Consider the following 576716-nt stretch of genomic DNA (forward strand, 5'->3'; position numbering starts at 1 on the left):
GTAAGGGGACATGGCGGGGCACTAAGGGGCACATGGCAATGACATCATCGGCAGCAGCATGGCGGCCCGCGGCGCTATTGGCTAGTGCCTCAGCAGCGCCCCGCCAAATTTCTCAGGAGGCGCTATGCTACATTAATGGCAGATGCAAAGGAGATGAATTTCACGGCCTTTGTGTCATTGGCAAACTTGGATATAGGGCTCCCTATTGCGTTATATGAGGCTTAAGTAATCAATTTTTCCAGTTAGTAGTGCATTTTTAAAAATGAAATAAATTAATGATGTAAGAAAGTAATTGTGCACCTAGACTAAAGGGCAGCACTTGCACAGACTGAAATGCTGCACTTGTGTTGAGCCCGCAAAATTGAAGGGGGGAAAAATTCAGTGTCACCCCATTTGGGACGCCATTATCAGCCGTGCGCAAAGTTTAGCGCCTGGCGCTAATTATCACCTCCGACGGCAAACTTGGCTTTTATCACCCCTGGAGGTGATTGGAGCGCTAAATCAGGCGCTTCACACCTGTCTTAAGGTGCAAAGGCCGAGGAGCGAGGCGCTACCTCAGAGCGCTGGCGAAGCAAGGAAGGGCAAATCAAAATGAACCTGCAAAGTGCTGCTCAGTACCCAAAACCCCTTCACACAGTGTTGAATCTCTCCAGAAGTCTCTCTCTCTCTCAGAATGCGTGGTGCAAAAATGTCACCAACAAAAAAAGGCAGGAAGCTGTCATCTTTAAATAGCGCTCCCCCAGTCCCTTTCTGTCTGAAAAACGCTCCCCTCAACCTGTCGTTGCTAGCGGTAGGCGGTAAGGCAGGGGGCACCACTCAATATCCGGTCCGGGGCGCTACCGGGGCGTTGCGCACTCGACTGATGTCACGATCTGCCGGCGCAGGAGATCATGGCGGTAGTGTTTAGCGCTGCCGTAAAATGTCTAGTTAATTTCGCGAGCGGCTCAAACATCGCTGCGCCCAGGCGCTAGTTGCTTTGCGCCCCATTAGCGCCCTCTTAAGGCGCTAACGAGAGGTGCAAACAACTGAATTTTTCCCCCAAGGTATTCTATCAATTTTGTTTTAAAGGTTACTTCATAATACAGGCATCCCTTTCTTGGAAAATTTTTAATCTATTTAAAATGATTACCAATTGGTTAATATTTTATAATGTTTTTCTTTACTAAAAGATATCATTTAATTTATTTTCAAATATAAGACTATTATTCTTCTACATGCTTGCACTGTGTCCCTAGTCATGCTACATTTATTAAGTCATTATTTCAATCTGTTTTTTAAAATAAAGCCACATTGGGCAGTGTGACAATGTAGCGTACCAGAACCCAAGTATTGTGCCACAGAATGATCAGATGTAGTTTGTACCCACATACACCAAGTTTCCAATTTCAGTCATGCCACTTGCCAGCAGGGAGGTCGAATGGAGCCCTAGAAGTAGATCATTTGTTTGGGGATGGTGCATATCCCAAGAAAAGAACATAGACACAATATTGCAAAAGTAAGGAGTCTTGCCCTCAACTACAGAAAAAAGAAATACAAGTTGATAGGAGATATTGTAGGTCAAGGACAGTTGCTCATAGAAATAAATACGCAGGCCGTGATTTTATTAATGGAGGTGGGTTGGGTGCGGGTCAGGTGGTTTCTGGCTCCTAGTCCCGTCCCCAGCTGCATCCGGCCCACAGACATGATTTTGCCTTGATTGACCTTGTTAAGCCCGCCCTGCGGGCTTGCCGGCCAATTAAGAGGAAGCGGGTCAGATGATGTCATTTGATGACTTGTCATATGCCGGTTTCCTTAAAGAGACCACACACAATTTTATTTTGACAGTTGATTTCTCAGTGTTTGACAGCATTGAGATGCTGAAAACACTGACAATCACTGCACAAGGGTGACCTCTTGCACCCAGGCTCTCCAATGACTCCCTCCATAGGCTGGAATAGATGGCAGTTGCAGGTGAGGTGGCAGAAGCAATCTGTCACTGGTGAGAGAGGTTCTTCCAATGAGGCGGCACTGGACATGGATTTAAAAACTTGTAACCTAAAGAAAAATGTAAATGTATTAAAAATGCAGTTCCCAACATTTTCTTTCCTCTGAGACTCACCATGTGTAACATTGGCTCCTTCACAGCACTTCTGCTGCTGTCATCAATCCAGAAACATTACAGCAGACTCACAACACGCCACACTTACTTGGCGTGGTGTCCGGACATCGGGAAACCCGAGCCAGAAGTGGCAAAATTCAAAAATAGACTGTCAACTACTGGCAACTACCTGTTAATAGGCAGGTAATTGCCTTTAATCCTCTTCCCGCCGCTAGGTGTCGGGTCCATTTGCAAACCGGGGAACTGACACTTGGGAAAATTGTTTGGAGGCGGATTGACGGTGGGATCGCAACCCGCAGTCAATCAAAACGATTTTAACCTTTGACCCACCTCCAAACCCGCCCTCTGAGCGCCGGCAAAATCGCAGCCGCAGGTTTCCACAGTACTTGATCATCAACGTGACATCTGTCGCAGCAGTTCAAGTGTTTGAGGAAGCAGACCATATGCCATCAAAAGAATGTGGAACAGTAACCTTTATTGCAACTGGGCATGACTTCAACAACCACTTAATCACACCAGATTTCTGAATCTGAACCCATAAAAACTTTATCTTACAAAATCCACTTAATTATAACATTAAAAAATGAGTTCAACATATGAATGTGAGGATTGAGCCCTTTACTTACTACTGCTTCTGACTTTGAAAAATGCTTCAGTTATAAACCCCCAAATTAAGTATATCTTATAGTTTAAGTCAATGTTACTACCATAAAGAACTGTTGACAAAAATATAATTAGTTCCATACACCACTTCAATTAAGGTAACTGATTTATTAAAAACATACTTGAATTTAATATTTTCTGTTATATTTATATAATAACTAACTCATACTTCCCACCTACTGTTTTCCAGTAAAATGTATGTATTTGAGGCAAAATAACATCTTGATAAAATATGTTTGGAACATTTGTTACGAATAGAGGAGAAAGCAAATCATGAAGACTTCAATAACTTAATATCAATTTCACTTCTCTGTCCTCACATTTTACCACATAAAGACATAACAGCTATTTAAAAAACACTATAGAGTTTATGAATTTTAAGAAACAATAAATCAAATGCACTGTACTGCTGATTACTGTGTTGTTACTAGGATTTTAAGGAAGCATAATGCTGGGCGAGTGATTTTTTTTGTACTGAGTCACATGAATTCTGAAAACACCAAGCAGTACAATTAAAGATTCAATCCTTTCAGATTGTATCAGGAAAAGACGTTTTGATCTGATGTAAAGCAACAGTGTTTACAGTTCTGGTGCTGCTATTGGGAATAATTTGAAGTGATGAATTAAGAGTGTTGCACAAAAAGTATATTGTCTGAGATTAATATACATTGGTTTAAGTGCAATTTTTTTATGTATAGCATATAGGTATCAATGTGCTGAATAAAGCTGGTGACAATATTGCAGAGATAGTATTTGGATTCATATTTATGATTTCCCACACATATTATTCTGTTGTCCACCAATATCCGTCAGTTGACTGCTGTGCTGTTTCTGATGGCTCACAGATCCATTTAATTCCATAAGCATGCAGAGAAATTGTCAGAGAGGGAATGTGATTTCACGTGTATTTTGTGCTCTTTATAGTACTTTGTGGTAGCGTGAGTGACCTATGTCAAAATTTGTTATTAGATTCTTCCGCTATCATGGTCAAGTTGCTGACATGTAATCCAGCACCCTGGTTCCTATGTCCCAAGCTTTGGTCTATAGTGTTTAACGGATAATCCAGGTGATGATCAATTTGCCTTAACGGTTGACTCCAATCTTTCCCTATGAGCTGCCAGCCATGATCAGAGCTGCTTGCAGAGCTACTGATGTCAGACATGGCCACAATCAGAGCAATTTAAATAAATACTCCTGTGTGTCTAGATCCCTTAGTCACTGATAATTCAGTAGAAGCTACAGCGTCAGATGTCATTTGCACCATGGCAGACTATAGTACATCCATTCAATTATTCATCACAGCAAGCTTCTCTGAGAAGGAAATGTCTAAACTTTCCAACATGTAATCCAATGACTAAGGGGCAAATAGAGAAAAACAAAGGAAAAATTAATAGTTAAATATTTTTGGTCGTGGATCACAGAATCACAGAAACCCCACAGTACAGATAGAGGCCATTTCGGCCCATCGAGCCTGCACCGACACATATCCCACCCGATCCCCGTAACCCCTACACCAACACATATCCCACCCTATCCCTGTAACCCCACATATTTAATCCCCCTAACACCAAGGGTCAATTTTTATCATAGCCAATCAACCTAACCCGCACATGGACTGTGGGAGGAAACCGGAGCACCCGGAGAAAACCCACGCAAACACGGGGAGAATGTGCAAACTCCACACAGACAGTCGCCCGAGGCTGGATTTGAACCCGGGTCTCTGGCGCTGTGAGGCAACAGTGCTAACCACTATGCCACCGTGCTGCCGGGCTGTGGGAAACAGTTTAATATTGCTACCATCAGACTACTTGCCTCATGATCAGAAACTCGCAGGTTCCAAACCCAATGTTGTCCAATGTCTTATCATCCAAATATATTCAGCTCATGTTCATCAAGGAAGATTTTCCATTCCCTTTCTGTCCAATTTTGGGTGGATTTTCCCTCATTCTGCAATTTTTCAAATTTTTAACTTTCCTCCCTGAAGTGGAAATCCAGCCAGGAGCCCACCAAAATTATAATAATGACATTGACCCTGGAATATTTGCCATGATCAGTGGCAGGGAAGTTGGCAGACTCGAAATCCACCACACCATATTTATGTTATCTTTCCACTAAAGTGGAAAAACTTGCCCCTCTCGTTTCTAGTCTACATTAATGACCTGGCTATCAAAGCCAAATGTAAAATTGTCAAATTTGCTGACAAGAGAGAATAACATAAACAGAGGACGCAGCAAAAGATTTATAGAAGAATTTAAATGGAATGCTGAGGAGACACTAAAGAGTGACATTTTTCTATTTTAAGTTTCACTGATAAACTTCGATGTCCAGTTAAATAGGATTAACTGGGTTATGTGAGTCCCTTTCAATGTGACAATCAATTTTGAGATGAATTTGTCAGAAATTATAGATAGTTACCTTCTGCATGTTTTGATGAGACCAGCATTTTCTGGCCTGTTCTCGCCTTTTAATCTAGCACAGCTTGTTAATATAACTAGAATCATAAACCAGTATTTTTATATCTTGGTAAGGGTCGCTTCTGTGAGCTGCTTGACTAGTTTACAACCAAAGTGACCCCTCCATTTAACACTTTAGGGTAGTTGTAAGATAGTGTTATGATGCTGGTAGCAACAGTGTTCCTTTTCTCGGTCACTTGGTGAAATGTCTGAGACAAGTCCCTGTGACTTTACTTTCTCATAGAGCTGCTTTCCCTGAATTCAATATTAACTCTTCAGGTTTCCCAGAATTCCAAAATGTGGTTCAGTTTTCCAATATTTATTAGCAGGATTTAGGATACCCACGACACAACATGGAGATTAAAAAGAAAGTAGAATTATAAATATAAAATAAAAATATGAAGCTGAAACTGAAGAAGATAAATTAGTTAAAATCTTAAATGAACGGTAGCCTAATAGCAACAATCTAAAATTATGGAATCTCTTCTAAAGAGTAGTCTGCGTAAGTTGGAGTAATAACAAGAAGAAACAACCAGCATTCATTTAGAAGGGAAATATCCTACCTGACAAACTTTGTTGACTTATTTGAAAATGTTTTGGATAATGTAGTTGATGGTCGTCCCTGAGATTCAAGTGTAGATTTTACACAATTTGCACTCCTGGGGCAGAGCTTTGTACACTAAGAGCGCATATCAGGAATTAGGGCATGGAGATCAGTGGACCCGTAGGATGGCATATCCTGTGGAGCCCACAGATATATTGTGCAAAATTCAGTGACATGAGTACAAATTTATAAAATATACTCTATAATTTATTTGAATTTTCAAAAAGCTTTTGACAAATTTCACGTGAAAAAAATTCTAATTAAGCTAAACCTACAGGTATCCAGGGTAGAACACAGGACTGGATGAGAACATAATTAAAAATAAGAAACCTTGTGAGGCATGATGTGAGACTGAGGAGAGGTTTTAAGTGAAGTTTTACAGGACCTGCTTGGACACATGAAGCAAGATTTTCCATTCCCTTTCAGCCCAGTTTTGGGTGGATTTGGGGTGGGGCAGGGATGCATGTTATTGGCATCCAGCATTGCTCTGGCAAATGGCAAGGGATTTAAGATTTAAAAGGTTTGACAATTCTCCCACATTCCGCAATTTTTAAAATTGTTACCAGCCATTTAACTCCCTGAGGCAGGCTCCCCATTGCAGGTGGGAATCCAGCCAGGAGCCCACCAAAATTATGATAATGACGTTGATCCTGGATTATTTGGCAGGGTCAATGCCGGGGAAGTCAGGCAGCCTTGAAATCCACCACACTATCTTTATATGAGCTTTCCACTAAAGTGGAAAATCTTGCCCCTCTGGTTTCTAATCTACATTAATGACCTGGATATCAAAACCAAATGTAAGCTTGTCAAATTTGCTGATGAGAAAGAATAATAGAGACCGAGGATGTAGCAAAAGAGTTGCAGAAGGATTTAGAGTGGTTATGCAACTGGGCAGACAATTGTAAAATGAAACTTAAGACAACTAAATGCTCAGCACTGCACAATGGTCAAAAAAAAATATCCGTCATAAGTAAACAACGAATGGGCTACATCAGTGTATAATTTTTCTTTACATTTTAAATTGAAGTTTAATTTCAAAGAAATTCAGACTTTTGAAAGCCACTCTAGCATAGTAATGTAGGAAGGTGGTTTGAGGCTGCATCAGTGGCAGCTGCAGGCATCCACCAGTGTCTTTTCACAATAATTTTCTACCAGTCCATATGATTCTTGCCTGAGTTATTATCTGCAATCATCTGCCATTTCATATTAAAGTGTTCCAAACAACCCAGTGCCCTAAGCTATATAACTGGCATGAGTGTGACCTCTGGCATTTGACAATGAGAAGGAATTGAACTATTTTGAAGCATAGAGTTGAGGGTGTTGATCATGTGTAAGAAACAATTAAAGCTGAGCAAAAGAAAAATAGGAAATACGATCCACCATACTTGGACCTGGGATTCACATTTACTAGCTCTAGCAAAAATCATCGACTGCAATGTGTTGTTTGTGCTGAAGTTCTTGCTCAGGATAGAATGAAGCCAAGCAAAGTAAAACTTTATTTGGACACCAAACATTCTGCCCTCAAAGGTAAACCATGAGATTTTTCAAACAAAAGCTCTTTCAACTGAAAGGACAGAATGAAGGTAATCGAAGAACGCAGTACTATCCTTGCTTGAAGCATCCTATGCAGTCTCATATCAAATAGCAAGAAGTGGAAAATCTCATATGACTGGTGAAATTCTTGTACTGGCAGCAGCGATTGAAATGGCATCAACCAGCTACATCTCAGCCCATTATCTGACAACACGGTGAGCTACAGAATTGCTGATATTGCAGGAACAGCGAGTGATGCAATACCCATTTTCACACTACAAATTGAGAAGAATACTGACCGTTCCCAATGTAACACAAATGATTGTTTTTGTTCGATACATCAGCTCATTTGAGATTAAAGAGGACTTTTTCTTGTGCTGTTCTGCCCCAATGAGAACTACTGGTGAGGAGATGTCAAAAATATTAGCCTGGTGCGTGACAGATTAAAATAAAACGCCTAGAAATTCGGTGGTGCCCCATTTGGGGCGCCAGTCTCGCCTGGGCGCCGGAAGTACCGCCCCGGAAGGAGCCGCAAGCGCCAGCCGGAAATTCAGTTTCAGCACCCCAAACGGAAGCGGGGCGCTGCTCGAGGCGCCCCGCATCCCTCTTGGGGCGCTGCAACTGAAAATCGCAGCGCAACGTGCCACAGCACCACACGCAGCAGCGCGCTGCGGTACTGCAGGCCTTCCTCCCCTTCTTAAAGGGGAGGGGCCTGCTGCAGCGCAATCGGAGATCGCGAGTGCCGGCAAAAGAGCCTGGCACCGAGGAGAAGTGCCGGGCTCTTGGGAGACAGCCAGCACAATGCGGGGGGGGGCTCAGGAGGCCGGGGACGGCGGCGCGAAGAGGCGCTGGCAGGCGGCCAGCAAAAAAAATGGCTGCCCCGCACCTCCTTTAATTAGCGCCTCTACCGCCGCAGGTAGGTCCCCCTGAACTGGTCGCAAATTGCGACCGGCGTTACAGCGGGGGGCGCTGCCAAATTTCGCGATCAGGGCGGTAGCGGGGCGCTGCGCACACCAATGACATCATCGGTGGCGGCGCAGCGCTACAGGCTAACGTCGCCATTAGCGCCCTGCTAAATTTCGCGGGAGGCATGGCCAGTGGTGCTAAACCCACTAAGTGCCATCTTTGGGTGCTAACTGGTGGCGCAGCCCACCAAATTTCTAGGCCAAAGTGAATTGTTGTGTCCAGCTAGTTGTTGTTGCAATTTGCATGGATGGGGCAACAGCCATGACTGGATGCAGTAGTGGACTTGCTGCTTGGGTGAAAGTTGTTGCATCATGCAGTGTATGGTGCCACTTTTGCATACAAAGGGAGGCACTAGTTGCAAAAGCGATGCCAAAAGTGCTGTTGGATGTACTGACTGCTGCTGTCAAGGTTGCAAACCACATAAAAGCTTGACCACTTCCTAGTGCTGTGTGGAGAGAGGGGATTGTTGCATGATTGGCTGATGTTTTTATTCGTTCCAGGGATGTGGGCATCGCTGGCAAGGCCAGCATTTATTGCCCATCACTAATTGCCCTTGAGAAGGTGGTGGTGAGTCGCCTTAAACCGCTGCAGTCCTTGTGGTGAAAGTACTCCCACAATGCTGTTAGGAAGTGAGTTCCAGGATTTTGACCGAGTGACAATGAAGGAACGGCGATATATTTCCAAGTCAGGATGGTGTGTAACTTGGAGGGGAACTTGCAGGTGATGGTGTTCCCATAGGCCTGCTGCCCTTGTCCTTCTAGGTGGTTGAGGTCACAGATTTGGGAGGTGCTGCTGAAGAAGCCTTGGCAAGTTGCGGCAGTGCATCTTGTAGATTGTACATACTGCAGCCATGGTGCGCTGGTAGTGGAGGGAGTGAATGTTTAAGGTGGTGGATGGAGTGCAAAATCAAGTGGGCTGCTTTGTCCTGGATGGTGTCAAGCTTCTTGAGTGTTGTTGGAGCTGCACTCATCCAGGCAAGTGGAGAGTATTCCATCATACTCCTGATTTGTGCCTTGTAGATGGTGGAAAGGCTTTGGGGAGTCAGGAGGTGAGACACTCGCCGCAGAATACCCAGCCTCTGACCTGCTCTTGTAGCCGCAGTATTTATGTGGCTGGTCCAGTTAAGTTTCTGGTCAGTGGTGACCCCCAGGATGTTGATGATGGGTGATTCAGCGCTGGTAATGCCGTTGAATGTCAAGGGGCAGTGGTTAGACTTTCGCTTGTTGGAGATAGTCGTTGCCTGGTACTTGTGGTGCGAATATTACCTGCCACTTATCAGCCCAAGCCTGAATGTCATCCAGGTCTTGCTGCATTCGGGCAATGACTGCTTTGTTATCTGAGGAGTTGCACATGGATCTAAACACTGCAATCATCAGCGAACACCCCCACTTCTGACGTTATGATGGAGGGAAGGTCATTGATGAAGCAGCTGAAGATGGTTGGGCCTAGGACACTGCCCTGAGGAACTCCTGCAGCGATGTCCTGGGGCTGAGATGATTGACCTCCAACAACTACAACCATCTTCCTTTGTGCTAGGTATGACTCCAGCCAGTGGAGTGTTTTCCCCTTGATTCCTATTGATTTAAATTTTACTAGGGCTCCTTGATACCACACTCGCTCAAATGCTGCCTTGATGTCAAGGGCAGTCCCTCTCACCTCACCTCTGGAATTCCGCTCTTTTGTCCATGTTTGGACCGAGGCTGGAATGAGGTCTGAAGCCGAGTGGTGCTGGTGGAACCCAAACTGAGCATCAGTGAGCAGGTAATTGGTGAGTAAGTGCTGCTTGATAGCACAGTCGACGACACCTTGCATCACTTTGCTGATGATTGAGAGTAGGCTGATAGGGTGGTAATTGGCCGGATTGGATTTGTCCTGCTTTTTGTGGACTGGACATACCTGGGCAGTTTTTCACATTGTCGGGTAGATGCCAGTGTTGTAGCTGTACAGGAACAGCTTGGCTAGAGGCGCAGCTAGTTCAGGAGCACAAGACTTTCACACTATAGCCGGAATGTTGTTGGGGCCCACAGCCTTTGCTGTATCCAGTGCGCTCTGCCGTTTCTTGGTATCACAATAATAACTTGTATTTATATAGCGCCTTTAACATAGTAAAATGTAGTAAAACATCCCAAGGCATTTCACGAGCATTATCAATCAAAATTTGACGCCAAGCCACATAAGGCGATATTAGGGCAAGTGATTAAAAGCTTGGTCAAAGAGGTAGGTTTTAAGGAGCATCTTAAAGTAGGAGAGAGAGGTAGAGAGGCGGAGATGTTTAGGGAGGGAATTCCTGAGCTTAGGGCCTATACAGCTGAAGGCACGGCCGTCAATGTTGGAGCAATGGAAATCAGGGCTGTGCAAGGAGAGAATTTGTCCACCGGTGCTGGTGACTTGAGAGACAATTTTGAAGTCATGCCTCTTGATCAGTTCCGGCTCTTAATTCAAAAAGTGTTCTCTGAGTTATTCCAAAGAGCCTTTGAAATACTTCTCCACTTTGCCTCATCGTATCTATGTGAATTGGGTTTTTCTTTGAAGAAACAAGTATAGAAGCTGCTTGAATGTGGAGACTGATTTGCAGTTGAAATTCTCCAAAAACAACCAGAGATTCCACAAATTGTGTGCTAGCAAACAGGCTCATTCTACACACTGAGATATAGGTAAACCATCGAGTATTCTTTGATATTAAGTTTATTCAACTACATAGTACTGGTAATGTGTTATTTATGTTGCTTTCTATCTTAAATAATATGTTACGTTAGCTAAAAGGCAAAAATACTGTTTCTTAGAAAGAGGAGGCACACATGAAGCATGAATCTCCAAAACGGGGCTCAGAAAAAAACGTTTGGAAACCTCTGGACTCTAAAGAAAGCTGCTAAGTTGAAACCTCATTGAGAAATATAAAATATTAAATGGTCTAGACCAGATAGACTCAGGATATTACTTCAAATTAAGCTAGGACAGTAGGACAAAAGAACAAATATTCAAATTGATCAAACGTAAATTTAAAACAATTAGGAAAACCTCTTTAATTATAGAGTGATAAACGTTTGGAATAATGTACCAGGTGGGGCAATAGTGACAAAAGCATCATCAGCATTCAAAATGCAGTTGGATGTTGTAATGGCAGAGTTAGGATACTAGAGAGAAGAGTTTTTGTTCTTAAGCATTAGGTACTAAGGCCACGATTTTATTAATGGAAGCGGGTTGAGTGCGGGTCAGCTGGTTTCCGGCTTCCAGTCCCGCCCCCAGCTACTTTTTTTGCCTTGATTGACCTTGTTAAGCCCACCCTGCAGGCTTGCCGGCCAATTAACAGGAAGCGGGTCTGATGACGTCATTTGATAATGCGTCATCTGCCGATTTCCTTAAAGGGACCATGCACAATTTTATTTTGACAGTTGATTTCTCAGTGTTTCACAGCATTGAGGTGCTGAAAACACTGACAATCACTGCGCAAAGGTGACCTCTTGCACCCAGGCTCTCCAATGACTCCCTCCATAGGCTGGAATAGATGGCAGCTGTAGGTGAGGTGACAGAAGCAATCTGTCACTGGTGAGAGAGGTTCACCCAATGAGGTGGCACTGGACATGGATTTAAAAACTTGTAAGCTAAAGAAATCTGTAAATGTATTAAAAATGCATTACCCAACATTTTCTTTCCTCTGAAACTCACCACGTGCAACATTGAATCTTTCACACCACTTCTGCAGCTGTCATCATTCCACAAACATTACAGCAGACTCACAACATGCCACACTTACCTGGCGTAGTGTCCAGACGTTGGGAAAGCCAACCCAGAAGCGTGAAAATCCAAAAATAGGCTGACAACTACTGGCAAGTACTTGTTAATAGGCAGGTAATTGCCATTAATCCTCTTCCCGCCGCTAGGTGTCGGGTCCATTTGCAAATCAGGGACCCGACAATTGGGAAGGCTGTTTGGAAGCGGGTTGGACGGCGGGTTCGGGACCTGCAGTCAATCAATAGGACTTTAACCTCTGACCCGCCTCCCTGAGCGCCGACAAAATCGTGTCCTAAGACTCCGATCCATAGCCACAAGACGTACCTTTTCCACAGTACCATAGGATTTCCTCCAAAATGTCATTTTTCCCCTCGTCTTTCCACCAATTTTCTCCCCTCCACTTCTCTTCTTAAGATGTTTACTCCATGCTTGAGTGCAGTTTACTTGCAATAGTGACCATTCTTTGTGTGTGAACCAAGAACAGTGATTGTTGACAGGCTATCTAACTGCAGAATCATAGCCAATCCAAAACCTCCTCAGCTGATGTTCACAAACATGCATTTTCACAGGGGTCATTGGATAGTAACTAGCAACAACATCCTTAGTCAATGTTCTCCTCCCTAACCTAAGACACAGTGGCCAACTGAGATCAACTACCTCAGACCAAATACAAAACCTCCATGGCTTGAATGGAGCAGATTTGCACTGCCTTAACCAACTGATCCATCGGGAAGCTTCCGATATTTTTATTTTTAACATATAATCTGTTACAATTGAATTAGAAACAAAAACTTTGGGCTTTGAAATTGCTAGCATACAAATTTAAATTCCTCTATCTGCTAATTTAGCAGAGTCATTTGAAATAAATGGGAGAGAGAATAATTTCAGGCGAATGCATTAATCTTTAATTTTCTCGTATTCCATGGTGCAATTTCAGGATCTCAAATCATTTTGACAAAGAGAATCTTTCAAAGAAGATGTCCAGTTTGATTTTGGGTTTGACGCTACAGGAGAAATTTTGCAAATTTGTGATCTCAGTGTGGAGCTTTGCCTGTCAAGGGCACATTTGTAAAATTACTCCTCACAGCTAAGATTGGCCAGGATGAGTAATTTATGCAGCACTGTCATTGATGTGTTAATGACCTAATTAAGATTAAGCCTAAAAATGTCCATTTTCACTGATTTGGACCAGTATAAAATCTTTTACCTGTCAAATGTTCAATTCAGGCTTAGTATATTTCAGTTTGTCTACAAGAGGCCCTATCCTGGTGTAAAGGCCTGATGCCTTTTTGCAACTAGCATTAATGTGAACATACCATTCAATCATGGTTTAACAGAATAATACAGCTGTTAATGCAGGCTTTCTCAGAAGCAATAGCAAAGATAATTGAGCATAATAACTACCCTGCTGTTGTCAAGATAAATGACAAAGAGACATTGAATGGATTACTATTGTGTAGCATCATGCACTTCAATAGATTTACACAATGAAGTGGGTGCCAAAGAATTTCAAGCGTCCAATACATTTTTGTGATTGTTCCTCCTGCGCATTAAAAATTTGAGAAAGAAAAAAAACACCAGTAACTGCTTACAGGTGCTTACCACTTGTGTGAAAGCTTTACATGAGGCTTTAGGAATTGGCCTGAAAATCATCCCTTTAGTATTGCACTCTTTTAATAGTCGGTCCATTGTAAAGTTATTTTTGAGTAAAAACAGATTTCAATTAAATTAGATAATTGTTATGTAAGCATTCCTCTGTGATCTCCAAATTGCACTTCCATTTGCAAATAAAACTAATCTTGACAGATCTACTCATAGAACGCAACAAATCTTGTCATTATACTAGAAAGATAGTCACATAGAAACATAGAAGATAGGAGCAGGAGTAGGCCATTCGGCCCCTCGAGCCTGTTCTGCCATTTAATGAGATCATGGCTGATCATCCAAATTCAGTACCCTGTCCCTGCTTTCTCCCCATATCCCTTGACCCCTTTAGCCTTAAGAAATATATCTAACTCCTTCTTGAATATATTTAATGAATTGGCCTCAACTGCCTTGTGTGGTAGAGAATTCCACAGGTTCACCACTCTCTGGGTGAAGAAATTCCTCCTCATCTCAGTCCTAAATGGCTTACCCCTTATTCTTAGTCTGTGACCCCTGGTTCTGGACTCCCCCGCCATCGGGAACATCCTTCCTGCATCTAGTCTGTCTAGTCCTGTTAGAATTTTATAAGTTTCAATGAGATCCCCTCTCATTCTTCTAAACTCTAGCGAATATAAGCCTAATCAACCCAATCTCTCCTCATACGTCATTCCTGCCATCCCAGGTATCCGTCTGGTGAATCTTCGCTGCACTGTCTCCATGGCAAGAACATCCTTCCTCAGATAAGGTGACCAAAACTGCACACAATACTCAAGGTGTGGTCTCACCAAGGTCACATCTGTCAATTTATTTTTATTTGCATACACTCATGTCACAATTAATTTAAACAAATTTAATAATACCTTGCTTGAGAGCTGTTCAAGTATCTTTATCTTAAGAGGTAAATCATATTTGCAACAACTCAGGTTGATATAGTGCTTCTCATGTAGAGAACATTGCAAACAGAGCTTTACAGAAAAGGTAGACATTTAGTAGGAAAGAGAAAGGGAAGAGAGGAAATCAAGGTTAGAGAGAGGAGACAAAGATACAGTCAAATACTTTTAAAGAGGCTTTTGAATGCAGGAAGGGAGGTAGCAAGGTACAGAAATGTTGGGAAGGAGTTCCATAGTATGGAGCATAGTAGCTGAAGGAATGGCCAACGATGGAACAGAGACATTGAGAAACAAGAAGTAGACTGATGTCTGAGGAGTGGAGGGAATGTGTGTAGGAACATATCTCTGGACGAGATTCCAGAGTGGTCGGGCCAGGCCATGGACAAATTTGATCCTCAAAGTGATAATTTTGTAATCAGTCTGGTAGGATACTGGAAGTTGGTGGAGCTTGGCAAGGATACCAAGCTTTGTATAAAAGAGGACACAGGCTGTGAAATTCTGGAAAAGTTACAGTTTGCAGAGACACTGACAGTAAGGGCAATCAGTAACTCGTGCTTATGATGAAAGCATGGACTAAGGTATTAGCAATGATAGGGGAATATTAGGGGTATGGCAGGCAATATTTCTGAGGTGGATCAGATGTAAGGAAGGAGGCAGGACTGGGCGAGCCTTGAGGTAGCAATGTGGGAGGTTAATAGAGTTTAGGGAAGTGGCACAGAGCCGTTGCCAGTAGCCAAAGAACTGGCTTTGATTTTACCAGCATTAAGCTGGGGGTAGTTACATCTCATCCAGAACTTAGTGTCAGATATACAATTGGAGAGAATGGAAACAGTAACTGGGGGTGGCAGGGGTGGGGGAGGGGGTCATCATTGTACAAGTTAAACTGACTCCATGGATGATGTTGTCAATGGGACAGCATGTAAATAATGAAGTGGAGGGGTCCAAGCATGGAGCCCAGCAGTACATCAGAGGACAAGAAGAGAAACCATTGGAAGAGGTGGAGTGACTTTACTGCAAAAACTAGGGGTGGAACCATGAGATTAGTGCCATGGAGGTGGACTTGCAGAGGAGATGTGTTGGGGAGGCTATAATGGTTGATACTACCTGGCATTTTCAGAAGAGAGTCATGGAAAACAACAGCAATTAGACATGATTGATACTAATTCATGTAAACTATGAAATGTTCAGATAACATGTATGGGTTATCGCCCACATGGAGTGTGCACTTATCTGTAGTAAAATATCTTGTGTTGATTCGAGGTTTGGCTTTAAAATCAGATTTTAAGTTTCAGATCCAAATTGGCACAATGAATTTGAAATCAGAAAATTTCTGGCTTAAGACTCAAATGACATTCAATTTAGGAAAACCGATGACATACTCACACACTGGCACATTTTGTCGGCAACGCCTTATTATCAATAAATTGTGTAGTGTTTGTGGAGATCCATATTTCTCTCTGCATTTCTAATTGGAATAGCTATAAAAGGAGTAACTTTTCTATTTTGTAGTTTCCAAGTTTCTGATCTCCCTGGATTCCATAGTGATTAGTGGATACATTTTGCTCTAAGTGTACACCTCTCCAGTTTAGTAAAATGTTTCTTTATCTTTACACGTAGGACAAAATATAATTGCCAACAATACATCACCAACAATGTTTTTAAACTATGTAGTGTGAACTCAGGCTAAAATTGTCTTCAAGTGTAAACTAGTACAAAGTATCACTGCAAATATCTACAGATTGAATAACCATTTTACACCAGAATAAAGGCAGTGCAAGCAACATCCTTACCTACATGGTGACATTCTAGTGCTGCTTGCTTTGTCTCAAACAATGGTAATGCTATTTCAGACATTAAACCTCTCAGGTGGACGTAAACATCCCAAGGCACTATTTCAAAGAAGAGCAGGGGAGTTTTTTCTGGTGTCCAACATCTAAACCAGATGGTCTTGTCATTATCTTATTGCTATTTGTGGGAGTTTGCTTTGTGCAAATTGGCTGCTGCATTTCCAACATTACAACAGTGACTGTACTTCGTTGTCTGTAAAGCGCTTTGGTACTTCCTGAGGTTGTGAAAGGTGCTATATAAATGCACGTTCTTTCTTTGCTTTAATTTCTGCCATTTTTAAAAATTCATTCATGCGATGTGGGTGTTGCTGGCAAGGCCAGCATTTATTGCCCATCCCTAGTCCCCCTTGAGAAGGTGGTGCTGAGCCACCTTCTTGAACCGCTGCAGTCCGTGTGGTGAAGATACTCCCACAGTGCTGTTAGGTAGGGAGTTCCAGGATTTTGACCCAGTGACGATGAAGGATCGGCACTACACTTCCAAGTCAGGATGGTGTGTGACTTGGAGGGGAACTTGGAGGTGGTGGTTTCCCCATGCGCCTGCTGCCCTTGTCCTTCTAGGTGGTACAGGTCGCGGGTTTAGAAGGTGCTGCCGAAGAAGCCTTGGCAAGTTGCTGCAGTGCATCTTGTAGATGGTACACACTGCAGCCACGGTACTCTGGTGGTGGGTGGAGGGAGTGAATGTTTAAGGTGGTGGATGGGGTGCTAATCAAGCGGGTTGCTTTGTCCTGGATGGTGTCGAGCTTCTTGAGTGTTGTTGGAGCTGTACTCATCCAGGCAAGTGGAGAGTATTCCATCACACTCCTTACTTGTGCCTTGTAGATGGTGGAAAGGCTTTGGGGAGTCAGGAGGTGAGACACTCACCGCAGAATACCCAGCCTCTGACCTGCTCTTGTTGCCACAGTATTTATGTGGCTGGTCCAGTTAAGTTTCTGGTCAGTGGTGACCTCCAGGATGTTGATGGTGGGAGATTCATTGTCTGGCTACCCATCATGTCTCAAACATGATCTTTTTATAAAATTTATATTTTTATTTATTCTGTGACTATAGTGAAAGCAGTACACCTGGGATCATTGTTGAAATTATAGGATATATCTGAGTTGCTATAGATGTAGACAAAGGCAATGCTGATCAATAACACATTTTGTTTTCTACACACTGCGAGGATCTTTTGTGCATTACTGTCTAGTTTGAAGGTCAATTTACGCTTAAATTAATCTTTTTACCATAGTTTCTTGGTCTGTCAGGGAAAAGATCATGTTACACCTTTAATCTTTGAAACATAAATTTCTTTGCATAAGGAGTATTTACCTGAAAGGTGTAAGGTGATGATTTTGGAGCTGTCATTGTCAGAATCAATTTGAGCTAATTATTATCTCCTCTTTGATATGTATTTAGTTAACAATTTAATCAGATGTAGAAAGTACAGTGACAGAGATAATTACAGGTTCCTGATGTGTCAAGGAAAGGAATCTTAACTGCTCAGAACAGATAAGGGTCCCTTTTGACATAGGTGTGCAAAGAGTAGTCAGTTTAATTTTGCAGATAAAGCTAGCATTTTGATCAATTAATACAAGTCTGTAGGCTTTCCAAAGTTTAAATGCTTTCTACAAAGTGAACCCATCTATCATATGTGTCCAACTTCACTAACAAAGAATCTGATGCATGTACACATTTCAGATAAGCCTCTGCTAAACAACAACATTTATTAATGTAGTAAAACGTCCCAAGGTGCTTCACAGGAGTGTGAAAAGACAAAGATTTGACACCGAGCCACATAAGAAGAAATTAGGGCAGATAACCAAAAGTTTGCTCAAAGAGGTAAGTTTTAAGGAGCATCTTAAAGGAGGAAAGAGAGGTAAAGAGGCGGAGATGTTTAGGGAGGGAGTTCCAGAGCTTAGGGCCAAGGCAGCTGAAGGCACGGCCACTGATGGTTGAGCGATTATAATCAGGGATGCTCAAGAGGGCAGAATTTGATATCTCAAAGGGGGGGGGGTGCGGGTTGTGGGGCTGAAGGAGATTACAGAGATAGGGAGAGGCGAGGCCATGGAGGGATCTGAAAACAAGGATGAGAATTTTGAAATTGAGGTATTGCTTAACCAGGAGCTAATGTAGGTCAGCGAGCACAGGGGTGATGGGTGAACGGTATCTAGTTTTGACAGGCATCTGGGCCAGCCATTTCAAGGCCCCCACTAAAATGGCACAGATCTGGAGGTCGGCAGGAACAGGGTAGTAAGTGCTGCGCTGCCATTTTAATCATGCGACTGCCTCATTTTGTATGGCTTTTTCTCCATTCACTATTAGAAGCAAACTTATAAACACAGCCAGAGAATTTCATATGCTCACTATTTGTAGCAAAATTGTTTAAAACGTTTTTAGAATACTTCTATGATCTTCGCAGAAATAGGGTACATGAAACATTCCCGCCATGTTGATAATTCCATTCCACATATTGCCCAAAGGAAACGAGGCCAATTTGCATCACAACAGCCACACAAAAATGAGGCAGTAGCACGATTAAAATGGCAACGCAGCACTTACTACCCTGTTCCTGCCGACCTCCAGATCTGTGCCATTTTAGTGGGGGCCTTGAAATGGCTGGCCCAGATGCCTGTCAAAACCAGGTGGGAGCCTCATTAGTTTATGCAAATTGGGGTACTATGACATTAATAGGACCCCAATACTGTACAATGTTGAATTACCAATGGGCGAAACGTATGCCTTAAAAGGACAGCTGCAGGCTTCTCAAAAATAGTTTTAAACAGGGTTTGTAAATGATTTTTGTGGGATCCAGAGTATTAATGTCTCCCCACCCCTTTAACTTAGTTATATTGTTTGGGCCCTTCAGTGGAACCTCTGGGTTTTCCCTCTCCGATCAACAAGCTTCTACAAAAGAAGGAGCAGCTCACTGTCAATGTGGTAATGAGGCCCGACCATGAAAATTGGTCAGGCCTCAGACCACCCGCCTCCGGTCCGATGGAAGCAGTCAAAGGAAAATCCACACCAGTGCCTCTTAGCAGAGTCTTTTGGTGGGAATCGACAGAGAAAACTATTTGGGCTGGATTTCATCAATGGAGGCGAGTAGGAGGCAGGACTCCCACTTTTGGGGTTGTAGTCCCGCCTCCATCGAATTGTGGCCAACCCACTCAATTTTCCCTTGATTGACCTTGTTGAGCCTGCCCAGTGGGCTCAGCAGGCCAATTAAGGGCCACCCGGCAACAGGTGACGTCACAGACAGACATTTCATCTTTGAAGCTGATCTCTCCAGAACAGAAAGCAGAGGCTGCAACTTTTGACAGCTCGCGGCCATTCTGCTTTCTGTGTTGGTGAGATGAGGGACTCCCGAGACCTGAAGGAAGGAAGCCTGCTTTAGTAAGTAAAGGTAAGTAAAACTTATTTAAACACTTTACACACACCAAACACACTTACCTCTGCACTCATGCACCTATCACTCACCTGAACACCAGACATCTTGAACCCTCCAAGTCCTTCAGCCCGACGGTCCGCCTCGCTAACTTGGCATGGTTTGGAGCCGTCGGGCAGCCCACACTTCAGGGATAAAAATAGGGATTAGGCTAAAAACTGCCTGTTAACTACCTGTTAACAGGCAGTTAATTGGCACGAATCCCCTTCCCACCTCGGGGAGGTGGCTCCCAGCACAGGTCGGGTACCTGCCTCCTGTGAAACAGGCATGGAGGCGAGTTGGGTGCAGGATAGGTTCGTGCCCCCCGATTTCATGATTTTAACACCCCACACACCTCCATTCCCACCTCCACGGCCCTGGGAAATTCCAGCCCTTTGTCTCAGCTGTTAAAAAGAGAAGCTTTGCCTTCTGGGTTAAGTTTGAATCCACATCCCAAAGGTAAAAGTATACTTGGAGCAACATAATGTACCGCTGCAGTTTATCTCCCAACTGAATGTCTATAAAGGCAATTCATTCTCTTGTCACTGCAAATGATGTAATCAATGCTGCAGAAGATGCATAGACCTTCCATTTCTGCCTTCCTTCTTTGGGAAAACTCTGTGCTTCCACTCCATGTCTGCTCTGGACAACCTATCTAATATCCAGAACTCGCTGTGAGGAATGATATATTCCACTAGTCAATGTCATGTACCACCAGGCTACCCTGTCAATAGCCCTACCACTATTTTTTGCCTGACATTTGGTGAATGAAGCAGTTTAGCTCTCTAAAACAAAAGAAAAATGCTGCGGATGTTGGAAATCTGAAAAAAAAAACTGGAAATGCTGGAAACACTCAGCAGGTCAGGCAGCATCTGTGGTGAGATAGAAGCAGAGCTAACATTTCAGGTCAATGACCTTTCATCAGAACTGGAAAATGTTAGCGATGAACAGCTTTTGAAAGTGTAGAGATTTTATAAGCATCTTCATTTGTATCTTGCAGCTGCACCTATACTATGGGCGCTAACGTGGATATATGTTGTAGAACACAGCCAACCTTTTTTCTTTTGTGGATGCTTCTAATCCACAGTAGAAAATATCAGATTAGAAAGTCTATCTGCCAAATTTTTTTAAATGTAACTTGTGTTGGCTCAGATGAGCTATGGCCAAGGATCTCCTGAGATCTCTGTGGTAGAAACTGGGCAGCATGAGCAAACATTTTGGAAGATATTAAATATTTACAGTTTTTTATTATTCAAACTGATAGCCAAATCGATGCTGAGCTTTGGGGAAACAGAGGAAACAGATTTATTTATTGTTTTTATGCATTGTTCATTTCAACTGTGCAGTTTCTTCAGCAGTGTCTCGTACATATTGAAATTCAAGTAAAGTACGCTTTTAAAATGTCTGCAGCAAAAGATGATACAACCACCAAGAGGTTTGGAGAGAGTCTACCTTGTCTATTTAATATTGTTTCTGATGCTCAAACTGGGTGACCACATTGCCCTTTAGATCTGGAACTTCCTTTAATTGTGGATAAATCAGCATTTTCTCTACATTTTGTGAAGCCATTATGCACAGGTTTTGTACACTTTTCAGATGCATTAATGGCATTTTTGTTAGTTTTCCCACATAAGTGCCAATTTAGCTGCATGAGAAGTCTGAAAGCGCCTTTATTTCACAATCAAAATAACTAGCACCTTTCATCTTCTTTTGGATCATTTTAATTCCACAAAATAAGACTATTAACTCTATATTTACAAAACAAAGAAAATAACCCCAATATTAGTTAGAAAAAGAGTAAAATTATAGTTGTAGTTTAAAAAGGTTGGAGATAAATAGGGACGGAAAATGAGAGAAAACTGGATGAGGATGTCATGTATTGATTGCGAGTTTGACACCAGTTAATACGGTAACGTAATGTGCGACGTTAACACCAGTTAATACGGTAATTATGGGAATTACCCGGGAAAGCAGCAGTCAGCCATTTTACCAATAAAGTAAAGATCACAGTTATAAGCCTGTCTGTCTGACTCTGATTTAATTCGACGTATCTACATGCTTGATTGAACGTATTAAAGCATAGATACAACATTGGTGACGAGGATAACAAACAGGAATCATTTTAAATAGGTAGTTGCTCAAGTTTTAGTTAGCTAGGATGGAGAAGACCGGCATTCAAAATTTTGCATGTTTCGCCAAGCCAGCCACGTTGGGTCCAAGATGGACGAGGTTGTTAACGTCTTTTGAGCTTTATGCTGACGGCAAAGGACTCATTATCGACGATACCTCTACAGCTGCCACAAAGCAGAGGAGAAGAGCTCTACTTCTACACCTAGCAGGACCAGATGTCCAGGATATCTTTTCGACTCTACCGGACACAGGAGAGCCAGCAGCCTACACGGCGTCGGTTAGTGCTTTCAATCACTACTTCGTGCCCCAGGTCAACGCAGCATTTGCTAGACAAACTTTTCATAAGTTGTCCCAGAAGACAGGTGAGACTGTGCAACAATTTGCTACTCACTTGCGGCAGGCTGCTAAAGACTGTGCTTTTGGGGGGGTTGCGGATAATCAAATAAGAGACGCTATCCTGAGTAGGTGCACATCAACCTATGTGCGGAGGAATTGCTAGAGGAAGGGCATGGTCTAACGCTCGCCCACACGTTACAATTGGCCTCACAATGTGAAAACGTCAAGGAGCAGATGTCAGCCATGCCATGTACAGAGAAGGCGGAGACAGATACTGTTCGTTGTGTTACACAGAAAAGAGGGTATTATGCGAAAAGCTCGAGAGAAACCAAAGGGAAATGGCGATAGGAACGAAAGGAAATGTTACAGATGTGGACACACAGACCACATGGGCAGAGATCTGAAATGCCCAGCATGCGGACTGTTATGTTCATTAATAACTAGACATTCTTATTATGAACACTGCTAGCTTTTGCTCGTTGCTTTATTGAACACATGTGGACTAGGTCCTGTATCTGTGGAGGCTTCCATCTTGACTGCTGCCTTGTGGGTAGCCTAGTGCCTCATGGGTAATGTAGTCTTAATATCATACAGCTGGGTAGCGTAGTCTTATACATACAGCTATATACAGCTCTACAGCTCCACCTAGTGTCCACTATAGAATGACATGTTATTGATCGTTACATCCCCCTTTCTTTGAGGATTAACAAAATCAATATCAATCAACTTTCAAGAAAACAATAAAGATAATATCAGTAACACTTTTGTTAGTGCTCTATAAACATAAACATTTTCAAAACAGTCAACACATTTTCAAAGCTTGACATTGTACTCAAAGATTAAGTCTATCAGGCTCTTTTACTTCACGTGTGGATCTTCTCAACACGGGTAAGTCTGATGTGTCTTCATGAGATTGTTCTGGCGGTGAATGACAAGATGCAGTTGCGGCATTGTCATCAATCTGCTCTTGTATAGATCGAGGTCTCCTTGCGATCTTTGCTTGGAGAGGGTTTCAGTGTTTCCTTCACTCTTCATGCTATAACTCTCAATGTAGTCAATGCACTCTCGAAAAACTGCTGGCAGCTGGATCCCATCATACAGCATAGTCCTCTCAGCAGCCTCGGCTAATGGAACACCAAAGATTGGCCTGAGGGAAGAAGGAGTATCCACCGGAACTGCTTCCTGCTCTGGTGCAGGCTTCTTCTTTTTCTTTTTCTCTTTCCACTGCTTAACAACATCTGCTGCGGTTATATCTTTGGACTTTTTCTCCTTGTGTTTTTCCTCTTTGTGCTTTTCTTCCTTTGGCTTCTCTTTGATCTTAAAGTCTTTTTCTTTCTTCTTGGAGAAACTAGGCTTTTTGAAGACATGGATACCCTTTGGCCTTTTCATCCTTGATGGGCTCTCTGCTTCATCACCTGAGTCATCTGGTCTGCTTATGGCACAGTTTATACGGTAGACTCTTTTGACCAGTTCTAAGTCCTCACAAGCTTTGTCACCTAGTATCGAATCAAGTCTTTCAGCCACAACAGAAAACATGAGATGATGCACTTTGTCTTTGACTGTCACTTTAAGTCTGCATACACCTAAGCTATCTATTTTCTGTCCATTATAGTCCTTCAGTAGTACTGACTTTTTCTGTATTTTGGGCTTTTCTTTCATATTGTTAATGTCACTCATACTGATTAAGTTTGCTTTTGCCCCAGTGTCCAGTTTCAATGTAACTAATGCTCCATTTATCTGCAGTGGGATCATCCATTTGCCCTCTTTTACTGCATTAACTTTATGTTCAGCATTGTCTATTTCTGAGGGCTGCACATTTTCTGTATCTTTTTTGATATCATCACATGACACCATTCCTACAAAAAATTTCTCACTTACATCAGTGTCCTCAATCACATTAACTCGTTGCCCTTTCATCGTTTTTACTTTTGAAAAGCATTGTTTGGCAAAGTGATTCTTTCCATTACACTTTGTGCACATTTTTCCAAACGCTGGGCATTGTCTTAACTGGTGTTTGTAACCACAGCGTTTACAATTTAAAATTTCATCCTCCGATTGCTTTTCATTTCTGTTCTGCCCACGTTTCTTCCCCTTGTAGGACACAGCACCAACAGCAGCATTATCACTCATTACAATCGCACCATTATTGATTTCACTGAAAGTCTTCGCTTGATTTCGAGCTAGCTCGCTGGCTTGGCATATTTTCACCGCATTTTCCAAATTTAGTTCAGTTTCTCTCAACAGACGTTCCCTAACTTTTTTATCATGAATACCAAACACAATCTGGTCACGAATCATGGATGCTTTGAGCTCAGAGAAATTACATGTCTGTGCTTTCAGTTTCAGATCAGTTATAAAGCTATCAAAAGTCTCATTTTGTTGCTGTGTCCGAGAACGGAAGATGTATCTTTCATACGTCTCATTCTTTTTGGGAGAGCAATGTGCATCAAATTTTTTGAGCACATTTTCTAATTTTTCTCTGTTCTCCGCTGGATTAAATACAAATGTATTAAATAAAGCGGCGGCAGGCAGCGAGAGAGGCGGGACCTGCGGGAGACTCGGCGGCAAGGTAATAAAAGCGGCAGCGGGGCCAGGAGAGGCCTCAGAGCAGCGGCGGCAGGCAGCGAGAGAGGCAGGACCTGCGGGAGACTCGGCGGCGAGGTAATAAAAGCGGCAGCGGGGCCAGGAGAGGCCTCAGAGCAGCGGCGGCAGGCAGCGAGAGAGGCGGGACCTGCGGGAGACTCGGCGGCGGCGGCGGCGAGGTAATAAAAGCGGCAGCGGGGCCAGGAGAGGCACACCAAACTCCAGTCTGCGAGCTCAGAAGGTAGCAGAGAGGTAAAAAGTAATCGGGTGTGACGTTACCAGGGAGCAGGTAAGTGATTGGTTGGTGAGTATTTCTCTCTTTTCATTACAAGCTTGAATTCTGTGGTGTTAAATTTCTAGGGTCTCTGTGTTGTAGTGAGGACAATTGGTAAATAAAGCGCCCTAGAGTATACCTGTAACTGGGGTATTGAATAAATTTTTAGTTAATTAAAGGAGTAAGTCATGGCAGGAGAGCTCAGACCCGTGTTCTGCTCCTCTTGCTCCATGTGGGAAGTCAGGGATGCTGCCAGTGTCCCTGGCGACCATCTGTGTGGGAAATGCATCCAGCTGCAGCTACTTGTAGACCGCATTGCGGCGCTCGAGCTGCGGGTGGATGAGTTTTGGAGCATGCGCGATGCTGAGAGGGTCGTGGATAGCACGTTTAGCGAGTTGTTCACGCCGCAGGGTAGGGCTGCACAGGCAGAAAGAAACTGGGTGACCATCAGGTGGAGCAACAGAGGCAGGCAGGAAGTGCAGGGGCCCCCTGCGGACATCCCCCTTTCAAACAGGTATACCAAGTTGGATACTGTTGAGGGGGATGACTCACCAGGGGAAGGCAGCAGCAGCCAGCTTCCTGGCACCAGGGGCGCTTCTGCTGCTCAGAAAGGGAGGAAAAAGAGTGGGAGAGCAATAGTGGTAGGGGATTCTATCGTAAGGGGAACAGATAGGCGTTTCTGTGGCCGCAAACGTGACTCCAGGATGGTTTGTTGCCTCCCTGGGGCCAGGGTCATGGATGTCACTGAGCGGCTACAGGGCATTCTTAAGGGGGAGGGGGAGCAGGCAGAGGTCGTGGTCCACATTGGGACCAACGACATAGGTAGGAAGGGGGATGAGGTCCTGCATCAAGAATATAGGGAGCTAGGTAGCAGATTAAAGAACAGGACCTCAAAGGTTGTAATCTCTGGATTACTCCCAGTGCCACGTGCTAGTGAGTATAGGAATAGGAGGATAGAACAGATGAATGCGTGGCTAAAGAGTTGGTGCAGAAGGGAGGGTTTTAGTTTCCTGGATCACTGGGCCTGCTTCTGGGAAAGGTGGGACTTGTACAAGTCGGACGGGTTGCACCTGAACCAGAGCGGGACAAATATCCTTGCGGGGAGGTTTGCTAGCACTGTTGGGGGGGGTTTAAACTAACTTGGCAGGGGGATGGGATACAGAGGGGAGCTGAAATAGGGGGTGATGTGCTGCCAATTATAGAGAAAAAAACAAGTCAGCTTGGTAGACAGGGCAAATATACAAGGGCAAGGCTGGATGGCATCTATTTTAATGCAAGGAGTCTTGCAAATAAGGTGGATGAACTGAAGGTGTTGATAAACACATGGGAGTATGATATTGTTGCTATCACGGAGACATGGTTGAGGGAGGGGCAAGACTGGCAGCTCAATATTCCGGGGTACAGAATCTTCAGGCGAGACAGAGGGGGGGGTATAAGAGGAGGGGGTGTCGCAATATTAATTAAGGAGTCAATTACTGCAGTAAGGAGGGATGACATATTAGCAGGTTCCTCTAATGAGGCCATATGGGTGGAGCTTAAAAACAAGAAGGGGGCAAGCACTTTGCTGGGAGTGTACTATAGGCCTCCAAACAGTCAGGGGGAGATAGAGGAACAGATATGTAGGCAAATCGCAGAGAAATGTGCAAATAATAGGGTAATAATAATGGGGGATTTCAACTTCCCCAATATTAACTGGGATAGTCAGAGTGTGAAAGGCACAGAGGGTGTAGAATTCTTAAAGTGCGTCCAGGAGAGCTTTTTGAGCTAGCATGTAGAAGGTCCTACAAGAGAGGGGGCGGTACTGGACCTAATTCTAGGGAATGTGGCCGGCCAAGTGGAAGAAGTGCTAGTAGGTGAGCACTTTGGTGACAGTGACCATAATATGGTGAGATTTAAGGTGGTCATGGAAAAGGACAGGGATGGGCCAGAAATAAAGGTTCTAAATCGGGGGAAGGCCGATTTTAATAGGATAAGGCAGGATCTGGCCAAAATGGACTGGGATCAGCTACTTGTAGGAAAATCCGCATCGGAGCAATGGGAGGCTTTCAGAAGGGAGATTGAGATCATACAATGGCAACATGTTCCCGTAAAGGTCAAGGGTGGTTCCAAAAACCACAGGGAACCTTGGATGTCAGGGGATATACGAGAATGGATTTTAAAAAAAAGGTGGGCTTTTGGCAGATACAAAAGGCTAAAGACGGAGGAAGCCCTAGAGGAGTACAAAAAGTGCAGGGGGATATTTAAAAAAGAAATTAGGAGATCAAGGAGGGGCCATGAAATAACACTGGCGAGCAAAATAAAGGAAAATCCTAAGATGTTTTATAAGTATATTAAGGGTAAGAGGATAACTAGGGAAAAAATAGGGCCCATTAGGGACAAAAGTGGCAATCTGTGTGTGGAGCCGGAAGATGTAGGAGGGGTTCTAAATGAATTTTTTGCATCTGTTTTCACTATGGAGAGGGACGATGTAGACATAGAAATAGGGCGGGGGGACTGTGATATGCTCGAACATATTAACATCGAGAGGGAGGAGGTATTGGCGGTTTTAGCAGGCCTAAAAATGGATAAATCCCCAGGCCTGGACGAAATGTATCCCAGGCTGCTGTGTGAGGCAAAGGAAGAGATTGCGGGGGCTCTAACACACATATTCAGAACCTTTCTGGCCACAGGGGATGATGTAAGAAAAAGGAGTCTTACCATCAAGTAACTTTAAAGTAAGCTTTAAGTAACTTATAAACACACTGGCCTAGAAATTCACTAGCCTTAGCGCCGCTTTTGAGGCGCTAGAGGGACTAGCGCCAGAGTTATGGCCAGTTCAAAAATTCCCTGGGGCCCTAAAGCGGCGTTGCACCGGTCGCGCTGCGCCGGCACCGATGACGTCATCGGTGTGCGCAGCGTCCCGGTTGCCATGCCGATGGGCCCCAGCGCCGAAATTCAGTTGCGGCCGCCTCGCCCATGGCAGCCGCAACTAAGACTCTGGCAACAGAGTCCAACATGTGTTTGTGCCGGCGCATTAAAGGCCCCGCGGCGGCCGGCCGCTTTCCCGCCAGCCGCCTGCCCGCAGCTCCCTCCCCGGACTTCTCCACCCCCCCCCCGGAACAGATGCAAGCCCGGCACTTGTCCGAGGTGCCGGGCTCATTTTTAAACAGATTTGCGCGGGCCGCGGCCGGGTGCAGGCAGCTCCTCCTTAACGGAAGGAGGAGGCCTGCACTTCCCCAGCCTGCCGCACCGCATCGGGTGCCGCAGCGCCGGAATTGCGGCGCTAAACGGCAGTTAGCGCCCTTTTCCAGGCGCTAAGACCCTTCAGTAGCACCGGCAGCCGTTTGGGCGCGGCAGGGGGACTTAGTGCCGGCACTAACTTCCGGCGCTAAAGCCCTGGCTAAGCCAAAACCCAATTTCTAGGCCACTATATACAAGAGAGGTCTTTACCATGCCTCTGGTCGAAGCCTCTTACAACACTGAACAGACCAGTATTTATACCAGTCCAACAGGAAGTGACATATGACAGGAAGTGAGGCAGAAACCCTCACAACATTTAAGAAGCATTTGGATGTGCACTTGAAATGCCATAGCATACAAGGCTACGGGCCAAATGCTGGAATATGGGATTAGATTAGACAGGGCTTGATGGCCGGCGCGGACACGATGGGCCGAAGGGCCTCTATCCGTGCTGTATTACTCTATGACTCTATGATAAGTTATTATTATTATCACAGGGGATGTGCCAGAGGACTGGAGAACCGCTAATGTAGTTCCATTATTCAAGAAGGGGAGTAGGGAAAAACCGGGGAACTACAGGCCAGTGAGCCTAACATCAGTGGTGGGAAAATTATTGGAAAAAATTCTGAGGGACAAAATTAGTCTCCACTTGGAGAGGCAAGGATTAATCAGGGATAGTCAACATGGCTTTGTCAAGGGAAGATCATGTCTGACTAATTTGATTGAATTTTTTGAGGGGGTAACTAGGTGTGTGGATGAGGGTAATGCAGTGGATGTGGTATACATGGATTTCAGTAAGGCCTTCGATAAAGTCCCGCACAGGAGACTGGTTAAGAAGGTAAGAGCCCATGGAATCCAGGGTGCCTTGGCACGTTGGATACAAAACTGGCTTAGTGGCAGAAGGCAGAGGGTGATGGTCGAAGGTTGTTTTTGTGACTGGAAGCCTGTGGCCAGTGGGGTACCACAGGGATCGGTGCTGGGTCCCTTGCTGTTTGTGGTCTACATTAATGACTTGGATATGAATGTAAAAGGTATGATCAGTAAGTTCGCGGATGATACAAAAATTGGTAGGGTGGTAAATAGCGAGGAGGGTAGTCTCAGTCTGCAGGACGATATAGATGGGTTGGTCAGATGGGCGGAACAGTGGCAAATGGAATTTAACCCGGAAAAGTGCGAGGTGATGCACTTTGGGGGGACAACAAGGCAAGGGAATACACAATGAATGGTAAGACCCTAGGCAAGACGGAGGGTCAGAGGGATCTGGGTGTGCAAGTACACAGATCCCTGAAGGCGGCGGAACAGGTGGATAAGGTGGTAAAAAAGGCATATGGGATACTTGCCTTCATTAGCCGAGGCATAGAATATAAGAGCAAGGAGGTTATGATGGAGCTGTATAAAACACTGGTTAGGCCACAGCTGGAATACTGTGTGCAGTTCTGGTCGCCACACTACAGGAAGGATGTGATAGCTTTGGAGAGGGTGCAGAGGAGATTCACCAGGATGCTACCAGGGCTGGAGCGCTTCAGCTATGAAGAGAGACTGGGCAGATTGGGTTTGTTTTCCTTGGAGCAGAGGAGGCTGAGGGGGGACATGATTGAGGTGTACAAAATTATGACGGGCATAGATAGGATGGATACTAAGGAGCTTTTTCCCTTAGTAGAAGGGTCAATAACTAGGGGGCATAGATTCAAGGTAAAGGGCGGGAGGTTTAGAGGGGATTTGAGAAAGAACTTTTTCACCCAGAGGGTGGTTGGAGTCTGGAACTCACTGCCTGAAAGGGTTGTGGAGGCTGGAACCCTCACAACATTCAAGAAGCATTTGGATGAGCACTTGAAATGCCATAGCATACAAGGTTACGGACCAAATGCTGGAATATGGGATTAGATTAGACAGGGCGTGATGGCCAGCGTGGACACGATGGGCCGAAGGGCCTCTATCCGTGCTGTATAACTCTATGACCTCTATCGCCTGTGGGCCTGCAACCGTAAGCAGCAACGCTATCTTCCTTGCGTCTGGCTTCGTACCGAATCCGATGGCTGCAATGTAGAGTTCGAATTGCTGTTTAAAAGTCTGCCAGTTGTAGTCGATTTTTTCTGTGAGATTCAAACGCTCTGGTGGCTTCAAATTCTCCATGTCGCTTTTCACAATTTTCAGCAGATCTTCACCACCCTGGTACCATGCTATGTTCATTAATAACTAGACATTCTTATTATGAACACTGCTAGCTTTTGCTAGTTGCTTTATTGAGCACATGTGGACTAGGTCCTGTATCTGTGGAGGCTTCCATCTTGACTGCTGCCCTGTGGGTAGCCTAGTGCCTCATGGGTAATGTAGTCTTAATATCATACAGCTGGGTAGTGTAGTCTTATACATACAGCTATATACAGCTCTATGGCTCCACCTAGTGTCCACTATAGAATGACATGTTATTGATCATTACAGCGGACAAACGTGTCATAAGTGCAAGGGAAAGGATCATTTCTCCAAAGTATGCCGCACAAAGGGTACAAAGAAACACAGTGTGAACAATGTAGAGGAACAAAATGACTTTGCATTGGCTGTTACTGGAAATAACGTGACAGAGAGACTTACCTTTTGTGTGGGGGGAGTAAACCTGAGAATGTTAATTGATTCAGGTGCAACTAATAATGTGATAGATGAGAATACATGGGAAGGATTAAAGTCAGAACACATTAAGTGTCAGTCACATGTCCCTAAGACAGAGAGAAAGTTATTGTCTTATGCTTCTGGCCGACCACTGTCAGTTAAAGGTGTATTCACATGTGGGATTACAATAGGTAAGAGAACTGAGCAGGCGGAGTTCATTGTGGTTAAAGGCCATGGAGAGCCGTTGCTAGGAAGGGAGACAGCCATGAAACTGGGAGTTTTAAAAATAGGCGCAGATGTCTCAGCTGTGGTAGATGTAAGACAGCTACTAGAACAGCGGTATCCAAAGGTGTTCCAGGGAGTAGGAAGGCTGAACACAAAACAGATCAGTTTGTATATCGACCCACAAGTGAAGCCTGTGGCCCAGCCACTCGGGCATATACCATTCAACTTAAGGGGAGGCAGTAAAGGCCAAAGTAAAACAATTGCGGGACATGGACATTATCGAACCTGTAACTGGTCCCACCCCATGGGTAAATCCTGTGGTTATTGTACCAAAAGCGGATAAGGATGTAAGGTTATGCCTAGACATGAGACGAGCAAACCAGGCAATAGTGAGGGAACGATATCCAATCCCCACCGTTGATGAGATACTCCAAGGTATGAACGGCTCGACGGTGTTTAGTAAGCTAGACCTGAAATGGGGTTATCACCAGCTAGAACTGACCCCTGAGTCACGAGAAATCACAACGTTTGCAGTACATAATGGAACATACAGGTACAAGAGGCTGATATTCGGTGTATCTTCAGCTAGTGAGCAATATCAGCACAAGATAGCTAATGCCTTAGCTGGAATAGAGGGTGTTGAAAACATCTCAGACGACATTATCGTGCATGCACACGACCAGGGAACACATGACAGACGCCTGCACGCTGTCATGACCAGACTAATGGAAAGTGGACTGACACTAAACTCAGAGAAGTGCCAATTCAACATGGACCGATTGATTTTCATGGGAATCTTGTTGTCTGAAAAGGGCATCGGACCAACAGCAGAGAAAGTGCGAGCGGTGGCAGAAGCTCGGGAACCAGAGAATGCTACAGAGGTGAGCAGTTTCTTGGGACTCGTTGGGTACAGCAGCAGATTCATCCCGCAGTTTGCAACGCTATCAAAGCCACTGCGACGCCTGACGAGAAAAGACACACCATTTAAATTTGGATCACAACAGAGACAGTCATTCAGTGCACTCAAGGAAGAGTTGGCCAGAGCCGGCACTTTAGCATATTTTGATAAGGACGCACCAACCAAGGTGATAGCAGATGCCAGTCCTGTAGGTTTAGGCGCAGTACTAGTTCAGGACCAACAGGGACAAGAGGTGCCAATATGCTATGTAAGTCATAGTTTAACAGACTGTGAGAGGAAATACTCTCAAACAGAGAGAGAGGCCTTCGCTCTTGTATGGGCTTGTGAGAGGCTGCATCCATATGTGTATGGCCGAAAATTTAACTTGGTAACCGACCATAAGCCATTACAAGTGATATACGGCCCACACTCTAAACCCTGTGCCCGTATAGAGAGATGGGTACTTAGATTACAGCCGTACAATTTCAAGGTGATACACATTCCAGGCAAGCAAAACATTGCAGACCCACTGTCACGATTGCTGGGGGAGAGAGCAAAACAGGAGAGACATTCTCATGGCTCAGATGAATACGTGAGATTCGTAGCTGTGAGTGCGACACCAAAAGCACTCACTACTAGAGAGGTGGAGGAAGCCTCTGCTACCGACCCAGAGCTGATTGAGGTACGGAAGGCAATCACAAACGGACATTTTGAGAACTGTAAAGCTTATGTAGCAATTGCAAATGAGCTGTGCGTAGTGGGGTACCTAGTTCTTCGGGGAACACGCATCGTGCTACCCACAGTGTTACACGCACGAGCCCTGGTGTTAGCACATGAAGGACACTTGGGAATAGTTGGAACAAAGCAACATCTCAGAACCAAGGTTTGGTGGCCTGGCATGGACAAGGCAGCTGAAAAACACTGTAAAGCGTGCCACGGCTGTCAGATAGTAGCCAGACCCGACCCACCTGAACCGTTGAGACCAACACCATTACCGGAGGGCCCCTGGCAGGATGTAGCTATAGACTTACTGGGGCCCTTGCCATCCAACCACTCCATTCTTGTGGTAGTTGATTATTATAGTCACTACTATGAATACGACATCATGACCTCCACAACAACAGAGAAGGTTATTGATAGTTTAGAGTCAATCTTCAGCCATCATGGTTTGCCAATCGCCTGCAAATCTGATAATGGTCCCCAATTCAAATCTGAATTATTCAAAGAATACTGTGAAAACAATGGGATCAAACACCTGAAAATGACAGCAAAATGGGCTCAGGCTAACGGAGAAGTCGAGCGCCAGAATGCATCGCTGATGAAGAGAATCAGAATTGCTCAGTCAGAAGGACTAGATTGGAAACGTGAACTTAGAAAATATGTGACTGCGTACAGGAGCATTGACCATGCCACGACAGGAAAGAGCCCGGCAGAGCTGCTCTTTAAACGGAAAATGAGAGGAAAGCTGCCAGACATCACAGAGTCGCGCGCAGACATGGAAGTACGTGACCGGGATGCAGAACAAAAAGGCAAGTCCAAACTGTACGCAGATGAACAGCGGAGAACACAATACTCAGAGGTGGAAGTTGGCGACACGGTGCTGGTACGGCAGGACAAAGTGGACAAGTTCACCACTCCTTTTAATGCCACACTGCACAAAGTACAGTAGAGGATTTGGGTTAATACTACAGCAATAAAGCTATTCTTGGTGTTTTAGTAGCTTTACTACTTTAATATTAGCATTTTTTTTTAATCAGGATCATAGTGCATGAGCTGAAAACTTATAAAACTGGTGAGCCCAAAAAAACGGGAGTATCTCTGCACCTACTAGCAGCCTAAGGGTAGAAATCTGTATGTTATTAATAAAAACAAGTATAAAATGTGACTTTGAGGTTGTATTCTAACCTGCAGCTTACTGTGTCATCTGAACCCCTTGATTACATCACTGCCCTGTAATCATTTCCATGACTTTACTGCTCACTATATTTAACGTTATTACTGTTGTGACCTTCGATTTCTGGTAAGGCGTCACATCAATACAGTTAAAGATGAAAAGCAAAATTTATTGGGGAAACCTAGATTTTAGTATGTTAAGGGATTTATCAGAATGTTCTAATTTTACAACTTTGAGAAACTGAGAAATTTGTAGTTCTGATGCTTTTCGCTTGGTTTAACTTTATTTATTTATTCATGATGTCGTTTTTGAAGAAAGTAACTTCTTGAAATAAATCACTTTAAGCGCTAAATAGTAATCAGGAATTTGAAAAATAAAAATGTAGCTGAACATCTATCAGAAAATTTGAACAAATGCAGGGTAGAAGTTACTCTTATCATTTTCAATGTAAATGGGTCAGTGACTGTTTTATCCAATTGCTCAATTTTTGTTCAAAGTATAACATTGAATCTGATTGCACCAGATTTGAAATATTATCAAGTCCATTGCATAAATTGCACTATACTTTCGGCTTTTATAACCTGCGAGCCTGAGGATGTGGAGAGGGAATGCAATTTATGTAATTCTATGTGATCTTTTAACGGCCGGCTACCCAGTTCAGAAGTACCAGAAGTGACATTGTCTGTCCTGCACCTGGAAGAAAAGGGCAGACAGGTAGCATAATGGCTTACATTCACCAGAGACTATTCTGAAGCCAACTAACCTCTTTTTTACGTAGAAACTGCAGGAACTAACAGAGAGTTTTTAGTGCCATAACATTAACTAAACTAGATTTGAAGCTATTTCTTCTCTAGAAATGTAGAGCAGCACCTAAACCTGCATTCTGAGCCCATTGAGCTACCTGATTTCCAGAGAAAATATTAACACAGATGGTACATAGCACAGTGCACCAAGATGCAGCACCAGAGTCAAGGGTTGCACCAACAAAGGCTTATGGCACTGTATTTCCAATCTACACTGTGCTGTTGCTGGGAGAACTAAATAGAAAAAAAGAAATTGAGGGGGAGTCATAACTGGGCAACTATCATGCACATTGTTACAGCAAGGGGCCTCTGAGAAAATATTCCGTCCATGCCTTTGACTGAAGGAGATGTATGATTACTGTGAGATAAAGTGAGATTCCCAGAAATATAAAGGGATTGACACCCTTTTTTTTTTAATTGTCAACATATTGATGCACGCCCTACATTTGCTCATAGAAAATGTCATGGTTTCAGACATTTATATACTTAAATACTTAAGGCAAAAAAAATTCCGATTCAGAGAGAGCCAGAGGAACTAGCGGCATCGGAGGGAAAGGCCAAATGCAGTGGCTGCAGCATGGCTGCAGCGTGGAAGGAAGGCGTGGAGTGTGGGAGGAAGCACAGGGAAAAAACAGGCAGCAGGGCCGGGGGCGAGACGTACAGGACTGACTAGACGCACACTCAGCAGTTCAGCCAAACAGGCAATGTGTGGAAGGACACCGAGGTCCAGTGCAACACACAGCACTCCAGTGCACATGTGCACGTCCGCTAGTTTTGTGAACGCATTGGAACGTTTTCCTACATTTAAGATGCTATATAAATGCAACTCAGGAATGTGACGGACATTTCAAAGTGTGACAAAAGTGTTACCTGATAACAAAGTTAGTTTAACTTCTGATTACATTAATGGTAATCCTACTTCTCATAGAATCTATTCATTCTTGTCTTGATAAATTTGGCAACATTAACTTTTAAGTTTCATCTCATGTACTGCAGAAAGCGAAGTCAAATCTCAGTAACCATTAATCACGAGTCTTATAAAAAAGGAATGACCATATCATCTTTCAGAAATGTGCCTTCCACCTGGCTAAGAATCTCAGAGCCCAGAGCATACTGTAAATCAGTTTTGTACAAAGCTAGGTGGGAAAGTAAGCTGTGAGGAGGACACAAAGAGCCTGCAAAGAGCTATAGACAAATTAAGTGAGTGGGTAATAAGGTGGCAGATTGAATATAATGTGGGGAAATGCGAGGTTATTCACTTTGGTAGGAAGAATAGAAAAACAGAATGGCCCAGAAATTCGGGTCGGGAGCTTCCCGCGGTGTAAGCCCCCGACCTGCACTTACCTTGCGCACCGGCCGTTACATAGAAACATAGAAGATAGGAGCAGGAGTAGGCCATTCGGCCCCTCAAGCCTGCTCCGCCATTCAATGCGATCATGGCTGATCATACAAGTTGTACCCGGTCCCTGCTTTCTCCCCATACCCCTTGATCCCTTTAGCCTTAAGAAATATATCCAACTCCTTCTTGAATATATTTAATGTATTGGCCTCTACTGCCTTCTGTGGTAGAGAATTCCACAGGTTCACCACTCTCTGGGTGAAGAAATTCCTCCTCATTTCTGTCCTAAAAGGCCTACCCCTTATCCTTAGACTGTGACCCCTGGTTCTGGACTCTCCGACCATCGGGAACATCCTCCCTGCATCTAGTCTGTCCAGTCCTGCCAGAATGTTATAAGTTTCAATGAGATCCCCTCTCATTCTTCTAAACTCCAGCGAGTACAAGCCCAACCGTCCCAATCTCTCTTCAAATGTCATTCCTGCCATCCCAGGTATCAGCCTGGTGAATCTTCGCTGAACTCCTTCCATGGCAAGAATATCCTTCCTCAGATAAGGCGACCAAAACTGTACACAATACTCAAGATGTGGTCTCACCAAGGCCCTGTACAACTGCAGCAAGACATCCTTGTTCCTGTACTCAAACCCTCTCGCTACGAAGGCCAACATACCATTTGCCTTCTTAACCGCCTGCTGCACCTGCATGCTTACCTTCAGCGACTGGTGCACAAGGACACCCAGGTCTCGTTGCACTTCCCCTTCTCCCAATCTATTGCCATTCAGATAATAATCTGCCTTCCTGTTTTTGCCACCATGGTGGATAACCTCACATTTATCTATGTTATATTGCATCTGCCATGCTTCTGCCCAATCACCCAACCTGTCCAAATCATCCAGTAGTTTCTCGGCATCCTCCTCACAGCACACACGCCCACCCAGCTTTGTGTCGTCTGCAAACTTGGAGATATTACATCTAGTTCCCTTGTCTAGATCGTTAATATATATTGTGAATAGCTGGGGTCCAAGGACCGATCCCTGCGGTACCCCACTAGTCACTGCCTGCCACTCGGAGAAAGACCCGTTTATTCCAACTCTTTGCTTTCTGTCTGCCAACCAGTTCTCTATCCAAGTCAATACCTTTCCCCCAATCCCATGTGCCTTAACTTTACACGCTAATCTCTTATGCGGGACCTTACCGAAAGCCTTCTGAAAGTCCAAATACACCACATCCACTGGTTCTCCCTTATCTGTTTTACCAGTTACATCCTCCAAAAATTCCAGTAGATTAGTCAAGCACGATTTACCTTTTGTAAATCCATGTTGACTTTGTCCGATCCTGTCACTGTTTTCCAAGTGCTCTGCTATTACATCTTTTATAATGGACTCTAGCATTTTCCCCACTACCGATGTCAGGCTTACCGGTCTGTAATTCCCCGTTTTCTCTCTACCACCTTTTTTGAATAGTGGGGTAACATTAGCTACCCTCCAATCCATGGGTACTGTTCCAGATTCCATTGAATGTTGGAAGATGATCAGCAATGCATCTACTATTTCTAGGGCCACTTCCTTAAGTACCCTAGGATGTAGATTATCAGGCCCTGGGGATTTATCAGCCTTCAATCCCATCAATTTCCCTAACACCATTTCCCTACAAATACAAATAAGTTGAGCTGTGGGCCCCTGTGGAATTCCGATCCTGGGCCTGCTCCAACTGCCGGCGCGCAGTGCTTGCATATCCCAGGGGAGCAGTTAGTTCGATGCATCCCCTGGGATCACGTGGGCCATGGGAGCCAATCGGAGCAGGGAATGCTTCATTCATAAGTTTGACAGGAAGTTCTGTCAAACTTATAAATACTACGAGCCCCAAAACATCACTAAATCTTCAAATAAATTATTTTTAAATCACATTTTTTAAATAAACTATAAATTACATGAAATAACTATTTTAAACAATAATTTAAATTTTTGAAAAAAATAATTTTATTTTCTAACGGGGCTAAAAATAAACTTACCTTTCTTTAAAGTATTTAAAAATAATAAACCTGTGGAAAAACTGTTTTAATTTTAATTAATTCACCACTTACCTTGTGAAAAGCAGGCCTTGCGACTGCTTTTTAAATGTGTAACTTCTGGAGACTTACCCTCCCGGGAAAACCGCGTACGTACTCACCCATGGAGACCCGAAGTTCTGGTGGTGAGAAACTATTAAATGTTGGTGCTCAAAGAGATTTAGGTGTCTTTGTACAGGAAACACAGAGAGTTAGGTGTACAGGAAAGAGTTAGCATGCAGGTACAGCAAGCAATAAGGAAGGCAAGTGGCATGTTGGTCTTTATTGCAAGGGGGTTGGAGTACAAGAGTAAGGAAGTCTTACTACAATTGTACAGGGCCTTGGTGAGACCACACCTGGAGTACTGTGCACAGTTTTGGCCTCCTTATCTGAGGAAAGACATACTTGCCTCAGAGGCAGTGCAACAAAGGTTCACTAGATTGATCCCTGGGATGAGAGGGTTGTCCTATGAGGAGAGATTGAGTAGATTGGGCCTATACTCTCTGGAGTTTAGAAGAATGAGGTGATTTCATTGAAACATATAGGCCTAGAAATTGAGTGGGGTTAGCGCCCATTTTGAGGCGCTAGAGCCGCAAGTACAGCCGATTGAGAAATTCACTTGGGCGCTGCCATCGGCGTTAGCTGGTTGCGCTGCGCCGGCACCGATGACGTCATCGGTGTGCGCAGCGTCCCGGTTGCCGTGGCAACGCGCCCGGACGCCGAAATTGAGTTGCGGCCGCCTCGCCCGTGGCAGCCGCAACCAATGATTTTTCAAAAGTTTGCTACGGGTCTTAGCGCCGGCGCATTAAGGTCGCGCGGCGGCCGGCCGCTTTCCCGGCGGCCGCCTGCCCGCACCTCCCTCCCCGGACTCCTCCAACACCCCCCCGCGGCACAGATGCGTGTGGGCCGCGAGCCCGGCACTTCTCCGAGGTGCCGGGCTCATTTTTCTCCACAGATCAACGGCCAGCGGTCGGGTGCAGGCAGCTCCTCCTTAACGGAAGGAGGAGGCCTGCACTTCCCCAGCCTGCCGCACCGCATCGGGTGCCGCAGCGGCGGATTAGCGCCGCAATGCGGCAGTCAGCGCCCATTGCGAGGCGCTGACACCCTCCAGTAGCGCCGGCAGCCATCTGGGCGCGGCGCTACTGAATTTTTGGCGCGCGCAGGGGGACTTAGCGCTGGCGCTAAATTTCCGGCGCTAAAGCCCTGGCGCGGCGCCAACTCAATTTCTAGGCCATAATATTCTGAGGGGGATTGACAGGGTAGATGCTGAGAGTCTAGAACTAGGGGCCACTGTCTCAGGATAAGGGGTTGGCCATTTAAGACTGAGATGAGGAGGAATTTCTCCACTCAGAGGGTTGTGACTCTTTGGAATTCTCTACGCCAAAGGGCTGTGGATGCTGAGTCTTTGAGTATATTCAAGGCTGAGATAGATAGATTTTTGGACTCTAGGGGAATCAAGGGATATGGGGATCAGGTGGGAAAGTGGAGTTGAGGTCAAAGATCATCCATGATCTTATTGAATGGCGGAGCAGGCTCAAGGGGCTATATGGTCTACTCCTGCTCCTAATTATTATGTTCGTATGTAAGCAATGCATATTGTACTTCTAATATTTTCACATTTATGTTGAGAAATTATGGTTTTGAAGTTATTTTAACCCCTAAAATAAGAAAATTCTAGAGCTAGCAATTATAACCTAGAAATCAGTGTGTTCAATATTAGTGCAGAAATGCTTGGTGCACTTGTATGAAATTATTTAGTTAATAGTGACATTTGTCAATTGTATTCAGGTGGTGTATATCAATTGGGTGATAATTATATCCAGGTGGTGGGTATTAATTGGGGACTCTCTTGTGTTCATATATATGGAGCAGGCTTGGGAAGAAGAGAAGCTTATCTTGGGGGTGCATGATATGTAATATGTGTCTGTAAATAAAGGCTTGTAAGTGACTAAAGACTAAATCAAAAAATCAAATCAAATCAACTTTTATTGTCATTGTTAGTGCACAAGTGCAGTACAACGAAATGTAGGCTTGCGGCTCCCGAGAGTGTACATTTAGATTAAGACATTTAAACATTCAACATACATTTGGCTTGTAATACATTAACATAAACATAACCATAATATTTACTTTGGGTTCTCTATTTGACCCAAGCACTTCACACCAGCTGGCCTAGGCATTACATTTTGGAAGACCACGACTATAATATAATTGGAGCTCCCACTGACTATCTGCTCTAGTATTCTATTCTTCACCACCTGGCTATGCGACTTTTACAACATTAACCCATTTCTGTGCACTAATATTGTTCAGCATAATTTATAACCGATATGCTTTACTGTATAGACTAACTTCACCAATCCTACAGTCCCAGCAGGGAACCACTTGAAAGGAGTATAGATCTGGTCACAGGGCTATGACACTACAGTTCCCATTTTCCGACCTGTACTCTGGTCAAGCACATTTCCCAACTGAGGGCATTTGTCTTTTTCTTTGCTTGCTTGTTTTGCTTAGAATTTTGTGTACATTTTCTTTATTTCTGATCTGAAGTAAGTTGGCACATAAACACATGGTGGGTAATTCTCATCTTTCACCGCTCTAGAAGGTAATCTGGCAGGGTGGATCAGCCACCCATTATAGAAAGGGATGAAACAGCAGGTTCTGTAACAGGCTAGTGATTCGCCCCACCAAATTATACCCAGGCGGTGAAGGTGAAATGATCCCATGATATTTACTTTGGGTTCTCTATTTGACCCAAGTACTTCACACCAGCTGGCCTAGGCATTACATTTTGGAAGACCACAACTATAATATAATTGGAGCTCCCACTGACTATCTGCGCACACATTAACAATCCCTTACCCAGAAGGTGTGCAGCAAGAGCATCTGTTGGCACCTATCATTCATCTCATCTTTAAATGAATGAAATAAAAAACCTTGACAAACTGCATGGGGAATGTTAGATCACCAACTCAAATGCATTCTTGAAGATGAGTAAATTAGCTGTCTTGATGGCTTAATGGATAAACACAATAATAGTACTAACCTATACAGACCAGCAAGGTGCCTGGTTCTATCACTGATTTGAACAAGGTGGCAACATTTCTAACTAAGAACAAAATCAGCTAGAAATTTAAATATTTAATCAAACAACCATGTTACAATTTGGGCTGCTTTCCAATACATATTACTCGAGCTTGATGCAAAAGTCAGCATCCATAGGGAAGCTGTGCTTCCTCTGAACTAAAAGTTAATCTTGTGCTTGAAGTATTTGGGATAGTGTGAAGTAAGGAAATAATTTATCCATATGCACCATTTCTCTGAAGCATGGAAAAATGCCATGCTGATGGTTTGTGTAGCTCAGGTTCAAATTACTAAAAAAAAGACTTGCATTTATATAGCGCCTTTCACGACCACCTGATGTCCCAAAATGCTTTACAGTCAATGACGTGTAGTCACTGTTGTAATGTAGGAAACGCAGCAGCCACTTTGCACTCAGCAAGCTCCCACAAATAGCAATGTGATAATAACCAGATAATCAGTTTTTGTTACGTTGAAAGAGGGATAAATATTGGCCAGGACACCGGGGATAACTCCCCTGCTCTTCTTTGAAGTAGTGCCATGGGATCTTTTATATCCACCTGAGAGAGCAGACACCTCCCAAACCCACGACCTAGAAGGACAAGGACAGCAGGCGCATGGGAACACCACCACCTCCAAGTTACCCTCCAAGTCACGCACCATCCTGACTTCGAAATATAGCGCCGATCCTTCATCGTCGCTGGGTCAAAATCCTGGAACTCCCTACCTAACAGCACTGTGGGAGTACCCTCACCACATGGACTGCAGCGGTTCAAGAAGGCAGCTCACCACCACCTTCTCAAGGGCAATTAGTGATGGGCAATAAATGCTGGCTTTGCCAGCAATGCCCACATCCCATAAACAAATTTTTAAAAATGTAGAGTCAGCCAGGGCAGTACTAGAGGTGCTAGAAATGGCTGTAGCATTCATGAGTTAAGAAGGGGAAAATTAGATGGAGCGCCTACCCCCGATTGCTTCTACCGACTGCTTTTGGAAGTGTGCACATCAGGTGAGGACAGGATTGGCTTCGGCTGTGATGCTCCCATTGTTGACAACAACTCACTGTCTAGGCTCACCTATGAAAAATGTCACTTGGCAAGATACCAGAGGGCAACTGGCACCCGTGGAACCATCCCCAGAGAGGAGTCAGCGCATTTAGGAGAGGAAAAGGGAACCAAGGGAAGCTGGCAGAAAAAAGAGGGGAAAGTTGAAGGGAAAAGGAGGGGGAAAATCTGTGGTTTTTTTTATAATGCTGATTGCAAATGGGAGAATTGCTCATCCACTGACCAAAGAAAAATACATGTATAACAAACTGTTCTACATATTTAACAAACCTTTTATGCTCTATCTTTTAAGAATGTCAATTACATTTTATTTAATACCATGGAGACAGAAAATTCAAGATAGTCATATAAGGCAAAAATTCAAGGAGCAATACATGTTAGGAATATAATATAAATTTTTCCAAATGCATCTCTCCAGCTATGAATTTATAGAAGCGTTGCTAGTTATTTATTTAGTTAGTTACTTAATTTTCTCAAGTTTGCTGTGGTGAAACACAGACAAGTGTGCTATCCTTTATGTCAATCAAGATTAGAAAAATACATTCTGATACATATTACCTCAATTTATTTTCTTCAACATTGACTAATATGTTGCATGCTGAAACAGACATATCTGGAAGTTAGTGGTGAAATACTGGGAGCTGCGGAGTGGCAGGGTGGGATGAACAAAAACTCAGACTCTCAAGTTTAGAGGTTGTGAGCTGAGATACTAGGCTGGAGGAGGTGGCAGAGGGTGGGTGGAACAAAGTCAGGTAGTGAATAGGACTTAATATGGCATTGGTTGCAGGAAGTGGGTTGGATATATTGGAGTTTGTGGAGGGTGGAGCTTGAGAGGTTGATTGCAAGAACGTTGGAATTCTTAAGCCTGGAGGTGACATAGATAAGAACCTAAAGGCAATGACAACTGTCAGAATCTTGAGGGCCTAGTCAGCAGCTCAACATTTTCTTACAAAAATCAGCATGAGCCAAGCTCCTCTCCTTTCAGTCCCACTCTTACCCAAGTCCTGCCTTTAATGAATCAGACTGGTCCCTCTCCCTTCAGCACTGCTCCTAGCATTAATGGAAGAGATCCCGGTGGCTGCATACTGTAGGCAGAAATTATAATGGCTGGAATCAGTTCCAGTAGGAGTGAGAGGGGTGTTGAGGTGAAAGGGGCCAGTCCAATACATTAGCAGGTAAGAGTAGAACTGAGGGGAGAGGGAAATGAGAGGGAAATGGATGGCAATCAAACAGAGATGGAGGTGGTAATGGAGGAGAGGAAAGGGAGCAGTAGTTGGGACCTGTGCTATAGTGGAGGAAGATGGGAAAGAGCTGGAATTGAAGATTACCAGCAGTATCTGATGTGTGGAACAAAACCTGGGGTACGGAAGAGTAGCAGCTTGAACTGGGTAAGGGGAGAGAAGAGTGTCAAAAGGAACTGAGGGAGGAGAAATGGCATTCACAATGGCTGTCACCTCCTCCCAGGTATGTAAATCAGGGTAGGGTTTACTGTCATCTGGTGGCCAGAAAGGAATATAAATTTGTAATCTGATCTGGAAGTGGTTGGTGATTGATACAGATTGGAAAAATGCAGGCAATAATAAAAGCATGGCTGTTGTCCAAACTCCTGAGTTGAAGTAGCCCACACAATTATCATTGAGACATTACCGCAGGCACTCTGCTTTCATGTCCAATGAAGAGGGTGCCTGGGAGTACCAAACAGGACATCTTTTCTTTGGCACTCATATTGCAATAGTAACTACTGTTCTACTGCCAGAACATGTGTCATTTTTGTTTTTTTGTGGCTCTATAGCAGCTTCAATATGTACCCTATTTAATTCTACAACAAGTAAAAATTATGGTGCAGCCTTTTAAATTGTGCAGGAAATCCTGCACCCGCCAACTGTGTGAGCTCCCAGCAGGTGATTCAGATCACACTGGCAGCTCCCTCTGTAGAGTTTATGATTCCCGACCCAGAAGTTGGAGCTCATTGCCACATGCCTAATTCAGGTATGTGCCATTCATGTATCACACCATTCCCACTGCCTCCATGGCCTTTGTGGAAAAGCTCCATGCAGATAATTTAGGTTGTTGACAGGAAACTCATTGAAACGGTCAAAAGGAATGAAACTCCTTGTAACATAAGTGGGAGTCGGCTTGGATTGAATGGCGGAACAGGTTTGAGGGGCTGAGTGGCCTACTCCTGTTCCTATGTTCTTATGTTTCTGTGATATAAGGATGGTTAGTTATGTCTAAAAAATGCATTTAACTTTTAGCAGATATAACCACACTTGTGGATGACAAAGGTGTAAAGTCTGTAGGTATTATGGCGAATTAATACACAGACTACAAGAGTAACTTTAACAGGACTTTACTATTCGAAGGTCAGGGCGAATCTGCCCAATAAATCCTGACACAGCACTTATATACCGGTGTGGTCACCGTCAGTATTACAGTATACAGCAGCCAAGATCAAATAGTGCCACACCTAAAATAGTTCTCTTAAAGGGGGACGGTTACATACAATAGTTCTCTTAAAGGTAGAACAGTTACATACACTACAATCCTCCCTTTTTAGCTTACAACATACTTATTCCCCATTAAACATAACATATATTCACTTCATGTAAAAACAGTTCACAGATATAGTCTCTGCGGAAAACAGTTCACAGATTTAGTCTCTGCGGAAAACAGTTCACAGATTCAGTCTCTGCGGGAAACAGTTCACAGATTCAGTCTCTGTGGAGGCGTCTCCTGTGCTTCTTGACTCGGTCCGGACAACGCCTCCGTGGTGTAGCAGTTCCTTGTGGTGTAGTCGGTTCACGTTGCTGGAGTGACTCATCCAATAGTCCTTCCCTAACTTAACAGCTTGAACTTCCGTCACTTCTGAACCAGCATTGTTGACTTTTACAAACAGCTAGATTGCCTTGGGAAGTTTCTCTACTTCCCAACTGATTTGGCTCCGTTCAGAGGGACCACGTGCGTGATCTGGTAGAGGTGATAATGGTTCAGATGGTCATCGTCTTCTGCTTCGTCTTTTCCTTTTCTGCTTCCTGGAGACTCTCTGGGCTCCACTGTCAGCTGCCAGCTGCATGCACAGTTCCTCCCTCTCATCCTCCTTTTCCCGTAGTAGCGCCACCATCTCCCGATGTTCCTTAGACTTTAGGTGATTCATCATGGTTTCGGCACTTTGGGAGTTTTCAGCACAAGCTGGGCAGACCAGGTCATCGTAATATTCAGTGTCGCTCAACAGGTCATGGTAATATTCGGTGTCGTCCTGAGCTAGACCAGCGAGAGGGTCTTCTATTTCCTCCTTACCCAGCTGGACGTTAGCCAACTTTTGGTCCAAATCCAGACATCTTTCCTGAAGAGACTTCTTCATGCGTTCAGCTTCATCCCGCCTTTCCTGGGCTTCCTGCAAGTCTTTTACAAATGACCTAATTTGTGATTTCAATACTTCAACTTCATTCGGAGATTGATTGATCGGACTATTCAATCCTTCTACTGAAGTAGCTGTTTCAGCATTCCGTTGTTCTACATTGACGCGAGTCAGCATACTTTTGGCATCCAAGGGCTGCTCTGCTGCAGTCTTCTCAGTCTGTGTTGCCACCTCAGCTATTTCAATAACTTTTGAGAGCTCCGAACCCCTTTTCTTTGAAGATTGAGGCTCATGTTCCAGTTTTTTCCATTTTAGAGTCTTGTCCCTCAGCATATGAAGGAGTTGGCTGACTGTTAATTCTTCTGCCATCATCCGTTTCCCATTAGCTGCAGGGCTGTTTATAACCTTGCCCTGGGGCTCCTTTGCTGTTTCTACTTCGCCATCATCCGCAGCCTCCACCATTCGAATTTCCACAATTGAATCGTCCGGTGATGCTGCACCCAACTTCAGTAGGAGCTCGGAAGTCATGTCGACCAACTCAGCCTTTTCTGCCTGCAACCTGCTAACAAGCGCCTTCAGTTGCTGAACATCATGTTCCACCAGATTAGAGCACGCACCTTCAGAACCCGAATCAGCTTTGATTCGTTTGGCCTCCTCGCGCAGACGGTTTGTGTGCTCCTGCTCCCTTTTCTCCCTCAGCTGCTTCTGTTGTCTTTCCAGATTCTCCCATTCGGTGTCCAAGAACTTTTGCATTGCTTTCATCTCTTGCTCAAGACGGCAACTCAATTGTTCTAATTGCTGTCGTAATTTGCAATGGAGTTGAGTTCGAGCTCGGTGTTCCTCAGTAATGTATATGTCTGTAACCTGGACAGACTCAGAATTCGCTGTCAAACTATGTTGTTGTTGTTCAGTGGAATTCTGTTCTGCAACTTTGTTCTCCTCTGGAGCATTAGCATTTATGCACGCCTTCGTTTTTCCAACCTTAGTCAGCAAGTCCATTTTAGACTTGTCTTTCGTACTTGGGCTGGTCTTATCGTCATCCGTTTCAGAGTCTGAGCTGATTGGCTGCACCGAGTCCTCACTCGTTATTGCTTTTAGGTAGTGCCATTCCATGTTTATTTTCTTGATCCACTCCCGTCCTAGAAGTGGTGGTCCTCCCTCAGGTAGTACATATAAATCCATTCCTGGGTGTTCTTTGCCCCTGTCTCTCACCTTGACTCTTATCTTTCCCATGGGGTATACTTTATGCCCCGTGTATGTCTGCAATACAAACTTAGTATCTCTCAAGGGTATATGTGAGAATAGCCGGTTGTAATCCTTTCGATTTATGACTGAGAGGGCTGATCCTGTGTCCAATTCCATTTTCACTCGGACTCCGGCTATTTTTAGCATGACCCATATAGTTTGTAGGTCAGTTTCTTTACTCACATTGTGAATTCTCAGACTACCCAGTTCCTGGTCGTTTGGGTCTGAATCCGAATTCTGTTCATCTGAACTCTTCTCAGCCACCTTGTGTACCTTGTTGTACTTTTCCTGCGGTGACTTTTTTTTGTTGTTGTTGGTCTTCTTCCCTGACCGGCATACCTTAGCTATGTGACAAATCTTGCCACATTTTCTACATTCCTGGTTTTTAAACCAGCATTGGTTCTGGTCGTGTGTTGTCTTCCCACAACGATAACATTTCGATGTACCCGAAGTAATTTGATCCACACTGAGTACCGTTGCCTTCAGCTGCATTTCCGCTGTGCCTCTTGCTGCGGCTTCATGCGATGCTGCAATAAGGACAGCCCTATCAAGTGTAAGATTGTTTTCTTCGAGCAGACGCTTTTGTGTTCCTTCCTTCGACAACCCGCACACGAACTTGTCTCTCAATGCCTCTGTCAGATTTTCCCCAAACTGGCAGTATTTCGCTAGTCTACGCAGTTCGACCAAGTATTCCGCGTTGCTTTCCTCTTTCCGTTGTGTTCTCGCATAGAATTTGAATCGTTCCGCCAACATCAGTGGTGTGGGGTTCAAATGATCCTTCAGGGCAGTAACAATATTAGCGAAAGTCTGATCCGCCGGTTTAGCTGGTGATAGAAGATGCTTCAATAGCCCGTATGTCTTGGCCCCCATTGCGTTTAATAAGGTGATAGCTTTATCATCATCTGCTATTTTATTGGCCTCACAATATATCTCAATACGTTCTACGTACGTGGCCCAATCTTCCACCTCGGAATCGAAGTTGTTGATGTTACCATGCTTAGGCATCTTCACTATCTCTCACTATCTTTCTGCGAAACAACAACGAACTTGTTCGTTAACTTTTTTTTTCCAAAATGGCGGTTTCCCGCGCTTGTCTTCTTCCCCGCCTACTGGCAAAATGGCGGTTTCCCGCGCTTGTCTTTTCCTGGCGGGAGGGTAAGCTTTTTCCCTCGGGCGACAACCGCTGGCTTTCGGGGTTCGCAGCCTGCGCGTCGGCTTCAGTGCGTTCTTTGTTCCCTTTTCTCGGCAGGGCAACTGGCGCTGGGGACAACCCGTTGACGGCGAACAGTTCCAGCCGTGGGCTGGATCTCGCTCAGTCTCCCTCGCTCGGGCTCTGTCTCTCCCGCTCGCTCGGGCTCTGTCTCTCCCTCAATGGCTTCCAATCGTGCCTCCCAGCCCTCTCGCAGTCCGGTGCTTTCCTCCCCGGCTGCGGCTGAGTTCTCCGCGATTTATTTATTTTTATATCTTCCCGCGCCTTACGATCCCGGTCGCAGCGCTTCGTGGCCTCGGTCGCTGCCCGGCCCTTTTCACTCCAATCGCGCCTCCCAGCCCTCTCGCAGTCCGGTGCTTTCCTCCCCGGCTGCGGCTGAGTTCACCGCGGTTTATTTATTTTTATATCTTCCCGCGCCTTACGATCCCGGTCGCAGCGCCTCGTGGCCTCGGTAGCTGCCCGGCCTTTTTCGCCGGTCGCGGTCTAGCTGTCTCACGACGCCGTTGCGTCTCCCAGCCCGCTTGTACCGCGGCTTCCGTGCTCCACGCTGCCCCAGTCTCAGCGCCTCTGGGCCCGACTTCTGTCCGGCTCCTTTCCCCCAACCGTGGTCGAGTTCACCGCCCTTATCCTCCGTTTATTTTTTTATTTTCCCTTTACTCACAGTCACCGTGGCCGACTTGCTTCTCGTGCTGATCGGCTCACTCACCACTGAGGCAGAAGGGACAATCAGTGCCTGTTGCTGATGGAAGGCTTCGTGTCTGAATTCTTCCTTCTTCCTTGCTCTGCAGACTCGAGTTTTCTCTCAGCAAAACGACGAGGGCGGGTGCCTCTTCTCGACGCTCGTTAACTGCTTCGGAAGTATTGTTGCCGCAGGGTAAGATCGAACTCGTCGCCACTGTAAAGTCTGTAGGTATTATGGCGAATTAATACACAGACTACAAGAGTAGCTTTAACAGGACTTTACTATTCGAAGGTCAGGGCGAATCTGCCCAATAAATCCTGACACAGCATTTATATACCGGTGTGGTCACCGTCGGTATTACAGTATACAGCAGCCAAGATCAAATAGTGCCACACCTAAAATAGTTCTCTTAAAGGGGGACGGTTACATACAATAGTTCTCTTAAAGGTAGAACAGTTACATACACTACAAAAGGCACAGCTAATATTGCATATTTGCATACTAGGGTGAAATTCCCCTTTTGTCAAAAATCGACATGAATATAAAGCAAGTTAACTTTTTTTGCTAGCCTTAGCCATCAGCGGAATTTCACTCCTAATTGGAAGGTATTTGGTAAGGATCCTTATGAGCATTTAGAGAAGGTGTGGACACATGTTGGGGAAAAATTTGGTCGCGCCCCCTTTGGAGTGCTAACTTCGCCGGAGCGCTACTTTTAGCACGTCACTGTGCCGTACATTGAGAGGTAGCGCACTAAGCAGGAGGGGGAGTGTTAGATCCGTGTATTTTGATGTTGTGTGTCCTTCAATAACTAGACAGGAGACCGCAGGGAACAATCAACAGGTGTTTACTGGATGAGAGTTACTCTAAAACTAAACGTACAGATCCCTACTCAGAGTTTATATACAGGTGTGGTCACTGCCGGTACTACAGTATACAGGAGCTGTAAAAAGTAGTTCTCCCCTTAAAGGTACATACACTACAATTCCTCCCCTTTTAGATTGACAGTACCATAACATTCATTTAACAATTAACACTTTTAACATGCACATTAACTGAAAATAGTCCATTTATAAATTCAGTCTTTGGGGCGGCTTCCTGATCCTTTCTGGATAGCGCCTTTCCTGAGTGTCTTGCTCTTGGTGCGGAGGCCCCCTGTCGTCAGTTGGTTCATCAGCTTCCGATGCTACTGTTTCTGGGGTAGATGCTACCTGTATGTTGGGTTCATCACCAGGTACGCGAGACATGGGGTTGACTCGTTCCTGTGACTTTAGGATCTGGTCGACATGGCGTCTCACAATGTTCTCCCCAACATCCACTGTGTACATTAGTGGCCCCTGCCCTGCCGTGTGCATATCGTTCCTGGTTGCCATTTCTCTGTTCGGTAGTCGCGGGCCAAGACTGGTTGCCCTACATTGAAGCTCCTTGTCGGCTTCTCATTGATGTGCTGGAATTGCTTATTTTCAACATCCCTTCGTACATTTGGTCTGAGCAAATCCAGACGAGATCTCAACCTTCGGTTAAAGAACATCATGGCCGGGGTCTGGTTGGTGACTGCATGTGTCGCATTTCTGTAGGCTAACAGGAAATTGTCCACCTTGTGCTGCAGTGGAATGTCGTCATCGCACATGGCCCTTACTGCTTTTTTAAAGGTTTGTACGAACCTCTCAGCCAATCCATTTGTGGCTGGATGATACGGGGTGGATGTGTAATGCCTTACCCCATTCCTTTTCATGAATCTTCGAAACTCTTCAGACACAAACTGTGGTCCGTTATCAGAGCAAATCTGCTCTGGCAAGCCGTTCCTGGCAAACATGGTCCGTAGGACTGCAATAGTTTTCTCCGTGGTGGTGGATGACATTTTGATCACCTCAAGCCATTTCGAGTGCGCATCCGCGGCTATTAAAAACATTGAGTCCATGAATAGACCAGCAAAATCAATCTGCACCCATTGCCATGGAGATGAGGGCCACTCCCATGGGTGTAGAGGGGCATGTGGTGGTGCATTTTGGACCTTCTGGCATCCTGAGCAGCTCTTTGTCAGGTCCTCAATTTGCTGATCGATCCCCAGCCACCACACATAAGCCCTAGCAAGGCTTTTCATCTTCACCCCTCCCAGATGGCCTTCGTGAAGCTCATTTAGCACTCTCTCCCTTAACTTGGGTGGAATTACCACTCGGGATCCACACATCAAGGTCCCCTGGCATACTGACAGCTGTTCTCTTCTGGATGAGAATGCTGGCAACAGTGAGTCGCCATGTGTTGGCCATCCCTTCACCGTCAAGTCATATACCCGAGACAGTGTCGGGTCATTTCGGGTCTCCTTCTCTATATCAGCGTTAGTTACTGGCAAGCGTTCAATTATAGTCGAATAAAATATTTCGACAGGGTCCACTGCTGGTGCTTCCTCCGCAGTAGGCAGTGGCGGGCGTGATAGCCCATCAGCGTTTCCATGCTGTTTCGTGCCCTTATACTCGATGTCATATTGGTTCGCCCCTAGAAAAAGGGACCATCTTTGTAGCCGTTGCGCAGTCATCACTGGAACGCCCTTCATTGGATTAAAGATGGAGACAAGTGGTTGGTGGTCAGTCAGCAAGGTGAACTTCTGCCCGTGCAGATAGTGGTTGAACTTTTTCACGCCCCACACTAGGCTGAGGGCCTCCCTGTCAATCTGGGCGTAGTTATGCTTGGCTGAGGTTAGTGACCGAGACGCAAAGGCTACCGGCCTCTCCGAGCCGTCTGGGAACTTGTGCGACAGCACCGCTCCAATGCCATAGGATGATGCATCACACGCCAACCGAATTGGTGGTGCTGGGTTGAAATGAGCCAACACCTTTTTTGATGTGATCAATTCTTTGCACTTCTGGAAAGCTTGTTTACATTCGTCATTCCACTTCCATGGTACCCCCGTTTGCAGTAGGGTGTTCAGTGGGTGTAGTACTGTAGACAAATTCGGCAAGAACTTATGGTAGTAGTTCACCAGCCCGAGGAACGACCTCAGTTGTGACACATTTTCCGGTGCTGGAGCCTTGACTACTGCCTCAATCTTTTCAGGGGACTTATGTAACCCCTCTTCATCAATAACGTGGCCACAATACGAGATCTGCTTCTGGCAATTTGCTCGGAGCCCATATTCCTTCAATCTAGTGAGCACCTGCTCCAGGTTGGCAAGGTGATCACTGTCATTTTTGCCCGTGACCAGGATGTCGTCCAAATAACACTGGGTCCCTGGAATCCCTTGCAGGACTTGATCCATTGCCCTTTGCCAAATAGCCGGAGCTGATGCTACCCCGAACACCAGCCGGTTGTATTGGTAGAGACCTTTATGAGTGTTGATCGTGAGGTACTGTTTCGAGGCTTCTTCTACCTCCATTTGCAGGTCCGCCTGGGCCAGATCAATCTTAGTGAAGCGTTTCCCACCAGATAGCGAGGCGAAAATATCTTCAATCCGTGGAAGCGGATATTGTACCGTGTGAAGGACTGGGTTCACTGTCACCTTAAAGTCCCCACAGATGCGAACCTTCTTTGGTTCCCCCAGGCGTATTACTCAACGACCTCTTCATTACAGGAACGATGGGTGTAGCCCACTCGCTCCAGTCCACTTTGGACAGTACTCCTGAACGTTCCAAACCTTCCAGCTCTGCTTCGATGGCTGGGCGGATCGCATAAGGCACCGGTCTGGCCTTAAAAAACTTTGGGCTTGCATTTTCCTCTATTTTGATCGTCGCTGTTATTCCTTTTAGTGTTCCGAGTCCCTCCTGGAACACTTCTTGTGCATCAGTTAGCATTTTTGACAGTCGTCCATGTAGTGTATGTAACTGTTCTACCTTTAAGAGAACTATTGTATGTAACCGTCCACCTTTAAGAGAACTATTTTAGGTGTGGCACTACTTTATCTTGGCTGCTGTATACTGTAATACCGACGGTGACCACACCGGTATATAAGTGCTGTGTCAGGATTTATTGGGCAGATTCGCCCTGACCTTCGAATAGTAAAGTCCTGTTAAAGTTACTCTTGTAGTCTGTGTATTAATTCATCATAATACCTACAGACTTTACAGTGGCGACGAGTTCGATCTTACCCTGCGGCAACAATACTTCCGAAGCAGTTAACGAGCGTCGAGAAGAGGCACCCGCCCTCGTCGTTCCGCTGAGAGAAAACTCGAATCTGCAGAGCAAGGAAGAACGAAGAATTCAGACACGAAGCCTTCCATCAGCAACAGGCACTGACTGTCCCTTCTGCCACGGTGGTGAGTGAGCCGATCAGCACGAGAAGCAAGTCGGCCACGGTGACTGTGAGTAAAGGGAAAATAAAAAAAATAAACGGAGGATAAGGGCGGTGAACTCGACCACGGTCGGGGGGAAAGGAGATGGACAGAAGTCAGGCCCAGAGGTGCTGAGACTGGGGCAGCGTGTAGCACGGAAGCCGCGGTACAAGCGGGCTGGGAGACGCAACGGCGTCGTGAGACAGCTAGACCGCGACCGGCGAAAAAGGCCGGGCAGCTACCAAGGCCACGAGGTGCTGCGACCGGGATCGTAAGGCACGGGAAGATATAAAAATAAATAAATCGCGGAGAACTCAGCCGCAGCCGGGGAGGAAAGCACCGGACTGCGAGAGGGCTGGGAGGCGCGATTGGAAGCCGCTGAGGGAGAGACAGAGCCCGAGCAAGCGGGAGAGACAGAGCCCGAGCGAGGGAGACTGAGCGAGATCCAGCCCAGTGGCTGAAACTGTTCGCCGTCAACGGGTTGTACCCAGCGCCGGTTGCCCTGCCGAGAAAAGGGAACAAGGAATGCACTGAAGCCGACGCGCAAGCTGCGAACCCCGAAAGCCAGCGGTCGTCGCCCGAGGGAAAAGCTTACCCCTCCCGCCAGGGGAAGAAACGCGGGAAGCCGCCAGTAGGCGGGGAAGAAGACAGAAGCGGGAAACCGCCATTTTGAAAGTGGGCGGGGAAAGAAGACAAGCGCGGGAAACCGCCATTATGAAAAAAAAGTTAAAGAAATATTTCGTTGTTGTTCTCAGGAAGAGTGTGAAGATGCCTAAGCGTAGTAACATCAACGGTTTCGATTCCGATGTGGAAGATTGGGCCACGTATGTAGAACGCATCGAGATATATTGTAAGGTCAATAAGATAGCAAATTATGACAAAGCTCTAACCTTACTAAACTCAATGGGTGCGAAGACATACGGGTTATTGAAGCATCTTCTATCACCAGCTAAACCGGTGGATCAGTCTTTCGCTAATATTGTTGCTGTCCTGAAGGAACATTTTAACCCCGCACCGCTGATGTTAGCGGAACGATCAAAATTTTACGTGAGAACGCAACGAAAAGAGGAAAGCAACGCGGAGTACCTGGTTGAACTGCGTAGGCTAGCAAAATACTGTCAGTTTGGGGCAAATCTGACAGAGGCACTGAGAGACAAGTTCGTGTGCGGGAGGTCGAAGGAAGGAACACAAAAACGACTGCTCGAAGAGAACGATCTTACACTTGATAAGGCTGTCCTTATTGCAGCATCGCACGAAGCTGCAGCGAGAGGCACGGCGGAAATGCAGCGGAAGACAGCGGTACTCAGTGTGGATCAAATGACTTCGGGTACAATGAAATGTTATCGTTGTGGGAAGACAACACACGACCAGAACCAATGCTGGTTTAAAAACCAGGAATGTAGAAAATGTGGCAAGCTTGGTCACATAGCTAAGGTATGCCGGTCAGGAAAGAAGACCAGCAATAATAAGTCACCGCAGAAGAAGTACAGAAAGGTACATAAGGTGACTGGGAAGAGTCCAGATGAACAGAATTCGGACTCAGACTCCAACAGCGAGGAACTGGGTAGTCTGAGGATTCACAATGTGAGTAAAGAAGCTGACCGACAAACTATCTGGGTCACACTACAGATTGCAAAAGTCCAAGTGAAGATGGAAGTGGACACCGGATCGGCGTTGACGGTCATGAATAAGCAAGATTACAAAAAGTTATTCAAACATATTCCCCTACGGGATACGGAGATAGTATTGCAGACATACACGGGGCACAGAGTATACCCCATCGGAAAGATAGAAGTCAAGGTGAGATACAAGGACAAAGAGCACCAAGGGATGGACATGTATGTGCTGCCCAAGGGAGGTCCACCACTTCTGGGACGGGAGCGGATCAGGAAAATAAAGATAGACTGGCATTCACTAAACACAATGACGGTAGATTCCGGAAAGGAAGGTGTCAAACCTGAACGGTTGTCCAGAATATTGGACGAAGCTAAAGAGGTATTCCAGCAAGGACTGGGAACACTGAGAGGAATTAAAGCAAAAATCAAGATTGCAGAACATGCAAGCCCAAAATTTTTCAAAGCCAGATCGGTACCTTACGCGATACGACCTGCTGTGGAGGCAGAATTGGAAGAGCTTGAACGTTCAGGGGTACTGTCTAAGGTGGACTGGAGTGAGTGGGCCACGCCCATTGTGCCCGTCATGAAGTCTTCATCAAGTAACAAGCTAGGGGGACCGGGAAAGGTCCGCATCTGCGGAGACTTCAAGATCACAGTTAATCCGGTGCTTCACACGGTACAATACCCGCTCCCGCGGATTGAGGATATCTTTGCTTCATTGTCTGGCGGGAAACACTTCACCAAGATAGACCTGGCACAAGCATACTTACAAATGGAAGTCGAGGAAGAGTCGCGCCAGTATCTCACAATCAACACGCACAGATGCTTGTATTGTTATAATAGACTGGTTTTTGGAGTAGCTTCGGCTCCAGCAATTTGGCAGAGGGCCATGGAGCAGGTCTTACAGGGTATTCCAAGCACACAGTGTTACTTGGATGATATCCTGATTACGGGAGAAGACGAGGAGGAACACCTCACAAATTTGAAACTGGTGCTCACCAGGTTGAAGGAATATGGCCTTCGAGTTAATCGCCAGAAATGCGAGTTCTTCCAGAAACGGATCTCGTACTGCGGTCATGTCATTGACCAAGAGGGGCTGCACAAGTCACCTGACAAGATAGAAGCTGTCGTGAAGGCCCCCGCTCCGGAAAATGTATCACAGTTGAGATCGTTTCTGGGGTTGATTAATTATTACCACAAGTTTCTGCCAAATCTATCCACGGTGCTGCATCCGCTGAATGCTCTGTTGCGGAAAGAAGTACCATGGAAGTGGAGCGAGGACTGTAAGAAGGCCTTTCGCAGAAGCAAGGCGTTGATTACCTCTGAGGAAGTGTTGGCTCATTTCAACCCAACATTACCTCTTCGTCTAGCTTGTGATGCTTCCCCTTATGGAATTGGAGCAGTACTTTCACACAAGTTACCAAATGGCTTGGAAAGGCCAGTCGCATTTGCGTCCCGATCATTGACCTCCGCTGAGCGAAATTATGCTCAGATAGATAGGGAGGCCCTCAGCCTTGTGTGGGGAGTAAAGAAATTCAATCATTACCTGCAGGGCAAGAAGTTCACATTACTGACAGACCACCAGCCGTTGGTGTCCATATTCAACCCTAACAAGGCCGTTTCCACTATGACAGCGCAAAGGCTACAGAGGTGGTCCGTGTTACTTGGGGCACACCAATATGACATCGAATACAAAAGGTCCAAACAGCATGGAAATGCTGATGGGTTATCGCGCCTACCGTTGCCAGTAGTAGAAGAGGCGGCTACAGTGGACCCGGTAGAGATGTTCCACTCATCCATAGTGGAATGTCTACCAGTAACAAATTCGATGATCGAAAATGAAACAAGAAATGACCCGACTCTCTCACGAGTCTACGATTTAACAGTGGAGGGATGGCCAGCACATGGCGAACCAACGCTGCCCGCATTTTCGCAAAGAAAAGAACAGCTGTCAGTGTGCCGAGGAACCTTGATGTGTGGATCTACAGTGGTGATTCCACCCAAACTTCAGCAGAAGGTGCTAAAGGAGCTTCACGAGGGGCATCTGGGTGGAGTGAAAATGAAGAACCTAGCAAGAGCGTTTGTGTGGTGGCCAGGTATTGATGGAGACATCGAAGAAATAACCAAGAGCTGTCTAGGATGCCAGAAGGTCCAAAACCCGCCACCACAAGCTCCTCTGCATCCATGGGAGTGGCCCTCATCTCCTTGGCAAAGGGTACACGTCGACTTTGCTGGTCCATTTATGGACTCAATGTTTCTAATCGCGGTGGATGCACACTCCAAGTGGCCGGAGGTAATAAAGATGTCCTCCACCACCACGGAAAAAACCATCACAGTATTAAGGACCATATTTGCCAGGAATGGGCTGCCGGAACAGATCTGTTCTGATAATGGACCGCAATTTGTGTCCGAAGAATTCAGGAAGTTCTTAAAAAGGAATGGGGTCAAGCACTACACGTCAGCCCCATACCATCCCGCCACCAATGGATTAGCTGAAAGGTTTGTCCAGACCTTCAAGAAGGCCATAAAGGCCATGGGTAATGAAGACATCAACCTACAACATAAGGTAGATAACTTCTTGTTGGCGTACAGGAATGCAACACATGCGGTCACAAACCAAACTCCCGCCATGATGTTTTTCAATAGAAGACTAAGATGCCGGCTGGATTTGATTAAGCCAAACGTCAGAAGGGACGTAGCGAACCGGCAATTTCAGGGCATGAATGAAAGGCCAACTAGATCCTTTCAGATAGGTCAACAAGTTTTGGCCCGGGACTACCGTACCGAGAAATGGCAGCCTGGAACTATTGGGAAAAGGCTAGGGCCACTGATGTATACCGTGGACATTGGTGACAGCATAATAAGGCGCCATGTTGACCAGATCATAGGGTCATCCACAAAGGACCAACCTACTCCACAACCTTACACGGCTAATGTTGAAGCAGAGATACCCAGAGCACCTACCTCCGATCTGGTAATACTGGAATCAGATGAACCTGACACTGTCCTTCAAGCCGAATCGACCTTGCCAGAAGAACCTACTACCCCACCGAAAACTACCACACCACCGAGGCGTTATCCGGACAGAGTCAGGAAGCCTCCAGAGAGACTGAATCTGTGAACTGTTTTGCATAAGTTGTATATATGTTATGATGTTATGTTAATGGGGAATAAGTATGTTGTAAGCTAAAAAGGGAGGATTGTCGTGTATGTAACTGTTCTACCTTTAAGAGAACTATTGTATGTAACCGTCCACCTTTAAGAGAACTATTTTAGGTGTGGCACTACTTTATCTTGGCTGCTGTATACTGTAATACCGACGGTGACCACACCGGTATATAAGTGCTGTGTCAGGATTTATTGGGCAGATTCGGCCTGACCTTCGAATAGTAAAGTCCTGTTAAAGTTACTCTTGTAGTCTGTGTATTAATTCGTCATAATACCTACAGACTTTACAGTCCAGGTGTGACGTCGTCATCCTTTTTGGCATCTACAGTCAGTGCTTGTATGGAATGCCAATCTAGCTGTATCTTCCGGATCCATTCACGTCCTATTGTGGTGGTCTTCCATCTGGCAATACATATAGGTCCATTTTTGGTGTTTCCTTGCCGTTATATATAACGTTCACCCTTATTTTTCCTTTTGGGTAGACTTTTTGCCCCGTGTACGTCTTCAAGACAATCTCTGTATCTCTCAAGGGTATATGTGTGAATAGCCGCTTGTAGTCCCTTCGGTTTATGACTGTTAGGGCTGATCCTGTTTCCAATTCCATTTTCACTTGGACTCCAGCTATCTTGAGCGTGACCCAGATAGTTTGGTGATCCTCCGTTTTGATCACCTTATGTAGTTTCAGACAACCCAGCTCCTTGCTTCCGGAGTCTGTATCACTTTTCTGTTCGTCTGAACTACTCTCCGTCACCTTATGTACCTTCTTGTACTTCTCCTGTGGAGATTTCTTGCTGCTGGTTTTCTTTCCCGACCTGCAGACTCTTGCTATGTGTCCTACTTTTCCACACTGTCTGCACACTTTGTCCTTGAACCAGCAATCATTATGGTCGTGTGTTGTTCTGCCGCAGCGATAGCACTTCACTGTTCCGTATGACATTTCATTTGTGCCATATTCTTGCAGTCTCCGTTGTATCTCTGCAGCACCCCATGCGGCTGCTTCGTGTGATACTGCCATGCTGAAAGCCTTGTCCAGCGTAACATCCTTTTCTGATAGAAGCCGTTTCTGGGTTCCTTCACTTTGAAGCCCACACACAAACTTGTCCCTTAAAGTATCTGCTAGTCCCGTTCCAAACTGGCAGTGTTTCGATAGCTTGCGCAGTTCCGTTAAATACTCAGCATTACTTTCATCTTTATGCTGGTTCCTTTTGTGAAACTTAAATCTTTCTGCTATCTGCAGCGGTGTGGGGTTTAAGTGGTCCTGTAGGATTGACACTATGTTTCCAAAATCCTTTTCCACTGGCTTCTCTGGGGTTACGAGGTTTCGCAGTAAGCCATACGTTTTTGCACCCATTGAATTCAACAATACCAGCGCTTTCCTCTCATCTGGCACTTCATTCGCCTTGCAGTACACTTCTATGCGTTCGACATATGTCGTCCAATCTTCGACTTCATTGTCGAACGCTGTGATACTGCCACTCTTCGGCATCCCTGGGTGTGGTTAGACTGGCTCAAAATGGCGTTTTCCCGCGCTCTCCCTTCTTTTCCGCTGTGGCTCAAAATGGCGTTTCCCGCGCTCTCCCTTCTTCTCCGCTGCGGCTGCTCGGCCCTTGAACACCGGCTGTGCTCTGCGCGTTTCCCTTTCTTCCCCGCTGACGCTGCTCGTCCCTTGAACACCAGCTGCGCTCTGCGCGTTTTCCTTCGCGCCTCTCTCTCTTCTCCCGTTGATGCCATTCGGTCCTGAACACTGGCTGCGCCCTGTGCGCTCTACCCTCTCTCTTCTCCCGTCGACGCCGTTCAGTCCTGAACACCGCCTGCGCCCTGTGCGCTCTACCCTCTCTCTTCTCCCGTCGACGCTGCTCGGCCTTTTCTGTGCCATCGGTCGGCTCTAGCCGCCGCTGTCCGGGAAGGGTCTGCGCCGTACCTGTTGCCAGCCCGTTTCGCTGGACCACCGTGACTGGAGAACCAAGCCCAGCTCTCAACAGCCTCCCCTGCGATGCTCAAATCTCCGCTGGATGACTGGGCGGCTGCCCGTGGTCGACGCCCGTGCTTCGGCTTCGACCTTCTTCCACTGTTCTCCAGGAGCGAATCCCTGGGAGGTGATTCAGAGTTGCAGGTAGGTTCGAATCTGCCTCGTCGCCAATGTTAGATCCGTGTATTTTGATGTTGTGTGTCCTTCAATAACTAGACACGAGACCGCAGGGAACAATCAACAGGTGTTTACTGGATGAGAGTTACTCTAAAACTAAACGTACAGATCCCTACTCAGGGTTTATATACAGGTGTGGTCACTGCCGGTACTACAGTATACAGGAGCTGTAAAAATTAGTTCTCCCCTTAAAGGTACATACACTACAGGGGGCACTACTGGAAGCGCTCCCCTTCCTTTCTGGGGCGCTAACATTCAATATCGCGATGCTATGTGCAACATCGCCACACAGGTCGGCACGTATTACAGGCCTCCCTCCCCTGATTAAACGGGAGGGGCCTAGTGCAGCGCGCACCGGGGCCCTGCTGGACTACCGGGGAACGGGGTACCGAAAACTCAAGAGGAGTGCCTGGCTGGCTGATCGCAGCCAGCACCCCGCATGAGGAAGCAGAAGGGGGCAGGTGCTGGCAGGTGGTCCAAAAATAAAATGGCCGCCCGACACCTGCCCTTTAATTTGCCCCGCCGCAGCTGCAAAAACACCAACCTGACCCTGTCGGACATATCGTCCAGCGGTAGGTCAGGGGATGCGACCAAAGGAGGCATCAGCGGCGCCGCGCCCAGGCACTAGGGGCTTTGTGCCCCGTTAGTGCCCCCCGGGCAATCCAAATTCAGAGATTTGGTAAGTTAGATAGGTAGGGGCCGATTTTCCCAGCCCCGAGGAGACGGATTTTGCAGGCAGGACAGTTGGCAAAATGGCAAAAACTGAGGCGGGTTCGGAACCCGCCTTCAACCCACCTCTGCGCAATTTTGCCAGAGGCGGGTTTGATGGGTGCGATTCGGTCCCACCTCCATCAGTCGAGAGAGGTAGTTAAGACCCTTAAATAGTTGTTAAGGGCCTCCATAATCCTATTTTGAAAGGCCTTTGTTTTTTTACCACATTTTCAGCGTGTTGCACGGCCCTCCTAAACCACATCAGCTAATCCTGGCGGATTGACAAGTGGGTGGCCTCCTCACAGCTGCAGCTCCAACATTAAAATGGAGCTTTCATCAGGGAGCAGTTGCAGGTGGCAGAATGTTTGTTCCACAGGTCTTTCAGCACTTTTAGCAGGCCTACCGAAGTTGGAGGTGCTGCAGCTTCTATCTCTCAACTGTGGGGCCTCCTTGCAAGACCCTCTCCCCACTTGGACTGAGCGCTTTCCCAATGGAGGTATCTGCCAGCAGCATGGGAACCAATTATTTCCTTTCACCATGGACCTCAGAATCGGATGAGGAGCAGCCACGGCAGCAGCAGAACCAGGCAGCTCAGCAGCAACAGCAGCAGGAGGCCCAACCTCCTGCTCACCCACCTGATGCTGCACAGGGCAGAAGGCGCCAGCGCATGGAAGCATGCCGCCACAGGAGATACCCCAAACACAGGGTTTACAGACAGAGGATGAGCTACCTCAACATGACTGAGCAGCAGTGCCAAAGGAGGCTGAGAATTTCGTGAGTGGTTGTCGGAGCACTGCTGCACCAACACCTGGAGCCCAGAGGAACGGGTGTACATCCCTTACCAGTGGCTGTCAAAGTCACCACCGCACTCAACTTTTTTGCCTCAGGCTCCTTCCAGGGATCATCAGCAGACATCAGCGGCATCTCCCAGTTGGCCACCCACACTTGCATCACACAGGTTAGCGATGCTCTTTTCGCAAAGGCCCACAATTACATCCACTTCTCAAGGGATCAAGTAAATGTAACCGTGCTAACAACAGAAAATGCTGGAAAAACTCAGCAGGCCAGGCAACATCAGTGGAGAGAAAAAAGAGTCAATGTTTTGGGTCAAACCCTTTGTCAAGACTGGAAAAGCACAGGAAATGAAATAGATTAAAAGGCCGGGCTGGGAGAGAACAAAAGAGAAGTGAAGAGACATTAAGAGGTATTCAAAACGAAACAAGATGGTGATAGGACTAGTGGAGACAAAAGACAGCTCTAGATTAGGTGTGAAATACGCTGGCAGAATGGGAGACAGCTGCCATGTGGGAGAGAAAAAAAGGGGGGGGGAAAGGTCCAAAACAAAGGTGTGGATGAAAAATAAGTAAAAATGTAAAGGGGGCTGAGGTTATGACCTGAAATTGTTGAACTCGATATTGAGTCCAGAAGGCTGTAAAGTGCCTAATTGGAAGATGAGGTGCTGTTCCTCGAGCTTACGCTGAGCTTCCGTGGAACAATGCAAGAGCCTGAGTACGGTGAGGTCTGAGTGGGAATGGGGCGGTGAATTAAAATGACAGTCGACCGGAAGCTCAGGGTTATCCTTACGGACTGAACGGAGGTGTTCCGCAAAGCGGTCACCCAATCTGCGTTTGGTCTCCCCAACGTAGAGGAGACCACATCGTGAGCAGTAAATACAGTATACTAGATTGCAAGAAGTACAAGTAAATCACTGTTTCACCTGGAAGGGATGTTTGGGGCCCTGGACAGTGGGAAAGGGGGAGGTATAAGAGCAGGTGTTGCATCTCCTGCGCTTGCACGGGAAGGTGCCGGGTGAAGGGGAAGGGGTGCTGGGGGTGACAGAGGAGTGGACTAGGGTGTCTCGGAGGGAGCGGTCCCTACGGAATGCTGAAAGGGGAGGGGAAGATGCATTTGCTGGTGGGATCACTTTGGAGGTGGCGGAAATGGCAGAGGATGATCCGTTGAATGCGGAGGCTGGTGGGGTGAAAGGTGAGGATAACTGTGAGTGTAACCATGTGTTCAGTTGGCTTTGCAAATATGCCAGGCTTGCCAATGGTGCAGGGCGTCATAGAGTGCACACATGTGGCCCTTAGGGCACCCCATCAGAACCCAGCTGTCTTTGTCAACCGCAAGGGCTTCCACTCCCTCAACGTACAGCTGGTGTGTAACCACAAGAAGGAGATTTTGCATGTTTGCGCCAAGTTCTGTGGTAGTTGCCATGACTCGTTCATCCTGCGGAATTCTAGTGTTCCACCGCTCTTCAATCCGCCAAACCAAATTAACGGATGGCTTCTTGGTGACAAGGGTTACCTCCTGAAGAAGTGGCTAATGACGGCGATTTGGAGGCCAGCTAATGAGGCTGAAGAGCGCTACAACGCCAGCCACATTTCGACCAGGTCCATCATCGAGCAAACCATTGGCTTGCTGAAGATGCAATTCCGATGCCTTGACAGATCGGGTGGAGCCCTGCAGTATTCAGCAGCCCGGGTCTCCAGAATGGTCATGGTTTGCTGTGCACTGTGCAACATGGCACAGCATCATGGCTTGCAGCTTCCTGATGAGCAAGTGGCTCAGTTCATAGCCTCCTCAGATGAGGATGAGGAGGAGGAGGAGCAGGAGCTGGAGGAGGACCGAGCGGCGGCATAGCAACCAGCAGCAGTGGCAGCACAGGAGCACATGGGTGCCTGTGATGCAAGGAATGCACTCATCCTGGCCAGATTTGCATCGGTTGCCCATTTTGGCACATGTCCTTGGCTCCATCTTAACACACGATAGACAATGGACATGACTCTCTAGCCTCCTTTCACTCTGGCCAGCAACCTGACCACGCAAGTGTCGCGGAGCCCACAATGTGGAGCTGCCCAAGGTGAAATAACAGATGCCATGATGCAAACAGTTTGCCATCACCTCATTTTTATACATTCAAACAGGGATGGCATTTCGTTAATAAACAGAAACAATCACCCAATTGCCTACCCCCTCTTACGCATGCTCCTACATGGTACTCCCCTTGTGGCTTCAGCAGAAGTGGAGGCCCCTTGCTCACTTTGATGCTGCTCCTGCTTCGACACCTTTGGCGGGTGACCTCTGGGCTTATGAGCCTGTGAGGGCTCGACAAACATCTGCTAATCCTGCAGCAGTGCACGGGCTGAGACGCCCATCTCAGTTGGGTACGGACACTGGTGGGGCTCGCAGTGGCATGGAAGTGTGAGCACTTGGAGAGGAGCCCCCACTTCCTTGTTCTCTGCCACCAACTTCCCTCTCATGGGCCAGGTCCACCTCAGCGCTTGCAAGTGGCTTGAGAGCACCTTGTTGCACGTCAGGGGGGCCATGAGGACCCGTATCTGCACTGGCAGTCCTACTCAAAAGGACTTCCATGAAACTCTGGTTTCTCTGCTCAATAGCTGCCATCGCTCCTCCAGAGATGTCAGTCTATTCTGAACAATCACCATGTTTTCCTGACTCTGGTGACTTATTTCCTCCATGGCCATAGCCAGCCTTTCCACGGAGGTTGCCATCCTTTCCGTGGTGCTGCGTATATGCGCCATTGCCTCCCCAACAGCACTGCTCAGGTTAGAGTTGGACTCCTCCATCCTCTCCACACTCGCAGTGACCCTGGAGACAAGACCTGTCAGAGACTCCTGCACCTGCTCCTGGAGTTCCAGCACCGCTCTCCTGGATGGACCCAGAGGCACAGGGTCCACATGCAGTGAAGCAGAGCTAGGAGAGTCCTGAGACTTCCGACGAGGACTCTCCACTGCTGTCCCTATCTCCACCACCTGCTGATGCTCACCTCTGAGCTGTGATACACCAGGTGACAACACTACTCTATGTCCCGAAGGTCCCACCAAGGTGTGAGTATCTGCGCTGGTGCTGGGTGTGCTTACATCTACTGACGCTGCATCCTCAGAGGTTGCAGGCTCCCCTGAGGAGTCTTGCTGCTCAGCCTCTTCCTCATCAACAGTAGGGTGGAGCTCTGTGGATGGTCCTGTGGGGGAGTAAAGGCATGGGTTAGACATTTGACGGAAGTGTGGCATGCACATACAATAGTGCAGATGCTGAAGTGGCATTCTAATAATGTACACCAGCAGCCATTTCAGTCACTCAAGCAGTGTAAATGAGAGAGATGCAAAATTATTCTGTCACCAGCTTGCTCTGCATCGCCCGTCTGTCCGTCCCCCACTTCCACCTCCACCTCTGCACCGGCGATGTCCAGGGCCGCATCTTCAGCCTGGGTGAGAATGGCTATGGAAGGTGGCCCTCCTCCTGTCTTCGTCCTTTCCCTTTTATTGTGGGATTTCTTTTCCTGCAGTGAAGGAGACAAGTGGAGTTGGAGTGAGAATGATGGAGTGAGTGTAGAGCGTCCAGAGCATAGATGCTAAGGAGACAAAGATGGAGTGAGGTTCTATGTCCAAGGGCCCTCCCTGTGTGTTGTTAGTCATTGTCATTGCATATCATTGAAAGGGAGTGTGAGGGCAGCATAGTCGAATAGTCAAGTGATTGGGTTCATAGAGTGAGAGGGATGGTGAAGGGTGCAAGGGTTGTAACGGCAAAGTGGGATGTGTAGGAGGAGGTTGACAATGCAGAGTGCTGGTGATGAGAGAAGGGGAGCAGAAGGAGGGTCAAGCTGAAGGTATACTCACTTTGCCTGATCTTACAAGGTCATTGAACCTTTTACGGCACTGCAGCCATGTTCTGCTGCACACTGATCTGGAGGTGATATCCCTTGCCAGCTGTACCCACACAGCCTTGGTTTCTTTGGGAGGCCTCTTCCTCCCAGATGAGGGGAAGACCACCTCCCTGCTGGCTCTCGCCCCTCAACCAGCATACCCAGCGCCTCATCCGAGAACCTCGGGGAGGCCCTTGCCTTGGAGTTGGCCATTCTTGAAGGGGATAACAGCTTGGAGGTGGTGCGGCATTGACCAAAAACCAGCGGAATGAGCCAAGGCAGCAAGCAGCTCTTACATGAAGCTAGATAAGTGATGTCAGCAGAGGTGAGTTTCAGTCCCAAAACACTAATTGGCCCAGGGGAACCCACACCTCTGAAATCAGCTGGCCAATTAGGGGAAAATCGCAATTTTTTCCCACCTCTCAGTGGAGGCGGGTTTGGAACCCACTCAAACCGAAACCCACCTCCAACCCACCTGCATTGGGAAAATCGCGCCCATAATTTCTGAAAGACTGGTAGGCAGAACCCAGTTATAAGTGAGACACTTTCTGTGTAGAGAAATGTAACAAACAAAGGCCCTCAGAGTCTATCTTCAGTCCTTAGAAATCTTCTAATGGTCTGTGCGGTGGAATGATTTCTGAGCTATCTATATCTGCAAACAGGTGTGTTAACAAATTGCTTACAAAAAAAGTAGAAATGCTCAGTGTTAACATTGAATTTCTAAATAGCCCTCAACTCCTAAGAAGAAATAGCCCTCAACATTGAACAAAATGTAAGTTATAAGCGAAGATTGTAGAGTTTGACTATTGTTGGATTTGAGAGTTGGTTGGTCTGTTGACGCTGCTTTAATACAGTTACATACAGAAAGTGAATAACATTTTAAGGTCATTGCAAGAAACTTTAGTAGGAGTCAATGCAAGTGGTAGTTAATCTCCAGAGTTCAGTAGTTGGATTACACAAAGTGATAGTGCAACCATTGCACAGTGTCGCCAACATTTTACTCCTGATGTATTGGCCATATCCACACACAAATGTTGGCTTTGACCCACAACTCAATTACATAAATCAACAGTGATCCTGATGTATAGCACACACTGTATACTAGATATCTGAACCAGAACCATATATGGGTATTAAGGTTATAGAGTCATAGGGCAGGATTTTCATTGGGCCGTGGAGGCGGGATTGGAGGCGTGTGGGGGGTTAAAATCGCAAAATCGGGGGGCACGAACCCATCCCACCCCCAACCCGCCTCTATGCCAGTTTCAAAGGAGGCAGATACCCGACCTGTGCTGGGAGCTGCCTCCCCGAGGCGGGAAGGGGATTAGTGCCAATTAACTACCTGTTAATAGGTAGTTAACAGGCAGTTCTTAGCCTAATCCCTATTTCTATTCCTGAAGTGTGGGATTCCCGACGGCTCCAAACCACGCCAAGTTAGCGAGGTGGACCGTCGGGCTGAAGGGCTTGGAGGGTTCGAGATGTCCAGTGTTCAGGTGAGTGATGGGTGCATGAGGGCAGAGGTAAGTGTGTTTGGTGTGTGTAAAGTGTTTAAAGAAGTTTAATTACCTTTACTTACCTTTACAGCCTTCCTTCCTTCAGGTCTCGGGAGTCCATCATCTCACCGGCACAGAAAGCAGAATGGCCACGAGCTGTCAAAAGTTGCAGCATTCAGCTTTCTGTTCTGGAGAGATCTCTAAATCAGCCTGAGAGGAAGGAATTAACTTAGAGTACAGATTGTCAGTGTTTGACAGCTTCAAAGAGCTGTCAAACGCTGGTATTTCATCTGTCAAAAGCTCTGTCAATCTGTGATGTCACCTGTTGCCGGGTGGCCCTTAATTGGCCTGCTGAGCCCGCTGAGCAGGCTTAACAATGTCAATCAAGTGAAAATCGCATGGGTTGGCCACAACTCAATGGAGGCGGGACTACAACCCCAAAAGTTGTAGTCCCGCCTCCTACACGCCTCCAGTATCAAAATCCAGCCCATAGAGTCATTACAGCACAGAAGGAGGCCATTCGGCCCATCGAGTCTGTGCCGGCTCTCTGTAGAGCAATCCAGTCAGTCCCATTCCCCCGCTCTATCCCCATAGCCCTGCAAGTTTATTTCCCTCAAGTGCCTATCCAATTTCCTTTTGAAATCGTTGATCCTCTCCGCTTCCACCACCCTCGTCGGCAGCGAGTTCCAGATCATTACCACGCGCTGCGTAAAAAAGCTCTTCCTCACATACCCCCTGTATCTCTTGCCCAAAACCTTAAATCTGTGTCCCCTAGTCCTTGTACCATCAGCTAATGGGAACAGCCTTTCTCTGTCTACCTTGTCATAATCTTGTACACCTCTATCAAATCTCCCCTCAACCTCCTTTGCTCCAAGGAGAACAACCCCAGTTTCTCCAACCTAACCTTGTAGCTAAAATCCCTCATCCCTGGAACCATTCTGGTAAATCTCCTCTGCACTCTCTCAAGGGCCTTCACATCCTTCCTAAAGTGTGGTGACCAGAACTGACGCAATACTCTAGTTATGGCCTAACCAGCGCTTTATAAAGGTTCAGCATAACTTCCCTGTTTTTTACTCAGTACCTCTATTTATGAAACACAAGATCCCATATGTTTTGCTAACTACTCTCTCAATGTGTCCTGCCACCTTCAAAGATCTATGCACATAAACCCCCAGGTCCCTCTGTCCCTGCACACTCTTTAGAACTGTGCCATTAAGTCTCTATTGCCTCTCCCTATCCCTTATGCCAAAATGCATCACCTCATACTTCTCTGTATTAAATTCCATCTGCCACTTGTCTGCCCATTCTACTAGCCTATCTATGTCCTGTTGCAGTCGATTGGTATCATCCTCACTGTATGCCACACCTCCAAGTTTGGTATCATCTGCAAATTTTGAAATTTTGCTCTGTATTCCAATATCTAAGTCATTTATATATATCAAAAAAAGTAGTGGTCCTAGCACCGATCCTTGGGAACACCACTGCCTACCAGTCTGAAAAACAACCATTTACCATGACCCGCTGTTTTCTGTCCTTAAGTCAATTTCTTATCCAAGCTGACACTGATCCTCCTATTCCACCTCAAGGGATATGGGGCGAAAGCAGGGACAGGGTACTGAATTTGGATGATCAGCCATGATCTCATTAAATGGCGGAGCGGACTCGAGGGGCCGAATGGTCTACTCTTGCTCTTCTATGTTTCTATGAGCCTCAATTTTGTTAACCAGCCTTTTATGTGGTACTTTGTCAAACACTTTCTTAAAATTCATATAGACAACATCCACTGCATTCCCTTCATCAACTTTCTCTGTTACTTCATCAAAAAATTCAATTAGATTAGTCAAACATGATCTGCAGTTTACAAATCTGTGCTGGCTCTCGTTAATTAGTGCCTGTTAATTTTTTTCATGATTATTATTTATAAAACCTTATCCACCACTGATGTTAAACTGATTGGCCTGTCTAGGAAGATTGGAAGATTATGGCAAGCCCTTCCACTATCTCCACCCCCACTTCCCTTAGCAACCTGGGATACAAGCCATCCGGACCAGGCAACTTATCCACTCTAAGCATATCCAGCCTTTCCAGTACATCCTGTTTATCAATTTTCACCCCATCCATTACCTCTGCCATCCCCGCTTCTACCGATATTTTGTCAGCATCTTCTTCCTTAGTAAAGGTTAGATCATCTCCTTACCATATATTTTACTCAGTTAAAAAGTGACTAAATTGGAGGAAGAAATCTTCTGAGGATGTTATAATAAGTTGTCTCAAAAGTGAAGAGGAGATGGGGATTTTTAAATTTACTTTTAATTTGCTGAACTCAAATTTTGTGTCTCGGAGCCAAACCAGACTCTTTGGCCTAGCTTCAGGTTGGCCTAAGCTGGAAAATCTTTTTTCTCAGCCATCGCACTCATTAATATGGATGTTTCTGTCACTGCAGCCTGCCCAGCAGCAGAACATAGAACTTCTGCACCACAGCTAATAATGAGTGGGTTGGGGGTGGTGGATGGGAATGGAGTCCAAAACTTTTTCCTGCCGTTACTAAAAATAAAACTGCTTCTCAACATGCCATTAAATCTATTTAGTGTTGCTGGAAATGGAAAAGATTTGGGTCCTTTGAGCAGTTTAAATTTTCAATTATTTTGAAACCTATTGTAGTTCTAAGCTGTTTGTTTCCATCACTGAGGCTAAATTGGACCCTAAAAGGAAGATTCAGTTTTCCATTAAGGCAGAAGAATTGTTTAGATGCAGTTATTACTGTTTTGGAAGGCATCACTAACTCCAAAATTGGTAGCTTGTTAGTGCAAGGTGACCCAGCAGGCAATAATATCTGTATACAATACAGCATTTAGCTGACTTATTAAAGTTGCCATGACAAAGATCTTTGTAACTGACTGGCACAAATGAACATGACTTCACATACAGAGCCTGGGCCAAGATCTATCCTAGGTGTTCTGTACTTTGCATTCAACAAGTCCTCATTTAAAACTTTTCTTTTTTTAACAGATGCTAATAAATCTGCTGTATTTGATTATTTATGCAGCTGCTTCTAAATTAGTGGTATAAAGTTGCCACATGCTGTTTAATGCAGAGCAAATCATGGGAGGAAGAACATGGCAAACTAATGTTCTCATCCATTCATTGTGGTAGTAGGTAATTACAAACATTTCAGTAAGAAAGCCAACAAAAGAATTTGCAATATAAAATAAATATGCAATACAAAAAGTGTTCTGGCATTCAGCAACAGTGCACTGATTTCACAATGACCAATCTGAAAAGGAGTTGGCAGCATGAGCCTTTTTGTTTTACAGATGGAAAAGGTTTAGGGTTTGCATATTTACTCCAAGCGAATCTGTTGTTATTTAAACTATAATATGGGAACAGATAGAAACACTGAATGAACTTGGATTCCTGCAATTTATAAAAACTATGGCCAACTTTTGAGCACATTTGTTGCAATGTGAACCAATTGTGCTTTTCACCCACTGGGAAAATAATATTCAACTTATTTCTTTAGTCATTCATCTTTTCCATTACAAAATAAGTAAAAATGGTAAAACAAAATAAATTGACCACTTTGTCTTCTTCAATCATGTGAATTACTAAAATATTTGACCAAACTTGAGGAATATAGGAAATGCTAGATGAAAAAACATCAAGGTCCATTTAATTTGTCTTCTGCAATCCAGGTAGTCACATGATACAATGATAATGGAGTTGTTGACTAGTAATAGCAATACAATTCTTTTAATCAATCTCTTTTTTATCAATTAGTTTGCAAAAATTGCATGTCACTCTGCTACAAGTTCATGTCACTCTGCTAAAAGCTCGCATGTCACTCCGCTAAAATTGCACATGTCACTCCGCTAAAAGCTCATATGTCACTCCACTAAAATTGCACATGTCACTCCACTAAAATTTCAAATGTCATTCTGCTATTTAAGAAAGGCAAGAGAGGGAAACCAGGGAATTATAGATCAGTTAGCCTAACATCTGTTGTCGGGAAATTAGTAGAGCCTATGATCAAGGAAATAGAAGGATATTTCAGATGAATACGTGGCTAGAGGAATGGTGCAAGAGGGAGGGATTCAAATTCCTGGGACATTGGAACCGGTTCTGAGGGAGGTGGGACCAGTACAAACTGGACGGTTTGCACCTGGGCTGAACCGGGACCGATGTCCTAGGGGGAGTGTTTGCAAGTGGTGTTGGGGAGGGTTTAATCTAAAATGGCAGGGGGTTGGGAACCTGTGCAGGGAAACAGAGGAAAGGGAAGCAAGGATAGAAGCAAAAGACAGGAAGGAGAAAAGCAAAAGTGGAAGACAGAGAAATCAAGGGTGTAAATCAAACAAGGCCACAGTAAATATTGGCCCAGAAATTCGGGTCGGGGGCTTCCCATGGGTGCAAGCCCCCGATCTGTACTTACCTTGCGCGCTGCCCGTTAAGCTGTGGGCCCACGTGGAATTGCGATCCGGGGCCTGCTCCAGCTGCCGGCGCGCAGTGCTTGCGTATCCCAGGGGCACAGTTAGTTTGATGCGTCCCCTGGGATCACGTGGGCCATGAGCAGCCAATCAGAGCAAGGAATGCTCCATTCATAAGTCTGACAGGAAGTGCTGTCAAGACTTATAAATACTACGGCCCCAAAATAGCACTAAACCTTCAAATAATTTTTTTTTTAATCACATTTTTTAAATAAACTATAAATTACATGAAATAACTATTTTAAACAATAACTAACATTTTTGAAAAAAATAATTTTATATTCTAACGGGGCTAAAAATAAACTTACCTTGCTTTAAAGTATTTAAAAATAATAAACCTGTCAAAAAAATGTTGTAATTTTCATTAATTCACCACTTACCTTGTAATAAGCAGGCCTTACACCTGCTTTTTACATTTCTAACTTCTGCAGGCTTACATTCCCGGAGAAACCTGTAAAAAAAATGTAAGTTTGATGCGCACGCGCAGCCTCCCCCGCGCATGCATTCAACCTCTGAACCTCTTCGTTCAGAGGAACGGAAGTGCTGGTTTCCCGTGCATGCGCAGTGCATACAGGAAACTGGCACTTCCATCGGGCCTACGGGTGAGTACCCCGTGCGTACTCACCCGTGGAGACCCAAATTTCTGAGCCAATAATTCTAAAAGGACTAAGGGGGAGAAATTCGGTTGATAGCGCCACCGATTAACACCTAAAGTGGCCGAGAAGTGGGGCGCTAGCCAATTTGCGGGCGGGCGCAAGGCGCGCCTCGCCCCATATTGAGCATGCATTTAGCGCCAGCGCTAAATCTTAGCGCCCGCTCATGGGCGCAGGCTGATTATGATGTCATTTGAGTGTGCAACACCTTTTGGGTGCCCCGGACCAGAAATTCAGTGGCGCTCCCCTCCGTAGTGACAGCTTACCTGGGCCTTACCAAGTCACTCTCGGGCTGGAGGAGCGTTATTTAAAGGGGATTGGTGTGGTTTAAAAGCAGCAGCCATTTTTGGATCACAACTTCCTCGAGAGCTACAAAGAGTTGCTGAGCTGCACACTGAGAGCCATTTGACCACTGAGCCAGCACAGGCAGACGATCTTCAGCCTTCTGACCATCACCTTGCTGTTGGTGAGCCTTGACAATGGGGAACCTTCCTGTGGGCACTTATTATGGGGGCTGCATTGGAGGGGAACGTCCTGCTGCTGAATTATCTGGAAAAAGCACTGAGACACAGGGAGAGGGGGGCGGGCATGGCCAGACGGAAGAGGGCCAACAGACGTCGCCACAGCAGACCTTACGCTGGCAGGGTTATCCGACAGCAGTTTTCCTACATGAACATGCCGGAGGAGCAGTGTGTCAGAAGGCTGCGATTTAGAAAGGAGGTGGTGACTGAGCTGTGCCAGCTGCTTCAGTCGGATCTGCAGCCTCAGATAAGGTGCAGGACATCTCTGTCGGTGGCTGAGAAGATGGCTGCTGGCCTGAACTTCTACGCGAGCGGCTCTTCTCAGGCTGCGCGTCAGAGGCTGATCAGAAGTAGCTTCTAGGCCCCTCTCACGGAATGCTTGCTGCCATTCCAAGAACAGGAATGGAACCGGTCTGATACCCCCAAGCCTGTGAAGGGCAAGATGCATATAAATAGCAGGCATAGCCATTGTAAATGAAGAAAGTGTTTCATTACACAAAATGTGGTTCCTTCAAACATGAGAAAGCTATGGCAACAGAAAGCAAAACTAATACACTGACACATAACTGCCTCTCACACCCGGGAGACTGTCCAAAACATAAATCACATTCCGACCATCTTCCTTGGCCTTGATTCCACTGCGGCAACCAAAGCATCCAATGCCCCATCAGTGAGGCGTTCCGCCCTCTGCCTCACCCTTTCCATGTCTTGCTAGGCTGGGGCGCCACAGGTAGGCTCCCACCGCTTTGAAGGCCTACAAGGCAGTGAGTGTGTCTGGTGATGCCAATTGACCTGCCCCTTTAAGAGTTGGCCGGCGCCACTGTGTCTCAGGGAAAGTGATTATTGACAGCACCCTCACTGCGCCCCGCCACCGCGAAATTGGGTTGCGCCGCCGGGTTAGCACCTTAAGAGTAGCGTGCAGCGCCTGATTTAGCACCACAATCACCTTTAGGGGCGCTGCAACCCAGGTGGTGCTAAATTGCGCCTGGCGCTAAACTTTGCGCATCGCCTGGACTAACGCCCCAAATGCGGCTATACCGAATTTCTAGGCCCAAGAGTGTTAAAAAAACAAGCCTGAAGGCTTTGGGGTCGATTTTCAGTGTGCCGTGGATTTGGGATTGGAGGCGTGCGGGGGGTTAAATTCCCAAATTCGGGGGTCCCGACACCATCCCGCCCAAAACCCGCCTCCATGTAAGTTTCAAAGGAGGCGGGTACCTGCCCCGCACTGGGACCCGCCGACCCGAGGCGGGAAGGGTTAAGTGCCAATTAACTGCCTGTTAACAGGTAGTTAACAGGCAGTTTTTAGCCTAATCCCTATTTTGAAGGTTGTCGTGTGGGATTCCCGATGGCGCCAAACCACGCCAAGTTAGATTAGTCGGGCCGTCGGGTTGAAGGACTTGGAGGGCTCGAGATGTCAGTGTTCAGGTGAGTGATGGGTGCATGAGTGCAAAGGTAAGTGTGTTTGGTTTGTCTAAAGTGTGTAAAGAAGTTTAAATTACCTGTACTTACCTTTACAGCCTTCCTTCCTCTCGGTTTCGGGAGTCCATCATTCAGCCGGCACAGAAAGCAGAATGGCCGCGATCTGTCAAAAGTGACAGCCTGCAGCTTTCTGTGCTGGTGAGATTTCTAACTGAGTCTGCGTAGAAGGACTCAGGTTAGAAGTAAGACTGTCAGTGTTTGACAGCTTCAAACAGCTGTGAAACACTGATATTTCATCTGTCAAAAGCTCTTGACAGATGAAATTTCAGTCTGTGACGTCACCTGTTGCCGGGTGGCCCTTAATTGGCCTGCTGAGCCCGCTGGGCGGGCTCAACAAGGTCAATCAAGTTAAAATCACGTGGATTGGCCGCATCTCGATGGAGGCGGGACTACAACCACGAAAGTTGTAGTCCCGCCTCCTTCCCGACTTCTGAATGAAAATCGCCTCCTTTGTGTCTTAATGCGAGGAGCATTCGTAATAAGGTGGCTGAATTAGCTGCGCAAATAGATGTAAATGGATATGATATAATTGGAATTACGGAGACATGGCTCCAGGGTGACCAAGACTGGGACTTCAACATCCAGGGGTATTCAATATTCAGGAAGGACAGACAAAAAGGAAAAGGAGGTGGGGTAGCATTGCTGGTTAATGAGGAGGTTAACACAGTAGTAAGGAAGGATATTAGCTCTGATGATGTGGAATCTGTATGGGTAGAGCTGAGAAAAACCAAGGGACAGAAAAAGTTAGTGGGAGTTGTATACAGACCCCCAAACAGTAATGCTGAGGTTGAGGATGGCATTAAATGGGAAATTAGCGATACGTGCAATAAAGGCACAACAGCTATCATGGGTGACTTTAATCTACATATAGATTGGGCTAACCAAATTAGTAACAAAACTGTGGAGGAGGAATTCCTGGAGTGTATACGGGATGGTTTCCTGGACCAATATGTCGAGGAACAAACTAGAGATCAGGCCATCTTAGACTGGGTATTATGTAATGAGAAAGGATTGATTAGCAATCTTGTTGTGTGAGGCCCCTTGGGGAGGAGCGATCATAATATGATAGAATTCTTCCTTAAAATGGAGAGTGAAGTAGTTGACTCAGAGACCAGGGTCCTGAATTTAAATAGAGGAAACTGTGATGGTATGAGGCGTGAGTTGGGTAGGATGGTGTGGAGATGCCGGAGTTGGACTGGGGTGGACAAATGTAAGAAGTCACACAACCCCAGGTTATAGTCCAACAGCTTTATTTGAAATCACAAGCTTTCGGACGACGAAGGAGCAGCACTCCGAAAGCTTGTGATTTCAAATAAAGTTGTTGGACTATAACCTGGTGTTGTGTGACTTCTTACTTTTGGGTAGGATGGATTGGGGAACATTACTTAAAGGGTTGACGGTGGATAGGCAATGGCAAACATTTAAAGATCGCATGGATGAACTACAGAATTTGTTCATCCCTGTCTGGCATAAAAATAACACAAAAATGGTGGTGCAACCGTGGCTAACAAGGGAAATTAGGGATAGCATAAGATCCAAAGACAGGACATATAAATTGGCCAGAAAAAGCAGCAAACCTGAGGAATGGGAGCAGTTTAGGATTCAGCAAAGGAGGACAAAGAGATTAATTAAGAGGGGGAAAATAGAGTATGAGAGTAAGCTTGCAGGGAACATAAAAACTGAATGTAAAAGCTTCTATAGATATGTGAAGAGAAAAAGATTGGTGAAGTCAAGCGTAGGTCCCTTGCAGTCAGAATCAGGGGGATTTATAATGGGGAACAAAGAAGTGGCTGACCAATTAAATACATACTTTGGTTCTGTCTTCACAAAGGAGGAGACAAATAACCTTCCAGAGATGTCGCGGAACATAGGGTCTAATGAGAGGGAGAAACTGATTTAAATCAGTATTTGTAGGGAAATGGTGTTTGGGAAATTGATGGGATTGAAGGCCGACAAATCCCCAGGGCCTGATAATCTACATCCTAGGGTACTTAAGGAAGTGGCCCTAGAAATAGTAGATGCATTGCTGGTCATCTTCCAAAATTCTATAGACTCTGGCACAGTTCCCATGGATTGGAGGGTAGCTAATGTAACCCCACTATTTAAAAAAGGTGGTAGAGAGAAAACGGGGAATTATAGACCAGTAAGCCTGACATCAGTAGTGGGGAAAATGCAAGAGTCCATTATAAGGAAGGATGTTCTTGCCATGGAAGGAGTTCAGCGAAGCTTCACAAGGCTGATCCCTGGGATGGCAGGAATGACTATGAGGAGAGATTGGGTCGATTGGGCTTATACTCGCTGGAGTTTAGAAGAATGAGAGGGGATCTCATCGAAACTTATAAAATTCTGACAGGTCTGGACAAACTAGATGCAGGTAGAATGTTCCTGATGGTCGGAGAGTCCAGAACCAGGGGTCATAGTCTAAGGATAAGGGGTAAGCCATTTAGGACAGAGATGAGGAAGAATTTCTTCACCCAGAGAGTGGTGAACCTGTGGAATTCTCTACCACAGAAGGTGGTTGAGACCAAGCCTTTAAATATATTCAAGAAGGAGTTAGATATATTTCTTAGAGCTAAAGGTATCAAGGGATATGGGGAGAAGGCAGGTACGGGGTACTGAGTTTGGATGATCAGCCATGATCTCATCGAATGGCGGAGCAGGCTCGAGGGGCCGAATGGCCTACTCCTGCTCCTATCTTCTATGTTTCTATGTTTCTAAAAGATGTAATAGCAGAGCACTTGGAAAACAGTGACAGGTTCGGACAAAGTCAACATGGATTTACAAAAGGTAAATCGTGTTTGACTAATCTACTGGAATTTTTTGAGGATGTTACTGGTAGAGTAGATAAGGGAGAACTAGTGGATGTGCTGTACTTGGACTTTCAGAAGGCTTTCGATAAGGTCCCGCATAAGAGATTAGCATGCAAAGTTAAAGCACATGGGATTGGGGGTAAGGTACTGACTTGGATAGAGAACTGGTTGGCAGACAGGAAGCAAAGAGTTGGAATAAACGTGTCTTTTTCCGAGTGGCAGGCAGTGACTAGTGGGGTACCGCAGGGATCAGTGCTATGACCCCAACTATTCACAATATATATTAATGATCCAGACGAGGGAACTAGATGTAATATCTCCAAGTTTGCAGACGACACAAAGCTGGGTGGGCGTGTGTGCTATGAGGAGGATGCCGAGAAACTCCAGTATGATTTGGACAGGTTGGGTGATTGGGTAGATGCATGGCAGATGCAGTATAATGTTGATAAATGCGAGGTTATCCACTTTGGTGGCAAAAACAGGAAGGCAGATTATTGTCTGAACAGCAATAGATTGGGAGAAGGGGAAGTGCAACGAGACCTGGATGTCCTTGTGCACCAGTCGCTGAAGGTAAGCATGCAGGTGCAACAGACGGTTAAGAAGGCAAATTGTATGTTGTCCTTCATAGTGAGAGGATTCGAGTACAGGAGCAAGGATGTCTTACTGCAGTTGTACAGGGCCTTGGTGAGACCACACCTTGAGTATTGGTCACCTTATCTGAGGAAGGATGTCCTTGCCATGGAGGGAGTGCAGCAAAGATTCACCAGACTGATACCTGGGATGGCAGGAATGACGTATGAGGAGAGATTGGGTTGATTGGGCTTCTATTCGCTGGTGTTTAGAAGAATGAGAGGGGATCTTATTGAAACTTATAAAATTCAACAGGACTAAACAGACTAGATGCAGGAAGAATGTTCCTGATGGCAGGGGAGTCCAGAACCATGGGTCACAGTGTAAGGATAAGGGGTAAGCCATTTAGGACAGAGATGAGGAGGAATTTCTTCACCCAGAGAGTGGTGAACCTATGGAATTCTCTACCACAGAAGGCAGTTGAGGCCAATTCACTAAATATATTCAAGAAGGAGTTAGATATATTTCTTAAGGCTAAAGGGATCAAGGGATATGGGGAGAAAGCAGGGACAAGGTATTGAATTTGGATGATCAGCCATGATCTCATTAAATGGCGGAGCAGGCTCGAGGGGCCGAATGGCCTACTCCTGCTCCTATCTTCTATGTTTCTATGTTTCTAAGGATGGAGTGACTGAACACCTTCAAAATTTTCAGCTGATCAGAGAGAGCCAGCAGGATTTTTAAAGGGTAAGTCATGCCTGACGAACCTGATTGAATTTTTTGAAGAGGTGACTAAAGTAGTGGACAGGGGAATACCTATGGATGTTAGTTATATGGACTTCCAGAAGGCATTTTATAAAGTCCCTCAAAAGAGACTGTTAGCTAAAGTTGAAGCTCATAGAAATGAAGGCAAATTATTGACCTGGTTAGAAAATTGGCTGAGCGGCGGGAGACAGAGAGTAGGGATAATGGGCAGGTACTCTAATTGGCAGGATGTGACTAGTGGTGTCCTGAAAGGATCTGTGTTGGGGCCTCAACTAATCACCATATTTATTAACAACTTAAATGACTGCATAGAGCGCTACATATCCAAGTTTGCCAATGACACAAAGACAGACAGCATTATAAGTGGTGTAGATGGAAGCATAAAATTACAAAGAGATGTTAATAGATTAAGTGAATGTGAAAAACTGTGGAAAATGGATTTCAATATAAGCAAGTGTGAGGTCATCCACTTTGGATCTAAATAATAGGATAGATCAGAGTACTTTCTAAGTGGTGAAAAGCTAGAAGCATTGGTGGTCCAAAGAGACTTAGGTGTCCATGTACATAGATCATTAAAATGTCATCAACAGGTACAAATAATAATCGAAAAGGCTAATGGAATACTGGCCTTTATATCTAGAGGCGTAGAATACAAGGGGTTAGAAGTCATGCTATAGCTATACAAAGCCCTGGTTAGAGCACACCTGGAGTACTGTGAGCAGTTCTGGGCAGCACAGCTTAAGAAGGATACATTGGCCTTGGAGGGAGTGTGGTGTATATTTACTAGAATGATACCTGGACTCCAAGGATTAAATTATGAGGAAAGATTACAGGTTGTATTCCCTGGAATTTAGAAGATTGAGGGGTGATCTTATCAAAGTTTTCAAGATATTAAGGGGAACTGATAGGGTAGATAGAGATCATCTATTTCTGCTGGTTGGGGAACCTAGGATTAGAGAACATAGCCTAAAAATTAGAGTCAGGCGTTTCAGGAGTGAAGTTAGGAAACACGACTACACGCAAAGTGTGGTAGAAGTTTGGAACTGTCTTCCACAAATGGTAGTTGATGCTGGGTCAGTTGTTGATTTTAAATATGAGATTGTTCGATATCTGTTAACCAAAGGTATTAAGGGATATGGGACAAAGGCGAGTATATGGAGATAGGTCACAGATCAGTCATGGTGTAACAGGCTCAAGGGGCTAAATGGCCTACTCCTGTTCCTATGTCTACAACAGACCCAGAAATGACACGAGGAAACCATAGATTCGAAGTCACCTTTTTCCTCCCAAGCATATTACATTTACCACATATCGGGCTAGATTTTCGTGGAGCCATCAGGCGGGGTTTCAGGCATGTCGGGGGGGGGGGGAAATCCCGAATTTGGGGGTCCCGACACCATCCCACCCAAAACCCCGCCCCACATAAGTTTCAGGGGCGGCGGGTACCCGCCCGCACTGGGACCTGCCGAAACCAGGTGGGAAGGGATTAGTGCCAATTAACTGCCTGTTAACAGGTAGTTAACAGGCAGTTTCTGGCCTAATCCCTATTTTGAGGGGTTTCGTGTGAGTTTCCCGACGGCTCCAAACCACGCCAGGTTAGAGCAGGCGGGCCGTCGGGTTGAGGGACTTGGAGGGGTCACAATGTCAGTGTTCAGGTGAGTAATGGGTGCATGAGTGTAAAGGTAAGTGTGTTTGGTGTGTCTAAAGTGTGTAAAGAACTTTTACTTACCTGTATTTACCTTAACAGCCTTTCTTCCTGTAGCCGTCGGGAGTCCATCACTCAGCCGGAACTGAAAGCTGAACGGCTGCGATCTGTGAAAAGTGACAGCCTTCAGCTTTGAGTGCCGGTGTGAGTTCTAACTGAGTCTGTGCAGAAGGACTCATGTTAGAACTCGGACTGTCAGTGTTTCACAGCTTCAAACAGCTGTGAAACATTGATATTTCATCTGTCAAAAACTCTTGACAGATGAAATTTCAGTCTGTGACGTCACCTGTTGCCGGGTGGCCCTTAATTGGCCTGCTGAACCCGCTGGGAGGGCTCAACAAGGTCAATCAAGGGAAAATCGCGTGGATTGGCCGGACGTCGAAGTAGGCGGGTCAAAAACCCGAAAGGGAATGTCCCGCCTTCTTCCCGACAGGTTCGGGAAAATCTACCCGAGTGTCTCAAATTACTCATACATTGTATCCCAAAATGTTATTTTCTGAAAGAAATCTATCAATTTGCATTGAATAAATTAATACCAGCTGTTTTCATCATCTCCCTGGGGCATCTGTTCCATAGATTAACCACTCCCTCACTGAAATATTGGCCCTGATATTTACGGGGAGGGTGCAGGTGAGGCCAAAAATGGCCAAAGAACCCAGCAAGGCCTGGGATGTGGGGGTCCTGCTGACCTTAATGGCAAGACCTCATTACCATTTTATGGATCAGTTTCTGCAGATTAGTTTTGAATTTACCCCCTTTCAAGTGCAGGCTGCGCCCTCTGGTTCTACTGTTCTGGACAAGGTGAAACAGCTTGGCATGTTCTATATTTTCTAGTCCCTTCAGCATCCTAAAAACAGCATTCCTATCACCTCTCAACCTTCTATTTTCCAGTGACAACATACCCAATTTGCATAATCGCTCCTCAGAATCCAATCCCTCAATCCCTTCAGTCTTTTGCTGATTCAAGAAAAAATATAATTCATGTCTTCTGTAATTGTTTTGAAGGAGTGCATAACAATACCACTGTAGTCCTACTTAAGAGATGTAATCACCTCAAGCAAATCAAGTCTGTATATTGACACACAAGTCTAGATTTTCGATAATAACATAAGAACATAAGAACATAAGAAATAGGAGCAGGAATAGGCCACTTGGCCCCTCGAGCCTGCTCCGCCATTCAATAAGGTCATGGCTGATCTTGGGCTCAAAGCCACTTCCCTGCTCGCTCCCCATAACCCTTCACTCTCTTATCTTGCAAAAATCTGTCTATCTCCACTTTAAATGTATTTAATGACCCAGCCTCCACGGCTCACTGGGGCAGAGAATTCCGCAGATTTATGATCCTCTGAGAGAAGAAATTCTTCCTCATCTCAGTTCTAAAAGGGCGACCCTTTATTCTGAAACTATGCCCCCGAGTTCTAGATTTCCCCACGAGGGCAAACATCCTCTCTGCATCTACCTTGTAGAGCCCCCTCAGTATCTTATATGTTTCAATAAGATCACCTCTCATTCTTCTAAATTCCAATGAGTATAGGCCCAACCTGCTCAACCTTTCTTCATAAGTCAACTCCCTCATCTCAGGAATCAACCGTGTGAATCATCTCTGAACTGCCTCCAATGCAAGTACATCCTTCCTTAAATAAGGAGACCAAAACTGTACGCAGTACTCGAGGTGTGGTCTCACCAATACCCTGTACAGTTGTAGCAGGACTTCCCTGCTTTAATACTCCAATCTCCTTGCAATAAAGGCCAACATTCCATTTGCCTTTTTGATTACTTGCTGTACGTGCATGCTAACTTTTTGTGTTTCATGCACAAGGACCCCCAGGTCCCTCTGAACTGTAGCATTTTTTAATCTCTCCATTTAAATAATAATTTGCTTTTTTATTTTTCCTGCCAAAGTGGATAACCTTGCACTTTCCCACATTATACTCCATCTGCCAAATATTTGCCCACTCACTTAGCCTGTCTATATCCCTTTGCAGATTTTTTGAGTCCTCTGCACAACTTGCTTTCCCACCCATCTTTGTATCATCCTCAAACTTGGCTACATTACACTCGGTCCTTTCATCCAAGTCATTAATATAGATTGTAAATAGTTGAGGCCCCAGCACCGATCCCTGTGGCACCCCACTAGTTACCGTTTGCCAACTGGAAAATTACCCATTTATCCCGACTCTCTGCTTTCTGTTAGTTAGCCAATTCTCTATCCATGCTAATATATTACCCCCAATTCCGTGAGCTCTTATCTTATGCAGTAACCTTTTATGTGGCACCTTATCGAATGCCTTCTGGAAATCCAAGTAGATCACATCCACTGGCTCACCCTTATCCACCCTGCTCATTACATCCTCAAAGAACTCCAGCAAATATGTTAAACATGATTTCCCTTTCATAAATCCATGCTGACTCTGCTTGACTGCCTTATGATTTTCCAAATGTCCTGCTACTGCTTCCCAATGACAGATGTTAGGCTAACTGGTCTATAGTTTCCTGCTTTCTGTCTCTCTCCTTTCTTAAATAGGGATGTTACATTTGTAGTTTTCCAATCCGCTGGGACCTCTCCAGACTCCAGGGAATTTTGGTATATTGCAACCAATGCATCCATTATCTCTGCAGCCACTTCTTTTAAGACCATGGGATGCAGGCCATTTGGTCTAGGGGACTTGTCATCTTTTAGTCCCATTATTTTATCAAATACTTTGTTAGATCCGTGTATTTTGATGTTGTGTGTCCTTCAATAACTAGACACGAGACTGCAGGGAACAATCAACAGGTATTTACTGGATGAGGGTTACTCTAAAACTAAACGTACAGATCCCTACTCAGGGTTTATATACAGGTGTGGTCACTGCCGGTACTACAGTATACAGGAGCTGTAAAAAGTAGTTCTCCCCTTAAAGGTACATACACTACAATTCCTCCCCTTTTAGATTGACAGTACCATAACATTCATTTAACAATTAACACTTTTAACATGCACATTAACTGAAAATAGTCCATTTATAAATTCAGTCTTTGGGGCGGCTTCCTGATCCTTTCTGGATAGCGCCTTTCCTGAGTGTCTTGTTCTTGGTGCGGAGGCCCCCTGTCATCAGTTGGTTCATCAGCTTCCGATGCTACTGTTTCTGGGGTAGATGCTACCTGTATGTCAGGTTCATCACCAGGTGCGCGAGACATGGGGTTGACTCGTTCCTGTGACTCTAGGATCTGGTCGACATGGCGCCTCACAATGTTCTCCCCAACATCCACTGTGTACATTAGTGGCCCCTGCCGTGTGCATATCGTTCCTGGTTGCCATTTCTCTGTTCGGTAGTCGCGGGCCAAGACTGGTTGCCCTACATTGAAGCTCCTTGTCGGCTTCTCATTGATGTGCTGGAATTGCTTATTCTCAACATCTCTTCGTACATTTGGTCTGAGCAAATCCAGACGAGATCTCAACCTTTGGTTAAAGAACATAATGGCCGGGGTCTGGTTGGTGACTGCATGTGTCGCATTTCTGTAGGCTAACAGGAAATTGTCCACCTTATGCTGCAGTGAAATGTCGTCATCGCACATGGCCCTTACTGCTTTCTTAAAGGTTTGTACGAACCTCTCAGCCAATCCATTTGTGGCTGGATGATACGGGGCGGATGTGTAATGCCTTACCCCATTCCTTTTCATGAATCTTCGAAACTCTTCGGACACAAACTGTGGTCCGTTATCAGCGCAAATCTGCTCTGGCAAGCCGTTCCTGGCAAATATGGTCCGTAGGACTGCAATAGTTTTCTCCGTGGTGGTGGACGACATTTTGATCACCTCAGGCCATTTCGAGTGCGCATCCATGGCTATTAAAAACATTGAGTCCATGAATGACCAGCAAAATCAATATGCACCCGTTGCCATGGAGATGAGGGCCACTCCCATGGGTGTAGAGGGGCATGTGGTGGTGCATTTTGGACCTTCTGGCATCCTGAGCAGCTCTTTGTCAGGTCCTCGATTTGCTGATCGATCCCCGGCCACCACACATAAGCCCTAGCAAGGCTTTTCATTTTCACCCCTCCCAGATGGCCTTCGTGAAGCTCATTGAGCACTCTCTCCCTTAACTTGGGTGGAATTACCACTCGGGATCCACACATCAAGGTCCCCTGGCATACTGACAGCTGTTCTCTTCTGGATGAGAATGCTGGCAACAGTGAGTCGCCATGTGTTGGCCATCCCTTCACCGTCAAGTCATATACCCGAGACAGTGTCGGGTCATTTCGGGTCTCCTTCTCTATATCAGCGTTAGTTACTGGCAAGCGATCAATTATAGTCGAATGAAATATTTCGACAGGGTCCACTGCTGGTGCTTCCTCTGCAGTAGGCAGTGGCAGGCGTGATAGCCCATCAGCGTTTCCATGCTGTTTCGTGCCCTTATACTCGATTTCGTATTGGTTCGCCCCTAGAAAAAGGGACCATCTTTGTAGCCGTTGCGCAGTCATCACCGGCACGCCCTTCTTTGGATTAAAGATGGAGAGAAGTGGTTGGTGGTCCGTCAGCAAGGTGAACTTCTGCCCGTGCAGATAGTGGTTGAACTTTTTCACTCCCCACACTAGGCTGAGGGCCTCCCTGTCAATCTGGGCGTAGTTACGCTCGGCTGAGGTTAGTGACCGAGACGCAAAGGCTACCGGCCTCTCCGAGCCGTCCAGGAACTTGTGCGACAGCACCACTCCAATGCCATAGGGTGATGCATCACACCCCAACCGAATTGGTAGTGCTGGGTTGAAATGAGCCAACACCTCTTTTGATGTGATCAATTCTTTGCACTTCTGGAAAGCTCGTTTACATTCATCATTCCACTTCCATGGTACCCCCGTTTGCAGTAGGGTGTTCAGTGGGTGTAGTACTGTAGACAAATTCGGCAAGAACTTATGGTAGTAGTTCACCAGCCCGAGGAACGACCTCAGTTGTGACACATTTTCCGGTGCTGGAGCCTTGACTACTGCCTCAATCTTTTCAGGGGACTTATGTAATCCCTCTTCATCAATAACGTGGCCACAATACGAGATCTGCTTCTGGAAAAACTCGCATTTGTGGCAATTCGCTCAGAGCCCATATTCCTTCAATCTAGTGAGCACCTGCTCCAGGTTGGCAAGGTGAGCACTGTCATTTTTGCCCGTGACCAGGATGTCGTCCAAATAACACTGGGTCCCTGGAATCCCTTGCAGGACTTGATCCATTGCCCTTTGCCAAATAGCCAGAGCTGATGCTACCCCGAACACCAGCCGGTTGTATTGGTAGAGACCTTTATGAGTGTTGATCGTGAGGTACTGTTTCGAGGCTTATTCTACCTCCATTTGCAGGTACGCCTAGGCCAGATCAATCTTAGTGAAGCGTTTCCCTCCAGATAGCAAGGCGAAAATATCTTCAATCCGCGGAAGCGGATATTGTACCGTGTGAAGGACTGGGTTCACTGTCACCTTAAAGTCCCCACAGATGCGAACTTTCTTTGGTTCCCCAGGCGCATTACTCAACGACCTCTTCATTACAGGAACGATGGGTGTGGCCCACTCGCTCCAGTCCACTTTGGACAGTACTCCTGAATGTTCCAAACCTTCCAGCTCTGCTTCGATGGCTGGGCGGATCGCATAAGGCACCAGTCTGGCCTTAAAAAACTTTGGGCTTGCATTTTCCTCTATTTTGATCATCGCTGTTATGCCTTTTAGTGTTCCAAGTCCCTCCTGGAACACTTCTTGTGCATCAGTTAGCATTTTTGACAGTCGTCCAGGTGTGGCGTCGTCATCCTTTTTGGCATCTACAGTCAGTGCTTGTATGGAATGCCAATCTAGCTGTATCTTCTGGATCCATTCACGTCCTAGTAGTGGTGGTCCTCCATCTGGCAATACATATAGGTCCATTTTTGGTGTTTCCTTACCGTTATATACAACGTTCACCCTTATTTTTCCTTTGGGGTAGACTTTTTGCCCCGTGTACGTCTTCAAGACAATCTCTGTATCTCTCAAGGGTATATGTGAGAATAGCCGCTTGTAGTCCCTTCGGTTTATGACTGTTAGGGCTGATCCTGTGTCCAATTCCATTTTCACTTGGACTCCAGCTATCTTGAGCGTGACCCAGATAGTTTGGTGATCCTCCATTTGAATCACCTTATGTAGTTTCAGACAACCCAGCTCCTTGCTTCTGGAGTCTGTATCACTTTTCTGTTCGTCTGAACTATTCTCCGTCACCTTATGTACCTTCTTGTACTTCTCCTGTGGAGATTTCTTGCTGCTGGTTTTCTTTCCCGACCTGAAGACTCTTGCTATGTGTCCTACTTTTCCACACTGTCTGCACACTTTGTCCTTGAACCAGCAATCATTATGGTCGTGTGTTGTTCTGCCGCAGCGATAGCACTTCACTGTTCCGTATGACATTTCATTTGTGCCATATTCTTGCGGTCTCCGTTGTATCTCTGCAGCGCCCCGTGCGGCTGCTTCATGTGATACTGCCATGCTGAAAGCCTTGTCCAGCATAACATTCTTTTCTGATAGAAGCCGTTTCTGGGTTCCTTCACTTTGAAGCCCACACACAAACTTGTCCCTTAAAGTATCTGCTAGTCCCGTTCCAAACTGGCAGTGTTTCGATAGCTTGCGCAGTTCCGTTAAATACTCAGCATTACTTTCATCTTTATGCTGGTTCCTTTTGTGAAACTTAAATCTTTCTGCTATCAGCAGCGGTGTGGGGTTTAAGTGGTTCTGTAGGATTGACACTATGTTTCCAAAATCCTTTTCCACTGGCTTCTCTGGGGTTACTAGGTTTTGCAGTAAGCCCTACGTATTTGCACCCATGGAATTCAACAATACCAGCGCTTTCCTCTCATCTGGCACTTCATTCGCCTTGCAGTACACTTCTATGTGTTCGACATATGTCGTCCAATCTTCGACTTCATTGTCGAACGCTGTGATACTGCCACTCTTCGGCATCCCTGGGTGTGGTTAGACTGGCTCAAAATGGCGTTTTCCCGCGCTTTCCCTTCTTCTTGCGGCTCAAAATGGCGTTTTCCCACGCTCTCCCTTCTTCTCCGCTACGGCTCAAAATGGTGTTTTCCCGCGCTCTCCCTTCTTCTCCGCTGCGGCTGCTCGGCCCTTGAACATCGGCTGTGCTCTGCACGTTTCCCGTTCTTCCCCGCTGACGCTGCTCATCCCTTGAACACCGGCTGTGCTCTGCGCATTTTCCTTCATGCCTCTCTCTCTTCTCCCGTCGACGCCGTTCGGTCCTGAACACCGGCTGCGCCCTGTGCGCTCTACCCTCTCTTCTCCCATCGACGCCGTTCGGTCCTGAACACCGGCTGCACCCTGTGTGCTCTACCCTCTCTCTTCTCCCGTTGACGCCGCTCGGTCCTGAACACCAGCTGCGCCCTGTGCGCTCTACCCTCTCTCTTCTCCCGTCGACGCTGCTCGGCCTTTTCTGTGCCGTCGGTTGGCTCTAGCCGCCACTGTCCGGGAAGGGTCTGCGCCGTACCTGTTGCCATTCCGTTTCGCTGGACCACCGTGACTGGAGAACCAAGCCCAGCTCTCAACAGCCTCCCCTGCAATGCTCAAATCTCTGCTGGATGACTGGGCGGTTGCTCGTGGTCGACGCCCGTGCTTCTGGCCTCAACTTTCTTCCACTGTTCTCCAGGAGCGAATCCCTGGGAGGTAATGCAGAGTTGCAGGTAGGTTCGAACCTGCCTCGTCGCCAATGTTAGATCCGTGTATTTTGATGTTGTGTGTCCTTCAATAACTAGACACGAGACTGCAGGGAACAATCAACAGGTATTTACTGGATGAGGGTTACTCTAAAACTAAACGTACAGATCCCTACTCAGGGTTTATATACAGGTGTGGTCACTGCCGGTACTACAGTATACAGGAGCTGTAAAAAGTAGTTCTCCCCTTAAAGGTACATACACTACACTTTTTCCTTAGTGATAGTGATTGTCTTTAGTTCCCCCCTCCCTGTGGCCCCTAGATTATCCATTATTGGGATGTTGTTAATATCTTCTACCGTGAAGACAGATACAAAATATTTGTTCAGAATCCCTGCCATTTCCCTGTTCCCCATTATTAATTCCCCATTCCCATCCTCTAAGGGACCAACATTTACTTTTGCTACTCTCTTCCTTTTTATATACCTGTAGAAGCTCTTACTTTAACATTTCAATAATCATTGATTTGATGGCTGGGTTAACACATTTTATTTTAAATGTTTTAACACCAATATTAAATAACATTATCAGAAAATCTAGACTAAAGTGTGTCATAGAGTAAGGGGTAGCATTTCCATGGGGGTTCCCTGATCTATCACCATAACTTCAGTGGAAGATCAGGAGAAATTCTAGGTACTAATATCTTTGCTACCTTTATTCCTTCCTCATCAGAATCTGTTTCTTTTTGCCTATCTATTTATTTTCTTCCTCCTCCCTCCTCTTTCGTCGACACTATTCTCCTCAGTTGGGAGAGTGGAATAATCCTACAAATATTTCCCTGGATACTAGTAACCTATCAGGAAGTATATATGAATGGCGGGCAATAAGATTTCTTCATCAATTTGCCCTTCCTCAGATGATTCCTGTGGCTCCTGGTGAAGCTCATTCTCTAGGAGAAGCTCAAGTATAGATCATAGAATCATATAACCAAAAAGGAGGCCAATCATCCCATTGTGCCTATGCTGACTCTTTCAAAGAGCTATTCAATTAGTCCAACTCACCTCTTTCCCCATAGCCCTGCAAAGTTTTCCTTTTCAGGTATATATCCAATTCCCTTTCAGGCAGTATATTCCAAGAGACCATAGAATTTGAGCTTTGGGCTCCTAGTCAGGAGTCCAACTGACTAGTAGTCACTACCCTATGAAGGTATGAGAGCGGAATTGAGTAGAGTGGATTGGGAAAATAGATTAAAGGGTAAGACGATACATGATCAGTGGTGTACATTTAAGGAGTTATTTTACAACTTCCAAAAAATATATATTCCACTGAGAAGAAAAGGGTGTAAAAGAAAAGACAGCCATCCATGGCTAAGTAAAGAAATTAAGGATAGTATTCAACTAAAAACAAGGGCATATAAGGTAGCCAAATCTAGTGGGAGGATAGAGGATTGGGAAAACTTTAAAAGACAGCAAAAAATAACAAAAAGATTGATTAAGAAAGGGAAGATAGATTATGAAAGTAAATTAGCAAAAAATATAAAAACAGATAGTAAGAGTTTTTATAGTTATGTAAAAAGAAAAAGGGTGGCTAAAGTAAATGTTGGTCCCTTAGAGGATGAGACCGGGAAATTAATGATGGGAAATATGGAGATGGCAAAAACACTGAATGAATATTTTATATCAGTCTTTACAGTAGAAGACACTAAGAATATCCCAACACTGGACAAACAGGGGGCTAAAGGGGGGGAGGAGCTAAACATGATCAAAATCACTAAGGAAGTGGTACTCGGTAAAATAATGGGACTCAAGGCGGATAAATCACCTGGACCTGATGGCTTACATCCTAGGGTCTTGAGGGAAGTGGCGGTAGGGATTGTGGATGCATTGGTAATAATTTTCCAAAACTCCCTGGACTCGGCAAAGGTCCCAGCAGACTGGAAAACTGCTAATAGAGGATTGGCTATCCAACAGAAGGCAGAGAGTTGGGATAAATGGTTCATTCTCGGACTAGCAATCAGTAACTAGTGGTGTTCCTCAGGGGTCAGTGCTGGGTCCCCAACTCTTTACAATCTATATTAACGATTTGGAGGAGGGGACCGAGTGTAACCATCAAAGTTTGCAGATGATACTAAGATGGGAGGGAAAGTAGTGAGTGAGGAGGACATAAAAAACCTGCAAGGGGACATAGACAGGCTAAGTAAGTGGGCAGAGATTTGGCAGATGGAATACAATACTGGAAAGTGTGAGGTTATGCACTTTGGCAGGAAAAATCGTAGAGCAAGTTATTATCTTAATGGCAAGAAACTGGAAAGTACTGAAGTACAAAGGGATCTGGGGGTCCTGGTGCACGAAACTCAAAAGGTTAGTATGCAGGTGCAGCAAGTGATTAAGAAGGCCAATGGAATGTTGGCTTTCATTGCTAGGGGGATAGAATATAAAAATAGGGAGGTATTGCTTCAGTTGTACAAGGTATTGGTGAGACCGCACCTGGAATACTGCGTGCAGTTTTGGTGTCCATACTTAAGAAAGGACATACTTGCTCTCGAGTCAGTACAAAGAAGGTTCACTCGGTTAATCCCGGGGATGAGGGGGTGGACATATGAGGAGAGGTTGAGTAGATTGGGACTCTACTCATTGGAGTTCAGAAGAATGAGAGGCGATCTTATTGAAACATATAAGATTGTGAAGGGGTTGGATCAGGTGGATGCGGGGAGGATGTTCCCGATGATGGGTGAAACTAGAACTCGGGGGCATAGTCTTAGAATAAGGGGCTGCTCTTTCAAAACTGAGATGAGGAGGAACTACTTCACTCAGAGGCTGGTAGGTCCATGGAATATGCTGCCCCAAAAAGCTGTAGAAGCTACATCATTACATAAATTTAAAACAGAAATAGACAGTTTCCTAGAAGTAAAGGGAATTAAGGGTTACGGGGAGCGGGCAGGAATTTGGACATGAGTCTAGGTTCGGATCGGTCATGGCCCTGTGGGTAGCGGAGCGGGCCCAGGGGCCGTGTAGCCTGATCCTGCTCCTATTTCGTGTGTCTAATTCTGTTAGATTCAGGAGATGGTTCCGTGATAGTGGATTGGCGGTTAGGATCAGATCAGCCATGATCTTATTGAATGGCGGAGCAGGCTCGAGGGGCCGATTGGCCTACTCCTGCTCCTGTTTCTTATGTTCTTATGTTCTTATATTCTATTTCATTATCAGCCTTACAATAGAATCATATAGAGCTGAACAATGACAAAGGCGCATCATATATATAATACTCATTTCCCAATGCTGAAAATACTAAGTGAATTCATTATGTAAGCCATTTTGTACTTTCAAATCCAAAATTCTTACTGCATTAAAATCTACATAATTAAAAGTTTTGTGTCTTGTGTCCATCCATTGTACCACACCTTTAAAAAATGTCACACATGAAAGTGGAGAAATTGTATATGTGCGTGCGCTATTCCAGTGAAATTACAAATACCCAAAGTCTAATGTAATGACTAGACAGAAAATTTACAAGATTGCCCAGCAGAAAAGAACATCAAAAATAAAGAGATTAAATTTTTTCAATATTTTAAGAATTAAAATTTCTGATCTAATATTGTTTGAATACCCTCTTGAGCAACCCTGATTATAGTCGCTCAACCATTGCTGGCTGTGCCTTCTGTTGCCTAAGCCCTAAGCTCTGGAATTCCCTCCCTAAACCCCTCCGCTTCGCTACCTCTCTTATCTCCTTTAAGACGCTCCTTAAAACCAACCTCTTCGACCAAGCTTTCGGTCACCTGCCCTAATTTCTCCTTTAGTGGCTCGGTGTCAAAATTTTGTCTTATAGTACTCCTGTGGAGTGCCTTGGGACGTTTTACTACGTTAAAGGCGCTATATAAATACAAGTTGTTGTTGTTGTAAAGTTTTTGGTATTGATGAGGGGAACTCATGTCTGTGCTGGGGATGGAGAATGTTATTTATCAAATGCTTTAATGCAGGCTACTCACATTATAACAGGAAACAGCTAATGAGCCAGTCCTGGAACACAGATATCCACCACATGTTCAAGTGCTGATCATTGGAGATTCAAGACCTCACTAGGCAGTGCTAGATTAACAACAACATCAGCAAGAACTACAGCTTCACTATCAGAAGCAAGGGGAAGGAAAACATATTTCATTGTCATATAACAGCAACTTGCATTTATATAACGCCCTTAGGACAGCAAAGCGTCCCAAAGTCCGAAAGTAGGGGTCAGACCCAAGCAAGAATAGCAGGGGAACAGAAATGTTGGCCAAAGTCACTGCCGAAGAGGTAAAGATTTAGGATTTTGAAGGTGGGGAGAAGTGTAGCTAGATAAAGGCAGTTCTGAAATTTGGAGGTAAAATGGCTAAAGAACCTGCCGCCACTGGTAAAGAGGAAAGGTGGGCAATAGAGAGCAGGCCAGCATTGGAAGAGCAGAGGATGGAGGCAGGGCTGGAGGAGATTGCAAAGGTATTGAGGAGCAAGGCTGGATTAATTTGATAACACAGAATGAGAATCAGCTATCTCTTGCCCTGCCAGTACACTTCACACCTAATCTCAGCCTATTACCATCTCGTCTGGCTTCGAACACCTTTTATTGTCTCTTCTACTACTTTTGTCTCTTTCACTTCTTTTGTCCGATCGCAGCCCTGCCTTCGATCTATTTTCTTTTCTTTCCAGTTTTGAAGAAGGGTTCGACCTGAAACGTCAACTCAAATTTCTCTCCACGGATGTTGCCTGACCTGCTGAGTTTTTCCAGCATTTTCTGTTGTTATTTATGAGAATTTTGAAGTTCATCTGCTGGGAGATGAGAATCCAATGAAGGTTGGCAAGGATTGGGGTGATGGGTGAGTGTAATTAGTGCCAGATAAGACATGGGCAGTGGAATTCTGGATGAGTCAGGGTTCATGTCAACTGGAGGTTAGGAAGTCAACTGAGAAAAGGGAAGGTTTCAGAGGAAGAGAGGGAAGAATAAACAAAGAAATAAATTAAGTTCTTGTATTGAAACAAATAATGCAAATCCAGCAAGGAAGACAAAGCAGGACAAAAAATATAATTTAACTAAGAATAAGAGGTTTTGGGGAAAGACAAAAATGCAGTTATTTGCATCTTAAGCAAGTTTTGTAAAGTAATAAGTAAATTGTATTGCAAATATGCTATCTCTGAGACCACAGTATCAATTAGGTATATAATGCTGTTACCTTACATCACTCAGGTGATATATTGCTGCAGTAAATATTTTACAATGAGGTGCAAATTGCTGTTGAGTTTAGGCTACAGCAGGACCACAGTGAACATCAAAAACTGCACTCCAGGTTCAAGACTACCTATGAGTAATACTATATCGTTTTGGGATAGGATGGCACAGCGGTTTAGCAGATTGTCCCTCCGCCTATAGCATGAGCTGAAACTTTCTCTAGTTTAACACTGGCAAGACAAAACCCATTCTGACTCTACACCTAGCTCCCATTTCCATTCACCGCTTTGGCTGCTTATGATGGCTGAACTTGGCACTGTGCAACCTCAGTGCAATGTTTGTTCCTGAACTAGCCTTCAAACCCCATATCCTGTGTACCATCTTGACCACCTGTGGTGGACAACTCTTTAAAACACCCACCTCTGTCCTTACTTCATCCCTTCACTGCTGAAAATCACAATGATGCTTTCATTATCTCCAGACTCAACTTTTCCAAAGCACTCCTCACCGAATTCACAAACTATACAGAATCCAAATTTTCCAAAACTCTGCCTACGTTCTATCCCAGACGAAATCCCACTCTCCTGTTCCTCCAGATCTCACTGAGCTCCTCTCGCTCTCCATAACACACATTGTCCATTTATTGATCCCTCCATGGCCTCATTCCCACCCTGCCATTCTAGCTTCCTCCAGCTCTATGTTCTGCCATTCTGATGTTGGCATAATGTGTGTTTCCCACTCCATCGTTGGTAGCAGAACCTTTAGCTATCACACCACCATATTTTGAAAGCCTCCTCCTAAATTAATTTGCTTCACTACATCTCCCCTGACCTTCTAAAGCTTCTTCAAAGCCTATCTGTTTGACCATATATTTAGTCACTCCCTCTAGCTCTTTCCCTAACTGCTAATTGGTGTCCATTTTCTCTTTACCCCACCTACCCAGCCACCCATGAAGTGGCTGGGACTTTTTAACTATGTTAAAGGCACTATATAAATGTGTTAGTTGTATCCGTAGTTGTAGTAATGCTTCTTGAGCTATTAACCCTTACATTGTCAGCAATTCCACAAAAATAAGGTTGCCCTTTGGGTAAATTTATTTTGCAAGTTTTCAGTTCACACATTGTAATATGTATACTATGCAAAGGTCAATCTTTTCAATTTTCTGCAGAATGAGCATAGTTGTCAAATGGCCTCAAAAATAAGAGTGTATCTGCATGAGTAAACTAGTTTGCAGCACAATGAAGACTGAAAACTTCAATTATCCAAACTAGTTCTGTGCCCTTAAATGGCTTGGATAACTGAAGGTGTATTACTCTAATTTATTATGCATATGGTCAGTTGCTGATGGGTAAAGTCTACTGTCAGTATCTTGCATTGTTTTATGGATTTGCCCCATTTCATTATTTTTGGAAGCAATCATAGAATGGTTACAGCATGGAAGGAGGCCAATTAGCCTGTCGAGCCCGTGTCAGCTCTCTGTAAGAACACTTCAGCTAATCCCACTCCCCCACTCTTTCCCCGTAACCCTGCAATTTTGTTTTCCTTCAGGTACTTATCTAACCCCCTTTTGAAAGCCACGATTGAATCTGCCTCCACCACCCTTCAGGCAGTGCATTCCAGATCCTAACCACTGGCTGCGTAAAAAAGTTTTTCCTCATGTTGCCTTTGGTTCTTTTACCAATCACCTTGAATCTGTGTCCTTGACCCTTCTGCCAATGGGAACAATTTCTCTCTATCTACTCTGTCCAGACCCCTCATGATTTTGAACACCTCTATCAAATCTACTCTCAACGTTCTCTGCTCTAAGGAGAACAACCCCAGCTTCTCCAGTCTATCCACGTAACTGAAGTTCCTCATCCCTGGAACCATTCTTGTAAATCTTTTCTGCACCCTCTCTAAGGCCTTCACATCCTTCCTAAAGTGCGGCGCCCAGAATTGGACACAATAGTTGAGGCCAAACCAGTGTTTTATTAAGGTTCATCATAACTTCCTTGCTTGTGTACTCTATGCCTCTATTTATAAAGCCCAGGATACCATATGCTTTTTCAACCACTTTCTCAACCTGCCCTGCCACCTTCAATGATTTGTGCACATATACCCCCAGGTCTCTCTGGTCCTGCAACCCCTTTAGGATTGTACCCTTTAGTTTATATTGCCTCTCCTCATTCTTCCTACCAAACTGTATCACTTCACATTTTTCTGTGTTAAATTTCATCTGCAACGTGTCCGCCCATTCCACCAGCCTGTCTATGTCCTCTTGAAGTCTATCACTCTCCTCCTCACTGTTCACTATACTTCCAAGTTTGTGTCATCTGCAAATTTTGAAATTGTGCCCTGTACACCAAAGTCCAAGTCATTAATATATATCAAGAAAAGCAGTGGTCCTAGTACCGACCTCTGGGAAACACCACTGTATACCATCCTCCAGTCTGAAAAACAACTGTTCACCACTACTCTCTGTTGCCTGTTACTTAGCCAATTTCATATCCATGCTGCCACTGTCCCTTTTATTCCATGGACTTCAACTTTGCTGGCATGCCTATTATGTGGTACTTTATCAAACGCCTTATGGAAGTCCATGTACACTAAATCAACTGCATTGCCCTCATCAACCCTCTCTGTTACCTCATCAAAAAACTCAATCAAGTTAGTTAAACACGATTTGCCTTTAACAAATCCGTGCTGGCTTTCCTTAATTAATCCACACTTGTCCAAGTGACTGTTAACTTTGTCCTGGATTATCGTTTCTAAAAGCTTCCCCACCATTGAGGTTAAACTGACTGGCCTGTAGTTGCTGGGTTTATCCTTACACCCTTTCTTTTTAACAAGGGTATAGCATTTTTCCAGTCCTCTGGCAGTGGAAGTGTTGCTTGGAGGTCTTTCTGCTCCCCAGGGTTGGGGAGAGGAGGGACAGGATCTCCTCCCTCCTGTCAATAGCTTAGACCAGAGCCTTCAACGCTGCATTTGAGAACCTGGGTGCCTTCTCTGTACCTCTTCCAGCCATTTTAGACCTTTCACAGCATTTCCCCTCTGTCTGCAGCCCAAGTACACCTCCCCTTTAAGAGATCGAATTTCTAGGCCATGCCCCATGACCCAATGAGTGGGTCTGGGATCACAAACCATTTATTTTTACTGGGTCTTTTTAATTTCAAGTTGGCAATCTGATGTATACATGTTTTTTTCTCTAGATGAACTCAAAAAAAATAATCAGTATATTTATATTTTCTCCCCTGCTCTTTAGCTGTATTAAGGTCATACAATATACATTGTTTTTCAGTGAGTCACTAGGAGCTCCAGCATATTGCCATCCCCACCCAAGTGCCTTTAGAATTACATATCATTTTAATATTTTTTATCACCAGCCAAATGCCACTGTGATGATCTAACCCAGTGGCTCATTTGCTGGAAATATATTTAAGTTAGCCATACAGATCTGAAGATCCCAGGTTCAGTCTTTACTAAGTTATCTCATCTCAGCCAGGGTGACGGTAGGGTTTCTATGATTGGATGTAGTTCACCTGAGCTAGGGAAGATAAAAGGCAAAGTCCAAAGATGTGCGGGTTAGGTTGATTGGCTATGATAAATTGACCCTTAGTGTTAGGGGGATTAAATACATGGGGTTACGGGGATAGGGTGGGATATGTGTTGGTGTAGGGGTTACGGGGATCGGGTGGGATATGTGTCGGTGCAGGCTCGATGGGCCGAAATGGCCTCTATCTGCACTGTGGGGTTTCTGTGATTTCTGTGATCTGTGATGATTCCTCTGCTGATCCCTAACCACTGAACCCTACTGGAAAGTGTGCGCATGTGGATGTTGGGTGTAAACAGGATTAGGCTTAACTGTGTTGGATCGCCATCATCTGATAGACCTGCCAAGATTTGCTGTCTAGGCTCAATCATGAAGAAAGACCACTTGAGTAAGGTACAGAAGGGCAATCAGTGTTGATGCCTTCAAGGGAGAAGAACGAGGGGATGAATTGGAAAAAAAGGCACTATCACAAGATGTCTTTGGGGTGAATCGGTGGCACAGTCATTCCTGTTATGAGGAGCATCTAATTCTGGTGCCTGGAATGTATAAAGTTCCAGTTACAGCAGAAGAAAAAATTGTACATTGGTTCATTAATAGTAGCTCAGCTAAAAGTTAAAAATGTTTTCAGTCTTATTCATGGTTTACCCCAAGCACATGGCATAATTACACAAAGTAAGACACATCCCGTCATTGAATCAGTGTTTAATGCATTATCCTTGTGGAATCTAGAATCTAAACTGGCTTTTACTCCTGCTAGATTCCTGTACCACCCAGACCAAGCCAAACCTTTTTCATTTGTTGCAGTCATGACCCATTCCAGAGTAAATCTTTGTGGTTACTTTACACTTATGGAGCCAGGTTTTTGAATGAATTCTGAGCCATTTCATTTGTAACAAAGCAGTATGGCTAGGTTATAAAAGTAACTAATACAATAGCAAAATACTGCGGATGCTGGAAATTTGAAATAACAACAGAAAACGCTGGAAAAACTCAGCAGGCCAGGCAGCATCCGTGGAGAGAGAGACAGAGTTAACGTTTCAGGTCGAAGACGAAGTTCTGACGAAGGGTGTGGTGAAGCATGTTAGAGAATTGCTGCGGATGACCCTGTAGCAAGATTCTGCTTGAGATTTTAGAAGAAATCTCTAAGTGAGTGCCATTTAAATGGATTCTGTAATAATCACTTTCATATTGGAACCATCTGATGAAACTCCCATGTAACTCACTGTTGACCATCCATTATCCTACACTTGCTACATGTGCATTGTTTCTACAGTGGTTACTAATGATCTATGGAAGTCATTTTCACACCAATGAAAATAAAGACCCTATAAACTATCAGCTAATGGCTTGTTCAGCATGTTGCTTTCAACTAATAATGTAAACATTCGCCCACAAAGTCCATGGAACAGTTCCTCAGGGCAGTGTCCTAGGCCCAACCATCTTCAGCTGTTTCATCAATGACCTTCCCTCCATCATAAGGTCAGAAGTGGGGCTGTTCGCTGATGATTGCACACTGTTCAGCACCATTCGAGACTCATCAGATACTGACGCAGTCCGTGTCCATATGCAGCAAGACCTGGACAACATTCAGACTTGGGCTGACAAGTGGCAAGTAACATTCGCACCACACAAGTGCCAGGCAATAACCATCTCCAACAAGCGAGACTCTAACCATCTCCCCTTGACATTCAATGGCATTACCATCGCTGAATCCCCCACTATCAACATCCTGGGGGTTACCATTGATCAGAAACTGAACTGGACCAGCCATATAAATACTGTGGCTACAAGAGCAGGCCAGAGGCTGGGAATTCTGCAGCGAGTGTCTCACCTCCTGACTCCCCAAAGCCTTTCCACCATCTACAAGGCACAAGTCAGGAGTGTGATGGAATACACTCCACTTGCCTGGATGAGTGCAGCTCCAACAACACTCAAGAAGCTCGACACCATTCAGGATAAAGCAGCCCGCTTGATTGGCACTCCATCCACCACCTTCAACATTCACTCCCTCCACCACCGGCACACTGTGGCTGTAGTGTGTACCATCTACAAGATGCACTACAGCAACTCGCCAAAGCTCCTTCAACAGCACCTTCCAAACCCGCAACCTCTACCACTTAGAAGGACAAGGGCAGCAGACGCATGGGAACATCACCACCTACAAGTTCCCCTCCAAGCCACACACCATCCTGACTTGGACCTGTAACGCCGTTCCTTCACTGTTGCTGGGCCAAAATCCTGGAACTCCCTTCCTAACAGCATTGTGGGTGTACCTACACCATATGGACTGCAGCGGTTCAAGAAGGCAGCTCACCACCATCTTCTCAAGGGCAATTAGGGATGGGCACTAAATGCAGGCCTAGCCAGCGACGCCCACATCCCATCAATGAATAATAAAAAAAAACAGAGCACGGCAGCAGGTAACTGTACATTAAAAATGTTTTTTCTTATGAGAATGACCTTTCTCAGTTATACCTTCCTACACTGATACTAATGATAGGAACGTGCCTTCCATAGAAGGATCACTAATCTTTGATTTCTATTGCGAACAAAGTAACAGGAGATGATGAAACAACAACAGAAAATGTTGGAAATACTCAGCAGGTCAGGCAGTACCATGGAGAGAGAAACAGAGTCAATGACCCTTCATCAGAAATGGAAAAAGTTGGAGAAGTAACACATTTTTATGGAAGTGTAGGGGCAGGGAAAGGGAGGAGGGGAGAAAAGAACAAAGGGAAGGTCTGTGATAGGGTGGAAGGCAGGAGAGATTAAAAGACAAAAGGGATGATGGTTCAAGGCAAAAGGAGATGGTAATGGGACAAGTTAAGAAACAAAAGATGACTCTAAATGAGGTGTAAATGGCAATGGCAGAATCATCAACAGCTGCCATGTGAGAGGAAAAAGAAAACATAGGGGCCGAGGTTATAGTCTGAAATTGTTGAACTCGATGTTGAGCCCAGAAGGCTGTAAAGTGCTTACTCAAAAGGTGAGGTGCTGTTCCTCAAGCTTACGTTGAGCTTCGTTAGAACAATGTAAGAGACCGAGGGCAGAGAGATCAGATTGGGAGTGGAGTGGAGAATTAAAGTGACAAGCGACCGGGAGCTCAGGGTCACGCTTACGGACTGAACGGAACACCTCCATTCAGTCTGCATAATTAAATTCTGAGCTCTCATTGACAACTTGATGATAAGAAGGGGGAAGTTGAACAGAGCCTTTCATGATTTTGCTTGATAAATTAAATAGCAGTCCACTTTAAAAAAAGGGAAAATGTTACCTGATAAATCTATTAAATACAATTAGATAAGAACAAGGGTTCTGTCTTTCTGAACCAATTATAGCATCTTAGTGAATTTTCTGTAAAATCTGTAAACCATCTTACAAATATCTGCAGCTAAAAGAGCTAAGTGGATAATGCCACCCGGCCTGCTCCCGAGGTCCCCACTGTCATAAAAGCCAGTGTCCAGATAATTAAGCATCCCATGCTTGTCTACTGTGAGATTTGGACAACATCCAGGCTTGCATTTGCACCACACAAGTGCTGAGTAATGACCATCACCAACAAGGAAAGGAAGAATGACCTCTCTCTGATCTTCAGTGGCACCACCTTTGCTGAGACTGCCACCATCCACATCCTGGGGGGTCACCATTGACTAAAATCTTAATTGGACCAGCCATTATCAATAACGTGGCTACAAGGCAGTGGCTGGGTATTCTGCGACAAGTGGCTCAGCTCCTGACCTCTCAAAGCCTATTCACCATCTACAAAACTCAAATCAGAAAAGTGATGGATGCAGCATCAAGAAGCTTGACACCATACAAACAGCGGTCAGCTTGATCAGCACATCTGCCACTGGACTCGATATCTATCCCCTCCACCATCAGCTCCCAATTCCTTCCAAATCATACACTCCATCCATTGTTCCTTTCTCATTGCTGGGTCAAATTCCTGGAATTGCCTACCAACCAACATCATGGGAGCACTTTCAGCACAGGGAATGCAGTGGTTCAAGGAGGTTGTCAGCCACCACCACCTTATCAGAGCAAGTAGGGACAGGCAATAAAATTGCAGCTTCGGCCACATCCAGAGAACAAACAAAAAAAAATACTAGAAATATTATGAATAAGATACCAAAATTGGAGGTTGTTGTAGCATAAGGGAACTATGATGTAGTAGGAATATCAGAAACATGACTTTCTCCAGAGGATGGTAATGAATGCTACATGCAGAGCTATAGAATGTTCAGCAAAAGAAAAGGTTGACTGAACAGAAAAGGAGGTGGGAGTAGCCCTATATTTTAGAGACACCTGGAAAGTTAATGAAGTTGATCCTATGGGAGGTGAAAGTTACACAATGAACTAATCTGGTTAGACATCTTTAATGTTACAAAAAGATAAAGTTAACACTCAGGGTATGCTACAGACCACCAGGCCAACATAAGACCATTTGCTTTTTGAAGAGGAGAATATGTGCAAAAAGGAAAGATATTTTAATGGGATACTTCAATCAACCATATAGAAATTGGGAATACCCAAGCAGTTTAAAGTCCAAATTGGTAAATGATTGCTCTATGACCCAGTACATCTGAATAGCCATGAATGGCAGTGTTCATTTTGACTTGGTTTTGTCTGTCAAGGGTATGTATTCCTCTAATGAAAGTGATCTTCTGCTTTTCCCCCCATAACTTTTCCCCTGAAAAATCCCCTCCCACTCTCACACACAAGAGCTCGGTGAACATTCTGCTTCCTCGGTCAATACTAATCTTATTTTAGCCAGAAGGCAAGCTAAAGACATCCATCTGATTTTCCATTTCTCCAGTGAGGAGATGCATGGCCTCCGCCCAGCATTACTTATAGTGAGTTGAAGGATGTAGTTCTATTTATAACATGTTCCCATTAAGCACCAACAGCAATTGTCCCTTCCTTTCCCAGCAGATCCAGAGACATCTTACCTCTCTACCTTCCTGCTAAGCACAATGTTTGTTTCTCTCTCCTTTCAACAGGATCTTCCCCCACACCGCACCCACCCTGCCCCCCAAATAGATTCCTGCTCCAAATCCTACACAATAGGGTATGTACCTCGCTCTCTTCTTTCCCCCACTGAAAAGGTCTCCTGTCCTTTATGTACCCCCATCCCAACTAGGGTATCTCTTACACTTTTTTTCTCCAATCCAACAAGGTATCTGTTTGTCATTCTCTTCCTGCCCTCCCATTCAGGTCTCCAAGATGGTCTCTCTCCATATGCAGCACAGCTATGAAAATTCCAGGCTTATCTGTCCCTCTCTCTTCTCACTCTGCTCAAAGGGGGCTCTTTCTCTTGTTTTCTCCCCTTGCACATGAATAGAGTATTTCTCTCTTTCTCTCCCCCACCACTCCAATATTTGATTTCACATTAAATGATTTAACAGCTGGTTGCAAGCAGTCAAAAAGTCCAAATTAACTAAATGCACCAACATAAAGGAATTCTGTAGCTTTAAAGATTCAATAGCTTTTTCTTGGCTTGTACTAAAATGTACCAAAAAGAACCTGAGACTTTTTTTGTGATTCTTCAAAAGCTACAACAGTAATTTGTATTTTTTTTTCCATTTTACTGCAGTACCTACTATAGTTACCATTACTGCACTTCTAATTCCACACACACACATGCACTTTTAGAACCAGTTGAAGTTGAAACTCATTGAACAACTTTAAAAAAAAGTTTGACTCTGTAACAAAATCAATGTAAAAGAGAAACTATGCAGTGTTAAGACGTCATTTCAGGGACGTGAAACTGTTTCAAGTTAGGGTCACCAAGTACAGGTCAGGTCTTGGTGTTGGTTGATTGAATTGTTCTTGTTGACTTGCTCTGAAGTAGTTCTGGAATGTGGACCAGTGTACATTTGTTAATTGTTATGGCACACAGCCAACATTACCAGCAACATAGCGTTATTTCTTCTTTTGCTGTGATGTATTTCTGAATCTAATGAAGGATATCTTGGGGGAGAAATTCAGTTGTCTGCGCCTCCCGTTAGTGCCTTAAGAGGGCGCTAATGGGGCGCAAAGCAACTAGCGTTCGGACGCGGCGATGTTTGCGCCGCTCGTGAAATTAACAAGACATTTTGCGGTGGCGCTAAACAATGCCGCCACGATCTCCTGCGCCGACAGATCGTGACGTCAGTCGAGTGCGCAACGCCCCGGTAGCGCCCCGGACTGGATATTGAGTGGCACCCCCTGCCTTACCGCCTGCCGCTAGCAACGACAGGTTGAGGGGAGCATTTTGCAGTCAGGAAGGGACTGGGGGAGCACTATTTAAAGGCGACCGCTTCCTGCCTTTTTTTGTTGGTGACATTTTTGCACCACGCATTCTGAGAGAGAGAGAGACTTCTGGAGAGATTCAACGCTGTGTGAAGGAGTTTTGGGTACTGAGCAGCACTTTGCAGGTTGATTTTGATTTGCCCTTCCTTGTATTGATTTAGAAGAGACTATGGGGGCTGCACTCTGAGCTCTTTCCCTGGTTCTCTCCATTGTTCTTTCCAGCAGATTTGATGTACAGGTCTCTCCAGGCCGAGATTCAGGCTGAGATTCAAGGCTGCAATGAGCAGGATGTGGATGGAGAGCAAGATCAACCCTCCCCTTTAAGATAAAAACAGAAAATGCTGGAGAAACTCAGCAGGTCAAGCAGCATCTGTGAAAAGAGAAACAGAGTTAACGTTTCAGGTCGATGACCATTCATCAGAACTCCCCTTTAAGAATTGGACAGTGCCAGTGTGTCTGTGTTCCATTGCTGACTGACATCACATGAGCTTCGCCAGCGCTCTGAGGTAGCGCCTCGCTCCTTGGCCTTTGCGCCTTAAGACAGGTGTGAAGTGCCTGATTTAGCGCTCCAATCACCTCCAGGGGCAATAAAAGCCAAGTTTGCCGTCGGAGGCGATAATTAGCGCCAGGCGCTAAACTTTGCGCATGGCCGATAATGGCGCCCCAAATGGGGCGATACTGAATTTTTCCCCCCTTAAATTTAAAGGTAAATTTCTTTCGCAAAGATGCCAAAGCATATAATTCTTCCTTTCAATATTTTACCAAATGGTCAAATTCAGTGCTATTTTTGTGCTTTTCATCGTCAATGATAAAGATTTTCAACTAATTATATTTTTTGTCCTTTTGTCCCCATTCACTGCTACTTTAAGTCCTCTCTACTGCCATCTACCTTCATACTGCATCTTTAGCCAGAAGTGTGCTCCTGCTACTTTTTCCTCCCTTTTCCTTTCTCTGAGATGGAGTACTCTCTGGCTTAAACAAACAATACATCCAGTAAGGGAAGAACTAATAAAACTCACTCACTGAAGGGTTAGATAGGTTCAAATGTCAGTCACAGTTGAGACTTAAATATAGGCCCTCTAGTTGGGAGTCCAGTGCTCTACTGCTACAGCTACTGGACTCAGTGACCTTTTTCCATGACCTTAAAGGTTTTAGGGCAAAAATTGTTGAATTTTCCATATAACAACACATGTAAAATATTGTAACTGCAGATCATTATGCAGCTGTTAAACCAAGTGTATTGGACAAGAAAGACAACATCTGGTCCTCTAAGAATGCCTTTACATGACTCATTTGCTTCCTCAGTATGGGTGGTCTTTTTTCTAATAATCATAGCTTTCCTTTACTGAAGGTGCACTATAGCATTACACATGCATTTATACTTCCTAAACAAATTTTTTTTTTAATGCATATTCTTTTATAATTCTCCCAACCACATTTTATTTCACCTCACTGCCTTCCGAAATACATGCTATTTAACTTCAGTTGAGATTAGATTGTCTGGGTTTTGGACATATTCACACCAGTTTTTGATGTTCTCTATTCGCCATCAGGAAGCATGGCAGGACAGGTTTCACTACTAACTTTCTTTTCCCTCCCTTCTCCCCCACGCAAGTTATCGTCTTTTACCAATGTGAGGCACTCTCTCTAGCAGTATAGCCAAGAAATATAAAACATTGTATGTTGTCACATTTAAACATCAGTCATTCAACCCTGTCCTTATTGAATTAGTCTACTGTTACGCCACTACAAATATTGAGGAATTGTCTCTGAATAAAACTACTAAAATCTCGGATTTGAAGACAAGGACTTCTGAATTTAGAATTTAATGCAAGGGAGGTAGAGAGCCAATTTAAGTCAGCAAGAATAAGGGTTTTGAGGACAAGAAAAGTGGTTACATTTTGAACAAGTTGGAGTTTATGGAGGGTGTAGGATGGGAGACCAGCAAGGTGGGCATTGGAGTCATCAACTGTAGATGACAAAGTTTGGCTCAAATATGGGCACAGTTACTTATTTGACTTCCTTAAGCAATTCGTTATTTTATCCATCCAGTCATTCAATCATTTGCATTTTGTAGGGCCTTGCTGGCCCAAATTGGCTGCCACATTGCCTGCCTAACAACAGCAACTGTACTTCAAACAATAATCTATTGGCTGTAAAGTGTTGTGGGACATCCTGAGGATGTAATAATGTACTATATAAATGCAAGTTCTTTCTTTTTTCTATATCCTGCACCCAGATTTCTTAATAAAACCCTTAAACTAGTAACTACAAGGATATGAAAACAGCTTGGATGAGTTGTTTTTCCCCACAGACCAGTCTGATACTAGAATCACATTATAAGAGGAGTTCCAGGCACAACCCTGAGCCTATTTTCAGTGGAACAGGGTATCAACACACTGAACTACTATGTCACAGAACATATATATAAAAATGTGTGTGTGTGTACAATGCTATAGATTAACAAGCTGACTAACTAACAAATTGTCCTTTTAATAATCACCGGTAATTATATTTCTAATTTCCATGAAGTATTATAGTCCAGAAGCTATCTGTTCTTTAACTGTTAATCTATTTTTTTTATTCGCTTATGGGATGTGGGCATTGCTGGCAAGGCCAGCATTTATTGCCCATCCCTAATTGCCCTTGAGAAGGTGGATGGGGTGCCAATCAAGTGGGCTGCTTTGTCCTGGATGGTGTTGAGCTTCTTGAGTGTTGTTGGAGCTGCACTCATCCAGGCAAGTGGAGATTATTCCATCACACTCCTTACTTGTGCCTTGTAGATGGTGGAAAGGCTTTGGGGAGTCAGGAGGTGAGACACTCGCCACAGAATACCCAGCCTCTGACCTGCTCTTGTTGCCACAGTATTTATGTGGCTGGTCCAGTTAAGTTTCTGGTCAATGGTGACCCCCAGGATGTTGATGGTGGGGTATTCGGCAATGGTAATGTCATAGAATGTCAAGGGGCAGTGGTTAAACTCTCGCTTGTTGGAGCTGGTCATTGCCTGGCATTTGTGTGGCGCGAATGTTACCTACCACTTATCAGCCCAAGCCTGAACGTCTTCCAGGTCTTGTTGCATGCAGGCATGGACTGCTTCATTATCTGAGGAGTTGTGAATAAGAACATAAGAAATAGGAGCAGGAGTACGTCATTTGGCCCTTTGAGCCTGCTCCGCCGTTCAATGAGATCATGACTGATTTTCTGCCTCAACTCCATTCACCGGCCCTATCGCCATATCCCTTGGTGCCCTTACTGGTCAGAAATCTATCAACTTCTGTTCTGAATATACCCAATGACTGAGCCTCCACAGCCCTCTGGGGTAGAGAATTCCAAAGATTCACCACCCTCTGAGTGAAGAAATTTCTTCTCATCTCAGTCCTGAATGGCCTACCCTTTATCCTGAGGCTGTGGCCCCTGGTTCTAGACTCCCCAGCCAATGGAAACATTCTCCCAGCATCCACCCTATCAAGCCCTGTAATAATTTTGTATGCTTCAATGAGATCCCCTCTCTTTCTTCTGAATTCAAGAGAATACAGGCCTAGTTTACTCAATCTCTTCTCATATGAGAGTCCCGCCATCCCAGGAATCAATCTTGTGAACCTTCGTTGCACTCCCTCTATGGCAAGTATATCCTTCCTTAAGTAAGGAGACCAAATTTGTACACAGTACTCCAGGTGTGGTCTCACCAAGGCCCTATATAATTGGAGTAAGGCTTCTTTACTCCTGTACTCAAATCCTCTTGTAATGAAGGCCAGCATACCATTTGCCTTCCTAATGGTTTGCTGCACCTGCACATTCACTTTCAGTGACTCATGTACAAGGACACCCAGGTCCCTTTGAGCATCTGCACTCCCCAATCTTTCACCATTTAGGAAATACTCTGCCTTTCTGTTTTTTCTACCAAAGTAGATAATTTCACATTTATCCACATTATATTCCATCTTCCATGTTCACGCCCACTCACTGAGCCCATCGAGATCCCCTTGAAGCCTCTTCACATCCTCTTCACAACTGACACTGCCACCTAGCTTTGTATCATCAGCAAATTTGGAAATGATACATTTAGTCCCCTCTTCCAAATCATTGATATAAATCGTGAATAGCTGGGGCCCAAGCACCGATCCTTGCGGTACCCCACTAGTCACAGCCTGCCATCCTGAAAAAGACCCGTTTATCCATACTCTTTGTTTTCTGTCTGTTAACCAATTCTCAATCCAGGCTAGTATATTACCCCCAATTCCATGTGCCCTAATTTTGTTCACCAACCTCTTGTGTGGGACCTTATCAAAAGCCTTCTGAAAATCCAAATAGACCACATCTACCAGTTCCCCTTTGTCTACTCCACTAGTTACATCCTCAAAGAACTCCAATAGGTTTGTTAAACAGGATTTCCCTTTCATAAATCCATGTCGACTCTGCCCAATCTGCCCAAGTTTCTAAGTGCCCAGTTATTGCATCCTTTATAATACATTCCAGCATTTTCCCAACTACTGATGTGAGGTTAACAGGTCTGTGGTTCTTCGTTTTCTCTTTCCCTCCTTTCTTAAATAGCGGGGTTACATTTGCTATCCTCCAATCTGCAGGAACCGTTCTAGAATCTATAGAATTTCGGAAGATGACAACCAATGCGTCCACTAACCCAATGGCCACCTCTTTCAAAAACCTAGGATATAGGTCATCCGGTCCTTGGGATTTATCGACTTTTAGTCCCATTAATTTTGCCAGTACTGTTTTTTACTAATAATAATTTCTTTAAGTTCCTCATTCCCGCCACACCCTTGGTTTTCTCATATTTCTGGAAGGTTTTTTGTGTCTTCCTCCGTGAAGACAGAAACAAAGTATTTAATTAATTTCTTTACCATTTCCTCATTCCCCATTATAAATTCTCCCGTCTCTGACTGTAAAGGACCTACATTTACCTTCGCCAGTCTTTTCCTTTTCACATACCTATGGCACTGAACACTGTGCAGTCATCAGCGAACATCCCCATTTCTGACCTTATGTTGGAGGGAAGATCATTGATGAAGCAGCTGAAGATGGTTGGGCCTAGGACACTGCCTTGAGGAACTCCTGCAACGATGTCTTGGGGCTGTGATGATTGACCTTCAACCAACACAACCATCTTCCTTTGTGCTAGGCATGACTCCAGCCAGTGGAGAGTTTCCCCCCGGATTCCCATTGACTTCAGTTTTACCAGGACTCCTTGATGCCACACTCAGTCAAATGCTGCCTTGATGTCAAGGGCAGTCACTCTCACCTCACCTCTGGAATTCAGCTCCTTTGTCCATGTTTGGACGAAGGCTGTAATGAGGTCGGGAGCCGAATGGTCTTGGCAGAACCCAAACTGGGCATCAGTGAGCAGGTTATTGATGAGTAAGTGCGGCTTGATAGCACTGTTGATGACACCTTGTGGCTAAGCAAGCCAAAAAAAAGTTAAAGCAATTGGTCTGCACTACAACATCCATACGTTAAACAGTGACTACACTTCAAAGGTACTTCATTGGTTGTAAAGCGCTTTGGGACATCCTAAGGTCATGATAGGTGCTATATAACGTCTTTCTTTTACACATTTCTATTAAATCTCCCTACAATTTACATAAGAACATAAGACCTAGGAGCAGGAGTAGGTCATTTGGCCCCTCGAGCCTGCGCCACCATTCAATAAGATCATGGCTGATCTGATCTTGGCCTCAACCCCACTTCCCTGCCCGCTCCCCATAACCCTTGACTCACTTACCATTCAAAAATCTGTCTATCTCCACCTTCAATATATCCAATGACCCAGTCTCCACAGCTCTCTGGGGAAGAGAATTGCAAAGATTCACAACCCTCAGAGAAGAAATTCCTCCTCATTTACTGTTTTAAATGGGTGCCCCCTTATTCTGAAATTACACTCCATCTGCCAGAATTTTGCCTACTCACTTAACCTATCTATATCCCTTTGGAGATTCTTTGCGTCCTCCACACAATTTGCTTTCCCACCTATCTTTGTATCATTAGCAAATTTAGCTACATTACACTTGGTCCCTTCATCCAAGTCATGAATATAGATTGTAAATAGTTGAAGCCCCGGCACTGATCCCTGCGGCACCCCACTAGTTACAGTTTACCAACCTGAAAATGACCCATTTATCCTGACTCACTGTTTTCTGTTAGTTAGCCAATCCTCTATCCATGCTAATATATTACCCCCAACCCCGTGAGCTCTTATCTTATGTAGTAACCTTTTATGTGGCACCTTATTGAATGCCTTCTGGAAATCCAAATACATGACATCTACTGGTTCCCCTTTATCCGCCCTGCTCATTACATCCTCAGAGAACTCCAGCAAATTTGTCAAATTTCCATTTCATAAAACCATGCTGACTCTGCTTGACTATATTATGATTTTCTAAATGTCCTGTTACCACTTCCTTAATGATGGACTCTAGCATTTTCCCAATGACAGATGTTAGGCTAACTGGTCAATAGTTGCCTGCTTTCTGTCTCCCTCCTTTCTTAAATAGGGGCGTTACATTTGCGGTTTTCCAGTCCGCTGAGACCTCTCCAGAATCCAGGGAATTTTGGTAGATTACAACCAATGCATCCACTATCTCTGCAGCCACCTCTCTTAAGACTCTAGGATGCAGGCCATTGGGTCCAGGGGACTTGTCCACCTTTAGTCCCATTAGTTTGCCTAATACGTCCTCTCTAATGATAGTGATTGTTTTAAGTTCCACACCCCCGCTCCCCCCCCATCCTCCCGACCCCAATAGCCCCTTGATTATCCATTATTGGGATGCTTTCAGTGTCTTCTACGGTGAAGACCGATACAAAATATTTGTTCAAAGTCTATGCCATTTCCCTGTTTCCCATTATTAATTCCCCAGACTCATCCACTAGGGGACCAATGTTTACTTTAGCTATTCTCTTCCTTTTTATATACTTGTAGAAGCTCTTACTGTCTGTTTTTATACTTCTTGTTAGTTTACTTTCATAAGCTTTCTTCTCTCTCTTTATCATTTTTTAGTTGTCCTTTGCTGGTTTTTAAAAATTTCCCAATCCTCTGGCCTTCCACTATTCTTCGCAAAATTGTATGCTTTTGTTTTCAATTTGATACCTTCCTTTACTTCCACAGTTAGCCACAGATGGTTCATCCTTCTCTTAGTCTTTCTTTCTCACTGGAATATATCTTTGCTGAGAGTTATGAAATATCTCCTTAAATGTTTGCCACTGCTTTTCTACAGTCTTACCCTGTAATATATTTTCCCAGTCCACTTTAACCAAGTCTGCCTTCATACCTTTGTAATTACCTTTATTTAAGTTCAGGACACTAATTTGAGACCTAGCTTTCTCACCCTCAAACTGAATTTGAAATTCTATCATGCTATGATCACTCTTCCCAAGAGGATCCTTCACTTCGAGATCATTAATTAATCCAGCCTCATTACACATTACCAGATCTAAAATAGTCTGCTCCCTGGTTGGTTCCACAACATATTGTTCCAAGAAGCCATCCCATATACACTCTAAGAACTCTTCCTCAAGTCTACCTTTGCCAATTTGCTTTGTCCAATCAATATGAAGATTAAAATCTCCCATGATTATAGCCGTACCTTCCTTACAAGCCTCTATTATTTCTTGATTTATACTCTGTCCTACAGTGTGGCTACTGTTAGGGGGCCTGTAGACCACTCCCACCAATGACTTCTTACCCTTATTATTTCTTATCTCCACCCAAACTGATCTACGTCTTGATCTTCGAAGCCAATATCATTTCTCATTACTGCGCTGATCTCATCCCTTATTAACAGAGCTACACCACCTCCTTTTCCTTTCTGCCTATCCTTATGAAATGGCAAATACCCCTGAATATTCAGTTCCCAGCCTTGGTCACCTTGCAACTACGTCTCTGTAATGGCTATCAGATCATACCCATTTATTTCTATTTGTGCTGTCAACTCATCTATCTTGTTATGAATACTGCATGTGTTCAGATACAGAGCTTTTAATTTTGGCTTTTTACAATTTTTCCCTACTCTGACCCCTCTTTCTGATGCACTCTTGTGTGTATACCCTCTGTCCCTTCCTATCACACTCTGGTTATCATTACCCCTATTGCTACCCTGCACTTTTGCCTTCTCATTTTTCTTTGATTTTTTAAATTTCCGCTCAGCATATCCCTTCTTTCAAAGCACTTAGAATCTATTCAAATACTATTACTATAATACATACTAAAAACTGTAAATATGGAGTTGATAATATGATCCCTGTCCAGACATGTGTCTCAGCCCCACTGAGCTTATGTCGATTCAGCTCTTTACCATATTTTGATAGTACCTAGCACATGATGTGATGGAAGTGTGCCAAGATTATGGGAACAGATTTCTGAGACCAGCAGCTCTTAAAGGGTTGCTGGCTGCCCTTAAAACTGAACTTCATGGGAACCAAAAGGCTTAACGGGTTAGATGCTGCCCTTTCATTTCTGTAACTTGTGTTCAAATCAAGATTGATGTGAGGAAAGTCTCCTCTGTCTGCTGTTTGTAAGATTCCTTTGTGAAATGAGTTTGGGCAGTTTCAATCCATTTACTAGTCGGCATGGGCCTACAGCATAAAACTGTCCCTAATTTAGCATTAAATGGCCATTTCACTCAGAGATGTGAAAGGACAGCTGGTATAGAAAGTGGAAAAAATGTCACAATAATGCAGCAGGGGGTGCTATTCTGAGGTTTGGGCAGAGTAATCAAAGCTTCGTACCGCGTTTGACTGGTGAAATAGGAATAGTACCAATCGGCAGCACCAACATCCCTCGCCTTGATGAGCATAATTTTTTTTTAAACAGCTGTGCTTCAGATTCAACCTCCAACCACCACCTCCCCCCCTCCCCAAAATAAAATAAGCTGGGTGCAGAATAGTTTATTAATTGAAGCAGAGAACCAACCGCCAATAAGGAGTACCAGCAGAGGAACATGGATGAAGGTGGAAGAGCACAGCAATCCAATTTCTCCAGTACAGAACTGGAGTACAGGTTGAGAAAGCATTTTTTGGTGCATGTAACTTTTCCAAGATAGTAAGTTGTCTTGCCAAGCTCATTTATTGCTCATTGTTATATATTTGGTGTACCATCACAGAGGGAGAAAGCAGAGCACTTTGGCAACACCTGATCTTTGTAAATACACAGATACAGTCATTCTGTTTCGCTGTGCCAGATCTCCATTATCACAGTGCTGCCCATGTTGCCCATTAAATCTGTCAAGTATCAAACTTCACGTACAATAACAGCAACGTTCCTTAAAGTTGCATGTTAACACACTCACATAATGTGAAGATAGGATTAATCTTCTATCACAATATATGTCCCTTTCTTATCTGCTCGTGGGAGAAGGCTGCACATAACAGGAGGCAGCACTTTCAGATGGGGGGGGAGGGGGGACTGGAGCCTGTTACCAAAGCTGCAACCCTTAATTTCATATAACAAGAGGGCCATCAAAAATAATGAAGGCAATAGAGGGAGTGAGGATAATGAATTGAAAGGCCTTGTCCCAAGCTCATGACTAGTATCTTTGCTTTTCATTGCTGAGCTCTATATTTACTTATTCATTCATTCCCTCATGCGCAGACCTAAATTGCAGCATTTCAGTGTAATTCAATGCAATCTCTTGCCACATGAAGCTATGTTTCAAGCTGTGTATTACTGCAAGCTTTTTGAAGTAGTTTGTTCTTCTACTTCTTCCAGGTTCTCAGCAGGAGGAGGTGACAGAGCCAACTCTATAGCCTCAGCCTAGCACCTTCCAGTGCCCCCTATTCCTATAGTGGCAAGCATAAATATATCCGCGAGCATCTCAAGATACAATTCAGCTGCTGTGCGCACAGATTTCGGCCTCACAAGACCTTATTACAAATATTCTTTGGTAGCTCAATATCAGCGCTTGTCATTTGAGACTGTGTTATGCAGTCTGTATAGTACGAAAGCATCCATGGAGGATTCCACAGCCTGCTTCCGAGCAGTCTTGCATGATCACCTGACTAAGTTACGGACTGTCATGGAGAAGTGGCCAGTCCAGGGCTTTCTGTAGCAGAGCATTCCTTGGTCAAGATTCTAAACTCAAGTTTAGTTTGTCTCATGTATATTTTGACTGGTGCTTCAACAAAAATCTACAGCAGTCTACTTCTTCTGAATCCATTATATTGATCTCTATGTTGCCCAGAGGTCTGCTCTCACACCGCTCTCTGGTCATGTTGAAGGAGTGCCAAGCAGGGAAATGACAGGAGTTTCCATGTGATCTAGTCTCAACTGTCAGCTGAGATAGTTGCCCATCTTTAATGCACAAGCAGCTATTGAGAGTCAAGTGAGAATCCATGTAAAACTATCCACAGGATGCCACTGTACTACTAGTATAAATACCCTTAGGAACATAGGAACAGGAGTAAGCCATTCAGCCGCTCGAGCCTGTTCCACCATTCAATTTGATTAAGGCTGATCTGTATCTCAACTCCATTTGCCCGCTTTTGCTCCATATCCCTTAATATCCATACCTAACAAAAATCTTTCTATCTCAGTTTATAATGTTTTAATTGACCTAGCCTCAACAGCTTTTTGAGGGAGTGAGTTCCAGATTTCCACTACCCTTTGTGCAAAGATGTGCTTCTTGATATCACACCTGAATGACCTAGCTCTAACTTTAAGTTTATACTAACTTGTCCTGGACGCACCCCACCCCCGCCACCGCACCCCCCCCCCCCCCCCCACCCCACGAGAAAATCATTTCTCTCTATCTACCCTATCAAATCCTTTAATCAACTTAAACACCTCAACTAGATCACCCCTTACTCTTCTATACACAAGGGAATACAAGCCCAGTCTATGTAACCTGGCCTCATAATTCAACCCTTTAAGCCCCGGTATCATTCTGGTGAATCTGTGCTGGACCCAATCCAAGGCCAATATATCCTTCCTGAGGTGCGGTGAACCCAGTGCTTCAGATGCATTCTAACTAGAGCTTTATACAACTGTAGCATAACTTCCACCCCTTTGTATTCTAGCCCCCTTGAGATGAAGGTTATCATTCCATTAGTCTTTTTAATTATTGTTTTGTATCTGTCCATCAGATTTGTGATTGCTGAATATGGACCCCTAAATCTCTCTGCTCCTTCACAGTTCCTAGCTTCTCATCATTTAGAAAATACTCTGATCTGTCTTTCTTAGGTCCAAAGTGGGTGGCCTCATACTTCCTTACATTGAACTGTGTCTGCCACAGTTTTGGCCACTTACTTAATCCATCAATGTGTTTTTGCAACTTGCTGCTCCCATCTGCATTACTTGTCACTGTTACACCCTACATTAATCTGAAAATCAAATACTGACTAGTTGTAGGTAAATTCTTTCAACATACTCACATTGTTATTCTGTCATTATGAAATGCAAAGATCACTTTTGATCCAGAAAGGAGTATGTTTTTAAAAAATCAAAAATATGTGCTTCAGTTATTTCTGCAAACAGATTTTTCCAACAAAAAAGGGATATAGAATAATTATTATTGTATTGTTTGAGTTACATATTTACTTGTATGAGATTTTGTTACTTGCATTTTGGGATTTTTTATATATCCTATTTAGGATGGGTTTGAACTTGGTAGATGAAACCAGCAGAATTAACCACATATTTAACTATCTTGTCAACATACTTGCATAATGTGGGAGTTAAATTAGAATATCAAAGGATGCAACCTCCAAGATATTTTAGAATAGTCCATATTCCTGCATCTGATGAATTTGTTGAACTTGTTAGCTACTTCCTGGCACTGTGCTGTATGTGGAAAATGTTCATTCGAAGTGTTTTTCTCTTTCTTTGACAATGTTGAAGGCTTATCTAAGTTCAATTATAGTTAAGCGTGCCAATGCCTTTACAGTGGTCGTGTATCTTTTAAAATGTAATGTTTTAGCACGGCAGATCAAACACTGATCAACTTGTATTTTGTTTATTGATGTATTTTGCGGTAGGCATTACCTTTTCTGCTTGAAATAAACTGTTTGCCACGTTATTTTCTGGGAGGGGAGGGGGTGGAGTGGAGAGAATCTTTGGTAACCCCATTACAAAGTGACTTGGGTAGTATGCCTTGTGGTCTCCAGTTGGACCTACTAGAGATATATTTCTTAAGGCTAAAGGGACCAAGGGATATGGGGAGAAGGCAGGGACAGGGTACTGAATTTGGATGATCAGCCATGATCTCATTGAATGGCGGAGCAGGCTCGAGGGGCCGAATGGCCTACTCCTGCTCCTATCTTCTATGTTTCTATGTTTCAATGCTTAGTCTACCAGTTCACTGACCCTAAATTATCTTCAACACACTATGGTTGTGGTGTCTGGGACCAGATACGAATCCTTGGTTGAACTTTAAATATGAGCATTCTATTTTGATTAAGGTGATATATATAGTAATAATGCTTCAGGATATTATTCAAGTAAATATGAAATGGTAGAAATCCAGGCTACCTTCTTCTCCCTTCTTAGGCAATCCCTCGGAACCGAGGATGACTTGCTTCCACATTAAAAATGAGTTCGCAGGTGACTGATGAGTCCAATGCGGGACCTACAGTCTCTGTTACAGGTGGGGCAGACGGTGGTTGAAGGGGCGGGCGGGTGGGATGCTTGGGTTGATGTGCGCTCCTTGCGCTGCCTGTGCTTGGCTTCCGCTTGCTCCCGGCGAAGAGACTCGAGGTGTTCGGCGCCTTCCCGGATGCTTCTCCTCCACTTTGTGCGGTCTTGGGCCAGGGATTCTCAGGTGTCGGTGGGGATGTTACACTTTTTCAAGGAGGCTTTGAGGGTGTCCTTGAAGCATTTCCTCTGCCCACCTGGGGCTCTCCTGCCGTGCCAGAGCTCCGAGTAGAGCGCTTGTTTTGGGAGTCTCGTATCAGGCATGCGGACAATGTGACCCATCCATCTGAGCTGATTGAGCGTGGTCAAAGCTTCGATGCTGGGGATGTTGGCCTGAGCAAGAACACTGACATTGGTGCGCCTATCCTGCCAATGGATTTGCAGGATCTTGCGGAGGCAGCATTGGTGGTACCTCTCCAGTGCTTTGAGGTGCCTGCTGTACATGGTCCATGTCTCTCAGGCATACAGCAGGGCGTGTATCACTGCTGCTCTGTAGTCCGTGAGCTTAGTGCTGGGTTTGAGGTCCTGGTCTTCAAACACTCGCATTTAACTATGGTAGAAATCCAGTCTACCACACCAACATTCGTGTGTTATTCCAGCCTTTTGCATTACTGAACCAATGCCAAGGGTTCTATGATGCTTTCTGTGGGGAGACCCATTTAAATGTTAAACAAACTCTGAAACACATTGGCCGGAAATTTCCTGTTGTCAAGCATGCGGGTTTGGGGTGGTTCGGCAGTAAAACTCCCAGAAATTGCGAGCGCGTTGGGAACGCGCCATCATCCCACCACCTCGCGCATTTAACTCGGGCGGCTTTGAAGGCGCGATACGGACTCGATTGGCAGAGGCGTGCAACCTCATTTAAGTCATTAACTGATTGTTGAGAGAGCGTTAATAGGGTTTTTAACAACAGCTTTTGACTTTTACTGTAGGAGCACGGGATTCACGCAGCTCGGGTACCTTGCCAGTGATGGGGAGATGGAAGCCCAATGGCCATTGGCAAGTTCATTCATTGACAGCTGGGAAAAGCACATAAATACTCCAACAATACACCTCATTACTTGCCTCATGGAAAGGCTCTTGCTGACTCCATTTTGCCCACAGATTTAGGTGTCAGCAGTTTGCAGGTCATTTCTGCAACCTCAGAAGGCTCTCACCACATTGCTGCTCAGTATCAGAACATTGAGGGATTGGCCCTCTGATCTCAACTTTACCTCCCATCTACTACATCAGCACAGATGCTGCTTGTACTGTCTCATCTTTGTTCTCAAAATCAGACCAAGATGAGCCCCATCACCCAGCAGCAGCAGCCACACCAGCAGCAACAGCAATCACATAGAAACATAGAAGATAGGAGCAGGAGTAGGCCATTCGGCCCCTCGAGCCCGCTCCGCCATTTAATGAGATCATGGCTGATCATCCAAATTCAGTACCCTGTCCCTGCTTTCTCCCCATATCCCTTGATCCCTTTAGCCTCAAGAAATATATCCAACTCCTTCTTGAATACATTTAATGAATTGGCCTCAACTGCCCTGTGTGGCAGCGAATTCCACAGGTTCACCACTCTCTGGGTGAAGAAATTCCTCCTCATCTCAGTCCTAAATGGCTTACCCCTTATCCTTAGACTGTGACCCCTGGTTCTGGACTCCCCCGCCATCGGGAACATCCTTCCTGCATCTACTCTGTCTAGTCCTGTTAGAATTTTATAAGTTTCAATGAGATCCCCTCTCATTCTTCTAAACTCCAGCGAGTATAAGCCTAATCGACCCAATCTCTCCTCATACATCATTCCTATCATCCCAGGTATCAGTCTGGTGAATCTTCACCACACTCTCTCCATGGCAAGAACATCCTTCCTCAGATAAGGTGACCTTCACAACAGCAGCCTTCTCCTCAATGACCTGATGCACCACAGGCCAGAGGGGAGCAGCACAGGGCTACAGCGCACCGGAGGCGATACCCCCAACATGGTATATAGGCAGAGGATGAGCTTCCTCAACACGACTGAGCAGCATTGCCAAAGGAGGGATTACGGAGACATGGCTCCAGGGTGACCAAAGCTGGGAAATCAACATCCAGAGTTATTCCTCAGGAAGGACAGGCAAAAAGGAAAAGGAGGTGGGGTAGCATTGCTGGTTAAAGAGGAGATTAACACAATAGTAAGGAAGGATATTAGCTCTGATGATGTCGAATCTGTATGGGTAGAGCTGAGAAATACCAAGGGGCAGAAAACATTAGTGGGAGTTGTATACAGACCCCCAAACAGTAATGCTGAGGTTGGGGATGGCATTAAACGGGAAATTAGAGATGCATGCAATAAGGGCACAGCAGTTATCATGGGTGGCTTTAATCTACATATAGATTGGGCTAACCAAACTAGCAACAATACTGTGGAGGAGGAATTCCCAGAGTGTATACGGGATGGTTTCCTGGACCAATATGTCGAGGAACCAACTAGAGATCAGGCCATCTTAGACTGGGTATTATGTAATGAGAAAGGATTAAGTAGCAATCTTGTTGTGCGAGGCCCCTTGGGTCGGAGCGATCATAATATGATTGAATTCTTCATTAAGATGGAGAGTGAAGTAGTTGACTCAGAGACTAGGGTCCTGAATTTAAATAAAGGAAACTACGATGGTATGAGGCGCGAGTTGGGTAGGATGGATTGGGGAACGTTACTTAAAGGGTTGATGGTGGATAGGTAATGGCAAACATTTAAAGATCGCATGGATGAACTACAGAATTTGTTCATCTTGTTTGGCATAAAAATAAAACAAAAAAGGTGACTCAACCATAGCTAACAAGAGAAATTAGGTATAGCATAAGATCCAAGGAGTGGACATATAAATTGGCCAGAAAAAGGGTAAGGTGGGGGTAAGGTACTGACTTGGATAGAGAACTGGTTGGCAGACAGGACGCAAAGAGTTGGAATAAACGGGTCTTTTTCCGAGTGGCAGGCAGTGACTAGTGGGATACCACAGGGATCGGTGCTAGGACCCCTGCTATTCACAATCTATATTAATGATCCAGACGAAGGAACTAGATGTAATATCTCCAAGCTTGCAGATGACACAAAGCTGGGTGGGCGTGTGTGCTGTGAGGAGGATGCAGAGAAACTCCAGTATGATTTGGACAGGTTGGGCAATTGGGCAGATGCATGGCACATGTGGTATAATGTACATAAATGCGAGGTTATCCACTTTGGTGGCAAAAACAGGAAGGCAGATTATTATCTAAACGGCAATAGATTGGGAAAAGGGGAAGTGCAACGAGACCTGGGTGTCCTTGTGCACCAGTTGCTGAAGGTAAGCATGCAGGTGCAGCAGGCGGTTAAGAAGGCAAATGTTATGTTGGCCTTCATAGCGAGAGGATTCGCGTACAAGAGCAAGGATGTCTTGCTGCAGTTTTACAGGGCCTTGGTGAGACCACACCTTGAGTATTGTGTGCAGTTTTGGTCACCTTATCTGAGAAAGGATGTTCTTGCCATGGAGGGAGTGCAGCGAAGATTCACCAGACTGATACCTGGGATGGCAGGAATGATGTATGAAGAGAGATTGGGTTGTTTAGGCTTATACTCACTGGAGTTTAGAAGATTGAGAGGGGATCTCATCGAAACCTATAAAATTCTGTCAGGCCTGGACAGACTAGATGCAGGAAGGATGTTCCCGATGGCTGGGGAGTCCAGAACCAGGGATCATAGTCTACGGATAGGGGGTAAGCCATTTAGGACTGAGATGAGGAGGAATTTCTTCACCCAGAGAGTGGTGAACCTGTGGAATTCTCTACCACAGAAAGCAGTTGAGGCCAATTAATTAAATATATTCAAGAAGGAGTTGGATATATTTCTTAAGGCTAAAGGGATCAAGGGATATGGGGAGAAGGCAGGGACAGGGTACTGAATTTGGATGATCAGCCATGATCTCATTGAATGGCGGAGCAGGCTCGAGGGGCCGAATGGCCTACTCCTGCTCCTATCTTCTATGTTTCTATGTTTCTATATTCGCTAGAGTTTAGAAGAATGAGAGGGGAAACTTATAAAATTCTAACAGGACTAGACAGACTAGATGCAGGAAGGATGTTCCCGATGGCAGGAGAGCCCAGAACCAGGGGTCACATGCTAAAGATAAGGGGTAAGCCATTTAGGACTGAGATGAGGAGGAATTTCTTCACCCAGAGAGTGGTGAACCTGTGGAATTCTCTGCCACAGAAGGCAGTTGAGGCCAACTTATTAAATATATTCAAGAAGGAGTTAGATATATTTTTAAGGCTAAAGGGATCAAGGGATATGGAGAGAAAGCAGAGACAGGGTACTAAATTTGGATAATCAGCCATGATCTCATTAAATGGCGGAGCAGGTACGAGGGGTCGAATGGCCTACTCCTGCTCCTATCTTCTATGTTTCTATATTGTGCCAGTTGGTCGCAGCCATCTGTAACTTACCGCAACAAGACCTGCAGCCCAGAGGTCCTGCTGGGCACTCCTTAACAGTGGCTGTCAAAGTCACGACTGCCCTCAACTTCTTTACATCAGGCTCTTTCCAGGGGTCTGCAGCAGACCTTTGCTGGCTCTCGCAGTCGGCTGCCCACAGATGCATCACCCAGGTGACCAGTGCCATGTTTCACAAGTCAGCCAATTATTATCAACTTTGCCACTGATGAGGCCAGTGTTACTGAGCGGGTGCTCGGTTTTGCAGCTCTGTCTGACTTCCCATAGGTACAGGGCATCATCAACTGCACACATGTGGCCATGAAGGCACCCCCTCATCACCCAGGAGTGTTTGTGAACTTCAAGGCCTTCCACTTCCTCATTGTGCAGCTCGTCTGCAACCATAAAAGAATGATCATGCATGTGTGCGGCAGATTCTCTGACAGCTGTCATGGCTCTTTTGTGCTGTGCCAGTCCACCCTCCCTCAGCTATTCGCACCTCCAAACAGACTTAACAGCTGGCTGCTTGGCAACAAGGTCTATCCATTGAAGATGTGGCTCATGACACCTTTGGGGGCGCCAATTACTGAGGCCGAGGAGCGTTATAATGAGAGACACATGTCCACCAGATGTGCCGTAGAGCAACAATAGGCATGCGAAAGATGCGCTTCAGATGCCTTGACAGATCCGGAGGAACCCTTCAGTACTCACCAGCCAGGGTTTCCAGAATCATCGTCATTTGCTGCGCGCTGCACAACATAGCGCATCAGCGAAGATTGGAGCTGCAGGCGGAGCAAGGTGCAGAGCACACTGCCTCTTCAGAGGAGGAGGAGGAGCAGGTGGAAGACGAACAGGACGAGGAGGAAGAGGAACCTGAGGTGAAGATAGCACCAGCAGCGGCGTACATTGCTGTCTGGGAGGCCCAAGATGGCCTCATCATGGCCAGATTTACTTAACTTGATCCAATGCACCCATATAGCTGCCACATACCGTACTAAGATCCCCCCACCCCCCAAACAACACCATAAAGCATCCCTACTATGAACAAGCCATTCCTCTCATGCAAACCCCCAGTGCTCAAGCTTAATAATGTCTCACCATTCACTCCAAGTAACAAAGCCACTTCCAAGGTAGCAGGCAAAAATGGACAAGACTGGAAAGTGTTGCAAAGAAATACATTTATCTGTGTTATCAAAGGAACTGAAACTTAACAGTAACGGTTTTTCATACACCCATGTGTAATATTTGCATACTGAATTATCATTGGCCCGCAGGCATCTGTAAGGAATACCTAATATATTCACATGTGATCACATGCTGAGTTGTCATTGGCCTGCAGGCATCTGTAAGGAGTCCAAACTCCATCTTGTCCCCACTGTGCTGTATGAGAAAGCTCACAGACCTAATGCTTCATAAAAGAGTTTAAACTGTAATACTCCGTTGTCCTGCAATTTATTAGTTTTGTACAAAGTGTGCAACACAAGACATGGTGTCAGAACAGGGATTTGAAATGGACATCGTTGGAGCTCCCTTACCCCGAATGAATTGGGAATCTTTGAACTTACATAGAGAATGGCGCAAGTTCAAGCAACACGTGGAGTTAATGTTCTCAGGTCCGTTGAAAAGCAAAGGGGAGGAAGAAAGATTCAGCTACCTACTCCTGTGGATCGGAGAAAAAGGGAGAGACATTGTTAACACATGGCCTCTCACCGCGGATGAAGCAAAGGTACTGAAAAGTTATTTTGACCGTTTTGAATCATATGTGATGCCCAAGACAAATACGATATTCGCTAGGTACAAGTTTCAGGAGAAAGTACAAGGAGCTAGTGAGTCGTTTGAACAGTTCGTGACTGAGTTAAAACTGCTGGTAAAAGACTGTGAATATGCAGATAAAGATGAGATGGTCAGAGACCGCATCATGTTTGGAATACATTCAGCTAAAGTGAGAGAGAAACTTTTGAATGTTGGGTCCGGGCTAACGCTGGACAAAGCTATGGACATAGCTAGATCGCACGAGTTGAAAACCATAACTGGCGCCACGAGCAGCACATGTGAACAGACAGTACACGCAGTTAATAGACACACACCAAAGAACACCGCCCAGAGAGCATGTTTCAGAATAGAAAGAACAGAGAGAGTTCTAAAAATGAGCGACACAGACATAAAACGCTTCAAAAACTGTGGATATTGTGGAAACAAGATGCACGGGGAAAAGGTGCAATGCCCTGCCAAAGGAAGGCAATGTGCTAAATGTGGTAAACGGAACCACTTTGCTAAAGTTTGCAGGACTGCTTTTGTAATAGCAGTATACACAGTGAGTGACAGCCAAATGCCAGATAGAGAGCCAAATGCAGAGGAACTGTTTATTGATTCTGTGTCACAGAAAAAACAGATTTCAGAGACTGAGCAAGCCTATGCAGATATTGAGATAGGAAAACAGGGCACAGAGCTTAAGTTTAAACTAGACACTGGATCTCATGTTAATGTAATTCCTCTGAGTGAGTATCACAGCTTGAAGGATGAGTGTGAGCTACAGCCTATGGGGGTGAGCAGCTCATTGTAAAAGGCACATGCGTGATGAAATGCAAGTACAAAGAAAGCGACATGATGTTGGACTTTTACATTATTGACATTCGAGCACCTCCAGTGCTAGGTCTAAAGGCATGTTTAGACATGGACCTCATCAAGCTAGTGCTATCATTGACAGCACCAGTTGAGAAGCAGACAGTCATGGAGGAGTTTGCTGATGTTTTCAAAGGAATCGGACTATTCCCAGGTGAATGCACTATTCACCTTGACCCAACAGCAACCCCTGTGGTTTGCCCACCGAGAAGGATACCCCTTGCTCTACGTAGTCGCCTGAAGGAGGAGCTGCAGAGCATGGAGAATACAGAAATCATCGTCCGGGAAACAGAGCTGACAGAGTGGGTCAACGCATTAGTAGTGGTTGAGAAACCACGTACAGGCAAGCTCAGAGTCTGTCTCGACCCCACCGGTTTGAACAAGGCTATCAAACGCCCTCACTACCCTCTACCAACGCTAGATGACATCACACCCAAGCTAGTGGGAGCATGTTACTTCAGCGTAATGGATGCACGATCAGGATACTGGACTATCAAGCTCACAGAAGAGTCATCTAAGCTAACAACATTCAACACACCATTTGGATGCTACCGATTTCTGCGTTTACCATTTGGTCTTATCTCAGCTCAGGATGAATTTCAGCGGAAGATCGACGAAACTTTTGAAGGCCTTGACAGAGTAGTCGCAATCGTAGACGACATCCTCATCTATGGCAGGAATAGAGAGGAACATGACAGGAACTTCCGTGCGATGCTACAAAGATCACGGAAGAAAGGTATCCAGCTCAACCCCGAGAAAAGCATAATCGGATCCACCGAGATCAGTTATTTCGGGCATCGCCTCTCAACTGATGGCATTAAGCCAGATCCAGAGAAAATCTCTGCCATCAAGAAGATGGAGCCGCCAAAGAACCGCACAGAGCTAGAGACAGTACAAGGCATGGTTAACTACTTAGCCAAGTTTGCCCCGAGCCTCTCCAAAATCAACGCACCCATGCATCAGTTGCTTAAAAATCCAATGAGTTCCTGTGGGACAAACAACATGACACAGCATTTCAGAAAATGAAAGACCTAATCACCAGAGAACCAGGACCAGTTCTTGCCTACTTCGACCCCAACAAAGAGCTCAGACTACAAGTGGACGCGTCAAAGTACGGACTAGGTGCAGTATTACTGCAAGAAGGAAAGCCCATCGGCTACGCTTCCAGATCTCTCACAGACAGTGAAATCAACTATGCTGAAATCGAGAAAGAGCTACATGCAATTCTGTTTGGATGTAAGCGTTTCCACCAGTACGTCTATGGCCAACAAGTCATTGTGGAATCCGACCACAAGCCCCTCGAGTCAATCATAAGGAAACCACTAGCCGCAGCCCCACCAAGGCGACAGAGAATGATCCTTCAGCTACAGAAGTACGACTTCACAATCATTCACCATCCAGGCAAAGACATTCCTGTCACAGACATGCTCTCCAGAAAGTCTCTTAGCTACCAGGACAGCAGCCTCAGTGAAGGCATGGATGTGCAGGTGCACATGGTGTACAACAGCTTACCTGTGAGTGACTCAAAACTGAAGGAGATCTGAGCAGGAACAGAGAAAGATGTACAACTCACACTGCTGAGCAAAGTCATACATGAAGGATGGCCTGAAGAAAGGAGAAAATGCCCTCAGAGCATATCTGAATTCTGGAACCACAGAGACGAACTGTCACAAATCAACAGAATCATCTTCAAAGGGGAGAAAATCATCATTCCTACCAGTCTCAGGGAAGAGATGTTGACAAAAATTCATGCTGGATATATGGGCATGGAAAAATGCAAACAAAGAGCACGTGACATTATGTTTTGGCCCGAAATGTGCAAACACATTGAGGACATTGTCAGAAAATGCTCCATTTGTCTAGAACACCACCCATCAAATGTCAAAGAGCTCATGATACCTCATCGTATCCCAGACAGGCCCTGGCAGGTCGCAGCAACGGATCTGTTCACATGGAACAACGAGGACTACATAGTGACTGTTGATTACTACAGCAGATTTTTTGAACTGGACAAGCTTCACAGCACCACATCTGCAGCTGTGATCCACAAGCTAAAGGCAGCCTTTGCCAGGCATGGCATTGTAGAGACCTTAGTCTCAGACAATGGCCCCCAATACAAATCAAAAGAGTTCGAGTTGTTTGCCAAGGCATGGGATTTCACATATGTCACATCAAGCCCACATTACCCTCAAAGTAATGGCCTTGCTGAAAAAACTGTCCAGATTGCAAAAACACTCATGGACAAAGCCAAAGCGGACAAAAGAGACCCCTACATCAGTCTCCTTGAGTACCGCAACATTCCGGTTGACAACTTCAAGTCACTAGCACAGCTGTTGATGAGCTGCAGACTTCGCTCAATCCTTCCAAGCACCAACCAGCAGCTGCAGCCAGACGTCGTCAGCTGCAAGCAAGTGCATGCAAAACATGTACAGAGACAGCAACACCAAAAGAGATACTATGACAGGTCAGCTAGACTACTGCCACCACTGCACAATGGAGAATCCGTCAGAATCCAGGAGCATGACTACTGGAAGCCAGCAGTCGTCACCCAGCCAGCTGACACTGAGCGATCGTATCACATCCGCACCCCAGAAGGACAGGTGTACCGCCGCAATCGCAGGCGCCTCCTGAACACCAAGGAACAACACCATCATTCCGACGAGAGGATCAGTTCAACAGAGTGTGATGAACAGAGCAATACACAAAACACATCATACTTACCTGAACCTAAACCTGAACCAGAATTGTTGACCGATTCAGGAGCATGCTCAGTTCCATACCACACAAGGTCGGGATGAGAGGTCAAGCCTAGAGTTATCCTTGATTTGTAAACTGTCAAAGGGTGTAGGCGGATCGCTGCCCTAAAAAATAACTGTACATCGTTATTGAAATGTTGAGATGTTTTCAGTGCTAGTTAAATGCTGAGTTTACTTATATGTTTATGCAACCGAGAACATTATGTAGAAGAAAGGTTTAAAAGTAATGCATAACATTTTTCTTTTAAAAGAAAGGGGATGTCACATTTGCATACTGAATTATCATTGGCCCACAGGCATCTGTAAGGAATACCTATTATATTCACATGTGATCACATGCTGAGTTGTCATTGGCCTGCAGGCATCTGTAAGGAGTCCTAACTGCATCTTGTCCCCACTGTGCTGTATGAGAAAGCTCACAGACCTAATGCTTCATAAAAGAGTTTAAACTGTAATACTCCGTTGTCCTGCAATTTATTATTTTTGTACAAAGTGTGCAAAACAAGACACCATGTGCATACCCTTGTGCATCTATTTTTGTGTCTGTTTTCTTTTCTGAGTGCTTTTACGATATGCAACTGCTGTGGCTTCAGCAGAGATAGAGGCAGGCTGCTCACTTCCCTGCTGTGACTGGTTAGACACTTATGGCGGACATACTCTGTGTTTTGGAGCCTGCGATGGCTCCGCCAAAGTCTGCTCCTCCTGCAACTGTGCAGGGACAGACTTGCCCATCGGGATCTGAGGAAGCATGTGGGGCTCTGACTGAGTGGGAGGCAATGGGGGAGAAGTGTGAGCACTTTGAGAAGAGCCCCCACTTCGATGACCCCTCTCAACATCAGCCCTCTCATGGGCCACCCACACTTCCCTGCTAGCAAGGAGCTGGAGAGCAACTTGCTGCACTGCAGTGGGGCAATGAACGCCCATGGTTACGATAATATCCCTCCTAGTGATGAGGTCTATGAGCATCTGTCATCTGTTGTCCACAGCTAGCATGTGACTGGTGCATTTGTTGCTCCATGCAGGTGGCCGTCCTTTCCATGGATCAGCACATCGTCGCCATCGCCTACAACATGGTGGTGCTCATGTTGGAGATGGACTCCTCCATTCTTCGCACTTTGCAGACATCGCGGCTGCAAAAGCTGTCAGAGCCTCCTGCAATTGTTGCTGTCCCTCCAAGATCACCCTCTTACTCGATGGCCCCTGAGGCTCAGAGTCTGCATGCAGCTCAGCAGAGTTTGGAGTGTCCTACGCCCTCTGGCGAGGAGTCTCCATTGCTGTCCCTGTCAACACTATCTGCTCTTGCTCACTTGTGAAGTGTGAGACACCAGGTGACAACACTACTCTATTTCACACAGGACCCACAGAGGTGTGCGTATCTGCGCTGGTGCTGGGTGTGCTTGGTTCTGCTGACGGTGCACCCTCAGAGGCTGGAGGTTCCTCTGAGCAGTTATCTTCCGCCTCCAGCTGGACAGTGGGAGGGGCACTTGATGGACCTGTAGGAGAGTAAAGAGATGAATTAGAAGTGTTATAATAAGAATGGGTAACGTTACCATGATGATATTTCACTGGCTGCTGACATCAGTCACCATATGAGTGACTGCTGTATGCCATGTGGCTGTATGAGATGTAATCCTGTCACCAGGTTGCAGGATGATCCCCTCTCTCCGTCACCCACTGCCAGCAGCTCTGCAACTCCCGATAGCTCCAGGGCCCCCTCCTCTGCTGGAGTCTATTGCGTGAAGACTGGAGGACCACCTCCAGTTCACTGCCTCTCCCACGTGTTCTGGGCTCTTTTCTCCTGCAGGGCAAGAAAGAAGAGAACTTTGAGTGAGAGTGATGGAATGAGTGTAAGGAATGGATGGGTTACATCTGCAGAGGGTGACTATGAGGGAGTGGGGTGGCTTTGCCAAATGGCCTCCTTCTGTGGTGTTACTTGCTATGATTGTGTTAGGATGAGGGTGAGTGTCGGGATGGTTAGTCAGATGGGGATGTGAGTACGTACATAGAGAGAGAGGAATGGGTGGACCTGCAAGGTATGCTGGTGTGAGGAATGATGTGAAGGAGTAGGCTTGGGAAGGCAGAGTGATGAGGATGTGGTGACAGGCACATCAGGATGAGGGTGAGTGTGGCATTGTACTCACCTTTCCTGACCTCATGAGATCATTGAATCATTTCCTGCACTGGATCCAGGTCCTCCTGACCACATCCCTGCTGCTGACCTCCTCTACTATCTCCAACTAGACCCTTTTGGTGTCTTTGGGAGGCCTCCTGCACCTATCTGCAGGGAACAGGACCTCCCTGAATGCTCGCACTGCCTCCACCAGAATATGCAGGGATGCATCAGAAAATCAGGGTGCAGCCTCTGCCTTTGAGTAGCCATCATATTAAGTTTGGAACAGCACTGAGACGTTTCTATTTCACCTTCACACTCCTCTAGCAACCTTCAGTTGAGTTGTGTGCAGGGCTGCTTTAAATATCGGCGCTGGTAACGTGTCATCGATGATGTCATCAAACCTGCTCTATTTAATTGGACCAGGAAACCCGCAGGACTGCTTTAAGTGGGGCCATTAAGTTTAAGTTCCTCTGAAGAACGCGCTGATCAGAACATCGACCCGCTACGCGGCCCGCACACACCCGACCCGACTCCACGGTAAAAATTCCGACCATTGTGTGGATCAGACCATTAGGAGATAATTAACTTTATAATTATTGTGGTTTTAATTTCACAGTTGTAATATTTTTACATCTTTGATCATGCAAGCTATTAAATGAATTAGTGTGATATTACATACAAAGAGAATTCAATATTCCAACAATTATAACTCATTCTTATTTAACTTTTGTCTGTTGCCAGTGCTGTGTCAGATACTGTCGGTAAATCCACAGGAACTATTAATGGTACAGAGTGCTCACAAAACCATTTCTTCTATAGCGTTTAATATTTCTGCCAGATAAATAGAGGATACTGCATAGTTTCTGAATACACTTTTATCTCATTAATGAAGGAGGCAGTCCCTCGGAACCGAGGATGACTTGTTTCCACATTAAAAATGAGTTCTCAGGTGACTGATGAGTCCAACGTGGGACCTACAGTCTCTGTCACAGGTGGGGCAGACGGTGATTGAAGGGACGGGTGGGTCGGGTGCTTAGGTTGACCTACCCCATGGAGGCAGCGTTCTTCTTCAGGTTTGCCTTTCCAGAAGAAGGTGTAGCCACCGCCTTGCTCCTTGAGCTGGCCTTCCCCTGCCCGCCGGGTCTCACATAGGACGGCGATGTCAATGTCAAAACGTCTGAGCTCCCGGGCAACGATAGCAGTACAACATTCTGGTCCATCACTGTTGGGGTTGTCCATGAGGGTCCTGACGTTCCAGGTCCCGAACTACATTTTAAAGGGTGGAAGATGCCTGTGCGTGAATTCTTTAAATGTGGGGTGGCCGTTGCACACCAGCTATCACACGGGCTTGCCAGAGCAAGGTCTTGGTCCAATGACAAGTGGATCCAAGATGATTGGAAACCAGGCTCTGCTACAACGGCCTAGCACACACACACACACACACACACAAACATACTCCTACTGTCCTCCTCCCTCCTTCCCGCAGGTCCTCTCTGCCTGGGTTTAAGTTAATGAAGGAGACTACATAACTCACAGATGTTTACAGGTTTCCATTAGCCATGTTGTTCAACAACTCTACATATGGTGGTTTTGTATTGAGAAATTAAAGAGAAAGGCAAGGATTTGTAGTACAGGACACCGCATGGTTGAAAAGTTTCGGAGAAGATGAGGTAAATGAGAAAGTAGTGATTAGGTAATGCCAAGCATTGATTTTAAAGTCTGCAGATTGTTGGAGGAAGGGAAATTTAGGGAATGCTTGCATTAATACTTTTGTCACCTGCTGAACAGGCTTGCCCATCGGGCATATTAAAAGTATGACTTTTACACCAGCACAAACTATGAGTTATATAGTAATTAATTAACTTTGTCTTTACCTTTCCACATTCCATTGAGTTTCTTGTTTTCTACTCTGTTAAATATTTGCATGGTCATGGTATACATGTACAGTATGTGTATATTGCAAGCAAAGCAAGACTATTTTTCTGGAATGATCACAAAATGTACAATTTCTTTTCATTGCATACGAAAGCAGTAAAACTTTAGTTTTTGTTACTTGTTGGTCATTTGTAAAATGTCATTTTTATGCTGTGTGCTGTGGCAACATCTTAAATTTGTAAAGCTTCTAATAATCCTTGAAAGTTGATTCGCTGAAGAATTGTAGAAGAAAAGGCAGCGGACTGAATGAAATATAAGAATAACCTCAGCATAAATCATTGCTGGACCTCAATAACATCAACTATAGCAGAAACAAAATAAAACAACTTAAAATTCAGATCTCAGCAGGCTTTGGCTGTGAATACAGTGAGAAACGGCTGAATTCCATTAAGATCAGGTTTGCCAAGTTTTGAGCGGCAATTAGCAAAGAAAGGAGGGAAAAACATGCTGATGCAACAGATTATGGAATCAATGACATCATTACAAAAGGGGGGAGGGGTAGGACTGGGAAAGTTTTAAGTCAGTTCTTTTCTTCTTCCAAAAAGCTTTTGCTCAGAAAAAAACCCGACTTCCATCAGTATTCATTACATCAATAAGAAACTGGAAAACTATGGAAATTAGTCAGATAATGAAGAATGAATATAATTGAGTCAGTCAGGAGCTAGTGATTGTTTCCAGTGGTCTAATCCCATTTCTAAGGCTCTTGCATCCACAGGCATTAGGGTGATTATTTTCAGTAAAATAAAACTGGGTTTTTGTATTAGCACAGCAATATCATGCACTGGAGATTACTCTTACTCCAATAGTTTTGAAGTTCACTGGATTAACCTATGAACATAGCATGCCGCAGTTAATCAGTCACTTACTTTTCTTGTTGTGCCCAGTGCTGTTTTGCAGAGCAGGTGGACACTTGTGCTGCTGTCAAATGCACAGAGGGTCCACGGTTGTGGTGACAAATTAGTTTTGACAAGCTTAATGACCCCAGAGAAGAAAAGTCTCCAGTGTTGATAGAAACAGCAGAATAATTGGTCAGCTCAGCCAAGCCAGGAATGTGTTAAAAATCCAGATCCTCGCTGGCTGGCCAATTACACATCAAGCAGTGGATAATTGCCGTTAGTGATCAGTTCTGCAGGTTCACAAAAAATATCAATACATTTAATTAATTTCATTTTTTTTGGTATATTTTCCTCTTATTTTTCTCCTTGGCCCTCCTTCTCTGAAGCTAGTGTAGGTTTCTATAAGGAACAAAAGCCCTGAGTATCTCACTCAAGTGCTCTTCATGTATGAGCCTGGACAATGAGCTTCAGTTGAGTATACATCCCTGGGAGCCACCACAGCCGAGCCTGATCCTGTCTGTTTTATACACCCACACACCTATTTTCCAGCAGGGGTCACTGGATAACAATGAGGTAGAGGAATCTTGAACATTTTCTTCCCTTCAGAGCCTGAAATCAGAATCTAATTGTAGAACCCCTGCCACTATCCAAGCCAATACCAGTTGACCCTTTTGCATTAAATTGATTTTATTTTTCCTTTCAGAAAGACTTAACAACAAGACATGTAATAGAAACAATTGTACCATTCCAGTCCTGTTCTTTTTTCATACCACAACTTAATGGGAGACAATTTTGTTTTCCCAATGCATTGGAATAGCATTGACAAAATAGCACATTTATTACAATTTTAACTGGTTTCATAAAGAAGCTGAAAGAGATGTATTTAGAAAAGGTCAATGTCATGCTTCCTTTATAGCAAGGTCACATATAAGAACATTCAGTACTGAGTGAAGTCAGTAAACAATGTGTGTGACCAATGCATTGGGCTGGATTTTGTCAATGGGGACGTGATGGAGACGGGACTCCCACTTTTTGGGTTGTAGTCCCGCCTCCATCGATTTGTGGCCAACCCACATGATTTTCCCTTGATTGACCTTGTTGAGCCCATCCAGCGGGCTCAGCAGGCCAAGTAAGGGACACCCAGTTAAAGGTGACGTCAGGGATTGACATTTCATCTGTCAAGAGCTTTTGACAGATGAAATATCAGCGTTTGACAGCTCTGTGAAGCTGTCAAACACTGACAATCTGACTTCTAACTTGAGTCCTTCTCCACAGACTCAGTTAGAAATCTCTCCAAAACAGCACGGGCAGCACGGTGGCATAGTGGTTAGCACTGTTGCCTCACAGCGCCAGGGACCTGGGTTCGAATCCGGCCTCAGGTGACTGTCTGTGTGGAGTTTGCACATTCTCCCCGTGTTTGCGTGGGTTTCCTCTGGGTGCTCCGGTTTCCTCCCACAGTCCAAAGATGTGCGGGTTAGGTTGATTGGCTATGATAAATTGACCCTTAGTGTTAGGGGGATTAAATACGTGGGGTTACGGGGATAGGGTGGGATATGTGTTGGTGTAGGGGTTACGGGGATCGGGTGGGATATGTGTCGGTGCAGGCTCGATGGGCCGAAATGGCCTCTATCTGCACTGTGGGGTTTCTGTGATTCTGTGAACAGAAAGCAGAATGCTGCAACTTTTGACAGCTCGCAGCCATTCTGCTTTCTGTGCCGGTGAGATGAGGGACTCCCGAGACCTGAAGGAAGGAAGCCTGCATTAGTAAGTAAAGGTAAGTAAAACTTATTTAAACACTTTACACACACCAAACACACTTACCTCTGCACTCATGCACCCATCACTCACCTGAACACCGGACATCTCGAACCCTCCAAGCCCTTCAGCCTGACGGTCCGCCTCGCTAACTTGGCGTGGTTTGGAGCCGTCGGGCAGCCCACACTTCAGGGCTAAAAATAAGGATTAGGCCAAAAACTGCCTATTAACTACCTGTTAACAGGCAGTTAATTAACACTAATCCCCTTCCCGCCTCGGGGAGGCGGCTCCCAGCACAGGTCGGGTACCCGCCTCCTGGGAAACGGGCATGGAGGCGGGTTGGGGGCGGGAAGGGTTCGTGCCCCCCGATTCTGCAATTTTCCCCCACCCCCACCTCCAAACCCGCCTCCATGCGGCTTGGAAATTCGAGCCCATTGTTTCTGATCAATCACAGTGGCCTTCCACGCAAACTAGTATCTCAAAGTAATAAGATTTAATTATGTATTTCTTTGGTCTGCAGCAGTATTACTTGTTAGATGGCTGCAGGTCCATCTCTCCTCACATGTGGGGCTCTCAGAAGACCTACTACTGTAGGTGTCTACTGGCTCTGGGATATTGATGGAGCTGCGATTCAGAGGATGGATGGAGGGAAGAGGAATGAAGAGAGAGAATCATAGAATAAAAGCATTTTACAACACAGAAAGAGGGCATTCGAGCCATTGCACCCATGCAGCTCTCTGAAAGAGCGGTCCACTTAGTGCCATTCCCCTGCTCTTTCTCTATACCATTCTAATTTTTGCTTTTTCAAATATTTATACACTTTTATAAGCTGTTAAAGATTCTGCTTCTACCACTGTTTCTGATAGGGCATTCCACATCCTAATTACCCTCTACATTTAGAAAAAAAATCTCTTAACCTCGCCATTCTTTTGGTGATGACCCAGACTCGAGATGTCGAATGGCCTACTTCTACTCCTATGCTCTTATGTTCCTAAATATATGGCCTCTAATTACCAACCCACCAATGATGAAAATAATTTTTAACACATGTATCAGACTACCTTTTAACATTCTTTGTTCCAATGAAAAGAGTCCCAGTTTCTCTGGTCTCTCATCACAACTGAAAACTAAAACCTCTCATCCTTAATGAATTGCTTGTGCACCTTCTTCACAGCCTTCCCAAAGTAAGGCACCCAAAACTAGACACAATATACCAACTGAAGTCTAATCAATGTGAAAGATTTTTTTTAATGCAAAAGTTTATTTTCATAAAAGTACATCGAATTGTGTTTTGACACATCTGTGAGCAAGTTACTATTCAGGATTGTGGCCATCAAAAAATCACCTACAGAATATGATAATTTTGTGACAAGTTTTGAGTTGCACTTGAAGTTAATGCTTTAGACTTCACTACAGACACTTCAAGATTCTGGAGCTTATGGTGAAACTTTACCTTGACGGTTGTTTCAGATTTCCAAATACTTTTATCTCAATAGATCCTTCAGCTACCTATGTTAACACTTCATGCCCCTTATGGCAAATGCTGGATATTATTGCCAGCAGCCTGGAGCTCCAGCTTCTAACTTCTTCCCAACAGAGAGCTGCCAGGCCATTGTTGCTGATAATTCCTTCTCTGCTAGAATGTTTCAAGTCTGTGACAATAGCAGATGCTTAGACTTCAGTCAAGGCTGTTTTACAAACTCCAGGCTACAATGAAAATGTTTTGTTTCACAATGCATGATTATTTTATTGCAAGATCACTCCATCAATATCATCTTGTATTTTTCATGTTTATGGTTGGCTGATTTCGTAACAAGTAAAATCACAAAAAATATTGTCTGTTCAACAGAAAATGAAGAATTCTTATTTTGTTTAAATGCACAGAATGAAAACTTTGCAGGCAAAATGTGATTTAAGATCAACCTGACTATATTGGGCAAATTGGGAAAGGACTGTTTCTTTGATCAAGATTCATGGTCATCTGTAGCTATCAGTCCTTCATTCAACTTCCTTCCTGCTCTTCCGTTGTTTCCTCCCCCTTTCTTCACTCTACCAATCATAAAAGTGAAGAATCCGTGAAAGAATGTTATAGTGCATAAAATGGTGAGACTCAAGCACACAAGACATGATTCAGCTGAACATGTTGAGTGTAATAATACACAACAACAACTTATATTTATATAGCACCTTTAACATAATCAAATGTCCCAAGGTGCTTCACAGGAGTTATAAGACAAAAAAATTGACACTGAGCCACATAAGGAGACATTAGGGCAGGTGACCAAAAGCTTGGTCAAAGAGGTAGGTTTTCAGGAGTGTCTTAAAGGAGGAAAGAGAGGTAGAGAGGCAGAGAGGATTAGGGAGGGAATTCCAGAGCTTAGGGCCTAGGCAACAGAAGACACGGCCACCAATGGTTGAGCGATTATAATCAGGGATGTTCAAGAGGGCAGAATTAGAGAAGCGCAGATCTTGGGGGTTTGTGGGGCTGGAAGAGATTACAGAGATGGGAAGAGGCAAGGCCATGGAGGGATTTGAAAACAAGGATGAGAATTTTGAAATCGAGGCGCTGCTTAACTGGGAGCCAATGTAGGTCAGCGAGCATAGGGGTGATGGGTGAACGGGACTTGGTGCGAGTTAGGACTCGGGCAGACGAGTTTTGGATGACCTCAAGTTTATGTAGGGTAGAACGTGGGAGGCCAGCCAGGAGTGCGTTGGAATAGTCAAGTCTAGAGGTAACAAAGGCATTGATGAGGGTTTCAGCAGTGAATGAGCTGAGGCAGGGGCGGCAACGGGTGATGTTACAATGTTACGTAAAACAAAAAATGGACGGCATATTTTTGCCAGAGAAAAACATGTATAGCATTAAATCCTGTAAATTGGATCTCCAGCTAATCCTTTCTTTAGACAAAGTTGTTTTATCAAATTAATTTAACTGAAGGAAGCCACTAGCTAAAACTAGTGGTAAAAGCATTGAGTCAACTTTTGGAAGAGTCTGGAATTTAGTAAAACATATTTGCATATGCATTAGCTGAAAAAGGGAATAGATTTGCACTTTGTCTAAATAACCATGGGTTGAACAGTGTCAGGAATAAAAAAAGCAAACAAATTACATATTTCCATTTTGTTTTTCATGTTATCCCATAGCTGTTTGAATTTACTGTACTGGATTAGCAATGTCATTGAGAGCACGAGGGCAGATCACCCGATCAAATGTGTATTTTAGAACTCTGAGTTTGAATTACCTAAAAGGTGTAACAATTAGATGTTTCAACAGGCCTATTGAATTAGAATTTATGCACATGTATAATTGCTTGTTAGCTGCAATGTAATATCTAATTTTCGGAGAGAGCTTCTACATTTTCTGTTACTGTTGAAGCCTTTTATTATATTGCTTGTCTGTTGCCTCCTCCGTTTTGTACAGGCCAGTTTAGTGTAACAAAGTCACAATATAGAAAACCATTTGTTTTCAAACGAAAAAAAAATATTTCACAGATTCACAGAAACCCCACAGTGCAGATAGAGGCCATTTCGGCCCATCGAGCCTGCACCGACACATATCCCACCCGATCCCCTTAACCCCTACACCAACACATATCCCACCCTATCCCCACGTATTTAATCCCCCTAACACTAAGGGTCAATTTATCATAGCCAATCAACCTAACCTGCACATCTTTTGGTTCATCCCTTCATTGATCCTGATGGACTTAGATGACTTACCAATTTTGACAATGTAAGGGAGCTGAATTAACATAAAGTGATACGATCAGCACACTTCAGCTGTGTGTGTATGTTAATTTAGTTCCCTTTTACTGTATTAGGATCAATAGCTTCTCTAAACATTAATGATATCACTCCTTAAACAAGGATTTTGAAAAATCATTAGAAATTAAAGGAAAGGAAAAAACAAGACATGACAAAATTGGTCCCAATTCATTTTTCCTGATAAATTGGAGATCTTGAAGTGAACAGGGAGATTCTTGCAGAACTTCAGATCAAAGAATTTAATGGTTTGGTAGAGTCACTGCTGTACTGTTCTGTGAATGGGGTAAAACAAAGAGTTAATTGCTCTTTTCTTAATCTATGCTTTCTATGTTGTTATGAGATCAGATTCTCCCTTTCAGATTTTCCCTTTCTCCTTTCTTGCGTCTCCCTGTACCAGGGAGCAGACCAACACACACACGTACATTTTTTCATACTTTTCATTGCTCTTCCAGATTCTCAATATTTTGTCACCTTAGTTTTTCACAGCTCAACTTAGTACAGTGCTGAAAAGTCAATTTTGAAAAGATTGAATTTAAAGCAGATTCAAATATCCAGTAGTCCAGGGCTGCATCATTCCCATCCAAAACAATGGTTAAGCAATTGCTAGCATCTCTCTGCCAATGGCCCACGGAATCAAACCACAAGAGGTCCAATGAGCTCCCCTGTCATTTTTTCCTTCCTCCTACTGTGGAAATACTTCATCAAAACTGCATGATTGAGATTAGTAACTCATTGTCAGGAGCCTCCTGGGCATAAATCACTCCAATACCTTGCCGTAATATGGGATTTCTTGTAGAAAAAGGAAGTATGTCCTTCTCATACACCAAAGCATCAGCATAAACCTATTTCTGTTAATTTAGACATTAATATTGTACTGTTTATGCTATGGATAACAAAGTCAGGTCTGAGGCAGGTTCTAGTTTGATGCGTTATTGTTGACTAAATAATGTTCCATGTTGAGTTGTGAGCTGGCTGTGAAGTACAGGAAATTGTGATTGTTATTTGAGATTGAACATTTAAACACCCCAATGTGTATAGTCACAGCTTTTATAACTTCACCTGCAAATCTGATGACAAAACAGTAATTGTAGAATGGCCACTTGAAAATTATTGCCCACACAATTACATTTACAAACCAAAGCCTTAGTGACAAAAATAATACAGCACACTGCAAACTTTGTGCAACTATTAGGAAAATAACTGAAAACAATGAGAACAGTAGGCACATTTTATCATCAAAAGAGGAAATATTCCTTAGAAAGTCCAATACACTGAGGTTTAAATATGACAGATTGAAAGGTAAGTATTCAGACTTTTTCAAACAGCTCCTATAAATTAAAGAACACATCTGTGAACTTCAGTTCCAAATGCTTTAATGTACAATGGCATTTATCTGTAAACTGTCCTATCATTTCAGCACTTTAAAATATTGTGTTACACATAACCAGTTTCGTATGGTGTTTCTAAAGCTTTTGAAGTTTGATATGCCCATCTTTTATCTCATTATCTATTGAATCATTCTGGTCAATATGAAAAGCTGCACATATGTCAGAGAGTTGCAGTGATGATACCTGACAGCAGAAGTCGGTTGGCAGAGAGACAGATGTCTGACTTGACCCTTTTTTACCAGTTCATTTTTTCTCGCGTTACAGCTCTACTTCATATTTCATTAATGTTTAGGAAATATAAAATATAATTTACAATATAAAAACCTGTGTAATATCCTAGTCACCAAATTACAGTTTAAAGATAATTCACTTAAAGGCAGACTCTCACAATCAGAAATACTGACTGTGGGTTCTTTTATGAATATTTTTGGATTGAACAGTGAATTATAATTGGAAATTGGCTGTATAGGGTTCCTGACCCAGAGTTGAATTAAGTTACATGCTTGAATTGACACAGTCACTGAAACACTGTGCATTAATGATTGCATCTATCAAAGTCAATTCAGCTGCTTCATACAGTAGAGCTCAGTGCCTCTACCAAATCAGTGATGGAAACATTCGCTATCATATGCAAGATATTTAACACACTCACAATATCACAGTTGAAATTTCCAAATTCAGGACAGTTAGTTTTCACTTTTTTCACAATTTTGTTATTTTTTTTATATTACCCTTTATTTTAATTGGTGTAGTCACAGATTATTATTTTTTTGTTTCTTTGAGTAAGCTCCCCTCTGTCTTCACATGGAAAAAAATTATTTTCCTCTTATCTTTTCACCCTTTCTCCCCTTCTTATGCCTCTTCTTAGGCAGCTGACCTGTTCCTAGGCCAGTATTATTCCAATGCTGTCCTGGCCGACCTCCCACCTTGCACCCCCCCGTAAACTTGAGCTCATCCAAAATTCTGCTGCCCGTATCCTAACTCGCACCAATTCCCATTCACCCATCACCCTTGTGCTCACTGAGCTACATTGGCTCCTGGTCTGGCAACGCGTCAATTTTAAAATTTTCTTCCTTGTTTTCAAATCCCTCCATGGCCTCTCACCTCCCTATCAATGTAAGCTCCTCCAGTCCTACAGCCCTCCAAGATTTCTGCGCTTCTCCAATTCTGACCTCTTGCGCACCCCTGATTTTCTTTGCTCCACCATTGGCAGCTGTGCCTTCAGCTGCCTAGGCCCCAAGCTCTGGAATTCCCTCCCTAAATCTCTCTGCCTCTCTACCTCTCTCTCCTCCTTTAAGACGCTCCTTAAAACCTACCTCTAACCAAACGTTTGGTCCTTATGTGGCTTGCTGTCAAATTTTGTTTTATAATGCTCCTATGAGGCACTCTGGGGCATTTTACTACATTAAAGGCGCTATATAAATACAAGTTGTTGTTGTGCAGATGATCCTCCAATCAATTCCATTATCTTACACGGATGGAAGTAAGACTAATCAGTTACCCTTTTTGAATATTGCCATTACATTAGCCTTTTCTAATCTTCTAGTACCTCCGCAGTGTCCAATGGCTCCCTTATAATTGCCAACACGTCACAAATTTATTTCCTAGTCTCTTTCAGCACTCTGGGATAAATGTTATCTATCCATGGGGATTTATTTGATTTGAGTCCAGTGATCCTGTCTAGGACTTTCATCACATTTATAATAAAGTCATTGATTTTACTTGGGATAGTTTTGTTTGTAGAGAGCATATTGTAACATGCTGTCAATACTCTGCTATCAGAATATTTACTGCTTTGTGCTCGTCCTCATTTTCTGCCTTTTTTGCACCTTTTATGGTTTTGACCTCTTTTCTAATTGTCCTTTTATTGTTGTAGTATTGAGAATTTTTACTGTTGTGTTCACCCTCTACTGCTATGTTTTTTTTCCAAGCCCGCCGATCCCCTTTTAATAATTTTCTGAATTTTCTTGCATTAATCAACTTGGGCCCTTCTCCTTTCTCACTGCAGGATTTGTAGGGGCCACTTTTCTGCTTTATCTCATTTTTAATTTGCATATTCATCCATTTAAGGTCATGTTTATTTAGTCTGAGCTTGTTGGTTTTGGGACTGTATTTATCCTGCATCCTCAGCATTATACCATTAAAGGTGTGCCATTTTCTTCTACTGAAGTGTTGAACAACCTCCAGCAATTTATTAACTTTAATTGTTCCCTCATTTCATCAAATTTAGCCCTTTTAAAGTTATGCATCTGGTTCCTAGTGCTACGAATTTCTGACTCCCAGATTCTGTCTCCCATGAATCCGACAAATTCCATTTCCTGTGCATCTTCTGGGTCATTTATAAATACCAGATCAAGATTAGCATTGCTTTTCTTTGACGCACCAGGGGAAATTTCACCTCGCTACTACCCAATTTCAGGATGAACGGGGCAGTAGCAAGCTATAAATATAAGATAGTCATTAATAAATCCAATCGGAAATTGAGGAGAAACTTCTTTACTCAGACAGTGGTTAGAGTGTGGAACTCACTACCACAGGGAGTAGTTGAGGCGAATAGCATAGATGCATTTAAGGGGAAGCTAGATAAGTACGAGGGAGAAAGGAATAGAAGGGTATACTGACAGATTAAGATGAAGTAAGGTGGGAGGAGGCTTACGTGGAGCATAAACACCGGTATAGACTTGTTGGGCCAAATAGCTGTAATACTATATAATACAAAAGTCTGAAAAAACGCTTAGCATTCACGTGGCCACCCAAAGCCCGCCCGATGTGATTATTAAGTACACCTTGATTTGGGTGGGTGGCATTCCCAACTGAAACAGGCGGGAGCTTCATTCAAGTGTTTAAGTTGGGGTCCTAATATGTGTTTAGGAGATTTTTAAATGATTGTTTTGGAGCTAGGAGGGACTTGAATGTTCCTCTTGGCCCCACAAAAAGCATCCCGCACACTGCCATTCCCTCCCTGCCCCGCCCACAACATTTCCTGCCGCCTCCTTAACAAGATTCTGCCAGCTCGATTCTGCGGAGGATTTCCCAATTTTTATTTCCATTGAAGTCAATGGGAAGAGATGTAAAACGGGCGGCCGATTTGCTATCACCCTTTTTACACTATTGCACAAAGTCAAGATCTACCCTTATCGGTTCTCAATTGTGACATCATCCTCACCAAATACAAAATATATTTCACAGTGATGATGTTTCTCTTCGTGGTGTAGTAGCTGAGAATCCCTCTGATCCGCAAACAGCACCAAAAACCAACATTACTGCCCCATTATTACTTAGCTCATTCTATAGACTCAGTGAATGCTCCTGTGCTACTTAAAATAACCTTAAGATGAAGATGTAAGAATTAGTACTTTACAGGAGTAATTTTTTAACATTGCACTCCCGACAGGGAGCCTTGCCCACCGAGAGTGGATATTGAAAATTCAGGTATGCACTCCCCTCGATTTTCTGACCATTTAAAATAATGGTCGGAAAATCGTGGACAATGCATGCCTGAATTTCTAATATGCACTCTCAGTAGGCAAGGCTCCCTGTCAGGAAGGCAAAGTCATAAAACAAGCCCTTGTGTGTATATATTGTTAAAGGTGAAAAATTGCTGAGAACATTTCTGAACAACTTTAAAAGTTCAAGGCTGTTTAGAACCCATGATAATCATGACTTTTCATATTGTTATAATTAATAATCATTGTAAACCTGATAAACCATGAGACAAAACAAAAACAAATGTCATCAGTCTTAAATTTCCAATTACTGTTCTATTATTAATTTAAAGTCTCAATTGACAAAACATTGCTTGAAGTTTACTGTAAATTGTATATAGAAAATGTAAAGATGGTGAGATGTTTTTATAAGCCATTGCAAAAATTTAAGGAAAATTTATTTTAAAGTCATTGTCAGAAGATCACCGGAATCAGTGATACATTTCTGAAATTAATTGAAGTGTATTGCATAACTTTGGCAAATAAAATATTTTTAGTTTTCTGAGCGGTACAATTCACAAGTTTAAAAAATCCCCAAAATATATGAAAGAAGTTTTTTTGTCATGAAGCATATAAGTGCAATGTGGCGCTTTTAGCATTTTCTTTGTTAATTATATATTTGGCCACAATATTTTTACATTGTAAAATGTTCATTTTGTTAGTCTTTAAATAGCTGCCTTTCACAATAATTATGGTTGTTCCCATTTTTAAACCTTGTTTTTCCTATCTTTAGTTTTCTCCCCCCTCACCATGTACAACCTTCCAAGCGAAGGAGGTGATCTTCTCGCAGGCCTCCGTCAGTAATGCTGTCTAATCAGCTGCTGGTGGATTTACAAGAGGAGTTGGGTGCCTTCCTCTACAATTTTTCATACCTTCCTTTGGGAACACACCTGCTCTCTGTCCATTGTTTTCCCCTAACAGTCCAGATAAGATCGAGGGCTCACCATAAGGTGAATCAGAACTACAAACCAGCATCCAACAAGCTATAACCTACTTAACCAGAGACTCTGTCTATGTAAGGTAGCCCCAAAACAAACAGAAATGGCAAAAGCAAAATTTCATAATAGGGACTCGCTCTATAAATTAATTCCCTTTTCTACATACTACAACTACCTCACTTCACTTTATCAAATTTGAGACATGGGTTTGTTATGAACTTGTATTTTAATTTAATTTGCTCTTTGAATAATTTAATCAAATATGCCTTAGATGGCATTTATACTTGGATGGCATTTAATTTAATTGAACTGCATTCATTTCATGTGTATTTAGTAGTTACAGTCTAAGACAGATGCAGACTCCTGTGGACTGCACAAAATTAACAAGATGCAGGTGCAACCCAAGTTGTGTTTGGCAAAAGCTTCTACAATAAACTTGAATGGAATTGATTGGTACAGGAACAAGCTGAAATATTAGTTAATGTAATTCAGGAAGAATTTTGGGCTAACTTAAATATAGTTTGTGCCAAAAAATGGATTAAGTAAAACATTTGCAAAAATCTGTCATTCAGAAATCTAACTGCTTCAGTCAACATAGAGCTTTGTGTCAGCTATTTCTATTTAATTTCAATAAGTCACATTCTGTCGAAAGCTTCCAGTTCTTAACCATCTCTGAAGAAAGTGTTTGTCACTTGGCAGTGAGTTTGATTACACCTAAAGAAAATTATTAATAAATGGAAGATACAACATAGATTGAGGACCAGCTCCACAAATAATTTAACTGATTAAAAATGTCAACATAGGTTTTATCATCATTGATATATGTTTAGGAATTTTCCTTAAAGCAAAATTAAAAGGTCTCACAAATTGTTGTTTAGCTGGTATTCAAATGCCTTATATCCTATATTACTTGCTGGTCTATTTTTTTACATAATAGTTAGTACATTTTAATTGGAAGAAATGTTTCTTTGCACATCTGCACTTCTCCTTCTCAGGCCTCCAGTAATTAGGGAATCAGCAGTATAGCTTATTCTCATTGATTTACATTGTTTTCAGCTGTGTGGATTATTTGTTAAGTAGCTAATCTAACTAGATTGTTCTGTGCGGTTAATCCTACAGAACAAAGATCCTCAATGGGAACTAAAAATACACAGATGTGTATTTTTATACTTTGTAGATATAACACCAAAAAGCTAACATTATCTGGAGCAAAACAAATGCTATAAGCCCCATTTTAACTCGGTGGTGAGAAGGGTGGGGGCCAAGGTGGGCGGAAAACAGACCTGACTTTGTCATCGTGAGGCCCAGGAGCTTTTAACTCTCAGGCCTCGTCTGCAGAGCCTCAGTTAGCCTGCCACCCAAAACCAATGGGAAGGGGCAACTGGCTGATGGGCAGGAGCAGAATGTCGAGTGGCCCGCGCTGGGGACCAGAGGAACAGTCCTCAGCACTCAGGTAAAGGGGTTCCTGGAGGACCTCGCAATCATGGGAGGGAAGAAGCCCAGGGCAGGAGATGTCTAAAACTTTCCTTGTGGCCCAAAGGAGCACTCCTACTCCTCCTGGCACTCCAAGGAAAGTCAAAAAAAGCACTTACCTTTATGAACCTCCTCTGGCCCTGACTCATCTTCCCACTAAGTTGGCCTGGCGGCTTCCACATGTAGGCCTCTGGTTACAATAGCAGTTGGGCCCCGACAACATCATCAGAGCCTGATCTGTATATTTAAAGAAGGGCTGCGTCTGCTCAGAAGAGCAGGTTAAAATCAGAACTTTTGGGAAGGGAGTGGGACCTCGGCGGGTAAGTCCTGCAGGTGATTTTAGTTTTCCTCTCTATGTTCCACCCTGGTACTGCTCAACAACCCACAGTAAAGACTAAAGTCTACCCCAGTCTGTTTAAATAGGTAAAGCAGCAGTTATGCTGACCACTTCCTTTCTCTTCATAACCCTTGGACAGTAAAAATATCGTTCACTCAACAAAAATAGGCCTTGTTGCTTTTCTCAGCTTTGAAATTTATTCTTCTTTGAAAGTTTCTTGTTTTTTTTCTATTTTCCCTTATACTATTCTCCCCTAATCTCCTATATGTGCTGATGAATGCTGACATATAGTTCCACAAACACGAGAGTCAAGATCTTTAAGTAGTGCCGGAAACATTTTGAAATGGGTAATGCAATCGTTCCGTGCGACCGAAGACGTCGTGGAATTCCTGGCGGACATTGTGTAGAAATGGAAATGACTACTGCAGTATTGAATATCTCAGAAAATTGTGTTTTCCTAATCCAAAGAAAAACTGTAATCAAATAAGCTTTACCATTCGTGTGATATAATCTCGCAGGAATGCATTGAGGACAAAACACATTTATAATCATTTAATAGCTAAAACTTGCATTTCAAATTTCTTGACCTCAGATTAATATCAATGCTCAACTCCAGCAATGGTAGGCAGCAGGTATTAATCCTGACCTGGGTAACCCAAATACCCGCCTGAATGATTAAACAATTTTCTCAGGGCAATTTGGTGTTTCTGTGTAGAATTATCCGAGGGATCATAGCGATTAAATGACATTTTTGTTAGTTATCGGCCAATTAATCGGCTGGCACTCATTACTGCCCTGTGTGTTTGGGTTTAATATTGTAAGTTAAAATTAACATTAAAGCTCTAGTCTGGGTGATACTGTTTACATGTGTGTTAGTCAGGAGCAGGAATGCTGTAAAAAGGGGAAAACAGCCGGGTGAGAAGAAACATACTGGCTGGAATTTTGTTGGGGAGGCGGGTTGAGAGCAGGTCCGGGGGGTTCTCGGAATCGGTCGGGAAACCCAGGGGAACGGGTTTCCCGCAGGCCCTGCTGAATTTAACGGCAGGGCCTGATTTGCATTTGAAGCCTCTGTTTCCTGCCCGCAGCCAGCCAGATGGAAAGGCTGGCTGGCTGCGGGCGGGTCGGCCTGCGGCTCTAGGCCGCAGAGAGGAGGGAGGGAGGAATGAAGTGGGGGTTGGGGGCCAGACTCGAGCATTGGGAAGGGAGAGAACATCGGGGACCGGCATTAAGAGATCAATGGGGGGACAGGATGGAAGGGAGAGAATGGGATCCGGCATCAAGGGATCAGGGTAGGAGGGAGAGAACATGGAGGGGCCTGGAGAACGATCGGGGGTGGGAGGGAGAGAACATCAAGAGGGGGTGACCTGGAGAACGATCAGGAAAGGGAGAGAACATCGGGCGAGTCTGAAGAACGATCGGCGGTGGGAGGGTGGGGTGAGGGAGGTCAGGAAGGTGATCGGAGGCCTGGGGGGGGATCAGAGACCTTGTGGGGGGCCTCCAATCATGGGGGGAGCATTTGCCTCCTGGATCCAGCAGTCCTCGCCTTCCATTAGCTGTCGGGTTTCCTGAGACCTGCGAAACCCAACCAGCCACAGTTAAATTTAAAATGGTGATTAAATCTGAGGCACGCCAGCCTCATTATAATATTTAAAAGGGAGGACCCACCTCCTGGGAGCAGGTTGGCTGCCCTACCCCGCATGAAACCTCTGTTAAAACTGGAAATGGGCATGTTGGAGGTGGGTTTTGGTCAGGATTCAGTTTCTTAACACTTTAACTTCCCACCCGACCCAAACCCACCTGTTCTTTGGTGTTAAAATTCAGCCCCCGCCGACTGAGTGAGAGCAGGAGATACATGGCTAGAGCACTGGCGATGGGAGCAGAGTAGAGGGAATAGAAGCCAAACAGAGTGGGTAAAAAGTCCCAGGTAAAGGATTCACGGGGGAAGACAGCGAACTATCTTAGCAGATGAAAAGAGGTTGTATTTTTTTCCCAATGATCTGATTAGTCTGCAGTGTCCCCTGGTTAGCAGTGTTTGGTGTAATTGATCTGTGATGGTCTTGGTGAGTGTGAACCAATCAGCAACATTAGTCTGACTACAATATTACAATTATGCAATAATACAGACAAAAGGGGTGGAATTGTAACTCTCCCCACCCAGCAGAATCGGGGCTGGAGGGCAGTTAAAATGGAATGAAAGACTTATCCGCTGGCCTCCCACCCCAATTCACTGACTGCAATTTTAAATTGCAAGTACCAAAGACACCGACTGAAGGTGGCAGGGTCCTTCTTTAAAAATGCGGATCAGGTCCCCATGACATTATCAGGATCTGACTATCGTTTTAACATTGGCCTGAGCGAGGATCCGACTGCCATTTTAATATTGGCCTGAGTGGGGGGCCTGAGCGGGTATCCGATTGCCGTTTTAACATGGGCTTGAGCGGGGAAGCAGCTTTCCCAACAGGCTGAATCTAGCAGGAGGAGGATCAGCAGGAGAAGAGGCCCCTTCAGGTAAGTTTATTTCTTTTTCATTTGTGGAGTGCTTCTCTGGGAAGTGCCTCATGAGGGAAGTGTAGGTCTAACCTGCCTGGAGATTCCCTTTAATATTTTTATACTTATGAAAATACTTACAATTTGACACATTTTAAATGAAGGTCATTTTATAAAAAAGCTCTAAGATAGCAAAACCTCAATGCTACCGCTCTTCAATTGATCAGAGATTCCATAGTCAGCTATAGTCTTCAGTACACAAGTGACACTGACACTGTCCAGTGTTACCTGAGAAGCAGCAATCTCATTCCTCAGTGACGCTGGAAAGAAGAATTTCTCGACCTCTTCTCAGTTTTTTAGCCCAGACTTTCTTTTAAATAATAATATATTCTGCTCAAATGCTACATTATCAGCTAGAAATTCAACTTGAATGTAATGCAAAACAGGCAATAACCAATCACAGCCTGTTTTACACGTCACCCATCATTTCTTTTCCAAAGATGAGTTTGTAACCTGATTATTTCAAATTATTACAACTAATTTGAAAAGATCAGACCTTTGATGTATTTTGGTTTCACTAATGAGGTTTAGGTTAAAAAAGATAATTATGATATGTGTCATTTTCAATTGCCCGATAAACTCTAATTTTAATCGAAGTAACAGATGTTGTTAGATTGGAGACTGATTAAACTTGTGTGTGTGTGTGTGTGTGTGTGAGAGGATTGGAATATATTATTTGCATCACTAAGAAGATATTCACAAAGGCAGATATGAAGAGCACAGTAATGATAGTATATGAGTTATTTGTCTGTAAATGTGCTATTTATCTCATATGAATGGCTGTAATTAATATGAGTACATTTCCAATCCTTCTTGTGCCCAGCAGGACTGTTAATTCCTAGCCTGGGCTTACGTCTTGACTTGGTTAACAGGTAATAGTGAACCCTTTCAGGCTCTGCACAAAGAACAGTTTTGTTACATGTGTTGAACAAGTCCACAGAATGGCATTATTTTTAATCTCATACTTTTGATGCTGAAATAAGGTGCAGCTGAATGGCTGGAAAATAAGAAAAAACAATTCATATAGCCAAACTCTCCAAAATACCATTTTATTTAAACTGGTGGATTAGATTTAGTGAAATCTACTCTTTTCCCACTTTGTTTAAAAATAGTTAACGTGTTCATTAAGGGAATGACACTGCAGCAAATATTATTGAATAAATTTGGTGGATTTTCCTACTGTCATCTCATTTCTAAAATCACAATTATTTTTCGATGGATTAGCATTTATATTACTATCATATTGCATCACTTTTTCTTGTTGCGTCTCAGACACTGTTTTTTTCTTTTGCATAAAACCCCCACATGATCTACACTCATCTGAAATAATTGCATTTATAGGTCACCTTAGTACATTGTTACAACATCTCAGCACTTCAAACAACAAATGATTTTTGAAGTGCAGTGACTGTCAATATGTAGGCAAACATGGTAACTATTCTATGCCATCAGTGAGATGAATGCCCATTTAATCAATATTTTCAGTGATGCTGGTTGAGGGAGAAATGTTGATCACAATCCCAGAAGACATTCCCACTCCTCTTCAAATAATGCCTTGGGATTTTTATCTAAAGTACTGGAACAGACAGGACTCTGGTTTAATGTCTTATCTGAAGGACAGCAGCATCTCTAACAATGCAACATTCTCTCAGTACTGCTCTCAAGTACTGGTACAAACTGACATTTTACTGCAGTACTAAGAGCTCACAACCTGATGACCCAGAGGTGATCAACTTTCATTGATTAAATTTCTACTCAGATGTAGGCCAGAGTATCTACTTCTCAGGGCATATTGCATTCAGGGCAGAAAACCGGTGCAAAGAGGTCTAATTTAAGGAGCCAACCTCCCGTGCCCGAACAGCTTCAGAAAACATTCCACGCCATATTGGTTCGGGCAGTCTCGAGGCATCCCTGGTGGTTGCCTAAAATGGATGTTGAATATGCTAATAAGGGGCCTAGTGCCTGTTTTAGGACCCAAACCAGAAAATGGCAGAAGGCGTCAGGCCTGCTGTGTTCAGGATTATCTGGTCGACACGTGGCCAAACCAGCGTTGCCTGGATTATTTTACAGTGACTTTATGATAAATTGCATTCTTTAATATGTCTGCATAAACTAGGAGTAAAAACCTTTTATTGGTTCCAATGTAAATTGCGCCAATTTTAATGCATTTGTGAACATGCTGTGCTCAATTTTCCATTCCTGGTTAGCCCATGTTATTAATGAAACACACTGGGCATTTCATTCTACACTAAAGTATTGAATGCTCTGTGAACTGTGTGCATAGGTTCATCAAATCTTATCTGTACATAAAAGGTTTCTTACTTAATAGCAAACATCCTCTCTGTACTAACTGGGGGTAATTTTAACCTAAACCCGCCCGATGGGAACCAGGCAGGATTGGGTTGAATGCTGATTTGACATTTTACCCTCTATTAAAGTCAATAGGGAGTAAATTCTGGCAGGCAGTCAAATGGGCATAACACCTGATCCTGCCAGTTTCCCGCTGGCTGGGTTAGGTTAAAATTACCCCCATTTATGTCTAATAAATAATTTTCTAAAATCAGAAATATATTTTGTAATTTAAAAGAAATATGTATTTAACTTCAATAAAAGAACAGGCTCTAATGTTTATATAAAAAAAAATCTGATATACATTTGTGAAATCATTACGAAGCCCAGGAGTCTCTTCCTCCTACAGTAATGGAAAAATATGGCTAAAACATACACATCAATGCATATACACCTTATCTGAAGCAGATTTCCCCCATCAAGCACAGCATATGGACTTACGTCTGACTTGTTTAGCTACAACTTTGTATCCACGTACGTACATGTGTGCAGGGAGACAAGAATTTGACCCGTTGTCTGTTTATTGTCTGTTGAACTGAATGTGACATAACAAAAATCCATCATATCAGCAATTCAAAATTAATTTGCAAGTATTTGAAGTGTTCAAATATTTATATTCACTCGAAACATTTAGGACTCTCTTCAGTAAGTGTATTTCTTTAAATTCAAAAACTGTTAATGTAACAAGAGAAAAATCATATTTTCATAACTTTTTTTCTGAAACCTTCAATGTTAAAACTAACGCCTAAAGACAATACACAATAGAGACAGACCGCAGAGCCATGGAAAGATCATACCAGCCTGTCTTTATCAAAACCAGACTAAATTGCAATGTTGAGGCAATCAGCAATAAGGCAGGCTGAAATGGTGAGGGGAAGAAACTCAAGCAGACGTAGATTGAAACAATTTTTGATGCATTTTGTTGTAAGTTGATTTGGCATCAAATGTTTAGCTTGTTAAAGGGCTCAGATTGTCTCCGCTTTATATTCTGAGCACAATTCATGTAATGTAAATAGTTATAATCCTTTTATTTGAGACTCATTAATAGAGAGCTAGGAAAACAGGAAATGAATGCAGTCAGGAAATTACATTTTATAGGGTTCTGTATGGTTTGAATTTGTATGCGATTGCACAAATATGAGTAGCACAAACCAGCTTTAGGATAAAATGAAATCTTCAGCATGTAATTTAATTTTTTAACCACAACACAAATAAAATCTTAACAAAACATTACTGAACAAATAAAATTATTCAGTTGGGATCTGTATTGTTGATTAAGAAAACTTCTGGTTTTAGTGTATCAGTACAAAGACTAAAGCTGTACTTGTTCTCCGTAACCAGTACCAGCCCAGCAAACCTGTCCAGATCCATCTTTTGATGGAGGGGGAAGACACTTTTATGTTTTTTCAATGTGTCTGTTCTGTCCATCAGTAGTTTTTTTTCCCTTTAGACTGTTATGCCTGAACAAAACATTAAAAGGGGTTCACCTTCATTTTAGGAAAGGAAGATGTTGAAAATCTACAAATCGCCATGTTATGCAACAAGTGTCACAATGGGATTTTCATGATGCACTGATGTGTTCTGACAGGCAGGATAACATTACAATGTGATTTATGTCATCACATCCTGTACTTGAAATTACACTTTGGGATACTAGCACACAAACACTTGACCTAATTGTATGAAATTTTTTTCCCATTATTCCAGCTAAGCATTAACCCATTTACTTGAAACAGGTTAATGCCTCCTCTTAAATAGCAGGGAGAGAAATGTCAGATGAACAAGTTAAAATTTCATAGGCTAGTCCCCCATTGTATTACTTCAAAGGTTCTGTCTTCACAAAAGAGTGGCAAAAAGCTTACCTAACAACTACTTTGGGGAAATGCTACTCTTTTAACAAGATTGCCTTTTCACTTACATTTGGTCCTTTTTTCTGTCCACATTACAAATGTATGTGGACATGTTGCATGTTTAATTTAGTTCTAAGTGAACTAAACTGCTGCATAAGGCATTTGCGTGTTCATTAAAGGTGACCAAAAAAAAGGATTTGTTTTTGTGTTACCCCTATTTTTAAAGCTGAGGATAGCAGGCATGGGGGATTATATATTATATGCACCGTACCATTGCTGTCATCATAGTAGATACTTTGTAAAGGTGAGTGCGAATGCCGTTCCCTCTCCTACAATCTGGGTTATCATTCACCTCAAAATGTAAATCATTTACCTCTATTTTACCAGCCCATAACTAGAGTGAGTTTCACCATTACTACATCTACTTTTTTTTTAAATCAGCCACGATGAATTATCATTAACTTTGGATTGCTATATGGTAGCAAGCTCTTCAAAATTTTCTTTCTTGTTCTTTTTTGTTTCCTCATTTCTGAGAAATAAAGAAGATGAAAGAAAGAGATTTAGAAATGTTTTGGTGACTAAACCATGTGCCAAATTGTTCAAGTGACCTGTGTGTATGAAAGCTTCAACTTGCCTGATAATGCACCTGAGCCTGGGTTTGTCAAAATTATTTTTGCGTTTTACTGAAGACATTATTTTGGATTTTATACTTATTTTTGTCTGCAAATGTCATAGAGTCATAGAGTCATAGAGTTTTACAGCACAGAAAGAGGCCCTTCGGCCCATCGTGTCTGCGCCGCCCATCCATCCCTGTCCAGTCTAATCCCATTTTCCAGCATTTGGTCCATAGCCTTGTATGCAATGGCATTTCAAGTGCTCATCCAAATGCTTCTTGAATGTTGTGAGGGTTCCTGCCTCTACCATCCTTTCAGGCATTGAGTTCCACATTCCAACCACCCTCTGGGTGAAAAAGTTCCTCCTCAAATCCCCTCTAAATCTCCTGCCCCTTACCCTGAATCTATGCCCCCTTGTTATTGACCCCCCTACTAAGGGGAAAAGTTCCTCTTTGTCTACCCTATCTATGCCCCTCATCATTTTGTACACCTCAATCAGGTCCCCCCTCAGCCTTCTTTGCTCCAAGGAAAACAACCCCAGCCTGTCCAGCCTCTCTTCATAGCTGAGGCGCTCCATCCCAGGTAACATCCTGGTGAATCTTCTCTGCACCCTCTCCAAAGCAATCACATCCTTCCTATAGTGAGGCGACCAGAACTGCACACAGTACTCCAGCTGTGGCCTCACCAGCGTTTTGTACAGTTCCATCATAACCTCCCTGCTCTTATATTCTATGCCTCGGCTAATGAAGGCAAGTATCCCATATGCCTTTTTAACCACCTTATCTACCTGTTCCGCTGCCTTCAGGGATCTATGTACATGTACACCAAGGTCCCTCTGACCCTCTGTACTTCCTAGGGTCCTCCTGTCCTTGAACTAGGAGTTTTAACAAAATTATCACTATTTTTATTTATTTTTAATCCTAAAGGGAAAAGAGAAGAAAGAATTGTCTTTACCTTTTGAGTCCTTTAAATTGCAGGAGCTGCAACAGTAACCCCATCTATAGTGCCCCAAGCATGCAACTTACCCTGTCCATGGAGAAAAACGTCATTGCATCAAGCCTGGCATTGCTGTTCTTATGCTCTCAATCATGGCTGATGCAGGGCTCAGAAATATGTATGGCAAGTTTCTCTTTTGAACTTCTGTCCACCACAGACAGCTTGGTAATATTATTACAAATGTGTTGGTGACTGAATGATTAAACTGTGACAGGTCTATAACTTAAGTGATGAAAAGAATAATACATTGCAATCTAACTTGTAACCTTCAAGGTTGGTGGATTCAGCAGGAAAAATAACGTGAAACTGAGGTCTGCTTTGAAACTGTGACTTATTTGTATAGCTTTGCAAGAGTTAGTCTAATGTAGGATTGCAAAACACTTCAATTTTCCAAGTTTGTTCATGTATGTAGTTAAGTTGTCAGACGCTTTTATATAGTCCCAGGTATAAAGTTGCCTGTCAAGTTATATAGACAGCATCTCTCATTGACCTGTGACTAATAATAGGGCTATGTGGAACTTTGACTGATGGAATTGCCCGACTTTGTACTTTCTGCTTCTAATTGAAGTCAAATGGTATAGAATAGGTCTACTTGACACACAATCCTTCATGTTTTCAGTTTCACTGACATCAGAGACAGTGCTGAAACCTGATCTGAAGAATATCAATGCTGTTCGCCTTTAGACAGTGTATATACATAAGGCAAGGACAGCAAAATAACATGTTAATATGATGAAATGGCATCATGTGTGATTGTTGATTGGACATGTGGAATTAATCCCACTCCACATTGGTTGCCTGATGAAACAACCATCGTTTTTAACCTAGTGCAGAAGATTGTCAATAAAGACTGAAAATTAATTATCTCAAAGTTCACATAAATAAGATAACTTATAGGTCAGAAATGTTTAATCAAGAAATAATCTCGAAAATCATTGGCATTGAATATTTCACACAATAGTTTCAGTCTACGCTTACAGCAGTAGCAGCCTTGCCTCCGAGTCAGAAGGTTGTGCAGTACTGAGGGAACTCTGTGCTATTGGAGGTGCTGTCTTCCAGATGAGACATTAAACCGAGGCCCCATCTGCCGTCTCAGGTGGACATAAAACTTCTTATGGCACTATTTGAAAATGAGCAGGGGAGTTATCCTGGTGTTCTAAGCAACATTTATCTCTCAACCAACATCACTAAAACCAATTATCTGGTCATTGCTCCATTACCGTTTGAGGAAACTTGCTGTGAACAATTTGGCTGCTGTGTTTCCCTACATTACAATTGTGGCGATACTTCAAAAGTACTTCATTGGCTGTGAATTGCTTTGGGACATACTGAGGTCATGAAAGGCACTGTATAAATTGCAAGTTCTTTCCTTCTAATTGGCTATTCCCTGTTCCTAAGCCAACAATATCATAAAATCTCCCTCTTTAAACATGTTTACTCAAGATTTATACTCTGTTTATACCTTGCATAATAATCACATTTCGCCAAGATTACATCATGTCTTTTGGGGATGTGAATGAAAAACACGTTTTTTTCCTTCCTTTCCCTTTACTTCCATGCAGCATTCCTAGCTGAAAGATCAAGTAGTCAAAACACTCAAGCGATTTGCCAATGCCAGTCTAGAATGATCACCAGGATGTCCTTAACAGCAACCCAGGAAGGGTTCACCTTCTAATTTCTCCTCTATGCTGTGGAGAAATGATTGGCCTCTGTTTGTCTCCTCCAATGATGGCACTGTAGAGCTCAGGAATTTAGCACGTGAAGGATTTAGAATACGAAACCATGCTGATGATTTTGTGGGACAATTTGTTGGAAGTGTTGCAGCACTACACCACCATCATGGGGGAGAAATTGGTTTTTCACGTGGAACTGACATGAAATTAGTAATGTATTCAAAATATACACCGAAGACAGAGGCCAGAGAATCGCCCAAAATTGGGCATCAGACCTCAATTCTGGCAAGCCGCAAATACCAATCAGGCATTCCAATGCAGCTCACTAATCCAACACTTCTGAAGATTGGCCAGTTGGGATGCCAGGCCAGCCCCTAGGTAAGTCCTGGCCGGGGGGGGGGGGGCGGGGGAGTGGGAAGTTGGTGAACAGGAGGGGGGAGAGCACAGGCCATAAGCAGTTCACGGTATTGTTCTAGAGCCAGGAGGAGCACTCCTGCAAACGTGGCTCCTCATCAAGATAAGTGAAAACCAGAAAACTTACCTGCATGTGCCACCTGGTTTTTGCCCAATTGGGCAATAGGGTCTTGAATTAGACTTTAGGCTCCTGATTACCATATTCAAGGGACCTAACATCTGTTTCAGGCGGATGCTCTGGGCACGATCCAAAATGGCAGCCCCTGAACTTCAGGTGCAGAACGAGTGTGAGAAATCTGGGCCTGATTTTGTTGAGTTTTTCCTTTGTTTTACACCCAAACCCAGGCAAAATGAAGTGGAATCCCACCCCGCCCCCCAACCATGTCATATTGTAATTACTGGAACTAATGTACATTTTCCAAATATAAACATTCTAATCCCACATCAGACAATAATAGATGAATCAACATTTATGCACTGAATATAAGCTACAAATAAATATTAAATTAATTTCTCATGCATGTTATATAAGTTAACAGCGACAACTTAAATTTATATAATGCCATTGATTCCGGAAAACATGCCGAGTCATTTCACAGAGGCATTATCAGACAAAAATGGATGCCGAGTTAAAGAAGGACATATTAGGAGGGGTAGCCAAAATGTTGCTCAAAGAGTTGAGTTTTAAAGGGACTCGTGAAGAGGGAGTTGGAGAGGCGGATTGGCTTAAGGAGGGAATTCCAGAGCATGAGGCCTAGACAGTTGAAGGTACACTGTCAATGATGGAGTGAAGAGAGGGTGTGCGGGGCTGCAGAAGAGGCCAGAGTTTGAGAAAGAGTGTGTACAGGGTGGAGAATGATGGAAGAGGTTACAGATAGGGAGGGGTGAGGCCATGAAAAGATTTAAGCATGAGAATAAGGGGGAAAAAGTGAGGTAGCTACTTATTAGTTGCAGCCGAAACTGAGTGGTAGCACCCCAAGAGGGAAGCAGGGCGCTACTGGAAGCGCCCCGCCAACCTCTTGGGGCACTGCGAGGGAATATCTTCTTAACGCGAGGGGCCTTGCGCAGCGCGATCCAAGGCCCAGCTGGGCCACTGGGGATCGGAGTGCCAGCAAAAGAACCCAGCACTCAAGAAGTGCCGGGCTCACAGACCACAGCCAGCACTCCGTGGGGGGGGGCTTCACAGAAGGCCGGGACGGCAAAGCGGGCAGGTGCTGGCAGGCGGCCAGCAACAAAATTGTCCGCCAGCACCTCGCCTTTAATTAGCGCCACCCCAGCCGCAGCTAGGCCCCCCTGACCCCATCGGACATAGCGTCCGGCGGTAAGTCGGGGGCGCTACTGAAGATCTTGGCTGGAGCGCGAGTGAGGCGCTGCGCACGCCGATGACATCATCACCGGCGGTGCAGTGCCGTGGGGTGCTAACGGTTACCGCCGCCACTTAACCTCACGCTGAATTTTGCAGGAGGCGTTGGCGGCACGCGCCCGGGCGCTCGTTGCTTTGCGCCCCATTAGCGCCCTCTTAGGGCACTAACGGGAGGTGCAAAGCAACCGAATTTTTCCCCCTAAGAGTTTAAAAATTGAAGCATTGGGGGACCAGGTGCCAATGTAGCTTAGCAAGGACAGGGCTGATGGGTGAGTGGAATCTGGGGCAGGATAGGATAGGGGCAGCAGAGCTTTGGATAAGCCAAACTTTAGAGAGAGTGGAGGATAGGAGGCCGGTCAGTAGAGTATTGAAATAATAATAGAGTCTGGAGGTGAGAAAGACATGGATGAGGCTTTCAGTGGCAGATAGGCTGAGCAGGCAATGTTATGGAGGTAGAGGTAGGTGGACCTTAAAACGAAGAGTATATCCCTGGCCTCCCGGGCAGCAATTTGGCCGGGTGCTGATGCCCCGTGTCCAGTGCAGCATTAGGTGATTGCAGAGAAGGTTGGTGTTGTTGTTGTTGTTGTTGTTGCTGCTGCTGGTGTGCCTGGTGCTGCTGGTATTGGGGCTGATCGTGGTGGGATTCTGAGGACCAAGGTGAGAGAGTTTCAAGGGCACCCATACTGATGGAATTGATGGCAGGTGAGGTAGAGATGACAGAAGCGATCTGTCAATGGTGGGAGAGGTAATGAGGTCAGACTGGATGGAGACTTGTGTAAAGACTTGCAGCATCCTGAATCTATAGTGTAAATGCAGTTTAGAGAAGCTAGTGATTAAGGAAACATATCTCAATCAGCTGGGACCTTTGACTTGACATTTGAAGCTGTCAACTCATCAGCTGATTCAATGGCCACTGACCTCCTGCCTCAGCTTCACAGCGGGAAACTGGTGGGCGACCTGTCAAATCCAAAAAGCTGGGAAAAAAAACATTGATAAGTGGCTGTTAACAAACCACTAATGATTTTAATTGCCTCCCCCGCTGCTGCATGTCAGGTCTGCCCAAGAAAACCCACTTTCCCATCCAACCCACCACCGATTGCGCCTGCTGACCCCCTCCGGAAAATCTAGCCCATTGTATACAGAAAGATTGCAGTATAATTTTTCACTGCAATAATAAATAAATGTGATAGCAACAGCAAAATGTTTTTATTTAAGTTGTCTTTCAATTAACAAAATATGCATCAGATTTAGTGGCAAGCTTGTTTTATGCTAACGGCTCCATTTGATAGATAGAAAGTATTAGTTTTGATATGCTGCCAGTGTAGATTATAAAAGGGGATTTTGCCAAATGAATGCTAATAGATTATGCTGTTTCAGCAAAAATGTCAGAATTATTTCAACCATAACTGATTACAGGGCACAAACCTTTTAACTTTTTGGCTGTAATTTTTCAAAGAAAGACATCATGATAAATTGTCAATATTTGGCTGAGGTTACTGGTGTCACAATACTGATTGTGCTTAAATCTGCAAAACGTGGCACCATGTATGTCACATAGCAGTGACTATCCACACCCTATGATAGACAAGTTAATGTTCAAGTAAGTTTATTTAAGGTTATATTTCCCCAATCATTCCTTTATTCCCCTATCAAATCTTTCCCTCCACCCCCAAAGACTGTTCCCCAATTGGAGAGAATGAACAGGTGATTTTCTGTGGTTGTCTCTTAACTGCCCTCTGAAATGGCCTAGCAAGTACACCAGATGTACCAAACCGCTACAAAGAAGTATACTAAGAATAAAACCGGACGGACCACCTGGCATTGACCTAGGCACCGGTCACGGCAAAGGCACACCCAGCCCAGTCGACCCTACAAAATCCTCCTCCCTAACATCTGGGGACTTGTGCCAAAATTGGGAGAGCTGTCCCACAGACGAGTCAAGCAATAGCCTGACATAGTCATACTCACAGAATCATACCTTTCAGCCAATGTCCCAGACTCCTCCATCACCATCCCTGGGTATGTCCTGTCCTACCAGAAGGGCAGACCCACCAGAGGTGGCAACACTGTCGGGACGGAGTGGCCCTGGGAGTCCTCAACATTGACTCTGGACCCCATAAAGTCTCATGGCATCAGGTCAAACATGAGCAATAAAATGTCTGGCTGATTACCACTTACCGCCCTCCCTGAGCTGATGAATCAGTATTCCTCCATGTTGAACACCACTTGGAAGAAGCACGGAGGGTAACAAGGGCACAGAATGTACTCTGGGTGGGAGATTTCAATGTCCATCACCAAGAGTGGCTTGGTATGACCACCACTGACAGAGCTGGCAAATTCCTGAAGGACCTAGCTGCTAGACTGAGCCTACGGCGGATGGTGAGAGAACCAATACGAGGGAAAAACTTACTGGACCTCATCCTCACCAATCTACCTGTTGCAGATGCATCTGTCCATGACAGCATTGGTAGGAGTGACCAGTGCATAGTCCTTGTGGAGACAAAGTCTCGTCTTCACACCGAGGACACTCTTCATCATGCTGTGTGGCACTACCACCGTGCTAAATGGGATAGATTCAGAACAGATCAAGCAGATCAAAACTGGGCATCCATGAGGCGCTGTGGGCCATCAGCAGCAGCAGAATTGTATTCCACAATCCACAATCTGTAACCTCATGGCCTGGCATATCCCTCACTCAATCAAGCCAGGGGACCAACCCTGGTTCAGTGAGGAGTATAGAAGAGCGTACCAGGAGCAGCACCAGGCATACCTAAAAATGAAGAGCCAGCTTGGTGAAGCTACAACACAGGACTACATACATGCTAAACAGCGGAAACAGCATGCTATAGACTGAGGTAAGTGATCCCACAACCATTGGATCAGATCAAAGCTCTGCAGTCCTGCCACATCCAGTCGTGAATGGTGGCGGACAATTAAACAGCTAACGGGCGGAGGAGGCTCTATGAACATCCCCATCCTTAATGATTGCGGAGCCCAGCAAATGAGTGCAAAAGACAAGGTTGAAGTGTTCGAAACCATCTTCAGCCAGAAGTGGCGAGTGGATGATCCATCTTGGCCTCCTCCTGAGGTCCCCACCATCACAGAAGCCAGTCTTCAGCCAATTTGATTCACTCCACATTATATCAAGAAACGGCTGCGCGCACTGGGTACAGCAAAGGTTATGGGCCCCGAGAACATCCCGGTTATCGAGCTGAAGACTTGTGCTCCAGAATTAGCCGTGCCTCTAGCCAAACTGTTCTAGTACAGCTACAGCACTGGCATCTACCTGACAATGTGGAAAATTGTCCAGGTATGTCATGTCCACAAAAAGCAGGACAAATCCAACTCGGTCAATTACCGCCCCATCAGTCTACTCTCAATCATCAAGCAAAGTGATGGAAGGTGTCGTTGACAGTGCTATTAAGCGACACTTACTCACCAATAACCTGCTCACCGATGCTAAAGAAAGAAAGACAGAAAGACTTGCATTTATATAGCACCTTTCACGACCACCGGACATCTCAAAGCACTTTACCACCAATGAAGTACTTTTGAAGTGTAGTCACTGTCGTAATGTGGGAAATACAGCAGCCAATTTGCACACAGCAAACTCTCATAAACAGCAATGTGATAATGACCAGATAAGCTGTTTTTGTTATGTTGATTGAGGGATAAATATTGGCCAGGACACCGGGGATAACTCCCCTGCTCTTCTTTGAAATAGTGCCATGGGATCTTTTACATCCACCTGAGAGATCAGAGGGGGCCTCGGTTTAATGTCTCATCCAAAAGACAGCACCTCCGACAGTGCAGCACTCCCTCAGTACTGCACTGGAGTATCAGCCTAGATTTTTGTGCTCAAGTCCCTGGAGTGGGGCTTGATCCCACAACCTTCTGACGCAGAGGCGAGATTGCTATCCACTGAGCCACTACTGACATGAACAAAAGAGCTGAATTCCAGAGGTGAGGTGAGGTGAGAGTGACTGCCCTTGACGGGCAGCATTTGACCGAGTGTGGCATCAAGGGGCTCTAGTAAAATTGAAGTCAATGGGAATCAGGGGGAAAATTTTCCACTGGCTAGAGTCATACCTAGCACAAAGGAAGTTGGTTGTGGTTGTTTTAGGCCCTCATCTCAGCCCCAGGACATTGCTGCAGGATGTCCACAGGGCAGTATCCTAGGCCCAACCATCTTCAGCTGCTTCGTCACTGACCTTCCCTCCATCATAGGTTCAGAAGTGGAGATATTTGCTGATGATTGCACAGTGTTGAGTTACATTTGCAATTCCTCAGATAATGAAGCAGTCCGTGCCAGCATGCAGCAAGACCTGGACGACACTCAGCCTTGGGCTGATAAGTGGCAGGTAACATTCGTGCCACAGAAGTGCCAGGCAATGACTATCTCCAACAAGAGAGAGTCTGACCACTGTCCCTTGACATTCAACGGCATTACCATTGCCGAATCCCCTACTGTCAACATCCTGGGGGTGGCTACTGACCAGTAATTTAACTGGACCAGCCATATAAATACTGTGGCTACAAGAGCAGGTCAGAGGCTGGGTATTCTGCGGCGAGTGTCAGGAGTGTGATGGAATACTCTCCACTTGCCTGGAGGAGTGCAGCTCCAACGACCCCCAAGAAGCTCGACACCACCCAAGACAAAGCCCCCCACTTGATTGGCACCCCATCCACCATCTTAAAAGATTCACTCTCTCCACCACTGGTGCACTGTGGTTGCAGTGTGTACCATCTACAAGATGCCAAGGCTCTTCTTCGACATCAGCTCCCAAACCTGCGACCTTCACCACCTAGAAGGACAAAGGCAGCAGGTGCATGGGAACACCATCAACTCCAAGTCACACGCCATCGTGACTTGAAAATATATCGCTGTTCCTTCATCGTCACTGGGTCAAAATCCTGAAACTCCCTCCCTAACAGCACTGAAAGTACCTTCACCACACGGACTGCAGCAGTTCAAGAAGGTGGCTCACCATCACCTTCTCGAGGGCAATTAGGGATGGGTAACAAATACTGGCCTTGCCAGCAGCGCCCACATCCCATGAATGAATAAAAAAAAATCTTCTACCAGTTTCACTGCCAATGATTCACCTTAGCTTGCCTCCAGGAGCCATGTGAGATTAGCACAAATTCACTTGCCCTCCCTTTCTCTGGGGAAGTAACTCCCTTCTGGCCTAGCACCTTCTCTGTTTTATCCCTCCATTGTGCACCATGTTAATGAGCCAAAACAAGGCACCACTAGATCACAGGGATATGCTAGTATATTTAGATTTATTGTATATTTTGCATTCTCAATTGTTACTTTTCCCAACCTAATTAAATTAATCTAAATATTACTCACACAACTGATTTTGTTACCTCTGACTTATCCAGAATATTTTTCTGTTTCTATTAATTAAAACCATTTTCTTTTATACAATCTGATTACATTTTTAAGTGTAAATTTGTGTCCTTTGTCAATCCTCTACACAAGCATTTTGAGCAAATTGTTTTCTTGTCACATCAGTCAGATATATTTGGGTTACACTTTAAATGGGCAATGCAAAAAAAAAATCACTGCTCAATAATGACAACAAAAAGCAGCTTGATATTTTAATAGGAGTTTTCATTCTAAAATGATTCATCAATGTTGTTCTGAGGAAAACATTGCATTGGATTCTTGGTCAAAGAGGTGTGCTTAAGGAGCTTTATAAGGAGGAGAGGAAAATGGAGTGGATTAGGGAGGTAATTCCAGAGTGCGGGGGCCTGATGACTGAAGGCACGGCCGCCAATGGTGAAGCAAAGGGAGGGCAGGATGTAGAAGAGGCGAGAGTCAGAGGAACAGAGAGTTTGGCGGGTGGGCAGGTGGGGGGCGGGGTGGCGGCATTGCAAGGCTGGAGGAGGTTACAGCGATAGGGAAAGACGAAGCAATGAGGAGGTTTAAATATGAAGATGAGAATTTTAAATTGGAGGTGTAAGGAGACCAGGAACCCATGTAGGTCAAGAAGGACAGAAGTGATGGGTGAGCAGGAGTTAATTAAGGATAGAAACATAGAAACATAGAAGATAGGAGCAGGAGTAGGCCATTCGGCCCCTCGAGCCTGCTCCGCCATTCAATGAGATCATGGCTGATCATCCAAACTCAGTACCCTGTCCCTGCCTTCTCCCCATATCCCTTGATCCCTTTAGCCTTAAGAAATATATCTAACTCCTTCTTGAATATATTTAATGACTTGGCCTCAACTGCCTTCTGTGGTAGAGAATGCCACAGGTTCACCACTCTCTGGGTGAAGAAATTCCTCCTCATCTCTGTCCTAAATGGCTTACCCCTTATCTTTAGACTGTGACCCCTGGTTTTGGACTCCCCCGCCATCGGGAACATCCTTCCTGCATCTACTCTGTCTAGTCCTGTTAGAATTTTATAGGTTTCAATGAGATCCCCTCTCATTCTTCTAAACTCCAGCGAGTATAAGCCCAATCGACCCAATCTCTCATCATACGTCATTCCTGCCATCCCAGGATTCAGTCTGGTGAATCTTCGCTGTACTCCCTCCATGGCAAGAACATCCTTCCTCAGATAAGGCAACCAAAACTGCACACAATACTCAAGGTGTGGTCTCACCAAGGCCCTGTACAACTGCAGCAAGACATCCTTGTTCCTGTACGCAAACCCTCTAGCTACGAAGGCCAACATACCCTTTGCCTTCCTAACCGCCTGCTGCACCTGCATACTTACCTTCAGCGACTGGTGCACAAGGACACCCAGGTCTCGTTGCACTTCCCCTTCTCCCAATCTATTGCCGTTCAGATAATAATCTGCCTTCCTGTTTTTGCCACCAAAGTGGATAACCTCGCATTTATTCACATTATACTGCATCTGCCATACAACTGCCCAATCACCCAATCTGTCCAAATCATACTGGAGTTTCTCGGCATCCTCCTCACAGCACACACGCCCACCCAGCTTTGTGTCATCTGCAAACTTGGAGATATTACATCTAGTTCCCTCATCTAGATCATTAATATATATTGTGAATAGCTGGGGTCCTAGGACCGATCCCTGCGGTACCCCACTAGTCACTGCCTGCCACTCGGAAAAAGACCCGTTTATTCCAACTCTTTGTTTCCTGTCTGCCAACCAGTTCTCTATCCAAGTCAGTACCTTGCCCCCAATCCCATGTGCCTTAACTTTACATGCTAATCTCTTATGCGGGACCTTATCGAAAGCCTTCTGAAAGTCCAAATACACCACATCCACTGGATCTCCCTTATCTATTCTACCAGTTACATCCTCAAAAAATTCCAGTAGATTAGTCAAGCACGATTTACCTTTTGTAAATCCATGTTGACTTTGTCCGATCCTGTCACTGTTTGCCAAGTGCTCTGCTATTACATCTTTTATAATGGACTCTAGCATTTTCCCCACTACCGATGTCAGGCTTACTGGTCTATAATTCCCCATTTTCTCTCTACCACCTTTTTTGAATAGTGGGGTAACATTAGCTACCCTCCAATCCATGGGAACTGTTCCAGAGTCTATAGAATTTTGGAAGATGACCAGCAATGCATCTACTATTTCTAGGGCCACTTCCTTAAGTACCCTAGGATGTAGATTATCAGGCCCTGGGGATTTATAGGATATGGGAGATAGAATTGTGAAGTTTTCAGAGCATGGAGGATGGGAGACCAGCCAGGAGAGCAATGTAATGGTTGAGTCTGGAAGTGGGAAAGGCATGGATGAGGGTTTCAGCAGCAGATAGGTTGAGGCATGGGCAGAGTTGGGCGAGGTTACGGAGGTGGTAGTAGGTTGTCTTTGTGTAGAGGATATGGGGTTGGAAGCTCAGCTTGGGGTTAAACAGGATGCCAAGGTTGTGAATGGTCTAGTTCACCCTGGGACAGTGATCAGGGAGGAGGATGGAATTGATGCCAAGGGTATAGAGTTTGTGGCGGGAGGTTAATTTTCTGGCAGCCGTCGGGTGGCTTTTCATGCAGCCGGGGGCCGAAAATCGCCGAAAAAGCAGGTCAGGACCCCCCCCCCCCGCCTGATTCCCCGCCCCGTCCGACTTTTGGACCGCCGTTTCTCCGCGACCCGCTTCAGTCCCGGCCGCCGCTGGCGGGACTGGTCGTCAGCACACTAATGACCAATAATTACCTTGTTGAAGTAGATTTTCCGGGGCCGTTGCGACTTTGGGGCTTTCCCCACATCAGACACGCCTGTGGGGAACCCCGCTGATGAGACCTGGCGTGAAGTTTGCCGGCTTGCTTGCTCTCAGCTGCAGGTCAATCGGAGAAGCTGCGATTTAAAGGGACAGCACTTGTATGTTGAAGGACCTTGTTGTTGAAGGCTTGGGGCTACTTCTTCAAGGCTTAGGCACAGCTGTGGAAGGTTGGAGCCTCACACACTTCTCCAGTGCACTCTCCTGGGAAGCCCCTCTCGCCACCCTCATTCAGCGCTTCCTCAGCGGAGGCATCTACGAGAAGCATGGGATGCCTTTTTTTCCTTCCCTTCTTGCCATTAGAGGATCTCCAGCAGCAGAGGCGGCAGCAGCAGAACCAGGAACAGCAGGATCAGCAACAGGAGCACCAGGCTGCTGCTCACTCACCTGAAGCTGCACAGGCCAGAAGGGGCCAGTGCTTGGAAGTGGCTTGAGAGCACCTTGCTGCGCTTTAGAGGGCCATGGGGACCCCTTTCTGCACTGGCAGTCCTGCTCAGAAGGACTTCCATGAAGATCTGGTTTCTCTGTTCAACAGATGGCCAACGCTCCTCAAGAGATGTCATTCTCTTATGAGCACTCACCATGTTTTCCGTACCCTGGCGAGTTATCTCCTCCATGGAGGTTGCCAACCTTGCCATGGTGATGCGTTCATGCGCCAATGACTCCACAAAGGCTCTGCTCATGGTCTCTATGGACTCTTCCATTCGCTCCACACTCGCAGCGACCCTGGAGACAAAACCTGCCAGAGACTCCTGCATCTGTGCATGGAGAGCCATCACCTCTTCTCTTGCGGATGGACCCAGAGGCAGAGGTTCGACATGCAGCGCAGCTGAGCTGAGCTGGCAGAGTCCTGCGCCCTCCGACGAGGACTTTCTACTGCTGTCCCTGTCTGCAGAATCTGCTGAGGCTCACCTGTGAGCTGTAAAACACCAGGAGACAACACTACTCTATGTCCCGAAGGTCCCCCCGAGGTGTGAGTGTCTGCGCTGGTGCTGGGTGCACTTATTTCTGCTGACGCTGTGCCCTCAGAGGCTGGAGCTTCCTCTGAGGAGTCTGGCTGCACAGCCTCTTCCTCCTCCACAGTGAGGACGGGGGCTCTGGATGGTACTGTGGGGGAGTAAAGGAAGGAGTTAGAGATATAATGCCAAGGTTCTTCTGGTGACTCCCAGCGAGTTGGCATCTGCTGACACCTGCATCCATGCAGCATTGGTCTCAGTGGGAGGCCTCTTCCTCCCTGACCTAGGGAAGAGGACCTCCCTGTGGGCCCTAACCCCATCCAATAATGCCTACAGTGAAGCCTCGTTGAATTTGAAGGCAGCTCGGGGCCTGGCACTGGCCTCAGCTGCTGCAGGCTCCTCTGCCATCCTGTTTGGTTCGTTTGGAAGCCTTCAGATGATGCAGTGCTTGCTATGGACCTTGAAAGCACCGCGAATGATGACATCATACTGTGGGGATTTCTGACTCAAAATGGACAATTAGCAAGGCTTCCCACATGCTGGGAATTAATTGGCCACTTGAGGGAAAATTGCGTGGAGCTGGCTGACACTTTTTTATGTGTGTCAGAAACCCCACATTCGGGGAAACCCGACCATTTCCTACACAAGCCGAAAATCGGGGCCGATGACTTTGGTTTTCCCAATATTTAACTGGAGAAAATTGCAACTCATCTAAGACTGGTTGCCAAACAAGCAGTCTGACAGCTGAGAGGCAGTGGAGGGGTTGAGAGAGGTGGTGGAAACATAGAGCTGGATATCTTTGGCATATCTGTGGAAGCTGACCCCATGTTTGTGAATGATGCCGCTAATGGGCAACATGTATCTGCGGAAGACAAAACTGCAAGCCCTGAATTCTATACTGAACAGAAAAGCTTGGTAAGATAATAACTATATTCAATAAATGCCTCCCTTGTTGCTCAAGCTTTAATAGATTTTTTGGCATTTTTTTTCATCAACTTGTTGAATGCTAAAAATGGTTGCAGTTCAAATGTAAAATTTGCTATGGTGGCCACAAATTTGTTGGAACAGGGCATCTCACAGCATGCCCCGTTAGTTAAACTTTTTCCCACATCATTCAGTTTGAAAAATATTTGTGCTGCAATTTGCTGGATGTGCGAGCTAATATCTGCACAGCAAGGGCAACGGGGCATCTGCGACCTTGGTGAACGATGGGACCAACAGTCTATCTCCTTAACCAATGTTATTTAAGGATTGAGGAAAGAAGCAGAGGAACAAGGGAGAACGAAATAGGTTGGATTAGAGTCAAATCAGTTACAGAAAGAAAAATAAAGAGAGGGAAGGAAAGATTGGATTAAGAGAGAGCAAAAGACAAAGGAAAAGTAAGAAAAAAAACCTAAATGTTAAGTTCTACATTTTAAAAATCTTTAAGGACAATGCACTACCTGAAGGAATCCACAGTTTCAATCATTCCCTTTCTGGGTCAGATAGGTTGATTGGCAATGTATTAACAATTATCACATTGTTAAAAGGGTACTTATGCTATTAATTACCAGAATTAACTTTCTGTGGCAAGTTTAATGGGCAACTATGAAAATTCAGCAAGTTCTTAAAAATAACAGAGACGCTAAGGCTGAGATGCCATTTGTGCGAAGCAAACGGTGGAGCGGCATAAATCGACAGCAAGTTCTGGAGATGCACGTTTTACGGCATATCTCTTAATCCCCTGAACTTGCTGGCCAATTGTCAGAATAATGACGTGCATCGTTAACACACAGTTATTTTTCCATCAAAATCCGGCCCATTGTTATCTATCCCCTCTGAATAAAGCTAAATATTTCTGGAGTGGACGGCATGAGAATTAGCCTTGTTTTTTATAACCAGGCTTCTTTAGATACAGGTTACCTATAGATTGGTTGCAATTATTAAGAGTAAACAACAGGTTTAAAAAAAGTCAGAAGTAATCAAGTTGATAGTTGATATATTCAGTAATATTGCCATGATTTTGGTATTATTTTTAACAAGACAATTTAGATATGCACCTTAAAAAAAGCAATTGAAACCAAAATACCTATTGTAGAAAGTGTGAAGAGATACATAGAAACCCTACAAGTATTGAAATCGGGAATAAAACATAAAATGTTGCAAATGCACAACAGGTCCGTCACCACCTGGAAAAAAAAGGTTAATGTCTTGGATGTGACAAATCCTCAGAATTGAAATTGAAAGTTGTGGAACAGATGCATTTCCTGATAGAAATTTGTATCCTAGCCTTTCTTCTAACAACAGTTTCTCAAATCTTTTCCTGTAGTTTGAAGGCTGTAATAAGGCTTTTTCAAGACTGGAAAATCTCAAGATTCACCTACGAAGTCATACAGGGGAAAAACCTTACCTTTGTCAGCATCCAGGCTGCCAAAAAGCCTTTAGCAACTCAAGTGACCGCGCCAAGCACCAGAGAACACATCTAGATACAGTAAGACTCTCTAAATCAGAAATTAGCACTATTATTAAGAAATAAAGGGGGAGAAATTGGGTGGAGCTGCAAACGGGGCGCCAAGCTTGCCTGGGCGCCAGATTTTGCGCTGCGATCGGAGCAGCAGCGTTCGCCGGAAATTCAGCTTGAGCGCCCCAAGAGGGACACGGGCGAGGCTCGAGGCGCTCCGCGTCCCTCTTAGGGCGCTGAAACTGAATATCGCAGCGCAACGTGCCGCAGCGCCACACGCTGCGGCACGGCACGCTGCAATACTGCAGGCCTTCCTCCCATTCTTAAGGGGGAGGGGCCTGCACCAGCGCGATGAGCGATCGCAAGTGCTGGCAAAAGAGCCCGGCACCGAGGAGAAGTGCCGGGCTGTCGGAAAACAGCTGGCAATGCCGCGGGGGGAGAACAGGAGGCTGGGGACGGAGGTGCTGGCAGGCGGCCACCGAAAAAAACGGCCACCCCGCACCTCCACCTTAATTTGCGCCACTGCCGCCACAGGTAGGCCCCGTGAACCGGGCGCGATTAGCGAGCGGTGCTACAGAGGCGGTCGCTGCCAAATATCGCGATCGGGGCGGTAGCGGGGCGCTGCGCACACCGATGATGTCATCGGTGGCGGCGCAGCGCAACAGACTAACGCTGCCATTAGCGCCCCAGCTAAATATCGTGGGAGGTGTGGCCAGTGGCGCTAAAGCCACTGAGTGCCCTCTTTAGGCACTAACTGGTGGCGCAGCCCACCGAATTTCTCCCCCAAAATCTTTCAAACTTTATGGTAAATAGTTGTAATCTAGTTCAAAAAATAATCCTGTCATCATATTTCTGGTTTGCCTCTTAATTTATTCTTGAACCTCTTCATAATCATAATGTGTTATCTAAAATGCAACAGTACTAACATGCAAGGCCCTGAAAAAGTGTTATTTTTATTGTAATTCCTGTTGCTTATTGACCAAGAAATAAAATATCCATATGGTATAAAATGCTTTCATATTATTTAATATTTTGTTAAATATTACTTGGGAAATAATTTTAAGATTATGTAACAAAGCACATTGAATATTTTAACCTTACCCTAAATAATTGGTAACAGTTAATTATTTTCATCTGTTACTGTGTGGATTCAAACTTATTCAAATAAATCATTTAAACTTGTTTAACATTTGGCTTTTCATGTGAGTTGAACACATTAAGAGAATTTCCTCACATCCCATTTAGTCCCTGCTGGAGAAGAGATACAAATCCAGAAACTCGGTTGAGAATATAACAGACAAGCACTTAATGTTCATATGAGATTCTACAGTCTGCTATTTTAGAATAAATGAGTTAATGCATGTGTTAAAATAGTGTAATGAGTAATACCATACAAATGTTCTCATTGTTCATTCACTAATGTCAGCAACAGTAATTTCTAGACAATATTCCCAAATGTAACAGAACACAAGACAAAGAGCTCAAGCGGTCTTTGGGGTTGTGATACTATTCAAAGATCCAGAAAGGTAAAGATGGGACCCAGTTTATCTGAGTCCAATTCTTTGCTCATTATGGAATTCATGCACTTTCCTCATTCGCTAATGTAAACTGTTGAGGGTGGGTGCATAACCTCCAACACAAGTTTTCATCTCTTTCATTAATGTTAATTATTTCAGTTCTGGTAATAATTAAGAACACAAGAACATGAAAAGTACTTTTAGCCCACCTGGCTTGCCCTTGTTGTTTGGGTCTATGTTTAGAACCTGCATTGACTATTTTCACCTCTCATCTCCTTGATGTGAAGTTCAGTATAGATCAGCCTACAATATAAAGGCATCTGACATCTTTACAGTGGCATCACTGATCAGAGAAACATGTAAGAAAATTGTAGAAGCTCCAAAGTGCAATAAGGGGATAAGGGAATTCTGTTATTCAATTGCTGCTGGCTGCCAGTAGAGTTAACTGTAGACCTACATAGAAGTTACAACACTGAAACAGGCCATTCAGCTCAACCAGTTCATGTCAGCATTTACCCTCCATATGATCAAGTAGCCCTAATCACATTTACCCATCCTGTTCCCTTTTGCTTCATCCATCTGTCCATTCTAATCTTGAATATTGCCTTAGTTTCTGCTTCAACCACTAATGCTGGAAGTGAATTCCACAGCCTCACGACTCTCTGTGTAAAGAAGTTGCTATTACTCTCTATATCTCTTGCATTTAATCTTGTATCTATGGCCCCCTGGTTATAGACCTACTGGAAACAATCTGCTTCTATCCATCCTGTCCCATGCTTTCATAATTTTAAACTCAGAATGCCTCAGAACCGGTCATGCCAACTTCTCCATAGATGGAAGATTAAAGCATCCCCATCATGCGACTACAGAGCTCCTAATCAGACCCTGGAGCACATCATTAAACATTGCCTTCAGAGGAAATTTGCAGGCAGCCTACAAGATGTCCACGCTGTTACACCAGAAGCTTTGGCCTGGATTTCTGACATAGATATTGATATTTAATTTGTTTTTTGTTACTACCATACAAAAGAAGAAGATAATTTTAAACGGCTCTATCATATTATCCCATAATCTGCATTGTTCTAACAAGAAAAGCAGAAGTTTTTTGAGTCTTTCTCCATAGAATTATGTTCCTCTAATTGATGGTAGTTAAACACAATTGGTCCTGAAATTCTGTTCCCTATGGGTGTGTATGCGCTGTGTACTCACCCGTAGGGCCAGCAGAAGTGCCGGTTTTACGCATGCGCTGGAAACCGGAATTTCCGTTCTTCAAAGAAAGGGCTTGACAGGTCAAACGCCTGCGCCGGATAGGCAGCGCGTACGGCTGAAACTTCCATTTTTTCAGCTGTTGCTTCAGTCCAGGTAAGTCTGAAACAGCTGCACCTGGAAAAGCAGGCGCAAGGCCTGCTTTTAACAAGGCAAGAGGTGAAGAAGTAAAAGAAAAAAAAAATTTCCACTGATTTTTCATTTTTAAATCATTTAAAGAAAGGTACGTTTATTTTTAGCTCCGTTAAAAACTTTAATTATTTTTTTCAAAAATTTAAATTTTTGTTTAAAATAGTTAATTTATGTAATTTATAGTCATTTTAAAAATGTGATGTTTTTTAAAACATTTATTTAAAGTTTTGCTTATGTTTTGGGGCTGATCTCTATTCATAGATTTGACAAGTCTTCCTGTCAAATCTATGAATGGAGATTCCCTGCTCTGATTGGCTCCCCATGGCCCACGTGATCCCAGGGACGCTGCGAACTAGCTGCACCCCTGGGATACGCGTGCCCTGCACACCGGCAGTTTGAGGAGGCACATCAACAGAATTCTGCGCCTCCCGGGAGCCCTCCGGTCCAGGCGCAGATTTTTCAGGATCGCAGCCCTCCGCCCGCGGGAGGGCTGCGAACGGAATTTCTGGACCAATATTGTGTCCAATTCTGGGCACATCACTTTAGGAAGGATGTCAAGGCCTTGGAGAAGGTGCAAAGGAAATTTACTAGAATGATAATAGGGATGAGGGACTTCAGTTATGTGGAGAGACTAGAGAAGCTGGAATTGCTCTGCTTAGAGCAGAGAAGCTAAAGGGGAGATTTAACAGAGGTGTTCAAAATTATGAAGGGTTTTGATAGAGTAAATCAGAAGAAATTGTTTCCACTGGCAGGAGGGTTGGTAACCAGAGGATACAGATTTATGATAATTAGTAAAAGAACCAGGGGAGTGATGTGGAGAATTTTTTTAACGCATCGAGTTGTTATGATCTGGGATGCACTGCCTAAATGTGGTGTAAGCAGATTCAATAGTAACTTTCAAAAGGGAATTGAACATATACATCAAAAGGAAAAAATTGCAGGGCTGTAGGGAAAGAACAGGACAGTGGAACTAATTGGATAGCTCTTGCAAGGAGCCGGCACAAGCATGGTGGGTTGGGCCGAATGGCCTCCTACTGTGCTGTAAGATTTTATGAGGAATTACTCTCCCCCTAAATTATCTAATAGTGATTGTTCTCACTCATAAAGTTAGTCTCCTCCTTAAGTAACAGCTGGCAGATAGTACTTACCCATAGTGTTACTCCCATTTAAATTGTTGCTACAGCAGATGACAACTGTAGTAGTTAACGAGTTAAACAAAATTGCTTGGAAAAACATGACCAACATTCTAAACCCTGTGTGTGTCAGAACTAATTTCTTACTTCTACCTTTGTTTTCTGTCTTTCCTAGCAGATTTTATTTTTTCTCATAGTGATCAGATACTGTTACATGGACCTTTCTGCTGTTTCTTGAGCTGAAACCCTAAATGCTTTCTGTTGCTAATCGTTTCTGACTATGCCGCAGAGTCTCAGGGGCTGAAATAATTGTAAGTATATAATTACAATAATTACAGAAGTCAGCTGCAAGCTTTCACTGAAAAATAAATTAAAGTCACAAAGATGGTAAAAGGTACAAAAGAATAGAATTTAGTCAAATCTTAATAACAAGTTTGTTTTGGTAGGGAATGCAACTCATTCTGTTCAATGGTTAGCATGCAGCCATATAAGGTGTGTTATATTATTCGCAATTGGAAAATGGGTGTTTGTCAGTAACCTTTGACCGCTACTTCAGGTCTTGCATGCCTGGTCCAGGTGAAGTTGATTAGTCTGAGATTAGACCGGAGTAACATACAGCAGAATGCTCTCGGTTAGAAGCCTCACATCAAACTAACCTTCACTGTACTAAAGCTGGTGCTGTTTTCTCTTTTTGTTTTAGAAACCGTATGCATGTCAGATCCCAGGCTGTACTAAGCGGTACACTGACCCAAGCTCCCTCAGAAAGCATGTGAAGGCACATTCCACAAAAGAACAGCAGGCCAGAAAGAAGGTGAGTTAATTAGGGGGTATTGAAGAAAGGAATTGTGATGGAACGGGAACAACAAAGAATGTTGATTCTCTTATAGTAAAAGTTTATTTCAAAGTTTAACAATACTTTGGACATAAGATGCATACCCTCAGTCTTTAATTTATGACTCTCATTATTCAAGAACATAATAAATACACCGCTCTGGCTATCTATATAAGTATAGGTAATAAGAAATGCCACATTAATTCCAGTCAGCTTATTTTATTATTTAAGTTAATAGATAACCCTTTTAAAATTGCTAGGTCAGTCATAGAAAGTAGTTAGTGCTAGAAAGATAATTGATTAACAGATTTCTAATTCAGCATCACTAAACCCTTAGCAATGTAAAGGGCAAACAAATAAACCTGTCTGTGGATCCGACAGGGAAAACCACATTCATACCGGGTGGCTTGTGATTACCTTAATCTGAAATGACTGTAATTTTGGATGCTGCAATAACATGAGGAATAATGCACCAGAATTTTAAAATCAAAATGTAAGACTACGGGTTTCAGACTGAAATGATGGATGGCACTGCAACGTGCAAGAATGGATAGAATGGTTTCCCCATGTGTCAATTGATAAGCACATTCCTTAATGTGGAACTGAATCAGACAGACCACAAGGGCCCAGATTCAATCCTTGGTCTGTGCTAACTCAAATGACATGAGCCAGGGCTGTGGAGGAATGGTACAGTTGGTCTCAGCATTCCTGAGTTAGGGAGGGGGGATAAAAACCCAGCAACTGCTTATGATCCAGTGACTCCTACTGTGTGAATGTGTGTGAAGATTCAGTTCCCCCCATTCCCACTCCATGGTCAAATAGTCTGCTCATTATCCAACATCACATATGAAGAATGGGCTGGGTGCTAGATGGCAGCTAGTGCACATGGAATCCTACCCCAGCATAAATCAGGAGAGAAGAAGGGAAACTCAAATGGAACAAACACTAATTAAAAGAACAGGAGGAACTCCAATGGTTGGATTCAACACATCACTTATCATTTGACTGATAATTTAGCATTAGCACATGGGACTGCTGTACAAGGCTCACGCTGAGCTCCAAAATTAAGACTTCCTTTCTCCTACAAAGTTTTTATGCTTATCTGGCCTCTTGTCCCAATACAGGCAGGAATCAGCTTGTGAAAAAGATATTCTTTCCAGCAAAATGCCTTGCACAGACTTTCCGTGGCCTAACTGCAATATATTAGAATTTGCTTGACTGAAGGGTAACATTGCTGACCCATTCCAGTATGATTTCCTGCCCACTCTTCAGCTGTATGAGCTTCCTAGCACCAAGGTCAGGTGAACTTGTACCAGTGTCTTGAATGAACAATGGAGTCGATATTGACTTCCGGGCGGCCAACCAGCAGAGTGCACCGGCTGGACTCCTGTACCTGCGGCAAAGAGGCCCCTGCGATTTTGAGGCCCAGACCATACTTTAATTGGGCCGGCGAGCTGCGGACACCAAGTGGGGATTCTGAGGCAGTTTACCAGCTTTGCCCCACAGGAATGTAGGCTGTTTGGGACACCACTGACAGCTGCAAGTAGGTCCTGGGAGGGAGGAGTAAGAAAGGCTGAGAGTTGGAGCCAAGGCCAGCAAAGGCTCGTAGTACTTTTGTGGGTGCTGGAGGAGCACTCATGCTCCATGAGCTCCAGAAAAATAATTTCAAACGTATCTTTTCAGGACCTATTCGATTCCATCGCCCGTAGCACTGATTTTTGGGGAGTTAAAATCAACCCAATTTTTTTTAACATCTTGGTAAGAAATGGATTCCTTAAAGGTTGGTTAAAGGGTTGAATCTCACAAATTCATTTTAATGATTATGGCAGTAGAAAGCACTAACAGACTATGAGGGAAAAATTGGGTTGCTCTGCGCCTCCCGTTAGTGCCTGGGCGCAGCGCCGCCAATGCCTCCCGTGAAATTCAGCAGGAGGTTAGCGACGGCAGTAACCGGTAGCGCCCCGTGGCGCTGCGCCTCTGGCGATGACATCATTGCCGTGCGCAGCGCCCCGCTCGCGCCGCAGCCGCAAACTTCAGTTGCACCCCCTGACCTACCGCCGGACAATCTATTCAACGTTTGGGGCGCTATTATTGGCTGGGCGCAAAGTTTAGCGCCCGGCGCTAATTATCGCCTCTGACTGCAAACTTGCCCTCCATTGCCCCTGGAGGTGATTTGAGCACTAAATCAGGCGCTACACACCTCTCTTAAGGCACTAACACCGAGGAGCGAGGCACTACCTCAGAGCGCTGGCGAAGCTCAGGTGATGTCAGTTAGCAATGGAACATGGACACACTGACGCCATCCAGTTCTTAAAGGGGAGGGGCCATCTTGCCGGCCAGCCACACCCTGCTCATTGCAGCCTTGAATCTCAGCCTGGAGAGACCTCAAAAGCAATTGTGTTGGAAGTACTAATGGATAGGCCCAGGGAAAGAGCGCGGCGCTTAGGAACCTCAAAAGTGGTGCTGTTGGCCAAAACTCCTTCGGACAGTGTTAAAACCAAAAATTTGCCGACAAAAAAAGGCAGGAAGCAGCCGCCTTTAAATAGCGCTCCCTCAGCACCTTCCCGACTGCAAAACGTTCCCCTCTACCTGTCGTTGCTAGCGGCAGGTGGAAAGGCAGGGGGCGCCACTCAATATCTCGACCGGGGCATTGCACGCTCAACTGACGTCACGATCTGCGGGCGTAGGAGATCATGGTGGAAGTGTTTAATGCCACCACAAAATGTCTGGTCAATTTCACAAGTGGTGCCAACATCGCCGCACCCGGGCACTAGTTGCTTTGCGCCCCATTAGCGCCCTCTTAGGGCGCTAATGGGAGGCGCTAATCAACCACATTTTTCCCCCTCAATATTTTCAAGGGGAGACTGGATAGGCACTTGAGGGAAATAAACTTGCAGGGTTATGGGGATAGAGCGGGGGAATGGGGCTGACTGGATTGCGCGACAGAGAGCTGGCATGGACTCAATGGGCCGAATGGCCTCCTTCTGTGCCGTTATGATTCTATAACCGTGGCCGGAACTTTCAACTTCGGCGGGGGTCAGATAAAGTGGGCGCTAGCGGATTGGCCACCCATTACACAACCCGCATGAATTTCCTCTCCATTGAAGTCAAGAGAGGGGGAAAATCAGGCAGCATGTATAACAGGTGATCGATCTACGACTGCCTGTTTTATGCTCCCGCCAAAGCTGTAAGTTCCTCCCTATATGATAAAGGCCAATCAGGAGCATTCATGCCAAATTATGTGGGGGCGGAGGGGGGGGGGTGTTGTTGAGAATTTTAACAATGAATAGTAAAGTCCAGATTCGACCTGACATTAATGAACTAAGTGACAGGAAGTTTTGTTGCATTACCAAAGCTGCAGAAACAGTGGAAAATTAGGGGAGAGTTTACATAGTGAAGAGATGGAGAACAGCTAATCTCTTTTCCATTATAAGTGACTTATTGAAACTATGTTTTGTTTTTTAAAAACAGCTTACTTGGTATTAAAACATAATCTATATAATTAAAAAAATCTTACATATGACATGCACTTACTGCACATATTAACCTTGCTTTCTGTGTCATGCTGTTATGATTTTATAATGGAAAACGTGTATCTCAGCATATCATAATGGAAAAAACCCTATGTCAATATTTTATAATGGGAAAACATTACGTGAACTTTCATCATCACAGTTTGTTGCTGAACAAATTACTCAGAGTATTGTTTGACAATATTTCTAACACCATTCCTTGTCAGAAACTGAAATTTTCAATGTCTAAAATAAGTTTTTAAACAAAAAGGTAGTTGGATAAATATTTGAAGGGGAAACATTTGCAGGGCAATGGGGAAAGGTCAGAGGAGTGGGACTAATGGGATAGCTCTACCAAAGAGCTGACATAGGTGCTGTATCATTCTATAATTCTATAATAAATTTTAAAAATTCAAGCAAGCTGTTACACCTCAAGTCTTCCATTTAGTGTGGATTCAAATTTTTCATTCCAAAGTGAAATCTTCCAAGAACATACCACTCATGTGGATCATTTGGAAATGTAAATACATATTTAGTACTTATGGATCACTCCCTCAAAATCTTCAGAGTGCTTTAGCAATGCTGTATAGTTACAGAATGTGCCTGTAATGGTGCCTCTCTCTAACATTATTGCTGTCCACTGTCTATTTTGGTGAACCCCTTCTGTGCTGCAGATGAGTTATCTTATCTGGGCATGATTAGGTCTCCTGTGCAACTAACCAGGTAACTGATCAAGCAGCAGTCCTTCCTGGTTTTGCCTGGTTACATCTATTACTAGGTCAATCTATGCATTTCTGACAGTTGGCTAAAAATGAGCCTTAAGAGCGAGTGATCAGCTCATGGGCCAATGTTCTGGAAAGTTAGTCCCTCCTCCAAAATGAACTGTACTGTTAACTCCAAAGCTAGGAGTCTTATGGTTTCAGACACCAGATAGTCAAGCTCACAACAACAAAATGTCTTCAGTTAATTTATTAGTAGTACTGCCAAATACAAAAAGAGTATATACCTCCCTCTGGAGAACAGACTTCAGCACAATATCTTCTTGAGTCTGTTCTAACAAACAATAGCTACGCTACCTTTGTTTATATCCAACTTGTTTACAACTCTGGGAATTTAATTGTCTTGGCGTATCTATAGAGCCCCTCCTCAACCTCTGCTTATTTATAGAAATGGTTGCACATTTATGACCTAACCTTGCTCCAACTATAACCACAAAGCAATTTGCTTGTCACACCTGTATATACCATTTCCTTGTTTTCTGCACATTTGCTACAGAGGTAGTGAGGTGGTTATTATATTTATATCCAGACATTGAAGTTTCACCTGTCGAATACTTACATCTCATAACAACAAAAGAATTTTCCATTTATTAGAAAAAAACATGCAATACAACAACATACTGGCCAACTTAATAGAATCTCATTGGCCTACCATGAAAGGTCGCACAAAGCTAATCATCAGAACAATAATCTTAAAGAACTCACAGCAGTACAACATTTATGATACATACATCCATTTTCCGGTCATGTTGTCCCAGCTGACTGCAGGGCGTCCGCTACAGCTGGATCAGGAAGGCAGTAGAAGACAAGTGAGTAACAAAGAAAAATGGTTAGATTCAGAAGAATTGATATGTTCATTATAAATAAAGGTAAAATAGAGAGAGAGAAAAGGGGAATAAGGGAGACAGGATGACCAGAAGTATTTAAATTGTTTTAGTTTTGTTTTATTGCGTATTTTTGTATATTTTATAGTAATACACTACTCCTGGCACCCGAGTATATTTATTGCTGTTGAATTGGTGCTTGTTCAACATCATGGTTTGTGAGCTGAAAACTTGTCAAAAATGTCTGCCCAATGGAAATTGGAAGCCACAAGCTCGAGTTAAATGCACAAAATCGGGAAACAAAGGAGGTGAAAATCCTTCACCAATTTGAACAAAAAAAGTTGTGAGCATAAAGCAGTGTTCCACTTGAACTCGCACGCACTTTTGTTGGTAAAATTTCCAAACAGCAATTTCAACTCCAAAGTGAAATGGCTACACATAGGTAAGTTATAAGGAGCATTATTCCTTTATAATGTGAAGTAAACATAATTTTCAAATAATGCAGCACAGTCATTAATCTTTCAAAATGACAGCATCACAATTAAATAAACGAAGCACACTGACCATTGGCATCTACTGTGACACTCATTGCCAGTTTTTAAAAAAAACCTAAAACTAATCCTTTCCCGAATGAGCTCCATCGTATATGTCATACAGATGGATGAGTGTAATTTCAAGGCTGTAATTTCATTTTGGGGTTTAGATAATTGTCGTAAATTGTTCTGCGCTAATAGTTTGTGACATTGTCTGAACCTCTTAGTGAGATTACAATCTTGTAACCACTCCCTGGTATCCATTATCTATATACAATATATTATTTTCTCGACCCATTCAGTGGAACAAAAGTCTGCATCAATGATGAATGAGTCACATGGACAGGAACACTGCAGTATAATACGTGTTACAATGCCACGGCAGTCTGAGTCAAATGATATAACCATGCACATCTGCAATAGAAAATAACTACACAATTGCACAGCAGATTTTCAGCAAGGTATAATTATTTCTGATAACATCCTCCCACCCTACAACCCTCTGAGATTGCTGCACTCCTCCAATTCTGGCCTCTTGTGCAGCTCCCCTTTTCATCGCTCCATCATTGGCGGCCGTGCCTTCAGCTGCCTAGACCCTAAGCTCTGAAATTCCCTCCCTAAACCTCTCCATCTTTCAACCTCTCGCTCCTCAAAACCTCACTCTTTGACCAAGCTTTTGGTCACCTGTCCTAATATCTCCTTATATGGCTCTGTTGTATCCGTGTGTTAATGGAGACACGGAATGTAGGAGTTGGTTTAACAGGTGTTTACTGAACAAAGTCTGGAGGTGAACTAAAAGATACAAGACGCTGTACAGGCTTATATACCTGAGTGGTCACTACCGGTATTACAGTACACAGGGGCTCTTAAAGGTACATACACTACAATTCCTCCCCTTTTAGATAATTAGTACATAACATTTTAAGTAATCATTAATTAACATGTTTACAAGAACAATAATCTACACATTTGCTGCAGTTAATCAATTATAAGTCAGTCTCTCTGGAGGCTTCCTGACTCGGTCCGGATAACGCCTTGGTGGTGTAGTAGTTTTCGGTGGTGCAGTAGGTTCTTTTGGCAAGGTCGACTCGGCTTGAATGCCAGTGTCGGGTTCATCTGGTTCCAGTATCACCGGATCGGAGGTAGATACTATGGGTATCTCTGCTTCATCATTAGGCGTATAGAGTTGTGGTGTAGGTTGTCCCTTTTCGGATGACTCTATGATCTGGCCAGCATGGCGCCTTATTATGCTTTCTCCAATGTCCACGGTATACATCAGCAGTCCTAGTCGTGTGCAAATAGTTCCAGGCTGCCATTTCTCGGTACGGTATTCCCGGGCCAAAACTTGTTGACCTATCTGGAAGGTTCTAGTTGGCCTTTCATTCATGCCTTGAAATTGCCGGTTCTCTATGTCCCTTCTGATGTTTGGCTTGATCAAATCCAGCCGGCATCTTAGTCTTCTATTGAAAAACATCATGGCGGGAGTTTGGTTTGTAACCACGTGTTGCATTCCTGTACGCAAACAAGAAGTTATCTACCTTATGTTGTAGATTTATGTCTTCATTGCCCATGGCCTTTATGGCCTTCTTGAAGGTCTGGACAAACCTTTCAGCTAATCCATTGGTGGCGGGATGGTATGCGGCGGACGTGTAGTGCTTAACCCCATTGTTTATTAAGAACTTCCTGAATTCTTCGGACACAAATTGCGGTCCATTATCAGAACAGATCTGTTCAGGCAGCCCATTCCTGGCAAATATGGTCCTTAATACTGTGATGGTTTTTTCCGTGGTGGTGGAGGACATCTTTATTACCTCCGGCCACTTGGAGTGTGCATCAACCGCGATTAAGAAAATTGAGTCCATAAATGGACCAGCAAAGTCGATATGTACCCTTTGCCATGGAGATGAGGGCCACTCCCATGGATGTAGAGGGGCTTGTGGTGGGGCATTTTGGACCTTCTGGCATCCTAGACAGCTCTTGGTCATTTCTTCGATGTCTCCATCGATACCTGGCCACCACACAAATGCTCTGGCTAGGTTCTTCATTTTCACTCCACCCAGATGCCCCTCGTGAAGCTCCTTTAGCACTTTATCCTAGAGTTTGGGTGGAATCACCACTCTGGATCCACACATCAAGGTTCCTCTGCACACTGACAGCTGTTCTCTTCTTTGCGAGAATACTGGCAACAGTGGTTCGCCATGTGCTGGCCATCCCTTCACCGTTAAATCGTAGACTCGTGAGAGAGTCGGGTCATTTCTCGTTTCCTTTTCAATGGTAGAATTTGTTACTGGTAGACATTCCACTATGGTTGAGTGGAACATCTCCACTGGGTCCACTGCAGGTGCCTCTTCTACCGTTGGCAACGGTAGGTGCGATAAACCGTCAGCATGCCCATGCTGTTTTGATCCTTTGTATTCTATGTGATATTGGTGTGCCCCTAGGAAAAGGGACCACCTCTGTAGCCTTTGCGCTGTCATAATGGGAACGCCCTTTTTAGGGTTGAATATGGAGACGAGGGGTTGATGGTCAGTCAACAAGGTAAATTTTTGTCCGTGTAGGTAATGGTTGAATTTCTTCACTCCCCACACCAGGCTGAGTGCTTCCCTGTCGATCTGGGCATAGTTACGCTCAGCTGAGTTCAATGAGCGTGACGCAAAAGCTATCGGCCGCTCCAAGCCATCAGGGAATCTATGCGATAATACCGCTCCTACGTCGTAAGGGGATGCATCGCACGCCAGTCTGATTGGCAGTGATGGGTTGTAATGAGCCAACACTTCCTTGGACATGATCAAGCCTTTGCATTTATGGAAGGCACGTTTACAGTCTTCGCTCCATTTCCAAATTACTCCCGTTTGTAGCAGTACCTTAAGAGGGTGCAGAACAGTTGACAAGTTTGGTAAAAATTTATGATAGTAATTTATCAATCCCAGGAACGACCTTAATTGTGAGACATTTTCAGGTGCTGGGGCTTTTATGACTGCTTCAATTTTTTCAGGTGACTTATGCAACCCTTCTTCGTTAATTATATGGCCACAATATGATATTTGTTTCTGGAAAAATTCGCACTTGGGGCGATTTGCTCGTAGGCCCTGTTCTCTCAGCCTAGTGAGCACCTGCTCCAAATTGGCAAGGTGCTCGTTGTCGTTTTCTCCTGTTACAAGGATGTCGTCTAGGTAGCATTGAGTCCCCGGAATCCCTTGCAGGACTTGCTCCATAGCTCTTTGCCAGATAGCTGGAGCTGATGCTACACCAAAAACCAGTCGATTGTACTGGTACAGGCCTTTGTGTGTGTTTATCGTGAGATACCTTTTAGAGGCCTCCTCAACCTCCATCTGTAGATATGCCTGTGCCAAGTCAATTTTGGTGAAACGTTTCCCTCCGGATAGTGAGGCGAAAATATCTTCTATCCTCGGAAGTGGATACTGTACTGTGTGAAGGACCGGGTTTACAGTCACCTTGAAGTCCCCACAGATGCGAATTTTTCTCTGTTCTTCAGATTTATCATTATTCGACGTTTTCTTCATGACTGGGACGATGGGTGTTGCCCACTCGCTCCAATCTACCTTGGATAACACGCCTGCCTTTTCCAAATTCTCCAGCTCTGCCTCGACTGCTGGACGAATTGTGTATGGCACCGGCCTTGCCTTAAAAAACTTGGGAATTGCCGCATCTTCTACTTTTATTGAAGCGGTGATGCCTTTCAAGGTTCCTAGTTCCTGTTGAAACACTTCTTTGGCATTGGCCAAGATGTCTTTTAATCGTTCAGGTATGACGTCATCATCATTTTTTTTCTTACTGGTCACCGTCAGTGCCTGAATGGAGTGCCAGTCTAAACGTATCTTCCTGATCCATTCACGTCCCAACAGCGGTGGACCACCATCTTGCAGAACGTATAAATACAACTTCTGTATTTCCTTGCCGTTGTATACAACAGGCACCCTTATTTTCCCTCTGGGGTATACTTTCTGCCCTGTATATGTCTTCAAGATAATGGATGTGTCTTTCAAAGGTATATGCGGAAATAGCCGCTCGTAATCCCGTCGACTTATGACGGTCAGAGCTGATCCTGTATCTAGCTCCATTTTAACTGGGGACCCCGCTATCATGAGGGTAACCCAAATGGTCTGGTAATCTTCTTTGGCAATTACATTATGTAATTTGAGACAGCTTAATCTCTTGTTTCCGGAGTCACTATGGCTCTTCTGGTCTTCGGATCTACTGTCCGTCATCATTTGTACCTTTCTGTACTTTTCCTTATTGATTTTTTTTCTGTCAGTGGATTTTTTGTTTCCAGATCGGCATACACGTGCAATGTGTCCCATCTTTCCGCATTGCCTGCATGCTTTGTCCTTGAACCAGCAGTCCCTCTGGTCATGGGTGGATCTGCCACAGCGATAACATCTCTCGAAACCCCGTGTCATTTCATGGGTGCCGAAGTCCTGTGGCTTTTGCTGTATCTCTGCAGCTCCTCTTGCTGCTGCTTCGTATGATACAGCCACACTGAAAGCCTTGTCCAGTGTCAAATCTTTCTCAGAAAGTAGCCTTTCCTGTGTTCCTTCACTTAGGAGACCGCAGACGAATTTGTCTCATAGAGAATCTGCCAGTCCTGCCCCGAATTGGCAGTGCTTTGACAGCTTTCTTAATTCGGTGAGGTAATCAGCGTTACTTTCATTCTTGTGTTGATTCCTCCTGAAGAATTTGAATCGTTCCGCTATCAGCAGCGGTGTTGGGTTTAAGTGCTCCTGTAGGGTATCAACAATCTCCTTAAAATTCTTGTCCATCGGTTTGGCTGGAGTGATTAAGTTTCGTAACAGCCTGTATGTCCTTGCGCCCATCAGATTTAGAAGTACTGATGCCTTTTTATCATCCTCTACCTCATTCGCTGTGCAATATACCTCCACTCTTTCCACATATGTGGTCCAATCCTCTATATCACTATCGAAAGCAGTAATATTGCCAGTCTTAGGCATCCTGAAAATCAAAAATGGCGCCTCCCGCGCTTTCCTTTCTTCCCTGCCGAGAAAAAATGGCGCCTCCCACGCTTTCCCGCCGCTGCCGACAATGCTGTTCTCCGCGGTTTTTATTTACACAGATATTTTTAATAGTTGGAGACTCGTTCCCGCCGGACTCTCTGGGACTTTTCCCTCCCTCTGCTTGGTCCGAACGCCGACCTGCTTTGCAGCGCCGGCCGTCTCCCGAGTGCTCCACCCTCCGTCTCTGTTTGCCTCCGCCTTCCGACTCGCTGCTCGGCCCCGCTGCAGAGCCACCCGATCGAGCCCCAGCCCGCTGCCCAGGAAGGATTAGTGCAGTACCTGCCACCAGCCCGGCTAGCTGGTGAACTCACAGTTTTGTTTTGTTTTTCTTCGACCTTCGTCTGAGGAATCGATCTCCTTGAGGTGCTGCCGAATTGCAGGTAAGTCCGTTTCCAATTCGTCGCCACTGTTGTATCCGTGTGTTAATGGAGACACGGAATGCAGGAGTTGGTTTAACAGGTGTTTACTGAACAAAGTCTGGAGGTGAACTAAAAGATGCAAGACGCTATACAGGCTTATATACCCGAGTGGTCACTACCAGTATTACAGTACACAGGGGCTCTTAAAGGTACATACACTACAGGCTCAGTATCAAATTGGTGCTTGATAGCGATCCTGTGAAGCAACTTGGGATGTTTTACTACATTAAAGGTGCTATATAAATACACATTGTGGTCGTATATATTAGAAAGTGTCTAGATTTTGCTGTAAGGTGCCATTTTTTTCAATGACTGATCTCAGTAATTAAAATTATTTTCCTCCTGGCACTAGTACCTGATTCAAAAGGGGTTGAATGCTAATAGAAGTAAAGTCAGTTACACTTTGGTTTTGGGTCCCTTCCTCTTGTACACAACTGTATTCCCATTTTCAGCCATGTATACATGCAGAGGGCAGGGGAACAACCCAGCCTCCATTTAACAGCAATGATGGCCACAAAAAAGATCACGGAATGTGAGCTCGCTTAGCTAAGCAGGCATCCTGCATGTAAATGAGGACCTAGAGCAGAATTGAAGGAATGTGCAGTTTTTAAAAAAAAGACATGCCCATCATTTATGCCATCATGCTGGGCATTAAAAGTAAGCTCTATGTGGAAGAGAGTTCTTGACGTTTTCTGGCTGTTTTATTTTGGGGAGGTTGTTGGGTTTCCTTAAGAGAAGATGAGAGTTATTTTTAATGCACCTTAATTGCAATATCTATAGGATGAAGTGATAAAAGATGAGAGAATGTCTATCCAGGGGGGCCGATTTTCAGTGTGCCGTGAGGCAGGCTTTTAGGCGTGTGGGGGGCAAAAATCCCAAATTCGGGGGTCCCGACACCATCCTGCCTCCACGTAAGTTTAAAAGGAGGCCCCGCCCCGCACTGGGACCCACCGACCCAAGGCGAGAAGGGATTAGTGCCAATTAACAGGTAGTTAACAGGCAGTTTTTAGCCTAATCCCTATTTTGAAGGGTGTCGTGTGGGATTCCCGACGGCTCCAAACCACGCCAGGTAAGAGCAGGCGGGCCGTCGGGTTGAAGGGCTTGGAGGGGTCAAGATGTCGGTGTTCAGGTGAGTGATGGGTGCATGAGTGCAAAGGTAAGTGTGTTTGGTGTGCCTAAAGTGTGTAAAGAAGTTTAAATGACCTGTACTTACCTTTACAGCCTTTCTTCCTCCAGGCTTTGGGAGTCCATCATTCAGCCAGCACTGAAAGCTGAATGGCTGCGAGCTGTCAAAAGTGACAGCCTGCAGCTTTCAGTGCCGGCAAGAGTTCTAACTTAGTCTGCGTAGAAGGACTCAGGTTAGAAGTAAGACTGTCAGTGTTTGACAGCTTCAAACAGCTGTGAAACACTGATATTTCATCTGCCAACACGTCTTGACAGATGAAATTTCAGTCTGTGACGTCACCTGTTGCCGGGTGGCCCTTAATTGGCCTGCTGAGCCTGCTGGGCGGGCTCAACAAGGTCAATCAAGGGAAAATCGCGTGGATTGGCCGCATCTCGATGGAGACGGGACTAAAACCCAAAAGTTGTAGTCCCGCCTCCTTCCCGACTGCTGAATGAAAATCCAGCCCAGACTCTCTGCACCTGCCATTATGCCTCTCTAGACTATGGCAGATATATATGTATATTTTTATTCATTTATGGGATGTGGGCGTCGCTGGCAAGACCAGCATTCATTGCCCATCCCTAATTGCCCTTGAGAAGGTGGTAGTGAGCCGCCGCCTTGAACCACTGTAGTCCGTGTGGTGAAGGTACCGTTAGGTAGGGAGTTCCAGAATTTTGACCCAGATGAAGGATCGGCGATGTCAGGATGGTGTGTGACTTGGAGGGGAACTTGGAGGTGGTGGTGTTCCCATGCATCTGCTGCCCTTGTTCTTCTAGGTGGAAGAGGTCGCAAGTTTGGGAGGTGCTGCCGAAGAAGCCTTGGCAAGTTGCTGCAGTGCATCTTGTAGATGGTGCACACTGCAGCCACTGTATGCCGGTGGTGGAGGGAGTGAATGTTTAAGGTGGTGGATGGGGTGCCAATCAAGCGGACTGCTTTGTCCTGGATGGTGTCGAGCTTCTTGAGTGTTGTTGGAGCCGCACTCATCCAGGCAAGTGGAGAGTATTCCATCACACTCCTTACTTGTGCCTTGTAGATGGAGGAAAGGCTTTGGGGAGTCAGGAGGTGAGACAGTCACCACAGAATACTTAGCCTCTGACCTGTTCTTGTTGCCACAGTATTTAGGTGGCTGGTCCAGTTAAGTTTCTGGTCAATGGTGACCTCCCAGGATGTTGATGGTGGGGGATTCGGCGATGGTAATGCCATTGAATGTCAAGGGGAGGTGGTTAGACTCTCGCTTGTTGGAGCTGGTCTTTGCCTGGCACTTGCGTGTCGTGAATGTTACCTGCCACTTATCAGCCCAAGCCTGAACATCGTCCAGGTCTTGTTGCATGCGGGCATGGACTGCTTCATTATCTGTGGAGTTGTGAATAGTGCTGAACAGTGTGCAGTCATCAGCGAACATCCCCATTTCTGACCTTATGTTGGAGGGAAGGTCATTGATGAAGCAGCTGAAGATGGTTGGGCAATAACTGAGGGCAGCATATTCGGTGGGCTTCAGGTCAGCACAGAGGCAGTTACACAACTGTGCTCACTGCTGCAAGGAGATATGCAGCCAATTTCCACCATTGAGACTGTACAATACTGCCAGTGGCAGTAAAGTTCACCTCCTCTTTCAGCTTTTCTGCCTTCACCTCCTTCCAGGCGAGCACAGGGATTTCTAATCTGAAGTAGTCATCAATTAAGAGCATAAGAACAGAAAAAATAGGAGCAAGAGTAGGCCATTTGGCCCTTCGAGCCTGCTCCGCCATTCAATAAGATCATGGCTGATCTTCTACCTCATCTCCACTTTCCTGCACCATCCACATATCCCTTGATTACCTTAATATTCAAAAATCTATCGATCTCTGTCTTGAATATCCTCAACAACAGAGCCTCCACAGCCCTCTGGGGTAGAGAATTCCAAATATTCACCACCCTCCGTGTGAAGAAATTTCTCCTCATCTTAGTGCTAAATGGCCGACCCCTTATTCTGAGACTGTGACCCCTGGTTCTAGACTCCCCAGCCAGGAGAAATACGCTCCCTGCATCTACCCTGTCAAGCCCTGTAAGAATTTTGTATGTTTCAATGAGATCACCTCTCGTTCTTCTAAACTCTAGAGAATATAGGCCTAGTCTACTCAATCTCTCCTCATAGGACAATCCCCCTCATCCCAGGAACCAGTCTGGTGAACCTTCGTTGCACTCCCTCTATGGCAAGTATATCCTTCCTTGGGTAAGGAGACCAAAACTGTACACAATACTCCAGGTGTGGTCTCACCAAGGCCCTATATAATTGCAGTAAGACGTCTTTACTCTTATACTCAAATCCTCTTGTAATAAAGGCCAACATTCCATTTGCTTTCCTAATTGCTTGCTGTACCTGCATGTTAACTTTCAGTGATTTGTGTACAAGAACACCCAGGTCCCTCTGAACACCAACATTTCCCAATCTCTCACCATTTAATAAATACTCTGCTTCTCTATTTTCCTACCAAAGTGGATAACTTCACATTTCTCCACATTATATTCCATTTGCCATGTTCTTGCCCATTCACTTAGCCTGTCTATATCCCCTTGAAGCTTCCTTGCATCCTCCTCACAACTTACATTCCCATCCAGCTTTGTATCATCAGCAAACTTGGATATATTACATTTGGTCCCCTCATCCAAATCATTGCTATAGATTGTAAATAGCTGAGGCCCAAGCACTGATCCTTGTGATACCCAACTAGTTACAGCCTGCCAGCCTGAAAATGACCCCTTTATTCCTACTCTCTGTTTTCTGTCCGTTAACCAATCCTCAATCCATGCTAGTATATTACCCCCAATCCCATACGCCCTAATTTTGTTTAATAACCTCTTGTGTGGCACCTTATCGAATGCCTTCTGAAAATCCAAATACACCACATCCACTGGTTCCCCCTTATCTATTCTGCTAGTTACAACCTCAAAAAACTCTAACAGATTCGTCAAACACAATTTCTCTTTCATAAATCTGTGTTGACTCTGCCCAATCCTATTATTATTTTCTAAGTGCCCTGTTACCATGTCCTTAATAATAGATTCTAGCATTTTCCCTACTACTGATGTCAGGCTAACTGGTCTGTAGTTCCCCGTTTTCTCTCTCCCTCATGTCTTAAATAGTGGGGGTTATATTTGTTACCCCCCAATCCACGGGAACCGTTCCAGATTCATGTGTCAGAAAAGTGACTGATGCTTTTTTCAGCACTTTCATTTCCTTTCTCACCGAATAGCAACGGAACAGACGTATGATTGTAGTTTTGCAGTTTCAACACTTTCTGGATTTCCCAAATACAGGTGAGAAATGATAGCATCCATGTGGCCCTCTTGGCAGCAGGCTCTTGCCCTTCCTTTAGCACCACCACTTGCTCCTCTTTACCAATGCATTGTAACTCATCATGGTGATGCCTCCTCCAGCTGGATCCTCGAGGATTTGAGCAGCTGCGTTGCTTATGCAAATGTTGGTGAGAGTAATGCAGGGTGCTGAGAGTAATGCAGGGTGCTGAGAGTAATGCAGGGTGCTGAGAGTAATGCAGGGTGCTGAGAGGTGCTGTCTCATTTTGGGCCACTGGCAGTGCTGGCAGGTGGCTCGTCCAGGTCTAAAGTGACAGAAAAGGAACATATTGTTAGAAAGCCGTTTCCCAAGTGATGCCTTCAAGTAGAGCTTGTATTGCAAGATATGGTGTGCAATGTATCTGTGGTTGTGTAGATGACTATGTGGCAGTGAGCAAGAATGGGAACAAGACATAACAGGAGCAGAATGGTTAGGGTTTTGTAATGTATATACCTTTAAGGGGGGAACTATGTTTTACAGCTCATGTATACTGCAGTACCGGCAGTGACCACACCTGTATATAGCACTGAGTAGTAATCTGTACAGATCAGTTGCAGTGTGAGCCACGTTGAGTAAACACCTGTTGTACCGTTATCCGCAGTCTGTGTCTTATACATGGACGCAACATTGGCGACGAGGCAGGTTCGAACCTACCTGCAACTCTGCATCACCTCCCGGGGATTCGTTCCTGGAGATCAGTGCATTGGAGGTCAAGGCCAGAGACTCGGGCGTCGAACACGGGCAACTGCCCAGTCATCCAGCAGAGACTCGAGAATTGCGGGGGAGGCTGTCGAGAGCCAGGCTTGGCTTTCCAGTCGAGGTGGTCCAGCGAAACGGGCTGGCAACAGGTAGTGCGCAGACCCTTCCCGGACAGTGGCAGGCTAGAGCCCGACCGAGCGGCACAGCAAAGGGCCGAGCCGCGTCGACGGGGGAGAGAGAGAGAGGACAGAGTGCACAGGGCACAGCCGGTGTTCAGGGGCCGAGCAGCGTCGGAGAGAGGGAGAGAGAGACGCGCAGAAACCCGCGAGGTGCCGCCATTGCCATGAGGACCGCCGAGAGCGGCGTTGGCAGCAGCGCTGGAGAAGTGCGCAAAACCTACAGGGCGTCGCCATTGCCACGAGAACCACCGGGAGCGGCGTTGGCAGCAGCGGGGGAGGAAGGAAAGCGCGGGAGACGCCATTTTAAGCCATTGGGAGACGCCATTTTAAACCACACCCAAAATGCCGAAGAGTGGCAGTATCACCACATTTGACAATGAAGTCGAAGATTGGACTACATATGTCGAACGAATAGAGGTGTACTGCAAGGCAAATGAGGTGTCAGATGACAAGAAAGCGTCGGTATTGTTAAATTTAATGGGTGCAAAGACGTATGGTTTATTACGAAATCTAGTAACCCCAACGAAGCCAATGGAAAAGAGTTTTGAAGACATAGTAACGATACTAAAGGAACATTTAAACCCCACACCACTGCTGATAGCAGAAAGATTCAAGTTTCACAAACGGAACCAGCATAAGGATGAAAGCAATGCTGATTATTTAACAGAACTGCACAAACTATCGAAACACTGCCAGTTTGGAGCGGGACTGGCAGATACCTTAAGGGACTAGTTTGTGTGTGGGCTTCAAAGTGAAGGAACCCAGGAACGGCTTTTATCTGAAAAGGACCTTATGCTGGAAAAGGCTTTCAGCATTGCAGTATCATATGATGCAGCAGCACGGGGCGCTGCAGAGATACAACAAAGACCGCAAGAATATGGCACAAACAAAATGTCATATGGAACAGAGAAGTGCTATCGCTGCGGCAGAACAACACACGACCAGAATGATTGCTGGTTCAAAGACAAAGTGTGCAGACAGTGTGGAAAAGTAGGACACATAGCATGAGTCTGCAGGTCGGGAAAGAAAACCAGCAATAAGGAACCTACCAAAGGAAAGTACAAGAAGGTACATAAGATGACGGAGAATAGTTCAGATGAACAAAAGAGTGATAATGACTCCGAAAGCAGGGAACTGAGTTGTCTGAAACTACATAATGTGATCACAACGGAGGATCACCGAACCATTTGGGTCACTCTCAAGTTAGCAGGAGTCCAGGTAAAGATGGAATTGGACACAGGATCAGCCCTAACAGTCATAAACCGACGGGACTACGAGCGGCTATTCTCACACATACCCTTGAGAGACACAAAAATTATTTTGAAGACGTACGTGGGGCAAAAAGTCTACCCCAAAGGAAAAATAAGGGTGACCGTTATATATAACGGTAAGGAAACACCAAAACTAGACCTGTATGTATTGCAAGATGGAGGACCACCATTACTGGGACGTGAATGGATCCAGAAAATACAACTGGATTGGCATTCCATACAGGCACTGACTGTGGCTGACAAAAAGGATGACGTCACACCTGGGCGACTGTCAAAGATCCTAACTGACGCGAAAGAAGTGTTCCAGCAAGGACTCGGAACACTAAAAGGCATGACAGCGATGATTAAAATTGAAGAAAACGCAAGCCCAAAATTTTTTAAGGCCAGACCGGTACCTTATGCGATCCGCCCAGCCATCGAAGCAGAGCTGGAGAGTCTGGAACGTTCAGGTGTACTGTCCAAGGTAGACTGGAGCGAGTGGGCTACACCCACAGTCCCTGTGATGAAAAAGTCGTTGAGCAGCACGCCTGGGGAACCAAGGAAGGTTCACATCTGTGGGGACTTTAAGGTAACAGTGAACCCGGTCCTTCACACCGTACAATATCCACTTCCGCGGATTGAAGATATTTTCACCTCGCTATCTGGAGGGAAATGCTTCACTAAGATTGATCTGGCCCAGGCGTATCTGCAAATGGAGGTAGAAGAAGCATCAAAAAAATACCTCACAATCAACACCCATAAAGGTCTCTACCAATACAACCGGCTGGTATTCGGGGTAGCATCAGCTCTGGCTATTTGGCAGAGGGCAATGGAACAAGTCCTGCAAGGGATCCCAGGGACCCAGTGTTATTTGGACGACATCCTGGTCACGGGCGAAAATGACAGTGATCACCTTGCCAACCTGGAGCAGGTGCTCACTAGATTGCAGGAATATTGGCTCCGAGCTAACCGCCCCAAATGCGAGCATTTTAGAAAACAGATCTCATATTGTGGCCACGTTATCGATAAAGAGAGGTTACATAAGTCCCCAGAGAAGATTGAGGCAGTAGTCAAGGCTCCAGCACCGGAAAATGTGTCACAACTGAGGTCGTTCCTCGGGCTGGTAAACTACTACCATAAGTTCTTGCCAAATTTGTCGACAATACTTCACCCACTGAACACCCTACTGCAAACTGGGGTGCCATGGAAGTGGAGTGACGAATGTAGACGAGCTTTCCAGAAGAGCAAAACACTAATCACATCGAAAGAGGTATTGGCCCATTACAACCCGGCATTACCAATTCGTTTGGCATGTGATGCGTCACCCTACGGCATTGGAGCGGTGCTGTCGCACAAATTCTCGGACGGCTCAGAGAGGCCAATAGCCTTTGCATCACGATCACTAACCTCAGCCGAGCGTAACTACGCCCAGATTGACAGGGAGGCCCTCAGCCTAGTGTGGGGAGTGAAAAAGTTCAATCACTATCTGCACGGGCAGAAATTCACCTTGCTGACTGATCACCAGCTTCTTGTCTCCATTTTTAATCCGAAGAAGGGCGTTCCGGTGATGACTGCGCAACGGCTACAAAGATGGTCACTTTTTCTAGGGGCGCACCACTATGAGATTGAATATAAGGGCACGAAACAGCATGGAAATGCTGATGGGTTATCACACCTGCCACTGCCTACTGCGGAGGAAGCAACAGCAGTGGATCCTGTCGCAATATTCCATTCGACTATAGTTGAATACCTACCGGTAACTAACGCTTGTATCGAAAAGGAAACCCGAAATGACCCGACACTGTCTCGGGTATATGATTTGACGGTGAAGGGATGGCCAGCACATGGCGACTCACTGTTGCCAGCATTCTCGACAAGGAGAGAACAGCTGTCAGTGTGCCGGGGGACCTTGATGTGTGGATCCCGAGTGGTAATTCCACCCAAGTTAAGGGATAGAGTGCTCAATGAGCTTCATGAGGGTCATCTGGGAGGGGTAAAAATGAAAAGCCTGGCCAGGGCTTATGTGTGGTGGCCGGGAATCGATAAACAAATTGAGGACCTGACCAAGAGCTGCTCAGGATGCCAGAAAGTCCAAAATGCACCACCACAGGCCCCTCTACACCCATGGGAGTGGCCCTCATCTCCATGGCAGCGGGTGCATATTGATTTTGCTGGTCCATTCATGGACTCAATGTTTTTAATAGCCATGGATGCGCACTCAATGGCCTGAGGTCATCAAAATGTCCTCCACCACCATGAAGAAAACTATTGCAGTTCTATGGACCATTTTTGCCAGGAATGGCTTGCCAGAACAGATTTGCTCCGACAACGGACCACAGTTTGTGTCCGAAGAGTTCCGGAGGTTCTTAAAAAAGAATGGGGTGAGGCATTACACATCCGCCCCGTATCATCCAGCCACAAATGGATTGGCTGAGAGGTTCGTACAAACCTTTAAGAAGGCAATAAAGGCTATGTACAATGACGACATTCCGCTGCAGCACAAGGTGGACAATTTCCTGTTCGCCTACCGGAATGCGACACATGCAGTCACCAACCAGGCCCCAGCCATGATGTTCTTTAACCGAAGGTTAAGATCTCGCCTGGATTTGCTCAGACCAAACGTACGAAGAGATGTTGAGAGTAAGCAATTCCAGCACATCCATGAGAAGCCAACAAGGAGCTTCAATGTAGGACAACCAGTCTTGGCCCGCGACTGCCGAACAGAAAAATGGCAGCCAGGAACGATATGCACACGGCAGGGCCCACTAATGTACACAGTGGACGTTGGGGAGAGCATCGTGAGACGCCATGCTGACCAGATCCTAGAGTCATAGGAACAAGTCAACCCCATGCCTCGCCCATACGTACCTGGTGATGAACCCGACGTACAGGTCGCATCTACCCCAGAAACAGTAGCATCAGAAGCTGCTGAACCATCCGACGACAGGGGGCCAGAATCGCCTCCGCACCAAGAGCAAGACACTCGGGAAAGGCGCTGTCCAGAAAGGATCAGGAAGCCTTCCCAAAGACTGAATATATAAATAGACTATTTTCAGCTAATGTTGCATGTTAAAAGTGTTAATTGTAATTAGTTTGATATTTAATTGTTAAATGAGTGTTATGGTACTGTTAATCTAAAAGGGGAGGAATTGTAATGTATATACCTCTTAAGGGGGGAACTATGTTTTACAGCTCATGTATACTGCAGTACCGGCAGTGACCACACCTGTATATAGCACTGAGTAGTAATCTTTACAGATCAGTTGCAGTGTGAGCCACATTGAGTAAACACCTGTTGTACCGTTCTCCGCAGTCTGTGTCTTATTATACACGGATGCAACAGGTTTCACTTTCCACTACTGCCATGATGCTCTTATAGACAAGGATATCCAACATGGCTTAAAAAGGAGTTAAGAGCCTTTCTTTTCTGGGCCTGTCTCCAGTCGGGTGTGGGGGGTGGGCAGGGGGGAAGGGAGGGTTCTCTTGTATTATCTTATGTTATGCTCCATCATGTCCTGCAAGCAGTGAAGTAGTGTTGGGATGTTGTAAATTTAAGGAGCACATAAAACAGTCATGTGTTCAGCTTGCAGCCAATCCTGTGTGTCAATAAGTGATCACATATCTTGTAGCTAGGTTGTGTTACAATAATTTACTGGGTGAAACCCTTTTAAGATGTTAGGCTGCCAAGAGCTTCCATTGTAAGTCGTAGTTTGAATGTGCTGCAATATGGGCATACATGATCAACAATGAAGGAACTGTAAAGTTAAGGACTTAGAATGGGCCCACAGTAAATGTGTAGCAGGTTAACGGGCAACAGTTTGTGGCGTACATGCTTGGATTATACAGTTGTTAGGCAAAACTGTTGGTTAGCCTTGCGTTGCAGCTTTTTTTAAGGCCTGCTATCATCCGCAACACTATCCGGGTCCTGTCCGCCACCTCATGCTGTATTGTTTTTCTTTAGGGAGGGGGCACTGCAGTGCCAATAAAGGCAACCTTCTTCCCACCTAACTCATGCAAGGTCTTCTCCACTTTGTTATACATTAATGGGAGTGACGTAAGAAAACTACTAGGCACTTGGTCTGAGTATTAAACAAGGCTTTAATCAACTGTTTTTCAACATGGAGATCTAGTGTGTCCTTCACTAGTTCCTGTTAAAGAATGTCCTGAGCAAGCTGGGCCCATGCCCGAGTATTTATACTCTCCCTGGACAACGCCACCGGCAGGCCACCCAGTATTATTTCATAAGTCATTTCCACATGAATGACAAGATTCATGTCAGGCCGTGTGCCACCCCATCACTTTCTTGCCTCCAGATTTTTTTTGGCATCCAGATTCATTTGCCAGCCAAATGTTTTGTGTCGTTTAGATTTGGCCACTTATCTTTAAGTGGCTCTGCTCACAAATTAGTTTTGCAAGGCTGCAGCAGCAGCACAGGAACTTTCCCGTCTCATCCCACTGTACGAGCTCCCAGAAGTAGGCACATTCCACACTGGGAGTTCACACTGCATGTCTAATTAGTCCAATCCACAAACTTTCAGTGGGGTTGGGCATGTGGATTCTGGAAAGGCACATCAACTGCTGCATACCAGTCCTGCTGTCCAAGCACCAGGATCAGAAACTCCACTCTTATCCATTTTCCTTTCGGAAACTCAGAGGAGGTATGCAATATGAAATGAGAAATTTCACAAGAGCTCAACATTGTTCATTGCTCTAGATGTTCTCATGATTCAGATGATTGTACAAACTGGCTTAAGTTGTACTCTGGCATCCTCCAAGCTGCACATTTTTTTCCCTTTCTTGTAATATGCTCCTAGTTTTTGTTAATTCTTAATGTATTGAACTCTTTTTCGGACTCCATTGCTGCCACCTTGCACCACCAGTATCTTGCATATAGATTAGAAGCACACTGAATAACTTCTGTAGTGTACTGTAGTGCAGACAGGTTTGAACATTTTAAGCCCTGGCGAACTCAGACTCTATCAGTATGCTAAGCTTCAGAGGCATCTTTGTTGTTTTCGTTGAAAACTCTAGTCTCACTTTGGTATGGACAAGCATTCCCTGCTAATAACAGTAAAAGCTAAAGAAACAATAAATTGTCTTAAAACTGAATTATGACTTTAATTAAACTTGAATGCTGGCGTGAGGCCAAGCAAGCCTATACAAAAATGTGAAATTCATAAAATGAAAATCACCATAAAAATTCCAAGGTGATCAAGGCTCAGTGAAGCAATATTGCAGCAGTAGGATTCCAGTGTCCCGCAAATGGATAAAAGGCCTCTCCTGTCACATCCTGTTAGTCATGGATTCATTTATATATTGAAGTTTACAAATCCTTTAGTTTGTCTTTTAACATTATTTTCAACAGAAGTGGGTTCGAAAATGTCTTTAAAAATGATAGAGAACAAAATTTACCTTTCTGGGTCTGCAGTACAGACCGAGTATGCACAGGAGATTATTGCACAAGGGCAGTGTGTAACGATTCACAATGGCGAGCCAACTAGAATAGGTTGTCATCTGTGCATTATTGGGTCAGGTCATCGATTATATTATGAAGGCACTTCTCAAGTTACTTCCAAAAATGTACTTTTGAAGAACAGGTTTTACTCTCAAATAGATCTGAGGTTGCTTCCATTGTTGCACTGTTGGATAAGGCTGCAAGTTAAGTCCTATTACCACTGATAACATATATATAGGTATAATAATGTGTATATATAAATAATAAAGTGTGTGTATCTCACTAACAAAACAATATGTGTACAACAGTGATTTTTTTATTGAGGTGCTATATTACAAAGTCTGTCAGCAGTATAATAATTATTGACAATAAAGAAGTAACTATTATAATCCTTTAGCAGCAACAGAAACATTCAGTGCATTGGAAAGAAATCTTTGACTCAAAAGATTCTGCATGTGTGTGCATGCGCACAGACTGATGCATGTTAAAAGACAGTAAACCAGTCATAAGGCTTAGGTGATGCACATTAGCCAACATCCTCTAAACCCCTCAATAAGTTACCATATTGCAAACACTCAGCCGTCCATTTCTCTGTGAACTTCTGTGAGAGAGTTCCAGCATCATCTTTTCTAACTTGAAAATACACACCTTGGAAATATGCACCATCGGGGTACAGTTTTCTAAAGCAGTTTGATTCAGAATGCAGAGCTTGTGCATTATGGAAAAGCAAAATACTGCAGCTGCTGGAAATCTGAAATAAAAACAGAAAATGCTGGCAATACTCAGCAGGTCAGACAGCATCTGTGGAGAGAGAAACAGAGTTCATGTTTCAGGTCGATGACCTTTCGCAGAACTGGTGAAAGGTCATCGACCTGAAATGTTAACTCTGTTCCTCTCTCCACAGATGCTGCTTGACCTGCCGTGTATTTCCAGCACTTTCTGTTGTGCGTTATGGAACTGTGATCAATAGGAGGTGAACAGCATAAATTCATCCCATTTTTTTACTTCCAAAATCCTAATATATTCCGGTCGCCTGTCACTTTAATTCTCAGCTCCACTCCCACTCAGACCTCACCGTCCTCGGCCGCTTGCATTGTTCCATTGAAGCTCAGCGTAAGCTCGAGGAACAGCACCTCATCTTTCGATTAGGCACTTTACAGCCTTCTGGACTCAACATAGAGTTCAACAATTTCAGATCATAACCTCGGCCCCTATCATATATATATTTTTTATCCACACTTTTTGTGTGTGGCTCCTTTTCTTCTCTCCCACATGGCAGCTGTCTTTCATTCTGCCAGCACTTCATCTAGAGCCATCCTTTGTTTCTTAACCTGTCCCATTACCACCTCCTTTTGCCTTGAATGTCTCTTAATCTCTCCTGCCTTCTAGCCTATCACAGACCTTCCCTTTTGTTCTTTCATCCCCTCCCCTCTTTCCCAGCCCCTGCACTTGCTTAAAAATCTGTTCCATTTCCTGCTTTTTTCCAGTTCTGACAAAAGGTCATCGACCTGAAACGCTAACTCTGTTTCTCTCTTCACAGAAGCTGCCTGACCTGCTGAGTATGTCCAGCATTTTCTGTTTTTATTTCAGTATAAACCATATTTGTTTGTGTCTGTGAGTGCATGTGTGTGAGAAAGAGATATTAGCTGCAAAAAATATTTTTTATTCTTTAGTGGAAATTAGCATTTCACTGCCTACCATGTAACTTCCACTTTTCAGCAAACATTCCTTTAACTTTCCTAATAGAGCTAAAATAAATACTTTGGACTGATCAGAAAATGTCATCAGGAACTGAACAGACTGAGGAAAGAATTGCACCTCATTGGGTAGAATTTTTTGTAGACAAAGCAGTGCATTGCACAGGAGAGCTATTTGAAAATTTACGGCAAAATGAACAACTATGGATTAGGGTCATTAGCATATTCATACTACTGCACATGAGCATCAAATTGCCAGACTAAACAAGTATCGGTCACAGTAGAAAATGGCAAAATACAAAGAAACAATTGGGGAGGTTACAGGTTTTTTGCATTGATTGAATGCAAGTTAGAATTTCCTAATTACCATGTATTAGAACATTATTCACTGGACTACCAGTGACCACAACTCCACAAAAGTTTTAAAATCTCACAATTTTTGTGCATGTTTGTGGGGAAGGGGGTGGGGAATTTGGATATAGAGAAGATTAATTATCATCATGGCCATATTTTATTCATGTCTAAGCAATGCTGCTGATATTGAAAATTCCAAATAGCCCACTTCTGAGTTTAATTTCCCCTGTGTGCTATTTTTAACACATTGGTTAACATGTTCGAGTCTATGCTATTTTAAAGGAGTTGTTCGCCCAGTTATTTTAAATGCAATGATAATTGCATTAAAAATGGAGAACACATTAACCAGTCAGCTAAAAATAGCACACAGAAGAAATTGAACCCGTTGATGTGTTTTTCCAGAAATTGGGTGCAATCATATTAACTTATTTGTATATTGAGTAATGTAATTGTGGATTATGCATTTACTGAGCAAATACTTTCTGTGGTCAGAACCTTCGAGTTAGAAATAATTGCTCCATAGCTAAGCTAGCATCTCCAGCATTAATAATAACACAAAATAGTTTTTCCATAATTTCATGTAAGAAAGAAGCTGCCAATATTTTTTAAATGGAAATAATTTGTTTAATCTGACAGAAATCAAAAAATGGTAAATTGTCTTTTGCTCATTTATATTTATTATTAAGGTTAACTTCCTGCTTTTAGGGTTTTATTTTCTCTTAAGTTTAGAACATGCTTTCCTGCCGTACACTACATTTTTTTGTATACCAAAGTTAAAATTCATGGTTTTTCTCATGGAGGAAATAGTTAACTGTTTAATCCTGTGGTGAATGAACACTAAAATGGAAGCTCATTACTAAAAAATGATCCTATTATATTTTATTGCCTTCTGTACCTTTTTGTTCCTCGCTTCAAACAATGGTTCATAATTGTTGCTGTTAAACTGAAAAAATATTGTGCATACCACAAGGAAACAAGACTAATTTGTTGTACTGTGAGCACATCTGAAGAAGATATTTAAACATTCCTAAAGCTAATTTAAAATATTTTATGTATGTGTAAAGAGGTGCACTGAAAGGCTGAGGGTCACTGAACAGTGCACATGGTATCTAGGATACATTCTGTACAAAAATGCAATGAAGAGTAAGTGTTTTAATCCTTCAACTTTAATCCCCCCTACTTCCTGTTCAGGAATGAAATATAAATCAGGCACCATGGTGTGCAGCAATTTTTACTGAAAAGGATGTTGGCAAAAGAGGATTAGTAATGGGCAAAAGTGTTTAAGGAATTTAATCACACAATTTGTTGTAAAACTTTTCAGGCCATGAGTGACCAATTCTTTTTAGTGCAGCCAAGGAAGAACAACAAAACACACTTTGAAAGTGATTAGAAACTGGCTCCAGCTGACACTTAACTAGATGCTATAACAGGCAGCCTCAATCTTTGTGCAACACATAACAGCAGAGGCATGGCATACAGCAATTAAAGATTTAATTTGCATCAATTAACAAGCTTAACCCTGTGAATTATTAAACAGTTCATTTTTTTTATAATTATATAATTCTATAGTTAACATTAATTGGAAACTCTTATGCAGCAGGGAAACAATAACCATCACTGGAAATTGAAATGGCCTCTATCTGCACTGTGGGGATTCTGTGTGTGATTCTGTGTGATAATTTTAGAGCAGAGCAACTGGTAATTTTTTTTATTCCTTCCTGTGATGTGGGCGTAGCTGGCAAGGCCAGCATTTATTGCCCATCCCTAATTGCCCTTGAGCAGGTGGTGGTGAGCCGCCTTCTTGAACCGCAGCAGTCCATGTGGTGAAGGTACTCCCATGGTGCTGTTACGGAGCGAGTTCCAGGATTTTGACCCAGCGACGATGAAGGAATGGCAATATATTTCCAGGTCAGGATGGTGTGTAACTTGGAGGTGGTGGTGTTACCATGGGGTCGATTTTCCTGAAGCTGTCGGGAAGAAGGCAGGACTACAACTTTCGGGTTTTAGACCCGCCTACTTCGACGTCCGGCCAATCCGCGTGATTTTCCCTTGATTGACCTTGTTGAGCCTGCCTAGCGGGCTCAGCAGGCCAATTAAGGGCCACCCGGCAACAGGTGATGTCACAGGCTGCAATTTCTTCTGTCAAGAGTTCATGACAGATGAAATATCAATGTTTCACAGCTGTTTGAAGCTGTGAAACACTGACAGTCTGAGTTCTAACATGAGTCCTTCTGCACAGACTCAGTTAGAACTCTCAGCAGCACTCAAAGCTGAAGGCTGTCACTTTTCACAGATCGCAGGCGTTCAGCTTTAAGTGCCGGCTGAGTGATGGGCTCCTGACGGCTACAGGAAGAAAGGCTGTTAAGGTAAGTACAGGTAAGTAAAAGTTCTTTACACTCTTTAGACACACCAAACACACTTACCTTTGCACTCATGCACCCATCACTCACCTGAGTGCCGACATCGCGACCCCTCCAACTCCTTCAACCCGACGGCCCACCTGCTCTAACCTGGCGTGGTTTGGAGCCGTCGGGAATCCCACACGAAACCCCTCAAAATAGGAATTAGGCTAAAAACTGCCTATTGACTACCTGTTAACAGGCAGTTAATTGGCACTAATCCCTTCCCGCCTGGTTTCGGAGGGTCCCAGTGCGGGGCGGGTACCCGCCGCCCCTGAAACTTGCGTGGGGCGGGGTTTTGGGCGGGATGGTGTCGGGACCCCCAAATTCAGGATTTCTCCCCCCCCCCCCCCCCCCACATGCCTGAAACCCCACCTGACGGCTTCAGGAAAATTGACCCCTATGTGTCTGCTGCCCTTGTCCTTCTAGGTGGTAGAGCTCGCAGGTTTGGGAGGTGCTGTCGAAGAAGCCTTGATGAGTTGCTGCAGTGCATCTTGTAGATGGTACACACTGCAGCCACGGTACGCTGGTGGTGGAGGGAGTGAATGAGGTGCTGCTTTGTCCTGAATGGTGTCGACCTTCTTGAGTGTTGTTGGAGCTGCACTCATCCAGACACGTGGAGAGATTACTTTGAAGTATATCAAACTATCCACAATCATTATTAAATTATTTCCCTGACCATACTGAGTGTTATTACTGCATCACAACCAAAGTAAAAAAGAATTTTCTTTAAAAGTTTATCAAAGTGAATTATACTTCATCATGGACAAAAACAGGACTAAGATTGTACACTTTGGCTGTAGAAGGAAAATTGGCTAAAATATATCATAATCAATCGACTCTTCATTCTATCAAGCATTTCAAAGTGTAATGTTTTGATACATATTTGATCATTTTTTATTATGTCGTTGTACTGCTTAAACTGTAAATACTTTATTTAGAGCAGCGCAAGACAGCAGTACCTATAATAATGCCAGCTCTACATCACTTGCTAGTTACATACACAAAACTCACTAGTGCTCAAATGGCAGGGGTTGCCTGTCAGATTGGTGACTTCATTCCTTAATTCTACTGCAGTTTTCGTGTCGAAGTAGCACAAACTCCATTTCTCATCTACACAAAACTGCAGTATAACTGGGCTGTTAAAATATATTGGGCTCATATGTAACAACAAAGCACATTATTTGTGATGGAGGTGAACTCCCACCCAATCTATTATTTATCACAATTTTAACAACATGCGAACAATTAAGTCGTCGTCGTACGTGTCTTCATACTGTTCCCTTTTGGGGAACTGTATGAAGTGGTGGAAGGATTTCTGGCTGCGATTAACGCTCCTTCCATGACCGTAACCATCTTCGTACCAGCCATTAGGGTGGTTAGTCCTATGGCAGGAGGATTTTACTGGCTCCCACAACCCATACGAGGGGGGGGGGGGCCACCCACACCCACGGACGCTAGTATCCCGCTGGATGTCAACCCAGAATTTAGAGCCGGAGCTCCGACTCCACTTGCCGGGACGGTCTGGAGCGGGGTTCGAAACCCTACGCCTTCTGGCCCAGCGGCGGGGATGCTACCGCTATGCCAAAGGCCCAATCCTAGAACAATTAAGTAAGTGCGAGCGAGGTTGGGAACCCTTGTCTTTTTTTGAAAGTTTGCAGAATGTGAAATTCCAGTGTAACTAAATTTGGACTTAATTTCCTTTACAATCAACACTAAGACTAATACTGTATGTTGAATTAAAACATTTCTTCCCAGTGATAAACCTTTGAGTAATAATGATTTATTCCACTTCCTAAATGAGATAATTTGATACTTCAAAGTAAAATAAATAATTTTTCTTTAAGGAAAAAAAGTTTTGATGTAAATTTCCCCAGTGATAATGAAGGCTAAAACCACTTTCAGCAATAATGGCCTGGATTTTCTGGTGGGTAATGATGGCGAACTACCAGTTACCCCTCTGAAACTGACTGTAACTTCAGGATTTAGCAAATGCGGAAATCCTAAAGTTGCGGTCAATCATTCACTGCTCCGACATTGGCTGCACTGTGGACGCCCGCCCCCTGCGCCCCCCGCATAACCGGCGATCAGTGGAACTGACAAAAACTTGAGCTTTTCCACATTAATATCGCTGTTAAATACCCCATTAAATGTTGAGCCTTGTTGGAATAGGTGTAACTGGGGTTTTAACAGCGTATTGACTGCTAAACAAATATTCTGGCCCTGAAAAACTAATTTTTATATTTGTGGAATCTCAAATTTCTCCATTATGATAAAAACATTTAAAAAACTTAGGGGGAGAAAATCATTATAGCCCCGTTTGGGGCGCTAACTTTTAAAAGTTGAAAAAATTAGCTAAATCAAGCTCGCCACTTCCTTCCTGGAGTGCAACAGGCAGCAGGTGGGGCGGTAGGTGAGCAACACTGCACACTGGGCCGTGCAGCGCTGCCGCATTGGAAGGCTCCTTCCCTCCCTTAAAGGGAAGGGCCATCGCTGCAGGCTCTGCAAGGAAAAAACTTACCTGATCTCCGACGGTAGCTGTGATCCGGCCCGATCAGCCCGCTGCACTGCAGCAGAGTGCCGGGCCGATCAATCGCTGGCGAGGAAAACTGGAAAAAAAAAAAAAAAGTGCATTTGAGATTTATTTCCACTTACTTAAAGGCGAGGTGGCCGAGGTATCGCCCCGAAGCGTCCGGCCTCCTGATGCACATCTCCTGCAGCTGCCAGTGTTTTCGCCCGGCGATGCTGCAGGGGGCAGAACCGAAGTTCGGGTCCAGGGCGCTACCAGGGCGATATGCACAGCGATGACGTCACGATCGCCGGTTGAAGGAGATCGGGCCGCAACGCCATACCGCCGCTGCAAACCACCCGATGAATATCGCGGGAGTCGATTTCACCGCACCCAGTCAGTAAGTGATTAGTGCCCCATTATCATGCCCCAGAGGCAATAACGGGAGGCGCTAAGGTACCCAATTTCTAGCCCTTAAAATGTTTTTTCAAACTTTTTAAAAAAAATTAAATTTTCTTCATGATATTTCAGCTTTTACCTTATCTCCATGTGAAAGTCTCAATCTTTATTTTGCTCACTCTAACATTCTTAAAAAGTGCAGATAAAAGCTGCTTTTCATTTCCTAGTTTGCTGTCTGAGAATTTTTCAATGTGATTGGCTGTTTAGACAGCTTGTTGACATCACTGCAGTTCTTCGCTGGGGATTTCTATTATACTGCACTATAATCAATTGCACGTCGAGAAAGGTAAACTTCTCGCCACAGCGATCACGAGCTCTGTGGGCAGCTTCGAGGTCAGCGGCGAGCACCTAAACTTCACCTTAAATTACAGGCCATAGTATATTTATAAATAATTATACATGCAAATACCTCAATACAATAGCGTGTATTATTTTTGAGTAAACCCTACTCTTCCTTCTGGTCTTGGACCGTGATTTAAACTACTCCAAGCTTTGCTCGGTTGGTATAACAGAATTTGCAGTTGTAATGAGAGCATTCGCTGTCATTACTGTGTAAACTGACTGCAACTTCTGATGTCTGCACATGCGCAGTTAAATACGGAATTCCGGAAGTTGCTGTCAATGATATCCTACTCCTCCACAGAGTGCACTGTTATAGTCTTCCCAGGTGCAATCAGCATAGAATCAGTGATTTGACGTGAACTTCAACTTTTTACGCAATATTCTCGCTGTTGGAACCATTGAAAAAGTTAAGTCTTGTTGAATGAAATGTAACTGAGTTTTTAATAGTGTACTAAGTTGTAATTACTGTTGAACAACTTCTCTGGCCCTGAAAAACAAATTTTAGAAGTGTGGAGTGTCATTCTCTCCATGGTTAAAATAAAACCCCATAGATTTTTTAAATAATAAAGATTATTTTTTCTTTTATTTTGAATGATATTTCAACTTCTACCTTAATCCCATGTGTATGCCCCATCTTTATTTCACTTTCTGTAAAATGATTAAAAAGTGAATGATATTCAGTGATTTTTACTTCCTGATTTGCCATCTGTGAGAATTTTTCAATCTGATAGGCTGCTCAACCTGCTTGATGACATCCTGGATGCCAGAGATCCCCTATAAATTAAATTGACATCATCATAATAGGGGAAATCGACGCCACAGAACCTGCTAAATTTTTGTGGGCAGCTTTCTTCGAGGTCAGTGGCAAGCGCCGTCCCTTCGCCGCCAAATGTAACACCCCTATTTAAGAAAGGGGGGGAGACAGAAAGCAGGAAACTATAGACCAGTTAGCCTAACATCTGTCGTTTGGAAAATGCTGGAGTCCTTCATTAAGGAAGCAGTAGCAGGGCATTTGAAAAATCATAATGCAGTCAAGCAGAGTCAGCATGGTTTCATGAAAGGGAAATCATGTTTAAAAAATTTGCTGGAGTTCTTTGAGGATGTAACGAGCAGGATGGATCAGGGTGAGCCAGTAGATCTAGTGTATTTGGATTTCCAGAAGGCATTCGATAAGGTGCCACATAAAAGGTTACTGCATAAGATAAGAACTCACGGAGTTGGGGGTAATATATTAGCATGGATAGAGAATTGGCTAACTAACAGAAAGCAGAGAGTTGGGATAAATGGATCATTTTCTGGCTGGCAAACAGTAACTAGTGGGATGCCACAGGGATTGCTGCTGGGGCCTCAACTATTTACAATCTACATTAATGACTTGGATGAAGAGACCGAGTGTAATGTAGCCAAGTTTGCAGATGATACAAAGATAGGCGGGAAAGCAAGTTGTGCACAGGACTCGAAGAATCTGCAAAGGGATATAGATAGGCTAAGTGGGCAAACATTTGGCAGATGAGTATATTGTGGGAAAGCGTGAGGTTATCCACTTTGGCAGGAAAAATAAAAAAGCAAATTATTATTTAAATGGAGAGAGATTACAAAATGCTACAGTTCAGAGGGACCTGGGGGTCCTTGTGCATGAAACACAAAAAGTTAGCATGCAGGCACAGCAAGTAATCAAAAAGGCAAATGTAAAATGTTGGCCTTTATTTCAAGGGGGTTGGAGTATAAAAGCAGGGAAGTCCTGCTACAACTGTACAGGGTATTGGTGAGACCACACCTTGAGTACTGCGTACAGTTTTAGTCTCCTTATTTAAGGAAGGATATACTTGCATTGGAGGCAGTTCAGAGACGATTCACTTGGTTGATTCCTGAGATGAGGGGGTTGACTTATGAAGAAAGGTTGAGCAGGTTGGGCCTATACTCATTGGAATTTAGAAGAATGAGAGGTGATCTTATTGAAACATATAAGATACTGAGGGGGCTTGACAAGGTAGATGCAGAGAAGACATTTCCCCTCGTGGGAAAAATCTAGAACTTGGGGGCATAGTTTCAGAATAAAGGGTCGCCCTTTTAGAACTGAGATGAGGAGGAATTTCTTCTCTTGAGTGTCGTAAATCTGTGGAATTCTCTGCCCCAGAGAGCCGTGGAGGCTGGGTCATTAAATACATTTCCCGGCGCCGGGAGTCTCTTCACCGGGAGCAAGCGGAAGCCAAGCACAAGGAGCGCACGTCAACCCAAGCACCCCACCCACCCGCCCCTTCAACTATCGTCTGCCCCACCTGTGACAGAGACTGTAGGTCCCGCATTGGACTAATCAGCCACCTGCGAGCTCATTTTTAATGTGGAAGCAAGTCATCCTCAGTTCCGAGGGACGGCCTAAGAAGAAGAAGAAATACATTTAAGGTGGAGATAGACAGATTTTTGCAAGATAAGGGAATGAAGGGTTATGGGGAGCGGGCAGGGAAGTGGCTTTGAGCCCAAGATCAGCCATGACCTTATTGAATGGTGGAGCAGGCTCGAGGGGCCAAGTGGCCCATTCCTGCTCCTTTTTCTTATGTTCGCCACTGACCACAAAATCCGGGCCAATATGTCACCTGAAGCCCTTGAGGGTTACAGACTAATAGCACACTGCCAGCATTGTTTATACTCTAAAGCCTTGAAATTACACTGTGTGATATTATCCTAGAAGTGCCTAACATGTTTTTTAAATGAGGTGTTAAACCATTTAAAAAATAAAACACAACATAATTTCCAGGCTTATACAACATGCACAGGGGAAAATAATGAATGACCCAGTATCTAACTCGCTCAAAAAATAAGAATATCACTTCTTTCAGCAATCTTAACAACACAAGAATTGGATTTAGCTCTGAATCACCAGTTAATTGATTTTTACAAAAAATTATTGAGAAATAAAAATCTAACGTGCTATTAGAGTTAGAGACAAAGGTCAGGGTTCAAATGGCTTTCATACTTTACTTGAACTCTGTCTGCACAGTACTGGAACAACCTCAAAATCATGCTGAAGATGTATATGAACCCCATCAATTGCATTAGTTCCTTGAAGTGCCATCCCAACCATCATTCTAACACACTTTTTTAAATATATAATATATATATACATTTTTTTCAGGGTACTTGATCCCCCTGTATTTTCAAAAGCCATGTATACTCTTGTAACCAGTTTTTCTCTTGGCATGGTGGTCTATTTCCCTGAATTGTGCAATTCCAACATCAGACAGTTATTGGTGTGGAAGTTTATCAGGTCTCATACAATTCACACTACAGTACCAAACCACTGATGGACATGATCTTTATCAATAAATTTTCACTGAGGAAAAAAAAAGCCTCAAGGGACTCTGAAAATGCTGACGCTTGCATCTTCCAAAAATACAAACTGGCCTTTTTGCACAGTAATTCCTTCAGCAGCAACATGTTGTCACTTTGGTTTGGGCCACTCACATGCATGATTAAAATAGAGACCCAAAAAAAGTCAACACTGTGTACACCTTCCTCTAGAATTCCTCCTGACATTGATATGATAGTACTATAGTAATTAAACTTAATAGTAGTTTGCAATACGTTATACCACGTAGGCAAATTGTTATAACAGTGATGAATTGAAATGCTGTGATCAAAGAATGAAACTGGTTCACTCGTACCTTTTACAGCTCATAATTTTCATAATTGCAAATGACATATTGGAATTGTCTGTGATAAATGATATTGTTCTGCGGATCATAAAGGATTTGGCACTTTTCCTGAAGCAGTATTTTTAAAGTCTAATTGTCATAAGGAGAAGGACACTCCCAGTTCCAAACAAAGCCAACTTCAATCCCCAAGGTGGAGAAAATTACAAGTTAGTTTTACTCTTTATTACAACTAGCTGAGAAGAGCGTGAATGAAAAAAAACCCCGAGCAGAAGCTGAGTCTGACAATGATGTTGGTTAACATCTCCAAACCCAGCATTATTTAAAAGACTTCCCCATCTTGGATGTTGCCAGCAAGCACTCTTGCTATGGATACAGTAACAACTTCAGGTCTTGGGCATTACCAGAATTATGCACAAGCTACCTCATCCACTCCCCAGTAGGATAAGGTTGAATGTTTTAAAGAGATAAATAAGATTAAATGAAGCTTCAGTTACTGATTCTACTGACTCCATGCTTCAGCATTTTTCATTGTCTCGCTGTTGTTGCTGGACCACAGATATGAGAGGTGCTCGAAGACAACCACAGCCAAAATAAATTTAATTCTTGCTGTCTCCGTAAAACAAAATAAACACTAGCAATAATGTAATCATAATAATCATAATCAACTTTATTGTCATTGTTAGTGCACAAGTGCAGTACAATGAAATGTAGGCTTGCGGCTCCCGAGAGTGTACGTTTAGATTAAGACATTTAAACATTCAACATACATTTGGCTTGTAATACATTAACATAAACATAACCATAATAAAGTGCATTGGCAGATGTGCAGGCTTTAGAGTTTATTTGTGGAGTTCAGTAGGATGACAGCCCTGGGAAAGAAGCTGTTCCTAAATCTTGTCGTACGGGTGCGAATGCATCTGTAGCGTCTCCCAGATGGCAGGAGGGTGAACAGACTGTGGCTGGGGTGGGTAGGGTCTTTGATGATGGTCCGTGACCTCCGTAAACAGCGTTTCTGGTATATGTGCTCTATGGTCGGTAGCCGGGTGCCGGTAATGCGTTGGGCAGTTTTGACTACCCGCTGCAGGGCTTTCCTGTCATAGTAGCTACAGCTGCCATACCATACTGTGATACAGTTCGTCAGGATGCTCTCTATTGTGCAGCGGTAAAAGTTAGAGAGGATCAGGGGTGACAGGTTACATCCCTTCAGCCTCCTTAGGAAATATAGTCATCTTAATTAAACAGCAGAAAAGATTGACATGGTAGTAGCATTAACAAAAACCTAAAATGGAAATGAACTTGCTTGAATGGATAGAATGAATGCACCATTTTAATATCTTACGCAATTCATTTGGCTGCAGTGATAGATTACTTGTACGACTGCAACCTGATGGGACTGTTTGATAGATTTCTATAATGTTCTGTATCTTGTTTCCTCATGACCACATAGAAGCACAGAAGGAGGCTTTTGCATCTTGAACATGGAAGTAATGAGAGGTTTGCAGAAACCCATAAAAAGGCAGGCCAATCTAGATTTCAATCCATCACACTTTTTATGGCATTTCACATTATTTACAATGTTAGCAAATTTTTAAGCAGAGTTTTAAAGCTTTTATTATAAAGCATTACAGAATGAAAAAATAACTAATTGGAGCTATTTTCTGCATAGATCTTCATCGACAGCTTGTTAAGTTGAGGCATTTTTAATTATGGTTTTCGTCAATGATTCTGCCCTGTCATTACAAAAACAAAATATGGTTTTGAGATTATATTATGGTGCAATCATACGATAGCACCAGTACACCTGTACCATTTGTGGAGTAGTTGCAGTCATGCTGCTCTTCTTGCCGCTCACTCTAATAAGAGAAAGTAGCGTTCTGCACATATGTATTTAAATACACGATGAGAGCTTTGTTCACCAGCCTCCAAATACCAATTGCATTTCTACTGCTAAAAAAGAACTGACCAGATAGTCAGTACTTTCTATCGTCGGAAGCATAAAAGTGTTTCTCATGAAATATATGTTTCCAAGGTAAGACTCCCTCTAATTTTAAAGTTTAAAAAGTTGATCTGGACCATTTCTGGAGCCAGGGCACTGCACAGCTCTGTGACACCACCTCTATGCAGTCTCAAAGCTGCTGCATAATGGCAAACAAAGCACAGTTCAGCAGTTATTTTGCTTAGTTTACGACACTCAAATAGGAAAAGCATTTGCAAGAATGCAGGACAAGCCATATAACAGCAACATCTCAGAGTGGTTTCCACTTTGCACCAAGCCAAAGTAATAATGGGCCGTCAGATACGCAGTTAAATGCAAAAATCCAGAAATTGCTGTCTGAGATGTGCTGGTCTGCTGTAATCTGTGTGAAAACGGCACCTCTCCATCTGGCTCCCCATTCAAATATATAGGGGGAAAAATTCAGTTGTTTGCACCTCCAGTTAGCGCCTTAAGAGGGCGCTAATGGGGCACAAAGCAACTAGTGCCCGGGCGCGACGATGTTTGCGCCACTCACGAAATTAACTAGACATTTTGCGGCGGCGCTAAACACTACCATCATGTGAAGGAGTTTTGGGTACTGAGCAGCACTTTGCAGGTTCATTTTGATTTGCCCTTCCTTGCTTTGCCAGCGCTCTGAGGTAGTGCCTCGCTCCTCGGCTTTTGCACCTTAAGATAGGTGTGAAGCGCCTGATTTAGTGCTCCAATCACCTCCAGGAGTGATAAAAGCTAAGTTTGCCGTCGGAGGCGATAATTAGCGCCAGGCGCTAAACTTTGCGCACGGCCGATAATGGCACCCCAAATAGGGCGATACTGAATTTTCCCCCCATAGAATGGCGTGAAGTTCCTGTACTGACGTTGTAGATACAGACTAAACTCACCACAAAAAGTTAAGTCAAATCGTTCCATTCTAAGTACCCTTTTTTAAAATGTATTCATTCACGGGATGTGGGCATCACTGGCAAAGCCAGCATTTATTTCTAATCCCAAATTGCCCTTGAAGGTGGTGGTGAGCTGTCTTGAACCACTGCAGTCCGTGTGGTGAAAGTACTCCCACAGTGCTGTTAGGGAGGGAGCTCCAGGATTTTGACCCAGCGTCGATGAAGGAACAACAATATATTTCTAAGTCAGGATGGTGTGTAACTTGGCGGGGATGATGTTCCCATGCACCTGCTGCCCTTGTCCTTCTAGGTGGTAGAGTTCATGGGTTTGGGAGGTGCTGTCGAAGAAGCCTTGGCGAGTTGCTGCAGTGCATCTTGTAGATGGTACACACTGCAGCCATGGTGCGGCAGTGGTGCAGGGAGTGAATGTTTAAGGTGGTGGATGGGGTGCCGATCAAGCAGGCTACTTTGTCCTGGATGGTGTTGAGTTTTTGAGTGTTGTTGGAGCTGCACTCATCCAGGCAAGTGGAGAGAATTCCATCATATTCCTGACTTGTGCCTTGTCGATGGTGGAAAGGCTTTGGAGAGTTAGGAGGTCAATCATCTGCTGCAGAATAACCAGCCTCTAGCCTGCTCTTATAGCCACAGTATATATGTGGCTGGTCCAGTTAAGTTACTGGTCAATGGTGGCCCCCAGGATGTTGAGGATGGGGGATTCAATGATGGTAAATCCATTGAAAGTCAAGGGGAGGTGGTTAGACTCTCTCTTCTTGGAGATGGTAGTTACCTAGCACTTGTGTGGCGCGAATGTTACTTGCCATTATCAGCCCAAGCCTAGATGTTGGCCACGACTTGCTGCATGTGGGCATGGACTGTTTCATTATCTGATGAATTGCAAATGAACATAAACACTGTGAGATCATCAGCGGACATCCACACTTCAGACCTTATTGTGAAGGGAAGGTCATTGATGAAGCAGCTGCAGATGAATGGGCCTAGGACACTTCCCTGAGGAACTCCTGTAGCGATGTCCTGGGGCTGAGATGAGGGCATCCAACAACCACAAACATCTTCCTTTACGCAATGTCTGACTCCAGCCAGTGGAGAGTTTTCCCCCTGATTCCCATTGTTCAAGAAAGGGTGTAAGGACAATCCTAGTAACTACAGGCCAGTCAGTTTAACATCAGTGGTGGGTAAAGTTTTAGAAACAATAATCAAGGAAGAAATTAACGGGCACTTGGAGAGGTTTAAGCTAATTAAGGAGAGCCAACATGGATTTGTAGAAGGAGATCCTGTTTGACTAATCTAATTGAATTTTTGATGAAGTAACAGGGAGGATTGATGAAGGGAATGCAATGGATGTTGTCTACTTGGATTTTCGGAAGGTGTTTGACAAAGTACCACATAGAAGGCTGGTTAACAAAATTGAGGCTCATGGAATAGGTGGGTCAGTGGCAGCTTGGATAAGGAATTGGCTTAAGGATAGAAAACAGCGAGTTGTGGTAAATGGATGTTTTTCAGACTGGAGGATAGTAGACAGTGATGTTCCCCAAGGGTCAGTGCTGGGGCCACTGCTTTTTTTGATATATATAAATGACCTGGATATTGGAATATAGTAGAATTTCTAAATTTGCCGATGACACCAAACTTCGGGGTGTGGCAAATAGTGATGATGATACCAATCTGCTGCAACAGGACATAAAAAGACTAGCAGAATGGGCAGACAAGTGGCAGATGGAATTTAATACAGAGAAGTGTGAGGTGATGCATTTTGGCAGAAGGAACAGGGAGAGGCAATATACACTTAATGGCACAGTTGTAAAGAGTGTGCAGGGACAGAGGTACCTGGAAGTTAATGTGCATAGGTCCCTGAAAGTGGCAGGACAAATTGAGAGAGTGGTTAGCAAAGCAGATGGGATCTTCGGTTTCATAAATAGAGGTATTGAGTACAAAAGTAGAGAAGTTATGCTGAACCTTTATAAAGCGCTAGTTAGGCCACAACTGGAGTATTGCATCCAGTTCTGGTCACCACACTTTAGGAAGGATGTGCAGGCCTTTGAGAGGGTGCAGAGGAGGTTTACCAGAATGGTTCCAGGGATGGGGGATCTTAGCTACAAGGACAGGTTGGAGAAGCTGGATTTGTTTTCATTAGAGCAAAGGAAATTGGGGGGTGATTTGATAGAGGTGTACAAGATTATGACGGGTTTGGCTAGGCTAGACAGGGAAAGGCTGTTTCCACTAGTTGATGGTACAAGGACCAGGGGACACAGATTTAAGATTTTGGGCGAGAGATACAGGGGGATGTGAGGGAAAACCTTTTTACGCAGCGAGTGGTGAATACCTGGAATTCGCTGCCGACGGAAGTGGTGGAAGCAGAGACACTCAGTGTTTTCAAGGGGAGACTGGATAGGCACTTGAGGGAAATAAACTTGCAGGGCTACAGCGATAGAGCAGGGGAATGGGACTGACTGGATTGCTCTACAGAGAGCTGGCACAGAGTCGATGGGACGAATGGCCTCCTTCTGTGCCATATGACTCTATGACTTCAGTTTTACTAGGGCTCCTTGGTGCTACACTCGGTCAAATGTTGCCTTGATGTCAAGGGCAGTCACTCTCGCCTCACCTCTGGAATTCAGCTCTTTTGTTCATGTGTGGACCAAGGCTGTAATGATGTCTGGAGCTGAGTGGTCCTGGTGGAACCCAAACTGTGCATCAGTAAGCAGGTTATTGGTGAGTAAGTGCTGCTTAATAGCACTGTCGGCAACACCTTCCATCACTTTGCTGACGATTGAGAGTAGGCTGATGGGACGGTAATTGGACTGATTGGATTTGTCCTGCTTTTTGTGGACAGGACATACCTGTGTAATTTTTCACGTTGTTGGGTAGATGCCAGTGTTGTAGCTGTACTGGAAGAGCTTGGCTAGAGGCACGGCTAGTTCTGGAGTACAAGTCTTCAGCACGTGCTGGGATGTTGTTTGCCCTTTGCTGTATCCCGTGCGCTCAGCCTTTTCTTGATATCATGTGGAGTGAATTGAATTGGCTGAAGACTGGCTTCTGTGATGGTGGGGTCTTCAGGAGGAGAGGGAGATGGATCATCCACTCGCTACTTCTGGCTGAAGATGGTTGCAAACGCTTCAGCCTTGTCTTTTGCACTCACATGCTGGGCTCTGCCATCATTGAGGACGGGGATGTTCATGGAGCCTCCTTCTCCTGTTAGTTGTTTAATGGTCCACCACTATTCATGACTGGATGTGGCAGGATTGCAGAGCTTTGATCTGATCCATTGGTTGTGAGATCACTTAGCCCTGTCTATAGCATGCTGCTTCTGCTGTTTAGCATGCATGTAGTCCTGTGTTGCAGCTTCACCAGGTTGGCAGCTCATTTTCAGGTATACCTGGTGCTGCTCCTGGCATGCTCTTTACACTCCTCATTGAACCAGGGTTGGTCACCTGGGTTGATTGTAATGATACAGTGATGATATGCCAGCGAATAAGATTATGGTGGAATAAAATTTGCTGCTGCTGATGGCCCACAGCACCTCATGATTGCTCAGTTTTGAGCTGCTAGATCTGTTCTGAATCTATCTTATTTAGCACGGTGGAGGGTGTCCTCAGTTTGAAGACGGGACTTTGTCTCCACAAGGACTTTGCGGTGGTTACTCCTACCAATATTGTCATGGACAGGTGGATCTGCTATAGATCAAGTAGGTTTTTCCCTCATATTGGTTCTCTCACTACCTACCGCAAGCCCAGTCTGGGAGTTATATCTTTGAGCACTCGGCCAGCTCAATCAGTAGTGGTGCTACCGAGCCTCTCTTGGTGATGGACATTGAAGTCCCCCACCCAGAGTAAATTCTGTGCCCTTGCTACTCTCAGTGCTTCCTCCAAGTGGTGTTCAACATGGAGGAGTACTGATTCATCAGCTGAGAGGGTAGTAGCTGGTAATCAGCAAGTGGTTTCCTTGCCCATGTTTGACCTGATGCTATGAGACTTCATGGGGTCCGGAGTCAATGCCATCACCTTCTAGTGTGTCTGTCCTGCTGGTGGGACAGGACATACTCGGGGATGGTGATGGAGGGGTCTAGGACATTGGCTGAAGTGTATGATTCTGTGAGTATGACTATGTCAAGCTATTGCTTGACTAGACTTTGGGGCAACTCCCTCAATTTTGGCAGAAAACTCCAGATGTTGGTGAGGAGGACTTTGCAGGGTTGAATGGGCTAGGCCGTTTCCAAATCCGGTGCCTCGGTTGATGCCGGGTGGTCCATCCAGTTTTTTTCTTACTGTAATTTTTTGTCGTGGTTTGATACAACTGAGTGGCATGCTGGGGAATTTCAAAGGGCACTTAAGAGCAAACCACTTTGCTTTGGGTCTGGAGTCACATATAGGCCAGACTGGATAAGAGCGGCAGGATTCCTTCCCTAAAGGACATTAGTGCACCAGTTGTTTTTTTAATGACAACTCAATAGCTTCAGGTCACCATTACTGTTACAAGCTTTTTATTCCATATTTATTTAGTTAACTGAATTCAAATTTGCAAACTGCCATGGTGGAATTGAACTCACATCACCGGATTATGAAGCCAGGCCTTTGGATTACTAGTCCAGTAACATAACCCTAACCTCTAATTACTGTCAAACAACCTCTCTGGCACTGAAAATTAACTTTAACAAGTGTGGAGTCTCATTCCTTCAGATTTTAATTATTTTGGAGATTTTTTAAAAATGTAAATAATTTTATTTTACTTTTTCTTTCTGTCTCTGTTACCTCTCTCTCAATCCAGTCTTTCTTTCCCTCTGTTTATTTCACTTTCTGTACCTGATTTGACATTGAATTCACTATGCTAACTAACACTTCCTGGTTCAGAGTCTGCGCTGCTTCGATCTCATTGGTTAAGTTGCTTTCCCTTTTCACAGATGTGCTGCCCCTTTTGGATGTCTCCCTGACAGCACCTTGCTGAGCAAAAGTCTATGGGCAAGTGCAAGTCTAAAGAACAGCTGGCACCATTCTTTCGCCACTCACAGCAAAACCCAGCCCAATAGAGTCTTCAAGCTGGTTTCTGCTTCGACTCTGGAGGGCAGTGGTGAGAGACCCCCCCAGAGGAAGGAAGAAAGACTTAGATTTATATGGTGCCTTTCATGACCTCAAGATGTCCCAAAGTGCTTTGCAGCCAATGAAGTGCTTTTGAAGTGGAGTCACTCTTGTAATGTAGGAGGCAATTTCATGTTGGGGCTTAGAACCACATGGAGCAGTAACTCCAATGTGGTGCCAAATCTGGTTTTAAAAAGTGTTCAGGCAGTTTCTTGGACCTTCTAGACAATTTTTAAATGTACCTAAAATTGAGTTAAATGTTTTGAGAAAACACACGTTCCCAAAACATTTCAAGCATGACTGATGAATGCAGAGCTCCCAACTGATTGTGAGAATTTGATATGGAGCCAGGTAATATAATTATAGGTGGGTTTGCCATTGTGAAAATATATTAGTCAAATTATATTTTGCTTGGAAAGGAGGCGAGCCGTATAGAGTTTTATTGTGACAACTTCACCTACATGTGAAACAAAAATGCTATCCAAAGCAATTTATGTCATTGCATTCTTTGCTTTTCCAGAAGGTGATATACGTTTAAAATAACAACATGTCAATTTTCTTTGTTGATTACTGTTATAGCCTCATTTTATTTAAGATTACTTCAGCCTAGAAATTCAGGAGTTTAGCGGCAGCTGTTAAGGCCCGACTCAGTGGGGGAGGAGGGAAGGCGGTTGCCGCACTTCCATCCATTGCCGGCAGGTCGAGCAGTGGCCACCATTTTTGGCTGGGCGCAGTGCTGCCAATGTGTGCGCTCGCTATCATTATGGAGATTATGCAGATCGTGATGTCAGTGAGTGTGCATTGCTCACTTCACGCTCGATCTGACATTTTGGAGTGCGCCGCTCCACTTATCAGCCTGTCTTAATTGCGACCAGCTGAGCAAGCATTGACGAGCAGGAAGGAGCCTCCAGCAGTGCTATTTAAAGGGATCATCAGTTGCAGCTAACATGTTTCTTCAGTTTGACTGGCTCTGTGGAACTTTCTGCAAATCTAGCAGCTTTCTAAACTTCTTTCAAGGTCCTAAGGTGACAGGGAGTGTTGGGGCAAGTGGAGAAAGCCTTCATTCTTATTTAAATGCTTCTGCTCACAACACTTGCTCACAGTCATGGGGGCTTTACTGGCAGCCCCCCTCACACTCTAGTATCTTCGGGAGAGGGAGTGGTGGCAGCGAGGAAGAGGAGAAGATGCGCACAGAGGGAGGAGGAGGAGGGCTCTCAACAGGAGGCCTTACCCACTTAGGGTCTTCCGAGAGCCCTTCTCTTATATCCACTTAGCGAGGAGCAGTGTATTAGGAGGCTCCACTTCAACAAGGAGGTGGTCACAGAACTCTGCCACCTCCTGCAACCAGACCTGCAACCTGAGAGCAGGCCGACCACTGCTCTCCCAGTGGCAGTCAAGGTCACCGTCGCTCTCAATCTCTTCGCCAGCGGATCTTTCCAGACTGCAGCAGGAGACATAGCTAACATTTCACTGTTCGTTGTCCCTCGCTGCATCCAGGAGGTCACAGAAGCTCTCTACACCAAGAGAAGGGATTACGTTTTCATCTCTCTGAGCAGAGAGAAGCAAAAGGATCACGCATGTGGCTTTGCCAGGATAGCAGGCTTTCCCATGGTGCAGGGCGCCATCAACTGCACACACGTGGCATTGAGGGCGCCACACAACAATCCTGAGATCTTCTGCAGCTGCAAAGGCTACCACTTACTTAATGCGTAGTTGTTGTGTGACCACGCCCAGCGCATCCTGATGGTCAATGCCTGCTATCCTGGCAGCAGTCATGTTGCCTTCATCCTGTGTCATTCCGGTGTGCCAGCAATCTTCCAGCCACTGCTCGTGCCCAGCACTCATATATAATGAGAGCCATGGTGCCACCAGGAACATCATCAAGCAGACCATCAAGTTGTTGAAGCAACGGTTCCTCTGCCTTGACCACTTGACCACTCGGCCAAGCGGGTGTCCCATTTCGTGTTGGTCTGCTGCATGCTTCACAACTTGGCCATCATGAGGGCGCAGCCCGTGCCAGCAGGGATTACGGGACCACATCAGGAAGAGGACGAGGGAGAGGAGGAGGAAGAGGAGTAGGACGAGAGGAAGGGAGGAGGCAGCAGCAATTCCCTCTTTGGCACAGGCTGTCTGTGAATGCCTGATCAGACTCTGATTCCAGCGAATGAAACCCCAGATCCCTGTTGCTCACCACATCCTCATCAACCACATCCCCATCATACCAACCCTCTGTCATGGAATATCACAGCATCCTCCTGGGCACAAAGCTGAAATGAGAGTTGTTGTATCTATACTTTAATACATTCAATCAAGCATGTAGATACGTCGAATTAAATCAGAGTCAGGCAGACAGGCTTATAACTGTGATCTTTACTTTATTGGTAAAATGGCTGACTACAGCTTTCCTGGGTAATTCCCATAATGCAATGCACATTACATTACCATATTAACTGGTGTCAAACTCGCAATCAATACACGACATCCCCCTTTTCCTTGGAAACAAACTTGCAGTTTATAAACAGTTGCTTACAATAACACTGCATAACTTATTTGGTTTATAAACTTTTTACAAACTTGTGTCTTACCACACAACTAAATAATTACCAGGTTTAAACATTTAACATCACCCATGCAGTTCTCGCACAGTTTATGTTGTGACATAATCAGACAGTCTTTGGGGTTTTCTTTTAACACTTTGAGGTCTGGCTGTATTGGGTATGTCTGACATGTTCGTGCCAGTGGATATTGCCTGTGTCACAGTGGTATGTGTGTCAGGGTCTACTATACTGTCCTCAGTCCCTTGTGTTTCCCCCTGCTCATGGAGTGTCTCCTTTGGTCCATTGGTTCTGTATTTCTTCACAAACGTAGTGTTTCTCGAGTAGTGTGCTCCTTCTGGAGATTCCACTACTACTTGACTCCCTGTTTTACTCAAAACTTTGTGCGGTGTGGCATTAAAAGGAGTGGTGAACTTGTCCACTTTGTCCTGCCGTACCAGCACCGTGTCGCCAACTTCCACCTCCTGAGTATTGTGTTCTCCGCTGTTCATCTGCGTACAGTTTGGACTTGCCTTTTTGTTCTGCGTCCCGGTCACGTACTTCCATGTCTGCGCACGACTCTGTGATGTCTGGCAGCTTTCCTCTCATTTTTCGTTTAAACAGCAGCTCTGCTGGGCTCTTTCCTGTCGTGGCATGGTCAATGCTCCTGTACACAGTCACATATTTTCTAAATTCACGTTTCCCATCCAGTCCTTCTGACTGAGCAATTCTGATTCTCTTCATCAGCGATGCATTCTGGTGCTCGACTTCTCCGTTAGCCTGAGCCCATTTTGCTGTCGTTTTCAGGTGTTTGATCCCATTGTTCTCACAGTACTCTTTCAATAATTCAGATCTGAATTGAGGACCATTATCAGATTTGCAGGTGATTGGTAAACCATGACGGCTGAAGATTGACTCTAGACTATCAATAACCTTCTCTGTTGTTATGGAGGTCATGATGTCGTATTCATAGTAGCGACTATAATAATCAACTACCACACGAATGGAGTGGTGGATGGCAAGGGTCCCAGTAAGTATATAGCTACATCCTGCCAGGGGCCCTCCGGTAATGGTGTTGGTCTCAATGGTTCAGGTGGGTCGGGTCTGGCTACTATCTGACAGCCGTGGCACGCTTTACAGTGTTTTTCAGCTGCCTTGTCCATGCCAGGCCACCAAACCTTGGTTCTGAGATGTTGCTTTGTTCCAACTATTCCCAAGTGTCCTTCATGTGCTAACACCAGGGCTCGTGCGTGTAACACTGTGGGTAGCACAATGCGTGTTCCCCGAAGAACTAGGTACCCCACTACGCACAGCTCGTTTGCAATTGCTGCATAAGCTTTACAGTTCTCAAAATGTCCGTTTGTGATTGCCTTCCGTACCTCAATCAGCTCTGAGTCGGTAGCAGAGGCTTCCTCCACCTCTCTAGTAGTGAGTGCTTTTGATGTCGCACTCACAGCTACAAATCTCACATATTCATCTGAGCCATGAGAATGTCTCTCCTGTTTTGCTGTCTCCCCCAGCAATCGTGACAGTGGGTCTGCAATGTTTTGCTTGCCTGGAATGTGTATCACTTTAAAATCGTACGGCTGTAACCTAAGTACCCATCTCTCTATACAGGCACAGGGTTTAGAGTGTGGGCCATATATCACCTGTCATGGCTTATGGTCAGTTACCAAGTTAAATTTTCGGCCATACACATATGGATGCAGCCTCTCACAAGCCCATACAAGAGCGAAGGCCTCTCTCTCTGTTTGAGAGTATTTCCTCTCACAGTCTGTTAAACTATGACTTACATAGCATATTGGCACCTCTTGTCCCTGTTGGTCCTGAACTAGTACTGCGCCTAAACCTACAGGACTGGCATCTGCTATCACCTTGGTTGGTGCGTCCTTATCAAAATCTGCTAAAGTGCCGGCTCTGGCCAACTCTTCCTTGAGTGCACTGAATGACTGTCTCTGTTGTGATCCAAATTTAAATGGTGTGTCTTTTCTCGTCCGGCGTCGCAGTGGCTCTGACAGCGTTGCAAATTGCGGGATGAATCTGCTACTGTACCCAACGAGTCCCAAGAAACTCCTCACCTCTGTAACATTCTCTGCTTCCCGAGCTCCTGCCACCGCTCGCACTCTCTCTGCTGTTGGTCCGATGCCCTTTTCAGACAACAAGATTCCCATGAAAATCAATCGGTCCATGTTGAATTGGCACTTCCCTGAGTTTAGTGTCAATCCACTTTCCATTAGTCTGGTCATGACAGCGTGCAGGCGTCGGTCGTGCGTTTCCTGGTCGTGTGCATGCACGATAATGTCGTCTGAGATGTTTTCAACACCCTCTATTCCAGCTAAGGCATTAGCTATCTCGTGCTGATATTGCTCACTAGCTGAAGATACACCGAATATCAGCCTCTTGTACCTGTATATTCCATTATGTACTGCAAACGTTGTGATTTCTCGTGACTCAGGGGTCAGTTCTAGCTGGTGATAACCCCATTTCAGGTCTAGCTTACTAAACACCATCGAGCCATTCATACCTTGGAGTATCTCATCAACGGTGGGGATTGGATATCGTTCCCTCGCTATTCCCTGGTTTGCTCGTCTCATGTCTAGGCATAACCTTACATCCTTATCCGCTTTTGGTACAATAACCACAGGATTTACCCATGGGGTGGGACCAGTTACAGGTTCGATAATGTCCATGTCCCTCAATTGTTTTATTTTGGCCTCCACTGCCCCCCTTAAGTTGAATGGTATACGCCTGAGTGGCTGGGCCACAGGCTTCACTTGTGGGTCGACATACAAACTGATCTGTTTTGTGTTCAGCCTCCCTACTCCCTGGAACACCTTTGGATACCACTGTTTTAGTAGCTGTCTTACATCTGCCACAGCTGAGACATCTGCGCCTATTTTTAAAACTCCCAGTTTCATGGCGGTCTCCCTTCCTAGCAACGGCTCTCCATGGCCTTTAACCACAATGAACTCCGCCTGCTCAGTTCTCTTACCTATTGTAATCCCACATGTGAATACACCTTTAACTGACAGTGGTCGGCTAGAAGCATAAGACAATAACTTTCTCTCTGTCTTAGGGACATGTGACTGACACTTAATGTGTTCTGACTTTAATCCTTCCCATGTATTCTCATCTATCACATTATTAGTTGCACCCGAATCAATTAACATTCTCAGGTTTACTCCCCCCCACACAAAAGGTAAGTCTCTCTGTCACGTTATTTCCAGTAACAGCAAATGCAGTTATTTTGTTCCTCTACATTGTTCACACTCTGTTTCTTTGTACCCTTTGTGCGGCATACTTTGGAGAAATGATCCTTTCCCTTGCACTTAATTTCAATTTCAATTTTATTTGTCACATAACCAAATACAACAAGTGAAATCCAGTCAGTGAAATGCTTTTTTCTTAACGAGCCGAGCGCACCAAGCAGCAAAGGACACTTAGCTGCCTGGTACGCACGGAGCCCGCAAGGACGGCAGCCATCTTCATCGGTGCCATCACAATAGGGTCCGCTCTCGCCTCGCTCCACCTTTCCCGCACTCCTGCCCGACAATCTTCAGCCGCCGTGGTACTGACGTCCCGGGGCCTGCTTCTCCCTGGCTCTCCTTCCACCCGGTCTGACCTCCGAGCCTCCCGCGGTGTCCGACCTTCCAGGGCCTGCTTTTCCCGTCCTCGGTCGCTGGCCGCCTCCCCTCCTACCAGTTCGACCTCCCCTCCGAGCCTCCCGCCGAGGAGCTGCCGGCCGCCATGCTACAGCGGGTCGTCGTGGTCTCCATCGCTGCTTCTGCTGCCTCCCCGCCGACTCGCCGAACTCATCAGCAACGATGCACAGTGTCTGCAGCGGGAATGGCCTTCTCCTGTGCTGTATGATTCTATGTGTACTCAATTTGGATGGAGAAAGATATTCTTCAATAAGGAGCTGAGTTTCATCTTTAACAACTGGATTGGGATTGAGTAAACCCGGGTGCCCGAAGTCCTGCACCCTGACTGTTGCAGTGCCTGTGCGTGTAATGAAGGCTGGGCGGTGATGAAGTTCCATTGATACCCTTTGGTAACACCACAGGAGGACAGTAAATAGTAACCATAGGTCTGAGAGTCTCCAAATTTGTCTCTTCGGTGCTAAAGGTATGGCAAACTTCACAGGACAGGGTCTTCAACACTGCTGCGGAAATGCAGGATGCAGCTTTGCACCTTAAAGGTGAATTTGCGTCTGGGTCCCACTGTTACCCCGGCTGCTGTCGCCTCCACCGGGCCGCTGCCACCGCTCTCCCTAGCAACCACACGGCCGGCCGTCACTCCGGGCACTTATGACATGTTTGTCCGCGTGCTGGGCATTTCGGATCTCTGCCCATGTGGTCTTTGTATCCACATCTGTAACATTTCCTTTTGTTCCTATCGCCATTTCCCTTTGGTTTATTTGTCGAGCTTTTCGCATAACACCCTCTTTTCTGTGTAACACGACGAACAGTATCTGTCTCCGCCTTCTCTGTACATGACATGGCTGACATCTGCTCCTCGACGTCTTCACATTGTGAGGCCAATTGTAACGTGCGAGCGAGCGTTAGACCATACCCTTCCTCTAGCAAGTTCCTCCGCACATAGGCTGACGTGCACCTACTCAGGATAGCGTCTCTTATTTGATTATCCACATCCCCCCCAAAAGCACAGTCTTTAGCAGCCTGCCGCAAGCGAGTAGCAAATTGTTGCACAGACTCACCTGCCTTCTGGGACAACTTATGAAAAGTCTGTCTAACAAATGCTGCGTTGACCTGGGGCACGAAGAAGTGATTCAATGCACTAACCGCCGCCGTGTAGTCTGCTGGCTCTCCTGTGTCCGGTAGAGTTGAAAAGATATCCTGGACATCTGGTCCTGCTAGGTGTAGAAGTAGAGCTCTTCTCCTCTGCTTCATGGCAGCTGTAGAAGTACCGTCGATAATGAGTCCTTTGCTGTCGGCATAAAGCTCAAAAGACGTTAACCACCTCGTCCATCTTGGACCCAACGTGGCTGGCTCAGCGAAACATGAATGCCGGTCTTCTCCATCCCAGCTAACTAAAATTTGGGCAACTACCTTTTTAAAAATGATTCCTGTTCGTTATCCTCGTCGCCAATGTTGTATCTATGCTTTAATACGTTCAATCAAGCATGTAGATACGTCAAATTAAATCAAAGTCAGGCAGACAGGCTTATAACTGTGATCTTTACTTTATTGGTAAAATGGTTGACTGCAGCTTTCCCGGGTAATTCCCATAATGCAATGCACATTACATTACAGTATTAACTGGTGTTAAACTCGCACATTACATTACCGTATTGACTGGTGTCAAACTCGCAATCAACACACGACAAGAGCCACCACAAAACAAAGATTCTGTAGGAGTCTATGTACTCCTAACAAAATATACTGAACTCGGAGAGGTTCAACAGAAAAGGTTTAATTGTTGAGACCACATGTTGAACACAAAAATGGCGTCAGAGGCTACACTAAGTCCGACTGTCTTTAATCAGGCCACAGCTTAGACTGCCCCTCCCCCGCTCTGGGCTTAACTATGTTGCAGATCGAGTTTCTTAAAGGTGTGATCCTTCTTAAAGGCATGACGCCTGATTTATAGTCTACAGACCAAAAAGCAGATTGTGTCCTTTCTGTGATCGGTACGCCACACAGCTCCCCCCAGAATCCGCTAGTAGGGAGTGTACGAACCGGCGTGGCGGCTTGATGGCACGGCCGGAACGGCTCTTGGCGGTTGGTGTCAGGAGCGGGGCGGTCGGACGCGTCGGGCTCTTAGGCGGTCTGCCCCGCGGTGGGGGTTGGCCCACTTGAACGGATTCGTCGGGCTCTAGGTGCGCCAGCTTGAGCCGGTCGACCGACACCTTGTCAGTTCTGCCGCCCACTTGGAGGAGGAAGAACATGTTCCCCGTCTGGAGTACCTTGTAGGGTCCGTCGTATGGGGGCCGTAGAGGTCCTCGGTGGGCGTCATGGCGCACGAAAACAAATTTGGCCATGTGCAGGCTACGTGGTACGCGGGTTGCTGGTTCGCCGTGCCGGCCGGTGGGTACTGGAGCGAACTGTTGTGCTCGGTTGGCGAAAGCGCGGCGTTGCTGGTCAGCCGACCAGGGGGTCCTGGCGGTGGGCAGGAACTCTCCGGGTACGCGTAGCGGCTGGCCGTACACGAGTTCCGCCACCGAGGCTTGCAGGTCTTCCTTGACCGCGGAGCGTAGGCCAAGTAGCACCCACGGGAGGCGGTCGATCCAAGCCCTGTCCTCGAGGCTGGCACGGAGGGACGCCTTCATGGACCTGTGGAATCGCTCGCACAGTCCGTTGGCTTGGGGGTGATAAGCCGTGGTGCAGTGAACGGCCACCCCGAGGTTTCGGGCGATGGCGGCCCACAGATCAGAGGTGAACTGCGGGCCTCTATCTGACGTCATGTCGGAGGGGACACCGAACCGAGCGACCCAGGTCCCGATGAATGCCCTCGCAATGTCGGCGGTGGTGGTGGACGTCAGTGGAATGGCCTCAGGCCAGCGGGTGGTACGGTCCACGATTGTCAGCAGGTGCATGTGACCTTGTGATGGCGGCAGGGGGCTGACGAGGTCGATGTGGACGTGGTCAAACCTTCTTTCTGGCACGGTGAACTCCTCGAGTGGGGCTTTGACGTGCTAGTGGATTTTGGCACGCTGGCAAGCTATGCAGGATCTGGACCAGACGCGCACATCTTTGCGCAGGCCGCGCCAGACAAATCGGTTGGCCACCAGTCTAATGGACGCGCGGGTACCGGGGTGTGAGAGGCCGTGGACGATGTCGAACACCCGTTTTTGCCAGGACGCCGGGACTACGGGGCGGGGTTGCGCCAAGGAGGTGTCGCATTTGACTGTGACGGCGGACGGGCCGCAGGCGACGTCGGTCAGTCGCAGCCCTGGGAGGGTTGTGGGCGCGGAGAGCAGATCGGGGTCGGTGCGTTGCTCCGCTGCCAGTTGAGCATAGTCCACTGCCAGGTGGGCGCCGTGGACGGCGGGCGGGATAGGCAGTCGGCCACCACGTTGTCTCGACCGGAGACGTGCCGGATGTCCGCGGTGAATTCGGACACCGCGGCGAGCTGGCGTTGTTGCCTGGCTGACCACGGGTCCGCAGATTTTGCCATCGCGAATGTCAGGGGTTTGTGGTCGACAAACGCGGTGAAGGGGCGGCCCTCCAGAAGAAATCTAAAATGGCGGACTGCCAGGTACAGTGCGAGGAGCTCGCGGTCAAAGGCGCTGTATTTGGCTTCCGGGGGGCGCAGTTGGCGGCTGAAAAAGGCCAGCGGTTGCCAGGCCCCGTCGACCCACTGTTCGTACACGGTGCCGACTGCGTGGTCGGAAGCGTCCGTGGTGAGGGTCACCCTGGCGTTGGGCTGTGGGTGAGCGAGCATGGTGGCGTCGGCGAGCGCCTTTTTGGTCAAGTCGAAAGCGGTCAACATGTCCGCCGACCACTCGATCGCCATTCTGTCTTTCTTACCCCGGAGGGCTTCGTATAGGGGCCGCATGAGGGAGACCGCTCCGGGAATGAAGCGGTTGTAAAAGTTGATCATCCCCAAGAACTCCTGGAGGCCTTTGATGGTGGTAGGCCGGGGGAACTGCTGGACGGCTTGCACTTTGGCGGGCAGGGGAATGGCTCCGTCCTGCGTGATGTGGTGGCCGAGGAATTCGATCCTGCTGAGGCCGAATTGGCACTTGGCTGGGCTGATGATGAGCCCGTGCTCACTGAGCTGCTGGAACAGGGTGCGGAGGTGCTCGATGTGTTCCTGCTTGGAGGAACTAGCTACCAGGATGTCATCCAGTTAGACAAAGAGGAACTTCAGGTCCCGGAGGACCGAGTCCATGAGCCACTGGAAGGCCTGGGCTGCGTTTTTGAGGCCGAAGGGCATTCGGAGGAACTCGAATAGCCCAAAAGGGGTGATTATGGCCGTCTTGGGGACGTCCGTGGGGTGGACTGGCACCTGATGGTAACCGCGCACCAGGTCGACTTTGGAGAAGACTGAGCAGCCGGCCAGTCTAGCCGAGAAGCCTTGAATGTGTGGTATGGGGTACCGATCCGGCGTGGTGGCGTTGTTTAGGCGCCGGTAGTCCCCGCAGGGGCGCCATCCCCCGTCGGGTTTGGTGATGATGTGGAGTGGGGAGGCCCAGGGGCTGTTGGAGCGGCGGATGATGCCGAGTTGTTCCATTGTGGCGAACTCGGCCCGCGCGATCTCCAGCTTGGCCGGGTCCAGCCTGCGGGCGTGGGCATACACCGGTGGGCCTGTGGTGGGGATGAAGTGTTCCACACCGTGCTTAGCAACTTTCGCGGAGAAGGTCGGGTTGGTGAGGGCTGGGAACTCAGCCAGGAGTGCTGAGTAGTCGTCCATTGAGCAGGCGCGGCACTGCCATGCCATTTCGGCGGGTTGGGGGGGGGCCATGGCGCCCGGGATAGGTGACATGGTGTTCATGTCCACGAGGCGGCGCCGAGGCATGTCGACCAACAGGCCGTGGGTGCACAGGAAATCCGCACCGAGGAGCGGGGAGAGCACTTTGGCGGTGATAAACTCCCAGTGGTAGCGGCGGCCTGCGAGGTCGATGGTGACGGTGCAGGTGCCGTACGTCCGGATGTCGGTGCCGTTGGCGGCAGCCAGCGCAGGGCCGCGGCCGCCTCACTGGATCTCGAGGGCGGGCACGGGGATGATGCTGCGCTGCGCGCCCGTGTCGCATAGGAAACGGCATCCGGAGGCGCTGTCTGTAATGTACAGCAGCGCGCCTGCTTACCCCATGGCCATCGTGTAGGCCGGTGTGGGGCGGTTGGAAACGTGCAGGGATGGCTGCAGCGGCGTGCCCGTGCGCCGAACCGGGTATGGAAGTAGCAGTAGCCCTGGGTCGGAGGGCTTGGGGGATGTGGGGGCCTGGGGGGCCTTGTGGCCGAGCTGTGTGGCCGCGCGATAGAGGGTGGAGCGCGCGCCGACGCTGCGAAGGCCAGGTCGGGGGTAACGGCGTGGTTGGAGCCGGCGGACAGGAGCTTATCGGCTTCATCGGCCAGGTCCTCGAGGTCCGTGAGGCTGGACGCCATGATCGCCGGGCGGATGCTGGGGGGTAGTTGGCGAATAAAGAGCGTGCGGAAGAGGGAGCCGGGCGGTTTTTCATCGGTCAGAGCAAGCATGTGTGAGAGCAAGTCTGACGGCGTGGAGTCACCGAGGCCCGGGAGGTCGAGGAGGTGGCAGTTGCGCACGAATTGGGAGGCTGTGAATTATTTAAGGAGCGCGGCCTTGAGATGTGCGTACTTGCCTTCCTCCGAAGGGTTTTGTAGTGTTGTCCAGACTTTCGTGATTGTGGAGCTGCCCAGGGAGGTGAGGAGGTAGTCGTACATCGTTGCGTCGGCGGTGATGCCGCGGAGTCGGAATTGCGATTCGGCTTGAAGGAACCAGGCAGTGGCTCGGTTCTCCCAGAACTCCGGCAGCTTCACAGAAACTGCGTTTGTGTCAGCCATGGTTACGCTTAGGAGCCGTCCTGAGCGTCGGGGTCACCAATGTAGGAGTCTACGTACTCCTAACAAAATATACTGAACTCGGAGAGGTTCAACAGAAAAGGTTTAATTGTTGAGACCACATGTTGAACACAAAAATGGCGTCAGAGGCTACACTAAGTCCGACTGTCTTTAATCAGTCCACAGCTTAGACTGCCCCTCCCCCGCTCTGGGCTTAACTATGTTGCAGATCGAGTTTCTTAAAGGTGTGATCCTTCTTAAAGGCATGACGCCTGATTTATAGTCTACGGACCGAAAAGCGGATTGTGTCCTTTCTGTGATCGGTACGCCACAATTCCAAACAAAATGAATAAGTTTAGCAATAATCAATTCATAAATACTATATAAACTAATCACCCTTGTGCAACCCCTTAGTGCTTGTCGTTCGGGAGTGCTTTCCTGCTCTAGTGCTGCTACGAAGTGCTCCCCCATAGCTGCAGCCTGGCTGGTGGAAGGCTGCTGAGTTTCCATGGGGGAGAATTCAGATGGCCTTCCAGGATGATCTCGAGCAGCTGTGGACCTAGAAGGCCCAGCTGTAGACTGCACTACCTCAGCATGGTCGGCAGCAGGCTGGGCTGGTTGGCTGATGGGCAACAGCAAGGGCAATGGCAAAGTGGCAGTGGTGAGGATAGCAGATTCTTGTGCCACAGACCCACTGCCACTCCCCCGGGGCGGCGCTCCAGCATTCCTAGCAATCTGTTGGAGGAAAGATTGCTGGCCTGCTGTGATGCCCTGCAAGCCCCATTCGACACTGGTAAACCCAGCCACGCTGGCAGCAGTCTGAGCTTGCGTGGCAGCAAGCTGAGACTGCAGGACAGCGGTCTGCACTTCTGCTGCAGCACTGAGATGTTGGGTCACTTCCACCTGTGCTGCAATGGCAGCTGCGACATCGCCCATCACACGCAGCATAATTTCTGGGTCGACACGGTCTCTTTGGGAGTCTTCCATCATTTCCAGTCTGTAAATTCTGGGCTTCAAGCTTTGCGCAGAGCCCTGTGCAATGTTGGAGGCGTACTCCTCCACGCTCCTTGACATTCCCAAGAGGCTCTCTGGCAGAGTTGCCATTGCACCTAGCAGTTCGGTGTGCATGTCCATCACCTTTCTTCTGAAGGCTGTGCCATTGAGGTCCTCATTGTAGTGTATGTAACCGTTCCACCTTTAAGAGAACTATTTTAAGGGTTGCACTACTTTATCTTGGCTGCTGTATACTGTAATACCGGTGGTGACCACACCAGTATATAAGTGCTGTGTAATGATTTATTGGGCAGTTCCGCCCTGACCTTCGACTAGTAAAGACCTGTTAAAGTTTACTCTTGTGGTCTGTGTATTAATTCTCAATATAACACACAGACTTAACAGTGGCGACGAGTACGATCTTACCCTGCGGCAGAGATACATCCAAGGCAGTTTAACGGGCGTCGAGAAGAGGCATCCGCCCTCATCATTCTGCTGAGAGAGGACTCGGGTCTGCAGAGCAAAGGAAGAATTCTGACACGAAGCCTTCCATCAGCAACAGGCAGGATCATCCCTTCTATCACGGTGGTGGGTAAGCCGATCAGCGACGAGCAGCAAGTCGGCCACGTTGGCTGTGAAATAGGGGAAGGAAGAACGGAGGAGATAAGGGCGGTGAACTCGACCAAGGCCGGGGAAAAGAGCCGGACAGAAGTCGGGGCCAGAGGCGCTGAGACTGGGGCAGCGTAAGGCACGGAAGCTGCGGTGAATGCAAACGCAGCCGGTGTGAGAGACCGCAGCGAATGCAAATACAGCCGGTGTGAGAGACCGGGCTGCAAGCGGGCTGGGAGATGCAACAGCGTCGAGAGAGAGCTCGACCGCAACCGGTGAAAAAGGCCGGGCAGCTACCGAGGCCACGAGGCGCAGCGACCGGGACAGAGTAAGGCGCGGAGAAAATTTTTTTAAAAACCGCGGAGAACTCAGCCGCAGCCGGGGGGAAAGGACCGGACTGCAAGAGGGGCTGGGAGGCACAATTGAAAACCGCTGGGGAGGGCGAACGCAGCAATACGGCAATCGCCATTACAGCCAGCGGGAGAGACAGAGCCCGAGCGAGCGGGAGAGACAGAGCCTGAGCGAGCGGGAGAGACAGAGCCCGAGCGAGTGAGCGAGACCAAGCGAGCGGGAGAGAGAAGAGACCGAGCGAGCGAGGGAGGCCGAGCGAGGGAGACCGAGACCGAGCGAGGGAGACCGAGACCGAGCGAGGGAGACCGAGCGAGCGAGGGAGAACGAGACCGAGCGAGGGAGACCGAGACCGAGCGAGCGGGAGTGACAAGAGGCAGCCAGCAAAGGAGAAAGGCAAACGCGGGAAGCCGCCATTTTCGTAGGCGGGGAAGAAGACAAGCGCGGGAAACCGCCATTTTGAAAAAAAAATTAAAAAATAAAAGAAAAATTTCCTTTTGTTTCTCAAGAAGATTGCGAGGATGCCTAAGCGTGGTAACATCAACGATTTCGATCCCGATGTTGAAGATTGGGCCACGTATGTAGAACGCATAGAGATATATTGTAAGGCAAATAAAATATCAAATGAAGATAAAGTACTAACCTTACTAAACTCAATGGGTGCAAAGACATACGGGCTATTGAAGCATCTATCACCAGCTAAACCGGCGGATCAGACTTTCGCTAATATTGTTGCTGTCCTGAAGGATCATTTGAACCCCACACCGCTGATGTTAGCGGAACGATTTAAATTTTATGCGAGAACACAACTGAAAGAGGAAAGCAACGCGGAGTACTTAATTGAACTGCGTAAGCTAGCGAAATACTGTCAGTTTGGGGAAAGACTGACAGAGGCACTGAGAGACAAATTCGTGTGCGGATTGTCGAAAGAAGGAACCCAAAAGCGGCTGCTTGAAGAGAATGATCTTACACTTGATAAGGCTGTCTCTATTGCAGCATCGCACGAAGCCGCAGCGAGAGGCACTGCGGAAATGCAGCTGAAGGCAGCGGCACTCGGCGTAGATCAAATGGCTTTGGGTACAACGAAATGTTATCGTTGTGGGAAGACAAAACACGATCAGAACCAATGCTGGTTTAAAAACCAGGAATGTAGAAAATGTGGCAAGCTTGGTCACATAGCTAAAGTATGCCGGTCAGGAAAGAAGACCAGCAACAAAAAGTCACCGCAGGAAAAGTGCAGGAAGGTACATAAGGTGGCTGAGAGGAGTTCGGACGACAGAATTCGGATTCAGACTCCAACAGCCAGGAACTGGGTAGTCTGAGAATTCACAATGTGAGTAAGGAAGCTGACCGACAAACTATCTGGGTCACACTGCAGATAGCAGGAGTCCACGTGAAAATGGAATTGGACACAGGATCAGCCCTAACAGTCATAAACCGAAGGGACTACAAGCGGCTATTCTCACATATACCCTTGAGAGATACCGAGATTGTCTTGCAGACATACACGGGGCAAAAAGTATACCCCATCGGAAAGATAAAAGTCAAGGTGATACACAAGGGCAAAGAACACCAAGGAATGGACTTATATGTACTACCTGAGGGAGGTCCACCACTTCTGGGACGGGAGTGGATCAGGAAAATAAATATGGACTGGCACTCCCTAAAAGCAATGACGGTAGATTCCGGAAAAAGAAAAGTTGTCAAACCTGCACGATTGTCCAGAATATTGGATGAGGGCATATGCAGCAGTGACAGTGACAAAGCAGAGAGTGAGAACTCGGTGAAGACAATCAGCTCAGACTCTGGAACTGATGATGGTAAGACCAGCCCATGTGCAAAAGACAAGTCTAAAATGGACTTGCAGTCTAATGATGGGAAAACGAAGGAGTGCATAAATGCTTCAGAAGAGAACAAAGTATCAGAACAGAATTCCACTGAACAACAACAACATAGTTTGACAGAGAATTCTGAGTCTGTCCAGTCTACAGACATGCACATTTCTGAGGAACACCGGGCTCGAACTCAACTCAATTTCAAACTGCAACAGCAATTAGAACAAATGATTCGCCGTTTTCAGCAAGAGAGGAATGCAAAGAAAAAGTTCTTTGACACAGAGTTGGAGAAGCTGGGAAGACAGCAGAAGCAGCTGATTGAGAAAATGAATCAGGAACACACAAACCGTCTGCGCGATGAGGCCAAACGAATCAAAGCTGAGCAAGAAAGGGAATATGTCAAATTCATCGATCAGTTGAAAGCTAAGAAGGAAGAGCACCCTTTTGTGAGCAGTGTCAGCAGTAATAAGCCACTCAGGGAATTGGTGGCAGAGGCAACAGCTGAAGTGATGAAGGAAATAGAAGACAATAGAGAGGAAGCAGAAGATGATGACTCATCTGAACCATTATCACCCCCACCAGGTCGCGCACGTGGTCCCTCCGAACCGAGCCAAATCAGTCTGGAAGCCGAAAAACTTCCCAAGGTACTCGAGCCTTTAGAAGTCAACAATGCTGATTCTGAAGTTACGAAAGTTCAAGCTGTTAAGTCCAGTGAAGGACTATTAGATGAGTCACCCCAGCAACAAAAACCTACTACACCACCGAAAACTACTACACCACCGAGGCGTTATCCGGACCGAGTCAGGAAGCGCAGGAGGCGCCTCCGCAGAGACTGAATCTGTGAACTGTTTTACATGAAGTTGTGTATATATGTTATGATGTGATGTTTAATGGGGAATATATACTGTTAAGCTAAAAAGGGAGGATTGTAGTGTATGTAACCGTTCCACCTTTAAGAGAACTATTTTAAGGGCTGCACTACTTTATCTTGGCTGCTGTATACTGTAATACCGGTGGTGACCACACCAGTATATAAGTGCTGTGTAATGATTTATTGGGCAGTTCCGCCCTGACCTTCGACTAGTAAAGACCTGTTAAAGTTTACTCTTGTGGTCTGTGTATTAATTCTCAATATAACACACAGACTTAACACTCATCTGAGTCGTGTGCAGCGCCCTCCGGGGAACTGGCCCCCAGGCTACCCTATCCCCCTGGCCTTGCTGCAGCCCACTCAGGCCCGGTGCCCCACCCTGTGCCTCACCCTCATCTACACTATCATTTAAGTTACGTGCAATACCAGTTTCTGAGCTGGTGTCCACAAGTGTCACAGGCAATGACGCTGTGTCTTCTTCTCCCCCCACCCCCCCCCCACCCCACCCTCCCTTACTCTCCTCCATTGCCTCGCAGACAGGCTCTGCGGTACTTGTTCTTGTTGTCTGAAAGCAGAAAGGCACAACGGTCGGGTTGTGGTGAGAGGAGCAAGGCAGAGCAAGCTATGCATGCATACAGCATCAGCAGCTTGTAAGTGAGAAGAGATTGTGAGATGAGGGAGAAGTGGGATGTGAGAAGAAGGATTAGGAATGAGCATACCGCTGTTGTCCCCAAGGGCTTCAACTTCGCCCGTTGCCACGGCCTCGGTGACTTCTCATCCAATGACGTCGAACACTGACTCCTCCAGTTGGCTCAAGGCTTGTATCACGGCTTGCACCCCCCACACCTCCGCGCCCCCCCCCCCACCCCACGCCTGTCTGCCACTGCTCCCGGCGATTGTGCGCAACCTCAGCCTGCAAGAAAATGGGAAGTGTGTCAGTGAGTGTGCTGCAATGTGTTTGGGTGATGTGCCGGCCATAGCTGAATAGCTGTCAGTGTGTGCAAGATGTGAGATGTAGGCATGAGTGTTGCAGCAGTGGTACGGTTGTGAGGGTGAAGTGAAGCTATGATTGTGAGGTTTGAGTGGTGATAGGTAGAGATTGTTGGTAGGTGAGTGATGGGGGTAGTGTGGTGCATTGAGCCGTGTGAGACTTGTGTTGCAGATGGTGGGATATGGCATTTGCTGAAGCCTTCGATTACCTTGACCAGTCGTGTGAGGTCATTAAACTTCTTGTGGTATTGGATCGAGGACCTGGGGACCACACTGTTGGTCATCATGTAAGCAGATATCTTCTGCCAGAGCCTTCTACATGTATGGACCGATTGTTTCCTACAGAATTACGGGAAGAGGACAGCCCACCTCCTTTCACGGCCACCACCTCCTGAACCACATCTGAGAACCGTGTTGTTCTCCCCCTCTGCTGCCGCTCAGCCATGTCTTCCAATCCGTTCTGCTTCCAAGTGCCGCTCCAAATGGAGTGACAGTGAGGTGCTGTTGCATCAAAGAACCTCCCCTTTAAGTAATGGAGAACGCCTAGGCCAAACATGACTTGGAATTAGACTGCACCCGATATTGGCCCCATCAGTTGAGCGGTAAGACAATGAGCAGCAGTTTTAACGCTGAGATCAGCACTATAATGACGTAAATGAGCACTCAACACACATTTTGCGTGCTACCTAGACCACTTTGACCTGGCGTAGCCAAATAGCGCTAGGCCATGATACTGTCCGTTTTCGGGCCATATCCAATTTCTAGGCCTTCATGTTCTAGCCAAATTCTAGCCAAGTTAAAATTGCAATAATATGACATCAAGGTCACACAGCTAATAGCTCCTCCTACAAGTGAAAATTTTGCCAGTTAATTGCCGGTGTCCGGTTTATGTTTGTGTACGGGGTTAAAAAAATTACGTAGTAAAGGTGGTAGTGAAATAACATTTAATTTAAAAAGATCATTTACATTCATTGCTGCAAAGTAATTAAAGGAACAGAAGCATTCTTACTAAATCATTTGAGCTGCAAAGGGACTATAAAATTTATAGGCATAAAGTGGGAGGAAATCCACTGATTTTCAGGTGAGGCTAATTAGAATTCCCCATATGCACAGTAGCATGATACTAGCAGAAATTTTAAAAAAACTTTCATTTTTGCTGCTGATCGTACATTGATCATAAAATAGGGTTGGATAAAATAAGCCTTTCACCCCATTTGTTCTTTATGGCGCAGCAACTTTACCATCTTCAGATTACATCTAGTTCTTAAGTGAATCCAGTAACATGACTTGAACCACCCTTCACAGAAACTCATTCCAGCTGTTGATAACTATCTGTGTAAAGAAAGACTTCCTGGCATCTGTCCTAAACTTGTACTTCTCCACCAGAAACGATACCCTCTTGTCCTACTGCCTTGGCATTTTCAACCTTCCTTGATAATTGCAAGTTAGGAATTTCCTAATATTCTATTAGCCTGAAACATGTTGGTCGCGATTTTATCAGCGGTGTCGGGATGGTGACGGGAGAGCTGTTTCCCGGGTTCCAGTCACGATCCTGGCTGCAGCCGCCCTGTCAAAGGAATTTTCCCTTGATTGGCCTTGTTAAGCCCCCCCTGTGGGTTTCCCGGCCAATTAACAGGAAGCGGGTCTGATGACTCGTCATCAGCTGGTTTCCTTAAAGGGACCACGGCCCTATTGAGTTTGATAGTTGTTCTGCCAGTATTTTACAGCATTGAGGTGCTGCAAACAATGCACAAAGGTGGACGCTTGCACCCAGGCTCTCAAATGACTCCCTCCATATGCTTATGGAGGAAGTTACAGCACACAGGGAGGGCAGAAGAGATCTCCCCAGGACACCAACGCAGCCTGGTTGCACATTGCACAGGAGGGCACAAGCAGGGATGTCATCAGGGGTCCCTGGCTGCAGTGGCACCAACCGTTCAATGATCTCAGTAGATCACGAAACGTTACTTCGAAGCCACACTCAAACTCACCCTGCTGTGCCACTCAACACATCCCCATCACTCTGCCTTCCATACCCTTCTCCTGCACATCCTTACTCACACCAACTTACCTTGCACCTCCACCCAACCCTCTCTATCTGCTTTATCACTTCCCCATCTCACTAGCCACCTCTCACACTCACCCTCATCCTACTGCAAGCATACCAACTAACAACACACAAGGGTAGGCACTTGAGAGGTTTAGCCAATGTCCATGTGAAGTTTTTGGTAATGTGTTGCCATACAGTGAAATCTATTTTTCCAACACTGCCCCTTATTGGACAGATCTGAGCGCACCTTGAGAAGTGTCTTACTGAGTTCCAGTGAAGGTTCAGACACAACTCCCCCGCCCCCGCCCCCCCACCCCCCCACTGGCTATAGTGACGAGTGTGCACGAAGTGGCTTGGACATTAAAGGGATGCTTCCCGGTGCTGGTGTGGGATGGGGTCAAACTGGTGCATCATGTGGCAGCCAGGGTTAACAGCGTCAAGTGAAGTAAATCTGGCCATGATGATGCCATCGCTGGCCTCCCAGCAGCAATGTTGTCAAGGGCTGATGCCCTGTGTCCTGTACAGCATCAGGTAATGGTGGAGAAGGTTGGTGATGTTGGTGTGCCTGGTGTTGGAGCTGATCGTGGAAGGATTCAGTGGACCAAGGTGTGATTTTTTTTTCAAGGGCGCCGATGTTGCTGCAATAGATGTCAACTGCAGTTGCTATGACTGAAGCGATCTGTCAATGGTGAGAGAGGTTGTTCCAGAGAGGTGGCACTGGACATACAGTTGCCTCTAAACACTTGCAAGTTAAAGAAATCTCTATATATATTACAAATGAAGTAACCAACAGTTTCTGCCCTCTGAAACTGACCATCTGCAACATGGCATCCTTTACCTCATTTCTGCAGCTGTCAGCTTATCAGAAACATCAGAGCAGACTCCAATCACACCAGGGTGAGCTGGCGTGTTCCCCGAGCAGCGGGTAACCCGTGGGGGAGCACGTAAAATTGGAAGTAAGCCTCAAAATACCATTAAATTGGCTCTTAACAAGCCATTTAATTAGCTCAATTGTATCCCCCACTGCTTGCTGTAGGGTCAGTTCTCCGCTGACAGAACCGACACCTGGGAGACTCGCGTGGAGGCGGGTTGACGGCAGGTTTCCTACCCACTGTCGATCTTTGCTATTTTGACAGTGGCCCTACCTCCAAACCCACCCTCTGAGCGCTGGCAAAATTCCAGCCGTTATGTTTGCATATCAAATTCATGTGTTTCTAACAATTTTAACAGTTTTTTTGTGAATCATGTCCTCATCAAGTTGAGGCACATCATCAAGCGCTCACAGTTAGTGTGTATTTACGCATTAACTTCCCTCTTTGCTGGAAAGCTACAGTTGGCGTGTAAACAAAGATTCTCACTCGTGATCTAACTAAGCATTGCACTAGCATATTAGAAGTGAAACCCCCCAGCTGCTGAGCTTTCCAGCCCAAACTGTAGGCCCCAAACCACAGTGTAATTGTTTTCTTCTGAAATTTGTATTCAAAAGTACTCAGTACTGGAAGGGGAGGGATCCTTAAAATATCAATGTCAGAGGGGGCAATCTGCAATTCTTGCCCGAAATAGGTGTGCAGTGGAGTGGCCACACCGGCTGCCTGTTCTTGCCAGTAGGAGGCCCGAGCCATTTTGAGGCTCGACCTCATTTTATTGCCACCAGCAAGCTGCGGACGGCAAGCGGGCACCCTGTTACAGGCTCGCCAGTTGTGGGAGAGCTTGAAGTCAGCTGCCTCCCAGACCAAGCTAGCGAGCAGGGTCGGGTCGGACTGGGGGAATGCAGTCCCCGGAAGGTGGCGGCCTCAAACAGGCTGGATTTTTTTTTAAAGTTTCCTGGGTCGTTTTGTGAGTGGCCGATAGCAGTTCATTTAAGGGCCGCTGGTTAGGCCGCTCAGTGCCTGGTATAAATGTGCGGAGCATGAACGGTACACCCTCTGCCCATTTGAAAATTGCAATCGGCATCTTACAGGTATTTGTATACATAAACAGCCTCTCATCTGTTTGAGGCAGGTGGCTGCTCACCCATGTACACTAGAGTGACTATATTTTCTAAACTAAATCCGGGGACACACAGGGTGGGAGCACATAAAAGTAGCCAGGATGAAAATCTAGGTTGCGCAGTGTAGCGAGGCAAATTTCTTTTAGCAACCTATATTTTAACAGTTGCACATATACACTTCAAATGCAAAACAACTGTGCATATAATTACCACGTGACATCACACCATTGAAGCACATTCAGACACCATTTATAAATAACTAGCTGGGGAGCCCCGCGTTGCGAGGGCAATTTTGGGGCGCTTGGTCTCCCTGCCCCTGTGTGTCCCCCCTCTCCCTGTCATGTCCTCTCCCTGTCCTATCCCTCCCTCCCCTCCCCTCTCTCCCTCCCCTCCTCTCCCTCCCTCCCCTCCTCTCCCTCCCCTCCCCTCCTCTCCCTCCCTCCCCCTCCCCGTCTCCCTCCCTCCCTCCCCCCACCCCCTCCCCTCCCCTCGCCCACCCCCCACCCCTCCCCTCCCCTCCCCCCCGCTCCCCCACTCCCCTCTGTCCCTCTCTTCCGGCCCCTCCCCGTGCCTAGCGCCTGAGGTCCGGTGCCGTTGCGATAGTGGCCGTGCGGGGCCTAGCGCTTAAGGCGCGGCCGGGTTCTGAGGCCGGGACGGACCGGAGCTGAGGTCCCCCGCGTATCGCGCGGCTGATGGACGGCCGCTGCGGGCGGGCGGGGCGGCGCATGCGCGGTCAGTGCGGGCAGCGCATGCGCAGTCAGTGCGGGCGGCGCGAGGCGGCCCGCGGGGAGCAGGCAAGGGCGGCTTGGCGGCCGTTAGCGAGCGGGAAACTTCGGGCGGCCCGCCCGCCGCTCCGTCCGCAACACCCGTGAAACCTGAGAGGGGGAAGTAGAGAGAGGACAGAGAGGGAAGAGGAGAAGGAGAGAGAGGGAAGAGGAGAGAGGGAAGAGGAGAAGGAGAGAGAGGGAAGAGGAGAAGGAGAGAGAGAGAGGGAAGAAAGAGAGAGAGAGGGAAGAAAGAGAGAATAGAGAGAGAAATTTTTTGAGCTTCAGGCCCCGAGTCCCCCCTGCGCGAGGGTGAGGAGAGGGGGGGGTTGCTAAACACAATATAAAACTCAAATAAATTGTTAATTAATTTCCCTAACACATAATTCAAATATTTACCTTACTTCCCTAACACACTGAAAGTGTGGGGAAAAAAATCGTGAAAAATCAAGATGGCGGCCACTCACCTCAGTTCAGAAGGATAAGGCCCGCCCACACACACACCGATTGGTCGACCGGTCAGGTCACCGAAGCGTAGGATTGGTCAACCGTCGAGTCACTCGACACTCAACTGTAGGAAGGAACCCGCCGTCCGATTGGTCGACCTCGACGTCACACGGTCGCTAATGAGATGCTAATGAGCGAAGGCTGAACGTTTTTCGGATACCGCCGGGCGCAGTTATTTGTCCGGCCGAAACGTAAATACGCCTATGACCGGTCCGGAATCGGCAAGCTTTCTTTTGAGGCGACGCGCGCCGTCGGTACGCTCTGTAACTTTCAAACGTATAGAGAACGGACAGACAGACAGACAGACATCGGGACAGACAGACAGAAGAGCCGCTTCATATATATATAGATACAATAACACTATTCAGTCCATTGAGCTGCAACTGTGATTATGTCTAATAGTATGATATGCATATATTCCAATGAATATGGCTGTAGTCTATTCGGAGACGAGTTTCGTGAACCGGGGACTCATCTGGGGGACACTGTTTGCCCGGGACACAGTAACTGGACTGTCCCCGGAAAATGGGGATGTACAGTCACCCTAATGTACACACCTATCCGAAAATTGTATCAGGCCGGCTTTGTGCGTCCAAAAGGTGGCCAAGGAGAGCCCCCTTCCCCAATTTTCAATTGCCGCTGCCCTGTTGTCTAGGCGAGAATCAAGAGATCAGTTGAAAAATCGCTCCAGAATGTCTAAGGACTCAAACCAATGTTAAAACCAGGAATTAAGACTGATTTCTGTGCTTGTGCGACATGATTATCTTTATTTTGTCTACCATTCCTTTCACATAAAATTATTGTTTTTCTTTCAAGCGGGTAGCATAAAATAGCTGCAGTGAACCTTTCGTGTTGAGTTTATGTTAAGAATTGCTTGTACTTGAAGTGGTTTCATAGTAGTCTTGACTGGCAGCCATTGTGGAATCATGTTCATCCGCGTGGCGGTCTGGAAACCAATACTTCAGGTTGCTCGAGGGGGGTAATAAGGGTGATGTCCTTGACAAGCTAATGCCTCCCACTCAGTTAAAAAATAAAAATGGCGGTACCTATCAAATTTAACTGAGAAATCAGTAGCTTGACTGAATTCTGTTCCAGCCAAAGTCACTAGAATATGTATATTTGTTATGGAACCACAGTTCATTAAATCATTGCCTTGCATTTTATATATGCAATTATAAACATTGTTTCACCTCAGGTTCTTTATATCATCCAAGAGAAGTTAGAGGCTGCATTTTCCAAATGATTTTACTTACAAGATAAAATTGATTTGCTGACTTGCTGGCTCCAGCTGTGTCAGCGACTTGTATTATATGTTCATATCGGTACAGGTAATTGTTCAGCCTGTACACCACATAATGCTTTTCTAGGACTCTCTATCTAAATTGATTGTTTCATCTATTGATTTTAATTAATAATCTGAAATGACCCCATTTGGATTGGTCCAGACTGTTTCAGAAATATATGGTTTAGCCAAATTCAGTTCTTTGGATTTGGACAGCTTATTCCTTTAAAATTAGATTTGAACTATCTACTGCTCATGAATATTTTACCCTTACTCGCATATGTTCCTTAATTTTGGCATTTTATTTCAGATTCCGTTTGAAATAGGCAATCTGAAGTTTGGAAAAAGTTTGGATCTGAAACTTAAATTTAGCTCAGTGTTCATTGCAACATGACAGCACTGAAAGTAATACAGCTGTTGCCATTTGGTCCTTTTCTAACAGTTTGTTTCAACAGCTAATAAATTTCTCCTATTAAACATGATAATAAATAGACATGTAGGCCGCGATTTCATCCATCGAGGCGGGTTCGAGGCGGCTGGGGTCGGTAGCGCGATCCCAGCCTGCTCCATTTAAGTGATTTTACGTTGATTGCGCTTGTTAAGCCCGCCCAGCGAGGTTCCCGACCAATTAAAAGGAAGTGGGTCTGATGATGTCATTTGATGATGCATTATCAGCCGGTTTCCTTAAAGGGGCCGTATCCAAATTGATTGACAGCTCTGCTGTCAGTGCTCTACAGCATTGAGGTGCATCAAACACTGACAAGCACTGCACAAAGGTGCAGGGCTGCACCCAGGCTCTCCCATGACTCCCTCCATAAGTTTATGTTGGAAGTTACAGCACGCAGGGAGGTTCTCTTCCCCTCTAATGGGCAGAAGAGACCTCCCCAGGAGACCAACGCAGCCTGGTTGCACATTGCACAGGAGGACACAAGCAGTGATGTGACCAGGAGGTCCAAGCTGCAGTGGTGCAAACCTTTCAGTGATCTCAGTAGATCACGAAACGTTACTGCAAAACCACACTCAACCTCATCTTGCTGTGACACTCATCACATCCCCATCACTCTGCTTTCCCTACCCTACTCCTGCACATCCTTACTCACACCAACTTACCTTGCACCTCCACCCACCCCTCTCCATCTACATTATCACTTCCCCATCTCACTAGCCAACCCTCACATTCACCGTCATCCGAGTGCAAGCATACCAACTAACAACACACAATGGGTGTTTTTGCCAATGTTCATGTAACGTTTCTGTTAATGTGCTGTCAAACATTGAAATCTTTATTTTCAACACTTTGCGTTCTTGGATAGATTTGTGTGCACCTTTGGAAGTGGCTTAGTGAGTTGCAGTGAATGGTGAGACAGAACGGTACCCCCCGGAATGGCAATTGAGTGTGAAAGGAATGGTTTGGGCATTGTAGGGATGCTTTATGGTGTTGGTGTGGGGTAGTGCCAACCAGGGTGTGGCAGCCAGGGTGTGCAACGTCAAGGGAAGTAAATCTGGCCATGGTGAGGCCATCCTCGCCTCCCAGCCAGCAATGTGGTCAGGTGCTGATGCCCTGTGTCCTGTGCAGCATCAGTTGATTGTGGAGAAGGTTGGTGGTGGTGTTGGTGCTGCTGGTGTTGGGGCTGATCGTGGTGGGATTCTGAGGACCAAGGTGAGATATTTTCAAGGGCACCGATGCTGATAGAATAGATGGCAGGTGAGGTTGAGATGACAGAAGCGATCTGTCAATGGTGAGCGAAGTTGTTCCAATGAGGTGAGACTAGATAGAGAGATTACTCCAAACACTTGCAAGCTGCATAAAGCTCAATCTGTCTTCCAAATTCAGTAAGCAGTAAGCAACAGCTTCTAACCTTGCAAAGTGAAGACCTATGAAATGGAAGCTTTTATAAACCATTTGCAGCTGTCAAGTTTAGAAATCATCCCATGCTGATGCAACACCCGTCCTCCTTACCTGACGTGATCCCCGAGCAATGGGGAAGCCATTGGCGAACTCTAAAAATCTAAAGGTAAGCTTAAAATAATATTTAATTGCCTCTTAACAATCCAGCTAATGTTCTAAATTGCCTCTCCTGCCGCTTGGTGTCGGGTCTGTTCAGCACTGACAGACTCGACACCTGGAAGACTAGTGTGGAGACCTGTTGACAGTGGGGTTCCACAGTTGACCCACCTCCAATCCCGTCCTCTCAACGCCAGTAAAATTACAGTCATAGGGCAGGATTTTCATTGTGCCGTGGAGTCGAGATTGAAGGCATGGGGGGGTGGGGGGCGGTTAAAATCCCGAAATCAGGGGTCCTGACCCCTTCCCGCACCCAAATCCGCCTCCATGCCAGTTTCAAAGGAGGCGGGTACCCGCTCCGCACTGGGACCAGCCTACCCGAGGTGGGAAGGGATTAGTGCCAATTAACTGCCTGTTAACAGGTAGTTAACAGGCAGTTTTTAGTCTAATCCCTATTTTTGATGAAGTGTGGGATTCCCGACGGCTCCAAACCATGCCAAGTTAGAGGAGTCGGGCCGTCGGGTTGAAGGACTTGGAGGGGTCGAGATGTCGGTCTTCAGGTGAGTGATGTGTGCATGAGTGCAAAGGTAAGTGTGTTTGGTGTGTCTAAAGTGATTAAATAAGTTTTATATACCTTTTCAGCCTTCCTTTAGGTTCCGGGAGTCCCTCATCTCACCGGCACAGAAAGCAGAATGGCTGTGAACTGTCAAAAGTGACCGCCTTCAACTGTGCAGGAGAGATTTCTAACTGAGTCTGTGGAGAAGGACTCAGGTTAGAAGTAAGACTGTCAGGCCTAGAAATTCGGTGGGCTGCGCCATCAGTTAGCGCCTAAAGAGGGCACTCAGTGGCTTTAGCGCCACTGGCCACGCCTCCCGCGATATTTAGCTGGGGCGCTAATGGCGGCGTTAGCCTGTTGCGCTGTGCCACCACCGATGACGTCATCAGTGTGCGCAGCGCCCCGCTACCGCCCCGATCGCGATATTTGTTTGCGACCGCCTCCGCTACTCTGGCCGCAAATCGCGCCCGGTTCACGGGGCCTACCTGTGGCGGGAGTGGCACAAATTAAGGTGGAGGTGCGGGGTGGCCGTTTTTTTCGGCGGCCGCCTGATCTCCCCCCGCGGCAGTGCCGGCTGTTTTCCGAGAGCCCGGCACTTTTCCTCGGTGCCGGGCTCTTTTGCCGGCACTCGCGATCTCCGATCGTGCTGGTGCAGGCCCCTCCCCCTTAAGAATGGGAGGAAGGCCTGCAGTACCGCAGCGTGCCGTGCCGCAGCGTGTGGCGCTGCGGCACATTGCGCTGCGATATTCAGTTTCAGTGCCCTAAGAGGGACGCGGAGCACCTCGAGCAGCACCCCGTGTCCCTCTTGGGGCGCTCAAGCTGAATTTCCGGCAGTCGCAACTGCTCCGATCGCAGCGCTAATTCCAGCGCCCAGGCGAGCTTGGCGCCCCGTTTGGGCCTCCACCGAATTTCTCCCCCTCAGTGTTTGACAGCTTCAAACAGCTGTGACACACTGATATTTCATCTGTCAAAAGTGATTGGTTGCTGAGACTGCTTGTTGACATCACAGCAGATCGCACTAGGGAATTCCCACTACAGAGCGCTGCAATCCATTACATGTCAAAAAAGGCAAACTTCTCACCACAGAGATATCAAGATCTCTGTGGGCAGCTTTCTTCGGGGCCAGTGGCGAACGCCTTTGCTTCGCCCTTGACCGCAAATTCCAGGCCAGTAATTTAAAAGAATGCAAGGCAGCTCACATGACACTTCCTTTTCGAGTTTAACGGTTTGGTCTCTTAAACAGATATATTAATATTCCAAATTAAAATATCTAACATGCCAAACGGATATTGTTAATGTGATTTATGTCAGCAAAGTTTTTATGTTTTACTCAGTAAGACTGAAGACTTGGATACATACTGTTTACAATTGCACTGACATCATAATTCCAGTTGCTGCCAATCACAAAACTGGAAACTAGTATCAATTCCATACAATCAGAAAAATGAAACAACTTTGTATGGGATGTAATGTCTATAGAATTTCCAAGTAAACTATTGTGAATTGTTTAAATATACCTGATGAATGATATTACAAAGATTATTTGTAATATCCTTCCGTGCCTTTTAACTTTACTGAAATTGGCAGCAAACCCTAAAACTCTCAAAAATAGTGAAAATGCAAATCTAAATATCCATTCACAGAGAGCTTGGTGGTGAAATGGGTTAGCATTCTATTACTTACAGCTCTTGGAATCTAGTCCAGATATACCGAATGAAAGTCTCCTGTCTCTCTGCAGGATGTAAACGCACTATGAAATTAATTTATGAGCTGGAAAGTTGAATGCAGACCAATTAAATAGACAGATACTCGCCCTTATAAGCCTATATCTCGCACCTGATATATGTATGACACTGTGCAGTCTGGGAATTTCCAGATTCACAGTGCCATAACACTGTTGCATACCATAATGCAGTGTGATTGGCCCATTTGGTGAAGCAGGTTGGCCCTCAAATCAACCTGCTCACTGCATTGGGCAAAAGCAACAGGTCTTCTCCTTGCCTCTGGAGGATGCTGCTGTTCGAGGCTAATATGTGGACTGCATAATGATGAAATTCATGTGGCATTGACATCACCATCATAGCAGCACCTGCATCACACAAGTAACTGTTTCAGTAGCCAAGAAAATAGCTACCAACCTCTTACTGAAATGTGGTAATGGCACTGGGTGCATTGTAAAAGAAAATAAAACTGGTTGGGAAAGGGTTGTGAACAGTGGGCAGCTTCAGGGACTATTTTCACTCAGTACTTTTTACCCATAAAGGTAACTTTTAGAATGCCTCTCTTTTTCTGAAGGGTCTGACTATATATCATAGATGAAGCATTCAGTTCAGGTTAACAATAAGAGTATTATTGAATTGCCTCCACCTGTTCCTATGTTCCTATTACTGCCTGAAATTTGTGTAAACCAACCCCAATTTTATTTATTGTTACTTATTTTTGGTTGAATTTCTATGACTGTGTTCTTCAGCAAGAAAAAAACACAAAACTAAACAAAGTGTCTCATGAAATTCTTTTTAAAAATGATGTGTAAACAGCAAGTGTGGAGTTTTCCTGTGAACTGGAAGACAAAAGCTCTTTATTTGATGTGATGTACTTCACAAGAATGGCTCATGAATAGTGCAAAGTTCATAACACGAGCCACTGCCACGATGCTAAAGAGGTTATTGGGTGAATCTCCTCATAGTTTCTTGCACTCCACCACCGTAGCTTTGGCAGATCTGTAACGGAAACCCCGACGCTGTGTGGGATTGAATCAGACCACCACAGGGGTAATGAATCATTGAAGCCAAATACTTTATAAAGACAAAAGTCCATTTACAAGAAGATATTCATTTAAATTCATAAGAGTCAATCACAAAAAAGGGAATATTACAGCCTTAATGTGAGTCAGCTTGTAATCAGATGGAACTGCACCGTATCTATTAAGAGAGCCAAATAAAGACATTTAAAATACCTCATAAAAAAATTCACCACATAATCCTAATTTATCTCAATTTCCTCAGTGTAAAAAAAATGTCAGTTGACACTAAATTCATTACCCCTGTGATGGTCTGATTCAATATCTTAACACGAACGTCTAAGGCTGCGATTTCCCTACATCGGCGGGTCCAGTGCAGCCGGGGTCGGTGACTGCTGGCTCCAGCCCGCTGTCCAGTGATCTTACGTTGATAGGGCTTGTTAAGTCCACCCAGCACGTTTCCCGGCCAATTGAAGTAAGCGGGTCTGATGACGTCACTTGATGCGTCATTAGTCAGTTTTCTTAAAGGGACCATGCGCAACTTGATATTGACAGTTGTGCTGTCAGTGTTCTACGACATTGAGGTGCTGCAAACACTGACAAGCACAGCACAAAGGTGCACGGCTGCACCCAGGCTCTCCCATGACTCCCTCCATATGCTTATGGAGGGAGTCACAGCACACAGGGGTGTTCTCTTCCCATGGGAGATCAACGCAGGCTGCAGTGGCGCAAGCCTTTCAATGATCTCAGTAGATCACGAAACATTACTGCAAAACCACACTCAACCTCATCCTGCTGTGTCACTCATCACATCCCCCTCACTCTGCCTTCCCTACCCTACTCCTGCACATCCTTACTCACACCAACTTACCTTGCACCTCCACCCATCCCACTCTATCTACATTATCACTTTCCCATCTCACTAGCGACCCCTTACACTCGCCCTCATCCTAGTCCAATTGTACCAAGTAACAACACACAAGGGTAGACACTTGGGTGTTTTAGACAATGTTCATATGAATGACCCCAAACTTGGGGGGGTGGCAAACAGTGAACATAATACCAATCAACTGCAACAGGACAAAGAAAGGCTAGCAGAACGGGCAGACATGTGGCAGATGGAATTTAATACAGAGAAGTGTGAGGTGATGCATTTTGGCAGAAGCAAGAGGGAGAGGCAATATACAGTTAATGGCACAATTTTAAAGAGTGTGCAGGGACAGAGGAACCTGGGAGTTAATGTGCTTAGGCCCCAAAAGGTGGCAGGACATATTGAGAGAGTGGTTAACAAAGCATATGGGACCTTGGGCTTCATAAATAGAGGTATTGAGTACAAAAGTAGAGAAGTTATGCTGAACCTTTATAAAGCACTTTATAAAGTATTACGTCCAGTTCTGGTCACCACACTTCAGGAAGGATGTGAAGGCCCTTCGAAGGGTGCAGAGGAGATTTACCAGAACGGTTCTGGGGATGGGGGAATCTTTGTTACAAGGACAGGTTGGAGAAGCTGGATTTGTTTTCATTATAGCAAAGGAAGTTGAGGGGTGATTTGATAGAGGTGCACAAGATTATGACGGGTTTGGATAGGCTAGATGGGGAAAGGCTGTTCCACTAGTTGATGATACAAGGACTAGGGGACAGAGATTTAAGGTTTTGGGCAAGAGATACAGGGGAATGTGAGGAAAAACCTTTTTATGCAGCAAGTGGTGAGGAGCTGGAACTCGCTGCTGACGGAAGTGGTGGAAGCAGAGACACTCAGTGTTTTCAAGGGGAGACTGAATAGGCACTTGAGGGAAATAAACTTGCAGGGCTACGGAGATAGAGCGGGGAATGGGATTGACTGGATTGCTCTACAGAGAGCTGGCATGGGCCGAATGGCCTCCTTCTGTGTCGTTCTGACTCTATGGCCTAGAAATTGGGTTGGTAGCGCCGGTGCTGAGCGCCTAAAGAGACCTAGAATTGGGGCGAAGCCCTATGTTGGGGCGGACACTATGAAGAAAGCGCCAACTCAGAAATTGACTATACATTTAGCGCCTGCGCTAAGTGTTTGCGCTCGCGCCCGCTAGCCGCTGAGCGCAAGCAGCTCATGACGTCATTTCAGTGTGCAACGCCTTTTAGGAGCGCTCTGAGCGCATATTGGGTGGCGCCCGGGAGCCTTAGCGCCCAGCGCTATTAGTGACAGTTCGAGGGAGGGCTACCAGGCGCTTCTCGGAGTAGGGCGGCGCTATTTAAAGGGGATAGCTCTAGTGCAGAATCTTCTGCCACTTGGCCTGCTCATTGCGATCGCTGCTAGAGAGAGTTGGCGAGCTAATGTGGAGCGGAGTTCTGGGATTTGAGCTTCACAGTACTTGGGACCTTCAACCCTGTCTGAAGCACTTGCACCACTACACCTAAAAGCCTTTTGACCAACTGGCATCGGAAGGTGGGAGCTTGTTCGGAGGGCGACGGCCTCATCGCCCAACACTGTGAAGGGGCAGAGAGACGGCGTGGAGAGAGGGCAGGGATTGGCCAGAAGGAGGAGGGGCAATCGAGGTCGGCCAATCCGACAGGATGCTGCGAGGGTCTTTAGGCAGCAGGTGACAAGCCTTGACATTTCGGAGGAGCAGTGTTTGCGAAGGCTCTGAATCTGGAGGGACATTGTTACTGATCTGTGCCACCTACTTGGTCAGGATCTGCAGCCGTCGTGAACGCTAGCACGAACCTCTCTGTCCGTGATGGCTACACTGACTGATGGCCTCCATTTTTATGCCAATGGATCCTTTCAGTCAGCCATTGGGGACAATGCGACTGACGCTCAGGCTGCAGTCGCTGTTGCATCCGGCAAGTGACAGAGGCCCTTATAGGCGAACGCGTCCATTCATTACCTTCCCTCGGACCCTGCACAAGCAGGCGGAGGAGGAGGAGTGTGAGGAGGAGGAGGAGGAGGAAGAGCAGGCGGAGGAGGAGGAGGAGGAAGATGGAAGGGCTGCTGAAAGTGGAAGGTCCATACGTCAGAGGCTCCTCTGGACTCGTCTCGACACCCCTGTGGCGGAATGATGAGAGTCTTACCTCATGCGCACTTTGGATGTTTGAGGGCCTCTGCATGCCAGCATCACTGAAAGTAGTCACATGCACCAAGCAACATTGAAACTTCTGTTTATTGACACAAAAGTCTTTCATTACAGCTAAACAACGTAAAGTGAGCAGAAACCATAACTTACAAAATAAATGTGACCTGTTCGGACCAAGCCGCAAAACTCAACAAAAATCTGCAACTATAACAGCAGCTGAGGATGTCCTTCAATTTGGACAAACAAACGTCTCAGCACCTCCCTCTACAACTGGGCCCCTTGAGGGAGAACGACTTCTCTTTCGCGCCCCGGCCCCTTCCCTCCCTGCTTGCTCCTACGTAATTGCACCCCAGTGGCGGGCTCAAGGCTGGGGGATGCTTGCTAACTGCCTGGACGCGCAGAAGCCCCTGAGGTACGGCCTGGCCGACCTCTGGGCTTGGAGGGTGCGGACGCAGGATGCTTGCTTTTGAGCATGGCTGGAAGCAGTGTGGGCTGCAGGTTGGTGGCAGCTGCAATGCAGGCGTCCCCAGCGCTGGCATGTGCAATGTCTCCTGCCGATGAAGAGGACACCTGCACCATGGTCGGACGACACACTGGCTATCTGAGGGGAGAGGCTCGGCTCATCCGCCACAATCGCAGGCTCCACGGATTCCTGGCATTGTACGGGAGTGGAAGGGCCCGGGGTGATCCTATCTGATGCAGAGAGGGTGGCTGCAGTCAGACATCGCGTTGCGTCAATCTGGCTGTGGAGGAGCCCAGCAAGTGACTGCGTGGCAACAGTGAGGACCTGTGTGCCAGGTGCCAGTGCTTCGGGGAACGCCTGGACAGTTCTTCCCATGGCTTCGGACACAAGGCAGGAGCCGACCGCTCCACTGCCTCGGACAAGCCCTGCACAGACCTTTCCAGGGATTGTCCGAAGCCCTGAACAGTCCTTTCCATTGCCGACTCAAAGCCGTGGACAGTCCTCTCCATTGTTGGGCCGAAGCCCTGGATAGTCCTGTCCATTGTGGCCCCGATGCCCTGGATAGACCTGTCCATTGTTTCCCCGAACACCTGGAGAGACCTCTCCATTGTTGCACCAAAGCCCTGCAGAGTCCTCTCCATTGTTGCCCCGAAGTCCAGCATACTCCTAGCCAATGAATCTATTGACTCAGGCATCTTCTCCACTGCAGCCATCAGCTCTGTGTGTCTGACCCGGGCCTGTTTGCTCATCTCTGCCAGGCAACGGACCTCATCTGCACTCTGTGCAGCAGTCATGACGACCTGCCTTGCCCTGCGGGGAGACGGTGGCTGAACTTGCCTATCCCCCCTGCGTTGCTCCATGCCGCTTGGTCCGGCAACTGGTTCATCCTCAGAGCCACCCCCCCTCCCCTCCAGGGGACTACTATCCCCAGTCTGCAGATGTCTCAGCTCCCCGGATTCTGCAACGGCTGGTCCAGATTCCTCCTGGTCCTCGCCTCCGGTGGCACTGGCACTGGCAGCTTCAGCGCGTTGAGCCCGAGTTGGTGCTGCTTCATCTGAAAGTGGGAGGTGGAAGAGTGGCTTTAGCAGAAGGACAGGTTTGCTGAAAGGCATGCCAGATTGCGGCAAGGCTCTGACATGGCTGCACACTGAGGATGCATGCTGGCGGGGGGACCAAGTGGAAGGCAACAGGTGGAAAAGGTGAGAGCCTTACCCTTGCTGTCGGTAATGGGGTCGGCAGATGCAGTGGTGACTGGACCAGACAGACGTCCTCCAAGTATCTGGTGCACTCTCTCCTCCAGATCTGTTAGAGTGACCACTTGTGCAGGTCCGCCACCGGTTCGACGCTGCTCCTTCCGAATCTGCGCCATCTTGGACTGCAGGGGAAAGAAGGGGAGGTTCTGTTACATGAGGCCTTGAGACCTCCTCGCATGCCCCCATTGTGCAAGAGCCCTTACATGAGGCCTTGAGACATCTGTCCATGTGTGTGCCCAGAAAGGGCCATGGGTGCATACTGACAGATGGCCATTGGCGCATCATTGCAGCAGGGTGCCCGAAGTCAGCTGCAGATGGAGGGAAGCACAAGTTTGGTAAACCATCATTCACCCTAACGATCCGTGTGAGGTCGTTGAATTTCTTCCTGCACTGAACAGGGGTCCTGGTCGCCATGTTGCTGGAGTTCACCCTCACAGCAACCTCCCTCCAAGATCGTCGGTAAGCCTTCTGATTTGGCCTCTTGCCATTATCCGGGTACAGGACCTCCCGACGGTGTTCAACTGCAGCCACCAAGTGGTCCAGAGCCTCAGTGCTGAAGCGCTCTGCTCTCTGCCTAACCTTCTCCATAATGATCACCTTGTACCGCCAGACAAGGGCGAGCGCCGAATCTGAGGCCTGCAGAGCGTTGGGTGTTGAAGCTCAGTCTGACTGACCCACCCCTTTAAGAGCCGGCCGGCGCCTGTAGGTCTCGTGCTTTCCCGTAATTGAGTTCACCTGCGCTGCGCCCGTCCGCGTCGATATTGAGTAGCGCCTGACCTTTTGCGCCTTAAAAGCACCGTGCAACGGCTGATTTAGCGCCTCAATCCCCTTTGGGGGCGAAGCAACCCAATATCGCGCCAGGCGCAGATAAGCCTTGTCTGGCTATAAACTTTGCGCATCGTCAGTTCTAACGCCTCAACCGGGGCTATACCCAATTTCTAGGCCTATGTTTAGTAAAAAGATGCACCAAAAGTTTGTTGAACACACATGTACTCTCATTACACTGCATCTACTGCTCCATTATTGGTAACACTTCACCAGTGATGCATAATGGGAGATGTCAGTACAATGGTTGCTCACATCTCTGAAGAAAAACAGAGCTCCACACATGCACGTTCAAATATTTGCATGGAGTGCTTTTGGTTTTTCACTGCCATGCATTGTCCACTCTGCTGTGAAGGTGGTTTAGCATCATTTTTCCAGGTCTGGTCATATTTTTGTGGAATGGAGGAAAGCAGAGTTCCATGTTCAGGCAATCAATTGCAGGCACAGACTGCTACTGACTAGATTCTGACTGGCCTCAGTTTCTTTCAGCTAAAAAGGGAAGAAGTAATACTTGCTCAAGATAGTTTCACATTCAAAGCTGTTTTCCAAATTGGCTGAATACACAGCAGAGGGGACAGTACATGGCTGAAAATTTGAAACCATGTCATAAAGATGCAAATGTACAGTGTAACTGCTCTATAAATTAATTTGTTGTATAAATAGAATGTGATGGTGAACAGTGGAATAACTAATTGACTGATTTCACTCATGACAGAACCCTTGTAACTTATTCAATATCCTCACTGGTGTCATAAACTGTTCCCTTTTGTATCCTCAAGTTATACTGTATTTCTGGTATATAAACAATTAAATTGTAGCACTCACAAGATAAAACCTCAGTAAATGTATTTTTTCAAAAGGAGTTCACATACTTCATTCCTCCCTCTCTTGCCTCCCATTACCTGTAGATCCTCACTACCGCTTCCCTATCCTTTCTTATTTCTCCCAATCAGAAGTGAGAAGTTAAGCACGGGCCCAGGCTCAGAACAGCAGCCTCCGTTGTGCCATTATAACATTTCCATTTCCTTCACAAATTATTACAACTTCATTGGACTAATTTTGAAGTAGTTAGTGTTCGGGTTTTAAGTTGTGGATCTGGGTTGAAACAATCCAAACTCCTTTAAGCTTTCATTCCACCAATCTGGAATAGATTTCAGAAAGGTTCTTTAAGTGAAAGGACAGTTTACTCAACCATTAGGCAATCCTCTTCCCCATTTACGGAGCTTTAAATGACCATTTTTGTTGCTTTTGTACATTTGAAACTATTTTTGGGAATGTTACAAAAGCTGCATAATGCTGAATGACACAAAAATGATGAGACACAACCTGAAAAAGGGCAGCTCAAACAGTTCACCAATACAGTGGCAGAAAGGTCAGTTTTGTAAAATGGCCTCCCAGTGGCCTAATAGAAAGATTTACTGCTGAGAGGGGAAGGTGCACGTGTTGCCTCTGATCTGGTTCTTGCACTAAAAGCCCGTCACCACCTGCTGAATCACATTTTTTCCTGCAGAGAGATGAACCTTTCCATTTCTCACAGACTTTATGCCGAAGTGTCTGTCTGTCACAGAATGAGGACAAAATTATAGGTCAAATTAAAATGAATAATTTTAAACCTTTAACATTCTAAGGTATGAATCCTTGAGTATGTAACCACATTGCAAATCCTTCTTCAATTCCTCTGTGGAACAGTGAACATTCACATGAAAAAGCAGCCTGAATCGATTGTAACGTGAAGGGACTTGTCAGTCTATTTCAATGAACAATCCATTTCAAGAATATATGCTTCAGTGGGCACTGCACTGCTTAATAATGTTTTCTTTTAATCCATAACAGATTTTGGCACCTCTTGTGTAACGTTGTTTTCTTCTTCACTCAAAATGTTTTTATTCTGAATACAGTTAAGATCCAGCAACGAGCCAGACCAGGATATGCTCAATGACTGCCTCACTATTCAAACGCTTCAGCCTGCTACATCACCACAAGATGCTGTGGATAGCACTATGGGGCGATCACCGGGGCCCCCTCATGACATGTATTCAGGTAAGCTTTTAAAAACCTCTGAAATAATTTGCATAAAATACATTTCAGTTTTGGTATTGCTATTTATTTTACTCTTCTACAAGGTCAGTAAATTAAACCCATCTAAGCATTAGATGCAGAGAAGGTTCAGGGTATCATATTAGCCTAGATTTTTTTCACTTCATAATTTATCCATGAAAATGTTCCTTATTTCAGTGACAACTGTGCAATGGGTGTTTATCTAACGCTTTGGGGCTTCAGTTCACACTTATATTATTGACACTAAGGACGACCAGACAGCTGAGTTTTATCTCGCACACTGCAGAAAGTTATACGCCCTAAAGATCTTCAGTTTAAGAACATAAGAATTTTTTTTATATTCGTTCATGGGATGTGGGTATCACTGGCAAGGCCAGCTTTTATTGCCCATCCCTAATTGTCCTTGAAAAGATGGTGGTGAACCGCCTTCTTGAACCGCTGCAGTCCGTGTGGTGAAGGTTCTTCCACAGTGCCGTTAGGGAGGGAGTTCCAGGATTTTGACCCAGCGACGATGAAGGAATGGCAATATATTTCCAAGTCAGGATGGTGTGTAACTGGAGGGGAACTTGGAGGTGATTAGCAGGAGTAATTGTAGAATTAGGAGCAGGAGTAGGCCATATGGCCCTGCAGGCCTGCTCTACTATTCAATAAGAGCGTAGCTAAACTTCCACCTCAACTCCACTTTCCCACCCGATCCCCATATCCCTTGATTCCCCCAGAGTCCAAAAATCTATCTATCTCAGCCTTGAATATACTCAATGATTTAGCATCCACAGCCCTTTGTGGTAGAGAATTCCAGAGATTCACAACCCTCTGAGTGAAGAAATTCCTCCACATCTCAGTCTTAAGTGGCCGACCCCTTTTCCTGAGTCTATACCCCCTAGTTCTAGACTCTCCAGCCAGGGGAAACAGCTTCTCAGCATCTACCCTGTTAATCCCCTAGAATCTTATGTTTCAATGAGATCATCTCTGATTCTTCTAAACTCCAGAGAGTATAGGCCTAATCTACTCAATCTCTCCTCCATAGGACAACCCTCTCATCCAAGGAATCACTCTATTTTGGTGTGGCTTGTTCGTGAGAATCTCACTGCAGTACTTGCAAACCCCTCCTGGCTTTGTATGTGCCTGTATTTCATTCACATTGGTCCATTTGAAGAGCAGCTAAGTTAAAAGGAAAGGAAAAGAAAGTCCCGTTGTAACTTTTGTTCACAGCACTTCCTCATTTTGCAAAGAAAAAATACACTAGCAAGAGCATTGTTCTGTGATGCCACCACTGGGAAGCACCCCATGCATCGCAGTCTTGCCCTCAACTGACTACACCAAATGCAGAAAACAGAAATTTATTCAACAACTCATTTTCAATTTGAATAACAGTTAATTGGAATAATTAAGAACCAGCCTTGTTCAATCCCTAGTGCCCATCTTGTGTGCTTGATTACCTATCCTAGTGCTCCTACAAGGTGTATGAACAAGTGGGTACAGCTTGAGAGTTGAAAGGCTGCTAAGCTTCCATTGAGGACATTTGAGGTGGTGGCCGACCTCGAGGACCTCTGGGCCTTGAGGGCTCGGCTGCAGAATGCAGCATCTCGGCGTGGGCTGGTGCAATCTGCCCCAGCTGGCTATGTGGCACTCACAAGGGTAGTGGTGGATGCATCAGTCAGTTATTTCATACATCTCTGGGCAGCATTTTGACATCATCCAAACTATCAGCCAGTGTGTGACTGGAAGGAGGCACAGTGCAAAGGTTGAGTGCACAGCCACTGCCCATAGCCCCAATTTTAACTTGAGGCAGGAATTGGATGGGCGGGAGCCAAGATGGGCGGCAAACCATCCTGATCTCAGCAGCGTGAGGCCCAGGAGGTTTTAACTCCAAGGCCTCATCTGCATGGCCCCAGTCAGTTTCCTGCAGGATTCCGGCAGGACGCGGCAGTTGGCTAGCGGGCTGGAGCAGAAGGTCGAGCGGCAGAAGGAATGGTGCCTGGTATTCAGGTAAGATGATCGAGGGGATGCAGGAGCTTGAGGCAAGGGGGGGCCTAAACATTTTTTATGAGAACCAGAGGGGTGCTCCCACTCCTCCTGGTCCCACAAGGAAAATTAAACAAAAAAGTAAAAAGACTTAGCTTTTTGGGCCTCTTCTGTCCATAATTTCTCTAACCGTTAGATTGCTCTGGCAGGAAAGCCACAACCGCTTCCCTACTTGGGCCCACAGTTAAAATAGCAGATGAGCCCCAATGATGTTATCATTGGCACAATTAAAGGAGGACCCCGGCGGGTGTTCTTCTTGCCTTTTCAGAAAACTGGGTTAAAATCACAGCCTGCGGGATCATTGGGTGATGTTGATGAGCGAGTCTCTCGGGTGATTATAACTGCTCACCCGCCCAATATCTGCTGGGTGGGCAGGGATAAAATGGCCACTCGTGTGTCAATCATATGCTGTGGTTTGGCTGCAGATGTCCTTGCAGTAATGACACAGCTCACTAACTGGGTTCCTGTTCACCTGCAATCTGTGGACCCAGGCCCTACAGTTATGGTTGGTGACCTCATGGCAGCCAATCCACTGTGGAACTTGTGCTCTCCCTGTAATGCCTTATTTCAATGTACTATTTAAAGCATGGAATATTGTCATTTGTGTGCAGTAAGGTACCTGTGACTTGGCAAATGGCAATTTAGTGTGGCATTCATTTGGATGCAATGGTGCATCCTTAGGCGGCATGAATCTTGACATTGGGGAGACACTTTACAAACCCCATGTACTTTAAGGATCCCCCTATTCTGCAGAACTCTTGGAAAGAGTCGCTGTTGTCAGTTTCTCTACAATATTGATAACAATGATTTAATGATTATCATATTCATATTTCTTCCATAGTCTGATCCTGAAAATATAGGAAAACATTACTGGAAAACAAAAACAAAATATGAATTCATACTGGAAACAGTGCAAAAAATATATATCATCCTAGCAGCTTGCCTCTAATGCACAATTTTAATGGGTAGAAGTTTAATGCTGGCCTGCTGGGTTTCCCAGGGCTTTGGAAACTCGGCAGCTAAAGGGAGGTGGTCAGCAGATAAGTGCTTTTCCAGCACTGCTTGTGGGTACCGATACCAAATCTTCTGCTGCGTTCAGCAGACCCCCTCCCTCCTTCAAATCCGCAATCACTCCCGGTCCCCCCTCCCTCCTGATTGCTAGCCCTATCCCCACAAACCCCGATGTTTTCCGGTTGCCAGGAACCGTCCCCAATGGTCAATCTGGCCGCCCGCCAGGCAGGAAATGAAGTAAAAAAAATTATAATGAAATCCTGCCGTTAAATTCGGGAAGCTTCCCCAGCATTTCCGGGTTCTCTTTCCTCCCCCCCACCCCCCCCCCCCACCACTCCCCCATGCAAATATCCCTCCCTGCCTCCCCATGTGTTAAAACCAAGAATTTACCAGTCAAGTGTAGTGCAAAGTGCTGCAGAGTAAAATGCTCCTAATCTGCCAAAACCATGTTGTTCAACATTCATAGCGAAATTATAAGTCAATGTATAATGAACATGTTTAAAATCTCACTACAATTGGCCAACTCAGAAATTTCCCCACAGTATGTTTTAAATCCAACTTCAGAAAAGCAGCAAATACTGCACCAATGTGATATTTTCCAATTTTTGCACTTGCCATCCTAATGGCCTCTAAGTTCTAAGTTGCTAATTTGATGCAAAATGAATGTCAGAGTTGTGCTGAAGAACTGGGTTGAGATGATCCAAATTAATTTCACATAGAGCCTTAATGGCCAGCAAAGAGAGGAGACATTCTTCCCATTAATCCAGGCTGGAATTAAACCAGTCTCTGGAGGTCAAAGAACAATGTACTTAACCCACTACATCAGCTAGCCACCGTGTGCTTGTGTTTGGGTACCAATAAGCTGCATCCAAAAGGGTGAGGATTTACGCTCATGATTTCTCATAAGGTAAATACCTAATTTTGAGGAAATTTGTCTGGTAAAGGAAGAGTCAACTCGCCCAGTTGCGTGTTTCAATTAGCTTTCAAAGAAGAATTGGCAGAGGCCTGGATCAACTGCTCACCCTCTTAGTTTGAGGAATGGTACATGGAAAAACATTGGGTGAAATGAATGAAATTGGGTTAAATATATAAGTTTTTTTTTAAAAAGAGAGCAGCATACAATAAATAGTCTTGTTCAGGAAAATGGACAGTGATGGTAATTAGAATATGGAATGCTTTAGCACAAGTGGTGAAACTAAATCAATCACAGCATTTAAGAAGGAATTAGATAAACATTTGAAGAAGAAAAATATAAAAGGCTTGAGGAAAGAGCAAGGGATTGGAGTTAGAGGAGATAGCTTCAATTTGTAGCTAGCACCAGTACAGGTATGATGGGCCGAATGGCCTCCTCCTGTAATCGTAGAAATTTCCTATTGGAAGTTGAAAGGAATTGGTTAACCCACCAGCTCTTTTATGATTTCACTGGCAGTCAGAAGCTGGTGAGCAAAATTTATGAGTAATTTATTTTTAAAAAGATGAACTAATGCCTTGGTTAAAAAAGCAGACGGAGGAATTTCACATCTGTTACTAATATCACACAATGAAGTTTCAACTCCACAATGTCATTTGGTATAACTTGCCACAGGGATGGACCCACCAATACTTGATATAAATATGTACACTCATGCAGGTAGTTATCCAGGAAGAAACTGTAGTAAACTGTGAAAATTTTAATAATGTTAAATAAGGAGACCCATATTTTCCACTGGACTTGCACCTGGGAGCCACCACAACTCCAGCAGAATGCAGTGGAAAATTCCTTGCGAGCTCATATAGGGTAGATTATGTTTGGTGTATGATCTTGAGTTGTTCCTCATGCATTTTCTTCAAATGATGATTGTAATGGTCTGTCTATCATAGCTCTATTCCTCCTCTGCTAACTGGTGGTCTAGACATTGTTCGCAGGCTCTTTTCAGGCTCTCTTGTGTTTTCTTTTGATAGAGATGCATTTGCACAAATTTGCCCAACAACTGCCCAGCAATTGCCCACAAAACTCCTATGGCTAGTAAAAGCAGGCATAGGGCCTGCTTTCATCAGCATAAGGGTTATTATAAATCTTAAATTAAACATTAAAAAAATAAAAAATAATGCACAAATACTTTAAATTAGTTTATACAAATATTAAGAAGTTTAAAATTATTTTCCAAAAAATGAATTTTTATTGTATTTGGTGTAATGAAGGAACCTATGAATAAAATTGAAATTTAGAACATTTATATTTATTAGAATTGTGTAAATTGTTTAATTATTTGGGGATTCCATTCGAAAATGACTGCAATGGAATCCTCCTCTGTCATTGGAGGACTGGGCCCACATGATCCCAGGAATGCTTCCGAACTACCTGTGTCCCTGGGCCTTTACGCAGACGTACACCTGGAGGCTCGAGACCTGAACACTCTGCATCCTGGACGCATGGAGGTAGGTGCACAAATGTTTTGCGGGTCGGAGGTGTACTCCAGAGGTACGCTTCTGACCGACATTTCCAGCTCATACAGTTTAATGGTGATAGCAAGCATTACACTGCTACAGCTGCACAATGGCTGTAATATAGTTGCAGCCACTGTAGAACTGACTTTTGAAATTTAAACCATAAAGTTCCACAAGTAATCAGGCACCAAACTACACTGCCTTTAAACCTAGTATCAGGAGAGAATTGGTTAACCCACCAGCTCTTTTATGATTTTCACTGGCAGTCAGAAGCTGGTGAGCAAAATTTATGATTAAATACACATATGCAGAGCTCTGCTTTCCCTGACTCAAGAAGTAATGCAAACAGGCAGTATAATGACATCTGCCTGTTCGCACCACTCTCGGAACAGCAGAGAGAGGCCAAAAAACACCTGCAGTAGCCTTAACACTAAAAACCTGGAGGGAGGTTTGTATTCTTTGAAGGTCCCCGGCCCAATCAGCCCTCTACTGCCAAAGGGAACACCAAAGAACAATCACTATGAGAGGACTCCAAGCTTGGTACCAGAAGGGATTAAGGGATTCACTAGTCAATCCCAACTCCTTCACAAGGAATTTGTCCTTCAACAGCTAGCGATACTGATTTTACTTTTGGTTTGTATGACCTGTCTAGGCGTACCAGGATTCGCGAACGTGCATGCGGAAACCCAGAAGTTGCGGGGCCTTTCAGATGGATTATGCCAGCATACGCTGACGTCATCGAAGACACCGCAATTTCTGGGCCTATGTTTCACACCAGTGCATTGTGAAAGATTACGCCAGACTAACACCAAACATATAGGGAGGGAATTTTAACATGGGTGAGCGGGTGGAATTGGGTGCCAGTGGGGGGTTAAATGGGCAAAAATTGCAAGCATGTCAGGAAGCCTGTTCCAACCTGTTGACTTCCGGGTTTTATTGAAGCGGGACAGGGGGCGAGCAGCCAACCTGCTCCCAGGTGGCGGGTTAGCATTTAAAATATGTTAATGAGGCTGGAAGCCTCGGATTTACTGTGACGGGCCAGGTTTCCTGGGCATCGGGGAAACTCAGCAGCTGCAGCGAGATGAATGTATCCTTGGGGGCCAGAAGGAGCAGAAGTGCTTTCTCCCAGCCCTCCAAGCTCCCCCGCCATCAGACCCCTCCCTCATACCAACCCCTCCCCCGGGGTCAGGGATCGGAACCCCTCGCGATCAGGCCCCCCTTGGAATCAGACCTTCCCCAGGTTCGGGGATCGAACCTGTAACATTTGCATATTGAATTATTATTGGCCCGCAGGCATCTGTAAGCAATACCTATTATATTCACGTGATCACATGCTGAGTTGTCATTGGCCTGCAGGCATCTGTAAGGACTGCTATTGTTTTGGAAGACCCAGGGTCCTAACTCCATCTTGTCCACACGGTGCTGTATGATTGAGATCACAGACGTGATGCTTCATAAAAGAGTTTAAACTGTAATACTCCGTTGTCCTGCAATTTATTAGTTTTGTACAAAGTGTGCAGAACAAGACATGGTGTCAGAACAGGGATTTGAAATGGACATCGTTGGAGCTCCCTTACCTCGAATGAATTAGGAATCTTTGAACTTACATAGAGAATGGTGCAAGTTCAAGCAACACGTGCAGTTGATGTTCTCGGGTCCGTTGAAAAGCAAAATGGAGGAAGAAAGATGCAGCTACCTACTCCTGTGGATCGGAGAAAAAGGGAGAGACATTTTTAACACATGGTCTCTCACCGCGGATGAAGCAAAGGTACTGGAAAGTTATTTTGACCGTTTTGAAGCATATGTGAAGCCCAAGACAAATACGATATTCGCTAGGTACAAGTTTCAGGAGAAAGTACAAGGAGCTAGTGAGTCGTTTGAACAGTTCGTGACTGAGTTAAAATGCTGGTAAAAGACTGTGCATATGCAGATAAAGATGAGATGGTCAGAGACCGCATCGTGTTTGGAATACATTCAGCTAAAGTGAGAGAGAAACTTTTGAATGTTGGGTCCGGGCTAACACTGGACAAAGCTATGGACATAGCTAGATCGCACGAGATAGCCCAAGCACAGTTGAAAACCATAGCCGGCGCCACGAGCAGCTCGAGTGAACAGACAGTGCACGCAGTTAATAGACACACACCAAAGAACACTGCCCAGAGAGCGTGTTTCAGAACAGAAAGAAGAGAGAGAGTTCTAAAAATGGGCGACACAGACATAAAACGCTTCAAAAACTGTGGATATTGTGGAAACAACTGGCATGGAGAAAAGGAGTACTGCCCTGCCAAAGGAAGGCAATGTACTAAATGTGGTAAACGGAACCACTTTGCTAAAGTTTGCAGGACTGTTTTTGGAAAAATAGTACACACAGTGAGTGACAGCCAAATGCCAGATAGAGAGCCAAATGCAGAGGAACTGTTTATTGATTCTGTGTCACAGAAAAAACAGATTTCAGAGACTGAGAAAGCCTTTGCTGATATTGAGATAGGAAAACAGGGCAAAGAGCTTAAGTGTAAACTAGACACTGGATCTCAGGTTAATGTAATTCCTCTGAGTGAGTATCACAGCTTGAAGGATGAGTGTGAGCTACAGCCCACCTCAGGCAGACTGACCGGCTATGGGGGTGAGCAGCTCAATGTAAAAGGCACATGCGTGATGAAATGCAAGTACCAAGAAAGCGCCATGATGTTGGACTTTTACATTATTGACACTCGAGCACCTCCAGTGCTAGGTCTAAAGGCGATCATATCACGTCCGCACCCCAGAAGAACGGGTGTACCGCCGCAATCGCAGGCACCTCCTGAACACCAAGGAATAACACCATCATTCCGACGAGAGGATCAGTTCAACAGAGTGTGATGAACAGAGCAATACACAAAACACATCATACTTACCTGAATCTAAACCTGAACCTGATTTGTTGACCGATTCATGAGCATGCTCAGTTCCATACCACACAAGGTTGAGATGAGAGGTCAAGCCTAGAGTTATCCTTGATTTGTGAACTGTCAAAGGGTGTAGGCGGATCGCTGCCCTAAAAAAAAACTGGACATCGTTATCGAAACGTTGAGATGTTTTCAGCGCTAGTTAAATGCTGAGTTTACTTATATGTTTATGCTACTGAGAACATTCGGTAGAAGAAAGGTTTAAAAGTAACACATAACATTTTTCTTTTGAAAGAAAGGGGATCGGACCTGTGACATTTGCATATTGAATTATCATTGGCCCGCAGGCATCTGTAAGGAATACCTATTATATTCACATGTGATCACATGCTGAGTTGTCATTGGCCTGCAGGCATCTGTAAGGACTGCTATTGTTTTGGAAGACCCAGGGTCCTAACTCCATCTTGTCCACACAGTGCTGTATGATTGAGATCACAGACCTGATGCTTCATAAAAGAGTTTAAACTGTAATACTCCGTTGTCCTGCAATTTATTAGTTTTGTACAAAGTGTGCAAAACAAGACAGGACCCTTCTTGCGATCAGACCTCCTCCCCCCTCCCCCACCCCCCCCATGGGTCATGGATCGGACCCCCTTTGGGATCGGATTCCCTTCCGTAAGATATTGGGGATTGGACCTACCTGGTCCTGCTCCCTCCTCCGGAGTGCTCCCCACCCAACTGGAAGCCAAACCGGTCAATCAGGCTGACTTCCGGACAGGGAACCTGCCAATGACAGAAGATGCACGCTACAGAGTTAAATCTCCACAGCATGCGGGGAAACACAGATTTGCGGGTTTCCCGTGCGCTACTGGACCCCCCAGCTCCCAGCAAGAAGGGAAGTAAAAACTCCCCCCTTAGTGTAACTGGAGCAAAAGGGGTATTGCCTCTAGGCTGTAATATGCTGTTCTAGATGAGTAACGTTAAGCACACATTTCAAAAAGATGCATGATAAAAGCGCACAGCTACCTTTCACCTGTGGGCTAAGAGGTCAGATCATCAACAGCCACACCTTAAAATGATGACTTGACATCAAGTGCCACTGGTGCAAACTATTTATATTTCATACCACCACCAGCTTCAATTTGAATTGCGAGGTGAAACTCTTGTGCCAAGAGGATTTTGTTGTCCCTGAGAGAATGTCAGGTTATACATTACAGGGCTGCTGATGCTGCCAGCACTCTTGCCAATGGAGGCAACTCATTAATATAGCAAAGGCACCTGGTTGACACCTCAGATTCTCTAAATGATAAGGCATTGAGTGGACGGCAGACACTTCTCCTGTGGGGAAAATGACTTTTTGTCAAGAGAGACCAATGACTCCTTTTCACCTGTTGCCAGATGGATCCAACCTTATAGTTAGTGTGAACAAGGAGTACGGACATAGGAACAGGAGTAGGCCATTCAGCTCCTTGCGTCTGTTTTGCCATTGAATTAGATCATCCATGATCTGTACCTTAACTCCATCTACCTCTCTTGGTTTCATAACCCTTAATACCCTTGCCTAACAAAAATCTATCAATCTCAGTTTTAAAATTTTCAATTGAGCGAGCCTCAACAGCTTTTTGGGGGAGAGAGTTCCAGATTTCTACTACCCTTTTTGTGAAGAAGCGCTTCCTGAATTCACACCAGAATGGCCTAGCTCTAATTTAAAGGTTATGTCCCCATGTTCTGAACTCCCCAAGCAAAGGAAACAATGGCCACGATTTTACAAACCTCGGCGGGTCTGGTGCAAGTGATGTCAGTGGCGGGTCCTGACTCCACTGCTGTCTCCATCCCAGCCTCTGAAATGAATTTCCCAAGATTGGGCTTGTTAAGCCCGCCCAGCATGTTTGCCAGCCAATTAGAGGAAGCGGGGCTGGTTACGTCATTTGATAACGCGTCAGTGACCGGTTTCCTTAAAGGGATCATGTCCAAATTTATTTTGACATTTGTGCTGTCAACAGCATTGAGGTGCTGCAAACACTAACAATGACTGCACAAAGGCACAGGGCTGCACCCAGCTTATGGAGAGAGTCACAGCACACAGGGAGTTCCTCTTCCCTTCCCATGGGCGGAAGAGACCTCCCTAGGAAATTAACACAGCCTGGTTGCACATTGCAGAGGAGGGCACAAGCAGGGAAGTGGTCAGGAGGACCTGGGTGCAGTGCCACAAATGTTTCAGTAATCTCAGTAGATCACGAAACATTAGTGCAAAGCCACACTCAACCTCATCCTGCTGTGCCCCTTATCACATCCCCATCACTCTGCCTTCGCTACCTCTGCACATCCTTACTCACACCAACTTACCTTGCACCTCCATCCATCCCTCTATATCTACATTATCACATCCCCATCTCACTAGCCACCCCTCACACTCACCCTCATCCTAGTGCAATCATACCAACTAACAACACACAAGGATAGACACTTGGGTGTTTTATGCAATGTTCATGTAAAGTTTCTGTTAGTGTGCTGTCAAACATTGAAATCTTTATTTTCCACACTTTGCATTCTTGGACAGATTTGTGTGCACCTTTGGAAGTGGCTTAGTGAGTTGCAGTGAATGGTGAGACAGAATGGTAACCCCCGCAATGGTGATGAGCATGAAAGGAATGGCTTGGGCATTTTAGGGATGCAATATGGTGTGGGTATGGGGTGGTGGCAGCCAGGGTATACAGCGTCGAGTGAAGTAAATCTGGCCATGGCGAGGCCATCCCTGGCCTCCCGGGCAGCAATGTGGTTAGGTGCTGATGCCCTGTTTCCTGTGCAGCATCAGTTAATTGCAGAGAAGTTTGGTGTAGTTATTGGTGCTGCTGGTGTGGCTGGTGCTGCTGGTGTTGGGGCAGATCATGGTGGGATTCTGATGACCAAGGTGAGAGAGTTTCAAGGGCACCCATGCTGATGGAATAGATGGTAGGTGAAGTAGAGCTGACAGAAGTGATCTGTCAATGGTGGGAGAGGTAACGAGGTCAGAGTGGATGGAGACCATGTGAAGACTTGCAGCATCCTAAATTTGTAGTAGAAATTCAGTTTAGAGAAGCTAGTGGTTAAGGGAACATGGGGGAAAGATTCGGTATCGACCATTTTGGGGTGCTAACTTTAGTGCCCGCCGCTAATTAGCACCGGCGACCGCGAAATTGAGTTTTAGCTCCCCAAGAGGGAAGTGGAGCGCTAAATCAAGCACTCCACTTCCTTCTTAGGGCGCTAACGTTGGAGAGCGGGGCGGAGACTTCAGCAGTGCTGCACACTGGGCCGTGCAGCACTGCCGTTTTCAAAGGCTCCTTCCCTCCCTTAAAGGGAAGGGCCATCGCTGCAGGTTCTGCAATTTACAAAGTACCTACCTGGACCACTAAGGCAGCCGCGATCCATGCAATCAGCACGGCACTCGAGCAGAGTGCTGAGCTGATCGATCCTGCCTGCGAAAAAAACTAGAACAGGCAAGGTAAGTTTTTTTTCCACTAACCTCGGCCACCTCGCCCCTGAAGCAGCCGGTTTCCCAATGCATGCCTCCTGCTGTTGTCGGTGTTCTCGACTGGCACTGCTGCAGGGGGCGGAAGTCATTTTCGGCTCCGATGTGCATGGTGAGGATGTCACGATCTCCGGTCGAAGGAGATCGGTGTGGGGGGTGGCGTGTGCCCAGTCAGCTCTGCCCCTGACTGTCTCTGAGCGGTTCGAATCACTCCCACACCCCTGGGTTCTAGACACCGGACTTAGGTACAGGCGGCGATACAGAATTAGAGTAGACAACTGGTTTGGTGCAAGAGAAACTGCAATTTTATTAAAGGCACAACAATGTTGCAACACTGGAAATTACTAGAATAATTACAGACATATAAAAGTACACTTAGTTGGGAATGGGGAACACACGGCACAACGAGGGAACAATCACATTAATAATCCCCCTACCCTTGTCCCACCCCCAATACCTAACTAGATTGAGCTAAGAAGGGCCAGGGATTTATGCTCACCAATGGGGTTTCCTTGACAGTTCGAAACCTGTCAGTTAAGCCGGTTGCAGTTTTGGGCTTCGCTCTTTGTGTCCTTTGGGGCCTGCCATCCCCACATGGTCTCAGTCTTGGGAACTGCGAAGGTCCCTCAGTTGGGTTGAGTCCGCTGATGCAGTAAGGGCACGGTTATGGATTTGTCCGGTAAGTCCCCTTTTCTTTTGCTAGAAATAGGGATAGTAAAGTCTTTTGTTGGATACCTTAGTTTGTAGAGTGGAAACGTCGGGTTTTGTTCTTCTTGTGGTGGTTTGGTCATCGAGTTTCGTTGCAGCTGGGCTCGGTTGGTGGCCTTCGGTGTCAGCTTGGTCGTGTAAGGCTGCGGTTGTGGCCTAGCTATCCTCGTTTGAGCCTGCCCCGCTGTGCAGTTACCTCGATCTTGCTGTTTGGCTCTATTCCTCCTCGTGCCCCGATGGCTGGCCCTCTTCTGCCGTGCTGAGCGTTTGGCCCCCGGTGTTATGGTGGGCGTCCTCCGTGTCAGAGCGGGAAGAGGAGAAGAGACCTTGGCTATCGGTGGGCCTACAATTATATAGGTTGTTACTCCCTTATCTGCACGCCAAATCAGGTCGAGTTCTTTGTTTAATTTTGTCGGGCTCGTCTAAGGTGATTACAGTCTTTCACCTTAACTGCTTTTGAGGTGGTTGTCTCCTTGCTTAATGGCTTTAATGTCCTGGCTGTTTGTTATTTATGAAGTTTAATTGGCGTTTTCCTGGCTTGGTAGCTACTTCGAACTGTAACCGATTATTTATGCAAAAAGTTAATGGCCTCAAGATTAGGTCTATCCTGAGTTGATCTGTTTCAAGATGAAGGATGCATATTCTGTGTTTATCTAGCTGTCTGGCTTTAGAAATAATGAAGTCTCTCTGATACAGGTCCATGCATGTCAGGTTTCTTTTCAAAGCTTTGAATGGACCTGCTTTTGCAGGGCCTTGCTTTTTAAAATCCTGCAGGCTTCTGTCACGAGGTTCAGAAGCCATTTTCTTTTGGGTACCCTTTTTAATAACTTGTCCAAAATCAGGGTCCCTTTCTTAGCAACTTTTGGGGAATGTGGGAATTTTGAGAACCCTATACTCCCCCCCTGTTGATACTAAACTCGCTTTAAGTGTCATACCTTCAAGGTGAGCAAAATTCCCGACTCTCCATAGTCAACCTTTCCTGTAATTACCTACCCATGATCCCATGACACATGCACTTCCCATTCTGTAAAAATGTAGTGTACATAAGCATACATAGGCAGAATACAGTTATTTAAACACATCCAAGCATGGGGGGGTCCAACACCCCTACACCACTCGGTACACACACATCTTTATTAAAATAACACGTCGAAAGTCTTTATTAAAAATAACAAAGAACACAAAAAAACAACAATCTTTATTCAGAAACACACAAAAATTCAAACAAGTGTATCTCCCTCCACCTTAACATAATGTTCCTTCCTGGTCCTTTGGTTTCGGAATTCTAGCATTTGGCCTTTTCCCTTGCACTGAGTGCACACTAGGTACAATACTGTTCCCAGCTGGCAAACCACGAGGATGTGGGAAGCCAGTCTAATCCATGAAGGGACCTCTATGTTTTCAAAAATGTCCCACCAGGGTGGAACCACAATATCTAATATTTTGGCCCCTATCTCTACTGTCTTCTGCTCCAGAGTGTAGAAATGTTTCTGTGAGACTACTTTTAGTAATTTGGTAAGGTGTTGTGGGAGAGGGGGGATTTCATAGCCGAAATGTGCTACATATTTTTGCAGGTTGGTGAAATTCTCTTTTACAGTGAGGTGAACAGTGGAGGGTTCAGGAATGGGGACAATTCGTTCCTGGGCCACTTGAACTTCTGCCTCGGGTTTAAAGCAGAAACTGCTGTCACTTACCGGACACCAGCTATGCTGTCCATGCTGGTAGTGGGGCGCACCTGTGGTGACACAATATGTCCCACCTCCTATATATGCTACCTGTGGGGGAACATGGCCTTGTGCCATTACCTCCATGGTACAGTTTATAGGTTTTGCACCAGCAGCTTTAAATCCACACTGTGGTTTAGAATAGGCGTTCAAGTGCTGGGGACACAGTATTATGTGTGCTCCCCGGCTCCGGCACCCCGAGAGGTCAGTACTTGTCATAGCGTGCTCCCACTTTATGACATAAGGCGGGACCGCTGTGAAACGGATGTGTGCACCCCCTTGACTGACTCCAATGTTCTCTACCCTGTATATCGGTGCGGGTCGGGCTGTCCCACCCATGACCGGCATCCTCACTACTATCCCCATGATAGTGTGGTTAGAGTGCCCAATCTACTGGGACTGGGTAGGCCTCAGAAGCTAGCCGGAGTTGCCACGGGCTTAATGCATTTTCAAATGGATGGAGGGCTGCGAGGGGCTTGTTGTTGATCCAGGAGGGGACTAAACCCTGTTTTAAATCCTCCAGGTTACTGCGGCCCTCACCCAGCAACCATGCCCCGTACAGTACACACACCTCGTTCTGTGCAGCCTGACCTGAAGCATTTCTGTCCTCTCTTATAAGGGCATTCACAATTTTGGTGTGTCTTTCCAGCTCAGCTATTATCTCTTTTAAATGGACCATCATGGCCTGGTCCTCATGTAACTCTGAGCCTATGACCTTATTTTCATCCATTAAGATTTTCCTCAATTGTGTTTTTAGACCGTTTATCTGTGTCTGCAATTCTATGTCATCCAAGCTGTTTATGACAGAGGATCCTGTGTTAAACACTGTGAAAACATCATTCCAGGCTCCCCTTCTTTGTCTCCCCGCATTACCAAAATACTCAGTCTGTGTAGTGTACAGTTCTGTCTTGTCTACATTGGCAAAATCGAACTCGTAGAATTTCCTAAACATTTCTTTTAACAGGGCCTGGTATAGCTGTTCTGTCTCTTTGGGGCACCACTCAAGTAAGTGTACCTTGGTGAGGTTTAGGATCACGGAAGCTACCGCGTAGTGTACCCCCTGGTATAGCACCTGTTCCGTCGGCACTAGTACCAGCCCATTCCCTGGTCCCTTACTGGTGGCAGGGCACCCCTCTCTGTGTGTCCTTGCTGTCTGAGTCGTGGGCAGGGGCTTTCGGGCGCATGCCACGAGTTCAGTAGCTTTGACTGGGGCTGGGTAACGAGGGACTATGCAAGTGTGTAGGTGGGAATCCCATTCCACCCCTCCCCCTTATCCTGCCATGATGCGGAGAAGATGATGGATATGCCCGTGGGGCAGGCCCTTTGTGACCCCCACATGCAGACATAAATTCCCTGTTCCGACTCCCACCACTTATCCCAGCACACTCTAGTCCCCCCTCGGGTCCCTGTGACCGTCCAGTAGGTGTCGTTCCCCATTCGTTCCCAGTCAGCTGTACGGTCCCCAATGTCTCTGCTCAGCTTTCTGAGCCACCACCACCTTCCCAAGGGAATCTGTCCTCTGCAGGTCAGGCACACGCGTTTCCCCTCAGTGACCCCGACCCGTGAGGCCACAACCTGTATGCTGGGGCAGGGGAGGGAGGCCTCCCCGTAGGTGAACCCGGCCTGGCTGGAGTACCAGGTGGAGTTAGATCCCAGCCACCCTGGCCATCTTCCCTCATAGGAATAGATAGCGAGCTCCTCCACGCCTCGTTGGCCGCCCCCAGCAGTCACAACCGGTGCTCTCTCTCCTGAGCACCCATAGATGTGGGAGTCTTCCACGTCCCCTCGCTTTCCAATGCTCATTCCTATCAGGGCGAGGAGTAGTATGCCCCCCTTTCATCTTGAAATCCTCTCCTGCAAAGAGACACAAGAGCATATAGCCAGGTCCCGAGAAGATTCTCTGGCTTGGGTAAAGCGTAGTCGAGTCTTGCGACCTCGACTCAATACAAACACTCTTAAAACAATAATACTTAAACTACCAATCACCTTATTTAAAATTAAACTAAAAACCCAAACTTAACAGTAACTAAAATTACATTACAGAAGCTATGTACATCCGCCGCCCGTCTCCAAGCGGCCAGGCTAATCCCTGTTTGGGCTGCAGCACACTACTCCCTTCGGTGTGGCTGCTCTGTCCTGTCCCTTTGGTCCCTCGCAGCCTGCGGCTGCTGGCTGGGGACCTCTGCCCTCAGATTGATCCCTGACTCGAGAGGCTGCCCTTTTAAACTGGGGAGCTGGTGGCCACGGTTTCTGTGGCCGTGGCGTTCGTGGGGACCTTCTAGGGACTTTGGCTGGTGGGGTTTTTCTGGCTGGTGGGCCTTTAACCCGAGCCACTGCCCCCTCTGGTGCGGTCTGTGGGCTTTCCACTACCGCTGGCTGGGGATTTTCATCCTCGGGCTTTACCTCTCCTAAACCTGGGTTAGGGGCAGGTAGCCCTTCGCAGCCTGATGCTGAGGGTCCTCGCTCTCAGGTCCCACCTCATCTAAACCTGGGTCAGGGGCGGAGTCTTCGCCCTCACGTCCCACCTCATCGAAATCCCAGAAGAGTGGGGGAGTGTCCCAAACGGTGGGTGGGATGGCCCCTCCCCTAAAACAAGCCACTGCACCTGCCTGTGCAGTCTGTGAGTTTTCCCCTGCTGCAGGCTGAGGATTTCTATCCTCAGACCTTGCCCCAACTGGCTGTTCCCTTTTCTCGGGCTTAAACAATTTACATTGATTAATATGGAACCATTTGGTGCGCCGAGGCATCTTAATGGCGTATATCATGGGGCTTGCCTTGTCTACAATGCTGTAGGGCTCCATGCATAACGGTTCTAGACTTCCTACCCGAGCAAAATTCCTCACAATAACCTGATCCCCTATTTCCCACTCGTGATGTTTTCGGGGTTCTAACAGCAGTTGGTTACTCCGATGCTGCTTTCCCATGTTCCCAGCCGCCTGCTCATGGACCTGCTGGAAATAAAGAATAGATTTGCCTTTCTAAATCTAGGCTTTATTAACCTTAAAAACCCAGCAGCACATCTTCAACACCCAGTCCCAACCAAGGCTGTAGAGAACTGAATTTAAGATGGCCACCACAAATCACATGACATCAACTACCAATGAGTTTACAGCATATATCTCAAGGCAGGAAACAGGCAACCAATCACAATACTTCTTACAAAACAAGAATAATCACCACATTCACCCCTCCTTTTAAAACATACTCCAACCTAGGTAGCCTTTACAATTTACAATTAATTTATAACTAAAACAATACAAATATAATATTTCAACAATTTTAAAACATTACTATCAAATTATTTTAAAAGTTCATTTTCAATCGGTCAACCGGATATCTTGTTCATGTCGACCTTCTTAACCTTGGTGAAATTCCTTGCCCTCCCACACCAGGAGACACGGAAGTATCTTCTGCAGGAAGGCTATCCATATCCCGATTATCAACGGTTTCCGGATTGGAAATCCCATCAGGAGGTAAACTGGGATGGTCATGAACATCCATCGAGGGCTGACTAATAGAATTATAATTATCTGCAATAGGATTGGAAATATTCGTAGTATCTGTGACGACATCCACATTATCTGAATCATGACTATTGTTAATATCCTCAGAAGAGGGCTGGCCACCACAAGGAGCCAAGTCTTTAATTGAAACAGTACTTTCTTTCCCATCTTGAAATCGAATATGAGCATATTGGGAATTTGCCTCCAACAGCTCCACCTCCTCCACTAAAGGATCATATTTTGACAATCTAACATGGCGTCGAAGCAGCACAGGTCCCTGCATAGTAAGCCATGAAGGTACCGAATATCCCGTAGTAGATCTCCGCGGATAGTTAAAGAGCCTTTCATGGGGGGTCACATTAATAGCCGTTGAAAGCAATGATCTAATGGAATGCAGGGCATCAGGCAATATCATTTCCCACTGTGTATTCTTAAGGTTCCGGGATGTCAAAGCCAACATAACTGCCTTCCAGATCACCCCATTATATCGTTCACACTGTCCATTACCCTGGGGATTATACGGGGTAGTTCTACTAGTAGAGATTCCCCGACTCTGGAGGTATTCCTTCAACTGGGAAGACATAAAATAACTTCCCTGATCCGAATGGATATACGCAGGCATCCCAAAGATGACAAAAAGTTGAGTCAGACATTTGATAACTATAGCAGCTGATACGTCTGCGCAAGGAAAAGCAAAAGGGAACCTTGAAAACTCATCCACAACAGTAAATATATATCGATTCTGAGTCGTTGAAGGAAGAGGCCCCTTAAAATCAACGCTCAAACGTTCAAAAGGAGAAGTAGCCTTTATAAGATGAGCTCGTTGAGGCTTAAAGAAATTTGGTTTACACCGAGCACAGATAGAACATGATGAAGTCATCCGCTTGACGTCTTCAACTGAAAAGGGCAAATTCTTACTGCGTACGAAGTGTATCATCCTCGTAACACCAGGATGGCACAAAGCATTATGAAGATTAATAAGCGTATCTCCGTGAATCACAGAACAATAAGCCCTCGACAGCGCATCAGCAGCAACATTATCCTTCCCCGGACGATAAACTATATCAAAATGGTAGCATGCCAACTCAATCCTCCACCTCATTATTTTATCATTCTTGATCTTTCCAAAATGTTTGACATCAAACATAAAGGACACAGATTTTTGGTCAGTTACCAACGTAAAATGTCGCCCCGATAAATAATGTCTCCATTTACGCAGTGCTTCTACTACTGCATACGCCTCTTTCTCTATTGAGGAATGTCTTTTTTCACTATTGTTCAAAGTACGTGAGAAAAAGGCCACAGGTCTTCCATTTTGGTTCAGAGTAGCCCCAATTGCAAAATCGGAACCTGCTCATCAATAGAATGCACAACTGCTCCAAGGATATCCTTTTTGAAATTATCAAAACACGTCCTGGCCTCCCATGATAGAGGATATGTCGTAACCCGAATAAGGGGCCGGATCTTCTGCGAAAAGTTTGCAATCCAATTAGAATAATAAGAAAACAGTCCAACAACTCGTTGCAAAGCCTTAGAATTAGTAGGACAAGGTAAATCAATCAATGGTCGCAGGCATTCTGGATCTGGTTTAATCTTATTTCCCGAGATAATATACCCCAGTAGATTTACCTCAGTGGTCGAAACGATACACTTCTCTTTATTGAAAGTTAAACCAACTTTTTCCGCAGCTTGAAGGAATCTTTCTAAATTAGAATCATGCTCCACCCTTGATTTGCCACACACTGTGATGTCATCTAAATATGAAAAGGTGTCAGAGAGAGAGTTATCACTTATAAAAGCATCCATTGCCCGTTGAAAACAGGCAACACCATTAGTAACACCAAATGGTACTCGGCAAAACTGATACAGCTTTCCGCCAGCCTCAAAGGCCGTATATGGTTGATCCCTCTTAACGATAGGAATCTGATGATAAACACTCTTTAGGTCAATAGTGCTAAAAACCTTATACTGAGATACTTTGTTGATAAGCTCATCAATCTTAGGCAAAGGGTACGCATCTAATTGAGTATACCTATTAATAGTTTGAGAGTAGTCTATCACCATTCGTTTCTTATGTCTCTCGTTAGTGGTGACAACTACTTGTGCCCGCCAGGGCGAACTACTAGGCTCAATGATTCCTTCCAATAAAAGATGTTGAACTTCAGAATTAATAAATTCTTTATCCTGACTGCTATACCTCCTTGACTTGATAGCAATTGGCTTACAATCCGGCATCAAATTGGAAAAAAGTGATAATGGAGAAATGGATAAAGAAGTTAATCCACAAATAGATAAAGGTGGCTTAGTTCCTCCAAAAGAAAGACTGAGAGACTCGTGTAATTGAAACACATCATGACCAATCAAAATATCCGCACAGAGATTAGGCAAAACAGATAGGCGTATATCAGTATACGTATTACCTGGAAGAATTAATTTCACAAGGCAACAACCAGCTACTTGTGAGGTGAGAGTCGCCTGAGCCATACACACCTGATAAGTAACTGGCGAAATTTTCAAATGCTTCTCCTTCACAAACCAAAGAGTTATAAAACTCTCGGTACTGCCCGTATCTATAAGGGCCTTCACTTCTAACCCATTAACTTGGGCCGTAACTATAGCTTTATTTAGGTCATGAGCAAAGGCAGCAGAAACTGATGCAATAAACGCCCTATCTAAAGGCTGAATAGTCACAGAGGAGGCAATTGACTTACAAACACGTGCCTAATGACCTCTCTTGCCGCATTTACTACACACAGCCTCCCAAGCAGGACACTTCAGACGAGGGTGCCGGGCGTTCCCACAAAAATAACACTTCTGAATCCTAGAGGCAACAGCAGCCGAAGTAGAAACTGTTTCAGAATCTGGTAAACCACTCCTATTAAGTCCACATAATTCCTTTTCATCCAGAACTTCCGAAACCACAGTCGCAGGCCGATTAAAAAGAGCATAAGAATCCGAACTTCTCTGAGCCAAATCCAATGTAGAGGCTTGCTCAAAAGCACTCTTGAGATCCAAAGTCTTATTTTCTAATAACCGCTGATGAATTGATCTAGACAGTAATCCATTAATAAAAGCATCCCGCACCGATTCTTCCTTATATTCTTCTGCCGACACGGCCTTATAATTACAGTTAGCACCAAGGCGCCGAAGTGCTTGTAAATAAGCATCCAAAGATTCTCCCACCTGCTGCCTACGGGCAGATAGAAGATGACGTGCAAATACCTCATTCTTTGGTTTAACAAAAATCTTTTCCAATGTAGCAATAGCCAATTCGTAAGTTTCACAGTCCAAGATATACTTATACACATCCGGAGCAATGTAGTTGATCAGTATATTCAACTTATTTAGAGACTCTTGATCCAACACACCCAAAAAGTTTTCAAATGTATGATACCAGTGTTTCCATTTATCATCCACTCCTGCAGAATTAGGGTCAGCATTAAATCGTTCCGGTTGAAGATATCGCTCCATTCTAACAAAAGGTTAATAAATTGAAATAAAGAGTAGATTTGCCTTTCTAAATCTAGGCTTTATTAACCTTAAAAACCCAGCAGCACATCTTCAACACCCAGTCCCAACCAAGGCTGTAGAGAACTGAATTTAAGATGGCCACCACAAATCACATGACATCAACTACCAATGAGTTTACAGCAGGAAACAGGCAACCAATCACAATACTTCTTACAAAACAAGAATAATCACCACACTGCTTAAGGTGCTCAAAGAGGTTCCTGGTGAACCTGTCCCGGTTTACCTCCCAGAGCTGACCTACTGTGAGCACCGGGGCTAGTACATGGGTGGGTGTCTGCATAACCCTGCCAGTCATCAGCTCGTGCGGGGAGTACCCCGTGCTTTTTGACTGGCTGGCTCGGATCCCCATCAGGACCAACGGTAGGACCTCTGCCCATTTTCTAGGCGAGTCCACCGTCTCTTTCCTCAGCCTTTCCTTCAAGGTCCTGTTCATCCTCTCTACAATCCCTGAGGACTGTGGGTTGTGTGCAACGTGCCACTTCCCCTCAATGCCGAGCACCATAAGGGTATTCTGCATGACCTGCCAGGTAAAGTGACTCCCTTGGTCGGACTCCACATACTGTGGTAGCTCCCATCGTGAGAACACTTCCCGGACCAGGATCCTGGCTGTACCCAGAGCTGTGGCTGTTCTGCAGGGGAAGGCTTCTACCCATTTCGTGAACACATCTACCAGGACTAGGCAGTACTTATAGCCTCCCTGGGCGGTGGGCAGGGGCCCGATGTAGTCGACCTGTATTGACTGCCATGGTCCCTCTACCCTCCTGATGTGTCCCAAAGGTACCTTCCTTTTGTGGGGGTCAGGGTTGTTAGCAGCACACACCAGACAGCCGGCGCAGAACTCGCGGACATCTTCCCTGAGTCCTGGCCACCATCCCGCCTGTTCCACCCGCTGCCAGGTGGTCTCGGGCCCGGGATGCCCTGCTCCTGGACCCTCATGGGCCAGTTGAAGGAATTCCCTCCGGTGCTGCTGTGGTACCACCCATTGTTCTCCACTAAATAGCATGCCTTCTTTCACAGAGAGGGCTGCTGTGCCATAAGGGCCCTCTACCTTTTTCCCCTCAGTCACTGCACTGAGGACTGCCTTGAGGACGGGGTCTTGGGTTTGGACCGTCTTAAGGTCCGGGGCTAAAGCTACCCCTGCACTCCCTGTGTCCCGTTCCTACCCCTGACTGCTGCTACAGGACTGGACCCATATGGGTCCCAGAAAGTGCCGGTGTGGGCACCCTCCTTAGCTAGCATGTCAGCCTGCTGGTTGCCCTGACTACGAGATTCTGTGGAGGAATGGGCTTTCACCTTATGGATGAAAACCTCCCCTTCCTCCCCCACTGCTGCTAAGATTTTCTCCAGCAGGGGTTTCACTGTGAGGGGTCTCCCGTCGGCGGAGGTGTAACCGCGGCGGGACCAGATGGCCAGGTACTCCGTACATGAATTGCATGTGAACATACTGTCTGAGCAAATCGTGTACGGGGTGGGGAAGATTTCGGGGTGTGTAACAACGTACACTACCGCGGACAGTTCAGCCTGCTGGGCGCTCATGATGCTGGGGAGCTTAATTGCCAGGGCAATGTTTGCCACTGGGTCATAAAATCCACACCATGTGAGTCGCTCACCAGTAGATACCGTGCTGGAGCCGTCCACATAGATCTCGCAGCCCGTGGGATGTATCCCGGCCCGTAAACCTATGTCCACTTCCCAAACCCCTTCAACCCCTGGGCTGTTCCAGGATATACCAAGTTAGCTGCGAGCTTTGGCTCGCAGAGACCGTTCACCTTTAGATCCATCTGTGAGAGAAGCAGGGTCCAGCGAGCAATGTAGGCACTGCTCACTGTCCCATCCTTGATTCTCCCGTCCAGGAGCATCTGGGTGGGTGTGTGATGAGTGAGGAGGGTGATGGGAGAGGTGCCTGTAAAGATCAGTGATCTTTTCACAGCCCAATGTGTGGCCAAGAGGTGCCTCTCACAATTGGAGTAGCTCTTCTTCACATCCGTGAGTATCCTGGAGGAGTAGACCACCGGCCTCAGCCTGCCATGCCGCTCTTGGAGCAACACAGCACTCAGGCTGTCCCCGCTGGCTGCTGCCTCCAGGAAGAACTCTTTTCCCCCATCTATGGCCCCTAGAGCTGGTGCGGTCTGCAGATCTTCCTTGAGCCTGACAAATGCTGCCTGGCAACCCTCATCCCAAACCCACTCCACTCCCTTGTGTAGGAGTCGGAGCAGAGGGGCTGCTGTGGCTGCATAGTCCTCAATGAAGTCCCTGCAGTACCCGGTTAGCCCTAGAAACGACCTCACACCCGTGACTGTGTTGGGGACTGGTAACTCCTGTACCGCTTCCCTTCTAGCCTTATCTATGGCCCTTTCCCCAGCGCGTATGGTCAGGCCGAGGAATTTCACCTCCTGCTGGCCGATCTGCGCTTTCTTTGGGTTCACCTTGAAACCCTCCTGCCTGAGCAACTCCAGCAGTTCGGCCAGTAGTGGGCCATGTTCCTCTCTCGAATCCGTGAATAGGAGCAGGTCATCCATATACTGTACCAGCTGCCGGGGCTGGCTGAAGCCCTTTAAACTTTTTGCCATGCATTGTTGGAAAATGCTGGGGCTATTGTGGAAGCCCTGAGGCAAACAGTTCCAAGTGTACTGTTGCCCTTTAAAGGTAAAGGCAAACTTGTACTGGTCCACCCTCCTTAAAGTGATGGACCAAAACCCATTGGAAATATCCAGCACTGTGAAAGTGGTCGCGGATGCTGGGATACTTCCTATCAGGTCGGCACCTGCTGCTACCGTGGGTGCACAGGCTGGGATGTTGCTGTTGAGCACCCGATAGTCCACCGTGGCCCTCCAGGAGTTGTCTGGCTTTCTAACCGGCCACAGTGGAGAGTTTAGGTGGGTGGCTATCGGTCTCAGGACCCCCTGCAGTACTAAGGAGGACATGGCTGCTTCCATGTCTGGCTCCGCTTCCCTGGGGAAGTTGTACTGTTTTTGTGGTCGGGCCATGGGGTCGCCGTCTACGCTGACCTCAAACCCGTTGACCCGCCCACAGTCGTGTTTATGTGTGGCAAATGTGGCAAGGCGGGCTTGCACAAATGCCTGGAACTCCTTTGGGGTATTACTGACCATAAGCTCGAGGTTATAACCATCTTTGGGCACAGGGTCCCCTTCCCTTCTTTCCCTGGGATGACTACTACTCCGCCTTCCTTTCCTGTACTTGCCCCCCATAGGCAATGATTTCTTAAATCCACCAGGATCCCATGGCCTACAATAAAGTCGGCTCCCAGGATCCCCTTTCCATCCTCTACTTCCCACTTCATTAGGATACAGGTCCACTTAGAGCGGAGTGTTCCTAAACGAATGGAGAGCGGGATGGAAAATGAGCCGGCCTGTTCTCTGCCTGTGAATCCCGACAGGCTGTATGGGACCCCGCTAGATAGAGGTGAGGTGGTCGGGTTAGCTGAATGGGTCATGGTGCATGATGCCCCCGTGTCCAACAGGTAGGTGCCCTTTACCCTTTCTACCTCCATCTCCACGAGGGGTCTCTTCCATAAGTCGTACTGAAGGGAACACAGGTAAACAGGCTGCGTTGGCTCTAGTCAGGGCTGTGGGTTGGATGGAGCTGATGGGGTCAGAGCACCGGTAGCAGCTGCTACTCTCCCCTGGCCAGTCAATAGGGACCTCATTGCGTCCAAAAATGACTCGACCGTGGCGGGAGGGATTCCTGTCTCTGTCTTTTGGGCTGGGGCTGTGGAATTCTTTCCCTTGTTGTCCTTCCAAGGGTTTTTGCACTCCTTCCTCCAGTGTCCATCCTTCCCACACCCGTAACAATTAAGCTTCGTGCTGGAAGGGTTATTCCCTTCCTGATGCCACTCCTTCCTACCCTGGCCGGGTTTTACCTCATGCACCTTCCCCTTAGGTGGGTGTGCATCGGTTCCCCTACCATTCCTATAGGCTAGGGTCAACCATCTGATCACCGTATGTTCGGTAGTCAGGGGATTCTTAGGGTCAAACCAGACTTCCACCTTGGCCCGGACCTGTGGCAAGCTGTTTGCCACCAGGCAATGGAGCCAGTGGGCCAGCTGATCCCGGTCCAGGAACGCCCGGTTACGTGCCCCTATGCAGGCACTCCTATATACCGGCCACAACCTGTCTGCGAAAGCCTGCGGGGTTTCCCCTGCGAGCTGTACTGTCTTCTCCACACGGGAGAAAGGACTTCCCTCATTCATCCTCATGGCCTCAAGAACTTCCTCCTTGAGCTCCCCATACGCACACTGTCCCCTCTTACACTGGTCAGAGAGGGACTGGAGGAGCTTACTCTCCAAAGAGAACAGCAGCATTTTGGTCTGCTCCGCATCATCGAATTCGTTGATGCTGGCTGCCTGGTCCACTTTCCTGAAGTGGACCGAGGGGTCCCCTTTTTCGGTGAGCTTTGGGATATGGCTCACCATAGCCCTAAGCTGTTGGGTGCCGTAGGGTACTACGAGCTGGTTTTGGAGGGGTCCCTCTTCCCCGTCATTAGCGGGTGGGCCAAACCTCTGCTGCCGGGCTGGGCACATCGGCCCTGGCTCCAACCTCTCTTGCGGGGGTTGTTCCACCTCCGCTTCTACCCCTAACTCCACCCCCCTTTGCTGCCAGGCTTCGCTAAAACCCGACGCAACGGGTGGTGGTCGTGGGACCTCCTGTTCCTCAACCAAGTCATCCCTTGGCACTACCTGTGATGTCTGAACCGTTCTCCCCTCGTTCCCTGTAAAATCCGCCTGGGCTGCCTTCGGGCTTATGAGGCACACCATGCCCTTTGCCTTCCTTAGGGCAAGGCTCAGATTCTCTATCTGTTCCTTCCAGGGGCCATGATCTGCATCTTCAAACCCCTGCTCGCTCGCTAACTTATAGGCTGCCTTTACGTCTTTTACTTTCTCCTCCTGCTCTCTTACTTGTTTCGCTAGGCGGGCATTCTTCTCCCGCAACCTCAGCTCATTGCTCTTGGCCTCGGTGACATTGGCACTGTAGGTATTTCAACTTGGTCTTATGTTCCCCCATTAATTGTACACTTTCCTGGTTTAGGGCCTGCAATGCTACCAGTAACTTCTCCCCTGCTAGAGTCCTGTTCTGGACCTCCAGGGCTGACTCCCGTATCTCGGCTGCCTGTGCTTCAATGAGCCTGTCCAAAAACTGGATCTGTTTCTTGAAGCACATCAGCCAGACTGCCTTCTCTATGGATTTCTTGTGATCCTTCCCTTCTGTCCACTTAGCTGCGGCATCTACCGGACGCCCAGCCTTTAACAGATTGGTGATCCACTTCTTTGTGATATTCACCTTGCTGAACACATAATCAGAAATCCTCTCCTCCATTATGGTTTGCTCTCCCGAACAATTGTCTACTGTATCGCACCCCTGTTGCTGGTGTCCTGCCGCAGTTGCCATTTCTGTAGGGGGTGGCGTGTGCCCAGTCAGCTCTGCCCCTGACTGTCTCTGAGCGGTTCGAATCGCTCCCACACCCTTGGGTTCTAGACACCGGACTTAGGTACAGGCGGCGATACAGAATTAGAGTAGACAACTGGTTTGGTGCAAGAAAAAACATAATTTTATTAAAGGCACAACAATATTACAACACTGGAAATTACTAGAATAATTACAGACATATAAAAGTACACTTAGTTGGGAATGGGGAACACACGGCACAATGAGGGAACAATCACATTAATAATCCCCCTACCTTGTCCCACCCCCAATACCTAACTAGATTGAGCTAAGAAGGGCCAGGGATTTATGCTCACCAATGGGGTTTCTTTGACAGTTCGAAACCTGTCAGTTAAGCCGGTTGCGGTTTTGGGGTTCGCTCTTTGTGTCCTTTGGGGCCTGCCATCCCCACATGGTCTCAGTCTTGGGAACTGCAAAGGTCCCTCAGTTGGGTTGAGTCCGCTGATGCGGTAAGGGTGCGGTTATGGATTTGTCCGGTAAGTCCCCTTTTCTTTTGCTAGAAATAGGGATAGTAAAGTCTTTTGTTGGATACCTTAGTTTGTAGAGTGGAAACTTCGGGTTTTGTTCTTCTTGTGGTGGTTTGGTCGTCGAGTTTCATTGCGGCTGGGTCTCGGTTGGTGGCCTTCGGTGTCGGCTTGGTCGTGTAAGGCTGCGGTTGCAGCCTAGCTGTCCTCGTTTGAGCCTGCCCCGCTGTGCAGGTACCTCGATCTTGCTGTTTGGCTCTATTCCTCCTCGTGCCCCGATGGCTGGCCCTCTTCTGCCGTGCTGAGCGTCCTGAGCGTTTGGCCCCCGGTGTTATGGTGGGCATCCTCCGTGTCAGAGCGGGAAGAGAGAAGAGACCTTGGCTACCGGTGGGCCTACAATTATACAGGTTTTTCCTCCCTTATCTGCACACCAAATCAGGTCTAGTTCTTTGTTTAATTTTGGCGAGCTCGTCTAAGGTGATTACAGTCATTCACCTTAACTGCTTTTGGGGTGGTTGTCTCCTTGCTTAATGGCTTCAATGTCCTGGCTGTTTGTTATTTATGAAGTTTAATCAGCGTTTTCCTGGCTTGGTAGCTACTTCGAACTGTAACCGATTATTTATGCAAAAAGTTAATGGCCTCAAGATTAGGTCTATCCTGAGTTGATCGTTTCAAGATGAAGGATGCATATTCTGTGTTTATCTAGCTTTCTGGCTTTAGAAATAATGAAGTCTCTCTGATACAGGTCCATGCATGTCAGGTTTCTTTTCAAAGCTTTGAATGGACCTACTTTTGCAGGGCCTTGCTTTTTAAAATCCTGCAGGCTTCTGTCACGAGGTTCAGAAGCCATTTTCTTTCAGGTACCCTTTTTAATAACTTATCCAAAATCAGGGTCCCTTTCTTAACAACTTTTGGGGAATGTGGGAATTTTGAGAACCTTACATCGGGGCGCAACGCTGTAGTGCCACCACAAAACCCCCGCTGAATATGGTGGGAGTCGATGTCAGCGCCACGCCCAGTCGCAAACTGGAGGCACAAAGGCACCCAATTTCAGCTGCCATATCGCAATCAGCTGGGAGCTTTGACTTGACATTTGAAACTGTCGACTCATCAGTTGATTCAGTGGCCACTGACCTCCCGCCTCAGCTTCACTAAGCACAGCGGGAAACTGGTAGGCGACCTGTCAAATCCAAATAGCTGGGAACAAACCATTGATAAGTGGCTGTAAACAAGCCACTAATTATTTTAATTGCCTCCCCCACCGCTGCATGTCAGGTCTGCTCAGCACTGACAGACCCAACATTTGGTAAAGACGAGTGGTGGCGGGTTCACAGCGGGGTCCCGACCCGCTGGGGGAAAAAAACACTTTCCCACCCGACCTGCTGATCACCCCTGCAAAATCCAATCCAATTTCTCTCCATCTGCCCCATCAATTCCTTTAATTATTTTAAACACCTCAATTATATCACCCATTAATCTTCTATACTCAAGGGAATACAAGCTTAGTCTATGCAACCTGTTATCAGAAATGAACCCTTTTAGCCCCCGTATCATTCTGGTGATTCTGTGCTGCACCCACTCCAAGGCCAATCTATTCTCCCTGAGGTGTGGTGTCCAGAACTGAACCCAGTAAGTTCCTTTCTGCCCTCCAGGTCACCAGTAGATGTATGGCACTGGGGACCATGTGTGAGGAAGAAAATATTTTTTTAAAAACAAGAACATTGAAGCAAAAAAAATGCAACATTAAACAGAACAAATAGGAAGTTTAACAAACGTTACCAGTCAAGTTATTTATTTCCAGTACTTGTAATAATTTATGGCAGCGTTGTTTTTACTTTTTACTGTTCAGATAATACATAAAACTACATAGAATTACATAGAATGTACAACACAGAAACACGCCATTCCACCCAATTTGTTTATGCTCCACACAGGCCCACTTGCAACCCTCTTCTTCTAACTCTATCAGCATAATCTTCTATTCCTTTCTCACTCATGTGTTTATCTAGCTTTCCCATAAATACCAACCCCTGGGAAACCCGTGCAGAAGCAGTGAATTTTAAATGAGGCTCCCAATGGCACTGTGAGAGCCTGACTTATATATGTTAATGAACTGTCCAGCCACTCTCGGCCGCCCCGATATCAGCCATCATAAAAAAAGGTGGTGGCCGCATATGTGGCGTGTTCGGGACGCATTCCTCACGTTTAAGTCTTTAACCCCCTGTAATGTATGTACCTTTAAGGGGAGAACTACTTTTTACAGCTCCTGTATATAAACCCTGAGTAGTGATCTGTACAGTTAGTTCTAGAGTAACCCTCATTCAGTAAACACCTGTTGAATCGTTCCCTGCAGTCTTGTTGTCTGATTATTGAAGGACACAACATTAAGATACACGGACATAACATTGGCGACGAGCAGATTCGAACCTACCTGCAACTCTGCATCACCTCCCAGGGATTCGCTCCTGGAGAACAGTGGAAGAAGGTCGAGTCCAGAAGAACGGGCGTCGACCACGGGCAACCGCCCAGTCATCCAGCGGAGATTTGAGCATCGCAGGGGAGGCTGTCGAGAGCCAGGCTTGGCTTTCCAGTCACGGTGGTCCAGTGAAACGGGCTGGCAACAGGTACTGCGCAGACCCTTCCCGGACAGCGACGGGCTAGAGCCCGACCGAGCGGCACAGAAAAAGGCCGAGCAGCGTCGACGGGGGAGAGAGAGAGGGCAGAGCGCACAGGGCGCAGCCGGTGTTCAGGACCGAACGGCGTCAACGGGGGAGAGAGGCGAGAGAGAGCAGAGCGCAGCCGGTGTTCAAGAGCCGAGCAGCATCAACGGGGGAGAGAGGCGCGCAGGAAAACGCGAGGCGCTGCCATTGCCACGAGGACCGCAGAGAGCGGCGTTGGCCGCAGCACAGGAGCAGCGCACGAAACCCACAGGGCATCGCCATTTGCCATGAGGACCGCCAAGAGCGGGGTTGGCAACAGCGCGGGAGACGCCATTTTAAGCCGCAGCGGGGAAGAAAGGAAAGCGCAGGAGATGCCATTTTAAGCCGCAGCGGGGAAGAAAGGAAAGCGCGGGAGACGCCATTTTAAGCCAGTCTAACCACACCCAAAAATGCCGAAGAGTGGCAGTATCACAGCGTTCGACAATGAAGTCGAAGATTGGATGACATATGTCGAACGCATAGAAGTATACTGCAAGGCGAATGAAGTGCCAGATGACAAGAAAGCGCTGGTATTGTTGAATTCAATGGGTGCCAAAACGTATGGCTTACTACGAAACCTAGTAACCCCAGAGAAGCCAGTAGAAAGGGATTTTGAAAACATGGTGTCAATCCTACAGGACCACTTAAACCCCACACCGCTGCTGATAGCAGAAAGATTTAAGTTTCACAAAAGGAACCAGCATAAAGATGAAAGTAATGCTGAGTATTTAACGGAACTGCGCAAGCTATCGAAACACTGCCAGTTTGGAATGGGACTAGCAGATACTTTAAGGGACAAGTTTGTGTGTGGGCTTCAAAGTGAAGGAACCCAGAAACGGCTTCTATCAGAAAAGGATCTTACGCTGGACAAGGCTTTCAGCATTGCAGTATCACACAAAGCAGCAGCACGGGGCGCTGCAGAGAAATAACGGAGACCGCAAGAATATGGCACAAATGAAATGTCATACGGAACAGTGAAGTGCTATCGCTGCGGCAGAACAACACACGACCATAATGATTGCTGGTTCAAGGACAAAGTGTGCAGACAGTGTGGAAAAGTAGGACACATAGCAAGAGTCTGCAGGTCGGGAAAGAAAACCAGCAGCAAGAAATCTCCACAGGAGAAGTACAAGAAGGTACATAAGGTGACGGAGAGTAGTTCAGACGAACAGAAGAGTGATACAGACTCCGGAAGCAAGGAGCTGGGTTGTCTGAAACTACATAATGTGATCAAAACGGAGGATCACCAAACTATCTGGGCCACGCTCAAGATAGCAGGAGTCCAAGTGAAAATGGAATTGGACACAGGATCAGCCCTAACAGTCATAAGCCGAAGGGACTACAAGCGGCTATTCTCACATATACCCTTGAGAGATACAAAGATTGTCTTGAAGACGTACACGGGGCAAAAAGTCTACCCCAAAGGAAAAATAAGGGTGAACGTTATATATAACGGCAAGGAAACACCAAAAATGGACATATATGTATTGCCAGATGGAGGACCACCACTACTAGGATGTGAATGGATCCGGAAGATACAGCTAGATTGGCATTCCATACAGGCACTGACTGTGGCTGACAAAAAGGATGATGACGTCACACCTGGGCGACTGTCAAAGATCCTAACTGATGCAAAAGAAGTGTTCCAGCAAGGACTCGGAACACTAAAAGGCATGACAGCGATGATTAAAATTGAAGAAAACGCAAGCCCCAAATTTTTTAAGGCCAGACCGGTACCTTATGCGATCCGCCCAGCCGTCGAAGCAGAGCTGGAGAGTCTGGAACGTTCAGGTGTACTGTCCAAGGTAGACTGGAGCGAGTGGGCTACACCTATCGTCCCTGTGATGAAAAAGTCGTTGACCAGCACGCCTGGGGAACCAAGGAAGGTTCGCATCTGTGGGGACTTTAAGGTAACAGTGAACCCGGTCCTTCACACCGTACAATATCCACTTCCGCGGATTGAAGATATTTTCGCCTCGCTATCTGGAGGGAAATGCTTCACTAAGATTGATCTGGCCCAGGCGAATCTGCAAATGGAGGTAGAAGAAGCATCAAAAAAATACCTCACAATCAACACCCACAAAGGTCTCCACCAATACAACCGGCTGGTATTCGGGGTAGCATCAGCTCCGGCTATTTGGCAGAGGGCAATGGAACAAGTCCTGCAAGGGATCCCAGGGACCCAGTGTTATTTGGACGACATCCTGGTCACGGGCGAAAATGACAGTGATCACCTTGCCAACCTGGAGCAGGTGCTCACTAGATTGCAGGAATATGGGCTCCGAGCTAACCGCCCCAAATGCGAGTTTTTTAGAAAACAGATCTCGTATTGTGGCCACGTTATCGATAAAGAGGGGTTACATAAGTCCCCAGAGAAGATTGAGGCAGTAGTCAAGGCTCCAGCACCGGAAAATGTGTCACAACTGAGGTCGTTCCTCGGGCTGGTAAACTACTACCATAAGTTCTTGCCAAATTTGTCTACAATACTACACCCACTGAACACCCTACTGCAAACTGGGGTGCCATGGAAGTGGGGTGACGAATGTAGATGAGCTTTCCAGAAGAGCAAAACACGAATCACATCGAAAGAGGTATTGGCCCATTACAACCCGGCATTACCAATTCGGTTGGCATGTGATGCGTCACCCTACGGTATTGGAGCGGTGCTGTCGCACAAATTCTCGGACGGCTCAGAGAGGCCAATAGCCTTTGCGGCACGATCACTAACCTCAGCCGAGCGTAACTACGCCCAGATTGACAGGGAGGCCCTCAGCCTAGTGTGGGGAGTGAAAAAGTTCAATCACTATCTGCACGGGCAGAAGTTCACCTTGCTGACTGACCACCAACCACTTGTCTCCATCTTTAATCCAAAGAAGGGCGTTCCGGTGATGACTGCGCAACGGCTACAAAGATGGTCCCTTTTTCTAGGGGCGCACCAAAATGAAATCGAGTATAAGGGCACGAAACAGCATGGAAACGCTGATGGGCTATCACACCTGCCACTGCCTACTGCGGAGGAAGCACCAGCAATGGATCCTGTCAAAATATTTCATTCGACTATAATTGAATGCTTGCCAGTAACTAACGCTGGTACAGAGAAGGAGACCCAAAATGACCTGACACTGTCTCGGGTATATGATTTGACGGTGAAGGAATGGCCAGCACATGGCGACTCACTGTTGCCAGCATTCTCATCCAGAAGAGAACAGCTGTCAGTATGCCAGGGGACCTTGATGTGTGGATCCCGAGTGGTAATTCCACCCAAGTTAAGGGAGAGAGTGCTCAGTGAGCTTCACGAAGGTCATCTGGGAGGGGTGAAAATGAAAAGCCTTGCTAGGGCTTATGTGTGGTGGCCGGGGATCAATCAGCAAATCGAGGACCTGACAAAGAGCTGCTCAGGATGCCAGAAGGTCCAAAATGCACCACCACATGCCCCTCTACACCCATGGGAGTGGCCCTCATCTCCATGGCAACGGGTGCATATTGATTTTGCTGGTCCATTCATGGACTCAATGTTTTTAATAGCCGTGGATGCGCACTCGAAATGGCCTGAGGTGATCAAAATGTCCTCCACCACCACGGAGAAAACTATTGCAGTCCTACGGACCATTTTTGCCAGGAACGGCTTGCCAGAACAGATTTGCTCTGATAACGGACCACAGTTTGTGTCCGAAGAGTTTCGAAGATTTATGAAAAGGAATGGGGTAAGGCATTACACATCCACCCCGTATCATCCAGCCACAAATGGATTGGCTGAGAGGTTCGTAGAAACCTTTAAAAGGCAATAAAGGCTATGTACAATGACAACATTCTGCTGCAGCACAAGGTGGACAATTTCCTGTTCGCCTACCGGAATGCGACACATGCAGTCACCAACCAGGCCCCAGCCATGATGTTCTTTAACCGAAGGTTAAGATCTCGCCTGGATTTGCTCAGACCAAACGTACGAAGAGATGTTGAGAGTAAGCAATTCCAGCACATCCATGAGAAGCCAACAAGGAGCTTCAATGTAGGGCAACCAGTCTTGGCCCGCAACTACCAAACAGAAAAATGGCAGCCAGGAACGATATGCACACGGCAGGGCCCACTAATGTACACAGTGGACGTTGGGGAGAGCATCGTGAGACGCCATGCTGACCAGATCCTAGAGTCACAGGAACAAGTCAACCCCATGCCTCGCCCATACGTACCTGGTGATGAACCCGACGTACAGGTAGCATCTACCCCAGAAACAGTAGCATCGGAAGCTGATGAACCAACCGACGACAGGGGGCCAGAATCGCCTCCGCACCAAGAGCAAGACACTCGGGAAAGGCGCTATCCAGAAAGGATCAGGAAGCCTCCCCAAAGACTGAATTTATAAATAGACTATTTTCAGCTAATGTTGCATGTTAAAAGTGTTAATTGTAATTAGTTTGATATTTAATTGTTAAATGAGTGTTATGGTACTGTTAATCTAAAAGGGGAGGAATTGTAATGTATGTACCTTTAAGGGGAGAACTACTTTTTACAGCTCCTGTATACTGTAGTACCGGCAGTGACCACACCTGTATATAAACCCTGAGTAGTGATCTGTATAGTTAGTTCTAGAGTAACCCTCATTCAGTAAACACCCGTTGAATCGTTCCCTGCAGTCTTCTTGTCTGATTATTGAAGGACACAACATTAAGATACACGGACATAACACTCCCTGTGTCCCCCACCCCCATGCCCCGCTCTCCTGCCTGTCGTGGGAGGGATAATATCAAGGCTGCTGTGTTAGTCCAATTTCTTGTCTGATGCTGTTTTGGTGCTGTCAATTTTCAGAATGCATGAAACCTGAACATTAAAACACAAAAAAAATTGACAACCTATCACTTTAATAGGCAGTTTTGTACTTGTATCGTATACGTACCCAACAGCTTCTACCTTCCTTGTGGTATGTTATGCTGTGCACACACAGCAAGTAGCTCCTTAACTTAAAGATATTATACATTACATTGAAGTTGTTAAATAAACACATTTGAGCCTTTAAATTAAAGACTATTTCAATCTTACTGGAAAATTTCATTGATTATATCTGATATAGTGGGAAGTACTTCCCACCACCCTTCATGATGTCACATTTTTGTGACTGTTTCCAGTGGGGTTCCACAGGACTCAGTACTTGGTCCTTTGTTTTCTGTGGTATATATCAATGATTTAGACTTGAATGTAAGGGGTATGATTAACAAGTTTGCAGATGATAGTAAAATCGGTTATGTGGTTGATAACGAAGAAGAAAGCTATAGATTGCAGCAAGATATCAATGAACTGGTCAGGTGGGTAGAACAGTGGCAAATGGAATTCAATCTGGAGAAGTGAGAGATTTGGGGAGGGCTAACAAGGCAAGGGAATACACATTAAATGGTAGAACACTGAGAAGTATAGAGGAACAAAGGGACCTTGGAGTGCAGGTCCACAGATCCCTGAAGGTAGCAGGTCAAGTAAATAAGGAGGTTAAGAAGGCATACGGAATACTTGCCTTTATTAGCTGAGGCATAGAATACAAGAGCAGGGAGGTTATTCTTGAACTGTATAAAACACTAGTTAGGCCACCGCTAGAGTACTGCGTACAGTTCTGGTCACCACATTACAGGAAAGATGTGATCGCACTGGAGAGGGGACAGAGGAGATTTATGAGGATGTTGCCTGGACTGGAGAATTTTAGCTACGAGGAAAGATTGGATAGGCTGGGGTTGTTTTCTTTGGAACAAAGAAGGCTTGAGGGGAGATGATATTAAGGTGTATAAAATTATGGGAGGCCTAGATAGTGTGGACAGGAAGGACCTATTTCCCTCAGCAGAGGGGTCAACAACCAAGGGGGCATAGATTTAAAGTAACCACATGGTAGGATGGAGTATAAAGGAAGAAAAAATGGGAACTTGTCAGAAGGGTACGGCAATAATCATGGGGGATTTTAATCTACATATAGACTGGAAAAGTCAGATGGGCAAAGGTAGCCTAGATGAGGAGTTCATGGAATGTTTTCGGGATAGTTACTTACAACAGCACGTTCTGGAGCCAACCAGTGAGCAGGCTATACTAGACCTGGTATTGTGCAACGAGATAGGATTTATTAATGACCTCATAGTGAAGGCGCCCCTATGTAACAGCGATCATAATATGATTGAATTTTACATTCAGTTTGAGAGAGAGAAGAGTGGGTCCAAGACTAGTATTTTAAACTTAAATAAGGGCAATTATGAGGGCATGAAAGCAGAGCTAGCTAAAGTGAACTGGCAAATTAGGTTAAGGGATAGGTCAATAGAGTTGCAGTGGCAGACATTTAAGGGGATATTTCAAAATACACAGAATATATACATTCCAACAAGAAAGAAACATTTCAAGGGGAGGACCCGCCATCCGTGGTTAACTAAAAAAGTTAAAGATAGTATTAAACTTAAAGAAAAAGCATATAATTGCGCAAAGATGGGTGGCAGGTCAGAAGTTTGGACAGAATATAAAAAACAGCAAAGAATGACTAAAAGATTAATAAGGAGAGAAAATTAGAGTATGAGAGAATGCTAGCAAGAAATATAAAAACAGATAGTAAGAGTTTCTATAGATATTTAAAAAAGAAAAAAGTTAACAAAGTGAGCGTTGGTCCTATAAAAAGTGAGTCTGGGGAATTAATAATGGAAAATAAGGAGATGGCAGTTGAATTAAATGGGTATTTTGCATCGGTCTTCACTATAGAGGATACAAGTAACATCCCAGAAATAGCTGTAAATCAGGAAATGGAAGGGAGGGCGGAACTCAAGAAAATTATAATCACTAGGGAAGTGGTACTGAGCAAATTGTTGGAGCTGTGGGCTGACAAGTCACCGGGTCCTGATGGACTTCATGCTAGGGTCTTAAAAGAAGTGGCTAGTGAGATAGTTGATGCGTTGGTTTAAATTTTCCAAAATTCTCTAGATTCGGGGAAGGTTCCATTAGATTGGAAAATAGCGAATGTAACTCCTTTATTCAAAAAGAGAGGGAGACAGAAAGCAGGAAACTACAGGCCAGCTAGCTTAACATCTGTCATAGGGAAGATGTTAGAAGCTGTTATTAAAGATATTATAGCAGGGCATTTAGAAAAGTTCAAAGTAATCAGGCAGAGTCAACATGGTTTTGTGCAAGGGAAATCATGTTTCATCAATTTATTGGCGTTCTTTGAGGAAGTAACATGTGCTGTGGATAAAGCGGAACCAGTGGATGTACTGTACTTAGATTTCCAGAAGACATTTGATAAGGTGCCACATCAAAGGTTATTGCGGAAAATAAAAGCTCATGGTGTAGCAGGTAACATACTGGCATGGATAGAAGATTGGTTAGCTAACAGGAAACAGAGAGTAGGCATAAATGGGTCATTTTCTGATTGGCAAGATGTAACGAGTGGTGTGCCACAGGGATCAATGCTGGGGCCTCAACTTTTTACAATTTATACAAATGACTTGGATGAAGGGACCGAAGGTATGGTTGCTAAATTTGCTGATGACACAAAGATAGATAGGAAAGTAAATTGTGAAGAGGACATAAGGAGGCTACAAAGGGATATAGATAAGTTAAGTGAGTGGGCAAAGATCTGGCAAATGGAGTATAATGTGGGAATATGTGAAGTCCATTTTGGCAGGAAGAATAAAAAATAAGCATATTATCTAAATGGTGAGAGATTGCAGAGCTCTGAGATGCAGAGGGATCTGGGTGTCCTAGTGCATGAAATGCAAAAGGTTACTATGCAGGTACAGCAAGTAATTAGGAAAGCTAATAGAATGTTATCGTTTATTGTGAGGGGAATTGAATATAAAAGTAGGGAGGTTATGCTTCAGTTATACAAGGCATTGGTGAGACCACATCTGGAGTACTGTGTACAGTATTGGTCTCCTTATTTAAGGGAGGATGTAAATGCGTTGGAAGCAGTTCAGAGAAGGTTTACTAGACTAATACCTGGAATGGGCGGGTTGTCTTTTGAGGAAAGATTGGACAGGCTAGGCTTGTATCCGCTGGAGTTTAGAAAAATAAGAGGTGACTTGATTGAAACATATAAGATCCTGAGGGGTCTGGACAGGGTGGATGTGGAGAGGATGTTTCCTCTTGTGGGAGAATCTAGAACTAGGGGTCACTGTTTAAAAATAAGGGGTCGCCCATTTAAGACAGAGATGAGGAGAAATTTTTTCTCAGAGGGTCGTGAGTCTTTGGAACTCTCTTCCTCAGAGGGTGGTGGAAGCAGAGTCTTTGAATATTTTTAAGGCAGAGGTAGATAGATTCTTGGTAAGCAAGGGGGTGAAAAGTTATCGGGGGTAGGCGAAAATGTGGAGTAATCGGATCAGCCATGATCTTATTGAATGGCGGAGCAGGCTCGAAGGGCCAAGTGGCCTACTCCTGCTCCTAATTCGTATGTTCGTAAGTAATTGGTAGGAGGTTTAGAGGGGGTTTGAGGGGAAATGTCTTCACCCAGTGGGTGATTGGGGTCTGGAACTCACTGCCTGAAAGGGTGGTAGAGGCAGAACCCTCACCACATTTAAAAAGTGCTTGGATGTGCACTTGCAGTGCCGTAACCTACAGGGCTATGGACCAAGAGCTAGAAAGTGGGATTAGGCTGGATAGCTCTTTGTCGGCCGGCGCAGATACGATGAGCCAAAATGGCCGCCTTCCGTGCTATAAATTTCTATGATTCTATGATGATGGAAACATTTCACAAAAAATGCCTGCTTCCAGCCTGTCTTTGGACAACAGTTCAGAAGTATAAAACAGTATAACAAGCTGCAAATATAAGCCACAAATACTTATACACTTATAACTCAAAGTGAGATATAAGTGTATAAATATTTCACTTTATAAGTTATAAGATCATTTGGTACTTCAGTAGAATATAGTTCATCTTTAATTGCAGCATATTGCAAAGTAGACGGGCGTTTCTGATTACTACTGTCTGTGCTTATTCAAAGAAGCTAGAAATATACAATAGCTCTATTTCTTCAGTATTAACACTAGGTTTGTGCATTGAATTTCCATGCATCATGCTAGGCAATAGTTGGATATGAGGTCATGTCTGCTATTCCCTTCCCACTTAGTTTAGTTGTAGTCATATTGACCAAATAAAGAAAGATAAGAAAGGTTGCAATGCAGAGAGAGCTTGGAAGTTGGTGGTGAGAGGAGAAGTATCTGAGTCATGAGGATAAATTTTAATATTAATCGCCTGGTCAGGGATCTGCCATAGAGGATTGCCTGTTCCATATAGAACCCACTTATAGAAACATAGGGGTCGATTTTCCCGAAGCTGTCGGGAAGAAGGTGGGACTACAACTTTCGGGTTTTAGACCCGCCTACATCGACGTTTGGCCAATCCGCACGATTTTCCCTTGATTGACCTTGTTGAGCCCGCCCAGCAGGCTCAGCAGGCCAGTTAAGGACTACCTGGCAACAGGTGACGTCACAGACTGCAATTTCATCTATCAAGAGCTCTTGACGAATGAAATATCAGTGTTTCACAGCTGTTTGAAGCTGTGAAACACTGACAGTCTGAGTTCTAACATGAGTCCTTCTGCACAGACTCAGTAGGAACTCTCAGTAACACTCAAAGCTGAAGGCTGTCACTTTTCACAGATCGCAGCCATTCAGCTTTCAGTTCCGGCTGAGTGATGCGCTCCCAACGCCTACAGGAAGAAAGGCTGTTAAGGTAAGTACAGGTAAGTAAAAGTTCTTTACACACTTTAGACACATCAAAAACACTTACCTTTGCACTCATGCACCCATCACTCACCTCAACACTGACATCGCGACCCCTCCAACTCCTTCAACCCGACGGCCCGCCTGCTCTAACCTGGCATGGTTTGGAGCCGTCGGGAATCCCACACGACACCCCTCAAAATAGGGATTAGGCTAAAAACTGCCTGTTAACTACCTGTTAACAGGCAGTTAATTGGCACTAATCCCTTCCCGCCTGGGGTCGGCAGGTCCAAGAGCGGGGCGGGTACCCGCCACCTCTGAAACTTGCGTGGAGAGGGGTTTTGGGCGGGATGGTGTCGGGAACCTCAACTTCAGGATTTCCCACCCCCCCACACACCTGAAACCCCGCCTGACAGCTCCAGGAAAATCGACCCCATAGAAACATAGAAGATAGGAGCAGGAGTAGGCCATTCGGCCAATGAGCCTGCTCCGCCATTCAATGCGATCATGGCTGATCATCCAAATTCAGTACCCTGTCAGTGCTTTCTCCCCATATCCCTTGATCCCTTTAGCCTTAAGAAATATATCCAACTCCTTCTTGAATATATTTAATGAATTGGCCTCTACTGCCTTCTGTGGTAGAGAATGCCACAGGTTCACCACTCTCTGGGTGAAGAAATTCCTCCTCATCTCTGTCCTAAATGGCTTACCCCTTATCCTTAGACTGTGACCCCTGGTTCTGGACTCCCCGACCATCGGGAACATCCTTCCTGCATCTAGTCTGTCTAGCCCTGTTAGAATTTTATAACTTTCAATGAGATCCCCTCTCATTCTTCTAAACTCCAGCGAGTACAAGCCCAATCGACCCAATCTCTCCTCATACATCATTCCTGCCATCCCAGGTATCAGCGTGGTGAATCTTCACTGCACTCCCTCCATGGCAAGAACATCCTTCCTCAGATAAGGCAACCAAAACTGCACACAATACTCAAGATGTGGTCTCACCAAGACCCTGTACAACTGCAGCAAGACATCCCTGTTCCTGGACTCAAACCCTCTCGCTACGAAGGCCAACATACCATTTGCCTTCTTAACTGCTTGCTGCACCTGCATGCTTACCTTCAGCGACTAGTGCACAAGGACACCCAGGTCTCGTTGCACTTCCCCTTCTCCCAATCTATTGCCGTTCAGATAATAATCTGCCTTCTTGTTTTTGACATCAAAGTGGATAACCTCGCATTTATCCACGTTATATTGCATCTGCCATGCTTCTACCCAATCACCCAACCTGTCCAAATCATACTGGAGTTTCTCGGCATCCTCCTCACAGCACACACGCCCACCCAGCTTTGTGTCGTCTGCAAACTTGGAGATATTACATCTAGTTCCCTCGTCCAGATCATTAATATATATTGTGAATAGCTGGGGTCCAAGGACTGATCCCTGCGGTACCCCACTAGTCACTGCCTACCACTCGGAAAAAGAGTCGTTTATTCCAACTCTTTGCTTTCTGTCTGCAAACCAGCTCTCTATCTAAGTCAATACCTTGCCCCCAATCCCATGTGCCTTAACTTTACATGCTAATCTCTTATGCGGAACCTTATCGAAAACCTTTTGAAAGTCCAAATACACCACATCCACTGGTTCTCCCTTATCTATTTTACCAGTTACATCCTCAAAAAATTCCAGTAGATTAGTCAAGCACGATTTACCTTTTGTAAATCCATATTGACTTTGTCCAATCCTGTCACTGTTTTCCAAGTGCTCTGCTATTACATCTTTTATAATGGACTCTCGCATTTTCCCCACTACCGATGTCCGGCTTACCGGTCTGTAATTCGCCGTTTTCTCTCTACAACCTTTTTTGAACAGTGGGGTAACATTAGCTACCCGCCAATCCATGGGTACTGTTCCAGAGTCTATTGAATTTTGGAAGATGACCAGTAATGCATCTACTATTTCTAGGGCCACTTCCTTAAGTACCCTAGGATGTAGATTATCAGGCCCTGGGGATTTATCGGCCTTCAATCCGATCAATTTCTCTAACACCATTTTCCTACAAATACTGATTTCTATCAGTTCCTCCCTTTCATTAGACCCTATGTTCCCCAACATCTCTGGGAGGTTATTTGTGTCCTCCTTTGTGAAGACAGAACCAAAGTATGTATTTAATTGGTCTGCCATTTCTTTGTTCCCCATTATAAATTCCTCTGATTCTGACTGCCAGGGACCTACGCTTGACTTCACCAATCTTTTTCTCTTCACATATCTATAAAAGCTTTTACAGCCAGTTTTTATGTTCCCTGAAAGCTTACTCTCATACTCTATTTCCCCCCTCTTAATTAATCCCTTTGTCCTCCTTTGTTGAATCCTAAACTGCTCCCAATCCTCAGGTGTACTGCTTTTTCTGGCCAATTTATATGTCCTCTCCTTGGATCTTATGCTATCTCTAATTTCCCTTGTTAGCCACGGTTGAGTCACCTTTTTTGTTTTATTTTTATGCCAAACTGGGATGAACAAATTCTGTAGTTCATCCATGCGATCTTTGAATGTTTGCCATTGCCTATCCACCGTCAACCCTTTGAATGACATTCCCCAATCAATCCTACCCAACTCGCGCCTCATACCATTGTAGTTTCCTTTATTTAAATTCAGGACCTTAGTCTCTGAGTCAACTACTTCACTCTCCATCTTAATGAAGAATTCTATCATATTATGATCGCTCTGACCCAAGGGGCCTCGCACAACAAGATTGCTAATTAATCCTTTCTCATTACATAATACCCAGTCTAAGATGGCCTGATCTCTGTTTGGTTCCTCGACATATTGGTCCAGGAAACCATCCCGTATACACTCCAGGAATTCCCCCTCCACAGTATTGTTACTAATTTGGTTAGCCGAATCTATATGTAGATTAAAGTCACCCATGATAACTGCTGTGCCCTTATTGCACGCTTCTCTAATTCCCTTTTAATGCCATCCCCGGCCTCCGCATTACTGTTTGGAGGTCTATATACCACTCCCACTAATGTTTTCTGCCCCTTGGTATTTCTCAGTTCTATCCATACAGATTCCACATCATCAGAGCTAATATCTTTCCTTTCAATTGTATTAATCCCCTCTTTAACCAGCAATGCTACCCCACCTCCTTTTCATTTTTGCCTATCTTTCCTGAATATTGAATATCCCGGGATATTGAGTTTCCAGCCTTGGCCACCCTGGAGCCATGTTTCCATAATCCCAATCATATCATATTCGTTTACCTCTATTTGCGCAGCTAATTCATCCACCTTATTACGAATGCTCCTCGCATTAAGACACAAAGCCTTCAGGCTTGTTTTTTTAACGCTCTTAGATCTTTTAGAATTATTATTTACTGTGGCCATGTTTGATTTAAACCCTTGATTTCTCTTTCTGCCACTTTTGTTTTTCTCCTTCATGTCTTTTGCTATTATCCTTGTTTCCCTTTCCTCTGTCTCCCCGCACCGGTTCCCAACCCCCTGCCATTTTAGTTTAAACCCTCCCCCAGAGCACTAGCAAACACTCCCCCTAGGACATTGGTCCCGGCCCTGCCCAGGTGCAAATTGTCCATTTTGTACTGGTCCCACCTCCCCCAGAACCGGTTCCAATGTCCCAGGAATTTGAATCCCTCCCCCGGCACCATTCCTCCAGCCACATATTCAGCTGAAATATCTTTCTATTTCTACTCTGACTAGCACGTGGCACTGGTAGCAATCCTGAGATTACTACCTTTGAGGTCCTATTTTTTAATTTACCTCCTAACTCCCTGTATTCAGCTTTTAGGACCACATCCCAGTTTTTACCTATATCGTTGGTACCTATACGCACCACGACAACTGGCTGTTCACCCTCCCCTTCCAAAATGTTCTGCAGTCGCTCTGAGACATCCTTGACCCTTGCACCAGGGAGGCAACACACCATCCTGGAGTCTCGTTTGTGGCCGCAGAAACGCCTATCTATTCCCTTACAATGGAATCCCCTATCACTATAGCTCTCCCACTCTTTTTCCTCCTGTCCTGTGCAGCAGAACCACCCCTGGTGCCAGGAAGTTGGCTGCTGCTACCTTCCCCTCGTAAGCCATCCCCCCAATCAGTATCCAAAGTGGTATATCTGTTTGAGAGGGGGATGGCCACAGGGGACCCCTGCACTACCTGCCTGCGCCTACTACTCTGCCTGTTGGTCACCCATTCCCTTTCTGCCTGTCCAACCTTTGCCTGCGGTGTGACCAACTGCTTAAACGTGATATCCACGACATCCTCAGCATCGCGAATGGTCCAGTATGTATCCAATTGCAGCTCCAGCGTCGCTATGCGGTCTGCCAGTAGCTGCAGCTGGATACACTTCCTGCACACATGGTTGTCAGGGACAGAGGAAGTGTCCCTGAGTTCCCACATAGTGCAGGAGGGGCATATCACGGGGCCGGGCTCTCCTGTCATGATTTACCCTTTAATTAATTCAAATTAAATTAAATCAAATCAATCCCACCAATTACACTACAGTTAAATGATATATTTAAGGGCCCTGGTTTACAAACAGTCCCTGCTACACCACAGAGAGCTTAGAAAGTATAAACCACAGAGTTAAAGTTTAAAAAAGAGAGAAATACTCACCAACCAATCACTTACCTGCTTTCTGGTGACGTCACAGTTCAATTACTTTTTACTTCTCTCCCTCTCGCCGAGATTCCTGCTGCCGCTCTGAGGCCTACCTGGTCTCTGCCGCCTCTTTATAACCTCGCCGCTCTGCCGAGATTCGCGCTGCCACTCTGAGGCCTACCTGGTCTCTGCCGCCTCTTTATAGCCTCGCCACTCTGCCGAGATTCCCGCTGCCACTCTGAGGCCTACCTGGTCTCTGCCGCCTCTTTATAGCCTCGCCGCTCTGCCGAGATTCGCGCTGCCACTCTGAGGCCTACCTGGTCTCTGCCGCCTCTTTATAGCCTCGCCGCTCTGCCGAGATTCGCGCTGCCACTCTGAGGCCTACCTGGTCTCTGCTGCCTCTTTATAGCCTCGCCGCTCTGCCGAGATTCCCGCTGCCACTCTGAGGCCTACCTGGTCTCTGCCGCCTCTTTATAGCCTCGCCGCTCTGCCGAGATTCGCGCTGCCACTCTGAGGCCTACCTGGTCTCTGCCGCCTCTTTATAGCCTCGCCGTTCTGCCGAGATTCGCGCTGCCGCTCTGAGGCCTACCTGGTCTCTGCCGCCTCTTTATAGCCTCGCCGCTCTGCCGAGATTCGCGCTGCCGCTCTGAGGCCTACCTGGTCTCTGCCGCCTCTTTATAGCCTCGCCGCTCTGCCGAGATTCGCGCTGCCACTCTGAGGCCTACCTGGTCTCTGCCGCCTCTTTATAGCCTCGCCGCTCTGCCGAGATTCCCGCTGCCACTCTGAGGCCTACCTGGTCTCTGCCGCCTCTTTATAGCCTCGCCGCTCTGCCGAGATTCGCGCTGCCGCTCTGAGGCCTACCTGGCCTCTGCCGCCTCTTTATAGCCTCGCCGCTCTGCCGAGATTCGCGCTGCTGCTCTGAGGCCTACCTGGTCTCTGCCGCCTCTTTATAGCCTCGCCGCTTGATCTTCATTCCATTATGGTGGACAATCCGCTCCACCAGATTACCACCCATGCAGTAAAGATGACAATCTACCCCATGATGTTGTAGTGAGGTGCTGAGTGCAGGTCCTGTATTTGTCCACATTGAGTAATAAGGAATTCACGTCCATCCACCTTCTTTTATTGAGCAACCGAGGTGAAGGGCAAAGGCCCATAATGCAGAACGACACTAAGTCTGAAAGAAGTAAAAGAGAAGAGCTAAATCACAAAGTAGTGGATAAGTACCAAGCTTGCGATTTAAAATTGTGCCAATTGCAAGTGGAAGGGAAGGCTGAGGGAGGTAAGGAGTTGCACAGTTTTGAGATCCTGGGAAAGAATGAGTTACAGTCGATAATGTTAAAATGAGACTCGATTTTAACATAGGGAGGAGGAAGAGCATATGGAATGACTTAATGGGAGCTTAAGAGGAACAGACAGGATAGTTCAGAGGAGTACTAATTACAGTCATATTGGTCAAGTAAAGAAATATAAGAAAGGTTGCAATGGAGAGAGAGGTTGGAAGCTGGTGGTAAGAGAACAATTACCTTATTAGACAATGAGCTATCTCTTGTACAAAAGCAAAAAACTGCAGATGCTGGAAATCTGAAATAAAAACAAAAAATGCTGGAAATGTTCAGCAGGAAGCTACCTCTTGTATCCTGTCAAGTGTAAGAGTTGGAAGAGTCTCCTTCAAAAATGCAAGTAATAGAGCAACATTGGCAAGGCCGAGAAGCTGGTCATCTTCCCGTGAAAGCTGTCAGCCACAGTGGAAGTATAGCTCAAGAAAATCAGGCGAGGGAAAGGAGAAAATATAACCTCTTTTCCAAAACATAAAATGCGCATTTACCCACTTTATGAAATGTAACCTATTTTCTTAACCTAAAAAGCATTATATTTTATACTCTGGTGATTTTGTCCTGTAATCATTTTCACTGCACTAATTTGTTTTTACCTTTTAATCCCATGAATTGAAGCACTTTAGTGGATTTCACCTACCAATGGACAAATTATTTTTCTTTTGTTTGCTTTTTGTCTCGGTCAAAGCTAACAGCCATGAGGTGACCTAATTGGCAAAGTACTTTAACATGACTAAGAGCAATTCCAAATATGTCTGAATTAAAATTAATTGCATAATATGTTTCTGTATTTTCACAATAAGCTGATTTTACAATCTTAATCCACCTTGCAAAGTGGTACATCATTTTGAGTTGTCAGGTATGCATTGCATTCTGATTAAACTGAGCAATGCATCATCTTAACATTCCTTCATCTTGACTTGCCTAAACAAGGTATCTTGGTGGCTTATCATAAACCCAGTGACATTCCCACCATATCATGTTTTGCTACGTGATTAAAAACCACTGCAAAAGGCACTAATGGGTATGATAAAATGGGTGTGACAATTTTTGCATTTTATGTTGTTCAATTTTAGATAGATTCAGTGAATCAAATTTAAAAATGGCTTCAGCCAGTTGTATGTCTCAAGGTATCCCATTATTTCTATGGTAGTGATAACCAATCCACTTAACTGGCCAGACCTACAGTCTATTCAGTGATTAATATCTGTCCTAAATATGTTTTCTTTTTCTGTGTCTATACTTTTGTTCAGAAGTTGATTAAATAAAATAAAGTTTTTTGCTGAAATAGCTCAACTGAAACAACAACATATGTGGATTGACAGATGATGGTGGAAACAGCCTGACCCCTCTGAATGCTGAGGCATTAGGAAAATCTATTTCAATTGTGAAAGTCCATCCGAGAGAAATATATGCAGGGAATATATGGATTCAACTTGCAAGATCTGCTAAACTCCCAGTTTGTTTGTAAGGTGCAGCGTGAAGAACTTTGCATGGCTATAAAAAATATAGTTCTGGTTTCTCAGCTTTAGTTCTGGCCTGAGATAAATATCTGTTGGTGGACTGGAAATTCAAATTCTCCGGGTATAACATTGCATCATGAGGGGTAGATCTAGACTTTGTGCGATAGTATAAAATGGGTGAGAGCGAGTCGGCAGCCTGTTTTATACATCTCCTGATTTTTATTTCCATTGAACTCAATGGAAAAATTGGAAGAGATGTAAAACGGGCTGCCGACTCACTATCACCCATTTTACGCTATCATAAAATGTAAAGGTCTACCCTATAGGGTCTAAAGACCTTTTCACCCAAATTTCCACCACTTATCAAACTGCAGATGAAATATGTTCTTCTATTTTATGTATTTTAACACCTTTTTTTGAATGTTCACTTCTGGTGTGAAACTTTGCCTGCCAGGAGCAGCTATTGAGAAATTGCAGGTGTGAGTTTAATGGAATGTAAATTGAGCGGGTTCTATAACAGGCAGGCGATCCGCCCTGCCAGATGACTGCCCATGCACGAAGAAGAAAATTTACCACTATACCTCTTGCCTTAAAATCCATATTTCATTAGCATTTTTATGGTGTTATTACTTGAGATGCTGCTTAATACCTTAGTAAGACCATGGTTGGAGTACTGTACCCAATGTTGGGCTCCACACTATAGAAATGATGTTAAGGCAAAAGAAAGGGTACAGCACAGATTGACTAGGATGCTGCCTGGAATGAGAAACTACAAATACAAAGAAAGACTTGAAAAATTGGGGCTGTTTTCATTAGAACAGAAGAGATTATGTGGTGATTTCATAGAGTTGTTTAAAATTATGAAAAGATGGGACAAAATAACAACAATAACTTGTATTTATATAGCACCTTTAACATAGTAAAACATCCCAAGGTGCTTCACAGGAGTGTTATCAAACAAAATTTGACAGCAAGCCACATAAGGAGATATTAGGGCAGATGTCCAAAAGCTTGGTCAAAGAGGTAGATTTTAAGAAACGTCTTAACGGAGGAAAGAGAGGTGGAAAGGTTTAGGGAGGGAATTCCAGAGCTTAGGGCCTTGGCAGCTGAAGGCACAGCCGCCAATGGTGGAGCGATTAAAATCGGGGATGCTCAAGAGGCCAGACTTGGAGAAGCGCAGATATCTCAGAGGGTTGTAGGTTGAAGGAAATTACAAAGCTAGGGAGGGGCGAGGCCATGAAGGGATTTGAAAACAAGGATTGTATTTTTAAATCAAGGCGATAGATAAAAACAAATTGTTTACAGTGGTTGAGGGTTCTAGGATGAGGGGACATGCATATAAAATGAAATGTAATCGATTTAGGACAGCGATCAAGGGAAGCTTTTACACAGAGAGTTACTAAGTTGTGGAAAGCACATCCAGAGTTAGTGATTGAAGCAGAGACCATGTCAAATGTAAGAATAGGTTAGATAGGTGGTTAAAGGAAAAGAAGATAAAGGGACATGGGAACAGGGTGAGCACATGGGAATAGGACCACTGCTCTGAGGAGGATAAACAACAGGGACTGGTTGGGTTTAACAGCCAGTTTCCGTATTGTAAATTCTGTGTAATTCTATGTAGTAGGTATTAGTACATATAAGGGCACAGGTTTCTGCTCTAAGGCGACTTGATTACTTGTGGAACGTGATTTGTTTTGTTTTGTTTTAAACACAAAGCAGGAGTATTGAGAATATGCCCAAACTGTAACGAATGGTTAATGGCAGTTTCAGCTTTGACCAGTGCCTGTCTTTTTTTTTATAGAGGTACTGTCCAAAATTGTACTCTATGACTTGAAACTTTAATGGGATTTTAGTGAATTCGAAGCCCTTATCATCTGTCACATGTTTTAATTAATAGAATGGCTTTCTAAACGTGTATGTTTAGCATTCACAGGAGCAATCAGTCAGTCAACAAGTGTTTGTTTCCTTGGTAATGGAGTGCACGAGACAGGTGCTATTGTTTGCCATCAAATTAGCTAAGGGTTTGGTGTCAGGGACAAACCAGCTCTTGTCCTGTCACTCTGACAGGCACCTGATGCAGCCAAAAGGACCTGTCTAGTCATCCTCCTGGTGGATAATAAACGAGGGCTATCAAAGGACTGAAAAGAATTCAGCTTTTGTCTAAAATAACATTATTCCATACATTATTAATGCTGTGATGATGAAGGGATTAAAATGAGGAATCCACTTCCTCAAGCCAGCTGGTTTTTCATATGGCAGTCATTGCAAGAATGAGCATCAATATCCTGCTGACTTCTTTTTTTAAAAGGAAAATTAATATATTTTAATAACAAGAGTCTGAATTCACAAAACTGGGAATTTGGCTATGTTGGGCATTGTAATTGAATTTTTTTTGTTACGGCTAAAAGGGATTTAGACCAAGACATGAGTCTTTGAGACGCAGACACATAATGGCTAAATCCCTTGTCTCTGGTTTTTTTATTTTAATATTATTGACTAATGGATCCTTGACATTTGCCTTTGGGTTCTTGAATATCTCTGTGTACTTCAGTATTTCATAGTAGACCAATCTGTCCTATACATGGACTTTCCAGTCCCTATCAGGCTCTAAGATCAGATACTTTTTTAGTGTAAGTCAGTATATGTTTCTAGGATGGCTGACAGTGAGCTTCAAGAAAGCAATTCACTTAATTTAATCAAGCAATTCTTATTGAAATCACAAACCACAAAAGAAAAGCAAAAGCAGTTTATGAACATTACCAGAACACTGCCTTAAATGCATTCCCAGCCACTTTTAATTTTTTTAAATACGCTTTAGTTTAGTTAACCCTCCGAGCACCACACAGGCTCCAGGAGCCATCAAAAGGTAGGCCTGTTTGCAGAACCCCTAAAGAGTCTTCGAAGTCAGGACTTTTAATTGGCTGAAAAGACAGTCTATAAAGCTATATTTCAGTCTGTAAAAACCTAGACCTAGAACTTGGCGTAGGCAACAATCCCTGTGCCGGAATCGGTAGGCCTGAGGCGCACCCGATATTGGGCCTGGGGTCTTATTTACATGAGACCAGGATCTCCAGGCAGTTCGCCAGCAAAGAGGATTTCAACTTTGCACCATTGCATCGCTGGCAGCAGACTTTAAGTAAGGCCTGAGAGGGGCGGAAGTGATCAAGAAAGAGAGAGGATAGGTTGGGAGAGCGAGGAGGTGATCGGGAGAGAGGATAGGTGATCAGAAGGGGGCCAAGTGGGGGCCGGCTTAAATGGTCTTCAGGTACTACAGTGGAGCTAAGATGAGCTTTCCGGCACCTCCATATTCAAGTAATTAAATATTTTTTTTACTTACCTTTTTGGTGGCAGCCTCCAGCGGTGCCTCCCTATAAGGACTGCTGGTAAGGCCGCATGTAGACCATATTTTCCTAAATGCAGCCGACACACCACCGGCTGCATTCAGGGCAGCCAATTTTGTAAAGGGGGCGTCATACAGGCATGAGACAAAAATCACATAAGGAACTGGACCGTTGGTTTACTGCTGGAGTTCCACCCGTTCCGACTTTTGGGCATGCTCAATTTAGGCAGCCAGAGCTCTCACCAGAAACATGCAGGGGCCTCATTAATACATGCAAATCAAGATCAAATTATGGTGTCGGGTCCTCGACCTGTTGCTGACTTGTTCCACGAGCATCTCCACAGATGGATTAGAGAATTGAAGGGCCCCAGACTATGGGCTGGATTTTGCGGGGGGTCAGTGGGCGGGTCGGGTAGGAAAGTGTTTTATTTCCCAGTGGGTTGGGACCCCGCTGTGAGGCCGCCATCACGAGCCTTTACCAAATGTCGGGTCTATCAGTGCTGAGCAGACCCGACATGCAGCGGCGGGGGATGCAATTAAAATCATTAGTGGCTTGTTTACAGCCACTTATCAATAGTTTTTTTCCCAGCTTTTTGGATTTGACAGGTCTCCCGCTGTGCCTAGACCTTGTCTGTGAAGCTGAGGCGAGAGGTCAGTGGCCATTGAATCAGCTAATGAGTTGACAGCTTCAAATGTCAAGTCAAAGCTCCCAGCTGATTGAGAAATGTTCCCTTAACTACGAGCTTCTCTAAACTGTTTTTCCACTACAGATTCAGGATGCTGCAAGTCTTTACAAAAGTCTCCATCCAATCTGACCTCATTACCTCTCCCACCATTGACAGATAGTTTCTGTCATCTCTACTTCACCTGCCATCTATTCCATCAGTATGGGTGCCATTGAAACTCTCTCATCTTGGTCCTCAGAATCCCACCACAATCAGCCCAACACCAGCATCATCAGGCACACCAGCAGTACCAACAACACCAAAATTCTCCGCAATCAACTGATGCTGCACAGGATACAGGGCATCAGCATCCGACCACATTGCTGCCCAGGAGGCCAGGAATGGCCTCACCATGGCCAGATTTACTTCACTTGACGCTGTACACCCTGGCTGCCACATGATGCGCCAGTTTGGCACCACGCCACACCAAAACCATAAAGCATCCCTACAATGCCCAAGCCATTCCTTTCACACTCATCACCATTGCGGGGGGTACCGTTATATCTCACCATTCACTGCAACTCACTAAGCCACTTCCAAAGGTGCACACAAATCTGTCCAAGAAAGCAAAATGTTGAAAATAAAGGTTTCAATGTTTGACAACACATGAACAGAAACTTTACATGAACATTGCATAAAACACCCAAGTGCCTACCCTTGTGTGTTGTTAGTTGGTATGATTCCACTAGGATGAGGGTGAGTGTGAGGGGTGGCTAGTGATATGGGGATGTGATAATGTAGATAGAGAGGGATGGGTGGAGGTGCAAAGTAAGTTGCTGTGAGTAAGGATGTGCAGGAGTAGGGTTGGGAAAGCAGAGTGATGGGGATGTGACGAGAGGCACAGCAGGATAAGGTTGAGTGTGGCTTTGTACTAATGTTTCATGATCTACTGAGATCATTGAAACGTTTATGGCACTGCACCTAGGTCCTCCTGACCACATCCCTGCTTGTGTCCTCCTCTGCATTGTGTAGCCAGACTGTGTTGATCTCCTGGGGAGGTCTCTTCCGCCCATGGGAAGGGAAGGGGACCTCCCTACGTGCTGTGACTTCCCTCCATAAGCATATGGGAGAGCCTGGGTGCAGCCCTGCACCTCTGTGCCGTGCTGGTCAGTGTTTGCAGCACCTCAATTATGGGGCAGCAGGCTCCCTTTAAGTAGCAGCCGCCCTGCCGGATTTCTTGCCCTCCCAATCGGCAAGCTGCCTATAAGGAGCGTGATTAGTGCTGGCAGCATACCTGTTGCATTCAAACGTCGCTCAACCACAAAAATTGTTCAGGTCTCCCACCAAATTCATCAGGTGAGCACTGCCCGCCAATATATGCTTCACATGAAAATTTACCGCATACTGATACCTAGGATGGCAGGAATGATGTATGAAGAGAGATTGGGTCGATTAGGCTTATATTCGCTAGAGTTTAGAAGAATGAGAGGGGATCTCATTGAAACTTATAAAATTCTAATAGGACTAGACAGACTAGATGCAGGAAGGATGTTCCCGATGGCGGGGGAATCCAGAACCAGGGGTCACAGTCTAAGGATAAGGGGTAAGCCATTTAGGACTGAGATGAGGAATTTCTTCACCCAGAGAGTGGTGAACCTGTGGAATTCTTTACCACAGAAGGCAGTTGAGGCCAACTTATTAAATATATTCAAGAAGGAGTTGGATATATTTCTTAAGGCTAAAGGGATCAAGGGATATGGGGAGAAAGCAGGGACAGGGTACTGAATTTGGATGATCAGCCATGATCTCATTAAATGGCGGAGCAGGCTCGAGGGGCCGAATGGCCTACTCCTGCTCCTATCTTCTATGTTTCTATACAATGGGTTGTCTTGCTCAATCCATGAGATAACACACCCCATCAACAATTTTCACAAAATTACTTTATTACTTCTATAGGCATCTGAGAATATGTTGAATTCATAGTAAAAAAGACTGAAGTCAGACCCAGCAGCACCAGAGCTAATAAAGGCGCTGATCAGTTACATGTACTTTTCTGCAAATTACTAGTACTGTACTAAGGCCCACTTGTGTTAGCTTGTGGATAAACTATTTTAAACCTAGCGCAGGAGCAACTGGAATCTCTATGCCGATATTCGCTCGGTCAGCAGGGGTAACACATAGCTTATTAACAGCGTTTCCTCTTTTACTGCAGCAGCAGAACAGGACAAAAACAAACACTGAGTAGGTGGGACCGGCGAAACAGAGTCTCTTTGCTGTTTCTGTTTCTCTTGCTTCGCCTGAACCACAATGATCGTGACATTTGCCATTTCACTCATGGAGCAGCTTTTATTACCGATTAGCAACAATTCTATTTTTCCTTACTATCCCTGAGACGATACGACAGGCTATATTTTCTAAATAGGAAAACCCACCCTGTCATAGCATCTCGGGTACACATATTTTGTCGATTTGTTTTATTTTTAAAAAACACTTTTATTCTGGTGTATGTACCACAAAACAAGCAGTAGACATGTCGGCGATTCACTGAATATATTTATCTATTAAGCACATGACTCATGACTGTTGAGTCATAACTGGAATGTTATTGATCATTGATTAAGTTTATTCAACAGATCCCCAGGCATCAGGCAGTCACATGGCAGCATATTCAATATCACATGACTTATACTACAGTGTGCAGTGATATGTTGGTCTTTTTTTCTGACCAGAATATAGAGTACAGTAAACATATTTCTTCTATTCTTATTAATAAAATGCTTAGTGATTAAAAATAAGAACCGTTGACCGCTAACAGATTACATGCTGTGAAAAACTCTGCTAACACCTAGAATTAAAGGGTCACCACTTCCCTAAAAATAGTGCGAGGCAAACCTTTTCTTTTATGTTTCCAAGCACATAACATGATAGCAGATAAATAACATTGCGTCATTCAAATGTGATGTTGTTACGATGGTACATGGTTCTTTGGCTCTTTTCCCTGCCCAAATGACATAGGTGTTTGTCAAGCAAATTTGCATGAAGTCATTTACCCTTTAATAGACAGACTCAGCTCTTCTGATACCGCACTGAATTATTATTAGGAAATTTCAACAGCAAACATAATTCTATTTCTTGTTGGAAGGGATCTTGTTATTGCCTGTAACATTTATTAAAGAGCAGCATTCCTATACATCATTATTATGGGCGTTCGGGTTGTTTATACCATGTCATATTCTGCTTCACATCTTTGAGCCCACTTTTTATTACTTGCCAGCAACAATTCTGCTAGAAAGCGGCCAATATCTTCAGTGAAATGTTATTGTCTGTTAAGTTTTTAAGTGTTCATTATGCCACCAGAGCAGGGTGGGCTCATAAATACAGTTTATTATGATTTTAAAAGAAAAATCCAAGCAAGGGAAGGCATGAGTCTAATGTAAACATAATTAAGTCCACTCAGTGCCGAATATTCTTGGAGATTTGTGACTGTTTGAAGTAGAATTCATTAATAATCCTGTTGTGTGTCATTGCCACAGCAGTAATTAGTAAAACATACAAACAGTCATTAAGTATGCACCTTCACTGGAGGCTCTCTGAGCAAATGTACACAAAAAAAATTACTTTTTTTGTTTGTTGCAAACTCACACTGATGCATCTCACTTAAAATCTCTTTTTCTTTTTGGTTAGCCAGTTGTTTGACATGTGGAAACCAACATAAGAAATAGGAGCAGGAGCAGGCCACTTGGCCCCTTGAGCCTGCTCTGCCATTCAATAAGATCATGGCAAAAAAAAAACCTTCACTCCCTTATCTTGCAAAAATCTGTCTGTCTCCAACTTGAATGTATTTAATGACCCAGCCTCCACAGCTCTCTGGGGCAGAGAATTCCACAGATTTACAGCCCTCTGAGAGAAGAAATTCATCCTCATCTCAGTTCTAAAAGGGCGAGCCTTTATTCTGAAACTATGCCCCCAAGTCCTAGATTGCCCCATGAGGGGAAACATCCTCTCTGCATCTACCCTGTCGAGCCCCCTCAGTATCTTATGGGGGGGAAATTCAGTTGTTTGCGACTCCCGTTAGCGCCTTAAGAGGGCGCTAATGGGGCGCAAAGTAACTAGCGCCCGGGCGTAGTGATGTTTGCGCCGCTCGCAAAATTAACTCGACATTTTGCGGCGGCGCTCAACACTACTGCCACGATCTCCTGCGCCGGCAGATCGTGACGTCAGTCGAGTGCGCAACGCACCGATAGCACCCCGGACCGGATATTGAGTGGCGCCCCCTGCCTTATCGCCTGCTGCTAGCAACGACAGGTTGAGTGGAGCGTTTTGCAGTCAGGAAGGGACTGGGGGAGCGCTATTTAAAGGCGGCCGCTTCCTGCCTTTTTTTGTTGGTGACATTTTTGCACCACGCATTCTGAGAGAGAGAGAGAGAGACTTCTGAAGAGATTCAATGCTGTGTGAAGGAGTTTTGGGTACTGAGCAGCACTTTGCAGGTTCATTTTGATTTGCCCTTCCTTGTATCGATTTAGAAGAGACTGTGGGGGCTGCACTCTGAGCTCTTTCCCTGAGTCTCTCCATTGTTCTTTCCAGCAGATTTGATGTACAGGTCTCTCCAGGCTGAGATTCAAGACTGCAATGAGCAGGATGTGATGGAGAGCAAAATCAACCCTCCCCTTTAAGATAAAAACAGAAAATGCTGGAGAAACTCAGCAGGTCAAGCAGCTTCTGTGAAGAGAGAAACAGTTAACGTTTCAGGTCGATGACCTTTCGTCAGAACTCCCCTTTAAGAACTGGCCAGCGCCAGTGTGTCTGTGTTTCTTTGCTGACTGACATCATATGAGCTTCGCCAGCACTCTGATGTAGCGCCTCGCACCTTGGCCTTTGCGCCTTAAGACAGGTGTGAATCGCCTGATTTAGCGCTCCAAACACCTCCAGGGGCAATAAAAGCCAAGTTTGCTGTTGGAGGCGATAATTAGCGCCAGGTGCTAAACTTTGCACACGGCCGATAATGGCGCCCCAAACGGGGCGATACTGAATTTTTCCCCCTAAATGTTTCCATAAGATCACCTCTCATTCTTCTAAATTCCAATGAGTGCAGGCCCAACCTGCTCAACCTTCCCTCATAAGTCAACCCCCTCATCTCTGGAATTAACCTAGTGAATCGTCTCTGAACTGCCTCCAATGCAAGTATATCCTTCCTTAAATAAGGAGACCAAAACTGTACGCAATACTCAAGGTGTGGTCTCAGCAATACCCTGTACAGTTGTAGCAGGACTTCCCTGCTTTTATACTCCAACCCCCTTAAAATAAAGGCCAACATTCCATTTGCCTTTTTGATTACTTGCTGTACCTGCATGGTAACTTTTTGTGTTTCATGCACAAGGACCCCCAGGTCCATCTGAACTGTAGCATTTTGTAAAATCTCTCCATTTAAATAATAATTTTCTTTTTTATTTTCCCTGCCAAAGTGGATAACCTCGCACTTTCCCACAATATACTCCATCTGCCAAATGTTTTCCCACTCACTTAGCCTGTCTATATCCCTTTGCAGATTCTTTGAGTCCTCTTCAAAGCTTGCTTTCCCACCCATCTTTGTATCATCCGCAAACTTGGCTACATTACACTCTGTCCCATCATCAAAGTCATTAATGTAGATTGTAAATAGTTGAGGCCCCAGCACCGATCCCTGTGGCACCCCACTAGTTACTGTTTGCCAACTGGAAAATGATCCATTTATCCCGACTCTCCTTTCTGTTAGTTAGCCAATTCTTTATCCATGCTAATATATTACCCCCAACTCCATGAACTCCATTTCCAAATCAAACTACTGAAAAAGCCACAATTTCTGTGCACGCCATAGAGAATGTGCACTCTCTCTGTAGGGCCATATACAACCTAACTAAATCCAGAGAGCTTATACAAGATAAGGCAAAAGCCAAGGCTTCGGAATCATCTCATCTAATGTGTCAAGTGTACTGCTGAGGTTCAACCAGCTAAAAAGGTGCAATTTACCAGCAGAGAGCACTGCAAAATGTCTTGCTGTTTGTTCAGTATGCACCATTCTATCCATTACTGACTTGCAAGGCTACCTGGAGCCAAGTGAGGAGAATCCCAGCTCCCAGGTGCTGGTCTACCCCTCCAGGGCCCATTAATAAGCCAACTGGCTAGTCAATCATCTGGTGCCTTGGATCTGCCTGGCTCAGATATTGGATTGCCGCTTCTGCCATGGAGGATCTTCCATCCCAGGCATGTCATTTTGGAACCATCTTGACCCTGAAGATGGGTCCACTTGTCTCTCTCCTACCTTCTCCAAAGATGTTAATTACTAGTTGGTCATTAGACAATTGATAATCCAGGTTTCAGCCCTTGCTAGATGACAGCAGGTACCTCACCAGTGGGGTAAGATGGGATAAAGCAGTAAAAACTAGCATTGTCCAGCTGATGCTGTTTGTCAAAGCTCCTGCCAGCTGATTGTGAAAGCTCATTTAGGGGGCTGTGGAGCAGAAGGAGGATGTGTGGTGCTGATTGGCACATGAGAGCAGAATCGATGGTATCAAATACAGTCGAAACTACAGAAATTGTCGCTCTCTGATCAAAGATGGCTTACTGATGCACTGGCACAGAACCAGAGTGGAGAAACCTAGTTTTAATTATGAACACTTTGCTGAGCGCCTGTTCTGATTCATAGTCCTATGGAAGACAATGAACTGAAGCCAGAACAAATAAGAAGGAAGAGCCTCATTGGGTCATTGAGTTGTTGAGGTCTTGGAGTAGATCATCAAACCTCTGAGCAGCAGCAGATGCAGAGCCCGTTGGGACCTGAACAAAGAGAAATAGGAGGAAATAGAATTCATGTTCTCATTGTGTTTTTAAAAGGCCACTGGCTGCTCTATTTAAAAATATACTACTCCATAGAATCTCATGTACAAAATTGAAATAGATGACTTCCGAAAGATGTGTGTAATCAAATTAATTTTTATGGCCACAATTGAATACTGAAGTAATCACAAATGATGCTGATGTGGTCAATATGGATTCTGCAAATATGCATGTTTAGCAATTCCCCTATGAGTAAAAAAAACTAAAAAGTATTTTTAAATAATAATATATACTTTGCAAGCATTGTTTATAAGTTGGCCTTAATGCAAAGCTGTTTTACCTTAATATCTAAACTATTATAGAAATAATAATCCTATATTAAAATTGTGTAAACTGGAAAATAGTCTACAACCAGATCTTATAATCTCAAGTTCTAATTAATACCACAAGTACCAGCTCCAGATTAATCTCGAAATCTCCCAGGCACACAAGCAATGAAAATTACTGATACGTTCTCCTGCCGTGCCCAATCAATTGTTCCACCTGCCAATCACTTTAAGTGTCTCAAGACGAACTTAAAAGCAATCCACCAGCAAAAAAAGAGTGACTTTTACTAATCTAAAGGATCCAGACAATGAACATAAACCCCCTAGGCAGCACTTAATGTAAATGTATTGCAGCATGCTTGTCGTTATTGTGCTGCATACCATAGGCTGTTACAAGTGTATTTTGTTACCTATAAATAATTTTACCTCTTACTGTCAGATATGGACTCGGATACATCACTGTAAAAACTATTATTAAATGTAAGCATAATTTTACAGGATATGTATTTATTTGATTCCAATGGTTTACAACAAGAGTATGAGGCACCATGGAGTAAAATTTGAAAAAAAACTATTTTCAGAGACTACTCCACCTGATTTTTTTTACATTATGCCAGTGATCTTTTGTCATAGCAGTGACAATTTGCGTAGGTCTTTAGTTATGGCATCATAATAAATAGTCATTATTAATGGTCTTAAAATATAATATCCTTCTGTATATCTTTTTTTTGAAAAGTGAATACATCTTGCTCTAGATACAAGCGTAGTTATTACTTCAGAAGACATGAACTTTCAAAAAGAGAATGGCCCCTAAATTAGTTAGTGCCTGAAACCGGGTGAGATTCCTGCAGTGTGCAGCAACGGCTAGCTGGAACAGACATGCCCAAGGACCGTCCAACATTTAGGCCTCGCTATAATAATTCAGGTGAGCTGTGGGTGCCAATCGGGCACCCCTTTGCAGCTCACCTGTCGAGGCTTTACCAATTTCGCCCTGTGCCAAGGTTCACAGGTTAGTTTGGGGGATGGAGGTGATCAGTCAGAGCTCAGGGGCAGGCCGGACAGCAGTAGCCCACGGTTGTTTTGTGGAGCCAGGATGAGCACTGCTGCTACTTTCCAACTCCACAAGAAACTACACTCATGAAAGTTTTAGAGCCTTTTTAGAGCAGTCTCCAGTGGTCCCTTTAAGGAGCACTGGTTAGGCTGATCATGACGAAGAAGTACTAGTTCGAGCTAGCACAGTGCAAGCTCCGACTCGGGGAAACAAATTTAGCCATGCTGGTCTGGAATGGGCGCTTAAGGCCTGTGTTCATTTCAGGCGGACACCAGGGCTGCCTTAAAAAAAATAAAGGTCTCGACCAATTTAGCAGTTGCTCAAATGTTGTGTAGATTGGATGCAGGCCTCTGTCCTGCTAAATGAGTTATCATGATGCTGGTTTTAGGCCCTTAAAATGAACACAACAATATTGCATTTAGGCCCCAATATATTAGCAAGTTTTCAGACATTTTGTTCTGTAATTTAAGTAAAAGGCAATGGCCTGCATTTTCCGGTGCCTGCAGGTGCATACGTGATGTGTACACGCCCACAAGGGCCCCGCAAGTTCCGCGTTTTTGCACGCCAAAAACCGGAACTTGTGATCTGTCAAGAACAGATCCTCCGTATCCCCGGGAAAAGGGCATCCGCAGGCGAAGAGTTGGGCTATTTGCCCAACTACTGCCCAGCGAATACCCATGAAATTCTTAGAGTTTTAATGAATATAAAAATATTTTTTTTCAATTATTTAAACATTAAAACACCTGTAAAATAAGTTAGTTATTTTAGTCCCTTTAAAACATTTAAATTTATTTTTCAAAAACTTAAATTTTTATTTTAAATGTTTAATTAAATTGTATTTTAATTAATTTTAAATATGTAAAAAAAAATTGTTATGTAAATGTGTTTTTTATGTGATCCCCATTCATGCTTATGGAGGTTCCGTATGTATGGAATCCCCATAAGCATGAATGGCGATCCCCCTTCTTTCATTGGTTGGGCCAGCCCATATGATCCTGGGGCGCTTGCGAACTGCCTGTGCCCCTGGGGTACGTGGGCCTCTGCACATGTCTATGCATAGAGGCCCAGGAGCGCGGGTCTCCGAGGATCCAGGACCATCAGGTAGGTGCGTAGATTTTTTGCCATTTGGAGGCATCTGCCCATGGGAAGCCTCCGACCGCAAATTCAGGCCATTAATTTTGAAATGAAATGTAATAAAATAGATTTATTCTTATATGCTTTGCATTGTATTGTCATGCATTTACATTCTAATCTATATACATTTATATATTGTAATCTGCACACATTTATACAATAATTTACACAAATTGGAATCCATGTTTAAACAATGGCCTGCTGCCCTCGAAGAAAAATGCCCACAAAGATCTAGCGATCTCTGTGGCGTTAATTTCAGTTCTCCTGACCTTAGTTTGAACCTGAGGCAAAATCAAGTGAATCACCAGCATCCAGCAACAGTGATGTAATCAAGCTGGCTAAGCAACCAATCACAGACAGCAAACCAGGAAGTAAAATGCACAGGTTATAATTTACTTTTAATAGATTTTACAGAAACCAAAATAAAGATTGGGACATATACATAGGATTATGGTAGAAGCTGAAATATCATAAACAATTTGTAAAAAAAAATAATTATATTAAAAACTTGTCATTCTTAATCATATTAATGGAAAAATTTGACATACCACAAATATAAAATTAGTTTTTCAGGGCCAGAATGGTTGTTCAGCAGGCAGTACACCATTTAAAACCCAGTTACACTTCTTTCAACAAGGCTTAAATTTAAAGGCCCAGAAATTCCGGTCGGAGGCTTCCCGCGGGCGCAGGCCCCCAACCTGCACAAATGAACAGCGCCGACCGTAATGCTCTGGGCCGGCATAGAATTCCGTTGATGTGCCTGCTCAAACTGCTGGTAGGCAGGGCACGTGTATCCAAGGGGCGCAGCTAGTTCGCAGGGGAGCCAATCAGAGCAGGGAATCTCCATTCATAGATTTGACAGGAAAACCTTTCAAATCTATGAATAGAGATCAGCCCCAAAACATAAGTAAAACCTCAAATACATTTTTTAAAAATCACATTTTTAAAATGACTATAAATTACATAAATTAACTATTTTAAACAAAAATTTAATTTTTTGAAAAAAATAATTAAAGTTTTTAACCAGGCTAAAAATAAACTTACCTTTCTTTAAAGTATTTTAAAATGATAAATAAGTGTTAAAAATGTTCTTTTACTGATATCACCTCTTACCTTGTTAAAAGCAGGCCTTGCGCCTGCTTTTTCAGGCGCAGCTGCTACCGACTTACCCGGACTGCATCAACCGCGAAAAAAACGGAAGTTCCAGGCGTACTCGCTGCCTCTCTGGCGCAGGCGTTTGACCTGCGAACCCCTTTCTTCAGAGAATGGAAGTTCCGGTTTCCAGCGCATGCGCAGTGCATGCGTGAAGCCGGCACTTCTGTTGGCCCTACGGGTGAGTACACAGCGCGTACACACCCATAGGGAACGGAATTTCGGGGCCTTAATGTTTTACGGGGTTTTTAACAGCGATATTCCACCGTAAATGGGGACGTTTTCGTCAGTTCACGTGATTTGAATTGATTGCCGGCTCTGGGGAGTTCCACAACGCAACCTGTGGCGGAGCGTGGAATGACTGACCACAACTTCAGGATTTCCACATTTATCTGCGCATGTGTTAAATCCTGAAGTTGCAGTCAGTTTCAGAGGAGTAATGATAGCGAATGCTGACCGTTTCGCTGTCATTACCACTGCAAAATCTGGGCCATTATAATCTACATACATTTACACTGTAATCTACATACATATTGTAATCTAAATACAATTATACTGCAATCTACCCACATTGTGATCTATGAAATTTATATGTTGATCTACACACATTTGGAATCCACATACACTTATGCATTCTAATCAACATACATTTTTACTGGAACATACACATATTATAACCTATATAGATTTGTACTGTAATCTGTGTACATTGTAACATACATAGGTTTGTACTGTAATGTACACAAAGATTGCAATCTACATATATTTATATACTGTATTTACACTATATACCTAATCGCTCTGCTTCAAAGGGGTGTTGCATTTTGTGAATCTTATAAATTTTTCCTCACAAAAGAGGGCAAGTCTGTTTTGAATCCTAAAAGTCTGGATAATTCAGACAGTTAGCATTTTCAAAGAGTGCAATATAGTAGGAACTCACAACTTTCTTAAGATATTTCTAACAGAGATCATTGAAAATCCTTCACTGACAAGTAGAAACCAATGAAGTTAGCTATGCTGACAATTTTATTTTCAAATTCAAGATTTTTCTAAAGGAACATTTAGTAAATAATTTTTTGCAGTTGTTGAAAGTTCAACCTGATCATCTTTCATACCAAGACAACATTTGTTATTCCCAGGAGGGGGAGAGGCATTACCTTATTTAACAGTGACGGTATTGTGACTGTATTAAGTAATGCTATATTTTTGTGTGTCTCTTCAGGAATGTTTTCCAGCACACATTCAAGCCGATGTGGAACAGCAGCAGGCATCATGCCTTCTTCCCATCCTCCAAATCATCCGTCCCCTGTGCACAATATGCAAGGAAGCCCCCACAACCAACAGACACAGCTACCCCCACTCCCTGTGGTAGAAGAGGGCAATGAGAGGTAGGTGAATGTTAATCAGATTAGAATATGTTTTGGTGTCATTTTTATTTTCATCGATACTTGGTTTACATCTGATATTAGTAGTCTATTGTCGTATAAATGTTGCTATAAAGTTTTTGTACTGCATTAAATGAAAATGGGATGCTAGATAGCTTGGCCATTTGAGCATTGGTCCTGGGATCAAATACTGACAGGGTCCACTTAGCCTATCATCCTTCTAAGGTGGATAAAAAGAATACAATATCCTCCCTTCCCACTGTCCAGGGCCCCAAACACCCCTTCCAGGTGAAACAGCGATTTACTTGTACTTCTTGCAATTTAATATACTGTATTCGCTGCTCACGATGCGGTCTCCTCTACATTGGGGAGACCAAACGCAGATTGGGCGACCGCTTTGCGGAACACCTCCGTTCAGTCCGTACGGGTGACCCTGAGCTTCCGGTCGCCTGTCACTTTAATTCACCGCTTCACTCCCACTCTGATCTCTCTGTCCTCGGGCTATTGCATTGTTCCAATGAAGCTCAACGTAAGCTCGAGGAACAGCACCTCATCTTTTGATTGGGCCCTTTGCAGCCTGCCAGACTCAACATTGAGTTCAACAATTTCAGATAATTATCCCTGCCCCCATTTTTCATGCAGTATGATTTTTGCCATTCCCATTTGCAACATTTTATCTTTCCTGCCTCTTACAAAAGTACAGGATGTTCTTTCTATTTCTTCCTCCCCTCCTAACCACCCACTCCCCCCCCACCCCACCGTCTCTGCACCTGCTTAATATCTGTTACATCTCCAGCTTTTTCCAGTTCTGATGAAGGGTCCCAGACCTGAAACGGTAACTCTGTTTCTCTCTCCACGGATGCTGCCTGGCCTGCTGAGTATTTCCAGCATTTTCTGTTGTTATTTAAGATAAAATCAGGAGTGCTTGCCATGCTAATTATAGTATTTGTCTTTGGACAATGCTAGATAGTAAGTTAGCAAAATACTGCGGATGTTGGAAATCCGAAATAACAACAGAAAATGCTGGAAAAACTCAGCAGGTCAGGAAACAAATTTCTGTCCACGGATGTTGCCTGACCTGTTGAGTTTTTCCAGCATTTTCTGTTGTTATCCTAGATAGTAAGTAATGGAAATGGGAACCAAAACTGCACCAATTGATAGTTGTGAGTTTGACTTCCATGGTCTCTTTCTCTTGTGCGATCCCTCTTTCTTTATCAAACAGAAATAAAATGAAGTCAGTTGACTAAGTATTATAGGTCAGTGCATTTCCAACGGACATCAAATAATTACTTTGCAGTGACTCAAAACATTAAGCGTTCTTGTTCCTTCTAAATAAAGGTCATGAACTTAATTATAGAACCCAAACTTAAAAAGAATTTGATTAATAAAGAAAACAATACTGTATTACAGCGACATATACCTACTATGTCTTTTTTTTGTGTCAGCTATGGCTCAGTGGGTAGCACACTCGCCTCTGAGTCAGAAAGTTGTGGGTTCAAGTCTCACTCCAGGGACTTGAGCACCTAAAGCTAGGCTGACACTCCAGTGCAGTGCTGAGGGAATGCTGTACTGTCAGAGGTGCCATCTTTCAGATGAGACGTTAAACTGAGGCCCCGTCTGCTCTCTTAGGTGGATGTAAAAGATCCCATGGCAATATTTTGAAGAAGAGCAGGGGAGTTATCACCGGTGTCCTACCCAATATTTATCCCTCAATCAAAATAACAAAAACAGATTATCTGATCATTATTGTTGTGTATGTACCTTTAAGGGAATAACTGGTCTCAGACTGCAGTACCGGCAGTGACCACCCCTGTATAAAAGGCACTAGCAGCCTTCTGTAGTTTCAGTTCCAGGTTGTCTCCATTCAGTAAAGATTTGTTATAATCAACTCCTGCCGTCCGTGTCTCAATTATACACGGACATAATATCGGCGACGAGCAGATACAAACTTACCTACAGTCTGCACCACCTCATGGGAGCCATCCCTGAAGCGAAGTGAGCAGAGGTCGAGGCCAGAAAGAAGAAAGAAACAGTAGAAACGGGCGTCGACCGTGGGCATCCGCCTCTGAGTCAGCGGAGTTGAAGATTTGCAGGAGAGGCTGTCGAGAGTGGGGCTTGGTTCCTGTCGACGGTGCTTCAGCTAATCGGGCTGGTGGCAGGTAGTACACTGATCCTTCCTGGGCTGCGGCGGTCTAGAACTCAAGCGGGTGGCTTGCAACGGGGCCGAGCAGCGTTGTCGGGAAGAGGAGAGAGAGAGCGGGTGGAGCACACAGGGCGCGGCCGGTGCTACGAAGCCGGGCAGCGTACAGACCCAAGAAGAGGGAGGCAAGAGTCCCGCAGGGTTGTTCCGACGACGGGAAAATAATGAAATAAAAAAAATTAAATGCGCAGAAAGCCGCGAGGAGCTGCAGTTTACAATGGAAACCGTGGAAAGCAGCGCTAGCAACAGCGGGGAAGAAGGCAAAGCGCGGGAGGCGCCATCTTAATCCAGCGGGGAAGAAGGCAAAGCGTGGGAGGCACCATTTTGTTAAATCGGGGAAGAAGGCAAAGCACGGGAGGTGCCATTTTAGATTTCCAAGATGCCGAAGACTGGCTATATCACTGCCTTTGATAATGCAACAGAAGACTGGACCACGTATGTGGAAAGAGTCGAGGTATATTGCGAGGCAAACGAAATAGCCGATGAGAAAAAGGCATCGGTACTGCTAAACTTAATGGGCGCAAGAACGTACGGCCTATTGCGGGACCTGATTACTCCAGCCAAACCGAAGGCGAAGAGTTTTAACGAAATTGTTGCTATCCTACAGGAACACCTAAACCCTGCACCGCTGCTGATAGCAGAAAGATTTAAATTCCACAGGAGAACTCAGCATAAAGATGAGAGCAATGCTGATTACCTTACAGAACTACGCAAGCTATCAAAGCACTGCCAGTTCGGAGCAGGACTGGCAGATACTTTATGGGACAAATTTGTCTGTGGACTCCTAAGTGAAGGAACCCAGAAGAAGTTACTCTCAGAGAAAGAGCTGATGCTAGATAAGGCTTTCAGCGTGGCAGTATCGTATGAAGCAGCAGCCAGGGGAGCTGCGGAAATACAACAAAAGCCACAGGAATACGGCACCCACGAAATGACATGGGGATTTGCAAAATGTTATCGCTGCGGCAGAACAACCCATGACCAGAAGGACTGCTGGTCCAAGGACAAAATATGCAGGCAATGCAGAAAGATGGGACACATTGCACGAGTTTGCAGGTCTGGGAAGAAGACCAACGACAACAAAAAGGCTACTAAGGAACCGTACAAGAAAGTACAAAAGATGACGGACAGTAGTTCCAAAGACCAGATGAGCGATAGTGAATCCGGGAACAAGAGACTAAGCTGTCTAAAACTTCACAATGTAATCGCAAAAGAGGATCACCGAACCATTGGGGTCACCCTCACGATAGCAGGGTCCCAAGTCAAAATGGAATTGGATACAGGATCAGCTCTAACCGTCATGAATTGACGAGACTACGAGCGGCTATTCTCACACATACCCTTGAGAGAGACATCCAAAGTCTTGAGGACGTATACGGGGCAAAAAGTATACCCCAGAGGAAAAATAAGGGTGCCTGTCGAATACAACGGCAAGAAAATATGGAAATTGTATCTCTACATACTGCAAGATGGTGGACCACCGTTATTGGGACGTGAATGGATCAGAAAGATAAGCTTAGACTGGCACTCCATTCAGGCAATGACGGTGGCTGGTAAAAAGGATGACGACGTCACTCCTGGACGATTGTCAACAATCTTAGCTAACGCCAAAGAGGTATTTCAACAAGAACTGGGCACTCTTAAAGGCGTAACCGCCTCGATAAAAATAGAAGAGAATGCAATTCCCAAGTTTTTCAAAGCAAGACCGGTACGATATGCAATTCGCCCAGCCGTCGAGGCAGAGCTGGAGAATCTGGAGAATGCAGGTGTGTTATCTAAGGTAGACTGGAGTGAGTGGGCGACACCCATCGTTCCTGTCATGAAGAAAACGTTAAACAATAAGTCTGAGGAGCCAAGGAAGGTTCGCATCTGTGGGGACTTCAAGGTGACGGTGAACCCAGTCCTTCACACAGTACAATATCCTCTTCCAAGGATAGAAGATATCTTCGCCTCACTATCTGGAGGATACAAAAATTGACCTAGCACAAGCATATTTGCAGATGGAGGTTGAAGAATCCTCTAGGAAGTATCTCACGATAAACACTCACAAAGGTCTTTACCAGTATCATCGACTAGTATTCGGAGTAGCATCAGCTCCGGCGATATGGCAAAGAGCGATGGAACAAGTCCTGCAAGGGATTCCGGGGACTCAGTGTTACTTGGACGATATCCTCGTGACAGGTGAAGATGACAGTGAACACCTTGACAACCTAGAACAGGTGCTCACTAGACTACGTGAACATGGGCTACGAGCCAATCGCCCCAAGTGCGAGTTTTTAAGAAACAGATATCGTATTGTGGCCACGTGATTGATGAAGAGGGGTTACATAAGTCCCCTGACAAAATTGAAGCGGTAGTTAAGGCCCCAGCGCCTGAAAATATGTCGCAACTGAGGTCATTCCTCGGATTGGTGAATTACTACCATAAGTTTTTACTGAATTTGTCCACAATTCTGCACCCACTGAATGCCCTACTACGAAGGGGAGTAGCATGGAAATGGAGCAATGAATGTAAGCGGGCCTTTCAGAAGAGTAAGGACTTAATCACTTCAAGAGAAGTATTGGCTCACTACAACCCATCACTACCGATAAGACTGGCGTGTGATGCGTCTCCCTACGGCATTGGGGCGGTACTGTCACATAAATTTCTTGATGGGTTAGAGAGGCCGATAGCTTTTGCGTCACGCTCGTTAACTTCAGCCGAGCGTAACTACGCCCAGATTGACAGAGAGGCCCTCAGCCTGGTGTGGGGGGTGAAGAAGTTCAATCACTACCTGCACGGTCAAAAATTTACTCTACTAACTGATTATCAACCTCTTGTCTCCATTTTCAACCCTCAGAAGGGCGTACCGATAATGACAGCACAACGGCTACAGAGGTGGTCCCTTTTCCTAGGGGCACACCAATATGACATCGAGTACAAAGGAACTAAACAGCATGGGAATGCTAATGGATTGTCGCGCCTACCGTTGCCGACGGTGGAAGAAGAACTTGCAGTGGATCCAGTGGAGATATTCCACTCGACCATAGTCGAATGTCTCCCTGTGACGAATGCAAACATAGAAAAGGAAACACGAAATGACCTGACACTATCCTGGGTCTATGATTTAACGGTGAAGGGATGGCCAGCACATGGCGAACCACTGCTGCCAGCATTCTCGCCGAGAAGAGAACAGCTGTCAGTGTGCAGAGGAACCTTGATGTGTGGATCCAGAGTAGTAATTCCACCCAAATTGAAGGATAGAATGCTCAATGAGCTTCATGAGGGTCATCTGGGAGGGGTAAAAATGAAGAACTTAGCCAGAGCGTTTGTGTGGTGGCCGGGAATCGATAGAGAAATCAAAGAGATGACCAAGAGATGTACAGGATGCCAGAAGGTCCAAAACGCCCCACCACAAGCCCCTCTACATCCATGGGAGAGGCCCTCATCTCCATGGCAAAGGGTGCACATTGATTTTGCTGGTCCCTTTGATAGAACGGATTCTTTTACCCTCAGTCTGGTTCAGTAATCACTGAGTCGAATGCAACTGGAGAATTCAAACGATTTATTTTCCGCAGAGTCTTACTCTGAAATGTCGGCACCGACACCTGCAAGAGTCTGACGAACCCAACAGAGCAAGCAATTTGTCATACAGTGTGCTACATTATTATACTTGCATTTGAGAAGACATTAACACCTCATATATTCCTGCACCAATCCTGAGCTGTGCACGTATACATTTAATTTGATTTCCTGGCCTGGCAGTTTGAAATAAAGAAGTCACATTTAACTGAATGGGTTACAGCTAAGTAAACATCCTGGTAATGTGTTCATGATCACCTAAACATTATGGTAATGCATTTGCAATCATGGTAATGCGTTTTCTGATCGCCTATTGTCTGTATAACTTCTGCACACTGCCTTACATTGTTCCTAGCAGCAAGGTGTGACATTGTGGGCGCCAGCCATATTAGCAGCCAAAGATCAGCTTAGCCTTTTTATTTTACTTCTTGCTGCCTTCACAGTTTCTTGTTTCTATTTCCTTGACCTTGGTATTCTCACCTTCATGGACTCGATGTTTTTAATTGCGGTGGATGCACATTCAAAGTGGCCAGAGGTAATAAAAATGTCCTCAACCACCACAGAAAAAACTATCACAGTCTTACGAACCATATTCGCCAGGAATGGGCTGCCTGAACAGATTTGCTCTGACAATGGACCACAGTTTGTGTCTGAAGAGTTCCGGAGGTTTTTAAAGAACAATGGTGTTAAGCATTACACATCCGCCCCATATCATCCAGCCACTAATGGATTGGCCGAGAGGTTTGTTCAAACATTCAAGAAGGCTATCAAGGCAATGTGTAATGAAGATATACCCCTACAACACAAGGTGGACAACTTCTTGTTTGCCTACCGGAATGCGACACATGCAGTTACCAACCAAACTCCTGCCATGATGTTCTTCAATTGAAGACTACGATGCTGCTTGGATTTGGTTAAGCCGAACATCAGAAGAGATGTGGAGAACAGGCAGTTTCAGAATATGAATGAAAGGCCGACCAGGAGTTTTAAGATAGGTCAACCAGTTTTGGCCAGGGACTACCGCACAGAGAAATGGCAGCCAGGAACGATCTGTACACGGCAAGGACCTCTCATGTATACCGTGGACATTGGAGAGAGCATTGTAAGACGCCATGCTGACCAGATTCTAGAGTCACTGGAAAACGTCAACTCCACACCACGATCTGATACACCTGGCGATGAAACCGAAGTACCAATTGCATCTACCACAGAATCGGTGATATTGGAAGCAGACGAACCAAACAACGACATTGATCCCGACTCAACCTTACCAGAAGAACCTGATACCCCAAAGAGGTGTTATCCAGGCAGAATCAGGAAGCCTCCTCAAAGACTGAACTTATAATTGCTTAACCTCAACCAATGTATCTAGCAACCGTAATTGTAATTGTAATTAGTTATCATTTAGTTGTTAAATGAATGTTATGTACTGTTTATCTAAAAGTGGAGGAATTGTTGTGTATGTACCTTTAAGGGAATAACTGGTCTCAGACTGCAGTACCGGCAGTGACCACCCCTGTATAAAAGGCACTAGCAGCCTTCTGTCGTTTCAGTGCCAAGTTGTCTCCATTCAGTAAAGACTTGTTATAATCAACTCCTGCCGTCCGTGTCTCAATTATACACAGACATAATAATTATCACATTGCTGTTTGTGGGAGCTTGCTGTGTGCAAATTGGCTGCCGCGTTTCCCACATTACAACAGTGACTACTCTCCAGAAATGTACTTCATTGGCTGTAAAGTGCTTTGAGATGTCCGGTGGTCATGAAAGGCGCTATATAAATGTAAGTCTTTCTTTCTTTTTAATTTATTCATTCATGGGATGTGGGAGTCTCTGCCACGGTCAGCATTTATTGCCCATCCCTAATTGCCCTTGAGAAGGTGGTGATGAGCTGCCTTCTTGAACCGCTGCAGTCCGTGTGATGAAGGTACTCCCACAGTGCTGTTAGGTCGGGAATTCCTGGATTGTGACCCAGTGATGATGAAGGAACAGCGATATATTTCCAAGTCAGGATGGTCTGTGACTTGGAGAGGAACTTGGAGGTGATGGTGTTCCCATGCGCCTGCTGCCCTTGTCCTTCTAGGTGGAAGAGGTTGCAGGTTTGGGAGGTGCTGTTGAAGAAGTCTTGCAGAGTTGCTGCAGTGCATCTTGTAGATGGTATACTCTGCAGCCATGTTGCGCCGGTGGTGGAGGGGGTGAATGTTTAAGGTGGTGGATGAGGTGTCGATCAAGCGGGCTGCTTTGTCCTGGATGGTGTTGAACTTCTTGAGTGTCATTGGAGCTGCACCCATCCAGGCAAGTGCAGCATATTCCATCACACACCTGATTTGTGCCTTAAAGGAGGTGGAAAGGCATTGGGGAGTCAGGAGGTGCGTCACTCACCGCAGAATACCCAGCCTCTGACCTGCTCTTGTAGCCACAGTATTTATGTTGCTGGTCCAGTTAAATTTCTGGTCAATGGTGACCACCAGGATGTTGATGGTGGGGGATTTGGTGATGGAAATGCCATTGAATGTCTTGGTTAGGTGCTTAGACTCTCTCTTGTTGGAGATGTCCATTGTCTGGCAATTGTGTGGCGCGAATGTTACTTGCCACTTATCAGAACAAGCCTGGATGTTGTCTTGCTAAATATCGCCATGGACTGCTTCATTATCTGAGGAATTACAAATGGAACTGAACACTTTGCAATTATCAGCAAACATCCCCACTTCTGACCTTATGATGGAGGGAAGGTCATTGGTGAAGCAGCTGAAGATGGTTGGGCCTAAGACACTGCCCTAAAGAACTACTGCAGCGATGTGCTGGGGCTGTGATGATTGGCCTCCAACAAACACAAGCATCTTCCTTTGTGCTAGGTATGCCTCCAGCCAGTGGCAAGTTTTCCCCCCGATTCCCATTGACTTCAGTTTTACTAGGGCTCTTTGGCAGTCACTCTCACCTCACCTCTGGAATTCATCTCTTTCGTCCATGTTTGGATTAAGGCTGTAATGAGGTCTGCAGCCGAGTGAGCCTCGCAGAACCCAAACTGGGTATCGGTTAGGTTATTGGTGACTAAGTGCTGCTTGTTGGCACTGTCAATGACACTTTCCACTACTTTCCTGATGATTGAGAGCAGGCTCTTGGGGAGGTATTTGGCTGGATTGGATTTGTCCTGCTTTTTGTGAACAGGACATGCCTGGGCAATTTTCCACTTTGTCGGGTAGATGCCAGTGTTGAAGTTGTTTTGGAACAGCTTGACTAGAAGTGCAGCTGGTTCTGGAGCACAAGTCCTCAGCACGATAGCCGGAATGTTGTCGCGGCCCAAAGCCTTTGCCGTATCCAGTGTGCTCAGCCGTTTCTTGATCTCATGTGGAGTGAATCGAATTGGCTGAAGTCTGGCTTCTGTGATGGTGGGGACCTCAGGAAGAGGTCAAGATGTATCATCCACTCACCACTTCTGGCTGAAGATGGTTGCGAATGCTTCTGACTTGTCTTTTGCATTCACGTGTTGAGCTCTGCCATCATTGAGGATGTTCATGGAGCTTCCTCCTTCCATTAGTTGTTTAATTGTCTACCACCATTCATGACTGGATGTGGTAGGACTGCAGAGCTTTGATCAAATCTATTGGTTGTGGGATCGTTTTAGCCACTTCTATAGCATGCTGCTTCCGCTGTTTAGCATGCATGTAGTCCTGTGTTGTAGTTACACTAGGTTGGCACCTCATTTTTAGGTACACCTGGTGCTGCTCCTGGCAAGCTCTTTTACACTCTTCATTGAACAAGAGTTGGTCCCCTGGTTTGATGGTAATGGTAGAGTGAGGGATATGCTGGGCCATGAGGCTATAGATTGTGGTGGAATACAATTCTGCTGCTGCTGATGGCTCACAGTGCCTCATGGATGCCCAGTTTTGAGCTGCTAGATCTGATCTGTAAAAATCCTCTTTTGCACATTGGTAGTGCCATGCAACACGCTGGAGGTTGTTCTCAGTGTGAAGACGGGACTTTGTCTCCACAATGACTGTGTGGTGGTCACTCCTACCAATACTGGCATCGACAGATGCATCTACGACAGGTAGATTGGCGAGGACGAGGTCAAGTAGGTTTTTCCCTCGTGTTGTTTCTCTCACCACCTGCCGCGTGTCCAGTTTGGCAGCTATGCCCTCAGGACTCGGCCAACTCAGTCAGTAGTGGTGCTACCGAGCCACTCTTGGTGATAGGCATTGAAGTCCCCTACCCAGAGTACATTCTGTGCCCTTACTATATTAAGTGCTTTTTCCAAGTGGTGTTCAACGTGGAAGAGTATTGATTCATCAGTTGAGGGAGGGCAGTAGATGGCAATGAACAGGTTTCCTTGCCCATGTTTGACCTGATGCCATGAGACTTCATGGGGTCCGGAGTCAATGTTGAGGACTCCCAGAGCCACTCCTTCCCGACTGTATACCACTGTGCTGCCACCTCTGCTTGGTCGTCCTGCTGGTGGGACAGGACATATCCAGGGATGGTGATTGAAGTGTCTGGGACGTTAGCTGAAAGGTATGATTCTTTGAGTATTACTATGCCAGGCTGTTGCTTGACTAGTTTGTGGGGCATCTCTCCCAATTTTGGCACAAGACCCCAGATGTTAGTGAGAAGGATTTTGCAGGGTCAACTGGGCTGGGTGTGCCGTTGTCGCGTCTGAATCCGATGCCTAGGTCAATGCCAGGTGGTCCATCCAGTTTTATTCTTATTGTAAGTTTTCGTAGTGGTTTGATACAACTGAGTGGCTTGCTAGGGCTTTGCTGAGGGCAGTTAAGAATCAACCACATTGCTGTGGGTCTGTGGAATACATTATCAGTATAGCCCTGAAACTGTGAGACACTACTCATAGCCTAAAATCTTACTCAACTGGTGTGCAAATTGAAGAATTAAGCATGGAGGTCAGCAAGCCTGACTTGCAGTGCTTTCAATTTTCAGGCTATTAAACAAAAGTAGTGTGACAATTCAGGCTCACAGAACTGTACAGTTTCCATAGGCTGCCTTGGGTTTCCTATAATCCAAAGTCTATATTTTTCATGTGGATAGAGGAATGAGAGCAAGCAGCATGCCACAGAATTACCAGTTACCCTTTTACACAGAACATTTCAGACCGGAGGTTACTTGGACTCAGGCAAAAAACATAAGTGCCGATTTTAACTCAGCCCACCGGCAGGTGAGGGGTACAAATTGTTTCTGGGGGCTCCCCGCACCATTCCCACCCCGCACCACTTTAACTCATCAGTTTTTAGCTGCATGTCAGGTACCCACCCCGGGCAAGCGGGGTCATTAAAATGATGTCCTATCCGCCCCCACTGCATTTAACCCTGAAATTGCAGATATCTGGTTTGCCATGAGAGTTGCCAGCTTCCAGATCACTACTTGTACACTTTTGTTGCCTTACAACCATTTAGTTAATCCAGGCCTTTATTACCTCTAGCCTTGGCTATTCCAACACTCTCTGGGCTGACCTCCCCTCTTCCACCCTCCATAAACTTGAGCTCATCCAAAATTATGCTGCCCGTATCCTAACTGGCACCAATTCCCGTTCACCCATCACCCCTGTGCTCACTGACCTACATTGGCTCCCGGTCTGACAACGCCGCGATTTTAAAATTCTCATCCTTGTTTCCAAATCCCTCCATGGCCTCGCCCCTCCCTATCTCCTCCAGCCTTACAACCAATGTTCCCTTTAAGCTGCAATACAAAAGCAAAATACTGTGGATGCTGGAAATCTGAAATAAAAACAGAAAAACAGAAAATGCTGGAAATAATCAGCAGGTCAGCCAGCATCTGTGGAGAGAGAAACAGCGTTAACGTTTCAGGTCAATGACCTTTCGTCAGAACTGGAAAAAGTTAGAGCTGTAACAGATTTTAAGCAAGTGCAGTGGCAGGGAAAGGGGGAGGGGAGGAAAGAAGAAAAGGGAAGGTCTGTGATAGGGTGGAAGGCAGGAGTAATTAAATGACGAAAGCTCATCGACTTGAAACGTTGGGGGTGATTTTCATTCAGAAGTCGGGAAGGAGGCGGGATTACAACTTTCGGGGTTGTAGTCCCGCCTCCATCGAGATGCGGCCAATCCACGCGATTTTAACTTGATTGACCTTGTTGAGCCCACCCAGTGGGCTCAGCAGGCCAATTAAGGGTCATCCGGCAACAGGTGACATCACAGACTGAAATTTCATCTGTCAAGATGTTTTGACAGATGAAATATCAGTGTTTCACAGCTGTTTGAAGCTGTCAAACACTGACAGTCTTACTTCTAACCTGAGTCCTTCTACACAGACTCAGTTAGAAATCTCACTGGCACAGAAAGCTGCAGGCTGTCACTTTTGACAGATCGCAGCCATTTGGCTTTCTGTGCCAGTTAGATGATGGACGGTTGTAAAGGTAAGTACAGGTCATTTAAACTTCTTTACACACTTTAGACACACCAAACACACTTACCTTTGCACTCATGCACACATCACTCACCTGAACACCGACATCTCAACCCCTCCAAGTCCTTCAACCCGATGGCCCGACTCCTCTAACTTGGCGTGGTTTGGAGCTGTCGGGAATCCCACAGTTCAAGCTTTAAAATAGAGATTAGGTCAAAAACTGCCTGTTAACTACCTGTTAACAGGCAGTTAATTGGCACTAATCCCTTCCCGCCTCGGGTAGGCGGGTCCCAGTGCAGGGTGGGTACCCGCCTCCTTTGAAACTTACTTGGGGGCGGGATGGTGTCGGGACCTCCAAATTCGGGACTTTAACCCCCCGCACGCCTCCAATCCCGACTCCACGGGTCAATGAAAATCGACTCCGTTAACTCTGTTTCTCTCATACCTTTTGTCATTTAATCACTCCTGTCTTTTACCCTATCACAGACCTTCCCTTTTCTTCTTTCCTCCCCTCCCCCCTTTGCCTGCCCCAGCACTTGCTTAAAATCTGTTACATCTCCAACTTTTTCCAATTCTGATGAAAGGGCATCGATCTGAAATGTTAATTCTGTTTCTCTCACCACAGATGCTGCCTGACCTGCTGAGTATTCCCAGCATTTTCTGTTTTTATTCCCTTTAAGCTGCGCAGCCACAAAAAATAATTAGAAGAACATTGCCTACAACCTTTGAGATCTCTGCGCTTTTCTGATTCTGGCTTCTTGAGCATCCCCGATTTTAATCTCTCTACCATTGGAGGCCGTGCCTTCAGCTGCCAAGGTCCAAAGCTCTGGAATTCCCTCCCTAAACCTCTCCGCCTCTCTACCTCTCTCTCCTCCTTTAAGACGCTTCTTAAAACCTGCCACTTTGACCAAGCTTTTGGCCGCCTGTCCCAATATCTCCTTATGTGGCTCGGTTTCAAATTTGGTCTGATTAGCGCTTGTGTGAAGCACCTTGGGATGTTTTACTATGTTGAAGGCGCTATATAATTGCAAGTTGTTATTGTAGTCAGATTGTTCTACTTACTGTGGCTGGTTACTATGGCTGGCATTATTGCTTCTTTGTTCTGGATGGAGCAAGACTTGGAGGAGAAGGAGCAACAGCTGCCTCAGCAAACACCACCATCAGCACTTGGGCCTCTCAGAAGACAAAAGGTGGGGGCAGAACAACTGCACACAGGAGGCCATACCTCGCACAAAGTTTTAGAAACCAACAGTCATTTTTTTAGACCTCCGAGGAGCTGGAAAAAGCTGTGTTTCTCCAGGGAGGCTGTCGCTGACCTCTACTGCCTGCTGGATCAGAGGGGTCATGCCATGCCAATGAACCTCAAAGTAATCACAGCCCTGAATTTTTTATGCCACTGGATCCTTTCCGTCTGCTTCAGGGGACATCAGCCACATCTCTCAGTCTGCAGTTCACAGCTAAGAAAGAAAGAAAGACTTGCATTTCTATAGCACTTTTCACGACCACCGGACATCCCAAAGTGCTTTACAGCTAATTAAGTACTTTTTGAAGTGTAGTCACTGTTGTAATGTAGGAAATGCAGCAGCCAATTTGTGCACAGCAAGCTCTCACAAACAGCAATGTGGTAATGACCAGATAATCTGCTTTAGAGATGTTGATTGAGGGATAAAAATATTAGCCAAGACACTGGGGATAACTCCCCTGCTCTTCTTCTTTTATGCCCACATGAGAGAGCAGACAGGGCCTCGACTTAACATCTCATCCAAAAGACAGCACCACTGACAGTGCAGCACTCCCTCGGTACTGCACTGGAGTGTCAGCGTAGAACCCACAACCTTCTGACTCAGAGGCGAGAGTGCTACCAACTGAGCCACAGCTGACACCGGATAATGTTATAGGGTGGTGTATTAATGTGGGCATTACGTATTCTATATTATTAGCTGTATTAAACCGTGGATCAATGCCCTCTTTGCCAGGGCTGAGCATGTAAATCCTCTTCCCCACTGATCTCAAGAGTCAACAGAACAGAGCTCGTGGCTGCTTGGAACAAGGGATATCCCCTGCAGACCGGCTTGATGACACCCCTGTGTAGCCCGAGCAGCACAGAAACAATTGAAGCCAGGGCACAACCAGGACCCTTATAGAGTACACAATGCGAATGTTCAAACAGAGGTTTAGGTGTCTGGACTGCTCGGGGGGAGGGGGTGGGGTTTGCTGCAATATGCCCCAGATTGAGTGTCACACATCGTTATGGTCTGCTGCATACTGCACAACATTGCACTGCTGAAAGACCTGCATTTGAAGGAGTCAGAGCAGTAGATGCCATCATCAGATGAGGAAGACCTGGGGAAGGAGAAGCAGTAGCAAAAGAAGGAGGGCCACATCAGCACCTTGCAGCCAAAGATGTCAGGGATCAGCTCATAGCTCAGTGATTCCACTGAGCTTCTCACACCCCTGTCCTGAGAACATAAATAGAGCTCCTCTGCATAACAGTCCTTGTTACATCCTTCCCCACTCCCTTCAACCTGCATTGAAGAACATTCAAACCATTCAGACAGCTTCCATATCAATGGCATTCTGCAGGCGATGGCCAGTTAGAAATGGGGGTGGGAGGAGAGGGCTGCAGAATAAGGAAAACTTAGACTACTCCAAGAAGGCTTTTGATACTCCACATCAAAGTATGTTTCTTTGACGATGACCCAGATTCTTTCCAATAGGTAAGTGATTCGAATGTTACTTATTTCTACCATTCAAATGCATGGGATATGAATTGCAGTGCCTTGGCTGACAAGAGAGTAATTTTCTTGGCCAGGTCTGAAACAAAGGGCTCGAATTTGCCAGGGCCGAGGAGGCGGGATTGGAGGCGTGTGAGGTGTTAAAATCGCCAAAAGTGGCAGGTGGCTCCGATCCTGCCTCCAGCCCGCCTCCGAGCAGTTTTTCCAGAATTGGGGTTTCAAACCCTGTTTCCATCCCGCCTCCAAGAGGCGGGATAGGTCCTTAAGGCCCTTAACAACCAGTTAATTGCCTCTATAATCCCATTTTGAGAGGCCTTTCTGATTTTACCACATTTCCCCCATCCTGCACGTCTCCTCTGGAACACGCCAGTTAATTCTGGCGGCCTCACAAGTGGATTGCTTACTAACTGCAGCTCTACAATTAAACAGGAGTTTTCACCAATGATCATTTGCAGATGGCAGAACTTTGTTGTCTCAGGTCTGGGGGAACTTTTAGCAGGCATACTCATTGTTGTAGAAGATTAGAACCTGACACCCATCTCCAGTGTGACCTCCTGGGAAACCCCTCTCCCCACCTTGAATGAGCGCTTCCTCAACTGAGGCATATACCAGAAGCACAGGAACCATTTATTTATTTTCCTCCTGGACATCAGATTCGGATGAAGACTAGCCACTGCAGCAGCAGAACCATGAACAACAGCAGCACCAACAACAGGAGCGCCAAGCTGCTGCTCATCCACCTGAAGCTGCACAGGCTAGAAGGCGCCAGCGCGCCACCACATTGCTGTCCGGGATGCAAGGGATGCACTCATGTTGGCCAGATTTGCTTAGCCTGCACAATCAAACACTTTTGCCTCGCACCTTCTTACCAGAGCATCGACAATGGACAAGAAGCTGCGGATTCCTATCACTCTCACCACCATACTGACAATTGCAAGTCGCCCTAAGCCCTCAATGTGGAAGTCCCATTTGCGAGATGACACAGGCCACAACTTCAACAGTTTACCATCAAATCTGTTTATCATAACATTACAAGAATGGCTTGTCAAAAAACAATACAACAGAACACCCATGTGACTACCCTTGTTACTACTTGTGCTTTATCTTCCTCTTGCGCGTGCTCCTACGTGGTGCTTCCCCTGTGGCTTCAGCAGATGTGGAGGCCCCTTGCTCACTTTCTTGCTGCTCCTGTCTCGACACCTTTGGCGGGCATCCTCTGGGGTAGCGAGCCTGTGAGGGCTCGTCAACAGTCTGCTGCTCCTGCGGCTATGCAGGGGCTGAGATGCCCATCTCAGATGGGTGAGGACTCTGGTGGGGCTCTGACCGAGGGCTTTGCAGTGGCATGGTCATGTGAGTGCTAGGAGAGGAACCCCCACTTCTTGTTGTCTGCCAACATCCCTCTCATGGGTCAGCCCCATTTCAGAGCTAGCAAGTGGCTTGACAGCACCTTGTTGCACTTCAGGGGTGCCATGAGGACCCGTTTCTGCACTGGAAGTCCTACTCCAGAGGACTTCCATGAAGGTCTGGTTTCTATGCTCAATAGCTGACCATCGCTCCTCAAGAGATGTCAGTCTATTCTGAACAATGACCATGTTTTCAACACTCTGGCGACTTAGCTCCTCCATGGCCGTAGCCATCCTCTCCTCTACCGTAGCCATCCTTTCCACGGAGGTTGCCATCCTTTCCGTGGTGATGCGTTCATGCACCAATGCATCCACAAAGGCTCTGCTCATGTTCGCAATGGACTCCTCCATTCGCTCCACACTCGCAGCGACCCTGGAGTCAAAACCTGCCAGAGACTCCTGCACCTGTTCCTGGAGTTCCAGCACCGCTCTCCTTCTGGATGGACCCGGAGGCACAGGGTCCACATGCAGCTGAGCCAAGCTGGCAGAGTCCTGCCCCCTCCGACGAGGACTCTCCACTGCTGTCCCTGTCTCCACCATCTGCTGATGCTCACTTGTGAGCTGTGATACACCAGGTGAAAATACTACTCTATCTCGCGAAGGTCCCACCGAGGTGTGAGTGTCTGCGCTGGTGCTGGGTGCGCTGAATTCTGCTGACGCTGCGCCCTCAGAAGTTGCAGCTTCCTCTGAGGAATCTTGAGGCTCAGGCTGTTCTGCCTGGACAATGGGGACGGGGGCTTTCGATGATCCTGTGGGGGAGTAAAGGAAAGAGTTAGAGATGTGAGGTAAAGGTTTTATGCACATTGAATTGTGCAGATGAGCATAAGTCAATCTGTTAGAGCATCAGAATCATTATCAGTCACTCGTGCAATGTCAGTGAGAGATGCCAAACTATTCTGTCACCAGCTTGTTGTAATGCGCCCTTCTGTCCGTACCCCACTTGCGAATCATCTTCGACACTGGCGATTTCCAGGGCTGCCTCCTCCGAGGTGGTGAGCTGGGCTACTGAGGGTGGCCCTCCTCCTGTCCTCGCTCTTTCCCTCTTATAGTGGGCTCTCTTTTCAAGCAATGAGGGACACAAATGGAGTTTGAGTGAGAATGAAGGAGTGAGTTTAGAGAATCCATAGCATAGATGCTTAGAAGGAGACAAAGGGCCCTCCCTGTGTGTTGTAAGTTGTCATCATTGCATCACAGTGATAGGGAGTGTGAGGGCTGCATGGTCCAACAGTTAAGTGAATGTGACCATAGAGCAAGAGGGAATGGGTAAGGGTGCAGGGATGTAAGTGTCAAGTGGGATGTGGAGGAAGAGGTTGGCAAAGCACAGTGTTGGTGAGGAGAGGCGATGGGGATCAGATTGAGGGTGATGGGAAAGTCAAACTCACTTTTCCTGTGCAGAGAAGGTCTTGAAATATTAGATGAAATAAACATAGCGAGAGAGGAAGTATAAAGGGATTTAGCAGCTTTAAAAGTGGATAAATTCCCAGGCCCAGATGAAATGTATCCCACGCTGTTAAGCGAAGCAAAAGAGGAGATAGCAGAGGCCCTGACCACCATTTTTCAATCCTCTCTGGCTTCAGGTGTGGTGCTGGAGGACTGCTAATGTGGAACCCTTGTTTAAAAAGGGAGAAAAGGATAGACCGAGTAATTACAGGCCAGTCAGCCTAACCTCGGTGGTGGGAAAATTATTGGAAAGAATTCTGAAGGACAGGATAAATCTTCATTTAGAAAGACACTGATTAATCAAGGATAGTCAGCACAGATTTGTTAAGGGAAGGTCGTGTCTGACAAACTTGATTGAATTTTTTGAGGAAGTAACAAGGAGGGTAGATGAGGGTAGTGCATTTGATGTAGTGTATATGGACTTTAGCAAGGCTTTTGATAAGGTTCCACATGGCAGACTGGTCATGAAGTGTCATGTTGGATTCAAAACTGGCTCGGAGACAGAAAGCAGTGGGTAATAGTTGATGGGTGTTTTTGTGACTGGAAGGCTGTTTCCAGTGGGGTTCCACAGAGCTCAGTACTAGGTCCCTTGCTTTTTGTGGTATATATCAACGATCTTGACTTGAATATAGGGGGTATGATTAAGAGGTTTGCAGATGATACTAAAATCGGCTGTGTGCTTGATACTGAAGAAGGAAGCTGTAGACTGCAGGAAAATATCAATAAATTGGTCAGGTGGGCAGAACAGTGGCAAATATAATTCAATCCGGAGAAGTGTGAGGTAATGCATTTGGGGAGGGCTAACAATGAAAGGAAATACACATTAAATGGTAGGACACTGAGTAGTGTAGAGGAACAAAGGGACCTTGGAGTGCATGTCCACAGATCCCTGAAGGTAGCAGGCCAAGTAGATAAGGTGGTTTAAAAGGCATACGGAATGCTTGCCTTTATTAGACTGGGCATAGAATACAAGAGCAGGGGGGTTATGTTTCAGCTGTATAAAACACTAGTTAGGCCTCAGCTAGAGTACTGCGTGCAATTCTGGTCACCACATTACAGGAAAGATGTGATTGCACTAGAGAGGGTACAGAGGAGATTTACAAGGATGTTGCCGGGAGTAGAGAATCTTAGCTATGAGGAAAGACTGGATAGACTGGGTCTGTTTTCCTTGGAACAGAGGAGGTTGAGGGGAGACCTTATTGAGGTGTATAAAATTATGAGGGGCATAGATAAAGTGGATAGAAAGAACTTTTTCCCTTAGCAGAGGGGCCAAAAACCAGGGGGCACAGATTTAAAGTAATTGGTGGAAGGTTTAGAGGGGATTTGAGGGGAAATTTCTTCACCCAGAGGGTTGTGGGGGTCTGGAACTCACTGCCTGAAAGGGTGGTAGAGGCAAGATCCCTAACCACATTTAAAAAGTACTCGGATGCGCACTTGGAATGCTCTAACCTGCAGGGCTACGGACCAAGAGCTGGGAAGTGGGATTAGGCTGGATAGCTCTTTGTTGGCCGGCGCGGACACGATGGGCCGATATGGGCTGCTTCTGTGCTGTAACTTTCTATGATTCTATGAAACTTCTTCCTGCACTGCAGCCAGGTTCTGCGGCACATAGAGATTGAGTTGATCTCCTGGGCCACTTGCAGCCACACAGCTTTAGTCTGCTGGGGAGGCTTTTTCCTCCCTGAGGAAGGGAAGAGCACCTCCTTATTTGATCTTGCTCCCTCCCCAGAGCTTGGAGGGAGGCCTCATCGAACCTTGGAGCACACTTTGGCCTACTGCTGGACATAGTTGCTGAATGAAGCGATCACAACAATGGGCATAAAGTTTAAAGTCTCCAGAGGAAGCAAGGCTGCTTGCAGGCCTTAAATCTAGCAGCATTGATGACGTCATCGGAGGCGACTTTCTGTATGAAAAGACTCATTGGGCCAGGGGTTTCCACATGCAAAATCGCACTTTTTTCCCACTTCACATCGGAGTCGGGGTCCTGACACGAAAACCACCTGACACACCCCAGCCTGCCCCCAATGGCAAAATCGAGCTCAGAGCCTATTTGAATTTCCATCTGACATGATAATCCCTTTTATGGTTGTGGCAATCACAGACAATGATTTCCATCTACCCCCACCATGGCCAACTTGCCTACATGATTGTTATTTTGGAAACCTGAGGTACTAGCCAATCCAACTTGATCAGATTGGATTCTGATTCTAGCTGCTTTATTAACAGTGACAGGCAACCTCGCTGTGAATCTAGCAGTTATCCCCAGCAAGCATTTGTGTATTACTTTACCCCAGGGGTCAAGACAAAGGAATTCTTTTCAGAATGCAGACAACGGAGTTCAAGTTTAAATACATAATATATACGCCTATCTAACATTTCATATAAAAAGTAAGAGATTTTACAGTTTGAAGCAAGGTAGGGCTCTGTTTCTGTCAAAACTTGCAATTCTTATGTTATTACTGGTCTTAAACGAACTGCTAGGAAGTCCACAAAAGCTGTTCGCTGTGGCTCAGTCTCTAATTTTCACTCGTTCTGTGAGGAACCCCCAGTCTTTGTTCAGTGCATCCCTTGAAGGCACAGCAAACATTGGCCACTGACTAAAGGGGAAACTTTAGGCACAAGTGCACCATTTGTTGGACTAGCTGATTGCTTTAATGTTATGTTGGTTCATAACTAGCTGTGGTTTCTTTATAGTATTATATCTTCATATTGTTTGGAAATAATTTGAATATTTGTATAAACGTGTAAAACATTTGTTTTTCGGGTGTTTGGACTATGTAGCAGGCATCCAGTGAAACACAGCTTACCATCTGCACCTGGCCAACTAAACCTTCAAATCCGTTTTGTTTCCAGTAAACAATTACAGCACTTTTGCTTTCTTTAGAGATACAAGTAAAGAAGTAGTAATGCCAGCAAAGAGCTGGTGTTATCTCCACACTGCTGCAAATGTCAGACCACATGTCATTATAATGACCTGGAGCACTGACATGGTAACATTGTAACAGAGTTACAGCTTCAGGCAGGAGAAGACCTTCATATCATCCACAGTATTCCCTTAATGCATTTATAATAATCCTGAGTTCCATTTGATGACAAGAACCAATCTAGTTCCTTCTTGAAATCCATTAAGATTTCTTGTTCCACATATCTAACAGCCTTATTGTAAAAGAAAGTTCCTCCTGCACTTCCTATTTTATTTTGTTGTCCTTAATTTTGTTAATATGATACCTTGTGCTTACATTCTGTACACAGCAGGAAAGCTTACTTGGATCCAATTTGTCCAAACCTTTCATAATTTTAAATACTTCTGTCATATTGCCTCTCAGTCTTCTCTTTCTGTCTGGCATAAAAATAAAACAAAAAAGGTGGCGCAACCGTGGCTAACAAGGGAAATTAGGGATAACATAAGATCCAAGGAGAGGACATATAAATTGGCCAGAAAAAGCAACAAACCTGAGGATTGGGAGCAGTTTAGGATTCAGCAAAGGAGGACAAAAGGGTTAATTAAGAGAGGGAAAATAGAGTATGTGAGTAAGCTTGCAGGGAACATAAAAACTGACTGTAAAAGCTTCTATAGATATGTGAAGAGAAAAAGATTGGTGAAGTCAAGCGTAGGTCCCTTGCAGTCAGAATCAGGGGAATTTATAATGGGGAACAAAGAAATGGCTGACCAATTAAATACATACTTTGGTTCTGTCTTCACAAAGGACGCAAATAACCTCCCAGAGATGTCGGGGAACATAGGGTCTGATGAGAGGGAGGAACTGAATGAAATCAGTATTTGTAGGGAAATGGTGTTAGGGAAATTGACGTCATTGAAGGCTGATAAATCCCCAGGGCCTGATAATCTACATCCTAGGGTACTTAAGGAAATGGCCCTAGAAATAGTAGATGCATTGCTGGTCATCTACCAAAATTCTATAGACTCTGGAAGAGTTCCCATGGCTTGGAGGGTAGTTAATGTAACCCCACTATATAAAAAAGGTGGTAGAGAGAAAACGGGGAATTATAGACTGGTAAGCCTGACATCGGAAGTGGGGAAAATGCTAGAGCCCATTATAAAAGATGTAATAGCAGAGCACTTGGAAAACAGTGACTGGATCGGACAAAGTCAACATGGGTTTACAAAAGGTAAATCGTGCTTGACTAATCTAATGGAATTTTTTGAGGATGTAACTGGTAGAATAGATAAGGGAGAACCAGTGGATGTGGTGTATTTGGACTTTCAGAAGGCTTTCGATAAGGTCCCGCATAAGAGATTAGCGTGTAAAGTTAAAGCACATGGGATTGGGGGCTAAGGTATTGACTTGGATAGAGAACTAGTTGGCAGACAGGATGCAAAGAGTTGAAATAAATGGGTCTTTTTCCGAGTGGCAGGCAGTGACTAGTGGGGTGCCGCAGGGATCGGTGCTAGGACCCAGCTATTCACAATATATATTAATGATCTAGATGAGGGAATTAGATGTAATATCTCCAAGTTTGCAGACGACACAAAGCTGGGTGGGCATGTTTGCTGTGAGGAGGATGCCGAGAAACTCCAGTATGATTTGGACAGGTTGGGTGATTGGGCAGATGCATGGTAGATGCAGTATAATGTGGATAAATGTGAGGTTATCCACTTTGGTGGCAAAAACAGGAAGGCAGATTATTATCTGAACAGCAATAGATTGGGAGAAGGGGAAGTGCAACGAGACCTGGGTGTCCTTGTGCACCAGTCGCTGAAGGTAAGCATGCAGGTGCAGCAGGCAGTTAAGAAGGCAAATGGTATGTTGGCCTTCATAACGAGAGGATTCGAGTACAGGAGCAAGGATGTCTTGCTGCAGTTGTACAGGGCCTTGGTGAGACCACACCTTGAGTATCGTGTGCAGTTTTGGTCACCTTATCTGAGGAAGGATGTTCTTGCCATGGAGGGAGTGCAGTGAAGATTCACCAGACTGATACCTGGGATGGCAGGAATGACGTATGAGGAGAGATTGGGTCAATTGGGTTTATATTCATTGGAGTTTAGAAGAATGAGAGGGGATCTCATTGAAACTTATAAAATTCTAACAGGACTAGACAGACTGGATGCAGGAAGGATGTTCCCAATGGTGGGGGAGTCCAGAACCAGGGGTCACAGTCTAAAGATAAGGGGTAAGCCATTTAGGACAGAGATGAGGAGGAATTTCTTCCCCCAGAGAGTGGTGAACCTGTGGAATTCTCTACCGCAAAAGGCAGATGAGCGCAATTCATTAAATATATTCAAGAAGGAGTTAGATATATTTCTTAAGGCTAAAGGGATCAAAGGATATGGGGAGAAAGCAGGGACAGGGTACAGAATGTGGATGATCAGCCATGATCTCATTAAATGGCGGAGCAGGCTCGAGGGGCCGAATGGCCTACTCCTGCTCCTATCTTCTATGTTTCTATGTTACTTTCCATAAAGAAAAGGTGGTCCATCCATCCTCATGTGTCTTTCCCTTAAGTTCTGTGATCAACCATGTAGCACTCCCATCTAATAACTCAATACCCTTTTTTGTAATAGGAAAACCACTCCTGGCCACTGTACTCCAGATGTTATCTCACCAGTGCCAAACACAGTTTTAAAATGACCTCTCTGGATTAATATGTTATATCCCTTACTATGCATTCCAACATACTGTTTGCTTTTTTAACAGCCTGGGAACATTGTGCTGATGGTTTTATTGACCTGTCCACTAAAACCCCAAGTTCTCTCTCTTGCTCTGATACCTCAAGTACATTCCCTTTTAGCACATAATGCACATTAGCCTTTCCTCATAACCTTATATCTGCATGTATTGAATTGCATCTATAATTTCTTCGCCCACTGAACAAGCTTGTCAAGATCCTTTTGAATTTGTACACATTGATATTCATCATTTGTCATTGCTTCCAATTTGGTATCATCTGCAAATGTGGACATTTTGGACACAATTCCCTCCTCTAAATCATTTATAAAAATTATAAGCAACAGTGGCTCCAACACTGAAACATATGACACTCCTCTGGTAACTGGCTGCCAACCAGATACTTGCCCATGCAGTACTACTTGTTGCCTACCAACCAACCATTTTCCAGACCATGGTAATACATTCCCATCTATCCCATGGACTTGGACTTTCTGTAGTAGCCTGTTATGTGGGACAGTGCCAACTGCCTTCCTGAAATCCAGGTAGATGACGTCCACTGTCTGTCCTCTATCTGCTAAGTCTGTCATCTCAAAGAAATCCAATAAATTAGTCAAGCATGATATCCCACTCTTAAAACCATGCCAACTGTCTCAGATTAGCTCACGCCGCTCGAGATTCCCTCATAATACTTTCAAACACTTTCCTAACAGTAGACGTAAGGCTTACAGGTCTACAATTTGATGGTTCATCTTCCACGTCTTTTTTGAAGATGAGAGTCATAATTGCTATTTTCCAATCCTGTGGGATTTGGTCTGTGTCCAGTGAATTGTGCAAAATATTCACAAGAGGACAATATTAAATCAGTATTTGATTCATTGTCCATAGGAAACTGCAAATGCCTAGTGAGGTGAAATTGCATATGAATATTTAAAATGCCCTCTGTCCATTATGTCAATTGAGGCATTAACCCAATTTTTTGAACGTACACTAATCTCATGCAGTGCGATTTTGCTCCACATAGAATTTATTGCTTTAAAAACATCACTTGGTACATGCCTGGGACTGATTGCTGCAAGGGAAAGAATCCAGATCAGTTCGGTTCCAGAATTAACATTTCTATGGTCCCGGCAGGACATTATTCTGTAGAATATTTGATTGTATTGGGCAGATATTTCTGTTAATGCACCTGAGTGTTATTAGACCACCTGAGCATAGCGCATAGAGGTAAATTAGGTGGGGATGATATTACATCCATAAGGTCCGTCAATCCGTTGTCCCGGGCTGGTGCTAACTCAAGTCTCAGACATGAGATTCTTGAAACATAGAAACATAGAAGATAGGAGCAGGAGTAGGCCATTCGGCCCCTCAAGCCTGCTCTGCCATTCAATGCGATCATGGCTGATCATCCAAATTCAGCACCCTGTCCCTGCTTTCTCCCCATATCCCTTGATCCCCTTAGCCTTTAAGAAATATATCTAACTCCTTCTTGAATATATTTAATGAATTGGCCTCAACTGTCTTCTGTGGTAGAGAATTCCACAGGTTCACCACTCTCTGGGTGAAGAAATTCCTCCTCATCTCAGTCCTAAATGGCTTACCCCTTATCTTTAGACTGTGACCCCTGGTTCTGGACTCCCCCACCATCGGGAACACCCTTCCTGCATCCAATCCTGTTATAATTTTATAAGTTTCAATGAGATCCCCTCTCATTCTTCTAAACTCTAGCGAATATAAGCCTAATCGACCCAATCTCTCCTCATACGTCATTCCTGCCATCCCAGGTATCAGTCTGACGAATCTTCGCTGCACTCCCTCCATGGCAAGAACATCCTGCCTCAGATAAGGCGACCAAAACTGCACACAATACTCAAGGTGTGGTCTCACCAAGGCCCTGTACAACTGCAGCAAGACATCCTTGCTCCTGTACTCGAAACCTCTCACTATGAAGGCCAGCATACCATTTGCCTTCTTAACCGCCTGCTGCACCTGCATGCTTACCTTCAGCGACTGGTGCACAAGGACACCCAGGTCACGTTACACTTCACCTTTTCCCAATCTATTGCCATTCAGATAATAATCTGCCTTCCTGTTTTTGCCACCAAAGTGGATAACCTCGCATTTATCCACATTATACTGCATCTGCCATTCATCTGCCCAATCGCCCAACCTGTCCAAATCATACTGGAGTTTCTCTGCATCCTCCTCACAGCACACACGCCCACCCAGCTTTGTGTCATCTGCAAACTTGGAGATATTACATCTAGCTCCCTCGTCTAGATCATTAATATATATTGTGAATAGCTGGTGTCCTAGCACCGATCCCTGCATTACCCCACTAGGATTAGCCTGCCACTCGGAAAAAGACCCGTTTATTCCAACTCTTTGCTTCCTGTCTGCCAACCAGTTTTCTATCCAAGTCAGTACCTTACCCCCAATCCCATGTGCTTTAACTTTGCATGCTAGTCTCTTATGCGGGACCTTATCGAAAGCCTTCTGAAAGTCCAAATACACCACATCCACTGGTTCTCCCTTATCTATTCTACCAGTTACATCCTCAAAAAATTCCATTAGATTAGTCAAGCATGATTTACCTTTTGTAAATCCATGTTGACTTTGTCTGATCCTGTCACTGTTTTCCAAGTGCTCTGCTATTACATCTTTTATAATGGACTCTAGCATTTTCCCCACTACTGAAGTCAGACTTACCAGTCTATAATTCCCTGTTTTTTCTCTACCACCTTTTTTAAATAGTGGGGTTATATTAGCTACCCTCCAATCCATGGGAACTATTCCAGTGTCTATAGAATTTTGGAATATGACCAGCAATGCATCTACTATTTCTACGGCCACTTCCTTAAGTACCCTAGGTTGTAGTTCATCAGGCCCTGGGGATTTATCAGCCTTCAATCCCGTCAATTTCCCTAACACCATTTCCCTACAAATACTGATTTCATTCAGTTCCTCCCTCTCATTAGACCCTGTGTTCTCCGACATCTCTGGGAGTTTATTTGTGTCCTCCTTTGTGAAGACAGAACCAAAGTATGTATTTAATTGGTCTGCCATGTCTTTGTTTCCCATTATAAATTCCCCTAATTCTGACTGCAAGGGACCTACGCTTGACTTTACCAATCTTTTTCTCTTCACATATCTATAGACCCACTTACTAGGGGAGAGTAGCTGAGGTGGTTATCCCGTTGCCTTCCTCATGGATTTTATCTTCAGCGTACCTTCTCCTACATGGGCTGCAACCAAGGCTAAAGAGCCCCACCTACCCTTTTCGATGGGTGAGGAGCGGACAGCCATCAGATGCAAGTACCCCTGCTCAACATCAATCCAGTATTCAGAGTCAGCGCTCGGCTCGCTTAGGCTGCCTGGAGTGGGGCCCCAACCCCAACCCTTTGTCCGGACCCATATACTCTGCTGGATGTCAACCCAGTATTTAGAGACCATTTTCAAGGCTGTCTAGAATAGAGCTCTAACCCTTCACCTACTGACTCAGGGGTGGGAAAGCTACAACAGAGTCAAAGGCTCACTCCACCCATAAAACCACCCCCTCCATTAATTTAAATGGCCAGAAAATTGGCAAGCTCCATTACTGGCCCAGAATCTGCCCCTATATTTTAGTACTTCTCCCTACAATCTGGAATTCTTTTCTGTTAAAGTACTCAAGGACATTGTCAGCGTTAAATATAACCTAGATTCAGAAAGTTCTGAACTGTAGTTTTTGACAACATGTAAACAGTCTTTTGAAGAATTTATGTAGATAAATTCTAAATTCTAAATTGACACAAATTTACATTTTAGCATCTCAGCAAAAGCTTTGTAAATTGGTGGAATGCATCAGGATTCTATCTTCCTAGAATCTTTTAAGATTGGGTGATGGATGTTCACTTGTAATTGAATTTGCATTGATTGTCCTGAATTCTTCAGGGAAAAAAGATACATTTCAAACACACTACATTCTAGTTAATTTTCATCAAAATGTCTAGGTTATACTTTGCTTAGCCACTGCTCTGTGGATGCTAGATGTGGACCCTACCAGAAGCATTTCTAGACATCATTCTGTCAGCAAATGTAAGAATTTGTTAATTTGAAAAGGTGATGGCAAAAAAGTTGCAGGTCTTTTTTTAAATATATTTCAGAAAACTGTAACTCTTGCACGAAAATGTTTTTGGACTTACTGATATGGCAGCCATCTTGAGTTCATAAGGAGGCTTTCACTGTATTTTGCAGGTGTCATTCTGGGTCACCTCACTCAATGGTGTACCCATTGGACTGCCAACATAGCTAACTAAATAACTAACAAAATAAAATGTGTTGTTATTAATGTCTTGAAGCCACAGTGAAACTTCACAATGTTATTTTTAATTCTAAAAATGAAAGCATAATAGAAATAGTACAGGTCAGGAGGAAAGATTGTGTGATATTTCTAATGCGACCGATGTATTTAATGTCAAAGTGAGGTGAAGCTAAAAATAAATTCTATTCTTTTCCTCTCCTCTGGAGTTTAGTGTTCTGCCATTCAGGAGGGTATAGAAACAGGGATATCCATTTCTATGTAGCATATCAATTACTGCCAATGGGGATCTATTCAGATTTTTTCCCATATTCTGTAAGCCTTGCTTTCCAAATGTAGGACGACATTTCATTAGGGCTGCAGGATCGAATTCTTTACATAATCAAAATAGCCCTACAAACAAGTCAGCCCAACCAACAAACTTTGCTGTTAAAGCTTTAAAACAATTTACTGAACTCACTCTGGCCTTTAGGAAAAAAATAGTCAACCCACACCACCAGGTGCAATGTATCTTATTATTTATTTACCTTCTTGAAGCTTAAGACTTAGATGTTAGTCAACCCTTTTGAAGATGGATCTTCCCCCCTGCACCCCCCAGAAAAAAGATCCTTAGAGGTCTAAGCTAATAACTATTTCAGTATGCAATGTTTATTGAACGGACACAGAAATCAGCAGCTCTCATCTCAGTCACTTATCACACTGTTCTGTCTGTCACTGATACTCTGGACCATAAGTCAGAATAAGACCAAGGCAATACTTGCACTGACCACCTTTTTTCAACATTTCTGGGCTGGAAGTAATTAAGCTACAGCTGCTGGACAGTCAAACTGCAGTCTCCTACACAAACCCAACTTTTAGATTTGTGAAAAAAGATTGGAGGATCTGGTTCAGATGGGTTACCAAACAATGAAAATCACTCATGCTATCATTTCTGGGTGGCAACATCAATCAAAGTCATTAAAGGAGAGCAAGACGCAGTTTCCTGGTCAGTCTGATCTATCGTGTCTTGATTTTTCTCAACATTCACCAAGAGGGGAACAAGCTCAGTGAAGTTTTATCATTTCTTTTTGTCATAACTATTGCATACTGTGGCTTATGTTGTTTTTTGAATATGGTGTTTCAGAAAGGAATTCAGTTACTATTCTCCTTGGTATTGTTCAAAACTGTTGGGTTACATGTGTGTTGTGTTACTCAAACCTGTGTAATCTAAAGGCTAAGGAAATGACTCTTATTTCCTAATGTCATTTTTGTGGTTACTTTTTATTTTGAAAGCTGTAAACTACCTAGCTAAAATGTTCCAGGGTTCCAAAAGCATGAACCATCGACTATTGTGTGCAATTGTCAGTATTTAACACTGCACATGGAAAAGCTACTCATGTCTGGCATGGGAAAACATCTTTTATGTAAGGTCAATTCACATTACTAATGATGTAAGCTCTGAATCAAAGTAGCGATTTTCTTGGCCCATTGAAGTAGTTACGATTAAAACAAAAATAATCACCGTTTACCTTAACCCATTGCCACCCAAAATGAGCTTCTGATTGAGAAAGGGTTTGAAATTCAGCACAAACTCTTGAAGAGTCACAACAATAGCATAAAATGTGATAGTGGTTACATCAACACCAAGAAATTAAGAACAAGACTCATGGTAATACTGTGCTGCACCTAGAGTGTGCACCAATGCTGTTGTTTTTCCATGAGCACCACATTTTGAGAAGTGTCACCCATTATTCTAAAGCAGAACCAATGCTCTTCACTGTTATTCTTATCATTTCATCACAACCTGGCCAACAGTATAAAGCAGTTGCTATGGTGTTGACATTGCATTGTAAAGTAATTTGTGTAACTGTCAGCTTTAAAAGATTACAGTTTACTGTCTTTAATTTTTCTGAAATACTTTCCTAAACTTAGCTAATTCAGTCAAAGTAAATTTCTTTTTACCTTTTTAATGTCATTTATTTATTTATACATTGAATTATTGCAACTAAAGAGCAGGATGAGCTAAAAAAAAACATAAGATAGGAATAAGAAAAGTTCAATTCAGCCGATGTTTAAATCAGTATTCAGTTGTATTCCTTTTTGTTTTAGTGGTAACCTGCTTTATACTTCCTCTTGAATCAGAACTTTGCCCTATTTTTTAAAATCCATCTATTAGGTCCATACTCACTGTCATTTCTGTAATTTGATTATTTGTATAAAACCCACAAATGGCAGTTGTTATATTCGAGGGTGAAAATCAGGTCAAAAGACTCTGGTTGCATATGTATGGCCTATCTTCATCTCTCCTAACTCTTCTATTACTAATCAAGATCTGTTTCTTTAGTAAAGTGCCTTAGGACATTTTATACATTAAAGGTGTTCTATAAATACAAGTTGTTGTTGTTTATGTAACAGTAGTATCATCATCATCATCATCACCATCATGCGGGTCAATAATAACTTGCTAGGCAGTTAACACGGTGCATTTATTTCATCTGTGAATTAGTCTTATTTGAAGCTAAAGGCAGACTGCAAGGATTCTCTTCAGTCATGGCTGAGGATACCCTTATGACAGCTCTAGGCAGAATCAGAGTACAGATGCAATGAGACCCGTGTAGCATACAGGACTTTTATAGAGAATACCATTGGCATCCTGAAGCAGTTCTTCAAAGGCCTTGACAGATCAAGAGGCACTTGATTGTTTAGCCCCTCCCCATCAAGGTCTCATAGAATCATAGAAAGTTACAGCACGGAAGGAGGCCATTTCGGCCCATCGTGTCTGCGCTGGCCAACAAAGAGCATTCCAGCCTAATCCCACTTCCCAGCTCTTGGTCCGTAGCCCTGCAGGTTAGAGCATCCCAAGTGCACATCCAAGTACTTTTTAAATGTGGTTAGGGTTCCTGCCTCTACCACCCTTTCAGGCAGTGAGTTCCAGACCCCCACAACACTCTGGGTGAAGACATTTCCCCTCAAATCCCCTCTAAACCTTCCACCAATTACTTTAAATCTGTGCCCCCTGGTTTTTGAGCCCTCTGCTAAGGGAAATAGGTCCTTTCTATCCACTTTATCTATGCCCCTCATAATTTTATACAACTCAATCAGGTCTCCCCTCAGCCTCCTCTGTTCCAAGGAAAACAGACCCAGCCTATTCAGTCTTTCCTCATAGCTAAGATTCTCTACTCCCGGCAACATCCTTGTAAATCTCCTCTGTACCTTCTCTAGTGCAATCACATCTTTCCTGTAATGTGGTGACCAGAACTGCACGCAGTACTCTAACTGAGGCCTAACTAGTGTTTTATACAGTTGAAACATAACCCCCCTGCTCTTGTATTCTATCCCACGGCTAATAAAGGCAAGCATTCCGTATGCCTTCTTAACCACCTTATCTACCTGGCCTGCTACCTGCTGTATTCCCTTTCCTTGTTAGCCCTCTCAAATGCATTACCTCACACTTCTCTGGATTGAATTCCATTTGCCACTGTTCTGCCCACCTGACCAATTTATTGATATCTTCCTGCAGTCTACAGCTTCCTTCTTCAGTATCAACCACACAGCCAATTTTAGTATCATCTGCAAACTTCTTAATCATACCCCCTATATTCAAGTCTAGATCATTGATATACACCACAAAAAGCAAGAGACCTCGTACTGAGCCCTGCGAAACCCCACTGGAAACAGCCTTCCAGTCACAAAAACACTCATCAACCATTACCCTCTGCTTCCTGTCTCCGAGCCAGTTTTGGATCCAACTTGACACTTTGCCCTGGATCCCATGGGCTTTTAACTTCGTGACCAGTCTGCCATTATCAAAAGCCTTGCTAAAGTCCATATACACTACATCAAACGCACTACCCTCATCTACCCTCCTTGTTACCTCCTCAAAAAATACAAGATCATTGTCATCTGCTGCAAGCTCAACAACTTTGCAATGTAAAGAGACCTAGCTACAGTATGGAGAAGGTAGACAAACCAGAAACTAGGCCAGAGCAGCAAGCAAGCACTGGACAAGAGGATGTTACTGCAAAAACAGCAGTACAGTGAGGAAAACTGACGCATGCAGCATTCATCCAAGAGGCATTCAACTCAATGCCTAAGCTGTTCCTTTAAAGACAACTGTCCACATGCACCAAGAAAGTAATTGCAAGCAACTTCTGCAACACCATCCTCGTCACTTCCTCAGCTAACATCAGGGCACATTCTTTGCTGTGCTGCTTCCTTCTTCCACACAATCAGAATTAACTTCTGGACAAAGATGAAATATAATGCAACCGGTTTATTCACCTACTCTGTGACACGTGTCAGTAATGTTAGTATATTTTCCCATCATACTTCACTTTAGTGCTCATGTATTGTGTGCAACCTCTAACTCACAACATAAAATAATTCTAAGTGCACTGTTTTTTTGAGTTACATGAGATTCTGATTGCCCTCTACTTCCGAGTGCTGGTTTTTGAGTTTGCTCTATAATTGATTCAGCCACTTTCTGGCACAGCTACTATTACTTCCTCCGGAGGCTGGATATTGCATTGCCCTGAGAGACACTAAGCTTATCAATGCCGACTCTGGCCATGCTACTGCTGCTGGGCACTCCTTCAGCATATTTACTGATCTGCATGGGGGCAGATCTGTGAACGGCAATAAGGTATGGGAATCTCAGCCTCAAGTTTCTTTCAACTCGATCCTGCAACTTTTTAAAACCAGATAAGAGAGTCTCTTGTAGATCAGAGCCCTTGATCTCTGTAGCAGTATTTTGAGATTCATGAGAGTTAATCCCAATGTACTTAGGACCATATCACTGGAGGCTGCAGTGCAGAATCTATTATAAAAGACGTAATAGCAGAGCACTTGGTAAGCAGTGACAGGATCGGACAAAGTCAACATGGATTTACAAAAGGTAAATCATGCTTGACTAATCTACTGGAATTTTTTGAGGATGTAACTGGTAAAATAGATAAGGGAGAACCAGTGGATGTGGTGTATTTGGACTTTCAGAAGGCTTTCGATAAGGTCCCACATAAGAGATTAGCGTGCAAAATTAAGGCACATGGGATTGGGGGCAAGGTATTGACTTGGATTGACTTGGTATTGACAGAGAACTGGTTGGCGGACAGAAAGCAAAGAGTTGGAATAAACGAGTCGTTTTCCGAGTGGCAGGCAGTGACTAGTGGGGTACCGCAAGGATCGGTCCTAGGACCCCAACTGTTCACAATATATATTAATGATCTGGACGAGGGAATTGGATGGAATATCTCCAAATTTGCAGACGACACAAAGCTGGGTGGGAGGGTAAGCTGTGAGGAGGATGTCGTGAAACTCCAGTCCGATTTGGACAGATTGGGTGATTGGGCAGAAACATGGCAAATGCACTATAATGTGGGTAAATGTGAGGTTATCCACTTTGGTGGCAAAAACAGGAAGGCAGATTATTATTTGAATGGCAATAGATTGGGAGAAGGGGAAGTGCAAAGAGACCTGGGTGTTCTTGTGCACCAGTCGCTGAAGGTAAGCATGCAGGTGCAGCAGGCGGTTAAGAAGGCAAATGGTATGTTGGCCTTCGTAGCAAGAGGGTTCGAGTACAGGAACAAGGATGTCTTGCTACAGTTGTACAGGGCCTTGGTGAGACCGCACCTTGAGTATTGTGTGCAGTTTTGGTCGCCTTACCTGAGGAAGGACGTTCTTGCCATGGAAGGAGTGCAGCGAAGATTCACCAGGCTGATACCTGGGATGGCAGGAATGACGTATGAGGAGAGATTGTGTCGATTGGGCTTATACTCACTGGAGTTTAGAAGATTGAGAGGGGATCTCATCGAAACCTATAAAATTCTGTCAGGCCTGGACAGACTAGATGCAGGAAGGATGTTTATGATGGCCGGGGAGTCCAGAACCAGGGGTCATAGTCTAAGGATAAGGGGTAAGCCATTTAGGACTGAAATGAGGAGGAATTTCTTCACCTAGAGAGTGGTGAACCTGTGGAATTCTCTGCCACAGAGGGCAGTGGAGGCCAGTTCATTAAATATATTCAAAAAAGAGTTGGATATATTTCTTAAGGCTAAAGGGATCAAGGGATATGGGGAGAAGGCAGGGACAGGGTACTGAATTTGGATGATCAGCCATGATCTCATTGAATGGCGGAGCAGGCTCGAAGGGCCAAATGGCCTACTCCTGCTCCTATCTTCTATGTTTCTATGTTTCTAGATGCCTCTGGAGTAGCCACACGCAGTCCAGAAAAGCTTGCCTTCAAAGCTGTCTGAGTGTTTTTCACTGGGTAACATTAAAGAGTAACAGGTTATGAGGAAACACCTTGTAGCATGCATACTTGAGCCAGTTACTTGATAGGTAGCCTTCCTTGGCAGATCTCCTGAGGTCTGACATCTTCTTCTTTGTTTAGAGTCAGATTCTTTCAGGTTTAGCTGGCAGCATTTAGCCTGTCAACTATTCTCTGCCAGGTTTACACCACCACTCTTCTGAGAAGAGTGCACAAATGCCAAAAGGGGCAAACTTTCTTTACCTCACTTTATCCAACATGACTTCAAGGGCAGGATCCCTAAATCTGGGTATGCAGGGCAACAACCACACATTTTCCAGTAATATTGCAGTTGCAGTCCCCTTCCCTTCCCTTGTGCAGTCTAGAATGCAGTCCTTTAAATAGCAGCTGCGACACTTTAAAATGAACTGTGAACTGTCCAATTATTCCCTCAAGTTGCGCAGGTAGGAGCTTGCACTATCTCGGAAATTTTGCAAATGCCGGAATTTCTAGGAGATTGGTTTTGTGAAAAACGATGGAAAGATTTCCCAAATTGCACCCCAATATAAGTTTTTGCACTACAGGCTTGTATATTGTAGGAACTATGTGGTGATTTCCCCAAACTCATTTCATGCAGGAAATTTAAAGCCAACAAGCTAATGAAACTTTCAGCCTATCAGTCTGGGCTCAAAGTGAGCCCAGATTCCAGGAGTGATGGGAAATTGTGTGAATTAGTGCACCACCCAGTGCCAATACTACAATGGCTTGGTGCACCACAGAATGGTTTCCTCTATGTACACAATTCCCCATTTGGTGAGTTTGCAATAGAGCGTTATCATCAGAGATAGGTGTTGGATGGAAGGCTAACATTGCCCTGCAAGGAGGTGGGAACTACAAGTTATTTCCAAACACCTCTTCGAAGTCAGTTATGGAGTGACCAAAAAGTCAAACGCGTGAGGGGAAATATAAAAGCGAGCCAAGATTGTTATTAAAAATACAAAACTTAAAAAGAAAACCTTACGGTATAGATTGGAATTTAAATATTTAACCAGAAGTACGAACATCTATTCCACATTATCAAATAAAATATTCTTGTGTTGTGATGCTTAAGCTGCGATTCTAGTGTCGGTATCAAATGCCCCACGTGAGATGCAGCACAGGCCAAAAGCAATATAAAGTTACCTCTACCCCAGTCCCAACAATGCACCATGATCACATAAATCCCATCTTACAAAGCACATCTCTTGATCCAGTAGTTTAGTACCAAGCAACATTAATCAATTGGCACTCTCCATACTGTCACCCAGACTGAAGTAGAACAACATGAAGGCATAAAGAAATTACCATACAGAAAGGACAAAATTATAAAATCACAAAGGGTCTACCGCTAATTATTAGCTTATAGATATTTACACTATTAAGGTCCTATCCACATCTGCTGCAAGAATTATTCAGGCTTTGTGATGGGGTTACATGTTAGCACGTTACAACTGCTGGGATACCAGACCTGCGGAAGAGAGGGAGAGTGAGAACACACCTGACTTAAATATCAATGTATCTGCTTCCAATGTAGCTGGAATTCATTCATTGTAGCTTCCAATTCACCTGGCAGTACTACAAACTGAACAGGAAAGGTGGTTAAAGGGCAATTCCTGGAACTCCCTTCCTAACAGCATTGTGGGTGTACCTACACCATATGGACTGCAGCGGTTCAAGAAGGCGGCTCACCACCATCTTCTCAAGGGCAATTAGGGATGGGCACTAAATGCAGGCCTAGCCAGAGACGCCCACATCCCATCAATTAATTATTTTTTATTTTTTTTAATTCATTATTCCACCAAATTTTTCAGCCACATGAATCTGCACATTTTGCAGACATAAACCTGGGCCTAGAAGTTGCAGTACGCGGGAAACCTGCCGGTAACAGCATGACCAAGACTAACAGCCGCCCGCCGAGAGAGCGCAGGCAGAACCGGTATTTTGGTTCTGCCTGCTAATTAACGTCAGCGGCTGCGGAGAATTTGTGGTGTAACGCACTCTTTCTGGCGCTAAGCTCAGCAGGAGGCCGAAGGTCACGTCTGTATCCGGCTTGTAGTTAAGGAGAACGGGGAAGAAACGAGCAAACCTGTAGGCCATGTACGGAACAGTTGCCGTATTTGTTACAACAATTTACCTGCCACCCGCTCAGCAATCAATGTTACAGGCAAATTGTTTATGCATTTGTGGGGAGTCGGTCAACTGCGCCGGGGAAGTCTGTGCTTTGATCAGATTTGGGGTTTTATGAGATTGGAGGAGAAGGGGGAAGGGTGTGAGGGTACAACAAGGAAAATTAATTCTCGGAAGTCCGTACCTCTCATAACGCTGAAATAGGCATGCAGCATTCAGTGTTGTTGAAAGGACCACAGTTCATTTCTTTTTACTTTGAGCCAAGATGACCCATGTAATGCTTTCAAGGACTCTCCCCTATCACTTTACCCACACATCTCATTCTAAAGGAATAGAGATTAAGCCAAGCTCTTTATTTTAAATGCTTTTTTAAATTTTCATTAAGCAGGAAGAACAAAATATAGCACAGGAACGATCAAATCCAGCACTTTGTAGTTTCTGAAACCATTATACTGTCATCATAATTTCATTGATATGCTGAGGTCACTTTAGTCACTGGCATAGGAGGGTCTGGCAATTGAGGGCTTTTTACTATTCCATGCTGAGTGCTCATAATCTGATAACTTAAACAATTTGAATTCACACTTCAGATTTCAGAGATCAAAACACTGAGGGGGAAAAATTTGGTTGCTTTGGGCCTCCCGTTAGTGCCCAATGAGGGCACTAATGGGACGCAAAGCAACTAGCACCCGGGCGCGGCGATTTTTGTGTCGCTCGCAAAATTAACCAGACATTTTGCAGTAGCGCTAAGCACTACAGCCACGATCTCCTGCGCCCGCAGATCGTGATGTCAGTCGAGCGTGTAACGCCCTGGTAGCGCCCCGGACTGGATATTGAGTAGCGCCTCCTGCCTTTCCGCCTGCTGCTAGCAACGACAGGTTAAGGGGAACATTTTGCAGTTGGGATGGGACTGGGGGAGCGCTATTTAAAGGCGACCGCTTCCTGCCTTTTTTTGTCAGTGACATTTTTGCACCACGCATTCTGAGAGAGAGAGAGAGAGACTTCTGGAGAGATTCAATGCTGTGTGAAGGAGTTTTGGGTACTGAGTAGCACTTTGCAGGTTCATTTTGATTTGATCTTCCTTGCATCGATTTAGAAGAGACTATGGAGGCTGCACTCTGAGCTCTTTCCCTGGGCCTCTCCAATGTTCTTTCCAGCAGATTTGACATACAGGTCTCTCCAGGCCGAGATTCAAGGCTGCAATGAGCAGGGTGTGGATGGAGAGCAAGATCGACCCTCCCCTTTAAGAACTGGCCAGCGCCAGTGTGTCTGTGTTCCATTGCTGACTGGCATCACATTAGCTTTGCTAGCGCTCTGAGGTAGCGCCTCGCTCCTCGGCGTTAGCACCTTAAGAGAGGTGTGTAACGCCTGATTTAGTGCTCCAATCACCTCCAGGGGCAATAGAAGCCAAGTTTGCAGTCAGAGGTGATAATTAGCGCCAGGCGCTAAACTTTGTGCCTAGCCAATAATTGCGCCCCAAACAGGCGATACCGAATTTCTCCCCCTGAACATCCATAGGTGATTCCTAATCCAAACCTCAAGATCACTCTTCTAGTCAATCATAACAGCCCCAGGATATCGGGGCAGGAGTTCTTCAGGGCAGTGTCCTAGGCCCAACCAACTTCAGTTGCTTCATCGATGACCTTCCCTCCGTCATAAGGTCAGAAGTGGAGATGTTCGCTGATGATTGCACATTGTTCCGTTCTATTCGCAACTCCTCTGATAATGAAGCAATCCATGCCCGCATGCAGCAAGACCTGGACGACATTCAGGCTTGGGCTATAAGTGGCAAGTAACATTCGTATCACACAAGTCCAAGCAATGACTATCTCCAACAAGTGAGAGGCTAACCACCACCCCCACTTGACATTCAACAGCATTACCATCAGTGAATCGCCCACCATCAACATCCTGGGTGTCATCATTGACCAGAAACTTAACTGGACCAGCCACATAAATGTGGCTACAAAAGCAGATCAGAGGCTGGGTATTCTGCAGCACATGCCTCACCTCCTGACTCCCCAAAGCCTTTCCACCATCTAAAAGGTACAAGTCAGGAGTGTGGTGGAATACTCTCCACTTGTCTGGATTAGTGAAGCTCCAACAACACTCAAGAAGCTCAACACCATCCAAGACAAAGCAGCCCACCTGATTGGCACCCCATCCACCACCTTAAGCATTCACTCCCTCCACCACCAGCATACCGTGGCTGCAGTGTGTATCATCTACAAGATGCACTGCAGCAACTCACCAAGGCTTCTTCAGTAGCACCTCCCAAACCCGCGACATCTTCCATCTAGAAGGGCAAGGGCAACAGGCGCATGGGAACACCACCACCTCCAAGTTCCCCTCCAAGTCACACACCATACTGACTTGGAAGTATATCGCCAATCCTTCATCGTCACTGGGTCAAAATCCTGGAACTCCCTCCCTAACAGCACTGTGGGAGTACCCTCACCACACGGACTGCAGCAGTTCAAGAAGGCGACTCACCACCACCTTCTCAAGGGCAATTAGAGATGGGCAATAAATGCTGGCCTTGCCAGCGACGCCCACATCCCATGAATGAATTTTTAAAAAGTAATCACTTGTAATATTCTGCATCTTCCCATTTGTTACATTCAGTATTACAATCTCAGGTAGGACAGTTTCAAGTATGCAAACCACCAGAAAAAAAATTAACCTTTACCTACAAATCTCAAGGGTTATCTCTCAAGACCTAGGCTTGCGAATAATATAAACACTGCTTTGTGGAGAGGCCTGGCTGTCTTACATTTGTCAATTGACGCATCCTCATGGCTGTTAATGCTTTTAGCAGCTGCACGCACAGGCGTGCTTTAGAGAGGACGGCAAGAGAAGCGGCGATATCCAAAATGGATGAGCGGGCATCAACAATCATTGACGTCACGCTCCGACTAATTACAATACTATCAGTGAGTGCAGGCAACAGCAGCACTGCTGACCTGCCAAAAACGTCAGCGGCGGAAGTACAGCAGCCGCCATTTTTTTCCCCGAATGGGCCTTAACGGCCAGCGGTAAGACTTTGAATTTATAGGCCACAATTTTTTCCTAACAATTGAGGGACAGGGGGGAGCAATCTGTAAGCACTTTGAAACAGTACCCATGTTGTGTCAAATAGGTATTGATGGTTCTTTTTAGCAGCAGTAGGTTTGCAGTTTTCCAGTGGAAAATTCCATTTAATGGAGAAACTCAAACGTAGATTCAAAGCTTTTCAACATATCCATTTTATAGGGCGAGTGGGACTATTAATAATGACTACAGTCACCAAACTCAGTAGGCCAGGAACTCAATAAGTCATTCATGAACTCTTTTAAATACCACAAAGTATGACTAAATAAAACCATTCTTTTGCAGTACAAAATGACCTGCAATTGTTTTATAGATACGAAACCAAATGTGAAATCTTTAGGACTGTGTGCTCTATTTTTGATATCTTTAGACTTTTACCACAAGGGAGGAAATCATCCTTGGCAGTGATTCACTGCAGAAGCTGTTGTGAGGCGTGTAATAAAGATACCCCAAGATTTTTTTTGAAATCCATCTGTAACAGACATTAGGTCCCCCATATATAAGGGACAACTTTGTAAAGTAAAAATGTCAGTTTACGTCATTATGTCATTTCTGATTTGTCCGGCAGATTTTCAGCCTCCGCTCCTTCTCCTCATCACATCAGTCCCAGGAGAATTGCAGCACCTCCTCCCTTGATGCACAGAAGGACACCACAGCCACCCCAAGTACAGCAGTTTTCAGGATCCCACCTTAAACCCTACCCGCCAATCACAACCTCTTCAGCACAACCCAGCAGCATCCATGTCCAAGGTAAGAAATAAGAAACACTAACAGCAAAAGTATTGTCATATCCACACTGGAAATCTTGTTGATTGTTGCAAATTTCTGCAATGTACTGATGCAAACTGTTTACAATTTTCCACTTTCCTCCTTAAACAATCAATCATGGCAAAACTTTTTGCCCATCCACTGTAGTTGTAAAAATAAGAAGCATAAAAAAAAGTTCCTAACAACTGTTTCAATTTCATCTAAGGTGGTCTTAACTAGTCAGTTAAACATTATCCAAAATGAATTATTTAAAACCTCAAATACGGAAATTCATTCAAATACAGAATCAGAGATGCAAGCTGAGATTTTCCTCTATTGTGCAATCCAAAGCAGCAGATTGGTGAGGCAGGCTTTTTCCCTGCCTGAGGCCGTCGGCGCTGACCCCAGTGAATTTTCCACGGTCAGGCACATTTACATATTTTCAGTAGGTGATTTACGGTGTTGCTGCCTGCACTTAGGAGCTCATCACTGGGAGGGTCCGGAAATGGATGCTGCAACAGGATTCGGAAAACTGAAACACCTTAAAAAATCAGGCCGTCTCCAAGAGGAAATTGATTTTGCTGTCTCTGATGCAGATTCAGTGAAAAGGAACATGGGCCTGACAATCCATGGTACCTCTATTTATTTGACTTCCTGCTATGTATATGTTTTTTTTTTACAGTATCAGACACCTGTTTTCAGAAATAAAGTCCAGCACTACTGAAGCAGTTTTAACTTTTGATGATAGCTGAAAATGGGCAGGATGTCGCAATGTTTGATTTCAGCTCTTTCTCAGAACTACAGATAAATGGCTAGAAAAGAGAATCCCCTTCATGACAAAGATTTTGGCAAGCTTTTCTTTCATTTGTTTACAAACACACTAGCCCCTGTTTTAAAGTGGGGACAGGAACGGAGCGTGCCATCCCAGAAACGGATGAGTAACTGAGCAATCTGGGGACGTGGGGGCCCAGCCGATCTTAATGGCCGGGCCCGATTTAATTAAATTCACACAGAATCTCTCCTGAACCTGCTCTCTTGCTCCTCCTGGCCCACAAGGAAACCTTAAATTAAGTTTTTCAGATTTACCTGCTGGACTTCTGGCTCAAAATCTGACTCCCAGCAAGTCTGGCCTGATGAGGAAACCGTCACTGCTCCCCCGCTCAGGCCTCCAAACTAAAATCTCAGATTGGGTCCTAATTACATAATCGGACCCGATCTGCATATTTAAAGAACATAAGAATATAAGAAATAGGAGCAGGAGTAGGCCATTTGGCCCCTCGAGGCTGCCCCGCCATTCAATAAGATCATGGCTGATCTGATCTTGGCCTCAACACCACTTTCCTGCCCGCTCCCCATAACCCTTGACTCCCCTGTAGCTCAGATATATGTCTATCTCCGCCTTGAATATATTCAATGACTCCGCCTCCACAGCTCTCTGGGGTAGAGAATTCCAAAGGTTCACGACCCTCTGAGTGAAGAAATTCCTCCTCACCTCCGTTTTAAATAGGTGACCCCTTATCCTGAAACTGTGTCCCCTAGTTCTAGATTCCCCCACGAGGGGAAACATCCTCCCTTCATCTACCCTGTCAAGCCCCCTCAAAATCTTATATGTTTCAATAAGATCACCTCTCATTCTTCTAAACTCCAATGCATATAGGCCCAACCTGCTCAACCTTTCTTCATAAGACAACCCCTTCATCTCAGGAATTAATCTAGTGAACCTTCTCTGAATTGCCATGAATGCAAGTATATCCCTCCTTAAATAAGGAGTCCAAAACTGCACGCAGTGCTCCAGGTGTGGTCTCACTAGCGCCCTGTACAGTTGTAGCAAGACTTCCCTACTTTTATACTCCATCCCCCTTGCAATAAAGGCCAACATTCCATTTGCCTTCCTAATTATTTGCTGTGCCTGCATGCTAACTTTTTGTGTTTCATGTACGAGGACCCCCAGATCCCTCTGTACTGCAGCATTATGTAGTCTCCATTTAAATAATAATTTGCTTTTTTATTTTTCCTACCAATGTGGATAACCTCACATTTTCCCACATTATACTCCATCTGCCAAATTTTTGCCCACTCACTTAACCTATCTATATCCCTTTGCAGACTCTTTGGGCTGGATTTTCATTGAGGAGGCGTGTAGGAGGCGGGACTACAACCTTTGGGGTTGTAGTCCCGCCTCCATCGAGTTGTGGCCAACCCACGCGATTTTCACTTGATTGACCTTGTTGAGCCCGCCCAGCGGGCTCAGCAGGCCAATTAAGGGCCAACCGGCAACAGGTGACGTCACAGACAGACATTTCATCTGTCAAGAGCTTTTGACAGATGAAATATCAGCGTTTCACAGCTGTTTGAAGCTGTCAAACACTGACAATCTGTACTCTAAGTTAATTCCTTCCTCTCAGGATGATTTAGAGATCTCTTCAGAACTGAAATCTGAATGCTGCAGATTTTGACAGATCACGGCCATTCTGCTTTCTGTGCCAGTGAAATGAGGGACTCCCGAGACCTGAAGGAAGGAAGGCTATAAAGGTAAGTCTTATGTTCATTAATAAATAGACATTCTTATTATGAACACAGCTAGCTTTTGCTAGACACTTTATTCAGCCCATGTGGACTTGGTACAGTATCTGTAGAGGCATCCATCTTGACTGCTGCCTTGTGGGTAGCCTAGTGCCTCATGGGTAATGTAGTCTTAATATACATACAGCTGGGTAGTGTAGTCTTATATACATATGGCTATATACAGCTCTACACAGCTCTACGGCTCCACCTAGTGTCCACTATAGAATGACATGTTATTGATCATTACATCCCCCTTTCTTTGAGGTTTAACAAAATCAATATCAATCAACTTTCAAGAAAACAATAAAGATAATATCAGTAACACTTTTGTTAGTGCTCTATAAACATAAACATTTTCAAAACAGTCAACACATTTTCAAAGCTTTACATTGTACTCAAAGATTAAGTCTATCAGGCTTTTTTACTTCACGGGTGGATCTTCTCAACACGGGTAAGTCTGATGTGTCTTCATGAGATTGTTCTGGCGGTGAATGACAAGATGCAGTTGCGGCATTGTCATCAATCTGCTCTTGAATAGTCTCTTGTGTTTTTAGGAGGGAACGGCGGTTCCTCCTGAGAATCTGTCCTTCCTCAGTTCTAACAGTGTATGACCTTGGTCCTACTTCCTCAAGAACTGTGGCTTTCCTGTTCCATGCATCTGGATCCTCAATCCTGACAACATCATCCCTTGTCAATGGTTTTAGAGTTTTGGATGACTTGTCATAGTATGATTTCTGTTTCAGCTTTAACAGTTGAAGTCTCTGTCTCAGTTCCTCACTTTGCTGTTCTTTTGCACAGCAGGGTAGCGTGGTGCGCAACTTGCGACCCATTAGTAGTTCAGCAGGTGAAGAACCACAGTCTAAAGGTGAGGCTCGGTAGCTCAGCAGGGCGAGATAAGGATCAGACTTGCTTTCTGTCGCTTTCTTCAGTAGCTGCTTGAGAACTTGAACACCTTTCTCTGCCTTACCATTTGACTGAGCATACAAAGGACTGGATATGATGTGCTGAAAGTCATAATGTGCTGCAAACTGTTGCCACTCCTTACAGTTGAAGCACGGACCATTGTCGCTAACGGCAATCCTGGGAATTCCATGTCTGGCGAAGATGGATTTCACATGCATTATGACACTGCTTGCTGTGGTGCTTGAGAGCAGCGCCATCTCAGGATAGTTAGAATAGTAGTCAATCACTATTAGATAGTCTTTACCATTTAAATGAAAAAGGTCCATACCAACCTTTTGCCATGCTGCTGTTGGTATGTCAGCTACTATCATTGGTTCCTTTGCTTGTTTGTTTTGGTGTTTCTGACATGTCTCACATTTGCCTATCATGTTCTCAATGTCCTTATTTATGCCAAGCCAATAAACAGTGTCTCTTGCCCTCCTTTTGCATTTTTCAATTCCGAGGTGTCCCTCATGAATCCTTTTGAGCATGTCTTGACGTAGAGCCTGTGGAATGACTATTCTGTTCTGTTTTAGTAATAGTCCACTTGCGACACTCAATTCTGACCTTATGTGAAAATATTTTGGACAGGAACCTTTTTGGCCAACCATGATGACTGTTCTCTATTACTGTTTGTAATACTGTATCTTTTACTGTTTCTTCTGCTACTTGCTTTGATTTTGTGTCTGACATGGGCAGCACAGCAGTGACCATACTCACATGAACATCCACGTCTTCTTCAGTAGAGCTCACATGACTCATTGTGGGTGCTCAGGATAGTGCATCTGCTAACATTATGTATTTGCCTGGTGTGTAGATCAGTTCAAAGTCATATCTTTGCAGCTTCATCATGAGTCGTTGAATCCTTGGAGACATCTCATTCAGATTTTTTTTAATGATGGCAACCAGTGGGCTGTGGTCTGTCTCAACTGTGAAGGTGGGAAGTCCATATATGTAGCCATGAAACTTTTCTAGTCCAACTACCAAGCCTAGACATTCCTTTTCAATCTGGGCGTATCGACACTCAGTATCAGTCATAGACCTGGAGGCATAGGCAACAGGCTTCCAATCTTCACCCTCTGCTTGTAGCAAGACCGCACCTAGGCCATCTTTTGATGCATCCATTGACACTTTGATTCTTTTTGTTGGGTCAAAGAAGGTGAGTACAGGTGTGGTTGTCAGCACTGTTTTGAGGTTTATCCACTCTTGTTCATGTGTTTCTGTCCATGCGAACTCATTTGTTTTATGTAGCAGGCCTCGCAGACAGGCTGTCTTGGCTGACAAGTTAGGAATGAACTTTCCAATGAAGTTTATCATCCCCATGATGCGTAGCACTCCTTTTTTGTCAGTGGGTCGGGGCATTTTGAGTATGGCGTTTACTTTTTCCATATCTGGCTCTATTCCTTTACCAGATAGATTATCTCCTAGGAAGGTGACTTCCTGGACGCCAAACTAACACTTGGCTTTGTTGAGCTTCAGTCCATTGCGGCATATGCTCTGTAGCACTTTAGTCAGTCTCTCATTGTGTTCTTTCAGTGTGGAGCCCCAGATGATGATGTCATCAACATTGACCCGAACTCCTTCCAGACCTTCAATTATGTGTTCCATCGCTCTATGAAAGATTTCAGATGCAGATATTATCCCGAAAGGCATTCTGAGGAAACAATACCTGCCAAATGGTGTGTTGAAGGTACAGTATTTGGTGCTCTCTTCATCCAGTTTTAGTTGCCAAAATCCTTGTGAGGCATCGAGCTTTGTAAAGTATCTGGCACCTGACATTTCACTGGTGATTTCTTCTCGCTTGGGAATCTGGTAGTGTTCACGTTTTATGTTTGCATTTAAGTCCTTTGGATCCATGCATATTCTTAGATCATTGTTCTTTTTCTTTACACATACCATGGAGTTAACCCAGTCTGTTGGCTCTTCGACTTTCCTGATGACTCCTAGTGTGGTCATTCTGTCCAGTTCATTCTTGAGCCGGTCACGCAGGGGTGCTGGAACTCTTCGTGGAGCATGTACCACTGGCTGAGCATTCTCCTTTAGCTGGATCTTGTAAGTGAATGGTAGAACTCCAAATCCTTTGAACACATCCTGGAAATTATTCACTACAGAATCCACCGAGTCATCTGGTCTGCTTATGGCACAGTTTATACGGTAGACTCTCTTGACCAGTTCTAAGTCCTCACAAGCTTTGTCACCCAGTAGTGAATCAAGTCTTTCAGCCACAACAGAAAACATGAGATGATGCACTTTGTCTTTGACTGTCACTTTAAGTCTGCATACACCTAAGCTATCTATTTTCTGTCCATTATAGTCCTTCAGTAGTACTGACTTTTTCTGTATTTTGGGCTTTTCTTTCATATTGTTAATGTCACTCATACTGATTAAGTTTGCTTTTGCCCCAGTGTCTAGTTTCAAGGTAACTAATGCTCCATTTACCTGCAGTGGGATCATCCATTTGTCCTCTTTTACTACATTAACTTTATGTTCAGCATTGTCCATTTCTGAGGGCTGCACATTTTCTGTATCCTTTTTGATATTGTCACATGACACCATTCCTACAAAAAATGTCTCACTTAAATCAGTGTCCTCAATTACATTAACTCGTTGCCCTTTCTTAGTTTTTACTTTTGAAAAGCATTGTTTGGCAAAGTGATTCTTTCCCTTACACTTTGTGCACATTTTTCCAAACGCTGGGCATTGTCTTAACTGGTGTTTGTAACCACAGCGTTTACAATTAAAAATTTCATCCTCCGATTGCTTTTCATTTCTGTTCTGCCCACGTTTCTTCCCCTTGTAGGATACAGCACTGACAGCAGCATTATCACTCATTACAATCGCATCATTATTGATTTCACTGAAAGTCTTTGCGTGCTTTCGAGCTAGCTCACTGGCTTGGCATATTTTCACTGCATTTTCCAAATTTAGTTCGGTTTCTCTCAACAGACGTTCCCTGACTTTTTTATCATGAATACCAAACACAATCTGGTCACGAATCATGGATGCTTTGAGCTCAGAGAAATTACATGTCTGTGCTTTCAGTTTCAAAGCAGTTATAAAGCTATCAAAAGTCTCATTTTGCTGCTGTGTCCTTGAACAGAACATGTATCTTTCATAAGTCTCATTCTTTTTGGGAGAGCAATGTGCATCAAATTTTTTTAGCACACCTTCTAATTTTTCTCTGTTCTCCTCTGGATTAAATACAAATGTATTAAATACCTCTATCGCCTGTGGGCCTGCAACCATAAGCAGCAACGCTATCTTCCTTGCATCTGGCTTCGTACTGAAACCGATGGCTGCAATGTAGAGTTTGAATTGTTGTTTAAGAGTCTGCCAATTGTAGTCGATATTTCCTGTGAGTTTCAAACGCTCTGGTGGCTTCAAATTCTCCATGTCGCTTTTCACAATTTTCTGTAGATCTTCACCATCCTGGTACCATCTTATGTTCATTAATAAATAGACATTCTTATTATGAACACAGCTAGCTTTTGCTAGACACTTTATTGAGCCCATGTGGACTTGGTACAGTATCTGTAGAGGCATCCATCTTGACTGCTGCCTTGTGGGTAGCCTAGTGCCTCATGGGTAATGTAGTCTTAATATACATACAGCTGGGTAGTGTAGTCTTATATACATACGGCTATATACAGCTCTACACAGCTCTACGGCTCCACCTAGTGTCCACTATAGAATGACATGTTATTGATCATTACAGTAAGTACATGTAAGTAAAACTTCTTTAAACACTTTACACACACCAAACACACTTATAGAAATCACAGAAATCACAGAAACCCCACAGTGCAGATAAAGGCCATTTCGGCCCATCGAGCCTGCATCGACACATATCCCACCCGATCCCCGTAACCCCTACACCAACACATATCCCACCCTATCCCTGTAACCCCACGTATTTAATCCCCCTAACACTAAGGGTCAATTTATCATAGCCAATCAACCTAACCCGCACACCTCTGAACTCATGCACCCATCACTCACCTGAACATCAGATATCTCGACCCCTCCAAGCCCTTCATCCCGACGGCCCGCCTCACTAACTTGGCGTGGTTTGGAGCTGTCGGGAATCCCACACTTCAATAAAAATAGGGATTAGGCTAAAAACTGCCTGTTAACTACCTGTTAACAGGCAGTTAATTGGCACTAATCCCCTTCCCGCCTCAGGGAGGCGGGTCCCAACGCAGGTCGGGTACCCGCCTCCTTTGAAACTGGCATGGAGGTGGGTTGGGGGCGGGATGGGTTCATGCCTCCCGATTTCAAGATTTTAACCCCCCACACGCCTCCAAACCCGCCTCCACGGCTCAATGAAAATCCTGCCCTTTGTGTCCTCCTCACAACTTGCTTTCCCACCTGTCTTTGTATCATCAGCAAATTTGGCTACAGTTCACATGGTTCCTTCGTCCAAGCCATTAATATAGATTGTAAATAGTTGAGGCCCCAGCACTGATCCCTGTGGCACCCCACTAGTTACAGTTTGCCAACCGGAAAATGACCCATTTATTCCGACTCTTTGTTTTCTGTTAGTTAGCCAATCCCCTATCCATGCCAATATATTACCCCCAACCCTGTGAGCTCTTATCTTGTGCAGTAACCTTTTATGTGGCACCTTATCGAATGTCTTCTGGAAATCCAAATACACTACATCTACTGGTTTCCCTTTATCCACCCTACTCGTTACATCCTCAAAGAACTCTAATAAATTTGTCAAACATGATTTCCCTTTCATAAAACCATGTTGACTCTGCTTGATTGTATTACACTTCCTTCTGCGGGTGTCTCACTCGCCTGCTCAAAAAAGCAGATTAAGATCAGGACACGGTGGGAAGGCAGCAGGAACAGTAACTGGCCTCATTTTAACTGCCCTCCTGCCCAGTTTCCACCAGGCTAGGGGAGTTAAAATCGGGTTCACAATGCAATGATCAGTTAAAACATTCCATTAAATTTGTATATGTTAATGTGACAACAATTATGCAGAGTTCGTCTGGCAATCTTATTCCCACTTTAGTGAATGTTGACACTCTCCCTCTCCACTTCCTCAGTTAATCCTCACGCACTCCTTTCTCTCCTTCTCAAAGTGTCACTCTCACCTTCTTCCCTCTTCCACCCCCAAACCACTACCCCCTACCTTCTAACCCTCCTCTCTTACTTGATTTTCCCTTCCCATTCATCACGATCCATTTTGCCTTCCCTTTCCTCTTCAATGCAATCAATTTCCCCCCTTTATTATTGTGCAGTTTTGGTCACCTTACCTGAGGAAGGACGTTCTTGCCATGGAGGGAGTGCAGCGAAGATTCACCAGGCTGATACTTGGGATGGCAGGAATGATGTATGAGGAGAGATTGTGTCGATTGGGCTTATACTCACTGGAGTTTAGAAGATTGAGAGGGGATCTCATCGAAACCTATAAAATTCTGTCAGGTCTGGACAGACTAGATGCAGGAAGGATGTTTCGGATGGCCGGGGAGTCCAGAACCAGGGGTCATAGTCTAAGGATAAGGGGTAAGCCATTTAGGACTGAAATGAGGAGGAATTTCTTCACCCAGAGAGTGGTGAACCTGTGGAATTCTCTGCCACAGGGGGCAGTGGAGGCCAGTTCATTAAATATATTCAAGAAGGAGCTGGATATATTTCTTGAGGCTAAAGGGATCAAGGGATATGGGGAGAAGGCAGGGACCGGGTACTGAATTTGGATGATCAGCCATGATCTCATTGAATGGCGGAGCAGGCTCGAGGGGCCGAATGGCCTACTCCTGCTCCTATCTTCTATGTTTCTATGTTTCCTCTCCCCTCGATGTCTAACCAGCTTGAGTTCTGATGTTAATGGAAGGGATTCTGGCATACAATAGGAGGCAACTCTTGTTCATTCCAACCTAAGGTTTGCAGTCGCCAAAATCACTTTGCTTTGCAGCAGATTTCTCATCGGAGTATCACTGAAAGGAGAGGGGATTTTTGTCTCCAGCACTGACACACTGACTGCACTCCCAGAACACTCACTGTCGCTGTCAAATGTCAACATTTTCCATGTATGCTATGATCTGGTCTGACACAATACACTTTTAAACAAGTTACCATTATATTTCCTCTCACCAAAGTTATATTCATGACTATTTTCCTTGCAAAGTGCTCTGATCTGTGCTACAATTGATGGCTCATCCTCTGACCCTTTTTTATTAACTCAAGGATTTCCAACAGTTCAGTCCTCTCTACTACACTTTTCAATAATTTTCTGTTTATTAATCAACTATATCCACTCCTGCTGATGAATTTATTATACATCAACTTCCTTCAGATAATATGCCCTTGGTACACACAATCTCCAGTACTCTTGCAGTGCTGTTGCTGAAACATTGGATTTTAATCTTCTCCATGCTCTTGGATAGGACATAAAATTTAAGTCTGGCATCATCAAATTATAATTTCCTGAGTTATTTCCTCTTCTCTTTTACGCCTATCAAACTTGAAGTTGCATTGTACTATCGGCCTTGGCACTTCACCTTGGTTTCTCATATAAAAAAAATTGCAGATTTGGCTCTTGTCAGATTAAATAAAATTGGCATCATGCACATACAGCTGGACTAGATTTCTACCTATTAATAGTCAATGGTGGAAAATCGAGCCCATATAAATCTCTCAGTGAAAGCCAAACTACATGATGTGAGAAATTGCTGTTACCGACATTAGTGGACGAATGCGTACCATATTTGTATGACATTCCTCTGTCTCCTATTTTCATACAGGCTTTGACCCAAACAGATTAATGCCACCATTAAAATAGCAACAGAGGAATACCATATGAATGCATTAAATATTAATCTGCTCATATCACCGCAATCATTTCTAGCCTGTTATGGTTTCAATTAGCATTGCACTGTGCCCTTGTGATAGCTAAGATTGGCACGGCCTTACCTTCACAGACTTTAAACCATGCTATCAACTTCAATGCTGCCATAGCACATTGATACTAATCCCTCCTTCATGCTGAGACAGACTACCAGTTCCCAATTTACAATCCTGCTGAGATTTCGAGCAGGATTTTCCGCATCATTTACACCACTTTAGTGGCATTAATGAGGCAGGTGAGAGTGGGATATTGGCCAGAGTGCCATTCCAAAATCTAGGGGCTGATCTTCCTCTGCCAGTCACCCCTATTTATCATGTATCCTGGACAAGCGAGGTTCAGGCAAGGAGCCATTCTGCTGGCTCTCCACCACTTGCACCACTTCTGGGATTTCCGGGCAGGCATATTATAATAAGACGCAAATAATGGTATGATGTCATCTGACTTATTTCCCATAATAATTTGCAACAGCAACACTCGCTGCAAGGATACCAAGGCGGTCCTGGTGCTCAGCATTGATGTGGGCCAATGGGTGGGTTGGGGGGCAGGGGGTGTGGCTGTGGAAGGGAGGATTTACCATAAAGGATGCTTTGCCTGGTGAAATCCATTGCACAGTGGGAATTAAAATTTTTTAATAAAAAACATCTTCAGGCAGCACCTACAATTCAGTCCGCATCTACACTTCAGTCCAGCTAGATGCCACAGCAATTTCCCTCACCCATCTGAGGTGGATCACGCGACAGCACCTGTGCTCACCCAAATCTTGATAATCACCCCGACCCCAGGTAACCGGCCTGGTCAAGAGCACAGGCATGGTGCAGGCAGAAGTCGCACCCTACCACAGACCTGACGCCATTGCGGCACAGAGGGTAATCTGCCCTCTTTTTTTCTTCCCTTTACCTTCACTATTACTGCCACTCAACCTGAATTTACTCCAGATACCTAATATTACCACTCACTTCATTCTATTCTCTTTCATAGCACCTGCCCATGTTGTAATACTAATCAAACATAAATTTGATCGTTTACAGTACTTTCTCCTTACAGTGGTCACCAAAACAGTTTGTTTTCTTCCTGCACTGGTACCTCAAAGGAGCCCCTTTTCTCCTTGCACTGGTCCCTTAAAGCAGTTTGTCTTCCCATACATGGCAGCTGTCAGCATTTCATTCTGATAGTGTTTTAGGGGCCCAGTCCATGTATCAGTGTTTGTTGACAGAAATCAGCACAGTCCAGGCCCCACTACCCTCAATGCCATTCTTACGAGTGTCCTGTGGCTAATGGAAGTGATTCTGACTGCTGCACAGTGTAGGCAGAAATTCCAGCAAGAAGAGGAGTCCCGCCTGCAGTATGCAGTGGCTGGAATCGTTTACATCATCAGCAGCAGCACTCAAGTAGAAATGGTGCTGAATGGTGAGGGAAGTGGGGAAAATGGATGTAAGTGATGGGGATAGGGAATGGAGAGAAATCAAAAGAGAGGGTAGGGGTGAATGAAGAGGAGAAGGAAGAGACAAATGAAAGGGAAATTGATGGCAATGAAGGGAAGATGGAAGCGCTAAATGAGAAGAAAAGGGGAGGGTGAGGGAAATAGATGGGGAGAAATGAATGGAAAGGAAATGGATGGCAATGAAGGAGAGAGGATGGGGGTAGAGTGAGAGCATTAACAGATGTAAGAAGTCACACAACACCAGGTTATAGTCCAACAGCTTTATTTGAAATCACAAGCTGTTGGACTATAACCTGGTGTTGTGTGACTTCTTACATTTGTCCACCCCAGTCCAACTCCGGCATCTCCACACCAGCATTAACAGAGAGTGGTGATAAGATTATCAGATTGAACAACAACTTGTATTTATATAGCACCTTTAACGTAGTAAAATGTCCCAAGGCGCTGCACAGGTGTATTATAAGACAAAAAATTTGACACTGGGCCACATAAGGATAAATTAGGGCAGGTGACCAAAAGCTTGGTCAAAGTGGTAGGTTTTAAAGAGTGTCATAAAGGAGGAAAGAGAGGTACCGAGGCAGAGAGGTTTAGGCAGGGAATTCCAGAGTTTAGGGCCTAGGCAACAGAAGGCACAGCCACCAATGGTTGAGCGATTATAATCAGGGATGCTCAAGAGGGCAGAATTAGAGGAGCTGAGATATCTCGGGGGGTTGTGGGGCTGAAGATGATTACAGAGATAGGGAGGGGCAAGGCCATGGAGGGATTTGAAAACAAGGATGAGAATTTTGAAATCGAGGCACTGCTTAACCAGGAGCCAATGTAGGTCAGCGAGCACAGGGGTGATGGGCGAACGGGGACTTGGTGCGAGTTAAGACACGGACAGCCCAGTTTTGGATGATCTCAAGTTTACGTAGGGTAAAATATGGGAGGCTAGCCAGGAGTGCATTGGAATAGTCAAGTCTAGAGGTAACAAAGACATGGGTGAGGGTTTCAGCAGTGGACGAGCTGAGGCAAGGGCAGAGACAGACAATGTTACGGAGGTGGAAATAGGCAGTCTTTGTTATGCTGCGGATTTGTGGTCGGAAGCTCATTTCAGGGTCAAATATGACACCAAGGTTGCGAACAGTGTGGATCAGCCTCAGGCAGAGCGACGGAGTCAGTGGCTAGGGAACGGAGTTTGTGGTGAGGACTGAAAACAATTGCTTCGGTCTTCCCAATATTTAATTGGAGAAAATTTCTGCTCATCCAGAACTGTATGTTGGACAAGCAGTCTGAAAATTTAGAGACCGTGGAGGGGTCGAGAGAAGAGGTAGTGAGGTTGAGCTGGGTGTCATCAGCGTACATGTGGAAACTGATGCTCTGAACAGGTAGAAAGAACAGTGCCAGCATGATGAGTTAAGAAGAAGCAGGGGAGAAGAATGTCAGCAGGTCAGGCAGCATCTGTGGAGAGAGAAACAGAGTTAACGTTTCAGGTTGATGACCTTTCGTCAGAATGTCAGGTTGAATTAAGGTGAAGAGAGCAAAGAAGGTCTGTTTGATTGGGAGGCATGGATGGAAATAGAGTTGAATTGAGGGGGGAGGAGAAAAGTGCCAGGTTGAATTGATGTACAGAGGGAGAGAGTGGTAGTATGAACAGGGTGGATTGGAGGATGAGAAAGTGTAACTGTGAGAGGGTTGGGTGTTGGATTGGGTACATTGGGCTGGATTTTGCCAGCCGAGATGAGTTGGGGTGGGACTGCTGCCTTCCGGGCTCTAGTCCCAGCCCCATCGACGTCTGATGAACCCACGCTATTTTCCCTTGATTGACCTTGTTAAGCCTGCCCTGCGGGCTTACCAGCCAATTAAGGGAAATCCAGTGACAGATGACGTCAGCGTATGATGCTTCATCTGTCGAAAAAATTTGACAGATGAATTGTCAGCGTTTGACAGCTTTGAGAAGCTGTCAAACACTGACAATCTCTGTTCTAAGGTGAGCCCTTGCACAAAAGCTCACCAAGACCTCTCTCCTCAGCAGAAAGCAGATGGCTGCTGAATCTGAAAATGCAGCAGCCATACTGTCATCTCTGCTATTGAGATGAGGCACCTTTGGATCCTCAACGGTTGAAGCCTGCAGAAAGAAGCAAAGGTAAGGAAACTTTTTACAACACTTTACACTCACCTCTCATACTTACCTGTCCACACTTGCACCCATCACTCACCTCTACAGCTGACATATCGACCCCTCTCACCCCCACAGACCCACTGCTCACCTCGCTGACCCTGGCGAGGTTCGCAGCCGTCGGGAAGCCCGCAATTGCAGGTGTAAAATGGGGAAATGCCTCAAAACTTCCTGTTAACTCCCTGGAAATGTAGTAAACAATGAGGAGGATAGGAACAGACTTCAGGAGGACATAGACAGATTGGTGAAATGGGCAAACACATGGCAGATGACTTTTTTTATTCATTCCTGGGATGTGGGCGTCGCTGGCAATGCCAGCATTTATTGCCCATCCTTAATTGCCCTTGAGAAGGTGGTGGTGAGCCACCTTCTTGAACTGCTGCAGTCCGTGTGAAGGTACTCCCACAGTGCTGTTAGGGAGGGAGTTCCAGGATTTTGACCCAGCAACTATGAAGGAACAGTGATATATTTCCAAGTCAGGATGATTTGTGACTTGGAGGTGGCGATGTTCCCATGCGCCTGCTGCCCTTGTCCTTCTAGGTGGAAGAGGTCACGGGTTTGGGAGCTGCTGCCAAAGAAGCCTTGGCGAGATTGATAAACTGGCCAGATTGACAGGCTGGCCAGATTCTGGGTGGGAAATCCAGCAGCAGAAGGCTGCAGCCAAGGGCTGATGGGGACGGTCCCAGGCAATCAGGAAAGGTTTTAGCTTGGGATTGGAGTTGGGGTTGGACTGGCAATCGGGAGGAAGGGAAAGATCACAAGACAGAGGGGAGGGCGTCGGCAGATCACGGAGGTGAGGAGAGACTGCGATCAGCAGAAGGAGCCACCAGGGGAATCACTCCGGCTCCTCCTGGCCCACAAGCAGAGCTCTAAAAGGCACTTGCCTTCTGCAGCTAGCTGCTCTGTGTCTCCATTTAGCTGTTGGGTTTCCCAAGTCCTGGGAAATCCGCCCCACAACCAATCCTGATTTAAGTATTATAATGAACAGTCCTGCCTCTGCAAGATGGGACACAGACATGCCACGCAACCCATCGCCGTGAAAATAGTGGGCAGGACTGCACAAGGTGGGTTGGGTTCAATGTTCCCTCTAATTTTTATTTTTGCATGGTCCCTTTAAATTTGCTGCACGGCCATGCATGCGCGGTATTTTTTCCAGCGGAACAGCTGGTGAGCGGCCTGCGCGGGATCTCCCGCGCAGCTTAGTGGGGAAGGTTGGTCAGGGTCGTGTTTTGCAATTTTAAATTTTTAACCCGCCCCCCCGCCATCCAACCCTCTCTCGCCCATTGTGGGGGTGTTAATATCAATCCCATAGAGTACAAAAGCAAGGAAGTTATGGTAAACCTTTATAAATCACTGGTTAATCCTCAGCTAGAGCTTTGTGTCCAATCCTAGGCACCACACTTTAGAAAGGATGGAGAGGGTGCAGAGGAGATTTACTCGAATGGTTACAGGGGTAAGGGACTTCAATTATGTGGAGAGACTAGAGAAGCTGGGATTGTTCTCCTTCGAGCAAAGAAGGTTGATGGGAGATTTAAGAGAGGTTTTCAAAATGATGAGGGGTTTTGATACAGAGATAGGGAGAAACTGTTTCCACTGGCAGGAGGGTCAGTAGCCAGAGGACACAGATTAAAAATAATTACCAAAAAAGCCAGGGGTGGGGGTGGGAGGGATGAATGTTTTACTCAGCGAGTTGTTGTGATCTGAAAGGGTGGTGGAAGCAGATTCAGTGATAACTTTCAAAAGAGAATTGGTCTTATACTTAAAAAGGAAAGATTTGCTATGGAGAAAGAGCAAGGGAATGTGACTAATTGGTGGCTCTTTCAGAGAGCCAGCACAGACGTGATGGGCCAAACGGCCTCCTTCTGTGCTGTACAATTCTATAATTCTATGAACAGAATTTAGTGATTTAAAACAAAACTAAAATTTGGTAATATCTGAAGGATGCTGATATATTTCTTATGTGGTCTGGCCTACATAACTTGTGTGATTGCTTATGAATTTTGATATCCCATGAGCTGTAATGGTAAATCCTTTACTTGTTTTATAATCAATAGTTGAATTTTTGTCACCTCTTAAAAACTATAACCATAAATAAATACAAAATTATAGTTCTAGTACACAGCAGATCAGACAATTTTGAGCTTAGAAATGCGCATGTCTTTCAACAGTTTATTAGGTTAGGGTTGAGCTTCACCGCCCAGGCATGGACAAAAATTTTAATCGTCCTTAGTTGTCTCATCTCAATGCATTAAAAAGAGCACAATGGTGCTGTTTCATCAGTTTTGGTTTATTTCATAATATCAGGTGGCTGTGGGAAGCCAGTTCTAAGAGTCACCATCTCCTGCAGTTCACTACCTTGCTGTTCCAGCTTGTTTAGAATGATTTAAAGAGCTGTAGCCATGGTCACTGAACTTTCAGCTCAATCTGGTACCAAACAATAGTGACATTTATCTATCCCAATGTGCAGTCTTAAACTTGTCAGTTTAGTTTAAATTGGCTGTACCAGGCGAGAACAGCTCCATAGCCAACATGCCTTTTCAACAAAGAGCAGTAAACAGTTTCCCTGCCGAAGACTGGATGTCTTGGAAGCCTATGTGAATCTCCAAGTGTTAGTGCTTAAACAGCAAGCAGTCATGAAATCAGTCCAAGATTGACTGTCCTATGTACTCCATAAACTACTTGTGTTTTGCGGCTGTGCTTCAAAAAAAGAATGGAAGGCTTTTAAATGTTTATCATGTCTTTCTAAAGCCATTACTTATGGACTTTGTGGGCCTCAACTCACATTTTCATACAGTAACGCTTTGAAGATTGCAGCAACATTTTCATGCTTTAAAAGTAAATCTGCCCAAAGTCTGAGAATTAGACATTGTTCTTCACTCCTCCCCATTGCCTGATGTCGCGTTGTTGTATTTAGCACAAAAATAGTGAAAATAATTTTTGCTGTTGCCATCAACATATTTTTTTTTCATTTTGAACATTCCAAAGCAAACATTCACTGCTCAACACTTTAGGTGCTAGTTGATACGCTTTTAATAACATTATTTTAAATTTTGTAAGTATTGTTTGAGATGGTTAATAAAAATCACTTTGAAAATGTTTTCTTTCTCATTTATATCAGTGTTACAGGGCTAGATTTTCAGTTGCTAGCGCCAGCAGTTAGCGCCTTAAGAGAAGTGATTTTCGGGCGCTATGCGTGTAGCGCCCGTGCGCAGCACAGTTTGCGCCCCGCCCCAAATTAAGTTGCCCGTTAGCGCCGGCGCAAAGTTTAGCGCCCGCCCGGATGCGCGCGCAGAAAATGACGTCACATCCTCGTGCAACGCCCTTTGGCCGCCCCGATTCCAAACTTCAGTCGGACCGCCCCATTGTGCGGCTGGCGGCCGGAGCGTTTGGAAAAAGGAACGCAACACAACCAGCGCGGGCCCCGGGGGGCGCAAATTAAAGGGGACGTGCTCTCCAGTATAAAGGCCAGCCTTTTTTCAGAAAACACTCTTGAGCAACGCATTTCTGGAGACACAACAAGGAGGATAGCTAACTGGTTTCAAGCAGCAAGAGCTCAGGTATTTTTGGACTCAGGCCAGAGCGCTGCAAGTGGCCTTTTGGAAATTTGAGTGTTTGCCAGGATTTGATGGGGGTTGCATGGGGTGCCAACGCGGAGCTGCAGCTCCATGTCCGTAGGGCTCGCAGACGCATTGTGAGAGGGGCAGCCCTGGCTAGAGGCAGAGGGGGCTACAGGCGTCGGCCACGTAGGCCTTACCCAGTCAGGCTATACCGCCAGCAGCGCTCCTACCTAAACATGAGTGCCGCGCGATGTGTTAAAAGGCTCCGATTCCGAAAGGAGGTGATTGCAGAGATCTGCCACCTGCTTCGCCGAGATCTGCGGCCAAAGCTCAGGTGCAGGACGTCTCTGTCGGTGGAAGTGAAGGTGACGGTGGCATTGAACTTCTATGCCACCGGCTCCTTCCAATACGCTGCTGGGGACATAGCAAACATCTCCCAGTACGGCGCGCATCGCTGCATCCGCCAGGTGACCGAAGCACTGTTCAGAAGGAGAAGCCAATTCATCTCCTTCCCCATGGCCCTGGAGAGCCAGCATCAGCGCGCATTGGGATTTTCCAGATTCGGGGAATTCCCCTTGGTGCAGGGCGCCATTGACTGTACGCATGTGGCTTTGCGGGCCCCTCTGGAGCATGGCGAGCAGTATCGCAACAGGAAGGGCTACCATTCTCTGAATGTGCAGCTGGTGTGTGACCACAAGCAGCGCATCATGGCAGTCAATGCCAGCTTCCCAGGCAGCAGCCACGATGCCTTTATCCTGCGGCAGAGTACTGTGCATGACATGTTCCAGGCACAGCCTCCCCCAAGAGGATGGCTACTCGGGGACAAAGGCTATCCTTTGTGCACCTGGCTCATGACCCCGCTCCGCGCGCCCAGGACCGCTGCTGAAGAGGCCTACAACGAGAGCCATCAAACCACCCGCAACATCATCGAGCAAACTATTAGGGTCCTCAAGCAGCGGTTCCGCTGCCTTGATCGCTCCGGAGGAGCTCTCCAGTATTCGCCGGACCGGGTCTCCCAATTTGTGGTGGTTTGCTGCATGCTACACAACCTGGCTATCCGCAGGACTCAGGCACTGCCACCTGACGTTGGACCAGCACCTCAGGAGGAGGAGGAGGAGCAGGAGTACGTTCCCAGGAGGGAGCGACCAGGGCCAAGGGCCGCACGACGCCACCTTATTACACGGTACTTCTAAGCCCCCTGTCAGGGAATGGCCAGGGGCCATGAGGGAAGATGAATGCAGCCGCTCCGCAAGCCCTCAGCCGGCGAAGCCAACAAACACTAAGAAGAACAACCATGGAGACTGCATGAATAAAGATAATTTTTTATTACACAAAAATGAAAAGCCCTTCCCACATGAATCCCCAAAAACAATAAACGGGCCCCACAAAAAGCCCAACAAACGACTCACTCTCACAAACTGGGGAGGAGTCACTCCACCTTTCTTCAAACCGGGCCTCAACGTCGGCCTAACGCAAAAAATAAGCCCTCCAACAACACAACCATGGGCAAAATAAAGATGGCCACCGCCATATAAAAGGAAAGCTGGCCACACCCTCTACTGAGTGGCCCGCGAGGGCGAGACCTTGCCCAGCCTTTTGCCTCCCCTGTCCGGCCTGCTGCTCCTTCGCAAGCTCTGCCCAGTGGCTGCTGCGAGGCTGGGGGAAAGCGCCTGAGGCTCAGATGCCCTTCCGCCAGATGCCGCTGGGGGGCGGCCTACACGGCGTTTGGGCCTCGAGGGGCCGTCTGCTGAGTGGCGCACCTGAGCCTAGCCACCATCAGCTGCAGCCGCTTGCCCTTGACGCCCCAGTGGGGGAATGGCGGCGACGGATGGGGCAATGTGGGCCAGCTGGCGTCTGGGATGCGCTGGCTGGTGCTGTGGCGCAGTGGCACTCAGCCGGGCCCGCACTGCAGGATCCGCAACAATCAGCCGAGGGGCGGCTTGCTGGGATGGTCCAGCGCGGCGGCTGCCCTGGCGATGCCTGCCTGAGACAGCGCGTGTGGCAGCAGTGAGTGCCCCTGTTGTCCTGGTGTGCGCGCGCATCACATCCGCCAGGGTCTTGACGGCATCAGTCAGCATGCGGCCACTCACGGCAGTTGCTGCCCCGAACTCGCGCACACTGGTCGCCAGCGACTCGATGGCCTCAGGCATGCGCCCCACCACGCTCATGAGCTCCGTGTGGCGCCGGTCCGAATCCTCGGCCATCTTATCCAGCTTCCGCACCTCCTCCGAGGTGAAGGTGTCCGGACTGGAGTTGCGACTCTCCCGCTGGGGAGGAGGGGGCCAAACTAGGGGACCCTTGCCACGTTGGTGGCGGCGAGTGTGCCGATCAGCAGCACTCCCCTCTGATCCTTCCCCCCTTTGGGGGGAAGGCCGCGGGCCACGCGCACGGCTCCTGGGTGGCTGGACGCCACTGGTCCCAGAAGCTGCATTGCCCTGCGACAGTTCCTCCAGGCACTCATCCAGTGAGGAGGTGTCAAGCATTTCCTCCTCTCCTGCGGGACGTGACTGTTCCCCCGATGGTCCGGCTTGCTCCTCCTCCTCCTCCTGCTCGGAGGTGCTGTCACTGGCAGCTTCAGGGTCCTGGTCGTCACCAGCTGAAAGCAGGAATGCACAAGAGTAGCTTCAGAGTGAGGAGACGGCGTCAGCGAGGGAGTTAGGACTGGTGGCATTCAGCGCATTGGTGGGACAGTGGCAAAGGAGGTAGCTCGGATGGGCCAGTGCGACGCGAGAGGGCCAAAAGGCGAGGTCCTTACCATTGCCGGGCAGTGGAGGGTCGGATACTCCGCACGCTGTGGGGACGATCACACGGGCTCCCATGAGCACACACACGCGCTCCTCCAGCCGAGTGAGCTTCTGCAGCTTGGCGCGGCCACCCCTGGCACGGGCCTGGCGATTAAAGGCTACTTTAGCCTGCAAGAGAAAGGACGGGCTGTAAGTGCGCAGTGTAGCCCTGATGTAGTGTGCACTGCCTCCCATGGTGGAATAGCTTGGCCAGAGTGAAGCCCTGATGTAGTGTGCACTGCCTCCCATGGTGGAATAGCTTGGCCAGAGTGAAGCCCTGATGTAGTGTGCACTGCCTCCCATGGTGGAATAGCTTGGACAGAGTGAAGCCCTGATGTAGTGTGCACTGCCTCCCATGGTGGAATAGCTTGGCCAGAGTGTAGAGTGCCGAATGGCCAATTGATGCTCATGACTGTCCCAATGCTGCTGGCTGAGGGCTGGCCAATAGGACTTTCAGCTCCCTTTGCCCATCATGTCAGGTGTACATGCAAGAATGAGGAGGAGACTGGAAAGGGTACTCACCCTGACAATCCTGGTCAGGTCGTTGTATTTTTTACGACATTGTTTGTGGGTCCTGGGGGCATCGCCGGTGAACGTCACCCTCTGGGCGATCTGCTTCCAGGCTTTGGTGTAGTCGTGGTGGGTTGGATTCCTCCCACTCTCTGGGAACAAGATCTTGCGCCTCACCTCCAGAGCTGTGACCATTATGTCCAGATCACCCTCTGAGAAGCGCAGGGCACGCTGACGGGCCTTCTCTGGCGTTGCCATGACTCCCTGGGGCTGAGCAGCAGTGTTGAGGCCTCTTTGCAAGGCTGCAGTGTGCAGGGCGTGGCAGCAGACCAATTCGTCCCCTCCCGCTTTAAGAGCTGGTCGGCGCCACGGGGTCTGCTGTCAGTCCAAAAATGACCGCACCCGCGCTGCGCCCCGCCTGGGCGCTATCCCTCTGGACCGCCGGCTTAGCGCCTAAAGATAGTAGTGGAATGCCTCTTTTAGCGCTCCACCAACCTCTTAGGGCGAAGCCACTGAATTCCCGGCAATGGGGCGCTACTTTGGGGCGGGCGCTAACTTCGGGCGGGCGCTAAGGTTAGCGCCCCAAAACTGCCTATACTGAAAATCTAGCCCATAGTGTCAAGGTATTTACTTGGTGAAACTTATTTCTTGCCTATGCTTCGCAATCCTCACCATGCCCATCCACCCCCCTCCCACCCAAACTCAAATGGCCAAATTGTATATGTAAGAAGCTGTCCAGTAGAAGTTTTTAAAGCTCTCATATTATACCTTTCATTGTTTTAGTCCTCCCCTACTGTTGGCACAAGTTGCTTAATTCCACAAACCAGTTTTTTCACTTTATTTTTTCCATTTCCCAAGTCAGGTAAGTGCATTTCAAATATTTATTTAATAACATTTTTATTTCTCCCTAATGAATTTTGTGCCCCACACCTTTCAGCTTTTACTGGGCACACAATTTTTTTTAAATTTTCCCCAGCTCTCCTGTAGGCTGCACTCCCCATTGTTCCTCCTCCCACTCACCAACAAAACCAGCGCTGCCTCTGGCTCCATATTGCTGCTGTTTGGTCCACAAGCCCTACTTCCAATCGCTGCTACTGCAGAGCCTTCGCTCCAAAATCTGGTTCCATTGCACCTCTACTATTACAGACCTTGTTCTGCTGTTGCAGGTCCCGTTCCAAAACTTGCCCCCTAATGAAATATCAACCCAGCTTCTCATTAACTTCCTGCTTTGTGTTCCAACAATCCTACTCCACTTCAGGCCTTCTCGTTGTTGCTGGCCCTGTTCCAAAAATCAGCCCACTATTCCACTAATTTACACTTTAATCAGGCTGCTGGAGATAGAATAGACACAGGATGAAAAGGAAAAATGATGAGTAGTGACACAAAGAGGGTCAAGGAAAGTGGAGGGGGTGAGGGTATGGGAATGAGTGGGGTACCAAAAGGTTTGTGGAGAATTAGGGAGTGAGAAGCAATGGTGGGTGTCAGATGGAATGAGAAGTGATGGTGTAATGGAGAGGAGAGAACAGTGCAGCCAGTAGGGAGTACTCAAAGGCAATGAAAGATAAATTAATAATTTTAACAACAATGACAAAGTGACTCCATTAAAAGTAATGTAAACATGTGATAGTTCAGGCGTGACTACAGTCGTTACCAAGTATCACAAGTGTGAACAATTTAAAAAAAATATGAAAGTAAGTAAGTGTAATGCAGGAAGTGTGCTAAGTTGTAAGAAATTTCATTTTTATAGATAATTAGGGAGAGTGGTGGCATCAGGATATGGCAACCATGGGGATTAAATTGATTGGCATAAGATAGTAGCTGGAGGGAGTCAATGCGATGCATGTGATTGTTAACTAAGGGCAGGGCATGATACAGAAGCTGAGGGTACTTTATAGCTTAAAAAACAAACTGCCAGATAAGCAGTTTTCTGAACTCATCATTTGAAGAATAGGGTTGTCATAGAGTACCTGGGCTCACAAAGTGGATACAGGGTAGGGAGTGGACAGCATGAGATGATGGTCAGAGAGGTATTGCCATAGTGGATGCAGGGTGAAAAAGGCAGGACATTCTGAGAATTGGGAATATGACAGGATATGGGGAACATGAGGATCATACAGAGTCATTTTCGGATTGGCAGGCTGTAACTAGTGCAGTACCACAGGGATCAGTGCTTGGACCTCAGCTATTACAGTCTGTATTAATGACTTAGATGAGGGGACCAAGTGTAATGTATCCAAATTTACTGACAATACAAAGCTAGGTGGGAAAGTAAGTTGTGAGGAGGACGCAAAGAGACTGCAAAGGGATATAAACAGGTTAAGTGAGTGGGCAAGAAGGTGGCAGATGGAATATAATGTGGAGCAATGTGAGGTTATTCACTTTGTTAGGGAAAATAGAAAAACAGAATATTTTTTAAATGGTGAGAGATTAGGAAATGTTGATATTCCTTGTCCTTGTACACGAATCACTGAAAGTTAACATGCAGGTACAGCAAGCAATTAGGAAGGCAAATGGTATGTTAGCCTTTATTACATAAGTATTGAAGTATAAGAGTAAAGAAGTCATACTGCAATTATATAGGGCCTTGGTGAGACCACTTCTGGAGTAGTGTGTACAGTTTTGGTCTCCTTACCTAAGGAAGGAGACACTTACCTTAGAGGGAGTGCAAAGAAGGTTCACTAGATTGATTCCTGGGATGGGGGGATTGTCCTATGAGGAGAGATTGAGTAGACTAGGCCTATATTCCCTAGAGTTTAGACAAATGAGAGGTGGTCTCATTGAAACATATAAAATTCTTAAGGGGCTTGACAGGGTCGATGCTGGGGGGATGTTTCCCTGGCTGGGGAGTACAGAACTAGGGGTCACAGTCTCAGAATAAGGAGTCGGCCATTGAGGACCGAGATGAGGAGAAATGTCTTCACTCAAAGGGTTGTGAATCTTTGGAATTCTCTTCCCCAGAGGGCAGTGGATGCTCAATCATTCAAGACAGAGATTCAATATTCAAGACAGAGATTGATAGATTTTTGGATACTAAGGGGGAAAAATTCAGTTGGTAGCGCCACCCGTTAGCGCCTTAAGAGGGCGCTAAGTGGGGCGCAAAGCAACTCGCGCCCGGGCGCAGCGATATCTGTGCCTCTCGCGAAATTGACCGGACATTTTGTGGCGGCGCTGAACAATACCGCCACGATCTCCTGCGCCAGCAGATCGTGACGTCAGTCGAGTGCGCAACACCTCGTTAGCGCCCCGGACCAGAAATTGAGTGGTGCCCCCTGCCTTACCGCCTGCCGCTAGCAACAACAGGTTGAGGGGAGCGTTATGCTGTCAGGAAGGGACTGGGGGAGCGCTACTTAAAGGCGACCACTTCCTGCCTTTTTTTGTCGGTGACATTTTTGCACCACGCATTCTGAGAGAGAGAGAGACTTCTGGAGAGATTCAACACTGTGTGAAGGAGTTGTGGGTACTGAGCAGTACTTTGCAGGTTGGTTTTGATTTGCCCTTCCTTGTATTGATTTAGAAGAGACTATGGGGTCTGCACTCTGAGCTCTTCCCCTGGTTCTCTCCATTGTTCTTTCCAGCAGATTTGATGTACAGGTCTCTCCAGGCTGAGATTCAGGCCGAGATTCAAGGCTGCAATGAGCAGGATGTGGATGGAGAGTAAGATCAACCCTCCCCTTTAAGATAAAAACAGAAAATGCAGGAGAAACTCAGCAGGTCAAGCAGCATCTGTGAAGAGAGAAACAGATTTAACGTTTCAGGTCGATGACCATTCTTCAGAACTCCCCTTTAAGAATTGGACGGTGCCAGTGTGTCTGTGTTCCATTGCTGACTGAAATCACATGAGCTTCGCCAGCGCTGTGAGGTAGCGCCTCGCTCCTCGGCCTTAGCGCCTTAAGAGAAGTGTGTATCACCTGATTTAGCGCTCCAATCACCTCCAGGGGCGATAAAAGCCAAGTTTGCTGTCGGAGGCAATAATTAGCGCCAGGCGCTAAACTTTGCGCACCGCCAATAATAGCGCCCCAAATGGGGCGATACTGAATTTTTCCCCCTAAGGGAATTGATTGGGAGAGGCAGAGAGCACTAAAGTAAGAAATAGTAAGGTATTGGGGGGGTCAAACTAATAGAGAATACAGGATGGTCTAAGATGGATTTACAGTGCATGTGTGTGAAAGCACGAAGCGTAGTAAACAAGGTAAGTGAGCTGCAGGCACAAATAGCCACATGGGAATATGATGTTGTGGTAATAACTGAGACCTGGCTCAAAAAAGGGCAAGATTAGGTATTAAATATTCCTGGTTATAAGGAGTTCAGGAAAGATAGGGAAGGAAAGATAGGAGGTGGTGTGACAGTATTGGTCAAGGAGAATGTTACAGTGCTGGAGAGAGAGGGGCCTAGAAATTCAGTCGCGCCACTTTTGGGGCGCTAAAGTCGGGCGGTCGCTAAAGTTAGCGCCCGCCGGAAAGTGTAGGCCACTTCGCCGAAATTCAGTAGATTTGGCCAAGGAGTTTGGGCGAGCGCTGAAACTGGCGTTGCACTCCTATCTTTAGGCGCTAAGCCGGCGGTGCGAACTGATAACGCCGAGGCCGGGCGCAGCGCAGGTGCGGTCATGTTTTGATTGACAGCAGACACCCTGACGCCGGCCAGCTCTTAAAGGGGGAAGGGTCGACTTTGTCTGCTGCCACGCCCTGGATAGTGGAGCCCTGCAGCTAGGCCTCAACACTGCTGGTGGACCCAAATAGCGCCTGAAGCCATGCAGAAGGCCCGTGAACGAGCGCAGCGCTTCTCAGAGCCTGCTTTGTGGGTGCTGCTTAAGGGTTTGGAAAAGAGAAGAGAGATCTTGTGCCCGGACAGTGGCAAGAAGGCTCCCAGGACAGGAGGCAGTTCAGGAGAGCCTGGAGGGAAATCGCCCACAGGGTGTCAGCCACCAGCGATGTCCCCAGGACTGGTGACCAATGCCGCAAGAAGTACAACGACCTCACTCGGTTGGTCAAGGTGAGTAGCCTTTCCAGTGTCCTCCTCATCCTTGCATGTGCACCTCACATTATGGGCAAAGGGACCTCAAAGGCCTAATGGCCATCCCTCCTCCCGCAGCTATGGCACTGGCATGATCATCAATAGCACTTTCTGCACTTTACACACTGGCCAAGCTATTCGACCATGGGAGGCAGTGCACACAACAACAGGGCACCACACTGGCCAAGCTATTCGACCATGGGAGGCAGTGCACACAACAACAGGGCACCACACTGTACTTAGAGGCCGTCCTTTCTCTTGCAGGCCAAGCTGGCCCAGAATATGAAGAGCCGGATTGTCACCGGGGGAGGCCGTGCCCAGTTCCAGGAGCTCAGTGAGCTGGAGGAGCGCGTGGCTCGACTCATGCGTGGCCGGGTGGTTGGCCCCGTTGCTATTGGTGATGCGGACCCTGTGCTGGGCCCCAATGGTAAGGACATGACCGTTTGGACCTCTCTCGTTCCCCTTGCGCTTCAGATCTACATCCTTTGCCACTGTCCCACCAATGCGCATAATGCCACCACTCATGCCTCCCTTGCTGACGCCCTGTCCTCACTCTAAAGCTACTCTTGTGCCTTCCTGCTTTCAGCTGGTGAGGAGGAGGTCCATGAAGCTGAGAGTGCCAGTCCCTCGGAAGAGGAGGACGACGAGGACCAAGAGGAAGGCGGCACATCGGGGGAACCCTCATCCGCGCCAGGGGATGGCAATGGAGGGGAGACGTCTTGCCTGGAGGAGAGCCAGGGGGAAGTGTTGCAGGGGGGTGTAGCTCCTGGGCCCAGTGGCGTCCAGGCACGCGGGAAGGGTCGGGCAGCACGGCTGCCTTCTCCCCAGAGGGGGGAAGTGTTGCAGGGGGGTGTAGGTCCTGGGCCCAGTGGCGTCCAGGCACGCGGGAAGGGTCGGGCAGCACGGCGGCCTTCTCCCCAGAGGGGGAAGTGTTGCAGGGGAGGGCAGTTGCTCGGTCCAGTGGCGTCCAGGCACGCGGGAAGGGTCGGCCAGCTCGGCGGCCTTCTCCCCAGAGGAAGAGTCCGCCCTCCAGTCCGGAGACGGTCCTCGCCCAGGAGGTGCGCCTCCTTGATGAAATGTCCGCGGCCTCGGAGCGGCGCCACAACGAGTTCATGGGGGTTGTGGGACAGATGCCTCAGGCCATTGAGTCCCTGGCTCATAGTGTGGCCGCTTTCGGGGACTCACAGGCCAGGGGTGTCGACCAATTCGCGGCAGCACAGGCCAGGGGTGGCAAACAACTCGCGGCAGCACAGGACGCGAGTCGCGAGTTCATGAGTGGTGCCGTGCAGACACTGGCTGATCTGATGCGGGCACAGACCAGGGCAGTTCGGGCACTCACTTCTGCCACACTCGCGGTGTCACGGAAGCATCGCCAGGGCACCTGCCGCCCTGCTGCAGCACAGCGGTCTGGCCTCCACCAGATTGCTGCGCTTGCTGCAGTGCCAGCCCGGCCGAGTGCCAGTGTCTCTGGCGACCAGCGAGCGCCTGGCATCAGCCAGCTTGCCCCCATTGCTGCAGCCGCCACTGCCACTCCCCCAGCCAAGGTGCGACGAGCTGATGCAGAGACTGATGCTGCCCAGCCACAGCTGCAGCAGTCAGCAGCCGGCCCCTCCAGGGCCAGACCTCGTCTAGGCCGACCCCCAAGGGCATCTGTCGTCACGCAGTGTGCCCCTCAGGAGCCTTCCCCCAGCCTTGCCACACCCACAGGGCCCAGGTTGAGGCGGAGCAACAGGTCGGGCAGGGGCCGGAGAAGCCTGCACAAGGACTCGCCCTCTCGGCACACCAAGTAGAGTGTGTTGCCAACTGTTTTTTTTATATGGGGGTGTTTGTGTTCTGGGGGGGGGGCTTATTTTGGGAAGGCCGAAGATGAAGCCAAATGTTTTTTTATATGGGGGTGGTTGTGTTCTGGAGGGGGGGGGCTTATTTTGGGAAGGCCGAGGATGAAGGCAAATGTTATTGACAAGTTTTGTTATTCCTCCCCAGGTTCTGGGAGTGAGAGATGTTTTTGACTGTTTTTTGGGGGTCTTGTCTGTTTCTCTGTTTCATGTGGGAAGGGCCCTGAGTTTGTTAAATAAAGCTTTTTATTTATTCAGCTTGTCCAGGTGTCATGTTTCAAGTGGTTGTTGCGTTAACCGGCTGAGGGCTTGCGGAGCAGCTGCATTCAGGTGCGTTCATTGCCACAAGCCATTCCCTGACAGGGGGCCTAGAAGTGCCGTTCAATAAGCCGCCGGCGGACGGCCCTTGGACCTTGTGGCTCCCTCCTGGGCTGGTACTCCCCCTCCTCCTCCTCCTCCTCATGGTCCTCCTGCTCGTCCTCCTGAGGTGGTGGCCCAACGTGAGGTGGCAGTGCCTGAGTCCTGCGGATAGCCAGGTTGTGCAGCATGCAGCAAACGACGATGAACTGGGAGACTCTATCCGGCGAATACTGTAGAGATCCGCCGGAACGATCCAGGCAGCGGAACCGTTGCTTGAGGACGCCAATCGTTTGCTCTATGATGTTCCTTGTGGCTTGATGGCTTTCGTTGTATGCCTCCTCCGCAGGGGTCCTGGGCGCGCGGAGCGGGGTCATGAGCCATGTACACAAAGGGTAGCCCTTGTCCCCAATAAGCCATCCCCTTGGTGGAGGCTGTGCCTGGAACATGTCAGCCACAGTAGTCTGGCGCAGGATAAATGCATCATGGCTGCTTCCTGGAAAGCGGGCATTGACAGCTATGATGCGCTGCCTGTGGTCACACACCAGCTGTACATTGAGGGAATGGTAGCCCTTCCGGTTGCGGTAATCCTCGGCATTGTCGATAGGTGCCCGCATAGCGACATGCGTGCAGTCAATGGCGCCCTGCACCATGGGGAAGTCGGCAATCCTGGCAAATCCGACTGCACGCTGCTCCTGCCTCTCTAGGGTCATGGGGAAGGAGATGAATTGGTGTCTCCTTGCGAAAAGGGCATCGGTGACCTGCCGGATGCAGCGATGCACGGCGAACTGGGAGATGTTCGCTATGTCCCCAGCAGCGGCTTGGAAGGAGCCGCTTGCATAAAAGTTCAGAGCCACTGTGACCTTCACTTCCACCGGCAGAGAGGTCCTGCACATCAGCTGTGGACGCAGATCTCTGTGAAGCAGCTGGCAGATCTCTGCAACCACCTCCCTTCTGAAGCGCAGCCTCCTAACACAATGCGCGGCAGTCATGGTGAGATAGGACACCTACTGCCGGTATTCCCTGAGTGGGTAAGGCCTATGTTGCCGACGCCTGATGGCCCCTCTGCGTCTAGGCATGGCTGCCCCTCTCACACAGCGTCTGCGAGCCCTTCGCACATAATGCTGGAACTGAGGGTTGGAACCCCATGCAGCCCCCATAATAAACTTGCAAACAGTGAAATCACAAGAGTCAAATTTCCAAGCTCTGGCCAGAAGCCAAAAATACCTCTCCTATGTTGTCCCAAATCAGGAAGGTCTGTTCCTTGGTCTCTGTACAGAAATCCAAAGCACTGAAGTCATTGCAGCAAAATGGCTGGCCTTTATAGTTCAGTGTAAGTGCCCTTTAATTAGCGCTCCCCGAGGCCCGCAGGGCCTCTGCTGCGTTCCACTTCACAGTTCTTAACAGCGCCACGCCCACATTGGGCGGGCGCCACTGAATTTCCGGTTTGGGGCGCACAAACAGCGTTGCACGACGAAATGACGTCAGAAGCTGCGCGCGCAGCTGAGCGGGCGCAAACACTTTGCGCCGGCGCTAAATGTCAACTGAAGTTGGGCGTAGGCGCAGATCGACCTGCGCCCGGGCGCTAAGTGCCTAGCGCTGGAAATCTACCCCTCTTATGGCGTTAACGGCTGGCGAACGCAACTGAATTTCTAGGCCAGGATGTCCTGGAGGGGTCAAGGACAGAATCTATATGGCTAGAGTTAAGAAACAATAGAGGTGCCATTACACTAAAGTGTATTCTATAGACCACCAAATACTGTATTGGGAAAGATATGGAGGAGCAAATTTGCAGAGAAATTACAGAGAGGTGCAAGAACTATAGGGTAGTGATAATGGGGGACTTCAACTATCCTAATATAGACTGGGATCGTAATAGTGTAAAGGGGAGAGAATGGGAAGAATTTCTGAAGTGTGTTCAGGAGAACTTTCTTGATCAGTATGTTTCCGGCCCGACGAGGGAGGAGGCATTGCTGGACCTGGTTCTGGGGAATGTGATAGACCAAGTGGAGCAAGTGTCAGTAGGTGAACATTTAGGGAACAGTGATCAGAGTATCATAAGGTTTCGATTAGTTATGGAAATGGACAGGGAGCAATCTAGAGTAAAAATGTTTAACTGGGGGGAGGCCAATTTCAGTAGGATGAGAACAGATCTGGCCCGGGTAAACTGGAATCAAAGATTGGCAGACAAAACTGTAATGGTACAATGGGCTGCCTTTAAAGAGGAAATAGTTCAGATACAGTTGAGGTACATTCCCACCAGGGGGAAATGCAGGGCAACTAAATTCAGGGCTCCCTGGATGACGAAAGAGATAGAGAATATGATGAAGTAGAAAAAGAGCGCATATGACAGATGTCAGGTTGCAAATACATCTGAGAATCAGGCTATATATAAAAAGGTCAGAGGAGAAGTGAAAAAGAAAATAAGAGGGGCAAAGAGAGGGTATGAGAGTAGAATGGCAGCCAACATAAAAGGTAATCCAAAAGTCTTCTATAGGCATATAAATATTAAAAGGGTAGTAAGAGGAGGGATGGGGCCGATTAGGGACCAAAAAGGAGACCTATGCATGGAGGCAGAGGGTATGGCTGAGGCAATAAACAAGTACTTTGCATCTCTCTTCATCAAGGAAGAAGATGCTGCCATAGACATAGTAAAGGAGGAGATAGTGGAGATACTTGATAGGATAAAAATTGATAAAGAGGAGGTATTAGAAAGACTGGCTGTACTTAAAGTAGATAAGTCACCAGGAGCGGATGAGATGCATCCTAGATGCTGAGGGAATTGGGGGAGGAAATTGTGGCAGTACTGGCCATAATATTCCAATCCTCCTTAGATACGAGGGTGGTGCCAGAGGACTGTTACAACATTTTTCAAAAAAGGGTGTAAAGATAAACCCAGCAACTACAGGCCAGTCAGTTTGACCTCGGTAGTGGGGAAGCTTTTAGAAACAGTAATCAGGGACAAAATTAACAATAACTTGGACAAGTGTGGATTAATTAAGGAAAGCCAGCACGGATTTGTTCAAAGCAAATCGTGTTTAACTAATTTGATTGAGTTCTTTGATGAGATAACAGAGAGGGTTGATGAGGGTAATGCAGTTGACGTAGTGTACATGTATTTAGACAAAGTGCCACATAATAGGCTTTCCAGCAAAGTTGAAGCCCATGGAATAAAAGGGACAGTGGCTGCATGGATACGGAATTGGCTAAGTGATAGGAAACAGAGAGTAGTGGTGAACAGTTGTTTTTTGGACTGGAGGAAGGTGGCATGGATTGGAGTGGTGTTCCCCAGGGGTCGGTTCCAGGACCACTGCTTTTCTTGATATATACTAATGACTTGGATGTGGGTGTACCGGGCACAATTTCAAAATTTGCAGATGACACAAAACTTGGAAGTATAGTAAACAGTGAGGAGGAGAGTGATAGACTTCAGGAAGACATAGACAGGCTGGTGAAATGGGCGGACACATGGCAGATGAAATTTAATGCAGAAAAGTGTGAAGTGATACATTTTGGTAGAATGAGGAGAGGATATATAAACTAAATGGTACAATCCTGAAGGGGGTGCACGAACAGAGCGACCTGGAGGTATGTGTGTACAAATCATTGAAGGTGGCAAGGCAGGTTGAGAAAGCAGTTAAAAAAGCTTAAGGGATCCTGGGCTTCATAAATAGAGGTATAGAGTACAAAAGTGTGGAAATTATGATGAACCTGTATAAAACACTGGTTCGGCCCCAACTGGAGTACTGTGTCCAATTCTGGGCACCACACTTTAGGAAGGATGTGAAGAACTTAGAGAGGGTGCAGAAAAGATTTACGAGAATGATTCCAGGGATGAGGGACTTCAGTTACATTGACAGACTGGAGAAGCTGGGGTTGTTCTCCTTGGAGCAGAGAAGATTGAGAAGAGATTTGATAGAGGTATTCAAAATCATGAGGGGTCTGGACAGAGTAGATAGAGGGAAACTGTTCCCATTGGCAGAAGGGTCGAGAACCAGAGGACACAGATTTAAGTTGATTGGCAAAAGAACCAAAGGCGACGTAAGAAAAAACTTTTTTACACAGCAAGTGGTTAAGATCTGGAATGCACTGCCTGAAAGGGTGGTGGAGGCAGATTCAATCACGGCTTTCAAAAGGGAGTTGGATAAGTATCTGAAGGGAAAAAAATTGCAGGGCTACAGGGAAAGGGCAGGGGAGTGGGACTAGCTGAAGTGCTCTTGCAGAGAGCCAGCACGGGCTCGATGGGCCAAATGGCCTTCTTCCGTGCTGTAACCATTCTATGATTCTATGAACCAAGAGATATAGGGATAGTGCGGGAAGGTGGAGTTGAGGTAGAAGATCAGCCATGATCTTGATATATATTAATGCGGGAAGGTGGAGTTGAGGTAGAAGATCAGCCATGATCTTGATATATATTAATGCGGGAAGGTGGAGTTGAGGTAGAAGATCAGCCATGATCTTGTTGAAAGACAGAGCAGGCTCGAAGGGCCAAATGGCCTACTCCAGCTCCTATTTCTTATGATCTTATGTCTCAAATTACTAAGTCCCCAGGTTCAATCCCTGTGCAGCAGTGGGTTACCTGAACTCAGCCATGGCAGCAGCAGTAAGTACACTAGCGGTTGTTCCAACAATTTGGACTATGGAAGGGAAAAGTCAGCCAGCATTCCTTGTCCTGATAACTTTCTGCTCTGAAGTGAATGTGCATAGACATCAGATGAGAACTGAATCAGGCTCTGCCGTGATAGCTCCCCACAGTTAAGATGTCAGTCAATACTCATTTTCTGGACTCACACATAAAGGCACTGGTAGGTGGTCATTGCCTGTGTAAGTGTATCCTGTCATAAATCACCACCTTCAGAAGAGGTGAGAAAATTGGGGGTGGGTATCACCAACAGATATGACAAAAACATGTTCTTATCTGAAATCCTATGCACATATTAAAGTAGCATTACAGATATAAATTTTAAAGAGAACATTGCTATTTTTTTTTGATCTACAATAGAATTTTCTGCCCTGCTTTTGTCACTCAACCCACATCCCCTCAGCCCCACTCAGTTTCCAGTTTTTCTGCAGATTACCAATATTTTCTACAGACTTTAATTCTGTGATTATAAGTCAATAAAAAGCACTAATGTTATATAAGCAAAACCAGCTTGAAATCTAAACTGTCTCGCCATCCCTTCCAAATCTGCCTTGCTTGTTTTCACCAAGTGGGGGGTTGGAAATATTGGAGTCTTTCCCTGACAAGTCATGTTCAGTTTTATCTCCATATCCATCTTTCCTAATTTCCCAGAGGGGAGAACATTTTTGTGTTTTTCCATGTTTGTTTTATTGAGTTATTTCTAATTAAGGATATATATTGAAGGCAGCTTACCCACTAACAATCCAATGCTTCTCTCCACCACCCCCACGCCCCACTGCAGCTGTGAACTCATGACTGATTGACAACTTAAACTGTCAACATTTCAGAATCATTCAGTGATCATCTGTGTGTGTAGTCAATAAACTTTTCATTTTAATATCTTGGGAATAAATGGATTCAAAATATATTTTTTCTAGAAATTATTATTATAAAAGTATAATTGATGTTGATGAAGAATTCAATTTAAAAGGTAATAACTACCACTCAGTAACGTCAGCCCTGAATTTCCGATCAGAGGCTTCCTGCGGGCCGATGCCTCCAATCAGCAAAAAATCTACAAACCTACCTGCTGGTCCCGGAGATATGGAGGCTTCCGATCCTGAGTCTCTCCTCTTGGAAATGCGCAGAGGCCCATGAATCCCAGGGGTGCATGCGGTTCGCAAGCGTCCCTGGGATCACGTGGGCCAGCTCAACCAATGGAAGAAGGGAATCCCCCTTCGTACTTTTGACAGTTCCGTACGCACAAAACTGTCAAAAGTATGAATGGGGATGACTACAAAAAAGCACCAACACACTGAAATAAATAAAGAAAAACCATTACATATATAAAATTAATTTAAATGGCATTTAATAAGTTAAACAAAAAATTTTTGAAATTTTTTAGTATGTTTTAATGAGACTTAATATAAACTTACCTTATTGGACAGGGTTCTTAATTTATAAGTGAGTGATAAAATCTTATTTTTCTATTTTTTTTAACTCATGCTGGTAAAAGCAGGCCTTACGCCTGCTTTTACCAGGCGTAAGTATTCTATGGCCTTTCAGCGGGCGGAAGTTGAGCAAAAAGCGCAACTCTCCACCCGCAGAGGCACTTTTCTTGGGCATGCGTTTGATCTGTCAAGAGAATTCTTGACAGATCGCAAGTTCCGGGTTTCAGCGCATGCGCTTCGCATGCCTAAACCAGGAACTTGCGCGGCCCCTGTGGGCGGGTACACACCTTGTACGCACCCGTGGGGGTCGGAAAATATGAGCCGATATATAAACTGTTTTAAGTCTCCTTAAATGTAAAAATGTGAATAAGAACTGAATGTTCTTTTTTAAATCAGTGAGCTACTTATCAAAACAGATTCAAGTATCTTTCTTGAAATACAAATGATCAATTAATTCTCTTTTGGGTGATAGATTCAATTGATTAGCAGTTAAGTAAAGAGCTTGTGCTTGCCTCTCTTCAAAGATGACTAAGTTCACCACAACAGAAGTAATCACTCCCATGCTCCCACTGAGGAACCATGTTCAGAGGGAGTACAGGTCAGAGACTCAGGATTATTAATAATCCGTGCTTCTTTCCGGTATGTCTCATTTTCAGGAACACGGGTATACTAAATTTATGGAGACAACAACTTTTTTTAACTTGTATATTCTTTGAAATGAACCTAGTGTAATTGACAGATATTTGAACAGTTGGGTGCAAAAGCCACTGTAGACAGCTCTTTGGCAGTAATCGCATACACTTATAACTGAGTCATTAATACTGAATTTTCTGGCCCACTGATTGACTTTCTGTCAAATGTTAGCTGACGTTATTCAAATTTATTGCTGAAATGGTGGAAATTAGCTACTTGGCACATAAAATTGAATATGATGTGTTACACTGGTGGCAGTGAAGAGGTGCAAAATGGCAATGAAGGAGAACTTGCACACAGGACAGCATGTTTCACAAAAGTTGAACTGCTTGTACTGGTGAAACAGTACATCGGGTTCAGTCATGCTTGGCTTGGCACTGTTGCAACTTTGACTACAATAGAAGGCCATTGAAAACCTGGGCCATCTTCATACACAAAATGTTATAAGTTTCTAAAGCAATGAGAATCTTATAAACTACTTGAGATGCATAGTTAAATTAAAGGGTACATTTTCTGCAAGTGAGACAGAGCTTCAATGGCAGCTGGTTGGGAAATCAAGCCTCTTACTTTGAGTGCTGCATTCACACCGCACCTGATTTTCTGACTAGGGATTTTGCTGTTATAAAGTCCACATTGAATTGCTCTTGACCACGTCTCTTGTTAGCCTAGACTTCTCCTACTGCATGGTGTTGTTCCTAGCATGGCTCTTCGTGCCAGACCTGTCAAGATCTCTGTGCATGGAGCAATTGTTCCCTACTGGCAATGTGCCATACAGCTTCTATGGAACAGTGTGCTGCAAAAAGGGGCAATACTATGTAATAGCTTTTCAGATGACCCCTCTGAGTATAAAGCACATGGACAATTACACTGGGACCATTTCTTGTGTAAAGGAATAAAGAGTACAAATACACATGTATGCCAAGGTGCCTACATTTACCATGGCACTTCTGATGCCACTGAACATTTTCCTAATTTCTCCCAGTTACTTCCTGCTGGACCTGGGACACTGCATTCACTTGCCCGAAGGACTCCAACTAGGCCTATGATCTTGTGCTTTAAGAGAGTCACCCTGGTTCACCACATCTCCTACATCAAGACCTTCAAAGCATTGCTGCTAAATGTCAGGGCCCTCCCCATAGCCATTATTACACAAACTCTACATTTACGCTTCACCTTAACCTCCACCCAGCTATAACACTTCTTTCAAATGAGACATTAAACCAAGACATCTGCCCTCTCAGGTAGTTATAAAAGATCCTATTGGCACTAATCAATGAAGAGCAAGTGTCCTAGTCAACATTTATCCCTCAACCAACAGCCCTGAAACAGACTAACTGGTAATTTAAGCCATTGATCTTTGTGAAACCTTGCTGTGTGTAAATTGGCTGCCGTGTTTCCCTACATTACTATAGCGACTACACTTAAAACGACTTTGTTGGCTGTGAAATGCTTTAGGATATTCTGAGGACATGAAAGATACTACAGGAAACTTTGTGCTATCCGGAGGTGAGCTATCCGGCAATCTGGAGCCACCGGCAAAAATCAGCAGCCGTTTTTTATTCTTTTTGTTTGTTTTTTTTTTGCTTTGTTTGAACAGTCAAGCTGTGCAAGGTCTGTAGCTATAGCAACAGCTTCAGCTACAGAGCTTTAGGGCCACACCCGAGTGTTTAGAAGCTGTTGCTAAGCAACAGTGTTTGTTGTCAAATACGGAGATAAGAATCTCCGTATCTCTCAACATTAACTCTGGAGAGTACGGCACTTTTTAGGCAACGGCAGCAGCTCGGTCCCGTGGGTGCCGGATAGCACAAAGTTTCCTGTATATAAATGCAAGTTCATTCCCATTTCTCATTAAGGGCTAGCAGCAGCGCTTTTAGTGCTGCTGGCTCACTCTGTTTTCTGATTGCCGGCCAATTAGCTTGTAGGCCTGATCCCCTGTACATGGCGTTAACTCAGAAAATTAGACCAGGACAGCACCCTCCCCCATATGTGCAGCATCATGCATTGCCCAGTTTTCCTGGTCTTGGAAAATCAGGACTTAAAGGTAAGACCATAATAAAAAAAAGCTCTACAATGAAGAAACATCCATGTGTCCCCAAAAAGATATTACATTGGCCAGAGAAAAAGATTACCAAGCACTTCAAACTCTGGGGAGAATGTCCCAGAGTAACAAACAGGACAAATGTCCTCTTGCAGCAACACCTCCACTTTTTAACCCATAAAATAGGGGGTTTGAATGCCACTCCATCACTTGCCTACAAATTCTGTTTACTTATTGCACATTTATTGTGCCAACCTCTGGAATTTGCCAGCCATTTTTTTTGCCCCAAACAGCAATTGGAAAGGATATAATATACATTAAAAATATTTTTGGCTTTTTAAAGGCTAATTAAATGTTGCCTCATTTGCAGCCATTTACCTTTAATAGCCTCATCCCTTTAATTTTTCAGCCTTCAACAGTTGCTGACTTGCACAATTTGCATCTTCCCTGCCCACCGCAGCCCAGCATCCATATTTAACTAGGGATAATCTCAGGAAAGTCTCATGATATTGGTTCAACTTGAAAGTGGTAAGCACAAAACTTACCACTCCAAAGCTTTGTGGGTCCTTTTGCAAAAATCTAAAAAAAACAGGAGAAGCAACAAAAATATGGAGGCAAGAACTAGAGGGCTAGATTTTAAGCACAATTTCAGGCCAGGTTGGCATGATAAATTGGGGGGTGATGCATTATGCTGCACCCTCGCACCTATACAATTTGCAATTTACCACCAGAAATGATGTTATCAGCTAGAAGTGCCTACTCAACATGGGAAGAGGGGGCAGGGGTCAGTGCCCCGCTGCAACACCCTCAGCTTTGTGTTATTCTGACTGTTCTGTCTTGTGTTTAGGGGCTTCCAATTGTTTGCCCTCACACATTCCACAGAGATGACATTTTGACATTCCCATAAGGAATACCTGTCTGTCTGTGTTACTTAGAGGAAGACGATGAGAATGAGGCCTGGGAACACACTCATAAGGCAGCACAGGAGGCATCTGGCCCCCACCTCAGACACCTCTGCACTTGCACATATAGACCAAGGTGATGTTCCCTCCAGGTGAGCAATGAACAATGCTTGCAGAAGTTATACTTCATTATGAAGCAATATGAAGCATTCTGCCACATGCTGGCCCCAATTGGAGCCCTCTCCACCATGAGCACCGCACTGCCAGCATACTATCCCTTTGGTTGGTCTTCCCTCTATCGCAAATATATTATTCCTTCTTTCACTTATTTGGGATAATGCCATCCATGAACATGGGGTGGGGGTGGGGGGGCGGGGTCAGTGCCCTGCTGCAGCACCCTCAGACATGCATCTTTGCACCACTTTGGTGATCTTTCACCCCGGCATTCCCAAGTACAAGGGTCAAAAAATCCAATGCTGTTCTGGTGGACTCTGGCACAGCAGAAACTATATCAGGACCCAGTTACGGCAGGTCCTGACCTTGTACCCAAGTTTTGTAGATGGAGCTTCTGCCCTTCCTTATATGGCCATCAACATTCGGGGACACGGGGACTCAGAGCCCTCATACCCCAAGTTTGGTTGGGACGCGGCGTAGGATCAGATTTGGTACACTTTGTGTGACCAGGTATACCAGCTGACCAAATGCTAGCAGTGGGCCCCTCCTAGATTGTGGCCTGGATTATATATTTTTAATGATTTACAGGCAACTCCTTTGTATGGGGGTCATGGGACAGCAAAATGTTTCATCTGGGGAGAAACCCATCAGCCGCCTAGCCATGTACACTTAGTGGCCTTTTTTGTAGGGAAAGGAGGCATCCCAGATGTGCCCCATGCCTCTGCTGCCAGGCAAATCTTGGGCTCCCACGCTGATCCCCCCCAACTTTGGCAGAGCAATAGCAGAGGGTGGAACAGACACATTCAACAATTTTACCGTGATCCTCAACCTGCAGAGCTTTAGGATCACAAACACTTATTAGAGAAATAAATTAGTTATATTTTATTTGAACTTTTTCTGAGTTCACTTTGATAGTGCAGAATATGCGGGAGATCAAAGGATGGATATCTATGGTAGTTGAGGTAGTGTAGGTGGCAATGTTGGTGATGGTGTCTTGGTCATAACATAGTGCACATGCAGACATGGCGATTAGTTAATGCACATGGTGAATGCCTTCTCTATGAGAGACTGGCATGCTACTCTTTCAGGCAACAAAGATGTTCCAGTAGTGACATCCTCTGAGTCCTTATCCGTGTTCTGATCTGGCCTTCCCTGGTGGATGACTTCCACCTTCTTCATGGTTACACCTCTTTGGATAGTGAGGTTGTGCAGCCTGCACCAGTCAACGATAACGTTGGTAATCCTGGTTAGGCATCCTTAATACGTCCAGGCATCTGAAGTGCTGCTTCAGCATACCAACAGTTTCTTCTGTTATCACCCTGGTAGATGCATGGACCTTACTGTATCTACATTCAGCTTCAATCCATGGCTGTCACAGGGGTGTCATTAGCCAGGGTTGCAGAAAGTAGCCTTAGTTACAAGAGACATCATTTAAGTCTGACTTCTCCTTTGAATAAACCAGGCACAGAGAATTGCTTAAAAAATATATAACTGCTGCCTGGGAAGTGGGTATTAACCTGCACTATCATATATCATGGACCACCTAAACAGTGATGTAACCCTTTGCACTTCATGGACATCATGGTATTATTTTTAGAAATCTGGATGGCTACATTACATCAGTAACTCCCTGGACTTTGGGGAATTATGCAATACAAAAGAATTGCAGTGCCCCCTCATTCTGTAGTTGCTTTTACATCGGGAGAGTGATGAAGATGTTTGTCCTGTTGAACAAAGTATAAGTGACCTGTGTGAAGCACCTGCGTACTCCGCTTTGACTGTTGCAGTGGCTTGGAAGGAGCCTAAGACGTAACAGTTCAGGGCAGTAGCAACCTTGACTGATAGTGCTGTCCATGTGCTGGGATCTGTCTGGAGGCCAGATTGCAACAGATGGCACAGCTCTCTCACTGCCTCCCTGGTAAAAAGCAGCCTGCGAAGGCAATTCTCTTCAGACATCTGTGTTGATAATGGAGGGTTTGGACAATCTACCTCTGGTGCAAGGGGACCTCCTACGCATCACTTCTTTCATCCTCTTCTTCCACCTCCAAAAACTCATCGAGGATCATAAAGTGTAGCACACATTTCCATCAGAGGCGCTATATAAATGCACAAGTCACTTATACTTTGTTGCTGATAAGAAGCTACTTTCTGGAAGGCCACTATTTATGGGCAGGCTGCGCATACTGCCCAAACCCATTGGAATGAACAGGATTTCATTGCAATACTGCTTTAAATCTAATTTGCATAAGACTGACTATTAAAAAGAAACTGTCACATATTATAGAGATAATTTTATGGCATTATGCACCCAACACGGAGCTTTACCCACTAGGAATGTGATTTTGGAAAGTCGGCCCTCTTAATCCTCCCAATTGAAGGACTTTGCGTCTGTGGCATAAGACTTGGCAGAAACATTACTGAATTGCGCTATTGAAATCTAAAAGCCAGAAGGTATGCTACAACAGACAAGATAAAGCAACCACAGTTGACAGGTACTGGTTATTACAAACCCAAGGGATTCTGGGGGAAGGTAATTGCTTGTTTCATAAGACCATTCCAAATATCCTTGACAGGATGCAATCTGGTAACACTCTGATGCACAATGACCTGACAATGTTGCAATTTGGCTAAACAGAACTGGTGGTTGGCTTTGCATACAACTAAGAAACCAGTTAGCCTCCTACTACTCATAGCCCTAGGGGGTACCCATTCAGAGCTCTCTTGAGTCTTCTGAAGGCCATTCTGTAGAATTTATGGGGCCAACATCCAGTTCCTTTGAAGATTCATAGTTTTAGAACACAAACAATGTTACAGCTTGTTGCATTCTTTAAACAGCATTCTCTTATTTATTAAATAATTATTTTTGCAGGTATTTTTATAGTCCATGCAAAAAATAAACAGCCAATATGCAAAAGACCCCCTCTACCTGGCTACTCCCAAGCTGAAACAGATGGTGTATAGCCTCGGCATCTTCTTTAACCCTGAGCTGAGCTTCAAATCCCAAATCCTATCCATTACCAAGACTGTTTGGTGTTGGAAATAAATGCAACCTTACTTCTACCTCTGCAACACAGCCCGCTTCTGCCCCTATCGCACTCCCACTACCGCTGAAACAATGATCCACACTTTTGTTACCTCCAGACTTGACTTCTTCGATGGTATCTGAGCTGCACCCTGTACAAACTTCAACTCATCCAAAACTACACTGCCCACATCCTCTTTTTGCATCAATTGCTTCTCAGCCATCACACCTGTCATGCCTGACCTTTCACTGAGTATGTTTTCCAGTGCAACTGAATTCAAAAATCCTTGTCCTTATCCACAAATCGCTTCATTACCTAACTCCACAGTCCTCTGCAACCAGCTCCAACCCCATCTCGCAATCTGTATCATTCATTCTAATGATTGTACATTGTTTTACATCCCCCCTCGTGCTACTTTTCTGTCAGTGGCACAGCCTTCGGCACTTCAGCCCTATTCTCTGAAACTTTTACTTTGCTACATCTCTCTCTTCTTTAAAAGGCTCCTTGAAATGTAGCTTTTCAACTATGCCTTCAGTCTTCTCTTGTAACTCATCTATTGCTGTCTGGTGTCTGCTCTCTCCTGTTTGAAGCACATTGGGACATTTTAATGTGTTAAAAGTGCTATAAAATGTAAGCGACTATTTTGAAGAGAACCGCTCCTTTAATTGTACACATTGAAAAGATACAAATTATTAATGTTTTATATTCTAATTCATCCTGTAACGTGGTGAGATTAATTCTACTTTTACGTAAAACGAAAACAGAAATGGCTGGAAACACTCAGGAGGTCAGGCAGCATCTCTGGTGAGAGCAAACAAGTTAGCATTTCAGAATTGACAAAGGGTCTATACCTGAAACGTTAACTTATTTGTTCTCTTCGTAGATGCTGCCTAATCTACTGATACTTTCCAGCATTATTGTTTTTTTTGTTTCAGATTTCCAGCATCTGCAGTTTTTTTACTCTTTTATGTGGATATACTTTCCAAACTATCCATGACATCTGAGAGCTGATTCCCTGATCGGGCGCACCCGGCCTGAGCAGGGCTCAGACTAAGTATTGGTTAGGAAATGGAGGGCCCTGGCCCCAGATTTTCAGTATATTTAAATTAGTGAATGGAAAATCGGGCACAATGGGCCTTCAGTTTCTGACTGGTCCTGCCTGCAAGCACCGCTACTTGCTAGGAGAGCCCAATCGGAATCAGCCTTTTGACATCGTATTTAACAATACATTTATTTTTACCACTTTGCACTCCAGTGCCTTCCTTTCTCCCCTGTGGCATTTCTCCATTGCTACTTCATACACTGATTCCAAACCCGCAAAAAATTACTCAGTCACCCTCTTTGGTGAAGCTTTTATCGTTTTTGGAATATTCTGTAAGCCTGGCAGGAGTGTAATGTGTGAGGACTGGAAATTAACCTGGGACCTGGAGATGTTTCCTGGATTTCCTATGTGAATCCCTATTGGGGCAGAGCCTCCACCCACTTTAAACAAGGTCACCAGCACCAGAGGGGGCATGGCCAGGGGTTATGGACTCCCAGACCAGGAGTTTCCATGTCCCCAGCCTATGAATCCTCCAGCAGACTGATACGTCCAGGGAAAGCAGGTGGCCTGCCAGCCAGCATGGTGGGTCCTACCTGAGGGTCCAGGCCTGGGACTTGGACACCTGAAAATCTTAAAACATTTTGAACAAATTTTTGGCTCCCTTATACTCCTCATACAGAGTTTTGCGCTAGGAGTACATACAGTGAAATGGGCCACATGGCCACATTCCTGAAGTGCACTCCGGTTGTATAAAGTTCTGCGCTAAGAGCAAACACTTGCCCCCATCTATGTGTTATTTGAGACGAGGAAGAGCACAACAAAGATGAAAAGGAAAGGAGGACATGTGGTAGGATGGCTCCCGAAAGAGAGAACACAAAGACATTGAACAGCAAAAATAAGGAAGGAGGAGAGAGACTGAAAATGACAGAATGTATCAGACAGAATTAGTCGCAGTCAATTAAAGAGAGAGAAAGATAAATAAAGGCATAGCTCTTTTGACAAAAATAATTGAAAGTGAGAATTAGGATACAGGAAACTTTTGTTTAACCAGAGGTTAAAAGTCCGGAAAGCTCTATCTACCAGCAAAGTTCAGGAGCCGTTTTCTATAAGTTTTTTTACTTCTCGTTGCTTTTTTTTTCCCAGTCAGGCTCTGCAAGGTCTGTAGCTAAGCAACAGCTTCAGCTAGAGACGCTTGCAGCTGCAGCCGACTGTTTTGAAGCTGTTGCTAAGCAACAGGGTTTGTTGCTTCACACGGAGCTGAAAAGCTCTGTATGTTTTAACATTGCCACTGGTTTATACGGCAGTTTTGATCTAATGGCACCAGCTCGGTCCCGTCAGTGCCAGATACCAGAAAGTTTCCTGTAATAGGAAATCTGCAGCAAAATACTTTAAAGAATAGAAAATAATAGCATTATAATGCAGTTCACTGTATACATTGACAAAAATAATAGTAGAGACGAGGGGGCCACAACTGCACAGGTGGCTTATCCTGGCGCAAATGCTGAGATATGCCCACTGGTGATCAGATTTGCACAAACATATGCAAAGAACCAGCAAAGGTTTTGCAGTCCAGTTCAAAGGATCTCTCAGACTGCATTTGGATGCAGGCTGCATTTTAGACACAGCGCCTCAAAAGTACATAAAAGGATAGACACTAGAGAAAGAGAGAGAATGAAAGAGAAAGATATCTAAAGGTGAGTCAGAGAGTAATGGATGATATGGCTGATACACCTGTGTAGGTGGGAAAGAGATGCGTGCACAATCATTCTTCAAGGTTTGCACAGGTAATTAAAAATAACACAGAAGTAAGAAAGAAGACAGCATAAACAAATCCATATGTGTATTATAGATTTAAGTAAATGCTATTGTCTCTGTATTAAACACGGCCAAACAATCTGCAATTGAATTATCTTTTCTGCATCGTGGACTCTGTAACATAAACTCAGCCCTTCATTGTCCATCGTCAATTAAACAGTAACATACAAAATGGCAAAAATGTACTTGTGTTGTGTTAAAACCCTGAATTGCATTGGAAACAAATAATAAAGGCAAAACAAAAACATCATTTATACCAGAAAAATAGGGATGAAGGAGCATTTTGTTTTTTAATTCATAGAAACATAGAAGATAGGAGCAGGAGGAGGCCATTCAGCCCCTCGAGCCTGTTCCGCCAGTTAATGAGATCATGGCTGATCATGCAAATTCAGTACCCTGTCCCTGCTTTCTCCCCATATCCCTTGATCCCTTTAGCCTTAAGAAATATATCTAACTCCTTCTTGAATATATTTAATGAATTGGCCTCAACTGCCTTGTGTGGTAGAGAATTCCACAGGTTCACCACTCTCTGGATGAAGAAATTCCTCCTTATCTCAGTCCTAAATGGCTTACCCCTAAATTCGTCTGTTTAACATAGCTGTTGTTGAAATAATTAAAGCACTCTGTATTCTTTCCCTCACACTGGACATGATCTGGGACAAGGTAGCATTTCTTCCACATTATTAGGTTTCTTGTTACTAGGCTACAATTGGATGCGGCAGATAATATTACGAGATTCTCTGAATTGTGAATAGGAAGTTGTAGAAGGGTGCAAACATGCAGAATGAGTGCAAGGCAGTGTGAAAGATGTGTTCAGTATGCGTTCCGATGGGCCCTGCCAGCTGGCTTGGCTTTGATAGAAGCAGTTTTCTCTTGTAATAGGACTCAGCTGTAACCTTTCACAAAGCAGTCCACTTCCAGCAAGTGTAGCATTTAATTCATTGTAATTTTGTGCTGAACATTGAGAACAGCTGCCTTTAGTCATGTGCAAAGATATGTTGTCTCTAAAGTTGATCAGCACTTTTTTCCATTCAAATTTATACAGAGAATGCAGTATTTTCAGTATGTCATTTTGTAATTGCCCATAATAATGTGATAAAATAAATTGACTTCACTTACACGGCAGTGTTTTTTTCCCATGTGGGTTGAGCACTGAACAGAGCTGGAAAACTGATTTGGTCCAAATTATTTGTGGATACTTGAAAATGCACTTTAGTCAATTTAGATCACTTTAAGTTTTGATTCATTTGCCCCTCATTCATGCACAGAGTGGCAAAATGCCAGTTTTGATATGCCCAAAACCACTTTCCAAGTTCCACCATCTTGGCTAACCAGCTGACATTAAAGGTTACATTGTTTTCCATACTTGGCAGCTAATGGGAGAATGACAAGCTTTCACAGCCTTGGGGCAGCACTCTGTCGTTGCTTGATTGCTGGGAAAGTTGTACAACCCTTCAGAGTTTAGTAGATGAATTTCATAAGTAACAAAAACAAATTCTACAGTTAGGTCAGTTTATCTAATTGCTTTGTTTTCTCTTTATAGGTTATTATGGTCAGTTGCAGACTTTCTACCCACCCCAGTATAGTGAAACTTCTAGAAATATACGCCAAGCTAGTCCTCGTAATATGGTGCCTCCATTTGAAGATTGTCTATTTCCCACAACTGTGGGACAAGCTGGATTTGATGCCTTCCACAGAGCATTGTCTGCTCATCCCAGTTTTCCAGGTGAATATCTATTTATATCACACTTCCTCCCCCATTCCCTACTGGGCAATAAATATGTAATTACATAAAAAAAGAAATTTCCAAGCTGCAGTTATTAAACTATCTACAATGCTAGGACAGGACCTTGTGACTACAGTTGCCCACAGGGAAATGCCAGGATTACTCTTGAAGCTTCATTAGTGGTGTTGAGTAGTTTAAACTGTTTCCGTAATGGGAAAAGAGGGAAATCAAAGAGAGTTAACCTGAACCACTATCTTCATCTCTAAGACTTTGGTTATAGAAAGGGCATTGCCAGAGAATTTTGAGCAAGCCACTTGCCCACTCTCAGGGGAAAGAATAATGCATGGTGTGGGTTGAAGTATTTAAAGAAGAGGGGAATTAAAGTTGAAAACACTTCCAACAGTTACAAAATATGAATAAATAGTCATTGATAATAAGAATACAGTGTTGTTCCTTGTAGCAATTTTGATTTGAAAATTAAATGATTGTCCAGTACCTGTATAATTTTTCAATTGCAATGTTATAACTTTAATGATGCAAACAACAGATTACATTCTTAACAGCTATGTCGCCATTCACATATTTATTTTAAACTGAGAAACTTTCTTTCCAAGTGTTTAAGTGGTCACGCTGAATAACCACTTCAACACCTGTTCAGGAGATATCCAAATCAGTCTAATGAAAATACTGCCGTTGCTTCACCCTTATACTTTGTTTATTTTTCATTTTACAAAATCAGACTGCAAGCCAAATGTGGCAAAGGCCATAAACAGAGAACTAAAGATGATTGGAAGTGTATTAATAAGGTTGTAATATAAACAAGTGGCTCCAACCACATTATGAAGTGACAGAGAGAAACTCAAGCTGGTTATATTTTCCATTTACTCCCTATGACGTTTTGGGATTTTTTTTGACAATTTTTCCACACAAAAGATTTGGAAAAAGAGTTACTTTTAAAGGTTAGGTTTTTAAAACAGCGCTCAGAGCTACTCCCACTCTGCCATCCTAACTTTGCTGGAATTGCAGCGCAAACTGCATTTACACATGCAAACGAGATTACCACCGCACGTCCAGTGAAATTACGGTAGTGGAGCGGCAGCAGCTCCAAGGAGATTCTGGGCCAAAGTGTTTTCATACAAGTTTAATGGGGGAAAAAAGCACTGAAACAAAATATGGCTAATATGCTAATGGATAGACATTGAGGTTGTTTTCCCCAATGACTGTAAACAATAAGCAATTCATTAACCTGTCTCAGTATTTGTAAACACCTCACACCCATTGTGTTAGGAAGTCTCTGGACCTGGGTGCTTGGCAGGGATCATCTCACAGGCTTTACCTTCTGGCTGTGAACACGGGCTGATAAGAGACAAAGACATAGGCAGTCAGTCAGGTTTTAAAAAAAGAAAGCTGCAAGGGCAAACTTTTGCCAAGTTCAGAAGGAGAATGCAGGAGGGTAGTTAAGAGTTATTTTACTTTAGTCAAGCAAGATGGCCCACTGATGTGGGGAAGCCTAGCATGCTCTTTATTTTGTACTTTTGCGCAAGAACAATTTGTACTGATTAAATTAAGTCTGTCTGATGATGACTTGCTCTGCATGTTCACTTGCTGTGAGGTAAAGCAGCTTAACAATCCATATCTTGCCTCATTTTACCATGTGTTTTCTGTCCACCTTTGAAAATATTGGATAGATTTGTGGCGGGAAATGAGAAATTGGGTGTACCCAATTCCTGTCACAAAAAGATGCTGTTGTTGCACCCCTGGGTTATGCTATCATATAATTAGATATTGGACAGTGTGAATCTATCCCAGCTCTTAAGGAGCTCTTAGGGAGTGCCACTGAACCCAAGTATGTAGCTAAGGCCTGACCCTAAATTCGGAACATTCGCATTGCATTAAATCCCAATGTACTGAATCACTTCCAATTCACTCCCATTGTATAGAATTCCAGTACATTTAACTAGTTCATATTATATTACAAGAGAAATGCAGGGAACAGCATCAACCGCTGTACATGGCCTTCTTTGATCTCACAAAGACCTTCGACACTGTCAACCATGAGGGATTATGGAGTGTCCTCCTCAAATTCGGCTGCCCTCAAAAGTTTGTCACCATCCTCCGCCTGCTTCACGATGACAGGCAAGCCGTGATCCTGACCAACGGTTCCACCACAGACCCAATTCACATACGAACCAGGGTCAAGCAAGGTTGTGTCATCGCACTAACGCTCTTCTCGGCCATCCTTGCTGCAATGCTCCATCTCACCCTCAGTAAGCTCCCCACTGGAGTGGAGCTAATTTACTGAACAAACGGGAAACTGTTCAACCTCCGTCGCCTCCTGTCCAGATCCAAGGTCGTCCAATCCTCTGTCATCGAATTACAGTATGCAGACGACGCTTGCGTCTGCGCTCACTCGGAGGTTGAACTCCAAACCATCGTCAAAACCTTCACCGAAGCGTACGAGAGCATAGGCCTTGCACTAAACATCCGTAAAACAAAGGTCCTCTACCAACCTGGCCCCGCCACACAGTACTGCCCCCCGATTATCAAAATCCACGACAAGGCCTTGGACAACATGGACCACGTTCCATACCTCGGGAGCCCACTGTCAACAAGGGCAGATGTCAATGACGAAGTCCAACACCACCTTCAGTGTGCCAGTGCAGCCTTCGGTCGCCTGAGGAAGAGGGTGTTTGAAGACCAGGACCTCAAACCCGGCAATAAGCTCATGGTCTACAGAGCAGCAGTGATACCCGCCCTGCTGTATGCCTCAGAGACATGGACCATGTACAGCAGGCACCTCAAAGCACTGGAGAGGTACCACCAACGCTGCCTCCGCAAGATCCTGCAAATCCATTGGCAGGATAAATGCACCAACATCAGTGTTCTTGCTCAGGCCAACATCCACAGCATTGAAGCTTTGACCACGCTCGATCAGCTCCGATGGACGGGTCACATTGTCCGCATGCCCGATACGAGATTCCCAAAACAAGCGCTCTACTCGGAGCTCCGACACGGCAAGAGAGCCCTAGGTGGGCAGAGGAAACGCTTCAAGGACACTCTCAAAGCCTCCTTGAAAAAGTGTAACATCCCCACCGACACCTGGGAATCCCTGGCCCAAGACCGCACAAAGTGGAGGAGAAGAATCCGGGAAGGCGCTGAACACCTCGAGTCTCTTCGCCAGGAGCAAGCGGAAGCCAAGCGCAGGCAGCGCAAGGGGCGCACATCAACCCAAGCACCCCACCCACCCGCCCCTTCAACCACCGTCTGCCCCACCTGTGACAGAGACTGTAGGTCCTGCATTGGACTCATCAGTCACCTGAGAACTCATTTTTAATGTGGAAGCAAGTCATCCTCAGTTCCGAGGGACTGCCTAAGAAGAAGATTATATATACTTGTAGACAAAATGATTCAACATGGTGTTTTTATTCAATACTTTTTTATGTTCATCGCCATGAAAACTAACCAACTGCAATATTCTACCTCAAGATGCCAATTATTTTAGAAATTGAATCATTTTTGTGTGAAATATAACTTATTAATCTTTTTCTATTTTGTTTAGGCTCTAGTTCTGTAAGATTAAATGGGTTGTGGTACAAGGGTTTGCCAACTGGCTATTTTTTATCTGAACGAGATAAAAATTCTGATGAAGCATAATCCTGACTCAAGCGGAACGTTTCTTGGCAAACTAGTTATGCATTTATCAGAATTCAATTCTACCAGAACAAGATTTGAGTTTGGACATAGGCCAGCAATACTTTTTCAGTTATAACTTCACTACTATTCAAATACCAATACTATATACATATTTAGTTTTTTTTAATAATTGTGAAGTAAGTAAAAACTCTGTACTCCAAGATTACAAAGTATAAGCAATTGGCTACTCTCACATTCTGAATTTATAGGCAAAGTTTAAAATTGAACCTTAGAGATGATGGGGTAAATCTTCCAATTTGGCCCATAATGGAGGAGAGGCAGGAACAGTGTGCTTCAAGCCCACAATTTGGTTTAAGGCAGACCACATTTAGATTTCCTTGGTTGCCTCAGGAGCCCTAAGCAAGTGAGCTCTTGGGATGTGTAATAACCTATTTGGGAGTTCACAAATTTGTAGGTGTGAGATCCTGTCTGTTGCTGGGTCTTAAAGGAGAAATGATTTGTGGAGGCATGATTTATCAGATGTTAGCATTGAATCCTGTTGGAGCAAGTGCATCTCAGAAGGAACAATTATCTTGGCCACAGCCCTCTAGAAGTGTGTTTTAAAGTGAATAGGAGGAAGTATGAACCCATGTCAAGACACACAATAACTCGCAAAGGACATGGTTTCAAACATGCAAGAAAAGGAAAACTAAAGTTGGTCCAAGTGCCCCAACATTCTCTTACATAGGGCACCAAAGTATGCATTGTACTCTTTCACTTCTCTCACACTATAGGGGCAATTGACAGTGATCAAGTATGCATTGTACTCTTTCACTTCTCTCACACTATAGGGGCAATTGACAGTGATCAAGTATGCATTGTACTCTTTCACTTCTCTCACACTATAGGGGCAATTGACAATGATCAAGTATGCATTGTACTCTTTCACTTCTCTCACACTATAGGGGCAATTGACAGTGATCAAGTATGCATTGTACTCTTTCACTTCTCTCACACTATAGGGGCAATTGACAGCGAGCAAGAGGAAGAGGCCGCAAATAGGTAAGTCCAAAATTATTTTTGCGGGCCAGGAGGAGTAGAAGTGCTCCTCTGAGTTCCACAAGAATAATGTGAGCTGCTGCCACCCTGGGTGCTCACTCCAGACCTACCTTCCTGCCAGCCTGATCAGCCTCCGGACTGCCTGAAATTGCACTGGCCGAAGAGCCGTCAAGCTGCAGCAGGATAATCTTCTGGAATATTCAGCTTGCCAGTGCAGGTTAATGAAGCCCCACCCTCAAAACGGACCGGGCCCCCCGCCAGTGGGATTGGGCTGCCAGCCCGCGTGCTCTGCTGGCCTGCCGCCCAATAGTTAAAATCACCCCTACGTTTTTGGGGCCTGTTCCTCTTGACAGCCCGATTTTACTGAGTGGAATGTCTGCAGTGCACACTCCACTAAGTATGCCCTCAAATTGCATCGGTGTCCTATGTACATCATAGGAACCCAATTTTCATAGATTAATGAGGCTCCCACATTATTCAGGTGGGCACCTAGACTGACTCAAGAAGTCAGCACTCAACAGACTCACTGAAAACCGCAAACTGCTGGTCTCAGTATTAAAATAAGCAGCATAATGAGAGGCACATCTACTTCCAGCTCTTGCATTGGAATTACAGGCGGTGATAGTTATAAACATACAACATTTCATCAGAAAGTATAAAAAGAATGTAGACGTCCCTGAATTGCTTTCCCGATGTGACAGGTCTGAACAGCCTAATTTGGAAAGAACAAGTTGAAGGGTCCCAGACCTGAAACGTCTCTGTTTCTCTCTCCACGGATGCTGCCTGGCCTGCTGAGTTTTTCCAGCGTTTTCTGTTGTTATTTTGATTTTTCATTTGTTTGTCCTTCAGGAACTAGGGGCTGCTGTGTAATTTGCACCCATTGAATGAAAAAAAATGGTACTAACCCTCAGCTTGGGTGGGAGATCCTCCATCTTCCTCATCTCCACCCCATTGCTTACCATTTACCCACCTTACCATCCCTCTGTCATGCAACATCACATTGTCCTCCTGGGCACAACGTTAAAATGAGAGCCACCACAAAACACACATTCCAAACATAATTTATAAATTTGTCAAATTCAAATCAAAAGAACAAAGTCAACTAACCACCCTTGTGCATTCCCTTAGTATCTGTCTTTCATGTGCCTTTTCCCACTCTATTGCTCCTACGAAGTGCTCCCCAGTGGCTGCAGCATGGCTGGTGGAAAACTACTGACTTTCAGGGCTGGATTTTTCCAACCTCGGCGGGTCCATGGCGGGCGACATCCGTGGCGTGTGGGGACCTCGCATCTGACTCAATCCCAGCCCCCAACAAGATTTTACACTAACAGGGCTTCTTTAGCCCGCCCTGCGAGGTTCCCGGCCAATTAATAGGAAGCGGGTCAGATGATGTCATTTGATGTCGTGTCATCAGCCGGTTTCCTAAAAGGGGCCATGTCCAAATTGTTTTTGACAGTTCTGCTGTCAGTGTTCTACAGCATTGAGGTGCTGCAAATACTGACAAGCACTGCACAAAGGTGCACAGCTGCACCCAGGCTCTCCCATGACTCCCTCCATATGCATATGGAGGGAGTCACAGCACACAGGGAGGTTCTCTTCCCTTCCAATGGGGGGAAGAGAACTCCCCAGGACACCAACGCAGCCTGGTTGCACATTGCACAGATGGACACAAGCAGGGATGTGACCAGGAGGACCAGGCTACAGTGGCGCAAACCTTTCAATGATCTCAGTAGATCACGAAATGTTATTGCAAAGCCACGCTCAACCTTATCCTGCTGTGCCACTTATCACATCCCCATCACTTTGCATTCCCTACCCTACTCCTGCACATTTTCACATCAACTTACCTTGCACCTCCACCCATCCCTCTCTATCTATATTATCACTTCCCCATCTCACTAGCCACCTCTCACACTCACCCTCATCCTTGTCCAATCATACCAATTAACAACACACAAGGGTAGGCACTTGGGTGTTTTAGCCAATGTTCATGTAAACCTTCTGTTAATGTGTTGTCAAGCATTGAAATCCTTATTGTCACCACTTTGCCTTCTTGGACAGATTTGTGTGCACCTTTAAAAGTGTGTTAGTGAGTTCCAGAGAATGGTGAGTCATAACGTCCCCCCCATCCCCGCAATGGTGATGAGTGTGAAAGGAATGACTTGGACATTGTTGGGATGCTGTATGGTGCTGGTGTGGGGTGGTGCCAACCTAGTGCATCATGTGGCAGCCAGGGTGTACCGTGTTAAGTGAAGCAAATCTGACCATGGTGAGGCCATCGCTGGCATCCCGGGCACCAATGTGCATTGGTGATGATGCCCCCTGTCCTGAGCAGCATCAGTTGATTGCGGAGACAGTTGGTATGGATGTTGGTGATGCTGGTGTTGGGGCTGATCATGTTGGGATTCAAAGGACCAAGGTGAGATTTTTTCAAGGGCACCGATGCTGATGGAATAGATAGGCAGGTGAAGTTGAGATGACAGAAGTAATCTGTCAATGTTGAGATAGGTTGTTCCAGGGAGGTGACAGTGGATAGAGAGATTACTCCTAACACTTCAAAAGTGCATAAAGCTCAAAAGTGGGTTCCAAATCATTAATGCTCCAGCTTCTAAGATTGGGAAGTGAACAGCTGTGAAATGGTAGGTTTTATACCACTTTTGCAGCTTTCGCCTATTCACAGCAATCCACAGTCATTGAGAACACAACGTACTTACCTGGCGTGATAGTCGCTCTCTGGGAACCTCTTTGAAAACCTGGTGAAATGGTAAGTAGATGGGAAAATGGTTCTTAACTACCTTTTAATAAGCTTCTAACATTCTAAATTGGCTGACCCAACGCTTGGTGTTGGGTCTGTTCAGGGATGATGGACCCGATACTTGGGAAACTGACAAGGAGGCGAGTTCACAGCGGGATACTGACCCGTTGTCAATCTTTGTGATTTATACAGCAGACCCACCGCCAAACCTGCACTCTGAGCACCGGCAAAATTCAGCCCTCAGTGTGGGAAACTACAGATGGCCTTGCAGGACGACCTCAACCAGCTCTGGACCTAGAAGGCCCGGCTGTAGACTGCTCCACCTCGGCATGGGCGGCAGCAGTCTGAGCTGGCTGGATGAAAGGCAGCAGCAAGGCACTGGCAGTGGTGGGAGTAGTAATGCTGTCATCCTGAGAGAGGACAGCAGGTTGTTGCTCCATGGAACAAAGTTTGCTGGCTTGCTGTGACACCTTGCAAGCCCCTTTCGACACTCGTAAACCCAGCCATGATGGCAAGCAGAGACTGCAGGAGAACAGTCTGCGCTTCCACTGCAGTATTGAGATGTTGGGTCGCTTTCGCTACAATGGAAGCTGCAAGATCACCCATCACACTCAGTATCATGTTTGGGTCCATTTTCGGGCCTTGTCCAATTTCTAGGCCCTAAAGTCATGTTCAGCATGTACGCCGATGGCACCCAGCTCTACATTGCCACCACCTCTCTCGACCCCTCCACTTCCTCTGTGTTGTCAGAGTGCTGGTCCAACATTCATTCCTGGATGAGCGGCAATTTCTTCCAATTAAATATTGGGAAGATAGAAGATGTTTGGCTAGAAATTCATTATAGCCAAGGAATGGGCAGTGTTTAGACTAAAAATGGTGAATTAGCGCCAGGTGAAAATTGTCTAGACTGCAGTGAAATTTGTCCTCACTCCTCATTAAAACAGAAAGGCAGAGTATTTCCTAAATGGTGAAAGATTGGGGGATGCAGATGCTCAAAGGGACCTGGATGTCCTTGTACATGAGTCACTGAAAGTGAATGTGCAGGTGCAGCAAGCCATTAGGAAAGCAAATGGTATGCTGGCCTTCATTACAAGAGGATTTGAGTACAGGAGTAAAGAAGCCTTGCTCCAATTATATAGCACCTTGGTGAGACCACACCTGGAGTATTGTGTACAATTTTGGTCTCCTTACCTAAGGAAGGATATATTTGCCATAGAGGGAGTGCAACGAAGGTTCACAAGATTGATTCCTGGGATGGCGGGACTGTCGTAAGAGAAGAGATTGAGTAAACTAGGCCTGTATTCCCTTGAATTCAGAAGAATGAGAGGGGATCTCATTGAAACATACAAAACGATTACAGGGCTTGATAGGCTGGATGCTGGGAGAATGCTTCCCTTAGCTGGGGAGTCTAGAAACAGGGGCCACAGCCTCAAGATAAAGGGTAGGCCATTCAGGACTGAGATAAGAAGAAATTTCTTCACACAGAGGGTGGTGAATCTTTGGAATTCTCTACCCCAGAGGGCTGTGGAGGCTCAGTCATTGGGTATATTCAAAACAGAAGTCAATAGATTTCTGACTAGTAAGGGCATCAAGGGATATGGCGATAGGGCTGGTGAATAGAGTTGTGGCAAAAGATCAGCCATGATCTTATTGAATGGCGGAGCAGGCTCGAAGAGCCGGATGGCCTACTCCTGCTCCTATTTCTTATGTTCTTATGTTCTTATTAAAATGATTGGAGCCATAAATCTAGTCTAAAAATCGAAGCTCATTGGCGTTATGCTGAAGAGATGGATCAATATCGGGTGTGGTCTAAACGCAAGTAATGATTGCCATAGGTTTAAAGGGGAGGTCCTTGATGCTGCAGAACCTCATTCTCAGTATTGTTGGGTGTACAGCTGCCTCAACAACCATAAGAAGAAAAACAAAGAGAAGGAACACTTATTTACAAATGCTGATGGCAAATCGCCGCCCCAGGGAGAGAGCCTGGGGCTTTCCGAGGATGCTTTGGAGGCATTGACTTCAGCGGTGGAGAGAAGACGGGGAGTCCTGTACCAACTGGCAGGAGGCCCTCGCCACAAGTCTGCCGGACTGTGTGGAGGGGGGTGGCACACCATGTAACGGGCAGCACTGTGGTCCCCAGGTCCCACCCCCAGTGCAGGAGGAAGTTTAACGACCTCACGCAGGTGGTCAAGGTGAGTGAAGGCTTCAACAAATGCTACATACCACCAACTGTACCACAAGCTTCACACACTGCTCAATGTACCACACCCCCAGCACTCACCCACCAACAATCTCTACCTAGCAACACTCACATCTCACACCTTACACACAATGGCAGGTACAAGGGTTATTAGTTATTAGAATTTATGTGATATGTGTGATATGTTTAGAGATAAATTTATTAATGGTGTTTGGAATATTTTGTGGCCTCTCTCATTTCACTTTTGCACCCTGGAGGACGCTGTGATATGCCTTGAGACAGGGATTGTATGATGGGGATGTGGTGAGCTCTGGGGATCTGGGGTTTCATTCATGTAAATTGGAGTCTGATGAGCCGGTCACGGACAGCCTGTCAAGAAGGCCGATTGTCTCGCTCCCTCCCTCTTGTTCCTCCTCCTTCTCGTCCTCTTCCCCCTAGTCCTCCTCCTCATCCTCCTCTGCCTCAACCTCCTCCTGAGGTGGTCCCACAATCCCTGCTGGCAAGGGCTGAGCCCTCATGATGACCAAGTTGTGGACCATGCAGCAGACTACCACGAAATGGGACACCCGCTCTGATGAGTATTGGAGGGCTTCTCCCGAGCGGTCAAGGCAGCCGAACCGTTGCTTCAATAAGCCGATGGTCTGCTTGATGATGTTCCTGGTGGTAGCATGGCTCTCATTATAGAGTGCTGGACACAAGTGTTGGGATTGCAGAGGGGAGTCATGAGCCAGGTGGAGAGCAGATAGCCCTTGTCTCCGAGCAGCCACCCTTGAGCTTGACATGGTGGCTGAAAGAGTGCTGACACACCGGTCTGGTGCAGGATGAAGGCATCGTGGCTGCTTCCAGGATAGCGGGCATTGACATTGAGGATTCGCTGTCTGTGGTCGCACATCAGCTGCACATTAAGTGAGTGGTAGACTTTGCGGTTATGGAAGATCTCAGGATTGTTATGAGGTGCCTGCAAAGCCATGTGGGTGCAGTCGATGGCACCCTGCACCATGGGGAAGCCCACTATCCAGGCAAAGCCACATGCACGCTCGTCCTGGTGATTGGGAAGCCACTGTAGTCCTTTCTCCTGCTGCAGAGAGCCTCAGTGACCTCCTGGATGTAGCATTGGATGGCGAACAATGAGATGTTAGCTATGTCTCCTGTTGCAGACTGGAAGGATCGGCTGGCGAAGAAATTGAGGGCCACAGTGACCTTGACTGACACTGGGAGAGCCGTGGTTGCCCTGGTCTAAGGCTGGAAGTCTGGTTGCTGGAGGTGGCAGTGTTCTGTGACCACTTCCTTGTTGAAGCGAAGCCTTCTAACACATTGCTCCTCGCTTAATTGAAGGTAGGAGAAGTGCTCTCGCAATACTTTCAGAGGGTAAGGCCTCCTGTTAAGTGCCCTGATGGCCCTCCTCCTCCCTCTGCGCACATGTTCCCATCTTTCTCGCTACCTCCGTTCCTCCACCATAGATAATGGAGGGCGAGGTCAATGCCAGTATAGCCCCCATTAATCTTAGCAAGTGTTGTAATTTGAATCTTTCCAGATATAATTATACAGTTTTGAACTTACCACAACACTCTTGATACCAAAGAGCCTTGAAATTACTAAAGAAAACTGTTGCAGTATCAGGAACTAACACACAGCCACTCAAACTTCACAAACCTGTCAGGTGTGAGTGATTGTTGATGATCCCTTTAAATAGCATCGCTGGAGCCAGCTTCCTGCTGCTGCACGCCACCTCAACCTGTCATTGTTAACTCCAGCCAGTAAGTCCATTGGCTATAAGGAAGTTGGGAGATTGGGCGTCCAGTGAGCATTGCACACTCACTGACATCATGATCTCCATGATGGCGAGGTCCTTGGCAAGCGAGGTTACTGGCAGCGCTACCGGTAACACCAATATGGCGTGTGGTGCTAGAACCGGCATCAGCTGTCGTTACAGCTGTCAATGCCATTTCAGTGCCATCTCCTAGCGCTAATGTGTGGCATGAGTTTTTCCCCCATTATCTTCGGTCCCACCACAAACTCCGTTCCCTAGCCACTGATTCCATACCGCTCTGTGGTCACTGTCTCAGGCTGAGCCAGACTGTTCGCAACCTCGGCATCCTATTTGACCTTCAGCTGAGTTTCCAACCCCATAATCGCTCCATCACAAAGATGTCTTACTTCTGTCTCGGTAACATTGTCTGTCTCCGCTCCTGCCTCAGCTTATTTGCTGCTGAAACCTTCATCCGTGGTTTTGTTACCTCCAGACTTGGTTATTCCAGTGCTCTCTTGTCCTGCCTCCATTCTTCTAACCTCCATAAACTTGAGCTCATCCAAAACTCTGCTGCCTGTATTCTAACCCGCACCAAGTTTCACTCACCCATCACTCCTGTTCTTGCTGACCTACATTGACTCCAGGTTACCAATGCCTCAAGTTTTAAATTCTCATTGTCATAATCAAATCCCTCCATGGTCTTACCCTTCCCTATCTCTGTAACCTCCTGCAGCCCGTCAGACCTCCAAGAACTCTGAATTCCTCCAACTCTGAACCCTTGTGTATCCCCCATCCCCTTCGCCCCATCATTGGCGGCTGTGTCTTCAGCCATCTAGGTCCCAAGCTCAGGAATTCCCTCCATAAACCTATCTGTCTCTCCACATCTCTCTTCCTTTAAGACCCTTTTTTAAAACTTACTTCTTTGACCAAGCTTTTAGTCACCTGACCTAATACATCCTTCTTTGGCTCAGTGTCAATTTCTGTCTTATTACACACCTGTGAAGTGCCTTGGGGTGTTTTCCAACATTAAATGCAAGCTGTTGTTGTAAAATGTTCACATTATTAGGAGGATATACTATAATGAGTAAGGGCCATCGTGCAAGTAAAAGTAGAAATGCAGTTACAGTGGCAAATAGGAAGGTTGTGAGTGAAGAAAGCATTGTAGCTAATTTTTGAGGATGCCAAAGGTGCCCTGGGGCAAAATGGTTGTTGCTTTTGCACCAATCTTAGCAGACCTTGAGATCTCTGAACTTCTTTTGCAGTTGAACCCATATCCTTAGGGAGTTACTGTGCACAGTGACACGAGTTGTCACCTCTACTTTGGAAAACTCCTCTATGGGGCCTGTGGTCTTGGGTGCCCTCGTGAGTTAAACTTGCTCCAACAGCCAGCACCTCAATGAGAACCTTGGGAATCTTGATAAACTCTTTCAGCCTGTTCCATCTTCTGTATTATTGCAACAAACCCTTCTCCCTTTAAGAATATTTTAAAGCCACCAACAAGCTGATCACCGTCCCACAAAGTCATGACCTCCCAGTACAGACACTACACACACCAGGAGTTCATTTGTTTAATGTTAATGAAGCTTCCAAACAAATTGATGCACATAAAACACCCTGCAACCCTGTCTTCCCCAATACAGACCTGGACTGGAAAATTTAACCCGTTGTGCGTTATGCTGGTGTGGTGCAGTATATAACACTGTTCGTGAATAAATGGATTGGGGGCGGGGGGGAAGGAATAATAATAAAATTTGGTACTAGCCCTTAACTTGGGGAAATCCTCCAACCTTGCCCTCTCCCGCATTTCCTGTAGCCATGGAAGCCTACATGCCATCTGTGTGAATCCATGAACGTGCAGTATGCAAGTAACTTGTGTTGACAGTGTGTTTAGTTGGCTAACTTGCAACATTACAAGTATATTTCTGCACCAGCAACATGAGCATGCACATCCATGTGTCAAAGGGCTGTAAGGTTACCTGAATGCTTTGCGTGCTGCCTCAGTGAAACAGCACTAAGTTGAGAGTGGACTAATTGGCCATATACTAGAAGTAGGGAAAGTGTTGATACTCTTACTTTGACAATTTTCCTGAGTCCAGAAAATTTCTTTCTCAGTTACTCCCATGGCATGGGATTGACACTTGACCAGACAGTTTTAATTGTGCTCCTGATTAGAAGGTACTCCTCAGCTCCAAACGGAGCAGCATTCCTTGCAGCATCTCATGGAGCAAGACCACCTCAGCAGCATCCTGAAAAGAGGCAGTCTCGCTCCTGTCCCTCCTCACTTCCATCCATAAAAGGAAAGCTAAATTTGTCAATATGCAGTTCTGCTTTAGTTGCGAGTAACATCTCTCTCGAAGAGCTGTTCCTGCACTGAATTTCCTGCCCTATGCATCCAGTGCACTCCCTGTGCATTAGCCAACGGCAGCACCCAACTGTTGCCCTTGCAGAGATCAGCTAATACAAACAGACTGGGGATGGAACCTGATAACCTCTGCTCTGTGTACCTCAATTACACATCAAGCTATGCCTTTACCCATTCTATGCAATATTTTCCCCACTATCTGTCACTCACACTTTTAGTGAATACTATATCCTTCATTTTTACAAGACATGCGAAAAACATCTAGGGGTAGAATATCAACATTTCACAAACTCTTTGTCCACCTTGAATCTTTAAATCCAATAACCCAATATTGGGTTCCTGAAAATTGGAAGTGGAAGTCTGAATGGACTCCCAGTTTTAAACTTTTGAGCTCTTTCAGTATTTTGCACCAATTTTAGTAATATTTGCCATGTGAGATATTTTTGTGTTGGCAGACTATTCAATACAAGTTGAATGGTGGTAATCACACAACTAGTTTGGTAGAAAATGTTGGTCATGGATCTATGAACTGCTTATGGAAAAAAGAAACAATTTTTATTGCTGTATATGTATTTCAGGTCATTTAATCACTCACACAGCAGCTGAAACTCTTTATAACAGACACAAATTATAGAAAATCATGGCAGCACAAAATATCCATGGCAAAATGCTTATTGTATCCTCACATGCTCCCACAAATACCCTGTATGGAAAAGTACAGTAACACTACCAATATGTAAAATGATGGAACATTGGAAAAATATATATATATATCTTGATAACTGTCACTGAAATGCAGCCCAGTGGTGTGGTGACTCAGTGTACTAATGATCCATGCTATGAAGGATACAGTACATGCCAGCAATTTCCCCATATGGTGAACTTCTGGGGAAAGTGCCAGGACTTTACCCAAGGCTAACAAGTCATCCTGTATGCCATTTCCCATTCATGCACCTGCTCACAACCAGCTACAGTGCAGCAGTGGCAGAGGCATCAGAGCAGGCTGTCTATCCACCTTCTTCACTCTGGAATGGTAAATGGCACCAGGGGACCTGAAACTGGGAGGGAAAGCAGCAAGACAAACTTTCCTTTACTGTCATAACATGGAGGCCTTGTGCTTGTATGATGGGAACCAGATGGCAAAACTCCACTGTGGAAAATTCTACACAGTATATATATATATATATATAAAATATTATTTATATTATATATAAAATAGCAGATGTATGAAAGTGTTTCAAAACTGTAACAAAGCATTAGGGGGGAAAAATTTATTTGGTTAGTGCCTCCAGTTAGCGCCTCCGGGGGCGGCGGTAACTGGGCGCTAAGGACTTACCGCCCGTGCGCGGCGATTTTAGCGCTGCCTGTGAAATTCAACTGGCAGTTGGTGGTGGCGCTAAACATTACCGCTCATACATTAATCTGTCACAAGAGCAGTGCATTAGAAGGCTCCGCTTCAACAAGGAGGTGGTCACAGAGCTCTGCCACCTCCTGCAGCCAGAGCTCCAGCCTCAGTTCAGGACCAGGACGTTTCTCTTGGTGGCAGTGAAGGTCACAGTCGCTCTCAATTTCTACACCAGCGGCTCCTTCCAGGCTTCAACAGGGGATATTGCAAACATTTCACAGTTCGCGGTCCATTGCTGCATCCGGGAGGTGAGAGATGCTCTGTACAGAAGGAGAAGGGAGTACATCAAGATAATGAAGCAGTCCATGCCCGCATGCTACAAGACCTGGACAACGTTCAGGCTTGGGCAGATAAGTGGCAGGTAACATTCGCGCCACACAAGTGCCAGGTAATGACTATCTCCAACAAGCGAGTGTCTAACCACCATTCCTTGACATTCAACGGCATTACCATTGCCGAATCCTCCACCATCAACATCCTGGGGGTCACCATTGACCAGAAACTTAACTGGACCAGCCACATAAATACTGTGGCAACAAGAGCAGGTCAGAGGTTAGGTATTCTGCAGCGAGTGTCTCACCTCCTGACTCCCCAAAGCCTTTCCACCATCTACAAGGCACAAGTAAGGAGTGTGATAGAATACTCTCCACTTGCCTGGATGAGTGCAGCTCCAACAACACTCAAGAAGCTCGACACCATCCAGGACAAAGCAGCCTGCTTGGTTGGCATCCCAGCCACCACCTTAAACATTCACTCCCTCCACCACCAGCGTATCGTGGCTGCAGTGTGTACCATCTACAAGATGCACTGCAGCAACTCGCCAAGGCTTCTTCGGCAGCACCTCCCAAACCCGCGACCTCTCCAGTTAGAAGGACAAGGGCAGCAGGTGCATGGGGACACCACCACCTCCAAGTCACACATCATCCTGACTTAGAAGTATATCACTGATCCTTCATCGTCGCTGGGTCAAAATCCTGGAACTCCCTACCTAACAGCACTCTGGGAGTACCTTCACCACACGGACTGCAGCGGTTCAAGGTGGCTCACCACCACCTTCTCAAGGGCAATTAGCAATAAATGCTGGCCTTGCCAGCGACGCTCACATCCCATAAACGAATAAAAAATAAATCTCATTCCCCATGACCAGAGACAAACAACATGAACGCTCATGTGGCTTCGCAAGGATAGTTGGTTTCCCCATGGTTCAGGGTGTCATTTACTGCACCCACATGGCATTGCGGGCACCTCATCACAATACAGAGGTGCCCGCAACCGCAAAGGCTACCACTCTCTGAATGTGTAGTTGGTGTGCAACCACAGACAGTGCATCCTCGCCGTCAATGCCCGCTATCCTGGCAGCAGCCACAATGCATTCATCCTGCGCCAGACTGATGTCCCAGCACTGTTCCAACAACCACATCAAGCTTGCGGCTGGCTCCTCGGGGACATGGGTTATCCACTCGCCACCTGGCTGATGACACCCCTCCGTAACTCCAACACTCCTGCTGAGCACGTGTACAATGAGAGCCATAGCGCCACCAGGAACCTGATCGAACAGACTATCGGCATGCTAAAGCAACGGTTCCGCTGTCTTGACTATGCTCAAGGAATCCTGCAGTACTCCCCTGATTGAGTCTCCGTTTTCATTGTAGTGTGCTGCATGCTGCACAACCTGGCCATTCTGAGGACCCAGCCATTGCCACCAGGGATTGCAAGTCCACCTCAGGAGGAGGAAGAGGGAGAGGAGGAAGAGGAAGCGGTGGAGGAGGATGAAGAGGAGGAGAAGCAGCACCAACGTAGGAGGGAGCCACTCAATGTTGCTTCTGCAAAGGCCGTTCAAGAACCCCTCATTACACAGTGCTACCAATAAATGAGATAGCAGATGGCATTTGGGCTGAACAACCACATCATTACAGCCAGCTCGCAGCCCCTAAGCCCCTATGACCAGCCAAAGTTCCAATGAGAAACATGACAAAATTTGTAACGTCAAAATTAAAATTTATTATTCTGCACAACTCTGTCTTATAAAACACAGCCAATACCAAACAAACACAACAATTTATGAACAAACAGAACTGGTTCTTAGCAAACGGAAATACTTCTTACCAAACTGAACAATATATTTACAAACACATCAACTTTGGTACACACACTCCTCCCATTTGCTATTAAAATTTTATTTACTGGGCCCTCCTCAATGATCTCCCTCCCCTTTGCAACTCCCCCCACCCAACCCTACTGCACCTCCGCAATGTGGCCCCAGTGGCTGCAGCAAGGCTGGTGGAAGGCTGCTGAGTCTGGGAGCCAGAGACTGCAGGTGGCCTTGCAGGACGCCCTCGATCAGCTCTGGGCCTGGAGGGCCCGGCTGCAGACTGCATGGGTGGCAGCATACTGGGATGGCTGGGTTACAGGCTGCGGCAAGTGCAATGGCAGCGTGGCGCTGGTGGGAGCAGGAATGCTGTCATCCTGAGAGAGGACAGCACCTTCCTGCTTGACCAACACACTGCCACTCCCCCGGGGCAGAACCACAGCATCCGGAGCAATCTGCTCGAGCACAGATCACTGGCCTGCTGCGGCACTGTCAGATCCCTGGTGGACAGTGGGCGGCCCAGCGAGAATGGCAGCAGTCAGCGCTTGCGTGGCATCAATCTGAGACTGCATGAAAGCAGTCTGAGATTGGATGGCACCAACCATTGACTCTATTACAGCACTAAGTCGTTGCATTGCATCGAATTGTGCTGCAATAAATGTTGCCACCTCACCCATGACAGGCAGACAGAAATAAATGGTAAAAGGGTGAGGAACAAAAAACAAAGGGCCAAACTAATTCATAAAAAATGTGAGCATAAAAAAAGCCTGAGGGTTTTATACCTTAATGCGAGAAGCATCAGGAACAAGGTAGATGAATTAGCTGTGGAAATAGAGGTTAATAATTATGATCTAATTGGGATTACGGAAACATGGTTGCAGGGTGAGCAGGGCTGGGAGCTTAACATACAGGGGTATTCAGTATTTAGGAAGGATCGACAAAAAAGAAAGGGAGGAGGGGTAGCATTGCTAGTAAAAAAGGGGATAAATGCAATTGAAAGGAAGGATATTAACTCAGTTAATACAGAATCTATATGGGTGGAGCTAAGAAATAGCGAGGGGCGAAAAACATTAATAGGAGTGGTATATAGGCCTCCAAATAGTAAAATAGAGGTTAGGGAGGGCATCACGAGGGAAATTAGAGAAGCGTGCAATAAGAGCACAGCTGTCATCATAGGTGACTTTAACTTACATATAGATTGGACTAGCCTAATCAGTAAAAATAATGAGGAGGAGGAATTCCTTGAGTATTTAAGGGATGGTTATCTGGATCAATATGTCGAGGAACCAACTCGGGAACAGGCTATATTGGACTGGGTACTGTGCAATGAGAAGGGACTAATCAGTAATCTTGTTGTACGGGGACCCTTGGGTCAGAGCGATCATAACATGATCGATTTCTCACTCGAAATGGAGAGCGAAGAAATTGACTCAGAGACTAAGGTCCTGAATTTAAACAAGGGGAATTATGATGCCATGAGACGGGAACTGAGTAGGTCTGATTGGACAACGTTCCTGGGAGGACTGGAGGTAGATAAACAATGGCAAACATTTAAAGATAGAATGACAAAATTGCAAAAATTGTTTATACCAATCTGGCATAAAAGGAAGTCTAGAGGGGTGACTCAACCGTGGATAACAGGGGAGATTAGAGACAGCATAAAATCCAAGGATAGGGCGTATAAAATAGCCAAAAAAAGCGCCAGAGCGGAAGATTGGGAACAGTTTAGGATGGAGCAAAGGAGGGCAAAGGGCATAATCAAGAGGGGCAAAATAGCTTACGAAAACAAGCTGGCGGAAAATATAAAAACTAACTCCAAAAGCTTTTATAAGTATATCAAAAGGAAAAGACTGGTGAAAACCAAAGTTGGTCCATTGCAGTCAGATACGGGGGAATATATAATGGGAAATAAGGAAATGGCAGATCAACTAAATGCATACTTTGGGTCAGTCTTTACGAAGGAAGACACAAAAAACCTCCCTGGGATATCGGGAAAAATAGGGACATTGGCAAAGGAGGAACTGACGCAAATCAATATCTCTAAGGATATGGTGTTAAGGAAGCTAAAGGGATTGAAGGTGGACAAATCCCCAGGGCCTGATAACATGCATCCTAGGGTACTGAAGGAGGTGGCCCTAGAGATAGCGGATGCACTAAGGATGATTTTTCAGAATTCATTAGACTCGGGAACAGTGCCCATGGATTGGAGGGTAGCTAACGTTACCCCACTATTCAAAAAGGGGGGTAGGGAAAAAGCAGGTAATTACAGACCTGTAAGCCTTACATCAGTTGTGGGCAAAATGCTGGAGTCCATCATTAAGGATGAAATAGCGGAGCACTTAGCAAATGGGGACACGATAGGACAGAGTCAACATGGATTTACAAAGGGTAAATCGTGCTTGACTAATCTATTGGAATTTTTTGAGGGAGTAACTGGTAGAATAGATGGGGGAGAGCCAGTAGATGTGGTGTACCTGGACTTCCAAAAGGCCTTCGATAAGGTCCCACATAAAAGATTAGCATGGAAAATTGAGGCTCATGGGATAAAGGGGAAAGTATTGGCGTGGATAGGGAACTGGCTGTCAGATAGAAAACAGAGAGTTGGAATAAACGGCTCATTTTCTGAATGGCAGGCAGTAACAAGTGGGGTACCACAGGGATCTGTCCTGGGCCCCCAGCTGTTCACAATTTACATTAATGACCTGGATCAGGGAGTCGGATGCAGCATTTCCAAATTTGCAGACGACACTAAACTAGGAGGGGGGGTGGGCTCAGAGGAAGAGACCAGGAAGCTCCAGAGCGATTTGGACAGACTGGGCGATTGGGCGGATAAATGGCAGATGCACTATAATGTGGACAAGTGCGAAGTTATCCACCTTGGGTGCAGGAACGGGAGGGCAAATTATTATTTAAATGGCAATAGATTGGGAGAGGGGGAAGTACAGAGAGACCTGGGTGTTCTTGTACACCAGTCACTGAAGGCGAGCATGCAGGTGCAACAGGCGGTCAAGAAGGCAAACGGTATGCTGGCCTTCATAGCAAAAGGGTTAGAATACAGGAACAGGGATACCTTGCTGCAGCTGTACAGGGCACTGGTGAGACCACACCTCGAGTACTGTGTACAGTTTTGGTCGCCTCATCTGAGGAAGGATGTTCTTGCCATGGAGGGGGTGCAGCGGCGATTCACCAGGCTGATACCAGGAATGGCGGGAATGACCTATGAGGAGAGACTATGTAGTTTAGGGATGTACACACTGGAGTTTAGAAGATTGAGAGGGGACCTCATAGAAGTGTATAAAATTCTGACAGGTCTAGACAGACTGGATGCAGAAGGAATGTTTCCCTTGGCGGGTGAGAACAGAACTAGAGGACATAATTTAAGGATAAGGGCTAAACCATTTAGGACAGAGATGAGGGGGAATTTCTTCACTCAGAGAGTGGTGAACCTGTGGAACTCATTGCCACAGAGGGCAGTGTACGCCAGCTCATTAAATATATTTAAGAGGGAATTAGATATATTTCTACGGGCAAAAGGGGTTAAGGGTTACGGAGAGAAGGCGGGGACGGGATACTGAATTAAAGGATCAGCCATGATCTCATTGAATGGCGGAGCAGGCACGAAGGGCCGAATGGCCTACTCCTGCTCCTATCTTCTATGTATCTATGTATCTATGACACGTGGCATGGGGTCTGGTTCACCACGGTCTCCCTGCAAGTCAACCATCCTCTGCTAAGTGCCAAGGATGGGCTCAAAAGGTATGCGCACAGATGACAGCAGTGCTGGCGGCGGACTCCTCCACACTCCTAGCCAGTGCATCCATGCTCTTGGGCACCCTTGACATTGCACCCATGAGCTCAGTATGCATGTTCATCACCTGTGTGGTCATCGCCTCGACATCGAGCTCCTCATCCAAGTCCTGTGCAGCAGAACTTGTGCGCACACTCACCTTCTGGGGAGATGGCCCCCAAGCTTCCCTTTCCCCATGGCATTGCTGTAGCCCACTGGGTCCCGGAGCTTCACCCACATCAGAGCAATTTCCTCTGCTCCCCTCCAGCGACTGCGTGGCCCCATTATCCGATGTCTTGCCCTCGGGAGACGCAGGCAGTGAGGCCTCAGCTTGGTGTTCCTCTTCCTCTCCCGCGTCGCTGCCACTGGGAGGCTGAGGGACAGGCTGTTCAGGTGGTGGCTGATCATCTGAAAACAGTAAGGCACAAGAGTGGGTTTAACGTGAGGGGGTGCAGGAAGGGAGCAAGGAATGGAGACAGTATACTTAGATGAAAAGTGGGAAGGGCACGTGAGAAGAGGGAGAATTGATGAACATACCATTGCTGTCCCCAAGGGGGTCGACCTCTCCAACTGCCACAGCACCTACGACATGGCTCATGATGATGCTGCACACTCGCTCCTCCAGCTGTGTAAGGGGGTGCAGCTCCACCTGACCTCCTGTGTGTAGCTGCTCCCTCCTGTTATGAGCAAGCTTGGCCTGCAAGAAAAAGGACAGCATGTGTGCCTACCATGGTTGAAAAGCTGTTAATGTCTGCAAGGTGTGAGATGTGGATGTCACTTTTAGTAGATGGGCATAGTTGGTGGGTGAGTGTTGGGGATTTGGCGGTTTATATCGTCTGTGCAGAGTCAGGTTGAGATGGTGGAATGTAGAGGTTTTTCAAGCATGTACTCACCCTGACCACCCGAGTGAGGTCGTTGAACTTCTTGTGGCACTGGGTGTGAGTCCTTTGGATCACGCTTCTGGCCGAGACGTACTGGGCCACCTCCCTCCACCTCCTTGCAAACTCCCGTGGCAATGGCCTGCTGCCAGTGTCTGGGAACCGCACTGCCCATCAGCGTTCCACAGCCACAACCAGAGCCTCCAATGCCTGATCGCTGAACCGGCGAGCTCTCTCCCTGGGCCTCTGGTCAGCCATGATATATAGGGTGAGGCTGTGCAGCTTGATTGAACCTCCCCTTTAAGAACTTGAAGGCGCCAGTCTGTCTGAGTACTAGGTAATTGACGGTGCCTGAGCTTGAGTAGCGCTCTGAGGTAGCGCCCCGTTCCCCAACATTAGCGCCCTAAGAGAAGTGTGTAGTGCTTGATTTACTGCTCCAATCACATTCAGGGGCGCTAAAGCCGAATTTTGCGGTCGCTGGTACTAATTTCTGCCGGGCGCTAAAGTTTGCGGCCAGCCGATGTTAGCGCCCCAAAATGGTCGATACCAAATTTTCCCCCCTGGGTTTGTTTCAACCACAGACTCTTCACAGCAAAACACTCAGGTTTTTTGCCATTAACAGATGCCTTCAATTGTTTTTAAGGCTTGTTACACACTTCCAGCCATATTCTGTTCTATACTATAGGGATTCATTTCCTTTGATCTTCTCCCGCTTCGCCATCGTAGCTTTGGTGGAAATTTTGGAGAAGTTCCAGGGATTCTGCCAATATTATGCTGGCAGGGCTAGAGAAGCTCTGAGGAAATTCACTCCCTATATTATACAACATCGTTTTTGAATAGAAGTTGTTAGTTTGTCAAAAGAAGAAAGAGCTTGTTTTTAGCTAGCATCTTTGATGACTTCAGGATGTCCCAAAGCACTTCACGGTCACTGAAGTACTTTTGATGTGTAGTCACTGTTGTACAGGAAACTTTGTGATATCCGGCACCGACGGGACCGAGCTGTTGCCGATCTAGCAAAACTGCCGGACATACAAAGTTAATGTTGAAGCATACGGAGGTTTTCATCTCCGTATCTGACAACAAACACTGTTGCTTAGCAACAGCTTGTAAACAGTCGGCCCGTACCTTGGAAGCGTCTCTGTAGCTTAGCAACAGCTTCAGAGAGACTTTCCAGAGCCCGACTGTTGAAAACAAAGCCACGAGAAGAAAAAAAACCTAACAAAACTGTAGTGTATGTACCTTTAAGAGAGAACTACTTTTACAGCTCCTGTATACTGTAGTACCGGCAGTGACCACACCTGTATATAAGCCTTGAGCATGCCTCTGTACCCCCAGTCTTGAGACTACCCTACTCCAGTAAACACCTGTTGATTGTTAAGTTACAGCATCCGTGTAGTTATTGGAAAACATCATACTCTCAGAATCACGGATCTAACAGTGGCAACGAGTGTCGATTCGAATCTACCTGCAACTCTGCATTTCCCTTCGAGGATTCGCTCCGGGAGGGCGGTGGAAGAAAGTCGAGGCCAGAAGCACGGGCGTCGACCACGAGCAACCGCCCAGTCGTCCGGCCGAGAGTGAACATCGCAGGGGAGGCTGTTGAGAGCCGGGCTTGGTTCCCCAGCCACGACGATCAGCAACAGACTGACAACAGGTACAGCGCAGACCCTTCCCAGACAACGGCGGCTGGAGCCGACCGACGGCAGAGAAAAAGCCGAGCAGCGTTGACGGGGTAAGAGAGAGGGTGAAGCGCACAGGGCGCAGCCGGGGGTTGAAAACCGAGTGGCGTCGAGGAAAAACAAAACGGAGAGAGAGGGTAAAGCAGCAGCCGGGTTCAGGACCAAGCAGCGGAAACGGGAAAGGCGCACAAAATAAAACGCGCAGAGCACAGCCAGGGCTCAAGGGCTGAACAGTGTCCGCGGGGAGAAGAAGGGAGAGCGCGGGAGACGCCATTGAGCCACGGAGAAGAAGGAAGGGCGCGGGAGACGCCATTTTTAGAAGCCGCAGCGGAGAAGAAGGGCGAGCGCGGGAAGAAAGGAAAGCGTGGGAGACGCCATTTTGTGCCAGCGGAAAAGAAGGGAGAGCGCGGGAGATGCCATTTTTGACAGTTAAATCACACCCAGGGATGCCGAAGAAACATAGAAAACATAGAAGCATAGAAGATAGGAGCAGGAGTAGGCCATTCGGCCCTTCGAGCCTGCTCCGCCATTCAATGAGATCATGGCTGATCATCCAAACCCTAGCACCCGGTCCCTACACCGACAGCCATCCCACCCAAGCCTTATCCCCGTAACCCTGTAACCCTGTAACCCCACGTATTTAATCCCCCCTAACACTAAGGGTCAATTTTTATCATGGCCATAGAGTGGCAGTATCTCTACGTTCGACAATGAAGTTGAAGATTGGGCGACATATGTGGAACGTATTGAGGTGTACTGCAGGGCAAATGAAGTGCCAGATGCTAGGAAAGCACTGGTTTTGTTAAATTCCATGGGTGCAAAAACTTATGGCTTACTGCGAAACCTAATAACCCCAGAGAAGCCCGTGAATAAGAATTTCGAAAGCATAGTAGAAATCCTACAGGACCACTTAAACCCCACACCACTGCTGATAGCAGAAAGATTTAAGTTCCATAAAAGGAACCAACATAAAGACGAAAGTAATGCTGAGTACTTAACGGAACTGCGCAAGCTATCGAGACACTGCCAGTTTGGAGTGGGACTAGCAGATAGGTTAAGGGACAAGTTTGTGTGTGGGCTTCAAAGTGAAGGAACCCAGAAACGGCTTCTATCAGAAAAGGATCTTACGCTGGACAAGGCTTTAAGCATGGCAGTATCACACGAAGCAGCCGCAAGGGGCGCTGCAGAGATACAACGGAGACCGCAAGAATATGGCACCAATGAAATGTCCTATGGAACAGGGAAGTGTTATCGCTGCGGCAGAACAACACACGACCAGAAGGATTGTTGGTTCAAGGACCAAGTGTGCAGACAGTGTGGAAAAGCAGGACACATAGCAAGAGTCTGCAGGTCTGGGAAGAAAACCAACAGCAAGAAATCTCCACAGGAGAAGTACAAAAAGGTACATAAGGTGATGGACAGTAGTTCAGATGAACAGAAAAGTGATACAGACTCCGGAAGCAAGGAGCTGGGTTGTCTGAAACTACATAATGTAACCAAAATGGAGGATCACCAGACTATCTGGGTTACACTCAAGATAGACGGAGTCCAAGTGAAAATGGAATTGGACACAGGATCAGCCCTAACAGTCATAAACCAAAGGGACTACAAGCAGCTATTTTCACATATACCCTTGAAAGCTACAGAGATTGTCTTGAAGACGCACACGGGGCAAAAAGTCTACCCCAAAGGAAAAATAAGGGTGAAAGTGATATACAAAGGCCAGGAAATACCTAAAATGGACCTATATGTATTGCCAGATGGAGGACCACCACTACTAGGACGTGAATGGATCCGGAAGATACAATTAGATTGGCATTCCATACAGTCACTGAAGGTTGAGGCCAAAAAGGATGACGACGTCACACCTGGATGACTGTCAAAAATGCTAACTGATGCAAAAGAAGTGTTCCAGGAGGGACTCGGAACACTAAAAGGCATAACAGCAATGATTAAAATAGAGGAAAATGCAAGCCCAAAGTTTCTTAAGGCCAGACCAGTGCCTTATGCGATCTGACCAGCCGTCGAAGCAGAGCTGGAAGGGTTGGAATGTTCAGGAGTACTGTCCAAAGTAGACAGGAGCGAGTGGGCTACACCCATCGTTCCTGTAATGAAGAGGTCGTTGAGTAATACGCCTGGGGAACCAAAGAAGGTCTGCATCTGTGGGGATTTTAAGGTGACAGTGAACCCTGTCCTTCACATGGTACAATATCCGCTTCCACGAATTGAGGATATTTTCGCCTCGCTATCTGGAGGTAAACGCTTCACCAAAATTGATCTAGCCCAGGCGTACTTGCAAATGGAGGTAGCAGAAGCCTCGAAACAATACCTCACGATCAATGCTCATAAAGGTCTCTACCAATACAACTGGCTGGTGTTCGGGGTAGCATCGGCTCCGGCTATTTGGCAAAGGGCGACGGATCAAGTCCTGCAAGGGATTCCAAGGACCCAGTGTTATTTGGACGACATCCTGGTCACGGGCAAAAATGACAGTGATCACCTCGCCAACTTGGAGAAGGTGCTCACTAGATTAAAGGAATATGGGCTGCGAGCTAATCGCCACAGGTGCGAGTTTTTCCAGAAGCAGATCTCGTATTGTGGCCACGTTATCGATGAAGAGGGGTTACATAAGTCCCCTAAAAAGATTGAGGCAGTAGTCAAGGCTCCAGCACCGGAAAATGTGTCACAACTGAGGTCGTTCCTCGGGCTGGTGAACTACTACCATAAGTTCTTACCAAATTTGTCTACAGTATTACACCCACTGAACACCCTACTGCAAATGGGGGTACCATGGAAGTGGAATGACGAATGTAAACGAGCTTTCCAGAAGTGTAAAGAATTGATCACATCAAAAGAGGTGTTGGCCCATTTCAACCCAGCACTACCAATTCGTTTGGCATGTGATGCATCACCCTATGGTATTGGAGCGGTGCTGTCGCACAAATTCCCAGACGGGTTGGAGAGGCCAGTAGCCTTTGCGTCTCGGTCACTAACCTCAGCCGAGCGCAACTACGCCCAGATTGACAGGGAGGCCCTCAGCCTAGTATGGTGAGTAAAAAAATTCAACCACTATCTGCATGGGCAGAAGTTCACCTTGCTGACTGACCACCAACCACTTGTCTCCATCTTTAATCCAAAGAAGGGCATTCCGGTGATGACTGCACAACGGTTACAAAGATGGTCCCTTTTTCTAGGGGTGAACCAATATGAAATAGAATATAAAGGCACGAAACAGCATGGAAACGCTGATGAGCTATCACGCCTGCCACTGCCTACTGTGGAGGAAGCACCAGCAGTGGACCCTATCGAGATATTTTATTCGTCAATAATTGAACGATTGCCAGTAACTAACGCGGATATAGAGAAGGAGACCCGCAATGATCCGACGCTGTCTCGGGTATATGATTTGACGGTGAGGGGGTGGCCAACACATGGCGATTCACTGTTGCCAGCATTCTCATCCAGAAGAGAACAGCTGTCAGTATGCCAGGGGACAGTGATGTGTGGATCCAGAGTGGTGATTCCACCCAAGTTAAGGGAGAGAGTGCTAAATGAGCTTCATGAAGGTCATCTGGGAGGGGTGAAAATGAAAAGCCTTGCTAGGGCTTATGTGTGGTGGCCGGGGATCGATCAACAAATCGAGGACCTAACCAAGAGCTGCTCAGGATGCCAGAAGGTCCAATATGCACCACCACATGCCCCTCTACACCCATGGGAGTGGCCCTCCTCTCCATGGCAACGGGTGCATATTGATTTTGCTGGTCCATTCATGGACTCAATGTTCTTAATAGCAGTGGATGCTCACTCGAAATGGCCTGAGGTGATAAAAATGTCCTCAACCACTACAGAGAAAACAATTGCAGTCCTGCGGACCATATTTGCCAGGAACGGCTTGCCAGAGCAGATTTGCTCTGATAATGGACCACAGTTTGTGTCCGAAGAGTTTCGGAAATTTATGAGAAGGAATAGGGTAAGGCATTACACATCCGCCCCATATCATCCAGCCACAAATGGATTGGCTGAGAGGTTCGTACAAACCTTTAAAAAGGCGATAAAGGCCATGTGCGACGATGAAATTCCACTACAGCATAAGGTGGACAATTTCCTATTAGCCTACAGAAATGCGACACATGCAGTTACCTACCAGACCCCGGCCATGATGTTCTTTAACCGAAGGTTGAGATCTCGTCTGGATTTGCTCAGACCAAATGTGCGAAGAAATGTTGAGGATAAACAATTCCAGCACATCAATGAGAAGCCGACTAGGAGCTTCAATGTAGGACAACCAGTCTTGGCCCGTGACTACCGAACAGAGAAATGGCAACCCGGAACGATATGCACAAAGCAGGGGCCATTAATGTACACAGTGGATGTCGGGGAGAACATTGTGAGACGCCACGTCGATCAGATCTTAGCGTCACAGGAACGAGTCAACCCCATGCCTCGCGTACCTGGGGATGAACCCGACAGCATCTACCTCAGAACCAGTAGCAGTGGAAACCGATTAACTAACCGATGAAAAGGGGCCAGAATCGCCTCCGCACCAAGAACAAGAACCTCAGGAAAGGCGCTATCCCGAAAGGATCAGGAAGCCGCCCCAAAGACTGAATCTATAAATGGACTATTGTTGTTTAATGTGCATGTTAAAGTGTTAATTGTTATTTGAATATTATGAGTACTGCTAATCTAAAAAGGGGAGGAATTGTAGTGTATGTACCTTTGAGAGAGAACTACTTTTACAGCTCCTGTATACTGTAGTACCGGCAGTGACCACACCTGTATATAAGCCTTGAGCATGCCTCTGTACCCCCAGTCTTGAGACTACCCTACTCCAGTAAACACCTGTTGATTGTTAAGTTACAGCATCTGTGTAGTTATTGGAAAACATCATACTCTCAGAATCACGGATCTAACAAAAACGGCTCCTGATTTCTGCCGGTAGATCGAGGTTTCCGGACATACAACCTCCGGAGAAACCAAAGTTTCCTGTAATATAAGAAATGCATGAGCCAATGTCTCACGAACAGCAATGAAATAAATGACCAGATAATCTGTTTTAATGATGTTTGTTGAGGGATAAATATTGGTCAGGATAACGGAGAAATCCCCTGCTGTTCTTGGGAATAGTGTCATGGGATCTTTTACATCCACCTGAGAGGGAAGACGAGGCCTCAGTTTAATGTCTCATTCAAAAGATGGCATCTCCAACAGTGCAGAACCCCCTCAGTACGCCACTGGAGTGTCAGCCTAGATTTTGTACACAAGTCCCTGGAGTGCAACTTGAACCTTCTGACTCAGAGACAAAAGTGCTACTACTGAGTTTATGCCAAAGCTAACTATGACCTGGTATCTGGCATTGCCAAAATGTGATTCACTTGCCATATTCATCATTCATGCTTGGAATTTAAATACAATTTTTTAGATATTTAAATTTCCCATGTGACTTTTAAAAAAAACTTGTGCAAATCGCAGGATTCCTGAGTGAATCATGAACATTGGCAGCATTGTGATTCAAGGTGTTAGAGTTCCACAAGTTATTGTTTGGAATCAGAGGACATGAGTTCCCCATACAATGGGCAGGACTTTCATTGAGCCATGGAGGTGGGATTGGAGGCGCGTGGGGGGTTAAAAATCGCAAAAACTGGTGTGCGGGACCGCCCCCCGCCTGGTTCCCGACTCCAAGCAATTTTAACTCAAGCGTGTCTGATGGTCCCGACTCCGTCCCGCATCCAACAGGCGTGACTGGTCGTTAAGGCCCTTAACAAGCACTAAATGGCCTCTATAATCCTATTTTAAAAGGCCCTTGCGATTTTAACCCTTTTCCACGTGAAACACGCCTGGTGGGAAACACGACGGTGAAACCTGGCGGGAGCACGATTGGATTGCTGACTATCAACTGCAGGTCAACCATTAAAGAGGAGATTTGATCAGCCATCATTTGCAGGTGGCAGGGCTTAGTGGTCTCAGGTCTGGGGCAACTTTTAGAAGGCTTAACCACACCTGTGGAAGGTTGGAGCCTGACACCCATCTCCAGTGTGACCTCCTGGGAAGCCCCTCTCGCCACCTTCACTCAGCGCTTCCTCAACTGAGGCATATACCAGAAGCATGGGAGCCATCTATTTCCTTCCCATCTGGGCATTAGAGGAGCTCGAGCACCAGCCGCGGCACCAGCAGAACCAGGAACAACAGCAGCACCAGCAACAGCAGCACCAGCAGGAGCGCCAGGCTGCTGCTCACCCACCTGAGGCTGCACAGGCCAGAAGGGGCCAGCGCCTGGAAGCCCGTCGGCGCAGGAGATACCCCCCAAACAGGGTCTACAGATACAGGGTCAGCTATCTCAACATGTCTGAGCAGCAGTGCCAAAGGCGGTTCCGACTTTCGCAAGAGGTAGTGAGTGACATCTGCGCAATGCTACAGCAAGACCTGCTGCCAAGAGGACCAGGTGGACAAGCATTACCAGTGGCCATCAAAGTCATCGCCGCACTCAACTTTTTTGCCTCAGGCTCATTCCAGGGATCAGCAGCAGACATCAGCAGCATCTCCCAGGCAGCCGCACACACTTGCATCACGCAGGTAACCGATGACCTCGTTGCCCTTGCGCACAATCACATCCATTTCACCAAGGATCGAGCAAGTGTCACGGCACGAGCGGTTGGATTAGCTAATCTGGCAGGCTTTCCAAGGGTGCAGGGCGTCGTTGACTGCACACATGTGGCCCTTAAGGCACCCCATCGCAAGCCAGGTATTTTTGTCAACCGCAAGGGCTTCCACTCCCTTAACGTTCAACTGGTGTGTGACCACAAGAAGGACATTTTGCATGTTTGTGCCAAGTAACCTGACAGTTGCCATGATTCCTTCATACTGCGCCAGTCTAGTGTGCCTCCGCTATTCAGTCCGCCAGACCAACTTAACGGATGGCTACTTGGAAACAAGGGCTATCCCCTGAGGACATGGCTAATGATGCCGTCGAGGAGACCATCCAACGAAGCTGAGGAGAGCTACAACTCCAGCCACATGTCCACCAGAGCCATAATCGAGCAAACCATTGGTTTGCTGAAGATGCGCTTCAGATGCCTGGATAGATCAGGTGGAGCCCTGCAGTACTCAGCAGCCAGGGTCTCCAGAATCATCGTGGTTTGTTGTGCACTTCACAACATGGCACAGCATCGTGGCTTGCAGATTCCTGAGGACCAAGTGGCTCCTCACATATCCTCCTCAGATGAGGAGGAGGAGGGTGAAAACGAACATCCTGCAGAGGCCCATCAACCAGCCGCAGCATTACACGAGAACATTGCTGCCCGGGATGCAAGGAACGCACTCATCCTGGCCAGATTTGCTTAGCCTAGTCAATCAAACACTTTTGCCTTGCAACTTCTTACCAGAGCATTGACAATGGCAAAGAACCAGAGGATTCCTAGCACTCTGACCACCATACTGACAGTTGCAAGTATTCCTAAGGGGATGAGGGGATGGACATATGAGGAGAGGTTGAGTAGATTGGGACTCTACTCATTGGAGTTCAGAAGAATGAGAGGCGATCTTATTGAAACATATAAGATTGTGAAGGGGTTGGATCGGGTGGATGCGGGGAGGATGTTCCCGATGATGGGTGAAACTAGAACTAGGGGGCATAGTCTTAGAATAAGGGGCTGCTCTTTCAAAACTGAGATGAGGAGGAACTACTTCACTCAGAGGGTGGTAGATCCATGGAATATGCTGCCCCAAAAAGCTGTAGAAGCTACATCATTGCATAAATTTAAAACAGAAATAGACAGTTTCCTAGAAGTAAAGGGAATAAAGGGTTATGGGGAGCGGGCAGGAATTTGGACATGAGTCTAGGTTCGGATCGGTCTTGGCCCTGTGGGTAGCGAAGCGGGCCCAGGGGCCGTGTAGCCTGATCCTGCTCCTATTTCGTGTGTCTAATTCTGTTAGATTCAGGAGATGGTTCTGTGATAGTGGATTGGCGGTTAGGATCAGATCAGCCATGATCTTATTGAATGGCGGAGCAGGCTCAAGGGGCCGATTGGCCTACTCCTGCTCCTATTTCTTATGTTCTTATGTTTGTTCAATGTGGAAGTCCCAATAGCGAAATGACAGACGATACAACTGCAACATTTGCCATCAGAAATTTTATGTACAATAACGAAGTGATGGCATTTTTACAGTAAACACAAAATTGCACCCAAGTGACTACCCTTGTGACTATTTGTGCAGAATTTTCCTCTTACACATGCTCCTACGTGGTGCCTCCCCTGTGGCTTCAGCAGATATGGAGGCCCCTTGCTCACTTTGCTGCTGCTCCTGCCTCGACACCTTTGGCGGGCGTCCTCTGGGGTGACGAGCCTGTGAGGGCTCGTCAACAGTCTGCTGCTCCTGCAGCTGTGCAGGTGTTGAGACGCCTATCTCACTTGGGTGTGGACTCCGGTGGGGCTCTGACCGAGGGCTCTGCAGTGGCGTGGAAGTGTAAGCGCTTGGAGAGGAGCCCCCACTTCCTTGAGGTCTGCCACCAACCTCCCTCTCATGGGTCAGGTCCCCCTCAGCGCCTGCAACTGGCTGGAGAGCACCTTGCTGCACATCAGGGGGGCCATGGGGACCCGTATCTGCAATGGCAGTCCTACTCAGAAGGACTTCCATGAAGGTCTGGCTTCTCTGTTCAATAGATGCTCATCGCTCCTCAAGAGATGTCATTCTATTCTGAACAATGACCATGTTTTCCATACCCTGGCGACCAAGTTCCTCCATGGCAGTAGCCATCCTCTCCTCTACGGTAGCCATCCTTTTCACGGAGGTTGCCATCCTTTCCGTGGTGATGCGTTCATGCGCCAATGACTCCACAAAGTCTCTGGTCATGTTCGCTATGGACTCCTCCATTCACTCCACACTCGCAGCGACCCTAGAGACAAAACCTGCCAGAGACTCCTGCATCTGTGCCTGGAGTTCCATCACTGCTGATCTCATGGATGAACCCAGAGGCAGAGGGTCAACATGCTGCTGAGCCGAGCTGGAAGAGTCCTGCGCCCTCCGACTAGGACTCTCCACTGCTGTCCCTGTCTCCACAATCTGCTGATGCTCACTTGTGAGCTGTGATACACCAGGTGACAACACTACTCTATGTCCCGAAGGTCCCACCGAGGTGTGAGTGTCTGCGCTGGTGCTGGGTGCGCAGATTTCTGGTGAAGCTGCGCCCTCAGAGGTCGCAGCTTCCTCTGAGGAGTCTGGCTGCCCAGCCTCTTCTTCCTGGCTAGGGGGGGATGGATGCTTGTGATGGTCCTGTGGGGGAGTAAAGGAAAGAGTCAGAGATGTGATGCCAAGGCTACATGCACATTGCTTTTTGCCGATGCTCATAAGTCCATCTGTTAGAGCTTCACAATCATTATCAGCGACTCATGCAATGTCAAAGAGAGAGATGGGAAACTTTTCTGTCACCAGCTTACTGTGTTGCACCCGTCTGTCCGTCCCCCACATGCGCATCATCCTCCAGTCCCACTATTTTGAGTACTGCCTCCTCCCAGGGGGTCAGGTGGACTATTGAGGCTGTCCCTCCTCTTGTCCTCGCTCGCTATCTTTTGTTGTGAGGTCTCTTTTCCTGCAATGAGGGAGACAAGTGGAGGTTGAGTGACAATGACGGAGTGAGTGTAGAGATTGCATAGCATTGATACTTAGAAGGAGACAAAGATGGATTGAGGTGGCAAGCCCAAGGGCCCTCCTTGTGTGTTGTCAGTTGTTTTCATAGCATCAGAGTGATAGGGAGTGTGAGGGCTGCATAGTCGAATAGTTATTTGAATGTGAGCATAGAGAGAGAGGGAATGTGTAAGGGTGCATGGATGTCAGTGTCAAGTGGGATGTGGAGGAAGAGATTGCTAAAGCTGAGTGCTGGTGAGGAAAGGCAATGGGGGTCAGATTGAGGTTGATGGGAAATTCATACTCGCTTTTCCAGTGCGCTGAAGGTCATGAACTCTTTTCCGGCACTGAATCCAGGTTCGTCGTGTGACTCCCAAGGTGTTGACCTCCTCCGCCACCTGCATCCACGCTGCCTTAGTCTGCTTGGGAGGTGTCTTCCTCCCTGAGGAAGGGAAGAGCACCTCCCTGTTGGCCCTAGCCCCATCCATCAATGCCTGCAGGGCCACCTCGTCGAAACGAGGCGCTGATCTGGGCCTCCTGCTTGTTATCTTTCCTGCAGGTCCCTCTCACACCAAATGGAGAAAGCGTGGAAGCCTGCAGAAGAAGCAAGGCTTGCTGTTGACCTTAAATGCAGCAGCAATGATGACATCATCGGAGGCGACTTTCAGTCATGAAAAACCCATTTGCCAAGGGTTCCCACACGTTGGAAATCAATTGGATAATTAAGTTAAAATTGCATCAATCTCCCACAGCCATTTAGATTCGGGTGGATAACACGAAATGTGGATAACATGACACCATCCCACACCTGAGTTAAAATCCTGCCCAATGTGTTCATGTCCTGAATCATGTGTTATGCTTTTGGGGAACACAGATAACTCCTGGCTTCTTTTCACCACTACTAACCATCTCCGTCAATCTTTTTCCTCCTTCTCCCTCCACCCTCACAAGTGTGAGTAACTTACGGACTTATTTGTCATTAGAACAACAGCTTGTGTTTATATAGCACCTTTAACATAGCAAAATGTCCCAAGGTGCTTCACAGGAGCATAATCAGTCAAAAAATAGACACTGAGCCAAAGAAGGCAACATTAGGACAGGTAACCAAAAGGTTGATCAATGAGGTAGGTTTTAAGGAGGGTCTTAAAGGAGGATGGAAAGGTGGACAAGTTTAGGAAGGGAATTCCAGAGCTTAGCGCCTAGACAGCTGAAGGCATGACCACAAATGGGGGAGAGGGGGTGGACAAGGCCATAGTTAGAGGAACACCGAGTTAGAGTCATATGGGGGAGAAATTGGGCAAAGCTCGCCTGGGCGCCGGATTTAGCGCAGCGTTTGGAGCAGTAGCGACCGCCGGAAATTCAGCTTGAGCGCCCCAAGAGGGACACGGGGTGAGGCTCGAGGCGCTCCGCGTCCCTCTTAGGGCGCTGAAACTGAATATTGCAGCGCAACGTGCGGTACTGCAGGCCTTCCTCCCATTCTTAAGGGGGAGGGGCCTGCGCCAGCGTGATCGGAGATCGCGAGTGCCGGCAAAAGAGCCCAGCACCGAGCAGAAGTGCCGGGCTCTCGGAAAACAGCCGGCAATGCCGCGGGGTGTGATCAGGAGGCCGGGGACGGAGGTGCTGGCAGGCGGCCGCCGGAAAAAACGGCCGCCCCGCACCTCCACCTTAATTTGCGCCACTGCTGCCACAGGTAGGCCCTGTGAACTGGGCGGGATTAGCGAGCGGCGCTACAGAGGCGGTCGCTGCCAAATATCGCGATCGGGGCGGTAGCGGGGCACTGCGCACACCGATGACATCGGAGGTGGCGCAGCGCAACAGGTTAACGCCATTAGCACCCCAGCTAAATATCGTGGGAGGCGCGGCCAGTGGCGCTAAAGCCACTGAGTGCCCTCTTTAGGCGTTAACTGGTGGCGCAGCCCACCGAATTTCTAGGCCATAGAGTTATACAGCACAGAAAGAGGCCCTTCGGCCCATTGTGTCCGCACCGGCCATGAAGCCCTGTCTATTCTAATCCCATTTTCCAGCCTTGTATGCTATGGCGTTTCAAGTGCTCATCTAAATGCTTCTTGAATGTTGTGAGGGTTCCTCCCTCTACCACCTTTTCAGGCAGTGAGTTCCAGATTCCAACCACCCTCTGGGTGAAAAGGCTTTTCCTTAAATCCCCTCTAAACCGCCTGCCCCTTATCTTGAAACTATGCCCCCTGGTTATTGGCCACTCTACTAAGGGGAAAAGTTCCTTTCTACCTACCCTATCTATGCCCCTCATAATTTTGTACACCTCAATCAGGTCCCCCCTCAGCCTGCTCTGCTCTAAGGAAAACAACCCCAGCCTGTCCAGTCTCTCTTCATAGCTGAAGCGCTCCAGCCCAGGTAACATCCTGGTGAATGTCACAATCCCCCTGCCTGATTTCTATGCCTACATCGTCCTTCTCCATAATGAACACAGATGCAAAATATTCATTTAAAACCTCACCTACATCTTCCGGCTCTACACAGATTGCCACTTTGGTCCCTAATGGGCCCTACTCTTTCCCTGGTTATCCTCTTGCCCTTAATATACTTATAAAACACCTTGGATTTTTCCTTTATTTAGCCCGCCAGTGGTTTTTCATGCCCCCTCTTCACTCTCCTAATTTCTTTTTTAAGTACCCCCCTGCACTTTCTATACTCCTCTAGGGCTTCTACTGTTTTTAGTCCTTTGTATCTGCCAAAAGCCTCCATTTTTTTCCTAATCCATTCTTGTATATCCCTTGACATCCAGGGTTCCCTGCGTTTGTTGGTCCCACCCTTGACCTTTACAGGAACATGTTGGCATTGTACTCTCTCTATTTCCTTTCTGAAAGACTCCCACTGCTCTGATGTGGAATTTCTTACAAGTAGCTGATCCAAGTCCACTTTGGCCAGATCCTGCCTTATCAAATTAAAATCGGCCTTCCCCCAATTTAGAACCTTTATTTCCGATCCATCTTTTGTCCTTTTCCATGACTACCTTAAATCTCACCGAATTATGGTCACCGTCACCAAAATGCTCTCCTACTGACACTTCTACCAGTTGCTCGGCTACATTCCCTAGAATTAGGTCCACTACCGCCCCCTCTCTTGTAGGACTTTCTACATGCTGGCTCAAAAAGCGCTCCTGGATGCACTTTAAGGATTCTGCACCCTCTAAGCCTGTCACACTCTGACTATCCCAGTTAATATTGGGGAAGTTGAAATCCCCTATTATTATTACCCTATTATTTCTACACTTCTGAGATTTGCCTACATATCTGTTCCTCTATCTCCCTCTGACTGTTTAGGGGCCTATAGTACACTCCCAGCAAAGTGCTTGCCCCCTTTTTGTTTTTAAGTTCTACCCATATGGCCTCATTCGAGGAACCTGCTAATATATTATCCCTCCTTACAGCAGTAATTGACTCCTTGTCTCTGTCTCGCCTATAGATTCTATACCCCAGAATATTGAGCTGCCAGTCCCGCCCCTCCCTCAACCATGTCTCTGTGATAGCAGCAATATCATACTCCCATGTGTTCATCAACACCTTCAATTCATCTGCCTTACTCGCAAGACTCCTTGCATTAAAATAAATGACTTCCAGCCTTGCCATACTCCCTTGTGCCATTACATATTTGCCCTGCCTTCCAGGCTGACTTGTTTTTTCCTCTATATTTGGCTGTACATCACCCCCTACTATAGCTCCACTCTGTATCCCATCCCCCTGCCAAGTTAGTTTAAAACCCCCCCAACAGTACTAGCAAACCTCCCCGCAAGGATGTTGGTCCTGTTCCGGTTCAGGTGCAACCCGTCCGACTTGTACAGGTCCCACCTTCCCCAGAAGCAGACCCAGTGATCCAGGAAACTCAAGCCCGCCCTCCTGCACCAACTCTTTAGCCACGCATTCATCTGCTCCATCCTCCTATTCCTATACTCACTAGCATGTGGCACTGGGAGTAATCCAGAGATTACAACCTTTGAGGTCCTGCTTTTTAATCTGTTACCTAGCTCCCTAAATTCTTATTGCAGGACCTAATCCCTCTTTCTACCCATGTCGTTGGTACCAATGTGAACCACGACCTCTGACTGTTCGCCCTCCCCCTTCAGAATGCCCTGCAGCCATTCAGTGACATCCTTGACCCTGGCACCAGGGAGGCAACATACCATCCTGGAGTCACGTCTGTGGCCACAGAAACATCTATCTGTTCCCCTTACGATAGAATCCCCTATCACTATTGCTCTCCCACTCTTTTTCCTCCCCTCCTGTGCAGCTGAGCCACTCGTAGCGCCACAGACTTGGCTCTTGCTGCATTCTGCTGAGAAACCATCTGCCTCAGCAGTATCCAAAACGGAAAATCTGTCAGAGAGGGAGATGGACCCAGGGGACTCCTGCACTACCTTCCTAGTTCTTTTACTCTGTCTGGCGGTCACCCATTTCCTGTCTGCCTGTGCACTCTTTACCTGCAGTGTGACCACCTCATTAAATGTGCTATCCATGAAGACCTCAGCTTCGCGGATGCTCCACAGTGACTCCAGCCGCAGCTCCAGCTGCGAAACGCAGATTTCGAGTAGCTGCAGCTGCAGACACTTCCTGCACATGTGTTCGCCCTGGACACTGAAAGTGTCCCTGACTTCCCACATAGCACAGGAGGAGCATTCCACGGTGCCGAGCTGCCCTGCCATGTCCTACCCTTAATTTACTCCCTTTACTTCCTTTAAATTAAAGAATATTAAATATCCAAGGACCTTACTTCCCTTATAAACACTACTTACTCTAAACTAGAGACCTTACTTTCACTTTAACGACTGGACTGTAGAAATACTCACCAGGTCCTACTTACCAATCAGCTCTTTCCCTGGTTGTGACATCACTTTAGCGGTTTTGCAGTTGTTGTTGTTTGACTGGTCCCGCTCTCAGACTCTTTCCTTGGAGTAAAGTAAGAACCAATTCCTACAGGGCGAAAAGTTAGGAAAAGCAAAGGCGAAGCAAGGGAGCTCCTCCTTCCACTCCTCATCTAACTCTCTGATTCACCCAACTCACAGCACTCTGTTCAAACCGCACTCAGTCGCACTTCAAAGCCTGTTTTATAGGCCCTGAAACAAAGGAGACTTGCTGAGCCCAGCTACAGGAGAACCAGTTTAATCTAGTTTCCCTAATTAACTGCCTTCAGCTGCTCTGAATTATAGGCCTTGTATATCCCTTTATAACCCTGCTTAAAGCTGGGAAATTTAGATTTTAAACAGTAAACAGTCACAGTAAATGTGGAGAGAGACACACAGGCTGTGAGATTCTCTGCAGCTCAGCTCAGCGCTGTGTGAACGGGCTGCTCCACACCCTGGCTGCTCGCGGGGAATGCCAATGCGGAGGGCCCAGTGCAGAAGGCCCAGAGGAGAGTGTCCAAGGCGGGAGGCCCAGCACGGAGGACCCTAGGTGGGGGCCCAGGGCGGTGCAGCTGGTCGGCAGAAGCGGAGTCAGGTGATGCTGTGGGTGAGCATGCTGTACGGTTTCTAAGGTTGAAGAACAGTCTCGGGCCCGAATGAGTTCCAGCGGCCCCGCCTGTGCTAGGTCTGGTGGCAGCTGTGAGGCTTTGTTTCGGTGATGGGATCGGGTTTGTGTGCCGCCATCCTGGTGGAGGAAAGACAGACTGCTTCCATCTGTAGCATGGCGCACGAGCGGCCATAAGATAGGAAAAGAGAATGGAATAAAAGTGGGGGAAAAAAAGGAAATTAAAAGGAAGATAAAAGACAAAACAAAGTAATATTGGCAAGGAATGCTGAGTATTTTGATGGTTGGGTCCTGGGAGCGATAACAGCAAGTAGAAGAAAATTTGAGTATTCAGTCTTTTTATGGGATTTGAGAAAGTGATTGGCTTCTTTTCAATGGAAAAGCTGAGGACCGTGGACAAGGATTGTGACATTACATGGTTAGACGGCATCAAGTGAAAACGAGGAGTTATTAGATTACCAATAGGACTGGCGTAGAACTGGTATTCACTTGTTTTGTTGAAGAAGTTTCTGGTTGAAAGCAGTCTACTTGAAGCTTTAATTGATTTCTGATAAGGCTTTGGGACTTTGTATATTGTGATGTTAATTAGTGTTTATGTGGAATTTACTTTGAGATTATTGCCTAGTAAATGATATGTTTTACAAAAGGGAGGGGAAAGTTAAAAGGGGAAAAAATAGATAAAATACATTATATTGGTAAGAAATCTGAGTACTTTGACGGCTGGGTTCTGGATCGAACGAATGCTCGAGTGAACGCACGCCGCAGACACAAATGATACTCACACACGCATGCACGCACAATGGAACTTACGCTCGAACTTATGCTCGAACGAGCGAACGAATGAACGGATGATTGAGCAATTGAATGGGTAAACGATGCCAGTAGGGCTGGCGTGATACAGGTTTTTTTTTCTTTGTTTATTGAAATAGTGGTAGTTTGTATTGTAAATATTATTGATTTATTTGTAAAAATGTATCAATGCATTTATCTTGTTAACCATAAAGCTCTTTTTTAAGGCTTTATTCTTTTCTTATTGTGGTCAATGGATGTAATGGATTTACTTTGTAATTGATGAGTTGTATAAGTACTATTGTACTTGAATAAAGAATTAAAAAAACAGTGAATGTGAAAAAACAAAAGTTTGATTTTAGCAACCAGTTAAGACTCCCTGACACACCCAACTGTTCAAACTGCACTCAGTGTTCTCTGAGGGTTGTAGGAGGTTACAGAGATAGAAAGGGGCAATACCATGGAGGGATTTGAACATGAGGATGAGAATTTTAAAATGGAGGTGTTTAGGGGCTTGAAACTAATGTAAGTCGGTGAGCACAGAGGTAATGGGTGAACGGGATGGTGAGAGTAAGGATATAGGCAGCAGGGTTTTTAATGAGCAAATTTATGGAGGGTGGAAGATGGGAGGGTAGCCAGGAGAGCACTGGAATAGTCAAGTCTGGAGGTAACAAAAGCATGGATTTCAGCAACAAATGGGCTGTGGCAAGGGTGGAGACGGGCGATATTACAGATGTGGAAGTAGGCGGTCTTGGTAATGGAAAGGTTTGAAGCTCAGATCAAGGTCTAATAGGATGCCAAGTTTGTGAACAGCCATCTGTTTAGCTGCCTCTGCTGATTTCCTCCTTCCTCTTTCCCACCAAGGAACCCACTCTCCAGGCAACCTCTACCCCGGCTCTGAACCCGCATCTCGCTCTAGTTTCTCTCCCTTCCCCTAATCACCTCTCAAAGCTCATCTCATCCATGAGACCCATCTCTTACTCCCTTGACCATTCCTACTAAACTGCTGACCAGCCAACTTTCCTTCCTGTTCTCCATAGTAGTTGACAGTGTAAATGGTTTCCATTCTTCAGGTATTTTCCCCCTCCCTTTCAACACCACTATCATCACCTCTCTCCTCAAAAATCACCCTTGAATACCATCTCCCTTTGCAAACTACCACTCCATCTCTAACCTCTCGTTCCTCTCCAATGTTTTTGAATGTGTTGTCATCTCCCAAATCTGTTCCTATCTTTCCTGCAGCTTAAATCGCTCCAATCAGGTTTCTGCCTGTGCCACAGCACTGAAATAGCCCTAACTAAAGTCACAAATGGCATTATCTGTGACTGTGAACGTGGTGCATTATATCTCCTCATCCTCCTCAACCTCGCTGCAGCCTTTGACATGGTTATGGTCATCCTCCTCCAATGCCAACATAAGAAGCCAGAGCTTCTTTTTCCCACCCCCACACCCGAAATCCCCAATAATCTATCCTTGGCCCTCTCCTCTTCCACATCTATACGGTTCCCCATGGCAACATCATCCACAAACATGGGGTCAGCTTCCACATGTACACTGACGACAACCAGCTCTACCTCTACACCACTTGTCTCAACCCCTTCACTGCCTGTGTTTTCAGACTGTTTGTCCGACATCCATTCTTGGATGGACCACAATTTCCTCCAGTTAAACATTGGTAAGACTGAAGCTGTCACCTTCGGCCCCTACCACAAGCTCCGAAGCCTTTCCACCAATTCCATCCACCTTCCTGGCCATTGTCTCAGGTTGAAGCCGACTGTTCAGAATCTCGACACCCTATTTAACCCTGAGCTGAGTTTCTGACCCCATAACCTCTCCATCACAAAGACTGCCTACTTCCACCTCTGTAACATTGCCTGTCTCCACTCCTGCCTCAGCTCATCCCATGCTGAAACCCTCATCCATGCCTTTATCACCTCCAGGCTCAAGTATTCCAATGCTTTCCTGGTTGGTCTCCCATCCTCCACCCACCATATACTTCAGTTCATCCAAAACTCTGCTTCCTGTATCCTATCTTGCACCGAGTGTCACTCACCTATCACCATGTTCTCCCTAATTTTTTTTGGGTGCGCAGCTCCTTTAAGGGTCTGCATGGTCCATTCACAGTTTCGCACATGCATGGAATTTAACATTGGAAAAGCCGGGCCCAGGCTGCACGGGACCGGCAGAGAGTGAATGTTGCCTATCACCCCTGTCCTTGCTGACCTACATTGGCTCCTGGTCCCCCCAAAGCCTCAAATTTAAATTTATCATCCTTGTATTAATATCCGTTCATGGCCTCACCCCTCCTTGTCTCTGTAACCTCCACCAGCCCTACAACACACTCCCTCCTCCCCAAAACACACTTCGGGCTACATTGGATAAGGCCTGAAAATGGGCCCGGGGATCACCCATGCCTGTTGAAAGTAATGCAGCAGCATTTAAAGCTAGCCTGCAATTCGAAACACAATCTGCTTTTCTTAAAGTGAAGGTGCTTTCTGAAATAACCACCTCATTGTTATTGTTGCGAAGGAAAGTGGAAGGTAGCTATGGCGCAACACAGCAGGGAAAGGGCAGCTAAGTTCTCAGACGCAGCACTGGAGGCTTTAGTGCAGGGTGTCGAAAGGAGGAGACAAGTCCTCTACCCACAGGGGGCAAGGAGGCTCTCCAGACTGATTGTAAGAAGGCAGTGCGAACAGATTGCTGAAGCGATTGCTGCCACCTGTCTTTCTCCCAGGACCTGGATCCAATGCTGAAAGACATTTAATGACCTCACACGAGTGGTCAAAGTCAGTGAATGCATCTTCAAATGCCATATCCCACCACCTGCACTACTGGTCTCTCGCGCTGCTCAATGCACCACACCCCTATCACTCAACTACAAACAATCTCTAGCAATCATGACTCATACCTCACAATCATAGCTTCACCTCACCCTCATACACTTACCACTATTGCAAGCTCACATCCACATCTCGCACCTTGCTCACGCTGCCAGCTATTCAACCATGAAAGGCACATCACCCAAACACATTGTACCACACTCACGGACACACTTCCCTCTCTCTTGCAGGTGGCGCATAACTGGCGCCAGCAGCAGCTAACAGTCAGGGGGCAGGCACAGCTACAGAACCTGACCCAGCTGGAGGAGACAGTGCTAGACATCATTGGTGGGGCTGTCACTGAGGCTGTGGCGATCAGCGAGGCTGAAAGCATTGATGATAACGGTATGCTCAAACTTAATACTCCTTCTCACATTCCACTTCCCCCTCATCCCACAATCACTTCTCACTTACAAGCTGCTGATGGTGTAAGCATGCACACCTTGTTTTCCCACCCTCCCCTCACCACAACCCAACCCTTGTGCCTTTCTCCTATCAGATACCCAAGAACTCCAACCAGCCCAGCCAATGCAGGAAGAGGAGGAGAGTGATGGAGAAGAAGAGACACCGTCACTCAATCTGACACTCGCAGGCACCAGCTCAGAAAATGGCACAGCGCGTACTTTAGAGAATAGTATAGAGGCGGGATCTACGTGTGGCGAGTCACAGGGAGGGGGAAAGGGTACCACAGGTGCTAGCTCCCTGGAGGGCAAGGTCACACATGAGTTCTGCTGCAGAGGAGTTAGATGAGGACTTCGATGGAGCAGCCTTCGGAAGAAGAGTGATGGGCATGCACACAGAAATACTTCATGCATTGGCAGGCCTGCCAGAGAGCCTGTTGTCACAGCCAATGAGCGTGGAGGAGTCCAGCTGTAACCTTGCATAGGGCTTTGCACAGAGCTTGGAGTCCATGTGATGGAAGTGATGGACAACTCCATTAGAGCACTTGTGGACCCAACCATGATGCTGGATCTGATGGGCGATGTCTCCACTTCCATTGCAGCATAAGCAGAACCGATCCAAGCCTGAGTGCTGCCACACAAGCTCAGACTGCTCTCATGCAGGCTCAGCTTGGTGCCACGCAAGCTCAAACACTTACCATCATTGTAAGAGCCATAAAAGCTTAAGAAAATACTTTAAAATATTGGTTAAATAGCATAATAGTTAATTTACCTGATTGACTTATTGTATTAAGAAACCCCCTATTTTCTTGCTCCAGTAGTATAGTCCGAGACACCCCCTTCATTCTTGCCACAATGGTACAGTCCCTAAGCCACACATGGTATGCAGCCATTTTACAGTTTAAACTCCACATGGCTGAAGGAGGCAGAAGTTGTGAGGTTTGGAGCAATACAGTTTTTGACCGTGTTCGTTTATACGTGTTTGCTTTGTAATTCCGTTTGTGAAGTGTTATAGTAAACAGTTTAAAAGACAAAGCTACGTTTGGGAACGTTTTATTTCGACACGCGTCTACTCGTTGTTAACAGCCCCACAGCTCAGTGGCTGCCCGTTTGGAAACTAAGAAGCGCCACTACAATCGTGGCTGCATTTACCAGTGTGGAAAGGGGCTTGCAGGGTGTCACAGCAGTCCAGCAATCTGTCCTCCAACAGATTACTAGGATTGCTGAGGCACCACCCCGGGGGAGTGGAAGTGGCTCCATGAAGCATGAACCTGTTGTCCTCTCTCAGGATAACAACATTCGCACTTCCACCACTGCCATTCCACCAGTGCCCTTGCTGTTGCCTATCAGCCAGCCCAGACTGCTGCCTTTCATGCCAAGGTGGTGCAGTCTACAGCCGGGCCTTTTAGGCCCAGAGCTGCTCGAGGTCGTCCTCCAAGTCTATCTGCAGTCTCGCCCACTGCAAGTCAGCAGCCTTCCACCAGCCATGCTGCAGCCACTGGGGCAGCACTTCATAGGAGCACTAGGATAGGCAATGGCACATGAAAGACAGGCACTAAGGGAATTCACAATGGTGATTAGTTGACTTTGTTATGTAGTTTTGGAATGAACCATTTATAAATTATGTTTGGAATGTTTGTTTTGTGGTGGCTTTCATTTCAGCATTGTTGCCAAGAGGATGCTGTGATGTTCCGTGACAGAGAGATAAGGTGGAGAAGTGTTAAGCAACGGGGATCTGGGGTTTCAATCAGGGGAACTGGAGTCTAATGATGCGCTCACAGACAACCCATCTGGAACATGGATTTGCAGGCTGCCTCCTCCCATCCTCCTCTTCCTCTCCTTCTTCCTCCTCCTCCCGAGGTGGTCGTGGAATCCGTGGTGGCAAGGGCTATGCCCTCATGATGGCCAAGTTGTGGAGGGTGCAGCAGACCACCGCAAATTGGAACACCTGCTCCGACGAGTACTGGAGGGCACCTCCTGAGCGGTCAAGGCAGCGGTACCATTGCTTGAGCACGCCAATGGTCTGCTCGATGACATTCCTCGTGGCAGCATGGCTGTCATTGTATGATTGGTGACCGCGAGTGGTGGGGTTGCGAAGGGGAGTCATCAGCCAGGTGTAGAGCAGATAACCCTTCTCGCCTAGCAGCCACCCTTGAGTTCGACATGGTGACTGGAAGATTGCTGGCACAGCGGACTGGCGCAGGATGAAGGCATCATGACTGCAGCCAGGAAACCGGGCATTCACCATCATGATGTGCTGGGCGTGGCCACACATGAACTGCACATTAAGTGAGTGGTACCTTTTGCAGTTACGGAACATCTCACCATTGATATGCGGCGCCTGCAAAGCCACGTGTGTGCAGTCAATGGCGCCCTGCACCATGGGAAAGCCCAAAATCCTGCGTGCTCCTCCTGCTTCTCTCTTTTTAGAGAGAAGACAATGAAGTCCCTTCTCCTGGAATACAGAACCTCTGTGACCTCCCGGATGTAGTGATGGATGGTGAAATGCAAGATATTTGCTATGTCGCATGTTCCATCCTGGAAGGATCCACTGGTGAAAAAATTCAGGGCCACGGTCACCTTGAGGGCCACTGGCAGAGCCGTCGTCACCCTGCTCTGAGGCTGCAGGTCTGGTTCCAAGAGGTGGCAGAGTTCTGTGACCACCTCCTTAGTGAAGCGGAGACGCCGAACACACTGCTCCTGGTTTAGACGCAGGTAGGAGAAGTGCTCCCTGAAGACAGTAGGTGGGTAAGGCCACCTGCTGAGAGCCCTTCTCCCCCTCCTCCTCCTCCCTCTGTGAGCAGCTTCTCTTCTAGGCTGCCTCTGCTCCATCTCCCTGTCTTGCTCCACCCCAAGGGGGACTGCAACTAGAGCCCCCATGACTGGGAGCAAGTGGTGTACTCAGAGGTCTTCCAGTAGCAGCCAACAGCTTCCCACATCCAGCAGCACTCCCTGCACACTTTAACAACTTTTTAAATCTCTTCCAGCAATCCAGTATTCATACAAACTCTGCAAGAGCCAGTACAAGAGAAATAATCAACTTACTTGCAAGTTGGAGGTTTCCCTTTAAATAGCGCTGGTGGTGGCGGGGTGGGTTCTCTCGTGCAGCTGTGCATGTTTAGGAGAGGGCGTTGAATGGAGTGGTGACGCCCAAAATGACAAGTTGTGCGTCAAATCAGCGTTACACGCTGACTGACGATCTGCCTGCTGTGCATACTGCCAGCGCGCACACGTCACGCCCATGCTATCGCCCTCACCAAGATGCCGAATGGCGCAAGCCGCACAGGAAGTGGGCGGAAGTGAGGCAGAAGGCCTTTTTTCTCAAAACTGGCCTTAACTACCAGTGCTTCGGTGCCGAATTTCGCGGCCACTGTTCCTCTGACTCTGACCACTTGTGCATCCCCTTCCCTTCACCCCACGCTTGGCGGCTATGCCTTCAGCTGTCTAGGCCTCACACCCTGGAATTCCCACCTTAAAGTCCTCTTCACATCCCTTTTCTCCTTTAAGACCCTTCTTAAAATCCATCTCTTTGATCAAGCTATTATCTCTTTATTTGACTTGGCATCCGTTTTATTCTCGCGCCTCTGTGAATTGCCATGGAACATTTCTTTCTATGTTAAAGTTGCTCCATAAGTGCAAGTTGTTGCTGTTCTTCTTTTCTATCCTTCTTTGTACGAGAATTTTGGGCTCTCATCTCCTGGGTGAGTCCCAAATCCACAGACTTCAGCAAATTTATTTTCTTGGTATACATTCAATAGCACGTCCAGGACAACAAACAGAACAAGCAGGCCTGTCATTTATATTTAAGCTACTAGAATTATTGCTATGCCTCCACGAGATCTATCTCCAGTTATTTTTTAAATGATAGAACATCACATCGGACCTTGCTCTGGTTTTAAATGATGAAGAAAATTTATTAATTGAGCAATGAACAAGCAAATATGCAACAACTACATATAAATAAACAACAGTAGAAATTCTATCATCTATCTTCTCAAAAGGGAAAGTAACAAAAAGGATGTGAATCTGAATGTTAACTGGAATCTCTATACGCTACTGTTGTGTATAACTCTTGATCTTTTGCCAAGAAGTGTTACAAATTCATAACTCCCAGTTGCATTAAAAAAAATAACACGCCATCTAGTCCTAACTGAATCAATTACAAAGTCAGTATATATTTGAAAATTATGTGTTAGGCAAACCTGCTACCTAGGAGACTACAACAACAAACGTTGCAACATGTGTAACAAAGTAGGTTGAGGCTGCGCAGGTGGCTTTTTAAAGTCTCGTGTTTTGTGCCGAGTTTTAAATGGAAAACAATCAGACCCAAAACAAGACAGAACTGCTTCATATTTGTCACAGTTGCCATCATGACCAAACACCAGTTAGAAGCCTCCCATTTCCACACATGAAAGTGAAGGGAAATCTGAGTCACTCTGGATCGATCCTGTACAGCTAACAGCTGGCTATGGGGTCGTGGAGTCCTGGAAGCTGATCTCTAGCTTACACTCTCAGCTGAGGAAGAAACATAACTTGAGGAGACTCAGAGAGGGAGACAAAAAAGACAAACTAAAATAAATGACGAAAGAACAAACGCTATTTAATAACAGTAAATTGGAAGGGATTGGGTACATTAGAACTATTGTTTCTATTCCCTCCCACATTTCTGATATGTTTCTGTTGTGTATGTACCTTTAAGAGAATAACTGGCCTCAGACTGCAGAACCGGCAGTGACCACCCCTGTATAAAAGGCGCTAGTGAGCCTCTGTGTTTTTAGTTTCACTATTGACTTCCACCAGTAAAGACTTATTTTGTTCACTCCTGCTGTCCGTGTCTCAATTATTCACGGACGTAACATTTTCAATTTTCAGTTCTCCTTTTAAGTTCTACCAAAAACCATTCTACAGATAGGTGAGTGTACCGCTGACCAGTTCCCAAGTCGCTGACTGTGGCTCTCTAGAGCCAGCTGCTGGGGATGAATAAAAGCAGCTCAGGTTAAATCAGCCACTGATTTTTGCATGGCACCTGACCCCCTTGCTTGACACCTGACCTTTGTGGTTCGACCTGATTTAGGAAATTAGCTTTCTGAGAATCATGGGTATGAACTATACCTTGGAGCCACCCTGGCATTCGATTTTCGTATTACACAAACATGTATCTAGAGTTAACAACAGAAAATGCTGGAAACACTCAGCAGGGCAGGCAGCATCCGTGAAGAGAGAAACAGAGTTAACGGGGTAGATTTTGCCAAACCTGTCGGGAAGAAGGCGGGACTTCCCCTTTCGGGTTTTTGACCCGCCTACTTCAACGTCCGGCCAATCCGCGCGATTTTCCCTTGATTGACCTTGTTGAGCCCGCTCAGCAGGCCAATTAAGGGCCACCCGGCAACAGGTGATGTCACAGACTGAAATTTCATCTGTCAAGAGTTTTTGACAGATGAAATATCAGTGTTTTACAGCTGTTTGAAGCTGTCAAACACTGACAGTCTGAGTTCTGACATGAGTCATTCTGCACAGACTCAGTTAGAACTCTTACCGGCACTCAAAGCTGAAGGCTGTCACTTTTCACAGATCGCAGCCATTCAGCTTTCAGTTCCGGCTGAGTGATGGGCTCCCGACGGCTACAGGAAGAAAGGCTGTAAAGGTAAGTACAGGTAAGTAAAAGTTCTTTACACACTTTAGACACACCAAACACACTTACCTTTATACTCATGCACCCATCACTCACCTGAGCGCCAACATCGCGACCCCTCCAACTCCTTCAACCCGACAGCCCGCCTGCTCTAACCTGACGTGGTTTGGAGCCGTCGGGAAACCCACACGAAACCCCTCAAAATAGGGATTAGGCTAAAAACTGCCTGTTAACTACCTGTTAACAGGCAGTTAATTGGCACTAATCCCTTCCCGCCTGGTTTCGGCGGGTCCCAGTGCGGGGCTGGTACTCGTCGCCCCTGAAACTTATGTGGGGTGGGGTTTTGGGCGGGATGGTGTCGGGACCCCCAAATTCGGGATTTTCAGCCCCTGCCCACCTGAAACCCCGCCCGACGGCTAGGGGGAAAATCGGGGCCAAAATATTGCAAATGTGGATGGCAAAATCATACAGCCTGAAAAATGGGGGCCGAGGTTATAGTCTGAAATTGTTGAACTCAGTGAGTCCAGAAGGCTGTAAAGTGCCTAATCGAAAGATGAGGTGTTGTTCTTCGAGCTTATGTTGAGCTTCATTGGAACAATGTAATAGGCCGAGGACAGAGAGATCAGAATGTGAGTGAAGCAGAGAATTAAAGTGACAGGCGACCGGAAGCTCAGGATCACCCTTATGGACTGAATGGAGGTGCCCGCAAAGCGGTCGCCCAATCTGCGTTTGGTCTCCCCAGTGTAGAGGAGACCGCATCCTGAGCAGCGAATACAGTATATTAAATTGCAAGAAGTACAAGTAAATCGCTGTTTCACCTGGAAGGGGTGTTTGGGGCCCTGGACAGTAGGAAGGGAGGAGGTAAAAGGGCAGGTGTTGCATCTCGAGTTAACTGTCTTTGTAGATGATTATAGAAGAAAGTACAAAAGCCTGAACGTTAACATGATTATAAAAGTTTCACTGACCATTGGAGACTCTGTGCTAGGATGCTTGGGAGAAATCCTGCAGAATTTATCATCTTGCCTATCGGATTTGAATGGACCCTAGTACACACTGTAAAAATAATAGGAACATATATAGTTTTATACAATCCTTTAGGATGTGTTCCAAAATCTATAAATATTTTATCGGTCCTGTAGGGAAAATATAATGTCCTACAGAATTCTTGCTTTTTTATATTAAAAATAGTGAAGGAAATAGTTTGATGGTTTAGATTACTACTGGCTGGTAGTAGTTGCGGTGAACCTGCAGCAACCCTATATCATTATATAAATCGATTTATTTTTAGAAAAAACATTTTTTGTGCTGGAAAATGGAAAAAGAATCTATTTTCAGGCAGTCAGTGGCACAAGAAAGCACTTCATTGCCAGGTAAAGATAGAATGGTTACATGCAGACTAAAACTGGAAAAAAATCATTAACATTATCCATAAAGTCGGTTATTTAATTTAAGAAATGCCTACCCTTCTGCTTGGAGACAAGTGCCTGAGCCTTGGGTGCTGTGGATTTTCATTTGCTATGGTCAAGTCCTATGTATAGGGGGGAGAAATGCACCTTGGGAGTTATAGTTTTCACCCTGTTGTAGAGCTATAACACCCAGAGTGCATCACCATAATCCACGACACATGGCAAACAATTAGAAAATGGCAAGGGAGTTATAGCTCCTGTTGACAAATTCTTTGATATGTTTGTGTATGTATGTGAGAATCATAGAATCATACAGCACAGAAGGAGGCAATTCATCCCATCATGCCTGTGCCGGCTCTTTGAAAAAGCTATCCAATTAGTCCCACTGTCCTGCTCTTTCCCCATAGCCCTGCAACATTTTCATTTTCAAGTATGTATCCAATTCTCTTTTAAAAGTTACTATTGAATCAGCTTCCACCATCCTTTCAGGCAGTGCATTCCAGGTTAAAAAAAGACTTGCATTTCTATAGTGCCTTTCACGACCACTGGGCGTCCCAAAGCACTTTACAGCCACTGAAGTACTTTTTGAAGTGTAGTCCCTGTTGTAATGTAGGAAACGCAGCAGCCAATTTGTGCACGGCAAGCTCCCACAAACAACAATGCGATAATGACCAGATAATCTGTTTGTGATTTTGATTGAGAGAGAAATATTGGCCAGGACACTGGGTATAATTCCCCTGTTCTTCTTTGAAATAGTGCCTTGGGATCTTTTACGTCCACCTGAGAGAGCAGACGGTGCCTCGGTTTAACGTCTCATCCGAAAGATGAGTTACAACAACTCGCTGCGCAAAATAAATCCTGCTCATCTCCCCCTGGTTCTTTTGCCAATTATAATAAATCTATGTCTTCTGGTTATCGACCCTCCTGCCAGTGGAAACAGTTTCTCCCTATCTACTTTATCAAAACCCTTCATAAATTTGATCACCTCTATTAAATCTCCCCTTAACCTTCTCTGCTCGAAGGACAACAATCCCAGCTTCTCTGCACCCAACAACAACAACTTGTATTTGTATAGCACCTTTAACATAGTAAAACGTGCCAAGGCACTTCACAGGAGTATTATAAGACAAAAAAATTGACACCAAGCCACATAAGAAATTAGGGCAAATGACCAAAAGCTTGGTCAAAGAGGTAGGTTTTAAGGAGCGTCTTAAAGGAGGAAAGAGAGGTGGAGAGGTTTAGGGAGGAAGTTTTGCTTAATCAAAGCTTTGCTTAACCGGGAGCCAATGTAGGTCAGCGAGCACAGGGGTGATGGGTGAACAGGACTTGGTGCGAGTTAGGACACGGACAGCCGAGTTTTGGATGACCTCAAGTTTACGTAGGGTGGAATGTGGGAGGCCAGCCAGGAGTGCGTTGCAATAGTCAAGTCTAGAGGTAACAAAGGCATGGATGAGGGTTTCAACAGCAGATGAGCTGAGGCAAAGGCGGAGACGGGCGATGTTACGGAGGTGGAAATAGATGGTCTTATTTACGCTGCAGATATGTGGTCAGCAGCTCATTTCAGGGTCAAATATGACACCAAGGTTGCGAACAGTGTGGTTCATCCTCAGACAGATGCTTGGGAGAGGGATGGAGTCGGTGGCTAGGGGACGGAGTTTGTGGTGGGGCCCGAAGACAATGGTTTCGTTCTTCCCAGTATTTAATTGGAGAAAATTTCTGCTCATCCAGTACTAGATGTCAGACAAGCAGTGTGTCAATTTAGAGACCGTGGAGGGGTCGAGAGAAGTGGTGCTGAGGTAGACCTGGGTGTCGTCAGTATACATGTGGAAACTGATGCTGTGTTTTCAGATGATGTCGCCAAGGCGCAGCATATAGATGAGAAATAGGAGCGGGCCGAGGATAGATCCTTGGAGGACCCCAGAGGTAACGATGCTGGAGTTGGAAGAGAACCCATGGCAGGTGATTTTCTGGCTATGATTAGATAGGTAAGAATGGAACCAGGCGAGTGCAGACCCACCCAGCTGGATGATGGTGGAGAGGTGTTGGAGGAGGATGGAGTGGTCAACCATGTCAAAGGCTGCAGACAGGTCGAGAAGGATGAGGAGGGATAGTTTACCTTTCCCTACCCTCTCTAAGAAAAAAAGGAACAGTTGCATGATGGAAGTTGGAGCATTCACTCCTGCACCATAGGAATATACATTTATACATAAATTTTAAGCCATTAAATAAAAATTGGCTACTATCTGTGCAGGGATCAGATGGGTGGGTGTTATCATGTATTTTGATGTTGAGCTTGGGCATTGGAGCCAGAGTCAGTCAGTGGATGACGGCGAAGATTATTGTTCAAGGTACTGGTCACTGGAGATCCGATAGTGGGACTGCCCCTAGTGTAATGCTACACCAAAGACAGCTTCAGCATACATGCCAATCAACAGCTGACAGTCAACCTAAGTGTCAGATAGTCAGTGTTTCACAAGAAAATTTAGCTTTTTTCACTGGAATTGGAGGTTGTCAATATGAGCCATTCAGATCGGGTACAATGAGAGGCTGTCAGAACCACAACACATTTAAAGTAAAACATGTCCCTTGGTAATTCACAAACAGATGCAAAGAAAATGGATGCCAAGATTACAATGTGTGACCAAAAGGTTGATCAAAGAAGTAGGTTCGAAGAAGTGTCTTAAAGGAGGAGAGGAAGGTGGAGAAGCAGAGAGACTAAGCGAGGGAGTTCCAGAGAGCTCGCTGAAGGCTCTGTGCCAGTAGTGGGCGCAAATCCATGTGGCAGTCATGTTATATTTTGCTTCAGTACATTTTCCATATTACAGCGATCAGTGATTGCGATCACGTTTAGGCTCCAGTGGGAATATGGTAAAGATAAGGAACTGTACTGCAGGTTCCGGACTACTTGAACAAACATAGAAACATAGAAAAATAGGAGCAGGAGTCGGCCATTCAGTCCTTCGAGCCTGCTCCGCCATTCAATATGATCATGGTTGATCCTCTATCTCAAAACCATATTCCCGTTCTCTCCCCGTACCCCTTCATGCCTTTTGTGTCTAGAAATCTATCTATCTATCGCCTTCTTAAATATATTCAGTGACTTGGCCTCCACAGCCTTCTGTGGTAGAGAATTCCACAGGTTCACCACCCTCTGAGTGAAGAAATTTCTCCTCATCTCAGTCCTAAATGCCCTACCCCGTATCCTGAGACTGTGACCCCTCGTTCTAGACCCCCCCAGCCAGGGGAAACATCCTCCCTGCATCCAGTCTGTCTAGCCCTGTCAGAATTTTATATGTTTCAATGAGATCCCCTCTCATTCTTCTAAACTCTAGTGAATACAGGCCTAGTCGACCCAATCTCTCCTCATACGACAGTCCTGCCATCCCAGGAATCAGTCTGGTGAACCTTCGCTGCACTCCCTCTATGGCAAGTATATCCTTTCTTAGGTAAGGAGATCAAAACTGCACACAGTACTCCAGGTGTGGTCTCACCAAGGCCCTGTACAACTGTAGTAAGACATCCTTGCTCCTGTACTCAAATCCTCTTGCAATGAAGACCAACATACCATTTGCCTTCCTAACTGCTTGCTGCACCTGCATGTTTGCTTTCAGTGACTGGTGTACAAGGACACCCAGATCCCTTTGTACATCAGCATTTCCCAATCTATCACCATTTAAATAATACTCTACCTTTCTGTTTTTCCTACCGAAGTGGATAATTTCACATTTATCCACGTTATACTGCATCTGCCATGTATTTGCCCACTCACTCAACTTGTCTAAATCGCTTTGAAGCCTCTTTGCATCCTCCTCACAACTCACAATCCCACCTAGTTTCGTGTCGTCAGCAAACTTGGAAATATTACATTTGGTTCCCTCATCCAAATCATTGATATATATTGTGAATAGCTGGGGCCCAAGCACTGATCCCTGCGGTACCCCACTAGTCACCGCCTGCCACCCTGAAAAAGACCCATTTATTGCTACTCTCTGTTTCCTGTATGTTAAACAATTTTCAATCCATGCCAGTATAAGCCATGTGAAGACACCATAGTATAAAAATGACGTAGAAACACTGGAGTAAGTGCAAAAATGATTTACAAGGATGGTACCAGAACTGAGAGATTACAGCTATTGGGAAAGATTAAACAGGTTGGGGCTTTTTTCTTTAGAAAAGAGAAGACTTAGAGGTGACCTGATAGAGGTTTTTAAAATTATGAATGGGTTGGACAGGGTAGATGTGGAGAGAATGTTTCCACTTGTGGGAGAATCAAAAACCAGGGGCTATAAATACAAGATAGTTACTAATAAATCCAATAGGGAAATAAGGAGAAATTTCTTTAGTCAGAGAGCGGTTAGTACCTGTATATGGAACTCGCTACCACAGGAAGTGGTTGAGGCAAATAGCTTAGATGCTTTCAAAAGGAAATTAGATAAGTACATGAGAGAAAAGGGAATAGAAAGATATGCTGAAAGGTTGAGACGAGGTAGATGGAATGGGAGGAGAGTTGTGTGGAGTATAAACACTAGCACAGACTATTGGGGCCAAATGGCCTGTTTCTATGCTGTATATTCAATGTAATAATAAGCAAAAAAAACTGTTTGCATTCTATTAAAACCCATTAACTGCTGCTTTGTATTGGGAGTCAGCATTCTTGGCATTTGACTTTTAACTGTTGTTTCTCTCTGGCCCCTTCATTTTGTTCAGTCCTTTAAAGGAACATGCTTAAAATCTATTTTCCACTTCTGACAAAGGACCTACACCCTAAACATTAAGTCGTCTTTTTGCTTTTCAGATGCTGGCTGACCTGCTATATATTTCCAGCATTTTCTGTTTCTATTTCAGATTTCCAGTTACTTTACTCTTCTTTTCATCACCACAGTGCTGGTTAGGAATTAAGAATTGTTTCACAGTTCTGTGTCTTCCTGTTTTAAAATATTCTGCTTGGAACTTGTAGAACATTTACACACACCAAACAAAAGTGTAGATACTTGTATTTAAAACAGTGAAAGGGTTTGACTGCTCAGTACAGCACTGGTATCCATTAAACATATGGGGACAAAAATCCGCAACCCCGCTCAGACGGCAGAAGCGCAGCAGAGTAAGGGCAGTAACCTCGGCTCCTGATCTCGCCAGGATATCCACGGTCAGGGCAGGATCACATATATACATGTGTTGAGCAGGTGCCCGCACCACTATGAGTACAGTTTGAGCGTCCGCCAGAGGAGCGAAGCAGGAACAGCTGCACTGGCAAGCCAATCGTTTGGCTGCAGGCACCACCTGCTAAGAACATCTTTTGAATGCAGCACTATAAGCTGCCATAAAAACAAAAAATGCTGGAAGTACTCAGCAGGTCAGGCAGCATCTGTGGAGAGAGAAACAGAGTTAACATTTCAGGTCGATGACCCCTCGGCAGAACTGGAAAAAGCTGGAGATGTAACAGATTTTTAAGCAAGTGTAGGGGCAGGGAAAGGGGGGAGGGGAGGAAAGAACAAAAGGGAAGGTCTGTGATAGGGTGGAAGGCAGGAGAGATTAAGTGACAAAAGAGATGATGGTACAAGGCCAAAGGACATGGTAATGCAACAAGTTAAGAAACAAAAGATGACTCTAGATGAAGTGTAAATGGCACTGGCTGAATGATCGACAGCTGCCATGTGAGAGAGAGAAAAAAAATGGTGGAAAAAAAGGATAGGGGCAGAGGTTATGGTCCGAAATTGTTGAACTCTATGTTGAGTCCAGAAGGCTGTAAAGTGCCTAATCGAAAGATGAGGTGCTGTTCCTCGAGCTTACGTTGAGCTTCATTGGAACAGTGCAAGAGGCTGAGGACGGAGAGGTCTGAGTGGGAGTGGAGCGGAGACTTAAAGTGACAGGTGACTGGAAGCTCGGGGTCACCCTTACAGACTGAACGGAGGTGTTCCGCAAAGCGGTCACCCAATCTGCGTTTGGTCTCCCCAACGTAGAGGAGACATCATTGTGAGCAGCGAATACAGTATATTAAATTGCAAGAAGTACAAGTAAATCGCTGTTTCACCTGGAAGGGGTGTTTGGGACCCTGGACAGTGGGAAGGGAGGAGGTAAAAGGGCATGTGTTGCATCGCCTGCGCTTGCACATGAAGGTGCCGGGCGAAGGGGAAGGGGTGTTGGGGGTGATAGAGGAGTGGACCAGGGTACCGCGGGGGAGCGGTTTCTTCAGAATGCTGAAAGGGGAGGTGAGGGGAACATGTTTTTGGTGGTGGTATCACCCTGGAGGTGGCAGAGGATGATCCGTTGAATGTGGAGGTTGGTAGGGTGAAAGGTGAGGACAAGAGGAACCCTATCGTGGTTCCGGGAGGATGGGGAAGTGGTGAGAGCAGAAGTGCGGGAAATAGAACAGACACGGTCAAGGGCCGCATCAACCACAGTAGAGGGGAATCCTTGGTTGAGGAAAAAGGAAGACATGTCAGAAGCACTAGTATGGAAGGTGGCATCGTCAGAGCAGAATTGGCGGAGACGGAGAAACTGGGAGAATGGAATAGAGTCTTTACGGGAAGCAGGGTGGGAGGAAGTGTAGTCCAGGTAGCTGTGGGACTCGGGCAGTGACTAGTGAGGTACCGCAGGGATCAGTCCTAGGACCCCAGCTATTCACAATATATATAAATGATCTAGACGAGGGAACTAGATGTAATATCTCCAAGTTTGTAGATGACACAAAGCTGGGTGGGCGTGTGTGCTGTGAGGAGGATGCCGAGAAACTCCAGTATGATTTGGACAGGTTGGGTGATTGGGAAGAAGCATGGCAGATGCAGTATAATGTGGATAAATGCGAGGTTATCCACTTTGGTGGCAAAAACAGGAAGGCAGATTATTACCTGAACGGCAATAGATTGGGAGAAGGGGAAGTGCAACGAGACCTGGGTGTCCTTATGCACCAGTCGGAAGGTAAGCATGTAGGTGCAGCAGACGGTTAAGAAGGCAAATGGTATGTTGGCCTTCGTAGCGAGAGGGTTCGAGTACAAGAACAAGGGTGTCTTGCTGCAGTTGTACAGGGCCTTGGTGAGACCACATCTTGAGTATTGTGTGCAGTTTTGGTTGCCTTATCTGAGGAAGGATGTTCTTGCCATGGAGGGAGTGCAGCGAAGAGTCACCAGACTGATACCTGGGATGGCAGGAATGATGTATGAGGAGAGATTGGGTCGATTGGGCTTATACTCACTGGAGTTTAGAAGAATGAGAGGGGATCTCATTGAAACTTATAAAATTCTAACAGGACTGGACAGACTGGATGCAGGAAGGATGTTCTCGATGGCCGGGGAGTCCATAACCAGGGGCCACAGTCTAAGGATAAGGGATAAGCCATTTAGGACAGAGATGAGGAGGAATTTCTTCACCCAGAGAGTGGTGAACCTGTGGAATTCTCTACCACAGAAGGCAGTGGAGGCCAATTCATTAAATATATTCAAGAAGGAGTTGGATATATTTCTTAAGGCTAAAGGGATCAAGGGATATGGGGAGAAGGCAGAGACAGGGTACTGAATTTGGATGATCAGCCATGATCTCATTGAATGGCAGAGCAGGCTCGAGGGGCCGAATGGCCTACTCCTGCTCCTATCTTCTATGTTTCTATGTCAGTGGGCTTATAGTGAATGCTTGTCAATAGCCTATCCCCAGAGATGGAGACAAAGAAGTCGAGGAAGGGAAGGTTAAGAGTCAGAGATGGACCATGTGAAGGTGAGGGAAGGGTGGAAATTGGAAGCAGTGAATGAAATTTTCTAGTTTCTAAGGGGGCTGATATTACTCGAAGCCTGAAAATCATACAAATTTGAAACTGGGCCCTACTTGTGCCATTGATGCGATCTCTATGTTGAGTTCATCACAACAGGCAGGTCATTGGTTAATAGAGAGGCTGGGACCAAATCCCAGTATTGGAATTTCCTCCCCTTGGTCCCACCGTGGGAACCATGTACAAATTAGAAGGCTCTGGGGTGGAGATCTGATGTTTCAGAGTCCGCCTACATTTTGGACTTCACTGGGCCCCTTACATAATTATTACACTGGAGATCCACTTGGAGCTGAGGATCTTTGGCCCCCAGATACCTGACATTTGGAGTTAGTCTGTTCTTATTCTATGCATTGCATTAATATATTTTTTTTTTAATTTGTAGCTTATGACTTTCAAGCAACTTCCCCTGGGATTTTTGGTGACTCTGTACGGAATTGTCCTGAGGACAGTGGTTTCCTCCAGATTAATGCAATTGATCGATGCCCTAGCCAGCTGTCTTCCATTTACACAGAGGGTTGAGAACAGAGAGGAAAAAACTACAAGGAGGCAACTCTTCACATTCTTTTTTGTTTTGTTTTAAACCAATTTTTAAACCTTTTGATACTGAATGAGGTTATTCTGGTGAATTCAGACTCTACATCTCTACCTCTCACAGTTGAGAGAAGCACAGTGTTCATTCACCTCTAGTTTCTCTTTGCACATAAAGCCAGCACCTGAGAGAGGAGAAAAGTGAAACCCATAACCTGTGTAAACGCTGTCATACAAGTGAAATAGCAAGGGAATCAAAGTACTGCTAATCCACCCATGGCCACATTACAAACTACTCCTGAAAAAGAAAAGGGAATTCACGACTTATATGCTTTGTAGAATCCTTGCTTCTCTTTAACTGATCTGCTAATGTTCTTTCCTCAAACTTGAAAATCAAAAAAATGCTGAGTTTTCATAACCAGTCTTATAGAAATGGTGCTATACTACTTCCAAAACTAAAGACCACGCACACGGCACAATGGGAACTGTGTCTAATGTGCATCCCAGCCGCCCATTTCTTTTCGCTGTGGGCGCTGGAAATGGATGATAGCACCACCTACAGGTGAAGCAAACACGATCTTAAACTTACAATAAAAACATTGCAGCAGACTTCTGAAACAGGTAGCATTGCATGTGGAGAGAAGCTTTCAGAACAGATCTGTTATTTTTTTATGGGTGTTATTTTTGTTTTGTTTATAAGCTATCTTCTATTTAAGTATGTATTACTAAGCTCACACTATTTTATATATATTTTCTAAAATGTCTTTTTTTGTTTTCTCACCTTTCAAATCATTAGTATGTAAATTTACAGTATTCAGGCAAGATCTTTTTCCAAGCTCACTAACTAACAAAACTTAGAAGGAACAAGGATGTGGGTTTTTTCCCTGATGTTTGGCATTAAATTACCCTAGATTCCAGCAAAGGTTCTCTCTAAATTCAAAGCTGTGTTGCAAAATACTTTTACAAGTTTGTTTTATTAAAAACAGAGCAAGCAAATAAAAAAAAAACTAGCATCCTAAGACTTGCAGTGTGTAAGTTGTATGCTATGGCTTTTACTGAAACAGTATGGAAATTGTAACATAACTAAAACTTAATACCTTTATTGCTCTAATATATGTACAGTAATGCACACACACCTGCACATCACTGTCCATAGCTTAGACCAATAAAGATATTGGGCCAGATCTTGGTGGAAAAATAATGGCGTGTTAACGATGCATGCCGTTATTAATATGCAAATCGGCCAGCAGATTCAGGGGATTAAGAGATACGCCATGAGTTGCGAATCTCCAGAACTTGCTGGTTGATTTACGCTGCTCTAATAACTTCCCTGTTTTTAAGAATTTGCTGGATTTGCACAATAAACTCGCCACAGAAAGTTAGGGCTGGAACTTAACAGCATAAGTAGCTTTTTAACTACGTGATAATTGTTAATGCAATGCCAATCGACCTCTCTGCCCCAGAAAGGGAACCATTTAAACTGTTCAACCCCATTCTTGCATGTAGTGAATTGTTGTTAGAGATTTTAAAATGTAAAAAAAATTACATTATTTTTCTCTTACTTTTCCTTTGTCCCTTTTCTCTCTCTTAATCCAATCTTCCTTTCCCTCTCTTTATTTCTCTTTCTGTGCCTTATTTGATTCTAATTCCTCCTTCTCCATTTCTTTCTCAATCCTTAAATCTCATTGGTTAAGGAGATAGACTGTTGGTCCTGCCGTTCACTGAAGTCCCAGATGCCCCATTGCCCTTGCCGCTCTGTTATCAGCTTACACTTCCAGTAAGTTACGACGCAAAACATTTTCAAGCCGAAGGGAGCAGAAAACAGTCTAACGGCGTACATCGCAAGATGCCCCAGTCCAGCAAGATCCGGCCCATTGTGTAGTACACAGTGCAAAATTGCATCTTTCTTTTCTATTTATTTTCAAATTGAATTATATTGTCCTATTTCTAACATGCAAATAAAAATGAGGTGTAATACAGCATCCCACACACTGCACTATTTTTAATAAAGTATCATATCTTTTAAGGTAGAATGTTAGTGCAGAGATCACAAAATGCATGGAGAAGGATTGTCCATTGGAATGAGGTAACTCCAGTTTACCCGTATACTGTAAACCACCTTTTGTGTTCTTCTATCCCTTTAAAATAATCCTGCGCTCAGAATGGTACCATAAGACTCTGAATGTGTGCAGTGTATGAATTATTCTACTCTGTTCTTAATGTGTCATACAGGCCGCTTCCATTATTAGAAATGAAAATGTAAGAGTGTAGAACAATATTGAGTCTTGCCCTTTATACCCCATGTGGACATATTCACATGAATGCTCACAACTATTCTCACACATTATTACATGTGTTTAAAGGGGAACAGTATTCTGCTCAAAGGGTCATATGTACACGTACCAAAGTTTCTGTTGCTCCTAATCACTATATTTTATGAACTGAAACCAGCCGTTCAAGCTAGCCTAAGAGCAGCCATTTTGTCTAATGTTTCCCCGGTGTATCATCACAAAGTTCTGCTTTAGTGACATTACAGAAATGTATTCTTATAGTCCATTGACCCCATTTGCAATGGAGCAGAATTTTATGATATCACATCAGGGGAGGCTTTACACAAAAGGTATGTACCTAGACTGCCAACAACCAGCAGTCTAAAAGCATGAAACATAAGCAGGAGGGTCAACTGGAAGAAACCAGTAAGTATACAGATATCTCCCTTCATAACATTTATGATTGTGTGACAATTCAGTAAAATATGTTTCTCCTTTAGGATGAGTGACTCAACATCCAAACAGAACAAAACAAATCTGCCATTAAAAAAACCTGCAAGGAACAAATGTTTAATTTCAGGAAAATTGCTTGCTTCATAGGAATTGGATAATGTGTGCAATCTTATAGGGCTTAGATAATTTAGATGGGTTACAGGGAAATACGCAGAGGATACTTAGTGGAGTGGGGGAAGGTCGATATGAAAGGATTTTTAGTTTCATAAGTGAAGTAACTTCAGAACACATGCAAAACAAGTTTGCATGATATGTTCTGTGTTTACATTTTTTTAAAGTGATGATTTTACACAGAATGAAGGGGAGAGTAGATTGGGAAAAGAATCATAAGCCCTATAATAATGGTGTGCCTTTGCAGTTTCAATGATGATTTTGACTTTGGTGCAAATTTTGTCATTGACAATCTGAATTCATTGAGAAGCCCTAAAGTTTGAAATCAGATGCCAAAGTTGGCTAAAGCCGACACCCAGAGTTGAAGTAAAGTAATGAAAGCTCTTCTTTAGCATACATTGACGATACCACTTCACTGTGTCATTCGTCATTGTTAAAATATTACTTTTATTAATGCAGTCTGAGAATCATACAAGCATTTGAAATGTAGGACATTTCATGTGGGAGAAAGAAATTGAGGGCATTTTAGTCATTGGATAGGGCTGATAGCTCACAAACAAATTTAAAAATCAAATACTCTTCATACTCCATTTTGCACACAATATCCTGTTCATTATCCACGACTGAGCAATTTCTGTAACTTTAAAAATTATTTTTGAGTGCAGTTATTTGTTTTTTCTTAGCTTCCCTTTTACAATTTTGTTTGTTGTAAATTATTTTGTCTTCAGGTCCACTTAGACTTCACGCCCCTGCTGCCGAGATAGCAGGCACTCGTCCTGCTACTTTCCCTGCCAATCTTCTGTTGTTGATCATGTAAGAGCCCAGGTATGACTGCCCCTGCTGAATTATCATCCCTCACATTGGAGGCACTGCTCAATGTGGCCCAGATCAGGTACTGAGCAGAGCAGGGATCGAATGTAGATTAATCATTCACTCATGTCCCAGAACGTTATTCTCCTAGCACTCAACACAATGGTGTTGCCTCAAATTATTTGACTTTTGAAATCAAGAATTATTACATTGTCTCCTTCTCTAGTTCAATTTTGGTAGGACCTCAGAACCGTAGAACTCCTTACTTCCCTCAGTTTTCCCATGCTTCCACAATCTACAGGCTTTTGCAATGCAAACCTGGTATCACTATTAATCTATCTCATCTTCTATTCCACTGTTTTCAACCTTTGTCATGTCCTACAGTAGGGACATTAATCCTTCACCTCAGTTTCTTAAGATTAAACAGTCCCTTGCACCCATTGTGACAGTAGCATCATAAAATAGTTAGCAAGTTGCATCATAAATGAGGAGTCATGTGCCATATTTCCATAATTATGACAGCCCGATGTGTATCAGATATAATCTGGTTTCTATAACACGAGTGACTCTCCTCAGACAAGATTGCTGTCCCCTGTACACTCCCATGTTGCAGTTCAGTTTGGCTCAGATGCTGCTTTGCTCATCCTTCTAGCTTTGATTGCTATTGTTTATATATTTCACGATAAAAGGTTCTTTAGCTGCGTTTCCCCTAGATGGCATTGCATTGTCCTCACTGGCATAACAAATTATAATAATTCTGCATGTTAGAAACATTTTTAAATAAAACAATTTTGTACATACGTTAGAGCTTTCTGCATAATATAGTTCTGGAAGCACTTTTGAATAGGAAATTATGTGAAAATGTATTATGTTTTTGCATGGTTTTATAGAGCTTGTATATATTTCATACATCTTCACATGTAGATTTTTAACTGCAAATTTGATTGTATATTTGGTTGATTTTCATGTCCAATACTACACTTATGGCATCCTGTAAATTGTGTGGCTAGAGCTTGAATTCTCAACAGGATAGGTTAATAGCTACACCTTCATTAACATGTATAATGTAGTCTTGTGGTTTATTACAACTTTGATAAATTATTTTTTCCTCATGTTTATATTATTCCTTTGCTATAATAGTTCACTACTTCGGGCACAAAATAAATCTCCAAATTGTTTCCCTGAAAATGGTACAAGATTGAAACTGGAAATCTGTCAGCACTTAAACAACTGAAATGCACCAGTAAAGGATGTACTGAAAAATAAAGCAGTTTTTCCACTTGTTTTGCTATTATTACTGAGTACTTGTGCTACTTTTTTATATAATCAGAAACAGAAAAATGCTTTAAGGTCTTTGCTAATGAGACTTATTTTTTAAACTTGGCCAAAGTTCTAGGACTGGAATTGATTAGAAATGTAGATTATATTGCTGTGAAATAACTGTCATAAAACTGCAGCACCTGGAGTGAACTTTTTTTGTATTTTTTTTCCTATGGGAGTTACTCCAAATAAAACTTTTGAAATGGATAAAAGTGATTAAAGTTAGTTTTTTTTGTTTAATTCAACTCTTTTCACCCAAACCATAACTTGGCCTTAGTTTGATCTGAGTCAAGTAAATGACCACCACCCAGGTGAACATTTACCAATAGTTCACTTACTGTGTTTGGGATTTCTACACTGGAAGTATGTCTGATCAATATTTCAGTGAGCAGAGCAGGGAAGTTTAGGCACTTAAGGTTAGTCTTTAGACAGACATAGCACTCAGATCATAGCCATGTGAGTGAGGGTACAAAATATTTTCAGTCCACGATTAAAGCAAACAGTGTCTATGATGCTCAAGATATGTCTGGAATATTTATCTCAAATATTCCATCTTTACACATTCAAATGCTCCTACAATATAAATGCAGCATTACAGTTAGTTATACAATAGATCAGAGATGTCCAAGCTTTTGTCTTCATGAACCACATAGGTACATACCATGGTGTCTTGGGGGCTTCAAATAAAGTTTAAATCTATGTTCCCATTAATTTGCACATATTTGGAACCACAGATTCTTACACATCTTAGTGTTCTGATTTAGGATTTATTCACTCGTGAGGCAACAGTAGTAAAAACAACCCTTTTCAATTGTCCAGGCCCTCAAAATCCAAAACAGGACAAAGCAGCAAATAAATAGATAGATAAGGCTGAGATAGATAGATTTTTGGACTCATGGGAAATCAAGGGATATGGAGATCGGGCGGGAAAGTGGAGTTGAGGTCGATGATCAGCCATGATCTTATTGAGGGGCCGTATGGCCTACTCCTGCTCTTATTTCTTATGTTGTTATGTTCTAATAATAAATGCAAATAGGACCAAGTAGCTTGGGCTTCGAGGGCCAGATTGTTTGGTTTTGGAGACTGCATGTGGCCCTATGACTGCAAGTTAGACACCTCGGCAATAGATGACCTGAAGGACCAGTAACAAGTTCTACAAGAGCAACCTCATCATAAAAACAAGCTTTCAGCCTGTTACCACCATTATTTTAAACCATTTTTAAGCTAAAAATAAGTCAAATGTAGTGCCCACCTCTGTAGGAATGTGCAATATATTTATTATTTATCTTTTAAAATTAGTCTGCAGTGGATCATTTAGAAACATTTTGTACGATGAATAAAAAAGCTATTTCTTGTGGCTTCAAACTATTTTCTTTATCAGAAAGCATGAGCGAGAAAGAGAGATTGGCTTAACAGTGTTGAAAAAAAAGATTCACAATACCTGCTTTAATTCATTAAATAAATTGTTATTTTGACTAATTTTATGCTCTGATTCTTTTAGACATTCCTTTGCTGAATTCAAAGTAACCTTCTTTTGTAAATAATGTTTTCTTTTTAAACAATATACAAGATTCTGTGTTGCTTGTGAACCCAGCATTTTTCTTCGACATTCAAGAATTGAAATAATTTCTCTACCTAAACTTATGAATAAGTTAAAATGCAGAGAATGGCATAATACCCACAAAAAAATTGTTATTGAAACTGGAAACAAATGAGAAAAAAAAACATCAGATTTTATTTTCCAAGGAAACATATCCAGGTTTATACCGATATAAAACATGAAACAAGAAAAATCGATTCAGTCTGTTTTCGTCATAAACCAAGTACGAATTGTTGGACTCTATCCAGTTGGGTGACAAAACATCATCATAATACTGATTACATGACCTGCCTCTCAGCATTTTATGATCTGAATCATGTTTTACTTCAATGGTTATTGAGGGTGCAAACTTAATGAGACCATGGAAGTGCCACTAATGAGTGCAAGTGATCAAGGCTGAATAATATAAATAATAAGGATAGATAAGAGCTTTACTTAATTGTCTTTAGAGTTCAGGAAGAAGTTTGCAGAGCTTTCCTTCAGGAGAGTAAATGAGTAAGAGAGTCTGTGATAGGACAGATTTGCAGAATCTATGCAAGGAATGGGCTTCATTGATAGAATTTATCTGTTTCTTGTTCCATACTTTCTTATTCCATACTTTCTTATGTTTTCTTATAGGAATCAATAGCAACCCACTCCTCGCCCCAAATTTTTAATTCAGCTTAAATGAATATTGGAGAGTTTAAAATGCAGTTCCAAACATCTGTTAGAATCATAGAATGGTTACAGCACAGAACAAGGCCATTTGGCCCATCAAGCCCATGCCGGCTCTCTGCAAGAGCACTTCAACTAGTCCCACTCACCCGCCCTTTCTCCATAGCCCTGCAAATGTTTTTCTTTTAGGCACTTATTTAATTCCCTTTTGAAAGCCACGATTGAATCTGCCTCCACCACCCTTTCAGGCAGTGCATTCCAGATCTTATCCACTCGCTGTGTAAAAAAGTTTTCCCTCCTGTCACCTTTGGTTCTTCTGCAAATCACCTTAAATCTGTGTCCTCTGGTTTTCGACCCTTCCGCCAATGGGAACAGTTTCTCTCTATCTACTCTGTCTAGACCCCTCATGATTTTGAACACCTCTATCAAATTTCCTCTCAAACTTCTTTGCTCCAAGGAGAACAACCCCAGCTTCTCCAGCCTATCCATGTAACTGAAGTCCCTCATCCTCAGAACCATTGTTGTAAATCTTTTCTGCGCCCTCTCTAAGGCGTTCACGTCCTTCCTAAAGTGCGGTGCCCAGAACTAGTGTTTTATAAAGGTTCATCATAACTTCCTTGCTTTTGTACTCTATGGGCTCGATTTTGTCAATGGGGAGTTTTGGAGGCAGGACACCCACTTTTTGGGTTGTAGTCCCGCCTCCATCGACTTGTGGCCAACCCACGCTATTTTCCCTTGATTGACCTTGTTAAGCCCACCCAGTGGGCTCAGCAGGCCAATTAAGGAACACCTGGTTACTGGTGATGTCAGCGATTGACATTTCATCTGTCAAGAGCTTTTGATAGATGAAAAATCAGTGTTTGACAGCTCTGTGAAGCTCAAACACTGACAATCTGTCTTCTAACTTGAGTCCTTCTACTCAGACTCAGTTAGGGAGCTCTCCAGACCAGAAAGCAGAGGCTGCAGCTTTTGACAGTTCAGCGGCCATTCTGCTTTCTGTGCCGGTGAGCTGAGGGACTCCTGAGAACTGAAGGAAGGAAGCCTGCAGGAGAAAGTAAAGGTAAGTAAAACTTATTAAAACACTTTACACTTACCTCACACACTTACCTTTGCACACATGCACCCATCATTCACCTGCACAACGGACATCTCGACCCCTCCAACCCCTGCAGACCGACGGTCCGCCTCGATAACTTGGCATGGTTCAGAGCCGTCGGACAGCCCACACTTCAGGGCTAAAAATAGGGATTAGGCAAAAAACTGCCTGTTAACTACCTGTTAACAGGCAGTTAATTGGCACTAATCCCCTTTCCGCCTCGGGGAGGTGGCTCCCAGCACAAGTCGGGTACCCACCTCCTGGGACATTGGCATGGAGGCGGGTTGGGGGTGGGATGGGTTCCTGCCCACCAATTCTGCAATTTTCCCACCACTCCCGCCTCCAAATCCGCCTCCTCGGGGCTTGAAAAATCGAGCCCTATGCCTCTATTTATGAAGCTCAGGATCCCGTATGCTTTTTTAACCGCTTTCTCAACCTGCCCTGCCACTTTCAATGATTTGCACACATATACCACCAGGTCTCTCGGTTCATGCACCCCCTTTAGAATTGTACCCTTAAGTTTATATTGGCTCTCTTCATTCTTCCAACCAAAATGTATCACTTCGCACTTTTCTGCGTTAAATTTCATCTGCCATGTGTCCGCCCATTCCACCAGCCTGTCTATGTCCTCTTGTAGTCTATCGCTATCCTCCTCACTGTTCACTATACTTCCAAGTTTTGTGTCATCTGCAAATTTTGAAATAGTGCCCTATACAACCTAGTCTAAGTCATTAATATATCTGTTAAATCTGAATGTTTCGATCCAGTACTTATACAATGCAAATCATCAAAAATACTTACTTTTTCACCTAATTATTTTGCACCCAGTGTTTTTCCAGGAGATCAGCGCTGCAGCTCTCTCAAATAATCTGCCTTAATCCCAGTTTCAGATAAACCACCCTTCCTGCACTATGAATTTTTCCTTTTCTCACACTGGCCATCCAGTTGGCCTGTTTGAGATTGAAAATTATATGAACATACGAGCAATGACAGACAGATAAAGACCCACTGGCCCAACCAGCCTGTCCCACACAACTGCAATGCCTTGTGCATCACAATATATGCACTTCCCACCGAACCCAAAAGTCATGTTACCTCCTGGGAGAGGCGAAAACCAGATAAAAACCCAGGCCAATTAAGGGAAAAAAAATTGGAAAATTTCTCTCTGACCTGAGCCCCTTAGGCAATCAAAACAAGTCCAGGAGAGCATTTTGGCCCAAATGATCAGCTGCCATGTGAGAGAGAGAAAAACAATGATAGGGGCAAAGGTTATGGTCTGAAATTGTTGAACTCGATGTTGAGTCCAGAAGGCTGTAAAGTGCCTAATCGAAAGATGAGGTGCTGTTCCTCAAGCTTACCCCGCTTCCTGTAAGGACTCTATTCCATTCTCCCAGTTTCTCCATCTCCACTGCATCTGCTCTGACGATGCCACCTTCCATACTAGTGTTTTCGACATGTCTTCCTTTTTCCTCAACTGAGGATTCCCCTCTAGCGTGGTTGACATGGCCCTTGACCATGTCCATTCTATTTCCCGCACTTCTGCTCTCACCCATTCCCCTCCCTCCCGGAACCACAATAGGGTTCCCCTTGTCCTCACCTTTCACCCCATCAGCCTCCACATTTAACAGATCATCCTCCGCCATTTCCGCCACCTCCAGCGTGATCCCACCACCAAACACATCTTCCCCTCCCCTGCCCTTTCAGCATTCCGAACTGACCGCTCCCTCCGCAACACCTTGGTCTACTCCTCTATCACTCCCAACACCCCTTCCCCTTCGCCCGGCACCTTCCCATGCAAGCACAAGAGATACAACACCTGCCCTTTTACTTCCTCCCTTCCCACTGTCCAGGGCCCCAAACACTGCTTCCAGGTGAAACAACGATTTACTTGTACTTCTTGCAATTTAGTATACTGTATTCGCTGCTCATGATGCAGTCTCCTCTACATTGGGGAGACCAAATGCAGATTGGGTGACTGCTTTGCAGAACACCTCCGTTCAGTCCGTAAGGGTGACCCCGAGCTTCTGGTCGCCAGTCACTTTAATTCTCCGCTCCGCTCCCACTCTGATCTCTCTGTCCTCGGCCTCTTACACTGTTCCAGTGAAGCTCAACGTAAGCTCGAGGAACAGCACCTCATCTTTCGATTAGGCACTTTACAGCCTTCTCGACTCAATATCGAATTCAACAATTTCAGACAATGACCTCTGAACCTATCATTTTTTCTCTCTCTCTCACATGACCGCTGTTGTTCATTCAGCCATTGCCATTTTCATTTCATCTAGAGTCATCTTTTGTTTCTTAACTTGTCCCATTACCATCTCCTTTTGCCTTGCACCATCATCCCTTTTGTCTCTTAATTTCTCTTGCCTTCCATCCTATCACAGACCTTCCCTTTTGTTCTTTCCTCCCCTCCCCCCTCCTCCCGGCCCCTACACTTACTTAAAAACCTGTTACATCTCCAATTTTTTCCAGTTCTGACGAAGAGTCATTGACCTGAAATGTTAACTCTGTTTCTCTACAGATGCTGCCTGATCTGCTGAGCATTTCCAGCATTTTCTGTTTTTATTTCAGATTTCCAGCATCTGCAGTATTTTGCTTTTGTACCATATATTCCCTTCTTCATCTTATAAACCTTGATCAAATAACACCCACGTCTACATTTCTCTAAAGTGTAGAGCCCTAGCTATTTAAGCCTAACTTGGTAACCATGATGCTTCAAACTGGGAATTAGTCCAGTGGTCCTCCTCTGCATCCTTTCCAAAGCCTCAATGTAACCCATCATGTGAGGAGACCAAAACTGGAGACAGTATTCTAACCGAGACCTAACCAGAGTCTTGTACAAGGATAAATAGTATGCTTTGTTCAGTAAAATGTCCTATAAATACAGCCTAGAACCATATTTGCTCTAGCTATTTCTTCACTGCATTTGTCATGAATCTTTAGAGATTTATGCACTAGAATACCCAAATCTCTCTCTTCACTGACTTTAGTACTTCTCACTGAAGTGTATACGTATGTTTAGCATTTGCCATGCCCATATGCATAATGCTGCACTTTTCTAAGTTAAACATCATTTTCCAGTTAGGAGCCCAATCCCCCAGCACATCTAGATCTGCCTGTAGTAGTCGAGCATCGTCTACAGACCAGACACTTACACATATCAAGGCCCTTGCCAACCATGAGCTTATCGTGGATGATTGCATCGACATCATGGCCTTGATGGAAACCTGGCTAAGGGGTGATGACACCTTCCCTCGAAGCCTGGCTATACATTCCACCACTTGCCCCGCCCAGACCGTCACGGTAGTGGTGTGGCTCTTATCACCAGATCACACCTTGGTCTATCCCCCTACTCCTCTGGCACTTTCTCCTCCTTTGAGCATCTTACCTTGTTCCACTCCTTTCACCTCTCAGTTAAAATCCTCGTTCTCTACCACCCACCTAAGTACCACAAAAATGTTCTCACCAAAATATCTTCACTGCTTTCCTCCCTCAGCCTCTACACCAAACAACTTCTCATCCTCAGTGATTTCAACCTCCATCTCAATTCATCATGCTCTCTCTCTCCTCTGAGTTCACTGTCCTCCTATCCTCCCTTCATCTCTCCCTCCATGTAAACTCCCCAACCCATATTCACGGCCACCCCCTCGACCTTGCCATCTCTCGTGGCCTCGCTACTCCCATCGTGTCAATCACAGATAAGGCCATCTCTGACCACTTCCTCGTATCGCTCTCCACCCACATCCCCCTTCCCCTCCCAACCCTACTTCCTTCTGTGTCCGCACTTGGAAAAAACTCTCTCCCAACTCACTTACAACTGCACTTTCAAAATCCCAACTGTTTAGCCTTTGGCCCTCCATTCACCATGATCTGCTCAACCACACCTTCACCACCTTTGACGCCCTATCCCCATTAAAACTTTTACTCTCTCTCACCCTAGCCATTCCCCCCGGTATGGCCCTCATCTGCATTCCCTTAAGTCCAAGGGATGCAGACTTAAATGGATATGGCTGACAACTGGTTTAGCCATTCACCGCCAAATCTGACTGGATCACATAAAACACTATCGGGTCCTGCTCTCGTCTACCAAAGCTGTTCACTATTCCAGGATTATTCTGACCCTGATTTCTTTTCTCTACTGTAAACCATCTTCTTAAGCCCCTCTCCCCTATCCCCTCCACTCTCACCTCCAACAACAAGTGTGAGGAGCTCATGGACGACTTTGTCACTAAGATTGAGAGCATCTGATCAGTTGCTTCTGCCACTTCACTTTCTTCGCCTAGCCCATCAGGCCAAACTTCTTCTAAGGTTTCCCCCCTGCCCTTGCCCTGAACTCACATCTTTCTCTAGGTTCTCCCTGAACTCCTCTCATTCCCTCTCCGAGCTCATCTTGTCCATGAGACTCACTTCCTGCTCCCTCAATCCTATTCCCGTTAAACTGCTGACCACCCTACTTCCTTTTCTGGCTCCCATGTTAGCGGATATTATTAATGGTTCTCTCTCCTCAGGTACTGTTCCCCCTCTCCTTCAAATCTGCTGTCATCACCCCTCTCCTCAAAAAATCAACGCTTGACCCCTCCATCCTTGCAAACTACCACCCCATTTCCAATTTCCCTTTCCTCTCCAAAGTCCTTGAACGTGTTGCCTCCCAAATCTGTGCACATCTCTCCCAGAACTCCTTGTTTGAATCCCTCCAATCAGGTTTCCGCCCCTGCCACAGTACCGAATGGCTCTTATCAAAGTCACAAATGACATCCGATGTGATTCTGACAAAGGTAAATTTCACTGCTTGTCCTTCTCGACCTGTCTGCAGCCTTTGACACGGTTGAGCACTCCATCCTCTTCCAACGCCTCTCCACTGTCGTCCAGCTGGGTGGGACTGCACTCGCCTGGTTCCATTCTTAGCTATCTAATCGTAGCCAGAGAATCACCTGCAATGGCTTCTCTTCCTGTTCCTGCATTGTTATCTCTTGTATCCCCCAAGGATCTATCCTTGGCCCCTCCTATTTCTCATCTACATGTTATCCCTTGGCGACATCATCCGAAAGCACAGCGTCAGTTTCCACATGTACGCTGATGACACCCAGCTCTACCTCACTACCACTTCTTTAGACCCCTCCACTGTCTCTAAATTGTCAGACTGCTTGTTCGACATGAGCAGAAATTTCCTCCAACTAAATATTCGGAAGACCTAAGCCATTGTTTTCGGTCCCCGCCACAAACTCCGTTCCCTAGCCACTGACTCCATCCCTCTCCCTAACATCTGTCTGAGGCTGAACCAAACTGTTCACAACATTGGTGTCATATTTGACCCTGAAATGAGCTTCCGACCACATATCCAAGCCATTATTAAGACCTCCTATTTCCACCTCTGTAACATTGCCCTGCCTCAGCTCAACAGCTACCAAAACCCTCATCCATGCCTTTGTTACCTCTAGACTATTCTAATGCACTCCTGGCTGGCCTCACAATTTCTACCTTCCGTAAACTTGAGGTCATCCAAAACTCTGCTGTCCGTGTCCTAACTCATACTAAGTCCCGTTCACCCATCACCCCTGTGCTCACTGACCTACATTGGCTCCCAGTTAAGCAACGCCTCAATTGTAAAATTCTTATCCTTGTTTTCAAATTCCTCCATAGCCTTGCCCCTCCCTATCTTTTTAATCTCTTCCAGCCACACAACCCTCCGAGACATCTGCGCTCCTCAAATTCTGGCCTCTTGTGTGTCCCTGATTTTAATCACTCAACCTCTGGTGGCCTCTTAGACCAAGCTTTTGGTCATCTGCCCTAATATCTCCTTGTGTTTCTCAGTGTCAAAATTTTGATTTATAACACTCCTGTGAAGTGCCTTGGAATGTTTTACTATGTTAAAGGCACTATATTTTGTAAGGAATTAGCCCACACGCTAGCGGGGTTGGAGTTATTTGTCTCTGGCCAGTCAGAAGCCTCTGAGCTGCTCCAGGGACCCCCTTGCGGTTTCAAAGCGCTCCCCTATTCCTGATTTCTGACCCCTGGACTTATTCGGTGGCGATGTGGACAGAAAACAACATGACTCGTGATTTTGGGTGCAAAACAGAGCAGTATTTATTGAAAACAAAAGAAAGAAACAACTTAAAATAATCGATATGGCTCTTATGCCTGGTACAACACGTTTGCTTAAATGCAGTACACTTAGTGTCCACTAGAGGGCTTCCTACTCAGTGCAACTCTCCTTTGATTAATACATGCAGTGCACTCAATGTCCACTAGAGGGCTCCCTGCTCAGTGCAACACTGCTTTTATTTTAAATCCAGTACTTTTTACTTAAAAGACCCTTTACTCACTACAGCACCTTAGTTTAGTGGCTTTTACTTAAAAACACAGCACTTTAATGCAGTTACTTTAAAAACAGCTAACAGCATTCACCACAGCACTCCTTTGCTTGGTGCAACACCCCTTTTAATACAGTTTTAAATACAGTACTTTAAAACAGCTACTCCCTTTTAATACAGTTTCAAATACTGAATTCAGTGTTCACCATCACACTTCTCTGCTAGGTGCAACACTGTCTTACATAAATAGGGGAGGAAAAATGGACACGAGGGAAATCGACTAAAATCACAATTCTAACGAAATTCCCACTTTACTCCCACCCCTATGCCTATCCTAAGTTGCCTTGTGGAAGGCCAGAAAAATATATGCGCACCACTGCAATGCCAGCTCCGTGCCCTGTGAACTTAGATCTTCACTGCCCCGAAGTGAAAAACACCCCAGTGTTTTAAAAGTAAACTGCTGGTGTTTCACTTCCACAGGCAGACTCCCATGCTGTAGAGGCACACGGAGGCAAGGCCAGAGAGAGAGAGAGCTTCTGGGAAGCTATCTTTTATACCCCCATTTGGGGCCCGCCCAGCTCCAGAGGTTTCTGGGCTAAAACAAAAGGGATCCAACTGCCCCATTGTTCAGTAATGGGTGATTCATCCAAACCCATTCATTTTAAACTGTTCCTTTTCTCAGTTCAAATGTCTCTTCTGTGCTGAGCTTTGAATGTAAAGCTGCAGTTTAAATGTGTCTTCATTGTGTGTGATGGGCTATTGAACCATTTCCATTCATCCTGATGGGCTTTGAATGGAGCTGTATTACTATGTAAACAGCTTGGGAGGAGTGTAAACAGAAGGCCATTGTTCTGTGGTCAGGCTAAACCGCAGTCAAGTGGTTAATCCCTTGTGCAAACATTCTTGTAGCAGTTTCTGTAAACAAGTTGATTATCTCTGCAGGGAGGGAACTCCCTGAACTGCCTTTGATTGGCAGTTTAGTCAGCCATCTTTGATCTTCCTTTTTCATGTCGATTGTCTCAGTGTCCTGACACGAGGTCGGGCAGCCATCTTTGATCACAGACACACACACAAGCTGCTTCCAAGTCCTTTTGTCTTCAGCCATGCAGTCTGACGGCCATTTTTATCCCTGGAAATTTAAAGGCACATCGCCCAGGGATTCTTTAATCAAAAAAATAATTAATCTTCAGAACTGTAAATTATTGCAAATTCTTACAGTCCCCCATCAGATACTAAAACTTGCTTGTAGTATCCTTGCCAAAAGTGAGCAATAATTTCTGACCCCTCCACAAACAACCTTCCCTTATATTTAACTAAATCTATCCTTGATCCCCCAACACCTCCATCTCCCCTGCCCAGAGAGAATTGTAGTAAGGCAGGCATCTATTGACAGAAAAACCAACAATTAATTAAAATAATCAATACACGGAGGGGTCCAATACCCCTGCACCACTTATATTCACAATAAGTCAAGCATGGAGGGGGTCCTACGCCCCTGCACCGCTTGTAACATAATTTTAACATCTTTAAAGGGATTGTCATCCAGCCAACATGTCTGCTAAAACAATGGAAGACAAACGAGCTTCCTTTAACTACTAACAAACAGTGAAATAATTAACCAATTCCATAAATTCTTAAATTGTATTTCCAGCAGCAGGTTTTAAATGTTGTGGGCATCTGTTTCCTGCTGTCCCCTTTTCTTCGCAGACTGGGACTGCTTTCTTCCTCGGGTCTCACGATACGCAGGTCCTTGGTGCCTTCCGGAACTCTGAAAAAGACAAAGAAAACATCTCGCCAGGTCCCCTGACTCGGGGAAGTGTAATCAGGTCCCGTGACCTTGATCCATAATACAATCCTGGAACCATACCACACTCAAAACTTATGCACTAATATATCACTGAAATTAAAATTAACACGTTCTACCTTAACGCACGTTCTGACCTTAAACCATAAATTAAAATTAACCAGTTCTACCTTAACAGCATGTTTTACCTTAATACAGCTATATACAAGTGCCGCCTGTCTCCGGGCGGCCAACTCAGTCCCTGATTGGGCTGCCACAAGCTGCTCCTTGCTGCATGGCTGGACTGATTCCAGCTTCTGGTCCCTCGCAGCTTATGGCTATTGATTGGGGGCCTCTGTTCTTTGGCCTCTCCCTGACTCGGGAGGCCGCCCTACTCCACTGTAAAGTGGGTGACCATACCTTCTTGGGCTGTGGCACCCGAAGAGATCTCCTAGGGAGTGTTGCCAGGGGGGCTACCCTGGCGAGCAGACCCTTAGCTCGGGTCACACTCCCTGCTGCCCGGGGACCTCCTCCTTCAGGTCCCTCCCTTCCCAAACCTGGGCTGGGGACAGGCAATCCCTCGCCACCGGCTGCCGGTGGCTGAGAGCCTTCCCCTTCAGGTCTAAAACCTGGTTCAGGCTCCTCCACGGAGTCCCACAAGAGAGGGGAAATCGCACGGGCCAAGTGCTGGGGAGCTCCTGTAATCCCAGCTGCCTGTTCCCCTGCCCCCTGCTTAAATAAACCGCACTGTTTGATATAACTGGCTGCCTGCCAGTAATCCTGTTCAAAATCATGAATAGCTCCTCCCCTAATGCAAGCCACAGCGCTTGCCTGTGAACTTGGACCTGCTGTGGGCTGGGGATTTCTATTCTCAGGTTCACTCCCAGCTGCCTGTTTCCCTGTGGGTCCCATTAAGCTAAATGGGACCTTGTTAGACCGGGTGAATTGGTCAGGTCCTCCGAGTGGACCACCATGCTGGAGGCTCCAGTGTCCACCGAATATCTCCCCTGCACCATCTCTTCCCCCATCTCAACATAGGGCCTGCTCCCCTCAGCTTTTTCGCGGGGACACAGGTCAACAGGCTGCGCTGGCTCTAGTTATTGCTGGGAGTGAGGTGGGGCAGACGGGGCCAAAGCTATTTTTCCCTGGTTGGTCAGAAGAGACCGTAGGGACCGCAAAAATGACTCAATTGCTGCGGGAGGGAGGTCTGGCCCTGCCTTTTGGGCTGGGGCTGTGGGATCCTTTCCCTTGTCCTTCCAAGGATTTTTACAGTCTTTTCTCCAGTGACCGTCTTTCCCACACCCATAGCAATTTAACCTAGCCTGAGAGGGCCGGTTCCCCTCCTGGTGCCACTCTTTCTTACTCTGGCTCCCAGGTTTAACCTCATGGACTCTTCCCTTGGGCTGGGGAGCCTCGATACCCCTCATATTCCTGAAGGCTACTGTGAGCTGGTGGATCACCGCTTCTTCAGTGGTCTGGGGGTCTCGGGGGTCAAACCAAGCCACGACCTGGGCTTGGATCTGGGGCAGGCTGTTTTTCATGAGACACCGGAGCCAATGAGTCAATTGGATTGGATCCAGTGCTGCCCGCCCTGGCATTCCCGGGCATGCACTCCGGTAGACTGGCCACAGCCTGTCTGCGAACATCTGCGGGGACTCCCCTGGGAGCTGCACTGTTCTTTCCACCCGAGCGAACAGGCTACCATCATTGAGTCCCATGGCCTCCAATACCTCATTCTTGAGACCCTCATAATCCCTCTGCCCCCTCTTGCACTCGCCAGATAGGGACTGGAGGAGATCACCTGCCAGGGAAAACAGCAGCATTTTTGCTTGTTCTGCCTCATCGCAGTCATTTACAATAGCTGCCTGCTCTATCTCCCTGAAGTGCAGAGAGGGGTCTCCCTTTTTAGTGAGCTTAGGGATGTGGCTAACCATGTCCCTGAGCTAATGGGTGCCATACGGCACCACAAACTGGTTCTGGATGGCCCCTGGGTCATCTTCATCAACGGGCGGACTGTACCTCCGTTGTCGGAGGGGGTACACTGGTCCTGGTCCTGGCCTATCTAGCGGAGCCTGCTGTGCTTCCTCTACCTTCCCATCCTCCACCCCCCTTTGCTGCCTGAGCTCCTGAAAGCTCGGAGCCGTGGGTGGCGGTCGTGGGACCTCTGATTCCCTGGCCAACCTTTCCCTGGGTGTTGCCTGTGGGGCTGTTTTACTTAGGTTGCCAGTAAAATCCGGCTGACCTGCCTTCGGGCTGATCAGGCAAATCATCCCCTTTGCTCCTTTTAAAGCCATCTTAAGGCTTTCTATCTCTGCCCTGCAGGGGCCATGATCAGCTTCCTCAAACCCTTGCTCGCAGGCCAGCTTATATGCTGCCTTCAGTTCTCTAACCTCCTCCTCCTGCTCTTTTATTTCTTGAATAAGGTGAGCGTTCTCCTCCTGCACCCTCATCTCATTGTTCTTGGCCTCTGCAACCAGGCACTTCAGGTACTCTGACTCGTGCCTCGTGTGGCTTTTGCCCTAAACTGAACTACCAGGCGCTCTACCTTGGCCTGGTATTCTTCAACCTCCCTTTCCCTATCCCAACTCTCTGCCCTGGCTTCCCTAAGCCTGCGGGTAACCTCCCCAAGCATGCGGGAACCCAACCACAAACAAACCAGTGGGATAAAAAGAAACCCAATAACTGCTGCTCTTTCCAGACCCAAACCACTGTCTGCCACATCGCACACCATTGCCGAGGGTCCTGCCGCCGTCACCATTTTTATAAGCAATTAGCGAGGTTGGAGTTATTTGTCTCTGGCCAGTCAGAAGCCTCTGAGCTGCTCCAGGGACCCCCTTGCGGTTTCGAAGCACTCCCCTATTCCTGAGTTCTGACCCCCGGACTTATTCGGTGGCGATGTAGGCAGAAAACAAAGTGACTCGTGGTTTTGGGTGCAAAACAGAGCAGTATTTATTGAAAACAAAAGAAAGAAACAACTTAAAATAATCGATATGGCTCTTATGCCTGGTAAAACACTTTTGCTTAAACGCAGTACACTTAGTGTCCACTAGAGGGCTCCCTACTCAGTGCATCTCTCCTTTGATTAATACACACAGTACATTCAGTGTCCACTAGAGGGCTCCCTGCTCAGTGCAACACTGCTTTTATTTTAAATCCAGTACTTTTTACTTAAAAGACCCTTTACTCACTACAGCACCTTAGCTTAGTGGCTTTTACTTAAAAACACAGCACTTTAATGCAGTTACTTTAAAAACAGCTAACAGCGTTCACCACAGCACTCCTTTGCTTGGTGCAACACCCCTTTTAATACAGTTTTAAATACAGTACTTTAAAACAGCTACTCCCTTTTAATACAGTTTTAAATACTGAATTCAGTGTTCACCATCGCACTTCTCTGCTAGGTGCAACACTGTCTTACATAAATAGGGGAGGAAAAACGGACACAATGAGGGAAATCGACTAAAATCACAATTCCAACAAAATTCCCACTTTACTCCCACCCCTATGCCTATCCTAAGTTGCCTTGTGGAAGGCCAGAAAAATATATGCTCACCACTACAATGCCAGCTATGTGCCCTGCGAACTTAGATCTTCACTGCTCCGAAGTGAAAAACACCCCAGTGTTTTAAAAGTAAACTGCTGGTGTTTCACTTCCACAGGCAGACTCCCATGCTGTAGAGCCACACGGAGGCAAGGCCAGAGAGAGAGAGAGCTTCTGGGAAGCTATCTTTTATACCCACATTTGGGGCCCGCCCAGCTCCAGAGGATTCTGGGCTAAAACAAAAGGGATCCAACTGCCCCATTGTCCAGTAATGGGTGATTCATCCAAACCCATTCATTTTAAACTGTTCCTTTTCTCAGTTCAAATGTCTCTTCTGTGCTGAGCTTTGAATGTAAAGCTGCAGTTTAAATGTATCTTCATTGTGTGTGATGGGCTATTGAACCATTTCCATTCATCCTGATGGGCTTTGAATGGAGCTGTATTACTATGTAAACAGCTTGGGAGCAGTGTAAACAGAAGGCCATTGTTCTGTGGTCAGGCTAAATCGCAGTCAAGTGGTTAATCCCTTGTGCAAACATTCTTGTAGCAGTTTCTGTAAACAAATCGATCATCTCTGCAGGGAGGGAACTCCCCGAACTGCCTTTGATTGGCAGTTTAGTCAGCCATCTTTGATCCTCCTTTTTCATGTCGATTGTCTGTGTCCTGGCACGAGGTCGGGCAGCCATCTTTGATCACCCCTTTTTCACAGACACACACACAAGCTGCTTCCAAGTCCTTTTCTCTTCAGCCATGCGGTCTGACAGCCATGTTTATCCCTGGAAATTTAAAGGCACATCGCCCAGGGATTCTTTAATCAAAAAAATAATTAATCTTCAGAACTGTAAATTATTGCGAATACTTACAATAAATACAAGTTGTTGTTGTTGTATTATTTGCAAACTTGCAGATTGTTCCCCCAACATCTACATCTAGAAATGTGTAAGTGTGCTTCATCAGTATCTTGGGTTGAATCATCAACTATTTCCCAATGGTTAAAAATGCTACTTTTTTCAATCCAATTTTCAATTTAGCGCCAATATATGCTAAATTTTACTGATTCTGTTGTGGGCCATAGAAACATAGAAGATAGGAGCAGGAGTAGGCCATTCGGCCCCTCGAGCCTGCTCCGCCATTCAATGAGATCATGGCTGATCGTCCAAATTCAGTACCCTGTTCCTGCCTTCTCTCCATATCCCTTGATCCCCCTAGCCTTAAGAAATATATCCAACTCCTTCTTGAATATATTTAATGAATTGGCCTCTACTGCCTTCTTTGGTAGAGAATTCCATAGGTTCACCATTCTCTGGGTGAAGGAATTCCTCCTCATCTCTGTCCTAAATGGCTTACCCCTTATCCTTAGACTGTGACCCCTGGTTCTGGACTCCCCGACCATCGGGAACATCCTTCCAGCATCTAGTCTGTCTAGTCCTGTTAGAATTTTATAAGTTTCGATGAGATCCCCTCACATTCTTCTAAACGCCAGTGAGCACAAGCCCAATCGACACAATCTCTCCTCATACGTCATTCCTGCTATCCCAGGTATCAGCCTGGTGAATCTTCGCTGCACTCCTTCCATAGCAAGAACATCCTTCCTCAGATAAGGCGACCAAAACTGCACACAATACTCCAGATGTGATCTCACCAAGGCCCTGTACAACTGCAGCAAGACATCCTTGTTCCTGTACTCAAACCCTCTCGCTACGAAGGCCAACATACCATTTGCCTTCTTAACCGCCTGCTGCACCTGCATGCTTACTTTCAGTGACTGGTGCACAAGGACGCCCAGGTCTCGTTGCACTTCCCCTTCTCCCAATCTATTGCCATTCAGATAATAATCTGCCTTCCTGTTTTTGACACCAAAGTGGATAACCTCGCATTTATCCACGTTATATTGCATCTGCCATGCTTCTGCCCAATCACCCAACCTGTCCAAATCATACTGGAGTTTCTCGGTATCCTCCTGACAGCACACACGCCCACCCAGCTTTGTGTCATCTGCAAACTTGGAGATATTACATCTAGTTCCCTCATCCAGATCATTAATATATATTGTGAATAGCTGGGGTCCAAGGACCGATCCCTGCGGTACCCCACTAGTCACTGCCTGCCACTCGGAAAAAGAGCCGTTTATTCCAACTCTTTGCTTTGTCTGCCAACCAGTTCTCTATCCAAGTCAATACCTTGCCCCCAATCCCATGTGCCTTAATTTTACACGCTAATCTCTTATGCGGGACCTTATCGAAAGCCTTTTGAAAATCCAAATACACCACATCCACTGGTTCTCCCTTATCTATTTTACTCAGTTACATCCTCAAAAAATTCCAGTAGATTAGTCAAGCACGATTTACCTTTTGTAAATCCATGTTGACTTTGTCCGATCCTGTCACTTTTTTCCAAGTGTTCTGCTATTACATCCTTTATAATGGACTCTAGCATTTTCCCCACTACCGATGTCAGGCTTACTGGTCTGTAATTCCCCGTTTTCTCTCTACCACCCTTTTTGAACAGTGGGGTAACATTAGCTACCCACCAATCCATGGGTACTGTTCCAGGGTCTATCGAATTTTGGAAGATGACCCGCAATGCATCTACTATTTCTAGGGCCACTTCCTTAAGTACCCGAGGATGTAGATTATCAGGCCCTGGGGATTTATCAGCCCTCAATCCCATCAATTTCCCTAACACCGTTTCCCTACAAATACTGATTTCTATCAGTTCCTCCCTTTCATTAGACCCTATATTCCCCGATATCTTTGGGAGGTTATTTGTGTCCTCCTTTGTGAAGACAGAACCAAAGTATGTATTTAATTGGTCCGCCATTTCTTTGTTACCCATTATTAATTCCCCTGATTCTGACTGCAAGGGACCTACGCTTGACTTCACCAATCATTTTCTCTTCACATATCTATAAAAGCTTTTACAGTCAGTTTTTATGTTCCTGCAAGCTTACATAGAAACATAGAAACATAGAAGATAGGAGCAGGAGTAGGCCATTCGGCCCTTCGAGCCTGCTCCGCCATTCAATGAGATCATGGCTGATCATCCAAATTCAGTACCCTGTCCCTGCCTTCTCCCCATATCCCTTGATCCCTTTAGCCTCAAGAAATATATCCAACTCTTTCTTGAATATATTTAATGAACTGGCCTCCACCGCCCTCTGTGGCAGAGAGTTCCACAGGTTCACCACTCTCTGGGTGAAGAAATTCCTCCTCTCTCATGCTCTTTTTTCCCCCTTTTAATTAATCCCTTTGTCCTCCTTTGTTGAATCCTAAACTGCTCCCAATCCTCAGGTTTACTGCTTTTTCTGGCCAATTTATATGTCCTCTCCTTGGATCTTATGCTATCCCTAATTTCCCTTGTTAGCCACGGTTGAGTCACCTTTTTTGTTTTATTTTTATGCCAAATTGGGATGAACAAATTTTGTAGTTCATCCATGTGATCTTTGAATGTTTGCCATTGCCCATCCACCATCAACCCTTTGAGTGTCATTCCCCAATCAATCCTACCCAACTCGCACCTCATACCATCGTAGTCTCCTTTATTTAAATTCATGACCCTAGTCTCCGAGTCAACTATTTCAGTCTCCATCTTAATGAAGAATTCTATCATATTATGATCGCTCTGACCCAAGGGGCCTCGCACAACAAGATTGCTAATTAATCCTTTCTCATTACATAATACCCAGTCTAAGGTGGCCTGATTTCTAGTTGGTTCCTCGGCATATTGGTCCAGGAAACTATCCCGTATACACTCCAGGAATTCCTCCTCCACAGTATTGTTACTAATTTGGTTAGCCCAATCTATATGTAGATTAAAGTCACCCATGATAACTGCTGTGCCCTTATTGCACGCTTCTCTGATTTCCCGTTTGATGCCATCCACGACCTCCGCATTACTGTTTGGAGTTCTATGTACCATTCCCACTAACATTTTCTGCCCCTTGGTGTTTTTCAGTTCTACCCATACAGATTCCACATCATCAGAGCTGATATCCTTCCTTTCAATTGTGTTAATCCCTTCTTTAACCAGCAATGCTACCCCACCTCCTTTTCCTTTTTGCCTATCTTTCTTGAATATTGAATATCCCGGGATATTGAGTTCCCAGCCTTGGCCACCCTGGAGCCATGTTTCCGTAATCCCCATCATATCATATTCGTTTATCTCTATTTGCGCAGCTAATTCATCCACCTTATTACGAATGCTCCTTGTATTAAGACACAAAGCCTTCAGGCTTGTTTTTTTAACGCTCTTAGATCTTTTAGAATTATTATTTACTGTGGCCATGTTTGATTTAAATCCTTGATTTCTCTGCCTGCCACTTTTGTTTTTCTCCTTCCTGTCTTTTGCTTTTATCCTCGTTTCCCTTTCCTCTGTCTCTCCGCTCAGGTTCCCAACCCCCTGCTATTTTAGTTTAAACCCTCCTCCAGAGCATTAGCAAACACTCCCCCTAGGACATCGGTCCCGGCCCTGCCCAGGTGCAAACCGTCTGTTTTGAACTGGTCCCACCTCCCCCAGAACCGGTTCCAATGTCTCAGAAATTTGAACCCCTCCCCCTTGCACCATTCCTCTAGCCACGTATTCATCTGAAATATCTTTCTATTTCTACTCTGACTAGCACGTGGCACTGGTAGCAATCCTGAGATTACTACCTTTGAGGTCCTATTTTTTAATTTACCTCCTAACTCCCTACATTCAGCTTTTAGGGCCCATGGTCACCCTGAAATAATGTGAGACTATCCAAACTTATTTTACATAGTCCAATCTCTGCATTGACTGTAAAGTTCCTATGATCCAATCAGTTTGATTTTACTGCGGGGTGAAAAGAGACGGGGTGATTTTGCCAATGGGGAGCATTTGGAGGCGGGACTCCCACTTATCGGGTTTCAGTCCCGCCTCCAACAACTTCTGGCTATCCCACGCTATTTTCCCTTGATTGACCTTATTAAGCCCGCCCAGCGGGCTTAGCAGGCCAATTAAGGGAAAGCCGGTTGCAGAGAACGTCAACGTATGACGTTTCATCTGTCAAAAATTTTTGACAAATGAATTGTCATCGTTTGACAGCTCTGTGAAGCTGTCAAACAGTGACATTCTCTGTAGTTTGATGAGGTCTTGAATTAAGACCTCATCAAACCTCTTTCTTTTGCAGAAATTAGATGGTTGTTGCATTGGAGAATGCAACGACCATCTGTCATCTCTACCATGGAGGTGCGAGACTCTCCGCACACACACCGACTGAAGCCTGCAGGAAGAAACAAAGGTAAGTACACTTTTACTAACACTTTGTACTTACCTCACCTCTCCACACTTGCACCCATCACTTACCTTCACACCACACTTTTGCAGCCCCCCGACCCCCGCAAACCCACTACTCGCCTCGCTGACCTGGCGGGTTTCGGAGCCTTCGGGAAGCCCGCAGTTGTCAGGGCAAAAAGGGATAATCCTATTTTCTGCCTGTTAACTACCTGTTAACAGGCAGTTAATTGGCTTTAATCCCTTCCCGCCTCCAAGGAGACGGGACCCGGTGCGGGGCGGCTACCTGCCTCCTGGGAAGATGGCATGGAGGCGGGCTAGGGGCGGGTTGGGCACCTGCCCCCAAATTCTGCCATTTTCCCGGCAGTCCCACCTCCCCAGGGCTGGCACCATCGCCCCCAGAGTGTTCTAACGCAGTGAACCACCCAATTCCAGTTGTGTACTAAACCATATTTGTGAATATTGAATTATCTCCAATTATTTTACCTAAATTATCACAAATGATGGAGTATAACTTGTCCACCACTAGTATTTGTAACTTTAAATGGATTTATTGTTCCATTAACTTATTGTACCACACCGATATTTGGTTTAAAAAAGTAACATTTTTAAGCAATGGGAAATAGCTAATAATTCAGCCGATGATGTTGAGGAAGCACACTTACACATTGCATCTTCTTTATAATTTTCCCATTCTACTGCTTCCCATTGATAATTATCTAACCCTTACCTGCATGGTTAATATTTTGGAATTATAAGAATAACATAAAGCAAAAGTCAAATCTAAATACTATAACCAATCTCAGTTGTGGTTACAAAAAAATGAATTTACAATTTGTCCACACACTAACGATGTGCCATTAAATACATAAGCTGTCCAGACAAAATGCTTAAGTCAGTCGTCATATACTTCACCAACAGCATGCCGGCAAATTGAGGTCATGCAAGGCCATACAATTCATACTATAGGCTTGGCATCAGACCAACTTGATTCTTCACACAACACCTTGTAAACCTATTCAATTCTCTGATCTCTAAAAGTAGTTAAAAGTGCAAAACTCTTGTGTTCTAGTCAAGAAAATACATATCTATTTGAGTAAACAAAATCACATCAGTACATATTTCAGCATGGCCAATCTCCTCTATTAAAAATGGATACAATGGGAGTTGTGCTATAATTGTCTTCACTTTCCCTATATCCTGCTCTGCCCACGTATCATGAAGTACTATGTTAAAGTGGAGTGATGTGATACTCAGCAAAATTTACATCCCCAATTAAAAACTGACATCACAAAAGGAACACTCCAGCATCACGTGAAGTAAAGGTTTAAGTGTCGAAGTTCATCAGTCTTTTGGACTTCATGCAACGATTTACAATATTTCAATTTAAAAATGTGCCTCAGAAAACAGAAGTATTTAACACTTTACAGATGGTGATACAGTCAAGAATAGGTCAGTACCATTTTCAATTTTAGAACTTCGGCTAATAACAACCTGTGCACAAACATCTGATATAATTACATGTATAGGGCAAGAACTTTGTCTCGGGCGGTGGCACAAAGCGGGCGGTATCCGATCGGCCGCCTGTTATACGCAGTGCCTGATATTCAGTTCCGTTGACTGCAATAGACTGAATATCAGGCGCTGCGTATAACGGCCGGCCGATCCGATACTGCCCACTTTGCGCCACCACCCAGGACAAATTTCTAGGCCTCAATCTTTGAGTATACAGAGAGTTTTAATGTCTGTAAGGTTCGCAAAATTCTACAGATTCCCTCAAACCAAGAAAAGAAGAGATTTTGGACTGTTTTAAAGAATATTGGGCCGAAAAGGGGCTTAAAGTCAAAACCCCAGAATTTTGGTTATTTTAAAAAGGACATGTCCAGGCCTGTGGAAGGCTGTGACAAAGGGGTTGGGATGAGCCTCTGTAAAACAAACAGTTTGAGTATTGGCATAGGCCAAACTGTCTGGGAATGTTCTGGACTGTCTCAGTCATTCCACATAAATGACAATAGGCCTATGGAAGGACAGTTCCTGCCAAAATTACAGAGCCATCAAGAATATGCATAATGCAGTACATGCCACTGATCAACAAAAGGGACCCTGACCCCAGCAGGAAAAGACAAAACTCACTAATCGGATCAAAGTTTAAACAGCCATTAAACGCTAATTTAAGTTTCGATGAACCATCCCGAAACTAGTTTACACCAACTTAAGTCAATTAAAAGTAGATGGGACCAGCTCGGAACCCGTTAAAGAATTTAAAACTATTAAAGTTAATGAGCCCGCCAAAATTAACAATGGGCCAGAGAAGATTTGGCGGGCAGATAAGCAAGGCCTCAAATGGTATAATTTAGGCCTGCTTTTTCAATTGACACAGTCTTTCGGAACAACAACATGGTAGAAGTCATGGTACTCATCATCATCATCACCACACGCAGTCGGAGAATCAGAGATTAGAATGGAAGGAGAAAAGGAATCACGGCAACCAAGGGCCCCAAGAAACCAACAACTAACAATATTACCAACAACTAGGTAATATTGGGCCACCGCGACCAACAAGAAACCAACCTGGAAGAAACCAAAGATTCGCAAGTTTGTTTCCACTCTACAAGCTATCCTGACTTACCCCTGGGTAAGATTTGATGAAAAAGACTCTAAACCCTATACCTAACCAAAGGAAATTGGGTACTTACCCGATAGATCCAAATATGCACCCGGCCGCATCAGCGGACACGCGAAGACTGAAAACCCAATGCAGGTGAAGTCTTCTACCACGTCTGGGGTACAGTAGGCCCCAACTGCCACACCTAGGAGAACCCCGAAATCGTGAACCTCTACAACTGTCAAGAAAGTCGTTTGGTGAGCATTTCCCTGGTCCTCTGGAATCCAACCTAGTTATTGTAGTGGGATTGGGAGGGGTGAAGTATTTTGTCTATTGTCATTCTCCCTCGTATATTCCAAAGTGTTCCCCCTTTTAGAGTAATAAGATTATTGTGCTGTGTATATTTTCCTGTCTCAAATAAAAATCCAAGTTCTTTTCACCAACTCAGTTGTCTGTTGCAATTTCATTACAACCCCCAAATAAGTCCAAATTCTAGAACCAAGGGAGTGGGAGTGATTCAAACCGCTCAGGAGTCAGAGGCAAAGCTGACCACACACACCATCCCTTACAGAAAATGGCGACCGCAGCAGGACTTTGGCAAAAGGGATGTAATGCAATAGACCCTGTGTTTGACAAAAGAACAAAGATGGAAGAGAGGATTTCCTCTTATGTGTTTGAGAAGGTGAATATCACCAAGAAATGGGTGATCAGTCTGTTGCACGCTGAGCATCCCATGGACGCTGCAGCCAAATGGACTGAGAGCAAGGATCATAAAAAGTCAGTGGAAAAGGCCATCTGGTTGGTCTGTGCCCTGCGACAGATCCAGCTTTTAGATCAGCACATTAAGATGTTAACAGAAGAGCTGCAAGAGGCAGCCAAACTGTATCAAGCAAGAGCTATAGCAGGGGAGGGATTACTGCAGGAATTACAGGCCCAAAGTCAGGAGAAGTTATTGCTAGCGGAGAAACACAGGAACAGACATGTGTATTTTTGGTGTCAAGTCACCGAGGCGAAAAGCAATGAGTTAGTGTTGAGAGAAGAGAACCCTCGCCTAACCAGACAGTTAAAAGAACAGGAGGAAAGGTTAAGAGACATGCAGGCAGCTTATAAGGTAGCAAGCACTAGGGGTTTTGAAGCGGGAGATCACAGCCCCTGCCAAAAGCAGATCGACAGTTTAAAACTTGCTCTATCCAGGGCAAAAGGCGTGGTATGCCTAGTAAGCCCGGGTGCGGCCTGGGTGGACCTGGAAGTAGAAGGAGAAACTGTTCAGACGTCACCTGTGGCGCCGGGGAACAACCCGGTTGGGCAGCAGGAGGGACAAGCAATCTGCAGGGAGGGCAGGGAAGAGTGCACACCACCACCACCTGTGGCGTCGGGTTTTGACTCGGTTTGGCAGCAGGCAGCAGGGGGCAAGCGAATGCAGGAAAGGTCGGAGCCAGGGCCAATGTGTCCGGCTCGACAGCAAAAGTTTGGCCCGCCCAGCGGTGGTGGGGGCCAGGGGCCCCTTGAAAGCCAATTCATGATTCCCCATGGTACCCAACAGCTTAGGGCTACGGCAAGCCACCTGAACAAACTCACCCAAAAGGGAGACCCCTCAGTCCACTTCATGGAAGTGGAACAAGCAGCAGGCATCAACGAGTGCGCCGACTCTGAGATGGCCAAAATGCTTCTGTTCACCTTGGATGGCAAGCTGTACCAGTCCCTCTCTGCTGAGAGCAAGAAGGGACAGGGAGGGTACGCTGCCATCCGGGAGCAAGTTCTGTAGGCGATGGGGATGAACGATGGTAGTCCTTTCTCCCAGGTGGAGAAGACTACACAGTTAGCAGGGGAGACCCCACAGGCTTTCGCAGACAGGCTGTTGGCCTGTGTATAAGAGTGCCTGTAATGGGGATCTCAACCAGACTAATTTGAACCAGGACAAGCTGGCCCACTGGCTCCGGAGTCTGGTGGCAAACAGCTTGCCATGGATCAGAGACAAGGCCGAGCTGTGGTTTGACCCAAAGGGCCCCCAAGTCACCGAGGAGACAGTGGTCAGACAACTGACCCTGGCTTACCGCAACGGTGGAGGGGTAGAAGAACCACAAACGAAAGGAAAGTTTCATGAGTTAAAACAAAGCCAAAGTAAGAAAGAATGGCACCAGGAAGGGGATAACCCTTCCAATACGAGGCGTAACTGCTTCGGGTGCGGGAAAAGTGGGCATTGGAGAATGGACTGTAGAAATCCTTGGAAGGATAATGTAGGGAAAAACTCCCCAGCTCCTGCCCCAAAGACAGAAACACCGACCTCTCCCCCCACGGTTGATTCATTAGTAGCTGCACTTCGAGTTTTGTTAGCTGGCCCAGGGAAGGTAGCCACGGGTGCTTTAATTCCATCTGCCCCACTCAACCCAGACCTATGACTAGAACAAGCGCAGCCTGTCAACTTGTGTTCCCTTGAATACGATGAGGGGGGCAGGCCCTGTGTTAAGATGGGGGTGAAGGCGGTGCAGGGGAGATATTTGGTGGACACTGGAGCTTCCAGCACGGTGGTCCATTCGGAAGACCCGACCAATTCACCCAGGTCTAACAAGGTCCCATTTAGCCTAATAGGATTCACAGGGAACAAGCAGGCTGGGGAAATGTCCAAACCTTTGGCCATAGATTTAGGATCCCTCCATACCACGTGGGAGGGTAACCAAAAGACCAACGAGGTGGCCAAGCAGGGGGCCAGGGAAGGGGAGTTCTGGGATCCCTGTAGAGCAGGTCCGGTAGCCGCAATCCAGGACAAGGGAGGCACACAGGGGGTAGCTTTGGCCCCGGACTTAAAGCAGGTCCAAGCCCAGGATTCCATCCTTAAGGCCGTCCTGGTAAAGAGAGAGAATGAGGAGTTCATAGAAGGCCCATTCAGGGCAGCGGACGAGACTTTAAAACAGGTTCACTGGCAGGCTGCTAGTTACATTAACCAGTGTAAACTGTTTAAACCTGAGAAAGGGGAACGGCCAGCAAGGGTGAACCATTGTAAAGATAGAGATCATCAGCCTGCAGCTGTGGCAGACTCACAGACCGCAACGGAGGGGGCAGTGGCTTGTGTTACTGGAGGGGCCCTCCCACCAATTATTTGGGACATGCCCCCAGTAGCCGGAGCCTTAAGAAGGTCTCCTCGCATACCACAGCCTAAACTACCGTGGTCACCCGAGTATCAATTTAAATGGTCCAGCCCCAGGAGAACCCTTAACAAAGGGAAAAACCAAGGTCAGGGACCAGTCTGAGGACACAGATCCCCAGCCTGCCGCCTCCAAAGGTGAGGGACTCACAGGAGAGGTAGCGTTGGGCAGAGAGAGAGAGAAGGGTCCCCAGCCTGCGGCATCAGGCTGCGGGGAACCCACAGGACAGGATAAGGACTCGGCAGCCACACAGAAAGGGGTAGTGTGCTGCAGCACAGGAGGGCACACTCCTCCGGTCAGTTGGGAAACGGAAAACCACCCAGTTCTTTTAAGAGGGACTCTCCGGGTCCGGTGGCACAGGCCACCTTACGCCCAATCGTACAAGCTGCCCAGATTCCACAAAAGGCAGAGGCCTAACAGGAATTAGCCTGGCCGTCCGGAGACAGGCGGCGGATGTATATAGCTTTTAGTTTAAGAGTGTTTTTACAGTTTGGTAGTTTGGAATTTTAGATAGTCTAATCTTAGTTTATGATAAGTTTCAGTTTTGAAAATTTTGGTAACTGTGTCAGGCCAGAGAACCTTCTCGGGACATGGCTATTTTGTTTGTGTGTCCCTACAGAAAGGAAATCGGCATGGGAAAGGTTCTGCTCCTGCTCGCCCTGGTAGGGGTGAGCATCGGTGACCGAGGAGACGTGGAGAATTCCCACATCTATGGGTGCTCGGGAGAGAGAGCACCGATCGTTACTGCAGGGGGTGGTGAACGGGATGTGGAGGAGCTCGCCATTTACTTCCACGAGGGAAGGTGGCCAGGGTGGCTGGGGTCTAACTCGACTCAGTACTCCAGCCAGACCGGGTTCACGTACGGGGAGGCCTCCATCCCGTGCCCCAGGGTACAGGTCATTGCCACAAGGGTCAGCGTCACCGAGGGGAAACGTGTGTGTTTGACATGCAAGGGACAGATTCCCCTGGATAGGTGGTGGTAGCTCAGAAAGCTGAGCAGGGATATAGGAAACCCCGCAGTCAATTGGGAACGATTGGGGAACAATACCCATCGGACGATTACAGGGACCCGAGGGGGAGTGAGTGTGTGCTGGGACAAGTGGTGGAAGCCGGATCAGGGAGTTTATGTTTGTATGTGGGAGTCAGAGAAAGTCTACCCCGCAAGCATATCCATCATTTTCCACAGGCAATGGCAAGACGCCGGGGAGGGGATGGGGTGGGATTCTAGCCTGCATGCGTGCGCGATCCCACACTCCCCGATCCCAGTCAACGCCACCGAACTCGTAACCCGCCCCCGGAAGCCCCGGCCCACGACCACGACCTCACGGACTATAGTACAGAGGTGTCCTACCACCACCAAGGAACCAGGGAATGGGTTAGTCCTAGTGCCAACCGATAAGTTACTGTACCAGGAGGTACACTATGCAGTGGCCTCAGTGATCCTGAACTTGACCGAGGTACACTTACCTGAGTGGTGCCCTAAGGAGACAAAACAGTTGTACCAAGCCCAGCTGAAAGAAATGTTTAGGAAGTTTTATGAATTCGACTTTGCCAGTGTAGACAAAGCGAAACTGTACAGTTTACATCCTGAGCATAATATGGGCGCAGGGAGACAAAGAAGGGGGACCTGGAATGACATTTTCACTGCTTATAATACAGGATCCTCAGTAGTAAACAGCCTAGACGATATAGAGCTACAAACCCAGATAAATGGTTTAAAGACCCAATTAAGAAAAATCCTAACAGAGGAGAACACAGTGGTAGGCTCAGAGCTACATGAGGACCAAGCTATGACGGTCCATTTAAAGGAGATAATTGCTGAGCTGGAGAGACACACCAAAACAGTAAATGCACTCATACGGGAGGACAGGAATTCTTTGGATCAAGCAGAAACCTGGAGGATTTAAAACAGGGTTTAGTCCCCTCCTGGATTAGCAACAAGCACCTCGCAGCCCTCCACCCATTTAGTAATTCGCTGAGCCCGTGTCAACTCCGCCTAGCCTCTGAAGCCTACCCTGTCCCAGTAGATTGTGGACGTTCCAACCATACTATCATGGGGGTAGTAGTGAGGATGCCGGTCATGGGTGGGACAGCCCGACCCGCACCGGTATACCGGGTGGAGAACATTGGGATCATTCAAGGGGGTGCACACGTCCATTTTGCAGAGGTCCCACCTTATGTCATGAAGTGGGAGCATGCTATGACAGGTACTGACCTCTCCGGGTGCCGGAGCCGGGGAGCACACATAATACTGTGTCCCCAACACTTGAATGCCTATTCGAGACCACAGTGCGGGTTTAAAGCTGCTGGCGCACAACCTGTGAACTGTACCATGGAGGTAATGGCACAAGGCCATGTTTCCCCACAGGTAGCATTCATGGGGGTGGGATATATTGTGTCACCACAAGTGCACCCCACTACCGGCATGGACAGCACATCTGGTGTCCGGTGAGTGACAGCAGTTTCTGTTTTAAACCCAAGGCAGAAGTTCAAGTGGCCCAGGAACGGATTGTACCCATCCCTGAACCTTCAACTGTTCACCTCACTGTCAGGGAAACAATCACCAACCAGCTAAATTATGTAACACATTTTGGCTATGACATTCCCCCTCTACCTGAACATCTTACCGCCCTATTAAAAGCAGTGGTCATCTCACAGAAACATTTCTATACATTAGAACAGAAGACAGTTGCAATAGGGGCCAAGATCTTGGCTATCGTAATTCCACCCTGGTGGGATATTTTTGAAAATATAGAGGTCCCTTCTTGGATTCGAATGGCTTCACATATTTTAGTGGTTTGCCAGCTCGGTATAGTTTTCTACTTCTTGTACACAAAGTGCAAAGGAAGGGACAGGATGCTCCGCTCTCAACATGAGAGAGCATGGGACAAACATAAAAATAAAGTCTATGAGCAGGTATAAAACAAACCTTGACCGTTATTAAAAATAAAGTTTGATGAGTGTATGTGTCATTATTTTTCCCATGTGTGTGTAATTTTTTTTTCCAAGTGGTGCAGGGGTGTTGGACCCCCTCCGTGCTTGGATGTGGATGTGGGTAAGATTTGATGAAAAGACTCTAAACCCTATACCTAACCAAAGGAAATTGGGTACTTACCCGATAGATCCAAATGCACACCCGACCGCATCAGCGGACACGCGAAGACTGAAAACCCAACGCAGGTGAAGTCTTCTACCATGTCCGGGGTACGGTAGGCCTCAACCGCCTGACCTAGGAGAACCCCAAAATCGCGAACCTCTACAACGGTCAAGAAAGTCGGTTTGTGAGCATTTCCCTGGTCCTCTGGAATCCAACCTAGTTAGTGTAGTGGGATTGGGAGGGGTGAAGTATTTTGTCTATTGTCATTCTCCCTCGTATATTCCAAAGTGTTCCCCCTTTTAGAGTAATAAGATTATTGTGCTGTGTATATTTTCCTGTCTCAAATAAAAATCCAAGTTCTTTTCACCAACTCAGTTGTCTGTTGCAATTTCATTACAACCCCCAAATAAGTCCAAATTCTAGAACCAAGGGAGTGGGAGCGATTCGAACCGCTCAGGAGTCAGAGGCAAAGCTGACCACACACACCACCCCTTACAATCACAACAGTTCTTTCTTAAGCAAATGCTTTTGGAACAATTCTCTTTAGATCAAGTACGATTGCATATCCAAAGTCAGAGTTTATGAAGGCAGAGAAGGGACCAAAGCAGAATTCATGAAAATTTAGAACTTTTCTATTGACACCATTACATGGAAGATTGCATTCAAGTGCTGATTTAGGTGGTAAATTTGGATCAAGAAGTAACTTCTGAATAAAAGGTTAGGCCCCAAAAATCCACCATCATTCCAGCATACTCCTGCTGTAACTTCAGCGGGAGTATGTTGAATCGACTGGACACTAAGCCGGTACCAGAATATGCTGGGTCCCAACCTTGCAGCAAACTTTCTGGGATGGCCTTGTGGGGACAGAACCTCAAAAGTAGAGCTCCCAGCTGGAGGCACCTGGGCACTAACACACTACATTCCCACCCCCATGGACACAATGATTAGTAAAAAGAGTGAATTATCTTGACTGTTAACTGAGTTCTCCACACACACATTTCCTTGACTGATCTATCCTCATTCTTAATTACAGGTACATTTGACATTGAGGTGATTACAAATCATGAAGCTGTCAGTCTGACTGAAATCTCAGTGAAAACATCTTTATTTCTTTGATGTCCCACCTATTGGGTTACCATTCTTTACGATCTGTCAAAGTAAAAATAACAGCTTTATATTAATATTACCCCATCCTTTATATCTTTACATACTACTCAACAATCTATGACCCAGAAATGCAATATTGTAGGAATAGGTGTATTCCTAACCAAATCACTGAGGTCGACTCAGGAGAAACAATCCAATAAGTCTTTAATGAAGGATTTGACGAAGTACAGAAACCAACAAAGATCAATGCAGGAGAACCTTAGAACAGGTCTTACCCCAGTGGGGATGCCACGAGGACTGACTAGGCAGTCCGGAGGTTTGTGCAATGACGTCATCGCGTTTGCGTCGTGACATCATCGCGTTGCTCGCGTTTCCCGTGCTCGGGGTGTCACGTGACTTGCGTTGTGACGTCATTGCGTTTGCCTGCGCTTAGGGTGGTCACGTGATGACGTCAGCGCGCTTACCCGGCACCCGGCACTGCAGCTGGCCATTGCGGCTGAAGTCGGGAACAGGAGGCCGAACCGGGCCGGCGGCCGTCGCAGGAGCGGGAGGCCAAACTGGGCCGGTGGCCGTCGCGGGAGCGGAAGGCCGAGCTGGGCCGGCTCGCGTCCTTAAAGGAGCAACGCCCCATACAGGTAAACTGTGTGTACAAACATAGGTAAGTTAAAGGGAATTATGTAACATAAGTAAAGGACACCCGGTGGTACCGCTACATGCACCCCCCCAGAATTCGCTTTAATGAACGACAAAAGATGAGGTAGTCTGACGAGCCTGCCCGAACGACTCCTGGAGTCTCGAGACGGAGACTGCTGGATGGCTGGCGGTCTGGTGGGTGATCGTGCTTGGCCTGTCGTAACGACGATGGATGTCCGAAGGTCCCAGCGGCCGTGCTGTCCGGACTTGGCGGGCGAGGTCGAAAGGTGCTGGTCGTGAGCGGATCCTTGCGTGCGTCGTGGCGGATAAAACGTATCCAGCCATGCGAAGGATCGTGGTGTCATGGCAAACAAAATGCATTCAGCCATGTGAAAGACCGTGGCGACGTGTGGTCCGGAGCGGGCGCCGGGGCGAAACAGCTGACTGGCAGGTTGGGCATACGCGGACCATGGCTCTGTTGACGTTGGAAAAAGTCCCCAGTCTGACGAAATCTGTAGGAACGCCGAACGGGCGATCCAGGAGGACTTGGCGGGCGAGTTCCGTGAACTCGCCGACAGGTGAGCAAACTCTTCGGCAGTCTGGAACACATGGAACGGTGCGTGCCGTAGTGCTAAAACGGTAACACAAAAAAGAGTGAACCGTTGCTGCGTTGATCAGTGATCGGTGAAGACAGCAACTTTCGCGTAGCCGATCGCGGCCGCGGAATACCCATTGGACCCGTCGTCGATGGTCGCAGCATCAGTAGATGGTTGCTTTTGTCGAGGGGAAAACTGTAGCAAGGGCGGTAACGCTTTGAGTTGTTGTTGCTTTAGGGGGAACACTGCCAGGAGGGCGGCAACGCTTCGAGTTGTTGTTGATTTAAGTAGAAAACTGCCAGGAGGGCGGCAACGCTTCGCTTTCGCGCCGAAAAGAGTGGTAGAAAACACAACCAGCAGGCTGACAGGCTGGTGTGTCATCAGCGGGGAATGAGTCTTCGTGTTTCACGAGGGATGGGTCCTCATGATTTGCGAGGGATGTGTCCTCGTGGTTCATGAGGAGTGAGTCCTCGTGGTTTGTGAGGGATGGGTCCTCGTGGTTCATGAGGAGCGAGTCCTCGTGGCATCTCCGCGGGGGCGCGCTCCAATCTTGAGGACCCGAAAACCTGCGGAACCCGCGCTTGGAGGGATGTATACTTGCTGTTGCGTTGGGAGATGTTCACCGTGCTCTTCTTCTGCGAAAGTGTTCACAGAGACAGGGTTCAGGCTATGCGCTGCTTCCGTGAAAAACGTTCACGGAGACAGGATCACCAATGTAGGTGTTGGACGAATTCGGCTGTGCACGTCGGTCGTCTTCTGTGAAGACTAGGTTCAGGCTGTGCACTTCTTCCGTGAAGAACATTCACGGATACGGGGTAACCAATGTAGGAATAGGTGTATTCCTAACCAAATCACTGAGGTCGACTCAGGAGAAACAATCCAATAAGTCTTTAATGAAGGATTTGACGAAGTACAGAAACCAACAAAGATCAATGCAGGAGAACCTTGGAACAGGTCTTACCCCAGTGGGGATGCCACGAGGACTGACTAGGCAGTCCGGAGGTTTGTGCAATGACATCATCGCGTTTGCGTCGTGACGTCATCGCGTTGCTCGCGTTTCCCGTGCTCGGGGCGTCACATGACTTGCGTCATGACGTCATCGCATTTGCCCGCGCTTAGGGCGGTCACGTGATGTGCGTGATGACGTCAGCGCGTTTACCTGGCACTGCAGCTGGCCGTTGCGGCCGAAGTCGGGAACAGGAGGCCGAACCGGGTCGGCGGCCGTCGCGGGAGCGGGAGGCCGAACCGGGCCGGCGGCCGTCGCGGGAGTGGAAGGCCGAACTGGGCCGGCTCACATCCTTAAAGGGGCAATGCCCCGTACAGGTAAACTGTGTGTACAAACATAGGTAAGTTAAAGGGAATTATGTAACATAAGTAAGGGACACCCGGTGGTACCACTACAATATCATAGAAGCCTGGCAATGACTCCCACACTAACTAAGTCTGATAAGTGCTCCAGCCAAATTGTCTTTTTCAGATGCTGATAAAACCCATTGTCTATTTGCTTTTAGTCAACTAGTCATGTGACATTAGCCAAATGTAATGAAAATTCAGTACAAACTGGGTGCATCAGAACCACTCTGTCATTAACCAGTTATCTGTGTCTAAAGCACCATAGATAAACCAATATGAGAGCAGACAGCTTCATAACTGTCCTCTTGCTGATCATTGTAAATACGTCTTTAATTAAAGTTAGCTTAAAGTTACTCATGAAAATCAGTGTACCATATCCTTTCATGTCACTTTCAAATTTACAGTGAAGTGCTGTAAATTGATCTGCCAATGTAAGAAATTAATGATTCACAAAGTGAATGACCAGCTTGCTAAAGTATGACAAAGATCCTTCTTATATGTTCTTTCGAAAGTACCACAGCATACTTTTGAAGTGACCAGAAAATACCAATATCATGCATGAGTGCCTTTATGGTTAACACTGTACTTTCCAGTAACAGACTAGTCTAGTCCTAATACCATAAGCAGCCTGAAAAAAACAAGAATTGCTTTCATTAACAAAATTGTTCTAAATTGTCGAGAACAAGCAGGAAATATGTTGACTTATTACAAAACAAAGAAAAATACACTTTTACTGTTAAAACTCCTGGCTAAACCTTTTCTTTTTGCTGCTAGTGAGTGAATTTAGAAATTCTGGCAACTGTCCTAGAGTTACCTCACCCAACAAGTATTTAACAAAGGCAGCATTATTGAGCAACGACCAATTATCAGAAAGGAGAGAGGAGGTAGGACAAAGGACACCTGACAGATGAAATGTTAATAATTTACCCAGATGTCTTTGATAAGTAAAGACAGATGCTATACACAGCGAGGCTCTAGAAGTACCCTAATCAACTTTTACTTTCACCAGGGCTTTTATCACTAGTCACACTATTCACACATAGTACTACACAGAAAGTTAATAGGTGTCCAGCTTACTCCATTTTTTTCTTTTTCATAGTCTGTGTAAGATCATTTACCAATGATGCACAGTATGTACCCTGAAATCGTACTGGGTTAGCTGCTTCACTGAGTCATACTAGTTGAAATAATTAATCATGGAAGGGGAAAAAAGTACCCAAGAATTTCAAGACATAAAATTAAGATCTTCGAAATTCAATAAAATACAAGGTCAGGAAAAAAGACCAAAGTGATCACCAAGACCACTGTGAAATATTGGAATATAGAGAGACTGGCTTGCAGTGTTTGATTTAAAATCCATGCATGAGTTATTATCAATTAACCAAATCAGATCTGCTCATTTCTCTTAATGTCTGGTTTTGTAACAAAGCAAAAATACAAGTATAATAATGCTGAGCAGACACATACTTGGTGATGTGACTAGTTCAGTGACTCCACTATATATAAAGTACATTCAGAATAAATTCAAGATATTAGGTGCAGTACATGCACTGATCGAAATTACATGGAGGCTAATGGATAGCCCTCTGTGAATTACAAGCCAATAATCCAAATGAAGGGTCCAGATCATGTCTTAAACTACAAACTCAAAGTTTGAGCAGTTTATGTTGTTTGTCAAAGCCCTGACATTAGATTACTGCCTTATATCCACCTAGAAGTACCTTAACATTCACAATATTTATATAATTGAAAAATTTTCACAATCATTTTTCTTACTGCTCTGGTGATGTGCTTCTGTTGTTGTAAACTGACATAGAACCTAAAGATACTTCAACTGTGCATTCAATTACCAGTTTTCCATCAAAGCAAAGCAGTTTCAGCTACATATTGAAACAAAACTAAACATACAATTCGGAAGACAAGCTCGTGATCTGCTTCAGACCATATTATGGTAAAACATTTGAGACCATTTCTAGGAGGCAGTCTTCACACTTGCTATAGTATAACTAGAGCTCTGTGATATCTCAAGATTAATTTCTTTATAACTAAGGTCTGGTGCAAATTTAAGTTCAAAAACTTTTCAATCTTCATTTTGAATCTTTTTAATGTCAGTAGAGAGTGGATCATCAGCTGTCTCCTAATGTCAAGATGTACCATCATTTGGAAGCCAGTGAATGGAGTTCATCTGCTGTATTGGCTGGCATTGATGCTAGAGCAGGCAGCATAATGAATGTATGCTAGCCCTGTGTCACTCTCTATAGATGCCTGTTTGAGACAGCAATTCAGGGATACATAGTCTCCTAGTGTGTTCAATATTATGACAATAGCTTTGCCAGTGCACATATAATGTATACAATTTTGTTTCAAACCACATTGCATTTTTGCACAATGTTTAAAGGATGAGTGTTTCATAAGACACCTGGGCTTGAAACATTGAAACCCATGACAGAAGGCTTCAAAACCTGAATAATTTTGGGATCCAGAAAGCAATTAAGATTAAAGTTGACAGTTTAAGTACAGATTTGAAATGTGTGCACCTGAAGATAATCTCTCGCCATCACTAAGACTAAAACAACTTATTTTAGAATGAGGCCTGCCATAGGTGTAAGTTTAAAATCGCCAATGTAAGCAACCTCTGAAAAAAATCAGAAACAATTCTGGATTTTTTTAAAGATTCACTGACATAATTTTACTGGTAATATCACATTACCAAACAAGGATAAACATCACTTAAAGTTGGTACAATTCATTTTCTAAATCAAGCAACGTAATGAATTAAGCTGGAGACCATTAAGAAACCAAAATACAAGGGAGTCAAGGGGTATGGGGAGAGAGCGGGAAAGTGGTGTTGAGGCCAAGATTGGATCAGCCATGATCTCATTGAGTGGCGGAGCAGGCTCGAGGGGCCGACTGGCCTACTCCTGCTCCTGTTTCTTATTTTCTTATGTTCTTACTATAGCCAAAAATAAGGACAGGAAGTATTTCCATAGAAATATTGGTGGTAAGTATATATTTTGCATGGCACGGATAAAGGAATATAATTAGCGCTTTCTGAATATGGAAATAATTATTAGAAAACAAAACCATGTTCAATTCTTTATGTTTATTTCTCCAAATGTTTGTGCTTCTGGTATAATGGAACATTTGCCACCAGTCTCAGTATCAAGCTCTCCCAGGTCAAGCATTATGTTTAGTAAATGTAGACAAACTTCCTCGAACTTGTCCCAGCAGTGTAGGTTGAGCCCCTCCACAGAAGAGCACTTACTACCGCATCAATGAGATGCTGCCATTCCCACACAAACCATCCTGATGATTTCTCTCAGGTTGCCAATTGGCGGCAAATGATCAACAATTATATATTATTTATTTATAACTGCTCAAAATTGGGTTAAACAGCCCAAACGTATTAGGATCCTTACAGGCTGTACAGAAGGATTTTCACCTCTTTGGTTTGGGCTGGTTGTAAACCCAGATTGCAGAGGTAAAAGAACAATGAGTTTATTCACTGGACTACCTCAGGCTACTAGTATATACTTTTAACTACGTTTATTTCTCCTCTGCAAATTTATTCTGTAAAGATGCAATTAGCTCCAAAACATTAAAGGTCATCAACAGCTAGTACAGTGGGACACCATTTATCCAGACAGTTTGGATCAGTGAATGATTTTCATAATGGCTCACATATTAATTCCAATGTGGGACTATATTAAGGATATTAATTAAGTGCAGAGACTTATAAAGAGCATAATGCAATAATCAATTACACAGGGAATAATGGGAGTGCAGCCAGTTTCAATAACCAGTCAGTTCAGATAAGTGATATTTGGAAAACTGGCTTTCATTGTGTACAAACGTAATCTAATTGTCTACATTCTTTGAATTTTAATAGTAAAGTTATGCCCATTTTATTTCAGTTTTAAAAATCCTCTGATGTAATAAATTGTCTCAAATAAAGGAATTATATCAGTCAGCCCTAATAACTACAATACTATAATTTTATTACAGCACTGGACTCTCAACTAGGAAATCTGAGTTCCAGTTCTAGTCTTGACTGGCAATTTGACCACCATTAAATTGGCTGTACTGGTCCAGTGGCCCCTTTATTTCTATAGTAATACATGCTCATTGGGGGTGATTTTGTCAATGGGGAGCTTTTGGAGGTGGGACTGCCACTTGTCAGGTTTCAGTCCCGCCTCCATCAACTTCTGGCCAACCCACATTATTTTCCCTTGATTGGCCATGTTAAGCCCACCCAGCGGGCTTAGTAGGCCAATTAAGGGAAAGCCGGTTACAGAGAACATCAACATATGACGTTTCATCTGTGAATTGTCATCGTTTGGCAGCTCTGTGAAGCTGTCAAACACTGATATTCTCTGTAGTTTGATGAGTTCTTCAATACAAAAACTCATCAAACCTCTTTATTTTGCAGAAATTAGATGGTTGTTGCATTGAAGAATGCAACGGCCATCTGTCATCTCTACCGCGGAGGTGCGAGACTCTCTGCATACCCACCGATTGAAGCCTGCAGGAAGAAACAAAGGTAAGTACACTTTTTCTAACACTTTGCATTTACCTCAGATAATCACCTCTCCACACTTGCACCCATCACTCACCTCCACAGCACACTTTTGGACCCCGCAGACCCACTACTCGCCTCGGTGACCCTGGCGGGTTTCGGAGCCTTTGGGAAGCCCGCACTTGTGTGGGCAAAAAGGGGATAATTCTATTTTCTGCCTGTTAACTACCTGCTAACAGGCAGTTAAGTAGCTGTAATCCCTTCCAAGGAGACGGGACCCGGCGCAGGACAACTACCCGCCTCCTGGCAAGATGGCATGCAGGCGGGTTGGGAGCGGGTTGGGCACCCGCCCCCAAATTCTGCCATTTTCCTGGCAGTCCTGCCTCCAAACCCGCCTCCCCAGGGCTAGCAAGATCGTGCCTAATTGTGCTGAATTAAACTGGTTGCTGCATCACTACGGGCAATGTCTGAAGCGCTGGCCCCAGAGAGGCAATATTAAGGAGGTATTTACTTAGCGAATTTGCCAGGTGACCACGGAACAATCATTAGGATGGGAAAATGGGCGAGAGTTCTAGCTCCTGATCATTATATGCAGCGACCTCTACTAGATATGTATGTGTGAGGATCTCAACTGAGGACAGGCTCAGGCTTGGCTAAGATAGACTCCATCATTAAATAGCTGCTGACACTTATTGACAAAATCCCCCTAAAATACTGGCAAATCTCCTGAAATTATGAGTTTTACTCCCAGATGCATTCATTTAAACGTTTTTGTCAGAACCTCCAGTAATGATGATGATATGTTTCCTTGCTGGTCAGCCTGCAAATTAGCATCTGTTGCAATGGGAGGCTGTGCAGCTTGCACATGAGGGTGTGAATTAAAGATGGGCCCACTGGGCCGTTATGCAGTTGGTTAATCCACAGCAAAAAGCTACCATTTGGAAAACATGTTGGCTGCTGGACTCTGAAGAGGACTGTTCAAGGAGGGAGATCTGTGGAGCAGGAGCTACATTTAGAGTTTTGCTACTGTAGCATCCACTTTTATAGAATGACTAAAATATTTTTTCTGTTTTGCTTTCGGAGATAGAACATTCATATTGGCTCACAACCTTATTAATGTTGGATTTTTTGCATAAACGTGGATTGAGGTTTGATCCTAGAAATCACAGAAACCCCACAGTGCAGATAGAGGCCATTTCGGCCCATCGAGCCTGCACTGACACATATCCCACCCGATCCCCGTAACCCCTACACCAACACATATCTCACCCTATCCCTGTAACCCCATGTATTTAATCCCCCTAACACTAAGGGTCAATTTATCATAGCCAATCAACCTAACCCGCACATCTTTGGACTGTGGGAGGAAACCGGAGCACCCAGAGCAAACCCACGCAAACACGGGGAGAATGTGCAAACTCCACACAGACAGTCACCCGAGGCCGGATTCAAACCCGGGTCTCTGGCGCTGTGAGGCAACAGTGCTAACCACTATGCCACTTTGCCACCTGTTCTTTGACATCTCATTGCATACACGGAGACAACTCAGTTGACAAAAGCAACCCAGACCTCAGCAAGTGAGAGTGCTCTCAGCCTGCTTCCTCGCTGCAGCTCTCACGCTTATCCTGTCTACATTTATACAATTCCCGAGGAATCGATGAATACTGTCTGATTCTGTGGGCTGCATCCTTGTAGTAATTTCCCAATACAACCCAAAATTGTCAAATTAGTAACTTATCACTTTAGGTTTCATTTGTAAGCGTACTCTTTAAAATAAATTAACCCACATGAATCAAAGTAAGAACTTTGAGATATATATCTTTTTTTTAAACTGCGAAGGGAAGCCAGGCTCACAAATCATACTGGCCACTCAGTTGAAAATGTCGTCACCCTAGCTGGGGACCAGCGGGTGGAGGGTGTTTCTGTTCTAATGTGTAACTTAAGTAATGAAGATTCACTTGACAGGAGTGAAAACCGTGGTAGAAAATGAAGTCTCACCCTGCAGTGTATCTGAATGGGTTTCTGTGAATTAATACTGAATGGTATAGGGTATCAAGGGGCGCTACCGGATTTCATGAGCAGCCAGCTTGATGTCCTTCTATCCAGAAAGCCTAAATTGCCACTCCTGACTTTGATGGAGTGGTAAACCTGTCTTTTTTTCATTTATGTAAATGCCCATGACACTATTAGTTTTAAAAACAAATACATTTCTAAAATTATTTGCGCACGCTCAACCCCCTCCAATTGTGCGTTACTTTGGGATTCCGTACAAAAGACGCAAACTGTATCTGTCCTCATAAACTGGTCAAGAAATTTAGGGAGTAAGGACTCGGAATTCCGAGCTCACTCATTGTTTGGTCAGTGGAGCTCTCATCAAACTGAGGTTCAAACACTGCAAATAATCGTGTTCCCTCCCATTTTTTTGTTAAAAAACTGCAATATGGTAAAAGTTTGGGTAAATGGGACCTTCTTTGGGCAGCACAAATCTGCCCAAAAGAAGATGAAACTGCCAGCTACGTAGGGGCCCGACTCGGGGAGAAGGAAGCACAGTAACCATATCAACTCCATCCACATTATTTTCTCCTCTTCAATGTTTTTTTTTAACTGAGTGAGTTCTTTGGGATCGAGCTTAAATGCAGAACCCATGACATTCAGTTGCAGCCCGGTGCGTTATAACTGCATTATGGTTTGAAGATATTTTGTATATTTAGGCACTGTTAGCAATTCAATCAGGCAACAAACATTTTTTTAATTGCATTATATTGATGTACACTATCTACCAATTTCATTTTAATATAAAATCGCAACAAAATGTTGACAACATTTAGACCATGTAAATCAAAGTGGTGTGTCTATAATACGAGAGACAATTGAGACATTAAGCAATCAAAATAAAATGCAAGTATTTCCACGTGACGTTTTTAGAAAAAGATTTTTTTTAATGAATCCACTCAAGCAAGAGAAAAGTGGGACTTTCCAAGATCACAACAAGCCCTATAAATACATAATAACTACAGAAAATGCTGGAAAAACTCAGCAGGCCAGGCAACATCCGTGGAGAGAAAATAGAGTCAACGTTTCGGGTCAAACCCTTTGTCAAGACTGAAGGCCAGGCTGGGAGAGAACAAAAGAGAAGTGAAGAGACATTAAGAGGTATTCAAAACGAAACGAGATGGTGATAGGACTAGTGGAGGCAAAAGACGGCTCTAGATTAGGTGTGAAATGCGCTGGCAGAATGGGAGACAGCTGCCATGTAGGAGAGGAAAAAAAAGGGGGGGTTGAAAGGGCCAAAACAAAGGTGTGGATAAATACATAATCTGGTAGCTTTTGGATTTTTGCTCCAACCGACAACAACATATGCAGCAGTCGGTTACTTGAGTTGCAAGGGAGTAGTATTTTGCAATAATTTTCTCGACTGACTCTGCTGATTCCTATATTTTTTTAATGCATTCCAATAATTTCGGTTTACCATAAACATAGGGCAGTTGTGTTCATTAAGGTAAATATTGTCTGCTTGATATCACTTCAATGTAATCAGATTTCAGTCCAAACTCAATCCAATAAAAAAATCTCTGGGTAAATTAGGTTCAATCTACTAAACCTACTAAATAATTATCCGGCCTCAAACGCTTAAGCATGCAATCCTTAATTACTGGTTGCAGAGTGTTCTCACTTAACATAAGTGCACACAACACTTTACATCAGTTAGGTCCAGTGTGGCAAAGCCAGTGATCAAATGCACATTTTCAGTCGCACTGCTCAGGCAATTCAGGTGTAACCTGGGAGTGATAAACTAAATGAGTGTACGGATTCGCAAAGTTTACACACACATAAACTGACATAAAGCGAGAAATACCAGACGGGGTGAGGTTCCCTGCAATGTATTCCTTTTATGTGCAGGACATTGAAATGTATCCAGTCTGAGAGAAGCTGCATATTTCATAATGAACAAAAAATCAATTATTTGAAATCTACAGGTTAATCACTGTCACGTACACTGCGGATTGCAATCAGCTAATGGGGCAGTCCAGTGTACAATAGGGATTTAAACATTTCTGCTGTAACTGAAACTAGGAGACACATTCCCTGGTTAATCTCTACTGTAAAACTAACTGTCACAGCAAACATTACAGAGCAATGTTAATCTTCTGAAATGAATGGTGTTTCCTGTCTGAACTTTAACGTTAGTAAGCAGACAGACATGTAAGAAATAGAACTTCAGTGACACCTGTTGAAGAAAAAAAAGTACTGCTTTAAATGGAAGACTTGACGGTGCTGGCTGAAAAATATTAAAATAGTGATACATAATTCTACTTTTTTTATCAGAAGTTTCACGTCTAAAGTTTGGTAAAACAATATATATTGGGCTACAGTACAAAGATAAATCAAGTATACAGTATGGAAAGAAAAACTTGCATTTATATAGCGCCTTTCACAACCACCAGACGTCTCAAAGTGCTTAGCGCAAAGCAAAAGGTGTTGAATATCAATTCGCGAGGGATGTCACAAAGATGGCATGTATTGCAACGTAAGACACAGGTTTGTTCTCTTTATTTCTCACATGGAGAGTTTCTAACACTTTTAGGAAATGATGCACAGAGATCAATAAAGGTGAGGAAAAACATAGTGGGCAACTCCACCCAGGCTGCTTGCCTGCCGGTGGTGATTGCAGAATGGCATTGGCAGCAGTCTGTCACATTGCACAATTGGGAACCTGAAAGAGGGGATAAAAAACAAATTTAATAATTCTAGAGGTGGATTTGACTGATAACACAGGAGAGACAAAATCTGAAGTAAATAATCTTGTAAAATTCTGTCACATTTCATGGATCCTCAGTGATGTTCTGTTTGATGCAACTCAACTTAAAAAAGAATTTATATAGAGGGCATCACAGTTGGCAACAGTAACCTTGCCTGGAGAAAAAAGAAAGACTTGCATTTATATAGCGCCTTTCACGACCACCGGAGGTCTCAAAGCGCTTTACAGCCAATGAAGTACTTTTTGGAGTGCAGTCACTGTTGTAATGTGGGAAACCAGTCAGGACTCCTGTTGCCGATCACTATCCTGGAGAAGTGCACAGTTGTGAACATTAATTTAGGACAAAATGCTGTAATACCCCTCAAGATTGAATAGCCTGCCAATACTTGCAGCCTAGGCTGACACATAAAGAAAAGCCCTTTGGGTGAGATATCTGTGGGATACCAGCACCTGTGAAACTGCACCTAGCAAGTCACCATCATCAAGAAAAGGGAGAAAACTCTGTGTGTGTTTGGGGGGGATTTCAAATTTTATATGTAAATATTGTTCTGGGAGTGTCCAACTGTAAACCAGGCTTTTAGAGTTATTGTAATGTAAATGTCTGGTGTTATTTAAACACTACAAGTTGAATTGAAAGCTACTGAAGGAAGAATGTTACTAATCAGCAGGGAAAAGACACCCATAGGAAATCAGATATGGAACTATTTCCTTTTAAGAACAGAAGAAATAGGAGCAGGAGTAGGCCATTTGGCCCTTCGAGCCTGCTCCACCATTCAATAAAATCATGGCTGATCTTCTACCTCATCTCCACTTTCCTGCACTATCCCCATATCACAGGTTTTCTAATGAATTTATAATACTGCCTCTGCTATCTCTTTCCTAACTTCTTTTAATGTGCGCAGATGCAATCCATCCAGACCTGGGGTTTTATCCTCTCTAAGTTTGATTAGTTTATCAATTATCTCCCCCCTTTCTATCTTAACTGTCGCTATATCTTTTTTGCTCTCTTCTAATGTCAGGTCCACCCTGTTAGTCTCCCTGGTAAATACTGAGGCAAAGTAACTATTCAATATTTCTGCCATTTCGTTGTCATTTCCTGTATCTTGTGGCCCTAATCATGTTGTGATTTTTCTTTTGTTATTTAGGTGCCCGTAGAATACTTTACTATTTATTTTCATATCCCTTGATAATTTAATTTTGTAGTTCCTCTTTGCTTTCTTAATTTTTTTAACTTCTTTCCTATCCTCTTTGTATTCCCTTTAGTCATCCTCTCCTTTATTGTCTATGTACTTAGTTTATCCTTTTTTCTTTAGTTTTAATGTTGACCATATCTCTTTATTCATCCATGGTGTTTCATTGGCTAGTTTGTTCTCATTCTTTGGCAGAATATATTTCTCCTGAACTCTATTGATCACCTTTTTAAATATTTCCCACTGCTGTTCTATCTCTTTGTCAACATTTTTTTCCAGTTTACCTTTATAGTCCCATTATCATCCCCTCAAAATTAGCTTTTTCCAATCTATTACTTTATTCTTTATCTTACTTATGTCTTTCTCAATTATTATTTTTTAAATTATTGTGTGATCGTTATTGCCTAGATGTTCACCTATGCTTACTTTTCTTATCTGCTCTGGGTTCATTTACCATTCCTAGATCCAGCAGGAAACGTTAACTCTGTTTCTCTCTCCACAGATGCTACCTGGCCTGCTGAGTTTTTCCAACGTTTTCTGTTGTTATTTCAGATTTCCAGCATCCGCAGTATTTTGCTATTGTATTAGTGATGGCTCTCTTGTTTGGCCTCTTTTGTATTGGGTAAGAAAGGAGTCCTGAATACACTGTAAAACCCCCATTCCCTGTTCCACTTCACCTATTTCTTCTTGCCAGTTTATTTTGGGGTAGTTGAAATCTCCTATGATTATTATTCCATGTCTTTTACTCATTTCATAGATCTGCTTATATATTTTTTCCACTATTAGGTGGTCTGCAGAATACCCCTATTAGCGTGATTGACCCTTCTTATCCTTTAACTCAGTCGATATGGATTCTGTTTCTATCTTAATGTTAGTCATGTCCCTTTTTTATACTGCCGTTATGTTATCTCTCATTAGTACAGCTTCCTTCCCTATCCTTTCTAAATACATTTTTTAAATTTTTTTATTCATTGATGGGATGTGGGCATTGCTGGCTAGGCCTGCATTTAGTGCCCATCCCTAATTGCCCTTGAGAAGATGGTGGTGAGCCACCTTCTTGAAACGCTGCAGTCCATATGGTGTAGGTACACCCACAATGCTGTTAGGAAGGGAGTTCCAGGATTTTGGCCCAGCGACAGTGAAGGAACGGCGATACAGGTCCAAGTCAGGATGGTGTGTGGCTTGGAGGGGAACTTGTAGGTGGTGATGTTCCCATGCGTCTGCTACCCTTGTCCTTCTAAGTGGTAGAGGTCGCGGGTTTGGAAGGTGCTGTTGAAGGAGCTTTGGTGAGTTGCTGCAGTGCATCTTGTAGATGGTACACACTGCAGCCACAGTGCGCCGGTGCTGGAGGGAGTGAGTGTTGAAGGTGGTGGATGGAGTGCCAATCAAGTGGGCTGCTTTATCCTGAATGGTGTCGAGCTTCTTGAGTGTTGTTGGAGCTGCACTCATCCAGGCAAGTGGAGAGTATTCCATCACACTCCTGACTTGTGCCTTGTAGATGGTGGAAAGGCTTTGGGGAGTCAGGAGGTGAGACACTCGCCGCAGAATTCCCAGCCTCTGGCCTGCTCTTGTAGCCACAGTATTTATATGGCTCGTCCAGTTCAGTTTCTGATCAATGGTAACTCCCAGGATGTTGATAGTGGGGGATTCAGCGATGGTAATGCCATTGAATGTCAAGGGGAGATGGTTAGAGTCTCATAGAATCATAGAATGATACAGCACAGAAGGAGGCCATTCATCCCATGGTGCCTGTGCTGGCTCTTTGGAAGAGCCATCTAATTAATCTCACTCCCCTGCTCTTTTTCCATAGCCTTGTATTTTTTTTCCCTTCAAGTATTTATCCAATTCTCTTTTGAACATTACTATTGAATCTGCTTCCATCGCACTTTCAGGCAGTGCATTCCAGATCACAACAACTCGCGGTGTAAAAAAAAAGTTTCCTCATGTCACCTCTGGTTCTTTTGCCAATCACCTTAAATCACTGTCCTCTGGTTGCCGACCCTTCTGTCACTGGAAACAGTTTCTCCTCATTTACTCTATCAAAACCGTTCATGATTTTGAACACCTATCAAATCTCCTCTTAACCTTCTCTGCACCAGGGAGAACAACCCCAGCTTCTCAAGTCTCTCCACATAACTAAAGCCGCTCATCCCTGGTACCAATCTAGTAACTCTCTTCTGCACCCTCTCCAAGGCCTTGACATCCTTCCTAAAGTGTGGTGCCCAGAATTGAACACAATACTCCAGCTGAGGCCTAACCAGTGTTTTATAAAGGTTTGGCATAACTTTTTTGCTCTTGTACTCTATTTCTCTATTAATAAAGCTAAGGATCCCTTATGCTTTTTTTAATAGCCTTCTCAACTTGAACTGATACCCTGCAATATTTAATTGCCAGTCCTGTTCTTTTTGTAGCTATGTTTCAGTTAGCTCTGCTACATCTGGCTCTTCGCTACCTCCAGTTCGTTCATTTTGTTTTGGATGCTGTGCACATTGCTGTACAGGCAATTTAATTTGTTTTTATTAATTGTTCCACTCACTTCATCTTTAAGTCATTTTATACTTGTGTTCTATAACTGTATCTATTCCCTGACCATTTGTTAACCTTATTCCTGACCTTGGTCTGAACTTTACGCTCATCTCCTATTTCTTTTATTTTCAGGATTAAGTTATTTTCACTGGATTTTTTTTAACTGAATTCAAATTCTCAAACTGGAACTGCAATTTGAACTCTCATTCTCAGGATTATTAGTCCTTATTATTAGTTTAGTTTGTCTTTGAACTCTTGCAAAAAACATTGTCGACTGTACTGCCATGTCTAAGCAGTTTGCAAAATGTCCTTTTTTGTGACTTTTGTGCTTATCAAGCTGTTAGTGCTAGGGAATGCAACACTTTCTATTTCAGGCATCAGTGTCAGCATTAAGCAATCCCAGGTCAGATATAAATTTGCCCAAACAATGGGCTGGATTTTGCCATTGGGGGTGGGCTGGGGGCATGCCAGGTGGTTGTTGTGTCAGGATCCCGACTCCGATGTGAAGTGGGACAAAAGTGCGATTTTTGCCCTAATTGGGCACTTGATTTCCCCTGGCCCAATGAGCCTTTTCATACAGAAAGTCGCCTCCGATGACGTCATCAATGCTGCTGGATTTAAGGCCTGCAAGCAGCCTTGCTTCTTTTTCAGCCTTTAAACTTTATGCCTATTATTCTGAGCGCTTCCTTCACCAATTATGTCCACCAGTAGACCAAAGTGTGCTCCAAGGTTCGATGAGGCCTCCCTCCAAGCTCTGGTGGAGGGAGCAAGAGCAAATAAGGAGGTGCTCGTCCCTTCCTCAGGGAGGAAAAAGTCTCCCAGCAGACTAAAGCTGTGTGGCTGCTGATGCGCCTCAATAATTCCGAGACTCGATGTTAGCGAAACAAAACAAGGCTTTTATTAACTTAGAAAAGTAACACGTAAGAGAGAGAGGTATATTCCTTCTGGAGACTGAGGCCAGACTGAGCTAGCTTACAAAAGGGGCCAGGTATGGGTGGAGCCCTACACACACAGCACATTCCAGCACATTCCAATAAACAATACAATGAGGACTGGGGGAAGGGAAATGACACTGAAACCGACCACAGTCACAGGCAGTGATGAATGGAATATTTCATCACAGCTGCAAGTGGCCCAAGAGGTAAGCACAATTTCTATGTGCAGCAGAACCTGGCTGCAGTACAGGAAGAGGTTTCATGACCTTCTCTGCACAAGAAAAGTGAGTATTGTGAAGGAATAAGCCATATAACCTATTCAGAAAAATACACCATTCTATGAAAGAATTCTGGCCCTATTAAAACATGAAAAACTGGATCTGGAAATCTAGAAACCTAATTATGAAAAAGCTGTGATAGCATTCTGGCTATTGAGATAAGATAGTTGTTGACACTGAATCAATAACCTTATTGAAACAGAAGGTTAAAGGCTCCTGAAAGTCTGAACTTTGGGAACAAGACAATAGTTCACCCTGTACAAGGTGTTCTAATTTACACTTTGTAAAGAAGCACCACAAACATCTGCCTTTGTAAAAATGACATCAAGTAAAACGCACCTGCTGTTACACCGTTTTTTATGATAAACTTAGAACACCTAGAGGAGAAACATAATTCAGTAATGCTACCAGCTGAGGTGACTGTAAGAATTGCAGGGATCAGCAGAAAAATGACTAGAGATAATTAGCTTACATCAGCAGAAAACCTTAAAGGACATACCACTGGAAAAGGGTATAAATATTGAACTCTCAAATGGGATAGTAGACTCACTTTAAAGGGGCAAAGTGATTCTCGGCTTCAGAGGTGGCTCTGAAGGGGGGAAAATTCAGTATCACCCCATTTGGGGTGCCTTTATCGGCCGTGCGCAAAATTTAGCGCCTGGCGCTAATTATCGCCTCCGACGGCAAACTTGGCTTTTATCAACCCTGGAGGTGATTTGAGCGCTAAATCAGGCACTACACACCTCTCTTAAGGCGCAAAGGCCGAGGAGCGAGGAGCTACCTCAGAGCACGGGCGCGCTCATTCCTCCCTTACTGCCACCCTGTCCTCACGCTAAAGCCACTCTTGTACCTCCCTGCTTTCAGATGGTGATTCACCAGCTGAGGAGATGGGCCCTCAAGCTGCCAGTGGGAGTGAAGCTGCAGGCGAGGAGGAAGAGGAAGCCAGAGCATCAGCATCACCCTCTCCCGAGGAAGCCCATGCCCACATTGGGAACACACCTTCCCTGGAGGTGAGCAGGGGGGGAAGGGTCTGATGAGGGTGAAGCTCCAGGACCCAGCGGGCTGCAGCAACACGATGGGGGTAGGGAAGCTCGGGGGCCTTCTCCCCGGAGGACGCAGAGGAGGAGTGGCTCATCGCTGAAATGAACACCCAGGCGGTGGACATGCACAATGAGCTCATGGGTGCAGTGGGAAGGGTGCCCGAATCCATTGAATCATTGGCAAGGAGTGTGGAGCACTTCGCTGTAGCACAGGCGGATGCCACGCAAATGCTTAGTGCTGCAATTCAGTCACTGGCTGCCATGACCCCATCTCAGACTGCTCTCATGCAGACTCAGATTGAGGCCATGCGAGCACTGACTGCTGCCATCCTCGCTGGTTCGGACACATTTCCCCGGGGCTTTCACTGCGCCGCAGCAGGCCAGCAATCTGTGCTCCAGCAGATTGCTCCGGATGCTGAAGTGCTGCCCCGTGGGAGTGCCAGTGTGTCGGTCGAGCAGGCAGTTGCTGTCCTCTCTCAAGATGACAGCATTCCTGCTGCCACCACTGTCACTTCTCCGCTGCACTTGCCACCGCCTGTAGGACAGACTGCTGCCACCCATGCAAAGTTGGTGCAGTCTGCAGCCGGGCCCTCCAGGCCCAGAGCTGGTCGAGGCCATCCTTGAAGGGCATCTGCAGTCTCAGGTTGTGACAATCAGCAGCCTTCCACCAGCCTTGCTGCAGCCATTGGGGTCCCATGACAGAGGAGCAGTAGGGTGGGAAGGGGGGAAGTGCGCAAGGGAAGGAGATCACCTTCGAAGGGCAAAAAGTAGGGGGTGAGACAAAATGTTGTTCATTTTTTTATTAAAGGCAGAAAGAGTTTCGTGGTCAAATTTTGTTCAGTGTTTTGGACATTATCTCCAGGTTGTGAGAACCAGTTATGTTAATTACTTTTTTTGCGTTTCTTTCTATTAGTTTGTCATGTGGAAATGACACACACAGAGTTTGTAAAATAAATATGTTTTTGTATTCAAAATGTACATGTTTGGTCTTTGCAATCATTGTTGCCTTGGCCGGCTTAGGGGTTGCGGGTTGGTTTCATTCATGTTGTTCTCAATGGCAGAAGCCATTTCCTCAGCAGGGGCCTAGAAGTGGCTTGCTATCAACCGTTGACGGACGGCCCTTCCAGTTTCTACATTGCGGGCCTTGGTGCTGCTGATGATCATCCTCCTCATCTTCCTCCTCCTCTTCCTCCTCCTCCTCTGGTGGTGCTCCAAGGCCTGGTGGCATTGGCTGGGTCCTGAGGATTGCCAGGTTATGCAGCATGCAACACACAACAATGAAGTGGGAGACTCGCTCAGGCGAGTACTGCAGGGCTCCTCCAGAATGGTGCAGACAGCGGAACTGTTGCTTGATCACGCCGATTGTGTGCTCAACGATGTTCCTGGTAGCTTGATGGCTCTTGTTGTACCGCAGCTCAGCAGGGGTGTTGGGCATACGGAGCGGTGTCATCAGCCAGGTGCACAGTGGGTATCCCTTGTCCCCGAGAAGCCAACCACCTGGGTGATGCGGTGCCTGGAAATGTTCTGCCACAGTAGTCTAGCGCAGGATGAATGCATCGTGGCTGCTGCCACGATAGTGGGCATTGACAGCGAGTATCCGCTGTCTGTGGTCACAGACCAACAGAACGTTTAAGGAATGGAACCCCTTTCGGTTGCGGAAATCCTCGGCATTCTCATGCGGAGCACACAAAGCCACATGCGTGCAGTCAATGGCGCCCTGCACCATGGGGAAGCCCGCTATCCTAGCAAAGCCCATTGCGTGTTCTTGCTGCTTGTCTGGGGTCATGGGGAAAGAGATGTACTCTCGTCTCCTTTTATAGAGGGCATTTGTGACCTGACTGATGCAGCAATGCACCGCGAACTGGAAGTTATTGGCGATGTCCCCAGTAGCTGATTGAAATGAGCTGGTGGCATAAAAGTTGAGAGCCACTGCTATCTTCAAAGTCAACATGGATTTACAAAAGGTAAATCGTGCTTGACTAATCTACTGGAATTTTTTGAGGATGTAACTGGTAAAATAGATAAGGGAGAACCAGTGGATGTGGTGTATTTGGACTTTCAGAAGGCTTTCGATAAGGTCCCGCATAAGAGATTAGCTTGTAAAATTAAGGCACATGGGATTGGGGGCAAGGTATTGACTTGGATAGAGAACTGGTTGGCAGATAGAAAGCAAAGAGTTGGAATACACGGGTCGTTTTCCGAGTGGCAGGCAGTGACTAGTGGGGTACCGCAAGGATCGGTCCTAGGACCCCAGCTGTTCACAATATATATTAATGATCTGGACGAGGGAATTGGATGTAGTATCTCCAAATTTGCAGATGACACAAAGCTGGGTGGGAGGGTATGCTGTGAGGAGGATGTTGTGAAACTCCAGTACGATTTGGACATGTTGGGTGATTGGGCAGAAACATGGCAAATGCACGATAATGTGGATAAATGTGAGGTTATACACTTTGGTGGCAAAAACAGGAAGGCAGATTATTATTTGAATGGCAATAGATTGGGAGAAGGGAAAGTGCAAAGAGAGCTGGGTGTCCTTGTGCACCAGTCGCTGAAGGTAAGCATGCAGGTGCAGCAGGCGGTTAAGAAGGCAAATGGTATGTTGGCCTTCGTAGCAAGAGGGTTCGAGTACAGGAACAAGGATGTCTTGCTACAGTTGTACAGGGCCTTGGTGAGACCGCACCTTGAGTATTGTGTGCAGTTTTGGTCACCTTACCTGAGGAAGGACGTTCTTGCCATGGAGGGAGTGCAGCGAAGATTCACCAGGCTGATACCTGGGATGGCAGGAATGACGTATGAGGAGAGATTGTGTCGATTGGGCTTATACTCACTGGAGTTTAGAAGATTGAGAGGGGATCTCATCGAAACCTATAAAATTCTGTCAGGTCTGGACAGACTAGATGCAGGAAGGATGTTTCTGATGGCCGGGGAGTCCAGAACCAGGGGTCATAGTCTAAGGATAAGGGGTAAGCCATTTAGGACTGAAATGAGGAGGAATTTCTTCACCCAGAGAGTGGTGAACCTGTGGAATTCTCTACCACAGAAGGCAGTGGAGGCCAATTCATTAAATATATTAAAGAAGGAGTTGGATATATTTCTTAAGGCTAAAGGGATCAAGGGATATGGGGAGAAGGCAGGAACGGGGTACTGAATTTGGATGATCAGCCATGATCTCATTGAATGGCGGAGCAGGCTCGAGGGGCCGAATGGCCTACTCCTGCTCCTATCTTCTATGTTTCTATGTTTCTTGACTGCCACCGACAGAGACGTCCTGCTCCTCAGTTGAGGCTGCAGATCTGGCTGCAGCAGATGGCAGAGCTCAGTGACCACCTCCTTGCTGAAGCGTAGCCTTCGCAAGCACTGCTCCTCAGCCATATTAATGTAGGAGAATTGTTGGCGAAATACCCTGGGAGGGTAAGGTCTCCTGTACAGAGGCCTGTTGGCCCTCCTCCGTCTGGCCATGATTGCCACTCTCTCTCTGCGTCACTGTGCCCTCCGAATCTGCTGGCACAGGATGATGCCCCCATTCAGTGCAGCCCCCATAGTATCTTGGCAATCAAAGTAATGAAGGTGAAAAACCAAAGTACCTGCAAAGTTATGGTCAGAAGCCAAAACTAATTCAGACAACGTTGACTCAATGCCAAAGTCTCTCTCTCTCTCTCTCTCAAAATCTCTCTCTCTCTCTCTCTCTCAGAATGAGTGGTGCAAAAATGTCTACCACAGAAAAAGCCAGGAAGAGGCCCCCTTTAAATAGCGCCCCCCAGCCCCACAGCGACTGGGAAGCGTTCCAGTCTACCTGTCGTTGGTTGCGCCAGGCGGAAAGGAGGAAGGCGCCACTCAATTTCCGTTCCGGGGCGTCATAAGGGTGTTGCACGCTCGAATGACATCAAGATCTGCGTGCGCAGGAGATCGGGCGGTATTGTTTAGCGCCGCCGCAAAATGTCCGGTCAATTCTGCGAGAGGCGCAGATATCGCCTCGTCCAGGCGCTAGTTGCTTTGCACTCCATTAGCGCCCTCTTAAGGCGCTAACAGGAGGTGCAAACCAACTGAATTTTTCCCCCCAACTCTTTGTACCTCGAGAATCAAATGTATTTGATTTTGGTGGATGTCCTGTAGAAAACTAAGAACTGTAAAACTGTAGCGAAGTTAAGATTTGAGAGTAGGTTCTCTGGTAATAGAATTGTAAGCTTTCTCTTTTTGGAACTGTTGATGTTGCGATTGACTCACCAACTGTAAATTATATCTCGGTTCTTTAATAAATCTATATATTTTTAGAATTGTCTCACATCTGTATCAAACTCCCGAACTCAATCTCTGTACACTCTTTGGTGAGGAGTTGCAGAATTCTGGGGGAGTTTTCCGGACCCTCATAATATCCGGAACGTTACAGCCTAGCTAAACTTATTAAAAGTGCTATCTGGAGGATGGTAACATTTTCAAGTTGTTCCTTTCCTTTAGGAAGAGATAGTCCAGACCTTTAGACCCAATTAAGCGTCTTTAGGATTCGGCGACCTCAAACTTTAGTTGAAAGTGAACATCTGAGGAATACGCCCGATCTGGGGTAGCCCTAAAGGGGCTAGGACTAGTAATAACCCCTTCAATATGACATTCCCATCACCCTCAATCTGATCCCAATCGCCTCTCATCACCAGCACTCTGCTTTGCCAACATCTTCCTCCACATCCCACTTGACCCTTACATCCCTGCACCCTTACCCATTCCCTCTCTCTCTATGGTCACATTCACTTAACTATTTGACCATACAGCCCTCACACTCCTTATCACTGTAATGCAATGACAACAACTTACAACACACAGGGAGGGCCCTTAGTCTCCTGCTAAGCATCTATACTATGGATTCTCTACAATCACTCCTTCATTCTCACTCAAACTCCACTTGTGTCCCTCATTGCAGGAAAAGAGAGCCCACAATAAGAGGGAAAGCGCAAGGACAGGAGGAGGGCCACCCTCAGTAGCCCAGCTCACCACTTCAGAGGAGGCGGCCCTGGAGATCGCCGGACTGGAGGACAATTCGCAAGTAGGGGACGGACAGACGGGTGCATCACAGCAATCTGGTGACAAAATAGTTTAGCATCTCTCTCATTGACATTGTATGAGTGACTGATAATGATTCTGATGCTCTAACAGATTGACTTATGATCATCTGCACAATTCAATGTGCATGCAACCTTTACCTCACATCTCTAACTCTTTCCTTTACTCCCCACAGGACCATCGAGAGCCCCCGTCCCCACTGTCCAGGAGGAACAGCCTGAGCCTCAAGACTTCTCAGAGGAAGCTGCAACATCTGAGGGCGCAGCGTCAGCGGCATTCAACGCACCCAGCACCAGCGCAGGCACTCACACCTCGGTGGGACCTTCGTGAGATACAGTAGTGTTGTCACCTGGTGTATCACAGATCACAAGTGAGCATCAACAGATGGTGGAGACAGGGGCAGCAGTGGAGAGTCCTCGTCGGAGGGCGCAGGACTCTGCCAGCTCGGCTCAGCTGCATGTCGACCCTGTGCCTCCGGGTCCATCCAGAAGGAGAGCGGTGCAGGAACAGGTGCAGGAGTCTCTGGCAGGTTTTGTCTCCAGGGTCGCTGCGAGTGTGGAGCGAATGGAGGAGTCCATCGCGAACATGAGCAGAGCCTTTGTGGAGGCATTGGCGCATGAACACATCACCACGGAAAGGATGGCAACCTCCGTGGAAAGGATAGCTACCTCCATGGTAAGGCTGGCTACCGTAGAGGAAAGGATGGCTACGGTAGAGGAGAGGATGGCTACGGCCATGGAGGAGCTTAGTCGCCAGGGTATTGAAAACATGGTCATTGTTCAGAATAGACTGACATCTCTTGAGGAGCGATGGTCAGCTATTGAGCATAGAAAATAGACCTTCATGGAAGTCCTCTGGAGTAGGGCTTCCAGTGCAGAAACGGGTCCTCATGGCCCCCCTGCAGTGCAGCAAGGTGCTGTCAAGCCACTTGCTAGCTCTGAAGTGGGGCTGACCCATGAGAGGGATGTTGGTGGCAGACAACAAGGAAATGGGGGCTCCTCTCCAAGCGCTCACACGACCATGCCACTGCAAAGCCCTTGGTCAGAGCCCCACCAAAGTCCTCACCAAACTGAGATGGGCATCTCAGCCTCTGCACAGCTGCAGGAGCAGCAGACTGTTGCCGAGCCCTCACAGGTTCGCAACCCCAGAGGACGGCCGCCAAAAGTGTCGAGACAGAAGCAGCAAGAAAGTGAGCAAGGGGCCTCCACATCTGCTGAAGCCACAGGGGAAGAACTACGTAGGAGCACGCGTAAGAGGAAGATAAAGCACAAGTAGTCACAAGGGTAGTCACTTGGGTGTTCTGTTGTATTGATTTTTGACAAGTCATCCTTGAATTGTCATGATAAACAGATTTGATGGCAAACTGTTGAAGTTTTGGCCTGTGTCATTTCGCTAATGGGACCTCCACATTGAGGGCTTAGGGCGACTTGCACTTGGCAGTATGGTGGTCCGAGTGATAGGAATTCGCAGGTTCTTGTCTATTGTCGATGCTCTGGTAAGAAGGTGCGAGGCAAAAAGTTTGTGCAGGCTAAGCAAATCTGGCCAACATGAGTGCATCCCTTGCATCCCAGGCAGCAATATAGTCGCGCGCTGGTGCCTTCTGACCTGTGCAGCTTCAGGTGGGTGAGCAGTAGCTTGATGCTCCTGTTGTTGCTCCTGCTGTTGGTGGTGCTGTTGTTCAGGGTTCTGCTGCTGCCACGGCTGGTCTTCGTCCAAATCTGATGTCCAGGAGGAAAGGAAATAAATGGTTCCCATGCTTCTGGTATATACCTCAGTTGAGGAAGCGCTCAGTCAAGGTGGGGAGAGGGGTTTCCCAGGAGGTCACACTGGAGATGGGTGTCAGGCTCAAAACTTCCACAACAATGAGTAGGCCTGCTAAAAATTCCCCCAGACCTGAGACACCAAAGTTCTGCCACCTGCAAATGATCATTGGTGAAAACTCCTTTTTAATGGTGGAGCTGCAGCTGTTAGTAAGCAATCCACTTGTGAGGCCGCCAAGATTAACTGGCGTGTTCCAGTGGAGATGTGCAGGACGGGGGAAATGTGTTAAAATCAGATAGGCCTCTCAAAATGGGATTATAGAGGCAATTAATTGGTTGTTAAGGGCCTTAAGGGTCTATCCTGCCTCTTGGAGGCAGGATGGAAACAGGGTCTGAAACCATGAATGGGGGGAAAATTGCTCAGAGGCGGGATGGAGGCGGGATCGGACCCACCCGCCATATTTTGCGATTTTGACAACTCACATGCCTTCAAACCCGCCTCCTCGGGCCTGTTAAAATCGAGCCCAATGTGTCTCAATCCAAACTTCAGAGAATCATCCTGTACTGCACCTTCCATCCCAATCTGCCTTCCTTTTCCCTCATCCACAGTCCTTCCCAGCTCCACCCTTCCCTCACACCCATCTGCCATCCAACCCGAACTTCCATCACTGCAGCTTTTCATCACCTCCCCCACCAAGCCCAGCTTGTTTATGAGATCAACTTCCTACTTGATCCCTTTCCCACTCAACTGCTGACCACCCAACTTTTCTTCCTGGCGCCTATGCTAGCTGACATTGTCAGTGGTTCCTACTTTTCAAGCACCACCCCTCTTCCCTTCAAAACAATTGTCATCATAATCCTTTGCAAAAAAAACCTACCCTTGACCTTTCCATCCTCGCCAATTATACCACCAACTACAATCACCCTTTCCTCAACAAGATCTTTGAATATTATTATATCCCAGCTCCATGCCCATCTCACCCATAGCTCCATTGAAATTTTCAGTCCAGCTTCTACCCTTCTCACAGCACTGATACGATCCTAACCAAAGTCACAAACTCCATCTTCTGGGGTGCTTTATCCCTCTTTGTTCGCCACAATCTGTCCACAGCATTCAATGTGGTTGACCACATCATGCTCCTCCAATGTTTCTCTTCCATCAACAACAACAACGTGCAGTTATATAGCACCTTTTAATGTAAAACATTCCCAGGTGCTTCACCAGGAGCGATTATCAAACAAAATTTGACACTGAGCCACATAAGGAGATATTAGGACAGGTGACCAAAAGCTTAGTCAAAGAGGTAGGTTTTAAGAAGCATCTTAAAGGAGGAGAGGTGGAGAGGTTTAGCGAGGGAATTCCAAAGCTTAGATCCTAGGCAGTTAAAGGCATGGCCGCCAATGGTGAGCGATGAAAAATTGGGGATGTACAAGAGGGCAGAATTGGAGGAGCGCAGCAATTTCGGAGGGTTGTTGGGCTGGAGATTACAGAGATAGGGAGGGGTGAGGCCATGGAGGGATTTGAAAACAAGGATGAGAATATTAAAATTGAGGCATTGCCGGACCGGGAGCCAATGTAGGTCACCAAGCACAGTGGTGCTTGGTGAATGGGACTTGTTGCGAATTAGGATACAGGCAGCATGGTTTTGGATGAACTAAAGTTTACGGAGGTTGCAAGATGGGAGGCCAGCCAGGAGTGCATTGGAATAGTTGAGTCTAGAGGTAATAAACGCATGGATGAGGGTTTCAGCAGCAGATGAGGCGAGGTGAGGCGAGGCAGAGATAGGAGATGTTACGGAGATGGAAGTAGGCGGTCTTGGTAATGGTGCAGTTCTGGAGTCGGAAGTTCAGCTCCAGCTTAAATAGCTCACCAAGGTTGCAAATGGTCTGGTTTAGCCTCAGGCAGTGGCCAGGGAGAGGCCACTCATTCAGTTTTGTGAGACTGCCCTTGCATGGTTCCATTCCTACCAACTTAAAAATAGCCAGCGCATCTCCAGCATGCTTCTCTCCCTCTTCTGCACTATTACCTCTGAAATCGCCCAATGATATACCTCTCTTCTTTCTCATCTAAATGCACCCCTCAGTAACTCCAACTGTAGGCATGGGATCAGCTTCTATCTGTATGCCGATTATACTCGGCACTACGTCTCAACCAACTCCCTTGATCCCTCAACTGCCTCTGTGCTATCAGGCTGCTTGTCTGACATCCTGTCTTAGATGAGCCACAGTTTCCTTCAACATCTGGATAACTGAAACCATTGAATCCCCCCCCAAAACTAACTTTGGTCCCTTGGCACCTTCCACTTCGTGGCCATTGCCTCAGGTTTAACCAGACTACTTGCAAGTTGCAACCTTGGTATCTTGTTCAAACCTGAGATTAGTATTAGACCTGGTAGCACCTTAACCACAAAGACCACATATTTCCACCTCCAAAACCTTGTCCATCATTGCCTCTACCTCTGCACCTCTGCTACTGAAACCCTCATTGGCTCCAGATGTAACAACAACAACAACAACAACTTGTATTTATATTGCGTCTTTAACGTAGTAAAACGTCCCAAGGCGCTTCACAGGAGTAGTAAAAGGCAAAAGAAATTTGACACAGAGCCACATAAGGAGAAATTTGGGCAGGTGACCAAAGGCTTGGTCAAAGAGTTAGGTTTTAAGGAGCATCTTAAAGGAGGAAATAGAGGTAGCAAGGCGGAGAGGTTTAGACAGGAAATTCCAGAGCTTAGGGCCTAGGCCACAGAAGGCACAGCCACCAATGGTTGATGCTCAAGAGGGCAGAATTAGAGGAGCGCAGATATCTCAGGGGTTGCAGGGCTGAAGGAGATTACAGAGATAGGGAGGGTCAAGGCCATGGAGGGATTTGAAAACAAGGATGAGAATTTTGAAATCGAGGCATTGCTTAACTGGGAGCCAATGTAGGTCAGCGAGCACAGGGGTGATGGGTGAACAGGACTTGGTGCGAGTTAGGACACGGGCAGCCGAGTTTTGGATGACCTCAAGTTTACGTAGGGTAGAATGTGGGAGGCCAGCCAGGAGTGTGTTGGAATAGTCAAGTCTAGAGGTAACAAAGGCATGGATGAGGGTTTCAGCAGCGGATGAGCTGAGGCAAGGGCAGAGACAGGCGATGTTAGAGGTGGAAATAGGCGTTCTTAGTTATGCTGTGGATATGTGGTTGGAAGCATATTTCAGGGTCAAATATGACACCAAGGTTGCGAACAATGTGGTTCAGCCTCAGACAGATGTTAGGAAGAGGGATGGAGTCAGTGGCTAGGGAATGGAATTTGTGACAGGGACCGAAACCAATGGCTTCGGTCTTCCCAATATTTAATTGGAGAAAATTTCTGCTCATCCAGGACTGGATGTCGGACAAGCAGTCAGACAATTTAGAGACCGCGAAGGGGTTGAGAGAAGTCGTAGTGAGGTAGAGCTGGGTGTTGTCAGCATACATGTGGAAACTGATGCTGTGTTTTTGGATGATGTCGCCAAGGGGCAACATGTAGATGAGAAATTGGAGGGGGCCAAGGATAGATCCTTGGAGGACACCAGAGGTAACGACTCCAAAGCTCTCCTTGCTTGTTCCCCTTCCTCCACCTGCCATAAACTCCTGTCCTGCGCTAAGTTATGTTTGCCCATCATCCCTGTTTTTGCTAAGCTTTATTGGCTCACGATCCCCAAACACATTAAATAAAAAATCTTCTTACTTATCTTTAATTCCCTCCATGACCTTTCCCCACCCTATCTCTGCAATCTCCTCCACCCCAATATTCCCTCGAACACTCTGACCTTTTGTTCTCCCCCACCCCCTTTCATTCCTGCATTGGTAGCAGAGCCTTCAGCTGCCTAGGTGCTTCACTCTGGATTTCCCTCTCTAATTCCCTCGCCCTCCTTTAAAAACTTTATCAATCTATCTCTTCAACCAAGCCTTTGGTCATTCATGCCTAATATTTCCCTTTCTGGCATAGTATTCATTTTCCTTACACACCTGTGAAGCACATTTGGACATTCTTTATATTAAAGGGGTTATAAAAATGTACAAAGTAGTTGTCATCATTGTAAGTGATACCAGGTAGTAGTCTTTTTTTTAAATGATTTCTGGATGATTTAACAGAAAAAGCTGTATAGAATATATTTTTTTTAATTGGTGAAAAATACTTTCCATCCACAATCTGATTTAGCCCTTAATTTTTTTAAATAATTTAAGCTCACCTCAAAGGAAAATACAACATGCTCATGCACAAACATTTATTGTATATAAGCATGTTTGGAGTATTTCAGATGATACAGTGGGTGATATGATAATGCTAATAAATATGGTTGAAAGTTGATATGTCTGCAGATACAAATACAAATACATATAGCAGAGCTCTTGCTCATTGTTCACAGTGAGTCAAAGGTTTTAAGCGAGGTTTGGTCCAGTGATATTACTCTTGCTTCTGAGTAAGAAGTGTATGGGTTCAAGCCCTACTCCAGGATTTGAGCACATAATCTACGACATTTTGGTGGAATGGTGCATTGTTCGTGATGCTGTCTTTCGGATGAGACATTAAACTGATGCTCTGTCTTAAAGATCCCTTAGCACTATTTAAAGTGCAGAGAGTTTTTCCAGTCTCCTAACCAATATTCATTCCAGATCATGCACTTTGGGAGAAACCCTGCAGTTATGCAAAGTGGGAAGTTGAGTGATAGCGCGCTCTTTACTCCTGCCCTTGGCGGGAAAAAAACGTGTCTCCATTCCCGCTTCTCGCCTCAAAGGGTCGGGTTTGCGGCAAACAACAGCCTTCCATCCCATCTCTAAAAGAACCGCACTTTGCATTCGTGACCTCCCACCGAGAGCGTGGGACGAGATTGCAGCGCTGCATGGTTTTTTAAAATTCATTAATAACTGTCACTGCATCTTTTTATTTCAATTCACAATTCATTTGCGATTTTTTTCTTTTATTAAAAAGTTTCGATCTGCCATTCCCACTTGTCCAGAACACATTATTTTAGTGCTATTACTTTAACCTGAAATCAGCTGCAAGGGGGTTATCGTGAATGGGGAAATTGTTGGCATTGAAATTTAAGATTAAAAAAGGGCACCCATTTGATCACATGGAGCTGCGTTTATTATTGAAATAAAGTTCCAGCTTGTATCAAAACATGATCGAGACTCCCTCCACAAAACGAGGAAACTTCGCGGACGTGGTGCAAATACATTTAAAGAGAAATTCACTTTTATAAACTAAAACTCGAGAACAAAAAACGTGTCACCACTTAATGTAATATTAAATGGAATTGAGATTTTCCCGGGTTGTTAAGGGATACATTTTATTGAGACATATTCCAAAAACAATGCTCCACAGGGGGACACTGGCCATTGTGACGTCAGCACCAGGGGCTCAGACCGCGCCGCCTGTCTCTGGCAGTGTGAGCAGCAGAGACACACACACCATGTAAGTGATATCTATTTAAACACGGAGCAGCCGCAAAACCAGGGAGGAAATGTCATCAGGTGCATACAGGTGTATTGCGCGGCTAAAGGAACGTAGTTCCCTTGTTTCAAATTGTACTCTTAAAAATGCAAACGAAATAGATCATATCATTTGATAATCGGATTATTTTCCTTTCTAATCTGCAACCGATTAATAGTCAAAAGTCTGCGTGTTTAAAGGAAGGCGAGGTTTTTGTATTAGTGGATGATGATGGGACGCCGGGCCTTGTCACTGTTTTTCGTTGCCGGTGCCGATTGACTATTCACCAAGGCGGAGGGATGGGGATGGGGGAGGGGCGGAGATTGAACCGACTCTTTCTCTACCTCTCTACCAAACTTGCTATTAAGAGGAAATCCCGCCTTAAACTCAGCAGCCAGACAGACAAGAGCCCACAGACGCTGCTGCTGTGGAGCCACTACCTGCTGCTGCCTACACCGCCCTCTGCACTTGAGCAGCTGTTATCAACTGCACACGCTGCCAAGGTAAACGTTACGCTTCCATCCTCCAATTTGCAACAGTTTAATGGAGAACGTAATTTACAACGATTAAAACGCTGTAAAATTAACTTAAAATGGACCCCGTTGGCTTGATGTCACGATTGCATTTGGTTTTCTTGTAACACACCCTATTCCTGTTGGAGTATATAGTAAGTTTCGAGAAGAAACGTTAACATGTTTTTTTGTATTTTTAAAAAATTAAAGGCTTGTTGAAATGAAGAAATAAATATTTGGAACTCTGACGTATGTTTTTCTTAATAAAGAGCAAACTTGCAACCTTTAATGATGTCCCAAAGTGCATTACAGCCAATGAAGTTTTTTGAAGAGTAGTTCCTGTTAAAATATTGAGAACCAGGACAGCTAATTTGCACACATAAACAACAATGGTGACCAGATAATCTGCTTTAATGATTTGTAATATATGTGGGTAGAACAAATGAAGGAGACAGGATGAGTTGCTAGCCCATGTGCTTGCTTTACTAGGCCAGAGCGAACTGAACATGCTTATACTAAAACCCTAATTTTTTTTTTTACATATTTCCTTCTCAAACACAACAAAACTACCTTTCCCAGCATTACATGTACCACATAACAAAAACTCCTGTTTTTTTTCTCTTTTATATCAACTACAAATGCGACAAATGAACTACAAATCCTGTTTAATAACAGGTTTGCGGAGCCTTCTTTTTCAGGCCCTTTTGTTCTAGTTCAGAAATCAAAAAAGTGAGTACCACCTCTTTGTTTCCCCACTTGATATAACCTTGCTCACAAGACAATTCACTATGACGGTTATGGAATGGTTTCAACTCTGTGTCCAGACACTGATGAGTCCATCCATTCAAGGTGTTTTCATACACTCTTCCGTACTGAGTCCTTATGAGTCTTATTTGCAATCTCAGTTGCATTTACAGGAAAGCCTTGATCAACTGCACTTAGTGTGAAAATCTCACCTTCACTCCCAACCCGAGTCTTCATGTGGCAACCTGGACAAGGCATCTGTGATTGTGTTCTGCTTTGAAATGCGATATTTAATTGTGTAGTCATATTGTGACAACACTGCCCAACGTTGCATTCTTAATGTGGCCATTGCAGGGATGGCAGATTTGGGCCCCAATATTGGAAGGGGCGGTTTGTGATTGGTTATCAGGGTAAACTTTCTGCCAATCAGGAACTGTTGGAATTTCTTGATTCCAAACACTATGGTGAGTGCTTCCTTTTCATTTTGCGCGTAATTTCTTTCGCTCTCAGGGTTCGCGATGCGAATGCGATTGGTTTCTCTTGGCCGTCATCCATTACGTGGCTTATGACAGTCCCCACACCAGAGCTAGAAGCATCACACGCTAACTTAAGCTCACGCTCTGTGTCGTAGTGCACAAGTAGAACAGTGCTAGAGAGACTTCTCTTACAAGCATCGTAAGCTTCCTGTTGCGCTTTTGTCCACTTCCACTGGACATCCTTCTTGAGGAGCTTGTGCAATGGAGCTAACATGGTCGCTAACTCAGGTCAGAAACATGCATAGTACTGGACCATTCCAAGGAAAGATCTTAACTCAGATATGTTCTGTGGCTTTGGAGAATTGATAACTGCATCAACCTTTTCCTTAACTAGTTGCAAGCCATTTGCATCAACTTTCAGACTAAGGTACACAACCTCGGGCTGCACAAAAGCACATTTGCTCCTTTTCAATTTGACATTGTGGGAATTCAACCTTTGAAGCACTAAATCTAGCACTTACAGAATTTCTTCCTCGCTGCTTGTTGTGATCAGCACATCATCTTGATTGCATAAGCAATTTGGAATTCCTTGCAAATTCTTATCCATCGTAGCCTGGAAGATTTTGGGGGAGGACTTTACACCATACGGCAGCTTGGTGTATGAGTACAGTCTCTTGTAAGTGTTGATAATGAGATCTTGCTCAGGCCAACATCCCCAGCATCGAAGCTCTGACCACGCTCAATCAGCTCCGATGGACAGGTCACATTGTCCGCATGCCCGATACGAGACTCCCAAAACAAGCGCTCTACTCGGAGCTCCGGCACGGCAAGAGAGCCCCAGGTGGGCAGAGGAAACGCTTCAAGGACGCCCTCAAAGCCTCCTTGAAAAAGTGTAACATCCCCACCGACACCTGGGAATCCCTGGCCCAAGACCCCACAAAGTGGAGGAGAAGTATCCGGGAAGGCGCCGAACACCTTGAGTCTCTTCACCGGGAGCAAGCGGAAGCCAAGCGCAAGGAGCGCACGTCAACCCAAGCACCCCACCCACCCACCCCTTCAACCACCGTCTGCCCCACCTGTGACAGAGACTGTAGGTCCCGCATTGGACTCATCATTCACCTGCGAGCTCATTTTTAATGTGGAAGCAAGTCATCCTCGGTTCCGAGGGACTGCCTAAGAAGAACTGTTGACTCTCTGTTAACATTGAGCTGAGCATAAGCCTGCGACAGGTCAAGTGTAGAGAAAACCTTTGACCCAGAGAGTGCCGCATACAAATCTTGCGATGTAGGTAACGGGTACTGCTCATTGTAAACTGCTTGGTTGAGAAACATAGAAACATAGAAGATAGGAGCAGGAGTAGGCCATTCGGCCCTTCGAGCCTGCTCCGCCATTCAATGTGATCATGGCTGATCATTCAAACTCAGTACCCTGTCCCCGCTTTTTCCCCATATCCCTTGATCCCTTCAGCCTCAAGAAACATATCCAACTCTTTCTTGAATATATTTAATGAACTGGCCTCCACCGCCCTCTGTGGCAGAGAATTCTGTAGTCACCACACAAGCGTACAGTTTTGTCTGCTTTGGGCACTACCACAATCGGGGTAGCCCATTCACTTTTGTCACTTTTTACTAGCACTCCATTCTCAGTTTCTCTAGTTCTTCCTCCACCTGACTTTTCAACGCATAGGGGACTGGCCTTGCCTTACAGTAGACAGGCTTCACATTGGACTTGATGCGGATATGTGCATCATACCCAGTGATGCCCTCATAACTGTCCGAGAATATGCTTTTATACTTGTTCAGTATTGTGTCAAGTCGTTTCTTTGAAGCATCTACACTGAAGATGTTTTTCCAGTCTATTTTAACTTTCTCAACCAGTCTTTGCCCATGAGGGTTGGCCTGCTGTTGTAGCTCGCTACAGTAATAGACTGCTTTACTGACTGGCCATTGTGTTGAACTGTACATTCCATTTGTCCACGTGTCTCTAGCATTTCTCCAGAGTAGGTGTTTTACTCTACGGTACTCTTTGTAAGTGGTATTTGATTAAACTTACTCTCATATGTGTCCTTACTCATGATAGAGCAGTCTGCCGCTGTGTCGATACACATATCAATATATTAGTCTGATCAAAAGTTTTGTACGGAAGTCTTTCTCACGACTGCTGGCGTTGCTGCCCGTGGCATAGACACTGTAGATGCCTAGTTCTTCAACATCAGATGTGTTTACTTCAATATTGTGAACTCCTTTTTGTTGTCGCTGCTTTGCATTGCCACTAAAATGGTTCTACTTCCTGCTTTCGATCTAGCTCTGCAAGCTGTTGAAATATGGCCTTGCTTCTGCCAGTGAAAACACTTCATATTTCTGTATTGGCAGGACTGGTGAGTGATTTCCATTGCAGCAATAACAATTCACTGAACTGCTCTCACCGATATGCTTTTGACTTGGTCTCACAACTTTAGGTTTGGCGATGGCTTTGTGACTGTAGACCACAGCTGCACTAGTCACTTGAGTTGGACGGAGCTCCCTAGCATTTTTAGATGCCATCTCCATAGATAGGGCAATTTTGCATGCTATGTCAAACGTTAGGTTCGGAGTGTTCCATAACTTGGACTGTGCGCGCTCATCCACCAGTCCACACACAAACTTATCTTATAACACACGATCCAAAAATGTGCCAAGGTTACAATGCAAAGACAGGTTTTTAAGAGCTACAATGTACTCACTAATGGTTTCACTTTGTTTTTGGTTTCTGGAACCAAACTTACAACGCTTTGCTATTTCTAATGGCTTTGGGTCCAAATGGTCCTCGAGTTTCTTGACAATGTCATCAAACGACACATCCTTCACTTTCCTTGGTGCGAATAGGTTTGTCAACATTCCATAGACATCCGGCCCGAATTGCTTTTTTATGTTCATGAATTACTTTATTTTGAGCTTGAACATTCATCTGCACCTTCGGTCTCAATAATGTTATTGACCTTAAAAAAATCTCCATCTGCTCAATATAAGAACTGAATGGTTCGTGAGTTCGGACATACATGCCGAGGCTTCCGATGAATCCCATAGGCGCAGCCATGATTGTCCTGATCCCATTGAACAGTGACTCAGCACACTACCTGTGTACCTGTGAGAATCAACGCCGCTGTTGCTGTGTGTATATACACACACACGTGAAGGCGAAGCACAGACAATTCTACATCAGCATTAACAGTAAAACATTGCAAAAAATTCAGTTTAGGGGTCACAAATTCACCGTAAACTTTTCCACTCGAAGGCTGAACATGGTTTCCTTCCATGATCCCTAAAAATGGCTTTGGGATCCCATTCTCATCGGCAAAAATGTAATATATGTGGGTAGAACAAATGAAGGACAGAGACAGGATGAGTTGCTGGTCCATGTGCTTGCTTTACTAGGCCAGAGCGAACTGAGCATGCTCATACTAAACCATGTGATAATACATTACAATGATAATGACTGAAGGATAAATGTTGGCTACTCTAGTGGAAAGGATCAGTCGGGCTGTGAATAAAACTTTAAACTAGTAAGATGGGAGGAGGAATCTGGTGAAAATAACATAATCCTGAAAATAAAAAATAGGAGAGAGTAAAGGTCAGACCAAGGTAAGGAATAAGGGTAACATAAATGGTCAGGGACATAGGAGAATTGCCTAGTTCTTTGAATAATGCCATGGGATCTTTTACATGCACCCGAGAGGACAGGCAGAGCGCCTGTTATCCAAAAGATAGCACCTCCCAACACCTGTTTGTGTGCACTCAACACTTAGGAGTGAGGCTTGAACTCATGGCCTTCTGACTCAGAGGCAAAAGGCTGACACCTTGATAACCCTTTAAAATCACTTCATTTCCTTCAAATATGCTGTATCTGAATCTAAACGAGAGCATTTCATAATGAGAAATATTTTTATTAATGAATAGCTTCGGTGCAGTTAATGTCAGTGATGTATATTAAGTTTATGTCCATAGCATTCAATGAATCGTCCTTACTGTTTTGAAATTTTTAATTGACCTAGCTGCAACAGCTTTTTGGGGGAGGGAGTTCCAGATTTCCACTACCCTTTGTGTGAAGAAGTGCTTCCTGACATCACCCCTGAACGGCCTAGCTCTAATTTTAAAGGTTATGCCCCCATGTTCTGGACTCCCCTAAAGAAATACCCTATCAGATCCTTCAGCCAGCTTAACCACCTCAATTCGATAACCACTTAATCCTCTATACTCAAGGGAATACAGGCCTAGTTTATGCAACCCATCCTCATAAATTAATACTTTTAGCCCAGTATCATTCTGGTGAATCTGCACTACATCCTGATGTATCCTTCTTGAGGTGCAGTGTCCAGAACTGAACGCAGTGCTCCAAATGTGGTCTAACCAGAGCTTTATACAACTGTAGCACAATTCTACCCCTTTGTATTCCAGTCCCCTTGAGATAAAGGCCTCTTTAATTTAAAACACACCACATAAATGGATCTTATTTCCAAATTCTTTCTATGGAAAAATGGTGACAATAAACCTGAAATGTGACACAGGCTTATGGTTTTTTTAAATGAATGTTAAAGATGGTTGATGATCTTTTAGGTCAGTAGTAGCATTCTTGCCTCTAAGTCAGAAGGTTCTATGTTGAAGGCCTACGGCATTGTTGGCGGTGCTGTCTTTTGGATGAAATATTAATCCGAGGCCTTGTTCAGGTAGATGTGATAAAAAAACTGGGGCGTTCACCTGGCTTCCTAGCCAACACTCATCTTTCAACCAATATCAGATTAAGTGGCCATTCATATCACATTACAGACATAAGGGGTAAAAAACGGTTACGGCATGTTTGAGTGCATAACCAACAGCAAACCGTCAGTGTGTGCCCCAAAACCAGGAGGCCTGAGGCTGGCCTGAAATTGGACTTTTGGCCTCATTCATGTTATTTGGGTGAGCTGTCAGCACATGTTGGCCTCCACAAGCAACTCGCCTAATTTAAATAGATGAATGTTGGACCACTTGTCTCGTCAGCAGTGGCCCTAAGGTTAAGTCTGGGGGAGAATGGAACGGCAATGGGCAAGGCGGCAATGGGCGAGGAGCCCATCGTGCATACTGTGAAGTCAGTGGAACACCCCTGCTTTTCCTGGCTCCACAGCAACATTTTTTCAAAATTTTTATTTAAAAAAAAATTACCTTTCCTGGTGGTCGCTGTTGAAATTTCAAGTGATGTTGGTTGAAGATTGGTCAGGACACCTGGGAGAACTCCCCTGCTCTTCTGCGAATAGTGCTGTGGGATCTTTTACGTTCACCTGAGAGGGCAGACGGGGCCCCGGTTTAACTTCTCATCCAAAAGACGCCACGTCTGACAGTTAAGTACGCCACTGAAGTGTCAGCCTAGATTAGGTGCTCAAGTCCCTGGAGTGGGATTTGAACCCACAACCTTCTGACTCAGAGGCGAGAGTGCTACCCACTGAGCCACGGCTGACCCCCAAATGGATTTCTCTCACACTGGCAGGTGATGTCTATCAAGATGTCCCAGGGATCAGCATTAGGATACTTTTGTGCATATTTTATTACAAATTCCTACTGTCTCAGAGCCTCCATTTCCTTTCATAGATACATAGAAGATAGGAGCAGGAGTAGGCCATTCGGCCCTTCGTGCCTGCTCCGCCATTCGATGAGATCATGGCTGATCCTTTAATTCAGTATCCCGTCCCCGCCTTCTCTCCGTAACCCTTAACCCCTTTTGCCCGTAGAAATATATCTAATTCCCTCTTAAATATATTTAATGAGCTGGCGTACACTGCCCTCTGTGGCAATGAGTTCCACAGGTTCACCACTCTCTGAGTGAAGAAATTCCCCCTCATCTCTGTCCTAAATGGTTTAGCCCTTATCCTTAAATTATGTCCTCTAGTTCTGTTCTCACCCGCCAAGGGAAACATTCCTTCTGCATCCAGTCTGTCTAGACCTGTCAGAATTTTATACACTTCTATGAGGTCCCCTCTCAATCTTCTAAACTCCAGTGTGTACATCCCTAAACTACATAGTCTCTCCTCATAGGTCATTCCCGCCATTCCTGGTATCAGCCTGGTGAATCGCCGCTGCACCCCCTCCATGGCAAGAACATCCTTCCTCAGATGAGGCGACCAAAACTGTACACAGTACTCGAGGTGTGGTCTCACCAGTGCCCTGTACAGCTGCAGCAAGGTATCCCTGTTCCTGTATTCTAACCCTTTTGCTATGAAGGCCAGCATACCGTTTGCCTTCTTGACCGCCTGTTGCACCTGCATGCTCGCCTTCAGTGACTGGTGTACAAGAACACCCAGGTCTCTCTGTACTTCCCCCTCTCCCAATCTATTGCCATTTAAATAATAATTTGCCCTCCCGTTCCTGCACCCAAGGTGGATAACTTCGCACTTGTCCACATTATAGTGCATCTGCCATTTATCCGCCCAATCGCCCAGTCTGTCCAAATCGCTCTGGAGCTTCCTGGTCTCTTCCTCTGAGCCCACCCCCCCTCCTAGTTTAGTGTCGTCTGCAAATTTGGAAATGCTGCATCCGACTCCCTGATCCAGGTCATTAATGTAAATTGTGAACAGCTGGGGGCCCAGGACAGATCCCTGTGGTACCCCACTTGTTACTGCCTGCCATTCAGAAAATGAGCCGTTTATTCCAACTCTCTGTTTTCTATCTGACAGCCAGTTCCCTATCCACGCCAAAACTTTCCCCTTTATCCCATGAGCCTCAATTTTCCATGCTAATCTTTTATGTGGGACCTTATCGAAGGCCTTTTGGAAGTCCAGGTACACCACATCTACTGGCTCTCCCCCATCTATTCTACCAGTTACTCCCTCAAAAAATTCCAATAGATTAGTCAAGCACGATTTACCCTTTGTAAATCCATGTTGACTCTGTCCTATCCTGTCCCCATTTGCTAAGTGCTCCGCTATTTCATCCTTAATGATGGACTCCAGCATTTTGCCCACAACTGATGTAAGGCTTACAGGTCTGTAATTACCTGCTTTTTCCCTACCCCCCTTTTTGAATAGTGGGGTAACGTTAGCTACCCTCCAATCCATCGGCACTGTTCCCGAGTCTAATGAATTCTGAAAAATCATCCTTAGTGCATCCGCTATCTCTAGGGCCACCTCCTTCAGTACCCTAGGATGCATGTTATCAGGCCCTGGGGATTTGTCCACCTTCAATCCCTTTAGCTTCCTTAACACCATATCCTTAGAGATATTGATTTGCGTCAGTTCCTCCTTTGCCAATGTCCCTATTTTTCCCGATATCCCAGGGAGGTTTTTTGTGTCTTCCTTCGTAAAGACTGACCCAAAGTATGCATTTAGTTGATCTGCCATTTCCTTATTTCCCATTATATATTCCCCCGTATCTGACTGCAATGGACCAACTTTGGTTTTCACCAGTCTTTTCCTTTTGATATATTTATAAAAGCTTTTGGAGTTAGTTTTTATATTTTCCGCCAGCTTGTTTTCGTAAGCTATTTTGCCCCTCTTGATCATGCTCTTTGCCCTCCTTTGCTCTATCTTAAACTGTTCCCAATCTTCCGCTCTGGCGCTTTTTTTGGCTATTTTATACGCCCTATCTTTGGATTTTATGCTGTCTCTAATTTCCCCTGTTATCCACGGTTGAGTCACCTTTTTAGATTTCCTTTTATGCCAGATTGGTATAAACAATTTTTGCAATTTTGTCATTCTATCTTTAAATGTTTGCCATTGTTTATCTACCTCCAGTCCTCCCAGGAACGTTGTCCAATCAGACCTACTCAGTTCCCGTCTCATGGCATCATAATTCCCCTTGTTTAAATTCAGGACCTTAGTCTCTGAGTCAATTTCTTCGCTCTCCATTTCGAGTGAGAAATCGATCATGTTATGATCGCTCTGACCCAAGGGTCCCCGTACAACAAGATTACTGATTAGTCCCTTCTCATTGCACAGTACCCAGTCCAATATAGCCTGTTCCCGAGTTGGTTCCTCGACATATTGATCCAGATAACCATCCCTCAAACACTCAAGGAATTCCTCCTCCTCATTATTTTTACTGATTAGGCTAGTCCAATCTATATGTAAGTTAAAGTCACCTATGATGACAGCTGTGCTCTTATTGCACGCTTCTCTAATTTCCCTCGTGATGCCCTCCCTAACCTCTATTTTACTATTTGGAGGCCTATATACCACTCCTATTAATGTTTTTCGCCCCTCGCTATTTCTTAGCTCCACCCATATAGATTCTGTATTAACTGAGTTAATATCCTTCTTTTCAATTGCATTTATCCCCTCTTTTACTAGCAATGCTACCCCTCCTCCCTTTCTTTTTTGTCGATCCTTCCTAAATACTGAATACCCCTGTATGTTAAGCTCCCAGCCCTGCTCACCCTGCAACCATGTTTCCGTAATCCCAATTAGATCATAATTATTAACCTCTATTTCCACAGCTAATTCATCTACCTTGTTCCTGATGCTTCTCGCATTAAGGTATAAAACCCTCAGGCTTTTTTTATGCTCACATTTTTTATGAATTAGTTTGGCCCTTTGTTTTTTGTTCCTCACCCTTTTACCATTTATTTCTGTCTGCCTTTCACTTTCCTCTATTTCACTACATAGGTTTCTAGCCCCCTGCAAATAGTAGTCCTTGAACAAACCAAGTTCCAAACACCTTTTCAAGCACACCTTTTAAAGGTGAGCAATAAATGTTGCCCTTGCCAGTGACGCCCACATCCCATAAACGAGTAATAAAAAAAACCAACATAACACAAAGCAAGACTGCATCTTTCAGCTCTTCAACCCCCAGCCTCTTTTCAGGGCCTACTTCCCTTGAACTTCACCCTTTTACACTTAGCTGGCTGGGGAAAGTCTCCTCCCACTCCAGGGGCAGTTATATTTAAAAGGAGGTTCTTAAAGGGGCGTTACCCTTCCTCTGAGATCAGGACCCTCATCAACCAGTCACCCTGCTACACATTCCTCTCTCTTTCTCTCCTAACTCCCCACAGCATAGAGCCATCGGCTATCCGAGGTTGTCTGATCTTATAGTTCACTGGGCCCACAGCCTCTATAACCTCATAAGGTCCCTGACACCGTGCAAAGAGCTTGCTTTCAGATGTGGAGACAAGGACAATCACATGGTCACCTGGTAGGAACCTCCTGACTGCAGCCTCTTTATTATACTGGCCTCTCTGGTTTTCCTGCGCGTTCTCCAAATGAGCCCTCACTATGGGCGTAACCACATTGATCCACTTCCTCATCTTCACTACATGTTCAACAATATTTTTGGAGGAACGGTTTTATTTCTCTCATTCCTCTTTCACGATGTCGCGGATTCCGCAAGGCTGTGGTCCATACAGCAGCTCAAATGGGGAAAACCCTGTAGAGGACTGGGGCACTTCCTTAACTGGAAACATGAGATGCAGCAGTAGGATTCTCAAGGGTTCTATTGAACCTCTCCACAAGGCCATCAGTTTGAGGATGGTACACTGAGGTCCTTAAGACTCTTGGAGCAGGGTAAAAAGGTCTTTCGTCAGTTTGCACACAAAATAAGTCCCTTGGTCCGTTAAGAACTCCTTTGGGATCACTACCCTGGAGAGCATCTTTACTAATTAACCCGCTATGGTTTTAGGGGTTGTGTTCCTTAGGGGAATAGCCTCCGGATATCGTGTGGCATAGTCAAATACTAAAATATTCGGTGTCCTCGTGTGCTGACCTCTCCAGCGGTCCCACTAGGTCCAGAGCGATCCTTTCGAAGGGCACCTCAATTATTGGGAGATGGGCTAATGGAGTGCGACAGTGAGCCCTGGGTCCAAACAGCTGACACTCTGGACAGGAGGTACAGAATCGGCATACTTCTTCATACACCCCAGCCAGAAGAATCGTCTCAATAACCACTCCAGAGTCTTCTCCGTTCCCAGGTGACTTCCGAATAGGTGCTTGTGGGCAAGTCAAGGACTGCCGCCTATGTGGCTGTGGCATCAGCAATTGTTCCACTTCATCTCGCTGCCACCCGCTGCCAGAATCACTGTATAAAAAAGTTATTATGCAATACGGCCCAGGACCTTTTGTTTTACCCTCAACGGAGTGCTCATTTATCACCACTAACTCTTGTTTCACATTTTGTAGGACTGGATCATTTATCTGCTCCCATTGAAAGTGGGAAGTATATATATCCAGTCCCTTGAAATTTATCACGTCCTCCCCTGGCAACCGCTGGAGGAGCTCCTCTCTCCACCCCCTTGAACCAGGCCCTGGTTCCCCCTCTGGGGCTGGAGAAGCAGAGGGAATAGGGTCTTGGTCCCCAACTAAAACTCTGGGCACCTCCTCTCTACTTCCTCTTGCTTTGTCTTTCCTCTGTTCCCTTTGATTTTTTGGGCTTCCTGGACCCCTGATACAACTTGAAAAAGGGAAACACTTGGGAGAGGTTCTCAACCTGCCCTCTTTTCTGTAGGCAGTCTGGATCCCCTTTGGATCAGGGTATGGCTGCTGAAACCCTCATCCATGCCTTTGTTACCACTAGACTTGATTATTCCAATGCACTCCTGGCTGGCTTCCCACGTTCTACCCTCTGTAAACTTGAGGTCATCCAAAACTCTGCTGCCCGTGTCATAACTCGCACCAAGTTCCATTCACCCATCACCCTTGTGTTCGCTGACCCACGTTGGCTCCCAGTTAAGCAATGCCTCAATTTTAAAATTCTCATCCTGGTTTTCAAATCCCTCCATGGCCTTGTCTCTCCCTAGCTCTAACCTCTTCCAGCCCCACAACCCTCGGAGATATCTGCACTCCTCTAATTCTGCCCTCTTGAGCATCTCTGATTATAATCGCTCAACCATTGGTGGCCGTGCCTTCTGTTGCCGAGGCCCTAAGCTCTGGAATTCCCTGCCTAAACCTCTCCGCCTCTCTTTCCTCCTTTAAGACACTCTTTAAAACCTACCTCTTTGATCAAGCTTTTGGTCACCTGCCCTAATTTCTCCTTATGTGGCTCGGTGTCAAATTTTTTGCCTTATAATACTCCTGTGAAACGCCTTGGGACGTGTTAGTACGTTAAAGGTGCTATATAAATACAAGTTGTTGTTGGTTTCCTGTTTACCCCCAGATTTGTGGTTACATAGGCTACACCCATAAGCCCCTTTCAACTCTTCAGTGCCCCCCCTTACAGTCACCTTCTTTGGACTCATGGGGGGGGTTTGCCCAGGTTTGTGTGGCCTGGAGAATGTCGGGGAGTTGTCTTTCCGCCAGCTCGATCAACTCTTGGGCATTGGCCAGGTTCCCTTGATCCACCAACTTTCTGATCTGGGGTGGAAGGGCTCGTAGTTAAAGTGTCCATTACCAGCAACTTCACGATCCTTGCAGGGGAGTTGCTGTCAGGTTGAAGCCACCTATTGACCACATCTATTAAGTCAAACACTTGAGAAAGGGGTGCCTTGCCCTCCTGGTAGGACCAGGCGTTGAATCTCTGAGTCCGTACAGTTAAGCTGACGCCAGCCCTGGCGAGGAACTCTGCCTTCAACTGTGGGTAGTTCGCTGCTGCCTGCAGCTCCAGATCAAAGTAGGCCTTCTGAGCATCGCCCACTAAGAAGGGTGCCACAATGCCATCCCATTGGTCTTGTGGACACCTGCCCTGCTCGGCACATCTTTCAAAGGCCAAGAGGTATGCCGCCATGTCGTCCTCTGTAGTCATTTTCTGCAGCATTAAACTGGCTCGGATAGGTTGGATGGGGGATTTCTGACCCTCCATCTGGCCCCGCTGCTGTCTCAATTCAGCGATCTCTACCCGACTTTGGGTGACCTGGGTCAGTAGTAGTTGGGTGGTCTCCTGCTGAGCCTCAAGGATCTGAGTGGTCCTCTCTTGTGTCGCCCCGTGGGCCTCTTGCAGAGCTTGCATGGTCTGCACCAGATCTCTAAACATTTCCTCCATTGGGTTGGTCTCTTTCTTTCCCTATTAGAGACACATCTGACGCCTTTTCCTTACAAACAGTAGTCCTTGAACAATCCAAATTCCAAAAACCTTTTAATGCACAAAGCACATAGCACATAGCACATAGCACATAGCACATAGCACATAGCATGACCACACAGTGCATCTTTCAGTTCTTCAACTCCCAGCCTCTTTTCAGGGCCGACTTCTCTTGAGCCTCGCCCTTTTATGCTCAGCTGGCTGGGAAACTCTCCTCCCACTCTTTAAAGGGGAGGTTCTTAAAGGGGTTACACCCTTCCTCTGGGATCAGGACCCTCATCAGCATGCAGCTGACATACCGGCCCCAGTGTGTGTGTATACATATACATATATATAAATATAAAAGTTTGCTGCTGGTCCAAACTGCAGGTAGTAACAAACATGAGAATATAAAAAGGCTAAAGTAAAGGGCAGATAAGTGGCATTGGCAGTTTAAGAAAGAAAAATATGAGGTAATACATTTGTGAACAAGAATAAAGAATGAAAATATATCTTAAATGGTTTCTTAATGTAGGTGATGAGCAAATGGCTTTAGGTGTGAAGAAACATAAATCGTTAAAAATGGATGAATAGGTTAAAAAACATTAATTAGTCAAATGGAATATTGAAACAATGGTGCAGCCACATCTGGAATGCAGTTTTGGGATCTTCATTATAGGATATATTAGAAAATGACATAATCCAGATATGGAAATTAATATTAAAAAATAAATATGGAGTGTTCAGGAAAGACAGCAAGGATAAGAAAAGTGTTCATGTCATATAGAGCCATCACTTTTCTTATGCCATAGACACCTGGGAGGTTAAAAAAAAGTTGATCCTGTGGTAGGTAGTAAGTTATAAAATGAACTACTCTAAGACATGTAAGGTGAAAATATCCAAACTAACACTAGGGATATGTTGTCACTAGATAATCATAAGAAGGACAGTTTGCTCTATGAAGCGATAGGAACAATTTGTGAGAACAAGAAATTTTTTAATGGGAGACTTCAAGTAACCAAAAATAAGCTGGGAAAACCCAAATGGTTCAGGGTCAGAATTGGTAAATGTAATGCCTGACTGGTTCATGACCCAGTGTGTCAGGGAAGCCATGAGAAGCTGTGCTCATCTTCACCTTGTATTCATTAATGACCCAGAAAATGTACATAAAATGAAAGCTGTAGTACCCCTGGCAGATGGCAACCACAGAATGATCTGGGAGTCAGAAATATCTAACACTAGGATTCAGGTCTAACTGCAAAGATGAGAGAGCAACTAAAGTAAATGGACTGGCAAGGCCAGTCCAGAATACTAGATGATGATTACTGGAACACTTTTAAAGGTATCATGCTGACTGAGCGTGCAGGATAAATATATGCTTAAAATCAACAACATAAGACTAAACAAATTTGACCCTAAATAGATTAACAAACATATTCTAGAAAATCAAAGAGGAAAAGTGACCTCATCAAATCCTTCAGGGGAAGTCATATTTGACAAATTTGCTTGAGTTCTTTGAGGACGTAACATACAGGGTGGATAAAGGGGAACCAGTGGACGTAGCGTATTTAGACTTCCAAAAGGCATTTGACAAGGTGCCACACAAAAGATTATTGCTCAAGATAAAAAATCACAGGATTGGGGGTAATATTCTGGCATGGGTGGAGGATTGGCTATCTAACAGAAAGCAGAGAGTTGGGATAAATGGTTCATTCTCAGACTAGCAATCAGTAACTAGTGGTGTTCCGCAGGGGTCAGTGCTGGGACCCCAACTTTTTACAATCTATATTAACGATTTGGAGGAAGGGACCGAGTGTAACATATCAAAGTTTGCAGATGATACAAAGATGGGAGGGAAAGTAGTGAGTGAGGAGGACATAAAAAACCTGCAAAGGGACATAGACAGGCTAAGTAAGTGGGCAGAGATTTGGCAGATGGAATATAATACTGGAACGTGTGAGGTTATGCACTTTGGCAGGAAAAATCATAGAGCAAGTTATTATCTTAATGGCAAGAAACTGGAAAGTACTGCAGTACAAAGGGATCTGGGGGTCCTGGTGCACGAAACACAAAAAGTTAGTATGCAGGTGCAGCAGGTGATCAAGAAGGCCAATGGAATGTTGGCTTTTATTGCTAGGGGGATGGAATATAAAAACAGGGAGGTATTGCTGCAGTTGTACAGGGTATTGGTGAGACCACACCTGGAATACTGCATACAGTTTTGGTGTCCATACTTAAGAAAAGACATACTTGCTCTCGAGGCAGTACAAAGAAGGTTCACTCGGTTAATCCCGGGGATGAGGGGGTTGACATATGAGGAGAGGTTGAGTAGATTGGGACTCTACTCATTGGAGTTCAGAAGAATGAGAGGCGATCTTATTGAAACATATAAGATTGTGAAGGGGCTTGATCGGGTGGATGCGGTGAGGATGTTCCCAATGATGGGTGAAACTAGAACGAGGGGGCATAATCTTAGAATAAGGGGCTGCTCTTTCAAAACTGAGATGAGGAGAAACTTCTTCACTCAGAGGGTGGTAGGTCTGTGGAATTTGCTGCCCCAGAGAGCTGTGGAAGCTACATCATTAAATAAATTTAAAACAGAAATAGACAGTTTCCTAGAAGTAAGGGGAATTAGGGGTTACGGGGAGTGGGTAGGAAATCGGACATGAGGCTAGGTTCGGATCGGTCATGGCCCTGTGGGTGGCGGAGCGGGCCCAGGGGCCGTGTAGCCTGGTCCTGCTCCTACTTCTTGTGTTCTAATTCTGTGTTAGATTTCAGGAGATGGTTCTATTCACAGGGATTAGTGGAGACCTCGGGAACAGGCTGCCAGCTAGGAGTCCTTCAAGAGTAAATTGGGCCTGTTCCTGGCCGGGGTGGAGATCACCTCTTACAGAAGGTAAGTACTGCAGGAAATACAGGGTCAGAGTGATCTCCTGGACGAGTTTCGATCGCCTAGATGGGTCGGAGAGGAATTTCCCAGATTTTTTCTCCCAAATTGGCCATTGGGTTTTTTATCTGGTTTTTCGCCTCTCCCGGGAGATCACATGGGTTCGGGTGGGATGGAGAGTGAAAGTAGATTTGAGGTTAGGATCAGATCAGCCATGATCTTATTGAATGGCGGAGCAGGCTCGAGGGGCCGATTGGCCTACTCCTGCTCCTATTTCTCATGTTCTTAAAAAGGGGAAGGAATTTACTAAGATGTATATAAGAAAATGCAGAAACTTGTTAAAAGAGTGATCAGGGGGGCAAAGAAAAACCTGGAAAAAAGTATAGCAACAGAAGCTAAACATAACAGTAAACAAAAAGTTCAGTACCACAACTGCAAAAGAGCTGAATACCATAAAAGATGCAAGAGCCTTGAAACAAAGAATGAGCCCAAGATAGTAATGATTCTGAATGATTAGTTCTTCCAAGTACTTACAACAGAAGATATGAGGAACATTCTATTCCCGAACAAAGGTAACTTTGGCAAAATTAATAACTGCAATATAAATGAGATTAAAGCGAGGCTCAGATGGTTCAAAACCAGTAAATCCCCTGTGATAGATGATATTTATCCTGTAAACTGGAAAGTTAACATGCAGGTACAGCAAGCAATTAGGAAAGCAAATGGTATGTTGGCCTTTATTACAAGAGGATTTGAATATAAAAGTAAAAATGTCTTACTGCAATTATATAGGGCTCTGGTGAGACCACATTTGGAATATTGTGAACAGTTTTGGTCTCCTTACCTAAGAATATACTTGCCATAGACGGAGTGCAACAAAGGTTCACCAGACTGGTTCCTGGGATGGGGAGATTTAACATAGAAACATAGAAGATAGGAGCAGGAGTAGGCCATTTGGCCCCTCAAGCCTGCTCAGCCATTCAATAAGATCATGGCTGATCATCCAAACTCAGTACCCTGTCCCTGCCTTCTCCCCATATCCCTTGATCCCTTTAGCCTTAAGAAATATATCTAACTCCTTCTTGAATATATTTAATGAATTGGCCTCAACTGCCTTCTGTGATAGAGAATTCCACAGGTTCACCACTTTCTGGGTGAAGAAATTCCTCCTCATCTCTGTCCTAAATGGCTTACCCCTTATCCTTAGACTGCGACCCCTGATTCTGGACTCCCCCGCCATCGGGAACATCCTTCCTGCATCTAGTCTGTCTAGTCCTGTTAGAATTTTATACGTTTCAATGAGATCCCCTCTCATTCTTCTAAACTCCAGCGAGTATAAGTATAAGGTGAGAGTGACTGCCCTTGACATCAAGGCAGCATTTGATCAAGTGTGGCATCAAGGAGCCCTAGCAAAACTGAAGTCAATGGGAATCAAGGGGAAAACTCTCCATTGGTTGGAATCATACCTAGCACAAAGGAAGTTGGCTGTGGTTGTTGGAGGTCATTCATCTCAATCACATGACATCACTGCAGGAGTTCCTCAGGGCAGTGTCCTAGGCCCAACTATCTTCAGCTGTTTCATCAATGACCTTCCCTCCATCATAAGGTCAGAAGTGGAGATGTTCGCTGATGATTGCACACTGTTCAGCACCATTCGAGACTCGTCAGATACTGACACAGTCCGTGTCCATATGCAGCAAGACCTGGACAACATTCAGACTTGGGCTGACAAGTGGCAAGTAACATTCACACCACACAAGTGCCAGGCAATGACCATCTCCAACAAGCGAGACTCTAACCATCTCCCCTTGACATTCAATGGCATTACCATCGCTGAATCCCCCACTATCAACATCCTGGGGGTTACCATTGATCAGAAACTGAACTGGACCAGCTATATAAATACTGTAGCTACAAGAGCAGGCCAGAGGCTGGGAATTCTGCGGCGAGTGTCTCACCTCCTGACTCCCCAAAGCCTTTCCACCATCTACAAGGCACAAGTCAGGAGTTTGATGGAATACTCTCCACTTGCCTGGATGAGTGCAGCTCCAACAACACTCAAGAAGCTCGACACCATTCAGGATAAAGCAGCTCGCTTGATTGGCACTCCATCCACCACCTTCAACATTCACTCCCTCCACCACCGACGCACTGTGGCTGCAGTGTGTACCATCTACAAGATGCACTGCAGCAACTCGCCAAAGCTCCTTCAACAGCACCTTCCAAACCCGCAACCCCTACCACTTAGAAGGACAAGGGCAGCAGACGCATGGGAACATCACCACCTACAAGTTCCCCTCCAAGCCACACACCATCCTGACTTGGGCCTGTATCGCCGTTCCTTCACTGTCGCTGGGCCAAAATCCTGGAACTCCCTTCCTAACAGCGTTGTGGGTGTACCTACACCATATGGACTGCAGCGGTTCAAGAAGGCGGCTCACCACCATCTTCTCAAGGGCAATTAGGGATGGGCCACATCCCATCAATGAATAATTTTTTTTTTTTTTTAAATCGACCCAATCTCCCCTCATACGTCATTCCTGCCATCCCAGGAATCAGTCTGGTGAATCTTCGCTGCACTCCCTCCATAGCAAGAACATCCTTCCTCAGATAAGGTGACCAAAACTGCAAACAATGGCCCAGAAATTTGGGTCCCAATGCGTGAACACACACGGGGTACTCACGCGTAGGCCCAACGAAAGTGCTGGTTTCGTGCATGCACTGCGCATGCGCAGGAAACCGGCACTTCCGTTCCCCTGAAAGAAGGGGTTGACAGGTGGAACACGTGCACTGGAGAGGCAGTGCGTGCGCATTGAACTTACGTTTTTTTTGCAGGTTTCTTCGAGAGGGTAAGTCTCCAGCAATTACACTTTTAAAAAGCAGGCGCAAGGCCTGCTTTTAACAAGGTAAGTGGTGAAGTAATTAAAATTAAAACATTTTTTTCACAGGTTTATTTTTTTAAATACTTTAAAGAAAGGTAAGTTTATTTTTAGCCCCGTTAGAAAATGTAATTAATTTTTTCAAAAATTTAAATTATTGTTTAAAATAGTTATTTCATGTAATTTATAGTTATTTTAAAGATGTGATTTAAAAAAAAAATGTATTTGAAGTTTTAGTGATGTTTTGGGGCTTAATAGTATTTATAGGTTTGACAGCTCTTCCTGTCAAACTTATGAATGAAGCATTCCCTGCTACCATTGGCTCTCCATGGCCCATGTGATCCCAGGGGACGCATCGAACCAACTGCGCCCCTGGGATACGCAAGCACTGCGCGTCGGCAGTTGGAGGAGGCCCAGGATCGGAATCCCACGCAGGCCCACAGCTCAACGGCCAGCGCGCTAGGTAAGTGCAGGTCGGGGGCTTGCACCCGACCCGAATTTCTTGGCCATTACTCAAGGTGTGGTCTCACCAAGGCCCTGTACAACTGCAGCAAGATATCCTTGTTCCTGTACTCGAACCCTCTCGCTACGAAGGCCAACATACCATTTGCCTTCTTAACCGCCTGCTGCACCTGCATGCTTACCTTCAGCGACTGGTGCACAAGGACACCCAGGTCTCGTTGCACATCCCCTTCTCCCAATCTATTGCCGTTCAGATAATAATCTGCCTTCCTGTTTTTGCCACCAAAGTGGATAACCTCTCATTTATCCACATTATACTGCATCTGCCATGCATCTGCCCAATCACCCAACCTGTCCAAATCATACTGGAGTTTCTCGGCATCCTCCTCACAGCACACACGCCCACCCAGCTTTGTGTCGTCTGCAAACTTGGAGATATTACATCTAATTCCCTCATCTAGATCATTAATATATATTGTGAATAGCTGGGGTCCTAGGACCGATCCCTGCGGTACCCCAGTAGTCACTGCCTGCCACTCGGAAAAAGACCCATTTATTCCAACTCTTTGCTTCCTGTCTGCCAACCAGTTCTCTATCCAAGCCAGTACCTTGCCCCCAATCCCATGTGCCTTAACTTTACACGCTAATCTCTTATGCGGGACCTTATCGAAAGCCTTCTGAAAGTCCAAATACACCACATTCTCCCTTATCTACTCTACCAGTTACATTGTAGGAGTCTACATACTCCTAGCAAAAAATACTGAACTCGGAGAGGTTCAACAGAAAAGGTTTAATTGTTGAGGCTGCATGCTGAACACCAAATGGAGTCAGAGACTACACAAAGTACGACTGCCTTTCATCAGTGTGCAGCTTCGACTGCTCCTCCCCCGCTCTGGGCTTAACTATGTTGCAGATCGAGTTTCTTAAAGGTGTGATCCTTCTTAAATGCATGACGCCTGATTTATAGTCTACGGACCGGAAAGCGGATTGTGTCCTTTCTGTGATCGGTACACCACAACATCCTCAAAAAATTCCAGTAGATTTACCTTTTGTAAATCCATGTTGACTTTGTCCAATCCAGTCACTGTTTTCCAAGTGCTCTGCTATTACATCTTTTATAATGGACTCTAGCATTTTCCCCACTACCGATGTCAGGCTTACCGGTTTATAATTCCCCGTTTTCTCTCTACCACCTTTTTTGAATAGTGGGGTAACATTAGCTACCCTCCAATCCATGGGAACTGTTCCAGAATCTCTAGAATTTTGGAAGATGACCAGCAATGTAGCTACTACTTCTAGGGCCACTTCCTTCAGTACCCTAGGATGTAGATTATCAGGCCCTGGGGATTTATCGGCCTTCAATCCCATCAATTTCCCTAACACCATTTCCCTACAAATACTGATTTCATTCAGTTCTTCCCTCTCATTAGACCCTATGTTCCCCGACATCTCTGGGAGGTTATTTGTGTCCTCCTTTGTGAAGACAGAACCAAAGTATGTATTTAATTGGTCTGCCATTTCTTTGTTCCCCATTATAAATTCCCTTGATTCTGACTGCAAGGGACCTACGCTTGACTTCACCAATCTTTTTCTCTTCACATATCTATAGAAGCTTTTACAGTCAGTTTTTGTTCCCTGAAAGCTTACTCTCATACTCTATTTTCCCCCTCTAAATTAATCCCTTTGTCCTCTTTTGCTGAATCCTAAAGTGCTTCCAATCCTCAGGTTTACTGCTTTTTCTGGCCAATTTATATGTCCTTTCCTTGGATCTTATGCTATCCATAATTTCCCTTGTTAGCCACGGTTGAGTCACCTTTTTTGTTTTATTTTTATGCCAAACAGGAATGAACAAATTCTGTAGTTCATCCATGCGATCTTTAAATGTTTGCCATTGCCTATCCACCGCCAACCCTTTGAGTAATATTCCCCAATCAATCCTACCCAACTCGCGCCTCATACCATTGTAGTTTCCTTTATTTAAATTCAGGACCCTAGTCTCTGAGTCAACTACTTCACTCTCCATCTTAATGAAGAATTCTATCATAGTATGATCGCTCCGCCCAAGGGCCCTCTCACAACAAGATTGCTAGTTATTCCTTTCTCATTACATAATACCCAGTCTAAGATGGCCTGATCTCTAGTTGGTTCCTCGACATATTGGTCCAGGAAACCATCCCATATACACTCCAGGAATTCCTCCTCCACAGTATTGTTACTAATTTGGTCAGCCCAATCTATACGTAGATTAAAGTCACCCATGATAACTGCTGTGCTCTTATTGCACGCGTCTCTAATTTCCCATTTAATGCCATCCCCAACCTCCGCATTACTGTTTGGGGGTCTGTATAGATTGTCCTATGAGGAGAGATTGAGTAGAATAGGCCTATATTCTCTAGAGTTTAGAAGAATGAGAGATGATCTCATTGAAACATACACAATTCTTACAGGGCTTGACAGGGTAGATGCAGGGAGGATGTTTCCCCTGGCTGGGGAGTCTAGAACCAGGAGTCAGTCTCAGAATAAGGGGTCGGCCATTTAGGACTGAGATGAGTAGAAATTTCTTCACTTAGGGGGAGGTGAACTTTGGAATTCTCTACCCAGAGGGCTGTGGAGGCTCAGTCGTTGAATATATTCAAGACAGAGATCGATAGATTTTTGAATATTAAGGGAATCAAAGGATATGGGGATAGTGCAGGAAAGTGGAGATGCGATAGAAGATCAGCCATGATCTTATTGAATAGCAGAACAGGCTCGATGGGCCAAATGGCCTACTCCTGCTCCTAATTCTTATGTTCTTATGTCCCTCAAAGTGTACCTAGACTCACAAAAGGCATTTTATGGGGATTCAGGGTAAACCTTGGGAATGGTTAAGAAACTAGTTGAAGGGTAAAAAACGACAAGTATTGATAGAAGAATTGGATGGGTAGCCTCAGCTCAGCGTTGGGACCACTAGTGTTTTTAATGAACATAAATGACCTGGAATCAGAAACTCAATACAAAGTGGTCAAGTTTGTAGATGATGGCAAACTAGAAGGGGCACTGGAATTGGAATACACAGTTCAAAAATTATAGCATGTGTTGGATAAAATATTTAAGTGGATAAAACAATAGCAGGTGAAATTTAATGGAGCCAAGTGTATAGCACTGCAAAAAGGAAGGCAAATTGGAAACATTCATACTCCATGGATGGTGTTGAAATAGCTAAGGGTGAAGCTGAAAGAGACCTCAGACACTTATTGGACTCAATGCTAAACATGTTCAACCAATACAGAGCAGTGATCAACATAGCCAATGGAATATTGGATATAATTTACAGGAAATTGTAATAAACTTCATAGTGCTCTGGTCAGACTGCACTTTGAATGCTGCACCCAGTTCTCATTGTGAACACACAAGGGAGGTATTCAAGCACTGGAGACAGTGAAGATAAAAGCTACAAGTTTTTAATTATGAGATAAGATTGGTGAAACATGCACTTTTTAGCCCAGAAAGGATGTGTCCGAGCGGTGATCTTACAGAGGTATATAAGATAGTTAAGGGAATGCAGAAAGTAATTCGGGAATTTGACTTTAAACTGAATTGTGAAAGTAGAATAAGGGGACATAGGTTTAAGCAAGTAAAAGGATAATTTAGGACTGATTATCAGGAAATTCTTATTTATGGAAAGAGTGATTAATATATGGAATAGAATTACAGACAGAGTAGTGGAGGCAAAACCCCTGCAGTCATTTAAGAAACAATCAGATGCTACAATGAGGGATTTTAGGGTCTTTCTGATGGATGAATTAAGATGGGCTGAATAGCCTTTTTCATCCATTATTATCTTGTGATACATTTTTTAAATATTCGTTCATGGGATGTGGGTGACGCTGGCATGGCCAGTATTTATTGCATATCCCTAGATGCCCTTGAGAAGGTGGTGGTGAGCCACCTTCTTGAACCTCTGCAGTCCATGTGGTGAAGGTACTCCTACAGTGCTGTTAGGGAGGCAGTTCCAGGATTTTGACCCAGTGACGATGAAGGAACAGCGATATACTCCCAAGTTAGGATGGTGTGTGACTTGGAGGGGAACTTGGAGGTGGTGATGTTCCCATGCACCTGCTGTTTGTGGGTTTGGGAGGTGCTGCTGAAGAAGCCTTGGCGAGTTGCTGCAGTGCATCTTGTAGATGGTACACACTGCAGCCATGGTACGCCGGTGGTGGAGGGAGTGAATGTTTAAGGTGGTGGATGGGGTGCCAATCAAGCGGGCTGCTTTGTCTTGGATGGTGTCAAGCTTCGAGTGTTGGTGGAGCTGCACTCATCCAGGCAAGTGCAGAGTATTCCGTCATACTCCTGAGTTGTGCCTTGTAGATGGTGGAAAAGCTTTGGGGAGTCAGGAGGTGAGACACTCGCTGCAAAATACCCAGCCTCTGACCTGCTCTTGTTGCCATAGTATTTATGTGTCTGGTCCAGTTAAGTTTCTGGTCAATGGTGACCCCCAGGATATTGATGGTGGGGGATTCAGCGATGGTAATGCCGTTGAATGTCAAGGGATGGTGGTTAGACACTCACTTGTTGGAGATAGTCTTTGCCTGGTACTTGTGTGGCGTGAATGTTACCTGCCACTTATCAGCCCAAGCCTGAATGTCATCCAGGTCTTGCTGCATGCGGGCATGAACTGCTTCATTATCTGAGGAGTTGAGAATGGCACTGAACAATGTGCAGTCATCAGCGAACATCCCCACTTTTGACCTTATGATGGAGGGAAAGTCATTGATGAAGCAGCTGAAGATGGTTGGGCCTAGGGCACTGCCCTGAGGAACTCCTGCAGCGATGTCCTGGGGCTGTGATGATTGACCTCCAACCACCACAACCATCTTCCTTTGTGCTAGGTATGACTATAGCCAGTGGAGAGTTTCCCCCACCCCCCTCCCCCCGATTCCCATTGACCAGTTTTACTAGGGCTCCTTGATGCCACACTCGGTCAAATGCTGCCTTGATGTCAAGGACAGTTACTCTCAACTCACCTCTGGAATTCAGCTCTTTTGTCCATGTTTGGACCAAGGCTGTAATGAGGTCCAGAGCCGAGTGGTGCTGGCGGAACCCAAACTGGGCATTAGTGAGCAGGTTATTGGTGAGTAAGTGCTGCTCGATAGCACTGTCGACGACACCTTCCATCACTTTGCTGATGACGGAGATGTGGTAAACCACTGTTTGTATTCCACTGTGTACATGCCTGGACATGCCTCGGCTGACTCCTCCCACAAGTCCTAGTATAAAGGTGACTGCTCCCCAGCCCTTTGTATTTCTGGACCGGTCGACCACTCGAGGCAGACCTTCATTCTTTTGTTAATAAAAGCCTTTAGTTACTCTCTTAACTCTCAGTCTTTTATGAGTAATTGATAGCGCATCAATTTTATTAACAAAATTTTTATAATGGAGAAGATCCTCACACCAGCATGCCTGGACTTAGATCATCGGGAGGCGGACTCATCCACCAAGTTTACTCACTGGCTTAAGTGTTTCGAAAAATTCCTGACCACCTCCGCAGCAATCAAATCGGACGAGGACAAACTGGATGTCCTGACCTCCAAAGTGAACCACCGAGTGCACTCGGTCATCCAAGACGCGACCTCGTACGCGGACGCTATCAAGCTCCTCAAGGACCAGTACACGCGCCCAGTGAACGAAGTGTACGCCAGGCACCTTCTGGGGAGTCGTAAACAACAACCTGGGGAATCGACCGTGGAATACCTTCAGGCACTGTCTGTGCTTGGCCGGGCCTGTGGTTGTAAGGATGTAAAGGCCGCCGTGTACACACAGGAACTTATCCGGGACGCTTTTGTAGCGGGCCACAGATCCAATTACACCCGACAGCGACTGTTGGAGCAGAGTGACCTCGACCTCAACAAGGCCTCTGAACTTGCACTATCATTGGATGCAACCTACCGGGGCATGGATGCCTACTCCTCTGCACCGTGGACGCCGCGGGGAATGACAGCCTGGGACACGGTAGGACCGCCTCATAGCGCCGTGCCACCCCAGCCACATCCCAGCAACGGCCCAACTACTGCAGCAGTGTCCCAAGGCCAGACAGCAGTGCCCCAAGGCCAGAAATGCTACTTCTGTGGCCAGGCCAAACACCCCAGAGCGCGCTGCCCGGCGAAAAACGCGATCTGCTCGGGCTGCGGGAAGAAGGGACACTACGCTAACGTCTGCAGGGCCAAAGCCACCCCGAACCCCAGCAGCGCCGCGTGTGGGCCATGCGGGCCGCCATCTTGGGCCTCCCCGGCCATGTGCGAACCACCGGTACAGCAGCCATTTTGGACGCCTCCAGCCACATGGGGATCATGGACGCCGCCATCTTGGACGACAGCCGGAACGCAGCAGGCCCCCAACACCGCCTCATCTGATACCCGCAGCGACACACCGACCCCTACGCTGGCATCCGTTACACTGGACCAAGCGAGACCGCACCAGCTGGCCAGTTCCACAATGGACATTAAGGTAAATGGCCACGATACAATCTGCCTTTTTGACTCTGGGAGCACGGAGAGCTTCATCCACCCCGACACGGTGCGGCGTTGCTCTCTCCCAGTCCTGCCTGCGCACCAGCGGATTTCTATGGCCTCCGAGTCCCAGTCGGCGGACATCGGCGGCTACTGCGTAGTGACACTCGTAATAGACGGGACCGTGTACGATCATTTTAAACTTCTGGTCCTGCCCGACCTCTGCGCTGCCGTCCTGCTGGGGTTAGATTTTCAGTGCCACCTTAAAAGTGTTACGATGGCGTACGGTGGACCCCTACCCCCACTCACAGTCCGTAGCCAGCAGCTCCCAAATTGCCCGCCGCGCACCAGGTGCAACCTCTCCACACTCAGAGTCACCCCCCCCCCCACTGTTTGCTAACCTCACCCCCGACTGTAAGCCCATCGCCACAAAGAGCAGGCGATACAGTGCCGGGGACAGGGTTTTCATTAAAACCGAAGTGGAGCGGCTCCTGAAGGAAGGGATTATTGAGGGCAGCACCAGCCCCTGGCGAGCCCAGGTTGTGGTCGTTAAGACCGGCGAGAAGCAGCGCCTGGTCATCGACTACAGCCAGACAATAAATCGCTACACCCTGCTGGACGCCTACCCACTCCCCCGCATAGCTGATATGGTCAACCAGATCGCGCAGTACCGCGTCTTCTCGACCATTGACCTGAAATCAGCGTACCACCAGCTCCCTATCCGCCCTGAGGACCGCCAGTATACTGCCTTTGAGGCAAACGGCCGCCTCTACCACTTCCTTAGGGTTCCCTTTGGCGTCACCAACGGGGTCTCCATCTTCCAAAGGGAGATGGACCGGATGGTAGATCAAAATGCGTTGCAGGCCACTTTCCCATATCTGGACAATGTGACCATCTGCGGCCGTGACTTGCAGGGCCATGACGCAAACCTCGAAAAATTCCTCCGCACCGCCCAACTCCTGAACCTGACATATAACAAGGAGAAGTGCATATTCCGCACAAACCGCCTCGCCATCCTTGGCTGTGTTGTGGAACACGGAGTCATCGGCCCCGACCCCGACCGGATGCGTCCCCTTATGGAACTCCCACTGCCCCACTGCCTCAAGGCCCTGAAGAGGTGCCTAGGGTTTTTCTCCTATTACGCCCAGTGGGTCCCCTACTATGCGGACAAGGCCCATCCGCTGATCAAGTCCACCTCTTTTCCCTTGACGGCAGAGGCCCGCTTAGCCTTCCACCGTATCAAGGAAGACATTGCCAAAGCCACCATGCACGCAGTGGACGAATCCATCCCCTTCCAGGTGGAAAGCGACGCGTCCGACTTTGCCCTGGCCGCTACCCTCAATCAGGCGGGGAGACCCGTGGCCTTCTTTTCACGAACCCTCCAAGGCCCGGAGACCAGACACTCCGCTGTTGAGAAGGAGGCCCAGGCGATTGTGGAGGCTGTGCGTCATTGGAGGCACTACCTGGCCGGAAAACGATTTACCCTGCTCACTGACCAACGTTCAGTTGCTTTCATGTTTAACAACAAGCAGAGGGGCAAAATCAAAAATGACAAGATCTTGAGGTGGAGAATCGAACTTTCCACCTACAATTACGAGATCTTGTACCGGCCCGGGAAGCTCAATGAACCCCCGGATGCGCTATCGCGTGGCACCTGCGCCAGCGCGCAGATCGATAGACTGCGGGCCCTCCACAATGACCTCTGCCACCCGGGGGTCACCAGGTTCTTCCACTTCATCAAGGCCCGCCACCTGCCTTACTCTATTGAGGAGGTCAGGACCATGACCAGGAACTGCCAAGTCTGCGCTGAGTGCAAACCGCACTTTTATAGACCAGACAGGGCCCACCTGATAAAAGCCACTCGCCCCTTCGAGCGCCTGAGCGTTGATTTTAAAGGGCCTCTCCCCTCCTCCGACCGCAATGTGTACTTCCTCAATATTATTGATGAGTACTCCCGTTTCCCGTTCGCCATCCCCTGCCCGGACATGACCAGTGCCACGGTCATTAAATATCTGAACGACCTCTTCACCCTGTTCGGTTTCCCCAGCTATATCCATAGCGACCGGGGCTCATCGTTTATGAGCGACGAACTCCGTCAGTACCTGCTAACTAGGGGTATTGCCACAAGCAGGACCACCAGTTACAACCCCCGGGGGAACGGACAGGTGGAAAGAGAAAATGCGACAGTTTGGAAGGCCGCCCTGCTAGCCTTAAAGTCTAGGGGCCTTCCAACCTCCCGCTGGCAGGATGTGCTCCCCGATGCGCTCCACTCTATTCGGTCACTGCTCTGCACTGCCACTAACGCCACCCCTCATGAGAAAATGTTTGTCTTCCCAAGGAAGTCCACATCGGGGACATCGCTACCGCCATGGCTGACGTCCCCAGGGCTGGTCCTACTGAGAAGGCACGTGAGGACCCATAAAATGGACCCCCTGGTCGAGAGGGTCGACCTCCTCCACGCCAACCCCCAGTATGCTTACATTGCATACCCGGACGGGCGGGAGGACACAGTCTCCATAAGAGACCTTGCACCCTCGGGGGCCGCAGTAACCCACTACTCACTACCACCCCCCCCCACGATCCGATATCCAGCCCCAGCAGACGGCAGGCCTGGGCCCCGCGACCCGCTCGACATCTACGAGGACGACACGCCTGTGCCACAGCCCACGCAGGACTCGACGCCGGAAGCTCCACTACCCCTGCCGTCGCCACGCCGATCACAGTGGCAGACAAGACCTCCGGAGAGACTCCAATACACTAACTTTTAATACACTTCACCCCGCCGGACTCAATTTTAAACAAGGGGTGAATGTGGTAAACCACTGTTTGTATTCCACTGTGTACATGCCTGGACATGCCTCGGCTGACTCCTCCCACAAGTCCTAGTATAAAGGTGACTGCTCCCCAGCCCTTTGTATTTCTGGACTGGTCGACCACTCGAGGCAGACCTTCATTCTTTTGTTAATAAAAGCCTTTAGTTACTCTCTTAACTCTCAGTCTTTTATGAGTAATTGATAGCGCATCAGGAGAGTAGACTGATGGAGCGGTAATTGGCCGGATTAAATTTGTGGACAGGACATACCTGGGCAGTTTTCCACATTGTCAGATAGATGCTAGTGTTATAGCTGTACTGGAACAGCTTGGCTAGAGGCGCGGCTACTCTTCAGCACGACAGCCGGGATGTTGTTTGGGCCCACAGCCTTTGCTGTATCCAGTGCGCGCAGCCGTTTCTTGATATCACATGGAGTGAATCGAAGTGGCTGAAGACTGGCTTCTATGGTGGTGGGGACCTCAGGAGGCCGACATGGATCATCCACTCGGCACTTCTGGCTGAAGATGGTTTGCAAACTCAGCTTTGTCTTTTGCACTCACATGCTCGGCTCCACCATCATTGAGGATGGGGATATTCATGGAGCCTCCTCCTCCCGTTAGTTGTTTAATGATCCACCACCATTCACAACAGGATGTGGCAGGTCTGCAGAGCTTTGATCTGATCCATTGATTGTGGGATCGCTTAGCTCTGTCTATAGCATGCTGCTTCCGCTTTGTAGCATGCACATAGTCCTGTGTTGCAACTTCCCCAGGTTGACACTGCATTTTTAGGTAGGCCTGGTGCTGCTCCTGGCATGCTCTCCACTAGCCCTGAAGAAAATGGAACTTGCATTTACTTGGATGATACCAGACGAAGCATCTGAATTATACGGAAAGGCCAGAACAAACAAGGGCTGTATATGTCAAACTGTAAAGATTGTGGGGGGAATTGATAAGAGGTGTTCAAAATGATAAAAGGATAAAAATAGAAAGATTATTTCCATTTGCAGGTTAATCAAAAGCAAAGATCTCAAGATAAGCACTTGGAAGATAAAGGGGGGGCTTACAACAACAACTTGTATTTATATAGCACCTTTAACATAGTAAAATGTCCCAGGTGCTTCCCCACCCCAAAATTCACAAATATTTGTCAGCTCCATCATTCTGATTGGTAAAGTCTGAATAAACACATCATATGTAGATATTTTCATATCTTCAGAAATGTGTGCTGACCAGGATGAGGTATGCATCCTGAGAGATGGTTCATTTGTACCAGTTAATGAGGTATCTCAAAAACAACTGCAAGCTGGAAAAAATGAATATATTGAGAATGAGGAATGTTGGACACTGCTGAAACCTGGAGCTGGAGCTGCAACTGCACGATGCTGAACTGCCATTGTAATCTAATCTTCTAATAAGGTCGGTTCCAATCAGCTACTCCAACTTAGGATATTGCCAATGTAATTGCATCTCCTTTTTGTCACTGGTACTTATGTTGCCCAACTCTGCCACCTTCCCCCCCCCCACCCCCGCGCCAGTAGTGCCCATCTAACTGCATTTACTTCAGCTTAAAAATAGGCGTTCAAAATTAAGGAGTGTTTCTGATAATTGGCAAACTGTTTCCACTGGCAGGAGGGTCAGTAACCAGAGGACATAGATTTAGGTAATTGGCAAAAAAAACAGAATGGAGACGAGAATTTTTTCACACAGCGAGTTATGATGATCTGAAATGTACTGCCTGAAAGGGTGCTGGAAGCAGATTCAATAGTGACTTTGGATATATACTTGAAAATAAAAAAATTTCAGGGCGATGGGGAAAAAAGCAGGGGAGTGGGACTAATTGGATAATCAAAAGAGCCAGCACAGGCACGATGGGCTAAATGGTCTCCTTCTGAGCGGTATCAATCTATAATGCATAATTGCCTTTCAGCCCCCGAGTTATTTACTTCAAAGATGCAGTCAGTTCTCTTTGCCAATACCTTTGGGATTTCTTTTATCTTTAGCACTCCAGGCATAGGGGTTTGTGCACTGAGAACGTGTTGGGAATTTGGGTGCATGCCCCAATTTACTGTCCATTAATTTTAATGGATCAAAAATGGTGTGTAGTACATGTTCAAACTTTTTATATTTGTTCTCGGCACGCAAATCCCCGTGCTGGGAGGACTGAGCATGAAATATTATCCCTTTTTAAATTATTTACAGACGACTGTTGTTACCATCTTAAGTAATTTCACTCCCCCTAATGCTTCTCAAACTTCACCCTCTTTATTGCAGGTTAGCATCTGTCTAAGCGCCCAGTATCGATCTCCTTGTTACTTTTGTCTTTTTCAGGACAGGGGAAGATTATCAAAACAAGAAATGTTAGTGCCTGGGAACAAAAGTTCTTTGCTCTTTTGCCAAGCAATGTTAACATTAATTACTCACAAGTCACATATTGTACAGCAGAGACAGGTCATGTATAATTGCTAGATGGAGAATAAAACTCCATCTACTTTTCCTAACGATGTCTTACCCCAGCCTCAGAATTCCCTTTTCTGCAACAATGTGAATATTACTTCTCTAACTTCTCTTCCACTCATGTCAGAGCTTCTGTAACAGCCTCGGGCCACTGCCTCTCTAATTGCTCCTCCTGTCGTTTGGTACTCCTCTAAACTACCCTTGTCCTAATCTCAGTCTCCAACTGACCCTCCCCTCAGATAGGTCCTGTCTACCTGACCTTTCCTCAGGTTGGTCCCGTCTACCTGACCTCCCCTCAGGTTGGTCCCGTCTACCTGCCACCTCCCTCAGGGTTTGTCCTGTCTACTGCCTCTCCCTCAAGTTGGTCTTTTCTACCTGCCCCTCCCCTTAGATTGGTCCTGTCACCTCCCTCAGGGTTTGTCCTGTCTACCTGCCTCTCCCTCAGGTTGGTTTGTCTACTTGCCCTCTCCTCAGGTTGGTCCTGCCCCTCACCCTCTCCTCAGGTTGGTCCTGCCCTCACCCTCCCCTCAGGTTGGTCCTGCCCCTCCCCTCCCTCAGGCTGGTCCTGCCCCTCCCCTCCCCTCAGGTTGGTCCTGCCCCTCACCCTCCCCTCAGGTTGGTCCTGCCCCTCACCCTCCCCTCAGGTTGGTACTGCCCTCACCCTCCCCTCAGGTTGGTCCTGCCCCTCCCCTCCCTCAGGTTGGTCCTGCCCCTCCCCTCCCTCAGGTTGGTCCTGCCCCTCACCCTCCCCTCAGGTTGGTCCTGCCCCTCACCCTCCCCTCAGGTTGGTTCCCATCCCCTCCCTAAGTTTGGTTCCCCCCTCTCCCCTCAGATTGGTCCCCACCTCTCCCCTCAGATTGGTCCCCACCTCTCCCCTCAGATTGGTTCCCCCCCTCTCCCCTCAGATTGGTTCCCCCCCTCTCCCCTCAGATTGGTTCCTCCCCTCTCCCCTCAGATTGGTTCCCCCCTCTCCCCTCAGGTTGGTTCCCCCCCCTCTCTCCTCAGATTACCCCCCCCCTCACGTTGGCCCTGCCCCTCCCCTCGGGTTGGTCTCCCACCCCCAGGTTGGCCCACCCTCCTACTGTCAGGCTGATCCTCTCCCCTCCTGTCAAACTGATCCTCCCCCTTCCCCTCAGGTTGGTCTTGCCCCTCCCTCCCTCTGTCGGGTTGGTCCTCCCCCTTCCTCCCTCCCTCAGCTTGGTCCTCCCCCTCCCTCCCTCCCTCAGCTTGGTCCTCCCCCTCCCTCCCTCCCTCTGCTTGGACCCCCTTGTAGTGTCCGTGTGTTGATAAAGACACTGAAGACAGGAGTTGGTTCATAGGTATTTACTAAGCAAAGTCTGGGGGGGGGGGGGTGTTCTAACGGATATACACAATATACAGGCTTATATAGCCCGAGTGGCAATTACCGGCATCACAGCACACCTGGGGCTCTTAAAGGCACATACACCACAATTCCTCCCCTTTTAGCTACCCAGCACATCATATTTTAAGTAATTATTAATTATATGTTATAAACAAAATAATATACATTGCTGTAGTTAATTAATTATAAGTCAGTCTCTCAGGAGGCTTCCTGACTCGGTCCGGATAACGCCTCGGGGGTGTAGTAGTTTCTGGTGGTGTAGTAGGTTCTTCTGGCAAGGCTGATTCGGCTTGAATGCCAGTGTCGGGTTCATCGGGTTCCAGTATCCCGGGTTTCGGTACCACCGGATCGGAGGTAGATATGGGTATCTCTACTTCATCGTTAGATGTATAGAGTTGTGGTGTAGGTTGTCCCTTTTCGGATGACTATGATTTGGTCAGCATGGCGCCTTATTATGCTTTCTCCGATGTCCACGGTATACATCAGTGGTCCTAGTCGTGTGCAGATAGTTCCAGGCTGTCATTTCTCGGTACAGTAGTCCCGGGCCAAAACTTGTTGACCTATCTGGAAGGTTCTAGTTGGCCTTTCATTCATGCCTTGAAACTGCCGGTTCTCCACGTCCCTTCTGATGTTGGGCTTGACCAAATCCAGCCGGCATCTTAGGTTTCTATTGAAGAACATCATGGCGGGAGTTTGGTTGGTAACCATATGTGTTGCATTCCTGTATGCGAATAAGAAGTTATCCACCTTGTGCTGAAGTTTTATGTCTTCATTACCCATGGCCTTTATGGCCTTCTTGAAGGTCTGGACAAACCTTTCAGCCAATCCATTGGTGGCGGGATGGTATGGGGCGGACGTGTAGTGCTTAACCCCATTGTTTTTTAAGAACTTTCTGAATTCTTCGGACACAAATTGCGGTCCATTATCAGAACATATCTGTTCCGGTAGCCCATTCCTGGCAAATATGGTCCTTAATATTGCGATGGTTTTTTCCGTGGTGGTGGTGGACATCTTTATTACCTCTGGCCACTTGGAGTGGGCATCAACCGCGATTAAGAACATTGAGTCCATAAATGGACCAGCAAAGTCGATGTGCACCCTTTGCCAGGGAGATGAGGGCCACTCCCATGGATGTAGAGGGGCTTGTGGTGGAGCGTTTTGGACCTTCTGGCATCCTAGGCAGCTCTTGGTCATTTCTTCGATGTCTCCATCGATACCTGGCCACCATACAAACGCCCTAGCTAGGTTCTTCATTTTCACTCCACCCAGATGCCCCTCGTGAAGCTCCTTTAGCACTTTATCCTGGAGTTTGGGTGGAATCACCACTCTGGATCCACACATCAAGGTTCCTCGGCACACTGACAGCTGTTCTCTTCTTTGCGAGAATGCTGGCAACAATGGTTCGCCATGTGCTGGCCATCCCTTCACTGTTAAATCGTAGACCCGTGAGAGAGTCGGGTCATTTCTCGTCTCCCTTTCAATGGCAGAATTTGTCACTGGTAGACATTCCACTATGGTAGAGTGGAACATCTCTACTGGGTCTACTGTAGGTGCCTCTTCTACCGTTGGCAACGGTAGGCGCGATAAACCGTCAGCATTCCCATGCTGTTTTGACCCTTTGTATTCTATGTTGTATTGGTGTGCCCCTAGAAAAAGGGACCACCTCTGTAGCCTTTGCGCTGTCATAATGGGAACACCTTTTTTAGGGTTGAATATGGGGTTGATGGTCAGTCAACAAGGTAAATTTTTGTCCGTGTAGGTAATGGTTGAATTTCTTCACTCCCCATACCAGGCTGAGTGCTTCCCTGTCGATTTGGGCATAGTTACGCTCAGCTGAGTTTAATGAGCGTGACGCAAAAGCTATCGGCCGTTCTGAGCCATCAGGGAATTTATGGGATAATACTGCTCCTATGCCGTAAGGGGATGCATCGCACGCCAGTCTGATTGGCAGTGATGGGTTGTAATGAGCCAAAACTTCTTCGGATGTGATTAAGTCTTTGCATTTATGGAAGGCACGTTTACAGTCTTCGTTCCATTTCCAAATCACTCCTGTTTGTAGAAGTTCATTAAGAGGGTGTAGAAGAGTTGATAAGTTCGGTAAAAATTTATGATAGTAATTTATTAATCCCAGGAACGACCTTAATTGTGAAACATTTTCAGGTGCTGGGGCTTTTATGACCGCTTCAATTTTTTCAGGTGACTTATGCAACCCTTCATTATTAATTATGTGGCCACAATATGATATCTGATTTTGGAAAAATTCACACTTGGGGCGATTCGCTCGTAGGCCCTGCTCTTTCAGCCTAGTGAGCACCTGCTCCAAATTGGCAAGGTGCTCGTTGTCGTTTTCTCCTGTTACAAGGATGTCGTCTAGGTGGCATTGAGTCCCCGGAATCCCTTGCAAGACTTGCTCCATAGCTCTTTGCCAGATAGCTGGAGCTGATGCTACTCCAAAAACCAGTCGATTGTACTGGTACAGGCCTTTGTGTGTGTTTATCGTGAGATACCTTTTAGAGGCCTCCTCAACCTCCATCTGTAGATATGCCTGTGCCAAGTCAATTTTGGTGAAACGTTTCCCTCCGGGTAGTGAGGCGAAAATATCTTCTATCCTCGGAAGAGGATACTGTACTGTGTGAAGGACCGGGTTTACAGTCACCTTGAAGTCACCACAGATGCGAAATTTTCTCTGTTCTTCAGATTTATCTGTATTCAATGCTTTTTTCATGACTGGAACGATGGGTGTTGCCGATTCGCTCCAATCTATTTTGGATAACACGCCTGCTTTTTCCAAATTCTCCAGCTCTGCCTCGACTGCTGGACGTATTGCGTATGGCACCGGTCTTGCCTTAAAAAATTTGGGAATTGCTGCATCTTCCACTTTTATTGAGGCGGTGATGCCTTTCAAGGTTCCTAGTTTCCCTTGAAACACTTCTTTGGCGTTGGCCAAGATGTCTTTTAATCATTCAGGTATGATGTCATCATTGTTTTTTTCCTTACTGGTCACCGTTAGTGCCTGAATGGAGTGCCAGTCTAAACATATCTTCCTGATCCATTCACGTCCCAACAACGGTGGACCACCATCTTGTAGAATGTATAAATACAACTTTTGTATTTCTTTGCCGTTGTATACAACAGGCACCCTTATTTTTCCTTTGGGGTATACTTTCTGCCCCGTATATGTTTTTAAGATAATGGATGTGTCTTTTAGAGGTATATGCGAAAATAGCCTCTCGTAATCCCGTCGATTTATTACGGTTAGAGCTGATCCTGTATCTAGCTCCATTTTAACTGGGGACCCTGCTATTGTGAGGGTAACCCAAATGGTTTGGTAATCATCTTTGGCAAGTACATTATGTAATTTGAGACAGCTTAGTCTCTTGTTTTCGGAGTCGCTATCGCTCTTCTGGTCTTCGGAGCTACTGTCCGTCATAATTTGTACCTTCCTGTACTTTTCTTTATTGATTTTTCTTTCCTGTCTGTGGATTTATTTTGTCCAGATCGGCATACCCGTGCAATGTGTCCAATCTTTCCGCATTGCCTGCATGCTTTGTCCTTGAACCAGCAGTCCCTCTGGTTATGGGTGGATCTGCCGCAGCGATAACATCTTTCGAAACCCTGTGTCATTTCATGGGTGCCGAAGTCTTGTGTCTTTTGTTGTATCTCTGCAGCTCCTTTTGCTGCTGCTTCGTATGATACAGCCATACTGAAAGCTTTGTCCAATGTTAAATCTTTTTCAGAAAGCAGCCTTTTTTGTGTCCCTTCACTTAAGAGACCGCAAACGAATTTGTCTCGAAGATAATCTGATAGTCCTGCCCCGAATTGGCAGTACTTTGATAGCTTTCTTAATTCGGTTAGGTAATCAGCGTTACTTTCATTCTTGTGTTGATTTCTCTTGAAGAACTTGAATCGTTCCGCTATCAGCAGCGGTGTTAGGTTTAAGTGCTCCTGCAGGGTATCAACAATTTCTTTAAAATTCTTGTCCTTTGGTTTGGCTGGAGTGATTAAATTTCGTAACAGCCCGTATGTCTTTGCGCCCATTAAGTTCAGACGTACTGAAGCTTTTTTTTCATCTTCTATTCCATTTGCAGTGCAATATACCTCTACTCTTTCCACGTATGTGGTCCAATCCTCTATTTCGCTATCAAAAGCATCAATATTGCCAGACTTAGGCATTTCAGAAAAGATATGGCGCTTCCCGCGCTTTTTTTTCTTTTCTGTAGCAAAGATATGGTGCTTCCCATGCTTTTCCGCCGCTGCTGCCGATAACAACGCTGTTTACTGCGGTTTCCGTTCTCTTTCCTTTTTTTAAAATTTACTGTTGGAGACTCATTCCCGCCGGAAGTCTGAACGCTGACCTGCTTGCCGCACTGGCCGTCTCCCGAGTGCTCCCTCCCAATCCGTTATTGCTTGCCTCCGATTTCGCTGCCTGTCTCAGCTGTAGAGCCAGCCACTGGAGCCCCAGCCTGACGCCCAGGAAGGATTAGCACAGTGCCTGCCACCAGCTTGGCCAGCTGGTGAAACCACAGCTTCTCTCACTTCCTTGAGTCTTCTGGATGCCCGAGGAATTGATGTCCTTGAGGTGCTGCCGAATTGCAGGTAAGTCCGTTTCCACTTCGTCGCCACTGTAGTGTCCGTGTGTTGATAAAGAAACTGAAGACAGGAGTTGGTTCATAGGTATTTAGTAAGCAAAGTCTGGGGGGGGGGTTCTAACGGATATACACAATATACAGGCTTATATAGCCCGAGTGGCAATTACCGGCATCACAGCACAGCTGGGGCTCTTAAAGGCACATACACCACACCCCTCCCTCCCTCCCTCTGCTTGGTCCCCCTCCCTCCCTCTCCCTCAGCTTGGTCCTCTCCCTTCCTCTCCCTCAGCTGGTCTTCTCCCTCAGCTTGGTCCTCCCTCTCCCTCAGTGTTGTGTATGTACCTTTAAGGGAACAACTGGTCTCAGACTGCAGTACCGGCAGTGACCACCCCTGTATAAAAGGCCCTAGCAGGCTTCTGTAGTTTCAGTTTCCAGGTTGTCTCCATTCAGTAAAGACTTGTTATAATCAACTCCCCCAGCTTGGTCCTCCCCCCTCCATCCCTCTCCCCCAGCTTGTTCCTCCCCCCTCCCTCCCTCTCCCCCAGCTTGGTCCTCCCCCCTCCCTCTCCCCCAGCTTGGTCCTCCCCCTCCCTCAGCTTGGTCCTCCCCCTCCCTCAGCTTGGTCCTCCCCCCCTCCCTCTCCCCCTTCCCCAGCTTGGTCCTCCCCCTTCCCTCTCCCCCAGCTTGGTCCTCCCCCCCTCCCTCTCCCCCAGCTTGGTCCTCCCCCCCTCCCTCTCCCCCAGCTTGGTCCTCCCCCCCTCCCTCTCCCCCAGCTTGGTCCTCCCCCGCTCCCTCTCCCCCAGCTTGGTCCTCCCCCCACTCCCACTCCCTCAGCTTGGGCCTCCCTCACTCTCCCTCAGCTTGGTCCTCCCCCTCCCTCACTCTCCCTCAGCTTGGTCCCCTCCCCCCTCCCTCAGCTTGGTCCTCCCCCTCCCTCAGCTTGGTCCTCCCCCTCCCTCACTCTCCCTCAGCTTGGTCCCCTCCCCCCTCCCTCAGCTTGGTCCTCCCCCCCCCATCCCTCTCCCTCAGCTTGGTCCTTCCCCCCCCCATCCCTCTCCCTCAGCTTGGTCCTCCCCCCCCCCATCCCTCTCCCTCAGCTTGGTCCTCCCCCCCCCCTCCTCAGCTTGGTCCTCCCCCTCAGCTTGGTCCTCCCTCTCCCTCAGCTTGGTCCTCCCCCCTCAGCTTGGTCCTCCCTCTCCCTCAGCTTGGTCCTCCCTCTCGCTCAGCTTGGTCCTCCCTCTCTCTCCCCCTCCCCCTCAGCTTGGTCCTCCCTCTCCCTCCTCCAGCTTGGTCCTGCCCGTCCCTCCCTCAGGTTGTCCCTCCCTCCCCTCCCTCAGGTTCTCCCTCCCTCAGGTTCTCCCTCCCCTCCCCTCCCCTCCCTCAGGTTGTCCCTCCCTCCCTCCCTTCGGTTGTCCCTCCGTCCCTCAGGTTGTCCGTCCCTCCCTCCCTCAGGTTGTCCTTCCCTCCCTCCCTCAGGTTGTCCCTCCCTCACTCAGGTTGTCCCTCCCTCCCTCCCTCAGGTTGTCTCTCCCTCCCTCCCTCAGGTTGTCTCTCCCTCCCTCCCTCAGGTTGTCTCTCCCTCCCTCCCTCCCTCCCTCAGGTTGTCTCTCCCTCCCTCCCTCCCTCAGGTTGTCTCTCCCTCCCTCCCTCCCTCAGGTTGTCTCTCCCTCCCTCCCTCCCTCCGGTTGTCTCTCCCTCCCTCCCTCCCTCAGGTTGTCTCTCCCTCCCTCCCTCCCTCAGGTTGTCTCTCCCTCCCTCCCTCAGGTTGTCTCACAATACAATACAAATCGCTTTATTGGCATGATAAGGTACATCTTATGTTGCCAAAGCATCAAAATACATTTATGGTTGAACACATAGACGCGGTTCCATTCATACAGTGTATAAACAGGTATATCCCTGAGTTTATAAATATATTTTCGCCTTGTTTATATATGTTCTTGTCTTAGTTTACTGGTTGTCCCTCTGTTCATGGCAAGCTGTAACATAGTGTGCCGCCAGTGTTACACAGCTTCTCTCCTCCCCCAGTAGGAATGGGAGTTTTTGGTTGTCAGTCAGATTTCTGAATTCAGGGCATATTTGTGAGAATTTTTGATAGAAATTCTCTCTGATGCCCTGATATTTTCCACAGGCTGTGAGGAAGTGCATCTCTGTCTCAACTACTCCCTGACTGCAGTGAGAGCATATCCTGTCTTCTCTTGGCAGCCTGGTCTGCCTGTGTCTGCCTTTTTCGATCGCTAGGCTATGTTCGCTAAGTCTGTACCTTGTCAAGGTTCTTCTCAGTTTGCTATCCTTTACCATGGTCAGGTAATCAGCTATGTTGTATTGTCTGTTTAGGGCCAAGTAGCAATTGAGTTTGCTTTGGGTTTTTGTTGTTTCTGCCCAATATGACAGATATTTTTCCTTTTGCTTAGTGACGATTGTGTTGGGTCGAATTCTTTGTGTTACCCTGTCACTGTCCTGGGGCTGGTTATTGTTAGTATTGTTATTAGTTACTTTATTGAGTCCCAGGACTAGTTGACTGAGGGTATTCTTCTTTATGGTCAGCTCTTGGCATTTCAGGGCGTCGTAGTGATAGCATTGGGGGTTGCTCATTTGTAGGTGATTCCAAAATTTGGTGGCTCTTTTTTGGATAGTGATTATTAATGGGTATTGGCCTAGTTCTGCCCTGCATGCGTTGTTTACTGTTTTCCTTTGAGTCCGGAGGATACTTTTACAGAATTCCGCATGTAGGATCTCAATTGGGTGTTTGTCCCATTTTGCAAAATCTTGTTGTGTTAGTGGTCCCCAGACCTCACTGCCATAGAGTGCAATTGGTTCAATTACTGATTTGAAAATTTTGAGCCAAATGCTAATTGGGATTTCTATTTGGATTGATTTTTTGATGGCATAGAAAGCCCTTCTTGCTTTCTCTTTCAGTTCATTCACAGCCAGTTTGAAGTTTCCCGTAGAACTGATTTTTAAGCCCAAGTATGTGTAGTGAGTGGTTTGTTCAATTTTGGTTGTTCCTACTGTGAAATTTATTGTGGGTCCATGTTGTTTGGATCTTTGCTGGAACACAAGGACTTTGGTTTTTTGGGGATTTATTGTCAGGGCCCAAGTCTGGCAGTACGACTCCAGCAGGTCCAGGTTCTGCTGTAGACCCTCCTTAGTTGGTGACAGCAGAACCAGGTCGTCGGCATAGAGGAGGAATTTAACCTTGGATTCATATAGGGTGAGGCCGGGTGCTGTAGATTGTTCAAGTAGTTTTGCCAATCCATTAATGTAAATATTAAAGAGTGTCGGTGAGATTGGCGAGCCCTGCGTCACCCCCCGCCCCTGTGGGAAGTATTTTGTTTGTTTGTCTCCAATTTTAACTGCACATTTATTGTTTGTATACATTGATTTAATTACATCATATGTTTTACCTCCTACCCCGCTTTCGATAAGTTTCAGGAATAAACCGTCATGCCAGATGGAGTCGAAAGCCTTCTGGAAATCTACAAAGCATGCGTAGATTTTGCTTTTGTTATGGTGAACGTGTTTGTCAATTAGGGTCTGTAGGGTGAAGATATGATCGGATGTTCTATAGTTTGGCAGGAATCCAATTTGGCTTTTACTCAAGACATTGTGCTCTTCAAGGAAGTTTATAAGTCTTTTGTTTATGATGCTACAGAATACCTTCCCCAGGTTATTGTTTACACAGATGCCTCGATAGTTGTTTGGGTCGATTTTGTCCCCACTTTTGTATATGGGTGTTATGAGTCCTTAGTTCCAGATGTCAGGGAAATAACCGACACTCAGAACCAAGTTGAAGAGTTTTAGGATAGCCAGTTTCAGTTTGTCGTCTGCGTGTTTAATCATCTCGTTTAGTATGCCGTCTGTCCCGCAAGCTTTTCCTGGTCGCAGGTCCTTGAGTTTTTCAAGAAGTTCTTTTTCTGTTATTATGGCGTCTAGCGGGTTTTGGTTATCCCTCCCTCAGGTTGTCCCTCCCTCCCTCCCTCAGGTTGTCTCTCCCTCCCTCCCTCAGGTTGTCTCTCCCTCCCTCCCTCAGGTTGTCTCTCCCTCCCTCCCTCAGGTTGTCTCTCCCTCCCTCCCTCAGGTTGTCTCTCCCGCCCTCCCTCAGGTTGTCTCTCCCTCCCTCCCTCAGGTTGTCTCTCCCTCCCTCGCTCCCTCAGGTTGTCTCTCCCTCCCTCAGGTTGTCTCTCCCTCCCTCAGGTTGTCTCTCCCTCCCTCCCTCCCTCAGGTTGTCTCTCCCTCCCTCAGGTTGTCTCTCCCTCCCTCCCTCCCTCAGGTTGTCGCTCCCTCCCTCCCTCAGGTTGTCGCTCCCTCCCTCCCTCAGGTTGTCTCTCCCTCCCTCCCTCAGGTTGTCTCTCCCTCCCTCCCTCAGGTTGTCTCTCCCTCCCTCCCTCAGGTTGTCTCTCCCTCCCTCCCTCAGGTTGTCTCTCCCTCCCTCAGGTTGTCTCTCCCTCCCTCCCTCAGGTTGTCTCTCCCTCCCTCCCTCAGGTTGTCTCTCCCTCCCTCAGGTTGTCTCTCCCTCACTCAGGTTGTCTCTCCCTTCTTCCCTCAGGTTGTCTCTCCCTCCCTCCCTCAGGTTGTCTCTCCCTCCCTCCCTCAGGTTGTCTCTCCCTCCCTCCCTCCCTCAGGTTGTCTCTCCCTCCCTCCCTCAGGTTGTCTCTCCCTCCCTCCCTCAGGTTGTCTCTCCCTCCCTCCCTCAGGTTGTCTCTCTCTCCCTCCCTCAGGTTGTCTCTCCCTCCCTCCCTCAGGTTGTCTCTCCCTCCCTCCCTCCCTCAGGTTGTCTCTCCCTCCCTCCCTACCTCAGGTTGTCTCTCCCTCCCTCAGGTTGTCTCTCCCTCCCTCCGGTTGTCTCTCCCTCCCTCCCTCCCTCAGGTTGTCTCTCCCTCCCTCCCTCCCTCAGGTTGTCTCTCCCTCCCTCCCTCCCTCAGGTTGTCTCTCCCTCCCTCCCTCAGGTTGTCTCTCCGTCCCTCCCTCAGGTTGTCTCTCCGTCCCTCCCTCAGGTTGTCTCTCCCTCCCTCCCTCAGGTTGTCTCTCCCTCAGGTTGTCTCTCCCTCCCTCCCTCAGGTTGTCTCTCCGTCCCTCCCTCAGGTTGTCTCTCCCTCCCTCCCTCAGGTTGTCTCTCCCTCCCTCCCTCAGGTTGTCTCTCCCTCCCTCCCTCAGGTTGTCTCTCCCTCCCTCCCTCCCTCCCTCAGGTTGTCTCTCCCTCCCTCCCTCAGGTTGTCTCTCCCTCCCTCAGGTTGTCTCTCCCTCCCTCAGGTTGTCTCTCCCTCCCTCCCTCCCTCAGGTTGTCTCTCCCTCCCTCCCTCCCTCAGGTTGTCTCTCCCTCCCTCCCTCCCTCAGGTTGTCTCTCCCTCCCTCCCTCAGGTTGTCTCTCCCTCCCTCCCTCAGGTTGTCTCTTCGTCCCTCCCTCAGGTTGTCTCTCCCTCCCTCCCTCAGGTTGTCTCTCCCTCCCTCAGGTTGTCTCTCCCTCCCTCAGGTTGTCTCTCCCTCCCTCCCTCCCTCAGGTTGTCTCTCCCTCCCTCCCTCAGGTTGTCTCTCCCTCCCTCCCTCAGGTTGTCTCTTCCTCCCTCCCTCCCTCAGGTTGTCTCTCCCTCCCTCCCTCCCTCAGGTTGTCTGTCCCTCCCTCCCTCAGGTTGTCTCTCCCTCCCTCCCTCCCTCAGGTTGTCTCTCTCTCCCTCCCTCCCTCAGCTTGTCTGTCTCTCCCTCCCGCCCTCCCTCCCTCAGCTTGTCTGTCTCTCCCTCCCGCCCTCCCTCAGCTTGTCTGTCTCTCCCTCCTGCCCTCCCTCAGCTTGTCTCTCTCTCTCCCTCCCGCCCTCCCTCAGCTTGTCTCTCCCTCCCGCCCGCCCTCCCTCAGCTTGTCTCTCGCTCCCTCCCGCCCTCCCTCAGCTTGTCTCTCCCTCCCGCCCGCCCTCCCTCCCTCAGCTTGTCTCTCCTTCCCGCCCTCCCTCAGCTTGTCTGTCTCTCCCTCCCGCCCTCCCCTCAGCTTGTCTCTCTCTCCCTCCCGCCCTCCCTCAGCTTGTCTCTCTCTCCCTCCCGCCCTCCCTCAGCTTGTCTCTCCCTCCCTCCCTCAGCTTGTCTCTCCCTCCCTCCCGCCCTCCCTCAGCTTGTCTCTCCCTCCCTCCCGCCCTCCCTCAGCTTGTCTCTCCTGCCCTCCCTCAGCTTGTCTTTCCCTCCCGCCCGCCCTCCCTCAGCTTGTCTCTCCCTCCCGCCCGCCCTCCCTCAGCTTGTCTCTCCCTCCCGCCCGCCCTCCCTCAGCTTGTCTGTCTCTCCCTCCCGCCCTCCCTCAGCTTGTCTCTCTCTCCCTCCCGCCCTCCCTCAGCTTGTCTCTCTCTCCCTCCCGCCCTCCCTCAGCTTGTCTCTCCCTCCCTCCCTCAGCTTGTCTCTCCTGCCCTCCCTCAGCTTGTCTCTCCCTCCCTCCCGCCCTCCCTCAGCTTGTCTCTCCCTCCCTCCCGCCCTCCCTCAGCTTGTCTCTCCCGCCCTCCCTCAGCTTGTCTCTCTCTCCCTCCCGCCCTCCCTCAGCTTGTCTCTCTCTCCCTCCCGCCCTCCCTCAGCTTGTCTCTCCCTCCCTCCCTCCCGCCCTCCCTCAGCTTGTCTCTCCTGCCCTCCCTCAGCTTGTCTCTCCCTCCCTCCCGCCCTCCCTCAGCTTGTCTCTCCCGCCCTCCCTCAGCTTGTCTCTCGCTCCCTCCCGCCCTCCCTCAGCTTGTCTCTCTCTCTCTCTCTCCCTCCCTCAGGTTGTCTCTCTCTCCCTCCCTCCCTCAGGTTGTCTCTCCCTCCCTCCCTCAGGTTGTCTCTCCCTCCCTCCCTCCCTCCCTCAGGTTGTCTCTCCCTCCCTCCCTCCCTCAGGTTGTCTCTCCCTCCCTCCCTCCCTCAGGTTGTCTCTCCCTCCCTCAGGTTGTCTCTCCCTCCCTCAGGTTGTCTCTCCCTCCCTCCCTCCCTCAGGTTGTCTCTCCCTCCCTCCCTCCCTCAGGTTGTCTCTCCCTCCCTCAGGTTGTCTCTCTCTCCCTCCCTCCCTCAGGTTGTCTCTCCCTCCCTCCCTCCCTCAGGTTGTCTCTCCCTCCCTCAGGTTGTCTCTCCCTCCCTCCCTCCCTCAGGTTGTCTCTCCCTCCCTCCCTCAGGTTGTCTCTCCCTCCCTCCCTCAGGTTGTCTCTCCCTCCCTCCCTCCCTCAGGTTGTCTCTCCCTCCCTCCCTCCCTCAGGTTGTCTCTCCCTCCCTCCCTCCCTCAGGTTGTCTCTCCCTCCCTCAGGTTGTCTCTCTCTCCCTCCCTCCCTCAGGTTGTCTCTCCCTCCCTCCCTCAAGTTGTCTCTCCCTCCCTCCCTCCCTCAGGTTGTCTCTCCCTCCCTCCCTCAGGTTGTCTCTCCCTCCCTCAGGTTGTCTCTCCCTCCCTCAGGTTGTCTCTCCCTCCCTCCCTCCCTCAGGTTGTCTCTCCCTCCCTCCCTCCCTCAGGTTGTCTCTCCCTCCCTCCCTCAGGTTGTCTCTCCCTCCCTCCCTCCCTCAGGTTGTCTCTCCCTCCCTCCCTCCCTCAGGTTGTCCCTCCCTCCCTCAGGTTGTCTCTCCCTCAGGTTGTCTCTCCCTCCCTCCCTCCCTCAGGTTGTCTCTCCCTCCCTCCCTCCCTCAGGTTGTCTCTCCCTCCCTCCCTCCCTCAGGTTGTCTCTCCCTCCCTCCCTCCCTCAGGTTGTCTCTCCCTCCCTCCCTCCCTCAGGTTGTCTCTCCCTCCCTCAGGTTGTCTCTCCCTCCCTCAGGTTGTCTCTCCCTCCCTCCCTCAGGTTGTCTCTCCCTCCCTCAGGTTGTCTCTCCCTCCCTCCCTCAGGTTGTCTCTCCCTCCCTCCCTCCCTCAGGTTGTCTCTCCCTCCCTCCCTCCCTCAGGTTGTCTCTCCCTCCCTCCCTCCCTCAGGTTGTCTCTCCCTCCCTCCCTCAGGTTGTCCCTCCCTCCCTCCCTCAGGTTGTCTCTCCCTCCCTCAGGTTGTCTCTCTCTCCCTCCCTCCCTCAGGTTGTCTCTCCCTCCCTCCCTCAGGTTGTCTCTCCCTCCCTCCCTCCCTCAGGTTGTCTCTCCCTCCCTCAGGTTGTCTCTCCCTCCCTCCCTCCCTCCCTCAGGTTGTCTCTCCCTCCCTCCCTCAGGTTGTCTCTCCCTCCCTCAGGTTGTCTCTCCCTCCCTCCCTCCCTCAGGTTGTCTCTCCCTCCCTCCCTCAGGTTGTCTCTCCCTCCCTCCCTCCCTCAGGTTGTCTCTCCCTCCCTCCCTCCCTCCCTCAGGTTGTCTCTCCCTCCCTCAGGTTGTCTCTCTCTCCCTCCCTCCCTCAGGTTGTCTCTCCCTCCCTCTCTCAAGTTGTCTCTCCCTCCCTCCCTCCCTCAGGTTGTCTCTCCCTCCCTCCCTCCCTCAGGTTGTCTCTCCCTCCCTCAGGTTGTCTCTCCCTCCCTCAGGTTGTCTCTCCCTCCCTCCCTCCCTCAGGTTGTCTCTCCCTCCCTCCCTCAGGTTGTCTCTCCCTCCCTCCCTCCCTCAGGTTGTCTCTCCCTCCCTCCCTCCCTCAGGTTGTCTCTCCCTCCCTCCCTCAGGTTGTCCCTCCCTCCCTCAGGTTGTCTCTCCCTCAGGTTGTCTCTCCCTCCCTCCCTCCCTCAGGTTGTCTCTCCCTCCCTCCCTCCCTCAGGTTGTCTCTCCCTCCCTCCCTCCCTCAGGTTGTCTCTCCCTCCCTCCCTCCCTCAGGTTGTCTCTCCCTCCCTCAGGTTGTCTCTCCCTCCCGTTGTCTCTCCCTCCCTCCCTCAGGTTGTCTCTCCCTCCCTCAGGTTGTCTCTCCCTCCCTCCCTCCCTCCCTCAGGTTGTCTCTCCCTCCCTCAGGTTGTCTCTCCCTCCCTCCCTCCCTCCCTCAGGTTGTCTCTCCCTCCCTCCCTCCCTCCCTCAGGTTGTCTCTCCCTCCCTCCCTCCCTCAGGTTGTCTCTCCCTCCCTCCCTCCCTCAGGTTGTCTCTCCCTCCCTCCCTCCCTCAGGTTGTCTCTCCCTCCCTCCCTCCCTCCCTCCCTCAGGTTGTCTCTCCCTCCCTCCCTCAGGTTGTCCCTCCCTCCCTCAGGTTGTCCCTCCCTCCCTCCCTCAGGTTGTCTCTCCCTCCCTCCCTCAGGTTGTCTCTCCCTCCCTCAGGTTGTCTCTCCCTCCCTCCCTCCCTCCCTCCCTCAGGTTGTCTCTCCCTCCCTCAGGTTGTCTCTCCCTCCCTCCCTCAGGTTGTCTCTCCCTCCCTCCCTCCCTCCCTCAGGTTGTCTCTCCCTCCCTCCCTCAGGTTGTCTCTCCCTCCCTCCCTCAGGTTGTCTCTCCCTCCCTCCCTCCCTCAGGTTGTCTCTCCCTCCCTCCCTCAGGTTGTCTCTCCCTCCCTCCCTCAGGTTGTCTCTCCCTCCCTCAGGTTGTCTCTCCCTCCCGTTGTCTCTCCCTCCCTCCCGTTGTCTCTCCCTCCCTCCCGTTGTCTCTCCCTCCCTCAGGTTGTCTCTCTCTCCCTCCCTCCCTCAGGTTGTCTCTCTCTCTCTCCCTCCCTCAGGTTGTCTCTCTCTCCCTCCCTCAGGTTGTCTCTCTCTCCCTCCCTCAGGTTGTCTCTCTCTCTCTCTCCCTCAGGTTGTCTCTCTCTCTCTCCCTCAGGTTGTCTCTCTCTCCCTCCCTCAGGTTGTCTCTCTCTCTCTCTCTCCCTCCCTCCCTCAGTTTAACTCAGACTGGCGCCTAACCGCCCTCTCGCGCTCCTTTTCTCTCCCTCTCGCGCTCCTTTTCTCTCCCTCTCGCGCAGCTCCGTACGTCAGTCTGATGACGCGCGGCTCCGCTTCCTGCCATCAAGCGCGGTTGCAGCGCCGGGTTGAGTTATAGCAACTGTTGCCTTGTGAATAAAGCGCCGTAGTCCTGGCGACTGTTACCCACCAACAACTGCTCACAACAACAGCAACCGAGGTGAATATTATTAGTATTATTATATATCTGTAGCTGCTCTCAGCCGCAAACTGCTCTTACACCCTGCACCACTTACCCACCGACAGTTCGCTCTCTGCAACACCCTCGCTCTATTTCTTTTACCGTCTTCTCTCTTTTTCTTACATCCGAGAAATGGTGGATCTGAATAATAAGCTGTTAATATTTAAACTGTGGAGCGTAGACCGCTCAACCTCTCTATCTCTGGGTTTGCAATATAATTTTCCCAGGTTGCTGTTGCTACTGTTTATTTCTGGATTTAATTTATATTTATTGGGGAGGAGATAAAGAAAGCGAGGATTAAAAAATATATAAATTACTGCTTTAAATATATATTTTATTTCAGCTCTCTTCTCACGATTTAAGGCCTTGTTTGGGTCGTGCCCGTTGCCTGTTTTTGTTTCCTTACATTATTAATTATTATCCCCACTGTGTTGTTTTACAGGTTGTTGATAACGGTGTTTCCCCCCTCTTTACATTGTCCTTATTATGTAATATATATTATGTATGTGTGTGTATACAGTGTATATATGGAAAATGTAAGTGGTTTTTGTAAAAGGTGTTAGTTCTTGGAGCTGATGATCAGTAATTCGCAGCCCTGTGTGTTTTTAGAGGGCGAGGATGGTTGTTGATGTCTTTCTCTCCCCCACCCCCATTGCTTTACGGTTTTTTTCTGGTTTGTTGGTTATATTTTCCCGGAGTGCTGCTCTTATCGTGATTTTATTTGCCTTGTTTGAAAAGATGTTTTATTAAAGAGTTAATACATGGAGTGTACATGACTGTTAAGTGTTGGCGAGTGTGGTTGATGAGGTGTTTGCCTTGAGCAATATTTGATGGTGTTGGATCTCCTTGAGGTGGGTTCATTTCCCTCTGTCTCTCTGCCCGGATCGCTTAGTGGTCATGGATTTTGGGGGCATTTCTCTTGAGTATATTTTAATTAAAATCGGGCAAAATGGCGGTGAGTCGGTTAATAAAGAGAAAGAGATTATAATCGTGTGTGTTTATAATACATTGTTTTAAAATCATTGATTAAAGAGCATATGTTTCGCCCACTTTTTTTTAAAAACAAAAGAAATCCTTGCCTTATGTGAAATGAAAAAGGATTTTGTGATTTATTTTAAATAACATCGATATTTGCTTTCCTTTGGAAAGTGATAACGTTTGAGATTTGGTTGAACTCTGGGCACTGGGTGAAGATCAGTTTGATGACGGCTTCTTGGGGGGAGGGGATGGGATTGATTTTATTTGTTTTATGTGGCTTTTTGACAACAGATTGGTATTGATTGGTCTGTTATCTAGACGCCTGGAACAGAGAAGATTCAGTTTTATTTACGAGGGCGATCGTGTTTAACTTCGACTTTTAATAGATGATTTGTTTCTTTGTGATTCGGGGAGGAGGAAACGATATCTTAAATATTTCAAAGGGCTTCGATATTTAATTCTGTTAAATTTATGAATGTAAAGTTTTTATCTTTGCATATATATGTAATAAAATCAATGCAAGATCGAGTAATTATATTTAAACCAACCTTTGTTTAAGAATTTGTAGTGAGTTGTATCGAAATGTTATTAGTACTTTTGTTAACTTTTGTCGAGCGTTTTCTGTGTTTGTTTAAATGTTGTGGGTTGTGTTTTGTAAGCTATGTTTTCTGTTGAAAGATTTTAAAGACATTTGCCAAGAGGGAATGAATTATGTTATTTGTGGTGGATTCTATGAAGTTTATTTGTACTTTGATTTACTTTCCAGTATATTTATATTGAATTCATGGATATATTTAATCGAATATTTAATTACTGTAGCTAGCTTTATTTGGGTTCAGGTGTTTAACACACTAATATTTTTGTATCACACAAAACATTGATGGCTGAAATACAAACGCATAATTGAATCTTACTAAGCTGTAAAAGCTCAATTGAGCGTGAGTGGGCAGAACTATACTTGGTGTGTATAAATACTGTTATTGTATGCACACCACTGTGGCCTTCCATTGAAGTCTCAAGTGAAATGACCCATTTTTAGCCTGAATTACATTGTTCCACAAAACTGAAGAAGAAACATCAATTATGGGTAAACCTTCCAAATATTATTATGGCTTTTATGTTACTTATAAAGGTAAGTACACAAAATTTTAAGAATTAACTTGTATAGCTACACAAGCATTCAGTTTTTATTGGAGGGGTATGCAAAACAATGTGTTTTAAAAACAAATCTAAAGCATTGATTGTTTGCAGAAGTAATGTAATGCTTTTGCTGGTTCAGCCTTGCTCCATGGTAGCCATCAGAATTAAAAGTGTAAGAGACAAGGGAATAGACAAGATATTAATTGTAGCTGTGTTTGGGGGAATTACAGTATTTAAAATTATGGATCTAGTTTTGCAAACGTGTCAACATTAAAAAAGAAACTGTAGAAAGAAAGTGTATTATCCTTGGCATATGTAAATTGTAACTGATCATAAAATTACAAAAGATTTTAATATTCAACATTCTTGCAACTTTTCTTTCCAAGTAAAAGAACTCAAAGGTTGTTTTAAAATAAAAAGGATGGGGAAGACATGCTTAATGTATTATTGGGGACAGCCTTACTATGATAAATTGTGAATTGATACCATTATGCTATCAGAAAAAAAAATCACACTTGTACCATTCTTAGAATGCTCTTAATTCATCTTCAAAAATTACTCACATCACCAGTGACAGACTTGTAATAGTACTTTACTCCAATGTTGTATAGTTCAAAATGATCTCTGCCGAGCAGATCTGTTTGGAAGACCGAATTCTACAATTGTATTGCTGGGTATTTTTCAGTGTTCACATGTACAACAAATTTACAGTTGGCATTAAGCTTTATTAAAATTTTATTTACTACATTGCGTTTTGATTGTTGACACTTTTTTTTGCTAGTGGATTGCAAAAATCATGATGGCAGAAATTCTTTTTTGGCTGAGTTCACATACAAATACTTACTGAGCTTGTACTACGTTCCGATGTGTGCTATATATATAATGAGTTTAAAAGATACAGTTATGCGGATTAATTGGGCAGATGAAAATACAGTGAAGCCACGAGGGGAACTTTAACCTGGAGGTTAAAACTGGCAAAAATGTGAGCGTGCCGTGAAGCTGGCTCCAACCCACTGACTTCCGCGTTTAACTTGAGCGCGTTAAGCTATTTGCGTGCAACCCCCTCGGGAGAGGCGTTTTTTTTTTTTTAATTCGCTATTGGGATCTGGGTGTCGCTGGCAAGGCCAGCATTTATTGCCCATCCCTAATTGCCCTTGAGAAGGTGGTGGTGAGCTGCCTTCTTGAACCGCTGCAGTCCGTGTGGTGAAGGTACTCCCACAGTGCAGTTAGGGAGGGAGTTCCAGGATTTTGACTCGGCGACAATGAAGGATCGGATCGGCGATATACTAAGTTAGGATGGTGTGTGACTTGGAGGGGAACTTTGAGGTGGTGGTGTTCCCATGCACCTGCTGCCCTTGTCCTTCTAGGTGGAAGAGGTCGCGGGTTTGGGAGGTGCTGCCGAAGAAGCCTTGGTGAGTTGCTGCAATGCATTTTGTAGATGGTACACACTGCAGCCACGGTACGCTGGTGGTGGAGGGAGTGATTGTTTAAGGTGGTGGATGGGGTGCCAATCAAGTGGGCTGCTTTGTCCTGGATGGTGTCGAGCTTCTTGAGTGTTGTTGCAGCTGCACTCATCCAGGCAAGTGGAGAGTATTCCATCACACTCCTTACTTGTGCCTTGTAGATGGCAGAAAGGCTTTGGGGAGTCAGGAGATGAGACACTCGCTGCAGAATACCTAGCCTCTGACCTGCTCTTGTTGCCACAGTATTTATGTGGCTGGTCCAGTTAAGTTTCTGGTCAATGCTGACCCCCCAGGATGTTGATGGTGGGGGATTCAGCAATGGTAATGCCATTGAATGTCAAGGGGAGGTGGTTAGATTCTCGCTATTAGGGTTGTCTATTAACATGTACCAATCAGTCAATTGGAGTGCTATTTCAACACACTTTTTTAAATTTAACGTCGCATCCACGGGTTTCCAAGGCTTCCAGAAACTTGCCAGTGAAAGCAAGGTGAGAACACAACGGCATTTGAGGGGGCTGATTAAAACTCATGGAAATACTGCAATAAATTCTTAGTACTCACAGCTGCTTTCTTACCTACTAGTGGGAAAGGGTTTGTTCACGGTACTTTTGCTGAGAGTTTAATTTCTACACTTTGGAGGTTTTATGAATCACATCAGGATGGGTGGCACCTTGGCTGCCTTAGATTGGATCTTGGATGAGGAGCAACATGACCAGCAGCAGCTGCAGCCTGCTGTTGAGACAGCAGAGTGGGGTGCAGTTCGCAGGAGGCACTACCTGCGACACAGGGTGTACATGCGGAGGCTGGGTTTTCATGACGTGTTGGAACAGCAGTATTTCAGGAGGCTCAAGTTGTCACATCAGGCAGTGGCAGACATCTGCAGCCTCCTAGAAGAAGTCCTGCTCCCTTCTGGACCTGGTGGCCACATGCTATCAAGTGGCTGTCAAAGTGACCACTGCCCTCCACACTTTTGCCTCCAGATCCTTCCAGGGCTCTGCTGGAGATATATCCAGGATCTCCCAGTTGGCGGCCCACAAATGCATAAGAAAGGTGGCTGATGGGTTGTTTGCCAGGGCCTGCAATTATGTGAACTTCGCCTGCAATGACGGCAGTTAGAATGAGCGGGCACTCGGGCTTGCATCTCTGACTGGCTTCCCACAAGTGCAGGGCATCATCAACTGCACGTACATGTCAATCCATGCACCCCCAGATCAACCAGGAGTATTTGTGAACCGCAAGGGCTTCCACTCAATCAATGTGCAGCTGGTGTGCAACCACAAAAAGATATTTCTGCAGGTGTGTACAGGATTCCCAGGGAGCTGCCAAGATGCTTTCATCCTGCAGCAGTCCAAACTCCCTGACGTCTTTGGGCCTGCAAGCACACTTGAGGAGTGGCTGCTAGGGGACAAGGGATACCCACTTCAAACTTGGCTAATGACACCCATCAGAAGCCTGACCACTGAAGCCCAACAGTGCTACAATGAATGCCATATGACCACCAGATGTGTGATCGAACAAGCCATTGGCATGCTGAAGATGTGCTTCAGGTGCCTCGACAGATCTGGAGATGCACTTCAGTATGCACCAGCCAGAGTGTCCAGAATAGTAGTGGTGTGCTGTGCTCTGCATGACATTGCGCTGCAGCAAAGTTTGGACCTGCAGGAGGAACAAGGTACAGAGCGCACATTGTCTGCGGACAATTCCAAGGAGGGGGAAGGAGATGAGGTAATGCAGCACCAGATGCTCACATTGATGCCAGGGGTGCCCTTATTAATGCAAAGTTCACTTACATAAGAACATAAGAAATAGGAGCTGGAGTACGCCATTTGGCCCTTTTGAGCCTGCTCCACCATTCAACAAGATCATGGCTAATCTTCTACCTCAACTCCACCTTCCCGCACTATCCCCATATCCCTTAATTCCCAAAAATATATCGACTTCTGTCTTGAATATACTCAACGACTGAGCATTCACAGCTCTCTGGGGTAGAGAATTCCAAAGATCACAACCCTTTGCGTGAAGAAATTTCTCCTCATCTCAGTGCTAAATGGTCTACCCCTTATTCTGTGACTGTGACCCTGAGTTCTAGATTCCCCAGCCAGGGGAAACATTTTCTCTGCATTAACGCTGTCAAGCCCCTTAAGAATTTTAGATGTTTCAATTAGATCACCCCTCATTCTTCTAAGGTGCCACCCATCCTGATGTGATTCACAAAACCTCCAAAGTGTAGAAAGTAAACTCTCAGCAAAAGTACAGGATACTTTTGATTTACCGGCACCTAAATAACCGGAAATCTCGGTTAACCGGCAAAATTCAGGAGTAGGTTCAGGTAAGTTTTACTTCATATTACTTGCCTTCCTCGATCTGTTGCTGTGCAGTTGGGTGTGGCTGCAGCTGTTGCTAAGCTACAGAGACGCTTGGAACTTGTGGCCATTGTTCTGCACCTGTTGCTAAGCAACAGGGTTTGTTGCTTTATACGGAGCTCTCGGCTCTCTGCATCTTTTACTATGGCTCTCGGTTATCCGGAATTTTTGATGAACCGGCACCATGTCGGTGCCGGATTTTAAAAGTTTCCTGTACTGTGAACAAACCCTTTCCCATCGATGTCAGAATCACATGCAACGGCCTCCGCCCCCCCCCCCCCCCCACACACACACACTGTCACTGACACAAAGCTGTCCTGCAAACAACCAACCAACGCTTGCACATCCCCAGCCTCCCCATTGGTCCCTGTGAATTCATGTCTTCCCATTCATCAAGCAAGTTAAAAGGCAACTTGCCACCCAGCAACCAAGAATGGGCAAGACAGGAAAGTGGTGCAAAATAATAAAATTTATGTGATTCTACTAAAGAACAGAAACTTCACAACATAACATTTTCT

General features: G+C 45.8%; 1 protein-coding gene across 1 annotated transcript; it reads left to right on the forward strand.

The window, feature by feature from the left end:
• The first annotated feature begins 164791 nt into the window (after positions 1 to 164791).
• On the forward strand, positions 164792 to 462419 carry LOC147124240 (zinc finger protein GLIS3-like). The gene is made up of 8 exons (XM_085983481.1): positions 164792 to 164881; positions 166275 to 166436; positions 171155 to 171265; positions 250891 to 251032; positions 313789 to 313954; positions 353631 to 353812; positions 399129 to 399311; positions 457276 to 462419. The coding sequence occupies exons 1-8, from the start codon at positions 164792 to 164794 to the stop codon at positions 457410 to 457412; spliced, it is 1173 nt and encodes a 390-aa protein (XP_085839607.1). The 3' UTR covers positions 457413 to 462419.
• The last annotated feature ends 114297 nt before the right edge of the window (positions 462420 to 576716 follow it).

The sequence above is a fragment of the Somniosus microcephalus genome, chromosome 1 (genome assembly GCF_052327205.1).
Source record: "Somniosus microcephalus isolate GS21.2 chromosome 1, FLI_Smic_1.0, whole genome shotgun sequence".
In the NCBI taxonomy this organism is placed as follows: Eukaryota; Metazoa; Chordata; class Chondrichthyes; order Squaliformes; family Somniosidae; genus Somniosus; species Somniosus microcephalus.

Excerpts from the sequence above, each read along its gene's own strand:
- LOC147124240 (XM_085983481.1), top strand. The coding sequence starts at position 164,792 with ATGTTTGTGAATGATGCCGCTAATGGGCAACATGTATCTGCGGAAGAC. Across the intron at positions 171,266-250,890 it reads AACAGCAGGCCAGAAAGAAG|TTAAGATCCAGCAACGAGCC; the intron begins GTGAGTTAATTA and ends TTCTGAATACAG. Across the intron at positions 251,033-313,788 it reads CCCTCATGACATGTATTCAG|GAATGTTTTCCAGCACACAT; the intron begins GTAAGCTTTTAA and ends GTGTCTCTTCAG.